The sequence below is a fragment of the Schistocerca serialis genome, chromosome 12 (genome assembly GCF_023864345.2).
Source record: "Schistocerca serialis cubense isolate TAMUIC-IGC-003099 chromosome 12, iqSchSeri2.2, whole genome shotgun sequence".
NCBI lineage: Eukaryota > Metazoa > Arthropoda > Insecta > Orthoptera > Acrididae > Schistocerca > Schistocerca serialis.
Genome location: NC_064649.1, coordinates 93,097,458 through 93,674,173, shown reverse-complemented (window position 1 = coordinate 93,674,173; position 576,716 = coordinate 93,097,458). Strand labels below are relative to the sequence as shown.

Sequence of the window (576,716 nt, the reverse complement as noted above, 5' to 3'; positions counted from 1 at the left end):
ACCACAGATGTTAAGTACCATAGTGCTCAGAGCCATTTCAGCCATGGTCATTGGAACAATGGTCCCAGGTTATGTTCACGGACGAGTGCAGGTATAGTCTGAACAGGGGTTCTCGCCGGGTTTTCATCTGGCGTGAACCAGAAACCAGGTGGTAACCCATTAATGTCCTTGAAAGGGACCTGTATGGAGGTCGTGGTTTGATGGTGTGGGGTGGAATTATGATTGGTGCACGTACACCCCTGCATGTCTTTGACAGACGAACTGTAACAGATCAGATGTATCGGGACATCATTTGCACCAGGGGTGGAATGGGTCCTACCTTCCTCCTGATGAATGGTAACGCACGACCCCACCGAGCTGCCATTGTGGAGGAGATATCAGGCGAATGGAGTGGCCTGCCTGTTCTCGAGACCTAAACCCCATCGAGCACGTCTGGGATGCTCTCGGTCGACGTACAGCTGCACGTCTTCAAACGCCTATCACACTTCAGGAGCTCCGACACGCACTGGTGCAAGAATGGGAGGCTATACCCCAGCAGCTGCACGACCACCTGATGCAGAGTATGCCAACCTGTTGTGCGGCCTGTGTATGTGTGCATGGTGATCATAGCCCATATTGATGTCGTGGTACATGCGCAGGAAACAGTGGCGTTTTGTAGTTCATCTGTTTAGGGATGGTTTTCTCATCTTATCACCAATACCGTGATATTACAAATCTGTGTTGTGTGTGTTCCCTATGTGCCTATGCTATTAGCGCCAGTTTTGTGTAGTGCCACGTTGTGTGGGAACACATTCTACAGTTATCCTTAATTTATGAGCATGAGTGTAGTTCACTGGTGATCGCTTTTTTTTTGGGAACCGTTCATTTTTACTCGTTCGCCGTTCATTTGTGTTTGGTATATGGTTCTTATGAAAAATTGAAAATTAGTAGCATAGGTGGCTGAAGATGGAAGGCGGCACTTGCCTCCCCCCTGGAGTACAGAGTTTTTATTCATAACAGGATTCTCACACACTTGTAATTTTCGTGATTCTGCAAAACATCTCGTTTAGCCAACTGCAGCGTTATGTGACTGATCGCAGTGAAATAATATAAGGTGGCGCACGAGAAACCGGCCCCGGGTACAGACTGCTCGCCAATTACGCACGATTTGTTGACCGCTACTTGCAGAATAGATAAACATGTAATAATTAGGCAGTGAAGAAATAACAAATAAGCTAATGCAAACAACAACTTCGAAAGAATAGACGACGATTGTTGGGCGACAATGAGCAGTCTAGTATTAGGGGCCGATTTTTCGTGCGCCACCCTGAACCACTGAAATAATATTGTAGGAGTTATATTCTCTTTACAGAATGTGACACCGGACACTCGATTATGGAGCGCGGATTTTATTCGCCTGTAAGTCGGTCTGCCTTCCATAACAATGAAATGCCCTTTTACCTTGGATAAAAAAATGAGGCAAAATGGCCAGAGTTCAAAAAAAGGTTTGAAACAGATCTAGAATGGACGAGCGAAACGAACAACGACTCGATACTGAAGTAACTATGAGCAGTCGGCAGCGGATCTGCGACGAGTGGCCACGCGAAGAAGGACGAGTCCGGCCGAGCGAGGCCGAGACCGAGACAGGCGGGAACGGGACAGAGGCTGGAACGAGACCGGCCGACGCGCCGTTGCCGGAACGAGACCGACCGTTTCCCGTTCCCGGGAACTGTAAGTAGCAAGCGGCGACTGAAGTGAACTATGAAAGACCGTACCTTAGAATTCGTTCCTCGCTCGTTCTGTTCATTTTGGTGAGCTGTTCCTTTGGACCCGTTAGTTCGCGAACGACCCATCCCTAGTACAAACGAGAATTGCACCTTCTACTGGAATCCGCTATTATGGAGCCGTACTGTTATTAGTCCAACAATGATCGAAAGTCTATAGGCCTACCTATAATTTGTACGACTTTACTGGGGTAAAATTAAAATCACGCCAAAATGATTATATGAAATGAGAACTCTTAAGCAGAAGAGACTAAATGCTATAAACAGGCCGTTACACGATTTATATCGAGTATTGATCTTAAATAAAATTTTGTTGTAGTACTGTTAATCAGTGAGACTTCATAATAGCAGATTCCAGTAGAAGATGCAATTATCGTTAGTACTTACACGCCCAGCTGCGAGTTAACAGGTTCAGAAACGCATTTTGTCTGCTGAGCTGAGCGAGCTCAGACCTACCTTCGTGACGTACGCGCCGCGGTCTGTCTTTCTCGTGGGTCTCGCGGCTGGTAGTGACTGAGGGAGGGCTGGTGCTACAACGGCACACCGCGGACACCTTCCGTCCTCATGGGTTACGTCCATGTGACAGTATCGTGGTGCCAACAGGGAAAAGTTCGTCCTCTCACGACACTTGTCTCTGTGAGGTGTCTGAGTGATGCTGAGGTACTCTCGTGGCCACCTGCAGATCTGAAACGAAATTAGAACTACACTCCTGGAAATTGAAATAAGAACACCGTGAATTCATTGTCCCAGGAAGGGGAAACTTTATTGACACATTCCTGGGGTCAGATACATCACATGATCACACTGACAGAACCACAGGCACATAGACACAGGCAACAGAGCATGCACAATGTCGGCACTAGTACAGTGTATATCCACCTTTCGCAGCAATGCAGGCTGCTATTCTCCCATGGAGACGATCGTAGAGATGCTGGATGTAGTCCTGTGGAACGGCTTGCCATGCCATTTCCACCTGGCGCCTCAGTTGGACCAGCGTTCGTGCTGGACGCGCAGACCGCGTGAGACGACGCTTCATCCAGTCCCAAACATGCTCAATGGGGGACAGATCCGGAGATCTTGCTGGCCAGGGTAGTTGACTTACACCTTCTAGAGCACATTGGGTGGCACGGCATACATGCGGACGTGCATTGTCCTGTTGGAACAGCAAGTTCCCTTGCCGGTCTAGGAATGGTAGAACGATGGATTCGATGACGGTTTGGATGTACCGTGCACTATTCAGTGTCCCCTCGACGATCACCAGTGGTGTACGGCCAGTGTAGGAGATCGCTCCCCACACCATGATGCCGGGTGTTGGCCCTGTGTGCCTCGGTCGTATGTAGTCCTGATTGTGGCGCTCACCTGCACGGCGCCAAACACGCATACGACCATCATTGGCACCAAGGCAGAAGCGACTCTCATCGCTGAAGACGACACGTCTCCATTCGTCCCTCCATTCACGCCTGTCGCGACACCACTGGAGGCGGGCTGCACGATGTTGGGGCGTGAGCGGAAGACGGCCTAACGGTGTGCGGGACCGTAGCCCAGCTTCATGGAGACGGTTGCGAATGGTCCTCGCCGATACCCCAGGAGCAACAGTGACCCTAATTTGCTGGGAAGTGGCGGTGCGTTCCCCTAAGGCACTGCGTAGGATCCTACGGTCTTGGCGTGCATCCGTGCGTCGCTGCGGTCCGGTCCCAGGTCGACGGGCACGTGCACCTTCCGCCGACCACTGGCGACAACATCGATGTACTGTGGAGACCTCACGCCCCACGTGTTGAGCAATTCGGCGGTACGTCCACCCGGCCTCCCGCATGCCCACTATACGCCCTCGCTCAAAGTCCGTCAACTGCACATACGGTTCACGTCCACGCTGTCGCGGCATGCTATCAGTGTTAAAGACTGCGATGGAGCTCCGTATACCACGGCAAACTGGCTGACACTGACGGCGGCGGTGCACAAATGCTGCGCAGCTAGCGCCATTCGACGGCCAACACCGCGGTTCCTGGTGTGTCCGCTGTGCCGTGCGTGTGATCATTGCTTGTACAGCCCTCTGGCAGTGTCCGGAGCAAGTATGGTGGGTCTGACACACCGGTGTCAATGTGTTCTTTTTTCCATTTCCAGGAGTGTATATTAATATCTTCAGCTGCTGACGGGCGTTGATATATATCAACGGGAACAGGTGAAAATGTGTGCCCCGACCGGGAATCAAACCCGGGATCTCCTGCTTACATGGCAGACGCTCTGTCCACCTTTTTGCTTTGTTTTTTTCGTTCGTTGTTGATCGTTGCGGACGTCACATGACATCCGTTCAGGTTCGTTTTGTTGATCCTTCCACTCAGTTTTTTATTACACCGGGCTACTCAGCTCTCTGACCGAACACGCTGAGCTACCGTGCCGGCGTCCACCTGAGCCACCGAGGGCACAGAGAGGACAGCGCGACTGCAGGGACTATCTCGCGCACGCCTCCCGCGAGACCCACATTCTCACCTTGTATGTCCACACACTACATCCGTAGTGTTCCAATCCAACACACTCATTACTCGTGGAAGACATTCTTACCAAGACGCGTAAGAGTTCGGGGAATATGTGTGCATCCGCACGGAAGAAGGAGGTCACTGCCAGTATTGCCAGAACTAATACTTATATGGATATGGTGTCTGTTGCTCCGGACATGTCCGAAAGAACAGACACCGTATCCATATAAGCACCTGCAGATCTGTCCTCATGCAACATGCGTGCAATTAAGGGGTGACGGACGAAAATATTCCTCAAATTCAGGATTTTTTCTACGTACTGGAACGCAGTAGACAAAAGGGGTTTGTTCCACTGAATAAACCACACATGGAAATTTTTGTTGCTATTTTTTTATTGAATAATATTAACATATTCACTGTGTAATTTGGATTTTCCCGAGGCAGCTCTGACAGAAGGCAGTTCGACGGTTGTCGCCGTTAACTCCGGCTGGTGTTATTGCTAAATTACAGACCTGTTACCTGATGTTTCAAACCAGGTCGTACATCTTAGTTTTCGTTTTTCATCTTTTTTGCAGTTTTCTTTTCTTTTGTTTCTTTACAACATTCTACAAAGAATAATACTTTTAAAAATAACAATAATTTAACGTTGAAATAGAAATAAAATTTTGTTGCTTTTTTTTAAGGAGAATATAAAAAGATGTTAGGGTAGAGGAAAGATGTGTTAGTGCCACCACCGATTGTGACTGACGGTGAATGCCTCGGAATGGTTTCTTCGAGCTGTTGGCCGCCAGTCACGCACGCGGACACAGATTGGTTATTCGTAGAGAAATAGTATTGCTAATCCTGTGTATTAACTTTAGGTGCTCATCCGTATACATCATTTGGCGATTTCTTGGCTAGATCGCCAGAACGTTATGCTTATTTACTGTTACATCTCGTCTTCCTTCTCCTGTTCCTCTTCATTGTCACTGTTTTCGCTGTCACTGTGGAGACTGTTGTTACGTTGCACATAGGCATGTCTGTTATGTCGTGTCCGCAGGTAGTCTTCATGTGTTGTCTTTGAAACACTGTTTGTCAGTACGTTTGGTTGTGGCCATTGTTCTTCGTCTGTTACGGCTGTACATATATCTGTTTCTGTATAGCCTAAGTGGAGTGTATGTCTGTTGTTCGCGTATTGCCCGAAGAAAACGACAGTGTGTTCTGGGGAACCTTCTTCCCCGTGTGTGTATGTAGGTGTCTTCCTCAAACCGCGTGAGTCTAAGTGCGTGGGCAAGGTCCGTGTCCCGTGAAGAACTGTACCGTACCGCGGCTGGGATCGACATGTCTCGTTCTCAACCGCTTCCTTATGTCAGGGAAGAAGTCGTGCAGTCTACGTTCCTTATCACGTACATCCACCTTGCCATGTATCCAAACGCCAACTTTTAAGGTGAGGTATCGTCTACATTGGCACATCGGTTATTGTGTGTATCTTATCTAGTCTCCCCTGTTCTTATCTGAAACATAAAATTAACGTATCACCCTGACCCTTATAGATGCAATTTTAGTTCAGCGTAGGAATTTGCAAAAAAAGAAACTTTTTCGCGAAATTATAGATATTTGAAAATAATGGTCATTTTGGACCCCTCTCTTTTGTCCGAAATAAATACTAAAAATATCGACACAAAAAAATCGGCTACAATGAACTGAAGATAACTCAATTTGTTTCAAGCAAGACCAAAAACCATTAAAATCGGATGAAAATTGTAGTATGGGCGACGGCAACCATGTCGAAAAACATGGTTTTGAGGGAAACTGTGGCAAGTATTCATCATACAAAGGAATGGACAAAGCTTGCAATTTACGGGATATCATCGGTGCCTGGTTCATAACAACTATCGCCCAGGCTAGTGGATGGTCGCTTTCTTCTACTTTGACGTGATAAGCCCACATTTTCGTCCCCAAAGCCATTTCCGTCGCTGAGCGCAACGCCGCTGGCGTCTCTATCTTCATAGAATCAGCGCATTTCATCGCCACCTTAATTAATGCAGTATGTCCTACATTGAAAAGACATACGGCTAAATGTGAAGCAATGTTGACAATTTCGCTTCGGCTGGATGTTATTTTGGAGCGCACCTCCAAATGAGACTATATGAAACTTCACATTTTGAGAAAAACGCCCAAACAACGCTCCAGAAAAACAGATTTACTCAAATCGGTACAAATAGGGAGCGTGAGCGCGGAACCGGTTCTCTGACACCGAGGCGTGGCGTGAACGCTCGCCTTCAAACGCTCGCAGAATCGCTACTTTTGTAGTTCGCGCATACTATTTTCCGGAATAATTCTTCAGTGTATGTGTAAGGGGCATTGAAATGAAACCCGGTCACTAGTGTAGAGTAATGGTAACGACTTTACTAACTCAAACATGTAGCTATACACAGTGCACATACTCAAAAATGGTCGCCAAAAGTGTTGGCACATTTATCCCATTGCGACACTAGCCGGTCGATTCCATCCTTGAAGAAGCCGGTAGGCTGCTGTCGGATCCAGACCTGGACCCAGTCACACACTTCGTCGTAAGATACTTCGTCTTGTTAGTTTTTCTATCTGTTTCTGAAGCGTTACCAAAGAACATAGAGGCCTTAGAAACGTGCATTAACAACTGAATGCGTAAAATTCCGTGAACAGGAAGAATATCCAACACAGAGCTATCGCGAAGAATACACAAACATGTTAAAAACGCTTAAGAGAACTGTACAACCAGGACATATTTTACGGAACACACACACACACACACACACACACACACACACACACACACACACAACGCTTCTGCTGTTGATAATAGAAATAAAATTTCAGGGTAAGAGAAGAAAAGGGTGAAGAAAAATTTATTGGTTGGATAACATTAGGCAAGGGGCAGGATTGCAATTGTAGATGAACTACTACTGAAGTTCATACACGGTGTTCCACGGTTAATAGTAAAGTTTCAGTTGGTCACCGTGCTAATATACAGACATTCTCGAGCCATCTGTCACATCTAATCGCAGCCACGTAGTACGCCATTCAGTTCAGCGTGGAACGTGCGTATTGAGGCAGTGGAGTGAACCTCCAACGCGCAATGTGTCGCAGAAGAGAGAGCCCTTTCATTGTTCGGTACAGAAGGACAACATCCATGTGGATAAAACAATGGCGTGTCGAGATTACGTAACCATTGCAAAGCACAAGGGGCCTGAAATATCCGACGAGTTCCTGCCGCTCTGCAACGAAGCCCAGTGCCATCTGTTCGTCGCCATCCCAGAACATTACGAATCCGTCGCGCGTCCTTGCAAAAGACTGTCAAACAGGTTTTACAGTTTCGTCCTTAAAAGCTGCAAGTGCATAAACGGTTACGGCCGGGAGGTACAGTGAGCAGAGAAATTTCTGCACAATCTTACTGGCCAGAATTGACCAGAAAGACGCCATATATTGTGATGTTTGATGTGAACGATTATCTAAATGGGTCCTTCGATAAACAAAACTTCCAATATTAAACGTACACGAACTCGCAGTTCATTCATGTAAAGGCACGTGGTAGCCTATAGATGGTTACCTGGTGTGGTATTGAGCAATCCATTGGAATTGTTGGGAAATCTTTTAAAGATAAGAGGGGCCAGTCAATGAGAGTCAGCTGCAAATTGTATGCGGCATATAGATTGTTCTCCTGGTAAGGAAATAGCACACGGGGCGGCGAGATCACCTGCAGATCTTAAGGCCCCCGATTTTCTACTTTGGAATCACCTCAAAAACAAAGCTTTTCATTCTAACTCCACAATAATGACGAGTTGAAGGACTCCGGGGACAGACAGAGACCATTCCTCAAGAAATGATTCAGAACCTAATGAGGAGTTTCCGCGAACATCTTCAGCAATGCATCGGCAATCGTGAAATCCGTTACTGAGAAGTATTAGGAGCAATCAAAAGACGACAACACGGGCGGAAAAAAACCGGTAAACTGAAACTACCTGGCAGATTAAAACTGTGTGCCGGACCGAGATTTGAACTCGTGACCTTTGGTAGAACACTTGCCTGCGAAAGGCAAAGTCCCGAGTTCGACTCTCGGTCCGGCACACAGTTTTAATCTGCCAGGAAGTTTCATATCAGCGCACACTCCGCTGCAGAGTGAAAATCTCGTTCTGGAAACATCTCCCAGGCTGTGGCTAAGCCATGTCTCCGGAATATCCTTTCTTTCAGGAGTGCTAGTTCTGCAAGGTTCGCAGGAGAGCTTCTGTAAAGTTTGGACGGTAGGAGACGAGATACTGGCGGAAGTAAAGCTGTGAGGACGGGGCGTCAGTCGTGCTTGGGTAGCTCAGATGGTAGAGCACTTGCCCGCGAAAGGCAAAGGTCCCGAGTTCGAGTCTCGATCCGGCACACACTTTTAACCTGCCAGAAAGTTTCATAACAGAGCAGACTTCGCAGCAGAGTGAAAATCTCATTTAAGGAGGTAAACTGTTTATTAATTCAAAAAGTAATCGAAATAACTGTTAATACATTTATATCCCTGTGATATAAGACGGCCAGTGCCTTCATGGAAAAATGTTTCCGGTTGTCTACGAAACCACGTTTCGACCCAGGCGTGCATCGCTACGTCAGGGCTGCAAAAGTATGGAAATCGCATGGGGAGAAGACGGTAATGTGTGGAGGATGTGTAAGGGCTTCCCAGCGAAACTTCTGCAGCGTAGTGGGAACCACGTTGACAATACGTGGACCTGTCAGCTGATTTCCTTCGGGCGAACAAGTGCACGGCTAAGTGCATTCATAGTTCCGTAGGCAATCGTAAACACGGAACCGGTATAGGATGGATGTGTTGTCCCTCTCTGTGTCTATCTGTCCATCCGACCAGTAAGGCCCTTTTTCCACTTGAAATTTGTCGCATGCGAGGAAAAGTCAAAGCAGCCATCGGTGAAATTAAAAGTAAGGGTGGTAAGATTAAGATTTCGATAAGAATTCTACCGTTAAACGCAGAGGAGAGACCGGATAGGTGGAAAGAGTACATTGAAGGCCTTTATGGCTCTGAGCACTATGGGACTTTATGTCTGAGGTCACCAGTCGAAGGCCTTCATGAGGGGGAAGATTTGTGTGACGTAATAGAAGTGGGAGTCAATGTCGAAGACATAAGGGGTACAGTATTAGACAGAATTTAAGAGTTTCACATTAGACAAGGAATAGATAACATTCTGTCGGAGTTGCTAAAATCACGGGAGAAGTGGCAGCAAAACGACTGTTGACATTGCTGTGACTGGCCATATGATATTTGACTTTCGGGAAAATATCATCCACACAATTCCGAACACTGCAAGAGCCGACAAGTGTGAGAAGTGGCGCACAATCAGCTTAACAGCTCATGCATCCAAGTTACTGACCAGAATAATAAGCACAGGAATGGAATATAAATTGAGGATCTGTTAGATGACGAACTGTTTGGCTTTAGGAAAGGTAAAGGCGCCTGAGAGGCAGTTCTGACATTGCAATTGATAATGGAACAAAAACTGGAGAAAAATCGGCAAACATTTACAGGATTTGTCGACCTGGAAAAAGCTTTCGACAATGTGAAATGGTGCAAGATGTTAGAAATTCTGAGAAAAATAGGGGTAGGTTATAGGGTAAGGCGGGAAATAAGCGAGATGTTAAGAACCCAAGGGGAAATAATAAGAGTGGACGACGAAGAAGGAAGTGCTCTGATTAAAAAGGGTGCAAAAAAGGGACAATCCTTCGCCCCTACTTTTTAATCTGTACGTCGAAGAAGCAATGACCGAGAGATATGGGAAAGGTTCAAAAAATGGCTCTGAGCACTATGGGACATCACATCCATGTCCGAGGCAGGATTCGAACCTGCGACCGTAGCGGTCGCGCGGTTCCAGACTGTAGCGCGTAGAACCGCTGGGCCGGGTCGACCGGAGTGGCCGAGCGGTTAAAGGCGCTACAGTCTGGAACCGCACGACCGCTACGGTCGCAGGTTCGAATCCTGCCTCGGGCATGGATGTGTGTGATGTCCTTAGGTTAGTTAGGTTTAAGTAGTTCTAAGTTCTAGGGGACTTATGACCACAGCAGTTGAGTCCCATAGTGCTCAGAGCCATTTGAACCATTTTGAACCCCGGCCGGCCGGGAGTGTTGTCTCCGGAAAAACTGAATTAAATGTATGACGAACTGAAACTGAGTATTTACCGCAAGCTTTGAACACTTGTTCAACTAAAAACACGTTCTTCAATGTTTAGCATTTTAACATTGCAAAAACGAAACAAACCGAAAAAGTAACTAAAACGTTCACAAGCTGCGACACTGTCGCGAATAAAACAGTGATCCGTATATACAATAAGTTTCCTTTAATTTACGTCTATGGTCGCAAACTTTTTGTTAACAGCTTACCGGTTTCGGTCTATAATGACCATCATCAGATCTGTTTCATAAAAACAAAATCCTAATGTACTGCAGCCATAGTGGCATCGTGAAATATTAAATGCAGAATCAGCACCAGCATAGATCGGTGTGACACCAGCTGCGAGACATTGCTTATTGAATTTAATCTTCATTACCTCTGTTCTGATGATGGTCATTATAGACCGAAACCGGTAATCTGTTAACGAAAAGTTTGTGACTATAGACGTAAATTAAAGAAAACTTATTAAACGTTCATGTCAACACGTAACGACACACACCAATGATACTACTGGCGCTGGCTGAGATAAACAAAACAGTGGAATGTTGGGAGAGTCCACTTGAAGGGAAGTAACCCAGGCAGGCGAATAATCATAAGGAACTGCGGAGAGACTTTTTGAACACCCCGTATAAGCTAAACTTCATAATAACCAATGGAAATTGCACCACTTGCTGTGGATCACCATGCAGAATAAAGATGCACCTTGTGGTCGGCAACTGGGCAGGAAGAAGAAGACGCAGTACGCTGTGCTCTCTCCATAGACGAACGTGAGTGCGTCTGCTAATGCGTCCTTCTACATCTACATCCATACTCCCCAAGCCACCTGACGGTGTGTGGCGGAGGTTACCTCGAGTACCACTGTCGGTTCTCCCTTCTATTCCAGTCTCGTTTATTTGCGGAAAGAAGGATTGTCGGTATGCCTCTGTGTGGGCTCTAATCTCTCTGATTTTATCCTCATGGTCTCTTCGCGAGATATACGTAGGAGGGAGCAATATACTGCTTGACTCCTCGGTGAAGGTATGTTCTCGAAACTTCAACAAAAGCCCGTACCGAGCTACTGAGCGTCTCTCCTGCAGGGTCTTCCATTGGAGTTTATCTATCATCTCCGTAACACTTTCGCGATTACTAAACGATCCTGTAACGAAGCGCGCTGCTCTCTGTTGGATCTTCTCTCTCTCTTCTATCAACCCTATCTGATACGGATCCCACACCGGTGAGCAGTATTCAAGCGGTGGGCTAACAAGTGTACTGTAACCTACTTCTTTTGTTTTCGGTTTGCTTTTCCTTAGGATTCTTCCAATGAATCTCAGTCTGGCATCTGCTTTACCGACGATCAACTGTATATGATCATTCCATTTTAAATCACTCCTAATGCCTAGTCCCAGATAATTTATGGAATTAACTGCTTCCCGTAGCTGACCCGCTATATTGTAGCTAAATGATAAGGGATCTTTCTTTCTATGTATTCACAGCACATTACGCTTGTCTACATTCAGATTCAATTGCCATTCCCTGCACCATGTGTCAATTCATTGCATATCCTCCTGCATTTCAGTACAACTTTCCATTGTTACAACCTCTCGATATACCACAACATCATCCGCAAAAAGCCTCAGTGAACTTATATTAAAAAACTAGAAACCCGCCTCGATTGCGAAAAAAACACCTAGTGTTAACCTAGGTTTCGGCGTAGATAACTACGCCTTCTTCAGAACAATAAAACCACAAGTGCCTAAGAAGACCTTTGTCAATGATTAAAAGAACACCATAGCTATACATTTATAAACGAAAAAAAGGATAATACAAACAGTACATATGTACTGTATGTATGTAATGGCGGGTCATGGCCCATCGAACATAGGCCGTTGTGAGGTGGAGCGAACACCATTAAGTTAAGTAGTGGTTTTGACTTTGTACATATGTACTGTTTGTGTTTTCCCTTTTTTCGTTTATAAATGTATAGCTATGGTGTTCTTTTAATCATTGACAAAGGTCTTCTTAGGCACTTGTGGATTTTATTGTTGTTCTGAAGAAGGTGTAGTTATCTACGCCGAAACCTAGGTTAACACTAGGTGCTTTTTTCGCAGTCGAGGCGGGTTTCTAGTTTCTTAATATATTAACGAACGATTGCTGACGCGCTGCGATGTTGAAGGTTCCTCAGTGAACTTCCGATGTTATCCATAAGGTCCTTTACGTATATTGTGAATAGCAACGGTTCTACGAGACTCCCCTGCGGCACACCTGAAATCGCTCTTACTTCGGAAGACTTCTCTCCATTGAGAATGACATGCTGCGTTCTGTTATCTAGGATGTCTTCAATCCAATCACACAATTGGTCTGATAGTCCATATGCTCATACTTGGTTCATCAAACGACTGGGGAATTGTATCGAACGCCTTGCGGGAGTCAAGAAACACGGCATCTACCTGGGAACCCGTGTCTGTGGCCCTCTGAGTCTCGTGGACGAATAGCGCGAGCTGGGTTTCACACGATCGTCTTTTTTGAAACCCATGCTGATTCCTACAGAGTAGATTCGTAGTCTCCAGAAAATTCGTTATACTCGAACATACTGCTCACCTCAAATAGGATAAGTGTTTCGTGGGAGTTACCTACATCTACATACATACTCCACAAGCCACCGTATGGTGCATGACGGAGGATACCTTTTACACTACTGGTTAGCCGGCCGGTGTCCTTTTGTTGTAGCCGAATGTGCCCGGATGAGTGCGTAGCTATGGCGCTGGTCTGTGTCGGTGGTCGTTGCCCCAGAGGCGAGCGGGGCGTGTCCCTTATCTGCGATCACTCCCACAGCGGCGCCGTCCACCAGATGCGGCCACTTCGCCACGCATCAGTCACCTGCCAGACTCGCCTAGTAGTTGTCCGAGTCACCTTCACAGAACACTGTGCACAATCATCACGCAGGATCTCGTTCGTGGTCGTGGTTGTGACGACGACGAATTTCGTCGATGGTCGACCTCAACCGTTTGTTGTTCTAGCGAAAAAGTTCTATGCTGTGTGTGACACGATGCAAGACCACCAGCATGTGACACCACATCAGAATGAGCGACCCGTGGGCGGAGAGAACACTGCAGTATATTCGAATTTGTGCCAACACGCAGCTGTGAGAAAGAACAGTTCCCGATAGCTCCTGCACGGTTTCACAGCACCTCAGAAAGAGACTCGTGTTAATTGGTGGACAACATATTACTTGTTAAATAGTGGAGCACAATATGTTGTCTTGGACGGAGAGTATTCGTCAGAGACAAGGGTATCGTCAGGATGAGCCGGCCGGAGTGGCCGTGCGGTTCTAGGCGCTACAGTCTGGAGCCGAGCGACCGCTACGGTCGCAGGTTCGAATCCTGCCTCGGGCATGGATGTGTGTAATGTCCTTAGGTTAGTTAGGTTTAATTAGTTCTAAGTTCTAGGCGACTGATGACCTCAGAAGTTAAGTCGCATAGTGCTCAGAGCCATTTTTCGTCAGGATGCCCCACGGAAGTGTACAGGACCAGTATTACTCTCTATATACATAAATGATCAAGTTGACAGGGTGGGCGGTATACTGCGGTTGTTTCCTTATTATGCTCCAGGATACGGGAGGGTGCCGCCGCCGAACGAGTACGGGACTATCTACACAAACAAATGGTTCAATTGGTTCTGAGCACTATGGGACTTAACATCTGAGGTCATCAGTCCCCTAGAACTACTTAAACCTAACTATCCTAAGGACATCACACACATCCATGCCCGAGGCAGGATTCGAACTTGCGACCGTAGCAGCAGCGCGGTTCCGGAATGAAGCGCCTAGAACCACTTGGCCACAGCGGCCGGCTGAAAAATAACATTAACAATTCGAACAGTAGTATAAAATAAACTCAACTCTTACTAATGTTAAGCGCGTGTGTTCGTATCTGAACATTAATTGGCCTTCCACAGCGCTTAAGTCGGCAAACTAGTGAGTCGTTCTATCCAGATACATTTCACTTCACTGTTACCTGCAATTAACGTTTCGATACATCACTTTTCGACTAAAGCACAGTGACGGCATTCAGCGCTGTGCCAGCAACCAATACTGAAAATCAGTTATTCTACTTCCCAGTACCGTTCGTCACGTACACAAGGGACGAATTTTGAAACCAATGAAGATTAAACATACAACATAGAATGGTTTTCCAATTGTACCAGTTTGAAACTGAGATCTTAAATGACTTTTTTTTTAAACATTACTTTACGAAAGTTGCAAATAGAAAATGATGTTAGCATTTTTCATTAGAGTTTTGATCTGGAGAATTTCCGTAAATGAATTCTAAACAATGAAATTCATTGAAGAACGGCCACAATGCGAACTGTCGAAGTTTTGTGTGTCCAATTTATTTTAACAAAGCACACAAACACGGCATTCAATGTTGTTACTTTTCCACACCATAAACAGTACTTTTAAGGTAGAATATAAATATAGTGATGATGGATACTTCGAATAACATGGTAAACTGTTTTAAATTAATTGTCTGTATGTTGAACTAAAACCGGTTTTCAACACAATCCATGAAAACGCAGTCCACCCTTTCTGTAAATGAATAATGAAGTAAATTGTCCGCATCTCGCTTTGTTACAATCAGTAAAGTTGAAAACGCAGTGCAAAAATACTGGTGCGAATTCTTCACTTCTCTTCTTAGTTAAACAGACCAGACTGCTTCATGCCTAAGCTTAACTGCGCCCGTACCGGCTCTGAGGGTCCAACGGACCGACCGACCGCCGTGTCATCCTGACCGAGGGACGTCACTGGATGCAGATACGGAGGATAATGTAGCCAGCACACCGCTCTCCCGGAGGTTGTCAGTTTTCGTCGCCGGAGCCTCACAAGGGCTGAGCGCCCCCCGCTTCCCAACAGCGCTCGGTAGACGTGGACGGTCACCCATCCAAGTGCTAGCCCAGCCCGACAGCGCCTAACTTTGATCTGACGTGAACGGGTGTTACCGCTGTGGCAAGGTCCACCTTTGAGAAAAATTCTTAAAGTAAGGTGGCGTAATTCTTTCAACGTCATGTTTTAGTCTGGAAAGTGTTGCAACCGCGGCTACGATTTGTACGAGGCAATTTATTAATACAAAAATACTAATTATTGACTCCCTCCACAATTCGTGCAAACGTTAGATGAGATATTTAATGTCTTTCGGAACGCACCAAAACGTGACAACATTCTAAAGCTGCTGGCAAGCTTCCACTTTTACAGTTCAGTCTGTCTCTGGAATACTTCGCTCTACGCGAAAGACATTCACAAAAACGGATAACGACAAGTCACCCCTGTCAACCATATCTCGACACACTGTACACTGCGTGTGGCTACCACTCGTTTTCCTTCGTAGATACGGTGCTCACAGAACACACCGTCGATGGCAAAAGCTTGGCCCAGATTACGCTTCATGGCTTCCTCATTTCTTTGGCAGAACTTTTTAAGTTGCGTAAAAATAAATTATAATAAGGAAAAGCTCAGTCTTTAAAAAATGGCTTGTTTATGGAACAACGAAAATAAATGTGCAGTTTCACTGCAAGTATACTTTTAAAATTGGCCGGTCGCTGTGGCCGAGCGATTCTAGGCGATTCAGTCAGGAACCGCGCTGCTGCTACGGTCGCAGGTTCGAATCCTGCCTCGGGCATGGATGTGTGTGATGTCCTTAAGTTAGTTAGGTTTAGGTAGTTCTAGGTCTAGGGGACTGATGACCTCAGATGTTAAGTCCCATAGTGCTTAGAGCCATTTAAACCATTTTTTTAAAAATTGTTTGTTCACATCCCTCGCTGTATAATAAACATTACCTAAGAATTAATCAATTCAAATTCCGACCACACGCTACGTGAATGTAAAGTGACGTTGTTCCGTTACACGTCCCACTTCCGTTTCTTCGCTTCATCAGTCTTTCGTTCCTCCTTTCCTTGCTTGTTTTCGTCAATCCATCTTTCTTCCCTACTTCTTTTATTTCTTCCCTACTTCCTTTATTTCTTCCCTACTTCCTTTCTTTCCTTCTTTCCTCCCTGCTTTATTACTGGATTTCAGGGCTGTGTTGTGTAAACAATTGTTTTTTCTTTATATTAACTCAAACATGTTTCAGCACCGTTGCGCCATCGACAGCAGGTACTGTTGCGCATTCAGTTCTGTAAAATATGAACAGGTTTTAAGTAATAACTATTCTAAAGAAATGTAGCCTAAAGTAGTTTTTGTTTGCGGTTTTCATTACCTCAATATTTTCTTCATTCTTCGGTGATATAAGAGCCTCTGTACATTATTCGACATTGGTAGCTTATCATTAGCAATTAAATGATATTAAAGTAAGTTCGGTCGGCGAGTTAAATGACTTTATCTGTAAACATAATTTTGTTGCACTGCAATGGCTGAAATGGCTGTGAGCACTATGGGACTTAACATCTGAGGTCATCAGTCCCCTAGAACTTAGAACTACTTAAACCTAACTAACCTAAGGACATCACACACATTCATGCCCGAGGCAGGATTCGAACCTGCGTCCGTAGCGGTCGCGCGGTACAGGACTGCAGCGCGTAGAACCGCTCGGCCACACCGGCTGGCGCACTACAATGTTTCGTGACCATATTTTGCAGTTACTTACGGTTAGTTTCCATCCACCGACCTTTGTTTCATCTTTTTCCCCCCTTCTTTCTCTCATTAGTTTCTTTCAGCCTTCCTTCCATTCGTCATCCTTTGTGTCATTATTTCTTTCTTTTCCTTTCATTCTTCTTTACTTCGATGCTTCTTTTTTCCGTCTGCCCATCCTTAATTTTCATGTATATTTCCACAGTTTCTTACTATTTTCTTTCGTCCTTCTATCCTTTTTTCTTTTTTCCTTTCATACATCTTTTTTTTCGTTTTTTGCTTCCACGCTCCCTCCTTTTTTCCTTCTTTGTTTCCTTCGATCTTCCTTTTCTTCCTTCCGTCCTGAATTTCCATTCTTGTTTCCATCATTTTTTATCTCATGCTTCTTTGACTCCTTCCTTGCTTCTTCCTTTCTGTCCCTTCTGCTTTGCTTCCTTCTTTCTTTCTTCCGTGCTTACGTTTTTTCTTTCCTTTCATCCTTCCTATGTAGTCTCCTGTCCTTCATTTCTCCCTCTGCTCCTTGTAAGATCAATTTTTACAGCATACACGAGCATAAGTTTCCATAACGACAGGACAGCTCACTGTACGAAGCGTCCTTGCGACGTGTCGGTGTAACATTGTGGGCCGCCCCCCAGCCATGGCAGGCGGCCTGGGACGGAGGCCAGTAGCCGGTGGCTGCTGTCCTGTCCTATCCTCTCCTGTCCGCCACTTAATTCCGCCTGCCACGCCACGGCACGGTACGGGGCCCAAGGCCGACCTCGCCGGCTCCCATCTCCGCGCGGCTTATTCGGGGCATCCGCTACGGCCAGCGCTTCACAGGGGACGCCGGACCGCAGAATGACAAGTCCAGTCTGTCCGTCTCTGTGACTCTCCGTCTGTCTGCCTGACACCAGCAACCATTTACCAGCACAGCATCGTGCTGCAATCCGAGGTCATAAGATAATTTTACTACTGCACAATACATTTGCATCTACATGACTATTCTGAAATTCACACTTGAAGGGGGTAGGATGTCAAAGGGGCCGACTTGGAGCAGGAGAGGCATCACAGGACTCTTAATTCCCACTGTCTATACTTTTACAAATAAATTGATAAAACTTTGTCAGTATGACCAGGAAGGATTCAGGATCTACACTCACAGCAGTGGAAGTTCGAAAACATAACAAAATAAATTTTTTTACGTGCGAAATTTCATCATTTTTTTCACTTACTAGTGGCAGCATATGCTGCCATAGGTACACTTTTCTTCATAAGTAAGAGAGATGGTTCGATGAATTTTGCACAGCATACAAACCATACTTAGAGGTGTATGAAACTCTAGAATTTTTCAAATCCATTAAAAACTGTGGAAAAATTAAGATAATTAACTAGAAAATTTGTGTTTTTTCTAAACATGAAGTTTAAAATATAACAGCTCATTCGTTTTTTTATAAATTAAATAACTTCTAGAGTTTCATACACCTGTAACTATGGTTTGTATACTGTGCAAAGTTCATCGAAGAATCTCTCTTACTTAGGAAAAAAAATGTACCTATAGCGACAAATGCAGCCAGTAGTAAGTGAAAAAATGATGAAATTTCACATGTAAAAAAAAAATATGTTTTGTTACGTTTTTGAGCTTCCACTGCTATGAGTATGAATCCTGAATCCTTCCTGGCGATGCTGACAAAGTTTTATGAATTTATTTGTAAAAGTATAGATAGTGGAGATTAAAATGTCCTGTGATGCCTCTCCTACTCAAAGTCGGCCCGTTTGACGTCCTACCCCCCCTAAAGTGCCTGGCACAGAGCTCTTCGAAGCACATTCAGACTATTTATTTCTCTACGGTTCATCTCCAATAGCGCGTGAGGAAAATGAACAATTAAACCTTTCTCTACGAGCTCTGATTTCTCTTATTTTATTATGACGATCGTTTCTCCCTATTTAGTTGGGCGCCAACAAAATATTTTCACATTCAGAGTAGCAAGTTCATGATCGAAACTTCATGAAAAGTTCTCGCCGTAACGAAAAACGCCTTTGTTTTAAAGACTGCCATCCCGACACGCGTATCATATCCGTGACACTCTCTGCCCTTTTCGCGATAATACAAAACGAGTTGCCCTTCTTTGAACTTCTTCGATGTTCCTCCATCGATCCTATCTGGTAAGGATGCTACACAACACAACCTCACATCTTCCCTCATTGAAAGCAATTGCCACTTTCCGCACCATGCAGATGCCTAGTCTAAGTCATTTTGCAAATGATTTTGATCACCTGATGACACAGGGCTGTCGTAGCAAGACTGAATATTGTAACCTAAAAATCCTCCAAAATTAAACGAACAATATATCTATTCCAAAAAAAAAAGCAGCTTGCTTTTTATTCCAGTAACTGAAAATCCCGGATTATCAGATTGGCGATCTTTTAGATAAGCTCGAAATTTAGCGCGGACTTCAGTGCAAGATGCCTATAACAGTTTCCACAACGAAATTTTGTCTCGAAACCTGGCAGAAAATCCATTCTGGTCGTATGTGATGTTACCAGCAGGAAACAATCAATGCCTTCTCTGCGCGATAGCAATGGAGACACTATCGAAGACAGTGCTGCCAAAGCAGAGTTACTAAACATAGCCTTGCGAAATGCCTTCACAAAAGAAAACGAAGTAAATATTTCAGAATTCGAATCAAGAACAGCTGCCAACATGAGTAACGTAGAAATAAATATCCTCGGAGTAGTGAAGCAACTTAAATCACGTAATAAAAGCAAGTCTTCTGGTCCAGACTGTATACCAATGAGGTTCCTTTCAGGGTACGCTGATGCATCATACTCAACAATCATATACAACCGTTCGGAAGATCCATACCCAAAGACTGGAAAGTTGCACAAGTCACACCAATATTCAAGAAAGTTAGTAGGAGTAATCCACTGAATTACAGGCTCATATCAAAAACGTCGATATGCAGCAGGATACTGGAACATATATTATGTTCTAGCATTATGAATTACCTCTAAGAAAACGGTCTGTTGCCCGCATCTCGTGGTCGTGCGGTGTAGCGTTCTCGCTTCCCACGCTCGGGTTCCCGGGTTCGATTCCCGGCGGGGTCAGGGATTTTCTCTGCCTCGTGATGGCTGGGTGTTGTGTGATGTCCTTAGGTTAGTTAGGTTTAAGTAGTTCTCAGTTCTAGGGGACTGATGACCATAGATGTTAAGTCCCATAGTGCTCAGAGCCATTTGAACCAAAACGGTCTGTTGAGACACAGTCAACATGGATTTAGAAAATGTCGTTCTTGTAAAACACAATTAGCTCTTTATTGGCATGAAGTGCTATTGACAAGGGATTTCAGATTGATTCCGTATTTACGAAGGACTTTCGACACTGTACCACACAAGCATCTTGGGGTGAAATTGCGTGCTTATGGAATATCGTCTCAGTATGTGACTGGATTTGTGATTTCCTGTCATACAGGTTACAGTTCGTAGTAATTGACGGAAAGTCATCGAGTAAAAAAGAAGTAATTTCTGGCGCTCCCCAAGGTAGTGTTATAGGCGCTTTGCTGTTCCTTATCTATATAAACGATTTGGGAGACAATCTGAGCAGCCGTCTTCGGTTGTTTGCAGATGACGCTGTTGTTTATCGACTAATAAAGTTATCAGAAGATCAAAGCAAACTGCAAAACGATTTAGAAAAAATATCTGAATGGTGCTAAAAGTGGCAATTGACTATAAATAACGAAACGTGTGAGGTCATTCACATGAGTGCTAAAAGGAGTGCGTTAAGCTTCGATTACACGATAAATCAGTCAGATGTGAAGGCAGTAAATTCAACTAAATACTTAGGGCTTACAATTACGAACAACTTAAATTGGAAGGAACACATAGAAAATGTTGTGGGGAAGGCTAAGCAAAGACTGCGTTTTTTTGGCAGGAAACTTCGAAATGTAACAGATGTACTAAAGAGACTGCCTACTCTAAACTTGTCCGTCGTCTTTAGAGTACTGCTGCGCTTTGTGGGATCCTTAGGAGATAGGATTGACGGTGTACATCGAAAAATTCAAGGAAGGGTAGCAGGTTTTATATTATCGCGTAAAAGGGGAGAGAGTGCCACAGACATGATACGTGAACTGGAGTGGCAATCATTAAAACAAAGGCGTTTTTCGTTGCGACGGTATCTTATCATGAAATTTCAATCACCAGTTTTTCCTCCAATTGCGAAAACATTCTGTTGGCATCCACCTACATAGGTAGAAATGACCATCACGATAAAATGAGTGATCAGGGCACGCACAGAAAAAATTAAGTGCTCGTTTTTCCCGCGCGACGTTCGAGAGTGGAACGGTAGAGAGGCAGCATGAAGGTGGTTCATTGAACCGTCTGCCAAGCACTTTATTGTGAATGGCAGAGTAATCACGCAGATGTAGACGTTCAATAGCCCAAGCTTTCACCAAACGACGATCTTCTGCAGACCGTACTGCATTTCGCCTAAGTTCTCTTGCGTTCTGGCTTCTCCTTATACAGCAGCATTATCTGCGAACATCGTCGACTTTATCCATAGGATATTTTGTACATACCATAAACCCAACGGTGTGTGTGTGTGTGTGTGTGTGTGTGTGTTTTTTTTTTTTCTCTCCAGGCCGCCTACTGAAGCACTGGACCGATTTCAGCCAAACTAGGTACACATACTACTCCTTACTGTCAGGCAACAGTCACCGTCGGGGTAAGAACCACCTACCTATCGTAGTTCAGAAGATATGACGTCACAAACAATGAGAGACACGAAAAACTGACGCATCGTTATGACGTTTTTTAATTTATTACTTCTGTGCTACTGATTCTGTTCGCAACACATTCCGCAGACAGTGTCCACATATACCCCTGAATGTGCCTACAAGATAGTGTCGTTGTATGACACACACATCAGGAGAAATTAAACACTGAGATGCGTGAAAAACTGCCGCATCTTTTATTACTTCTTTGTTACTGCGTCTTTCCGCAACATATTTCGCACAGAGTATCCACATACGCCGCTGAATGTACCTATACAAATATGCCATTGTACGACACACAGTCCAAGAGATATGACGTCATGAACACTGAAATAAGTAAAAAAATACGGCATCATGCATGAAATTTTTGATACGTTTATTCATTACAGCTAAGAAACGCCTACAGTCGAGTCAAGGAGATTCCTGACACATGTCAGCGCTTTTGGTAGCTTTCAACTATAAAACACGAACGGGTGTAGGCGAAAACAGTCGCAGTCTATAAGCTGACGAGGCGTTGTCATAAGAGACGTTTACAAAACTGCGTTGCACAGACGCGAAGCATCTGTGCCCAGCATATCAAAGGTGTTTTCACAAATATATGGAAACGAAATTTTTTCGATGTTATACTACAGACAAGTTAATTTTTTATTTCGTTTATAAAGTTGGCTATAGTGAACAGAAAGCTTTTTGCGTTAAAACTCAGTGTGCAAGGAATGAATCTTGTCACAAAACGATGCTTCAAATGGCTCTAAGCACTATGGGACTTAACTTCTGAGGTCATCAGTCCCCTAGACTTAGAACTACTTAAACCTAACTATCCTAAGGACATCACACACATCCGTGCCCGAGGCAGGATTCGAACCTGCGACCGTAGCAGCAGCGCATTTCCGGACTGAAGCGCCTAGAACCGCTCGGTCACATCGGCCGGCTGAATACGCGGGCAATGCCGAGTTCGTCAGATAATAATATATGTTATGACCAGTAATACACAAGGCAATAAATTACAAAAGAAGGTTGCAGTAAATGTTTTGTTGCGCCGCCCGGTCAGCCGCGCAGTGTAACGCCCTGCTTTCGGGGCGGGAACGCCTGCCGGTCCCCGGCACGGATCCGCGCTACACTCTGGAACCGCGCGACCGCTACGGCCGCAGGTTCGAATCCTGCCTCGGGCATGGATGTGTGTGATGTCCTTAGGTTGGTTAGGTTTAAGTAGATCTAAGTTCTAGGGGACTGATGACCTCAGAATTTAAGTCCCATAGTGCTCAGATTCATTGGAACCATTTGAATTTGATTGCTGCGCAAACTCTGTCTCCACGTAGCCGTACACCATAATTAATCTACCACGCAAACATTTGGGGTTACACTCGTCTGGTGTGAGTCATTCGGAGGAAGGAAGGGTAGAGGGGGTGGGTGAGTGGACTGCTGTAGCATGTTGTGGGGCTGTGAACCACTGAGGGCTGCGGCGGGGACGAAGCCTCTCCGTCGTTTCTAGGTCGCCAGTTCAATACAATGTCTCGTTGGACATGTTCCAACCTCCATCTTCCTCTGCAGCTTTTACCCCCTACACCTCCCCCTAATACCATGGGAGTTATTGCTTGTCTTAACTTACGTCCGATCATGACGTCCCTTCTTCTTGATCAGTGTTTTCAACATGTTGCTTTCTTCGCTAATTCTCCGAACCACCTCCTCGATCCTTACGTTACCAGGCCATCTGACTTTCAACAATCTGCTACAACATCACACCTCAAACGCTTCGATTCACTCCTCTTTTTCGGTATTCACATAGTCCATAATTAACTACCGAACAGTGCTCTAAATGTACATTCTCAGAAATTTCTTCCTGGAATTGAGGTCTATATTTGATACTAGCAGACTTTGTTTAGCTAGGAACCTAGTCTTTCTATGTGCTGGTCTGCTTCTTGTATCATCCTTTCTTCATGAGTTACGAGTTATCTTATTTCGCAGGCAGCCGAATTCCTTCACTTCGTCTACAGCGTAGACCCCAGTTTTGGTGGAAAGATTATAGCTAATCTCCTCCATGGCACTCCTCAACACTTTCGTCTTTATTAATTTCCTCTTATCCCTCAATGTGTGATCGTTACAGTGTTCATTCCATCTGAGAGGTTTTGTAATTCTTTCTCACTTTCATTGAGGATAACGCAGCAATTTCGTCGACGAGTTTTATCTTTAAATTCCCTTCACCATGCCTTTTAATCCCACTCCTGTACCTTTCTTTCATTCCCGGCATCGCTTCCTCGAAGCACAAGCTGAAAACCAGGGAATATAGACTACATCCCTGTCTTATGTTCCTTTTTAATCTGAGCATATCTCTCTTGGTCTTCAATTTTTTATTGTTCCCTCTTCGTTCTTGTACATACTCCATACCAGCGTAAAAATGCTCATGTCGGAGCGCAAAAGAAGCTAACATGCTCCGGTTAAAAGGGCTCTGACTGGAAAGTGGGCTACCAGCGCCCTCATTCTACCTTCCTCAGTAGCTTTAAAGTCTTTCCCAAGATATTCAGTCTCGCTTTTCCATGCAACTCATTCCCTCAATCTTCCCCAACTGTAACTCACATCCATCATTCCATCGGTCTAAATCGCTCATCCCCATCCACTACCACTTGCCCGTTCTGACTCACTAATTCAGCGCAACTCGTTATTATTATTTTATTCATTGTCATTGTCTGCTTGTGTCTCTCTGTCTGCCACAGTCCCCTGTCTCATAGCCAGTCTCCTTCGTTCTATACTACTACCACTACTACTACTACTGCTACTACTACTGTCTCCTCTCACTGTCTCCATGTTGCCCTTCCTTTCTTACTGCTAATATCTCATTCATTCATTCCCACTGCCTCTCTCTCTCTCTCTCTCTCTCTCTCTCTCTCTCTCTTTCTTTCTCTCTCTCCCCTCACTGCCACTGCCTCTTTCTTCCTTATTGTCATTGCCATAGACGCTCTTTCTCATTATCACTGGCTTTCACCCACATTCGCCGCGCGGGATTAGCCGAGCGGTCAGGGGCGCTGCAGTCATGGGCTGTGCAGCTGATGCCGGCGGAGGCTCGAGTGCTCCCTCGAGCATGGGTGTGTGTGTTTGTCCTTAGGATAATTTAGGTTAAGTAGTGTGTAAGCTTAGGGACTGATGACCTTAGCAGTTAAGTCCCATAAGATTTCACAAACATTTGAACATTTTTTTCACCCACATCCACTTCCTCCCCCTCTTTGTATCTGTCCCACCGCCACTGTGGCCTTCACTCATTTCCTAGCACTGTTCTGTCACAGTCAGCTATCTCTTCCTCTTTCTGTCACACTTCCATAGTCTCCTTCGCTCCACACTCTACTACTTTCCTGTATTTCTTTCCCACTACCATTGTCTCAAACGGCTCTGAGCACTATGCGACTTAACTTCTGAGGTCATCAGTCGCCTATAACTTAAAACTAATTAAACCTAACTAACCTAAGGACATCACACACATCCATGTCCGAGGCAGGATCCGAACCTGCGACCGTAGCGGTCGCTCGGTTCCAGATGTAGCGCCTAGAACCGCACGGCCACTCCGGCCGGCACCACTGTCTCATTCTCTCTCAGTATAAAAAAGCGCGAAAACGTTCACTTGCTAAAGTTTTTAGAAAAATTTATATAGGTGCTGAGTAATGTAGAATGAAGCAGCTAGTACCTAACCTTTCAGTCAGTTTTTCAAACAGGAGCATATTCACCTTTTCTGTGATCTGATAGTAGCATTTTTCAACAGCAGGGTATGCCAGTCACATGAAAAGAACTTTAAGGATCAGTAAAATTTTCATAGTTTACTTATGTGATATTACACCTCAGACCGAATTTTACATGAAAAAAATTGCATGTGCTTCAGTACTAAAACAGAGTTCCCAGCACCTTTCTGATGGTAACGGAGGCACTTCACAGCATGAAACTTTCATATCAGCGCACACTCCGTTGCAGAGTGAAAATTTCATTCTGGAAACGTCGCGGCATATTTCTCGCGCTACCTCATTTTCTAAACTACGGTTTCGCTTCAGACAGAATTTTGCCGGCCGCGGTGGCCGAGCTCTTATAGGCGCTTCAGTATGCAACCACGTGACTGCTACGGTCGCAGGTTCGAATCCTGTCTCGGGCATGGATGTGTGTGATGTCCTTAGGTTAGTAAGGTTTAAGTAGTTCTAAGTTGTAGGAGACCGACGATCTCAGATGTTAAGTCCCACAGTGCTCAGAGCCATTTGAACCATATGACAGAATTTTGTGTGTACACAAGGGTTATTTCGAACCTCTCTATCTCTGAAACGGAAAAGATATCAAAGTTTCCTTTGTCGTGAGAGATCGGGAACTTAGGTATATATCGCAAAAATGTCAGCCCTTTGCTGTGCATAGCAGTCTTGGCATCCGCGTCTCGGTTTTGGTGCCCAAAACCCAAGTTTTGGGGGTGTTTCTCGGTAACGAATAAAGATTTTTGAAAACAGGGATGGTACTGATGAATGAATTCCTAGATAGTACACAGTTAAAATGTGAGCAATTTGCTACGGTTTGTTATTTAGGTATCCCCTAGAGACGGCGAAAAAATTGTGAGAAGCGCTTTTTTTCGGGTTTTCTGAGGAACCACCCATGAAGTAATGATGCCTCCATAAGCCCATTAAGGCGCACCGTTGACCGCACCCAATACAGAATGGGCCAACCGATTTGCTCCATTTTTTTGAGCTGGAAGAAGTGGACAATATTTACACTTTGACCCTGCACTGTAGGACAGAGACACTAAGACTTCTGTTTGTTATGTAGTCGGTTCCTGGCCCAAGGACTGTCAGAAACACATGACCCTACCTTTCTAACCCGAAGAGAAAGAGCCGCGGAAAAGTCCCGTTTTCATGGGCGGCGCTGTGGAACATTCGGAGCTCGTGCTGTCCCATGCGTACCATTTCCAGGTTTTCCTTATAGCATGTCTTGTATTCCTTGGAATTTTAAATGTCCAATTTCACATTGTTGAACCATTTTTCAATGTCGTCAGTCCCTGTGAACGTATCTTGATTTTGCTTTAGTGTTTCCTTCCTTATCAAATGCTATATGACGGTTGATTGTCCTCTAACTGATAATAAACAGTCTTTTCCATTCTTACCACGTTCAGTGGGACCATACGTAGTAATACATAATAGCGTCCAATATAATTTGGGCTATTATCAGCTTAGCTACACATCCATAGTCTACATACAATGTGGCAGTTAATATAAAATAAAAACGAAAGTGTTGAACATTTATTGTCGTTAGGGTTTGAACGCGTAGTTACGCTCACGTGTAAGAGTACAGGAACGTATGTTGTTGCTATCTTTCGATTCTCTGGCTCTGTCTAGGATGGGCAGAACACGTAAAAGACGCATATAAAAAAGCACGGCATAATGACGATTAGGTCAAAATGATTTTCGAACCAGAGCTAGATATTTTGGAGAGTGGAGTCAAATGGGCCATATGAAATGTCGATAAAAACGAGGCTAGTGCACATGATGGAATTCCACCTGAATTGTTCATAATCATTGGAAAGAGTGCAGTGAAAGTGTTCAGACAATAAGAAATTCAGCCTTCAGTTGCAAGGTAAATTTTTTTTAGTTTACCTAGGCTTCGATGCCAATAATGGTATCTTCTTCAGACCTATACATTATCCCGTACCGACATACATTAAACGTTGAAACACATCATCATTCTAATGATTTCATAATAACGAAAATCGCGATACTTACAAAAATTGAACTACTTTGAGGGCCAAACCTTAGCCATGCCACAGAAAAAAACTAATACAGAACAAAGACGTATAATCATAAGATTACGTCTGTCAATACTAAAAACAATAAGAGAAACGTAGACGGAGCTACGCCGGGCCAGGAATAAGGGTCACACGCAAGCAACAGGGAAACTAGGCGTCGTGAGCAGTTCCGCGGCGAGGTTCGGCCAGCGGCCAAGCGCATAGTCGAGCGCTAGAAACAAGCTGTGTCAAAATTACTTAGTGCAACGCAAATTGTAAACAAAATGTGAGAGGAAACAGTTCTGCAAATGGACAAATGCCCACCTATGGTACAGTACATCAAACAGTTTTCCTAAGAACTAGCTTCTTAGCCAGGGCAAGAAAATTTACATTAAAATATTATAATAAGAGGGCGAAACCCCAATACAGTAACTAATAAATTAGTATGGGAGACAAAAGCATGCGAAGCATGAAATATCTTGAACATAAAACAGGCAAATTAAGGAACACCTTTGCAACTGGTGTCATTACCAGTATAATACAAAATATATGGAGACGCAATGTACAAATATTCAATATCTTAAAGTTTCGTGAACCAACACTGTACAAAAGACTAAAAACTCATATTCATTCCGATTTCGAAAAAAGGAATTTCTAAACACTATTCAAATGACCGAACAGTTGCACGTACCTCACGTGCTTAAAAATCGTACAAAATAGACTTTGCCAGTATACAGGGTGTTACAAAAAGGTACGGCCAAACTTTCAGGAAACATTCCTCACACACAAATAAAGAAAATATGTTATGTGGATATGTGTCCGGAAACGCTTAATTTCCATGTTAGAGCTCATTTTAGTTTCGTCAGTATGTACTATACTTCCTCGATTCACCGCCAGTTGGCCCAATTGAAGGAAGGTAATGTTGACTTCGGTGCTTGTGTTGACATGCGACTCATTGTTCTACAGTACTAGCATCAAGCACATCAGTACGTAGCATCAACAGGTTAGTGTTCATCACGAACGTCATTGCAATGTTTACAAATGCGGAGTTGGCAGATGCCCATTTGATGTATGGATTAGCACGGGGCAATAACCGTGGCGCGGTACGTTTGTATCGAGACAGATTTCCAGAACGAAGGTGTCCCGACAGGAAGACGTTCGAAGCAATTGATCGGCGTCTTAGGGAGCAAGGAACATTCCAGCCTATGACTCCTGACTGGGGAAGACCTAGAACGACGAGGACACCTGCAATGGACGAGGCAATTCTTCGTGCAGTCGACGATATCCCTAATCTCAGGGTCAGAGAAGTTGCTGCTGTACACGGTAACGTTGACCACGTCACTGTATGGAGAGTGCTACGGGAGAACCAGTTGTTGCCGTACCATGTACAGCGTGTGCAGGCACTATCAGCAGCTGATTGGTCTCCACGGGTACACTTCTGCGAATGGTTCATCCAACAATGTGTCAATCCTCATTCCAGTGCAAATGTTCTCTTTACGGATGAGGCTTCATTCCAACGTGATCAAATTGTAAATTTTCACAATCAGCATGTGTGGGCTGGCGAGAATCCGCACGTAATTGTGCAATCACGTCATCAACACAGATTTTCTGTGAACGTTTGGGCAGGCATTGTTGGTGATGTCTTGATTGGGCCCCATGTTCTTCCACCTACGCTCAGTGGAGCACGTTATCATGATTTCATACGGGATACTCTAGCTGTGCTGCTAGAACATGTGCCTTTACAAGTACGACACAACATGTGGTTCATGCACGATGGAGCTCCTGCACATTTCAGTCGAAGTGTTCGTACGCTTCTCAACAACAGATTTGGTGACCGATGGATTGGTAGAGGCGGACCAATTCCATGGCCTCCACGCTCTCCTGACCTCAACCCTCTCGACTTTCATTTATGGGGGCATGTGAAAGCTCTTCTCTACGCAACCCCGGTACCAAATGTAGAGACTCTTCGCGCTCCTATTGTGGACGGCTGTGATACAATACGCCATTCTCCAGGGGTGCATCAGTGCACCAGGGATTCCATGCGACGGAGGGTGGATGCATGTATCCTGGCTAACGGAGGACATTTTGAACATTTCCTGTAACAAAGTGTTTGAAGTCACGCTGGTACGTTCTGTTGCTGTGTGTTTCCATTCCATGATTAATGTGATTTGAAGAGAAGTAATAAAATGAGCCCTAACATGGAAAGTAAGCGTTTTCGGACACATGTCCACATAACATATTTTCTTTCTTTTTGTGTGAGGAATGTTTCCTCAAAATTTGGCCGTACCTCTTTGTAACACCATGTATAGACAGAACACTACTTAAACAACAAGCTTGGTTTCGTAATAGGAGAGGGATCGGAGATCAAATTGCCACCACCCGATGGTTACAGTGCTGACTGCGAGCGGAAGTACCTCTGTTAGTCTGTCAGCGCGGTATCGTTACTTTGTACTGTTTCAGTTTGTATTTATTTACATATGTCAGCAGGTACCAATGTTCAAATGACTCTAAGCACTATGGGACTTAACTTCTGAGCTTATCAGTCCCCTAGACTTAAAACTACTTAAACCTAACTAACCTAAGGACATCACACACATCTATGTCCGAGGCAGGATTCGGACCTCCGACCGTAGCAGCAGCGTGGTTCCGGACTGAAGCGCCTGGAACCGCTCGGCCACACCGGCCGGCAGGTGCTAATGATGCACCACGCTGGAGAGATGAATTTTCTACCTTTACTCCTTGTTTGTAGGACATACACTACTGTCTATTAAAATTGGTACACCACAAAGATGACGTGCTACAGACGCGAAATTTAACCGACAGGAAGATGATGCTGTGGTATGAAAATGATTAGCTTTTCAGAGCATTCACACAAGGTTGGCGCCGCTGGCGACACCTACAACGTGCTGACATGAGGAAAGTTTCCGATCGATTTCTCATACACAAGCAGCAGTTGACCGGCTTTGCCTAGTGAAACGTTGTTGTGATGCCTCGTGTAAGGAGGAGAAATGCGTACCACCACGTTTCCGACTTTGATAAAGGTCGGATTGTAGCCTATCGCGATTGCGCTTTATCATATCGCGATATTGCTGTTCGCGTTGGTCGAGATCCAATGACTGTTAGCAGAATATGGAATCGGTGGGTTCAGGAGTGTAATACGGAACGCCGTGCTGGATCCCAACGGCCTCGTTTCACTAGCCGTCGAGATGACAGGCATCTTATCCTCATGGCTGTAACGGATCGTGCAGCCACATCTCGATCCCTGAGTCAACAGATGGGGACGTTTGCAAGATAACAACCATCTGCACGAACAGTTCGACAACGTTTGCAGGGCATGGACTATCAGCTCGTAGACCGTGGCTGCGGTTACCCTTGACGCTGCATCACAGACAGGAGCGCCTGCGATGGTGTACTCAACGACGAATCTGTGTGCACGAATGGCAAAACGTCATTTTTGCGGATGAATCCAGATTCTGTTTACAGCATCATGATGGTCGCATCCGTGTTTGGCGACATCACGGTGAACGCACATTGGAAGCGTGTATTCGTTATCGCCGGCCGGAGTGGCCGTACGGTTCTAGGCGTTACAGTCTGGAACCGAGCGACCGCTAAGATCGCAGGTTCGAATCCTGCCTCGGGCATGGATGTGTGTGATGTCCTTAGGTTAGTTAGGTTTAATTAGTTCTAAGTTCTAGGCGACTGATGACCTCAGAAGTTAGGTCGCATAGTGCTCAGAGCCATTTGAACCATTTTTGTATTCGTCACCGCCATACTGGCGTATCACCCGGCGTGATGGTATGAGGTGCCATTGGTTACACGTTTCTGTCACCTCTTGTTCACACTGACGGCACTTCGAACAGTGGACGCTACATTTCAGATGTGTTACGACCCGTGGCTCTACCCTTCATTCGATCCCTGTGAAACCCTACATTTCAGCAGGATAATGCACGACCGCATGTTGTAGGTCCTGTACGGGCCTTTCTGGATACAGAAAATGATCAACTGCTGCCCTGGCCAGTACATTCTCCGGTTCTCTCACCAACTGAAAACGTCTGGCCAATGGTGGGCGAGCAACTGGCTCGTCACAATACGCCAGTCACTACTCTCTGTGGTATCGTGTTGAAGCTGCATGGGGAGCTGTACCTGTACACGCCATCCAAGCTGTGTTTGACTCAATGGCTTGGTTCAAATGGCTCTGAGCACTATGCGACTCAACTTCTGAGGTCATCAGTCGCCTAGAACTTAGAACTAATTAAACCTAACTAAGGACATTACACACATTCATGCCCGAGGCAGGATTCGAACCTGCGACCGTAGCGGTCACGCCGTTCCAGACTGAAGCCCCTTTAACCGCACGGCCACACCGGCCGGCTTGACTCAATGCCCAGGCGTATCACGGCCGTTATTACGGCCAGAGGTGGTTGTTCTGGGTACAGATTTCTCAGGATGTATGCACCCAAATTGCGTGAAAATGTAATCACACGTCAGTTCTAGTATAATATATTTGTCCAATGAATACCCGTTTATGATCTGCATATCTTCTGGGTGAAGCAATTTTAATGGCCAGTAGTGTAGTTTACGATCACTGTCGCTGGCGGTGAGAGAGACATCGGGAACGAACAGGCGGTCCCTTTGGTCGATAGCTGAGTTCACGAAGTGAATGGCTAGCCAGGAGCGAAAGAGCGTAGCGAAAATAGCCATAAGTGTGTGAAGACAGTTCAGGGAGGCATCCGAATCGAAAAACGTAAACAAGGCAAACGTAAGGCAAGGGTGATCATTCGCCGGACAAGTGTGGGGGCCATTAAGTTGTATCCGGGAGGGATTCGGAGTTTCAATCAGTAGGCAAGGTCAGTGATACTCGGGCTTCGTAAGACGGTGGGAGGTGGCTACCGCGGAGGGCAAAGCTTTGGCTCTACGATTTTCTCATTTTTTCCCAAGTCTCCTGCTAAGTCATATAAGTATACTAAAAGCAGAACGGCTCCTGCCAGAGTCCGAGGAGCGACCCCCAGACTATGTGGATATCGGGTCACACGACTGGCGGTTTCGGTTCCATCGCAGTGCCAGAGACACCTTGTGTGTAACAACAGAAATTTTATTAGGAATGTAGAAATACGAACTTTTACTGGGTGTAATTAAAGTTACTGTTTCTCTTTTCCAGTTCCCGTCGCTGCTCTACTAGTAAATACGAAGCCCCGATCAGAAAAGGGTTCTACCTGAAACGTAAGTATGAGTAAAGTGCTTATTTTCGTTGTTATTATTGAATCACATAAAACCTCCACCGCAAATATTGTGAAAATGCAAAGTGCTATTCATGTGTACCGGCCGCTGTGGACGAGCGGTTCTAGGCGCTGCAGTACGGAACCGCACTGCTGCTGCGGTCGCAGGTTCGAATCCTACCTCGGGCATGTATGTGTGTTATGTCCTTTGGTTAGTTAGATTTAAGTAGTTCTAAGTTCTAGGGGACTAATGACCTCAGATGTTAAGTACCATAGTGCTTAGAGCCATTTTTGAGCTATTCATGTGTGGTTTCCACAGAACAGATTGATAGTCACGAGTTCATTGTTAGCCAATCAACAAATTGTAATAAAAAAAATCACTCCGTCTTCAGGCCACGAGTGGCCTGCGGGACCATCCGACCGCCGTGTCATCCTCAGTGGAGGATGCGGATAGGAGGGGCGTGGGGTCAGCACACCGCTCTCCCAGTCGTTGTGATGGTATTCTTGACTGAAGCCGCTATTATTCGGTCTAGTAACTCCTCAATTGGCATCACGAGGCTGAGTGAACCCCGAAAAATGGCAAGAGCGCATAGCGGCCTGGATGGTCACCCACCCAAGTGCCGACCACGCCCGACAGCGCTTAACTTGCGCCATTCAGCCTGCGTAGTTGCTAGGTACGATGTTCTTATATTTGCTTACAGTGTGCTGGTGTGTTTCTTGAGTGCATTCCAACTTGTTAGTCAGTTAGTGTGTGACAGTCCAATCAGTAGATAGTAAGATATCCCAATAGACGTCAACCATCTCGGCAGTTATTTATAGCCGCGGAGTGCCCGTGCAGGATTCCAACCTGTGACCGTTGCGGAAGCGCGGTTTCGGACTGAAGCGCCTAGAACCGCTCGGCCACAGTGGCCGGCACTTGTGTTGTTCTTTAGTGTGTGCTACCACAGGTATTGTACAAGGTGTTGAAACCTTTAAAAATACGATACCTCGTAAATGACTCGCACTAGAATCCTGCAACAAGCATCACTGACACTCTAATAACTCCTGCTTTTGGTTTCTTAATCTCAATACGCACTGTTCCGTTTAAAAAATGGCATGTTTTCGCAAAAAATTCTTTCTAACTGTTATTACAATCTGTTTGTCGGCTAATAAGCCCCTTTTTAGGAGATTCAACACACACACACACACACACACACACACACACACACACACATACTACAAATTTCTGTGAGCAGTAACTATTCATTGTTGTTTCTACTATGCGTTTTGGAGGTTCATAAATCCGCCAGCAGGTGGATGTATCTAATTTAAATTGTATATTGCATGCACGGCTTTGGTATAACCTGTAGCACTGTCTTTCAGTACTCACAGGCTGTTTCTCTAGTCGTGTTTACGTTAGACACATTGAACTAAGCAAAGATGGTGTTGAAATGAAACGACTGTGTGGTATTATTAGCCGGGGTTGTTAGACACTGTCCAACACAATTAAGGGATCACTTTTTGGAACCCCGTAATTGTCTCCCATTGCGATGTGTTAGTTTGAAATTCGGCCCGAAGGTGTCGACGACCTTTCTCTATAAGGATGCAAAAGTATGCCGTCCTGCGATGTCATCCTTGAGCTCGGCGACACTTCATACCGCAGGGTGTCGACACATGCGAAAGAGGCCAGACTTCAGAAGTCTATGCTAGGTGTAAGGTATATTACGTTCGCACCAAAATTCACCACAATTCTGTCAACGCCACCGTGGACATCTCACACGATGAGAAGCTCGTCACAGCCCCTTTTACACATTTCACTCCTTCTTTTGACGTCTCTGCGATGGAGGTCAGAACCGTGACACCCAAGGTTGAAATCAAACGTTTTGGGTTTCTTACGTGTCACCGCGGAAAACATTTCAGACACTCCGCCCGCTAAGATTCGACACGAAAAGGCCTCGGGGTCGCATAAATGGCATCAATGAATCCACACCTTCCTTTGGAGCTTTGATTCCCATACATTTCGTGGTCGATAACGACAGTTGGCAGTGCGGTGAGCAACAGCAAAATATATCCCTGACAAGAATTGATACCTTTGACCTTTTCGGATGTTTCAAGCCTTCTCTAAGGACATTGTGTCGCTGCACCCGCATTGAACTCAATCGCACCCCTTTGGAGCGCAGCGCGACCGCAATTTTTGCTCCCGTGTACATGCCAGAACAACTAGGAACCATTCAATGAAATCTGAACGTGCTCCGAAGAAGCAAACAATAATAAAGCTTTTTCAACCCTCCTGTTTTCCACCTTCCTGTGGCGTGATCACGCGGGAGTGCAACATTAGCATGTGCGTGAATAACACGGCAAAGTGACCCTTCAAGATTCCCCAGTTCGGCAGTACCTTTGGTGCCACACAAGCACCTTTCTTGAGTACATTAAAAATGTACTTGTCATAATTTCGACACCCAATCAGCCTGTGGGCTGCTCTTACGCCTGAAGGTAGGCAAACTGTACCTAACGGGTGACGAAGGGGTTGCCCAACCTTCAGCCGCTAGAGCTGCCGGGCTGGATTGCCATCCAAATTTCTGACACGTACATTTTTAACGCGCTATACAAAGGAGCGTGAGTGGCACTGAGGGTGTTGCCGAACTTGGGGTCTTCGAGAAGCTCTTCACCGTTTTGTTCACGCTACTTCGGATCACGTTCAAATTTTGTTGCATGGTTATGAATTATTCTTAGGAGTTGCAGACTGTACAGGAGAGCAAAAACTGTAGTGGCACTGCACTTCAAAGGGATACGATAGCGTTAAGTGAGGTTGCAGCCGTGCGACACTCTTACAGGGTGGTTGAAACGACCAAGGGCGTCAGGAGACGTTTTTGACAAACCTTGACACTGCTGTCATCGAATTGTGAAGTGCCGTTTTAGACAGCGAAATGTATGGGAAACAACGCTCCAAGGGAAGATATATATTCATGTATGTATTTATGCGACCCCCCTGAGGCCTTGTGGTGTCGATTCTCAGCGGTGGGTTGTCTGAAATGCTTCCCTCGTCTATCCATAAGAAAACCGTATAATTTCAACACGGGGCATCGCGGATCTGAGCTCCATCGCAGAGGCGTCAAAAGAAAGGGTGAAATGGGGGTAAGAGGGGCTGTGACGACCTTCCCATCATGTATCACGTCCATGTTAGCGTTCAACAGAATTTTGGTGCCAATGTGACATCATTAACCGACGTTTCATGTCAGATGAACTACTGAGCTGTGGTCTCTGTGTAGGTACATAAAGGAAAAGCGCCGACACTACGATAGAAGTTATTACCCATGACAATAAACACTAGCGCGGCCACTGTAAGCGTCGGCAAAGAGAAATGGTTCAAATGCCTCTGAACACTATGGGACAACATCTGAGGTCATCAGTCCCCTAGAACTTAGAACTACTTAAACATAACTAACCTAAGGACATCACACACATCCATGCCCGAGGCAGTATTCGAACCTGCGACCGTAGCGGTCGCGCGGTTCGAGACTGAAGCGCCGAGAACCGCTCGGCCACACTGACCGGCGTCGGCAAAGAGACATTTTGCTACGCCGGAAGGCGAAAGACAAATGATGGAAACTTTTTACCATTTTTTTTTTTTGACGATTGTTATAGAGACTCTGTCGTTAGTTCTCGTGGCGAGAAGACGTATTTCTTGTGATACAGTATGTTGTCTGAATAATAATTTTATGAAAATGTGAAGTCTGAGAGTTCGTTTTTGTGTAAAACCATCAAAGTTTTCTTTTTCTTCCGCGCATTATCCCAATGTCATGTCACTTTCGCTGCCTGCATCAAAAGAGGAAGTCCGATTAAGAATCAATATTGTACACACGGTCCAGAAGGAGAACAAATTATGGCGGAAGAAGAACCATTTAACCAACTTGTGTAAATCTCAACAGCTTAGCGAATACAGAAATCGATGTAAGTTAAAACTGAAGGACATTGCATTCGCTTAAAAATCTATAAGGAATCAAAATGATTAAAAGTGCGAAAAATTAATTTGTATAATTAATAACATTACATTATATATATATTTTTTAATATAAATTTGCACACTTTTTTCGCTTGTGTCGACAACCTGCTGTTTCAAGCGACACCCAGCCCAAGAGTGACGTCGCAGGGTGCCACGCTTTTGCAGAGGAAGATTGTAGGCACCTTTGAGCCAAATTTAAAACTTATACATCACAAAGGGAGTTAATTATGGAGTTTCTAAAAAGTGGTCTTCTAATTGTGTTGTGTAGTGTATTTGACCCCGTGTAGGCGGTATGCGGGTTTTCGTGATCAATGACATGAAATGATTAGGACAACACAAACATCCAGCCGCCGGACGATGAAAATCTCCGACCCAGTCTCGAATGGAAGCCAGGACCCGGCGATCTAGATGCAGTGATGCTAACCACTAGACTACTAGCTTTGGGCAAAGATAAAGGTACTACCTTCCGAAACGCTTGGTGGAAATAATGTTCAATTGTGACTGGCTGCAGTAAGCTTGTAGCTTCGATCTGATATTGCTAACACACGTGGAGTATGTTCGCAATTTCGCAGATAAGACAGAAATTTCGTTAGCTATAAAATGAAGAGGCAACGGCCTTGCCGCAGTGGATACACCGGTTCCCGTGACATCCCCGAAGTTAAGCGCTGTTGGGCGTGGTCGGCACTTGGATGGGTGACCATCCAGGCTTTTCGGGGTGCACTCAGCCTCGTGGCGCCAATTGAGGAGCTACTCGACCGAATAGTAGCGGCTTCGGTCAAGGAAACCATCATAACGACCGGGAGAGCGGTGTGCTGACCCCACGCCCCTCCTATCCGCATCCTCCACTGAGGATGACGGCGGGTCGGATGGTCCGGTAGGCCACTCGTGGCCTGAAGACGGAGTGCTTTATAAAATGAAGAGTTCTGAGGAGAATGGCATAGAGTAAATATCTCTGGAGTGAGCATTTACATGCGCAGAACTGATTTTGTGTTGTTAACATACATTGCCGGCCTGGTCATGTGTTCTCGGAACGTCGTGTTTGTCCGTATAGCGCCCTGTATATTTAGAATGTCACTACATCCCTGGTACAAACGGATTCTTTTCGTAAGTGTCGTGGATTATTTATGTATGGTGCGCAGACATTTTAACAGTATCCATTTGATACCGGGAATAAACCAGCTACGTAACTTTTAAGGGCTAGTGATATTGCATTTTGCTTCTTTGCGATAGGTGCGACAGTTCAGATGGACTCGATTTTTGGTAGTTTTCGCTATGAAACGGCACTTTATAGTATTACAGAGCCTGATGCACATTTTTGCAGTGATAGTCTTGCAAAACGACTTGACAGTACTCTAGTACTTTTGCAAGTGTCCGAAAAACACCGAATTTGCCACACATTAGCGATTATATCCCTGCTAATTCGTCCTTTTTTCTGCTATTTCTACTTATTTATTTTCTCGTTTTTGCTACCTAAAGCACAATTTTTCTTAGTTGCGACACTTTGAAGTATTTATTTAACGCATTTTACGTACTTGCTCCCAGTTTATTGAATAAATAGTAGACTGAGTAATCGATATACATAATCGACAAGGCACTGATAAATGCATGGAGGATAGTATTTGCTGAAACAACTAACCATTCCCTTTCCTGTTTCACTAGCAAATTTACGAGAAAAATGGTTCAAATGGCTCTGAGCACTATGGGACTCAACTGCTGAGGTCATTAGTCCCCTAGAACTTAGAACTAGTTAAACCTAACTAACCTAAGGACATCACAAACATCCATGCCCGAGGCAGGATTCGAACCTGCGACCGTAGCGGTCTCGCGGTTCCAGACTGCAGCGCCTTTAACCGCACGGCCACTTCGGCCGGCAAATTTACGAGAAGAAGCAATTGTTTGTAAACTTTTGTACGAGCCGTAATATCTATTATATAGTCATAAAATCGTTGAAAAATAGGTCTACAGACTCAAGCCTTAATTATAATGCGTCTCGAAATTTTTAACGTATACAGTGTCTCTTACTAATATGATAACTATAATTAGAGCTACATGGTATGTACCCATGAAAAGTTACTATCCCTCCTTTCACATATTTTCCTTTGCATCCGTAGCAACAACAGTGATTCACCATCGCTGTTACACTATCAACCAACGGTGAAGTACAACAAAAATTGTTGATATTATAAACTTCAAACGATGCGGAAAGCACACATGCACAGCGAAGTCCCGAAAACACGTGACAATCCTGATTTAATGTCGACAACATGCGCAGAACGCAATGCTCACTCCAGAGATACTTACTCTATTTAGAATGGGAAAGGAAGCAGATGAACTGACTATGTATTCACTGTTGCTAGTCGGATAAAGCATGGTGAGGAGAGAAAAATAACCTCACATTATTACTTCGTCTTGTATTTTGCTCTATCCTTAAGCTGCAAATCTTTTCGTACTAGCGCGAAAGTTTTCTTGTTTTCCCTCTCAAACCGTGCACGTTTGCTTAAGTCGGTTTGTTATGCGCGCTGGTGATTCCGCTGAACAGAAGCTGTGTAAGTGGCTGTTTGTAGAGACATTACAGGTGGTGATGCAGGAAAATTCGCGTATCGGGTTTCTCAGAAGTGGGAGCAGAGTGTGTTGCGAGCTTTTGAAACGACTGCGGGCGTTGCGCGGTAAGCATAGCGTCAGGGGGACTGGAGGACGTGGTGAACCGCAGCTGGCGGCGTCTCGACGGGACGGCGTTGCTCGTTAGCGTTCGGCTCCCAAGTTCACGGACGGGCGCAGAGGCCAGGCAAGTCCCGTGTGCTAAAATGTGTGCCAAGCTACGCTGCATCATACGGCCTGTGTTCGAAAGGTAACGAGAAAATTCTAATCTCGCTGTTGGACCCATCAGATCCACATCTACATGGATACTCTGCAAATCACAGGTGCTTCGGAGAGGGTTCATCGAAACACCTTCACAATAATTCTCTATTATTCCAATCTCGAACAGCGGGGTCCGCAGCTCGTGGTCTAGCGGTCGCCTTTGCGGTGCGCCACGTTTCTTTTTTACCGCCCTGCCAATGTCCAGCAGTGTTCATTTGTCTAGCTAAAAGCTGTAGTAGAAAATGCTAGACCACTACTGTCTACTGCAGGTCGCAACATACATAGAATTGTCCGGTGAACTGGATGTGGCTAGTACTGAAATAAAAGTTTTAACTTGGCAATGTAAATCTTCAGGTGTATTTTTACGATAAAGATCACAGTCAATACTGCCAAGTCCGTACTAAGTGGCAACACAATGTAAAGTTCCCACGCACACTACAATCACACACGTAGCCAGTTTATGGTATTTACACCCGTTACCGAAGTTAATAGAGTTCACTGGAGCGTTTAGTTATGAAAATGCTCGCTCAAATGTTGTGCACAATGCTCTACACGTAATACCTGTTCCAGTCATAGACCACACAACACGCCACGCCGTTTTAACTAACAGTCAAAAGCAATAATTTGGATATTCCATCCGAAATTCCACACGACTTCCACTATACCGTTCACTTAAATACGCTTTGTACTACTTCGCGGACTCGTAATTAGCATTTTTTCGCCATTTTATAGTACTTTCGTCGGAGCTGCTTTCAATGAGATGTTACTAGTTCGAACCCTCAGCCCCGACTCACTTAGATCACACCAAAGGCTTTGTTCCCGGCATAGATTGGCGCGAGCCTGCATTTTTCTGATTGGCTGATATCACAAACAGCAAATCAGGTTGCAGTATTATCCTGCGCTAACCCGCGCTTTACTTCAATGACCAATTATAGTAAAACATTTCTTTCTATGGCAATTGCTGAATAAATAAATTTAGAAAAGTATCAAATATAAAATTACTCCTTCTGAATCTACCGATTAATTTGTGTTCTACTCACGATTTATTAGTACCATAAACTGACTGCACATTTAATTATAGTAAATCCCCTGTGTAGTCTAACTGGTACTGCGTGAATAAACAAAACAATTTTGATTTACTTCTGTTCTTCTTCACTTATACAACACTCACCCTGCTAATTACTACACATATGAAACAATCATAATTATGCAAATACATTAAATTTTAATCAAACATAACTTTACAACATTGTTTTGACTAAGACTGCTAGCACTGTCCGTCAACTGCTGACCTCTGCCGCCTACTAGTACAACTACGTGCAGCTCTGTAACTCAGGTCCTTGTCAGCTGGTGACATCTGTCGACGACTCATGCCTATAACGATATCGTCCTAACAAGTGACAGGAGCGATACGAAGGCGGTACGCCTCACCTTCTCGCTTCCCGAGCACGGGGTCCCGGGTTCGATTCCCGGCGGGGTCAGGCATTTTCACCTGCCTCGAGATAACTGGGTGTTTGTGTTGCCCTCATCACTTCATCATCATTCATGAACGTGGCGAGTTTGGACTGAGCAAAGGTTGGGAATTTGTACGGGCGCTGATAACCACGCAGTTGAGTGTCCCACAAACCAAACATCATCATCGAACAGCGGGCGGAAGAAGTGAACTCGTATGTCTTCCCGTGCGAGCTCTGATTTCTCTTATTTTATTACGAACATCGTTTCTCCTTATGTAGGTTGGTCCCAACAAAATAATTTCGCATTCGGAGCGAAAATTGGTGATTAAAATTTCGTGAGAAGATTCCGCCCCAGCGAAAAACGCATTTGTTTCAATGATGTTTACCCCAAATCCTGTATCAATCTCTCCCCTATTTCGGTATAATGCAAAACGTGCTGCTCTTCTTTGAACGCCCCGCGGGGTAGCCGTGCGGTCTTGGGCTCTTGCCACGTTTCGCGCGACTACCCCCGTCGGAGGTTCGAGTCCTCCCTCGGGCATGTGTGTATGTGTTGTTCTTAGCGTAAGTTAGTTTAAGTTAGATTAAGGGGGGTAGGACGTCAAACGGGCCGACTTGGATCAGGAGAGTGCCTACAATTTCACAAGTAAATTCATAAAACTTTGTCAACATCACCAGGAAGGATTCAGGATTCACACTCATTGCAGTGGAAGTTCGAAAACATAACAAAATAAATTTTTTTTACGTGCGAAATTTCATCATTTTTTCATTTACTACTGGCTGCATTGTTGCTATAGGTACACTTTTCTTCATAAGTAAGAGAGATTCTTCGATGAAATTTGCACAGCATACATACCATACTCACAGGTGTATGAAACTCTATAATTTATTTAATTTATGAAAAAACGAATGAACTGTTGTATTTTAAACTTCACGTTTAGAAAAAACACAAATTTTATAGTTAATTACCTCAATTTTTACCACAGTTTTTAATAGATTTGGAAAATTCTAGAGTTTCATACGCCTTTAAGTATGGTTTGTATGCTGTGCAAAATTCATCGAACCATCTCTCTTACTTATGAAGAAATGTGTACCTATAGCAACAAATGCTGCCATTAGTAAGTGAAAAAAATGATGAAATTTCACACGTAAAAAAATTACTTCGTTATGTTTTAGAACTTCCACTGCTACGAATGTAAATTCTGAATCTTCCTGGTCATGCTGTGAAAGCATAGACAGCGGAAATTGAAATGTCCTGTGGTGCCTCTCATGCTCCAAGTCGTCCCGTTTAACGTCCTACCCCTTTTTAAGTAGTGTGTAAGCGTAGGGACCGATGACCTCAGCAGTTTGGTCTCATAGGAACTTACCACAAATTTCCAAAAAAATCTTTTCTTCTTTGAACTTTCTGGATGTATTCCGTTAATCCTTTCTGGTAAGGAACCCAGACTGCGCATCCGTACTCAGAAAAGAGGACGGACAAGCATAATGTAGGCAGTGTCTTTAGTAGATCTCTTACATTTTCCGAGTTTTCTGCCAATGGAAATGAAATGAGCGTATGGCATCCTTGACCGGGAGGCCCCTATTCGGGGAAGTTCGGCCGCCAAATGCAAGTCTTATATCATTCGAGGTCACATTGGGCGAGGATGAGATGATAACACGCCGTCCGCTGTGGTAGAGCAGTTCTAGGCGCTTCAGTCCGGAACCACGCGACTGCTACAGTCGCAGGTTCGAATCCTGCCTCGGGCATGGATGTGTGTGATGTCCTTAGGTTAGTTAGGTTTAAGTAGTTCTAAGTCTAGGGGACTGATGGCCTCAGATGTTGTCCTATAGTGCTTAGAGCCATTTGAACCAACACAACACGCAGTCCCCGAACGGAGAAAATCTCCAGTCCGGCCGGGAATCGATCCCGGGTCCGCTTGCATGGAGGGCGCGCACGTTACCACCCAGCTAAGCAGGCGCACTGTTCTGCCAATAACACGCAGTCTTTGGTTTGCCTTCCACATAACATTTTCTGTGTTCTTTCCAATTTGAGTTGCTCGTAATTGTAATTCCTAGGTATTTACGGCCTTTAAATTTGAATGATTTATCGTGTAAGTTTAACGGATTCCTTTTAGCACTCATGTTGATGACCTCACACTTCTCATTATTGAGTGTCAATGGCAATTTTCGCACTAAATCGATATATTTTCTAAATCGTTTTACAATTTGTTTTCCTGCGATTTTTTTCGTTTTGTGTTGGTAAATATGCCTCAAAGGTATTTCAACAATCATAGCGCATATTTGATCTGTTGCCAGTTGTTAGAAACAAGACATGTATTGCCAGTATCGTCCATTATTTACACTGGTGTGCAGAGCTTGTGGATGAAAGTAGCCGGTCGTTGTGGCCGAGCGGTTCTAGGCCCTTCAGTCCGGAACCGTGGTGCTGCTACGGTCGCAGGTTCGAATCCTGCCTCGGGCATGGATGTGTGTGATGTCCATAGGTTAGTTAGGTTTATGTAGGTGTAAATCTAGGAGACTGATGACCTCATATGTTAAGTCCCATAGTGCTTAGAGCTATTGGAACCAGCATGTGCCTATCATTCCAACTGAAGAGAATGGTCGTAATTATTTAAATACTGCCCAGATCAGAAGAAAGAATAAAATCGTTTGGTAAGTTTCTATTCCAGTCGTTCAGTGTTAAAAATACGATGGATGACGGAGTTTCAACCAAAATTCAAACAGAATTGGCAGTTTATTTTTGTATGAATTGTTAACCTTGTCTCATTCGAAGAAGCATCACTATTTAAAAGTAACGGCCACATTTCTCTTGTTGACAGGTTTAATTGTACTTCCTTTGCCAAAACACAGTGTAATTTGCACAAACTTATCTCATAGCAGCTATTGCCACAGAATTATGAAAGAAAGTGCCTCATTAAACAAGTAATGGGCAATCAAGGAGCTCAATAGCTTACGAGAAACCTCATACTGTCGGTTTGCAGTAACATAAGAAATTTTATGTTTATTTTCGTACTGGGAAACTGCTGTTTCACTAGCTGCCGATAACTCTTAAAAAATTACAGTAACTGGAGTGAAAAAATAACATGGAAAGTATAACTGGTTTTTCGCCATAGATAAGAAAGTTTCATCTGTTTACGAAATGGCAAAATACTCTACTCCTTCTGTACTATCATACGCCAAACTCTCGTTTCGATGTCTAGAGCGGTTTAGGAGATGTGAACATTTCATTTTCGAGGGCGTCAAATAGGGAGGGAGCGCGCCATTTTCTCGAGATCGGAGGCAGATAAAGACTTCCTCCCAAGTCCAAAGAAAAATTCAGCATGTTAGTTAAAGTTCATACGCAGCAACATATGGTGCAATACGCACCAAACGCAAAATCATAGCGACCCCTATTTTTCATTGCAAACTTTTCGAATTTTGCGTAGCGTCGTACTAAAATGTGTATACCACAAAAGTATGACCATTAGCGAGATTATGGGCACCTCTCCACGAAGCTGATGGTTCAGATGGCTCTAAGCACTATAGCACTTAACATCTGAGGTCATCAGTCCCCTAGGCTTAGAACTACTTAAACCTAACTAATCTAAAGACATCACACACATCCATGCCCGAGGTAGGATTCGAACCTGCGACCGTAGCAGCAGCGCGGTTCCGGACTGAAGCGCCTAGAACCACTCGGCCTCAGCGGCCGGCTCACGAAGCTGACATATAACGCTACAAGCAAGGTAAAAATGAAATATTTTTATTGAATATTCTCTGCCTCGTGATGACTGGGTGTTGTGTGGTGTCCTTAGGTTAGTTAGGTTTAAGTAGTTCTAAGTTCTAGGGGACTGATGACCATAGATGTTAAATCCCATAGTGCTCAGAGCCATTTGAACCATTTTTTAATGAATAGTTTCTGTAAAATCGTTTGAGACAGGTTCAGTGTGTGTGCGCTTCGTTTCCGTCAGCGCAGAGAGTCGCCAACCGGCGCGTGCAAAGCATGTGTGGTGATGATGAGGTCCCATACTCCGAGGAGCGTAGGGGACGATGCGGGAGTCCCACACCGCCTACTAGGCAAGGCTATGTGTACGCGTCTCAATATGCGTTGGACCCGCGCGACACGTGCGCAACGTGCTCTTCGCGCTGCAGTGTCGTGTCGCACATGCTATTCGGGTCTCAATTTGCGCTTTTACGTCATGTCACGTCCAGCTCTATGCACGACTGGGGAACCTCTGGCAACGTGCTGCACCAATTTCAGTCATTTCCGAGGTTTTAACACGACCGCTACTCTCTCGTCCTTAAATTCTCAGAGCAGTGCACTTCTGTGTAAAAATGGATCGAAGTATTTGTGTGAAATTTGGCCGTAAGGACCGAATAAAATGCAGCAAAGTTTGAGGGATATTCAGTATTGCTTTAGTGAGTAAAAAAAGCGTTTACGAGTTGTAGAAGCGTTTCAAAGAAGGCCGTGAAGAAGCTGAAGATGACGAGCGCCCTGGACACCCCAGCACTTCATCAACCAATGTACTCGTGCAAAAAGTAAATCGAATAATGTGAAAGATTGTCTAATCACAAGCAGACAAGTAGCTGATGATGCTGGCATATCAGGTACCTCATGCAAAGAAATTTTTTCGAAAGTTTTCGGCATTGAGCTAGTAACGGACCATAAGCAGGGAACTGATTTAACGAATCGTGTGATACCAGTGTTGTACCAGATTTCAAATGAGGTACTCTATCCACGAAGCAAAGTTCTCAAATTGTACATTGCAGATTCGTTCATGAATTTCGATGATCGAAAATGAATTCCCAAGATCATAACCAATCTATTAATGATACACTAAAACAGCCGGAATACATACGCCGCTTGACAACTGCTACAGAACAGCTGTCAGTTGTTACGAAACACCCTACAATTGCCACCGAAGACCTGACCAGTGATAGCAAAAGGAAATGTAAAGGGCAGGACGTGTCAGCTGCAGGGAAACCCGTGCGCCAACGCTCTACAGGGTGTCCCATTTATCTTGGCCACCCTAAATAACTGTTTTTCCAGATGCAAATTACAAAATGTTTGCAGCAAATGTTCTTTAGCCGTCACGGGGACATCAATCAGCATGATTGCCTTCGTTGTAGCTTTGCTTTTTACAAAGACATGAACAGCGGTATGACTCTTTTAAATGGCACCCTGTATTTTTTCTTCCGTAGTTCATTTCTTCTCCTAAAGAACTATTCAAAAATGTATCACAGTGTACGATTCACTGAAACGCAACGTTATTAATTACATATCACAACACTGACGCTGACGCTCCCAGCGCTTAGTGCAGGTACTCGGGGTAATGGAACACCGCCACCTGCTGACATTGACAGAGGACAAATGTAAAATAAGTAGAATGCGCACCCGTCATTCCGTCAACCATCTTTAGTTGAAGAGTTGTGTGAGTAGAATATACAACAACGAACAGAAGGTAGAAATGATACTCATCTATGGGGAATGTAAGTTAGCAGAACAATAATTGCCATACTGTTTTCTTATGTGAGGTTACATTTAGAACAGTAGTTCAGTCATTTTAAATACTGTTGTGTGGAGTAGGCATACAGTAAAGGCTGTCCTTCCTACAAACTGCATCGACATAACGTTTCTTATATTGTTGTTGTTGAAGGTAGGCGAAATGCTACGCAGGCAGCGGAACTGTACAGAGAGCGATATCCTGACAAGAACTCACCTTCCCGACAGATTCTTTCTCGTCTTGTTGCGACGCGCCGGCCGCGGTGGCCGTGCGGTTCTAGGCACTTCAGTCCGGAACCGCATGACTGCTACGGTCGCAGGTTCGAATCCTGTCTCGGGCATGGATGTGTGTGATGTCCTTAGGTTAGTTAGGTTTAAGTAGTTCTAAGTTCTAGGGGACTGATGACCTCAGATGTTGAGTCCCATAGTGCTTAGAGCCATTTTTGTTGCGACGCTTCAGGAAGCGGGAAGTCTCAACCCATGACAACGCAATGGTCGTAGCACTCGCACAGACGAAGCTGCCGAAGTTACTGTTCTCGCTTCCGTTGCTATGAATCCACATGTGAGCACACGACAGCTTGAACACAAGATTGGTATTCCTAAAACTATTGTGTGTCGTATTCTTACACGTCACCGGTTCTATCCTTACCATGTAAACATACATCAAGAATTGCATGGGAGTGATTTGCAGAAACGTGTACAGTTCTGTCAGTGGGCACAGCAGCAAATCTTCGGCAACCCGAACTTCTTCTCCAGTGTTCTACTTGCCGATGAATATTCATTCCTTCTCAAATTAAGGACAGGTAAATACAAGGGACTGTATTATTGGTCAAGCGACAACCCACGATGGCTTAGACAGGTGGAACATTAGCATCAAAGGAGAGTTAACGTCTGGTGTGGGATGCTTGGTACTACAATTATTGGCCCTTATATCATCAATAGTACTCTAAACAGCACAGCGTAAGCCAACTTCCTCAGACGAATTCTTCCTCCTCTTCTGGATGAAGTGCGGCTAAGAACCAGAATGCTTATGTGGCATCAACACGGTGGATGTCCAGCGCATAATGCTTTGCGTGTACGTCATGTTCTGAACGAAAGGTATCCTGCCAGATGGATTGGTCGAGGAGGAACAGTTACTTGGCCTGCCAGGTCTCCTGATTCAAATCCTCTGCACTTTTTTCTTTGGGGATACATTAAAGACGTTGTTTATTGCGATATTCCAACAATTCCAGAGGACATGCAGGAACGTATCATGCTGGCTTGTAATTCTCTTCAGCAGGTAACACTGGAAGCAGTAAATAATTGTTTCATTCAACGAGTGCACCAGTGTATCGGTGTCCAGGGTCACCACTTTGAGCGCCTTTGGATGTTTTACTCCTGGGCAGTGGCACAGGAGAGTCAAAGTAAATTTTGAGTTATGTTTTTACATGGTTTTCATTTGTTACCTGACAACTCCAGCAAGTGGGCGAGTTTGTGATCCCGGGCTCAAAAACAATGTTGTGTTATGTAATTAATAACGTTGTGTTTCAGTGAATGGTTCACTGCTATACATTTTTGAACAGGACTTTATGAGAGGAAATGAATTACCGAATAAAAGGTACAGTGTGCCATTTAAAAAAGTCATACCGCTGTTCATATCTTTGTAAAAAAAAAAAAAAATGCTACAACGAAGGCAATCATGCTGATTGACGTCCCTCTGACGGCTAAAGAACATTTTGTAATTTGCATCTGGACAAACAGTTATTTAGGGTGGTCAAGATAAATGGGACACCCTGTATATGTATTCGTTAGTTCATCCAGTGTGGTGATTGACGAAGGTTGTCGTGCAACCGATTAGTGCAACATTCCGTGTGGTAAGGCAACATGTCGGCAATACATTATCTGATTGCTTACGATCGTGGACGAGCAGTTGGATGTCTCGAAGTCAGTCAAAGTAGCACCTCTGTGGCTACAGGAATGGGCGTGTCCAAAAGTGTCACCTCACGATTAAAAGAAGCCGCTGAAGGTGGAACTGATGTGCGAAAGCATGCCGGTGGTCGTAAACTGAGTATCACAAAGCAAGGGGATCGATACGTAGCCCTAGTGGCTAAAAGAAACAGCCATCTGATTCCTAGGCAGATCGCTGCAGACCTTGCACCGCTACCTGCACACGTGTGTTTGTCAGAACCATCTCGCGGCAATTAAATCAGGCTGGTTTCTATGCTCGTAAGACTGTTAAATGCCTCCTACTTCAGCCACACCATTGTCGAGAGTGAGTCTGTCGGTGTCTGTTGGTTGGGATCAGAAATAGTGGTCCAGAATGGTGTTCTCCGACAAATCTCGCTTCACTACGACAACTGATTCTGGACACTGATTAACGTGGAGAGAGATAGGGACGCATTACACAACACAGAATGTTTATGAACGTCATCGATGTGGCATAGCTGGCCGCTATGACCGAGCGGTTCGAGGTGCTTCGGAACCGCGCTGCTCCTACGGTAACAGGTTCGAATCCTGCCTCGGGCATGGATGTGTGTGATGTTCTTAGGTTAGTTAGGTTTAAGTAGTTCTAAGTCTAGGGGACTGATGACCTCAGATGTTAAGTCCCATAGTGCTCAGAGTCTTTTGAACCATTTGATGTGGCGTTGGCATTATCGTGTGGGCAGCCATTAGGCTCAATGGTCGAAGGCCTCCGCATATCTTTGCACGCGAGGTATCTTTGCAGCACAGTGGTATTGCAAGGGGGTGATTCTGTATCATGTCCGCCTGTATAAAGGTGCAGAAGGTCATGACTGTCTGTTTACGAACGGCAATGCCCGCTCACACAGGACTGTTGAGGTGTCGGACGCACTGGAAAGCGAAGGTATTGAAGGAACCGAATAGCCTGCATACTTCCCGGACTTTAACCCTGTAGGACATGCCTGGGATACAGTTAGCAGACGTGTTTTTCAACGAACACCTCGTCCCGAATCTTGCAGAAAATGAAAACAGTCTTCAGAAAGGAGTGGAATTTGGCAAAAAAGACGACGACGCCGAGATTTAAAGTAACAGCAAATGTGAATGAAATTAACAACGAATCTGTCCATAAAATAAAATGATTTTTCCCTGTCATACTTACTGGTTATGAACAACAGATTAAATCTTAAGAAATTGCAGAAAAGTAGAAAATAAGGAGATTGAGACCTGTGTAAATTCAAAGCAGCAGAGACTGTTCAGAGTTTCGAATGGTTTATTTGTCAACGATTGACTGAAACAGGGCAAAAGAATACAGTAGAACACCAATCGGTAGCTTTTGTAAGACGAAACAGAGAAGGCGGCAGAAGATGAAACAGGTAAGAAGTCAACGTCCAATAGAAATCCTTAGATAACACACGGTTTACTAAATACCAGGGTAATCCCAAAAGTAAGGTCTCCAGTTTTTTTGTAAGTACAGAACTCTGTGTGGCAGTTGGTCATAATGCTATGAAGAGTGCTTCACGCGCTGTGTGTAATATTGCGCACGCCGCGCTGAGGCGCTGTCTTGGCTTGGCAGCCGTTGAGAATGGAGCTCCCGTGGATATTACCGTCAAGTGCGAATTGCGCGCAGTTATTCGGTTTTTGAACGCAATGGGCACTGCGCCGATTGAAATCCAAAAATGCTTCAAATGGCTCTGAGTACTATGGGACTTAACTTCGAAGGTCATCAGTCCCCTAGAACTTAGAACTACTTAAACCTAACTAACCTAAGGACATCACAAACATCCATGCCCGAGGCAGGATTCGAACCTGCGACCGTAGCGGTCGCGCGGTTCCAGACTGTAGCGCCTTTAACCGCTTGGCCACCACGGCGGGCGATTGAAATCCGTCGCCAATTGACGGAAGTGTATGGTGAATCGTGCACGGATGTCAAAAATGTTCGTAAGTGGTGTAGAGAGTTTGCAGCTGGTCGGACCGAAATTCACGACGAACAAATGAGCGGGAGACTGTCAGTTTCTGAAGAGACAGTGATGAAGGTTGAGAAAAGCATGTGTGAAGATCGGCGGATCACCCTGGATGATTTCTGCACGTTGGTTCCTGAGGTTTCCCGAAGCACCGCTCACAGAATTTTAACGGAAAGATCCAGCTACCGGAAGGTGTGCGCAAGATGGGTGCTACGCGTGCTGACTGAGGACCACATGCGGCAACAAGTTGGTGCTTCCCGCGCATTTCTTCATCGCCTTGCAGCCGAACAGGACAAGTTTCTGGACTCAGTTGTCACGAGTGACGAAACCTGGGCATACCACTTTACACCTGAGACCAAGCAACAATCACGCCAGTTCATAACTTTGTGAACAGCATAGCGGCGAGCTGGTGTGACATGGGCACACAAAAACTGCCGCAGCGTCCACAAAAATGCATCGACAGTGGAGATTTTGTCGAAAAATAGCTAAATGTTCAAGCTGTAAACTGATGTAAACCATTGTAGAAATAAACAGGTCTATATACTTATAAAAAATAGGAGACCTCACTTTTGGGATTACCCTCGTATAATTGATCATAAATTTTGGTAACATAGTCCACCGAGAGCAGCGACATGATTGTATATTTAAAAATGAACAGTCGAGGTCGCAATAATATTTCTTTATTAGCCGGTTTCAGCTTATCTACAAGCCATTTTCAGAATTTTTTGACGGCCCCTTGGATGAGTTTACGATCGCGGTATCACAAAAAATCCGATGAGCCGCCAGCACCAGCCATAGGCGGCTAAAAAATTCTGGAGATGGGTTGTAGATAAGCCGAAACCGGTTAATAAAGAAATATTATTGCGTCATCGAGTGTTCATTTTTAAATAAAATCGAAGAATGAGAAAACATAAAAAATGCAACTAATGAAGCAGGCAAAAGGTAATACAGACGTCTGTTAAGTGAGAGCGACGGGAAGTGTAAAATAACAAAAACCGGAATCACTAGACAGGAAATGCAATGTTGTCCTAACATACATCATTACTTGGAAACATTGGTGCCTCGTATTGAAAAATTAACAAGTTATTTTGTGAAGGGTGATGAGTATTAAGAGCTCAGATGGCGAGCCCGTATTAAGTGAAGAAGGGAAATCTGGATGGTTGAAGGAATATATGAAGGGGCTATACATGAGAGAGAGGATTAAAGACAACATTACAGAAAGACTACAGCCTCAGTAGCTCAATGGTTAACGCCTCTGCCGTCGGTGCGGAAAGACTCGTGTCCATTTTCCAGTATCGACTCGGACTTTTTTACGTGAGGAGGTCTGGTATGAGGAGCAGCTGCACCATCAGGATTGATCAAAGCCTGGACATCCACTGGAGCCGTATTCGACGGACTAACATGTTGTCCGTATGGTCGTACGATTACGGTCGACATACGAGAAATGTAAGGATGTAGAGGCTTATCTCACTAGGGCTAAGACAGATACTGCCTACAGGAAAATTGAAGAGACCTTTGGAGAAAAGAGAACCACTTGCATGAATATCAAGAGCTCAGATGGAAACCCTGTTCTAAGCAAAGAAGGGAAAGCAGAAAGGTGGAAGGAGTATATAGAGAGTTTCTACAAGGGCGATGTACTTGAGGACAATATTATGGAAATAGAAGAGGCTGTAGATGAAGATGAAATGGGAGATATGATACTGCGTGAAGAGTTTGACAGAGCACTGAAAGACCTGAGTCGAAACAAGGCCCCTAGAGTGGACAACATTCCATTACAACTACTGATAGCCTTGGGAGAGCCAGCCCTGACTAAACTCTACCATCTGGTGATGTATGAGACAGGCGAAATATTCTCAGACTTCAAGAAGAATATAATAAATCCAATCCCAAAGAAAACAGGTGTTGACAGATGTGAAAATTGCCGAACTATCAGTTTAATAAATCCCTGCTGCAAAATACTAACGAGAATTCTTTACAGACAAATGGAAAAACTGGTAGAAGCCGCCCTCGGGGAAGATCAGTTTGGATTCCCTAGAAATATTGGAAGTAAGTCAATACTGACTCTACCACTTATCTTAGAAAATACATTAACGAAAGGCAAACCTACGTTTCTAGCATTTGTAGACTTAGAGAAAGCTTTTGACAATGTTGACTGGAATACTCTCTTTCACATTCTAAAGGTGGCAGGGGTAAAATACAGCGAGCGAAAGGCTATTTACAATTTGTACAGAAACCAGATGACAGTTATAAGAGTCGAGGGGCATGAAAGGGAAGCAGTGGTTGGGAAAGGAGTGAGACAGGGTTGTAGCCTCTCCCCGATGCTATTCAATCTGTATATTGAGCAAGCAGTAAAGGAAACAAAAGAAAAATTCGGAGTAGGTATTAAAATCCATGGAGAAGAAATAAAAACTTTGAGGTTCGCCGATGACGTTGTAATTCTGTCAGAGACAGCAAAGGACTTGGAAGAGCAGTTGAACGGAATGGACAGTGTCTTGAAAGGAGGATATAAGATGAACAAAAGCAAAACAAGGATAATGGAATGTAGTCGAATTAAATCGGGTGATGCTGAGGGTATTAGGTTAGGAAATGAGACAATTAAAGTAGTAAAGGATGATGGTCGAAGTAGAGAAGATATAAAATGTAGACTGGCAATGGCAAGGAAAGCGTTTTTGAAGAAGAGAAATTTGTTAACATCGAGTATAAGTTGTTTCTGAAAATATTTGTATGGAGTGTAGCCATGTATGGAAGTGAAACATGGACGATAAATAGTTTAGACAAGAAGAGAATAGAAGCTTTCGAATTGTGGTGCTACAGAAGAATGCTGATGATTAGATGGGTAGATCACATATCTAATGAGGAGGTGTTTAATAGAATTGGGGAGGAGTTTGTGGCACAACTTGACTAGAAGAAAGTATCGGTTTTTAGGACATGTTCTGAGGCATCAAGGGATCACCAATTTAGTACTGGAGGGCAGCGTGGAGGGTAAAAATCGTAGAGGGAGACCAAGAGATGACTGCACTAAGCAGATTCAGAATGATGTGTGTTGCAGTAGGTACTCGGAGATGAAGAGACTTGCACAGGATAGAGTAGCATGGAGAGCTGCATCAAACCAGTCTCAGGACAGAGGACCACAACAACAACAACGAAGGTCGTACACTGCAGCCGGTAAGCTCCGATATGCGGCCGGCAACCAGTCAGCCGCGAGGCAAGTGCACGAAGAGTTACCTGACAAGATCATTCCCTGTGTCAAAACTCGGACCAAAGCAACGTGCTTTATACAGGTGTCTTTCTAAGATACGAGAAGCGATAGAATCTGCATTAGGAATAATGTCAAGTGAATAGAGGCTGTTGCAAACAAGTACTGATAATGATAAGCCTGGCTATGTTGACGCACTAGAATGTATTTACTGGCTACGGAACACCATAATTGTCAAGCAGGGGGAAGAACCATCAGCTGCATTCACCTGCCCGCAAGCAGAAACGACATAATGATACGCTACGGTCGACGAGAACCGCGACGTCAGTGCAGCATATCTTGTACGACGTAAATTTAAGACGATCTTTTTCTCAATACAAGTGCACGAATGAGAGCCATTTGAGTACTTCAGAGAACACTAATTACATAAGGTGAATATATGGTTGAAGGTATTCTCAGTTTCGACTTTAAATGCAGTTTCTAGAATTTCTTAAAGTCGTATTGAGTGGAGTACTTGCATTCGGTCTCGCACGTGCAAAAAGGGCAGAGAGTTCAATAGAAAAATATCACAACATTTTCTTTTTCCAAAGTCTATATTGTTTGTCAGCACACCGTAATCAGTTGATCTGACAATACTGTTTTGTGGAGCATCTCTAGGTTCTTTTTATTTTACTTTTAAATACAGTTTGTAGAGTTGTTTAAACAGTACGTCACGTATCATATATTCAATAAATCTGATGACACGGTATTACGTTTTTTTGCTACGTTATGATTAGCGTTTCCATTTTGTTTCCACACTCAAGACATCTGCAGTCTTAAACATAGTTTCCTCTAAAAGAATACCGCTTGAGTGCGAGGTCGCAAGTTCAGTCTTCAGTGAGGTTCATTTGAAAGTGTTGTGTTAGTAGTTACGACAGGAAAAATATTAGCTGCTAATGACTCAATATGCGCATCAGGAGGGCGACAGAAAATGAGTGTCACGTGTTGCAGAGCTCAACCTCCTATGGCACGTATGTATTACACTTCATAAAATGGACACCGTCGACATTCAGGAAATGTCCAAAGCAAACCATTAACATGCACCATGAACACTGAATAAAAATTAAGAAGGTTCGCACACTCAAGATCGAAGGCGAACTCCTTGGGAGTTGCAAACCGTGCAAGATGTTCACTCAGGTGTGAAAGAATGCGTACAGTATCATACTGGTGTAACGGGGTGAAGATAAATTATGGAATGTTATGGCACATAACCGAATGCGAAACAGTCTGTCGGGCACCTTATTGTAAAGCTGGCTATCCTTTAAGACGTAGCTGCAGATAGTACGATAATATCCAGAATGAGATTTTCACTCTGCAGCGGAGTGCGCGCTGATATGAAACTTCCTCGTAGATTAAAACAGTGTGCCGGACCGAGACTCGAACTCGGGACTTTTACCTTTAGCGGGCAAGTGCTCTACCATCTGAGCTACCCAAGCATGACTCACGCCCCGTCCTCACAGCTTCACATCTGCCAGTACCTCGTCTCCTATCGTCCAAACTTGAAATATTTAGTAAGTTGGCTGTTACTTACTGATGCTCCAGCTAATCGGGCCCCCACAATCTGCCCTCTTTGGAACTCTGTTAAAGTCTCTCACTGCATCCCGACCTTGGCCTCTTTCATTGCACGCCGACCTTGGCCTCTGAATGCAAATACTAAGTGTGTACTACTCGCAAACAACCTGCACTGATACCTAGTCCGTACTGAACACGCACATTCCAGCGCAACACGTGCCTTACCTGCTTTGTTGACAAACACAACCATCCCATTACTACCACTGTTCACGTTATTTTGCCTATCCCCTGTACTTACCGTAGCCTCATGCTGTGCTCACCGTTGGATACCTCCAGTCTCGTCCTCTGTTGCCATTAATAGCCCATACCGCGTGGAACACAATATGTGGGGCGTCGAATCCCGTAAACATCAATGGCATTTTGCGACCTCGGACTCAAGGCGTTCCTTGCAATCGCGAAGATATCTCTTGTCTTGGATATTCTCCAGTGATTGTTGCCATTCACCTGTAAGCTCCTGAACGTCCATTCTTGGTAATTAAGTGCGAGAGACAGCCAAGCAACAACAGGCGCTCGTTTGCTGCTGCTACGTCCGACCATTCACATTTCAGTGGCGCCCGTCCGTCAGTGGACCACATACAGCGGTCTAACTAATAGGACGAATACGATTGCCGCGTACACTCATCCTAAACCGTCAGTGGATTGCACTATTACAGAAAGGGAAGAGGAAGAAGATGATGAAATGGGGGAGATAGGCCGTTGATTTCTCTGCACACAGTCTGTCCTTGTACAGCCGCCCGGATCGGAGAATACTTCGTGAGACGCGGCGTGCCCGGTTCCAAGGTGGGCGGCAGTTGGCAGATGCTGCAGCTGACGCTGTTGCAGATCCTCCCCCCCCCCCTCCCCGCCCCGCCACCGCTCTCTATGACTGTTGGGCAGCTTTCCGCGTCGCGACGGCAAGCGGACCGTGTCAAGGTCACCCGCCAAGGACACCTGCCGCCTTCCTGCTCCTCTGCCTTACCGGTTTCGTACTGCACTGAGGAGTCTTCTGTTTGTAGGCCTGCGTCTTGTGATAGTCCGAAATTCACGACATCAAATTCAAACTACGTGCATGAAGAGCCACCTGTAACTTCCTTGCCTCTCATTGGGCATAGATTCGAGGGCTTCGGATTTTTCTCTATCCTTCATCAAAGCGTGATTTTCAGCTCGTCGGCCATGTTTTTTTCAGATTGCGACGATTGTATTCAGTACTTTCGACGTCTCATAGCTCTGGTCGTAATCGAATCGCATTTATATAATTTGTACTTCCCTCGCTTGTTCTCATTTCCGTTGATAACCACATAAACTCGTGACAACAAAAAAGTTTCTGAGCTCATCCGCCATATTTTTTTCAGATTCCCTTCTCCGTAGTCATTAATTTAGACGTCTCATAGCTCTGGTCGTAGGCGAATCGCATTTATACACTCCTGGAAATGGAAAAAAGAACACATTGACACCGGTGTGTCAGACCCACCATACTTGCTCCGGACACTGCGAGAGGGCTGTACAAGCAATGATCACACGCACGGCACAGCGGACACACCAGGAACCGCGGTGTTGGCCGTCGAATGGCGCTAGCTGCGCAGCATTTGTGCACCGCCGCCGTCAGTGTCAGCCAGTTTGCCGTGGCATACGGAGCTCCATCGCAGTCTTTAACACTGGTAGCATGCCGCGACAGCGTGGACGTGAACCGTATGTGCAGTTGACGGACTTTGAGCGAGGGCGTATAGTGGGCATGCGGGAGGCCGGGTGGACGTACCGCCGAATTGCTCAACACGTGGGGCGTGAGGTCTCCACAGTACATCGATGTTGTCGCCAGTGGTCGGCGGAAGGTGCACGTGCCCGTCGACCTGGGACCGGACCGCAGCGACGCACGGATGCACGCCAAGACCGTAGGATCCTACGCAGTGCCGTAGGGGACCGCACCGCCACTTCCCAGCAAATTAGGGACACTGTTGCTCCTGGGATATCGGCGAGGACCATTCGCAACCGTCTCCATGAAGCTGGGCTACGGTCCCGCACACCGTTAGGCCGTCTTCCGCTCACGCCCCAACATCGTGCAGCTCGCCTCCAGTGGTGTCGCAACAGGCGTGAATGGAGGGACGAATGGAGACGTGTCGTCTTCAGCGATGAGAGTCGCTTCTGCCTTGGTGCCAATGATGGTATATGCGTGTTTGGCGCCGTGCAGGTGAGCGCCACAATCAGGACTGCATACGACCGAGGCACACAGGGCCAACACCCGGCATCATGATGTGGGGAGCGATCTCCTACACTGGCCGTACACCACTGATGATCGTCGAGGGGACACTGAATAGCGCACGGTACATCCAAACCGTTATCGAACCCATCGTTCTACCATTCCTAGACCGGCAAGGGAACTTGCTGTTCCAACAGGACAATGCACGTCCGCATGTATCCCGTGCCACCCAACGTGCTCTAGAAGGTGTAAGCCAACTACCCGGGCCAGCAAGATCTCCGGGTCTGTCCCCCATTGAGCATGTTTGGGACTGGATGAAGCGTCGTCTCACGCGGTCTGCACGTCCAGCACGAACGCTGGTCCAACTGAGGCGCCAGGTGGAAATGGCATGGCAAGCCGTTCCACAGGACTACATCCAGCATCTCTACGATCGTCTCCATGGGAGAATAGCAGCCTGCATTGCTGCGAAAGGTGGATATACACTGTACTAGTGCCGACATTGTGCATGCTCTGTTGCCTGTGTCTATGTGCCTGTGGTTCTGTCAGTGTGATCATGTGATGTATCTGACCCCAGGAATGTCTCAATAAAGTTTCCCCTTCCTGGGACAATGAATTCACGGTGTTCTTATTTCAATTTCCAGGAGTGTATAATTCGTACTTCTCTCGTTTGCCAAACACACAAACTCATGACAAGAAAACAAACAACTACAAAAGATGTGTACAGTCGCAGACTTCGGAGCAAGAGCGAAATGATATTGTTCTCGATCTGACACTTGACTGCAGCGCTGCGTATGAGAGAAGTAGGGAACGAAGGTCAGAGTAGGAAATAAGCAGTTACAAACGCGGAAATAGACACTGCCCTGCAATATTCTCTACCTTTGGTGGACAACACCGGCAACCCGCAGCGACATTGCAGCAATATTGAGGGCAAGTCTACTGCTGTCAAATATTGTCACGAAATATGGCCCATCCAAACGCGTCCAAGGCTCGTCGCAGTAACTGTTGTAACTTGTCAGCTGATCTATCAGCAATACGTGATCGATTTTATAAACATCAAAATGCCGTCGAGTGACGTTCGCGTCGTGAAGACTGCAATGAGAAGCTCCATCTTTACTGTTTTATCTGTAATAGCTCTTTTAGAGTTGACTTCGTAGTAGCTGAGGAGAGCTCCGCCTACCATCCTCCAAGGAAGCCACGGGTCTGAAGATGGTTATATAAATATAACCGAAACCGGTCACCTATGTTATTGAGACATAAGTGCTGTGATCATGACATGAACTTTAGTTAACATATGATAAAAAAGTTGTTTCTGCTTCATTATTTTCGTTTTCAGGTTTCTTTGGGGCCACTCGTATTTTCTTTCTTCAATAGCGACCTTCCTTCTCTTCTTGCGTTCACTTACCTCCAATGTTTTTGCGTGAAAGCCTGCCTCTGCTATTACATTTTAAAAATTATTCTGTTTCTTATTGTGTACAAACCGACCCCATTTTTTGATATGTTTGGTAAGTCAAAGATCTGTGCAGACATCCCGCGCGTGTTGGCATAGAATTTTAATATCTTCTTTCGCTCGTTATATCTGTTAGCTTTTCAACTTTCAGATATTAGATCGCAAACTGTATTCTGATGCACTGCTCCTTTTGTGTCCTACTACTACTCTTAGAATTCTTCTTTCAATTTTTTCCAGTTTTTCGAGCTTTCCCTTCGTAGTCAGTTTAAGCGTATATCTGGTCTGATCTGTGTTTCATGGTGTTCCAATTTCGTATTACGCGATACAAATTTATTTAGTTTAGATATTTCTTGTTACTTGAAAGGCCATCTTCATTTTATGTATTCTAATCTTTATTGCTGTTATTTCCTGCCTATTGTTTTATATCCATTCTCTTGAAGTTACTTTCGATATTGTCTCAGTTATTTTAAGTTTTTGAGGTCCGTAACACGAAGTTTGTCATGAATCGTGTTTTTCCAAGTGGAATTTGTAATCCTACTTTTAGCCGGCCGCGGTGGTCTAGCGGTTCTAGGCGCTCAGTCCGGAACCGCGGGACTGCTACGGTCGCAGGTTCGAATCCTGCCTCGGGCATGGATGTGTGTGATGTCCTTAGGTTAGTTAGGTTTAAGTAGTTCTAAGTTCTAGGGGACTGATGACCACAGATGTTAAGTCCCATAGCGCTCAGAGCCATTTGAACCATTTTTTTTAATCCTTCTTTTGCTCCTTGAAACTGTAGTTGTCGGATTTGTTCTAGTGCACTTTCAAGTGAGTCTGTAATAAATGCCACGCCATCTTCAAATGCTAAACTATCTACAGTAATCTTGTCTGTATTTCTTTCTAGTTGTACAGCCGTAACATTTACGGCCTTCGTCCAGTCTCTACCCACTTTCTGTAATGCGCAGTTAAAAAGTAAGAACTAGCTACTTGTCTCAACCCTGAGTTTATTTAAAAATTTTCTGGCAGTTCTTTATTGATATGTAGTATTTTCGTACCATCATTTGTAAAATTGAGGATTGCTAATACTGGCTGAAACCAGTTTTCGAAAATATGATAAGAATTGTGACCGAGACTGCATTCTTCAGACAGCATACACAGGTCATTGTGGTGCCTCCACAACAGCATAACGCCATCTTTCAGTATCAGAAATAAATAATTAATACTTAACTTATAACTATCCAAGGAAATGTGATTTGTATGGTCTATTTTGTCTTCTCAGATAATAGGCTGTACTTATGAATAAAAATAAATAATTTTCTAGGGAAGATGTGTCGAAGAGCAACAGTTAGCAAGTGTTGGCACGAGAAAATCCGCACGCTGCCTCTGTTCGTGGTCACCAAGAGCCCCGTCAATGTTTGGGCTGGTTTGGTCCATACATGTCTCCCATCACTGAACACAAACAGGCACTACATCCACTTAAAGGAAGCACTGGCAGCGTTGTTGGAACATATCCCATTCAACGAGCGACAACGCATGTGATACCAACATAGTGGTGCATCTGCGCACTTCGCTCAGATCATCGTTTAGATGAGACCTTTGGTAATGGAAATAGCGTTTGTCGACATTGGCCGGGAGGCCCCTTGCGGGGCAGGTCCGGCCGCCTTGGTGCATGTCTTATTACATTCGACGCCGCATTGGGCGACCTACGCGCCGGATGGGGATGAAATGATGATGAAGACAGCACAACACCCAGTACGTGAGCGGAGAAAATCGACGACGCAGCCAGGAATTGAACGCGGGTTCCTTAGGACGGCAGTCCGTCACGCTGACCATTCAGCTATCGGGGCGGACAGACCTGTATAGGTCGCTGTGGGCCGGTTGCGTAGCCTGCACGTTCCCCCGATTTAACGCCTCTCAACTTTTTTTTTCGTCTGGGGACACCTGAAATCTGTTATTGATGAAACCCTTATCGACACGGGTGAAGAGCTGATGGCGTGAATTATGGCGGCCTCAGATGCAATCCGCGCTTTGCCAGGGGTGTATGAAAGGGTGCGAGAATCGGACAGGCGTCGTTGCACGGCGTGTATTCAGGCAGGTGTGCGTAATTTCGAGCGGTTTTTGCAGCAGTTCACAAATAGAAGCCTTGAAACCGCCACATCACCTCTCTTTTACCTTGATGTCACAAAGAAATTGAAAACGTTGCCCTGCAGACCTGCTACCGTGTCGACTCGGCTGACGGGCTGCATGCATACCTTCCAGGCGGCGCGCTACGTTGTTTCCTGGCACCTGGCTACACACATTGAAGTGGCGATCACAGAGACAGCGATATCGGTGGATTCCGGCCAGAGCAGCAATGAACCATGATTTATTTTCAAAGAATATTCTTAAGAATTTATTTTATTGACTAGCGATCCATCAAGGACATTAACACATTTAATCACACTATGTAAGCATGAAAGTAGTTGCCAGGGAGTAACTGATGAAATCATAACCAAATTCCTTTTAACAAATGGGAATTTTATTCACTTTTATAGTGCCTGAAAGAATTATTTTTAAAAAGAAACAGATTTAAAATTATCAGAAAGCACCCTCTAAATATCAAAGTTACAATTTATTCAGAGGCAGAAAGAAACAAGTTTTGACTGTATGAGCTTTCGGACAGAGAACCTTACCACGCCCTTTTGACACGGCCGTAGTTACGACCGCTCACAATAGCCTCTGAAAGACTACGCTGGTGCAAATCTGCAACACACCAGATAACTTTAAACTAAGAGTTTTAACAATTTACACAAGCACACAAACTATGCACCCCCCCCCCCCCACCCCACCCCCCAAATCCCCGTAGGAGGGATGGAAATGGTACAAAACACTAACAATTAAAATATTAACCTTGCCACCGAAGGTGCAACTTGATTTTAACTTCTAAGAAAAGTCTTACGGTGAAAGGGTGGCAACTTTATATACTAAAATGATCATTTAAATAAAAGCCCATGAAATGCAATCTTATATAAAATTCTACAACGTTAGCCAAACAATAGTTAACATGCTCTACAGTACACAGATACCGCCTCTTAAGATCATAGGCAATAATATCAAAGTTTCCAAAGATCGAAACATATTTCAGGTACTAGGCCGTTACACTACAAGCAATAAATTCGTTAACACACCAAATCCGACAAACATGACAGAGGCAGCCATTAACGTAGGGCAAATTGATAGGGCGATTACCGAACAACCCGAACCGCAGGTTGCTCTAACCCGCCCCTACTCCACAATGGAAAAACGGACCACCTAATTCATAAATAACCACCTTCCCGCGGATGGGCAAACGGAGAAGAATGGTGGGACGACCCCAAAACAAAGTGGCTGGTGGCTGGTGACCTCATCAAGAAAACAAGTAGAATTTAACAAGTAAATGAAACAACATATCACCAATCACTTCTAATAAACTGCGATTTCTGGCGAAGACCTGGCGCAGCACCCCCCAAATCGCTCTCCCGAACCGTCCGCTGCCAGCCGTTCAACGGACGCAGGAAGGCGCTCCGATCTCCCGTCTCACGGCGTCGCAGCTCGCACCGGCCAGACTGACGTCGTGGGTTGACTCCTGTTGCTCTCGTGTCGGCCGCGAAGCCACTACCCCTCGCTATACGGCGCGGCCCAATGGACTCAAGTGGCGACCTCACATGCACCGACGCTCAAGACGGACAAGTCATCTTGTGTCTCAGTGCGCGATCCAATCGCCAATGACCATTGCCTGAGCAAACTCGAGCAGACTGGCGACCTAACGCACAGACTCAGATGCAGGAACTAGGCCCCGACTGGGCGACCACTCGCTGAGTTCTCTTACTGGCGGAGTGGAAAGACTCTCATTTTGCCGGCCTTAAAGGTTGATCCGAACGACAGACATAGTAGCACTCCGAACGACAGACAGACACTACCTGCCTAACAAATGCGGACGAGAGACTGACGCAGACTGACCGACTGGCGAGCCAATAGCGCTCCTTAAATGCACGTGAACAGGCCACCTTTCCCCTTTCCCACCAGAGGGAGACACCAAAGCTGCGACTGCCACAGCGCCGCCACCGCCAGAAACGGAAGGCGACTGCTTCACACTACGCGCTGCGGCGAGCTCTTCAAAACAGCAATTTTTACCACGGCTCAACCGACATTGGCTGAAAACGGCCGAACTTTTCACATCAGTACGCCACTACGTGCGCGATCACAATGTAGCCGATCTCATCGCCCGAACGTATAGATTTCATCGGTAAAACTCAAGTCTGGTTTTTATGGGCATCATCGCAGACACGACACGAAAAATGGACTGTGAGAAACCGGTAAGTTTAGTCAATGGAGGAGTTTGTGGCATCCTGAGGATGAAAAATATCATAATTAGGATATAGTTCGGAATTTATGGACTGAAATCGCAAGTTTATTGGAAACTAAAATGAGGTAAAATCTTTATAGCAAAGTTTACGTGTTGATTATAAACCTCGAAAAATAATCTGTTCAACTGACAACATATCTTTAAGTTACTGCAGTGAACCTTTCTGGATTGTGGTAGATGGACAATAGTGGTCTACAAATTATTATCATTGCTGCTGCTTACTGGGGTTCTTATAGCAGTAAGCTGGTGATTCTGTTGCATGAAGTTGTTTGCAAATGAGGTGTACATATGTATTTTCACTGCTGAGTGTCTTAGGCGCGCAGACTACATTGTTCCAAACTTCATGATTGTCCTTCATACATATGCTGCATGACAGTCATTGAAAGTTAATTGACACATGTCTGCACAACTATAATAAATTCAGCAATACAGATTTCGAGCACTTGTACAGGTGTGTTTCGACCTCTATTAAAAAATCCGATACTCACAGTTGTGGCCCAAGTAAAACTAGACGTGACACTTCGATATTTGACATCTGGTGGTCACATATTTCCAAACATTAGGCCTATACCGCGTTCTGAAAAGTACAGTTTCAAAGTTTTTTGTGTGATATGTTGGTTGCTATTTACCATGTCCTAAATACTAATTTAAAATCTAATATTTTCGCTATTGCACCCCAAATACTACTAAAATTGTAATTTACAAGTATTCTATACGAAATATCGCAGCTATGCTTCGTGCAGGTGCACTGAAGGACACTGTAATATAGCTCATTTTCTTTGTTAATAGCTACACTCAATCAGAAATACTACTGTCAGCAGAAATGTTGTTACTTCCTTTCTCAAATCCAATGGGCAAGTGCTTAAAGAGCATTGAAGTTTCCACTTCCAGAATCTGATTACACTGCCAGTACTGCATTGATTTTCGTGATTTTTTTTTTAAATCAATTGTGCTGCTGTGAAAGCATAAATCTACTTGGAATTAGTTAAATACACTACTGGCCCTTAAAATTGCTACACCACGACGATGACGTACTACAGACGCGAAATTTAATCGACAGGAAGAAGTTGTTGTGATATGCAAATGATTAGCTTTTCAGAGCATTCACACAAGGTTGGCGCCCGTGGCTGACGCGAGGGAAGCTTTCAACCGATTTCTCACACACAAACAGCAGTTGACCGGCGTTGCCTGCTGAAATGTTGTTGTGATGCCTCGTGTAAGAAGGAGAAATGCGTACCATCACGTTTCCGACCTTGGTAAGGTACGATTGTATCCTATCGCGATTGCAGTTTATCGTATCGCGACACTGCTGCTCGCGTTGGTCGAGATCCAATGACTGTTAGCAGAGTATGGAATCGGTGGGTTCAGGAGGGTAATAAGGAACGCCGTAGTGGATCCCAACGGTCTCGTATCACTAGGAGTCGAGATCACAGGCATCTTATCCGCATGACTGTAACGGATCGTGCAGCCACGTCTCGATCCCTAAGTCAACAGATGGGGACGTTTGCAAGACAACAACCATCTCCACGAACAGTTCGACGACGTTTGCAGTAGCATGGACTATAGCTCGGAGTCCATGGCTGCGGTTACCCTTGACGCTGCATCACAGACAGGAGCGCCTGCGATGGTGTACTCAACGACGAACCTGTGTGCACGAATGGCAAAACGTCTTTTCTTCGGATGAATAGAGGTTCTGTCTAAAGCATCATGATGGTCGCATCCGTGTTTGGCGACATCGCGGTGAACGCACGTTGGAAGCGTGTATTCGTCATCGCGATACTGGCGTATCACCCGGCGTGATGGTATGGGGTGCCATTGGTTACACGTCTCGGTCACCTCTTGTTCGCATTGACGGCACTTTGAACAGTGGACGTTACATTTCAGATGTGTTGCGACCCGTGGCTCTACCTTTCATTCAATGCCTGCGAAACCCTACATTTCAGCAGGATAATGCACGACCGCATGTCGCAGGTCCTGTATGGGCCTTTCTGGATGCGGAAAATTTTCGACTGCTGCCCTGGCCAGCACATTCCCCAGATTTCTCAGCAGTAGAAAAAGTCTGGTCAATGGTGGGCGAGCAACTGGCTCGTCACATTACGCCAGTCAGTACTCTTGATGAACTGTGATATCGTGTTGAAGCCGCATGGGCAGCTGTACCTGTACACATCATCCAAGCTCTGTTTGACTCAATGTCCAGGCGTATCAAGGCTGTTATTACGGCCAGAGGTGGTTGTTCTGGGTACTGATTTCTCAGGATCTACGCACCCAAATTGCGTGAACATGTAATCTCATGTCAGTTCCAGTATAATATATTTGTCCAATCAATACCCGTTTATCATCTGCATTCCTTCTTAGTGTAGCATTTTTAATGGCCAGTAGTGTAATACTTGCTTACTCACACAGAAGTTTTATCCACGCATCAGTAACAGAAACATCTACTTTTACCCCGTAGATTAATCGTCATGTGCTCGGCTTATCATTGGCAAAAGATTTGTGCACCGAAGTCGCACATTCTGCCATTATAAAATAATAAACCATACTCTGAACAACGTTTTTTGGAGAGATCCTTAGTACGATATGTCATCGAAACTACGTACTTTCGTAATGCACACGTAGAGATACAAAAAAAAATCAGTTACAGCATGTTAGATTCAAAAGTGTCGGCCCCTTCCGACGCTAATCGTGACGAGGGAAGGGAAGTGGCGTCACAAAGTTAAAGCGGTTTCAACTTTTGTGGCATAGCATTTTTCCCTTCATCTCATATATTCGTAAAACGTGTCTGGTAATTCCAGTAACTGGAGGCAGAATGTACAGTACTCGCCACGTTCTTTTCGAGACAGGTATAGCTCATTTACATGCATTTGGCATCTTTTGAATAGCAGCAGCCGCACTGCACCACTCATGTTCAAGCACAGGGGCGTCGTGGTAACCATCCCTCCACAAGAAATTAAAAGTAACCTTCTTCATACGTGGAATAGATTCTAGCCTAACCGCCTCGACGCCGCCTGATACTTGTGGTCGGATGCCCCGTGACCAAGCTGCCGGCCGATGTTTTCGGATTCATTCATTCGTTTATTTTAGAAACGCCCTTTAGAACGAATGGCAAAATGAATGGTCATAGGTTTGTCTGACCCATGGGAGTGCGTGGCGGAGACACTAAAAAAACTTAACTGGCTGAGCACTTCAGGATAGTAGCAAGTTATACCGTGGAAACCCACTTACAGTTTCAAGAAGCAGCTGTAGATAATTACACTACTGGCCATGAATACTGCTACACAAAGAAGAAATGCAGATGATAAACGGGTATTCGTTGGACAGATATATCATACTAGAACTGACATGTGATTACATTTTCACGCAATTTGGGTGCATAGATACTGAGAAATCAGTACCCAGAACAACCACCTATGGCCATAATAACGGCCTTGATACCCCTCGGCATTGAGTCAAACAGAGCTTGGATGGCGTGTACAGGTACAGCTGCCCATGCAGCTTCAACACGATACCACAGTTCATCAAGAGTAGTGACTGGCGTATTGTGACGAGCCAGTTGCTCGGCCACCATTGACCAGACGTTTTCAATTGGTGAGAGATCTGGAGAATGTGCTGGCCAAGGCATCAGTCGAACATTTTCTGTATCCAGAAAGGCCCGTGCAGGACCTGCGACATGCGGTCGTGCATTATCCTGCCGAAATGTAAGGTTTCGCAGGGATCGAATGAAGGGTAGAGCCAAGGGTCGTAACACATCTGAAATGTAACGTCCACTATTGAAAGTGCCGTCAATGCGAACAAGAGGTGACCGAGACGTGTAACCAATATCACGCCGGGTGATACGCCAGTATGGCGATGACGTGCGTTCACCGCGATGTCGCCAAACTCGGATGCGACCATCATGATCCTTTAAACAGAACCTGGATTCATCCGAAAAACTGACGTTTTGCCATTCGTGCACCCAGGTTCGTCGTTGAGTACACCATCGGAGGCGCTCCTGTCTGTGATCCAGCGCCAAGCGTACCCGCAGCCATGGCGTCGGAGCTGATAGTCCATGCTGCTGCGATCGTCGTCGTCATCTCGACTGCTAGCGATGCGAGGCCGTTGGGATCCAGCACGGCGTTCCGTATTACCGTCCTGAACCCACCGATTCTATATTCTGCTAACAGTCATTGGATCTCGACCAACGCGAGCAGCAATGTTGCGATACGATAAACCGCAATCGCCATAGGCTACAATCCGACCTTTATCAAAGTCGGAAACGTGATGGCACGCATTTCCCCTCCTTACACGAGGCATCACAACAACGTTTCACCAAGCAACGCCGGTCAACTGGTGTTTGTGTATGAGAAATCGGTTGGAAACTTTGCTCATTTAGCATGTTGTAGGTGTCGCCTCCGGCGCCAAGCTTGTGTGAATGCTCTGAGAAGCTAATCATTTGCATATCACAGCATCTTCTTCCTGTCGGTTAAATTTAGCGTCTGTAGCACGTCATCTTCGTGGTGTAGCAATTTTAATGGCCAGTAGTGTAGTACGGAGGTATTCTTCGGCAGCCGGCCGCTGTGGCCGAAAGGTCCTAGGCGCTTCAGTCCGGAACCACGCGGCTGCTACGGTCGCAGGTTCGAATCCTGCCTCGGGCATGGATGAGTGTGATGTCCTTAGGTTACTTAGGTTTAAATAGTTCTAATTCTAGGGGACCGATGATCTCAGATGTTAAGTCCCACAGTGCTTAGAGCCATTTGAACCATTTTTTATTCTTCGGCCTGCTACTTATCTTGACGACAAGGTCCGACTACACCACAGACAGAAGTGTTTAATCGTACACCCCTACCGCCCTCCGTAAGTGATTGGAACGGGGAGGAACTGTATTCCAAGTATCCTGTCCCATACACCTCAGTGGTTCGCAGGAAATGGGTGTAGGTGTTGATTTAAGAGATTTGCCAAAGCTTCTGCATAATTCAGCGAGAGTTTGTCGTCAGCGATGCCGGCCTAGAACCACATGCATATGCCTGGCGATTCTTCTGGGAAGCGTCGTGACATGCTTCCTTTTGCAGTCGCTTGGAAAACTTTGTTGCATAACCGATCTACGAAAAACAGCTGCAGAAGGCGAGCGAGTTTTTTCGCGTAATATGGACTGAGACGTACAGTTTTCTTGTCAGGAATAAATACCTTTCCTCTGTTGAGCAAGGTTATTAGTTCTCAGTGTGTCACTTCAATATTGGTGTGATGGCTGAAGTGAGGAACCTGCAAGATCCCCTCGTGAAGTAAATCTGTGTGTCTATCTCAGAAGAGGAACGAGTCTGTACGCGGTCACACAGGAGCTGCACACCTCATCCGCCTCTACGTCTACACAGATACTCCGCAAGCCACCGTACGGTGTGTGGCGGAAGGTACCCTGTAACACAACTAGCGGTTTCCTTTCCTATTCCACTCGCAGATAGAGCGAGGGAAAACGACTCTCTCTATATGCCTTCGGAATTACGTATAATGTTAGAAACTGAGAGCATGGCTGACGTAGAGCTAGGAAGGACTGTGTCCTAACGGCAACTTACTTGGCATCCAACAATAATTATTAGCAAAGGATTTGTACATTCGTTTCATATTCCAGTTAGTGTAGTGCATAGTGTAATAATTGTAAAGAGACTTTGACTCTTTCACTGCCCCTAGCATTTATTATGTTGGAAGTCAATACTAGTATTTAATAATCGACACGGGAATAGTAGCTGTTTTGCGCCTGAATGCCGAGTTATCGCCGGCCTCTACGGTTGATCTGCTACATACTCTCTCACGCATCAGTCGGTTCCGCGCACCTACAGAGACATAATGGAGCGACTGCACTCACTGGCTGCTTGCTATCCATAAAAAAAGCCTCCCTGTGCGTTGTAGTAGAGCTTTACATTATTGCTTATAATGCCAATTTATCCACTTTACTCGTACCGTTCAAATACGTGCGAAAAATGGCAAATAAATGGGATTTGAAAGAAAAGGATCATCACACACTGTGCTGCAATCTCCTGCAGCGAGACGATTTAGGAGTGCAAGAACTCATGACAGGAGTTGCGTCAGTTAGCTTTAGTGCCTTCAGCTGCGTCACCATCGACCTTCAACTTGGCCGCTGCAGGAAAAGTCATGGCGTGTTCGTAGAAAAAAAGAATGGCTGGTGTTCGCCACGGTCCAGAACCGGTTGCCACTACCTGTGTCCGTCCGGAAGCTACTCACTCATCTTCGATTGTATTTTTGTTACTTACTATATTTCGCTGTTGCCTAATGCTGCCTTTGAAACTGTCAACAACCGTTGTTTCTCCCATTTCCTTAATTTCGTACCCTCCTTCACTTAGCTTTGTATTGTATTGTATGTTAACCTTTCAGGGTTATTGTGCGGTTCAGCCCCCGGTGCCCTCCCCCCGCCCCCCTGGGAACATCTCACACCAGACGAGTGTAACCCCTGTGTTTGCTTGGTAGAGAAATGGTGGTTTGCGCAGCAATCGCCGACATGGTGTAGCTGAGGCGGAATGAGGGGAACCAGCCCGCATTCGCGGAGGCCGATGGAAAACCGCCTAAAAACCATCCACAGACTGGCCGGCTCACCGGGCCCCGACACAAGTCCGCCGGGCGGATTCGCGCCGGGGACCAGGTGCTTCTTTCCAATCCGGAAAGCGGTGCGTTAGATCGCATGGGCCAACTTAGCTTTAGTTCTTAACATTTGTCTTGTCACCGTTTGTGTCTGACAGGTGAAACAGATCCGCCTCTCGTTGCTATGGAATGTTCTCTAAATTCCAGATATCCTCCAACACTGCCTCTTTCACTAGGCGTTCCTCTGTGTATTACATTATGCTATGCGACTAGAGTTGCCAGCTAGTAAAGCCGAACTCGACGTTATGTTTAGCGGGACATTTTAGCCTAAACGCCGGACTACCTATTTTATATACTCAGATCAACAAAATTTTTGCATTAGCCAGGTATGCTATCGTGACTGTTCCTGTACCGATCGGAAAGTCACTGATCAGGCAGAACATGTTCACCACCAGCGTACAATCGATAAAAATGCGTCCAGGCGACACCAGCGTCGCCTGGTGAGGAATGAGTGCATGTAGTACCAGCAGTGATCTCTATACTACGTGGACGTTGAACTTCAGCTCTGTGATCGTGCCAGCCATAGATTCTCATATTTCGTTTGTTGCCAAAGTACAACATGCCTGCTAGAAACGTTACTACCCTACTGGCCATTAAAATTGCTACACCACGAAGATGACGTGCTACAGACGCGAAATTTAACCGACAGGAAGAAGATGCTGTGATATGCAAATGATTAGCTTTCTAGAGCATTCACACAAAGTTGGCGCCGGTGGCGACACCTACAACGTGCTGACATGAGGAAAGTTTCCAACAGATTTCTCATACACAAACAGCAGTTGATCGGCGTTGCCTGCTGAAACGTTGTTGCGATGCCTCATGTAAGAAAAATTCGTACCATCGCGTTTCCGACTTCGATAAAGGTCGGATTGTAGCCTATCGCGATTGCGGTTTATCGTGTCGCGACATTGCTGCTCGCGTTGGTCGAGATCCAATTAGCAGAATATGGAATCGGTGGGTTCAGGAGGGTAATACGGAACCCCGCGCTGGATCCCAACGGCCTCGTATCACTAGCAGTCGAGATGACAGGCATCTTATCCGCATGGCTGTAACGGATCGTGCAGCCACGCCTCGATCCCTGAGTCAACAGATGGGGACGTTTGCAAGATAACAACCATCTCCACGAACAGTTCGACGACGTTTGCAGCAGCATGGACTATCAATTCGGAGACCCTGGCTGCGGTTACCCTTGACGCTGCATCACGGACAGGAGCAGCTGCGATGGTGTATTCAACGACGAACCTGGGTGCACGAATGGCAAAACGTAATTTTTGGGATGAATACAGGTTTTGTTTACAGCATCATGATGGTTGCATCCGTGTTTGGCGACATCGCGGTGAACGCACATTGGAAGCGTGTATTCGTCATCGCCGTGCTGGCGTATCACCCGGCTTGATGGTATGGGGTGCCATTGGTTACACGTCTCGGTCACCTCTCGTTCGCATTGACGGCACTTTGAACAGTGGACGTTACATTTCAGATGTGTTACGACCCGTGGCTCTACTCCTACATTCGATCCGTGCGAAACCCTACATTTCAGCGGGATAATGCACGACCACATGTTGCAGGTCCTGTACGGGCCTTTCTGGATACAGAAAATGTTCGACTGCTGCCCTGGCCAGCACATTCTCCAGATCTCTCACCAATTGAAAACGACTGGTCAATGGTGACCGAGCAACTGGCTCGTCACAATACGCCAGTCACGACTCTTGATGAACTGTGGTATCGTGCTGAAGCTGCATGGGCAGCTGTACCTGTACACGCCATCCAAGTTCTGTTTGACTCAATGCCCAAGCGTATCAAGACCGTTATTACCGCGAGAGGTGGTTGTTCTGCGTACTGATTTCTCAGGATCTATGCACCCAAATTATGTGAAAATGTAATCACATGTCATTTCTAGTATATTTGTCCAATGAATGCCCGTTTATCATCTGCATTTCTTCTTGGTGTAGCAATTTTAATGGCCAGTAGTGTATAACAAGAAAAGAAAATACATTTCGATTCCGCTCCCCCATCAGCCTATTACATTACATGTTGACATGAAGTTCAAAACAATAAATCAGGTTGCAGTTCCTTGTCACGGATCTCTATACTACCTGGATGTTGAACTTCAGTTCTGTGATCGTGCCAGCCATAGATTCTCATATTTCGTTTCTTGCCAATGTACAACATGGTTGCTAGAAAAGTTACAATAACAAGAAAAGGAAATGCATTTCGATTCCGCTCCCACATCAGCCTATTACTTTACATGTTGACATGAAGTTCAAAACAAGAAATTAGGTTGCAGTTCTTTGTCACGTACAGACCGGTGAAAATTTGTGAGCCAAATTACAACATGGCGGATGACGCAAAGCAGATGGAACTGCATCCACGCCGCAGTGCAATACTCAGAGACCAGACTTCTACATCTAGATTGTATAGAGGTCACTGACAAGGGAACCTCCCCATCGCACCCCCCTCAGATTTAGTTATAAGTTGGCACAGTGGATAGGCCTTGAAAAACTGAACACAGATCAATCAAGAAAACAGGAAGAAGTCGTGTGGAACTATGAAAAAAATAAGCAAAATATACAAACTGATTAGTCCATGCACAACATAAGCAACATCAAGGATAGTGTGAGCTTAGGAGCGCCGTGGTCCCGTGGTTAGTGAGCAAATGCGGAACGAGAGGTCCTTGGTTCGAGTTCTCCCTCTAGTGAAAATTTTACTTTCTTTATTTTCGCAAAGTTACGATCTGTCCGTTCGTTCACTGACGTCTCTGTTCACTGTAATAAGTTTAGTGCCTGTGTTTTGTGACCGCACCGCAAAACCGTGCGATTAGTAGACGAAAGGACGTGCCTCTCCAATGGGAACCGAAAACATTTGATCGCAATGTCATAGGTCAACCGATTCCTCCACAGGAAAACACATCTGATATATTCTATACGACATGTGCGTCACATGACAGGAATATGTTGTCGACCCACCTAACTTGTACACTTGGCGAATGGGTAAAAAGATTCTTCTACCTTGCCCGATTTAGGTTTTCTTGTGGATGTGATAATCACTCCCAAAAAGTGATGAAAACATAAGAGTTTGTCACATGAACTGCAACAAATGAATGCAACAGTTTCACAGTCACACAGTTTGCCCCGTGCTCTGTAAAAACATATGTTCTTAACGTTTTCAAATTTTTCCGTGTGTAGACCGTCAAATCCTGCATATGTCCAAGCAAATCTGAACATGTCCTGGAATTTTGGAGAGCGAAGTTGATTATGTGTGACTGCCTGAACTTTGATAATTGTCTGAAAATAAAAAAATTAAACTTTTCACTCGAGGGAAGGCCGGCGTAAGTGGCCGTGCGGTTAAAGGCGCTGCAGTCTGGAACTGCAAGACCACTACGGTCGCAGGTTCGAATCCTGCCTCGGGCATGGACGTTTGTGATGTCCTTAGGTTAGTTAGGTTTAACTAGTTCTAAGTTCTAGGGGACTAATGACCTCAGCAGTTGAGTCCCATAGTGCTCAGAGCCATTTGAACCATTTGAACTCGAGGGAAGACTTGAACCAAGGGCCTCTCGTTCCGCAGCTGCTCACGCTAACCACGGGACCACGGCGCTCCTGAGCTTACACTATCCTTGATGTTGAATATCTTGCACATGGACTACTGAGTTTGTATATTTTGCCTATTTTTTTCATTGTTCCGCACATCTTCTTTCTGTTTTCTCGATTGATCTGTGTTCAGTTTTTCAAGGCCTATCCACTGTGCCAACTTACAACTAAATCTGAGGGGGGTGCGATGGGGAGGTTCCCTTGTGAGTATCAGTCACCGTGGCGTCCGTGTGTAGAGTGAGTTTGACCGTGGGCAGATTGTGATGGCACGGACGCTCGGCGCGAGCATTTCGGAAACTGCGCGCCTTGTCGGGTGTTCGAAGAATGCTGTGGTGAGTGTTTTCAACACCTGGCGACACCTAGGTAAAATGGAAATGTCGTGTGGCTAGGGCCTCCCGTCGGGTAGACCGTTCGCCTGGTGCAGGTCTTTCAATTTTACGCCACTTCGGCGACCTGCGCTTCGATGGGGATGAAATGATGATGATTAGGACAACACAACACCCAGTCCCTGAGCGGAGAAAATCTCCGACCCAGCCGGGAATCGAACCCGGGCCCTTAGGATTGACAGTCTGTCACGCTGACCACTTTTTTTTTTTACGACCGAGACTCGAACTCGGGACCTTTGCCTTTCGCTGGCAAGTGCTCTACCAACTTTTTTTTTTTTTATCTCCTGCGTACATGGCAGACGCTATATCCATCTTTTTTTATTTTTTTTAGTATTATCAATTTTTTGCGGGCAAATGCTCTACCAACTTTCTTTTTTTTGTTTTTTTTTGTTTGTTTTTTTTCTTTTTTTTTTTTTTTGTTTGTATCCAATGTCAGGCTTACCACCTTTGCTGACATACATGTTGTTGTACTATCGCATAAAGAGGGTCTACAAAGTCCATATGTTGACAAATAGTGGCTAATTAGAAAATTAATTAATTAAGGAAATGAATAAAACTGAAAATGCCCAAATGAAAGACATGAAGACATTGCGGATAGTACAAATACAAAAGAAACATTCTCCTGTAGCAATGAAATGAAATTCGTGTCGGGGGCGACACCTGCTCACGACCCGACGTTCGATAGAGCAAGAGAGCCATCTATCGACTCGTTCTCCAGACGTTGGTGTAAGACTGGGTCGTCTTCTCGAAATTAACTAAGGGTCCGTAAGTGTGATCGATGTCTATCTCGGCTTCTTCGTCTATGTCATCTCTCACCCGTCACACCCCATCTGGCCGGCGGGTCGGTAAATGTTAGTCGCAAGTAATTAGCGAAGTCTTGCCTATATTTCTTATGCTGTTGCAGCTTCGTGTGTCCATCTAGGAGAAAATGCCAAAAATCAATTTTGTCCTTTTCCGATTCGTTATACACGTAGCTCACCACCATTCCCCGCACCCATGTCACTGCATTGGTTTTTTGGACCGGGAAATAAGATTCTTGGGGGAAAAAAAGTGTGTCTGATGAAATTGTGTGAGGGGCGGAGCGTAACAGGAACGCCAATGTCTGTTGTGCCAAGTGCCACACTGGAGCCGCCCCACTACATGCTAAACGATGTTCATCAGTGTCCACTGTTGCGCAGCCTAAACATAGTGGAGTGTCTGCCAAATGAATCGCGTGCCGCCGTTGATTCGTTGCGAACTTCCTATTTATCACCACATACCATGTTGAGCGTACCGACGTTGGGAGGTAAACGTTCCGTATAACGCGCCATATCTGTCGCCAGTTCTTGTCTGGGTACTTCTTTTCCAGGGTATTCCTGGGGCACCGGCGCAGTAAGAGTTGGTATACGTCTCGCGTCGTCGGTAGTCGTGTTGTTGGGAAGGAATCTCTGACATAGCTAAGCTCCAAAAAAAAAAAAAGACTTGAAATGTGATAGCTTCGGTGAAATATGGCCCACATCGACTGGGGGCAGCATTGAAGTGGGCGCTAGTACATCGGCCAACGCACCCGAGATATTGCGAAATTGACCGCGCCACTGTCGGAACATCGTACTGACGAATAACGCCCGTGCCTTTTCATATACGTTAACTAGACCAAATCCACCCTCTCCAGGTGGTAGCGTAAGCGTTGTGTATCGGATCTTAAACAGGTGTCCCACACTCACGTAGGTTCCGAAAGTTGCTTGTATCCGTGATGCCATTGTGCGCGTTAAAGGCAGGACATGCGCTACGTGAGTGAGTCTCGGTGCTAGGTATACGTTAACATAGGTCACCCTCTGAATCATATCCAACGCTCTTAATTTCTGTAACAGCACCATTGTCCGCATCAGCTTCAATATGCGTCGGTAGTTATCCGCTGCTGTCCGGTGCACATCCGTGTGGAACGTAATACCTAGGCATTTTATGGTCTTAACTAAGATGAGCGGGCCTTCCTCCCCCGGTTGTAATCCTCGACCGACATTCATGCAGCGTGATTTTTGTAGATTAAGCACGCTTCCTGCCGCCATCCCGTATCGCCGTATCCATGCCAACGCCGTACGTACTTCTTCGCCGGTCCGTGCCACCAGCATCACATCGTCAGCATAAGCGCGGCAATGAAAGGTCAGTTGTGGCAACGGCACTCCCTCCAACCGTCTTCGGAGACCATATAGACAGGGTTCCAAAGCCATTGCATACAAAAATATCGAAAGGGGGCAACCTTGACGAACTGACCTTGAAATAACAATGTAGTCAGTGCCCCGCCCATTCACCGAGACCTTTGATCGTACGCCGTGTAACAGTCGCATGATCACTAGGATGAAGGCCTGTGGGATTCCCAATCTGCCCATCACCGCATGCAAAAAGGTATGATCCACTCTGTCGAACGCATGATCGAAGTCAATAGCGACGAGTGCCCCACGCACTCGGCATGCCGCTGCTAATGCGATGATATCTCGGTAGTCACTGAGCGCCGAATGTACGTTGCTCTTACCGCCGAGGCAAGTTTGATCTATGAGGAGTCTATCAGAAAGTGAAGACCGCAGGCGAGCCCCAAGGATGCGCGCGAAAATCTTATAGTCGCAGTTCAAGAGAGTGAGTGGTCTATAATCTCCTGGATTTCTGCCACCGCGTGGTTTGGGTATTGGGATGATGATACCCTCCGTGAATTCGGCAGGTATCTCAGTCTGCGGTAACAGGAGTTCGTTGTACATCTGAATCCAGGTCCGTCCCATGAGGTATGCAAAGGCGCGGTAAAATTCAATTGGGAAGCCGTCCTGTCCTGGGGACTTGTTCGGAGCCCCCCTGGCAATTGCGTCTGTCAGCTCGTCCTCTGTTATCGCTGTGATGAAAGTCTCTGCATCCAGTGGTGGTCCTCTGTCTGGCATTTCCGAGATGACATCATGTAGTGTCTCGTGGTTCACATGTACAGGTCCATATAACTGGCGGAAATAGTCGGTAAACACATGCGCAATATCACGCTGGTGCACAACTTGCTGGCCAGTTTCAGAGATTAGTTCCCTGATCAATGTCCTGCGTCGTCGTTGGCGTTCACGTACCACGTGGTGCATGGAGGGGGTTTCGGCAGCAACTGTGGCCGCCAATCTCGCCCGGACCATTATACCTTCCATTCTTAGTCTCGTCAGCTGTAATAACTTGGCTTTTATCCTGCGCATGGCCGTGTGCCTTTCCGGCGATTGTTGTTGGGTCATCAGCTCCCTCAGGGCTGTAAAATAAAAATCAGCCGTTGTGCGGGTCCACTGCGATTTGTCCTGCCCGTATCGTATCAACGTTCGCCGTAACGTTGGTTTTGCGCATTTAACCCACCACTGGAGAACCGAGGTGTATGCTCGTTGGCGCCGAACGCAGGTCTCCCAGGCCGCCTCTATCGACCGGTGACATTCAGTGTCACGTAAAAGTGCACAATTCATTTTCCAGTGACCTTTACTCCGCCATATCTTCTGACGCGTTAGTGAAATCGTACAGACGTACGCCATATGATCCGTAAAAGCCGCTGGCCAGATTTCGGCATCCAGTATCGTCGTCCGTAGAGCTCGTGTCACGTACACTCTATCAAGTCTACTCGCCGAGTGTCCCGTGACAAACGTATAACCCGGTCTGTCACCATGCTGCAGTTCCCACGTATCCAGAAGCGCCATTTCGGTAATCAACGCACGCAGTTCCATGCATGGCACATAATGAGGTACTTGGTCCTTTTTGTCGACAACACAATTAAAATCGCCGCCCACTATATACACTCCTGGAAATTGAAATAAGAACACCGTGAATTCATTGTCCCAGGAAGGGGAAACTTTATTGACACATTCCTGGGGTCAGATACATCACATGATCACACTGACAGAACCAAAGGCACATAGACACAGGCAACAGAGCATGCACAATGTCGGCACTAGTACAGTGTATATCCACCTTTCGCAGCAATGCAGGCTGCTATTCTCCCATGGAGACGATTGTAGAGATGCTGGATGTAGTCCTGTGGAACGGCTTGCCATGCCATTTCCACCTGGCGCCTCAGTTGGACCAGCGTTCGTGCTGGACGTGCAGACCGCGTGAGACGACGCTTCATCCAGTCCCAAACATGCTCAATGGGGGACAGATCCGGAGATCTTGCTGGCCAGGGTAGTTGACTTACACCTACTAGAGCACGTTGGGTGGCACGGGATACATGCGGACGTGCACTGTCCTGTTGGAACAGCAAGTTCCCTTGCCGGTCTAGGAATGGTAGAACGATGGGTTCGATGACGGTTTGGATGTACCGTGCACTATTCAGTGCCCCCTCGACGATCACCAGTGGTGTACGGCCAGTGTAGGAGATCGCTCCCCACACCATGATGCCGGGTGTTGGCCCTGTGTGCCTCGGTCGTATGCAGTCCTGATTGTGGCGCTCACCTGCACGGCGCCAAACACGCATACGACCATCATTGGCACCAAGGCAGAAGCGACTCTCATCGCTGAAGACGACACGTCTCCATTCGTCCCTCCATTCACGCCTGTCGCGACACCACTGGAGGCGGGCTGCACGATGTTGGGGCGTGAGCGGAAGACGGCCTAACGGTGTGCGGGACCGTAGCCCAGCTTCATGGAGACGGTTGCGAATGGTCCTCGCCGATATCCCAGGAGCAACTGTGTCCCTAATTTGCTGGGAAGTGGCGGTGCGGTCCCCTACGGCACCGCGTAGGATCCTACGGTCTTGGCGTGCATCCGTGCGTCGCTGCGGTCTGGTCCCAGGTCGACGGGCACGTGCACCTTCCGCCGACCACTGGCGACAACATCGATGTACTGTGGAGACCTCACGCCCCACGTGTTGAGCAATTCGGCGGTACGTCCACCCGGCCTCCCGCATGCCCACTATACGCCCTCGCTCAAAGTCCGTCAACTGCACATACGGTTCACGTCCACGCTGTCGCGGCATGCTACCAGTGTTAAAGACTGCGATGGAGCTCCGTATGCCACGGCAAACTGGCTGACACTGACGGCGGCGGTGCACAAATGCTACGCAGCTAGCGCCATTCGACGGCCAACACCGCGGTTCCTGGTGTGTCCGCTGTGCCGTGGTGTCATCATTGCTTGTACAGCCCTCTCGCAGTGTCCGGAGCAAGTATGGTGGGTCTGACACACCGGTGTCAATGTGTTCTTTTTTCCATTTCTAGGAGTGTAGTTATCAAAGCGTCCAGCGAACAACGGTGCTATCTCTTCGGTGTAAAAAGCCGCCCTTTCTCTTCGTTTTGTGGAGCCAGATGGTGCGTATAAATTGATGAAACGAACGCCGTCGACAGTGATCGCTATGCCGCGTGCCGAAGGGAGAGACCTGACGTCCTCCACTCCTATTCCTTCCCTGGTGAGAATCGCCACACCGCATCCACTTTCATCGTGCACTGAATAATGTGCCTCGTAACCGTAGAACTCTGGCGGCGATGTGAAACGCACTTCTTGTAGGAGTACAATATCCATGTCCGCAGCGCGTAACACATCTTTCAGCATTTGAATTTTAAGCGGTGTCCGTACGCCATTAATGTTTATCGTGGCAATGCGGTACGCTTGGCTTGTGTTCATCAGTTGTAGGGCGGTGTAATTAAGCGTCCATCTGCACTCCCGGCGCTCCTCAACACACTAAGTTGGTCAACATTTCCCGACCCCTCCCGGCCTCTGGGCAGGACTGTCCTCAATCGTCGCGTTCGTATTTTCATCCTGTTCCTGTTGGTCCATTTCTTGCGCCCAGTCCCCCAGCATATTTCCGGAACTGGTTGAAGGATGGGAGGTAACGTTGTCATCGCTCTGATGTTGGACAGTTGTCATCTCCACTTCCGCCTTCCGGTCACCAGAAGGAGAGTTCAAGTTTTCGTCGCTGTGTAGTTCCTGCATCGACATCTCGGTATCTGTTGAATCCACTGGTCTCAGGTCGATACTGTCGTTGTCGTCCACTGTCCCCTCGGGACTATGGCTATCGTCAGCAGAAGTCAGTCGACGCTTCTTTCTTCTCTTCGGCGAACGCTGTTTCCGTTGCCTTGCTTCCGCATCGGCTGTTGGGGTTGCGTATCCTCCGTCTTGGGCCTGGCCTATCACGCTATCGGTGGAAGCACTGGCAGCCACCACGGATGAGCCTGGAGCGGCCGTCAGCTGCATCTCTTGTGCGGTGTCCTGTGTCTGCTGTGGTGGAACTGGTGGTCGGAGTTCCAGTCCGTTGGTGTCCATGTTCTCTATAGGGGGCAGCTGCTGGTGCCCAACGGAAGTCTCCCTCACGTCGCCTCTCAGGGCTTCCACAAAGGTCAATGGTAAGACAGTCGTCGGTTGTGGCGCCTGAACGTCATCCCGTGGAGTCTGCACTAAACGTCGCTGGAGGCATTCCGAGCGGACGTGACCTTGTTTCCTGCACCCCGAGCAAGTGCGAGGTTGCCTATCATAGATTATAATCGCTCGACAACCTCCTATGTACAAATAAGAGGGGACGTGCTTGTGCAGTTCTATCCGTATTTGTCTCACCCCATTTAAAACGTGGTACGTGGTAAAACTCGTCCATTTTTCGGCCACATGGGATAGAACTGTACCGTATGGTCGAAAGGCGTCGGTAACAAGTTCAGACGGGACCTCAAACGGAAGTTCGAAGACTCGTATAGTGCGGATCCCCATTCCTGCGTGATCGACTGTAAAGGCACCAACATTCCCATCGGCATGACAGAAACGATACCCGTTCGGTGATCGTTGTAGAAGTCTTTCGCAAGCAGCCTCGTCAACAAGCTTGACATAGACGACGCTTGAAACGAGCGATAAATTGATTCCCACGATTTCCTGTGGATCGATTTTTACCTCTTCTCTGAAGAAACGTTCAATCTCGTGTGCCTTTGGTCGTGTATAGTCGTTCGCAAAACTGAACTTCAAAGTCGTTTTTCTGTACGAGTGTGCCATCTCGTTCTAGACTCACAACACCGCACACGCGAAGCTGCTCCGGCGTAAACAAACAGGCGCGCGCACCACAGCGCGGCCGGCAGGCAACACGGTCCGCACTGTGTCACTGCCGAAGGCAGACTGCCGCCGACCCGTGCATGTGACGATGTTAACACCACGACATCGGCAACTACGACTGAAATAGGGACATGATAATCGTCGCTGGACGTTGGCGCAGTGGCAGAGCGTTGCATGGTCTGTAGAATCCCCTTAAATTCATCATCCCAGTGGGAGGGTGCGAATTCGTCGTCTTCCAGGGCAACAGGTCCTTGGTACCTGGCGGCGCCTCCATTATGCTCTGGGGAACATTCACATGGCCACAGTCCAGTTGAGATCGTCACCGAGGAGTATCGTACACTGCTTGCGGACTACGTACACCCCTTCATGATGATCATGTTCCCCGACGGCAGTGGCATGTTTCAACGAAATAAGGCACCATGTCAGAAGGTCAGGAGGGTGATCGAATGGTTCGAGGAACAGAGCGGCGAGTTCCAGTTGTGCTGGCCCCGCAGCTCGCCATATCTGGTATGTGATTGAACGTGGCGTAGATATCAACGCCCCCCTCACCGGAATTTATGGGAATTAGGTGATTTGCGTGTGCAGATGTCCCTCCAGCGACCTACCTAGTCTGATTGTCTCCATGCTATGACACGTCGTCGCTGCTATCCCTGCCAAAGATGGACATACCGGCTATTTGGTAGATGGTCATAATGTTCTGCAAATAATCCTGTTGGAAGAACACCCGCAACTGGGCATTATACCAGAGGTTGAAAATACCGCTTCAGTTGTGAATTTCTTTTATCATCACGACCGGTTTCGGGCTCTCATAAGCCCATCCTCAGGTGCCGCATCTCTGATGTAGTCCCCCGAGCGTCGCGGTGTACTAGGCGCTGCACACATTTTCAACTGTTCCCGTTGGTATTAACAACACCTATAAGCAGATAATGGTCTGGATTTCATTGTAATTTCATTCTTCGAGAGCTGCAAGATCACCAACGGAATCTGTTCTGTCGGACATACAGAATAGCATTGGTGGCGATATCTGCACGCCCTTATGGTAAACCTTCGTATTGATCTTAATATTTATTCCTCGCGCTTACGTTTTGTAGCTTGGATCGGGCCTTAAAGGTACCACACGGGGGTTCAGGTCGAAAAAAATCGATTTTCGGTTCTCATCATATTTAGATAGATTAAGGTTTTATTTAAGTACCCTGAAAAGGATTTTGCTGAAAAAAAATTGTTTTGAGCGTTTAAACATTTCCCTACCACGTGTGTTTATGTGCCACGCCCATTTTTCTATCACCCACTTTTCTGCATATATTTTAGATCTCTATATCCCCTACATTGCACGTTAGAAATTTTTTTTTTACTCCCCAGTGTGTTGGCTATCCTTGGAATGCAACGGTCGATATTCTTTTGTTTCTGCTGTTTGTAAACAACACGCTTCCAAACACATGGTTAGTTTTGTTCAAGTGTGATTGCGAGTAGTTGTTATAGAAAACTTGCAGGTATACTATGGGCAGGCAATTAGGAGAAATAAAGAAAATCTGAAGGTAATGAAGAGTGATGTTTGGGCTATATTCTCCCGTAAGTCCTCTACTGATGATAAGCCATGTCATGGATTGTGTCCATCAGGAGAAAATTCGTGGTGCAAATACATTAGGGCTCAGGCAACTGGAGAATCTTATTCTCACCAGCATTCTCTTCCTGCTCCTGTTATTACAGCAATTAAACCTATTTTCAGAGACTTGGCTCATCCTGACCTTCTAAGCAAATGTCTGCATGGGCAGACGCAGAACCCAAATGAATGTTTCAACAGCATAATTTGGAACCGCCTTCCTAAAACTGTCTTTGTAGGCATGCATAAATGAAACTACGAGTTCATGATGCTGGTATTACATTTAGTTTTGGTAATATTGGAAAGTGTTGGGTACTGAAAAAGCTGGGAATTAATCCTAGTGAAAATATGATCACTGGGCTGCAACATTGCGATAAAATGAGGACAGCCGATGCAGACAGGTCTGCATCTAACATGGCCAAGAAAGAAATACAAACATCCAGGAAGGTAAAAAAGAAGCTGGAAGACCTGCTAGAGGCCAAAGAAGGGCCATCATATGCAGCAGGACAGTTGTTTTAATTAATTGTAAGTAACAAATTTCAAAATTTTTTCTTTAAAGTGAATTTCCCGCAAACTAAATTTTTCAGTACATATGCCCCATTATATCAGAATCATAGATAAATGAATGAAATTTTCAGAGACTCTGCATAACATAAAAAGCCACCTCTGGTACTACATTCATTAATATTCCCCCAATAGGAAGTTCACAAAAAAATATTTTCTGCAGAAAAATCTTGTTAATAAATTTAAAAAGGTGTTTCTTAAAAACTATAAATTGGATAAAGTAGATTTTAGTACAGTTGACTCTATTAGCGTCATGTAAAAATGGTTCAAATGGCTCTGAGCACTATGGGTACTTAACATCTATGGTCATCAGTCCCCTAGAACTTAGAACTACTTAAACCTAACTAACCTAAGGACATCCCGCGTCCGGCCATCCTGATTTAGGTTTTCCGTGATTTCCCTAAATCGCTCCAGCCAAATGCCGGGATGGTTCCTTTCAAAGGGCACGGCCGACTTCCTTCCCCGTCCTTCCCTAATCCGATGAGACCGATGACCTCGCTGTCTGGTCTCCTTCCCCGAAACAACCAACCAACCAACCTAAGGACATCACACAACACCCAGTCATCACGAGGCAGAGAAAATCCCAGACCCCGCCGGGAATCGAACCTCGGCGCGGGAAGTGAGAACGCTTCCGCATGACCACGAGCTGCGGACTAGCGTCATGTAACATACAGTAAAAATATTAAGGTCCTGCATCAAATAGTTTTTTCAGAAATGGGTCAAATACTTGCTTAAATTAACATGGGTTAGATAGGCAGGGTGTGTCCCCTTAAGTCGCGTCGTTTACGACTGTACGTTCATTTACTGACAATGCGATGTCGGTCATGTTAAGCGCCGTCCCTAACATTGTTGCCGTGTTGTTGGTTTCTAATATATCATTACCTTTTTTATGTTTCATTATGCCACATGTCCGCCCTGATAGCTGAAACTGAGTTAATGGATCAACGACGAACTGAAACGGGTGTCTTGCGACGTCCGCCCCGAGCAGATACAACGAACGAAAACGAACAAAATGAGATTACAAAAAAAAAGGTCAGCGTGACGGATTGCCGTCCTAAGGGCCCGGCTTCGATTCTCGGCTGGTTCGGGGATTTTCTCCGCTCAGGAACTGGGTGTTGTGCTGTCTTTATCGTCGATTCATCCCCATCTGGTGCGCAGGTCCCCCAATGTGGCGTCGAATGTAATAAGGCCTGCAACAAGGCGGCCGGACCTGCCCCGTAAGGGGCCTCCCGGCCAATGACGCCAAACGCTCACTTCCTTTTTTACTTCAACACTAAAAAGCCTAACAAAGTCTGGACAGGCCGGACTTTTACATAGATGGCCGAACACGATAGTAAGAAGCAACCCTATCTGCGACTGTCATATGTCTATATGTCTGCCCAACTAATCATCACAGAATGTTTTACGGATGGCAACACAGGCCAAGGGCATTAAACTTCATAGCGAACTGTACCATCATAATGCTACGAAAGCACGTGCAGCTCAATACACATTAAAACAAGTGTTTAGTGTCGCAAGTACTTCCATTAAGAGGGGAGGAAACTACGCGTTTTCTGGGTTACACGGATTCTCCGTAAGCAAACTAAGTGACAGACGATAAGAGGAAAACAGGCAGACTGTCGCAACAGGGCAGTCGTTAGCATTGTAATCGGTTATCAGCTGCCCCACATACGTAGAGTGAAACCCAGCGGGCTGGCAATGCACACGAGCTAAAGCCACAACGAATGGGCCACCAGTTAAATCACGAACAAACACTTACGCTTAGCCCGGAAGAATTTAGAGCAACGCTATCTAGTTCGTAAAATTTGGGGTATAGAATCAGGAAAGAAAGGTAACCCTAAGGAATTGCAAAACTACACGTTCGTAGTTTAAGTTGTAATAAACTGGGCTGCGTATTGTCGAGCGAAATGACTGTTGATGTGATTTTTGTTGCTTATGTGCAGCAATTTACAAAGAGATAACATATGCAGTACTTGGTTGTCAACTGACAATACACGTTTCCCGGTTCTTAGCAATGGATGCATACTAATACCGTGTAGCGATAAGTAATTTCGATTTAGAGTAGTGGACTATGGCTTGGATACAGGGAGTCCCAAAACTTTAACAGCAGATTTATAATAACGACAAAAATACTGAAATGAGGTAAGGAACCAAAGATCTAAAATAAAAACGGAAAGAGTACGCACCTATATCTACGTCTCCATCTACATGGTTACTCTGCAGTTCACACTTAAGTGCCTGGCAGAGGGTTCATAGAACCATTTTCATACTACTTCTGTACCATTCCACTCTCGAATGGCTCGTGGGAAAAAGGAACACCTAGATCTTTCCGTTCGAGCTCTGATTTCTCTTATTTTATTATGATGATCATTTTTCCCTACGTAGGTGGGTGTCAATAAAATATTTTCGCATTCGGAAGAGAAAGTTGGTGATTGAAATTTCGTAAATAGATCTCGCTGCAAAGAAAACCTCCTTTGTTTCATTGATTGCCACCCCAACTCGCGTATCATGTCAGTAACACTCTCACCCCTATTGCACGATAACACGAAACGAGCTGCCATTCTTGCACTTTTTTCGATGTCCTCCGTCAATCCTACCTGGTAAGGATCCCACACCACGCAGCAATATTCCAGCAGAGAACGGAAAAGTGTAATGTAGGTTGTCTCTTTAGTGGGTTTGTCGCATCTTCTAAGTGTTCTACCAACAAAGGACAGTCTTTGTTTCGCCTTCTCCACAATTTATCTATGTGGTCTTTCCAATTTAAGTTGCTCGTAATTGTAATTCCTAGGTATTTAGTCGAATTGACAGTCCTTAGATTTGTGCGATTTATCGTATACCCAAAATTTATCGGATTTCTTTTAGTACCAATAGTGCACCTTTCGTGGTATTTTGAGTAAAATAAAATGTATTAATTCAATAATTTTATAAAAAAACATTTTCATTCATCAGTGAGCAATATCGTGAAATGGTGATTAATTTTAAGAATTCGCTTTGGTATAAATAAAATAAAAATATCCTCATGACCTAGTAGGAAGTTAAGAGTGGGTACTATATTTGTTACGAATAAAGCGGAGCATTTCTCTTTCCCTGAACTACTCCACACTATACGCAATCCTCGGAATATGAGTTAACACACCCTGAACAAACATTATCGGGTCCTAATCCTCATCTTCATGTGTGCTATTTCAGGCCAGACTTGTAAAGGTTGTGGGAGAACATTTTCAAAACTTATCACATGTTGGTCATTCACTTCTCTCTTTCTCATTATTTTTACCGTAAGTTTTCGCCTTTTACTTCAGCACCGTATCATTTTCAATTTTGCATACAGTAGGTGTTGTTTTGGCATTGCTTTTTTTTACTGAGGAAGAGGTCGTACTCTGTGGTTTTTGTATCAGTCTCCTAGCCTTTTGAACCTTCCTTTCTTGACCGTAATTCGAGAAAACAGAAAAATTATGTGTATATCAACAACAGGTCCGGAGATATTCCAATTCTTTTTTCCCTGAAGGATAATATTGTTGTCGGTCTAAGAATTTGTCAGTTTCCGCTCTTTGGTCAGAAGAGTCAAATACATCTTTAGCTGACTTTTTGGTTGTTTGGCAGATTCAGTTGGAGCTTCATTCGGATGTTGTGTGGCCGTTACGTATTTTGCTCTCCTGGGTAGAGTTTTAGAGTATCGCCACTGTGTGCTAACACCATACAAAGAGCTATTTCTTGCGCTTTCTTACAAATTAACTGTGAGTTACAGTTTTCTTAGGTATTAAGTTCAAAACCTTAAACAAAAACAACATAAAAACATTTTAACTAGCGAATTACAAATAAAGCAAAGTAGGCCCGTGGCAATACGGTTTCTCTAACTTCTGTAGTAACTGACAAGAAAATCGTATCAAACATAATCAGCAGTGTCACCAACTGTATGAAATTATGGTATTCATAGCTGCCTGGGCAATCTTATCATTCCGTACTCCGTATCAAGCGGTACGATGTACTGAATGGGCACTGGCGTGTGATCCACGTGTTAATTCCTTGTTATAAAAACACATTAAGCAGTGTACCGCCTGGCGAAACGACCCTGGTAGTCCTCTCTTGAAATCAAGTTGGTTTATTACGCTAACAGTCGTGCTTTGATCAGCCTTTCATACAGTATTATCTTCACTAGCAATGTTGTTGTGGTTGACACTGTTCACTGATACCACGTGATATGTAAGCATTATTTGAGGATGGTTGCTTACTAACCGAAACCGTTTATCCTCCAATTGTATTTACATCATACTGAGCTCAAGATCTTTAAAATCCAATATATAAAAATGAATATTCGTTTGTTCGTCTTCTTTCTGTTCCTGTACCATTCATCCGATTACGATGAAACTTTGGTGCGTTATGCTCATGCACGCGAGGGGGTTTGTGGGGCTAAGAACCAATTACCACCCATAGGGATGGGGGTGAAAACGGGGGCGACAAAGAAGCGTAAGTCAGGAGCGTCTGCACCGATTTCAATCAAACCTTGTATATACATGACCCATTATTTGTATAATTCTTTCTATTAAAAATGTTGTCGGTGTAACGTACGCCAGCCACTGTTTACGGAGTGTGTGTGTTCGTTTTGGGCAGGGGGGGGGGGGGAGGGAGGAGAAGTCACACTTGAAAATATTTGGTATTAGTGTGAAATCTACACTTTTCGGACTAGCCAGACACTGGTGACAGTCACAATGACTTTTTTCTTCTGGTAAACCTTTCGGGATGTAAGGTCGTGGTCCATGAAACTCTTCAGCTCCGGAAGGTTTACCAGAAGATATGTCATCCGGTCGTGAAAGCCTTCATACTATGACAATGACTTTTCTTTTCTATTGTTGGAAACGGGGGGGGGGGGGGGGGCGGGTGTGCAAAGACAGTCACATCTGCATATCTCGATGACGTCTGAAGGAAGTTATGTCAAAACTGGGACACGTATCACTTGCTGTCTGGAAAAATATAATGGTTCAAATGGCTCTGAGCACTATGGGACTTAACATCTAAGGTCATCAGTCCCCTAGAACTACTTAAACCTAACTAACCTAAGGACTTCACACACATCCATGCCCGAGGCAGGATTCGAACCTGCGACCGTAGCAGTCGCGCGGTTCCGGACTGAAGCGCCTAGAACCGCTCGGCCACCGCGGCCGGCTGGAAAAATATAGGGTGAGGCTAAGACACCCCTAGCACCGCCGTGGATGAATGTTTGGGGCGAAGCGCCAAAAAAACAAACGGTGTAGGCATGCGTATTCAAATAGAGAGATATCAAAACAGGCAGAATACGCTGCTGCGGTCGGCAACGCCTACATAAACCAACAAGTGTTTGGCGCAGTTGCTAAACCGGTTACTGCTGCTATAATGGGAGGTTATCAAGATTTACGTGAGTTTCAACGTGGCGTTATAGTCAGTGCACGAGCGATGGAACACAGCACCTCCGGTGTAGCGATGATGGAATTTTCCCGTACGACCATTTCACGAGCGTACCGTGAATATCAGGAATCCGCTAAAATATCAAATCTCCGACATCGCTGTGGCCGGAAAAAGATCCTGCGAGAACTGGACCAACAACGACTTAAAAGAATCGTTCAACGTGGCGGATGTCCAACCCTTCCGCAAATCGCTGCAGATCTCAGTGTTGGGCCATGAACAAGTGTCAGCGTGCTAACTATTCGACGAAACATCATTGACATAGGGCTTTCGGAGCCGAAGGTCCACCCGTGTACCCTTGATGGCTGCACGACACAAGCTTTACACATCGCCTGGGCCCGTCAACACCGACATTGGACTCTTCGTGACTGGAAACATGTTGCCTAGTCGGACGAGTCTCGTTTCAAATTGTATCGAGCGGATGGACGAGTACGGGTGTGGAGAAAACCTCATGAATCGATGGACTCTGCATGTCAGCAGGGGACTGTTGAAGCTGGTGGAAGCTCTGTAATGGTGTGGGGCGTGTGCAGTTAGTGACATGGGGACCTTCATACGTCTAGATACGACTCCGACAAGTGACACATACGTAAGCATCCTGTCTGATCACCTGCATCCATTTGTGTCCATTGTGCATTCCGATGGACTTGGGCAATTCCAGAAGGACAGTGCGACACCCTACACGTCCAGAATTGCTACAGAGTGGCTCCAAGGACAGTCTTCTTAAACATTTCCGCTGGTCACCAAACTCCCCAGTCGTGAACATTATCGAGCATACCTGGGATGCCTTGCAACGTGCAGTTCAGAAGAGATCTCCACCCCGTCGTACTCTCATGGATTTATGGACAGCTCTGCAGTATTCATGGTGTTAGTTCCCTCCAGCACTACTTCACACATTAGTCGAGTCCATGCCACGTCGTATTGCGGCACTTCAGCGTGCTCTCGGGGGCCCTACACGATGTTGGGCAGGTACACTAGTTTCTTTGGCTCTCCAGTATATGTAACTAACTATGACACTTTCCAGCTATAACACGGAACAAAAAACACAATAAGAACAGCAATAATGAGAATTTCTTCTGAAGCGATGGATAATGACTGTATTAGCACAACCATGATGAAGAACATGGCCTATAACTGAATACCTGTCTTACAAATATATTTAATTTTTCTCTCGTGAATAGCATGATAAAGAAGCATAGTCCGATCTATTCGTAGGATCGAAGACCCACAATCGCCTTGTGACTGTCCACGAATCAGCATTTTATATACTGTTTTCAAAGCTCTGGAATATATAGTTTACTGCGAAATTAATGGGAATTCAGTTTGTTTGACAAATAGCAATTCGTCTTTCGTAAATACCATGGCACACACACTGCACCAATCTAGGTAACGGATCACCTGAAATACGCCATATCAATCGTGAGGCCACAATATTGAATCTATCAGATTTCAGAAAAGGTTTTGATGCTGTCAATTTTGAGATACTGCTCAGAAAAATGAGCCAGCTAAATTTTCCATATAGTGCTCTGCAGTGGTTTGAAAGCTGCTTGAGAAGCAGACAGCGAAGTGTTGTCTCTGGGAATGAAATATTGTCCCTATGCCGACGAGCTCCATCTCTACCCAAGCGCCAAACTTGAAGATATAAGTACTGCTGTTGCGCAGATGAATGATGATCTGTCTTCGCTAGTAACATGGGCGAGGAATCTGGGACTTAAACGAAAAACTCGGCTCTGCACCAAAGAACCACAGTCGGTTCTATCGGCGATGCTGCAGATGGTGAGCTCCGCCTTAATCTCGGAAGCAAGCAGTCTTTACCATTTCCGATAGCCGCCCACAATCAGACAGAATCTGCTCCGATCCAAAATGACACACGTCATTGGACCGACACGACCCACCACCTGCAGTTGGCTGCACCCTGTACTCTTCATGGCATCTGGAAGCACCCTTTCCACATCCGGAATGACTTCCCTCAGAATGCACACAGAGTGCACACTGGCTTCCTTCCCCTCCTTGGCAGCTATGTTCGTAAGGGGCCCCATTACGCGCCTAACGTTGGAGTTCCCCACTACCAGCAGACCCATCCTCTGAATGCCCAGACCTTGCGGGCTGAGAAGCTTCCTCTGGAACAGGGTGGACGATTGTATACGGCTCAGAGACACCGTCCGCCACAGATAACGCCCGAAACCTGTTCATCAAACGAACTGGGGAGTCCCTACAATCGGCCCCTCGGAAAGCTTTTTGCTACCTGCCAGACTTTGAAATGATCCCCCACTCGACCACAGGTGAGGGGTCAACCTCAGTGCAGGCAGTACCCTGGGCGGTCACAGCAGTGGACCGATTGGAGGACATGTGGGACGTGCTCGACGTCCCTCGAATCCCCACGTCCGATCCCCCACAGTGACGCCCCTTGGCAGCAGCCTCAAGCTGTGTGACAGAAGCCAAAGCAGCCTGGAGCCGTGAGTGAAGGGTCGCAAACTCAGCTCCCATCTGTACACAACAATCACAGTTCCTAACCATTACTGCAGTCGCTCCTATTTGAAGCTCGTAAAAATATGTAACAAGCGAACGGAGTACTCGCCGTATTAGTAGCAGGAACTAGCCGTGCGTTCTCGCTGACGGTCTAACCGACTACCACAGACAACATTCAATGTCGTCTCTAGAGACGCACAGTGCAAAACGACGGAGAATAGGACAATCGCCGGCGACAATTCTCTTTCTGGAAACGACAGTTTCTGACAAAATTACAAAGTTACTCAGATTTCGTATGAAACTGTAGCGTGAAATATACACTCTAAGACAGAAAAAATAAAGCACCACGAAGGAGTTATCCGAATGGGTTGGTATTGCACCGCTGTTCACTGCGTCTCCAGACTCGTCTTCGGCCTCGAATCTCACTGACTGGAATAGAACTGTCTTCAGCGATGTTTCGAATTGAGCCCGAATGATCAGCGAAGACGTATCTTGAGACGCCCTGGACAACAGTGGAATACCGACCTGACCATCCATCTGGCCCGACAACCAGGAGTGATGGTCATTTGATAGCAGGACCCCTTTGGTTGTCATCTGCATCGCCCTTGTAACAAGCCAGAATGTCGAAGATGCTCTACGTCCGTTTTGTTGCCCTTCATGGCAAGCCGGGCCTTACGTTTCAGCAAGATAATGCCCAGCCGCATGCTTGTCTTCGTGCTTGCCACACCCTACCTTGGCCAGCGAGGTCGCCGGATCTCTCCCCAATCGAGAACGTTTGGAGCACCAAGTGCGGCGCCCTCCAACCGTCTCGAGATTCATCTAACCTGCCAATTGGACAGAATTTGACACGATATACCTCAGAAGGACATTCGAGAACTCTGTCAATCAATGTCGAGCCAAACAACTGCTTGCATAAAAGGCCAGAGGCTGACCAACGCGTTATTGACTTGAAGCTCATCCAGTTTTTCTGAAATTTTGATCATTGGTTTGTCTGTACATGTACATCACATCTACCGATTTCCATCCCATTCGCTTAATTCTTTTGTTGTAAGTAGTTTGTTTTGCTTAGTGCATGTAAAAACTTATCTCTTTAACTTCTGGTTTTGTATTCAAGTCTCATGGCTATTCCTCAGTGACATGCAAAAAATTTGTTTTTTTACAAAAAACGTACTAAAAATGGCGTTTGGATGAAGACTGCTGTGACGGAGGACTGTATCTCGGAGTGCATTTCACGTGATGAAACATGAAGCCCGTTGTTACCAGCAATTGACTTTCTGGTTGCTAACTAGTTCTATACCTGCGAGACACAGAACTCGTATTTTCCGCACAGCACCTCGTAACCCCCTTAGCTCCCCCCCCCCCCTCCCCCACCTCCCGTCCACATTATGATCGTGTCCTTTCCTGTCCTCTCGAGCAACTGGTTGTTTTTTAATATTTTTCAATTTATTCTTAGCCTCTTCTTCAGTGCCTGATAATTACCTTACCAGTGACCTCCAATGGAATCCGCTTGGCGTTGGAACATCCTTGTTGTGTAAGACCCCTGTTGTCGAGATTCAGGCGCGTAACATCGTGCTCAGTTATATGCATGCACGATTAAAATAATAAAAGAACAATATACATCTACCTTTATTTTTGTCTGTCTTCAGTATAATGTATTGACCAGAATGGGAAAACATCCTAACTCCATTGAACAAAATATTTGAGGGGAGACAAAAACGTTATAACTGGAGATGGTTTTGCTGTATCAACGTAATTTTTACGAAACTTCCTGGCAGATTAAAACTGTGTGCCGGACCGAGACTCGAACTTGGGACCTTTGCCTTTCGCCGGCAAGTGCTCTACCAACAGAGCTACCTAAGCACGACTCACGCCACGTCCTCACAGCTTTACTTCTGCCAGTATTTCGTCTCCATTCTGGAAACGTAATTTTTGGTTGTGACTTAAGAATTGCTCTCTTTTATATTCCCTGCATTCAGACACTTCCAGTGCATGCTTTAAGAAAAAATGGCGGAGTGCTGGAAGTGATCTGCTGAGAAGGATCTTTCATCAAGGAATATATTACGAAGTCTGTTCCTCCCATTGTTTCTGCAACTGCAACTTTTACCGGGTATTTGTGTGTGTATTTAAATATTTTATACTTTGAAACAGAAGATTTCTCACTGGCACTATGTAATACTGAGTTAAATGTCGTTTGTATTCCTGGAAATCACCACCTGTCATCCGTACCACGTTGGAAAGTTGCCTTATTCTTGACAATATCTTCCCACTCTCTCGGAGCGTCTACCTTTTCTTTCTTTCTTTTAATTTTTTTCTATTTTTTGCAAAGTGGAGATCACATTTAAGAAAGCTGTGGCCTTTCGTGGGAAAGTAATGAGTGATGTACTTCAATCTTCCGGAACAACTAAAGTTGTTACATTATGAGCCATTGCCATATTTTTGTTCTGGCCAGTGGAGCCATCGGAGTACAACCTGTGGTGCGTCAACCTGTGGTGATAATGTACGTTTAATACAGCTGTTTAGACATGAAATAACTTTATTAGCATCCTTGTGACCCTGTGTTTCGTCCCGCAAAAACATTGTACTTCTTGTTGTTTTTCCACTGTGAATAGAAAAGTTAAATTCCCAAGCTGACGCAGGTACAACATTTCGTTACGGGGAGTAAAAGGCTTGGCAGATACTGTTGGAAGTCAAAATAAAGAATATCCACATTATTCTTTTCCCTCGCAAGATTTGTGAAATTTTTCTTGCTGTCGTAGAAGACAGAAGCTTTTTGTTTGTGAATTGCTAATTTTAGTGTCATTTGTCTCTTTAATCCATCATTTGCGTAAAATTTCCACTTGTTCTGTAACTCGGCACATGAATTACGTACGTCTTTAGCAGGACAATCAAACTCATAATTAAAATTTTCTGTGCAGTATTTATGAAACCACCGGTATTTCAATTCTTCAATTTACTTTTCCGGGTGAAGTACCACTTTTGATTTTTTAAGTAATTTTCCGGCTCATGTTTCTCCAGATACAGAGCGCAGATTTTCATAATACTCAGATCTGACGACAAATATCACTTTTATTCCTCCCATAGTGTCTCACTTTGTAAGGAAAAGATAGTATGTGTTCATCCACCTGTTACATTTTGACAAAGGACAAAAATTACTACATGCGGACCCGCACTGACGATGTGATGAAATCATGAAAATTAATGAAACTTCGTGGCAGTTTAAAACTGTGTGCTGGACCGAGACTCGAACTAGGGACCCTTGCCTTTCGCGGGCAAGTTGGTAGAGCACTTGCCCGCGAAAGGCAAAGGTCCCGGTTTCGAGTCTCGGTCCGGCACACAGTTTTAATCTGCCAGTGTAGTGTAACGACGTATTTAGGTTTTCGTTTGATATATGACCATGTGCAGACTTCGTCACCTACGTCAGTTACAACCCACTTCAAAAATGATTCATATTCTTTTTAAATTGTCATAGAATGGTTCTTGAACGAAACTGTAAAACATCAGTTGAGTCGTGTGCAAAGAATTACATCACTTGGGCCAATTGGTTTTTGTAACTTTTTCGAATTTAAATTTCGTTTGTTTCTCCTCAGAAATTATATTGACACACGTTATCTTGATCTAATCGATATCAGAATCACACATTAAATAAACTTTTTTAGATTCAAAGTTTCGGTGAACGACGTAAGAATTACTAATCTTGTCAAATATATTATTAATCAGTTCACACAATTCTTCATAAATAAATCTTCAAGACACGTGTTTCAACTTTAATAGCATACACTATTTTATTAGCTTCCTACACATACAGATGTGAACTTGAGCGTTGACAGACAGTGACTAACATTTCAATAAGATTAAGATCTACATGATGTCATTGTTGTACAAAAAGAGTATAAAACTTCATTTTTAATTTTTAGAAGCACGACGCAACAACTCGGTTCCAGGATCTTCTGTTGCTCCTTGGCTGTCGACCCGCGACGTATAGCGGCCAGCAATTTCCTCTCTGGTCGCGGCAACGAAGATGCTGTCCCCGTTCGTTGCGCCGACCTCTCCGTACATGAAACACATAAAAAAATACAAACTTTTAGATAATTCACATTTATTACAAATAATAAGAAAACACATAAACAAAAACTAAATTAAACTTATAGTCACCTGCAAACTGGGCTGACTTTGGTGGATGGGTGACGCTTAATTTCGTCCCACTACATACCCCACCCACAAGCTCAGTTTGTCAGGTTTTAACCGGAATTAAAACTGTTCAATATACAATATTTAACTGTTAATACATTTTCCTCACATTTTACGTAACCTAGAGTCCTTGCTATTAGATAGATTTAATCCTTTTAATACGATATCGTTGTGACTATTTGTCATTTACTCTTAATTGTGCTCTTATGGTAATTCGTAACCGAATATAGGGAGATTGCCCCTCTTCATTTAATAGTGGCTAATAAATACTAATTTAGTACGTTCTTTAACGTTGTTACATTAGGACAGAGCGTTCAAATTGTGATAGATTAGTTTCAGTTTCATTTATTTACTAGAGTTATTCTTTTCAAGAATGTATATTACTAATAAGTTTCTCACAATAACTAATAGTACTATTTACTTTACGTCATCCTCTTCCCTAATGCCTTATTTATGCCTGAGGTCAAGAAGAAATCAAGCAAAACTTTCTTTGGAATCTCGGCACGGCTTTCTTTACCTTCGGACACCTTGTTGGGTAATGGCCATTTATTTAGGAGAAACAAGCGAGAGAGCCCCGTTTGGTGTGTTCTATATTAACACTATTGCAAACCTCTATTAAAGGCACTCTGCTATGTTCTCGTGAGCCATATAGCTCTGGACGCCCATGGTCCCTAAAACTATTAACCATCCCCTTTGGTTCCTACTATCCGAGTAAATTTAAAATACGCAAAATTCCTTTAGACCTAAGAGCAAAATTTCCTCCATATAAATCCCCCTATTGGTTATCTTCCTCTTTTTAAGTACCAGTAGATTATTGTAGAACACTTGTTTAAGCTTTCTGTTCTACTCTTTAAAATAATACGTAACTATCACGAAAAACTTCACATGAATAAACTATGAACGCTCTTCCGTGTGTAACATATACTAAATATTAACTTATTTAGGAATGAAGGGTTTCATTTGATCAACACTATATAATCCTTTAATTACACCTGATGAAGGTTCCATAAGAAGTAATGCTTTGGGATGTACAATCTTATGTACAACATATGGACCTTCAAAGATAAAGAAGAATTTTCTACATTCCTTATCGATCTTAGAACTTTTAGGATGAGATCGTACTAACACAAGATCTCCTACCTGAAATGAGGGTTCTATAGCCTGTTGATTATAGCTTTTAATTCTCCGTTCGGCATTTTTTACAATCTGTTCGCAAACTTTTTCGTCTGGAATACATTGTTGGATCTCATTTACTGGTGGCCAAGGTAAAGCAGCTAGTAAAGGCTCACCTATAATTCGTTTGCCTAAAATTTCTATAGGTGATAATCCCGTCGTTAGGTGAGGCAATTCATTTAATATCTTTTCGAATTCAGGCATTAGTTTGGCCCACCGAGTATGTTTATGTGCACAATAAGTTCTACATAATCGTCCTAGTTCTTTCATGACTCTTTCTACTAAATTACTTTGAGGGTGATATTTCGAAATTAAGATATGTTTGATTCCATATTGTCTTATCATATCTTGAAATCTTTGACTAATAAAGGCACTACCGTTGTCAGACATAAGTCGTTTAGGAATGCCCCAGTTAACAAAGTAATTTCGGGTGAGGCAGCGTATAACGCTTGCTGTATTCGCTCGTTTCAAAGTATACAGTTTCACATGTTTGGACCAACATTCCATTGCAACAAACACATATGTGAATCCTCCTGAACTCCGAGGCAGAGGGCCGAAAAAATCTAATGACAGTAGATCCCACAAACCTCGAGGAATTACAGCATATAATTTATAACGCTTGGATTTGTTATTAACTTTAACCTCTTGACAGGTTTCACAAGCCCTAATAATACTTCTCACAATACGTGACATATTTTTGAAATAATAATACTTCATTAGATGTTTAATACATTTATGAATTCCAAAATGCCCGTAACCTTCATGAATATAAGTAATTAACTCGTCCACAACAGTTTTCGGAATGCAGATTTTCCATCTCTGGTGTTCCCTCTGTGCTTTCCAATACAACAAGTCGTTAAAATATAACCACACACCCCGGGTGTTAACTGTTTCGTCCCCATTATTAAGGTTTTGTATAATTCGTAGAATAACATTTTTCTTTCCTTTATGTAATACGGTAATCCACTAATTAGGACTCGCATTAGATGACTTTCAATTAATTTAGCACGTTTTAAATTCCATTCAAAATAATTCCTATAACCTCTCCACCGTTTAGAATATGGAGGAGGGGCTAACAACTCTAAAGTTAAGTGTTGTTGTTTTCGTCTTGACCAATAATTTTGTTTAAACTGCTTAACAAAATCATCCCAATCCCTGAATTCATTTCTATGCAGTACTGCCCATTCCGCAGCTTCTGCTTCTAAATGTCCTATTACAAATTGAATGCGTTTTTCATTACTCCATTTAGGAGATAATGATGTTTCAAAAGCTTTTATAAAGATTATAGGGTGAAGTTCGCCTCCTGGTTTAAATACAGGAAATCGACTTGCTACATTTGAATTTGTCGTTATGTCATCCAGACATTCTGCGAGAGAAATAGTCGGATTTTGTTTAGATTGCAGAGACGGAGTTGCATCGGATTGGCTTGCCGTGATTGCTTTATTCATATTGTTGTCGTCCGAGCTAGCAAATTCGATGCGACTGTTGTCTCTGATTATGTTATTACCTCTGCTACCTGAAATGTTCTCGTTATTATCTAATTCCGATAACCGTTTAGTAATTTCCTGTATCCGCATTTCTGTATTGGATACTCGATTAGCTAATATCGATTCTTCACTGTACTCACGATGTGAACGCTCTGTACCTTCATCAATGTTATTATCTTTGGCAGTCTCAAGATTACTGCATATTTCAGTAATTAAAAATTTCATGTTTTCGATTTCGGTATGGTCCTTTTCTACTTGATGAGTTAATGTCTCTAATTCTACATTATCTATTGAAGAAATCTCTACAGGTTTGGTAGAGACCTCATTAATAGATTTCAATAATTCTCTGCGAACATTTTCTGTTGGCATAGAAGATTCATCTCGTAACCTATCGTTATTTTTCTGTATTTCATTTACAACTAAGATATTGACACTATCTAGTCTCTCGGTTAAGTCAGTGATATCGTTTCGCATGCGAGCTTTTTCCTCGCGCGATTCCTGGATATGTTCTTCTAACCTTTTACAATTATCAGCAATCTTATTACTAAGTCCTACTAATTTTTCCTGCATTTCAACTTTAGAAGACTCTATTTTATCACTTAATTCTCGACTGGTTTCATTAAGATATTCCTGTAACCTGTCTGTAGATTTTGTTAGCTCCCCTTTAAGTCTAGCAGTAGATTCCTCGTTAGACTGTTTTAACTCCTGTTTTAGTTCCTCTTTCAATCTAGCAGTAGATTCCTCGTTAGACTGTTTTAATTCCTGTTTTAGTTCCTCTTTTAATCTAGCAGTAGATTCCTCGTTAGACTGTTTTAATTCCTGTTTTAGTTCCTCTTTTAATCTAGCAGTAGATTCCTCGTTAGACTGTTTTAATTCAGCTAGGAAATCCCCGTTAGATTGTTTTAATTTAGCGATCGCCCTAAAAAGGGATCTCATGCTCCTATCGGACATAGATTGCTCTTCGTCTGACATTTCACTTCCCGACATTATTGTATGAAATTAACTATTTACACACGCAGACTTGCAATCAACAATCCTGTAAAAGCACACTCCCTATGTACAACACTCCACTTCCAACTTGAAACAAACTCACCGGACACTAATATTGTAATTTGTAGTTCTCGATGATCAGTGTGCTGCTATGGGCTGCAGATTTAACAGCCGTCGATGCAGCCGCTGAGATGCTGCGACCCCGTTTCCGCAACCGGCAGGACGCTGAGTCGAACACCGGAAACGTCGCTGGCTGCAACCACGCCCGGCACCGCCGTAGACAGGCGAAGCCCTCAGCAACACCTCTAATACCAGCCGGAGGAACGCCCCGCAGCTGACGTACTGGGCCTATTAGTTTAGGGAGAAAAAAGGTTGTCGGGGTTTGCAGCGTTCAGCTGCTGCCCAACAGATGCGCCTTCTCGTGGAACAACTGCGTGACCGTACTGCTTGGCTGCGGCTCCGTCAGATGCCCACACCCACGAAGTCGCCGCTGGCTGGTGAAGGCTCCACGAAAACTCGCGTTGACTTCCGAAGGACTCTTGATTTCTTGTTTCGTACCTGTGTGCCTTAGTTGCACACAAGTCCTGTTTCTAAGGTCGCCACGGTGTAGTGTAACGACGTATTTAGGTTTTCGTTTGATATATGACCATGTGCAGACTTCGTCACCTACGTCAGTTACAACCCACTTCAAAAATGATTCATATTCTTTTTAAATTGTCATAGAATGGTTCTTGAACGAAACTGTAAAACATCAGTTGAGTCGTGTGCAAAGAATTACATCACTTGGGCCAATTGGTTTTTGTAACTTTTTCGAATTTAAATTTCGTTTGTTTCTCCTCAGAAATTATATTGACACACGTTATCTTGATCTAATCGATATCAGAATCACACATTAAATAAACTTTTTTAGATTCAAAGTTTCGGTGAACGACGTAAGAATTACTAATCTTGTCAAATATATTATTAATCAGTTCACACAATTCTTCATAAATAAATCTTCAAGACACGTGTTTCAACTTTAATAGCATACACTATTTTATTAGCTTCCTACACATACAGATGTGAACTTGAGCGTTGACAGACAGTGACTAACATTTCAATAAGATTAAGATCTACATGATGTCATTGTTGTACAAAAAGAGTATAAAACTTCATTTTTAATTTTTAGAAGCACGACGCAACAACTCGGTTCCAGGATCTTCTGTTGCTCCTTGGCTGTCGACCCGCGACGTATAGCGGCCAGCAATTTCCTCTCTGGTCGCGGCAACGAAGATGCTGTCCCCGTTCGTTGCGCCGACCTCTCCGTACATGAAACACATAAAAAAATACAAACTTTTAGATAATTCACATTTATTACAAATAATAAGAAAACACATAAACAAAAACTAAATTAAACTTATAGTCACCTGCAAACTGGGCTGACTTTGGTGGATGGGTGACGCTTAATTTCGTCCCACTACATACCCCACCCACAAGCTCAGTTTGTCAGGTTTTAACCGGAATTAAAACTGTTCAATATACAATATTTAACTGTTAATACATTTTCCTCACATTTTACGTAACCTAGAGTCCTTGCTATTAGATAGATTTAATCCTTTTAATACGATATCGTTGTGACTATTTGTCATTTACTCTTAATTGTGCTCTTATGGTAATTCGTAACCGAATATAGGGAGATTGCCCCTCTTCATTTAATAGTGGCTAATAAATACTAATTTAGTACGTTCTTTAACGTTGTTACATTAGGACAGAGCGTTCAAATTGTGATAGATTAGTTTCAGTTTCATTTATTTACTAGAGTTATTCTTTTCAAGAATGTATATTACTAATAAGTTTCTCACAATAACTAATAGTACTATTTACTTTACGTCATCCTCTTCCCTAATGCCTTATTTATGCCTGAGGTCAAGAAGAAATCAAGCAAAACTTTCTTTGGAATCTCGGCACGGCTTTCTTTACCTTCGGACACCTTGTTGGGTAATGGCCATTTATTTAGGAGAAACAAGCGAGAGAGCCCCGTTTGGTGTGTTCTATATTAACACTATTGCAAACCTCTATTAAAGGCACTCTGCTATGTTCTCGTGAGCCATATAGCTCTGGACGCCCATGGTCCCTAAAACTATTAACCATCCCCTTTGGTTCCTACTATCCGAGTAAATTTAAAATACGCAAAATTCCTTTAGACCTAAGAGCAAAATTTCCTCCATATAAATCCCCCTATTGGTTATCTTCCTCTTTTTAAGTACCAGTAGATTATTGTAGAACACTTGTTTAAGCTTTCTGTTCTACTCTTTAAAATAATACGTAACTATCACGAAAAACTTCACATGAATAAACTATGAACGCTCTTCCGTGTGTAACATATACTAAATATTAACTTATTTAGGAATGAAGGGTTTCATTTGATCAACACTATATAATCCTTTAATTACACCTGATGAAGGTTCCATAAGAAGTAATGCTTTGGGATGTACAATCTTATGTACAACATATGGACCTTCAAAGATAAAGAAGAATTTTCTACATTCCTTATCGATCTTAGAACTTTTAGGATGAGATCGTACTAACACAAGATCTCCTACCTGAAATGAGGGTTCTATAGCCTGTTGATTATAGCTTTTAATTCTCCGTTCGGCATTTTTTACAATCTGTTCGCAAACTTTTTCGTCTGGAATACATTGTTGGATCTCATTTACTGGTGGCCAAGGTAAAGCAGCTAGTAAAGGCTCACCTATAATTCGTTTGCCTAAAATTTCTATAGGTGATAATCCCGTCGTTAGGTGAGGCAATTCATTTAATATCTTTTCGAATTCAGGCATTAGTTTGGCCCACCGAGTATGTTTATGTGCACAATAAGTTCTACATAATCGTCCTAGTTCTTTCATGACTCTTTCTACTAAATTACTTTGAGGGTGATATTTCGAAATTAAGATATGTTTGATTCCATATTGTCTTATCATATCTTGAAATCTTTGACTAATAAAGGCACTACCGTTGTCAGACATAAGTCGTTTAGGAATGCCCCAGTTAACAAAGTAATTTCGGGTGAGGCAGCGTATAACGCTTGCTGTATTCGCTCGTTTCAAAGTATACAGTTTCACATGTTTGGACCAACATTCCATTGCAACAAACACATATGTGAATCCTCCTGAACTCCGAGGCAGAGGGCCGAAAAAATCTAATGACAGTAGATCCCACAAACCTCGAGGAATTACAGCATATAATTTATAACGCTTGGATTTGTTATTAACTTTAACCTCTTGACAGGTTTCACAAGCCCTAATAATACTTCTCACAATACGTGACATATTTTTGAAATAATAATACTTCATTAGATGTTTAATACATTTATGAATTCCAAAATGCCCGTAACCTTCATGAATATAAGTAATTAACTCGTCCACAACAGTTTTCGGAATGCAGATTTTCCATCTCTGGTGTTCCCTCTGTGCTTTCCAATACAACAAGTCGTTAAAATATAACCACACACCCCGGGTGTTAACTGTTTCGTCCCCATTATTAAGGTTTTGTATAATTCGTAGAATAACATTTTTCTTTCCTTTATGTAATACGGTAATCCACTAATTAGGACTCGCATTAGATGACTTTCAATTAATTTAGCACGTTTTAAATTCCATTCAAAATAATTCCTATAACCTCTCCACCGTTTAGAATATGGAGGAGGGGCTAACAACTCTAAAGTTAAGTGTTGTTGTTTTCGTCTTGACCAATAATTTTGTTTAAACTGCTTAACAAAATCATCCCAATCCCTGAATTCATTTCTATGCAGTACTGCCCATTCCGCAGCTTCTGCTTCTAAATGTCCTATTACAAATTGAATGCGTTTTTCATTACTCCATTTAGGAGATAATGATGTTTCAAAAGCTTTTATAAAGATTATAGGGTGAAGTTCACCTCCTGGTTTAAATACAGGAAATCGACTTGCTACATTTGAATTTGTCGTTATGTCATCCAGACATTCTGCGAGAGAAATAGTCGGATTTTGTTTAGATTGCAGAGACGGAGTTGCATCGGATTGGCTTGCCGTGATTGCTTTATTCATATTGTTGTCGTCCGAGCTAGATTCCTTGTTAGACTGTTTTAATTCAGCTAGGAAATCCCCGTTAGATTGTTTTAATTTAGCGATCGCCCTAAAAAGGGATCTCATGCTCCTATCGGACATAGATTGCTCTTCGTCTGACATTTCACTTCCCGACATTATTGTATGAAATTAACTATTTACACACGCAGACTTGCAATCAACAATCCTGTAAAAGCACACTCCCTATGTACAACACTCCACTTCCAACTTGAAACAAACTCACCGGACACTAATATTGTAATTTGTAGTTCTCGATGATCAGTGTGCTGCTATGGGCTGCAGATTTAACAGCCGTCGATGCAGCCGCTGAGATGCTGCGACCCCGTTTCCGCAACCGGCAGGACGCTGAGTCGAACACCGGAAACGTCGCTGGCTGCAACCACGCCCGGCACCGCCGTAGACAGGCGAAGCCCTCAGCAACACCTCTAATACCAGCCGGAGGAACGCCCCGCAGCTGACGTACTGGGCCTATTAGTTTAGGGAGAAAAAAGGTTGTCGGGGTTTGCAGCGTTCAGCTGCTGCCCAACAGATGCGCCTTCTCGTGGAACAACTGCGTGACCGTACTGCTTGGCTGCGGCTCCGTCAGATGCCCACACCCACGAAGTCGCCGCTGGCTGGTGAAGGCTCCACGAAAACTCGCGTTGACTTCCGAAGGACTCTTGATTTCTTGTTTCGTACCTGTGTGCCTTAGTTGCACACAAGTCCTGTCACGGTCGCCACGGTGTAGTGTAACGACGTATTTAGGTTTTCGTTTGATATATGACCATGTGCAGACTTCGTCACCTACGTCAGTTACAACCCACTTCAAAAATGATTCATATTCTTTTTAAATTGTCATAGAATGGTTCTTGAACGAAACTGTAAAACATCAGTTGAGTCGTGTGCAAAGAATTACATCACTTGGGCCAATTGGTTTTTGTAACTTTTTCGAATTTAAATTTCGTTTGTTTCTCCTCAGAAATTATATTGACACACGTTATCTTGATCTAATCGATATCAGAATCACACATTAAATAAACTTTTTTAGATTCAAAGTTTCGGTGAACGACGTAAGAATTACTAATCTTGTCAAATATATTATTAATCAGTTCACACAATTCTTCATAAATAAATCTTCAAGACACGTGTTTCAACTTTAATAGCATACACTATTTTATTAGCTTCCTACACATACAGATGTGAACTTGAGCGTTGACAGACAGTGACTAACATTTCAATAAGATTAAGATCTACATGATGTCATTGTTGTACAAAAAGAGTATAAAACTTCATTTTTAATTTTTAGAAGCACGACGCAACAACTCGGTTCCAGGATCTTCTGTTGCTCCTTGGCTGTCGACCCGCGACGTATAGCGGCCAGCAATTTCCTCTCTGGTCGCGGCAACGAAGATGCTGTCCCCGTTCGTTGCGCCGACCTCTCCGTACATGAAACACATAAAAAAATACAAACTTTTAGATAATTCACATTTATTACAAATAATAAGAAAACACATAAACAAAAACTAAATTAAACTTATAGTCACCTGCAAACTGGGCTGACTTTGGTGGATGGGTGACGCTTAATTTCGTCCCACTACACCAGGAAGTTTCATATCAGCGCACACTTCATTGCAGAGTGAAAATCTCATTCTATGAAAATTAATAATCCGAAGAAAAAAGACATTTTATGGGGTCTGTTAGTGTATACACCTCTTTCATCAGTAGGGGATTCCCTCATTGCAATCAGAGTTTCCAGGCGTTTCACTCTCCTTTCTCCTATGCCTTTCTGCATACAAGATGACTAGTTGTTGCCATGATTACCTAAAACAATACATACTTTTATATGCGTAATAATGATTTATTTTAGGGGAAAAAAATCTGGCTAAGAATACGAGAAAGAGAGACATAAGAGAGAGGGAGCACAGAGAGATGCAAAAGGGGGGAGAAAGATAAATTATAATAGTATCTTACATAAGAGTTCAGAAATTCAGAAACAGAGAACCATGTATGACCATGGGCGTAAATATAAAAAAAGCACTAACGTTTTACTTACCTTATCTTTCATTGGAAAGGTTTTCTGGGAACGTTCGTCTGTGCGGGGTCTTCGAGGAGAAACAACTGTAAGAGACATCAGCCCACAGAGATGTACATCTTGCTTTTTTGCACAGCTAAATCATTAAATTTACGTAAACCTGCTGGCTTTTCTTCTACAGTGAACAAATCACATCATTTCCTTCTGCGCTTGCAGTTAGGGCCTGTTTGACCTGGATGTATTTCTCCTGTATGTGTGGTATATTCTTCTCCCACATCGAGTTTCTGTTTCGCCACATTTTTTCCACTTGTCAGGCATTTTTCGTTTTTTACCAGAAACTTCTGAATCGCCATCACTTGAAACCACGTTCATATTAGAATAGAAAAAAATGTCAACTTTCACAAATGATGCATTCACTACCAGGCTTCATAGAAACTGGGTGGATAGTAAAGTATATAAAATATCAGCAATGCCGTATGTAGTAATCCGGTCCATTACTGAACAAAATTATTTTTTATTGGTAGTTGCAGCTGCCATGGGCCACTGAAAACTGAATGTGGCTTCCAGCGTTTTACTGAATGGAAAAACTAGCCAAATTCATGGACTTGGGATGTTATTTCATTCATTTGAAAATACGTTGTGCCATTTTAAGGGGGAGGAGCTGGACTTGGAAAGTTCTTCTGAAGAAAGAGAGTAGACGACCTCTAGAGAAAATGAAACTGGAAGGAAGTCGAAAATGGCAGAGAATGGCTGGCTAAAACAGAAATGCAAATTAGTAGAAGTAGGCATCACGACGGCAAAGGATAACGTGTATATGAAAGTTACAGAAAAGGGAACAAGCTGTATGAATATCAAGAGCACACATGTAAAAACCAGTGTTCAGGAAAGAAGTGAAAGCTGAAGTGTGGAATCTTATAAGAATATATGAGACAATGTAAGGGAAGGAAATATTATGGTAGCAGAAGAGCAAATGAGTGAAGATTGCATTTGGCAGAGTACTGAAGGACCTAAGTCACAATAATACCCCTGGAGCAGACAACATTCCAACAGAATTATTGAAATCGTTTGGAACCAGCCGTGATGAAACTATTCCACAGACGAAATACCCTCAGCCTTCAACACGAATGTAATAATTCCTATTTCAAAGACGGCAGGAACTGACAGGTGTAAATATTACTAGCACGAATTCTTTACAGAAGAATGGGAAAAGTGGTAGAAGCCGATATAGTGAAAGATCAGTTTGGGTTTGAGAACTGTAGAAACACGCGAGGTAATGCTGACCCTACGATTTTTCTTAAAAGATAGGCTAAGGAAAGGCAAACCTAAATGTATAGCATTTGTAGATGTAGCGAAAGTCTGGGACAGTGGTGACTAGAATACTCCAAATTGTGAAGGTGGCAGGTGTAAAATATAGGGACAGAAAGGCTATTTACAACTTGTACAAAAACCAGGCGTTAGTTAAGAGTTGAGGGGCATGAAAGGCAAGCGGTGGTTGGGAATGGAATGTGACAGGGTTGTAGCCTATCCCCGATGTTATTCAATCTGTACATTGAGCCAACAATAAGGGAAAGTAAATAGGCTTCTGCCAAATTAAGTTGATGCAAGAGAAATAGAAACTTTAAGGTTTGCAGTTGACGTTTTATTTCTGTTAGAGACAGCAAAGGGCTTGTAACAGCAGTTGAAAGAAATAGATAGTGCCTTGAAAAGAGGTTATCAGATGCATAGCGATAATAGGAAAGCAAACCGTGGTTGAGTATGTGCAGCGAAATCGTCTGATGTTGAAGTCATGAGATTAGGAGACGAAACATTAGAAGTAGTAGATGAGTTTTGTTATGTGGGCGAGTGATAGCAAAAGAATACACCATACCGGGTGGTCCATTGATAGTGACCGGGCCAAATATCTCACGAAATAAGCGTCAAACGAAAAAACTACAAAGTACGAAACTTGTCTAGCTTCATGGGGGAAACCAGATGGCGCTATGGTTGGCCCGCTAGATGGCGCTGCCATTTGTCAAACGGATATCAACTGTGTTTTTGAAAATAGTAACCCCCATTTTTTATTACATATTCGTGTAGTTCGTAAAGAAATATGAATGTTATAGTTGGACCACTTTCTTTCGCTTTGTGATAGATGCCGCTGTAATAGTCACAAACATATGGCTCACAATTTTAGACGAACAGTTGGTAACAGGTAGGTTTTTTAACTTAAATTACAGGACGTAGGTACGTTTGAACATATTATTTCGGCTGTTCCAATGTGATACATGTACCTTTGTGAACTTATCATTTCTGAGAACGCATGCTGCTACAGCATGATTACCTGTAAGTACCACATTAATGCAGTAAATGCTCAAAATTATGTCCGTCAACCTCAATGCATTTGGCAATACGTGTAACGACATTCCTCTCAACAGCGAGTAGTTCGCCTTCCGTAATGTTCGCACATACATTGACAATGCGCTGACGCATGTTGTCAGGCGTTTTCGGTGGATCACGATGGCAAATATCCTTCAACTTTGTCCACAGAAAGAAATCCAGGGACGTCAGATCCGGTGAACGTGCGGGCCATGGTACGGTGCTTCGACGACCAATCCACCTGTCATGAAATACGAGGTGTGGCTAGAAAAAAACCGGACTAGTACTGGTGAAACAATAAAACGAATGCAATAAGGCTGAAAGTCGCGTGGCCTGTCACGTGACTCTCGCTCCGCCTACTGCTCGAGTTTCATCTGCCTCCTGCACTCAGTCTGCCCGTGGCGTCTGTTTTAAGTAGTTGACGTTTTGTCTGTGCGTCGGAAAATGTTGAGTGTACAGAAAGAACAGCGTGTTAACATCAAATTTTGTTTCAAACTAGGAAAATCTGCAAGTGAAACGTTTATAATGTTACAACAAGTGTACGGCGATGATTGTTTATCGCGAACACAAGTGTTTGAGTGGTTTAAACGATTTAAAGATGGCCGCGAAGACACCAGTGATGACACTCGCACTGGCAGACCATTGTCAGCAAAAACTGATGCAAACATTGAAAAAACCGGTAAACTTGTTCGACAAGATCGCCGTTTAACAATCAGAGCAGTGTCTGAGTTAACAGGAGTTGACAAGGAAAGTGTTAGGCAGATTCCTCATGAAAGTTTCAACATGAACAAAGTGTGTTCAAAAATGGTTCCAAAGTGTCTCACAATTGAACAGAAGGAACGCCGAAGAATGATTTGTTCTGACATCCTAGAAAACATTGAAAGTGATCCCACCCTCTTACAAAATGTTATTACTTGCGATGAATCGTGGTTTTTTACTTACGATCCCGAAACTAAACGCCAATCGATGCATTGGAAAACTCCTGGTTCTCCACGACAAAAAAAAGCACGAATGTCAAAATCGAAATTCAAGGCAATGATGATTGTTTTTTTTGACATCAAAGGGATTGTGCACATTGATTGGGTACCAGAGGGACAAACAGTGAATCAGCATTACTACATTAGCGTCCTGGCTACCCTACGTGAGCGAGTACGGAGAAAACGGAACGATTTGTGGAGAAAAAAGTCATGGATCCTTCACCAAGACAATGCCCCAGCTCACAGTGCGTTGTCAGTGAAGACGTTTTTGGCAAAACACAACATTCCCATCTTAGATCATCCACCCTACTCACCTGATTTGGCCCCCTGTGACTTTTTTCTTTTCCCTAAAGTCAAGTCAGCTTTGAAAGAAACTAAATTTGAAACTGTTGAAGCAGTAAAAGAAAAAGCGACGGAAGTAATGTATGGACTTACCGAAAATGATCTGCAGCATTGCTATGAACAGTGGAAAATTCGTATGGAGCGGTGTAGAGACCGAGGAGGAGAGTACATTGAAGGAGATAACATGAAATTGTAAATAATTGTAAATAAATGTTTTTTCCAGCATCAGTCCGGTTTTTTTCTAGCCGCACCTCGTATGCTACTCAATACCGCTTCAACCGCACGCAAGCTATGTGCCGGACATCCATCATGTTGGAAGTACATCGCCATTCTGTCATGCAGTGAAACATCTTGTAGTAACATAGGTAGAACATTACGTAGGAAATCAGCATACATTGCACCATTTAGATTGCCATCGATAAAATGGGGGCCAATTATCCTTCCTCCCCTAATGCCGCACCATACATTAACCCGCCAAGGTCGCTGATGTTCCACTTGTCGCAGCCATCGTGGATTTTCCGTTGCCCAATAGTGCGTATTACGCCGGTTTACGTTACGGCTGTTGGTGAATGACGCTTCGTCGCTAAATATAACGCTCTCAAAAAAATCTATCATCTTCCCGTAATTTCTGTGGCTGAACACTTCCTGTTTACTTAAATAACGTAACTATCCGGCGAACGGTCCGGACACTTGAATGATGTCTTCCAGAATACCGAGCAGCATACATAGCACACCCGTTGGGGATTTTGATCACAATAGCCATACATCAACACGATATCGGCCTTTTCCGCAATTGGTAAACGGTCTATTTTAACACGGGTATTGTATCACGAAGCAAATACCGTCCGCACTGTCGGAATGTTACGTGTTACCACGTACTTATACTTTTTTTACTATTACAGCGCCATCTAACAGAAAAGGAAAACAGTGGTCCAACTAAAACATTCATATTTCTTTACGTACTACACGAATATGTAATAAAAATGGGGGTTCATATTTAAAAAAACGCAGCTGATATCCGTTTGACTTATGGCAGCGATATCTAGCGGGCCAACCATAGCACCATCTGGTTTCCTCCTTTAAGCTAGACAGGTTTCGTTCTTTGTAGTTTTTGCGTTTGGTACTTATTTCGTGAGATATTTGGCCCGGTCACTATCAATGGACCATCCTGTATAATATCTGAACGAAATCAGTACGAAATGGGGGTACAAATCATATAGAAAAATATGTGAATGATTACAGAGTGGATTTAGGAAAGGAAGGCGAACGTTAGGATATGTTCGATACGGTAGTGGAATGAAGTGCTGTTGTGTGTATGGAGGGGGAGGGGGAGTTTTAAAACAGCGGACGAACACAAATGCTGGACTATAATAAAGCTTTGAAACTATGCGTACAGTGTGTTGGAAGTTGCTAAGTGCACTCATTTTAAATTACTGGATTAGTTTAGTGTGGGTAATTAGCGCGCCGTGAGTTACGCTTTCCCAAGACGTATACACAATTTTAACTGTACTACTTGTGTTAAAGTATTAAACTTTAAACGTGAGATTATATCCCTTAGTGAGAAAATTATGACCAGTTTAAATTTTTAAATTCGGTCAGTAATACACAGTAATGCGACAACTCACTCCTATGTTTGACTTCAACGGGCAATAACCACCGACAGCAGCACTACCAGTGGGGGGTTACAAAGCATGGCGAGGAGCCACGGTAAAAGTGCTGTCGTTGTCGTAATGCGGCAACGGAGAGATTTATCTGACGCCCAGAAGGACGTGACCATTGGCTTTCGCGCCAAGGGTGGAAGCATCTCAAAAACAGCTGTGTTTGTAAACTGTTCGCGCGCCTCTGTGGTTTAAGTATGTCATGCATGGCAAGATGGCGCTGGCCAAAAACTGCGCCGGGGCAACTGTTGTGAACTATGGGCCACAGATGACAGGGGTGTCTCACGGCTGTGGCAGATCGCCAATATGAACCAAGTTCTACGAACAATGTCTCCTCAACGAGCGTTTAGCGAACGTTCCTGCGTATGGGCTTCTGCAGGAGGTGCCTGGTTCATGTTCCGATGCTGGCTACTATTTCCCGTTTGATTAATATTTTTAGTGTTTTTTAACCCCGCAAACAAATCGTTAGCGATAATGCGCCCGCCTTCCTTCCGTTCCATCAAGGCCTTCTGTTTTCGGAGCGGTGTTAAGCATATCACTACTACGCCGTATTCAAAATGGTTCAAATGGCTCTGAGCACTATGGGACTCAACTGCTGAGGTCATCAGTCCCCGAGAAGTTAGTACTTAAACCTAACTAAGGACATCACACACATCCATGCCCGAAGCCGGATTCGAACCTGCGACCGTAGCGGTCGCGCGGTTCCAGACTGTAGCGCCTAGAACTAGCGCCGGCAATACCGCCAATCATGAGGCCTTAAAAGCGCCCCCCGCCTCCTTGATCCTTGCCTATCCTGTTAATCCCCCTCTTTCGAACTTGTGGGGAATTCAAAATCTAGTTCCGGCGGATTTTACCCCTCAAGTCAAGGAAAACTGGAACCGTACCAGACATAATATACTCAGGGTCCATAATAAACAAACTTGGCGATACAATCGTAATCGGCGAGCCTTTAGTGGGAGGCCAGGAGGTCAGGTCTGTGCCCGTAATTTCCCCGGGAGGTAGGTGCATGTCGGGAATCTTAGTAAATTCACTCCTCGTTTCTTGGGCCCTTGCACCATTGTGCGTATTTTACGCCCAATGAATCTGCTGGTTAAGGATAACTGCATTGGTAAGCAGTACCGGGTCCACCTTAGCCAAGTGAAATTTGGTTCGTCCTATTGTTTAGTAACCCCCCACCCCAGGTTGGTGTTTGAGGGGGGGGGGGGAAGGTTGAGCCGTGGCCGGATCGCCTTCGTGCCGTTTGTTCTTTGGCATTTTGTCACAATCTTGTGGCTTCTTATTTCTCCCTGAGTTACGACCAAAACGAGTTGCTGACTTGCCTCTGTCAGTGGCAGCAGCAGCGCTTATCGATTCTAGGACTGCTGTATCATCTTTGGTGTGACCGCTATATTTCCGTGTGGTGGTGGTGGTGGTGGTGGTGGAGGTGGGGTGTGTATGTGTGTGTGTGGCAGTCGGTCAGTTGGGACAGAGCAGGGAGGAAGTCTTCACGGTGCGAGGTCAAGCCGGGTCTGCTGGCGGCGTGCACGCGCGGTCGGATTGTGAGGTGCTAGCTGCGAGAGCTACAAAGTTCGTTGCCCGCCGAACCTGGACACTGAAGTTGAGTGATCAATTAACCTGTTACGAGACCTCAACTACTGTGACATCTCTTCATTCATCGCCAGTTGTTGCTTCCCGGGCCCTTCCCACAAGCAGCAACGTATGGTGTGTTGGAGTCAGCGCAATTTTGCAGCCGTCTTCCTGTGTGGTCTTTCACTATTAAATTGGTTGTTACTTATCAGTGAAGTGCACCAGCGGTATTTTCTGCCTTATGGCCGTAACGTCATTTTCTGGCAGTATGTCTTTCCTCGTCATGTTGATGATGTCTGGCACGGCGTGTAGTTCGTTGAGTAAGGCTACAGTAAACCTGTAGTGGTGTATCGGAATCTAATACTCGTCGCGCAGGAAAGGTATCTTCTGAAAGGCGTAATGAATCAAGAAAAGTGTACATCTATCCTTGAGCACTACGTCAACCCCTACATGCACGATGGCATCTACCAGCAGCGAGTGCAACGTGTCACACATATCAGTGTACGTGCGTGGTTCGAAGAGGACCAGGGCGAGTACACCGTTCTCCTCTGGCCACCAGACTCCCGAGATTTAAACCCAATGGAAAATCTGTGGACGACCTCGACCGGGCTGTTGGCACCGTGGATCCTCAACTGACAGGGGAAACTCCCCATCGCTCCCCCCTTCAAATTTAATAGCAAAATGGTCCAGTGAACAGTTGGTCGAAAACTGGACACGGATCGAGCATGGAAACTGGAAGAAGGTGTACTGAACTGTGAAACAGCAAGCAAAATGGAAACAGGAATGGTCCAATCATAAAACGTGCAACATAGAGCGCATTGTAAAAACAAAGCATCTTGGAAGTGTGGTCACGGTGTCGGACTGCGAGGTGGGAAAGCCATTTTTAAATCTCCCTCGTGCATATATATATATATATATATATATATATATATATATATATATATTACTACTGGCCATCAAAATTGCTACACCACGAAGATGACGTGCTACAAACGCGAAATTTAACCGACAGGAAGAAGACACTGTGATACGCAAATGATTCGCTTTTCAGAGCATTCACACAAGATTGGCGCCAGTGGCGACACCTACAACGTGCTTATACGAGGAAAGTTTCCAACCGATTTCTCATACACAAACAGCAGTTGACCGGCGTTGCCTGGTGAAACGTTGTTGTGATGCCTCGTGTAAGGAGGACAAATGCGTACCACCACGTTTCCGACTTTGATAAAGGTCGGATTGTAGCCTATCGCGATCGCGACATTGCTCCTCGCGTTGGTCGAGATCCAATGACTGTTCGCAGAATATGGAATCGGTGGGTTCAGAGGGGTAATACAGAACGCCGTGCTGGATCCTAACGGCCTCGTATCACTAGCAGTCGAGATGACAGGTACTTATCCACATAGCTGTAACGGATCGTGCAGCCACGTCTCGATCCCTGAGTCAACAGATGGGGACGTTTGCAAGAAAACAGCCATCTGCACGAACAGTTCGACGACGTTTGCAGCAGCACGGACTATCAGCTCTGAGACCATTGCTGCGATTACCCTTGACGCTGCATCACAGACAAGAGCGCCTGCTATGGTGTACTCAACGACGAACCTGGGTGGGTGCACGAATTGCAAAACGTAATTTTTTCGGATGAATCCAGGTTTTGTTTACAGCATCATGACGGTCGCATGCGTGTTTGGCGACATCGCGGTGACACATTCGAAGCGTGTATTCGTCATCGCCTTACTGGCGTATCACCCGGCGTCATGGTATGGGGTGCCATTGGTTACACGTCTCGGTCACCTCTTGTTCGCATTGACGGCAATTTGAAGAGTGGACGTTACATTTCAGATGTGTTACGACCCGTGGCTCTACCCTTCATTCGATCCCTGCGAAACGCTACATTTCAGCAGGATGATGCACGACCGCATTTTGCAGGTCCCGTACGAGCCTTTTGGTATGCAGAAAATGTTCGACTGCTGTCCTGACCAGCACATTCTCCAGATCTCTCAATAATTTATACCAGCTGGTCATTGGTGGCCGAGCAACTGGCTCGTCACAATACGCCAGTCACTACTCTTGATGAACTGTGGTACCGTGTTGAAGCTGCATGGACAGCTGTACCTGTACACGCCATCCAAGCTCCGTTTGACTCAATGCCCAGGCGTATCAAGGCCATTATTACGGCCATAGGCGGTTGTTCTGGCTACTGATTTCTCAGGATCTATGCACCCAAATTGCGTGAAAATGTAATCATATATCAGTTCTAGTATAATATACAGGGTGATTCAAAAAGAATACCACAACTTTAAAAATGTGTATTTAATGAAAGAAACATAACATAACCTTCTGTTATACATCATTACAAAGAGTATTTAAAAAGGTTTTTTTTTCACTCAAAAACAAGTTCAGAGATGTTCAATATGGCCCCCTCCAGACACACGAGCAATATCAACCCGATACTCCAACTCGTTCCACACTCTCTGTAGCATATCAGGTGTAACAGTTTGGATAGCTGCTGTTATTTCTCGTTTCAAACCATCAATGGTGGCTGGGAGAGGTGGCCGAAACACCATATCCTTAACATACCCCCATAAGAAAAAATCGCAGGGGGTAAGATCAGGGCTTCTTGGAGGCCAATGATGAAGTGCTCTGTCACGGGCTGCGAACAAATGCTTGCTGGATGTGTGCATTTCGAACGAAGTATGGTGTTAAACCTCCTGATAGGTGGTGTATTAAACGTTGGTATAAATACGCTGAACAACTGTCGTCGATTCACTTCTGCCGTACTCAATAACACAAAAAGCTTTCTGTTGAGCGGTCGCCATCTTAGCATCAACTGACGCTGACGCCTAGTCAACAGCGCCTCAAGCGAACAAATGTACAACTAAATGAAACTTTGTAGCTCCCTTAATTCGCCGACAGATAGTGCTTAGCTCTGCCTTTTGTCGTTGCAGAGTTTTAAATTCCTAAAGTTGTGGTATTCTTTTTGAATCACCCTGCATTTGTCCAATGAATACCCGTTTATAATCTGCATTTCCTCTACGTGTAGCAATGGCCAGTTGGGGAATTCTCCCCAGAAATGCAAGGCGTTAAGCAATTTACTCGATCAATTTTTTCATTGAGTTCTTCTTGTTCTTCCAAGAGGCTTCCATTCTTTCCGGAAAAGCCACCCGGTGTAGCCGAGCGGCTCTAGGCGCTACAGTCTGGAACCGTGCGACCGCTACGGTCGCAGGATCGAATCCTGCCTCGGGCATGTATGTGTGTGATGTCCTTAGGTTATTTAGGTTTAAGTAGTTCTAAGTTGTAGGGGACTGATGACCTCAGATGTTAAGTCCTATAGTGCTCAGAGCCATTTGAACCATTTGAACTTTCCGAAAAGGCTTGTTTACGCTCATCCGACCACTTTTGTCTGTACTGTTTATCTTCTGCTTGTTCTGATATACATTCCCATTCGTCTACTTTGTGTCTGAAGCTGTCTCTTTCTAGAACGTCGGCTAGTCTTATGTTTGCTTTATTTACGTCCTTTCGAATTTCATCTAGCCAAGGTGTGGAATTCTTAAGTGTGGTTACATAATGTTTTATTCTCTTCGCCAGTCGACTTTCTGGTAGGCGGCTGAGATGGCCAAAGAGTTTCATTCGCCTTTTCCTGATAACAATTTCGATGTTCGAAAATTTTTCTGTTGTTTTAATTGATTGTAGCCTGTAACCGTCTTGTCTTAGAATTTTCTAAAAAAAGATTTTGCATCGTCTCTGTTCCGAGAGTTCCGGAACCTGTACAGAAAATTGGAATAGAGATCAACATAAACATCATTTCCGTCCTTTTTATTGTTCAAGGAAACCACACATTGCATGTTGTACCACCATACAGCGAGACCAAAGCGATGTTGTTCGGACATGGAGGAGAGACAGGAACTGTCGATGACATGCCTCGCCCAGTCCGCCCCAGTGGATGACCGCAGTGGATGTCCGCTACCTACGGATTATGACTCGGAGAAACCCTGACAGTAATGCCACCATGTTCAATAATACTTTGCGTGCAGCCACAGGACGTCGTGTTAAGACTCAAACTGCGCAATAGAGTGCATGATGCGCAACTTCACTACCGACATCCATGGCGAGGTGCATCTTTGCAACCACGACACCATGCAGCGCGGCACAGATCGCTGTACACACCGGTACCTCTAATACCCAGAAGCACGTCGTGGCATTCAGTCTACAAGTTCATCAAGGCTCTGTTGGTCCAGATTGTCCCAGTTCTCAACGGCGATTCGGCGTAGATTACCCAGAGTCGTTGGTGGGTCATGTCGTCCATAAACACCCGTTTTCAATCCATCCCTGGCATTTTAGATAGGATTCATGTCTGGAGAACATGCTGGCCACTTTAGTCGAGCGATGTCGTTCTCCTGAAGGAAGTCATTCACAAGATGTGCACGATGGGGGCGCGAATGCCTCGCCAATGTGCTGCCGATATGGTTGCACTATCGGTCGGAGAATAGCATTCACGTATCCTACAGCCGTTACGGCGCCTTCCGCGACCACCAGCGGCGTACGTCGTCCCCACATAATGCCACCCCAAATAGCAGGGAACCCCCACCTTGCTGCAATTGTTGGGCAGTGTACCCAAGGCGTTCAGCCTGGCCGAGTTGCCTCCAAACAGGTTGTCGACGATTGTCTGGTTGAAAGCATATCATCGGTGAAGAGAATGTGATGCCAGTCATGAGCGGCTCATTCGGCATGTTGTTGGGCCCATCTGTACCGCGCTGCATGGTGTCGTGGTTGCAAAGATGCACCTCGCCATGGACGTCGGGAGTGAAGTTGCTCATCATGCAGTCTATTGCGCACAGTTTGAGTCTTAACACGACGTCCTGTGGCTGCACGAAAAGTATTATTGAACATGGTGGCATTACTGTCAGGGTTTCTCCGAGTCATAATCCGTAGGTAGCGGTCATCAACTGCGGTCATTCACTGGAGTGGACTGGGCGAGGCATGTCATCGACAGTTCCTGTCTCTCCTCCATGTCCGAACAACATCGCTTTGGTTCACTCCGAGGCGTCTGGACAATTCCCTTGTTGAGAGCTCTTTTTGGCACAAAGTAACAAGTATTTATCGTCTAGGCATGGCTGAACTACAGACAACACGAGTCGTGTACCTCCTATGTAGATGGACACCAACAAATATTTTACCACACTGAGGAGAAAGTTGGTGATTGGAATTTCATGAGAAGATCCTGCTGCAGGGAGAAACGCCTTTGTTTTAATGTTTAGCACCCCAATTCGCGTATCACATCAGTGGAAATCTCTCCTCTATTTCTCCATAACAGAAAACGAGTTTCAGTTCTTCGAACTTTTTCGATGTCCTCCGTTAGTCCTGTGTGATGCGAATACCGTTGAGGTACAGAACCATCAACAAGAAAAATAACGAAACGTAGAATGAACACCCATAATTGTGCTATGTAGCTGAAGCAGACAGAGCGATACATAAGAAATGAATCCTAAAAGAAATGGTGCCACACTCGATAAGAAACTGCCAAATATTTATGAGAACCAACATTATAAAATTTGTGCTTTTGGGATCCAACTAGTCACACCCTGGGAAATCGCGACATATTCGGAACCAGTGGAAAGATGCTCCTGTCGGAGCACAAAAAAAGCAAATATGTTTGTGTTTATTTTAAGACTCTGACTGAAAAGTGGGGTACACAATGTCTCATTCTATCTTCCTCAGCACTTTTACAAAGTTTCCCAAAAAGTTTGGCATGCGAACATATTCACGCTTTTTTTAACATGCAGCTCACCTCAAACTCGTATAAGCTCTCCCAACTGTCACGTATATCGCTGTAAGTTCCACATACACATCCACTCCCAGTTGCCCTTTCTCGCTCACTCATTCAGCCGAACTCATTGTCATTATCTCTTTGTGTCTCTCTGTGTCATAGTCTTCTGTGTCACAGCCACAGCCTCCTTCGTTATGTCCTCCTCCTACTGTATCCTCTCTCTCTCCCTCTTATCCTCTCTTACTGTTAATATCTCATTCCTTCGTACTGAGGCTCACTGTCCCCCCCCCCCCCTCTCTCTCTCTCTCTCTCTCTCTCTCTCTCTCTCTCTCTCTCACACACACACACACACACACACTCACACTCACCCATTTCCATTTTCTCTTTCTCTTTCTCTTTATTCCCGCTCGCCGCCCTGACGTTGTCTCCTTCACTCTTTTCCTAGCACTGTTCTGCCACTGTCAACTACGTACTACTGCCACTGTGTCCCTCTCTTTCTTTCACACTGCCATTGTCTCCTTCGCTCTTTTTATCACACAACCACTCTGTAGCTACTTTCCACTGCTTATTACTTTTCCATCTCTCTGTCACTGCCGCCTTCTCTCTGAGCATAAAAGCGCAAATGTGTTCACACGTCAAAATTTGCCGGTAAATTTTTAAGGTACTCAGGAAAATAGAACGAGTCAGCTGGTGCCCACTTTTCATTCAGGATCTTTTACATAAACACGAACATATTCGCATTATTTGTGCTCCGGTAGTAGCATTTTTCCGCTGGTTCCTTTTCCCTGCTGCACCAGGGCATGTAACTCATACCAAAAGAAATGTATTGGTCATACAAACTTAAGATAGTTTCCTTACGTGAAACTGAAGAAACGCAAAACTAATTTTGCTCCTCAGACCAGGTTTTATCTGGCAAAAAAAAAAAGCAAAAAGTATATGTTTCAATATTACAACATGCGGTTCTCAGATAATAACACACACTTTACAGCTTAAACTATCGGATTTTACGTGCGTATTTTGCGTGTGCAAGTAAGGCAAGTTTGAATCTCTGTATCTCAGAAACGGATGGCGATATCAAGATTTTCAAGGTTGTTGGAGATCGGTCTCTGAGGAATACATCGTAAAAATTTCAGGCATTTGCTGTGCAAAGCCGACTCTGAATCAGAGGTTATGTTTTGGTACGCAAAAAACACGTTGTTGGGATGTTTATCGATGGTGGATAAAGATTTTTGAAAACGGGAAGACTACTCTTCTAGATATAGAATATATCGTTAAAATCTGAACAGTCTGCTGCGGTTATTTAATATTTAGATATCTCCTCATACCGCATTTTAGGTGTATAAATATGGTAACTTTGAACCTCTGTATTTTGGAAACGGAAGAAGATATCAAGAACATTTTGAAAGTTGTTAGAGACCGGGATTTTAGTAACATATCATAAAGATTTCAGCTATTTTCTGTGCACAGCCGTCTTGGAATCCTTGGCAGGGTTGTGGTCTGCTGGTTACTGCGAAAATATAGTACAGTAGTGTTTTACAAGGAATCATCGATGAACTAATAGTGCCTCAGTACGTCCCATCAAGTCGACTATAGGCCACATCAAATGCAAAAAGAACCGACCGATTTGTTTCATTTTCCTAAGTAGGCGGAAGTGTGTAATATTTGTGCTTCGACCCTGTACTATAGTGGCACTACGAAAATCCTTCTGTTAGGTATACAAATAGTTCCTAGTCCAAGGATTATCCAGAACAGTTGACCTTACCGTTTATCACCAACAGAAACCCAGATATGAGTGCCGGCCGGAGTGGTCGAGCGGTTCTAGGCGCTTCAGTCTGGAACCGCGCGACCCCTACGGTCGCAGGTTCGAATCCTGCCTCGGGCAAGGATGTGTGTGATGTCCTTAGGTTAGTTAGGTTTAAGTAGTTCTAAGTTCTAGGGGACTGATGACCTCAGAAGTTAAGTCCCATAGTGCTCAGAGCCATTTGAACCAGATATGAGTACCGGAAAATCCCGTTTTTTTGCGTGGCGTTTTGGAACATATTAGGTACGCATGCTGTCGTATGCATACCGATTAACAGCATAGATTAGGCGAGTTGTTTAGACAGCTACAGATGACATTGAAGGAAAAGTTGCTTACACCCTTCGCATCGTACATGACGTCGTGGATGAAAGAGGAAAATTGGAATTGCACATAAGAACTGACGGAATAGGAAAACGAACTGTAATACGGCGGCAACGTTGGCCAAGGAATCTGCCGGACTCCGCCGATCTGTCTGTCCGCCCACGTGCGCGCGGCTGGTTGGCACGGTGGCGCGAGGCCTTGACAAGGCTGTTCGTGACTGGCACCTCGCCTGCGGCCGCTGGCGGCGTGACTGGCGCCAGCGTCACCAGCCAGGCGGAAACTGGCGCTAGCTGCACCAGGACCGCCAGCTAGCCACGCGTCTGGAACGCTGCTGACGGAGAGAGCAGATCGGCTAGACAGCCGTTGCGCAGACTCGTATGATGGGCAATGAATCCCAGTCTTCAGCGCGGCTGCACATTTACGTACGACCTCGAGCGGGAATCTCAAAGCAGCGAGCACGGAGCACGTGGACGAGGACTGAGGATAGGTGGCGCTAGGTAGTCAACGCGCTTGCGATAAACACTGTGTCTGCGTGGCGCAGTGGTTTAAAAAATGATTCAAACGGCTCTGAGCACTATGGAACTCAACTTCAGAGATCATCAGTCCCCTAGAACTTAGAACTACTTAAAGCTAACCAACCTAAAGACATCACACACATCCATGCCCGAGGCAGGATTCGAACCTGCGACCGTAGCGGTCTCGCGGTTCCAGATTGTAGCGCCAAGAACCGCACGGCCACTCCGGCCGGAGCAGTAGTTTACACAACAGCCTAGCAGGCAGGAGGTTTCGGTCCGGCACGCATTTTAGCTCGTTGTCACCAATCCACACAAAGTCTCCATGCAGATGAAATGAGTAATTCCTTCTCGTTTTCCCATTTCTCGTTTCACCTTTTTTTTCGTTTGCACCTTTTTTTTCGTTTGCACCTTTTTTTTCGTTTGCACCTTTTTTTTCGTTTGCACCTTTTTCTTTCGTTTGCACCTTTTTCTTTCGTTTGCACCTTTTTCTTTCGTTTGCACCTTTTTCTTTCGTTTGCACCTTTTTCTTTCGTTTGCACCTTTTTCTTCCGTTTGCACCTTTTTCTTTCGTTTGCACCTTTTATCTTCTTCCCTTTTAACTTTTTTCCCTTCCTGTTCTTTTTCTTTTCATTTTCTTTTTCCTTTTTTCCTTTCTTTTTCCTTTTTTCCTTTCTTTTTCCTTTTTTCCTTTCTTTTTCTTTTTCCTTTTTTCCTTTCTTTTTCTTATTCTTATTCTTTTTCCTTTTTTCCTTTCCTTTTCTTTTTGCTTTCCTTCAATGAACAAAGTTAAGTTGCATAGGCTTCATTGGACTCGTAGAATGTCGGGCTTGTACATCGATCAACGTTTGGACTTGCAAGTACTTTGGCCAGAGAAATTAAAATGAATGTAAATTGAGAGAAAGAGGGAGACGGAGACAGTTGAGCGCAGAGAAACAATTAACGGTACGTGTTGGGGTAATTAGCGGTGTGATGCGCGAGAAACAGAAGATGTAGTCACATCAAAGGATGTGAGGAATTAATTATTGTGTGTGACGTGGTGTAAAGTGAGAAAAAACAGTCGGAGGTCGATGTGTAATGTTTAAAGGGAACTGCCACAGTGCGTGTTTTTATGGCGAGCTGTATCTGAATCTACATCTACAATGTGGTGGTAAAAGTCACAGGATAACGATATGCACATATGCAGACGGCAGCAGTATCGCGTACACTAGGTATAAAAATGTAGTGGATCGGCGGAGCTGTCATTTGTACCCAGTTGATACATATGAAAAGGTGCCCGACGTGATTATGGCCGATTATGGCCGCACGTTGGAAATTTTCATAATTTGAACGGGGAATCGTTACGCAATTCAATATTCCGAGATCGACAGTGTCAAGAATGTGCACAGAATACCAAATTTCATGCATTACCTCTCACCGTGGGCAACGCAGTGCCCGACGACCTTCACTTAACGATCCAGAGAGCGGTATTTGCATGGATTCGTCAGTGCTAAGAAACAAACAACACTGCGCGAAGTAACCGCAGAAATCAATGTGGGACGTACGGAGAACCTATCCTTTACGACAGTGCGGCGAAATTTGGCGTTAATGGGCTTTGGCAGCAGACGACCGACTCGACTTCCTTTGCCAACAGCACAATATCTTCGGCAGCGCCTGTCCTGAGCTCGTGACGATATCGGTTCGACCTTAGACAACCGTGGCATGGTCAGTTTATTCCTGATTTCAGTTCGTAAAAGCTTGTCGTAGGGTTGGAGTGTGAGTACTTCCCACGAAGTCATAGACACAGGTTCAAAAACGTTCAAATGTGTGTGAAATCTTATGGGACTTAACTGCTAATGTCATCAGTCCCTAAGCTTACACACTACTTAAACTAAATTATCCTAAGGACAAACACACACACCCATGCCCGAAGGAGGACTCGAACCTCCGCCGGGACACAGGTTATCAACAAGGCATTGTGCATGTTGGTGGTGGCTCCATAATGGTGTGGGCTTTCTTTAGACTGGGTCCTCTGGTCCAACTGAACTGATCATTGACTGGAAAACTTAAGTTCGGCTACTTTGACCCCATTAACAGCCATTCATGGACTTCACTTTCCAAAACAACGATGCCATGTCACTGGATCACAGTTGTTGGCAGCTGTTTCGAAGATCATTCTGGACATTTCGAGCGGACGATTTGGTCGTCCAAATTGTCCCACATGAATCCCATCGATCATTTATGTAACATAATTGACAGATCAGTCCATGCACAAAATCCTGCATCTGCAATGCTTTCGAAATTACGGACGGCTATAGGGGCACCATGGCTCAGTATTTCTGCAGGGGACTTGAGTCCATTCCACGTCGAGTTGCTGGACTATGCCGAGAAAAAGGTCACCTCAGTCTACGTCTCCATCTACATAGATGCTCCTTAAGCTCTGGTACGGAGCATGGGGGAAGGTACTTCGTAGTACTGGCACTGATTTCATGTCCTGTTCCACTCGAAAATGAAGCGAGGGGAAGGCGACTGTCTGTATGCCCCCGTACGAGGACTTCAGACAAGAAGGGAAGCTATGTGGTGCTGCAGAATGATACGCCCGCTAAACCCGCTGGGCAGAACAGGTGATTAGGGTTGTAGAAAGGACAAAATAAGGTAGGGTTAGTTTCACCTTAAAATTGTAATTTATCGTAATTTAATAACACATTTACAACCAAAGCGGCACATAGCGGAACTTTTACAACCACGAGTTTAAAAATGCAATTCTTTCACGGCTACAGGCCTCCAAACAAGAAATCTTAAAAACCAACAAGATAAAAATGCAGTTAAAATAGCAAATAAAAATAATTAAAATATATTTTAATATCACAGCTAGGCCGAAAGCCTCAAGGCAAAAGTTGATTGACAGACATAAACGAGATGCAATACCAACGGCTGAAGGCTCACAGTAAAATTTTGATGATTTTAAAATAAATTACCATAACCTTTCAAAGGCAGAAGGCCGCAATGTTTAGGCGTGAAAGGTAATTTTAAGAATAACGTTCCCAGGGCTGATGGCCCACAATTATTTTTCCAAAATTAAAAAGAATATAACCATAAGTTTTAAGTAGCTGAAGCAGGACTAAAAGAAAAGACAACACAACGCCAATAACCTTTCAGCAAATATCCACTTGCCGGAATTCAAACTTAAATACATAAAATACAGTAAAACCAAGTATTTTTCTTTTATCATTGGCTGTGACAGATTATAAACACACAATTAAACACCGGTGAGAAAGACAGTAAAGACAACGGCACTCAGAAGCCTCCAGGGGGTCGGTCTGCCCTCGTTCACTTAGGTGAGACAGGTGGTGAGCCCAACTACACTTGATCCGTCGGATCCCAACAAGGGACAGCCAATGATCGACCGATACAACGACTTCATTGCGACCAATCGGTACAAAACGCTACGGGCGTGATTTTCTACAATGAAATATGTATATTTATTAACCTGTCAAAACTACACACCGTGTTGGACAGTAACAACAGGTGAGGAAAGGACGCTGCCAGAAATTACGTTAGTGCCCGGGGCAGGTAACCGGAACGCTAACGGCCACAAGGCAGAAATTTCGCTGGTGCAGTTTTTGTAATCGACCAATATAGTTAATTCCACCGCATGGCGGCTAAATTTCAGCAATAGAAGCACTCGGTGTTGCTCACAGGGGAACCTCTTCAACAGCGAACCACTGAAACGAACCACACAATATGAATGGACGGGGCTTGGATACTTGAAACCACTACTCAACTTTGACATCCTGGGTCGGTGAACCACGAAGCTCGCAGCGATCGGACAGCTCCACACACGCTCCGACACTGCGCAGGGACCGCCAGCGGACCCAGCCGACTGCAGCGCGCGGAGATAACTTCCCTGGTCCGCAGCAACCGACCGACTCCTCTCAAAATGCCAATAACATCTAAAATAGTCTTCAGTGGAAAGAACGCCAACTACACACAACCTGACAAACACTGGCACGAAGACCTGAACGATACCCAACACTAACTAAGCACACGCGAAGACAAATCGGAAGTCAATGCACACATACACAGCCGACTCATGAACGATCGGCGAGCCAAAACGCGTCGTCCGGTAGGACGGCCGACCGCCGATCCACCAAGAGCGTGGCCCGGCTCGAGTGAAGCATGGCGGCAATGGTCGGGCGAGCCATGTCGACGCAGACCTCACTGCTGCCCCAACCCGACTGCACTAATGCCGCTTTGCAGCTTCCCGACTGGCAGGTCCGGCCTGTGCTCTAGACGCGTTCCAACTGACGGGCAGCCTGAACTCGCAACCCCAACTGGATTACGACAGACAACGACCGGGAAGTAATAGCAGTCGAGCAAAGATACTACGAGAGGAGATATATCGATACGTGCTGCTAGCGCTGGTCACGGTCAGACAAAGCAGCAGCTCAGCAACAGTAGTAATTTAAATTAACGTAGTGAGGTGGAAGTACGTTAAAAAAACAGAGTGTAAAATACATGATGGTGGGAACACGAGCCACGCACGGCTCACAGAAGAATGATGAGCATTAGATGGGCAGTCTGAGTAATTAATGAAGAGGTGCTGAATTGAATTGCTGTAGAAAATGTGCCCCAAACTTACTAAAAGAAGGCATCGGTTGACAGGGAGCATTCTCAGTCATCAAGAAATAGTGAATTTGGTAATGGCAGTAAGTGTGGAGGGCAAACTTTGTAGAGTGTAGCCGGCCGCGGTGGTCTAGCGGTTCTAGGCGCTCAGTCCGGAACCGCGCGACTGCTACGGTCGCAAGTTCGAATCCTGCCTCGGGCGTGGATGTGTGCGATGTCCTTAGGTTAGTTAGGTTTAAGTAGTTCTAAGTTCTAGGGGACTGATGACCACAGATGTTAAGTCCCATAGTGCTCAGAACCATTTGAGCACTATCCTATGGACAAACACACACACACCCATGCCCGAAGGAGGACTCGAACTTCCGCCAGGATCGGCCGCCGTAACAGTCCTCATTTCACGCAAGATATGATACCTTATGCAACTGATAATCACTTTGACATGATTTTAATTTTATTGTACCCCAGTACACCTGTAACAAATTATTAGCAGGTCTGTGCACTTTTTACCATTGTAGGACTAATAGCAGTAATATTCCATAGTAGTGTATCCCAGCAGAAGATGCAATTCTCGTTTGTACGTACACACTCAGTTACGAGTTAAGAGGTGTAGAAACGCAGTTCTTCTGCTGTGTTGAGCGAGCGAGTGAGCGAACTCGGCCTACCTTCGCCGCAGTCTGTCTTCTCGTAGGCCTCGGACAGCCTGCAACACGCAAGAAACACACGGCACGTGGTCCGAGAAACACTCATTCGTCAGCGCCGTCTGCCATGGCAATGATGCATTTCCGGACACATGTTCATAGGACCAGCTTTTCCTTCATTTCCAGTGGGGAATCGGTCCCTGAAGTTCGTTGATTTTATTGATGTTAACTCTGTATACGTATTTGTTCGCAGTTGAATTTCAACAAGCACATAATACATAGCTAAAGATGAGGCACAGTCCCAGACAAAGAGAATAAGTTTGTTAGGTGAGACTGCAGCAAGACTGGGATAATCTTCGAACAGAAAATGTTATTCAGAACATTACCATATTTTGTAGCGAATGAGTGATTAAAATTTCGCAAATATAATTTCTGTATCAGGTTTTCAGTAATTTGCGTATAGCCAAAACCAAGATAATATGCCGATAACTGGCAAAAGAAACAAACCTGGTTTCATTGGATAATTAACGTTTTCAGAGATAAAGCGGAAATGTAAAAAAAAAAAAAAAGAGGGTAGCACAATATAACAGAAAATACCTTCCAAACAGTAACGTTCCTTCTCTGAATGACAGCTTGCTCTAAGTGTAGAAAAATGTAAGTTAATGCAGATGGGTAGGAAAAACACACCTGTTATGTTCGAAAGCGGCGCAAGTAGTGCGCTGCTTAACACAATCAGGTCTAGGAAATATCTGGCCGTAACGCTGCAAAGCGACGTCAGATGTCAGGGCACGTAATCACAGTAGTAGGGAAGACGAATTTTGCGATTTCAGTTTGTTTGGAGAAATCTGAGGAAGCGCAGCTCATCTACAAAGGAGACTGCGTACACAACACTTGTGTGGCCCATTCTTGAGTACTGCTCGCTTATTTGGGAGCCCCACTAGGACCGATAAGAGGAAGCCTTCGAAGCAGTTTAGAGTAGTGTTGCAGTATTTGTTACACGCTGTCTTGGCTGTGGAATTTTATTAATGCAAGGAGTGGAATGGCTGCAAGGAAATGATACTTTTTTGAGAGTAATATTGGGGACAGCGAACAATGAGTGGTGTCCGGCGGACATCACAAAGTGGGCCAGCGATCTGTATGACGTCAGACTTGTTGACAGCCTGTGCGGGGGACGCGGCTACTCTGTGATGGCTGCGAGAGGGCAACATCCTGAGGCAGTCCGAGGTGGCTAGCAGACGCTGGCATACAAGCAGAATGTTCGGAAAGCTTTTGCGGGGTTCTGGAAGAACCTTTAGGAAGACATTCGGAAGAGTCAGGGAAAAAAATCTCTCCGCGAGAAACTCGGACAAAATCTCGTGAGAAACGAGTATAGAAACGGCCAATGCTGAGAGCCAAGAAAGTCATTTAGATAGGAAACATCAGAAGCCGTACTACAGCCAAGCCTCAGAGCTGCTACAGAGTGACATTTCGATGCTGCCGTAGTAAAACTACGAGAAGACTGTACACGTTCGAGAGAGGACAACTGAGTTTCCGATAAGTATCCAGCAACAGCTATTACCTTGAGGCCGGCCGGAGTGGCCGAGCGGTTCTAGGCGCTACAGTCTGGAACCCCGTGGCCGCTACGGTCGCAGGTTCGAATCCTGCCTCGGGCATGGATGTGTGTGATGTCGTTAGGTTTGTTAGGTTTAAGTAGTTCTAAGTTCTAGGGGACTGATGACCTTAGCAGTTAAATCCCATAGTGCTCAGAGCCCTTTGAATCATTTTATTACCTTGAGTTTTCTGCTTGTTACTTAAGAATAATTTCTGTGGAGTTTTTCTCTAGTATATAGGATTTCCAGAAATTAGTTATTACAGTAAACTATCAGTGATACAGCTTCATCAATGATTCCAACGTCCAGTTACTTAATATTAAAGAAAGAGGAGTCGACGTACTGGATACAGCTACAGAGAGTGCAGGATCACTCTGCGACTTCATACGTCACGAGCTAGGCGCAATTTACTTGTATTTTCTGTGTGTCAGAATCTAAAGGGCAACAAGCGCTGTCTACCACTTGTCTTCCATTGTGGTTAAAGTATTTGACTGTGTAATGTTGGAATGACCCGCAAGCAGAGCGCTCTTCTCCGACAGCAAGAGGTGGAATTGAGGAAGTGCGGCTTGCTGGAAAGGATTGAGACATTCACAGATCAGCTACAACATTGTGACCACTGGCGGGGAATGAGTGTTAGTCAGACACACGTACAGTGCTTGTAGTATCAGTGAGCGTGTTCTCTGTGTATGAGATGGCAAAGGCGCGCGATTTATCTGAGTTCGACCGAGGGCGGAATGTGATGGCCCTGAGGCTCGGCAGGAGCATTTCGGAAACTGCACGATTTGTCGGGTGTTCGAGGAGTCCTGTGGTGTTGTTGTGTACATAGTTCCGCGTAGTCAGCGCGTACACAACTTTCCCACTAGAGCGCGCCCCTCTAAGCACAACAGCGCAGGCGCAGCGCTCGTCCGTCTCCGCACTACGAGATGGCGCAGCCATAGAGACGGACCAAATTCTGTTTCCGCCGATCCGCGTATTAATATGTAATGCAGCCAATGAGACAGCTGCTAACGTAGAACCTTTTCTCCTCGCGGATCACACTCGCGCAGTCATACATGAACGCGTGAGGTATTATAACGAGTGTACAGACCTCCGATTAGTCAGTCTGCATTTGTCTGTACCAGTCTGCATTAGTCTGTACCAGTCTATAGTCTGCGCATAATAAGATTACCATATTCCTGTACATAGCCATGAAGATAAATGTATAGACACTTTTGTCGAGTATCAGAAAAATATGTGAGAATAAGATTAACGTACCAATACCAAAGGAACTTCAGATTGTCAATTGTAAATAGCATCCAGAACCCAGTTAAGTAATTTTTATGCTTGTTATTATTTTAATAAATGTGTGTGAAAATTAATCAAGTTCTGTTTAAAGTTAGTTACCGTCAGTTTGCTACTCTAAGCGTGCAGGTGGCATTTCTATCGTCTGACCTAACGGCAGAAGATAAACACGCCATGATAAGACCACGAGACATATTGCTGACACTCGCCTACTTCATTAGAGCGACAAGTCAAATAATCTGATGGTGTGTGTACTGAAGGTCTTACAGTACGCACACCACAGGTGTCTTCAACAACCAAGGTGAAACCACGTCCAGATCGGGGGGTTGGGCAGCGAGCCCTCATTACAGATGCCCGACGTCGTAGGCTGGGCAGACTGGTAAAACATGACAGGCGGCGAACAGTGGTGGAACTAACATCAGACTTTAATGCTGGTCAGAGTATAAGTGTGTCTGAACACACAGTGCACCGAACACTCCTAACGATGGACCTCCAACGCTGACGACCCTGTGCATGTGCCAATGTTAACACGACGACAATGGCAACTACGACCGAAATGGGCACGTGATCATCGGAACTGGATGGTGGCGCAGTGGAAGAGCGCTGCATGGTTTGATCAGTCCCGAGACCGGCTACATTATTTCGATGGGAGGACGCGAATCCGTCGTCTTCCATGGGAACAGCTCCTTGACGCCTGTACTGTGGGATGGAGACAAGCTGGCGGCGGCTCCGTTATGCTCTGGGGAACATTCAAGTTGGGATCCATGGGTCCAGTGGAGCTCGTGAAAGACACCATGCCGGCCAAGGGGTATCGGAGGAGGTTGCAAAATCAAATGGCTCCAAGCACTATGGGACTTAACATCTGAGGCCATCAGTCCCCTAGACTTACAACTTCTTAAACCTAACCAACCTAAGGACATCACACACATCCATGCCCAAAGCAGGATTCGAACCTGCGACCGTAGCAGCCGCGTGGTTCCGGACTGAAGCGCCTAGAACCGCTCGACCACAGCGACCGGCGGAGGTTGCAGACCTCGTACACCCCTGCATGACGATCATGTTTCCACACAGCAGTGGCATTCTTCAAAAAGATTATGCGTCCTATCACAAACCCAGAAGTGTGGCGGAGTGGTTCTAGGAACGCAGTGGAGAGTTCCATTTGATGTGCTGGCCTCCGCTACTCCCTAGATCTGCACCCGATCGAACTCATCTGGGATGTGACTGAGCGTCGCGTCAGAGTTCCCTCTCCGAAACTTACGAGAATTAGGTGACGTGTGTGGAGATGCGGTGCCAATTCCCTCCAGCGACCTACCGAGATGTCTTGTTTCCACGCCACGACGCGTCGCCGCTGTTATGCGCGATAAAGGTGCACGTACCGGATATTAGGTAGGTGGCCATGAGGTTCTGGCTGATCACTGTACAGTCGGAGGGTGTATTCATTGATTTGCGAAGATATAAAACCACAGAAAGAGACCTCTGTGAGTAAGGTTGAAGTATTGGAAAAAGCAATTGATCTTCAATTGAATCCGTAACTATCTGCACCTTTATTCACGACTTCTCCATTTCAAAACCACCTGCGTTAACCATCCTAGGAGACATTTTATCCCTATCATTCTACCTTAGTACCTGGACGACACTGTGGGATGAGGCCTACTAATTGCGCAATGCAGGCCACACCTCCGTCCAAAGCCAGTGGCAGGATCTGTGCCGAGACGTGACAACGCAAGTATTATGTAAATGCTCCGTGAACTCAAATGGAAATCCCTGGAGAGAAGACTACGATCTTTGCACGGAACACCACTGAGAAAGGTTAGACTGGAGAACGTCATTTTACGTAAGAATCGCGAAGACACGATAAGAGAAATGAGGACTCGTTATATTGCTGTTGTGGTCTTCAGTCCGAAGACTGGTTTGATGCAGCCGTGAACGCTGTTCTGTCCTGTGTAGGCCTCTGTGGCCAACGTGGAACTAGATCTGATTAGTGTACTCACATCTAGGTCTCCCTATTGAAACTGATCTAATCTTTGTAACGCCTGTTCACAAGCAGATGACGATACATCTGTTAAAAATGGACCGCCCGACACCATTCATATTCTGACGATGTTTTTTTGAAATGTGCGTACTTTATGATCTAAAAGGGGACTTCTGGGCAACATTCCACCATAAAATGTTCTACATGTACACTCCTGGAAATGGAAAAAAGAACACATTGACACCGGTGTGTCAGACCCACCATCCTTGCTCCGGACACTGCGAGAGGGCTGTACAAGCAATGATCACACGCACGGCACAGCGGACACACCAGGAACCGCGGTGTTGGCCGTCGAATGGCGCTAGCTGCGCAGCATTTGTGCACCGCCGCCGTCAGTGTCAGCCAGTTTGCCGTGGCATACGGAGCTCCATCGCAGTCTTTAACACTGGTAGCATGCCGCGACAGCGTGGACGTGAACCGTATGTGCAGTTGACGGACTTTGAGCGAGGGCGTATAGTGGGCATGCGGGAGGCCGGGTGGACGTACCGCCGAATTGCTCAACACGTGGGGCGTGAGGTCTCCACAGTACATCGATGTTGTCGCCAGTGGTCGGCGGAAGGTGCACGTGCCCGTCGACCTGGGACCGGACCGCAGCGACGCACGGATGCACGCCAAGACCGTAGGATCCTACGCAGTGCCGTAGGGGACCGCACCGCCACTTCCCAGCAAATTAGGGACACTGTTGCTCCTGGAGTATCGGCGAGGACCATTCGCAACCGTCTCCATGAAGCTGGGCTACGGTCCCGCACACCGTTAGGCCGTCTTCCGCTCACGCCCCAACATCGTGCAGCCCGCCTCCAGTGGTGTCGCGACAGGCGTGAATGGAGGGACGAATGGAGACGTGTCTTCTTCAGCGATGAGAGTCGCTTCTGCCTTGGTGCCAATGATGGTCGTATGCGTGTTTGGCGCCGTGCAGGTGAGCGCCACAATCAGGACTGCATACGACCGAGGCACACAGGGCCAACACCCGGCATCATGGTGTGCGGAGCGATCTCCTACACTGGCCGTACACCACTGGTGATCGTCGAGGGGACACTGAATAGTGCACGGTACATCCAAACCGTCATCGAACCCATCGTTCTACCATTCCTAGACCGGCAAGGGAACTCGCTGTTCCAACAGGACAGTGCACGTGCGCATGTATCCCGTGCCACCCAACGTGCTCTAGAAGGTGTAAGTCAACTACCCTGGCCAGCAAGATCTCCGGATCTGTCCCCCATTGAGCATGTTTGGGACTGGATGAAGCGTCGTCTCACGCGGTCTGCACGTCCAGCACGAACGCTGGTACAACTGAGGCGCCAGGTGGAAATGGCATGGCAAGCCGTTCCACAGGACTACATCCAGCATCTCTACGATCGTCTCCATGGGAGAATAGCAGCCTGCATTGCTGCGAAAGGTGGATATACACTGTACTAGTGCCGACATTGTGCATGCTCTGTTGCCTGTGTCTATGTGCCTGTGGTTCTGTCAGTGTGATCATGTGATGTATCTGACCCCAGGAATGTGTCAATAAAGTTTCCCCTTCCTGGGACAATGAGTTCACGGTGTTCTTATTTCAATTTCCAGGAGTGTATAATGGATTTCCAGAAATTGCTTTATTACAGTTATCCATCAGTCATGTAGCTTCATCAATAATTTATCTTCAGATAAGTGATATTCAAGAAAGAGAGTCGTACATCAAGAGCTAGGAGCATCTTACTTGTGTACATCTTTGTACATCTAAAAAACATTGACACCTAAAGCGGACAAAAGAAACAATAGTGACTACACGTTGGGAACATAAATTTCTTACGAATAGCAGTTCGCAGCATCTGGTTACAGTATGGGTCCTTAGCATACATGAGCCAATGACTGGAAGCCCTTATTTGGTTAATAGCAGGAACTGAAGATCACATAAATGTAGCGCTCAAACTAGTCACCTGAATTCTTTCAAAATACGGCTGTGGTGTTCAATTTCTATTACCAAACTAAAATGTCACGTATAAGGTGCAAGTACCAATGTACTGTTCAAAAATTTTCTTCTTTTATCAAGTAAAACAAAATTATTTGGTTGTAAACTCGCAGGCGAAATTAAGTGGACAGTTGTATTTTTAGGTCTGTACTGGAGCACTTGTGTGATTCGGTCCGACCAGTGTTTCCTTGAAGATATTCGTTCATACACTACGTGAGTATGGAGTGCAAGCATCGATAATATCGTCCGTTCAAGCTGAGGAGGTCACGTGTACCACCAGGACGAAGTTACGATTAGCTGGACCCTTCAAATGTCCACAGTACAAATACATATATACTCCTCACGTCATTACTGAAGCTTCATGAAACATATTCCACCAGTCATTTGTAAACAATGAAGAAATAAACTCAATTCATAAATAACTAGGAAAACTACAACATGGGACGGTCTATCCTAGAGAGAAATAACTGAACTCATGGACATAGCCATCATAGAAGATGTTGTTGTTGTGGTCTTCAGTCCTGAGACAGGTTTGATGCAGCTCTCCATGCTACTCTATCCTGTGCAAGCTTCTTCATCTCCCAGTACCTACTGCAACCTACGCAACCTGCCTCCTTCTGAATCTGCTTAGTGTATTCATCTCTTGGTCTCCCTCTACGATTTTTACCCTCCACGCTGCCCTCCAATACTAAATTAGTGATCCCTTGATGCCTCAGAACATGTCCTCCCAACCGATCCCTTCTTCTAGTCAAGTTGCGCCACAAACTTCTCCCCAATCCTATTCAATACCTCCCCATTAGTTATATGACCTTCCCATCTAATATCATAGAAGATATGAATCAATGAATTCATATGAATCATAGAAGATATGAATCAACGAAAACAGGAATTCTTAATGTATCAGTCCTACTATACAAAGCAACAGGACTCAGAGCGCCAAACAACAGCAGCTGAGATTTCCGCGATTAAGTAACCCATGTCACTCAGCGGCTATCCCGGAACCCAGAAGCTGTAACCCTACACCCGGTGCTTGTCTATGTAACACGTCCAGGGGCAACAAAAATTTGGTTTTCAATATTTTGCGTGATTATCAACTGAATTTAAATTCACAATCCACTCATTAAAAGGTATAATCTTATGTTAAAAAGATAACACAGTAAGACAAGTATTACAGTTAGAAACTCTGTGTTTGTTTTGAGACAGCATAATTGACGACGAGCAAGGTACCCGGTGTTTATTCGTTCAGTATCTGAGAATGAGACTGTAAGAGAACATTCCAGATTAGTATTGACAGATTGCCAAGCCGAGAGATAACATACATTAAGTCATTACGTGCAGCGTAAAAGTACTCGTTGTTCACTTTTCATTTGTATTTTTTTTTAAGGAGCAAATGCTGGCGCCGTAGCAACAACGACTGTCTTTCTGCTCCTGGCGCTCCTCCTGACTCCACATTAGGCGTAAAGTGGTCTCATATTTTTGTTACACACTAGCTGAAAAACCCGGCGTTGCCCGGGTATTTATCTGTTCCAATTTTCCACTAGTCCCTCTCCTCCTTCTCCGTCTCCTTCCCCTCTGTCTACCTGTCCATTCTCTCTTTATTGACCTTTCCTAACTGTTCTCTCTATCCATCCCCCCCTGTCTCATCTATTAACTTCACCCTCCCTCTCTCTGTCATTCTCACACACATACGTGCGGGCGTCCATACATACTTACATACGTTTTTATAATTTGTATGAAATTAAAACCTCCTGGCAGATTAAAACTATGTGCCGGACTCAGATTCGAACTCGGGACCTTTGCCTTTCGCGGGCAAGTGCTGTACCACCCGCGAAAGGAGGTCCCGAGTTCGAGTCTCGGTCCGGCACACAGTTTTAATCTGCCAGGAAGTTTCATATCAGCGCACACTCCGCTGCAGAGTGAAAATCTCATTCTGGAAACATCCCCCAGGCTGTGGCTAAACCATGTTTCCGCAATATCCTTTCTTGCAGTAGTGCTAGTTCTGCAAGGTTCGCAGAAGATCTTCTTTCAAGTTTGAAAGGTAGGAGACGAGATACTGGCAGAATAAAGCTGTGAGGACGGGGCGTGAGTCGTGTTTGGGTAGCTCAGATGGTAGAGCACTTGCCCGCGAAAGGCAAAGGTCCCGAGTTCGAGTCTCGGACCGGCACACAGTTTTAATCGGCCAGGAAGTTTCATATGAGCGCACACTCCGCTGCAGAGTAAAAATCTCATTCTGTATGAACTTAGGATAATTACAATCATAGTGAGATATATATTGGAGTTACTTCTTACTTTTAAACGTTCCTTGATCTACCCTGTTTTCTGAATGCTTTTTCCGCAGTTTGTCGGAGAGCTTGAATCAAATCAGTCGTCGTAATACGGCGATACCGCCATTGTAGCAGCCTTGAATACATATTGCATGACCAATGCAAGTATGTGTCTTCAATTTAAAATTACGTTACAAAGTCAGCTACCATTTTTATGAATTTTTTTTGTTACAAAACCAAGAGCGGTGTTGAATTTCTTTTAAGTTTCTTCTCACAGTCACTCATCTTCTTGTTAACGACAGACCGACAATTACTAGTTACGTCCATTTCATGACAGCTCCCGTCATCGATATAGTCGAACAGTCTCTGTCTGCTTAGTTTATACTTTACGATTAACATGAAAAAATGTAATACCTCAGGGAAAGAGCGATTTTAAGACCACTTAGCAACTCACAACAAACATTAAAAATAACCTGAAGCGCTTACGAGATTTTTCCCGCTGACATCTTCCACAAAATGACGAAAGGGAAAACGTTTATCGCTTTACTGCATTTTCGCTCTTCATGCAGTAAAACTTTAACATCAGACATGATGATAGTGCTTTACTGTCCGCCCCGACAGCTGAATGGTCAGCGTGACAGATTTCTGTCCTACGGGCCCGGGTTCGTTTCCCGACTGGGTCGGGGATTTTCTCCGCTCCGGTTCAAATGGCTCTGAGTACTATGGGACTCAACATCTTAGGTCACAAGTCCCCTAGAACGTAGAACTACTTAAACCTAACTAACCTAAGGACATCACACACACCCATGCCCGAGGCAGGATTCGAACCTGCGACCGTAGCAGTCCCGCGGTTCCGGACTGCAGCGCCAGAACCGCTAGACCACCGCGGCCGGCCTCCGCTCCGGGACTGGGTGTTGTGTTGTCTTCATCATCATTTCATCCCCATCCGTCGCGCAGGTCGCCCAATGTGGCGTCGAATGTAATAAGACCTGCACCAAGGCGGCCGGACCTGCCCCGTAAGGGGCCTCCCGGCCAATGACGCCAAACGCTCATTTCATTTCCAATGCTTTACTACCGACTGTATTCGCAACACTTTGCAGACAGTATTCACATATACCACTGAATGAATCTGCAAAATTACGACAATAGTTGAAGAGAGATGACGTGACAGACGTTTAGATGCATGAAAAACTCGCTTTTGCTTGAAATGGCGCGTCAGTTACCCAGAGTGTATTCGTCGAATGTTTCATAACGAGAGCACTAACCGACTGCCAACGAATTTCAAACTTACGTGAACCTTTCCTCACTTGCAAGCTTAAAGTGAAATATTTAACGCAGTAATTCATTTCTAAAGCAATCAGACGTCTGAAGCTGTTTTATACACGAGAGTTGGATTCTTTAAAGAATCAGCAGTTTTTCTGGTTATGTATATTAACATATTCCTCCCATTAACTGGCGTTATATACTACGCCCTATGTCCTAACCGAATAAGAACCCAAAAGCAAAAATAAAGTCTCAAAACGGCGTTAACTAAAACTGGTTGATAAAGGATCCGCCCTACCGCAGAAGTGAAGGGAAAGAAGTTCAGAAAGGAGCAAACGTAGTTCATATCTTGCCCTATCCCTTGTAGCAAGTGGTAATAAACGGCGTGCAATATTACAGTTTTAGTTAATAGAAACTGTTATACTTTTCTAAAGTTTATAGCTGCCCATTGTTGTTTATATGCATGAAGTTCAATATGTGCGTTGTGAATGCAGTTTTTCCACCGAATTAAATATCAACATCGGGAGGGCACTTTTCTCAATAGTGAAGGAAGATAAGTGCACAAGCTGCGACATGGTCGCGAATCAGACAGTGATCGAGAAAGTGTGGAATAAATTTCTATATTTCAGCCTATGATCACAAAATTGTTATGTCCTCGGACTACCAGTTTCGGTCGGCATTGACCATCTTCAGATCTGCAGCAAACCCTAGGAAAACCCAAATAGAAGAAGCGGATCGTCTAGAGCTTAAAACAATAAAATAGGCGATAATGAAAAGTATTACTGACATATATGTTAAAATTATGCCCTTCAAATATGACGAGGCATACCTGTTCTAAAAACGTGTCCCAGTGTAATGGAGCCGTACATTCTATTAAAAGATTGTTCAAAACAAACTGCCGTACAGTAGCCACAAAATGTTTGCGTCGCTAGCTCACCAGATGTCGCTACTGTTGCCATACACACATTCTTCATCGATATAATTGTACGATACGGAATAAAAAGAGTACAGTCGGTAAAGTCTGTAGAAGGCTTACCACGTGTATAAGTCATTACAGTAATAAAATGCAACAAATTAAAACGCGATCATAGTTACATTGTTAAATAAGGTATTTAAGTGACAGCTATTCTGATACGGTCTTGGGGCGAATTTTAGACAAAAATATGACATACATAATAACAAGCATACGGAGTTCACAGAATAATATAAAAATGATAAAACAAATAGCGGTAGAAGCCAAATGAATGAAAAGAGACAGTAGTAAGAAATCAGCTCCATCTGTTGGCGTGACCGCCAGAAGGCCCTTCGACCCTGCGGTATGCCGTTCCAAGAAAAGAATAAAAGAACATTGTAAGTCAGTTAACAAGATATCTAGTTAATGATATATATCGCACAAACAAAGAAAGGACAAGAGAACACGGAAGTAATATGCTCAACGCGAGAAGACGAAGTATACAGGGTGGTCCATTGATCGTGATCGGGCCAAATATTTCACGAAATAAGCGTCAAACCAAAAAACTAAAAAGAACGAAATTTGTCTAGCTTGAAGGGGGAAGCCAGATGACGCTATGGTTGGCCCGCTAGATGGCGCTGCCATAGGTCAAACGGATTTCAACTGCGTTCTTTTAAATAGGAACCCCATTTTTTATTACATATTCGTGTAGTACGTAAACAAATATGAATGTTATAGTTGGACCACTTTTTTCCCTTTGTGATAGATGGCGCTGTAATAGTCACAAACATATGGCTCACAATTTTAGACGAACAGTTGGTAACAGGTAGGTTTTTTAAATTAAAATACAGACTTAGGTACGTTTGAACATTTTATTTCAGTTGTACCAACGTGATTCATGTACCTTTGTGAACTTATCATTTCTGAGAACGCATGCTGTTACAACGTGATTACCTGCAAATACCACATTAATGCAATAAGTGCTCAAAATTATGTCCGTCAACCTCAATGCATTTGGCAATACGTGTAACGACATTCCTCTCAACAGCGAGTAGTTCGCCTTCCGTAATGTTCGCACATGCACTGACAGTGCGCTGATGCTTGTTGTCAGGCGTTTTCGGTGGATCACGATGGCAAATATCCTTCAACGTTCCCCACAGAAAGAAATCCGGGGACATCAGATCCGGTGAACGTGCGGGCCATGGTATGGTGTTTCGACGACCAATCCACCTGTCATGAAATATGCTATTCAATACCGCTACAACCGCACGCGAGCCATTTGCCGTACATTCATCATGGTGGAAGTACATCGCCATTCTGTCATGCAGTCAAACATCTTTTAGTAACATCGGTAGAACATTACGTAGGAAATCAGCATACATTGCACCATTTCGATTGCCATCGATAAAATGGGGGCCAATTATCCTTCCTCCCATAATGCCGCACCATACATTAACCCGCCGAGGTCGCTGATGTTTCACTTGTCACAGCCATCGTGGATCTTCCGTTGCCTAATAGTGCATATTATGCCAGTTTACGTCACCGCTGTTGGTGAATGGCGCTCCGTAGCTAAATAAAACGCGTGCAAAAAATTTGTCATCGTCCCGTAATTTCTCTTGTGCCAAGTGGCAGAACTGCACACAACGTTCAAAGTCGTCGCCATGAAATTACTGGTGCATAGAAATATGGTATGGGTGCAGTCGATGTTGATGTAGCATTCTCAACACCGACGTTTTTGAGATTCCCGATTCTCGCGCAATTTGTCTGCTACTGACGTGCGGATTAGCCGCGACAGCATCTAAAACACCTACTTGGGCATCACCATTTATTGCAGGTCGTGGCTGAACAGTTCCTGTTTCCTTAAATAACGTAACTATCCGGCGAATAGTCTAGACACTTGGATGATGTCGTCCAGGATACCGAGCAGCATACACAGCACACGCCCGTTGGGCATTTTGACCACAATAGCCATACATCAACACAATATCGACCTTTTCCGCAATTGGTAAACGGTCCATTTTAACACCTATAATGTATCACGAAGCAAATACCGTCCGCACTGGCGGAATGTTACGTGATACCACGTATTTATACGTTTGTGACTATTACAGCGCCATCTATCACAAAGCGAAAAAAGTGGTCCAACTAAAACATTCATATATCTTTACATACTACACGACTATGTAATAAAAATTGGGGGTTCCTAGTTAAATAAAACGCAGTTGATATCCGTTTGAGCTATGGCAGCGCCATCTAGTGGGCCAACCATAGCATCTGGTTTCCCCCTTCAAGTTAGACGAGTTTCGTTCTTTGTAGTTTTTTCGTTTGATGCTTATTTCGTGAGATATTTGGCCCGGTCACTATCAATGGACCACCCTGTATATGTAAAGCAGTCTGTACTAGGTAAATAAAACAAGCAATAGGCGTTCAGTGATTTAAGTAGAACATTGTCAAAGAAAAAAAAGTGGGCACTGGATACAAAATCACACAGCCCATTGAGCACTTTTGTTGGTTCTTGTTTTTTCGCTTTATAAACTTAAAGGTCTGCTAGCAAGTCTTCTTTTACCCTGGAGAGCATACACACAGTTCAAATGCGTGTGAATTCCTAAGGAACCAAACTGCTGAGGTCATCGATCCCTAGGCTTACACGCTACTTCAACTAACATATGCTCAGAGCGAGAGACACACCCACGCCCGAGGGAGGGACCGTATAATCCGTGATATGGCGCCTCTAACCGCGCGTCATTCCTCGCTGCCACATATCATTCGCAGTGCTCCCTATAGAACGACCAGTTTCTGATAAATGCAATCCCCAAGCAGTTGTCAGGCGGCTGTGAATACTCACTAAAACTTACGATAAAAGGGCGGCCGGTTTGTCCTATATAATATTTATCACAGTTACTAGAATCAATCCTATACACTCCAGAGCTATAAAATTTGTCTTACGTCCCTTTCAGTTTGTTTTATTCGCAATTTTAGGGTGTTGTTAACCTGAAAGTCACATCTAACGTTAGACTTTTTGAAACATTTCTCTATTTGCAGGGACACTTTTTTCGTGAAATTTCGTTGGAATGATTTTCATTTGTTCTTTGTTGGCTACATTTTCTGGGCGAGTGAGCCGTGTTGCAGTTCGCGGTGGTGCCGTGTGTAGGTTTCTGCCAGACCGTATCGTTTAGTTGGCGTGTTTGAAGTGTTTGTCTTCTTCGCGTGTTCACTGGCACCATTCGGCTTCGTAAGCCTTGCCTGTCCACTAGTGGCAGCAGTGGCGCTTATCCATATGTAATTCTGCTGCCCTATCTTTGGGGCGACCTCGTTCTTCTTCCGTGTGGTGTGAGTGCGGAGTTCGGTTGGGGACGCAGGAGCAGTGAGGTCCGCACAGAGCGACAACACGCCGGGGCCGCTGGCGGCGCGCATGGACTGCCGGATCGAAGGCAGTGGTCACGAGGGTGCACGACCTCATAGTAAACCGGATCCAGCAAGCCTTGAGATGAGTGCACTTGAATTCAAGTAGAGAAACATTCACCATTGTGATAATTTGCGATTGTCGAGTGACTTGGGTTCATGTTGCTGCTCGTAGTGTCGCCAAGACGAAGAGCAGCGAGTGGAGTGCTTGGGGAAGGCGGATCTGATTAGCCTTCCTGAGCTTCTAATTACTATTCAGTTTCTGACATGGTAAGTTCAACCTGCCGTATTTTTCTGTCTTGTGGCAGCTAAGGCCCCAGTTACCTGCCCTGGGGGTTAGTGTGTGTAACGGCAGTGTACATTTCCCCGCCGCCACTGTACAGTGAGGCGTGTAAGTTTGACAGCTTCTTGACTGTAGGTTTGGTGGCGTTCTCCTTCCTTAGTGGGAATCATTCCTTCTTGTTCCGGGCGTTCTAAGCATAGTATTCTGCGGGCGGACCCCAGACCCCTGTTTCCGGCTTTGGCGTAATTTTACATCTTGCATTTGTTTTGTTGGATGTCAGGTAGCCTCACCAAGATTATCGTTAGTCGCTCGTTAGACTGCCACTAGTCCGAGTTACCACCATGTGATCTCAATGCAACTCTTGGCTACCTTTCTCTTCGCTCGCGAAAGTATTTTTGGTGTGACCTACTCAGAGGTCGATTGCTAGTGCACCGTGTGTCACTGGCCCTTGTGTTTTATTTTATTGTTGTATTATTAAGTTAGCATCATCTGTGTCACCTGTTTGGTGATCTGTTGTTTGTTTTTTTTAAATTAACTTTTGCTATGCCATTCGCCATTTGACAGCATATTTGTTAAATTTTATTGTAATTGCCATTTTGGCGTTAAAGGCCTTCAGCCGTGGATGTGGTTACTTGCCTTAAAATTCTGATTGCGACCACATTGGCTTGCCTTCGAAATTATTGGCTGTCTGTATTTTATGTATTTGTTAAATTTTAAATATTTGCCATTTTCGCGTTAAAGTCCTTCAGCCGTGATTGTGGTTATGTGACTTAAGTCTGATTGCGACCTCATTGGCTAGTTTTAAAAAATTATTTATCAAAATAAATGAGTTAAATTGCAAAGCAAACCAGTAGTAATTGATTCGGGCCCCGTCTACAATCGTAACCCAGTCCTGCCTTCTTTAATTACTAGGTTTCACTGAGTTTCCGTCTGCCTGCAGTTTATAATATGTATCTTTAGCGTAAGATACGTGAAATGTGTTTTCTTATAGGACAACTATCCAAGGAGTTCCACCCAATAATATCCAAACAGCACAATCTGTAGACAATTTATTAAATTGCCAATACTAAAATATTTTAAATAACAACAAATTCATATAACTTACAAAACTTAACAAATGGTTAAAGAGTGAGCTTTAAAAAAAATACCGACGGCTTGCCACCATAAAATCAAGAACCTTTTACAATAGTGCTTTTAGAGTTTACCCAAGAGACAAAGTCCAATAATAAGTTAACTTGGCATTACAATTTAAAATGATTTATATAAAAAAACTTTGAGAAAGATAATGGCGCTTGGCACCATAAAATGAAAGAAGCGCAAGACACAACCAATAAGTATAATAACAAAATAAGAATTTGATACAAGCAAAGGGCGATGGCAACTCCCAACGCAATCATAGACGAGCGAGCTCTCAACACTTCGGAGCCTTCCCACTAGAAACGGTCCCCGAAATAAACTGCTGAGAGCTCCCCGACATGCCTCCCACAACTGCCCATCACTTACGCACCTTGGTTATGTTCTGTAACACACGACATATAATATCAACACAAGATAAAATTCAAAAATACAGTATAACATCCCGACAGCACATGATAACCACAGTGCCTTTAACTCGGGCGCTCTTAATAAGTGCCGGAAGTCAACACACACAAATCTCAAACAATTCTCGCTTCCTAAAACGAAACAATAAAAGCCAAACGCAGATGGATGGTCAAACCACAGTCTTAGAAGTGCCTTAACGACACCAAACGCGACTATTCCACCAAGTTAATAATAACACAGTAAAAAAATACGGAACATACCACTAAATACTGTTACACAACCAAATTGACTAGATCGTGTTGTTCAGGTCCCAGAAGACCACATACACCAAGCAGCAGTAATTCACTGTGTATATACTGTACACGTTGGTGTGTAGGTGTGTAGAATATATGAGTCTGGCGATATACCATCTGACTTTCGGAAAAGCATCATCCACACAATTCCGAAGACGGCAAGAGCTGACAAGTGCGAGAATTATCGCACAATCAGCTTAACAGATCACGCATCGAAGCTGCTTACAAGAATAATATACAGAAGAATAGAAAAGAAAATTGAGAATGCGCTAGGTGACGATCAGTTTGGCTTTAGGAAAAGTAAAGGGACGAGAGAGGCAATTCTGACGTTACGGCTAATAATGGAAGCAAGGCTAAAGAATAATCAAGACACTTTCATAGGATTTGTCGACCTGGAAAAAGCGTTCGACAATATAAAATGGTGCAAGCTGTTCGAGATTCTGAAAAAAGTAGGGGTAAACTATAGGGAGAGACGGGTCATATACAATATGTACAACAACCAAGAGGGAATAATAAGAGTGGACGATCAAGAACGAAGTGCTCGTATTAAGAAGAGTGTAAGACAAGGCTGTAGCCTTTCGCCCCTACTCTTCAATCTGTACATCGGGGAAGCAATGATGGAAATAAAAGAAAGGTTCAGGAGTGGAATTAAAGTACAAGGTGAAAGGATATCAATGATACGATTCGCTGATGATATTGCTATCCTGAGTGAAAGTGAAGAAGAATTAAATGATCTGCTGAACGGAATGAACAGTCTAATGAGTACACAGTATGGTTTGAGAGTAAATCGGAGAAAGACGAAGGTAATGAGAAGTAGTAGAAATGAGAACAGCAAGAAACGTCAGGATTGATGGTCACGAAGTCTACGAAGTTAAGCAATTCTGCTACCTAGGTAGTAAAATAACCAATGACGGACGGAGCAAGGAGGACATCAAAAGCAGACTCGCTATGGCAAAGAAGGCATTTCTGGCCAAGAGAAGTCTACTAATATCAAATACCGGCCTTAATTTGAGGAAGAAATTTCTGAGGATGTACGTCTGGAGTACAGCATTGTATGGTAGTGAAACATGGACTGTGGGAAAACCGGAACAGAAGAGAATCGAAGCATTTGAGATGTGGTGCTATAGACGAATGTTGAAAATTAGGTGGACTGATAAGGTAAGGAATGAGGAGGTTCTAGGCAGAATCGGAGAGGAAAGGAATATGTGGAAAACACTGATAAGGAGAAGGGACAGGATGATAGGACATCTGCTAAGACATGAGAGAATGACTTCCATGGTACTAGAGGGAGCTGTAGAGGGCAAAAACTGTAGAGGAAGACAGCGATTGGAATAGGTCAAGCAAATAATTGTGGACGTAGGTTGCAAGTGCTACTCTGATCAGTCAGTAGACTGATGACAAAAAAAAAAAAAAAATACTGTACAAAACCGCCATCCTTAGGCAGACTTGTACCATACATGAACGCAGCTCCGGGCAGGACTCCAGTTGAGCAAATAAATTAGTACCAACAAATATCGTAACGAGCCACACACACAGCAAAAAGTTCCAACAACACCGTCCCACATCAGAAAAGTTCAGAAACCGCTGCTGGAGCTTCCTGGGGAAAATCTGAAGAGCCAACCGAGCCCACACCCTAACCTGGCAGACGACTCCAAAATTCAGCAACTAGTTTACTCCGGGACACAGTATCACAGGACGCCACCGGACCTCCACGTCAGACAGGCAGGCAGAACAAGTACGCCGACTCCAATTAATCCCCACCGCACGGCCAGCACAGCGACTAGTCGCCTCTGCCCCAGACCACTCTGCTCATGCTGCGAGGCACAACACCCTTAGCGCTAGTCACTAGCCGTTGAGGCAGAGCGAACTTCATGTTCCGTCCAATCCCCGGAAAACCAACTACTCTCTCGCTTTCCGCCGGCCACCGGAAACACACGCCAAGGACGTCATAGCAAATCGCCGCCGGAGCGCCACCCGCACCAGGACAGCCAACTATAATCGATTACAGTGCTCGCTCTGAACAAGATCACAGGTTAGCGGCGCGCGCCATATCAATAAGTACTGTTACAACACCTGCAATGAACATAAGTTACATTCTCCTGCAAGTCTGCGTCGCAATGAAACACGTGCTGGGCACGCGCGTATCGCTGAGTGATGCAAACGCTGGCAGGCGGTGGGCGGGCGGCCTGTTAGCGCCACGGCAGGCAGGGTAAGTCCCTGGAGCCGCGCCAGCCGCCTAGCTGGAACAGGTGACTGTTTCTCCGCACGGGAAGGCCGAGATCCAGTAATTACGAGTCTAAACAGCGGCGTGGATTGTTTCAGCGCTTACGCGCTACTCCTTCCTTCTCCTGCAAGTTTCGCAGGAGAACTGGTGTGAAGTTTGGAAGGTAGAAGATGAGGTACTGCGGAACTGAAGCTGTGAGGGTGGGTCGTGAGTCGTGCTTGGGTAGCTCAGTTGGTAGAGCGCTTGCCCAAAAGCAAAGATCCGAGAACCAGTCTGAGTTTTAATTGAGTGCAAAATGTACTATAAGCAAAAACATTATGACCACTGCTCACCACGGCATTTGAAGACGCCTTCTGGCGTTGCAGGAATGTTCAAAAATGGTTAAAATGGCTGTAAGCACTATGGGACTTAACATCTGTGGTCATCAGTCCCCTAGAACTTAGAACTACTTAAACCTAACTAACCTAAGGACATCACACACATCCGTGCCCGAGGCACGATTCGAACCTGCGACCGTAGCGGTCGCGCGGTTCCAGTCTAAATCGCCTAGAACTGCTCGGCCACACCGGCCGGCGACTGAAATTCAGTAAGAGAAGGAAAAATCAAGTTACCTTCCATTAGGTAAGTGGGTGCACTCAGCGCCTGTTATGTAATATATAAATGATAGAGCGCAGCAATCAGTCGTCCTTTTTGCCGGTTTTATTACGCAAATCCAGATTTCGGCTAGTGCCTAGCCATTATCAATGCACAATTTTTTAAATCTCGATGCATGTTAGTTCCCTGTTGTTCGGGCGCCCGAACAACAGGGAACTAACATGCATCGAGATTTAAAAAGTATTCCATTGATAATGGCTAGGCACTAATCTGGATTTGCGTAATAAAACCGGCAAAAAGGACGACTGATTGCTGCGCTCTATCGTTTATAGAGAAGAAAAAATATTAGGAGAATATGGACTGGGGGAAAGCAACGAAAAAGTAAGCCACCTGGTAAAATTTTGGACAGAAAATAATTTAATCATCGCTAAATTTGGTTTAAGAATTATAAAAGAAGATTGTGCACGTGGAAGAGACCTGGAGACACTGGAATGTTCCAGATTGTTTATATAATGGTTAGACGGAGATTCCAGAACCAGATATTAATTTGTAAGACATACCCAGGAGCAGGTGTGGACTCTGACCAGAAACTCATTGTTTATGAACTGAAGCTTAAAACTGAAGAAATTGTAAAAAGATAAGAAGTTGAGGAGATGCAAGTTGGATAAGTTGCAAGATCCAGAGGTTGTTGAGAGTTCTGAGAACGATTGACTAGAACAGAGTAAAGAAGTACAACAGAAGACGAATGAACAGCTTTGAGAGGAAAGCGTGAAGGCGGCAGTAGATCAAATACGCGTAGGTAAAAAAGAAAAGGCCTAGCAGAAGTCCTTCGATACCACAGGAGATGTTGAATTTAATTGATGAAAGGAGAAAATATAAAAAGAAAGAAGATGAAGCAGGCGAAAGGGAATACGTATGTCTAAAAAATGAGACTGAGAGAAGAGTCAAAATGGCTAAGTAAATATGGCTGGAGGACAAATACAGGGACTTGGAAAGATGTGTAACTTGGAGAAAGACAGGATCCACCTAATGGAAAATTAAAGAGGCCTTTGGAGAAAACAGAAGCAGCTGTATGAATATGAAGAGTTCAAATGGAAAACCAGTACTAAGGAAAGAAGGGAATGCTGAAAGATGGAAGGAGTATGTTGATGGGCAGTACAAGGGAAATGAATTTGAATGGAACATTGTGGATGGGAAAGAGTAAGTAAATGAATGTGACTTGGGCGGTATGGCACTGCAAGAAGATTTTGACAGAACACTGGAAGATCTAAGCAGTAACATGGCCCCTGGAGTAGACGACTTTCCTTCAAAACTACTGATAGCCTTTGGAGAGCCAGCCATGATACGCTTCTTTCACGTGGTGTGGAAGATGTATGAGATAAGCGAAATACCCTCAAACGTGAAGAAGAATATAATGATTTCAATTCAAAAAAGGGCAGTTGCTGACAGGTGTGCATATTAGCGAATTATCAGCTTAATAACTCATGCTTGCAAAATAGTGAGTTACTTGCTGTCTGCTGTTCCACTTGACAAGATGGTGGTTTAGGGATTGCACAGGGGAAAGCCGCACGAGACAGAACGTGTGTTATATAAACGTGGTTGCAATCGCGGGAATTTCCCAACTGATTTCCACACAATGCTAAACAATATGTTCATGCGACTCAATGTGATAGTGCGACTTAAATAGTTTACCCTTGTCGTGTGAGCAGTATCGCGCCCAACAAATTATTATGTGCAAAAGACTATGCAAACTGGAACATTAGAGTCCAACTGTTACTACCACCGCAGTAGAAAATTACCAACGTACAGAATAATCATGGAGATTTTGCACAGTGCCATAGTGAGGTGATAGTGCTGTATCAATGTATTGCATAATTTTTACGTAATGGAAGCTTTTGTGTAAAAGGAAATTTACTGTGTCACAGAATCGCCTCAGCATTTTTTTTCTTTTTTCTTTGAAGATAATTTATGTATTGCCTATTGTTTTATTACTGTGATGCATTATTATTTACGTTATCAGGTACGTGCTCTGTATGCACATATGCAGGTCTGTTTCAGTTATGTACATCTTAAGTAATTTGTTTTTAGACTGACTTTATTTCTTTACTTATGTATGTGTTAGTTGGGAAGGTCTCCCTTCACTAACCATCTCATTTGTACAGCATCTAACTTATTTCTAAATCTACATGGATTCTCTGCAAATCACATTTAAGTGCCTGGCAGAAGGTTCATCGAACCACCTTCACAATTCTCTGTTATTCCTATCTCGTATAGCGCGCGGAAAGAATGAACACCTATATCTTTCCGTACGAGCTCTGATTTCCCTTATTTTATGGTGGTGATCGTTCCTCCCTATGTAGGTCGGTGTCAACAAAATATTTTCGCATTCGGAGGAGAAAGTTGCTGATTGGAATTTCGTGAGAAGATTCCGTAGCAACGAAAAACGCCTTTCTTTTAATGATTTCCAGCTCAAATCCTGTATCATTTCTGTGACACTCTCTCCCATATTTCGCGGTAATACAAAACGTGCTGCTTTTCTTTGAACTTTTTCGATGTACTCCGTCAGTCCTATCTGGTTAGGATCCCACACCGCGCAACAGTATTCTAAAAGGGGACGCACAAGCGTAGTGTAGGCAGCCTCCTTAGTAGGTCTGTTACATTTTCTAAGTGTCCTGCCAATAAAACGCAGTCTTTGGTTAGCCTTCCTCCACAACATTTTCTATGTGTTTCTTCCAATTTAAGTTATTTGTAATTGTAATACCTAGATATTAGTTGAATTTACGGCTTTTATATTAAACTGATTCATTGTGTAATCGAAGTTTGACGAGTTCCTTTTAGCACTCACGTGGATGACCCCACACTTCTCGTTATTTAGGGTCAACTGCCACTTTTCGCACCATTCAGATATTTTTTTCCAAATCGTTTTGCAGCTTGTTTTGATCTTCTGATGACTTTATTTGTCGATAAACGACAGTGTCATCTGCAAAAAAACCGAACGGCTGCTCAGATTGTCTCCCAAATCGTTTATATAGATAAGGAACAGCAAAGGTCCTATAACACTACCTTGGGGAACGCCAGAAATCACTTCTGTTTTACTCGATGACTCGATGTATATTCTCAATAAATACGTTCGGCGTTTCCTTCCAGGGGCAAAGACGTGTATGTTTTGTGGTGTCCAACAAGGGAACACGCTACGGATTAGTTGGCCGTGCGAGAAACACGATCTTCTAAATTCTCTTCACAACACTGGAAAGTTTTTGGTCGTCTGGCTTATGTGTTATTATTTTATTTTATGGTCGTCATTGGGCAACTCTGGTCAGTTAAATAAATGTTTATGCAACTTATTGTCATTCATTAATACAGTTTAGTTAAATAACAATTCAGTAAGACAATTCAGTAGTACAGCGGCTATACATGGGTTACTGTAATTTATTATTATATGAAGGGCGTTTCGCTCTTCTTTCTGCTACTTCCTCATTCTTTCAGACTTTTTTTTTTTTTATCTTCGTCTGAGGTGACTCTCCCTGTAGTCCTTTTATTGATCTTCGTTTGCAGTCTAGCTTGTGTATTTTGCAATACTTCGCCTTTCTTTGTTCTTTTTTTTCATCTACTGTAACTTGAAGTCCTCTTATATCTTCCTTAAATTCTGCGATCCATTTAATGTTGCTCTTACCATTCCACAATTTTTTCTATTATTTTATGACTAATTCTGTGTTCTTCTGTTCTCCTCAGATGTGCAAAAAACGAGATACGTTTCGTCCTGATCATGTTCATTACTGGTTTTATTCTTTTGTGTACTGTTTCATTTGAAACTGTTCTTCAATTCTCATGTACTTGGTCTTCTCCACATGCCTTACACATTTTTGTCTTTTGAGGGCTCTTTTTACAATTTTAACTGAGTAGTTGTCTGAACCTATGTCTGCTGCTCTCCATACTTCAACTTTGTAGATTTCCGTATGACAGTTTTTGCTACACAGACATGGTCTAGCTCCCTCCAGTCTGGGTGTTAACATGTTAAAACATTTATTTGGTTTCCTCCTGAAACATGTTGATTTAGAAACGAGGCTGTGTTCTCTGCAGAGTTCAAGTCTTTAAGCATTCTTATTTGTAAAGTGATGTGGATTCCCATTTTCCAGTTGTATCTTTATATTTTCTTTCTTTTCCAGGCTGGGCGTTGAAGCCTCCGAATAAGATTTTTACATTCCTTTTATTTATTACGTTCACAGTTTGTTCGAGAAGATCCCAATATTTATCTGCCGCTCTCTTTGTTCCTGTTGGAATTTTTTTTCGTTTGTTGGAACATGAGCATTTATAATTGTGTAAGTTTTGTTTATTGATTCAAAAGTAAGATTTGCAGTTCTTGATGATATTGCTTGAAAATCAGTTACCGAATTTATTATTTTTATATTCACTATAAGTCCTGCTCCGAATTCAGGACGTTGCTTCACAACCACAACCTTCTGACCTGGTTTCCCGTTGCCAATACTATATCCTTGTGGTTCGAACGGGTCCTCTAACGTGTTTCTCATTTCTTGGAGTGAGCCCCACTATTAAAATTTTTTGTTTATTTTATTGACCTATGAGATCTTGAGTTTTTCGGTCTTAAATAGTGAGTTTGTGTTGTGTATTGCTATATTATTTATTTACTTATGTTGACTCTTCTTTTTTGTGTTAGTGTGCATTTTGGTGATTGCAAACGATCTGACTCGTTGTTGTCTTGTAGTTGGCTACCCACCGAATCCGATGTAGCCTTTATCCGCCTTTTTGGACGGTGCTATTTTTTTTCTAAAAGATCTTTCCGTATTTGACTTTGAAAGGTAATTAACGTTAGCTGGATTTACAACTCGACTGTTAACCGCTGACGATGTGTTTGATCCGCGAGGGCTATTTTATTTTCCTCACGTCCACCGGGAAGTCGTTGATGAACCTCTCCGCCCCCATATCCGCCATCTGCGATGGGCCACGCGTGATAGCCTCCCTCCTAGTATTATTTAAGAAGTTATATAAAAAGAAAAATACGGAGATGATGGAGAAAAGAGTGGCCTCTAAAAGTGTAACGCTTTCGTATGTTAATCTTTTGGAGGAGCTAGAAATTGAAAACGGGAACTAGTTCAACTACCGAGGGCGAAGAGACATTCTTTGTTTTCTTGCAGCATGTTAAACAGTACTGTATAAAAGAAGAAATGAAACTGCCGTGAGCAACTCGATAAGTTGTTTCGAAAGACTTACAGAAACACTGAAGCACATGGCAGCTGGCAGGAGCTACGCTGATCTGAAATTTTCTGTTGTGATATCACGCTGAGCAACATAATTCTGGGGACACACTTTGTCATGTATCTCCAGATATAAACTTAAGCCACCTGATTTGCATCTGTATGTAACTGCAGGCAGGGAACGCTGTAATGGTTTTGATCCGCTTTTCGCTAGTATATACACTGACTCATGAGGAAGGTTTCTGTATATAATTTATAAATATTTCGTACAAATTGTCTCAATTGTGATGAATTAGTCATGTCCAATTACTAAACGGAAGAGCAATCAGTCGCAAATGATGTTTGTTGCCTATCTAGATTTCGATCACAGTGTAGCCATCTTCAGTTCTAAAAAAAGAGAAAGAACCAGTGACAATATGATAACATGCATGTCTTGTGAAATGTAGAGTTGCATAAGATAGAAGCGTAGGTCAGTCACATAAAACATACCAGTAAATGTAAGTTAAAACATTAAAATCACTTGCATATCCACATTCTTCCAAGTGGACTATTCGTGTCAGATGTTTAGTCCGCATGGAGGGCACTGATTACAATTTCAAATCAAATGGCTCTAAGCGCTATGGGACTTAACATCTAAGGTCATCAGTCCCCTAGACTTGGAACTACTTAAACCTAATTAACCTAAGGACATCACACAGATCCATGCCCGAGGCAGGATTCGAACCTGCGACCGTAGAAGCCACGTGGTTCCGGACTGAAGCGCCTAGAACTGCTCGGCCTCAACGGGCGGCCTTACAATTACAACACAGCTGTCTTCAGTGTACATCATACCAATTCACAGCGCCTCTGCAGCGTACGATGCATTGACAACGTGCATCAACTTCATTTTATAATTTGTATTCACTGTTCTTCTTGGCGGATCGATCACTTATGACCACGCGTAATCAACATTTGTTGGCGTTCCTTTCCCCCAGTACTCCTTCATACGCAACAAATGGGCTTGTTTTCGTTGCGCAGACCACGTATGTCGGTTAGTTTTTCTCTCTTCTTCCTCAAAACACCGTGTGTTTGTGATTTTTCTGATTTTATTTCTGTCATGCCGATTTGGAGACCGTAATTCTCTCAGATCTTTTTCCGTCTGTAGTTCGTTCTTTAATGCCGGCCGAAGTGGCCGAGCGGTTCTAGGCGCTACAAAATGGTTCAAATGGCTCTGAGCATTATGGGACTCAACTGCTGAGGTCATTAGTCCCCTAGAACTTAGAACTACTTAAACCTAACTAACCTAACGACATCACACACATCCATGCCCGAGGCAGGATTCGAACCTGCGACCGTAGCGGTCTTGCGGTTCCAGACTGCAGCGCCTTTAACCGCACGGCCACTTCGGCCGGCCTAGGCGCTACAGTCTGGAACCGCGCGACCGCTACGGTCGCAGGTTCGAATCCTGCCTCGGGCATGGATGTGTGTGATGTCGTTAGGTTAGTTAGGTTTAAGTAGTTCTAAGTTCTAGGGGACTTATGACCTCAGCAGTTGAGTCCCATAGTGCTCAGAGCCATTTGAACCATTTTTTTGTTCTTTAAAAATGTATGGATTTTGTGCATTAACCTGTTTCAGACCGTGCTTTCTAAATGCCCCATGAATTGGATTCTTCTCATGCGCATGGTGTCTGTTATTTTGGAGACATTTTTATATATTTCTGCATTGGGTTTTGGATAATGCACACCATCTTTTGTTCTTGTTCCTAGAGTTTTCCTCATTATTTTAGTGTTCTGTTTTGAAGATTTAGTGTCTCAGATGAGTAGAGAGCTTCGGGTTTAATTACTGTTGTGTAGTGTCGTATTTTGCAGTTCCACGAGAGACTCTTTTTGTTGTAAACGTTTTTTGCTAACTGAAACGCCGTCTTCACTTTCTGGACTCTTGAGCTGACAGATTTCTTTTCATTACAATTTTCTGCAAACCATTCAACTAAATATTTAAATTCTTTTACTCGAGAGATGTAATTATTACCAATTTTGAGATCAGAAGGAGCATCTTTTTATGTCAGTCATAAATTTTGTATTTATTATTTTATACTTTTTAAAAACTTATGTACATAAAACAAATAGGGTGGTCGTAACTAAAACCACAGTTATACGTGGTGGTAATTGTGTGAACTAGCCAGTGGCGTCGGTTACTTTTGCACATTATACAATCGTACATAATTTAAAAAATACAAATGGCCGGCCGTTGTGGCCGAGCGGTTCTAGGCGCTTCAGTCCTGAACCGCGCTGTTGCTACGGTTCGAATCCTGCCTCGGGCATGGATGTGTGTGATGTCATTAGGTTAGTTAGGTTTAAGTAGTTCTATGTCTAGGGGACTGATGACCTCAGATGTTAAGTCCCATTTGAATACAAATGTCTTGTTGAAATACATAAGTTAATAAAATGATACTAAAGCCGTGCTACATACTAAGTACAATTAAAGCAATTGAATCAGACGAGAGTGGTGCTGTTAATTGTCATAACGTCTGCAGTACACCGAAATTCCAGGAATCTTTCAAGTGTCTTGTCTTACACATTTCGCATAAAATTCCATTATAATTCACACGGTTTGGTGTTAGAACTAATAAACTGCCAACTGCATCATGTAATAAGGTGGGAAATACACTCCTGGAAATGGAAAAAAGAACACATTGACACCGGTGTGTCAGACCCACCATACTTGCTCCGGACACTGCGAGAGGGCTGTACAAGCAATGATCACACGCACGGCACAGCGGACACACCAGGAACCGCGGTGTTGGCCGTCGAATGGCGCTAGCTGCGCAGCATTTGTGCACCGCCGCCGTCAGTGTCAGCCAGTTTGCCGTGGCATACGGAGCTCCATCGCAGTCTTTAACACTGGTAGCATGCCGCGACAGCGTGGACGTGAACCGTATGTGCAGTTGACGGACTTTGAGCGAGGGCGTATAGTGGGCATGCGGGAGGCCGGGTGGACGTACCGCCGAATTGCTCAACACGTGGGGCGTGAGGTCTCCACAGTACATCGATGTTGTCGCCAGTGGTCGGCGGAAGGTGCACGTGCCCGTCGACCTGGGACCGGACCGCAGCGACGCACGGATGCACGCCAAGACCGTAGGATCCTACGCAGTGCCGTAGGGGACCGCACCGCCACTTCCCAGCAAATTAGGGACACTGTTGCTCCTGGGGTATCGGCGAGGACCATTCGCAACCGTCTCCATGAAGCTGGGCTACGGTCCCGCACACCGTTAGGCCGTCTTCCGCTCACGCCCCAACATCGTGCAGCCCGCCTCCAGTGGTGTCGCGACAGGCGTGAATGGAGGGACGAATGGAGACGTGTCGTCTTCAGCGATGAGAGTCGCTTCTGCCTTGGTGCCAATGATGGTCGCATGCGTGTTTGGCGCCGTGCAGGTGAGCGCCACAATCAGGACTGCATACGACCGAGGCACACAGGGCCAACACCCGGCATCATGGTGTGGGGAGCGATCTCCTACACTGGCCGTACACCACTGGTGATCGTCGAGGGGACACTGAATAGTGCACGGTACATCCAAACCGTCATCGAACCCATCGTTCTACCATTCCTAGACCGGCAAGGGAACTTGCTGTTCCAACCGGACAATGCACGTCCGCATGTATCCCGTGCCACCCAACGTGCTCTAGAAGGTGTAAGTCAACTACCCTGGCCAGCAAGATCTCTGGATCTGTCCCCCATTGAGCATGTTTGGGACTGGATGAAGCGTCGTCTCACGCGGTCTGCACGTCCAGCACGAACGCTGGTCCAACTGAGGCGCCAGGTGGAAATGGCATGGCAAGCCGTTCCACAGGACTACATCCAGCATCTCTACAATCGTCTCCATGGGAGAATAGCAGCCTGCATTGCTGCGGAAGGTGGATATACACTGTACTAGTGCCGACATTGTGCATGCTCTGTTGCCTGTGTCTATGTGCCTGTGGTTCTGTCAGTGTGATCATGTAATGTATCTGACCCCAGGAATGTGTCAATAAAGTTTCGCCTTCCTGGGACAATGAATTCACGGTGTTCTTATTTCAATTTCCAGGAGTGTACATTAAATTTTTTAGAAAGTTTGTACTCATATGCGAGCTAGGAGTACTGTAATCCTGACTAAGTTACTGTCGTATCAGGCGACTGTTAGGATCGGAGCGTAGCAATGATTTTTGAACAGTTCCCTAAACTGAGAGACACTAAGCAGTGTGGCCGGCCGGCGTGGCCGAGCGATTCTAGGCGCTACAGTCTGGTGCCGCGCGACCGCTACGGTCGCAGGTTCGAATCCTGCCTCGGGCATGGATGTGTGTGATGTCCTTAGGTTAGTTAGGTTTAAGTAGTTCTAAGTTCTAGGGGACTGATGATCTCAGCAGTTGAGTCCCATAGTGCTCAGAGCCATTTGAACCACTAAGCAGTGTCAGACGATTTCAGACTCTTCCAACAAATCGCTGCGTCCTCACTTCTATCTTCGTATGTGAGGACAATACTGATCCACTGTGCCCACTTTCAAGATGGTTCGCAGCGAAGATTGATTTTCGTGCCTCAACTTTACGATCTGATGTGACATGTTCGCTGAAACTGGCTTCCAGCCGTTTACTAGTTTACCCCACATAGCAACCATTGCGGCCGGGACTTGCAAATCTATAGATACCTGACCAATAGAAAGGATTTCTTTTATCGATACTATTTTTTGAAATTCTACCAAAGTTACCTGCAGCAGAAAACGCCACATTTACTTTCAGTTTTCTAAAAACTGAGGAAACTCTGTCACTAATTTTACCATAGTATGGTAAACAAATGTACTTACTGCTATCTTCAGCTACACTGAAACCATTTTCTTGTATATGCACGTAGTCCTAACTGGACTAGTAATGTCAGTGGCTGAGATCATACTGACACCGGTTTAGTGAAACCTTTCATTACGTTGCTTTACACGACGTAATTAAGTGGGTAACTATTGATCTTAGCAATATATTCTATTGTATTCGGCTCAGCATCATGTCTTGCACTTGAAAGTTAACTTTTTAACAACCAACTGATGGTGAAATTAAAGTATGCTTTCCCGTGCTGGCTGGGGTAATATGAACTGTAATTCATGATACTCTCGGTACTGGTGTTTTTTCTGTAAATCCCAAAAGCATTCTTCTCGTTTACCTTGCTATTAATTACAGGTAGCGACGAAGATGTTAAAACAAGTCTCAAGTTAAACGTCGTACATAGTAAAATCGAATCACATGTGAGATGGACTCAGCCGCGCGGATTAGCAAAGCGGTCTGAGGCGCTGCAGTCATGGACTGTACGGCTGGTCCCGGCGGAGGTTCGAGTCCTCCCTCGGGCATGGGTGTGTGTGTTTGTCCTTAGGATAATTTAGGTTAAGTAGTGTCTAAGCTTAGGGACTGATGACCTTAGCAGTTAAGTCCCATAAGATTTCACACACATTTCTTTTGAGATGGACTCAAAATATATCAATAAAATTTTAGATTTAAACGTTACTACTTTAATCAAGAAATCTGAAGAAAACTTTTTGAATTTTCCTGTGATTGTTGTTTTGCGATAATATGTCAATTAACGTAGCTAAGGCGAATTTATGGAATCGTTTCAATAATTTATAACGACCTTGCATTTACTGTACAAGTGAAGCGGTCGTGCGCTCATGCGCTGTTGGAAAGAAGTTCTTCGCCGTTTTCGGATGTGTTTTCGGGATGCTGTCGAGAAGAAAAATTGGAAATTTGTGGTAAGGTCTTATGGGACCAAACTGCTTAGGTCATCGGCCCCTAAGCCTACACACTACTTAAATTAACTTACGCTATGGACGCTATGGAACACACACACACACACACACACACACACACACACACACACACACACACACACACGCGCCCGAGGGAGGACTCGAACCTCCGACGGGGGGAGGAGGGGGGGGGAAGGCGGGGGGGGGGGGGGGAGCCGCACTGACCGTGACAAGGCGCCGTAGGCCGCGCGGCTACCCCGCGCTGCCTGTAGAGAAGAAAGCCTGGAAATTGTTCGCAAATGCATGATAGTTACATCAGATGTAAAAAGATCTGCCAGAAGGCTTTCTGATAAAATTATGATGAATTCCCTTGGGGACATCTGATATCGCAGGAGATGAACTTTGCGACAGTAACTTCCACGCACTTATCTTTCTGTTTCAGATCTCGGGAAGCTCTCACATCGCCGCACACCGAAGGCTCCCACCAAGAAGCAGCAAAGGTATCGTACGGTCACAAGCCTCTGATTATAGTGAAGCGTAGAGCAATCCGGCATGCATAGGTTGTAAGAGACCGAGAAAATTCCGATCAGAGAAGACTCGCATGGACCTGTCGTATCCAGCTGGACTAGGGATGGGAAAAACTGAAACCGGTATTTCTTGTTTGGTTTCGATTATAACAGCCGTGTTTTATTTTTTTACGAATAACCGACTAAAAAACCGAAATATCAATTAGACATAGCCTCAGTGCTGAAATTCGTTTTTAAATAAACCTTTTTTTAAAAAGGGAGTAATTTTTATTCGTAAAAATTGCATTCGTTTGAATTATTGCATCATTATACAGAGTGTTACAAAAAGGTATGGCCAAACTTTCAGGAAACACTCCTCACACACAAATAAAGAAAAGATGTTTTGTGGACATGTGTCCGGAAACGCTTAATTTCCATGTTACAGCTCATTTTAGTTTCGTCAGTATGTACTGTAATTCCTCGATTCACCGCCATGATTTCATACGGGATGCTCTACCTGTGGTGCTAGAACATGTGCCTTTACAAGCACGACACAACATGTGGTTCATGCACGATGGAGCTCCTGCACATTTCAGTCGAAGTGTTCGTACGCTTCTCAACAACAGATTCGGTGACCGATGGATTGGTAGAGGCGGACCAATTCCATGGCCTCCACGCTCTCCTGACCTCAACCCTCTTGACTTTCATTTATGGGGGCATTTGAAAGCTCTTGTCTACGCAATCCCGGTAGCAAATGTAGAGACTCTTCGTGCTCGTATTGTGGACGGCTGTGATACAATACGCCATTCTCGAGGGCTGCATCAGCGCATCAGGGATTCCATGCGACGGAGGGTGGATGCATGAATCCTCGCTAACGGAGGACATTTTGAACATTTCCTGTAACAAAGTGTTTGAAGTCACGCTGGTACGTTCTGTTGCTGTGTGTTTCCATTCCATGATTCATGTGATCTGAAGAGAAGTAATAAAACGAGCTCTAACATGGAAAGTAAGCGTTTCCGGTCACATGTCCACATTACATATTTTCTTTCTTTGTGTGTGAGGAATGTTTCCTGAAAGTTTGGCCGTACCTTTTTGTAACACCCTGTATAAAATGGGAAAACCGATCATTTCTGTTCTAATAACAGTGCCGACACGAACGGGGGAAAAAAAAAACCATGGCATAAAAATTGGCGGACCATTGGTGGGACAGTAGTGTCCGTGTTGCAGTGTGTCGTGATTTAAGGCAAGCGTGTACGTGCAGTATGCAGGAGCAGGACTTGTCCCCACCTCGTCTATACGGCAGTTTCCTCCCGTCGTCGCCGGATATCCGTTGTATTGCAGAATGCCACCAAACCTAGTCTGGAGCATTCGGGAGGACGACGGTTCAATCCCACGTCCGGCCATCCCGATTTAGGTTTTCCGTGATTTCCCTAAATCGCTCCAGGCAAATGCCGGGATGGTTCCTTTCAAAGGGCACGGCCGACTTCCTTCTCTGTCCTTCCCTAATCCGATGAGACCGATGACCTCGATGTCTGGTCTCCTTCCCCAAAACAACCAACCAGCCAACCAACCAACCAACCAACCTAGTCTAGAAATGAGTCACGGAGTCACGTGGCAATTCAGTACAGTGTTTCGTTTGCTTTAAAAAGTTAAGAGCCTGCGATATCTATCAAGCGCTCACCATCTGCAGCATCGTCGACAGGACTGACTGCGGACCTTTGGTACAGAGCCGAGTGGAGGGTCTGAATCAGAGGCTGAGACGGTTCTGCGACCGTGTGGGCTGCAGATTCCTCGACTTGCGCCATAGGGTGGTGGGGTTTCGGGTTCCGCTGGATAGGTCAGGAGTCCACTACACGCAACAAGCGACTACACGGGTAGCAGGGGTTGTGTGGCGTGGGCTGGGCGGTTTTTTTAGGTTAGATGGCCTTGGGCAAGTACAGAAAGGGCAACAGCCTCAACGGGTGCGGGGCAAAGTCAGGACATGCGGGGACCAAGCAGCAATCGGTATTGTAATTGTCAACTGTCGAAGCTGCGTTGGTAAAGTACCAGAACTTCAAGCGCTGATAGAAAGCACCGAAGCTGAAATCGTTATAGGTACAGAAAGCTGGCTTAAGCCAGAGATAAATTCTGCCGAAATTTTTACAAAGGTACAGACGGTGTTTAGAAAGGATAGATTGCATGCAACCGGTGGTGGAGTGTTCGTCGCTGTTAGTAGTAGTTTATCCTGTAGTGAAGTAGAAGTGGATAGTTCCTGTGAATTATTATGGGTGGAGGTTACACTCAACAACCGAACTAGGTTAATAATTGGCTCCTTTTACCGACCTCCCGACTCAGCAGCATTAGTGGCAGAACAACTGAGAGAAAATCTGGAATACATTTCACATAAATTTTCTCAGCATGTTATAGTCTTAGGTGGAGATTTCAATTTACCAGATATAGACTGGGACACTCAGATGTTTAGGACGGGTGGTAGGGACAGAGCATCCAGTGACATTATACTGAGTGCACTATCCGAAAATTACCTCGAGCAATTAAACAGAGAACCGACTCGTGGAGATAACATCTTGGACCTACTGATAACAAACAGACCCGAACTTTTCGACTCTGTATGTACAGAACAGGGAATCAGTGATCATAAGGCCGTTGCAGCATCCCTGAATATGGAAGTTAATAGGAATATAAAAAAAGGGAGGAGGGTTTATCTGTTTAGCAAGAGTAATAGAAGGCAGATTTCAGACTACCTAACAGATCAAAACGAAAATTTCTGTTCCGACACTGACAATGTTGAGTGTTTATGGAAAAAGTTCAAGGCAATCGTAAAATGCGTTTTAGACAGGTACGTGCCGAGTAAAACTGTGAGGGACGGGAAAAACCCACCGTGGTACAACAACAAAGTTAGGAAACTACTGCGAAAGCAAAGAGAGCTTCACTCAAAGTTTAAACGCAGCCAAAACCTCTCAGACAAACAGAAGCTCAACGATGTCAAAGTTAGCGTAAGGAGGGCTATGCGTGAAGCGTTCAGTGAATTCGAAAGTAAAATTCTATGTACCGACTTGACAGAAAATCCTAGGAAGTTCTGGTCTTACGTTAAATCAGTAAGTGCCTCGAAACAGCATATCCAGACACTCCGGGATGATGATGGCATTAAAACAGAGGATGACACGCGTAAAGCTGAAATACTAAACACCTTTTTCCAAAGCTGTTTCACAGAGGAAGGCCGCACTGCAGTTCCTTCTCTAAATCCTCGCACAAACGAAATAATGGCTGACATCGAAATAAGTGTCCAAGGAATAGAAAAGCAACTGGAATCACTCAATAGAGGAAAGTCCACTGGACCTGACGGGATACCAATTCGATTCTACACAGAGTACGCGAAAGAACTTGCCCCCCTTCTAACAGCCGTGTACCGCAAGTCTCTAGAGGAACGGAGAGTTCCAAATGATTGGAAAAGAGCACAGATAGTCCCAGTCTTCAAGAAGGGTCGTCGAGCAGATGCGCAAAACTATAGACCTATATCTCTGACGTCGATCTGTTGTAGAATTTTAGAACATGTTTTTTGCTCGCGTATCATGTCGTTTTTGGAAACCCAGAATCTACTATGTAGGAATCAACATGGATTCCGGAAACAGCGATCGTGTGAGACCCAACTCGCTTTATTTGTTCATGAGACCCAGAAAATATTAGATACAGGCTCCCAGGTAGATGCTATTTTTCTTGACTTCCGGAAGGCGTTCGATACAGTTCCGCACTGTCGCCTGATAAACAAAGTAAGAGCCTACGGAATATCAGACCAGCTGTGGGGCTGGATTGAAGAGTTTTTAGCAAACAGAACACAGCATGTTGTTATCAATGGAGAGACGTCTACAGACGTTAAAGTAACCTCTGGCGTGCCACAGGGGAGTGTTATGGGACCATTGCTTTTCACAATATATATAAATGACCTAGTAGATAGTGTCGGAAATTCCATGCGGCTTTTCGCGGATGATGCTGTAGTATACAGAGAAGTTGCAGCATTAGAAAATTGTAGCGAAATGCAGGAAGATCTGCAGCGGATAGGCACTTGGTGCAGGGAGTGGCAACTGACCCTAAACATAGACAAATGTAATGTATTGCGAATACATAGAAAGAAGGATCCTTTATTGTATGATTATATGATAGCGGAACAAACACTGGTAGCAGTTACTTCTGTAAAATATCTGGGAGTATGCGTGCGGAACGATTTGAAGTGGAATGATCATATAAAATTAATTGTTGGTAAGGCGGGTACCAGGTTGAGATTCCTTGGGAGAGTGCTTAGAAAATGTAGTCCATCAACAAAGGAGGTGGCTTACAAAACACTCGTTCGACCTATACTTGAGTATTGCTCATCAGTCTGGGATCCGTACCAGATCGGTCTGACGGAGGAGATAGAGAAGATCCAAAGAAGAGCGGCGCGTTTCGTCACAGGGTTATTTGGTAACCGTGATAGCGTTACGGAGATGTTTAATAAAGTCAAGTGGCAGACTCTGCAAGAGAGGCGCTCTGCATCGCGGGGTAGCTTGCTCGCCAGGTTTCGAGAGGGTGCGTTTCTGGATGAGGTATCGAATATATTGCTTCCCCCTACTTATACCTCCCGAGGAGATCACGAATGTAAAATTAGAGAGATTAGAGCGCGCACGGAGGCTTTCAGACAGTCGTTCTTCCCGCGAACCATACGCGACTGGAACAGGAAAGGGAGGTAATGACAGTGGCACGTAAAGTGCCCTCCGCCACACACTGTTGGGTGGCTTGCGGAGTATAAATGTAGATGTAGATGTAGATAATAAGGGGAAGAAAATAATGGCGGAAAGGTTATCGCCAAAATATCGTGGGACTTCAACGACCGCATCCGGCTGGACACCCGAGAGCCCTGGAAACATCACATACGCCGGGAAAGCCTCCGATCACATATAATAAAATTATAAATTAAAAACTCAACAATAATTCATTCATAGTTTTCGGTGAAAACAGAAAGTAGGTGATCTGCTGCCGGTGTCTACATAATATGCTTTTACTTGCTTGTAGCTCTTGAAAACGGACAAATTAACACGAAAACCAGAGTGTTCGGCCTCGGTTTTCACCCTGTAACACTGACTATTCGTAACGCCCAAATTGTGACATGATCCCCGATCACAACATGGTTTGCGAGCAGTTTCAAAAAATTAGGTTCAGTAGTAGAATTCCGGTGATATTTTGTAGTATTTAGCAACTTGCCGCTTTTCGAGAAAAGCAGCGAACAGCGGTCGGAATGAGCTTTCTTTTATTTACGTATTTGATTTAATATCTTGATAGTACGAATCTGGAAACTGAGAGTGTAAAAATTTCCCATCTTAGTTAGATGTCAGTGTTTATTACAAGAAATAAAAAAAACCGAAACTCGGTTAATTGACAAACCGCTAACAGTCGGGTTATATTCCGGATAGCCGAAACGGTTAACGTGACCGCTTGCGGGAAGTGGGAAATCTGGGTTCGAGCACCGGTGCAGCACAAATTTTCACATGCCACTAGTCTGTAATACCTCCATAGCTAAAACGGCTGATGTCTAACATAATCGCATTCAGCAAATTTATTATTTCGAATTAGTTTGTTAAGATTTCCGGCCAATAGGAGAAACATTCCAGTTACTGCCCTATGCAACAAAAACTGCAGCAGACATGTTATTTATAATAGTTAACATCGGGTACTGCAGATCATACTTCTATCTAAATAATAAAGCTCCAAAATCATCTGGAAAACATAAAGTGAAAAAAATTGCAGGTAGCCAGACGCAGTCTGATACCTTTCGATTCTTAGGTTACGAAACTACTGATCAAGCCACAGTTCGAACACGATTGCAGTATCTACGTTACGTGGTATATATACAAATGTTTATAGGTTGTAACCACAGATGTCTTTATTTTTTAATAATGACAATATGTACCAAAAACGAGTGGCTTTTCATAAATCATGATTGCGCTGTAGCATTGAAACGATATGCTCTCATACTTTTTTTTTTTTGGTCATCAGTCTACTGACTGGTTTGATGCGGCCCGCCACGAATTCCTTTCCTGTGCTAACCTCTTCATCTCAGAGTAGCACTTGCAACCTACGTCCTCAATTATTTGCTTGACGTATTCCAATCTCTGTCTTCCTCTACAGTTTTCGCCCTCTACAGCTCCCTCTAGTACCATGGAAGTCATTCCCTCATGTCTTAGCAGATGTCCTATCATCCTGTCCCTTCTCCTTATCAGTGTTTTCCACATATTTCTTTCCTCTCAGATTCTGCGTAGAACCTCCTCATTCCTTACCTTATCAGTCCACCTAATTTTCAACATTCGTCTATAGCACAGCATCTCAAATGCTTCAATTCTCTTCTGTTCCGGTTTTCCCACAGTCCATGTTTCACTACCATACAATGCTGTACTCCAGACGTACATCCTCAGAAATTTCTTCCTCAAATTAAGGCCGGTATATGATATTAATAGACTTCTTTTGGCCAGAAATGCCTTTTTTGCCATAGCGAGTCTGCTTTTGATGTCCTCCTTGCTCCGTCTGTCATTGGTTATTTTACTACCTAGGTAGCAGAATTCCTTAACTTCATTGACTTCGTTACCGTCAATCCTGATGTTAAGTTTCTCGCTGTTCTCATTACCTTCGTCTTTCTCCGATTTACTCTCAAACCAAACTGTGTACTCATTAGACTGTTCATTCCGTTCAGCAGATCATTTAATTCTTCTTCACTTTCACTCAGGATAACAATGTCATCAGCGAATCGTATCATTGATATCCTTTCACCTCGTATTTTAATTCCACTCCTGAACCTTTCTCTCATACTACAGGAGTTAAAATACGAAAAGCATGAAATACGATAAACTTTTACCTACCAATATGTAGTTTCCTGTCATTCTATTACAACAAACTGTACAAAAAACGGTGCGTTTTCGAGAAGTCCTCAGTGTACTGCTGGTTTGAAACAGCTTATATTGATACTATGCATCTTACAATATAAAAACCGCCAAACACAGTGTTCCACTCCATATTTCTTAATGCAATAGGGCGTCTCTTAAGCTCTGCTTGTGACGTAAAGCCGGTGCTACATCTCATTGGCCATGTTCTCCACGAGAGGCAGATTCTTCCTTTAACGATTTCCAAGTAGTGGAATATCTGCGTGGAGTTCCACGGTGTGACGTCACCAGTGCACGAACGTTTTCACTTACTGCGATGAGACGCCGTAACAATTGCTACACCCAGCTACTTGTGTGAGTTGGGATTGTGCAGGAAACTGGCTGCGTTCATTTCAACGGAACCAGCCTGGCATTTGTCATACGTGACTTCGGAGATGTATGACGAAAATAAAAAAATTGGCAAAGTGCAAGTAGGACTCTTGCATTGAGCGTTTCGTATAAATTTACCTACACAAAGTTCAACCATCCTCGCAATCGAGAACCTCAACGATTTTTGCATGTTATCGATACTGATACTGGAAAGGAATTCCTAGACCTCAGACAAAGCCCAGACCTACAGGAAGAAGCGAGGAAGGGACTTCAGTTTTATATGTTCAGACAGAGAAGATTTAATAAAACATGTTCAAATGGCAAAAGATATTTTTATTTGATGTAATTACAGTTCAACAAGTTTCTAAATTTTTTACTTTAGGTATACTGTGAAACCTTGCTTCCTGTCAAATTTCATGATTCTAGGTCAACGGGACGTATCCTACACTCACGCTCATATATTAAGAATAATGCTGATACATGGTGAAACGCCGCTCTGGTAGGCCGTTTGCGGGTTTAAATCACCTCGGGGTATGACCGTGCTGTGCATTTGACCTGAGGTCGTCGCACGGCGGAGCTGGCAGCAGTCCACATACGCAGAGGTGTGTTGGTGCATGTCAGAGTACGGTGCAGCGGGTAAGTGTGCAGACGTTTTCAGACGTGCTAATGATGACGGTGTGTTGAAAATGGCCCAAAGAACACATATTGATGACGTTATGAGTGGTAGAATACTAGGGCGACTGGAGGCTGGTCAAACACAGCAGGTCGTAGCACGGGCCCTCTGTGTGCCACAAAGTGTGATCTCAAGATTATGGCAACGATTCCAGCAGACAGGAAACATGTCCAGGCGCTACAGTGCGGGGCGTCCACAGTGTACAGCACCACAAGAAGACCGATATCTCACCATCAGTGCCCGCAGACAGCCTTGCTCGGGACCTTACCGCAGCCACTGGAACAGTTTTCTCCAGACACACAGTCTACAGACGACTGAACAGACATGGTTTATTCGCCCGGAGACCTGAAAGGTGCATTCCACTGACCCCTGGTCACAGGATAGCCTGTAAAGCCTGGTGTAAAGAACGCAGTACATGGTCAATGGAACAGTGGTCCCAGGTTATGTTCACGGACGAGTCCAGGTGTAGTCTGAATCTCACCGGGTTTTCATCTGGCGTGAACCAGGAACCAGATACCAACCCGTCAGTGTCCTTGAAAGGGACCTGTATGGAGGTGGTGATTTGATGGTGTGGGGTGGGATTATCATTGGTACACGTACACGTACACGTAAACCTCCATGTCTTTGACAGAGGAACTGTAACAGGTCAGGTGTGTCGGGACGTCATTTTGCATCAGCATGTCCGCCTTTTCAGGGGTGCAGTGGATCCCACCCTCTTGATGGATGATAACGCACGGCCCCACCGAGGTGCCATCATGGAGGGTACCTTGAAGATATAAGGCGAATGGAGTGGTCTGCCTGTTCTACAGTCCTAAACCCCATCGAGCACGTCTGGGATGCTCTCGGTCGACGTATCGCTGTACGTCTTCAAACGCCTACGACACTTCAGGAGCTCCGACAGGCACTGGTGCAAGAATGGGAGGCTATACCCCAGCAGCTGCTCGACCACCTGATCCAGAGTATGCCAACCCATTGTGCGGCCTGTGTACGTGTACATGGTGATCATATCCCATACTGATGTAGGGGTACATGTGCAGGAAACAGTGGCGTTTTGTAGCACATGTGTTTCGGGACGGTTTTCTCAACTTATCACCAATACCGAGCACTTACAGATCTGTGTCGTGTGTGTTCCCTACGTGCCTATGCTATTAGCGCCAGTTTTGTGTAGTGCCACGTTGTGTGGCACCACATTCTGCAATTATCCTTAATGTATGAGCATGAGTTTCAAGTTGATACGTTCACTCATTCCTGAGAAAAAAAGGTCCTAGCAGACGGCCGGACAGCCAGTCCGATTGAAAATAACAAATTTTTTTCGTGTAATATAATTACAAATTAAACAATTTTCAGATTTTTTCATTTTATTGTACTGTGAAACCCTGCTTCTTCCCAAATTTCATAATTCTAGGTCAATGGGAAGTACCCTATAGTATTTGATGAGTAAGTTTTAGAGTATAGAAATATGTGACAAAAATAGGTCGTACCTTTTGATTGCAGCGACTTAGAAACTTTAATTTTTTACACCGCCAAGGGGCTGTATACCGTAGTATGTGACACAAATTTCAACTTGATATGTGTATCCGTCCATGAGGAAAAAAAAGGATTTCTGACAGATAGACGGACGGCAACGTAACCCTATGAGGATTCCGCTTTTACCGGTTGAGGTACGAGACCTTAAAACAACTGTCCCCATACGCGGTGAGCCGCTACTTCCGCCTGTTCCTGACGCTGAACTCCACGGCGACGTGTGTATTACCTCTAGGTGCAAGTTTCGCTCCTCAAAAGATAGCGCTTGGAGGCCAACCGGCTTTGGTATCGGGTCAGCTGACTCGGCTAGCGCTTCGTAAAGCCACGGCTTTCAGCAGTGCCAGCCCAGGACGCCTGCAATCCACCAGTTCGCGGGCATATCCTCAGGACTGCGAGAGCTCCACACACGGCAGGCAACCGCTCTGCGCTGAGTCACCGAGGTAACCACTGTCTCTGCTGTGAGCTTTCTATTGAAAATTGTCTGCATGAGATACATTTATTTCAAAAAGTTCCTCCTCGTGTAACGTGTACTTCAGGTGTCGTATTCAGCTGCTGAGCAAAACTGATTGTTGGGTGGCCCTGTGTTGCGCATGTGAACAGTGTCGTGAAATAAAACTCTAAGCTTCATGAAATGTAAGTTATGAAATAAAGAAAATGAATGTAATGAAATGCCGAAAAAAGTGATTGTGTGCTCAGTGAAAATTACATAACCAAAATTCAGTACCGTAGTACATCATGAATATTGCTTGATAATGAAGTGCAATGTTTGGCGTGGAATATCCACAAAAATAAATTGCTTCTCTGATCGGAAGAAAATTGTTGAAAATACCAGTGCTGCCGCTGAAAATTTATCTGCTTGCTAGCGCACCTGACATTCCCGACTGCACCCTGTTTGCTCAAGAATGCAAGGTGAGACCTGGCCTGAAATAAGTGACTTACCTCTTGCCCAGCATCATGTTTTGTGTCTGATGTCCTGACATTCTCGAACCCAAATACAAATCAGCCGATGCTGCAGCTATAGGAAAGCAAATCTACCCACTTTCTTTCTTTCTTTCGCTTACGCCATAGTCCCGCAGCAATCGCAGGGTTGGCGTGGTTAGAACGGATTTGGCAAGGTTTTAGGGGTGACCGTATACCCCTTCCTGCCGCCACCCCGTACCCCCAGGGGTGGAATCAGTGTACCCCAACTGTCTGCGTCTAGTATAAATTGTGAAATAATGCGAACGTGATTCAAATTTCTACGACGCGTGTAACTGAGGTGGAACGTGGGGACCAGCCCAGTATTCTCCTAGCGGGATGTGGAAAACCGCCTAAAAACCACATCCAGTCTGGCCGGCACACCGGCCCTCGTTGGTAATCCGCCGGGCGGATTAGATCCGGGGCCGACGCGCCTATCCAAGTCCAGGAAGCAGAGCGTTAGCGCTCTCGGCTACCCTGGCGGGTCGAAAGCAAATGTACCCACTACAAATGTATTATTATTATTATTATTATTGTCGGAAACAATATGTTGCTGAGAATCACCCGGTATGATAAGATAATTTTTATTGCTGAACAAGCTTGATGGATGCTTAAAAACTGGGTAACACAGGACGATATGTGGCACGTATTGAGAGCGTTGACTGTCGAATCTGGCACCCTGGCTGTCCGTTTCAGAGTTGGAATGTCCCATGCGTCAAGCTCCAACAACTATTCCGCGTTAAAAATCTGTTAATTCACGTCGCGCTTCCACAATCACGTCGGAAACTTTGTCACATGAATCACTTGAGTACCGATGACGGCTGCGTCATGCACAGCCATTTTATACCTTGTGTACGCGATACTTCTGCCATCTGTATATGTGGATATCGGTGTCTCATGAGGGATTTTTTTTTTTTCAGCTCAATGTGTATCCGATGTGTGAAGTTGGCGTAGCAGTAGTGCTAAAGTCTTTGGTTTCAGATAAACCTTAAAAGAAAACAGATCTGGTAGTGTGTTCTGCCGCTTCTGAAAGATCGATGTCGTCTTTGAATGATATTGTTCTTATAAAGGAAGTCAAGTTACGTTATAGTACTAGTACTTACAGACAGGTTGTGAAAGGTCTCTGTTGGATTCCTTTCATGTTTAATTTCTTAAATCTGTTGTCATTTACGGCATAAATTCCTCTTCTAAATTTACTGTGGCGTTTCTGACTATCTGGGAGGAGACTGAGTAGTGGAATGTGTTACTTTTACACATAAACAAGAACGATCTGTCACACTACTACACTTTAAAACACAGTTTATATGTAATTCATGTCACACAGTCTCATACGGAACCTACATCCGCTTTCTTTTATATACTGTATATGATAAGATACTGTCATCCCCCTTCCCTTCTGTGTGAGAGGATGAATGAGCAAATGTATTTCTAGTTGCATGCTTGAGGGTAGCAGACAAGCCTGTCTGCTAGAGAACAGTAGGACCAACGTCGGAACAGGTAGCTACGCTTTCTAAAAGCAAAGAGGTTTCTATCCTTAGTATGGTCCTGTCAGTCCGTTGTCATGTTGGTATAGGAAGCTGCCCCTCTGGCCACTTCCGTTTGTATTTGTGAGCCACCCCTCAGGAAGGGACCGGTCAGTCTGTCCGTGGCGAGCGTCTGAAGTGGTAAGATCTCCGGCTAAGCGCATGTCTGCTAAGTCCGTAGGACAATGGATTTCTTAAGTTCAGCCTAACTGAAAATTTAATGACCTTTATTTCAGGTTTAGCTCTAAAATATCTAATGTCATCTCAAATTGCAACGCAGTGTAATTCGCGTGTGAAGTTCAGATTATTTTCCGGTAGTTGCCTTGTCACTACTTTGTGAGTAAAGTGGAACCACGTATTGATCAGTAACTCTATCTAAGATCATCAATCTTAAATGCCAATGTGCGTGAGATTATAACGTCTCGTCTTGACAGTATTTTTCAATATAGCAACTTTTCTTTATGTTCAACCCACGTGGGGTGTACTTTGTGAGACCACTACCACGTGCTTATATAATTGTTTGACCCATCAGGTTAATAGTAAGACGTTAGTAACCAGTTCGAGGTTTTTCTTTTGTAAATTGCTTTTCGATCTAATTTATTTTAATTATCAAAATTATTGTGGAGTTACACTCTTTGTGTAAACCAAGTTGACCACGTGAAGCATGTGGTGTAATCATCAAAGTAGCCCTCAGCTATTCTTTTCTGGAAGATTTCACAGAGTGTTAGTACGAAATTAGTGTATCAGTGTGTGGTAATTACATGACGGACAGGATAGTGCTACGAACGTAATTTCTTTGGGTGAAAATTGAATCGGTTGGTTGTAGTTAATTTCCTCTTGCATATGTTTCAACGTTCTTCGTGTGTTATTTTATGAATGCAGTGTTGTATGTAGTCTCCCAATCTTGGCTCCATATTTGATGTGTTCCGTAAGATTACAAACTCACATTTTCCACAATCCTAAATAAGACACCAGTTTATTTATGAATCAAGTTTAATATCCTGAAATTTCAATGATCAATGTTAAAATAAATTTCCAAATATAAACTGATTTATTTCTTTTTATTTAAATTCTCTTATATATATATATATCACCGGTTGTCGTATGACTATTAAAAGATTATAATTAATGTTAGTCTAGATGGGAATTTGGTAAGCTAGACTGGATACCTGGTGAAACAGTTGCTCAGTAATGCAAGGTTAACTTCCCCAGACAGCTCACAGCTTTTAAACCGCTTTTATTGTCTAGCACCGCTTACATAGAAAAATCAAAGCAACAAGGTTACAGTTGCGCAATAAATATTCCGCATTGGATTAATTCATTATAGAAATTTTAGATATTGACAAGTAATTGTTCCTCGTAAAAGTTATTGTTTGCCCTGTAGCTGAATTTTTAATTTCAAGATTTTGAAAGAGCGTTTTTGGTTTTGTCGGCAAGAAAATCAATTGTTCAAAATGGTTCAAATGACTCTGAGCACTATGGGACTTAACATCTATGGTCATCAGTCCCCTAGAACTTAGAACTACTTAAACCTAACTAACCTAAGGACATCACACAACACCCAGTCATTTAAAGGAAAAGGGCGCCACAAATTTGACAGAAAAGCTTATTATTTGTCTGTCATTCTTATAAAATAAGAAAAGAGAAAGGAAATTACAACAACAATAATAAATTAAAAACCATACAATTAATTTTTAGTTCATAACAAAAATAGTAGTTAGCGGGTCTGCTGCTTGTGTCTACATAATATGCCTTTACCTACTTGCAGGCCTTAGGAACGAAGAACTTAACACGAAAAATAGTTCGCCAATCTCAGTTTGTACCACTTAGCTCTGACTATTCGTGTGTCGAAATAGTGGTATGATCCTCAAGTACAACACGATTTTTTAACACATTAAAAAAAATCAGTTGGAGTATATTCGAGAATGTTTTATGCTATTCGTACCCTCATTACTTTCCAACAAGGGAATTCAACAGTAGACGGACTAACATTCCTTTTACGTACCTTTTTTATTTGGTATTTTGATTCTATGTATCTTAAAACACACAAGGAATTGTGCAATTTTTCAGCCTTTGTCCGATAGCTACGTTAATTGTCCGAAATAATAGCAATAAAAAAATCCTAAAATCGGTTATTTCAGAAACCGGTTATTTTGAGCGGTTGTAACAGTCAGATTAAACTGGAGATTAAAAAAAAAGTTTTATCCGAAAACCGGTTGTTTCAACGACAATCGCCAACCCTAGTTGTCACAGAATGTAATGTTGTGCGGCGAAGTAATACAGTACTGCTCTTTTCTCTAACTGGCAATAAAGCACTAGGAAAAGTAACTACCGTAAAATGCGTAGGAGGAACCACACAAAATGCATCGTATGAAAAGCAGATGTCAGGCTGAAATCCATTCGAATGACATTAAGGGAATGTATTAGGTTGCTGCAGAATCTCGTAGCGTCTTTCCGTAAGTTTAATAAACACAACAGATATACAGACAGAGATTTTAAGTCATCAATAGTATATTCTTCACTATTTACAACAGCTTGCCAACCCTGGGGTAACTTTTCGATTCCGCGGCTGTAGTAATCACGTGGTTTTGAGGCGAAGAACTCGTCGAGCCGTGTTCGGAACACATCTTCTTCCGGAAGTGAAGTCCCTTGAAGTTTGTTCGGTAGAGAGCAGAAAAGGTGAAAATCTGAGGGCGCTAGATCAGGTGAGCGAGGTGGGTGAGGAATGACTTGCCAACCCAACTCTTGTATAGTGTTTCTTGTCAGTCTAGCAGAATGAGGGCGTGCGTTATCGTGGAGTGGTATCACTTGACGCAGCCTTCCTGATCGTCGTTCTCGGATTGCACCTGCAAGACGTCATAGTTGTAGCCAATGAATCTCAGCAGTGATGGCTACACATCGGGGAAGTACTTTGTAGTCCACCAGACCGTCGCTCTTCCACCAGATGCATAACATTATCTCCTGTGGATGCACTCAGTCTTTGTACGGGGAGCTGCTGCTTTGTTTGGGCTCAACCATTCCTTTCTTTTACTTAGCATAAAGACACCATTTGTCGTCACCAATACCGATACAGGATAGGAATGGTTGGTAGTGCACAGCTTGTGATTGATGACGAGCAAGCAGAGATGCACATATGGCAAGCCGCTGATTTGTGTGATTTTGGCTTAAAGCATACGGTACACGTACACCCGATTTTTTAATCTTCCCCATCGCATGCAAATGTCGCCCGATGGTGGTATGTTCACAGTTCATCACATTTCCCAGTTCTCGCGTACGCTGACGCGGATAGTTGTGGATTAACGCATTTAAACGATTTTCATCAAACCGCGACAGTCTTCCTGAGCGTGGAGAGTCACTGATCTCAAAACGATCCTACTTAAAACGAGGAAGCCATTTTCTTGGTGTGCGCTGTCCAGTGGCATTACGTCAATACACAGCGCAAATATTTTTGGCTGCATCCGCTGCTGTTACACCTCTTCTGAATCGAAACAGAAGAATATGACGGAAATGTTCCGAATTATCCACGTGACACTCCATTTTCTAGCGTCCCCAGCTTCACTTACTGTCTCCAAATGACAAAATGACATCATGCAAACTCAAATACCAACAGTGAACTACAAATAAAAAAATATAATCGGCAAATAAACCCATAGCCACCGGAATACCAACAGGCAAAGGAAAAACTCTATGGACGCATATACCAACCTAATAATTCATCCAGTAATTAAATTTCTTACAATACACTTATTCGACAGATTCTACAGTATTGTTCATCGCCGGCCGCTGTGGCCGAATGGTTCTAGGCGCTACAGTCTGGAACCGCGCGACCGCTACGGTCGTAGGTTCGAATCCTGCCTCGGGCATGGATGTGTGTGCTGTCCTTAGGTTAGTTAGGTTTAAGTAGTTCAAAGTTCTAGGGGACGGATCTAACTTCTAAGTCACATAGTGCTCAGAGCCATTATTGTTCATCTTGCTGTGGCCCTTACCAAGTAGGATTTACAAAAATGGTTCAAATGGCTCTGAGAACTATGGGGCTTAACTTATGAGGTCATCAGTCCCCTAGAACTTAGAACTACTTAAACCTAACTAACCTAAGGACATCACACACATCCATGCCCGAGGCAGGATTCGAACCTGCGACCGTAGTGGTCGCGCGGTTCCAGACTGTAGCGCCTAGGATTTACGGCACAAATAGAAAATATCTAACGCAGAGCTGCGCGTTTCGTCAGAACATAGTTTAGTAAGCGCAAGAGGCTTAAGGAGATGGTCAATAAAGTCCAGTCGCAGACTGCAAGCGAGACGTCGTGCATCACAGAGAGGCTTATTCTTAAAAATCAGAAAGCGTGCGTTCCAAGAAGGGTCGAACAACGTATTTCTGCCGCCCACAAACATCCCGCAAAGTGGCCACTTGCGAAAAAAAGCAGGAGGCTCACCGAACTATCGTGATTTGTGCATACGTACAGGTGACAACTTTCCTCGGTCGCATGCACTTATCTGTGCGTTTGTATGACGTCAGCCGCCTGCTATAACGCGTAAGATGGTTTGGTTGACGAAGTAATGATGGCTGCAAGAGACAGAAATTTTGCAGGCGGGTTGAGTCGAGTTTCTGTCGCCAGCTAAGTCGCCTCCTATCGACTTGTGCGGTCAGGTAGGCGCCTACTTCCTTATCGCCGCTGTCCGAGGCCGCCGTCTTTCACAACGCTTGCCAACGGCTCATCAGCTAATAGTCGACTCTGGCGGTCTTCCTGCCCAGTCACCAAATTACGCCCGATTCTGCGTCAGTTGAAACGAGAAGTCAGATATCAGAACTGGGGGCTGTATACTTTCCTTAAACTCGCCAACGGGTCCTCTGATGTCATCCCCGAACCAGCCGTTCCCATACGCTCTCAAGTATGCGCTGGTGCCCCAGAAAGTTATCCGCATAACAACTCTCGCTCTACGACCAAGAAGAAGAAGAATTGCGTTGACAAAGAAAATTATTTTTATTTTGAGAATGACAATACTAGGACTACTATTCCGTTGCCGGAATAATAGGCTCGCAATTCCTAATTCGCGACTGAATATTAATTATTAGAGGTGTGCCAACCTTATTCACTCTTAGTTGGACATCGGACTTCGTAATGAAATGACAATGTGCCAGTTGTGATGCTAGGTGTTACTTTTTTTTCCACAGAGGCCGAGCGGTTCTAGGCGCTACAGTCTGGAACCGCGCGACCGCTACGGTCGCAAGTTCGAATCCTGCCACGGGCATGGATGTGTGTGATGTCCTTAGGCTAGTTAGGTTTAAGTAGTTCTACGTTCTGGAGGACTGATGACCTCAGAAGCTATGTCCCATAGTGCTCAGAGCCATTTGAACCATGTTTTGAACTTTTTTTGCCAATTGTTACTTTTTTGCCAATTGTCGTGTAATTTTTTGCCAATTGTCGTGTAATTTTTTGCCAGTTGTCGTGTAATTTTTTGCCAGTTGTCGTGTAATTTTTTGCCAATTGTCGTGTAATTTTTTTGCCGATTTTGGTGTTATTTTTTGCCAATTTTGGTGTTATTTTTTGCCAATTTTGGTGTTATTTTTTGCCAATTACGGTGTTTTTTTGCCAGTTGTGGTGGTTTTTTTTGCCAGTTGTGGTGTTATTTTTGGCCAATTGTGGTGTTTTTTTTACGAAGTTTGGTGTCATGACAGCTGTCTTTCTTTGTTTTTGACTTATTTTATTTCTTCGGTGTCGTGTTGGAAAAATAATATCCCTTCCGATTTCATTATATTTTTGGATGTTACAAATTGAATTTATTTATTAGTACATTATTCAAAAACATTTACGTTAAGATTCATAAATATAATCGCTTAAAGAAAAAATAACTTCGCAATCGTATCTCAGAGATCGTTCTGACCGTCTGCTAAAATTTCACTATAATGTAAAATATACTCTCTGAAATGATCTGTGTATTAGTCAAGCCAGAATCATATATTTTGTGGTTTTCGTCTTTATAGTTGCTTTTTACGAAAATATTCAATGTGATTGATGTACTACATTGAAGATCGCTCCAAAATGTTTCATCTTTGGTACGATTTGTTACGCAAAAGCGTCGGGAAATATAACGTCAGTGACTGAAAGTGTTCCGAGAAGATAGTTCACCGGAAGTAAGTTCTTTCGTCTAACGTTACATTGAGAAAATCGGTACTTTACATGGAAAATAAACGTATATTCTAAGTTTATACACGAACCTCGACCTTGAAGAAGTAGTCTTGATCCATATTTAACGTTAAATAACTACCAGTTACTGCTCTTACATGGAAGACATTCTTGCGCAGGAAAATGTAAAATTTAGCGACATTTCGTGCCATCCGCTGATTTAGAGTTATGTCTTTAAGAACGAGACATTTCGCGTTATTTTTCGCTTTATCGTTTACGCGACAGTTTGTACCCTTAGCTATACGTCATAACTGCTAAGTGTGTCTCAATTCAGTTTGTCCTTAATATAGCTACAAAGTACGCTGAGGCCCAATTTCATGCAATATTCAGCGCATCATAGGAAAAAATCAGTCACTGACAGAATGCCTGTCTGTTCTCATGCTGATTATGTTTATGATATATTGACTGAACAGGCTTTCTAGGAGGGTAGAAGGTCTAAAAACATACAAAAATAAAAACCACTAACAAAATACCAAAATAAAAATTGAACAGAGTTTTGTTCTTAAATGAAATGATTGCATTTGATTTGGCGAATGAAATCGGATATTGAGAAGGCAAAATATTTCGAAAGTTATGTGTGTGTAGTTACTTAATAATAATTATAACATCGCGACGCTTTTAAATTCTGATCGTTCCGTGAGCACGTGTCCGCCCCTGGTAGCTGAGTGGTCAGCGCTATGGATTGTCATACCTAACGGCCCGAGTTCGATTCCCAGCTGGGTCGGAGATTTTCTCCTCTCAGGGACTAGGTGTTGTGTTGTCCTTATCATATTTTCATCCCCATCGACACGCCGAAGTGGCGTCAACTCGAAAGACCTGCACCAGGCGAACGGTGTACCCGACGGGAGGCCCTAGCTACACAGCATTTCCAATGGGCAAGTAAGGATGCTCTAAGACAATAGTCTTCTGCTAAGTGTGAAGTGCATGCATTCATTTGATTTCTTCGTGCAAAGGGGATCAGCCTGATTTCATGCAGTCCACGTAACATAACAATCTTCCGTGGCAACAGAATGTAGCAATGGTGCAGGGACGTAGAAGCAGGACGTAGAGAAGTACGTGATGCAAACGGTCAGGCAAAGAAGCGAGTGTCAACTGATGATTTGTTCAGCGAAATCGTACGATTCCAGGAAAGCAATTCAAATCGAGCTATGAGGATGTTACAACTAGACATTGTCCTATTTCGTGACAATGCTCGGCCGAAAACTGCTTCTGCGGCAAAGACGCTCCTGCCACGTTTTCGATGGTAAGTGTTTGATAACCCACCATACAGCATGGATTTGACTTCATCTAGTTGTTCACATGAACCGCTGGCTATGAAGACATCATATTGGCACAGACAACGAGCTGCAGCCGGCCGGGGTGGCCGAGCGGCTCTAGGCGTTTAAGTTTGGAACCGCATGACCGCTACGGTCGCAGGTTCGAATCCTGCCTCGGGAATGGGTGTGTGTGATGTCCTTAGGTTAGTTAGGTTTATGTAGTTCTAAGTTCTAGGGGACTGATGAACTCAGAAGTTAAGTCCCATAGTGCTCAGAGCCATTTGAACCGTTTGAACGAGCTGCAGACCAGTGTAGGGAATTGGCGGAAAACACAGGCGGCTGCAGTGGCGGCCGACTACCATGTGCTACAACACACTGTAAATATCGCTCTAAATTTATACCATTTCGCTTCGAATGCGATCCAGAAATCGCACCGAAGGTAAGTCATTTCTTTTCTAATGCGAGGTGGAAATCACACTAATATGCCATTTATCTTTGAACGCTTGCTGACGCAAATAAAGTGGACGAAACCCTGTTCTATGGCGCTCTCTCCACGATAACTAGAAACCAGTGTAGAGTGCTGAAATGACGGCCTGCCGCACTACGTTCAACGCAGGGAAGCGACGCAGTTATCAGTCTTCTACTACGCATGTCCTGCTGTGACTTCATCCCTTGTGGCACTAAGAGTGCAATGTTCGTCAAAGCACCAAACCCTTATTTTTTGTGGAAGCGTAGAGAATGACGTCTTTACGAAGAGCTCCTGTAATGACAGCATTATGGACGAGTTACGTAAAAACACAGATTAGTAATTTGCAGATCTGTGTTCGATTCCACCTGATGCCAATATTTTTATTGTGTTTTCTATTTTACTTTATTACTCGCAATGTTACACTATTAACTATAAAAGTGAAAATGACACATCATTTTCTACACTTAAAATAAACATAGTTGATATCGTGACGATTACCACTCTTGTAAGTCAAAAGCCTGTAGGTTACGTGGTGGTGAAACAAACGAGTATATGAGGAAATATACTATGAAAGTGTTTTCTGCAGATGATCTCCTAAACAGTCGCTTTTCCAGTAGACTTTTGGAGGAGAAAGTGAGATTTAAAGAGTTAGGTGGATGTAGTTCAAATGTAAATCTAACAACAGAGCAATATGGGACGAGGTTCACAGATTTGGCTTAGGTACCACTGAAAATTTCGCAATACTTGCAAAATATTTTGATCAGCTTCTTCATTGGCCGGAACAAATCCATAAACTCCATTAATCACACACTCATTAAAATGTAGAACACGATTTACCCGAACTATCAAAGACGTTTAAGAATTTATAAAACCTTATTAACCTAGTGGAGAAGAGTTTATTATAGCAGTACTTTTCAACTGACTTCTAACAAAAATACAAAAATGAACTAAAATTAATCTTTGAGAAAGCTAGAAGAACAGAAACACTTCCATTAGAGTGTAAAGTGTCCTTGAGACATCCATTAAGTAAAAAAAGGCAATAAACGTGTTAATAAGTGAGGAATTTCTTTTCAATTAGTTACATATAACATATTTTCCACGATTATAATAAACAGAGTAGAAACAACACTGGAGAGTAACTTAGGTGAATATCAAGTTTGTTTCAGGAAGGACAGATGACGTTCTGAACAAATATTTAATCTGAAGTCAGTCATTTGTCAAAATTACAGCCGAAAAGGTCAGTATTTTTCTTTGGAATTAAGTGTATCGTATTGTGCAAGCGTAGATCAGGAGCGATTTTTAAAACACCGTTCACGTGCCTCGACCATAGGCAAATACATGTGTGGTAGTGTATAAATATATATAAAATGAGTTTTGTTTTATCTGGTATATGACGTGATTATGTGAAAATGTTAAATGTCAAATAAAGTTCTTTTTGGGGGTGGGGCAGGGGGGAAATGAGTAGCATCGCAAATTGGTAATCGAAGTGCTTCGAACCTCCTAAACTACGAGTTTTTGTAACTTTCATTTAATTTCTATGTTTTTTTCCCAATTTAAGGCGTATACGCAGTTTAAGGTAGATTTCAATGTGTAGAATATGTCCAGTTTCTGTAAACAGATATGCTATAGTGTACAGTGTTTTTGTGACGTAATGATCATCTGTAAGCGGTGTATATGCACATGTCACAGATTTTTGGCCATTTGAACAAGAAGATTTAAGTTTTTAAATAATTTAGTTATAACAAACCTTTGGTTACGAGTTATTTATCGACATGTTAACATGAAGTGAGGTCCAACTTAACATGAACACGTTTCATAGTGAAAAGATTTTTTTTTAAGACCTGAAGATAATAGCAAAGTCTGTAGAAACCAATTGTTTTAAATAAATAAATATTATAAAAGTTAAGCATATCCAAACAATTCAGTTTACATACGCAAAATTAATATATTCAATTTAGTAACGATTACCACTACTGTAAGTCAAAAGACTATAGACCACCACATTGTTGCTCATTGGTATAATTTTTCACGGGCCCCTACTGGGCGACCGTCTTCTACGACGAGAGTATTGGAAAGATGGCACCGCGCTACGACAAAAGAGTAAGTCAGAGCGGCGATTATGTAGAGAAGCAGTTGGAAGGTGTAGCTAAACGTTGCAAAGAAGAATGTTTGATTTCCGCGACAGATCGGATCTTGGGAGAAAAAATAGCTCTCGCACAACGATAGGAAACAAACTCCCAGTAGATTTTACACTGCACATTTTCGTGTGTGTTTGTACATTTTGTACGATAAAGTATGAAATTAACAAACATATCAAATTTGGCATATTTGAGTCCTCCATCTATCAAAACATAACTCAAAGTAACTGCGTTAGTTTAAAAAATAATCATGACTCTGAATTTAATCTGACACTTATCCTTCTCCCAACTTAGATCTGAAGATGATCAGCTAGTCAAACTGAAACTGCTCATCACTGTTAGAGAAAATACTAATCCAGTCGGTATGTTTCATTCGTCATACTAAAGGAGATCACAGTCTCCTGAGACATACTGTTAAAACCACTTTTATCTGAAACTAGTTATCTAAATCTAAATATTTTATATTTTTACTTCGCCTGAGGCACTGCACCTGCTTGAAAATGCCCACGTTCAGGCTTGCCGAGATTATACAGGGTGATTCAAAAAGAATACCACAACTTTAGGAATTTAAAACTCTGCAACGACAAAAGGCAGAGCTAAGCACTATCTGTCGGCGAATTAAGGGAGCTATAAAGTTTCATTTAGTTGTACATTTGTTCGCTTGAGGCGCTGTTGACCAGGCGTCAGCGTCAGTTGATGCTAAGATGGCGAACGCTCAACAGAAAGCTTTTTGTGTTATTGAGTACGGCAGAAGTGAATCGACAGTTGTTCAGCGTGGGGCACTGAGAATCCGCGGGAAACAACTCAGTATGAACGTGACTCGCCTAAGGTGAACGTTTTCTGTGCCATTTCAGCCAATAAAGTTTTTGGTCCCTTTTTCTTCGAGGGTGCTACTGTAACTGGACTACAGCATCTGGAGATGTTAGAGAATTGGCTGTTCCCTCAGCTCGAACAAGAAGCACAACAATTCATATTTCAGCAGGATGGAGCGCCACCACATTGGCACTTATCTGTCTTTAACTACCTGAACGTCAACTACGCGAGGCGATGGATCGGCCGCCAGGCAGCCCGTGACAGAGCACTTCATCACTGGCCTCCAAGAAGCCCTGATCTTACCTCCTGCGATTTTTTCTTATGGGGGTATGTTAAGGATATGGTGTTTCGGCCACCTCTCCCAGCCACCATTGATGATTTGAAACGAGAAATAACAGCAGCTATCCAAACTGTTACGCCTGATATGCTACAGAGAGTGTGGAACGAGTTGGAGTATCGGGTTGATATTGCTCGAGTGTCTGGAGGGGGCCATATTGAACATCTCTGAACTTGTTTTTGAGTGAAAAAAACCTTTTTAAATACTCTTTGTAATGATGTATAACAGAAGGTTATATTATGTTTCTTTCATTAAATACACATTTTTAAAGTTGTGGTATTCTTTTTGAATCACCCTGTATTACGCTTAAAACTTCTAACATTTATTGAAAGTCAGAACCTTTTCCTTTGCGCAGTGATGTAACAGGTTTTGCGTGGGATAGCTTCTATAATACAGGGTGATTCAAAAAGAATACCACAACTTTAAAAATGTGTATTTAATGAAAGAAACATAATATAACCTTCTGTTATACATCATTACAAAGAGTATTTAAAAAGGTTTTTTTCACTCAAAAACAAGTTCAGAGATGTTCAATATGGCCCCCTCCAGACACTCGAGCAATATCAACCCGATACTCCAACTCGTTCCACACTCTCTGTAGCATATCAGGCGTAACAGTTTGGATAGCTGCTGTTATTTCTCGTTTCAAATCATCAATGGTGGCTGGGAGAGGTGGCCGAAACACCATATCCTTAACATACCCCCATAAGAAAAAATCGCAGGGGGTAAGATCAGGGCTTCTTGGAGGCCAGTGATGAAGTGCTCTGTCACGGGCTGCCTGGCGGCCGATCCATCGCCTCGCGTAGTTGACGTTCAGGTAGTTACAGACAGATAAGTGCCAATGTGGTGGCGCTCCATCCTGCTGAAATATGAATTGTTGTGCTTCTTGTTCGAGCTGAGGGAACAGCCAATTCTCTAACATCTCCAGATGCTGTAGTCCAGTTACAGTAGCACCCTCGAAGAAAAAGGGACCAAAAACTTTATTGGCTGAAATGGCGAACAAATGTACAACTAAATGAAACTTTATAGCTCCCTTAATTCGCCGACAGATAGTGCTTAGCTCTGCCTTTTGTCGTTGCAGAGTTTTAAATTCCTAAAGTTGTGGTATTCTTTTTGAATCACCCTGTATCTTATAGTGAATCCAAAAGCGAACCCTCGAATCCCACATTGACTGCCATTAGAATAAAGGTAAGTGAAATGAGTTTATGAAAAGAGGAGGATAATTTTAGATATTTTTACGTTGCAGTCGAAAGTATCTGTTGCGGTAAACGAGAACAATTTTTAATATGTGAAATTTCGGTGGTGATGAGTGAACAGCCTTCTGTCTAAATCCTCCGTAACTTTTTACCAGTTGCTATAGGGTCCTAATTCGGGGAGCCCCTAGCGTTTATGTAACCTACCACGCGGAGTTGTTCAGCGTAGAGTTACGGAGTGCTGCAGGCGAAATCGTCGTGTTAACCTCTGAAACTTCTTGGCAGATTAAAACTGTGTGCCGGACCGAGACTCGAACTCGGGACCTTTGCCTTTCGCGGGCAAGTGCTCTACCAACTGAGCTACCCAAGCACGACTCACGACCCGTCCTCACAGCTCTACTTCCGCCAGCAACTCGTCTCCTACCTTCCAAACCTCTGGTTGCATGATTGTTGGGACTGACATTAATGCATGTTTTGGGGGGGGGGGGGGGGGGAGGGGCTGATAAGCCCGCATTGAGATTTCTATAAATATCGGTATTTTTTCATTCTTGTCAAGTTTATTATGGAAACTTGTATAAACGAACGAATAGAGCTTATAAAACGTATCTAGTTAGTTACATCAGGGAAACATTAAAGAAAGGGTTTGGACATCAATTTCAATGGAATAAGTTTCAATTAAATCGTTATTAATTTTATTATTTTGGCATGTAACAACGTATATCAGCATTTACAGAAACTAGGAATTGCACATTGATGAGGTACAATGCAACTCAGGATCCATAAAGCATCCAAATACACAATAGAAAGAAAAAAATGGCTGAGTAGCCTATTACATAGGCGCAACAAAAATCAAGCTACACAGTATTTTATCCTAATAAAGATTACATTCCCTGTCATAAACCTCCAAACGTTACTGGAAACAATCTTCACAAGGACACTGTGCTCATTGCATACATTGTCAGAACTTTTTGAACAGCACTGTGCAGGTTTCCTGTCCACTTGGATGCAGAAAGCATCGACTTCTGGGTATTTTTCTTTGGTGGATGGTATCCATTTCCTGGACTGTTGCCCGCATCTCGTGGTCGTGCAGTAGCGTTCTCGCTTCCCACGCCCGGGTTCCCGGGTTCGATTCCCGGCGGGGTCAGGGATTTTCTCTGCCTCGTGATGGCTGGGTGTTGTGTGCTGTCCTTAGGTTAGTTAGGTTTAAGTAGTTCTAAGTTCTAGGGGACTGATGACCAGATGTTAAGTCCCATAGTGCTGAGAGCCATTTGAACCATTTTGAACCTGGACTCTTTTTTTGAAGCCACATCCAGGCAGTGGAACGGCTTATCTTGCGGTTACCTTTAATCTGTGGTCTTGCAATTTTAATCGCTCAAATGTCTTAGCTAGACAAGCGTTTTTCATCTGTCTCGTTTTCATTTGACCGCCCCTTTCAGATTCTGTTGTCCTTAATAGAACAGATTCCAGCGTAACCTCACCTCCCAGATCTCCCCCCCCCCCCCCCCACCCAAAGAAAAAAAGACGGATTAGATCGGACGCATTGTGACCAAGTTGGTGAGTTTTGTCGGTGCCACAGTGAACGCAGCCTAAGGCCAAGGCAGTGTTTCATGGTCACAGCTTGATTTTTTTGGAGGTAATGATAAAGGTGCGTACACCCTAGGCCAACAAAGGCCAATGATCGACAAAGGCCGGATTGTCCTAATCATCATTCCATCCTCATCACCGCCACGGGAGGCGCGCAATATGGCGTCGACTGAAATAAGACTCGCACTCGGCGGCCGAACTTCCCCGGATGGGGCCTCCCGGCCTGCAATGCCATACGATCATTTCATTGACTGGTTTCGCTCTTCAACAACCAACTACTGTACTTCAGATTGTAAATTCCAGAGTTTGTGGTGATGCTCCTGTTAAATCAAAAAGCGAAACCGGTCAATAAAATATACTAAGGGGGACTTGGGGCTACCCTGTAAAACCTGAATACACACCCGCTTTAGAGACACAACAAGTCGCTTCTGAACCAATGAACATTTGACCTGGCGTCCACGCCAGGAGAGGGATCCCAACACTAACGCTTTACCAACACACCGAACCGTAACCAACGCCAAACGCTACGTTGTCTCCGATCTGCCGCCCGTACACGCTAAGCACATCTCGGCCGATTAAGCTTTTGGCACCTACGCGCCCTAAGGCAGACAGCTTCGCTCCCCGCTGCCGCCACGACTTGAGTAACACGTCTGGTTAGGCGGCAACACATCTCATCTACATCTACACACATACTCCGCAATCCACGATACGGTGCGTGGCGGAGGGTATCTCGTACCACAACTAGCATTTTCTCTGCCTGTTCCACTCCCAAACAGAACGAGGGAAAAATGACTGCCTATATGCCTCTGTACGATCCCTAATCTCTCTTATATATATGGTCTTTCCGCGAAATATAAGTTGGCGGCAGTAAAATTGTACTGCAGTCAGCCTCAAATGCTGGTTCTCTAAACTTCCTCAGTAGCGATTCATGAAAAGAACGCCTTCTTTCCTCCAGAGACTCCCACCAGAGTTCCTGAAGCATTTCCGTAACACTCGCGTGATGAGCAAACCTACCAGTAACAAATCTAGCAGCCCGCATCTGAATTGCTTATATGTCCTCCCTCAATCCGACCTGATAGGGATCCCAAACGCTCGAGCAGTACTCAAGAATAGGTCGTATTAATGTTTTATAAGCGGTCTCCTATACAAAATTCTACCAATGAACCGAAGAGGACTATCCGCCTTCCCCACAACTGCCATTACATGCTTGTCCCACTTCATATCGCTCTGCAATGTTACGCCCAAATATTTAATCGACGTGACTGTGTCAAGCGCTACACTACTAATGGAGTATTCAAACATTACGGGATTCTTTCTCCTATTCATCTGCATTAATTTACATTTATCTATATTTATAGTTAGCTGCCATTCTGTACAGAATGGCAGTCACAAATCCTGTCCAAGTCATCTTGTATCCTCCAACAGTCACTCTACGACGACACCTTCCCGTACACCACAGCATCATCAGCAAACAGCCGCATATTGCTATCCACCCTATCCAAAAGATCATTTATGTAGATAGGAAACAACAGCGGACCTACCACACTTCCCTGGGACACTCCAGATGATACCCTCGCCTCCGATGAACACTCACCATCGAGGAGAAGGTACTGGGTTCTATTACTTAAGAAGTCAGGTACAGGAGCCCGCCGCCTGGCAATGCAGTCCACACACACACACACACACACACACACACACACACACACACACACACACAGAGAGAGAGAGAGAGAGAGAGAGAGAGAGAGAGAGAGGGAGTCGGCGTGGGCGGTCGACGATTAGTCAGTGGCACGTGTGTCGCGATATGCGTGAAGCAGCGCCCGGTGACGCCGCAGTCGCTGCAGGAAGCACAACACAGGTTCCCCCAGACGGTGTGAGGTAACGCCCGCGAATAAGCGCACCGCCGCGAACATCGCCACCTGTCATTGCGGCGGGCGTCATAACATTCATCGAAACGCCGGCGATAGCCTGGCAAACGACGCTTGCGCAGCCAGCCCAGCCCAGTGGTGACATTTCAGAGACCGGTATCAAACAACGGCTTCGTGCGGATTGTATAGTATGTGTGGTGCACTATGAAAGACTTGCAACAGAGCTGCAGTTACACTGAGGTGACAGAAGTCGTGGGGTAGCGATATACTCATATACGGAGCGCAGTAGTATCGCGTACACTACTGGCCATTGAAATTGCTACACCAAGAAGAAATGCACGTGATAAATGGGTATGCATTGGACAAATATATTATACTAGAACTGACATGTGATTATATTTTCACACAATTTGGGTGCATACATCCTGAGAAATCAGTACCCAGAACAACCACCTCTGGCTGTAATAACGGCCTTGATACGCCTGGGCATTGAGTCAAACAGAGCTTGGATGCTGTGTACAGGTACAGCTGTCCATGCAGCTTCAACACGATACCACAGTTCATCAAGAGTAGTGACTGGCGTATTGTGACGAGGCAGTTGCTCGGCCACCATTGACGAGACGTTTTCAATTGGTGAGAGATCTGGAGAATGTGCTGGCCAGGGCAGCAGTCGAACATTTTCTGTATCCAGAAAGGCCCGTCCAGGACCTGCAACATGCGGTCGTGCATTATCCTGCTGAAATGTAGGGTTTCGCAGGGATCGAATGAAGGGTAGAGCCACGGGTCTTAACACATCTGAAATGTAACGTCCACTGGTCGAAGTGCCGTCAGTGCGAACAAGAGGTGACCGAGACCTGTAACCAATGGCACTCCGTACCATCACGCCGGGTGATACGCCAGTATGGCGATGACGAATACACGCTTCCAATGTGCGTTCACCGCGATGTCGCCAAACACGGATGCGACCATAATGATGCTATAAACAGAACCCGGGCTCATCCGAAAAAATGACGTTTTGCCATTCGTGCACCCAGGTTCGTTGTTAAGTACACCATCGCAGGCGCTCCTGTCTGTGATGCAGCGTCAAGGGTAACCGCAGCCACGGTCTCCGAGCTGATAGTCCATGCTGCTGCAAACGTCGTCGAACTGTTCGTGCAGATGGTTGTTGTCTTGCAAACGTCCCCATCTGTTGACTCAGGGATCGAGACGTGGTTGCACGATCCGTTACAGCCGTGTGGATAAGACGCCTGTCATGACGTGATACGAGGCCTTTGGGATCCAGCACGGCGTTCCGTATTACCCTCCTGAACTCACCGATTCCATATTCTGCAAACATTCATTGGATGTCGACCAACGCGAGTAGCAATGTCGCGATACGGTAAACCGCAATCGCGATAGGCTACGATCCGACCTTTATCAAAGTCGTAAACGTGATGGTACGCATTTCTCCTCCTTACACGAGGCATCACAACAGCGTTTCACCAAGCAACGCCGGTCAACTGCTGTTTGTGTATGAGAAATCGGTTGGAAACGTTCCTCATGTCAGCACGTTGTAGGTGTCGTCACCGGCGCCAACCTTTTGTGAATGCTCTGAAAAGCTAATCATTGGCATATCACAGCATCTTCTTCCTGTCGGTTAAATTTCGCGTCTGTAGAGCACGTCATCTTCGTGGTGTAGCAATTTTAATGGCCAGTAGTGTATAATGGTTGTACATTGCCGGAGTTATTATTTGGACTCAGCCGATTCATCTGAAAAGATTTCCGAAGTGATTATGGTCGCACAACGGAGACTAACAGACTGTGAAGGAGGAATGGTAGTTCGAGCTATGCGCATGGTACATTCCAATTGGGAAATGGTTAAGGAATTCAGTAGTCTGAGATCCTCAGTGAAAAGAGTGTGCCGATAATACCATATTTCAGGCACTACATCTCACCACGGACAACGCAGTAACCGACGGTCTTCACTTAACGACCGAAAGCAGCGGCTTTTGCGTAGACCTGTCAGCGCTAACAGAAGAACGACACTGCGTGAAATAGCTGCAGAAATCACTCTGGGACGTAGGTGTCGACTCGGAATTATCATCAGTCACCCGATGTACAGTTGGTCGATAGCGTAACGCACGTTCAATCTGTCTATCAATATAACCATTTTGACGCAATGTAACTTCAAGATGGGACAGATCAGCTGGCAAAGTCTCAGCGTCGGAAACGACATGTGCCCTGTGTACCAAGATACAAATTACCCCTTCGAGCTGAGCCGGTTGGTAACAACTATTGGCCTGTAAGTACAAGTCGGCGTGAGTACGTTTCCCGTAGACTGCATGTTCCAATGATCCATCGTTCTTTCCCCTAACCAACACGTCAAGAAAGGGAAGGCAACCATCCCCTTCCACCTCCGTCGTAAAACGAATGTTCCGATGTTCTAGAAAGGCATTCAAATTTTCCCTACCACGAGCCCAAAACAACAGGTATCGTCAACACATCTAAAGAAACAGGCGGGTTTCAAAGGCGCCGACTCCAATGCACGTTCCTCAAAGTCTTCCGTAAACAAATTTGCGATCACGGGAGACAACGGACTTACCATCGCAACTCCATCCGTCTGCTCGTAATACTGGTCATGAATAAAAAGTGGATGTCAATACATGCCGAAAGAGGTTAATTCAGCACCAAACCTAACCTCAATTAGTGAATCAAACTGAGGAACACGAGTGAAGAGAGAGACCACATCGAAACTCACAAAAATATCAGTCGTTGGTGTTGCGATTTTTACCGGCAGTGTAATGGTGTAGATGACGTGAGCTGATGTTGATTTCATAACCTTTACTTTCATCCATTTCAGGTCAGTGAAGTTAACTCCCTTCAAGTCTGATTTGTACCGATACCCGAGCTTATTTCTCACCTCCACTCTGAGAACGGACAATGTGATGGTATTCAGACGAGCGGCAGTGACGTCGGCACAGGAAAACCGGCGCACGTCAGGTGAATCATCGCGGCGGGCGCTTGTTTACAAGATTAACCAACAGTGTGGAAACAGCGAAATACCTGCGCTCTGAGGCCTCAGCTGGGGAATCGGAGTTCAGTGCTGCTTGCTTTGCGCTTAGGAATCCCACAGAAGCCTCATAACCCTTATAGCCCCAGTGGTGTCTGCCTCAGACCACAATTTCATTCATTTTGTTTTGAAGTACCGGTGCCTTTAACGCCTACCACCAGCCCTGATCTACCAGCTGTGAAACCACATCGTTCTTCTTGCGAACTAAATTAGTTTCCACTGTTTTTTGTTAACATTCTCATTAATGTGTTTCTAACGCACATTTCTCCGTAGTTCGAACAAATTTTGCTACCTCCTCTCTTTCCCTCCTTCAACATTTTTCAACCTCCTTCTTTCGTCGATGAACTGAAGTATTTGTTCTGTTACCTATAGTTTCTTCACATTTGCAGTCCTTTTACCTATGATTTTGTGTCCAACTTCTGTGATTGCCCTTTTTAGAGAGGCCCGTTCCTCTTCAACTGCATTGCTTCTGAGCTATTCATTATCACAATATCTATGGCCCCACAAAACTTCAAGCCTATCTTGGCACTCCTTAGTACTTCCGTATTCCATTTGTTTGCGCTTTAATTCTTCCTGACTAATCTCTTAAAGTTCATCCTACTCTTCATCGCTACTACATTGTTATCCGAGTCTATATCTGCTCCTGGATACGGCTGACAATCTAGTATCTCATATCGCCGGCCGCTGTGGCCGAGCGGTTCTAGGCGCTTCAGTCCGGAACCGTGCTGCTGGTACGGTCATAGGTTCGAATCCTATCTCGGGTATGGATGTGTGTGATGTCCTTTGGTTAGTTAGGTTTAAGTAGTTCTAAGTCTATGGGACTGATGTCCTCAGATGTTAAATCCCATACTGCTTAGAGCCATATCTCATATCGGAATCTCTGTCTGACGCTGACGTAAACTAACTGAAATGTTTCTGTATCTCCCGGCCTTTTCCAAGTATACCTCCTCCTCTTGCGATTCTTGAACAGAGTATTCGCTATTAGTAGCTGAAATTGGTTGCAGCACTCAATCTTTCTCTTCTCTCTCTCGTACTACCAAACCCATTTCTCCCGTAATCTTTTCTTCTAATCCTTCCGCTACAACCGAATTCCAATCCCCCATTACTGTTAGGTTTTCGTCTCCCTTTACGTACTGAACTATCCGTTCAATATCCTCATATACTTCCTCTATCCCTTCATCTTCTGCTTGAGACGTCGGTATGTGTATCCGAACTATCGTTGTCAGTGGTGGCTTTTTGTTTATTCTGATGAGAACAATACTATCACAGAACTGTTCACAGTAACGCACTTTCTGCCCTCCTCCTTATTCATAACGAATCTTACTCCCGTTACAGAATTTTCTGCTGCTGTTGTTGTTACTCTGCACTCTACTGACCAGAAACTGTTGTCTTTCCGTTTCACTTCACTGATCCCCCACTATTTCTATATTGAGCCTTGGCATTTTCCTTTTCAGTTTTTTTAGCTTTCCTAGCACGTTCTAACTTCTGACAATCCATTCCCATTCTCGTAGACGTTATCCTTTCGTTGGTTATTTTTTTCTCATGGTTACCTACCTCTTGACAGTCATCTCACGGAGATCTGAATAGGGCACTAGTCGTGAATCTTTTGGTAGTAATGAGATCATCATGAAACTTTTTCAGTTACAGACTATATGTCCTGTAGACATATATTACGTTATGTCTCTTTAATGCAGTGGTTTCCATTGCCTTTTGCTTCTTATGCCATTCATCAGCGCTGATTATTCCACCTTTTAGGGATAGTTTCCCACCTCAATGCGAAGAGAATGCCTTGAAGCTCCGTTCGGCTCCTCCGCCCTCTTTCAGAAGGTCATTGGCAGAAGAAACTCTTCGGTCGTCATTGCTGATGATTTTTATCGAAAATTTAAGCAGTGATGGGGTTCAAACACGGGACCAATAACATTTTGATTAGTTGTCAACAATGTTACACCCAGACTACGGGTGCGTTACTGATGCTAAGGATGGCTTATTTCCGGGTATTCATTAGGAGCAATAACAATGCTGCGTGAAACATTAACTGAATTGGCCACAGAAATGTTTCACTTTTTACTTTCACATACGCGCAAGGGATTTAATAAAAATCAACTGTATCTCACAAAACTGCAGTTCAAAGGAAACTATATTATACAGGGCGAGGTAGAAGTGTGGGCCGGCCGGAGCGGCCGAGCGGTTCTAGGCGCTACAGTCTGGAGCCGCGCGACCGCTACGGTCGCAGGTTCGAATCCTGCCTCGGTCATGTATGTGTGTGATGTCCTTAGGTTAGTTAGGTTTAAGTAGTTCTAAGTTCTAGGGGACTGATGACCACTGCAGTCACGTCCCGTAGTGCTCAAAGCCATTTAAAAGTGTGAGTACACTCCTGTAAAAGTCGAATGGTTTGAGGAACCACGAGGACGTATGATGTGGGGTGTCTATAGGTGGGGGCACAACTTATAGGAGCATGGCAACAGCGGCGGCCGTCTTGAAATCCGTGATCCTGCATTCTGGTTACGTGTTTCAGATGGGACGGGAGTTATGTGGCATATCTTTTTGAACTTTTTGTCGGTGATACACATTTGAAATCTGTTTTAAGATATCTTTGTTTGTGTAGGAGTTACGACCTGTTAAAGTTTGACACTTGTCAGAGTCGGCATTACAGTATATGCTCAATATGACCTCCACTGCGCTGGACACACACTCGAAGTCCTTTTTGCCAGTCCTGCTACACACGTCACAGGATCTGTGGGTCAAAAGAGGCAGACGCCTTCTCAGTACACCGGCAGAGACAGGCTACATTGTTGATTTTTATCTCATACACAATCGATTTCAAATGGCCCCACAGATAAGTGAAAAGGTGTAAGATCTGGGAACCATGGTGGCCAGTCGATAAGGCCCCTCTGACTTCCAAACGGTTCATCAAATGTTTCAAATGGCTATGGGACTTAACATCTGAGGTCATCAGTCTCCTAGAACTTAGAACTAATAACTAACCTAAGGGCATCACACACATCCATGCTCGAGGCAGGATTCGAACCTGCGACAGTAGTGGTCGCGCGGTTCCAGAGTGAAGAGCCTAGAACCGCTCGGCCACAGCGGTCGGCTAACGGTTCATCCAGAAACTGTGTGATTTCAGTCGCTTAGTGGGGAGGTACACCGTGTTGTTGGAAGAAGTTTGGGAAATCACTCCGCAGTTTCAACAGCGTTGGAAGCACGTTAAGATACCTTTCCCAGTCCAAGATTCCGTCAATAAACACCGGACCCACGATTCTTGTGTCCCAAATTCCACAGCAAATCACTTTTCACCAGTGCTACCTATACAGGGATCCACCCAAGAGGGGTGTGCATCTGACCAGTAACAATAATTTTGTGTATTTACTTCTCCTTACAGATAAAAATTAGCTTCTTCACTGAACAACACCTGTCGTATGAAGTTTGGATTTCTGTTACATTGATCCAGAGCCCATTCTGCAAACTACTCCCGCCGATCAGGGTCATTCTCCAAGGGATGACGTTGCTATTGTAACCTGTATGGGTGTCACTGGTGTGTGTGTGTGTGTTTGTGTGTGTGTAACACTTGCAGGATTGAATGCTAACTGACACCAGATATTACTGATAACAGGCGCGTACTGCGGCGTGGACTTTTCACAACCGATGCCACCAACTGCCGCTGCAGTCTCCTCGTCGGTTGTTGTTCTTGGACGACCACTGCGTGGCTATTCCACCACAGAAACCGTCGATTGAAATTTGTCCAATAACTTGGATACTGTCATGTGTGAAATGTCAGGATGCCAGGCACTGAAGTCAGCAGCAATCACGCTGGTACTTCGTCCGCCAGTCATTAACACAATTTCAATGCGTTCCTGCTGTGTAAGTGCCACTGCGGATCACCTCCTTGCAATTGCAAACTTTAACAGGTCATAACTCCTACACAACTAAAGATATCTTAAAACAGATACCATGCGTCTATTCCAGAGAAATAGGTAGTCCAAAATGCCGTGCCATATGATCCGCTTCCCATTTGAAACACATAATCCAAGACAGCTCCTATAAGTAGCGCCCCCACCTACAGACACTCCATACCAGACGCCTTATGATTCCTCACACCTTTCGGCATGTACAGGTGTGTATCCAGACTTTCTCCTTACCCTGTAGAATGGAATCTGCCTCACATTAATTTTAAAAACAAGTGCCACTGTACTATTCATCTGGCAACATTATTCCAGCAACTACTCCTATCCCAATATACCCATGCTCATAAATTAAGGGTACATGGTGAAACAAGGCTCTGATGGACGGTTTGCGGGTTTAAATCACCTTGGGGTATGACCATGCGGTGCATTTGACCTGCGGTCGCCGCAAGGTGACGCTGGCAGCAGTCCGCATATGTAGAGGTGTGTTGGTGCATGTCAGAGTGCGGTGGAGAGAGTAAGTTTGCAGACGTTTTCAGACGTGCTAATGGTGACTGTGTGTTGAAAATGGCTCAAAGAAAAGATACTGATGACGTTATGAGTGGTAGAATACTAGGGCGACTGGAGTCTGGTCAAACACAGCAGGTCGTAGCACGGGCCCTCCGTGTGCCACAAAGTGTGATCTCAAAATTATGGCAACGATTCCAGCAGACAGGAAACGTGTCCAGGCGCTACAGTACGGGACGTCCACAGTGTACAACACCACAAGAAGACCGATATCTCACCATCAGTGGCCGCAGACGGCCACGGAGTACTGCAGGTAGCCTTGCTCGGGACCTTACCGCAGCCACTGGGAACAGTTGTCTACAGACACACAGCCTACAGACGACTGAACAGACATGGTTTATTCGCCCGGAGACCTGAAAGGTGCATTCCACTGACCCCTGGTCACAGGAGAGCCCGTAAAGCCTGGTGTCAAGAACACAGTACGTGGTCATTGGAGCAGTGGTCCCATGTTATGTTCACGGACGAGTCCAGGTATAACAATGATTCTCGACGGGTTTTCAGGAACCAGATACCAACCCATTAATGTTCTTGAAAGGAACCTGTATGGAGGACTTGGTTTGATGGTGTGGGGTGGGCTTATGATTGGTGCACGTACACCCCTCCACGTCTTTGACAGAGGAACTGTAACAGGTCAGGTGTACCTGGACGTTATTTTGCACCAGTATGTCCGCCTTTTCAGGGGTGCAGTGGCTCCCACCTTCCTCCTGATAGATGATAACGCACGGCCCCACCGAGCTGCCATCGTGGGGGAGTAACTTGAAACAGAAGATATCAGGCGAATGGAGAGGCCTGCCTGTTCTCCAGACCTAAACCCCACCGAGCACGTCTGGGATGCTCTCGGTCGACGTATCGCTGCACGTCTTCAAACCCCTACGACACTTCAGGAGTCGGTGTGCGGCCTGTGTATGTGTGCATGGTGATCATATCCCATATTGATGTCGGGGTATATGCGCGGGAAACAGTGGCGTTTTGTAGCACATGTTTTTCGGGACGGTTTTCTCAACTTATCACCAATACCGTGGACTTAGAGATCTGTGTCGTGCGTGTTCCCTACGTATCTATGCTAATGGCGCCAGTTTTGTGTAGTGCCACGTTGTGTGGCACCACATTCTGCAATTATGAGTGTAGCTCACTAAGCCCTAATATAAAGAAACCCATTACCATGTATTCTGGAGTGTTCGTATAGAACATATTATGTTCGATTCTCACTACCACTGCATGAGTACAAACCATAATCTGCTTTTAGTTATCGCTCTCTGTGGTGTCACCGCCAGACACCACACTTGCTAGGTGGTAGCCTTTAAATCGGCCGCGGTCCATTAGTATACGTCGGACCCGCGTGTCGCCACTGTCAGTGATAGCAGACCGAGCGCCACCACACGGCAGGTCTAGAGAGACGTACTAGCACTCGCCCCAGTTGTACAGCCGACGTTCATAGCAAAGGTTCACTGACAAATACGCTCTCATTTGCCGAGACGATAGTTAGCATAGCCTTCAGCTACATTTGCTACGACCTAGCAAGGCGCCGTATTCAATTGATATTTATTATGTGAAGCATGTAACATCAAGAGCGATGTTCTACAATTGTGGATTAAAGTTAAGTATTATATCAACTACGTACTTTATTTGCAATTCTCAAGATAATGTCCTGTTCCAGACCTCACGCCAGTCAGCGTGTAATTAAACGCGTGCATTTCGGCCTCCTCCTCTAGAAAAACAGTGATGGCTCTTCTGCCAACACTACACTCTCAATCTTTCTCAGTGTAATACAATGCAGCCTCATTCGAAAGCACACTGTACCACACCTAAGCAAAACACAACTTCACTCCTGAGCAGCCCAAACGGTGTAGACTGAGGCAGAACGCCTAGTATTCGTCCAAAACATGCCCGCCATACGTGGCGATCACTCCCTCACTAGACATTGGCTGAAGCCACTCCCGCCTCAAACACCTCTGGCGGATATACTAGTTCAACTGAACCAGCCGCGAATGTGCGAAAGTCGATTAATGTACCACAGATACAACAGCGAAGAAAATTGCTCGTAGGTATGTTACGTAAAAAAGGAAGATAGGAGACTGTAAGGGACGCCTTAAACCTTTATTTCCTTAGATACTGAGTACTAGCTGTGAAGTTCGACTTTGCCCGGATATTTTTATAGCTGTGCCCGAGACTTTGTACATGTGCAAATTATTGTTGACTTATAAAGCATTTATGTATACAAAGTTTGAAGCAGTGTGGTTGGGGACATGACATAACTGGACGATCAATCAACACCAGGATCAAAGAACGTAAGCGACATTGCAGGTTGGGGCAGGTGGAGAAATCGGTCGTGGCAGAGCACGCTCTGAATGAGACGGACCACGTAAGAAAATTCGCCGACACGGAAGTTCTGGCTGTAGAGAAGCACTATCACACGCGCTTGTTCAGAGAAGCTGTAGAAATACAAAAACACGCGAACAGCTTCAACAAGAAAGAGGAAAGCCTTAAGGTAAACGGATCCTGGCTTCCCGTACTGCAGCGAACGACCGTCGCAGTTAGCAAGAGGAGAACCGTACCGGAAATGACCGCGGAGAAGCCCTCAGACGTTGGCTCGCCAGGTACATACAGTCTGCGGCCGCGAGCTCGGCTCCAGTTCACCACCGGCAATGGAGGGTGAAGCTTCGAAGCTTTGACAATGCCAGCCACCAGTGCTGGCGAAACGCCAGTAAAATCATGGGATGAACGTCGGCCGAAGAACCCGAGACAGAAGCCAATAGGCAGCCTGTCAACAAGTGGCCACGAAAGCCTTAACAATTTTGTAACGAAGAGTTTGTTTGGTCCACTATCATGGGAGAGAGACTTACAGCACTGGTCATTAGAAAAGCAGCTAACACTAAGGTCCACACCCGCAACATTCAGCGCCAGGCCTTGTGTTTTGTTTATGGCCTTGGCGTAACATAAACTCACTTGATATTGTACATATTTAAAAAGGAAATGACGAATTGTTACGAATGAGTGGGGTATGGAGTATAGAAACTCGCTCCCCTGAACCACTTTCCGGCAGATTTCCGCTCCTATGACATTACATTGGAGAGAAGTAACATTAAGTCTCTGGGAGTGAAGATAATGCATTATGCTGCGATCCAAGGTTACAACACACCCCGCTTTTGGAAGGAGTCTCCAAAGGGCGAGGTAAAGCACGATGTCCTCGAGCCACAGCAAATTTTGCCTCACGATCTTCATTGGACTCCTGAAACCGCTTAAATGTTTTAGCCGTTTTGGTGTATTCAGAAAGACCCAAACGTTTTCTAGGTTTTTATTCCTAAACATATCAAAATCAAAATGTAGTGAATAGAGAAGCAAATCACAAAGCAAACTCGATCGTTTTTCCTAGCAAAGAACATAAATATAATCTATCCAACAAAGCAAAGCCACAGCCTGATGTAACAGTCGCGACACTCCCGTCTCATTTTCTTTACCCAAAGCGATTGCAGCGCACCAGTCGGCCAGGAAGTGTTGTGTTCGGCGAGATCTTTTGAAAGCTAAAGATATTCGTAATTGTTATATTCGTCTGTAGAATGCTTTTTACAAACGGGAGCTTCTGCAGCGCAATAAATTGGAGCAACAACAACAAGAAGACTCCACGATTGTCTTCTCTTAGGTTTCCTAACGACCTTAGGGCCAACGGCCTTCCCACAGTGGAAACAATGGTTCGCTTCAGATCACCGAAGTTAAGCCTTGTCGGGCTGGGCTATCACTAGGATGGGCGACCATCAGGTCTGCCGAGCGGTTAGTAAGCGGCATGCACTCAGCTCTTCTGAGGAAAACTGAGGAGCTACTTGATCGAGAAGTAGCGGCTCCGGTCACGTAAACTGACATAGGGCCGGGAGAGTAGTGTACTGACGACATGCCCCTCCATATCTGCATCCAGTGACGTCTGTGGGCTGAGGATGACACGGCGGCCGGCCGGTACCGTTGTGCCTTCATGGCCTGTTCGGGCGGAGTGAACAGCTACATTACAGAACAGTTTATTTACAATTTTCTTGTTGCCTACAGATATTTACTGGAGAACTTCGTGTTCTTTAAGAACAAAAAACTGCTAGTAAACACCAGAAGACAGAACTTTTGCAGAAAAAAGAGACCTTCACTACACTTCCAGTTAAATCAGTGAATGTGGAACATAGGAAACGTGCATGGAATGCAATACCTACATTATTTAATGTAGCGGATAAACTACCACAACTGTAGCTGAAGGAAAACAGCAGACTGGTGTGATACTAAAAGAATAAAAGCAATAAATCTGTTTCCCAACATGGAAGAAACCAATTCTAAAATTGTTGATGCATCTGAGCAACAAACGGCAAGAATCTGAAACACATTCGCTACTGAAGCCGCGTGGTGCGGCCTCGCGGTCTCAGGCGCCGTGTGTGTGTGTGTGTGTGTGTGTGTGTGTGTGTGTGTGTGTGTGTTTGTGTGTGTGTGTGTGTGTGTGTGTGTGTGTGTTGTTAATAGCATAAGTTAGTTTAAGTAGTGAATAAGTCTAGCGACCGATGACCTCACCAGTTTGGTCCCTTAGGAAATCACAGACATTTGAACATCTTTTTTTTTTCGCTTCTGAAGCAAAAGTAATTACATTTACAAAAACATTTATGTATTAAAACGTCAAATGAATTGTAAGTCTGTGAGAAATATTAGGCTCCCTACAAATAAGCTAAGTATCAAGGAAAGTGCCTGTCATAAGAACAGCCAACAAAAGAAATGTATTATTCTCATGCATATGTGATTATATTGTCTTGTTTTCAGTGGAGTAAGCTGCAATTATAAATGTTGTGACTTGGCAAGACAGCCAAGCCACTATGAGATAGCCGAAAGGCACGCGTTAAGCTCACGCAGGCTGGCGTGAGGTCTGGAACAGTTAAAGGAATAGAGACTAGCAAAAAAAGTACGTAGCTTCTGGAATACTTAACTTTAATCCATAATTGGTGAACATCGGTCTGACGGTACATGCATCACAAGATAAATAGCAAATGATAATGGCGCCTTGCTAGGTCGTAGCAAATGACGTAGCTGAAGGCTATGCTAACTGTCGTCTCGGCAAATGAGAGCGTAATTTGTCAGTGAACCATCGCTAGCAAAGTCGGCTGTACAACTGGGGCGAGTGCTAGGAAGTCCCTCTAGACCTGCCGTGTGGCGGCGCTCGGTCTGCAATCACTGATAGTGGCGACACGCGGGTCCGACGTATACTACCGGACCGCGGCCGATTTAAAGGCTACCACCTTGCAAGTGTGGTGTCTGGCGGTGACACCACAATAAACATACTCGAAAATATTTCTTCATCATTAAGTTGTAGATTATGTCACTGAATCAGCGAGATTCGGCTGTTTTTACATGTATTTCATTTTCATTCATGTCTCTTGACAATTTACTCATGCTTCGTACGCACAAATGTAATAATTATTTGCATAATTAACTAGAAAAACAATAAAAAACCAACTTCAATTTTACGGCTACTTTCTCGCTGTTTGGGGCGCTAGTGTCGCTCCAACTGTCAGACGGTAACAATTTTCACGGCAGCGAATACAACGACTGGATATGTTAGACTGTCGCCGGCCGGGATGGCCGAGCGGTTCTAGGCGCTACAGTCTAGAGCCGCGCGACCGCTACAGTCGCAGGTTCGAGTCCTGCCTCGGGCATGGATGTGTGTGATGTCCTTAGGTTAGTTAGGTTTAAGTAGTTCTAAGTTCTAGGGGACTGATGACCTTAGAAGTTAAGTCACATAGTGCTCAGAGCCATTTGTTACACTGTCGCAAAACAATGTCATTAAGATTTTAATACACAACGCGAAATCAATAAATCGTGTATCGTGGCCAAGTAAATGCAATGTTAGTCTGTATGCATAAAGATAAGATTGCAGTGCTTGATTGTGTAACATTAACTTCAGATAATACATCTGTTAAAAAAAACTAACAGTGTCATCTATTGCTTCTTTGATGTACTACGAAACTAACAGCGCCATATGTTAGTTCTTTGGTGTACTACAGTGTGACGATTAAACACTGGAACTAATAAGGTGAGTAGAAGATTTTAGACAAAAATTTAAATTACAGTATAGTTTTTTTCGTGTTCCCATTTCGATGAGATAAAGCTTTTATGTTGCCGCCAATCTACTCTAAAGTTACCTGTGGGAACGCCATGAAAATTAGTCTCGTAGTTATGGAAAAAAGCGTATTCACGCAGACAGTCATGAGTACACGGCGTTGCCATTGTTCTGTTAGCTCATCTCCACCTCTCCCCTCTGTCCACTTCCCCACTCCTCCCTCTCTCTCTCTCTCTCTCTCTCTCTCTCTCTCACTCACTCACCCCATCTCCTTCCTCTCCTCTTTCCTTTCACTGTCCACTTCCTCCTACCGTCTGTCTATTCCCACCCCCACCCCCAATCTCTGTCCATCTTTTCCTCCTCCTCCTCCTCCTCCTCCTTCTATCTGTGCCTGTCTTCTGCTTCCTCCTCTCAGTCTGTCCATCTCCTCTTCCTCTCTTCTCTCCCCACATTATTACTGGTGCTTTTTACCCCTATAGTATTTCTTTCCAGTTTGAAACTAATGTGTGTTCAAAATCTGACTGAAATCATTCCATTTAGGATGAGTTTTTCACACTTGTCTTTGCCCGCATATGCACATGTCAAACATATTTCGCACATATTTAACATATTTCACGCGTATTTTCCACATATTTCATCTTTAACTGCAACGAATTTCGCCCTGCAGTTTTATTTTCACGCAGCTCAATATTTATGACATAATATTTTCTGAAATATGTGCTGTACGATGATACAATTTTGCAGGTACACCCAGTCGTATACGTTTTTACTACCTGCGAAGTGTGTTATGAATTCAGTCAATAATAAAGAAATTATACGTTAAAACGACATGCATGTTATAGCACTTTCTCATGCATCTGTTTTTATGAAGTGTGTCATACAATGACGCATTTTCGTAGGAACATTCAGCGGAAGATGTGTGTGTCGTCTGAGAAAAATGTTGCGACTAGAGTTAGTAGCAATGAAGTAATACATTTAAACGTCTTGCATGATGCGGTAGTTTTTCACTAATTCGGTGTTTGTAATGTCGTATCTCCCAAACTACGTGCCATACAATGTCGCAAACATGGAAACATGTTGCCTGGTCGGACAAATCTCGTTGTATCCAGCGGATGGATGTGTATAGGTATGGAGACAACCTTATGAATCCATGTCTTCTGTATATCAGCAGAGGACTGTTCAAGGTGGTGGAGGCTCTGTAATGGTGTGGGACGTGTGCAGTAGGAGTGATATGAGGCCCATGGTACGTCTAGGTACGGCTCTGACAGGTGACACGTGTGTAAGCATCCAGTTTGATCAGCTGCATCCAGTCATGTGCATTGTGCATTCAGACAGACTTGGACAATTGCAGTAGGACAGTGCTACCCTCCACACGTCCAGAACTGCTACAGAGTGGCTCCAGGAACACTATTCTGAGTCAAACACTTCCACTGCCCACCGAACTCCCCAGACATGATCTTTATTGATCTTGAATGCCTTGCAACGTGCCGTTAAGAAGAAATCTCCACACCTCGTACTCTTACGGATTTATGGACAGCCCTACCGGATTCATAGTGTCAGTTCCTTCCAGCACTACTTCACACATTAGTCGTGTTGCGGCACTTCTGAGTGGTCGCTGGGGCCCTATACGATATTAGGTAGGTGTAACAGTTGATTTGGCTCTTCAGTGTAGATTATGTAAATAAAAAATTAGAAAAACGGATGGTCGGATCCCTACGAAATGAATTCCAGTGACTTAATAACCTTCTGTCACTGCTGTGCACAACGACGAACATCGGCGCTTCCAGATACTGGTGTGGGCGTCACCTGAAGTCGACCCGACTGCCGCCCCCGCTCGCGGCACTTACTGCCACGACGCTGCGACGAGAAATTGCATTACGCACCCTTCTCGGCCGATGACAGCAAGTACTTGTCCCGCGACGTGGAAATGTCAGAAGCCGTAGGCCACTGACGTTCTGGGAAGGGCTTCATCACAGCCCTTCATCTGTTTAAGGACGGGGGGGGGGGGGGGGGCTGGGTACTCCGCGGCACGCATCCTAACAAGCCGAAATATCTCTAATTTCACTGTCACGGCCACATCGCGAAAAAAAAAACTGTCCAAAAAGTATGCATCACTTCCGTATATACGAATGTGTGAGATCTCACATTCATGGAGAACAGAGAATGACAGAATAAGCCTCATGAAACGAAAAAGTAATTTTACTGTAAAATAAAAAATTACAAAAATTAAAGTCCAACTTTCTGAAAGTGCACATCTTTGCACATTGTCAAATGCAGCGTAATACGTAACGAAAATTTGGTTGCGGATTAAAATTACTTGCCGCCAGGTGTGCTGCAGAACTTCCTATAAGCGTGTCAGATTAAACACCTTTCAGCCGTCTGGATTCCAAACTTATTTTACACTGCTGGCCATTAAAATTGTTACACCACGAAGATGACGTGCTACAGACGCGAAATTTAACCTACAGGAAGAAGATGCTGTGACATGCAAATGATTAGCTTTTCAGAGCCTTCACAAAAGGTTGGCGCCGGTGGCGACACCTATAACGTGCTGACATGAGGAAAGTTTCCAACCGATTTCTCATACACAGACAGCAGTTGACCGGCGTTGCCTGGTGAAACGTTGTTGTGATGGCTCGTGTAAGGAGGAGAAATGCGTACCATCACGTTTCCGACTTTGATAAAGGTCGGATTGTAGCCTATCGCGATTGCGGTTTATCGTATCGCGATATTGCTGCTCTCGTTGGTCGAGATCCAATGACTGTTAGCAGAATGTGGAATCTGTGGGTTCAGGAGGGTAATACGGAACGCCGTGCTGGATCCCAACGGCCTCGTATCACTAGCAGTCGAGATGACAGGCATCTTATCCGCATGGCTGTAACGGATCGTGCAGCCACGTCTCGATCCCTGAGTCAACAGATGGGGACATTTGCAAGGCAACAACCATCTGCGCGAACAGTTCGACGACGTTTGCAGCAGCACGGGCTATCAGCTCGGATACCATGGCTGCGGTTACCCTTGACGCTACATCACAGACACGAGCGCCTGCGATGGTGTACTCAACGACGAACCTGGGTGCGAAACGTCATTTTTTCGGATGAATTCAGGTTCTGTTTACAGCATCAAGATGGTCGCATCAGTGTTTGGCGACATCGCGGTGAACGAACATTGTAAGCGTGTATTCGTCATCGCCATACTGGCGTATCACCCGGCGTGATGGTATGGGTGCCATTGGATACACGTCTCGTTCACCTCTTGTTCGCATTGACGGCACTTCGAAGAGTGGACGTTACATTTCAAATGTGTTACGACCCGTGGCTCTACCCTTCATTTGATCCCTGCGAAACCGTACATTTCAGCAGGATAATGCACGACCGCATATTGCAGGTTCTGTACGGGCCTTTCTGGATACAGAAAATGTTCGGCTGCTGCCCTGGCCAGCACGTTCTCCAGATCTCTCACCAACTGAAAACGTCTGGACAATGGTGGCCGAGCAACTGGCTCGTCACAATAGGCCAGTCACGACTCTTGATGAGCTGTGGTACCGTGTTGAAGCTGAATGGCCAACTGTACCTGTACACGCCATCCAAGCTCTGTTTGACTCAATGCCCAGGCGTATCAAGGCCGTTATTACGGCCAGAGGTGGTTGTTCTGGGTACTGGTTTCTCTGGATCTATGCAATCAAATTGCGTGAAAATGTAATCACATGTCAGTTTTAGTATAATATATTTGTCCAATGAATACCCGTTTATCATCTGCATTTCTTCTTGGCGTAGCAATTTTAATGGCCAGTAGTGTATGTGGCTACCAGTGTCAGCGTTTTACTACGCAATCCTCAGGCTCCTGACCGACGTGTAGGAAGATTCTATCTCGGTTCTGATCATAACAGGGTCCAGAAATACTGGTACTAGTCGATTTTTGCTACAGCGGCCACTTCAATCGTCATTTACTAATCAGAACGAAGGTAGAATCTTCCTACACGTCGGTCAGGGGTCTGAAGATGGGTTAGTAAAACGCTGAAACTTTAAGCCAAATAAAATAAGTTTGGAAACTAGACGGCTGGAAGGTGTTCAATTTGATATCCTGCATGGAACAGCTGAGTCCCGCAACCAACTCTAAAAAGATGGACATACAGAAACTTCCCCTAAGTTTTGAAAGTAGGAAAGAAACGTACTGGTGGAAGAATACCTCATAAACGTAGTATGATTACATCAGTGAGTCACAGTTCTTATCAGTCATCTGAAAAAAGTACCCAGCTTTAACAATTTTTCTGTATATCAACATGTACACATATACTCTGCAACCTACCGATTGGTGCGTAGCGGAGGGTACCTTGTACCACTATCTGTCACTCCGTTTCGTGTTCCACTCGCAAATAAAACGAGCGAAAAAGACTGTCTATAGGATGTTTCACAACTGATGTTACACACTTCTAGACGTTGTAGAGTGGACTTAGTAGATTAAGTTTTACGCAGCAACTCATGTCCGGAAATGTCTTCCAACGACGCTACAGAGCGGGAAAGTTGAATAAATGAGATGTGTTTCACACTAGCGAAGATGAACAATCGCTCATATCTCCTCAGGTATACATTTTAGTGCCCGTTTTTAGTGGTCATTTTTTCCTTGTTTGGTCCATATTACCACCTCTGGAAGTTGCCTACCCTGTAATTACAGCAACCACAGTACCAGTACATGTAATCTACTGTCTTAGAGATATGAGAACGGTTTTCGCTTACACCTTTCGACTCGTTCGTTTCTGGCACAGAGACCTTTACAGCAAACTGACACATTTATCCTTCTCCATCATCCTAAAAAGTTTGTAACTTTATCACATTATACATAAACATACAGGAGCTGACGCCTATAACTTTGCCGATCTGTAACGTCGTTGAATGACGTTTCCGGCAAGGGTTAACATGCAAAACTTGATCTACTAGGTCCCCTCTACACTCTGTAGAATGTATAACATGGATTGTGAAACACCCTGAATATTCCTTCGTACGAACCCTAATTTCTCTTTAACTTTTCTTTATACGGGGGTAATCCCAAAAGTAAGGTCTATTTTTTATAAGTAAATAGACCTTTTTATTTCTGCAATGGTTTACATAAGTTTACAGCTTGAACATATAGCTATTTTTCGGCATGATCACCATTTCTGTCGATGCATTTTTGTAGACGATGTGGCAGTTTTTGTATGCCGATGTCATACCAGCTCGCCGCCATGCTGTTCAGAAAGTTATGAACCTCTTCTTTCACCTCGTCGTCGGAGCTGAATGTTCTTTTAACCTAGGGAACAGGTGATAGTCACTGGGCGCCAAGTCAGAACTATAGGGTGTGTGTGTGATTATGTTCCACTTAAACTTTGCAGGAGAGCAACGGTTTGCCGAGCGATGTGTGGGCGAGCGTTGTTATGGAGAATGTGTACGCCCTTGCTCAACATTCCTCTTATCCGATTCTGAATTGCCCGTTTAAGTTTTTTCAAAGTGAAGAGTTAATTGTGGTCCCAGCGATTCAGCTCCGACGATAAGTTGAAAGAAGAGGTTTATAACTTTCTGAACAGAGTGGCGGCGAGCTGGTATGATATGGGCATACAAAAGCTGCCACGTCGTTTACAAAAAGGCATCGGCAGAAATGGTGATTATGTCGAAAAATAGCTAAATGTTCAAGTTGTAAACTGACGTAAACCATTGTAGAAATAAACAGGTCTATGTACTTATAAAAAATAGGAGACCTTACTTTTGGGATTACCCTCGTAGTCCTTATGCGAAATGTACGTTGGCGACAATAGAACCGTTGTGCGTTCAGCTTCAAACGCCTGTTTCGTCAAAAGAATTTCTCCTTCCCTTCAGGAACTTCCATTTGACTTCTCGAAGCATCTTCATAATATTCGCATGTTGATCGAAGCTATCGGTAACAAATCTGGCAGCACGCCACTGAATTGTTAAGATGTCTTCCTTTAATCCGACCTGGTTGAAGTACCAAACACCTGAGATGTACTCGAGAGTGTGTCGCAGTACTGTTCTACGTACACGCGGTCTCCTTTAGAAATGGGCAACACTTTCCTAAAATTCTCCCAATAAAACGAAGTCGACCATTCGCCTTCCCTACTACCGCCCTCATCTGCTTGTTCCATTTTATGTGGCTTTGCAACGTTACAAGCAGCTACAAATTCTCCTTCTCTACGGCCGTGGTACAGCAACCGTGATATATTTCCAGGAGAAAAAAAAAACAGTTTAGGTTGCAAAAATAGAGTACTCTTGAAACTTCCTGGCAGATTAAAACTGTGTGCCGGGCTGAGACTCGAACTCGGGATCTTTGCCTTTCGCGGGCAAGTGCTCTACCAACTGGGCTACCCAAGCACGACTAACGACGCCTCCTCATAGCTTTAATTCCGCCAGTATCTCGTCTACTACCTTCCAAACCTCACAGAAGCTCTTCAGCGAACCATGCAGAACTAGCACTCCTGGAAGAAAGGATATTGCGGAGACATGGCTTAGCCACAGCCTGGGGGATGTTTCCAGAGTGAGATTTTCACTCTGCAGCGGAGTGCTAGTTGTGCAAGGTTCGCAGGAGAGCTTCTGTTAAGTTTGGGAGGTAGGAGACGAGGTACTGGCGGAAGTAAAGCTGTGAGGACCGGGCGTGAGTCGTGCTTCGGTAGCTCAGATGGTAGAACACTTGCCCGCAAAAGGGAAAGGTCCCGAGTTCAAGTCTCGGTCTGGCACACAGTTTTAATCTGCCAGGAAGTTTCATATCAGCGCACACGCCCCTGAAAAGTGAATATCTCATTCTGGAAACGTCCCCCAGGCTCTGGCTAAGCCATATCTCCGCAATGTTCTTTCTTCCAGGAGTGCTAGTTCAGCAAGGTTCGCTGAAGAGCTTCTGTGAAGACTGGAAGGTAGGAGACGAGATACTGGCAGAAGTAAAGCTGTGAGGATGGGTCGTGAGTCGTGCTTGGGTTACTCAGACGGTAGAGCACTTACCGCGAAAGTCAAATGTCCCGAGTTCGAATCTCGGTCCGGCACACAATTTTAATCTGCCAGAAAGTTTCACTTCTTGTCTTACATTGGCGTAGCCGACCGCAGCGCCGTGTTCTGCCTGTTTACATATCTGTGCATTTCAATACGCATGCCGGTACCAGTTTCTTCGGCGCTTCAGTGTAATAGAGGTCCAGCTTACGTAGTAAATTCTGAGACTGTAATAATAAAAAACTCTTTGTTATACAAGCTATCATTAATTAAAAGGCTTTAAATTGCTGTGTGGCTGCTGTTGCTGTGTAAAGAGACGTGAAATATTTTGTAATATTTGAAATTGCCGCGTATTGGTTGCTGATTGTTGCACAATCTCGATGTTCTGTTTACTGCGGTGCGGCAACTAAAAATTGTTAGAAATTGTTTAAATGTTCAAAACAGTCACTTGAGGGATCGGAATGTTACTTTCAATAATAACAAAGCTGACATTTCATACATATGTTAGCAATTACAACATACCCACCTCAATGTAAATGGCTCTTTCTCCAAGAATAGCGAAAACAATGTGGGACAGAAGACGTAGGAGCTATTACGACCGCTTCTTTTGTAGAACAAAAAAAAAATAACTGCAGTTTTCAGGAATCATGGCTATATTGTTCAGATTACGTCTCTGATGAAAATAATTACTGCGCACTTCAAACATTGTAGTAATAAGTTACAAAAGTTGCGCAGTCTTTACTGTACAAACTTGGAGACGTTGTACGCCTACGTATCTCTCACGCAGGGATCTTGAAGACAAGATTAGACTGATTACGTTTTTTTTTTTTTTTTTTTTTTTTTTTTTTTTTTTTTTTTTTTTTTTTTTTTTTCATCAGTCTACTGATTGGTTTGATGCGACCCGCCACGAATTCCTTTCCTGTGCTAACCTCTTCATCTCAGAGTAGCACTTGCAACCTACGTCCTCTATTATTTGCTTGACGTATTCCAATCTCTGTCTTCCTCTACAGTTTTTGCCCTCTACAGCTCCCTTTAGTACCATGGAAGTCATTCCCTCATGTCTTAGCAGATGTCCTATCATCCTGTCCCTTCTCCTTATCAGTGTTTTCCACGTATTCCTTTCCTCTCCGATTCTGCGTAGAACCTCCTCATTCCTTACCTTATCAGTCCACCTAATTTTCAACATTCGTCTATAGCACCACATCTCAAATGCTTCGATTCTCTTCTCTTCCGGTTTTCCCACAGTCCATGTTTCACTACCATACAATGCTGTACTCCAGACGTACATCCTCAGAAATTTCTTCCTCAAATAAAGGCCGGTATTTGATATTAGTAGACTTCTCTTGGCCAGAAATGCCTTTTTTGCCATAGCGAGTCTGCTTTTGATGTCCTCCTTGCTCCGTCCGTCATTGGTTATTTTACTGCCTAGGTAGCAGAATTCCTTAACTTCATTGACTTCGTGACCATCAGTCCTGATGTTAAGTTTCTCGCTGTTCTCATTTCTACTACTTCTCATTACCTTCGTCTTTCTCCGGTTTACTCTCAAACCATACTGTGTACTCATTAGACTGTTCATTCCGTTCAGCAGATCATTTAATTCTTCTTCACTTTCACTCAGGATAACAATGTCATCAGCGAATCGTATCATTGATATCCTTTCAGGTTGTATTTTAATTCCACTCCTGAACCTTTCTTTTATTTCCATCATTGCTTCCTCGATGTACAGATTGAAGAGTAGGGGCGAAAGGCTACAGCCTTGTCTTACACCCTTTTTAATACGAGCACTTCGTTCTTGATCGTCCACTCTTATTATTCCCTCTTGGTTGTTGTACATATTGTATATGACCCGTCTCTCCCTATAGCTTACCCCTACTTTTTTTCAGAATCTCGAACAGCTTGCACCATTTTATATTGTCGAACGCTTTTTCCAGGTCGACAAATCCTATGAAAGTGTCTTGATTTTTCTTTAGCCTTGCTTCCATTATTAGCCGTAACGTCAGAATTGCCTCTCTCGTCCCTTTACGTTTCCTAAAACCAAACTGATCGTCACCTAGCGCATTCTCAATTTTCTTTTCCATCCTTCTGTATATTATTCTTGTAAGAAGCTTCGATGCATGAGCTGTTAAGCTGATTGTCCGATAATTCTCGCACTTGTCAGCTCTTGCCGTCTTCGGAACTGTGTGGATGATGCTTTTCCGAAAGTTAGATGGTATATCGCCAGACTCATATATTCTACACACCAGCGTGAATAGTCGTTTTGTTGCCACTTCCCCCAATGATTTTAGAAATTCTGATGGAATGTTATCTATCCCTTCTGCCTTATTTGACCGTAAGTCCTCCAAAGCTCTTTTAAATTCCGATTCTAATACTGGATCCCCTATCTCTTGTAAATCGACTCCTGTTTCTTCTTCTATCACATCAGACAAATCTTCACCCTCATAGAGGCTTTCAATGTATTCTTTCCACCCATCTGCTCTCACCTCTGCATTTAACAGTGGAATTCCCGTTGCACTCTTAATGTTACCACAGTACGTACAAAGGTATTAGAGCACTCATTGTTCCCGTACTGTGTACGCGTTTGGAGTGGGAACGATGCCAAATGGTGATTACATGCTATGTAGCCTCTGTCATACAGTTCACAGCGGTTTGCAGATTAGGTACGTCATATAGAAGTGAAGCTGTGAGACGGATGCGTGAGTCTTGCCTGGATTGCTAAGTTGTTAAGAAAACTGCGATAGGTAAGGTTTTTGGGGTCGTATCTCAGTCCGGCACACAGATTTTATATGGCAGGAGGTGCAAAAGCGGCACTCACTTCGATACAGAGAGACTCATTCCAGAGATAAGGTGAAGTCTTTGTAACGTATGATCAAGGACATACTAAAAGTACGCTCACACGGGGCGAGTCAGCGAACGTTGACGTGGATCTGTAAGAGTTTTGTGACGTCGCTTCCTGGTATTCCACGTTGAGGAGCCGCTGACCCGCGTGAATCACAAAGTAAGTGCTGCGAAATCTCAGCAATGTATTACGAAAGGTTGAATACGTTCGACGCAAGAACGCCCTCGATCTAAGAACAGAACTTCGGAGACGCCATATTGTATTTGTCGGTTTTTGTGTTCTAACGTACACCCTATGAATAAACGCTGTTTCTAAACAGCAGACCATTGAGAATATCTCAAAAGCACTTCGTTACTGGTACGGTTAGTTGCAATACACTGACGGGAAATGTCATATTCAGTGGTTAAAGAATTTGCGTTCTCTGTTATTGTCGTGTTATAACTCGCATGTAATGAAGTTCACTGTGTTGTTCAGGTCGGTGAGGTTGAGCGTATTTGTCATAGGTGTCTGACGATTTAACTATAATTCAAAAAATGCGACCCATATTTACGTAAACCTCACGGTGTCTGTTCGTGTGCAGTAACAGAGCTTAGACAGCCATTGGATTTCGGAGGTCAAGGGATTAAATGTCGCACAGTTATCATTCTTCTTAGAAATTTACTTTAAAAGATAAATTGACATGCAAGCTGCGAGTTCTCCCCGAGGTTCCAATATACATCTGTCAGTTTAGTTTACGCGAGTGCGACCTTTACGGGAACTTCATACCGTACTTAGTTGTCATTGAAATGAAACACCAACGTACATTTTATTACCTTAAATAAACTTTGTTATGTTTACAATTTAAATCTTCCTTCTTCTTTATTTTTTGTTATATATTTTAACTTCAAAATGTCAGTAGTTGAAAATTACAACGTGTCTGGCACTAACAACACAAGATTCCTTTTTCCGCATATCTGTAATTCGTCCGTCTTCTCTGAAGCCTCAGACAGAAGTAGTTCAGTATCTTCTTTCATTCCGCGACTTGTAGAGGTAACGCTCGTTTTACGAAATTCCCGTAAACATGACGTCATTTTGACGTCACACACTATCGACGATAGCATGATCGGCTATCGACTTCGTCAGCATTCGATACGGGCCTCTCACAAGATTTCATGCATTCTCTGTTTGGAATGAGTTATTATCGTCAGTAAGTTACAAATGAAGAATGATACACACTTTTTTATTATCTGCAGTATCCCGCTTCAGTGTAACGGAGCACTGAAAATTTATCACAAACACATTGTCATTAAATGTCACTTAATAATGCATGAACGATACATGTCTTCAAAATAGAATATGATAACCAAGACCAGAGTTAAACTTCGCATGGTAATGAATAACGTCATGGTTTCTGGGGTCGAAAGTTGTTGGTTCGTTTCCCGTTACAAGCACTTCCTTTTCTTTTCAGGTTAGCATTGTTAACACGTTCCGTTACTTTCTCCCATGAATGTAAGAAAAATATGTTCTGCATTGATGTATGTTATTCACATTCAGTCTGATCTGGAAAAGAAGGATGAGATAAATATTTAGCGATTTCCGAATATGTGTTTAGGCAGGAATCTTAAGAGGACAGCTTAAATTGCTGCGACTGAAACGAGCAACAATAAAATTCATATTCTTCCTTCTCGCAAATATTTGGCTCTTTTATTTTTCCCGTATATGCCGGCTTTAAAGTGTTTGATTAGGCAGGAACCTAGGACAGTTTAAATTGCTGCGAGGAAAACGAGGAGGGTTAACATTCATATTATTTCTTGTCAGAAATATTTCGCTGCGTATTTGCGAATGTGTGGCGTTTACCGAGGGTGTGGTTAGGCAGGAACCTAAGGGAACAGCTTGAATTGCTGCGAGTGAATCATGGAGCAATAAGATTCATATTCTTCCTTGTCACAAAGTCGATAGGCGGTGATGCGGTGGTGGATATTGTGCGTGACGTCAAAATGACGTCACGTTTGCGGGAATTCTGAAATGAGCATAGCCGACTCGTAGCAACACGGAATACTCACTTGCGCTGCAACGATTATCAGCGCTCGCATTCGTAGTAGAATGTAGTCGTCCATTTACACAATTTTATCACAAAACAATACTTACGGTTACTGACCTGTCTTTTCCTCTCCCACGGGACGCAAACTTACTTTCACATGCAGTCTCATGATATATCACAAAATAAGTTGTTCTAAGGCAATGGCGCGTTTAAGGTTAATCAAAAACGCTTCATTCTTGGCAGTATTTATTATAATTAAATATCAGTTAATAACATGTCGCCGTTTAAAGCCTTCAGAAGATTGTAGCATAAAATACAAAATTATGGAAGCATAGCCTATGGCGACTGGTATTGGCACTAAGCTACAAAAAGGTGTGTAGCACATTCGTGTCTTGTTGAACGCACATTTGTTTTCATCTTCGCATTTTCTAAGAGGTTGGGATGCTTCGTTAGTATATTAATTAAAATATTTTCTGTAACATTCGGTGTTATATAAACATAAGTGTGCGCTCTCTCAGGAGTGAGTTCGTCCAATATTGTAAAGTTTTATAAGCTAATGCCCTTACTGACTGGGCATGGAGCTTTTCTGTTTGTAGTGTAACACGTTCATGAATACCGAAATTCTACCACAGTCATTACAACATGACTAGCATATGGACAAGCGAGTGCGTTTTAGTAGAGCTAACGTAAGAATTTTGTCTCGTGTGTAGCTTGCGAGCCAGATGCAGCCAACACTGCCACTGGAGAGCGTTTCTTAGTTGCAAACACCCTTTTTTTCGTTTTCCGTCTTTCCTTAGTTGCTTCAAAATTCATGAAGGTGTGTTACGTTTATGCAACTCAATGAAATGCAGTTTGTTTTTTATCATACGCGTGTCGCTTCTTTTATTTGTGAAGTATCTTCAGCGGCGATTTCCAGTGTTGGTCCTGGAGATGTGTTCATTCGGTCTCCATGTTCCACCTGGCCTGTGTCCCCACATTTATTGTAATACATCACTTGTACTCTTCATTTTGTGATCACTATGTCACCTTTTTGTTGTCACATGTTCACTTGGTTTCTGTTTTTCGTTTTCAAATTTCAGCATGTTTCTACTGATATTCCATCTCTAGCGTCACCTTCTAATGGCTGAATGAAATCTTCAAAAGTCTACCATTAGATCCAACACAAGCCACGTCATGAATTGTGTTTGTCGCTGCCCTATTCCAAGTATCTGCTGAAATCCTCCTTGTACACGTTGGCAAAGAATGCCAGCATTCGCAATATGTCTAGGATACATTATGTCCTTTATGTGCCCCTAAATAAAAGTCCATTGGGATGAGATCAGCAGATCAGGAGATCGAGCAGGCCAAGATGTTGCTGTCAGGCGGCCTATCCATTTATTTGGGAAACGCTAATTTAAAACTGCGTGAATCGCTAATTTAAAACTGCTGTCGCTTGTAGAGTAAGATGACGTGGTGCCCCATCGTACATAAACCACATGTTCAGACAAAAGTGTAGTGGAGCGTCTTGAAGCAAAACATTTAAATGTTCCATTAAAAATTAACTGTATGGCGCTGCAGTCATTGTTTCGTGGAAGATGGAAGGTCCAATTAATCTTTCATCAGTTATGCCATCCCATACATTAATGCTAAACTTTTGTTGATGTCTTGTTTCTCCGTAACTGCAAAATGATTCTCATCCACCCATGCGCGAGTGTTGTGAAAATTCTTCACTTCATGCACGGTAAACGATGCTTCATTAGTAAATAATATGGTAGAGAAAAAGTACTCATCCTGAGCATACATTCCCAGTAAGCAAGCACAAAGATCTTTTCTAGACTCACATTCTCAGTTCCGAAATTTCTCTGGAACTGCCTACAGTACTGTAGTTGATCTTCTATAAGTTTGTTCGGTGGCGCCCCTTTCGCAAATCGCCGGTTCTACTCGTCGTGGAGGAAATGTTCGGTATGCACTAATCTTTGTTACAATAGGAATTGTAGAGTAAGTGCATTACTGATTGTGTCCGCAACACCAAGTTTATTTACTAGTACCATAGCAACTTCCATAAACATAAGAAGGCTTTGACGTAGCCCTCCACACGCACTGACCGACCAACCGACCGACAAATTGGACGTGTGTAGGCGTTTTAGCCAACCGACTGACCGACTTCCTTTTCTGGCTGTCGATTGGGTACGACAACCCGACTGCAGGCCTTCCCCTCTACACCCACCCCTCACCCTTTACTTCACCCGATAAATAATTACGCCGTGTGTAGCGCTGTCGTGCCAACAGCCTGACTGCTCGTGGAATAGTTGCTATTGTAATTAATATACATCAGAGTGCGAAGCCGGAGAAAATTTAATTACAGTTTCTGGAGGAAACTGAGGAGCACATCGTGCGAAGAGTATAATAATAGAGATGCAAGAAATGAAGCACTTCTTCCATATTTTAATGAATCCATAATGTTTTCATGTGGCACGTAGAGAGAGCAATAGGTATATGTTTTACGAATAAAAACCCATAGACCTTCTGTACTATGGTTTTAAGATTTTATTAAAACCAAAATACGGACAGATTTGATATTTGATTGAAATAAGACGTAAAAACCGAAATAAATACTGTCGATCTGTTCATGAAATATGCTTGCTTCATTGTTAGAAGTATAAAAGAAACGTAGCCTACATACAAGCCTTCTGCTGTTAAAAGGGAATTGTACGACTCTTTGACAGTTCCAACAGTTACTAAATGCTTCACTTACTTTGTATCCGTTGTGTTTATAAGATGATATGCGCCACCACCATTTGTAGTCTTTTTTCCTTCTAATCTGAAATGCATTCGTTAAACTTTGGAAGAGGCATCTTTTATGTACATAAATAAATTAATAACATTTACATGAACATCTTCTGTTGTATTGGTTTTGCTTTACCATGATGTATTTCCTAAGGCAACTACAAATCTCGTCAAAGGTTTTAGGTATCATTATAGATAATAATTTCGGGGATGCCACAACACTGAATAAGAGGCACCCTTAACTTCTGCTAGTGACTAGAATCGTAATGTAGCTAATAGCCCCTCCCATTGCTGCATTCTTTTTCGTTAATGTTGTGTCTAGGAATCCTGCATACTCGGTTCGCTGGACAAACAATCAAAAAACTCATTAATAAGAGTTTTATTACAAACAAGACAAGTTCAATACGTAACTTTGACAGATGTGTCGCAAGCAAAGGGCGACATACAAAAAAATCTTTCTTCTCCAGAATGGATAAACACAAGTCTGTGCTTCGTAGAGGTTATTGATGAAGGCTACGATGCGTCAGTTAACGAAACGGCTGATATTGAAGCTATTATCGAAGTGGGCCGCTACCATGTCCTATTGCCGTAGGGGCGCTGCTGTTGCGTTGTCGTCCTGGTGGGAGATTTGCCTCACAGTCTCCTCTTCTCTGTCTTTACCGACTGGCGTGCTGGCGCTGACATTACGCCGTACCAGTTAAGAATGTTTTGATGATCTTCAACAATTCCGAAGAGCTTGTTACATCCATTGTTCGATAATTTCGAAGATCATCGGCTCCAACCTCCTTCACGGTGTACTCGTATTTCTTTCTTTGCATTAGCCACTACTTTGCTTTCAGCTTTCTTTCGACTTTTTTTTTGCCTTCTTACCTCTAAAACAGCCAATACAAACAACAGGTTTTGTTTCTGTGAAAACCACTTCATCGTTAAAAACCTAACTCCCAGCTTATGACGTAAGTATCCGATCGAAGTTATCGGAATTTTAAGGCGATTATCAGAGACACGCCAAAATTTGTTGGAAGAATTGAGAGCACATATTAATGGTATGCACATAACTACATACTACTTAAAATTATGGACATGGGAAAAATAGAAATCGGCTGGTCCCGGCGGAGTTTCGAGTCCTCCCTCGGGCATGGGTCTGTGTGTGTGTGTGTGTGTGTGTGTGTGTGTGTGTGTGTGTGTGTGTGTGTGTGTGTGTGTGTTTGTCCTTAGGATAATTTAGGTTAAGTAGTGTGTAAGCTTAGGGACTGATGACCTTAGCAGTTAAGTCACATAAGATTTCACACACACAAAAACAGGAATGATCGTATGGCATTGTTGGCCGGGAGGCCCCATTCGGGGAAGTTCGTCCGGCGTATCGCAAGTTCTTTTTAGGTGACGCCACCTCGGCGACTTGCGAGTGAGTGACGGTGAAGGACACACAACACCCAGTCTCCTGCCGAGAACCGAACCCGGGCTCCCTGTGTGGTAGGCCGTAACGCTACCGCCACGCTACGGAGGGGGCATGCACGTGAGAACTTAGCACCCAATTGAAGGTCTTCTAGTGGATAACACTGGCTGATGTTCCAACCCGGGAACAAGTGGTAGAAACTATAGCTAGTTTGTGTAGAAGTAGGAAAACTTCACAAAACCCATGCAACCAAAGAAAAAAAAAAAAAAAACAGAACTGCCTTTAGATAGCTTTTGGCAGCTGAAAAGTGGACTGCTTATATGAAAAGGCACCGCCATGAAGAATTTTATTTGTGGTTATTAAAACTGGCAGAATATTACTTTGCAATTCTACGCCACAGTGCCAACGTGGAAAGGCCGCTCGGGATAGCTGCGCGGTCCGCGGCGTCTTGTCACGGTCCGCGCGGCTACCTCCGTCGGACGTTCGAATTCTCCCTCGGGCAGGGTTGTGTTGTCCTTAGCGTCAGTTAGTTTAGGTTAGGTTAAGTAGTGTGTAAGCTTAGGGACCGATGACCTCAGCAGGTTGGTCCCATTGGATCTTACCACAAATTTTCAATTGTCCAACGTGAAAAGGGTGTTTTCTTTCATAAACGTCCGTTCGACGAAGAAACGCAATAAGTTGCAAAGATATTGTTGCTGTGTGACTTAAAATTATCTTCTCAAGTGTTTAGAATTACCCAGCGCTATCTCATTCTTATAAACTAAATTGTTCGATGCCGAATTCTTAGTAGACGAAACGTCCGATACCATTTTTGATCGAATTCTCACGATAGATCTCCGCAGGCACGGTTCCCTGCCGCCGTTGGATAAGCAGCTGCAGCAGCAAGTCGTATACTCCTAGCTCACTCATTTGTTACATAGTTTAATTCTTAATTTCTTTGCGTGTTTTTGGTACTTGCATTGTTTAATTCATAAATTTCGGGCGTATTATAGTATTTGAGAGTTGTAGCATTGCGTTTTAGTACCTGAATAGTGTAAATTCGCGTAGTCGTTTGCCTTCTGTTTTTGTTTTGAACGGCCAGTGTCGGTTGGTCACAGTCAGTGTGCTCCCTGCCGCCGTTGGATAAGCAGCTGCAGCAGCAAGTCGTATACTCCTAGCTCACTCATTTGTTACATAGTTTAATTCTTAATTTCTTTGCGTGTTTTTGGTACTTGCATTGTTTAATTCATAAATTTCGGGCGTATTATAGTATTTGAGAGTTGTAGCATCGCGTTTTAGTACCTGAATAGTGTAAATTCGCGTAGTCCCCTTCCGCCGCCGAGCAGTGTCAGCAGTGCGCAAGTAGCAGCATTACTGCATTTACTAGGCAATCTTGTATTTTAATAACTGTTTAAATTTTGTCGATTTGTTTGCGCTCTCTGTAGATTAGTTCAGACTTCTTTGCAAAACAGTTTTTTAGCATGGATAGGGACTGCAACTGCTGTGTTCGGATGCAGGCTGAGTTGGCATCCCTTCGCTCCCAGCTTCAGGCAGTGTTGGCTTCGGTCACACAGCTTGAGGCTGTTGCCAATGGGCATCACTGTGGGGGTCCGGATGGGGGTTTGTCGGGGACGGCCAGCTCGTCCCACGCATCCCCCGATCGGACTACGACTGTGGTTGCCCGGGATACTGCCCGCATTGAGGCTGATCCCTCACCTGTGATAGAGTGGGGGGTCGTCTCAAGGTGTGGCAGGGGGCGAAAGACATTCCGGAGGGCCGAACGGAAGGCCTCTCCAGTTTGTCTGACGAACCGGTTTCAGGCTCTGTCTCAGGCTGATACTGATCTCCGGCCTGACATGGCTGCTTGTCCTGTTCCAGAGGTTGCCCCTCAGTCTGCAAGATCCGGGCAGTCGCAGAGGGTGGGCTTACTGGTAGTTGGGAGCTCCAACGTCAGGCGCGTAATGGGGCCCCTTAGGGAAATGGCAACAAGAGAGGGGAAGAAAACCAATGTGCACTCCGTGTGCATACCGGGGGGAATCATTCCAGATGTGGAAAGGGTCCTTCCGGATGCCATGAAGGGTACAGGGTGCACCCATCTGCAGGTGGTAGCTCATGTCGGCACCAATGATGTGTGTCGCTATGGATCGGAGGAAATCCTCTCTGGCTTCCGGCGGCTATCTGATTTGGTGAAGACTGCCAGTCTCGCTAGCGGGATGAAAGCAGAGCTCACCATCTCCAGCATCGTCGACAGGACTGACTGCGGACCTTTGGTACAGAGCAGACTGGAGGGTCTGAATCAGAGGCTGAGACGGTTCTGCGACCCTGTGGGCTGCAGATTCCTCGACTTGCGCCATAGGGTGGTGGGGTTTCGGGTTCCGCTGGATAGGTCAGGAGTCCACTACACGCAACAAGCGGCTACACGGATAGCAGGGGTTGTGTGGCGTGGGCTGGGCGGTTTTTTAGGTTAGATGGCCTTGGGCAAGTACAGAAAGGGCAACAGCCTCAACGGGTGCGGGGCAAAGTCAGGACATGCGGGGACCAAGCAGCAATCGGTATTGTAATTGTCAACTGTCGAAGCTGCGTTGGTAAAGTACCAGAACTTCAAGCGCTGATAGAAAGCACCGAAGCTGAAATCGTTATAGGTACAGAAAGCTGGCTTAAGCCAGATATAAATTCTGCCGAAATTTTTACAAAGGTACAGACGGTGTTTAGAAAGGATAGATTGCATGCAACCGGTGGTGGAGTGTTCGTCGCTGTTAGTAGTAGTTTATCCTGTAGTGAGGTAGAAGTGGATAGTTCCTGTGAATTATTATGGGTGGAGGTTACACTCAACAACCGAGCTAGGTTAATAATTGGCTCCTTTTACCGACCTCCCGACTCAGCAGCATTAGTGGCAGAACAACTGAGAGAAAATTTGGAATACATTTCACATAAATTTTCTCAGCATGTTATAGTCTTAGGTGGAGATTTCAATTTACCAAATATAGACTGGGACACTCAGATGTTTAGGACGGGTGGTAGGGAGAGAGCATCGAGTGACATTATACTGAGTGCACTATCCGAAAATTACCTCGAGAAATTAAACAGAGAACCGACTCGTAGAGATAACATCTTGGACCTACTGATAACAAACAGACCCGAACTTTTCGACTCTGTATGTACAGAGCAGGGAATCAGTGATCATAAGGCCGTTGCAGCATCCCTGAATATGGAAGTTAATAGGAATATAAAAAAAGGGAGGAAGGTTTATCTGTTTAGCAAGAGTAATAGAAGGCAGATTTCAGACTACCTAACAGATCAAAACGAAAATTTCTGTTCCGACACTGACAATGTTGAGTGTTTATGGAAAAAGTTCAAGGCAATCGTAAAATGCGTTTTAGACAGGTACGTGCCGAGTAAAACTGTGAGGGACGGGAAAAACCCACCGTGGTACAACAACAAAGTTAGGAAACTACTGCGAAAGCAAAGAGAGCTTCACTCCAAGTTTAAACGCAGCCAAAACCTCCCAGACAAACAGAAGCTAAACGATGTCAAAGCTAGCGTAAGGAGGGCTATGCGTGAAGCGTTCAGTGAATTCGAAAGTAAAATTCTATGTACCGACTTGACAGAAAATCCTAGGAAGTTCTGGTCTTACGTTAAATCAGTAAGTGGCTCGAAACAGCATATCCAGACACTACGGGATGATGATGGCATTGAAACAGAGGATGACACGCGTAAAGCTGAAATACTGAACACCTTTTTCCAAAGCTGTTTCACAGAGGAGGACCGCACTGCAGTTCCTTCTCTAAATCCTCGCACAAACGAAAAAATGGCTGACATCGAAATAAGTGTCCAAGGAATAGAAAAGCAACTGGAATCACTCAATAGAGGAAAGTCCACTGGACCTGACGGGATACCAATTCGATTCTACACAGAGTACGCGAAAGAACTTGCCCCCCTTCTAACAGCCGTGTACCGCAAGTCTCTAGAGGGACGGAGGGTTCCAAATGATTGGAAAAGAGCACAGGTAGTCCCAGTCTTCAAGAAGAGTCGTCGAGCAGATGCGTAAAAGTATAGACCTATATCTCTGACGTCGATCTGTTGTAGAATTTTAGAACATGTTTTTTGCTCGAGTATCATGTTGTTTTTGGAAACCCAGAATCTACTATGTAGGAATCAACATGGATTCCGGAAACAGCGATCGTGTGAGACCCAACTCGCTTTATTTGTTCATGAGACCCAGAAAATATTAGATACAGGCTCCCAGGTAGATGCTATTTTTCTTGACTTCCGGAAGGCGTTCGATACAGTTCCGCACTGTCGCCTGATAAACAAAGTAAGAGCCTACGGAATATCAGACCAGCTGTGTGGCTGGATTGAAGAGTTTTTAGCAAACAGAACACAGCATGTTGTTATCAATGGAGAGACGTCTACAGGCGTTAAAGTAACCTCTGGCGTGTCACAGGGGGGTGTTATGGGACCATTGCTTTTCACAATATATATAAATGACGTAGTAGATAGTGTCGGAAGATCCATGCGGCTTTTCGCGGATGATGCTGTAGTATACAGAGAAGTTGCAGCATTAGAAAATTGTAGCGAAATGCAGGAAGATCTGCAGCGGATAGGCACTTGGTGCAGGGAGTGGCAACTGTCCCTTAACATAGACAAATGTAATGTATTGCGAATACATAGAAAGAAGGATCCTTTATTGTATGATTATATGATAGCGGAACAAACACTGGTAGCAGTTACTTCTGTAAAATATCTGGGAGTATGCGTGCGGAACGATTTGAAGTGGAATGATCATATAAAATTAATTGTTGGTAAGGCGGGTACCATGTTGAGATTCATTGGGAGAGTGCTTAGAAAATGTAGTCCATCAACAAAGGAGGTGGCTTACAAAACGCTCGTTCGACCTATACTTGAGTATTGCTCATCAGTGTGGGATCCGTACCAGATCGGTTTGACGGAGGAGATAGAGAAGATCCAAAGAAGAGCGGCGCGTTTCGTCACAGGATTATTTGGTAACCGTGATGGCGTTACGGAGATGTTTAATAAACTCAAGTGGCAGACTCTGCAAGAGAGGCGCTCTGCATCGCGGTGTAGATTGCTCGCCAGGTTTCGAGAGGGTGCGTTTCTGGATGAGGTATCGAATATATTGCTTCCCCCTACTTATACCTCCCGAGGAGATCACGAATGTAAAATTAGAGAGATTAGAGCGCGCACGGAGGCTTTCGGACAGTCGTTCTTCCCGCGAACCATACGCGACTGGAACAGGAAAGGGAGGTAATGACAGCGGCACGTAAGGTGCCCTCCGCCACACACCGTTGGGTGGCTTGCGGAGTATAAATGTAGATGTAGAGGCCCCTAGTTCGTGCACCCATGATGACCTACTGTCCATCGGTGACGAAGGCTGGGAATGTTTTCGAGGGATACCTTGGGTGATCACGTCTTTAAGGCACAATGGATCAACGCCAGTATGCATTTATCCTTTGGGACATGCCCATCCCTACATGATGCTTGTTTTTTCCTCAGCACGATAGTATTTACCAGCAGGACAATGCAACATGTCACACAGCTCGCAGTTTATCTGCGGGACTCGAAGAGCACCAGGGTGAGTTTAGCGTACTCCGTTGTCTGCCAGACTTGGCGTATTTAGACCCAATAGAGAATCTATGAGACCACCTCGATCAACCTAGCGCAGCTCGCACGGCACTGGAGGGGCATCGTTGCACGACCTCTATGTTACGTTCCAGTACCTCATTCACTGTGGAAGGCGGTCATTCAGGCTTTTGACAGGTGGTCACGTTAATGTGACTGGAGAGTGTAAGAAGTCCACTTAGTTGTTATCGCAACTGCCTCATTCTGAGGCCGTTTACTGATTGCTTTTTAGTTGCAGAAACAACGAAACAGCCGGCCGGTGTGGCCGTGCGGTTCTAGGCGCTTCAGTTTGGAGCCGTGTGGCGGCTACGGTCGCACGTTCGAATCCTGCCTCGGGCATGGATGTGTGTGATGTCCTTAGGTTAGTTAGGTTTAAGTAGTTCTAAGTTCTAGGGGACTGAAGACCTCAGATGTTGATTCCCATAGTGCTCAGAGCCATTTGAACCATTTTTGAACAACGAAACAAGTATGCCAAATTTAAACAGACGCATACTCCCCAACATTGCCGATCTTTTACAGAAGCTCGAAATTTAGCGCGGACTTCAATGCGAGATGCTTATAACAGTTTCTACAGCGAAACTTCGTCTCGAAACCTGGCAGAAAATCCATTCTGGTCGTATGTGAAGTATGTTAGCGGCAAGAAACCACCAATCCCTTCTCTGCGCGATAGCAATGGAGATATTATCGAAGTCAGTTCTGCCAAACAGTGTTACTAAACACAGCCTTCGGAAATGCCTTCACAAAGAAGAAGTAAATATTCCAGAATTCGAATCCAGAACAGCTGCCAACATCAATAACGTAGAAATAAATATCCTCGGAGTAGTGAAGCGTGGCCGAGCGGTTCTAGGCGCTACAGTCTGCAACCACGCGACCGCTACGGTCGCAGGTTCGAATCCTGCCTCGAGCATGGATGTGTGTAATGTCTTTAGGTTAGTTAGGTTTAAGTAGTTCTAAGTTCTAGGGGACTGATGACCTCAGAAGTTAAGTCCCATAGTGCTCAGAACCATTAAAACCATTAGTTGTGAAGCAACTTAAATTAATTAATAAAAGCAAGTCTTATGGTCCAGACTGTATACCAGTTAGTTTCCTTTCAGAGTAAGCTGATGCATTGGCTCCATACTTAACAATCATATACAACCGTTCGCTCGACGAAAGATCCGTACCCAAAGACTGGAAAGTTGCACAGGTCACACCAATATTCAAGAAATGTAGTAGGAGTAATCCACTAAATTACAGGCCCATATCGTTAACCTCGGTACGCAGCAGGATTTTGGAACATATATTGTGTTCGAGCATTATGAATTACCTCCAATAAAACCGTCTATTGACACCCAGTCAACATGGGTTTAGAAAACAACGTTCCTGTGAAATACAACTAGCTCTTTATTCACATGAAGTGTTGAGTGTTATTGACAAGGGATTTCAGATCGATTCCGTATTTCTGGATTTCAGGAAGGCTTTTGACTCTGTACCACACAAGCGGCTCGGAGTATCATCTCAGTTATGTGATTGGATGTGTGATTTCCTGTCAGAGAAGTCACAGTTCGTAGTAACTGACGAAAAGTCATCGAGTAAAACAGAAGTGATTTCTGGCGCTCCCCAGGGTAGTGTTGTAGACCCTTTGCTGTTCCTTATCTGTATAAACGGTTTGGGAGACAATCTGAGCAGCCGTCTTAGGTTGTTTGCAAATGACGCTGTCGTTTATCGACTAAAAAAGTGATCATAAGATCAAAACACATTGCAAAACGATTTATAAGAGACATCTGAATGGTGCGAAAATTGGCAGTTGGCCCTGAATAACGAAAAGAGTGAGGTCACCCTAAAGGAATTCGTTAAACTTCGGTTACAGTCTAATCTAAAATCCGTAAATTCAACTAAATACCTAGGTATCACAATTACGAACAATATAAATTGGAAGGAACACACAGATGTCCTTAGGTTAGTTAGGCTTAAGTAGTTTTAAGTTCTAGGGGACTGATGACCTCAGATGTTAAGTCCCATAGTGCTCAGAGCCATTTGAACCATTTTTGAAGGATCACACAGAAAATGTTGTGGGGAAGGATAACCAAAGACTGTTGTGGGAAAGGCTAACCAAAGACTGCCTTTTATTGGCAGGACACTTGGAAAATGAAACAGACTTACCAAGGAGACTGCCTACAATTCGCTTGTCCGTCCTCTTATAGAAGACTGCTGCTCGGTGTGGGATCCTTACCAGATAGGACTGACGGAGTGTATCGAAAAAGTTCAAAGAAAAACAGCACGTTTTGTGTTACCGCGAAATATGGGAGAGAGTGTCACAGAAATGATACAGGATTTGGTCTGGACATCGTTAAAAGAAAGGCATTTTTCGTTGCGACGGGATCTTCCCACGAAATTCCAGTCACCAACTTTCTCCTCTGAATGCGAAAATATTTTGTTGAGACCGACCTACATAGGGAGGAACGATCACCACGATAAAATAAGGGAAATCAGAGCTCGTACGGAAAGATAGAGGTGTTCATTCTTCCCGCGCGCTATATGAGATCGGAATAATAGAGAATTGTGAAGGTGGTTCGACGAACCCTCTGCCAGGCACTTAAAATGTGATCTGCAGAGTATCCATGTAGATCTAGATGTTAAGCACAACTAAGGTTGATCTTGCCAAAAAACTGACTGTAACCAATGCTTAATAAACGCAACTGACTCTATTTCTGTTTGACTTTCAGCGCTATAGTCATGCTAGTGGTTTGATGAGTCTGGTAAAAAAAAGTTTCATATACAGATCGTCTTACTTCTCGAAACAGTCGGCTTTGAGGGATTCACACTTGATCCAGTGACCCTCCAGATCTTTCTTCCTACCGGAAAAAATTGTTCTGTCAACTGCAAAATACCCGTTTACTGCAAGTAACTTCCTCGTTTGGTGAAAATTTATTCCCAGCAAGTCTTCTGGAGGTAAGTCTGGTGAATAGGGTGGACGAGTAATTCAAAGGCCAATTAGTGGACTTTCGCCGCTACGGTCACAGGTTCGAATCCTGCCTCGGGCATAGATGTGTGTGATGTTCTTAGGTTAGTTAGGTTTAATTAGTTCCAAGTTCTAGGCGACTGATGACCTCAGAAGTTAAGTCGCATAGTGCTCAGAGCCATTTGAACCATTTTGAACTATTTGCGATTCTAAAAACAAACTGAAACGAGGAGACGCTTGGTGGGAAATAACTTAAAGCTATTAAAAAGTGATATGCACGTTCTGAAAAGAAAATGACAAAGATAAGTAGAGAAACTAGGAGTGACAACTTTATGTAGCAGGTGCAGCTCTCCGAAAAAGGTGTGTCAGCTATGGAAATTTTAAGGCCTACAAAATTCAATAAAAATTCGAAGTCTGTAACTTTCATTAAGGAAAAATGTGAAGTAGTCCCTATTCCAACATAGCTTTAAGGTAGTCGTTAATTTTGTCCCACCATACTGCTCCCTACTTTTTAAAAGTCCACTAGCGTTTGCTCTTCTTTTTCTGATGATCAGCTTCTTGCAGAAAAAAATGCTGCACACGCGATGACTGCTACATCCGGTACTTCCCTTATAATATCTGCCGGTGAAATTGTAAACGAAACGGTACTTTTTAAGAACAAAATGGGAACGAGTAATCGTAGCCAACTGCGATTCCACGCGACGTGTTCCTTGGTCCAGAGCCCTTCGTTTGTTGTGGACGAGTACCCGAACGCCAAGGCATTGTCGACCAACATTTGGCCGAATCCAGTCTCCGTTGCCGGTTGCCCTAGTGCAGGGGTTCCCAACAAAATTTTCTCGAGGACCCCCTCATCGAGCATGATTGGTACCTTGTCATATCACAGTATCAAGTACCTAAAAAAGCCAAATTAAGAGTATTTTTATACATTTTCTATTTTTGGTACTTCGAAAAAACATTGATATATTCATTATTGAAAAAATACTGAGCTTAAAACTTTTTCAATTTAGCCATCATTGTTATTGTTAAATTTTTGATTGTTGCTCAAAATCTTCAAATCTGGGTGTTTAGTATAACAAACTCCTTAAAAAAATAAAAATTGAGTATGAACTGAAAATGACAGGAAAAAATGAAAACTCAGTGTATTGGTCTTTCATGTGTACTACACTTGAGATTGCATTGAGTAGACATGTGTGAGAAATAAGAGACCACTATTTTCATGCAAGGTATTATTTATTTGAAAAAATACAGTTACAACAGAGTACTCCATCAGTATACAGTTAGTTTTAATTTTCAGTTCTTAGTTTCCGGCCAGAGTGGCCGTGTGGTTCTGGGCGCTACAGTCTGGAACCGAGCAACCGCTACAGTCGCAGGTTCGAATCTTGCCTTGGGCATGGATGTGTGTGATGTCCTTAGGTCAGTTAGGTTTAATTAGTTCTGAGTTCTAGGCGACTGATGACCTCAGAAGTTAAGTCGCATAGTGCTCAGAGCCATTTGAACCAATTAGTTCTTAGTTGTCAGCTGCAAAGAGGCAGCGCGCGCAGTCTAACGGCATACAACTATTTGCCTCTATCTAATTCTACTTTTGCGTTAAGCCGTCGGCACACGGACCGTGCACTTGAGCGTTGAGCGTGCCGAGTTTCTGACGTCATAGCGTGGAATAGCACGTTCGGGAGTCTTTCCGAACGTGCAGAGCAATATCTGGCATGTCAGATATTCTGAGCGTGCGTCACTGTTGGTATGACTATGAATTACTCACGTTTCCTCGAAGTACAATAGGAAATAAACAATTACCGCTGTTCTTTATTGCGAAATTCGTGAGAATGATAGAAACACCTTTCCTTGCTATCACCTGTATTAGGAGGCTTATTGCTTGTTTGGTTTAATTAATTAACAGAATATGAAGCAACTGGTATAAAGAATGCTTTTGCCAAACTTCCTATAAAAGAAAGTCTGCTATCAAGACATTGCTTTTGTTCAATTACTTTATTTATGACTGAACGTTTCTAAAACTGAAGACAGTCATCTGCGCTCTGCACTGCAATCGAGCTCTGGCAACGTCGTCCTCTGTTCATTGGCTGACTGTGTTTTGTGACGTCAGATGCGCAGAACGAACCTAAACTCGGCCGCCGTCGTAAATGACGCGCACTATAGTGTCAGTTGGCTCTAGGAAAACGCTAGACGCAGACGATAGCGTTCGCTAAAGCTCTGCTCCTGCAGGAAGCGGCCACAACAACAAATCTGTTGTTGTTGTTGTGGTCTTCAGTCCTGAGACTGGTTTGATGCAGCTCTCCACGCTGCTCTATCCTGTGCAAGCTTTTTCATCTCCCAGTACCTACTGCAACCTACATCCTTCTGAATCTGCTTAGTGTATTCATCTCTTGGTCTCCTTCTACGATTTTTACCCTCCACGCTGCCCTCCAATACTAAATTGGTGATCCCTTGATGCCTCAGAACATGTCCTACCAACCGATCCCTTCTGGTCAAGTTGTGCCACAAACTTCTCTTCTCCCCAATCCTATTCAATACTTCCTCATTAGTTATGTGATACCATACGAAATATACAGGGTGTTACAAAAAGGTACAGCCAAACTTTCGGGAAACATTCCTCACACACAAAGAAAGAAAAGATGTTATGTGGACATGTGTCCAGAAACGCTTACTTTCCGTGTTAGAGCTCATTTTATTTCTTCTCTTCAAATCACATTAATCATGGAATGGAAACACACAGCAACAGAATGTACCAGCGTGACGTCAAACGCTTTGTTACAGGAAATGTTCAAAATGTCCTCCGTTAGCGAGGATATATGCATCCACCCTCCGTCGCATGGAATCCCTGATGGGCTAATGCAGCCCTGGAGAATGGTGTATTCTACCACAGCCGTTCACAATACGAGCACGAAGAGTCTCTACATTTGGTACCGGGGTTGTGTGGACAAGAGCTTTCAAATGCCCCCATAAATGAAAGTCAAGAGGGTTGTGGTCAGGAAAGCGTGGAGGCCACGGAATTGGTCCGCGTCTACTAATCCATCGGCCACCTTTTCTGTTGTTGAGAAGCGTACGAATACTTTGACTGAAATGTGCAGGAGCTCCATTGTGCATGAACCACATATTGTGTCGTACTTGTAAAGGCACATGTTCTAGCAGCATAGGTAGAGTATCCCATATGAAATCATGATAACGTGCTCCATTGAGCGTGGGTGGAAGAACATGGGGCCCAATCAAGACATCACCAACAATGCCTGCCCAAACGTTCACAGAAAATCTGTGTTGATGACGTGATTGCACAATTGCGTGCGGATTCTCGTCAGCCCACACATGTTGATTGTGAAAATTTACAATTTGATCACGTTGGAATGAAGCCTCATCCGTAAAGAGAACATTTGCACTGAAATGAGGATTGACACATTGTTGGATGAACCATTCGCAGAAGTGTACCCGTGGAGGCCAATCAGCTGCTGATGGTGCCTGCACACGCTGTACATGGTACGGAAACAACTGGTTCTCCCGTAGCACTCTCCATACAGTGACGTGGTCAACGTTACCTTGTACAGCAGCAACTTCTCTGACGCTGACATTCGGGTTATCGTCAACTGCACGAAGAATTGCCTCGTCCATTGCAGGTGTCCTCGTCGTTCTAGGTCTTCCCCAGTCGCGAGTCATAGGCGGTGAATCGAGGAAGTACAGTACATAATGAGCTCTAACATGGGAATTGAGCGGTTCCGGACACATGTCCACATAACATCTTTTCTTTATTTGTGCGTGAGGAATGTTTCCTGAAAGTTTGGCCGTACCTTTTTGTAACACACTGTATTTAATATATTTTTTATTCTAATGGCATCTTGCGGACCCCTTCTGGCATACCTCGCGGACCACTTGTTGGGGAGCCACTGCCCTAGTGTGTACGCGCCTTTACGACCTCCATCAGAAGTGTTGTGTCTAGGAACGTTGCGAACGAATGGCCCGTGCGTAGGAGAGCAGAGCGGCCAATTAGACCGGCCGCTGCGGCCGCGGTCACGTGACCTCCCCAGCAGCAGCGGCGGCAGCCCACCTGCAGCAGCTTCTGCACACGCCCGCACGGCCGCGCTCCCCTCACGTCCTCCGCCGGTGCGCGCAGCTTTTACGACGCATTGTGGCGGCTGCGAGCGCGCCGGCAGGAGCCGAGTTGCTATCGCGACGGGGCACGGCCCTGCGTAACCGATACCCCGCGCCGGTATCGCCAGCACCAGCTGTCCGGCCGTAGCGGACCTCTGGCCAGTGGATGCCGTCCAGAGGGGCCGCTAGCAGTGCGACATGCCGGGGCTGGTGGACCAGGAGGCGGGCGCAGCTGCCGCCGGTGACGCCGAGGGAGGCACAGTCAACGGCGCCTGGGAGGAGACAGAGATGCGCGATATGAAGCCGCCCGCGGCCGACCGCAGCGCCCCCAGTAAGTACAGCACACCAGCCCGACACGAGGCAGCGTGTTCCGTGACTACGTCTGCATCAGTCTATCCCAACCTTTCCGAGACAACTACCACCCAGTGCAATCAGGTCTTACCTGTTTCTGTATCCGTCCTTGAGATTGATTGTCCGCGGTACTTAGGCCGTTGACTTAGGTAATACAATGAAACACCTGCAGCCGTCGTTTCAAGTTATTTTATTACCCTGAACGAAAGAAATTGGCAGCCTCTTGGTGGTGTTGCCGTATTTTTGTCCACTCTCATTTAATGCGTGAAATGTGCGAAGATACCTGTGAAGTTATGCTATTGGCGATACATCAGTGGAAAGAATAGACGCTACAGCAGAAGTGTTGTGTACCGAGGAGATATTTGTTGTTACAATTTAAAGAGCGTGCGTTTCAAGAAGACTCAGGAACTGTATTAGTTCATGAAGATGGTATCTGTTCTTTTGGACATGTCCGAAAGATACCATCTTCATATAATTAAGGCTAACCATTGACCTTCATGTTCTGTGCGGATGGACACGCATTTCCCGAACTCTTACGGCACTCGGTAAGATTGTCTGTCGCACGTAACGAGTGTCATGGGCAGGGGCACTAAGAATGTAGTGTGTGGACACTTAATTTGGGAATATGGGTCTCACGGGGGGCGTGCAAGGGATAAATCCTTGCAGTCGCACTATCCTCCGTGCCCTCCGGTGGTTCAGATGGACGCCGGCACGGTAGCTCAGCGTGTTCGGCCACAGGGTTAGCTGCCGTCTATAATAATAATAATAATAATAAAAAAATGAGCTAACCGATCAACGACCAACTTAAACGGGGTGTCTTACGACGTCCGCTCCGATTAGATGCAACGAAAAAAAAAAGATGGATAGAGCGTCTGCCATGTAAGCAGGAGATTCCGGGTTAGAGTCCCTGTTGGGGCACACATTTTCCACTGTCCCTATTTATGTATATCAACGCCTGTCGACAGCTTAGGGTCTTGATTTAATTTTTATTTCAGTATTACTTCCTCCCACATAGGTCTCGCGAAGTAACCATCACGAGAAAACCGATAAATTAGAGCTGATGCGGAAGGTTATCGATAGTCGTTCTTCTTCCCGTCGACGACTAGGTTATTAGAGACTTTTTTTTCAAATGGAGGACATAAATTTAGAATAAACGAGATAATTTATTAAACTTGTTTCGAAATGGCTGTCTCTGAGCACTATGGGACTCAACTGCTGTGGTTATTAGTCCCCTAGAACTTAGAACTACTTAAACCTAACTAACCTAAGGACAGCACACAACACCCAGCCATCACGAGGCAGAGAAAATCCCTGACCCCGCCGGGAATCGAACCCGGGAACCCGGGCGTGGGAAGCGAGAACGCTACCGCACGACCACGAGATGCGGGCATGTTTCGAAATGCTTTCTTGGGATCTGTGGATTACTTTACACAACATACTACGTTTTTTTCTGACAAGTAGTTGTCATTTTTCTAGTATGTTAATACGATTCACGTTCTCTTTATTAACTGTCATTTCCTTTTTTAAAAAATGACTCAAATGGCTCTAAGCACCATGATACTTAACATCGGAGGTCATCATTCCCCTAGACTTAGAACTAATTAAACCTAATTAACCTAAGGACATCACACACATCCATGCCAGAGGGAGGATTCGAACTTGCGACCGTAGCAGCAGTGCGGTTCCGGACTGGAGCGCCTAGAACCACTCGGCCACAGCGGCCGAACTCCTTTTTTATTCATTGGTCTTGTAGTGAAATTCAAGTAGTTGCAGTACACAATTTGTTTTACAATCTCGATATTTCTACAGAAATGTTGTTTATAGTAGCACTGCCGACTACCATAACTCTCATTATAAGTTGTAGGAGAGATTGTTTGGTTATATGAAACGACAGGCGATTTGAGCATACCTGTGTTAGATTTCTCCTGAACATTTAAATTAAGGTGTCCACTTAATATCTCGCTACCACTACGTCATTCTGTCTAGAATTTAAAAACTATACTACGTGTTATTATTTCACTAATTATTCAAAATCATCCGTGGTGCCCAGTTTATTGTGACTGTCGCTATAATCTTCCCATCGATTCTACTTCTACAGGACAACCTTCAAAATGCTAATCACTGCGAAAAGCGACTGTGTATTTTGTATTACTTTTTCATATAAATGAAAACTCTGGCCTCTTCTCACAGCAGTTCTTGGTTCCTGAGCAACAATAAATTCTATCGTAAAGTTCTTACTCAAGCTAAGCAAAGCGAAACGAAACAAACCTGCACACAGACGCCTAAATAATTGTTGTTGTTGTTGTTGTCTTCAGTCCTGAGACTGGTTTGATGTAGCTCTCCGTACTAATCTATCCTGTGCAAGCCTCATCATTTCCGAGTACCTACTGCAACCTGCACCCTCCTGAATCTTCGTAGTGTATTCATCTCTTGGTCTCTTTTAACGATTTTTACCCTCCATGCTTGTCTAAATTTGTGATCCCTTGATGCCTCAGAACGTGTCCTGTCAACCGATTTCTTCTAATCAAGTTGTGCCACAAATTCCTCTTCTCCCCAGTTCTATTCAGTACCTCCTCATTAGTAATATGATCTACCCATATAATCTTCAGCATTCTACTGTAGCACCACATTTCGAAAGCTTCTATTCTCTTCTTGTCTAAATTATTTATCATCCACGTTTCACTCCCATACATGGCTACACTCCATACAAATACTTTCTGGAAGGACTTCGTGACATTTAAATCTATACTCGACATTAACAAATTTCTCTTCTTCAGAAATGCTTTACTTGTCATTGCCAGTCTACATTTTATATCCTCACTACTTCGGACCATCATCCGTTATTTTGCTTCCCAAATAGCAGAACTCATCTACTTCTTTGTGTCCCATTTCCTAATGTAATTCCCTCAGCATCACCTGATTTAATTCGACTAATTCCGTTATCCACGTTTCGCTGTTGTTGATGTTCACCATATATACTCCTTTCAAGACACTGTCCATTCCGTTCAACTGCTCTTCCAAGTTCTTTGCTGTCTCTAACAGAATTACAATGTTATCGGCAAACCTCAAAGTTTTCATTTCTTCTCCATGGACTTTAAATGCTACTCCAAACATTTCTTTTGTTTCCTTTAGTGCTTGCTCAGTATGCAGATTGAATAACATCGGGGATACGTTACAACCTTGCGTTACTTCCTTCCCAACCACTGCTTCCCTTTCATGCCCCTCGACTCTTGTCATCTGGTTTCTGTACAAATTGTAAATAGACTTTTGCTCCCTGTATTTTACCCCTGCCACCTTCAGAATTTGAAAGAGAGTATTCCAGTCAACAATGTCAAAAGCTTTCTCTACGTCTACAAATGCTAGAAACGTAGGTTTGATTTACCTTAACCTATCTTCTAAGATACGTCGTAGGGTCAGTATTGCCTCGCGTTTTGCAACATTTCTACGGAATCCAAACTGGTCATCCCCAGGGTCGACTTCTGCCAGTTTTTCCATTCGTCTGTAAAGAATTCGTGTTAGTGTTTTGCAACCGTGAGTTATTAAACTCATAGTTCGGTAATCTTCACATCTGTCAACACCCACTCTCTTTGGGATTGGAATTATGTTCTTCTTGAAGTCTAAGGTATTTCACATGTTTCATACATCTTGCTCACCAGATGGTGGAGGCTTGTCATGGCTGGCTCTCCCGCGACTATAGTAGTTCTAATGGATTGTTGTCTACTCCCAGGGCCTTGTCTCGACTTAGGTCTTTCAGTGTTCTGTTAAATTCTTCACGCAGTTTAATATCTCCCACTTCATCTTCATCTACGTCCTCTTCTATTTCCATAATATCGTCTTCAAGTAGCGTCTCTGATTCGTAATCAAAATGTCTTCGGTCCCGGGTTCGAATCCCGCCTCTGCTTAAATTTTGATTAATAATCAGCATTGGCGGCCGAAGACTTCCGGCATAAGAAGTCACCCTCATTCTGCCAACGGCCTTGTCAAAGAGGGCGGAGGAGAGGATAGAGGTTCAGGGCACTATCTTGTCCTAGGGGTGGGAAACTGCCCCTAAAGGAGGAAGAATCAGAATTGATCAACGGCATGAGGACGCAGAAGGAAATGGAAACCACTGCATTAAAAACACGTAACCTGTATCCACAGGAATTGAGGCCTGTAATTGAAGAAATGTCATGATGATCTCTCCATTGGCAAAAGATTCCGGAATAGTCCCCCATTCGGACCTCCGGGAGAGGCTGCCAAAGGGGAGGTTACCATGAGGAAAAGATTGAATAATCAACGAAAGGATAACATTCTACGAGGCGGGGCGTGGAATGTCAGAAGCTTGAACATGGTAGGGAAACTAGAAAATCTGAAAAGAGAAATGCAAAAGGCTCAATGTAGATATGGTAGGGATCAGTGAAGTGAAGTGGGAAGCAGACCAGGAGTTCTGGTCAGAGGAGTATATGGTAATATCAACAGCACCAGAAAATTGTATAATGGGAGTAGGATTCGTTATGAATAGGAAGGTACGTCAGCGGGTGAGTTACTGTGAACAGTTCAGTGACAGGGTTGTTCTTGTCAGAATCGACAGCAAACCAACACCGACAACAATTGTTCAGGTATACATGCCGATGTCGCAAGATGAAGATGAAGAGATAGAGAATATGAGAGTACTGAAATGGTAATACAGAATGTAAAGTTGGATGAAAATCTAATGATTACAGGGGACTGGAATGCAGTTGTAGGGGAAGGGGTAGAAGAAAAGGTTACAGGAGAATATGGGCTTGGGACAAGGAATGAGAGAGGAGAAAGACTAACTGATTTCTGTAACTAGTTTCAGCTAGTAATAGCGAATACTTTGTTCAAGAATCACAAGAGGAGGAGGTATACTTGGAAAAGGTCGGTGATACGGGAAGATTTCAGTTAGATTACATCATGGTCAGATAGAGATTCCAAAGTCAGGTACTGGATTGTAAGGCGTACCCAGAAGCAGATATAGATGCGGATCACAACGTAGTAGAGATGAAGATTAGGCTGAAGTTTAAGACTTTAGTCAGGAAGAATCAATACGCAAAGAATTGGGACACGGAAGTACTAAGGGATGACGAGATACGGTTGAAGTTCTCTAATGCTATAGATACAGCAATAAGAAATAGCTCAGTAGGAAGTACAGTTGAAGAGGAATGGACATTCCTAAAAAGGGCGATAACAGAAATTGGGAAGGAAAACATACGTACAAAGAAGGTAAATGCGAAGAAACCATGGGTAACAGAAGAAGTACTTCCGTTGATCGATGAAAGAAAAAAGTACAAAAACATTCTGGGAAATTCAGGAATGCAGAAATACAAGTCGCTGAGGAATGAAATAAACAGGAAGTGCAGGGAAGCTAAGATGGCTGCAGTAAAAATGTGAAGACATCGAAAAATAAATGATTGTCTGAAGGACAGACTCAGCATACAGGAAAGTCAGAACAGCCTTCGGTATCATTAAAAGCAAGAGTGACAACATTAAGAGTGCACCAGGAATTCCACTGTTAAATGCAGAGGAGAGAGCGGATGGGTGGAAAGAATACATTGAAAGCCTCTATGAGGGGGAAGATTTGTCTGATGTGATAGAAGAAGAAACAGGAGTCGATTTAGAAGAGATAGGGGACCCGGTATTAGAATTTAAAAGAGCTATGGAGGACTTACGATCAAATAGGGCAGAGGGGATACATAACATTCCAGTAGAATTTCTAAAATCATTGGGGGAAGTAGCAACAAAACAACTATTCACGTTGGTGTGTAGAATGTATGAGTGTGGGGACATACCATCTGACTTTCGGAAAAGCATCATCCACACACAAGCAAGAGCTGACAAGTGCGAGAATTATCGCACAATCAGCTTAATAGCTCATGCATCGAAGTTGCTTACAAGAATAATATACAGAAGAATGGAAAAAAATTGAGGACGCACAAGATGACGATCAGTTTGGCTTTAGGAAAGGTAAAGGCACTAGAGGCAATTCTGACGTTGCGGTTAATAATGGAAGCAAGACTAAAGAAAGATCAAGACGTGTTCATAGGGTTTGTCGACCTGGAAAAAGCGTTCGACAATGTAAAATGGTGCAAGATGTTCGAAATTCTGAAAGAAGCAATGGTAAGCTATAGCGAGAGATGGGTCATATACGATCTGTACAAGTCAGGAGGGAATAATAAGAGTGGACGACCAACAACGAAGAGTTCGTATTAAAAAGGGTGTAAGACAAGGATGTAGCCTTTCGCCCGTACTGTTCAATCTGTAGATCGAGGAAGCAATGGTGGAAATAAAAGAAAGGTTCAGGAGTGGAATTAAAATTCAAGGCGAAAGGATATCAATGATACGATTCGCTGATGACATTGCTATCCTGAGTAAAAGTGAAGAAGAATTACATGATGTGTTGAACGGAATGAACAGTGTAATGAGTACACAGTATGGTTTGAGAGTAAATCGGAGAAAGACGAAGGTAATGAGAAGTAGTAGAAATGAGAACAGCGAGAAACTTAACATCAGGATTGATGGTCACGAAGTCAATGAAGTCAAGGAATTCTGCTACCTAGGCAGTAAAATAATCAATCACGGACGGAGCAAGGAGGACATCAAAAGCAGACTCGCTATGGCAAGAAAGGCATTTCTGGCCAAGAGAAGTCTACTAATATCAAATACCGGCCTTAATTTGAGGAAGAAATTTCTGAGGATGTACGTCTGGAGTACAGCATTGTCTGGTAGTGAAACATGGACTGTGGGAAAACCGGAACAGAAGAGAATCGAAGCATTTGAGATGTGGTGCAACAGTAAATTAGGTGGACTGATAAGGTAAGGAATGAGGAGGTTCTGCACAGAATCGGAAAGGAACATGTGGAAAACACTGACAAGGAGAAGGGACAGGATGATAGGTCATCTGTTAAGACAAGAGGGAATAATTCCATGGTACTAGAGGGAAGTGTAGAGGGCAAAAACTGTAGAGGAAGACAGAGATTGGACTAAAAAAATTCCTTCCACCTTTTTGCTTTCCCTTCTTTGCTTGGGACTGGTTTTCCATCTCAGCTCTTGAAATTCATACAGGTGGTTCTCTTTTCTCCAAAGGGGTCTTTAATGTTCCTGTAGGTAGTATCTGTCTTGCCCCTAGTGATATAGGCCTCCACATCCTTACATTTGTTCTCTAGCCATCCCTGCTTAGCCATTTTGCACTTCTTTTGATCTAATTTTTGAGACGTTTGTATTCCTTATCGTCTGCTTCATTTACTGCATTTTTATGCTGTCTCCTTTCATAAATTCAATTCAATATCTCTTCTGTTACCCAAGGATTTCTATTAGCCCTCGTCTTTTTACGTACTCAACGCTCTGCTGCCGACCGGAGTGGCCAAGCGGTTCTAGGTGCTACGGTCTGGAACCGCGCGACCACTACGGTCGCATGTTCGAATTCTGCCTCGGGCATTGATGTGTGTGATGTCCTTAGGTTAGTTAGGTTTAAGTAGTTCTAAGTTGTAGGGGACTGATGACCTCAGATGTTAAGTCCCATAGTGCTCAGAGCCATTTGAACCATTTGATCCTCTGCTACTTTCACTATTTCATCTCTCAAAGCTCCGCATTCTTCTTCTACTCTATTTCTTTCCCCTGTTCTTGTCAATCTTTCCCTTATGGTCTCTCTGAAACTCTCTACAACCCCTGGTCCTTTTATATTTATGCAGGTCCCACCTCCTTAAATTACTACCTTTTATGCAGTTACTTTAGTTTTAATCTCCAGTTCCTAACAATGAATTGTGGTCAGAGTCCACATCTGCCCCTAGAGATGTCTTAACATTTAAAACCTGTTTCCTAAATCTCTGTCTTACCATTATATAATCCGTCTGAAACCTTCTAGTGTCTCCAGGCTTCTTCCACGTATACAACCTTCTTTCATGATTCTTAAACCAAGTGTTAGCAATGATTAGGTTATGCGGTGTGCAGAATTCTACCAGGCGGCTTTCTCTTTCATTCCTTACCCCCACTCCACATTCACCTACTACTTTTCCATCTCTTCCTTTTCCTGCTATCTAACTCCAGTACCCGACGACCATTAAATTTTCATCTCGCTTAACTATATGAATAATTTCTTTTATCGCAACATACATTTCTTTAATACGTTCATCTGCGGAGCTACTTGGCATATAAACTTCTAGTACTGTGGTAGGTGTGGGCTTCGTGTCTATTTTGGCTACAATAATGCGTTCACTACGCTGTTCGTAGTAGCTTGTCCGCGTTCATATATTTCTTATTCATTATTAAACCAACTCCTGCATATACCCCTACTTGATTTCGTATTTACAACCTTGTATTCACCTGAGCAGAAGTCTTGTTCCTCCTGCCACCGCACTTCACTAATTCCCACTATATCTAACTTTAACCTATCCATTTCCCTTTTTAAATTTTCGAACCTACCTGCCCGATTAAGAGATCTGACATTCCACGCTCCGATCAGTAGAACGCCACTTTTCTTTCTCCTGATAACGACATCCTCCTGAGTAGTCCCCGTCCGGAGATCCGAATGGTGGACTATTTTACCTCCGGAATATTTTATCCAATAGAACGCCATCATCATTTAACCATACAATAAACCTGCATGCCATCGGGAAAAATTACGGCTGTAGTTACCCCTCGCTTTCAGCCGTTCGCAATACCAGCACAGCAAGGGCGTTTTGGTTAGTGTTACAAGGCCAGATCAGTCAATCATCCAGACTGTTGCCCTTGCAACTACTGAAAAGGTTGCTGCCCCTCTTCAATAACCACACGTTTGTCTGGCCTCTTCACCCCCCGTTGTGGTTGCATCTACGGTACGGCTATCTGTATCGCTGAGGCACGCAATCCTCCGCGCCAACGGTAAGGACCATGGTTAATTATTTGGGGGGGGGGGGGGGGGGGAAGAGAAACGTGTTCCAGTCATATTGTCATTTTGGTTGAAAGATGTTAGGTTTATATATATCCTCACTGTTCGATATTTCACCTCAGTGTTCGATGTTCGGTGCTGAAGTGTGTGTGGTTCCGTATTTTTAGAATTCCATTCATTATGTTAATTTATTGTTGGCAATTCCATATAGCAATGCCTGCGTGGAAAGGATCTTCGGGCACATGAATCATTTATGGTCTGACACCAACACCAAATTGTGTGTCCATACAGTAAAAGCAGGGTAATTTGTAGTGTGCAACATAAAACGATTTTTACCAAAAAATTAAAGGAAACAAAAATTTCTTGGAAGCTGTAACTGCAGTTGATTCGGCGTTAAGTTGATCCCTACCATATGCAGTGTGCTGGGCACGGCAACTGCACGGGGCTGCCTCAACCAAAAAGGTAACCCGATTTTGCAAGCGTATCTATGGCAACGCCTCAGTGTTGTCACAGCTCCGTAAACTGATACTGCAGGCAGTTGAAAGCTGCCAACAGCGCGGCGAGCTGTCAGGGATTCTCTTACGCCGTCTCGACTATAGCACTGGTAAATGTAATGTTTAATGTCTACTTTTATTGTGTCAACCCTCAGCTCAGCAAATCCTTTCGTCAGGCAATGTTTGGTAGATTGGCAATTTAATCTGACAACCCTGATTGTCTCACGTCGCTACTAACCAGCCATATTGCATACAGCCATACACGAACCGTATGCGATCCAACATATTGCCTAGGATTTCCGTGCCATCAGCGATTGATCGTTGTGATTTGCTCACACACACGCGATCTGCGCTCGTGTCTGGGGCTCCTAACATTTTCACAGAGTACCATAATCTCTGGAGTGAGCATTGCGTACTGCAAATGTTGTCATCGTTCAGCTGGGATTGTCACGTGATCATCGGGATAGTGTTATTTGTATACGCTTTCTGCAGAGCTCGAAACAAATATTAGACGTATTCGATGCATATTTACAATTTGTTTGTTATCGTTGTTGTAGGCCATTTGCAGCATTCATTTCTAATAGTGCATTACATTTTGGTGTTCATATACACAGAAGGCAGCGAAAATCTGCATTTCTTTTGAAGCTGAAATTGGACGTATTTGCTGCATATTTACTATTTGTTTGTCATCGTTGTTGCAGAGGGTCCGAAAAGGAATACGTGAATGGAGCAGAAATTTGTGTTAAATGATAACGTTGATGCATTGTGCTGTATTGGTTGCATTTTGAATAAATGCTTTAAATCTGTTGCAATAAGTGTGCAAAATGTGTAGGATTACTGAGAACGTCTTAGGTCATTTGCAGCAGTCATTTCTAATAGTGCGTTAGGTCTACATTTTGGTGTTCATGTGCACAGAAGGCAGCGAAAATCTACATTTCTTTTGATGCTGAAACTCAAAAAAGAGACTTTGTACGAGTTAGACGTTTTTCTTCTAGACTCATAGTTTCTAATTTTCGGCAAATTCGGTGTTTTTTCGGGATACTTTCAAAGGCAGTGGGTTATGTGGAGTCGTTTTGTAACGCTACCAAAGCAAAAATTTACTAAAATAAACTCGTTAATCCTCGCAATACCAAGTGGGGGTGGATATTTTATGTTCACATTTTGAAAATACCGTAACTTAGTCAGCTACCTTATATTTTAAAATTTTGAAAAAAAAATTGGTATAATGAATTTTTGGACGGAACTCTCTCTATAAATGTCTAAGTTTTTTAGCTTGACAACACAAAAGTTAAGTCTCACAATTAGTAGTGGATGTTACTTTTCGCAGTGACTGTCGTATTCAATATTTTCAGGTTCCGTACCTTACTTACACAGGAATATCTCTTGGAAGAGTATGTTGTTAGTAATTCAACCTCCCTCTTGGTAGTATACGTATGTTGTTTATATGAATCACCAATAATCAACGAATTTTGTTTTTCTGATTTCTTATGGTGCGCGTAAAGTGCCCTCACTCTTCCCTGTGATAATTCGCATTATGGAAAACGCATTGTTACTGCTAGGAATAATACGATGAAAATGCGGCATAGAGACGAAAAATAGCGGTGGTTGTCACAGGAATAAAAAAAAAATACGTACACCGGAGCTGTGACACTTGTCACAGAGAAACTAATAGGACGTTCATTTTACTGTTCAGAGCTAAGAGCCTAGTTTTTTTCCAGATATCAAATCCAAACTGTTTCACCTACGAAACACCTACAACAAATCCACACTACTCACGAAAAGAATAACGACATTTAAATGTACAGAGTGGTTTGCGGGCAAACTCAAGCCATCCTAACATCACGTGAACGGGGTTGATTGGAGCGGCAGCAAAGGCATTTCCCATTTACAGCCGCTCCCATCAGCCAGCGCGCAGTGTCAAATTTGTGTGTTTAATACGTTGACAAGATAAAAATCTGTTCCGCACTTTCTAATCTATGTGAATTTTAAAAGTTATTTATTTTTAAATACGTGGTTAGGGAGAGGTGGGAGGTGTAGTAAGGTCTCTGTCTGTCCAACAATCGCAACCGGTGGCTTAAGCTGATAGCATTGTTTGCAGGCTAGTGTGCCGGTAATTGTTGAACTGTGTAGTTGTAAGAAGATCAACGCGTGGAACTCCTGTACGTCTCATCACATGCTGAAGTATCGAGGTATGACATAACTCATCTCTAACCATTAATACGAACGACAGTAATTTTATGGTGCTGTAACGCCTTCTCTCGCTGACTATATGACGGATAATGTCCTCATTATTATCCATAACGCGTGATGCAAGTAGCACTGAAATGGGTCACGAACGGGCGGGAGTTCGCACTAACTGTATCAGTACAGATATTAAATATTTAGGTTACATATGTACAACAGAAAATTCGCAATCCTATGAATGAGGCGCAGTTAATGCTATGACCGGGCGAACCTACAGTATATGCAAAGGCCCCTGTAAATGGAAAACTTAATGACTTTAATGTTTTCTCTGCACATATACGTAAGACGAGGGAGATCATTCATTTCAATATCATCAACAAAACAAGCGGAAATTCACAATTTTCCGTTCGGTCGCATTGACTTCACAATGGAAGTGCTTCAATAACAAGCTCAAGTTATAATGATGAAGCCGTTTTGTGTGCTTTGAAATATTTATTGGAGAGGAAAATAGTCGAGTACAGTGACAGTAAGCACATTGCCTTTATGAAATGCCGCCTCCGTTTCATCGTCGCCGTTTTTGTCAACAATATCCATTGCGACTACCACTCGGTGAAGAATCAAACAATGTCAAATTTCCCGTGCGAATCGATTTGTAAGAGTATTGTTATGTTTGACAAGTTTTTGAAGAGAGTTAGTTTTTGAAATTGATTTTAGGCAAAGGCTGTTTGACCATATACGGTAATGGTACACGACGTCCTCAAAATCATGGATGAAGGCAGTCGGGCATAAATACTGACGGTTTCTTGACTACCGAAAGGTGGTAGACTCAATACATACATACCCTTATTATTGAAAATACGATCGTACGGGATGTCGAGCGAGATTTGAGACTGGATTGAGGATTTCTTGGTGGGGAGACAGCATGATATTTTGAAGGGAGTGTTTTCGATGTAGATCGTAGAAGTAACTTCAAGTGTTCTCCAGCAAAGAGTGTTGGGAACCTTGCTGTTCATGTTGTATATAATGTGTCCACGGGTCCAGTGAGGAATGGTCGGTATTCACGGATATGACAGGAATGTTTGAAGTCCAATAGACATGGACTCAAAATCCGTAACTTAAGAGCTATGGGCACTTGTTCGTTAGAAGAGATGTTTCGCAGTAGCCAAGATGAACAAATGCTCGTAATCCTTAAGGTGTGCGCTTTAGAGCCCATGTTTACTGGAATTTTTTCATGTTTTGGTTCACACTGTCACCGCTCAAAATACGGAACGCAAAGAGCGTGCACTAAAAGATACTTGTTTCACAGTATCGAAGATGTAGTGCTCATATCTGTTATGGTATGCATTTTAGAGCCCATATTTACCAGACGTTTTTGCTTCAAATGATAGTTCCTGTTATATCCCTGAATATTCACCAGTTCTCCTCGGACATCCTGTATTAATGCCTTAGACAGTATTAAATGTGACCTCAGACGTTTCGCAGATTCATGAATTACTGTTTGAAAAGGCGTAAGCAAATATTGTCAGGTCTTGATAAGAAGTACTGCCAATATTGGCAACTTGCTTTAAATGTTCAGAAATGTAAAATTGTGCAATTCACAACACAAAAAGACGTTGTATGTTAAGACTGCAGTATCAAAGAATCACTGTTGGAATTGGTCAACTCATACAAATATCTGGGTGTGACACTTTGTAGGTAAATGAATCAAATACGCTCAGTCGTGACAGCTTTCGTTTAACGGTAGAATACTAGAGAAATTCACTCTATGAAGGAGATGGCTTACAAATTACTCGTGTGACCCATTGTAGAATACTGCTCAAATGTATAGGACCTGTCCCTAGTAGGACTAACAGGATATTGAACGTATACAGAAAAGGGCGCTTGTAATGTCACAGGTTTGTTTGGCTCATGAGTGTCACTGAGAGGCTGAAAGAATTAATAGCAGACCCTGACACAGACGTAAACTATTTCAAGAAAGCTTACTTAAAAATGATGAATCTAGGAATATACTTAAATTTTACTTATAAATAATGAATCTAGGAATATACTTGAACTCCCTATAGTCTTCGTATCGCTCTCATACGGATCGTGGGACGATAAAATTTGGGCACTTATGCAATTTAGGGGGTACATGCGCTTAACACGAGAAAAGTACCTATTTTTGAAGGAAACGCGTATTTCTGAAGATATAAGCATTTGTCTGGCAAAAAGCTAAAGAAAAAATTAAAAGGCGTTTCGGAACTCGCCGTGCTATGAATGTATATCCGTGCAAAATAAAGAAATATGATTTTTGAGAAAATTTTGTTATTAATTCCATCTTTTTTGCCAAAAAAAGTTTTTGAAATTCTGTGCATACATATGCAATACATCAATTTTGATAAAAAATTCTTTTTTGAGACAGTTAATTGATTCTTTTTTTGCATCCATATGAAAATAAGTACTTTTTTGGTGACGAGCGCATCAGATATGACTGTAACGCACAATTTTTGAAATAATTTTTTTTTTGTATTCCGTGCTTATACATGCCTAAATCTTGAGAAATACGCGTTTCCTTCAAAAATAGGTATTTTTCTCGTGATCAGCGCATGTACCCCCTAAACTGCGTAAGTGCCAATATTTGTTGACGCACAGAAGGCCTTTAAAGCGTCATTATTCCCGCGCACCATACCCACTTTGCAGAGTGTGGCTGAGAAGCAGACTAATTCAGATGGTTCAAATGGCTCTGAGCACTATGGGACTTAACATCTGAGGTCATCAGTCGCCTAGAACTTTAGAACTAATTAAACCTAACTAACCTAAGGACATCACACACATCCATGCCCGAGGCAGGTTTCCAACCTGCGACCGTAGCGGTCGCGCGGTTTCAGACTGAAGCGCCTAGAACAGCTCGGCCATCAGCGGCTGGCTGTGATTATGTAAACGGTATGTTTTTTTTTACGGTAACAGATGAACATTATACTTATTTTTAAGGACAATATATACAGTGATTTTGCTATAAAGCGACTCAATCTCAGTACCCAAAGTGCATTACTACGGCTTTTAAGCATAGGGTAGCATGAAGGACTGTGAAATCTAAACCTGCCTTAAGATAGATACCCAAATGACGATGATACTATCAATGCACATTTAATCTTTGTTAGCAGCTGAGGAAAAAAAATCATGGGAATCGAACAACAATGCAAGAAATGCAAAATTCACGTTATTTTTTGAACACGCCTTGCATGTACTTTGGTATTCACGCACAACTCTGCACGACTGAAAATAGATCAAATGTTAGCAGCTTAAACAGTCATAATGCTTGAATAAAATTGCTCAACATACTTTCTAGAAACATACTTGCACAAAGTGCATCGTCATGCAGGCATATGTGTTCTCCTTTACTAATGTTTTGAAACAAATGTTAAAATTTTCATTTACGACTGTGTGCTAATTTCAAGAGGTAACAGTATGGTAATGTGTACTGTACCAGTTATATAAAACGTCATGTTTTATCAAAGCATTGTTACAACTAAGATAAATTACCGTGTGGCCGTTCAAGCTGATGATTCCATTTTTTCCCCTCAATAGTGATAGCTAATTATAATCGCTCTTTCCGTTTTTTAAGTTGTTAATATTGGTTGTGGTGAATATAAAAAGTAAAAGAGAGGGGAGGGGGGCGATTATAATGATGAGATGCCTATCTGTGACGCGATGATTTGTGACTGTGGAATGATGATTACAAAGTTTTGTGCGTCAAAATTAACTCTACAATAACATGACGCTAGTAAATCCGCCTCGGACTTAGTTATCATGTATCTGAATGAAGATAGGTTCGATTTCTGAAACGTATTATTAACATGCGGCAATGGTGGCCGATCCATTGCATCACCGTGTAAAGACGATTGACAACGAATCTGTACTGAAGAACATTAAAAGTTATCAGACTAGAATACGGATGAAATTATACAAATGATCATGATAAATGTTGTGATTAATGTAATTCTAATTATGGTTAGTTAGAGGAACTTCGTAAGACAACGTCCCTTATTCCATCCTTTCACAGAGGCAGCTACGACAGAAGAGAATGCAGGACTGCTGAGACACTATCTTTTGTCCTAAAGACAAATTCAGAGTGAAAAAAATGGCATGAGACATATATACAAGATTAAATTATCTCTAAGATCGGTAATTATTGCTGATGATAATAAATTGCGAGATTACAAAATGCTACTGGCGATGATCTCGCGCAAAACGACGATTGGACGCCAGGAAGTATATCTGCAGTCAGTCGGGTTGGTTTCCCGTTGTTTCAGTAAACGCTGTTTGCGCTGTGTGGCATGGACTGGGCGGTTTTTTAGGTTAGAGGGCCACGGGAAAACACAAAAAGGGCTTCAGTCACAAAGGGTGCAGGCTGAACACAGGAAAAACTTAGGTCCAGGAAACATCGGTATAACAGTTGTAAATTGTCGTAGGTGTGTTGCGAAAATACTAGATCTCCAAGCGCTAATAGAAAGCACTGATGCTGAAATGGTTATAGGCACTGAAAACTAGTTAAAGCCGGATATAAGCTCAGCCGAAATTTTTGCGAAGAATCTAACAGTGTTCCGAAAGGATAGGGCAAACACGGTTGGCGGTGGCGTGTTTGTTGCTGTCAGAAGTAGTTAGTCTTGTCGCGAAATTGGAAGTAGAAGATTCCTGTTAAGTTAGTATGGGCAGAGGTCATTGTTGGCAACCGGAATAAAATAATAATTTGATCCTTGTACCGACCTCCCAATTCAGATGAGACAGTTGCTGAAGGGTTCAAAGAAAACTTCAGTTTGATTTCAAACACGTACCCGACTTCTACGATTATAGTTTGTGGTGACTTTAATTTACCCCCGAATGTTAGCGAAAATACATATTTAATTCCGGAGGTACGCATAAAACATCATCCGAAATTGTGCTAAACGCATTCTCTGAAAATTATTTCGAGCAGTTAGTTCATGAGCCAAACGGTTATGAAAACACACTTACCTCTTAGCAACAATACTCCTAAGTAAATAACGAGCATCAAAACGGATACAGGGATTAGTGAACACAGGGTTGTCGTAGCGAGACTGAATACTGTAACCACAAATCCTCCAGAAATAAACAGGTTTGTCGTAGCGAGACTGAATACTGTAACCCCAAATCCTCCAGAAATAAACGAAAAATATACCTATTCAAAAAGGCAGATAAAAATTCACTTGACGCCTTCCTGAGAGACAATCTACTCCTTCCAAATTAGTAATTCGGCAGCAATTGAGAGGTTTATATCAAATAAATTAACAAACGGTGGAGCTGATCCTCCTTGTTACACAAAACAGGTCTGAATACTGTTGCAGAAACAACGAAACAAACATGCCAAATTTAAAAAGACGCAACATCTCCAAGATTGACGATCTTTTACAGAAGCTCTAAATTTAGCACAGACTTCAGTGCGAGATGCTTATAATAGTTTCCACAACGAAACATCGAAACCTGGCACATAATACTAAGGGATTGTGGTCGTATGTGAAGTATGTTAGCGGCAAGACACTATCAATGCCTTCTCAGCGCGATAGCGATGGAGATACTATCGAAGACAGTGCTGCCACAGCAGATTTGCGAAACACAGCCTTCCGAAATACCTTCAGAAAAGAAGACGAAGTAAACATTCAAGAATTCGGATCATGAACAGCTGCCAACTTGAGTAACGTAGAAGTAAATATCCTCGGTGTAGTGAGGCAACTTAAATCACTTAATAAGAACACGTCTTCTGGTCGAGTGACCAGTATTTAAAATACTGTCATAAACTACTAATTAAGAGTTACAATGTTACGTTAAGAATTTAAGACAATGCTGCAAGTATTATTATTACTGACTTTGTGTGTGTGTGTGTGTGTGTTATTATTGTTACTGACTGTGTGTGTGTGTGTGTGTGTGTGTGTGTGTGTGTTTAGGCAGCGTAACTAACGACGTGCACAATACCCGAAATTTTTCTTCCAGGATTTGAGTATGATAGCATTTGGTGACTTCCTACAAACATTACACATAATTTCAAACCTTCTACAAAACTTTTTCTCTCTCACACCACCCTAATGCAATTTTCACAAGATAGATCTTCATTGGCAGAAAGTTCTTTTTTAATTATTTTCTTCTTAATATCGAGGTAATACTTAAATTTTACTTCAGTCATAATTTGGTTAGGCAAGAGTTCTAAATTCTAAATCATCTTACGTTTTAATATCTATGTTCCTTTATTAACTTCAGTTTACGCCTGATCAATTTGAGGCGATTCACAAGGGCGGTGTTTAACAATTTCATGCTTGATGCAGCTCTCATTCTAAACAATCTGAGCCGGCCGAAGTGGCCGTGCGGTTAAAGGCGCTGCAGTCTGGAACCGCAAGACCGCTACGGTCGCAGGTTCGAATCCTGCCTCGGGCATGGATGTTTGTGATGTCCTTAGGTTAGTTAGGTTTAATTAATTCTAAGTTCTAGGGGACTAATGACCTCAGAAGTTGAGTCCCATAGTGCTTAGAGCCATTTTGAACTAAACAATCTGAGAAACCATTTAACAATTTTCGACCATATTATTCTTCACAACGAGTTGTTGGAGACAATAATTCGCCACTTCCGTTTGTCTGCATTAGGCATGATGTAAAGAACTATTATTTTCACGAAAACTGAACATTGCTTGCACGCTCGAAATAACATGTACTTTAAGGTTCTGCTGTGCCAGCTGTGAATTTTATTGACTTAATTTCCCGGTGGTTTAAATTAATAATCTGGAAGAAGAGAAAAACTGCAGTGAATAAAGTTGTCGAAGGCGATACGATGGTGCTCTGCAGTCCCCCCCCCCCCCCTCCCCCCGAGTGTTATCGAGTATTATTACGCCGAATGAAAATTTGAAAATTGAGGACAGACGTACCTGGAAAACACAAGTAGTTCTGGCAACAACCATAGCGGTTAACAGTCACAATAACTTTCTGAGCGAAAGAGTTCCCAGTGTGTTTTATGCTCCAAGCTTTCTCAAGTTGCGCTGGAAAACTATCAGCACGGTCCGAGCAAATAATCCAGTTAACGATTCCCTCAATTTTAAGACAATTCTGCGACTTTCCTTTGTTACATAAAAATTGTAAATGCGTTTTCCATCGCTAAATAACTAAACTGTTCGCAGAAAAAAAGTGCGGAAAACAGCTCGTAACTTCGGCTGACAGACCTAAACTCACGTATAGCTTATGGTTAGTCTTCGCTGTGAGGTTACTAGGGCTTCAGCCAATAACGGAACGTTTTCTATCATCTGATCAAATCTTGAAATTTTATGATTTTTAAGCTTTAATTACATGGAAGTATTTTGTGAGAACATTGACCGAAAATGCTATTTGATTGTTGTCATCATGTGTTTCTTCCAATTTAATGAGAGATTAAATAGGAAGAAACACATTGATGATCTGCTGAAACGTTTGAGTTCAGCTACTTATGCAATAAGGGTCATTGCAAATTTTGGTGATAAACATCTTAGTAAATTAGCTTACTACGCCTATTTTCACTCATTTCTTTCATATGGCATCATATTTTGGGGTAATTCATCACTGAGGAATAAAGTATTTATTGCACAAAAGCGTGTAATCAGAATAATAGCTGGAGTCCACCCAAGATCATCCTGCAGACATTTATTTAAGGATCTAGGGATATTCACAGTAGCTTCTCAGTATATACACTCTCTTATGAAATTTGTTATTAACAACCAAACCCAATTCAAAAGTAATAGCAGTGTGCATAACTACAATACTAGGAGAAAGGACGATCTTCACTATTCAAGATTAAATCTAACTTTGGCACAGAAAGGGGTGAATTATACTGGCACTAAAGTCTTTGGTCACTTACCAAATAGTATCAAAAGTCTGACAGATAACCAACAAGTATTTAAGAAGAAATTAAAAGAATTTCTGAATGACAACTCCTTCTACTCCATAGAGGAATTTTTAGATATAAATTAAGGAAAAAAAAAACAAAAATATTAAAAAAATTAAAAAATAAAAAAAATAAAAATAAAGAAAAATAAAGAAAAACAAAAAACACAAAAAAATAAAGTTGTTATATTAACTTAAGTATGTTGTTAAATTAACCTAATTATGTCATGTATTGGAAAATTCGACTCGTTCCACATCATTACGAAATATCGTATTCATGATCCATGGAACTAGTATTAATCTAATCTAATCTAATCTAATCTACAATGTCCGCCCCTGGTAGCTGAGTGGTCAGCGCGACGGCCGGGGCCGTTAGATATGAGGACTAGTAACGTCAACAGCTTATGAAGAAGCGCTACCTTGGTACAAAAATAAACGTTTTGTGTGTTCACTTACTTTGTTCCAAAACACACAGCATTTCTCGTTTCAGCCACAATCGATGGCCCTTAAAAATTACATTTTTCGTTAAATAGTCTTTAGTCTTTAGTTTGAATAACTCCACAGATAATGAACTTTCGCATATTAACCTTATGGTAAATCTCCTCTTCGTGTGCTATCATTTGCCAAAATGTCGTTTCGATATATCAAACCGTTTATGAAATATGAAGAATGTTGTGAATATTTTCATTCTTTATCGCTGGCGCGGCGCAATCGCAAATGAATGCTCTACATAAAAAGAAAGCAGGTGTTGACAGATGTGAAAATTACCGAACTATCAGTTTAATAAGTCACAGCTGCAAAATACTAACGCGAATTCTTTACAGACGAATGGAAAAACTGGTAGAAGCGGACCTCGGGGAAGATCAGTTTGAATTCCGTAGAAATGTTGGAACACGTGAGGCAATACTAACCTTACGACTTATCTTAGAAGAAAGATTAAGAAAAGGCAAACCTACGTTTCTAGCATTTGTAGACTTAGAGAAAGCTTTTGACAATGTTGACTGGAATACTCTCCCTCTAATTCTAAAGGTGGCAGGGGTAAAATACAGGGAGCGAAAGGCTATTTACAATTTGTACAGAAACCAGACGGCAGTTATAAGAGTCGAGGGACATGAAAGGGAAGCAGTGGTTGGGAAAGGAGTGAGACAGGGTTTTAGCCTCTCCCCGATGTTATTCAATCTGCATATTGAGCAAGCAGTAAAGGAAACAAAAGAAAAATTCGGAGTAGGTATTAAAATTCATGGAGAAGAAGTAAAAACTTTGAGGTTCGCCGATGACATTGTAATTCTGTCAGAGACAGCAAAGGACTTGGAAGAGCAGTTGAACGGAATGGACAGTGTCTTGAAAGGAGGATATAAGATGAACATCAACAAAAGCAAAACGAGGATAATGGAATGTAGTCGAAATGAATCGGGTGATGCTGAGGAGATTAGATTAGGAAATGAGACACTTAAAGTAGTAAAGGAGTTTTGCTATTTAGGGAGTAAAATAACTGATGATGGTCGAAGTAGAGAGGATATAAAATGTTGACTGGCAATGGCAAGGAAATCGTTTCTGAAGAAGAGAAATTTGTTAACATCGACTATAGATTTAAGTGTCAGGAAGTCGTTTCTGAAAGTATTTGTATGGAGTGTAGCCATGTATGGAAGTAAAACATGGACGATAACCAGTTTGGACAAGAAGAGAATAGAAGCTTTCGAAATGTGGTGCTACAGAAGAATGCTGAAGATAAGGTGGGTAGATCACGTAACTAATGAGGAGGTATTGAATAGGATTGGGGAGAAGAGAAGTTTGTGGCACAACTTGACTAGAAGAAGGGATCGGTTGGTAGGACATGTTTCGAGGCATCAAGGGATCACAAATTTAGCATTGGAGGGCAGCGTGGAGGGTAAAAATCGTAGAGGGAGACCAAGAGATGAATACAGTAAGCAGATTCAGAAGGATGTAGGTTGCAGTAAGTACTGGGAGATGAAGCAGCTTGCACAGGATAGAGTAACATGGAGAGCTGCATCAAACCAGTCTCAGGAGCGAAGACCACAACAACAACAACAACAGAGACCTCCACCAAAGTCTGAAGAAAAATTCGGTATGTTACCTGAGTTTCATATGCAGCAACTTATCACGTAAAACGCGCCAAACGCAAATTCTTAGCGACCCTCGCGGGGTAGCCGCGTGGTCTGGGGCGCCGTGTCACGGTTCGCGAGGCTTCCCCTGCCGGAGGTTCGAGTCCTCCCTCGGGCATGGGTGTGTGTGTTGTCCATAGTGTACGTTAGTTTAAGTTGGATTAAGTAGTTTGTAGGCTTAGCAGTTTGGTCCCATAAGACCTTGCCACAAATTTCCAATTTTCTTAGCTACCCTATTTTTGATTGCAAATTTTTTCCAGTTTCGCAAATTTCTACATCTACATCTACATGGATACTCTGCAAATCATATTTAAGTGCCTGGTAGAGGGTTCATCGAACCACCTTCACAATTCTCTAATATTCCAATCTCGTATAGCACGCGGAAAGAATGTACACCTATATCTTTCCGTACGAGCTCTGATTTTATCGTGGTGATCGTTTCTCCCTATGTAGGTCGGTGTCAACAAAATATTTTCGCAGTCGGAGGAGAAAGTTGGTGATTGGAATTTCGTGAGAAGATTCCGTCGCAATGAGAAACGCCTTTCTTTTAATGATGTCCAGCCCAAATCGTGTATCACTTATGTGACACTCTCTCCCATATTTGGCGATAATACAAAACGTGCGCCGGCCAGTCTGGAACCGCGCGACCGCTTCGAATCCTGCCTCGGGCATGGATGTGTGTGATGCCCTTAGGTTGGTTAGGTTTAAGTAGTTCTAAATTCTAGGGGACTGATGACCTCGGATGTTAAGTCCCATAGTGCTCAGAGCCATTTGAACCATTTGAACAAAACGTGCTGCCCTTCGAACTTTTTCGGTGTACTCCGTCAGTCCTGTCTGGTAAGGATTCCACACCGCGCAGCAGTATTCTAAAAGAGGACGTACAAGCGTAGTGTCCTGCCAATAAAACGCAGTCTTTGGTTAGCCTTCCCCATAACATTGTCTATGTATTCCTTGCAATTGAATTTGTTCGTAATTGTAATACCTTGGTATTTAATTGAATTTACGGCTTTTAGATTAGACTGAATTATCGTTTAACCGAAGTTTGAGTTCCTTTTAGCACACATCTGGATGATCTCACACTTTTCGTTATTTTGGGTCAACTGCCACATTTCGCACCATTGAGATATATTTCGCAGTAACTGTGATAATTGACGAAATCATGGGCTCGTCATCATGAAACTGATATATAAAGCTATAAGTAACGCAAAAATGATTTTGTTTTTGCAGAATAGTTCCTGTAAATTGTCTCGATTCTGTCAGGTCAGCGCATCGCTGACCGGCCGAAAGCAGGCAAACAATGTCGGCCTCCACATCTGAACAGACTAAACTCGCCCAGCGCTTTGGACGAAAACTGGTTCAAAAATGTTCAGATGTGTGTGAATTCCTAAGGGAACAAACTACTTAGGTCATCGGTCTATAGACTTACTCTCTACTTAAACTAACATACACTAAGAACAACACAAACACCCATGCCCGGTGGAGAACTATAACATCCGGTGTGGATGGGCCGGGAAACTGGTCACTGCTTTTCGGCCACCGTATTCAGCGCGGGCTCTGCCAACCCTAATTTGGAAATATTTTACTAATTATGGTAGCAGTGAAGTACAGTGCTCCATTTGCTTTAAAATATTAAAACCTGTAGGAGGTAACAACAAACTTGCAACACTTTACAAGGAGAAAATAAGGACGTTGTTCCTTGGAAGAGAATGTAAATTTGATTGATATGCCTACAATTTTATTGATGTTCTATATACTTGGGATAATAACTGAACCCGTAATTTTGTATGTGCTTCGGGATGAAAAGCTGGTATCATCCAAAAATGACGATTCATAGTAGTCATCAACTGTAGTCCGATTAAAATTACTTGCCATTTGATACTACAGGCATTGGAGCTGGTTACCTCCAATCGGAGTGCTCAACATCACGCCGAACCATCCACCGTTGCCAAACTGCCACAACAATTGGTCAGTTGACTTCCAAATCCTTGTCTGGCCATATTTCACCACTCACCTACAAACACCACGCGCAAGATTCTAATAAAATACGTTTCATACGCAGTGCTAAGCAAACACTACTGGATACTTTCGCACAAGACGCAGTTCCGCGTCAAATGTACAGTTATGATAACCACAGACATCGGATTACATTAGATGGGCTTCGCACGATGTTGCGTGAAGCCGAATTTTTGAAGGCTGCAGTTCTTCTTTGTGACTGGGTCACAATAGTTATACTACATTGTTGCGTAGCGCAGTCGTTAGCGTACAACTGTAACACGTAGAAGATCGTAAGTTCGAGCTTCGTCGAAAATAGTGAAATTTTTAATTTGTGAATCAAATTAAAATAGATTCTTATTTGTATTCAGTTAATTGGTTTAAATTATCTTCTATTTCTAATACTTTGTCATGTCATTTTCATTACCATATTGATTTTTAATTTGTTATTTTTCTTTCTATCATTCCTTTTTCGTTTGAAATTTGCTTTCGTCACCTGCTGTCTGTAACCCAGTGTCAACGAGTACCGTTCATCGATTGGTAACGCGACAGCTCGTGTAGCCAGTGTGGAGATAGTTTGTGATAACCAATGACATCGAGAAATTACAGTTTGTTTTTAGTGTTGAAACCGAATTTTTTTCTGTCTTGAGTTTGCTCATAGAGGATAAGCTTTAATCGCCGTGAACAAAGCGATCATAATTTTAGTTATGCCGCAGATTGTTGACCTCCGTTTTCTCGGATACATTGCACATAACGAAATTGTGGTTAGCTTAGTATTTGAGTTTAAATTCGGGGTAGAAAACACGTCGTCTGGTGTAGTTCAGTTGTCGACAGAGCATCTCGCATTTCCGTCATACCTCGCGGTGGCAGCTTCCAACAACGCTCCGCATTACACATCAACAGCATTTATGAAGTGACCCGCTGTGTGTCGCCTTCGTGAGATGGAAATGTCGTGTGGCTAGGGCTTCCCATCGGGTAGACCGCCTGGTGTAAGTCTTTCGAGTTGACGCCACTTTGGTGACTTACTTTGTCGATCAGGATGAAATGATGATGATGATGATGATGATGATGACAACACAAATTCTACGACCCAGCCGGGAGTCGAACCCGTGCCGTTGGTATGACATTCCGTCGGCCTGACCACTCAGCTACCAGGGGCGGACTTCATGAGATACTGCAGGTTGTCCGCGAGGAGATTGGCAGCCAGAAACAAAAGTTGTTGTAGGGATGGCGATTATCGCCAAAACAACCGGTTTTCGATTATATCAGTTTTTCCAACGGCAGTTTACACTGAGTCTTAAAACAGCTCTAAAACCCGGTTTCTGTAATAACCGAATTTCATTTTTTTATTCCTATTATTTCTTGAGAAAAAAAAACCAGATATATCGAACAAAGATTGAAATATGACATTGAATAGGCAAATAAGACAAATTAATCTGTCCACTGTTCGCTGCTTTTCTCGGAGAGTGATAAGTGTTCGAATACTACAGACCACATTTATTCTGATTTTTTTTTATCTCTGCTCAAAAATCATGTTGTAATTGAGGATCATACCACCACCTGGATATTACGAATAATCAGTGCCGAAGGTGAAAAACTGAGTTTGGAGTAAAATTTTTCGTGCTAATTTGGTCATTTTCAAGGGCTACGAGCAGATAGAGGCGTATTATGTAGACACAGGCAGCAGATAAGCTCCTTTCTACTTTTATTGTAAACTGTGAATCAATTGTTAAAGTTTTAAATTTTCTGTTTGTATGATGTTGCAACTTTGTTGTGGTTTCTCCTGTCTTTCATCTTTTAAAGCAAATCCACCATTCAGGGTTGCCCCAAGTTCTGGAAATCAAAGAATGTCAGGGAATTTCAGACGCGTCAGGGAAATTATGGGCGACGGCCTTGCCGCAGTGAATTCACCGGTTCCCGTCAGATCACCGAAGTTAAGCGCTGTCGGGCGTGGCAAGCACTTGGATGGGTGATCATCCGGGCCGCCATGCGCTTTTGCCATTTTTCGGGGTGCACTCAGCCTCGTGATGCCAACTGAGGAGCTACTCGACCGAATAGTAGCGGCTCCGGTCAAAGAAAACCATCATAACGACCGGGAGAGCGGTGTGCTGACCACACGTCCCTCCTGTCCGCATCCTCAGCTGAGGATGACAGCGGTCCGATGATCCCGATGGGCCACTTATGGCCTGATGACGGAGGGCAGGGAAAACAGGGAAATTTGAAAAAAATGGGAAAATATCGTTTTTGTCTCAGTAGATTTGTTTATGAGATATCGTGCGTCGTCGCTGGCTGGGCGCTGCTTCCCTATTTCCTCATTCTTACTGCATCTCCCCATCCTACCCCTCCCCTCAGCTTGCAGTCAGTGCTGCCATCACTTTTTGCCGCTAGCCTAGCAGCTGCGGATGAGGGCGGGGTGGGGGGGGGGGATCTGATTTTCGGAGATTATTGACGCAACGACCAGAGACAGCGGTCAAGTGTGCACGAGTCGTGTCTGAGAGACTGTGTGATTGTACATGTGCTCTCGTTTTCTGACAAAGGCTATGGCCGAAAGTTTAGCTGTGAGACTGTGCTTGTCTTTTTTATGTGCCTGTCTGCGGCTCAGCGATCATGTTTATGGTGAATTGCTGCATATCCTCATTAGTATCGATTCCAGAGTATTTGCGGAAGTTAGCTGTCGCATGGATTGATCACTGCGGTCTCATTTCAACAACATGGTGTCTGTGCCAGGTGAATTGCTGGCCACTCGAGTGGACTTCCACGATGGGCCAAAACCGCAGGCCATGTCTGCCGATCCGAAGTCCATCGTTTCCCATTAATGTGGACGACCTGCCCATCGGATCTAATCTCACTGATCTACTTGTAGGCCGGATGTGTTTGTGTAGCATAATGCAACGAATTTTCGTGGTTTATCCATGGACCTGGGACTGCGATGCTCCTCAGCAGGCCAGAGGTTCAAAAATGGTTCAGATGGCTCTGAGCACTATGGGACTTAACATCTGAGGTCATCAGTCCCCTAGAACTTATAACTACTTAAACCTAACTAACCTAAGGACATCACACACATCCATGTCCGAGGCAGGATTCGAACCTGCGACCGTAGCGGTCGCGCGGTTCCAGACTGAAGCGCCTATAAACGCTCTGCCACAACGGCCGGCTTAGGACAGAGGCCATGGACGATGGATTTCAGCAATTGCGACAAGTACATTGTACCGTGTGGCGTTTTATAGACATTTCATTTATTCTAGTACGTTTTGGCACCTCGAAAGTAGTTTATATATTAGGAAGTATGGACGATAAGAAGAAGAAAATTGTAACAGTCACTGGCAGTTTGTACGCTACGTACTCATAGATTTCTTGAAAGAAAAATCACACAATACCTGTAAAATAATAGACATAACACAGTGGGTAGTAACTGACAATATCGAACATTGTAGAACCAACATTTTATTGGTGGTCACGTGTAGTGTTGGTTTACACAGCTCTCCCCCGCCTTATACACTTCTTTAAAGACACCTACATTTTTCTGAGGTTATTTCTGAAATCAGTGAAGGTATTTTAAATGTCTTGCGACTCCATGGCATTGCTCTTCATTTATTGGTAGGGCACTTGATAAAATACTTGGTTAGGGCTGGTGCCATTTCTGTAATACATCTAATGAGACCAGATACGGCAAGTCTCATACAGTCCATGTACACACATAGCATCCAATAGGCCTTGCCACATTGTGTACATTATTGTGTCGGCAATGCTGTACCAACTTCTGTGCCATATGTTTGTTGCTCTTCCCTTGGTCTCCATCTACGATTTTTACGCTCCACGCATGCCCTCCAATACTAAATTGGTGATCCATTGATGCCTCAGAACGTGTCCTGCCAACTCACCACTTCTTCTAGTCAAGTTGTGCCACAAATTTCTCTTCTCCCCAATTCTGTTCAATACCTCCTAATTAGTTATGTAATCTACCCGTCTAATCTTCAGCATTCTTCTTAGCACCACATTTCCAAAGCTTCTATTCTTTTCTGCCCAAACTATTTATCGTCCTTGTTTCACTTCCATACATGGCTACACTCCATACAAATACTTTCAGAAACGACTTTCTGACTCTTAAATCTATACCTGATTTAAGAAATTTCTCTTCTTCAGAAACGCTTTCCTTGCCATTTCCAGTCTACATTTTATATCCTCTCTACTTCGACCATCATCAGCAAAACTCCTTTACTACTTTAAGTGTGTCATTTCCTAATCTAATTCTCGCAGCATCACCCGATTTAATTCGACTACATTCCCGTATCCTCGTTTTGCTTTTGTTGATGTCCATCTTATATCCTCCTTTCAAGATACAAGATTCCATTCAAATGCTCTTCCAAGTCCTTTGCTGTCTCTGACAGAATTACGATGTCATCGGCGAACCTCGAAGTTATTATTTCTTCTCCATGGATTTTAATATCTAATCCGAATTTTTCTTTTGTTTCCTTTACTGCTTGCTCAATATACAGATTGAATAACATTCGGGATAGGCTACAACCCTGTTCAAATGGTTCAAATGGCTCGGAGCACTATGGGACTGAGGTCAGCAGTCCCCTAGAACTTAGAACTACTTAAACCTAATTGAGGACATCACATACATCCATGCCCAAGGCAGGATTCGAACCTGCGACCGTAGCGGTCGCGCGCTTCCAGACTGTAGCGCCTAGAACTGCTCGGCCACCTCGGCCGGCTACAACCCTGTCTCACTCCCTTCCCAACCTCTGCTTCCCTTTAATACCGCTCGAATATTATAACTGCCTTGTGGTTTCTGTACAAATTGTAAATAGCCTTTCGCTCCCTGTATTTTACCCCTGCCACCTTCAGAATTTGAAAGAGAGTATTCCAGTCAAAATTGTCAACAGCTTTCTCTAAGTCTCTAAATGCTAGAAACGTAGGTTTGCCTTTGTTTAATCTATCTTCTAAGATAAGTGGTAGGGTCAGTATTGCCTCACGTGTTCCAATATTTCTACGGAATCCAAACTGATCTTGCCCGAGGTCGGCTTCTACCAGTTTTTCCCTTCGTCGGTAAAGAATTCGCGTTAGTATTTTGCAGCCGGTACTTATTAAAGTGAGACTTCCGTAATTTTCACATCTCTCAACACCTGCTTTCTTTGGGATTGGAATTATTATATTCTTTTTGGAATTTTCACATCTCTCAACACCTGCTTTCTTTGGGATTGGAATTATATTCTTCTTGAAGTCTGAGGGTATTTCGCCTGTCTCATACATCTTACTCACCAGATGGTAGAGTTTTGTCAGGGCTGGCTTTCGCAAGGCTGTCAGTAGTTCCAATGGAATGTTCCTTACTCCCGGGGCCTTGTTTGGACTTAGGTCTCTCAGTGCTGTAAATGAGACCAAAAACCACTGTTTTTTTGTACTTTTTTGGTCTCGGTATACATGTTATACCGAGACCAAAAACGTACCGCAAAACAGCGGTTATTCAGAACTAAAATACTGGTATCTGTTTTAATTCAAATGGTTCTGAGCACTATGCGACTTAACTTCTGAGGTCATCAGTCCCCTAGAACTTAGAACTACTTAAACCTAACTAACCTAAGGACATCACACACATCCATGTCCGAGGCAGGATTCGAACCTGCGACCGTAGCGGTTACGCGGTTCCAGACTGAAGCGCCTTTAACCGCACGGCCACACCGGCTGGCTATCTGTTTTTAATTGATTGGTTTTTCCCATCGCTAGGCTGTTGTTGCATGCTATGCGGAGTGCGGAGCTGCCTCGTGTTTCTCTTTTTCGGTTGCTGCCGGTACACCCGAAGCTGGGAATGAAAAATTTACTGAAATGAAAGGAGAGTGGGAGTCATTAGCTAAGGATGCTGACTGGATGTTTTTCAGTCTATGCCCCATTATTTCAGGAATCCTTGTGACAGGTCTGTTACTTTTGAATGAGCATTTGGGCGAAGCCAAGCACACGTTGGAATTTTTATTATCGTCACGGGCTTCCTTCATTTTTCAAACACATTGTCTACTACGCACTGCTACGCCATTGATGATGACTGATACTTTTTTAATCCTTAAACATTTTTTCTCAGTACACCTCAAGCTAAATTATACATTACGTGGCGAAATTGAACTGTTGTACAAATACTCTCCTAGCTTTATTAATTAGTGTATATGTACCACATTGTATAATTGGTCTTACTAAAAATAAACTTTTCATAGACGTATTTTAACATCACTCAAACACCAGCACGAACTTATCTTACTGTTATCAGCTTCTCAACAGAATAAATAGCAAGTCGAAAATATGGGTTCTGATTTCTCAGAGTTGCTCCAAAAAGTGGAATCTCTCTGGACGCATTCCATGGTATTCAAGAAATTTATGTTCGTGTTGGGAGAGCTCACGAGAAAACACAGTTGAAAATGTTTCATATTGATAGCGTTGTACTGGTGCATCCAGTACTCTCTTTACCTTTTCAGTTTTTTTAGCTTTAGATATTCGTAAGCCGCAATAACATTCTCTTCAGAATAGTTCATGATTGCAACTGAGCTAGAAACGTGATTCGTGTTGCCATGTTTGCCGTGGCGCAGATCGCTTCTCGTATCGTGTCGCACCGATAAGGTCCTGTCGCGCGATTTATGTTACAATGAATCGTATCGCCTCACTGTTAAGGATGAGAAAAACCGGTGCCGGTATTCTAGTTCTGAATAACCGATAGTTTTCGGTAGTTGTTTGGTCACAGTTATAGCAGTTGGGCCTTTTTTACTGATAACCGAATAAAAAACGCAAATATCAGCTAGCCGTTGCAGCAATGCTAAAATATTTCGTTTTTAAATAAATCCTTCTTAAAAAAGGACATTTTTAGTCGTATAATTTGCACATTTTTAGTCGTATAATTTGCAATGTTTTGAAATATTGCGTTATTATAGAAAATGCGAAAAAAGATCAGTGCTATTTTAACCCTGCAGTAGGTGCGTGCTGTATCGTTCCGTGATTAGGCGCTTCGGGGACTCCTGCCCCCCCCCCCCCCCCCCCGATTTCTGTTTATTGAAATGATCATCAAATGTTCTTTAGTTGCTTTTTCTATATTTGTATATGTATAGGGATGGAAGTAAAACACAAATTTCCAAAAAAATATTTTAGTAATTTATTTCAGAGACAGTTTACTCATACGGCATGCAAATGAGGGAAACACATCCACCTCTTACATTTATGACACCATTATCTAGTGTCTTGTGTTTCTGCCGTCCACACTCGTAACAGCGTCCTTTGGAACCTTCTCTGGGATCGTCTTGTGATATAACTGTTGAATTTATGTCCAGTAGAGCAAGTGCTGCCGCCGTAATTCTATGGGAATTTGAGAGACTGCAGATCTGTACTGAATTTGAGGTTTCATCATTCCCCAGGTCAACCTCTGCAGAAACTCCGTTCTTTTCAATTATTTAGGTGTTCTATAATTTGCTCGGTATATGCACAGTGCATTCATGACAGAAACACTAGTAAATTATAGAAAACAACCATAGGCCACTTACGAATTTTCCACACACATCATTTTTTTTAATTATTTGATCAAGTAAATCAATTCCATCCAATCTTTGTCATATTGTAAAAATTTAGAATGTCTGGTTTCAGTGAATCTCTTGTATCTTTGTCAATGGTATCATGACGCAATGTAGATATGAAGAGAACAGCTTGATTAACTTTAGGACAGTATGAAACTAGCGTACAATTCTCTTGGAAGCCAAACAAAGAAGAAAATTGAAGTCTTTGCTTATTAGGTAAAAACTTTTTGAGAATTTCCATCTTGTTTTTCCGGAGCGTTCCAACGTGTGTCAGTCCCTTGTCTTCTAGTAGTCTCTTAGCCAGTGGCATACTACTGAAGTCACCAGTAATGTTATGGTGAGACCCGCTGACAGGTTCCACTAATCTCAATATTACATCTGTAGGAGAATTATTGTGCTGGCTAAGTGCCAGCATAAGTTACTAAGTTGAACATATAGGCATTTCTAACATCTACCAAAGCAGAAGTCATAATGTCGTATTTGGCGGACTTCTCAGGAAGATACTGTCTGAATTGGCATTTTCCTCAAAAAGAAAGTAACTATTCGTCGACAGTCAAATATTCACTTGGGACAAAGTGTTTTGAAAAATTATGAATAGCAGTCTCAAAAATATCTCTAATTGGAGCTAATTTACTATCAATTTCTTTTCGAAGTCTTCCTTACGTCATCAAAATGTAAACGTCTCAGAAAAATTAAAATCTTTTTTCACTCACACAGAATTCTAAGCCGTTTCCTTAAGAGTTACCCCAGAGAATGCTAGTGTTTTTTCTACAACTTCTTAGGGTTCCTGTAAGGTAGAGTAAGCCGAAAAGTGCTGTTATTTCAGTCTCATCAGTGAGTCTAACCTGCACATGTCTCTGAAATTAAATTTTCAAATTTCTTACATAAATATTTGTGCATTTAACTATAATTTTATAAACACTACTGTCGAAGAAAAGATAACTTATCTTCAGAAAGTATTGCTGATGCTTGCATCTTGGGGCCAGGCAGATGAGTTATAATGTTCTGACTTTGTTCTCTCGTTTCCTTTAGGAAAAGACAGAGACCATTTTGTTTTACTGCCCTCCCCAAGATAATAGGAAATACTAGACTCATTGTTCTTATTATCATATTCACTGCAGTGTGTTCAATTTCAGTATCACGATCGCTACCCATTAGTTGATCATCTTCATCTGAATCAGATTCTTCAGAATCAAACACGTCATTTTCATCACTCTCTGCATCTTCTTCGAGCCACCTCACCCACATTTCACATTCGGAAGGCACATCCACACTTCTTTTCGTTGGATTTGACATCACTAAAATAAAAATAAAAAAAATGTTTATGAGTATCAGTTTCTGTAAAGTATAGTACATGTTGAAGACTGCATAAGTAATCACTTTAGTTAACATAGGTATTTTTTCAGAATAATAAAAATGTTAAATATTGTACTTACAACGAATTTAGTATGAAAAATGTTTAAAAAAAGAAAACACCTACCTTAAGAAACTGGCGCGTGATGGACAGTTATACCCCAACTCACTTCAACGTCCTGAAACAGGCGCGTGGTGGACAGTTATACCCCAACTCACTTGAACGTCCTGCTGCTCTCTGTTTAGCTGTCCAACTGACGTTCGCTGTAAATGGATCTTCAGTAATGCACCCATTGGAAAGGCACTGAGCGTGGGAACGCTGCACCTTTAAGCATAACGGAAATAATCACAATGCAAAAGCTCTGGGTGACAGGTGTACCCTACGCGCCCACTCCATGGTTAATAACAATGCTGACAAAAACGAGCGACAGTTACCTATAATGGAGGATTAATACAGCATTGCCAAGACAATAATGCTCCTGTTGCCGTTCGTCTTGGCGTTAAGGTGCGCGTGCACGTCCAGTGTGCTAGACTTGAACCCACCTGTTGTGTATCGTAGTTTCCCACTCTCGTTCCTGGATATCCGTTGTGCTGTAGAATGGTGTCAACCATAGTTGGGAAATATTTTTACGAAGCAGTGAAGTACAATTCTGCATTTATTTAATAGATGAATTATTTGTCTGTCATTTCTAGGAAATAAAAATGAGGAAGAAATTGAGGTAAGAGTAATAAATTAAAAACTTCACAACAATTCATTCGTAGTACACAATCAAAGTAGCCTGTGTCTACCTAATACGCCCTTGTCTGCTTGTAGACATTGAAAGCGGACATAGTAACACGAAAAGCAGAGTTCTTTAACCTCAGTTTCCACCATTTGTCACTGATTATGAATAATGTCCAAATAGTGGTTGTGGTGTCACCGCCAGACACCACACTTGCTAGGTGGTAGCTTAAATCGGCCGCGGTCCATTTAGTACATGTCGGACCCGCGTGTCGCCACTGTGTGATCGCAGACCGAGCGCCACCACAAGGCAGGTCTCGAGATACGAGATAGCACTCGCCCCAGTTGTACGGACGACATTGCTAGCGACTACACGGACGAAGCATCGCTCATTAGCCGAGCAGATAGTTAGCATGCATTGCTCATTAGCCGAGCAGACAGTTAGAATAGCCTTCAGCTAAGTCCATGGCTACGACCTAGGAAGGCGCCATTTGTAACCTTGCATGTACCTCAAGATAGAGTCTCACTTGTATCACCAAGAATGCTGTATACCAAAGGACTATATAAAAGTTAAGTGTTCTAGCAGCTACATACTTTTCTTTATAACATTAATAAGTATCCTGTTTCAGACCTCTATCTAGCCTCCTTGAAATAACGCGTGCCTTTCGGCTACTTCAGTGTGGCGTAGCTGTCTTGTTACGCCACAACAGTGGTTTGATCCGCGATGAAATGATTTTGGAGCAGGGTGTAAAGAATTAAAATCAGTGCAGAGCACTGGTGATTGTTTTGTAATATACAACCATATCATCACTTCCCGAGAAATGCAGAGAACGGTGGATGGTAAAGTTTTCTTTTATTTGCTTATTCTGTTTAATATATTGTTCCTACGTACCTTGAAAAAAGAATTCAAATTTTTTCAGTCTTTGTTCGATTTCTATGTTTTTTACAGGAAATAATACGAATAAAAAAACCGAAAATAGTTTGTTTCAGAAACCCATTTTTAGAGTTGTTCTAACACTCAGGGTAAACTGGCGTTGCAAAAAACCGATATTACCGAAAATCAGTTGTTTGAGGGATAAGAGCCATCCCTACTCTGTGTCAACCGCGCCGTTCTGTCCCTGGCACGGCACACTCACTGCTCGGTCAATTGTTGACCTGTTGGTGAGCGTGCGCGCAATCGTTAAGAATGTTGGAACTGCGTAATGCAGTCCAAATTTTGGGTGGATAGTAAAATCTGTGTGTGCTTGTAGAGACGTAGACGATAAAGCAGTTTAGCTAATGAGTAAATAGAAGCTTTCAGCTTTCGAAACGTGGTGCTATAGAAGAATGCTGAACATTACGTGGATAGATCGCGTAACTAATGAGGTACTGAAAAGAATCGGAGAAAAAGAAATTTACGGCACCACTTGGACCGCATGAGGCCCAATACAAATATCAGTATATGAGCATCCGTCATCCATAAAATTCGATTGTGAAAAGATATGATAAACAGAAACCTAACCCTAAAGACAAGATGAAACACGCAGCAACATTTTGCGAAGATTTTGGAAATATATTTCACAATATTCGAAAAAATATTAAAATTTTTTGTATATGTGAGGGCATGTTGCCAGTCGGTTTTTAGGTGGAATGCATATTGTTGCAGTCGGCCAGCCATCTAAAAGAATAGTTTGAACTTTTACAAGTCACACCTATCCATCATTATCCCCTTCTGCACAGTCATGCGCTACGTATGAAATCTTCGTTTGTAAGCACAAATGTTTGTGAACAGTTATTTTCTAGAGTAAAGCACACAAAGCGTAAAAATAGAACCAAAGTCTCAGATGAATACCTTCTGAACATCCTGCGAATCGCAACTTCGGTCGACCAAAAACAAAGCCAAACGTCACATTAATTCTGTGATTTTTAATTACTTATATATATAAAATTATTGGTGAAATCTCATATACGCTCAGTTTTAATTTTATTGTTTAAGCGTTTAACGCTGACGTGAAGTGACAAAACTCACGGGACACTCCTAATATCGCGTCGGACCACTGCCTCTATAGCCGTCCATAACTGAAGAACTGAGCAAGATTTTGTGCACGAACGGACTTCTTGATTATGTCCCATAAATGTTCGATTGGATTCATGTCGGGCGAGCTAGTTGGCCAGATTATTCTCTCAAACTGTCCAGATGTACTTTAAACGAATTGCGAACAACTATGGCCCGGTGACATGGCGCATTGTTATCCATAAAAATTGAATCGTAATTTGGTATCATAAAGCCCAAAAATGGCTGGAAATGATCTCCAAGAAGCCAATATAACTATTTGCAGAGAATGATCGGTTCAGTTGGTCCAGAGGACCCAGTTCTTTCCATGTAAATATATCCCACACTATTACGGAGCCACCACCAGCTTTCACGGTGCCTTGTGGACAACTTGGGTCCATGGTTTGGTGTCTACGCCCCAATCTAACCGGATCATCACCCCTTACCAAATGAAATCGACCCTTACCTGTCCAAACCTCGGTTTTCGTGTCGTCTAAGATCAACCGATATGGAAACAAGCCCACGGAAGACGTTGCAGGCGCTTTCGTACTGTTGCGAACTGCACTCGCGTCGATCGTCTGCTGCCATAGCCCAATAACGCCAAATTTCGCCGCACTGTCCTGCGTCCCACATTGATTTCTGCGATTATTTCATCTAATGTTGCTTGTCTGTTAGCACCGACAACTACCCAAAGGCCGCTGGTTTCGGTCGTTAAGCGAAGGCCGTCGACCACAGCGTTGCCCGTCGTGAGAGATAATGGCTAAAATGTGGTACTAGCGGCATTCTCTTGACACTGTGGTTCTCGGAATATTGCATTCCATAACGATATCCGAAACGGAATGTCCCATGCGAGTAGCTTCAACTACCTTTTTTCGGACTGAAGACAACAACAACAATAATAATAATAATAATAATTACACTACTGGCCATTAAAATTGCTACACCACGAAGATGACGTGCTACAGACGCGAAATTTAAACGACAGGAAGAAGATGCTGTGATACGCAAATGATCAATTTTTCAGAGCATTCACACAAGGTTGGCGCCAGTGGCTACACCTACAACGTGATGACATGAGGAAAGTTTCCAACCGATTTCTCATTGACCGTGTTGCTTGGTGAAACGTTGTTGTGATGCCTCGTGTAAGGAGGAGAAATGCGTACCATCACGTTTCCGGCTTTGATATAGATCGGATTGTAGCCTGTCGCGATTGCAGTTTATCGTATCTCAACATTGCTCCTCGCGTTGTTCAAGATCTAATGACTGTTAGCAGAACATGGAATCGGTGGGACAACGACCATCTGCACGAACAGTTCGACGACGTTTGCAGCAGCATGGACTATCAGCTCGGAGACCGTGGCTGCGGTTACCCTTGACACTGCATCACAGACACGAGCGCCTGCGATGGTGTACTCAACGACGAACCTGGGTGCGAAAAGTCATTTTTTCGGATGAATTCAGGTTCTGTTTACAGCATCAAGATGGTCGCATCCGTGTTTGGCGACATCGCGGTGAACGAACATTGTAAGCCCTGTATTCGTCATGGCCATACTGGCGTATCACCCGGCGTGATGGTATGGGTGCCATTGGATACACGTCTCGTTCACCTCTTGTTCGCATTGACGGCACTTCGAACAGTGGACGTTACATTTCAAATGTGTTACGACCCGTGGCTGTACCCTTCATTTGATCCCTGCGAAACCCTACATTTCAGCAGGATAATGCACGACCGCATATTGCAGGTTCTGTACGGGCCTTTCTGGATACAAAAAATGTTCGGCTGCTGCCCTGGCCAGCACGTTCTCCAGATCTCTCACCAACTGAAAACGTCTGGTCAATGGTGGCCGAGCAACAATACGCCAGTCACTACTCTTGATGAACTGTGGTATCGGATTGAAGCTGCATGAGCCGCTGTACATGTACACGCCATCCAAGCTCTGTTTGCCTCAATGCCCAGGCATATCAAGGCCGTTATTACGGCCAGAGGTGGTTGCTCAGGGTACTGAGTTCTCAGGATCTATGCATCCAAATTGCGTGAAAATGTAATCACATGTCAGTTCTGGTATAATATATTTGTCCAATGAATACCTGTTTATCATCTGAATTTATTCTTGGTGTAGCAATTTTCATGGCCAGTAGTGTACCTTGTAATAATGCGTGGCCCGCCAGGGTAGCCGAGAGCGCTAACACACTGCTTTCTGAACTCGGGTAGGCGCGCCGGACCCGGATCGAATCTTCGCGGCGGACTAACGATGAAGGCCGGTGTGCCGGCAAGCCTGGATGTAGTTTTTAGGTGGTTTCCCACATCTCCCTAGGGAATACTGGACAGGTCCCCACGTTCGGCCTCAGTTGCACGACTCGCAGACATTTGAAACACGTTCGCACTATTCCATGGATTACGCTAGACGCAGACAGTTGGGGTACACATGGCCCGTCCCAGTGGAAGGGTGTGGGGGAAGGGGTGGCGACAGGAAGGGCATCCGGCCACCCCTTAAAATTAACGCGCAAAATACGGTTAACCATAACAGCAGACCCCCCAAGCAGGGATTAATGCTTGGAAAGAGAGATCTTAGTAACAATGCATATTTAGGTCAATTAGTTGCCGTATTTGCTATAAAGTACTAAGGTGACTTAAAGGACGAGTGTATCCTTGATATACGGGAGGTGTTTGTAATTTTTCCGCGTCCTTCGGTGTGCAGCCTGGCAGCTTGCTGGTGTAACAGCGAACGGTGAGTTTTCCGAAGCGCAGGTGCAAACGTTGCGCCGGTGTTGTGGAAGGCGCAGATAAGCTCACCGAGAAGGCGCCACGTCCCTGCTTTCCGCTTTTACGGCCGCCGATAACGCAAGCTTTTTGTTCTGCAGCAGTGTATAGCCGCGTTAAGCTGGCGCGCTATGCGAGCGCCCACGGCGGGTTTCAGAACACGCGTGAATTCACAACCCCCGTCAGCAGATTTCCCTCGATGTACCAAACATCCCGCATCACAGACTTGTGTTGAAAGGAATATTTTGACTGGTCGCCACAGAGCTGGACTTAGGATATTCAGCCATTGTTAGATATTTTTAGACAGTTACATAATATACACTGATGTAACAAAAATCTTGGGATAGTGGTGTGTGCATATACAGTTGACGGTCGTATCGCTTACACAAGGTATAAAAGGGCAGTTAACCGGCAGACCTGTCATTTGTACCCTGGCGAACCATGTGAAAAGGTTTCCGATGTGATTGCGCCCGCACGACGGGACGTAAGATTTTGAACGCGGAATGGTAATTGGAGCTAGACGCATGGGAGTTAGAGAGTTCCGTATTCCGAGATCTACAGTATCAAGTGTGTGCCGAGAATACCAGATTTTCAGGCATTACAACGCAGAGACCGATGGCCTTCACTTAACGACCAGGAGCAGTGGCGATTGGTTACAGTTGTTAGTGCAAACAGACAAACAACACTGCGTGAAATAGTCGCAGAAATCAATTTGGGACATACGACGAACGTATCCATTAGGGGAGTGTGCAAAATTCGGCATTAAGGGGAGGTTTACTATCTTTTGGTTCAAAAAATCACTTAATTTTTAAACTGCATTTTTGGATCCATAAAAGAGTTTAGAATCCATCCCTGAAACGGTTTTTCCGAATACGAAACGGAAATGTTTGTTATTCGCGGTTAAACAAACAAATGCACCTGACTGAAATCGTCCTTTTTCCCGCACTAGATTTTTTACTTTTGGAGAACGACTTATTGTACCGGTGCTTGGGAGGAAACACACAAAATCCAAATGAAAGTTTGAACGCGTGTGTTTGGAAGTTAACCCCCAAGCATTTGCATTCTGGTGCGAAGACTGTGGAGATTGCGACTTTCCTGGCAGTGAACAGCTTCAACGAAGCGTATTCAGCAATTCTTAAAGACCATGACAACGATGGACGTCACCCTGGGACTCTATTCGACGCAGTTTGCCAAGCCTCGGACGGCCACCGGATTCAAGCGGCCGAAAACCGCTTGTCACCGGCCGTACGAGCGGCTCTGAAGCAGCGCAGCATGGCCCAAATCGAGCAGAATGCCCTCTATGAGGAAGAGGACGGACTAGTTTATGGACCCGCAGTAGCAGATAGAACGTACGTTGCATAATATTACATTTATATGTAGCCAAAACTTCAAACGCGTTTTTCTCGAAATGACTTTTTTTATCGCGCGGTATGGTAACTTCAAATATACTGAACCGATTGACATGATTCTTTGTTTCCGGTGGAGCTAACTAAATTGCGTAGGAGTTGTACCACTTTTATTCCGATCCATCAACTATAAATATTTTTACTTGGCCGACGAAGTCGAGTAATCTATGAAAAAACCCTATTTTTTTCAAATGGCCGCCATTTTGTTTCCTATGGTCCAAATAACTTAAGGGAGGTACAACTCCTAAAGACTCTTATATACTTCACTAACGTCCACACAATTCTGATTTCAAACGAGCCGGCTGACCTGTGACATACCGCGCGTGGAGGTCTACATCGAAATTTTGTTTCGGTCTGGCGGCACTGCTGCCTTTGCTCTTCGACATTTCCGGTCGAAAAAATTACAGTTTGTAGAGGAAATACCAGCAACATTTTGACCAAAAAAATGCTCAGACAACATGCTTTTTTCGGGCCAAAGATAGTAAACCTCTCCTTAATGGACTATGGCAGCAGACGACCGACGCGAGTGCCTTTGCTAACAACACAACATCGCTTGCGGCAACTCTGCTGTACTCATGACCATGTCGACTGGACCCTAGACGACTGTAAAACCGTGGCCTGGCCAGATGAGGCCCGATTTCAGTTGGTAAAAACTGATGGGAGGGTTAGAGTGTGGCGCAGACCCCACGAAGCCATGGAACCAAGTTGTCAACAAGGCACTGCGCAAGCTGGTGGTGACTCCATAATATGTGCTGTGTGTTCATGGAACAGACTAGGTCATCTGATCCAGCTGAACCAATCACTGACTGGAAATAGTTATATTCAGCTACTTCGAGCCATTTGCAGCCTTTGGGACTTCATGCTCCCAAATGGAATTTTTATGGTGAGAGTGCAGCGAGTAACCGAGTCATAATTGTTCGCGATTGGTTTGAAGAACCTTCTGGGCAGTTAGAGCGAGTGGTTTGGTCACGTAAGTCGCCCGAAATCAATCGTATCGAACATTAATGGGAAGTAATCCGTGGGTAGCGGACTTGCAAAGACTTGTTGAGTGCATGCCACGTCAAGTTGCTGCACTATGACTTCTGCCATCTGACCCGCTTAAACGTTTCAGCCCAAGTATCTCTGGAGCAATCATCATCATCATCATCTTGGACAGTTTCCAGCCACTGGCTGGGTCTGTCGGGAACACAAGCCTCTCCATCGTGTTCTGTCTTTCCACCATTCCCCCTCTTCCACCTTCGTCCAGTTCTCTCCTCTTCTCGTCACACATTCCTTCACTCCCTTCACCCATCTATCTCTTGGTCTTCACCTTGGCCTCTTCCCCTCCAGGTGCAGATCAAACATCCTCTTTGGAATTCTTCCCTCATCCATTCTCTTCATGTGTCCATACCACTGCAGTCTTGATTTTTCTATCCTGTCCTGTACTGGTTCCTCCTTTAGTCTTTCCCTCACATACACATTTCGCAATCTGTCTCGTCTTGTTACACTCAACCTGCTCCTCTGGAACTTCATTTCACTAGCTTGTATTCTACTTTTGTCGCTTTTGTGCATTACCCATGTCTCACTTCCGTATGCCAATATGGGGACAAAGTAGGTTCGGTATATAATTCCCTTGGATTTCTGTGGCACCTCCTTGCTCCAAATAAGCCCCCTAATGCATTTGAAGAACTGCCCTGCTTTTCTGCACCTTTCATTTATTTCCATTGCGTTTCCCCCCTTACTTTCAATCATGCTTCCCAGGTACTTGAAGTTCTCTACCACTTGTAGTTTTTCCCCTCCACAAGTTATATCCACATTTGGCCTATTCTTCTTCCTTGTTGTGACAATTATTTCACTTTTCTTTGCAGAGAAATGCATTCCATATTGTGCTGCCGTTGCCTCCCATACATCTAACTGCTCTTGCACCTCCTTCTCGCAATTTCCCCATAACATCAGGTCATCGGCAAAAAGCACTGCTTTCATTTTATGATCTCCAATTGCATCTGATACTTGCTGTAGGATTTCATCCATAACAATAATAAACAATAAAGGCGAAAGTGCACTTCCCTGTCGCAGCCCATTTTCCAACTTGAACCATGCAGTACGTTCCCTCCCCACTTTCACACAACTCTCACTTCCCTCATACATTTTTCTGACTTTTCTGGAACAATAGATACTCAAAAACGACTTTGCGGGTATGAATGTAAAGCAAGGGCTCCTGAAAGTAAATACGCGGTGTTCAAAAGTCTCTCTGCAGTGCCGTATGCCGCAGTGAATATACCGAAATGAAACTCAGTGAAATACAAGTTATTAATTTATTGAATACTCATTTTTACTTACAAATTTTCACATTAAATGTTGTAAGTGTGCCCCCCCCCCCTCGTTGTTGAATACACAATTCAATTCGTCTAATCATGTTTCCAAACACAAGCTTCTGTAACAGAAGCAGTGAAAGTGGATATTGCAGTTTTCAGTTCATCGATGGATTTTGGGCGGTTTTTATAGACAGTTGCTATCGCTGCACCCCCGAAGAGGAAGTCAGGTGGTGATAGGTCAGGCGATCGTGGAGGCCAAAGTCCCTGTGAAATTATGCGATCACCAAAAACATCAGCAAGCAGTGACATTGAAACGCGAGCTGTATGCGCGGTTCCACCGCCTTGTTGAAAATAACCGTTCAGTATTTCACTTACACAAGTTCTCCTATTAATGGGTACAGAATATCACTGCAGTATCGCTGTGCGTTTATTGTTTCGTTGAGAAATATGGGACCCACAAACCGACTTCTAGAAATTGCAATTCAAACTCATGTTTTCACAGAATGATGTGGTTCCTCATGAATACACAATGGATTTACAGTACTCCACATACGAGAGTTTTGGGAATTCATGTACCCGGATAAATGACACCACGCCTCATCAGTGAAAAACATTTCATTAAGGATATCCCTTAAATTTTGTTGAACGAAATTTTTGAACCATTAACAATAATGCAGTCTCTTGCCATGATCAGTATTTTTCAGTTCTTGCACGACTGTCAATGTGTATGGGAAAAGTTCTAACTTTTTCCTTAAAGCTGTGTGGGCCGTTCCGGCACTAACATCGATTTCCTGGGCGAGTTTTCTTATTGACTTGTTCGGACTCATGGACATTTTTCCGGAAATATCCGGTATTTTATCCTCAGACAAAACGCTAGCACGAACACTTCTCGGTGCATCTGTCACTGAACCCATACTTCGAAATTTGTTAGTCAAATCTCACAATGTATCGGGATGTGGGAGTGTTGTCTACGGGAAAACTGATTTAAATGTGTGACGAACTGAAACTATGTATTTACCGCCAGCTTTGAACACTTGTTCGACTAAAAACACACGTCCTTCAGTGGTTGCAATTTTAGCAGTGACAGAAACGAAACAAAGGAACAAAGGAACTAAAACGTTCACGACAACACGTGACGACACACACCAACGATACTACTGACGCTGGCTGAGATAAACGAAACAGTGGAATGTTGGGAGAGCCCACTTGAAGGGAAGTAACCCAGGCTGGCGAACAATCATACAGCACTGCGGAGGGACTTTTTTAACACCCCGTACTGTGAGACATTCTAAAATCCAATCAAATATTATTTTCGACATAAACTTACGTTTTTTTAATTGATGTCCCGTATTATTTCTTACGTAATCAGTAACATAAAAAATAAATAAAAAACAATGGCGTTCGCTGGATCGCAAGATGTCAGTGACTTTCCGAGAAATTGCAAAGCAAAGTTGGCGTTTGCAATGAATGAAATGGTCCACTATTTCACATCCCGAGAGGGAAGCGTGAACCCCATGTCGCCCGTAATCGCGACTACTACGACGCGCAAGCGCTGTTCTCATTTTTCTTTATTTCTTTACTCGAAACAATACAGACGTCCTGTCATCCTGTCACACACACTGAAAAATAAGGAGACATTACTCGTTCGTGCTTTATTGATCTTTATTTTACAATAATGGTGACGACATACCGGATATCACTTGTCAGGGTAAACATAATTCATAGCTGAGCAAGGATCTAATAGGGGCTAAATGCTAGTTGTACGTAGTTGAACAGCAGTTACATAATGGTACATGGTAGGTACAGGACATGTCACTCAACATTATTGATGATTAGGTTAGACTTGAGTTTTTGCACAAAAATGCGCAGTAGTACCTACGAAACAAACTTACGTTTCCTCAGAAACACACCAAATGTACGCCGGTGTACAATCACATTTCTCACAATAGAAACGCTACAACGTATGTTCGAAGAGATCGCCATTTGCAAGGTAATACCGCTGTGCGTGCTCCAACAATGTTCGGCTCATTGTTGTCTCTGTTTCTAGTGTTACTGCGGCACATGCGGCGGTAATACGAGGTTTCATGTTGTCCATTGTTATTTGAAGCTTGTGGTACACCACATTTTTCACAGGTCCCTAGACAAAAAAGTTTCATGGGGATGAAATCCCACGACCACGCTGGAAATCTCTGAACAGAACTGCCCCGTCCTATCCATCGGTTTAGGAATTGTTGGTTAGCGCACTGACCGGTGTTGTTCCGCAGTGTGTTCGTAGTTAAATAACACTTCCCAGAGGGTAATCGATATGTACGTATCAAAGTTTGTGACACGAAACTCAATTATTACCTTTTGCCCTCGTGACATCGGTGAAAGTAAGATTACGCACGTTAATCACATCACGATTATGAGCAACGTGCAGTTAACACGCTTGCATCCCGAGATGTGCAATAGCTGCGTGTTTAGTTTTATTTCAACCGTCAACTTCGCTTCTCGGGATGTAACTGACGTTTTGCTATGCAACCAACGCCATTTACTTTATTGAATGTATTAGAAATAATGCGGGGTATCCATTTAAAAAGAGGGTTGTGCTGAAAATAATATTTGCTTACGTTTTAGAATGTCTGGCAACGGTCTTGCCGCAGTGGATACACCGGTTCCCGTCAGATCACCGAAGTTAAGCGCTGTCGGGCGTGGCAAGCACTTGGATGGGTGACCATCCGGGCAGTCATGCGCTGTTGTCATTTTTCGGGGTGCGAGGAGCTACTCGACCGCATAGTAGCGGCTCCGGTCAAAGAAAATCATCACAACGACGGGGAGAGCGGCGTGCTGACCACACGTTCCTGCTATCTGCATCCTCAGTGAGGGCGACACGGCGGTCGAATGGTCCCGATGGGCCACTTCTGGCACGAAGGCGGAGTGCTTTTTAGAATGTCTCATTGTATTTACTTTCATGAGCCACTGACTTAATCCATACCCGAGAAAGTCGTTTTTGAGTATCTATCCTTCCAGAGATTCCTGCGCTGAAACGGAGCACTCTGTATACTCCTCAAAAGAATTATGGAACATAAGTCAGGGCGTCTGCCATACTCCATTGAGCAATAATTGAGGACTGGATATGTAAGCAAACAATACCTTTATTCTTCACATATTAAGTTACAACAAAACAGCATTACATTCTCGATCGTTGACATAAAAAGAACTGAAATGTCCAACAGGTTTCGGTTACAAAGTGGAAATAATAATTCATTCTGTCATCCTGAGTCCTTTTCATGGGATTAACAGTGTTTCACTAACGTGTAAGCCCTCACTGAACGTTTATCACTGCCTGACACGTACGTGGCATGCTATGCATTAGTCTACAGAGGTCATGCTGTGGTATTCAAATCCTTCGATGAGAGTTCTGAGAGTCTATGGTGGAACAGGGCGACCTTGAACACGTCTGTCAGCCATGTCTCACATGTGCACGATGGGGTTTAGGTTCCGTAACTTCGATGTCGAGGCTTCGCAACGCATTCCTGCTGACGCCCGCCAAATAGGCCTTGGAATTAGAAGGAATGCATAGCATGCAGCAGCCAGCACGTGGATTAACAGGATCTGTTTCATGTACTGCGTGGCGGTAAGGCGACTGTGGACAAGATCTGTATGGCTGTCATCACTGAAGCCTTCTCACATCACGTCACAGGACCTTAGAAATCTGTCGGTTTTCTGGACAACATTGGCAAATACCGCTTAGTACTCTGGACTCATCTGTGAACAACTGCTTTCGCCTGTGGCGAAGCTGCCAGGTGACATGAGAACTGCAGATCTGAAAGCGAGCTGATGGGTGTTGTCTTGTCTACTCGAACCGCACATCTGGGTAGTACAGTCCTTACTCGTGACTTGTTCATTAAAGTCTGATAGAACACAGCGGCTCCAATGCTCTGGCGGTACCCGTACGACGTCGCAACGTTGAGGTGGCTAGATATCGGTCTTCACCTTAGGATGTAATACGTCGGCAACCTTGCCGAACTCGCCTTGTCTATTGACTGTAGCGTGCCCACAACCTATGGATGACACATGGAGAGGCAACGGCATCTGCAGCTACACGACCAAAGATCTATTCCTGCAAGTCCGGCCTTCCAAATTGCTCTCTGTTAAGATGTCGCATTGCATGTACCTGGTTGGAAAACAACAAATCATAACTGCCGTCCGTGTACCTAACTAGAAAACATTTGGTCACAGGTAATCACTTTCTTCTCAGGGGTCACCTTATACTGTAATGCATAACACAGACAATAGATGGCGAATGATTTTTATTGTTGTCTGAAGCTTTTCACGGATGATGGTAGAAAATTGTGGCAAAGTGTAGGGGGGCCTGGATATGACCTATGCTTGCAGCAGGAAGTGGCAATTGACCCTCAGCATAAAAAAATGTAACCTATTGGCGAATAGATCGATAGAAAGACCCTTCATTGTATGATTCCACAATTCCAGGAAAATCATTAGAAGCAGTTAATCTTTTATGTAGGTCAGGAACAGCAGAGGGCAATGGGGAACGACAGGTAGTACAGGATTATTGTAAATGATTGACCCATTTTAAAAAATTCGTATGTATTAAGTACAAATTCAAAATGAACAAGCTTTATACCAATGAAAAGAGGAAGTTCCAAAGTTTTTGATGGGCGGGCGGTGATGGTTTCAGATGCGGCCCGTAGAGTTCGCGCGGCAGTAGGGCCGTCATTCCGTTTCACTGTCAGTCGTGAGTGAGATGGCGACTGTGGAGAACAAGGTTTTCTGCGTTCGTGAAATCGCGAAAAGTTAGACGAAAATTGCAGTGCAGCGGGCATTTCGTACCAAATTCGGTATTCAACCACCAACTCGGAAAAGCGTTAGCCGTTGGTTTAAACAATTTGAACAGACTGGGAGTGTTTGCAAAGGAAAAAGCACGGCCTACCCCATGTGTTGCAGGATGATGTGCGACGGATTCAACGAAGTTTTGTGCGCAGTCTCAGTAGACCTACCAACAGAACCAGTCGAGAACTCGGAATACTCCAACCAAACGTAGGGAAAGTTGTGAGACGGCGTTTGCTGTACAAGCCCTACCGATTACAATTTGAGCACGCTCTCAACCCCAGTGACACAGAGAAGCGTCTCGTTGTTGGTAATTCTTCCGGGTTATACGGCCGTAGTCCATGGAATTCTTCTATTCCTAACGCTTCGTCCAGTACTACGTTGGACATCCTCAGAGGTATGGCTGGTCTTGCTGAGTCCTGCCGACTCAGGACTGAGCAGGACCAGCCACACCTCAGAGGATGTCCAACGTAGTATTGGACGAAACGTTAGGAAGAGGAATACCATGGACCACGGCCATATAACCCGGAAGAATTATCAACAACAGTACCATCCGGTCGTGAAGGCCTTCATTGTACAGGGTGTTTCAAAAATGACCGGTATATTTGAAACGGCAATAAAAACTAAACGAGCAGCGATAGAAATACACCGTTTGTTGCAATATGCTTGGGACAACAGTACATTTTCAGGCAGACAAACTTTCGAAATTACAGTAGTTACAATTTTCAACAACAGATGGCGCTGCGGTCTGGGAAACTCTATAGTACGATATTTTCCACATATCCACCATGCGTAGCAATAATATGGCGTAGTCTCTGAATGAAATTACCCGAAACCTTTGACAACGTGTCTGGCGGAATGGCTTCACATGCAGATGAGATGTACTGCTTCAGCTGTTCAATTGTTTCTGGATTCTGGCGGTACACCTTGTCTTTCAAGTGTCCCCACAGAAAGAAGTCACAGGGGTTCATGTCTGGCGAATAGGGAGGCCAATCCACGCCGCCTCCTGTATGTTTCGGATAGCCCAAAGCAATCACACGATCATCGAAATATTCATTCAGGAAATTAAAGACGTCGGCCGTACGATGTGGCCGGGCACCATCTTGCATAAACCACGAGGTGTTCGCAGTGTCGTCTAAGGCGGTTTGTACCGCCACAAATTCACGAAGAATGTCCAGATAGCGTGATACAGTAATCGTTTCGGATCTGAAAAATGGGCCAATGATTCCTTTGGAAGAAATTGCGGCCCAGACCAGTACTTTTTGAGGATGCAGAGACGATGGGACTGCAACATGGGGCTTTTCGGTTCCCCATATGCGCCAGTTCTGTTCATTGACGAAGCCGTCCAGGTAAAAATAAGCTTCGTCAGTAAACCAAATGCTGCCCACATGCATATCGCCGTCATCAATCCTGTGCACTATATCGTTAGCGAATGTTTCTCGTGCAGCAATGGTAGCGGCGCTGAGGGGTTGCCGCGTTTGAATTTTGTATGGATAGAGGTGTAAGCTCTGGCGCATGAGACGATACGTGGACGTTGGCGTCATTTGGACCGCAGCTGCAACACGGCGAACGGAAACCCGAGGCCGCTGTTGCATCACCTGCTGCACTAGCTGCGCGTTGCCCTCTGTGGTTGCCGTACGCGGTCGCCCTACCTTTCCAGCACGTTCATCCGTCACGTTCCCAGTCCGTTGAAATTTTTCAAACAGATCCTTTATTGTATCGCTTTTCGGTCCTTTGGTTACATTAAACCTCCGTTGAAAACTTCGTCTTGTTGCAACAACACTGTGTTCTAGGCGGTGGAATTCCAACACCAGAAAAATCCTCTGTTCTAAGGAATAAACCATGTTGTCTACAGCACACTTGCACGTTGTGAACAGCACACGCTTACAGCAGAAAGACGACGTACAGAATGGCGCACCCACAGACTGCGTTGTCTTCTATATCTTTCACATCACTTGCAGCGCCATCTGTTGTTGAAAATTGTAACTACTGTAATTTCGAAAGTTTGTCCGCCTGAAAATGTACTGTTGTCCCAAGCATATTGCAACAAACGGTGCATTTCTATCGCTGCTCGTTTAGTTTTTATTGCCGCTTCAAATATACCGGTCATTTTTGAAACACCCTGTATGATTAGAAGCGTCTCGCATTTTGTGGTTACGTGCTAGCAAAGATGGAGGATGACTCATTTCTACAGCTTATAATTTATAGCGATGAAACGACGTTCCACCTTAGTGAAAAGTCGGCAGACAATGTTCGCATATGGTATTTGGAAAATCCGCATACGCCATTGCAACACGAAAGAGACTCACCGAAGATCAACGTGTTCTGTGCCGTATCCTGTACAGATGTTTATGGACCATTTTTGTTTGCCGAAAGAACTGTAATGGGAATTACTTTCCTGGACATGTTGGAAAGTGGCTGTTCCAACAAGTAATGGAAGATTCCCAGGACTTCATTTTCCAGCAGGATGGAGCTCCGCCCCACAGGCATCGTCATGTACGAGGAGGATTTTCGAATGACTCCCTTCCTCAGCGATGGATCGGTCGCAGGGCTTCAGGATCTGGCTCTGCACTTCTGGCCACCTAGCTCTCATGACCTCACACCCTGCGACTATTTCTTATGGAGTTATGTGAAGGAAGCTGTTTACGTCCCGCCTCTACAAACCACTGTGAACGATCTGCGGAACCGAACCACTGCTGCCTTGCACTCACTAACAGCAGATAAGCTTTCGCGTGTGTGGGATCAGTTTGGCTACCGCGTCGATGTTTGCCGTGCAGCCAACAGTGACAGCATTGAACATTTATCACATTTCTAATTATTGAAACCTAATTAATTACAAATTGTCAAATTTATTAAATTGATATTAAACACTATGAAAATGAATTAAAATTTGTGCTGCGGCCGGGACTCGAACCTGGGTCTTCTTGCTTGCTAGGCAGAAATGCTAACCATTACACTTTTTTTATCTCATTTTGTTCTATATTGTTCGTTGAATTTGTTCGTGGCGGACGTCCGATAACATCCGTTCAGGATGTTCGTTGATCCGTTCACTCAGTTTTCTTATTACAGAGGGGAGCTAAACCCTCTGACCGAACACGCTGAGCTACCGTGCCAGCATACTGCGACAGCACAGTGGACAACATTGCTGCACGAACTACATAAGCTGAGTACCATCTCCGACACAAACTTGAATTCATTTTCCCTTGTATATTGTCACTACTGCCAGGGCTCTCCGATATTGGCAAGCACTCCACATCATTTGGACGTAATGGGTCGTCCTTGTACCATTGGTGATCTTATAGATTTTATAATTAAATGTCTCAGGGAAACAATTATAAGATCTATAAGATCACCAGTGGTACAAGACCAACCATTACGTCCAAATGCTGGGGTGCTTGCCGATATCGGAGAGCCCTGGCAGTAGTGACAATATATAAGGGAAAATGAATTGAAGTTTGTGTTGGGGAGGGCACTCAGCTTAGATAGTTCGTGCAGCAATGTTGACCATTGTGCTGTGGTAGTGTAATGGTTAGCATTTCTTCCTAGCAATAATGAAAATGCTTTGAAACTTCCTCTTTTCATTGGTATGAACCTTCTTCATTTTGGATTTGTACTTGAATAAATACGAAATTTTGAAAATGGATCCATCATTTGGAATATTTCCTGTACTTCTGTTTTACTCAGGATCTTTCCGCCAGATACTACGAACTGTGTGATCCTTGTGAGACGAATCCAGTCGCACATGTGTGATGATACTCCAACAGGTGCGCAGTTTCATTAGAAGACGCTTGTGAGGACCTATGTCAAAAACCTTCAGGATATCTAAAAGTACGCTGTCGACGTGGCGTGTTGCAGGCAGCAGCGCGGGCCCGTCGTCCGCTCACAAGAGCCGCGAGTCGCGGCCGCCGGCCTCTTCGCCTTCGGCCGCCCCCGCCGCCGCCGCCCCCGCAGCCGCGATGCCGCTGTCGACGAGCCGCGACGAGTTCCTGCACGCGGACGCCATCGAGTACGGCCGCAAGGGCGGCTGCTTCGTCTCGACGGGCCGCGCCCTCGCCTTCGTCTTCGCCGCCGTCCTGTTCGCAGCGCTTGTCGGCGTCCTCGTCTACTACTTCGGCGTTGCGGTACGTCACTCAATATATAAATAAATAAATTTCAAACCAATCTCAGTTTGCTGAACATGGCAGTGTAGCCAAACTTTTTTCTTTAAAGCAGGTGGGTTTTATTCGGGATGTGTCTATATTAACCTCTTATCATATGTATTATTTACGATATGATGGTTCTTTTTCAACTAATTTTTTTATTGCCAAAAAGAAATATTCAGTGAAGCACAATAATGGCAGTAACAACGAAATTATTTTTTAGGTGCTTAACAATGGACATTTTCATCTCTAAATAGCCCCTGGTTTAAAATCACGAGTATACTCGTGATAGGATTAACCTTTTTTTTTTTTCTTCTTAAAATTACAGTAATTCTGTGCATCGAAGCACTAAAAGTGAACAGCAACACTAACCATTAAAATTTAGAGCCGTTGTGGCTGTGTGAAATACCCTGAAGGAAGGATGAATACAGAAAGCTACACCACAGTCTTTACACGTGTACCTTGATTCCCTCCGTGCCTTCCTCGCTGTGGCATCACCCACACTACCGCACATCCTACACGCTCTTGTTGGAGTCTGCTTCTTCTCGGTCGGAGGAATCGTAGATGGAAAATGACGTCCAACAAGTCGTGTTGGGGTTGATTTTGCCAATGGACGGCACGCTGCTTTGGGTCAGCGTTCCTCCCCCTAATGTTTGGCAATGAGCTGTTCAGCGAAAGTCAAGGGCAGTGAGCTTTCATACATGTTTTTTATATAGCACAAAGGCATTTCATTCTGCTAATTCCAATAGATGAAAAAATATCTTCTTGTAATACTTTTTACCCCTCTTGCGTCGCAATAGATTGTTTGCAATGTGCTGATCAACTTTATTCACATCCCCATTGTGTCATTATAAGCTAATACAGCCACTGGTTTGGCAATGTATTTGTTTGTTACTTTCCGTGTTTTTATTTCTGCATTCTGGATAGTGGACAGCATGCAGACGTCTCTCTTATCTTTCCATTTCAGTGCAGTCAATTTACCTCGCTGGAATGCTGCCACCTCCCCTTTTCATCAGTTTCTTGGTCCGGAAAGAAGGCGGCATTTCTTCTCTTGTAGGACGCACGGTGCCATACATATCTGTTCTTTCTGTTAGCAGAAGGTCAGCAAGCTGGGGAGAACCATAATAATTATCTAGAGTCAAGCAGTATCTTGCATTAGTGTCATTAGTGTCATTACAATTTGTGACGACATTGGCAGATCCTTGTATTCTTCCTCAAATGTAGTGCCCTTGCCAACGTAAATAATTAGGGACGAAACATATCCAGTCTGTGACTCACACAACATGAATGTTTTTACGCCAAACCTAGCTCTCTTGAGCGGCAAATACTGGATCCATCCCAGTCGCCCGTTATATAACAGCAGGCTTTCATCTACGGTGACATGTCTTTCTGGAACACAGCTGTTTCTAAATTTACCTGACAGGTAGCTCACAATAGGCCATACTTGATTCAGTTTGAGTTGTGGATGGCTTTCTGAGCCATAGGTTGCGTTGTCCGAAAAATGTAAGTCCTTCTTCAAATAGACAAACCTCTTGAATGGTAGAACCTCTCTAAAAATTGGTGTGGCTAATGTAGCGCATTTTGTCCAGTACATCTGATATGTGGGTTTTTTCACAATGCTTTGTAACAATATTACAGCAACAAATTTGTACATCTTATCAATTGTTGTTGGCTTCCATGCCGGGACGTTTGTTTGTGTTGCATATTTGTTGGTCTCGGTAACCAAAATTTGCATCAGTGAACTGTCTAAAATAATGCAAGACATCTTCAATACAGGTTTCACAATTAATTTCAGGTTTACGCGTAAAAGGAAAACGTGGTGGAGCAGGTGGCAGTGTCTTAGATGGATCTGTCTCGTACCATACTCTGGCGCTTGCAATGTCACACTCAGAAGAAACTGATTCATCACTTCCTTCGTCCGAACTCTCTTCATAGCTATCTTCAGACCTCTGAGACCCACTAAATTCAATATCAAACTCATCTTCACTCTCCATTTTCATAAAACGTGAGGAAATAACAGGCAGACTGCAAGAACAGATTGTAGAGTGACCGCTAGTACAAGTGCCTGATTCAGAGACATCTCTTGCCAGAAATATACACTTCAGAGTAACACACCACAGTGGCATCTACCGAAAATATCAAGGAACTGCCAAAACACGAGATAGAACGAGTAAATTGGGCCTTTTAAAACGTGTGCCAGTCGGAAATGATAAGACCGAGTATACTTAGCGTTTTATTATTTCGTCAGAATTAAAAAAAAAGAGTATACTCGGGATTTTATGTTAAGCAGCTAAGTATAAATAGCTCTAAAATGGATTAAAAACTAGGCTCTCCAAATCCTTGAACGCCATGCGCTCCGCCTTGCCTTCCGTATCCGCCTTCCTTCCCCCACACGGCTCCTGTATGAACTGATCCCCTTCCCCCACCTCCTCTTGTTCCTCCAACATCTCTGCATCCTTTACATTGTTCGCAGGCTTGATCCCCCCCACCCTCTGGTTTCCTCCTTCCTCTCCACCCCCCGCCAGTTGCCGCGCCTCTATCGCTGTATCCCTCCCTCTCTCCACCTCCACACCCTCCATCTCCTTCATCAGGGCAATTTCCAACGCCTCCCCCTCCCGGATGACGAACTTCGCCGTGACATATACCCTTCCTTCCAACTATAACCCGGCCTTGTTCCCCCCCCCCCTCCCCAGGGCCCCCTTCTCCTCTTTCTTCCTTCTCCCAGAGCGGATTTTCCTCCATCCCCCCTCCCCTGAGACCCTGCACCCCATACTTGCCTCTCTCCTCCCCACATCCCTCCCTACCTGGCCCTCTTCCGAGCGCCCCCCATTCCCCTCCCCCATCTCTTCCCTTCCCTCCCTTCTTCAGGTCTCCCTCATCTCCTTGAACCTGGCAGATCCTCTGTATTGCTCATCATCCATGTGCCACGTCAGTGTTGTGTTTCGTGCTGTTTCTCGTGTGCGTCAAGAGGTGTGATTTTAATTGTGTACTGCCTTGAGGCTCGCCGTCAGTGTTACGCTGTGTGCTATGCCATCCGTCAACACCTTTATGCTCCAGTCATACTGTGCCTTGTGTTCTTTTAATCGTCGCAGTGTGTGGCTTTTTGTGTGTGCTACTTTTAAACAGTTTTTTATCTCCATTTTACAGTCACCCCGTTTTTTGTATATTGCCTTCCATGATGTTCTCCCTTTTTATATCTATGTTCGCCTTCTTCTCTCCTTTGCTGTTTTTAAATGTCTTCTATTGTTTTGTTCTATGTCTTTCGGCTGAAGAGCAGCGCATATGCTGCTGCCAGCCCGCCCCGATGGGGAATTGAAATACAATAAAGAAAAAAAAAAAAATTAAAAACTTAGTGCCAAAAGTCTGAAGAGAGATCGTGATACAATTGTATTGAATAAACTTCATTAACTTACAAATTTAAAGAAATATCCGTAGCCATAATTGATCATCTCAAAAGAAATCATAACACAGCTAGACTAGGGATAGGGTTGCTATAAAACAGGGGTTGCCTAAACATTTGTAAATAATATTTGAATACCAAAGAACTTGTCCTGTTATTAAGGAAAGTGAACCTATACTAACGTATCAATTTTTATTGTGCGGCTGGTCCCGGCGGAGGTTCGAGACCTCCCTCGGGCATGTGTGTGTATGTGTCTGTCTTTAGGATGATTTAGGTTAAGTAGTGTGTAAGCTTAGGGACTGATGACCTTAGCAGTTAAGTCCCATAAGATTTCACACACATTTGAACATTTTTTGAATTTTTATTGAGTCCGCCCCCCGGTAGCTGAATGGTCAGCGTGACGGATTGTCAGTCCTCTGGGCCCGGGTTCGGGGAATTTTCTCCGCCCAGGGACTGGGTGTTGTGCTGTCATCGTCATCATCCTCATCGACTGCAGGTCCCCGAAGAAGCGTCAAATTGAAAGACCGGCACCCGGCGAGCGGTCTGCCCGACGGGTGGCCCTAGCCATACGATTAAATAAAATAAAAATTTTATCCAATAAACTACCAATAACAGAAGAATCAGCAATTGAAGACTTAAAAGCTGCTTGACGAAAAAGTAATTTTAACACTAACACCACATGACAAACTTGGAAAAGAAACAACTCAACCCAAATGAGAAATAATGGTCATTATACGATAAATACCAGATTTAACCAATATTAATAAGACACCAGCTAGAATTCTACCAGAAATTGAAGCCTCTACATACGTCTAAATAACAAAAGATGAACTAAAATGTTCGCAAATTAACCAAAAAACTCAAGTTTTGAAAACATAGAAGAGAGATAATAATAACCAAACTCAACAACAGAGGAAAATAAAGAATGTTAACAAAATTATGAACGCTAAATAAAAGCAGTAATAAAGGCATAAAGTATCTAAAATATAAAAACTTAAATTAACTCCAACCTGTAAATCCTCAGGTTCATAACTCCAAGCGAAAATCAAAAGCAAAGGAGGGATCTATCAAGATTCAAAGAGAATACAAAAAGATGTTGTGGTCTTCAGTCCTGAGACTGGTTTGATGCAGCTCTCCATGCTACTCTTTCCTGTGCAAGCTGCTTCATCTCCCAGTACGTGCTGCAGCCTACATCCTTCTGAATCTGCTTAGTATATTCATCTCTAGGTCAACCTCTACGATTTTTACCCTCCACGCTGCCCTCCAATACTAAATTGGCGATCCCTTGATGCCTCAGAACATGTCCTACCAACCAATCCCTTCTTCTAGTCAAGTTGTGCCACAAATTTCTCTCCTCCCCTATTCTATTCAGCCTCTCCTCATTAGTTATGTGATCTACTCATCCAATCTTCAGCATTCATCTGTAGCACCACATTTTGAAAGCTTCTATTCTCTTCTTGTCCAAACCATTTATCGTCCATGTTTCACTTCCATACATGGCTACACTCCATATAAATACTTTCAAAAACGACTTCCTGACACTTAAATCTATACTCGATGTTAACAAATTTCTCTTCTTCAGAAACGCTTTCCTTGCCATTGCCAGTCTACATTTTATAGCCTCCCTACTTCGACCGTCATCAGTTATTTTGCTCCCCAAATAGAAAAACTCCTTTACTACTTTAAGTGTCTCATTTCGTAATCTGATTCCCTCAGCATCACGCAATTAATTTCGACTACATTGCATTATTCTCGTTTTGCTTTTGTTGATGTTCATCTTATACCCTCCTTTCAAGACACTGTCCATTCCGTTCAGCTGGTCTTCCAAGTCCTTTGCTGTTTCTGACAGAATTACAATGTCATCGGCGAACCTCAAAGTTTTTATTTCTTCTCCATGTATTTTAATACCTACTCCGAATTTTTCTTTTGTTTCCTTCACTGCTTGCTCAATATACAGATTGAATAACATCGAGGAGAGGCTACAACCCTGTCTCACTCCCTTCCCAACCACTGCTTCCGTTTCGTGTCCCTCGACTCTTATAACTGCCATCTGGTTTCTGTACAAATTGTAAATAGCCTTTCGCTTCCTGTATTTTACCCCTGCCACCTTCAGAATTTGAAAGAGAGTATTCCAGTCAACATTGTCAAAACCTTTCTCTAAGTCTACAAATGCTATAAACGTAGGTTTGCCTTTTCTTAATGTAGCTTCTAAGTCGTAGGGTTAGTATTGCCTGACTTGTTCCAATATTTCTACGGAATCCAAACTGATCTTCCCCGTGGTCGGCTTCTACTAGTTTTTCCATACGTCTGTAAAGAATTCGCTTTAGTATTTTGCAGCTGTAACTTATTAAACAGATAGTTTGGTAATTTTCACATCTGTCAACACCTGCTTTCTTTGGAATTGGAATTATTATATTCTTCTTGAAGTCTGAGGGTATTTCGTCTGCCTCATACATCTTGCTCACCGGAATTTTGTCAGGACCTGCTCTCCCAAGGCTGTCAATAGTTCTGATGGAATGTTGTCTACTCCCAGGGCCTTGTTACTACTTAGGTCGTAAAGAAACAAAACTAGCTAATGAGCCTTAGAACATAATTATCTGTGTTAAATCTATAGCAACCGAAATGTTTGTGATGAGATGGTTAATAAGATGAACCTCTAGCAATATTCAGTAAAGAAGAAATTCAAAAACTCAGCAGACTAAAATTAAAATTAACCAACACCAAAACAATATAGAATTGTTTTTATGTCATTATTACAACAGATGCGAAACATAAAATCCAAACTTGAAAGAAACTTCAAAGACTGAACCAATCAGCAACTCTTACGTAATAATCAACGAGGGTTCTAAAATAGTTGCAAATAAATTCTTCAATGTGTAGACAACCTGAAAAAAGAAATCATTATTATCAGAGCAAACTGTAGAAATTAAAATAGAACAACCTTAAACACATTCAGAGAAGCGAGAACTCTTACAAGCTACATATATTAATTAATCATAAAAATCGAGATAACATACCAGGAACTCAAATAAATCGAAAAGCAATAACAGCAAATGTAGTAAAAATCATAATAATTACCACCCAAAAAATGAAAGTCAATACTACCTGTACGTATTCAATTTTTCTAAACTCTGCCAAAAAATTGTGATTCCTGACTCTTTTGTCTGCAGATCCCTATTTTTCAACATAATCTACGTTCAATGCGATGGCCTTACGCCACCTTACTGGGAGAGCCTGTGTGCCGACATGGTACCACTCTACTGCTTGATGTAGAAACCATTGCGTTTGTGCATCAGTTACCTCCCTGTCACCTGTTGTGACTGACAATTCGCAATTTTTCACAAACACAACTTTTATTTACGTAAGTTTACAAGGTTGATGACTGAGCAACAAAAAAATCGTTACAGTAACGATGCCACTAAAAGTTTCCTAATTGAGGCAAACAAAAATTCACTTCTGATTTTCCACAAATGTTCATGGTAACACCCACCCACTAGTAAATTCCAATTCAGAGACGAAGACGTAATCTTCAGCAGTCGATGTCCAAGAGGTCGGCATCCGAAGTGAACTGAACTTTGGGACTGGTTTTAGCCCCTAATCCAATTTGGATTTGGCATAGTGATACTTCCTGCAGGCCATGGTTGGAGCTCCCCCTGCAGGAAGTAGTGCTCGGAATGTCTGTTTTCATTATCTTGTATGTAAATATCCGGTGTTTATATCATGGTGCTTTGGTACGCCTTGGACATAGACAACCTCGTCCTCTGTGGTGTAATATGGGTTGCCGGCCCTCAGGGGCTACCTTGGCTCCGGTGTAACATCACCCAACTACTGCTTCCTGCTGAGTGCATCCTTCACTCGACCAAACAAATGGAAGTCAGAAGATAAAGAGCCAGGGTGTAGGGTGGAGAGGAAGAACACTCCAATGTAGTTCTGTGAGCTTCTCTTAGGTGCATAACTTGTATGAGACCCTGTGTTGTCATGGCAGAGAAGAAGTTCATTTGCATTTTTGTGGCGACGAACTTGCTGAAGTCGTGTCTTCAGTTTGCTGAGGAAACCACAAGACACTTCAGAGTTGGTCGTTGCACCATGAGGGAGGACATCAAACAAAATGAGCCCTTCAGAGAGTTGCCACACTTCACCAGCTGAGGGAGCGGCTTCGTACTTTTTCTTCGGAGAAGAGGTGGTGTATTGCCGCTCCGTGGATTGCCGTTTTGTTTCCGGTTCGAAGTGATGAACCCATGTTTCATTGGCTGCGACGATGTGCGAGAAAAAATTTTCTCGTTCATCCTTGTAACACGCAAGAAATCCCACACAGATGGTCATTCGTTGGCCTTTAAGGTCTTCTGTTAGGTGTGGAGGAACCCAGCGGTCAGATACCTTTACACCTTTTAGTACCCCAACTGCTGGACCAGTGCGTGAGCACTACCAGCAGAGACGTTCAGTGGTGCTGCCATCACCTCCAACGAGGGTGTCCGCACGTTCCAGCATTTAAGTAATCAGCTGTGGTGCGGGTGGCCTCCATTCGGGAGATCGAACAGGTTTTCGCGACCTTGTGCGGTAAAGTTTTTGTTCACTACCAGGTATCCGGAGACATACTACAAGTGCTTATGGGCACCTTCGATGCTCTGGTTTTCCACCAAAAGAAACCCTCGAGTTAGAACGCACTTCCATTACGGACACCATTTTGAAGGCTACTTGTAGCGCCGCCACCTACCGGAACTTACTGAAACTAGAAGGGGTGAAGCGAGAATATTCCACGATGCCCCACAACAAATTCTACACTTTTCAACTGAATCGGACCCAGAAAAGAAATGTGTTGCAATTAAACGGCCCTCGTTTAATTGCGTGTGGCTCAGTGGCCAAGTGGTACCTTCAATTATACGCCACTTTGGCGACTTCGGTGTTGCCCTCTCATGGGACCTGGGAAGTTTGTGAACAAACAGCTGTCACATCACGGCATGGAAGTCCGCGTGCCACTACAATGCGAAGCGTGAAAGGAACAATCTACTATAACACATTTTTGCCTGTGGAGGGAGATATGACCGACGAGTTGCAACATCGGTTTTAGGTCACAGAACTTGAAAGACGCCATATGGTATAAGTTGGATTACGTATTTGGTGATTTTTATAGCAAGTGTTGTATGAACATAATCTGGCCGGCCTCTGCGGCCGAGCGGTTCTAGGCGCTTCAGTCCGGAACCGCGCTGCTGCTACGGTCGCAGGTTCGAATCCTGCCTTGGACATGGCTGTGTGTGGTGTCTTAGCTTAATTATGTTTAAGTAGTTGTAAGTCTAGGGGACTGATGACCTCAGATGTTAAGTCTCATAGTATTTATAGCCATTTGAACCATGCAAGAGGACATTGATCTCTCGAAAACGCGTCGTTTTAGGTACGATTTGTTATAATGAAATGACGGGAAACTACGTATTTGTACTTAAAAGGCTTTCCGTAATTGATACTTTTCGTGTCATAATTTACGTGATATGATATTATAACGTTTCAGCGCACTGCGTAATGATTATTTATCAAAAACGGTGATGGTGAGTCTGGAAGTTTAGAAGACCTTGAAGGTGGAGATAGTGTCACTAACTTAAATGAAGTCGGTATACAGATGTTACCATAGATGCGAAGTGGACGTGGCTTGTCCTTCTCTCGTCATATGGTAGTTTTTGAAGATAGTCTTTGAAGATAATTTAACATGGGGGTTCTTTTAAAAATACAAAATAGAAGTGCCTGTGTTACTAAGAAGTATTTGCATCGTACTTCTTAATAACACAAGCACTGCTATTTTTATTCATTTGCCAATACCAGGCTTTCGACTCCCAATAAATACAGGGTGTTCGAAAAGTCTTTCCCTGATTACATAAATTGATAACTCAGGCTAGAAGTAAGATAGAAATGAGAAACTGGTGTCTAATTGTTTACAAACTATCAAAGTTTTTTTCACACATCAGTTAACTTCCACATGAGCACCCTTGGTAGCACGTAGCATATCTAGGCGATATTCAATTTCCGTCCACACATTAGCCAACATCAATGGAGGGATCGATTCAACGACTGTGGTAATCCGTTGCCGCAAGGTTTCAAGATCTGGTACACGTGTTCGGTAGACCACGTCCTTGACATAACCCCATAAAAAGAAGTCTAATGGGGTTATGTCAGGAGAGCGACCAATCCATCACCCAGGAAAGGTCATATCGAAATAGGCACGGACGTCCAAACCTCAATGAGGCGGTGCACCGTCTTGCTGAAACAAGACATCGGGGTGATGCTGAGTAACAGCATACAGTTGCAACATGTCCAGATACACTGCAGATGTGATGGTAGCCTCAGCGAAGAAGAATGGCCCGATAATTTGATCGTGCAATAGCACGCACCATTCACCTTTGGACTGCCTCTGGTGCAAAAAAATGGTTCAAATGGCTCTGAGCACTATGGGACTCAACTGCTGAGGTCATTAGTCCCCTAGAACTTAGAACTACTTAAACCTAACTAACCTAAGGACATCACAAACATCCATGCCCGAGGCAGGATTCGAACCTGCGACCGTAGCGGTCTTGCGGTTCCAGACTGCAGCGCCTTTAACCGCACGCACGGCCACTTCGGCCGGCGCCCCTGGTGCACTCCATGACCTCGCCAGGGGGTTGTGAACCCCAAATGCGCGCATTATGGCGATTCACTACTCCACTGACAAAGAAGGTCGCTTCGTAGGAAAAGGTAATCCGTCTGAGATAACTATCATCGTCCTCAATACGTGATAGCATTTCGACCGCAAAGTCATATCGACGAGTACTGTCATTGGGCAACAAGGCCTGAACGATTTGCACTTTGTATGCACGAAACAATAAACGTTTGTGTAAAATGCCATGGAGAGAGCTTTTTGGCATCTGTAATTCACGTCAGGCCCTGCGCACCGATTTCTTCGGACTTCGCAGAAAAGACTGCCTTACAGCTTCCACCCTGTCTGCTGAGGTTCTTGGTCGACCAGACCTCAGAACGTCAGCAACCGATCCTGTGTTCTTGAACTTCTCATACCAGGCTTTAATGCTCATGACATCAGGTGGATTCCTTCCAAATGTTGTCTGGAAGTGTCTCTGCACTGTGGTTGCTGATTGTGTCTCACGGTATTACAGGACACACCGTGCCTTCTCCTGATTGATTAACATGGCTTCTTGGGCACTGCACCTCATCCACTACTACGTACTGCGAACCTAAAACAGGAAAAAAAACTTTGATAGTTGTAAACAATTCGACACAAGTTTCATATTTGTATCTTACTTCTAGCCTGAGTTATAAATCAGGGTAAGTCTTTTCGGACACCCTGTATGTCCTTCCTGGACGGGAATATACGTTAATGTACACGTTGTAGCACATGCACGACGACATGTGGGGGTTTGGATCTGGCTGTGATTCGAGCACGGATAGCCGCAACGGTAAGGACGACCGCGCGCGTAAAGCAGTACCTCTGGGTTCGAGTCCCCATCCGGCACAGACTTTCATTGACGTCATTCTGCTATAGAGCCGATGGTAGTTCATATTCGCAATTGCGAATACATTTCCTGTACTGTATGAAAAGGTTGTATTCTGCGAATGGGCTTCTATGACTCATATTGTCAGAAAAATGGTAAATTACACTGCTGGCCACCGTAAATGCAACACCAAGAAAGACAAGAGGTAGCACAACAAAATTTATTTTGTAGATAACATGTTGACCTAGTATCAAATGATTACGTTTACAGACGTCTGTGACATGTGGTTCCTGCCAGAATCAGTAGCCAGAGTAGCCTCCATTGTTGGAGATCACCGCTGCCACACGTCTCGGCATTGAGTCAAAGAGACGTTGGATGTGTTCCTGGGGTACAGCAGCCCAAGCAGCTTCCACACGTTGCCAAAGATCATCTGGTGTGGTAGTGGGGATGTAATCTGGGTCACTCGTTGAGCAACCATGGACCACATGTTTTCTATCGGCGAAAGATCCGGAGAGCGAGCCGGCCAGGGAAGCAATTCAATCTGGTTATTGACGAAGAACCTTTGGACAATGCGTGCCACGTGTGGTCGCGCATTATCCTGTTGAAATATGGCTGTGGCCGAGCCCTGAAGGTAAGGAAGGACAACTGGCTCCAGCACCTCGGATATGTAGCACCGGCTATTTAAAGTACCGGCAATGCGTACTAGAGGCGTGCGAGAGTAATATCCAATACCGCCCCATACCATAATACCCGGTGCAAGACCAGTGTGGCGGTGCATAATGCAGCTGTCCAGCATCCTCTCTCCACGGTGTCTCCACACTCGAATCCGACCATCGTAGTGCTGCAGACAGAGGCTTGCCTCGTCAGTAAAGACAACGTCATTCCATTCTGCTGTCCACATCCGTCTGTCATCACACCATTGGCGACGGAGACGCCTGTGGTTCTGCGTCAGTGGTAGACGAAGCAATGGACGTCTTGCGGACAGACCACTCTGCTGTAAACGGCGTCGAATGGTACGCGCAGACACTGGATGATGCGTTACAGACGCAATGTGCTGCGCTATGGTTCGGGATGTCGCTGAGCGATCCGTCACTGCCATGCGCACAATTTGCCTATCAGCACGTGCAGTGGTGCACCGAGGTGAATGCGATCGACCACGTCGGTCCGTCGTACCCTCCTGCATCCAACGGTCACATATCCGCATTACAGTTGTTTGGTTTCGTCCAACACGACTAGCGATTTCTCTGTGTGATAATCCACAATCTCGGTAAGCCACTATCCTTCCTCTGTCGAACTCGGATACTTGATCAAACGATGTTCGCTGTTGTCTACGAGGCATAACTGACCGTCTTGTGAAACAACCACAAGGTAAACACACGTGCCGAACGTACACTCGTCGAAATCGCCAAGCCTTAAATGGCGCTATGAGGTGGCGCTACAGGCGCGCGTGATGTGCGTCTGTGCTGAAATTCTAATCAGTTGCATATCTCATCGCTGCAAACCCATGGTGTAAATTTCACTTGATTCGGATGCTTCCTTCAGGGTGTTGCATTTACGGTGGCCAGCAGTGTATGTAGTATTGGTAACTACAAGCTAACTTTAAACCCACACATCGTCTCTTACGAATATCCTTTTCCAAAACCTCATCATTTGTTCAACAGTTGCCATTAGGATATTGTTTGTGTTTTGTGTATTGAACCGGAAACCTAGAAACGACGGAGAGGCTTCGTCACGCCGTAGCCCTCAGTGGTTCACAACAGTGGTTCACCCCTCCGGCCGGGAACGTTTCATACCAGACGATTGTAATCCCATTGTTTGCGTGGTAGAGTAATTATGGTATAGGCGTAAATGGAGACAGTGTTTGCGCAGCAATCGCCGACATAGTGTAACTGAGGCGGAATAAGGGGAACCAGGGCGCATTCGCCGAGGCAGATGGAAAACCGCCTAAAAGCCATCCACAGGCTGGCCGGCACACCGGACCTCGACACTAATCCGCCCGGCGGATTCGTGCCAGGGACCGGCGCGCCTTCCCGCTCGGGAAGCAGCGCGTTAGACCGCACGGCTAGCCGGGCGGTCCCACTAGGACATTACTTTCCCCTACACCGGTCTACTAGTGCACGAAGTATTCGGTATGGACAGCCACTGAAAACACACACTTAGATTGATTGTGGTTTATAGTGTAGCACACGTACCTGGAGTTTGAAAACGTCGTATTGAAACCGCTTTAGAAGGTCTAGTGCGTTGCTGTTTTCGGAGGTATTTGACAATCTAAAGCTAATTCTTGATCCAACATTAGAAAGATTTCGCCCACATACCGTCCTAGATCTTTGAATACAAACATAAGAAACTGATACGTGTACATTTACAATGAAATAAAGGAAACCTCTGTGAAGTGTATGGCAGAGAGTACTTCTCGTTGTACCACTTACTAAGTTGTATTCCCATTCCATTTACGTATGGAGCGCGGAAAGCTTAATTTCTTAAACGCCCTTCTATGCACTGTAGCTGTTCTAACAGTGTTCTGCGATCCCTACGAAATCAATATGTAGCGGATTGTGGTGAATTAGAAAATCCTCAGTTCTTCGAAGAATAGAATTCTCACCTATGAAACAGTGTCAAACGTCTGATTTCTTTACAATGGAGTTGATGTGTTAAATAGCAAGTATGCAAGCCAGGAAAAGTTTGAAATTACGTTTAAAGTTTGTTGGAGGACGCTAAAATGGATGCACATACTGTGGGTAATTTTCGCTCCATTTTAGGAGAAAGGAAGTTTTTTCCGCATATCAGTGTTTATGACGTCATATCTCTCGAACAATGTGTCGTATGAAGATACGGTCAGTGGTATATGTGGGAACTGCTTGCGAAATGTATTGCGAGCAGTAAATAAGTAATAAATTAAAACGTCGTGCCTCATGTTGAAGTTTTACTGCGTGCCATTTTAGCAGAAGCTAGTTCATTTAGCGTGGTACCCCGTACAATCATATGTTGTATGGTAAGTGTAGGTGTGGTTCTGAGTCACTTGGTTTATGGAAGTCAAGAAGTACTCCATCTACCAGACTACACTTTGACCAATGGCGATGAAAATGTGACGTGAAAGATGTCCGAGTTGGGTTTCACGTCATCGATTTTTTCAGAGTAATAAAAAAACCACCTTTCCTAAATATACTCTTCTCATTGCTGTGATTTTTGCAAAGCGAGTATATGATATTACTGTCGTCCTTTTTCCCATCCACAGACTTATGAAATTATACCTCTATAGTAAGCGGCCAACCCAGTTCAGGGTTCAGTTACAGGTAGTCTGTCTAACGGTTTGCAGGGGCAAGAAAAATTTGATTGCAATATTTGGTGTAATCATTGACAGAATTTAGAAATTTAAAACGCTGTCGTAATGAATTCAGAAAGAGGCACAATATTATGTTAAAAGTTTAGTACAGTAAGTTATACACTTAGAAACTGTGCATGTGCCGACACTGCGTTAACTCACTGCCCACAAATTACCATACCGTATGTGAGGGTACTGGTGTGTAGTATCTGTAAGTGGTTGTTCTTTGGAGGGCGACAATGCCCGGTGGCGCAGAGTCGCAAGCAGAGGCAGTTGTTGAGAGGCTGTGGAAGGTGTAGGCTGCGTGAGCCAAAGGCGGTTGCGTAGCGAAGGATTTATCTCTATGTTTAATAGCAGTGGCACACAGTTTGAACAATAGTGTGTTTATGTTTGTGCAGTCTGATAAAGGAAATAAATTAAATTTTACCAGTTCTTAATGCGTCTCCATCAGTTAATACCACACCATTGCATTTAACAATGAACGAAGTCTCGATACACAGGTCAACTAAAACAAGAGGAATGTAACATAATAATCATTAATTAACCCATATTATCTCCAAGGAGACGGGAGCTTATACATAGCCACCCAGTGTTTCATAATTAGAGCACATAGCGACTTCAACAAACTACACACAGTTTCAAACCTTTTCTAAATTTTTTGTCGCTTACGTGCTTAACGTCAAATATTTTAAACATCCATTCATTTGCGAATTAATCATACTTTGCAACTTCTTTTATATTGGGTGGCAATACTCAGGGATGTGATAGCAATGATAATTCGAAGCAAAAAGTCTAGTAAACATGGGGTCTAAAAAGTATAAGAGATACGAGCACTTCATGTTCGATAGTTAAAACAAACCCCTTCTACCGCAAACTCTTTGCTTTCCATATTTTGAGAGGTGGTAATATGGATTAAATCAAGAAAAAATGTCCAGAAAATATGAGCTCTAAGAACTGTATGCACTTGTTGATCTTCGCTGCTCTGAAACACCCCTCTTCTACCGAACATGTGTTCAGAGTTCTTCAAGTCTAAATTTTTGCTTTGATTTATCGCTCTTGTCATATCAATGACGCTAGCCGTTCCTCCTGCGGCACGGTGTAGGTGGGAGTCCGTTTTTTCAAAGAATCGGGAGTTTACTGGTTATTACGAGGGTCTTTCGGAAAGTAAAAAACGTTTTGTTTCGAAATGTGACCGTGCTCCCCCACTACCTCCGTCGACCGACCACTGACCTCGCTACTCATCCGCTTCAATTTGGCGGTAGCTACTATCCACTACGGTTGCTTAATGCTTAGCCGTGCGACTTCAAATTGTGTGACGAGATTTTAGATACCGCCAAGTGTGAGATGCGCAGTGTTATTCTCTTTTTAAACACTCAAAACGTCCCACCCATCGAATTTATAGAGATAACTGAGGTTTACGGTAATGTCTGGAATCGCGAGACCGCTACGGTCGCAGATTCGAAAGTGGTGTATCATGTTTAATGACGGACGGAAGAATGTTCACGGCGAATATCGCTCGAGCCGGCCCTCGGTGTTCATCGACTGACTCAAAGTAAGTATTAAAACAAAAATCCAACACAGTTAGTGGGCCGGCCGGTGTGGCCTAGCGGTTCTAGGCGCTTCAGTCTGGAACCGTGCGACCGCTACGGTCGGAGGTTCGAATCCTGCCTCGGGCATGGATGTGTGTGATGTCCTTAGGTTAGTTGGGTTTCAGTAGTTCCAAGTTATACGGGACTGATGACCTCAGATGTTAATTCCCATAGTGCTCAGAGCCATTTGAACCATTGGAACAGTTAGTGGACTGCACTGAGAGCCATTTGAACAGTTGTGGACTGCACTCATTCTTTCCAGACATTTCATGAACTGTGTTGTATGAGAGTGTCATTGCACATCTGAGCCATAAGAAAGGGTGTGCCAGGAGGCTTCCTCGAATTTTGTCAAATAGCTCTGAGCACTATGGGACTGAGGTCATCAGTCCCCAAGAACTTAGAACTACTTAAACCTAACTAACCTAAGGACATCACACACGTCCATGCCCGAGACAGGATTCGAACCTGCGACCGTAGCGGTCGCGCGGTTCCAGACTGTAGCGCCTAGAACCGCTCAGTCACAGCGGCCGGCTTACCTCCATTACGATAATGCACGTCCGCAAGCAGCGGGAGTGACACAGGATTTGTTTCAGTGGTTTCAACATCCGTCGTACAGTCCGGACTTAGCCCCAAGTGATGGTCACTTATTACCCAGATTGAAAGATTTTTTTGAGTGGACAACGCTACGGAAATTATGATGGAACTTAAAAGTGGGTCAATAACTTCGTGCCAGCTGAGTACCAGAAGGCTCGTGACCACTGAATATGCAGAAGGCGTAGAAAAGCTGATAAAACTGTACTAATGCTTAAATTTGAGCGATGACTACGTAGAAAAGTAACTTGGATATCAAAGTGTATGTAATATACAGTTTCGTTTAGTTATATTAAATAACAATGTCTGTAGACAAAACTCATTCTTTACTTTCCGAATGACCCTTGAGCACTGGAGTGTTGATGTCTCCCGGCTGACCTGTGCATCTTCTGCTCTTCCAGACTAGGAAACAGGCGCCTGTAGCGCAGGCGGCCACCAACGGCACGGCTAGACCGGGAGGCGGCGAGGCGCCCCCCAGTGGCGGCGCCGGAGGCGGCGGTGAGGGCGAAGGCGGCCCCCAGAAGCCGCCCCCGGCGTCCGAGCGGCTGAGCCCCCGGGTGCGGCCGCACCTCTACGAGCTGCACCTGAAGCCATACCTGGGGGAGGGCACCAACTTCACCTTCATAGGTCACGTCGCCATCACCATCAGCGTCGACGAAGGCACCAGCGCAGACACCGTCGTCTTCCACTCCAAGCAACTCAACATTTCTGCCGAAGAGGTCGCCATCACAGTCGACAACACCAAGTAAGTCGGCGCTTTTTATATCTGTAAGGGGCGGTCGAAAAGTTCCCTGTAGAAGGCCGCGCAGTCCAGAACCAGTACGCCAATCAGTCTAACAAGGGGGCCTCCCCATCGCACCCCTCTCAGATTTAGTTATAAGTTGACACAGTGGATAGGCCTTGAAAAACTGAACACAGATCAATCGAGAAAACAGGAAGAAGTTGTGTGGAACTATGAAAAAAATAAACAAAATATACAAACTGTGGTGTCACCGCCAGACACCACACTTGATGGGTGGTAGCCTTTAAATCGGCCGCGGTCTGTTAGTATACGTCGGACCCGCGTGTCGCCACTATCAGTGATTGCAGACCGAGCGCCGCCACACGGCAGGTCTAGTGAGACTTCCTAGCACTCGCCCCAGTTGTACAGCCGACTTTGCTAGCGATGGTTCACTGACAAAATACGTTCTCATTTGCCGAGACGATAGTTAGCATAGCTTTCAGCTACGTCATTTGCTATGACCTAGCAAGGCGCCATTGTCAGTTGCTATTGATATTGTAAATAATGTACAGACAAGAGCTACGTTCAACATTAACGGATTAAAGTTAAGTATTCCACCAAGTACCACCTTTCTTCTGAAGTCTAAATACCTTGTCATGTTCTAGACCTCACGCCAGCCTGGAGCTTAAACACATGCCTTTCGGCTTCCTCTCAATTTAGTGGGTTGGTCTCCTGCCAATCCACAACACAAACCGAGTAGTCCATGCGGAACATAGGACACATCAAGGGTAGTACGAGCACAGGAGCGCCGTGGTCCCGTGATTAGCGTGAGCTGCTGCGGAACGAGAGGTCCATGGTTCAAGTCTTCCCTCAAGTGAAAAGTTTAATTTCTTATTTTCAGTTTATGTGACAAACTCTTATGTTTTCATCACTTTTTTGGGAGTGATTGTCACATCCACAAGAAAACCTAAATCGGACAAAGTAGAAGAATCTTTTTAACCATTCGCCAAGTGTACAAGTTAGGTGGTTCGAAAACATATTCCTGTCATGTGACGCACATGCCGTCACCAGTGTCGCATAGAATATATCAGACGTGTTTTCCTGTGGAGGAATCGGTTGACCTATGACCTTGCGATCAAATGTTTTCGGTTCCCATTGGAGAGGCACATCCTTTCGTCTACTAATCGCACGGTTTTGCGGTGCGGTCGCAAAACGCAAAACTTATTACAGTGAACACAGATATCAATGAACGAACGGACAGATCATAAGTTTGCGAAAATAAATTGAAAGTAAACTTTTCACTCGAGGGAAGACTTGAACCAAGGACCTCTCGTTCCGCAGCTGCTTACACTAACCACAGGACCACGGCGCTCGTGAGCTCTTACTATCCTTGATGTTGCCTATCTTTCGCATGGACTACTCAGTTTGTGTATTTTGCTTATTTTTTTCATAGTTCCACACAACTTCTTCCTGTTTTCTCGATTGATGTGTGTTCAGTTTTTCAAGGCCTATCCACTGTGCCAACTTATAACTAAATCTGAGGGGGGTGCGATGGGGAGGTTCCCTTCTAAGACGCTGTAAGCATTGAGGCAGTCATCCAACGGACGCACCAAGCTGAAGATACCCGTTTCTTAAAACACAGTGCCTTGCTGCGTGAAGAAGTCCGTAACTGCCTGCTGCACTTCCCCGTCCGACTAGAATCGTCGACTCTCGAACACGTTTTTTAATGGAACGAAAGTGTGACAATCGTGTTGGTAGATCAGAACTACAGGGTCGGTGCTCTACATCTACATGGCTACTCTGCAATTCACACTTAAATGCCTGGCAGAGGGTTCATCGAACCACTTTCATACTACATCTCTACCATTCCACTCTCGAATGGCGCGTGGGAAAAAGGAACAGCTAAATCTTTCCGTTCGAGCTCTGATTTCTCTTATTTTCAACATTTTAAACATAGCTGCACAACGGCAACGGTTTCACGTAATAAAATTATAAACAAAAATGGTTCAAATTGCTCTGAGCACTATGGGACTTAACATCTGTGGTCATGAGTCCCCTAGAACTTAGAACTACTTAAACCTAACTAACCTAAGGACATCACACACATCCATGCGCGAGGCAGGATTCGAACCTGCTACCGTAGCAGTCGCGCGGTTCCGGACTGAGCGCCTAGAACCGCTAGACTACCGCGGCCGGCAAAATTATAAACAGCCGACCAGATGCAATGGATAAAGAAATTCTTTGCCTAGGTTTCGACAGATATAAATTTGTCTTCTTCAGGAGGTAACAATTTTACATTAGTAAGGACTAATCGCCGATGGTACATAGTCCTTACTAATGTAAAATTGTTACCTTCTGAAGAAGACAAATTTATATTTTTCGAAACCTAGGTAAAGAATTTCTTTATCCATTGCAACTGGTCGGATGTTTATAATTTTATTCTCTTATTTTGTTATGTTGATCATTTCTCCCTACGTAGGTGGGTGTCAACAGAATATTTTCGCATTCGGAAGAGAAAGTTGGTGATTGAAATTTCGTAAATAGATCTCGCCGCATGACTGCCACCCAAACTCGCATATTATATCAGAGACACTCTCACCCCTATTTTGTGACAACATGAAACGATCTGCCCTTTGCGCGATTTCGATGTCCTCCGTCAATCCTACCAGGTAAGGATCCCATACCGCGCAGCAATAATCCAGCAGAGGACGGACAAGTGTAATGTAGGCTGTCTCTTTCGTGGGTTTGTCGCATCTTCTAAGTGTTCTGCCAACAAAACGCAGTCTTTGTTTCGCCTTCCCCACAATATTATCTATGTGGTCTTTCCAATTTAAGTTGCTCGTAATTGTAATACCTAGGTATTTAGTCGAATTGACAGCCCTTAGATTTGTGCGATTTATCGTATACCCAAAATTTATCGGATTTCTTTTACTACCCATGTCGATGACCTCGCACTTTTCTTTGTTTATTGCCAATTGCCACTTTTCGCACCATACATAAATTCTCTCTAGGTCAATTTGTAAATGGAATTGATCGTCTGATGATTTTACTAAACGGTAAATTACAGCGTCATCTGCAAACAATCTTAGGGGGCTGCTCAGATTATCACCTAGATGATTTATGTAAATCAGGAACAGCAGAGGGCCTATGACACTACCTTGCGGAACGCCAGATGTCACTTCTGTTCTACTCGATGATTTACCGTCTATCATTACGGAGTGTGACCTCTCTGAGAGGAAATCACGAATCCAGTCACACAACTGAGACGGTACTCCATATGCACGCAATTTGATTAATAGTCGCTTGTGAGGAACGGTATCTAAAGCCTTCTGGACATCTAGGAATATGGAATCGATCTCAGATCCCTTGTCGACAGCACTCATTACTTCATGGGAATAAAGAGCTAGCTGTGTTGCACAAGAACGATATTTTCTAATTCCGTGTTGGGTTATGTATCAATAAGTCATTTTCTTCAAGGTGATTCATAATGTTACAGTACATGCTCCAAAATCCTATTGCAAATTGAGGTCAGTGATATGGATCTGTAATTCAGTGGGTTACTCCTATTACCTTTCTTGAATATTGGTGTGACCTGTGCTACTTTGCAGTATTTGCATACTCTGAAAGGAACCTGAGTAGTATACCAACTGGACCGGAAGACTTGCCTTTCTTAAGTAATTTGAGTTGTTTCGGAACACCTAAGATGTCTACTTTAATTTCACTCACGCTAACAGCTGTTCCGGTTTCGAATTCTGGGATATTTACTTCGTCTCCTTTGGTGAGAAATTCCGAATAAATGTATTTAGTAACTCCCACTTCAGTTGGTGTAACTTTTGCGTTTCGACATTTGCGACATTGGGGTATGCATACACATGAAGCAGCTGTATTCTCCAATGGATGTCAACCGGTATTTGCCCATCGCCAGCCAGAAGAAAACAATAACAGCATTTTTTTCTCTTGTCTGGACGCATTTGGTAATAACGTCGCCAGGCACGAATCCCACACTGATTCCCTGCCTACATGTTGGTGCTTATATATCCACATCGGAGTTGCGGTACGTTGTATACACGCTGCAGTAACACCCACATATGGAATCTTTTTCATCACTCCTTATACACTGAGGAGCCAAAGAAACCGGTAAACCTGCCTAATATCCTGTAGGGACCCTGCAAACATGCAGAAGTATAGCAACACGGCGTGGCATGGATTCGACTATCGTCTGAAGTAGTGCTGGAGGGAACTGACACCATGAATCCTACAGAGCTGTCAGTAAATCCGTAAGAGTAAGAGGAGGTGGAGATCTCTTCTGAACAGAACGTTGCAAGGAATCCCAGATGTGTTCAATAACGTTCATATCTGGGAGTTTGGTGGCCAGCGGAAGTATTTAAACTTAGAAGAGTGTTCCTGGAGCCACTCTGTAGCAATTCTGGGCGTGTGGAGTGTCGCATTGCCCTCCTGCAATTGCCGAAGTACGTTGGAATGCACAATGGACATGAATTGACGCAGGTGATCAGACAGGTTGCTTACGTACGTGTCACCTACGAGAGTCGTATCAAGTCGTATCAGGGGTCCCATATCACTTCATCTACACACGCTCCACGCCATTACAGAGCCTCCACCAGCTTGAACCGTCCCCTGCCGACATGCAGGGTACATGGATTCGTGAGGTTGTCACCATACCCGTACGCGTTCATTCGCTCGATGCAGTTTGAAACGAGACTCGTCTGACCAGGCAACGTGTTTACAGTCATCAACAGTCCAATGTCGCTGTTGACGGGCCCAGGTGAGGCGTAAAGCTTTGTGACGTGCAGTCACCAGTGTTAAAACGAGTGCGCCATCGGCTTCGAAAGCCCATATCGATGATGTTTCGTTGCGACGACTTGTGCGTCGTTGGGGATGAAATGATGAAGATTAGGACAACACACAGTCCCTGAGCGGAGAAAATCTCCGACCCAGCCGGGAATCGATCCCGGACACTTAGGACTGACATTCGGTCGCGCAGACCACTCAGGTACCGGGGGCGGACGATGTTTCGTTGAATACTTCTCACGCTGACGCTTGTTGCTGACCCAGCATTGAAATCGGCAACAGTTTGCGGAAGAGTTGCACGTCCGTCACGTTGAACGGTTCTCTTCAGTCGTCTTTGGTCCCGTTCTTGCAGGCTCCATTTCCGGCCGCAGCGGTGTCGGAGATACAACGTTTTACTGGATTCCTGATACTGACGATACACTCGTGAAATGGTCGTACGGGAAAATCCCCACTTCATCGCTACCTCGGAGGTGCTGTGTCCCATCGCTCGTACACCAACCACAACATCGCGTTCAAACTCACGTAAATCTTCATATTTTGCCATTGTAGCATTAGTGACCGATCTAACAACTGCGCCAGACACTTGTTGTCTTACATAGGCGTTGCCGACCGCAGCGCCGTATTCTGCCTGTTTACATGTCTCTGTTGGAATACGCATGCCTGTACCATTTTATTTGGCGCTTCATTGTGCCTCTATACTTCGTAAGCCATTTTAAGGTGTGTAGCAGAGGGTACTTCCGTTCCACTATCTGATACACAAGTCCCTGCTTACGTACGTGTCACCTATCAGAATCGAATCTACAGCTGTATGTTCTACCTTGCCAGGCTACAAGCTTCACTTTATTAGTATTTGTACTTTTTATGTCTATTTTAAGTATGGATCCAATTCAACGTATCGTATGTCAGTACATGTTTTATTGTCAGACGCTCGTTTTGCCATGGGAAATAATTTTAATTAATGACTACGCATACCGCACTTTAACCATTACATTTGCGATACTGGTTAATCATGTACACTAGCTATAGTGCCCTCTGCTGGCATCAGTTTCCTTGTATAAATACCAGACGCGTTCTGATCATCACCAGCACTTATTATGTACCTACACGTTTAGATTGACGTTGATACTACATCAGAATATTTTATGGTATGTATGGCTGGTATACATGGCTGTTAATCATGTAACCACTTTTTATGTTTCTTATGTAGTACCAGGACTTAGTTGGTTACACAGTATTTTTGTTTGTAACAGACGTCAAGATGACACTAGCCGAAACCAGTAATAGTGAAATGTAAAAATTTGTGTGATCAAGACGGACCTGTAAAATAAAGAAAAATATATGATGACGGACTCATTTTCAGACTTTATCTTCAATTGAACTGCGTTAATTGTCCAACACAAGATATTCGCTAGACCTCCGATACAAATGTTTGACGTCAGAATCTTGATAGTACTAGCTATTGTTGTGGATTGCATGGGAACCACTAACAGGAACTTGCTACAGTCGTCTACCACAAGAAGCCAACGATAATTCCACAAGGGACCTGCAAAGTCTGTAAGTAGAAGCTGTTGTGACTTGGCAAGACAGCCAAGCCACTAGGAGATAGCCGAAAGGCACGCGTTTAAGCTCACGCAGGTTGGCGTGAGGTCTGGAACAGTTAAGGGAATTTATAGTAGCAAAGAACGTAAGTAACTACTGGAATACTTAACTTTAATTCATAATTGGTGAACATCGGTCTGACGGTACATGTACCACAAGATAAATAGCAAATGATAATGGCGCCTTGCTAGGTCGTAGCAAATGACGTAGCTGAAGGCTATGCTAACTATCGTCTCGGCAAATGAGAGTGTAATTTGTCAGTGAACCCTCGCTAGCAAAGTCGGCTGTACAACTGGGGCGAGTGCTAGGAAGTCTCTCTAGACCTGCCGTGTGGCGGCGCTCGGTCTGCAATCACTGATAGTGGCGACATGCGGGTCCGACGTATACTAACGGACCGCGGCCGATTTAAAGGCTACCACCTAGCAAGTGTGGTGTCTGGCGGTGACACCACAGAAGCTACCAAGGGGTGCTGGGCCGGGGTCAGTTAAAGAATTGGTGTGCTGCAGCAGCCTCATGTTCCGCACATGTCGGACGTTGCAATGCGAATTGTTCGATTTGCCGACCCATGTGCAGTGGTGTCGGGTGAGGTGCTTAGTGTGCACAACGCCCCAGTGTCCTTGATGGAGAAGGCGAAAAATCCGTGTACAGCGCCCCAATGCCCTTGATGGACAAGGCGAAGAATCTCTCCCTGAAGCAAATGTGGCACTATCACATTGATGTCCATATGTAATAGGATAACCCTTGCTGGACATATAAGTGGTGGCGAAGAGCAAAATAACGGCTTACCGAATCGCTAATCTGCTTTGGTGACTGTGGCTAACTGGTGCTGAGGTACTGCAACAGAATCACGAGATTGGGGTCCACAGCCGTTGCTCTAGCAATTCAGCTGTGCTCGATGAGATTGTCAAAGTGTTTCATTGTTTTGGGCAAGTGGAAGCACGTGTCCTCTGAAATCAGTGCCAACTGGGAGGCGAGAAAGTATGTCTGCATTCAAATGCTTGACTGTCGTATACCGTTTTGTACTGGTAGCCAACACTTCAACTTTTACGAGTGCAGGGGAGCGGCTTGGAAGTGTTGAACAATGAGGTGAGAGGTTTGTGGTTAGTCATCTAGTAAAATTTTCTGCCATATAAGTATTCGTGGAATTTGGTCGTCGCATATATGACAGCAAGAGCTTCCTTCTCAAATTTGCAAGTAGTTTTGTTGAGGAGTTTGGATGCGAAAGGGATTGGCCTGTCCCAGTCCTTCGTGCAGAATAGCGCCAATACCGTAAGAGGGGTTGGCTGGGCGGGACCACAATACATCAAACAACCATTGGTCAGTAAAATATCTTTCATTTTCTAAAATGCGACGTGACACTCCTTGGTCCACTCGATCGGAAAGTTCTTTCGTTGAGGATGATGCAGAGGAGCTGCAATCTGTGCAGCGTTCAGAATGAACCCAATGTAATTAGTCAATTTATGTTCCTAGGAGCTCAGAGGTCCTCGTATGGCGGGTAAGTGGGACTGCAAAGGGTGGATATCTTGGCTGTTGATCGTGTGTCCTAAATATTCACAGTCTGGAAGAAGGAGCATTTTTCTTTATTACCCGTTAGTCCAGCCTTTGAGACCACTTTAAACAGTTTCCTGGGATTATTCGAAGTAAAATCCAAAATTACTATGTCGTCCCAAATACTTATAACAAGAAGGAACTATAGCCGTCAACTGTAACAAGTACTGTTGAAAAATTGCATGTGCGGATTCACTGCCGAAGGGAAATTTGAAAAACTTAAACAACCCCATGTGTGAGTTGATCACAGGAGTTTTTTGTGAGTGTTCATACATTTACATCTAAAAAAAATCCCAAGTTCGAGTCTCGGTCGGGCACACAGTTTTAATCTGCCAGGAAGTTTCATGTCAGCGCACACTCCGCTGCAGAGTGAAAATCTCATTCTGGAAACATCCCCCAGGCTGTGGCTAAGCCATGTCTCCGCAATATCCTTTCTTTCAGGAGTGCTAGTTCTGCAAGGTTCGCAGGAGAGCATCTGTAAAGTTTGGAAGGTAGGAGACGAGGTGCTGGCAGAAGTAAAGCTCTGAGGACGGGGCGTGAGTCGTGCTTCGGTAGCTCTGTTGGTAGAGCACTTGCCCGCGAAAGGCAAAGGTCCCGAGTTCGAGTCTCGGTCCGGCACACAGTTTTAATCTGCCAGGAAGTTTGATATCAGCGCACACTCCGCTGCAGAGTGAAAATCTCATTTTGCATTTACATCTACATGGGTACTCTGCAATTCACACTGAAGTTCCTGGCAGAGAGTTCATCGAACCATTTTCATACTACTTCTCTACCATTCCACTCTCGAATAGCGCGTGGGAAAAATGAACGCCTAAAGCTTTACTTTCGAGCTCTGATTTCTTATATTTTATTATTATGATCATTTCTCCCTACGTAGGTGGGTGCCAACAAAATATTTTCGCATTCGGAAGAGGGAAGTTGGTGACTGAAGTTTTGTAAATAGATCTCGCCGCAAAGAAAACCGCCTTGGTTTCAGTGACTGCCACCCCAACTTGCGTGTCATACCAGTGACACTCTCACCCCTATTGCGCGATAACACGAAACGAGCTGCCCTACTTTGCACTATATCCATGTCCTCCTTCAATCCTACCTGATAAGGATCCCTCACCGCGCAGCAATATTCCAGCAGAGGACGGACAAGTGTGATGTGTAGGCCGTCTCTTTATTGGGTTTGTCGCATCTTCTAAGTGTTCTGCCAACAAAGCGCAGTCTTAGTTTCGCCTTCCCCACAATATTATCTGTATGGTCTTTCCAATATAAGTTGCCCGTAATTGTAATTTCCAGGTATTTAGTAGAATTGACAGCCCTTAGATTTGTGCGATTTATCGTATCCAAGGGAAGCTCCAAATCGCGAAGATCATTGTGGGAAAATAAGCGACCTGTATCAAATTTGTCCATGGGTTTTTCAGGATGTGGCGTAGGGAAAAAGTCAATTATAGCCTGTGGATTTACTGTTGTCTTGAAATCTTCGCACAAGTGTAATCTGTTTGAAGGTTTCTTTATAATCGCCAAAGGTGATGGTCATGGACTGCCTGCTACAGGGGAAACCCCACCATTGTCCTGAGAACGTAAGGGTTCTTGTGCCACCTGATTACTGACAGCGTGAGGGACCCGCTGTGCGCGGCAAAACTGCGGTTGTGCATTGTCTTCTATGATAATGCGATCTTCAAAATTATGAGCTTTAGATCATCTTGAAAAATGTCACGAAATCCATCACAAAGTTGAGCTACCCTGTCTGTAGGCACAAAAGAGTTTACTGAGAGAACATTGTCTTGAATTTGCAAACCAATCAAAAGAATCCGTGCTAAAAATGTATTCACTGTCACGTGAGCGCAGCACTGTGAATGAAATTTTTTTATAATGAGGCGGAGAGTGGCTGGTAGGTTGCAGATAACTAGCACAGGAATGCCACGGCCACAGTAGCCAGAAAGAGATGCCTGTCGATAACGTAGCTTGCGCTTGACAAACCGTTTGTAAATACTTCCCTGCAGTAAGTTCACAGGCGAAGCAGTGTTCAACTTCATGCATATTTTGCGATTGGGAATCTGAAGAATAACAATTTATTTTCCTGAAGCTGAGGACTAGAATCGTGGGACTTATTCGCTATTGCACTTGATTTGATCTGTGTTACACGAAAGTCATTACTGGCCTGGAAGAAACTGCATTGATATCCATTGACTTGAGACTTTCGAGAACTTGCAAAGGCGTGTTGGACTTCTGTTTTTGCAGACAGACAGCTTAAACGTGACCGTCTTTGCCACAGTGATAGCACTTAGCGTCACGGCAATGACATGCATGTCGCTTGTGGGCTGTAAAACAGCAAAGAACAGATGTAACACCACTAGTTTGCTGCCTAGCACAAAGTCTGTTTATGTTTCCGCCCTGGCTGAGACTTCACGCGTTGCGGCGCACAATCCATGATCACAACCTGTTTATTACTACTACTTCGTATTGCACATGGTAGTGGTGATGATTGTATGGCACTGATGGCTGGGGAAATGCATCTGGGGAAACTCGACCGCCGAGCCGCAAGTCTTTTCAGGTGACGCCACAGTGGGCGCCTTGCGTGTCGATGATGATGAAATTGTGGTGGGGACAACATAACACGCAGTCCCTGAGCGAAGAAAATCTCCGACCCAGCCGAGAGTCGGGGAATCGAATCCGGGCCCGCTGCATGGGAGTTAGACGCGCTGACCACTCGGCTAAGGATGCGGATTCCATATTGCAAATACAAAGGTTGGAGCTTTAGTAGTGGCAACTATTTATTTACAACACGTACAAAATAGATACGTGTTTCAAAGTTTTACTGACCTTCAAAATAGTCACCGGCATTGTGTATAACCCGTTGCCAGCAATGTGGAAGTCGTAGGATACTCTTAGCAGTGCCAGTTGTGTTGACAGTTCGAGCGGCGCGGTCTATTACCCGACGAATTTCTATCAGTTCTCAAGCGAATGCCGTGGAGTGTTTCCTTCAGTTCAGAAATAGAGTTGAACTTACGAGGGCTCAAGTCAGGGGAGTGCAGTAGACGGTATAGCACTTAGCAGGCCCATGAGTCCAATCAGTAACAGCTTGCACTGTACGTGTTTGAGCATTGTCCTGCAAAATGATGGTCAAGTCACGCAGAAAGTGTCATTACTTCTGTCTCTATGCTGTTCATTTTTGGAACGCAACCTACGACCAGCTCAGAGACAGAAGTGATATCTCTTTGTTTTCTATATGCAACTCTCCAGAAACAAAATCCAAAACTCGCAATGAGCGAGATGGTGCAGTGGTTAACACACTAGACTCGCATTTGGGAGGACGACGTTTCAAACCCGCGTCTGGCCATCCTGATTAAGATTTTCCGTGATTTCTCTAAACCGCTTCAGGCAAATGCCGGTTTGGTTCCTTCGAAAGGGCAAGGTCGACTTACTTCCCCATCGTTCCCTAATCCGATGCTTAATAGGAAACTTTCCAAGTCATTAACTTCGAAGTCTTCCGCAAATCAGGGAATCGGGCGATGTGGACTCAGCGTGGCCCCTCTGCCGACTGACTCACGTGTTTAAATTCCCGCGCCTAATTTACAGGGGTTGGACAGAAATATGGGGCGCATGGTCTGAGGCGTTCTGTCACTGTTCGCGCGGCTCCCCCCCCCCCCCCCCCCCCCGTCGGAGGTTCGGGTCCTCGCGTGGATGTGTGTGTTGTCCTTAGCGTAAGTTAGATTAAGTAGTGTGTAAGCTTAGGGACCGAGGACAAATCAAATGGTTCAAATGGCACTGTGCACTATGGGACTTAACATCTGAGGTCATCAGTCCCCTAGAACTTAGAACTACTTAAACCTAACTAACCTAAGGACATCACACACATCCATGCCCGAGGTAGGATTCGAACCTGCGACCGTAGCGGTCGCGCAGTTTCAGACCGAAGGGCCTAGAACCGCTCGGTCACGACGGCCGGCAGGACCGATAACCTCAGCAGTTTGGTCCCATAAGATCTTACCATAAATTTCCAAAAATATGGAAACATCCAAAGTGCAACACATTTCCAGGTTTTATACGTTGTAGGAAAATCGTAGACCTTCCAGTCGTCTCGGTACGGATAAATGCAGGTGCTGTATAGTTTTCAAGGGAATCTAAAACCATTCTTCACGCAGAATAGTGGCCAGTTCAGGTAACGATGATGGAAATGTATAGTGACCACGCACAGTTCTCTGCAAAGCACACCACAAAGGCACTATAATATTCAGATACGGTGACTGTGGTGGGCAGGGAAGGTGCGGAATTTGTCCTCGTATTCACAAAATCAGTCCTGGACGATGCGAGGTGTCTCTTGGAACCCACCATCGCCACTGGGGAACACGTATTCTACCATGGGCGGTACCTGATCAGCCAAAACGCTATTACAGTCGTTGTCAACAATGCGACCTAGCAGAGTAACTGTGGAGCACATGGAATACCACGAATGGCTGCCCACATCATCACCGAAAGTCTGTCATGTTCCGCTCTTGACAGCATGACTTTCTTCCGTTGATCCACAGTCCAAGTCTTAAGCCTTCAGCATCACGGTTTCCTCTTACGGACATTTGTATCAGTTATGTGTTGTTTCGTAAGTTCGCCGGCCGTTGTGACCGAGCGGTTCTAGGCGCTTCAGTCTGGAACCGCACAACCGCTACGGTCGCAGGTTCGAATCCTGCCTCGGGCATGGATGTGTGTGATGTCCTTAGGTTAGTTAGGTTTAAGTGGTTCTAAGTTGTAGGGGACTGATGACCTCAGATGTTAAGTCCCATAGCGCTCAGAGCCATTTGAACCATTTTTTCGTAAGTAAAGCTGTAACAAAAGATTGGAAATTGGAAGATTTCTTTGAAGTGACAGAGGCAGCCCTTTAATGGATCGGCAAATTAGATATTAATTTATAGACTTATTTTTCAAATTATAAATTATGAAATTAATATACTTTTGTAAAATCTTGTAAAACTGTGTAATCCACAATAGCTAGTCGCGGCTCATATGTAATACCATACGCTAACTATATAAATAATTCGAGCGTGCATTTCTTGCGGTGTTCCATATACTTGTCCAACCCTCGTATTTGGCGGGATCGGACCGCAGCAAAAAGCCCTTGTTGATTTTTACCCTTACACAGACCTAATCGTCAAGCTTTCGCCGGATGAAGCATTCAATTTCTTCCCGCTACACAGTTCTCGAACCTATCAACTTCCTGTAATTTTTCGTCAAAAGTAGATAGCTTGATTTTTCCTCACAAGGGAACCTCCCCATCGCACCCCCCTCAGATTTAGTTATAAGTTGGCACAGTGGATAGGCTTTGAAAAACTGAACACACATCAATCGAGAAAACAGGAAGAAGTTGTGGGGAACTATGAAAAATGAGCAAAATATACAAACTGAGTAGTCCATGCGGAAGATAGGCAACATCAAGGATAATGTAAGCACAGCAGCGCCGTGGTCCCGTAGTTAGCGTGAGCAGCTGCGGAACGAGAGGTTTGTATATTTTGCTTATTTTTTCATAGTTCTACACAACTTCTGTTTTGTCGATTGACCTTTGTTCAGTTTTTCGAGGCCTATCCACTGTGCCAACTTATAACTAAATCTGATGGGGGGGTGCGATGGGGAGGTTCCCTTGTCAGTGCAAAGCTTACTACCTTACGTACAAAACTGTGCTCGTGTAAATTTTTCTAATTGAAAATATTTTTTGTTTTATCACGCACACGAGATACTTGGAAAAATTCCTAAGCTAGGCGTTATCGATCTGTAGAACCTCAAACTTGACATAGCTTCCTCGCCTGAACTGCCTTACACAATATTAATAATTTAGAACCTTTACCAAAACTGATACCAGATAATCTACAACGTTACGATCAAAAACGAAAACAAATAACTGCAGAGTTAACCATTTCGATCGCAAAATGGCGCGAACTTCATGAATATAATCTTTAACTAGACAATACAAAATTAGGAGTTCGTAACTTTAATCTGGACCCGCTCTCAGTTTCAAGCAAACTTCGGAAAGACATCACCCACTCCCAAACTCAGGCTCCTGAGGTGTGAGACGTGGGAGAAAGGCTAGTACCGTGTATGAGAAATCAAGCCCTGATTTTCAGGTGGTTAACGTCAGGCTGGAAAGATACCCTTGTTGGGATACGAGTTCAGCTGGAAAGTCGACAACAGATTGTATGCATTCATTCCTAAATCATCTGGGCAACCGATATAGAGGAACGATATAATGACACCATACTCAATCCCCTGTTACCATTAATCTGATAATTACCTGTATAGTATGCACGATAAAAACTAGTGCTTGTAGCTTTGGTTCACGTACTCATAACTCTGGTAGTAAGAACAGTTGGCTTATCAATGTGTACCATGAGTCACAGCCACTGCCGGTTATCCAAGTTTAGGAGCATGACGCAGCCAAGTAATTGTTTCAGAGTCTTCTTTATCAAGCTGCAGTTTATATGATTATGCTCCCATTGCACCAGTACTTCCCTAGCTGGGCAACTTTTAATGTGTCTCGAGACGATAAAATTCTAGAATTAACGACTTATTGTATCTCCAGAAAATACAGGGTAAATGACACACTTCCACAAGCACCCGGCGAGAGTAAAGAGATGAAGAAATTGAGGAAAGGAATATGGAAAGCTCCATTCATACCGAAGTAGGATAGCCTACACAGAACATTGACTCTGCAAACTGGTGATAGGACAAGTTGAAAATTTCGAAACCACGACCTTAGCAACACAACAATGGATTCTTCAGCCATTACAGTGGGGAATGAGTAAATGAGTAATGTTCACAGATGATTCAAAGTTAAGTAGCGGCGGCTCCGGTATGCATACTGGGCACAAAAAAAGCACGAAATGGATCAAATGGCTCTGAACACTATGGGACTCAACATCTGAGGTCATCAGTCCCCTAGAACTTAGAACTACTTAAACCTAACTAACCTAAGGACATCACACACATCCATGCCCGAGGCAGGATTCGAACCTGCGACCGTAGCGGTTGCGCGGTTCCGGACTGGAGCGCCTAGAACCGCTCGGCCACCGAGACCGGCTCACCAAGGCACACAAAAGCTGGATACGGACTCCTCTGTGGTGACAACCGAACCGATCACCACGCAGAAAGCACTGGTATTTGCACAGACCACCACTCAGGAGACAATAGTCATGATATCCATAGCATGTGAGTCCTGACATTGTGAGGACAGATCTATTTGGTCGTTAGCACAGAGTATCCGCCCACCACAACCGATCCGTTACTCGTGTCACTACTGTAAAAATACTGGATGAGGCAGTGAGATGAGAAGAAAAGTTCACACACGCTGGAGATTTAAATAAATTTTTTTAGCATGAATCTATTGTATGTGAGTGGAAATTAATAATTTACCTTGAACGTTATTTTTTAAATATAGTATCATATTTGTGGTTTTGCACAAATTGTCAGAGCTTGAGAGTAAAAGTGTATGCAGTGATATTGAGGTTGGAGGGCTTGCACAACATCCATCTTGTATCGATGGTGATAACCTTTCTTCAAGATCCTTCTGACTCACCGATTTCCGAGACCAAGTTTTGCATGTACAATTTAGTTGACTATCACAGACTTCTTCATAAAGCTTCGCACACATGATCAATCTTCTCTTCAGTCTGGCTTCCTTTCACACTGTCACCTCATTTATTTGTACTACGACCAGTGGCTTCGAAATATGACAGCGTTCGAAAATGGCATGGGAGCCTGTGGAGGTGAATTAAACTCTCATCAGAAAGCACTGAGCTCCAAAGAAACTATTCAGGTATTGTAAAAAGATACAACTTTGTGTTCTGCCTTATGGCAGGTCTTGTCTTGGGGGAAGCCTCGTCAGAGAGGTCCACCGTATGAGCCTATAGGGAAGTGATTCCAGTGATGGTTTCCCGTTGCCTTCTACTAATGATGATGAAATGATAATGAGGTCAACACAACACCCAGGCCCTGAGCGGAGACAATCTCCGACCCGGCCTGGAATCGAACCTGGGCCCCTTGGCGTGACAGACTGCCGCGCTATCGGGGTGGACATTCAGGTATTGTAACACACCCTTATAGGATAACGCACATAATGCACCTGACTGGCATTCCATGGTTCCTAAAACTGTCATCTTCCTACAAGCCCAAAGTCACGATCATAGTCAAGTCCCCAACTACTATAACACGCCATCATGGCAGCTAACCAGTTCTTAAATCTTGCCGTTCGACTACGTCACCCTGTATTTTCCGACGACTGAAATTCCTAAGACCTTTAATATTGATCACAGAGTTGTGTTTAGGATGTCTGAACAGCCCAGGAGCCGGAGTTTGGAAATGGGTGGAGTCTTATCCAAATTTGCTTCAAATTGATGTCGGCTTCAGATTAAAGCTACGAACTACTAAATCTGTATTGTCTAATTAGAGATTACATTCATGAAGATGGCGGCGTTCTGTGATCGAAATAATAGTTTTCCGATTATTTGTGTCTGATTTCGTTTTTCATCGTAATGTTGCAGATTATCCTGTATCAATTTTGGTAGAGGGTCAAAATTATTAGTATTGTGTTCAATATTGTGCGTTTGACAAATGTATTGGATACACCTCCTCCTGCCTCTTTCTCTGTCCACGACTTCATCCCCTCTGTCTGCCCACGTCTTCGTCCCTTCTGTCTATCCACATCTTCCTCCCCTCTGTCTACTCGTGTCTTTCCCCCACCTGTCTGTCTGGCCGGGTCTTCCTTCTAACTCTGCCTGTCCACGTCCTCCTCGCGCCTCCTCTGCCCGCCTGTTCCTCCCACCTCTCGCTCCCAACTCTTCCCCCCGCCCCCCTCTATCACCTCCTGCTGTCACCCCCCCCCCCTCGCGCGCTCTCTCTCTCTCTCTCTCTCTCTCTCTTACTGTGTGTGTGTGTGTGTGTGTGTGTGTGTGTGTGTCCTCTCACTCCCTTTGTCCATTTCAGCCACCCCCTCCATTTGCCCATATCTTCCCATCCCTCCCGCTGTCTCCATTTCTACCTCCTCCTCTTTCTTTTCCACCTGCCCACTGTACCTCTATATCTTCCACCTACCTCATGCATCTCCCCCTGTCTTCGTCCATTTCCTCTTCCCATCACTTTGTCCATACCCCCCTCCACCCATCACAATCTGTTCGTATCCCTGGTCATTGGCAAGTGCACCTGCTGCAATACAGTTCAATAAAGTAAACCGATGATACTCCCATGGCATGCCTGTCAAGTTAGCATAAGGAGGGCTATGCGTGAAGCGTTCATTGAATTCGAAAGTAAAATTCTATGTACCGACTTGACAGAAAATCGTAGGAAGTTGTGGTCTTACGTTAAATCAGTAAGGGGATCGAAACAGCATATCCAGGCACTCTGGGATGATGATGGCATTGAAACAGAGGATGACACACTTAAAGCTGAAACAGTAAACACCTTTTTCCAAAGCTGTTTCACAGAGGAAGACCACACTGCAGTTCCTTCTCTAAATCCTCGCACGAACGAAAAAATGGCTGACATCGAAATAAGTGTCCAAGGAATAGAAAAGCAACTGGAATCACTCAACAGAGGAACGTCCACTGGTCCTGACGGGATGCCAATTCAATTCTACACAAAGAACGCGAAAGAACTTGCCCCTTCTAAGAGCCGTGTACCGCAAGTCTCTAGAGGAATGGAAGGTTCCAAATGATTGGAAAAGATCAAAGGTAGTCCCAGTTTTCAAGAAGGGTCGTCGAGCAGATGCGCAAAACTATAGGCCTATATCTCTGACATCGATCTTTTGTAGAATTTTAGAACATGGTTTTTGCTCGCGTATCATGCCATTTCTGGAAACCCAGAATCTACTCTGTAGAAATCAACATGGATTCCGGAAACAGCGATCGTGTGAGACCCAACTCGCTTTATTTGTTCATGAGACCCAGAAAATATTAGATACAGGCTCCCAGGTAGATGCCATTTTCCTTGACTTCCGGAAGGCGTTCGATACAGTTCCGCACTGTCGCCTGATAAACAAAGTAAGAACTTACGGAATATCAGACCAGCTCTGTGGCTGGATTGAAGAGTTTTTAGCAAACAGAACACAGCATGTTGTTCTCAAAGGAGAGACGTCTACAGACGTTTAAGTAACCTCTGGCGTGCCACAGGGGAGTGTTATGGGACCATTGCTTTTCACAATATATATAAATGACTTAGTAGATAGTGTCGGAAGTTCCATGCGGCTTTTCGCGGATGAAGCTGTAGTATACAGAGAAGTTGCAGCATTAGAAAATTGTAGCGAAATGCAGGAAGATCTGCAGCGGATAGGCACTTGGTGCAGGGAGTGGCAACTGACCCTTAACATAGACAAATGTAATGTATTGCGAATACATAGAAAGAAGGATCCTTTATTGTATGATTATATGATAGCGGAAGAAACACTGGTAGCAGTTACTTCTGTAAAATATCTGGGAGTATGCGTGCGGAACGATTTGAAGTGGAACGATCATATAAAATTAATTGTTGGTAAGGCGGGTACCAGGTTGAGATTCATTGGGAGAGTCCTTCGAAAATGTAGTTCATCAACAAAGTAGGTGGCTTACAAAACACTCGTTCGACCTATACTCGAGTATTGCTCATCAGTGTGGGATCCGTACCAGGACGGGTTGACGGAGGAGATAGAGAAGATCCAAAGAAGAGCGGCGCGTTTCGTAACAGGGTTATTTGGTAACCGTGATAGCGTTACGAAGATGTTTAGCAAACTCAAGTGGCAGACTCTGCAAGAGAGGCGCTCTGCATCGCGATGTAGCGTGCTGTCCAGGTTTCGAGAGAGTGCGTTTCTGGATGAGGTATCGAATATATTGCTTCCACCTACTTACACCTCCCGAGAAGATCAGAATTTAAAATTAGAGAGATTCGAGCGCGCACGGAGGCTTTCCGGCAGTCGTTCTTCCCGCGAACCATACGCTACTGGAACAGGAAAGGGAGGTAATGACAGTGGCACGTAAAGTGCCCTCCGCCACACACCGTTGGGTGGCTTGCGGAGTATAAATGTAGATATAGATATTGGAGCTACGAAGTTATAAATGCCGCAGTGCTGATATTCGTGAGACCTGCTTTTTCTGTGACTAATTTGGTTGAAATCTATGGAGACGTTTGGTATACGCAAGAAATTACAAAAACAAACTAGTAACTATACAGATAACTGTTTGAAGCTCGTAAAAATATGTAACAATCGAATGATGTACTCGCCTTATTAGTTGCAGGAACTAGCGGTGCGCTCTCGCTGGCGGTCTAACCGACACTGAAAATTATATCATTCACATTGGCTAGTGTGTTGCTCCTTCTACCCAACAGAATTCCAGTCGCAGGGTTTGTTGCCTTTCTCACGGCTCTTTTCAGAATCTGATTAATCAGATTGGTGGAGGGGGGGGGGGGGGGGCGGGGCAGGCAGTCTCCCGCTGCACTTCAAACCTCACCTCGAGCTTCTTCTCAGACATCTTTCCACTCACTTTCACTGTATGTGTTATAACTTCTGCACGTGCTTGAGTTAATTTTCTGGGAACCTGCGGGCTTTCAGTTTTTGCCATATTGCTTGCCTCTTCACACTGTCGTATGCTATTTGGAAGCCCACAAAAGACAGTTAATATCTCTGCTTTTATTATAGCATTTACCGTATTATATGTAGTTGGTATACAGTTGATTTTACGTTTCTAAACTCTGATTGTTGAAATGAAAGTATCTCCTCAACGTGTGACGTTAGCTCCTTCAGCAACAGCATGTCCATTATAGAAGCTGTACATAGAATAAGGTAATTCCTTCGTAGTTGCTGAATCTCACTGCGTCCCCTTTCTTTAAGTATTGGGAAGACGGCAGACTGCTTCCATTCTGCTTGGATCCTTTCTCACGTCCAAATTGAACGGATTAAGTGATAAACTCTCTCTCGATAGACATATCTTCCCTCTAGCAGCATCCAAAAAATTCCATCTGTTCCTGGTGCCTTTCCTTTCTTCAACTACTCGTCCAGTTTCTGAGCTGCCATTGTTCAAACAATAATAAATGAGAAATTTAATTCAATGGTGAAATATACTTCTCATTTATTGGCGATGGTGATGGTAGTTGTTGTTTTCAGTCCAAAGACTGTCTAGATGTAGCTCTCCACGCTAGCCAATCCCGTCCAAGCGTCTTCATGTCTGCATAACTTCAATTGCAACGTGTATCCACTCGATATGGATAACTGTACTGCAGGTGCAACCACAATCGAGGGGTATCTGTTCAGAGGTCAGACAAACTTGTCGTTCCTGAAGAGGGGCAGCAGCCTTTTCAATAGTTGCAGATGCAACAGTCCGGATGATTGACTGATGTGACCTTAGAACATAAACCAAAACAACGTTGATGTGCTGGTACTACGAACGGCTGAAAGCATGAGGAAACTACAGCGATAATTTTTGCCAAGGGCATTCAGCTGTACTGTACGACAAAATGATGTCATCCTATTGGGTAAAATATTCTGGAGGTAAAATAGTCACCCGTTTGGATCTCTGGGCAAGATCTGCTCAGGTAGACGTCGTCTTCACGGAAAAAAACTGTGTTAATATTAATTCTAATTTTAATAATTAACAGCCTCAGTTGCACTGTTTGCTTAGAATTTACCTAGGTTTCAGTCGGGATGACCCAACCTTCTTCAGAATAACAGTAACTACCGTTTGTCCATAGTGGACATCGTCAAGCTAAAGCTACAAATCCATAAATTATCGTCAGACTATAAAACTTATCTGGAACTGCCTCGGCCCCAATTCGCGACCGCGATGTGGCAGCCACGAGTGCTGTACTGGAACTGACCGTAGCGTCATGAGGCCCGCCTAGGCGGACACAGCCCCACTTTGAATTGATCTTAACTCAATGACGTTTAAAGGTGTCCTTGGAGCGTTGCTCGCCAAATCACATAATTTAACAATTTCCCGTCATGCTCCCATAAAAAAACAGCAGTGGTCCACACACCTTTTTACAGTATGTGTGTGGATCACCTCCACGGAGGCAAATTGAGCACCCCATTGCCGCCACATTATCCCCTACTTCAGTGTTTTCTGCAACTCATAACCACAACTTCGCCAAGAAGCTCTATCAGGCACTTGCATTAGTTTTTGACTTGATTTTAGACCATTTCAGGTCAAATATACTAATCTTGAATAATAAAACATCTATTTTATTTTGCCCGTATTGGCGGATGTTACAGATTAGATATAGACTTGTTCCTAAGTTCAATCATGACCATTTATGTGCTAAGTCAGTAAGATGTTGATGCGTTGTAACCATAGCTAAGCAAGTGCTTAAAAATTACGTCTTAAAAATTTCTAGACCTAGTCGTTGGCTTTATGTTGGCTTTCCCATTCTTAAGTTCTTTTTAGGTGATTAAACTTAGTGCTTACGCACAAAAATTTTCCTAGATAGGCCATACCTTGTAAGCGCACATCTTCCTCATATCATGACCAATGAACACTTCATAAATCTTAGGACAGTCGATCTAAATACCTTCTGCACAGATTAATATATACGCCCTTTTCCTCAGCTGTACCTTTTATTTCACTGTACTAGTAAGTTCAAGGTCAGGATTTAAGTTCACGTCTTGTCCCAACAAGTAACTATCATACAGTTTATGCGCAGGCGCAAGGTATTGTGTCCGCCTAGGCGGGCCTCATGACGCTACAGTCAGTTCCAGTATAGCACTCGTGGATGCCGCATCGCGGTCACGAAGTGGGGCCGAGGCAGTTCCAGATAAGTTTTTACAGTATGACGATAATTTGTGGATTTGTAGTTTTAGCCTAACGATGTCCACTATGGACAAACGGTGGTTACTGTTATTCTGAAGAAGGTTGGGTTATCCCGACTGAAACCTAGGTAAATTCTAGGCAAACGGTGCAACTGAGGCTGTTAATTATTAACATCAAAATCGAAATCAATAGGCTATGAAACTTTGCTTCTTGCCAAATTTCATAATTGTAGGTCACCGGAAGTACCAATCAGTGAATTGGCGAGTATCGATATATATAACATAAATGGTCATATATTTTGATTGCATCCACGTGGAAGTTTGTGTTTTACAACGCGAAGGGACCGTGGAGCTTACTATGTGACACAAATCTCAACTTGATATGTTTGTTCGTTCCAGAGAAAAGGGCTTTTTACTGTCAAACAGACAGACTGAACGACGAACAACAAAGTGATCCTCTAAGGCTTCCGTTTTTATTGAGTGAGATACGGAAGCCTAAAAACACAGTAAAAACGTAAAAGATGACTTCCGTGTTACATTAACACGTCAGAATGACTCACTGCCCCTGTATTGGTGTGAGTTCTCACGACGCCCCAGGTCCGCCTTTTATGTAGCTATGGATGCTTAAAACTCCTGCGTGCCGATTATGCTGCCGTGCTCATTCGGTTTATGACGCCTGGGGCGTTAGCAGCTGCAGATAAGATCTTGCCGCAGCTTCGCTATCTCATAGCTTTACATCTGTGCTCCCAGGTTTCAGTTTCCACACAAAAGCTGTGTCATTTAAAAAGTACACAGCGCTTCTCTTCAGTAGTGCTTGGGAGTATGTAATCAGAGAATTTGGTGAAGTACGGAGCCGAAAAGGAGAAGCTTCAAGTACATAACAAGTAAATGAAGCGGAGGTCGCACCCGTCTGCAAGACGGTTAGGAGAAGCGATCCACGGAACAATTGTTGTAGAATTTTTTTATTCAACATGTAAAAGTTATTACAGATATTCGGATTTGGGTTGTGATATGTTCAGTGTGTCGCCGTCATTGGCGATGGCGCAGACGAATAGCGAAATTCTGCATGACCCGCTGAAGTGTTGGAACATCTTTGCTCTCTATGACCTCCTGAATGGCTGTTTTCAACTCAGCAATGGTTTTGGGGTTATTGCTGTACACCTTGTGTTTAATAGAGATGTCCGAAAGAACAGATACATCTTCATATGGTTAAGGGTAACCGGCCATTGACCTTCTTCTTCTGCGCGGATGCACACGTATTGCCCGAATTCTTACGGGACTCGGTAAGACTGTCTGCCGCGAGTAATGAATGTAATGGGCAGGAGAACAACGAATTTATTATGTGGACATTAAGTTGGGAATGTGGGTCTCACGGGGATCGTGCAAGGGATAAGTCCCTGCAGTCGCACTATCGTCTGTGCCCTCGGTGGCTCAGATGGATAGACAAGACAATCGCTCAACGTGACAGAATTGAAACCTGCAGATTTCAATGCTGGACCATTCAACGATACATCATCAATATGGGCTTTCGGAACCGAAGGCTCACTTGTGTACCCTTGATCTCATTGTGAATTATAAGTTCAATACTCCACCTCGTTATCTATGCGAAAAGTTAAAAAGAATTTACACCAGGCGCGCAGCTGCTCACCCGCAAAACGAAATTTTCTATTTTCACTTCCTAGCTGCCTAAGACCGACTGTCCGCTTTCGCGCCTCAATCCGAACTGTACCCTTTGGTGTCTCCAGCCGAACTGTAGCCGAACTGTACTCTTTGATGTCGAGACCACAACTACCCTCTGCCCGTCTCCGACCGCGTTTGCCGCGCGCCGAACATATTCGCTCAAGTGAGTAGCGCAGTTACCTTTCCTGAAGCTGTCCATCTGATTAGCTACAGCTTATTCTATATTACTTTACATTTTAACATATTTAAAGAATCAATGCTTAACTGTCAATACTGATAATTTAAATTTACTATATTTTTTAAACAAATAAAGTTACAGAGTTGATATTTACAACGTTTGTCATTTTAATGATGCGTTTATATACGATATGTCGGTCGCTAAGATCAACCAAAGCGTCCAGATTTTAGCATTCAGGTCTTTGTTACAAAACTTGTTAATTTCACTTTAACAGTAAATCCTGAACTATTATATATACGATCAATATTCAAGTTTCATTGGGATCGCCACGAGGATGGCAGATTAAAATTACTGTGGCTTGATTCCCTGCATTACTACAGAATTAAATAGTTTTCATAAATGTTTCCATTTATACCCGTTCTTAGGCCCGCCGCATTTAACACTGCTACGTCTCCTTGGCCACAAAAGCCTTTTACTGGGTTTCCCTATGAAGTACGTTCTCGTATGTCTCACTCGCACACTACAGAGCTTAGACCTCAATAGACAACAGACGCCTGTGAATTTGCCCATCTCGTGGTGAATCTGCGCCCTTTGTGGCACGCGGTCCTGGACGACAGGGTTCGTTTCACAGTTCCTGTAGACTGACTCTTTCGGCCAAATATTTAAGTGAGAACGCAATGCTCGTTGGCTCACAGCACACCCGGCGTTACATCTACAGCTGACTATGAATCTCCATGCAAGATAACATGCCGCGTCATACCTACCAAAAGGTCCTCAGTCTTGTCACAAGTTTCACATGATACCCATGTGATCGTACTTTCGATAACAAGCGTAGCTGCGGTACAGTCAAATGCTTTCTGGAAATCAAGAAACACTGCAATAAAACACTCTCGGGTTTCAATCCGCGCCAAGTGGTTTACTGCCCACGACCTTTCGGCGGTGATCTCCTCTGCCATTGTCAAGTGGGTGACCATCGTGTGGTTGTCATTGCCGTGCTTATATAGCCGCGCCGTCGCTCGTGACGTCACTGGTGCTCGGTCCCGCACCATATATGACAACGTTTTGGCCGCGAGACCTCCGGGCTCGCTTCAACTTCCTCAACACCGGATTCCACACTGTACTCAGCTGCAATCCACCGTCTCTATTGAAGGTGTTGTCAGAAATTCTAATCTCTATGGCCTCGTTTATCACGCTATCCCAGAAGCCATTAGTCCGTTTAATAATAGACGTCTCATCGAATGCAATTCGGTGTCCGTTTTCCAGAGCATGCTCTGCTACCAGTCCAGTCAAATAGCAGATATACCTTGCAAAAGGTGGGGTAGAAGAGTTTATTTTTTCAATTCGTTCATATGGTTGGAAAGATTAGAAAACATGAGTTTTGCCAACAAAATTTCGCTTGGGAAAACTTTCTGCAGTCTAAAAACTTGGAAAATTTCGGCCTTTTTTCAGTTTTTTCAAAATATGTTTTTTGATCCTATCGCTTTAACGTTTTATTTTCTTTTTTAAAGAGCACAAAATTCTATACAAATTTTATTCTTGCCATTTTTTCTACTCCCAGTATCTAAGGCACTACAGCGCCTCAAAAAATATCAATTTTTCAAATTTTGAGCATAATGGCAAGATACTTTATTTTTGAACACTATTTTTTCAGTTTCTGTTTGTGTAGTATACATATATTATATATCATGTTATATGTTGGAATTTACCACCTCACTTTCAAGTATTCAGTTTATCTGTATGCAATATGAGGATTGCTGGGCACCCAACTATTGTGATTCTTACATCACTACCTGAAGTTCCCTATGGGCCACCTCAGCCCTGGTATTTGTAAAACTATAAATATAAAAATACATCATTAAGAGACATAGACAGACACACACACACACACACACACACACACACACACACACACACACACACACACAAAATAAATTGTCTCAGGAAACTGAACTACTATTAGCTGCAATAGGCAACCTAATTAGGTAGGTAATTATTCTTGTGTATAAAAGTCACACAGTTGACATTAAAAGTAAGTAGCTTTATTACAATTAAAATGCATTGTCAGTTACTAAAAATGTTGACAGTTCTGGGTGTTTAATACTTGTAATATCGCACTTTAGCGCACTTGAGACAGATACGAGCATCACTTCCAACGTTTTGATGGGCCAGGTTCCTCAGTGTCACCAGAAATACCTTGAGTTACGGATTCAGGGTCTGTACATAGAGTTGATCCCAGATTGACCTATTCTTAAAACAGCGAGTCAGCCTCAGCAAGTTCGTTGATTTCGTCAGCGGTTCCCTCAACATCCTCCATAACAACTTCTTTACTGTCTTCATATAAAAATTTTGGCACGTTTTCGCAGTTGACCCCAATACATTTCTTGCAAATTGAAGAACATTTCAAACCCGCTTTTCTGCAGGAGCACGCTCCGCCACAGTTCAGCTTACATGAGCATGAAACAATGTGAAGAAGTGCTGCAGGTGCTGGACCTTGGCTCATTATAACGGGTATTGAAACGTGGTCATTGTGATTCCAGCCCCATTTCTCAGGAGGTTTCCAGTACTCCATCCAACTTTGGACTTGTTGGTAAGTCCGCAACGAATGATGTTGTGCAGCATCTTGTGTAGTTGGCAACCGTGCAAGATTCAGTTTGCTTTTTGTGGCAGACTTGGCGAATAGCTGGTACCGCAAATGGTCTAGTGTGTGGGAACTGCTGACACCTCCACTATACAATGCGATAGTAACCTGTTCTGCTGTTATTATTTCTTCACGGGTAGCATGTGGTTTATTGAACGTGCAAAGCGCTGATGTTAGGTGTTCATTTTTCGCAATATTGCGGCACTTAATTTTTCCTTGACCAAAAAAGCGGATGTTGTATCACATCCGCTAAAGGCGTGAGTGAACAGAATATATTAACTGTCAAACTTGTAAGATGCAGTGGAAAACCACTTGTCTTCTGCATTTCCTCTTCCTGGCTTTAAGAAATATAAGTTTTCAATGCCTTGCCCCAAACCGGTCATGAGCACAAGCAGGTCAACATCTTCTCCTACAATGACAACACTTCCAAAATCTTTGGTTCTTGAAATGAAATGGCAGATGTTACAATCATAACGTCAGCATCTTCTTGTGCCTGGTGCACTTCAATGCTACACTTCAGAAATTCCTTTTTAAGAAGTGTGATCAAACGCATCTTGTTTCGTTCGTTGTACAACAACTTGTCCTGAGGGACTTGGTTCACCATCTCTGAGTCACACAATCCGACGTGAGTGTGTTCGTAGTTACTGAATATGATGCTGTTTGTCCTGGCCCTGCAGCAGAATGAGATGGTAGATTCCAATGAATAACATGATGAGTAATATGTTTATACTACACAAATAGAAACTGAAATAACAGTGTTCCAAAATTAGGTATTTTGCCACTTTGCTCGAAATTTGAAAAATTGGTATATGTCTATTTTATGCCTCTTCAGGAGACGACTAATCTTCCCTGTTGTCGAACCACAAAACGGTAAGAATGCAATCTGCTTGGTGTCTTCTTCAGAGGTCTTCTTCCTTTGAGCCTTGCGTGGCACTGCTTGTGAGATTTCATCGTCTGAGACCGTTTCAGCTCGATTTACTAAGGTCCTGAGAACTGTTTGTGTGCTGGGTGATGGAAGCTAGTGGCGTGCAGATACCGATCCGTGTGGGTGGGCCTTCGGTAAACGCTGTGACTTAGAGACCCATTGGGTTTACGACGGATGAGCACACCCAAGAACGGCAGGGAACCCTCCTCCTCTACTTCCATTGTGGAGTAGATGTGGTCGTGGATGCTGTTGAGATGCTCCAGGAACTCATCTAACTTTTCTTGTCCATGTGGCTAAATGACGAAGGTATCGTTGACGTTGCGATAAAAACAGCTCGGCTTTTCAGGAGCCGTGTCTAAGGCGATATCTTCGAAATGCTCCATAGAGAGGTTGGCTACTACTGGAGCTAATGGACTTCCCATCGCCACGGCGGGACCGAGCACCTGTGACGTCACGAGCGACGTCACGACTATGTAAACACGGCAGTGACAACCACACGACAGTCATCCACTTGACAATGTCAGAGGAGATCTCTGCCGAAAGCTCGTGGGCAGTTAACCACTGTTTTATTAATGGATTTCGCCGCGAAAGCATGCATTCGTACATAAGAAACACTGCATCTACCTGACTGCCTTGATCCAAAGCTTTCAGTATGTCATCAGAGAAAAGTGTGTTTTGGGTTTCACGTGATCGATTGTTTCGAAATCCGTGCTGGTTGGCGTTGAGGGGGACATTCTGTTAAATATTCTTCATAATGCTACAGCTCAGTGTATGTTCTAAGATTCAGCAACAAATCGATGTCAAGGATATTGCGCGGTAGTTCTGTGGATCACTTCTAATACCATTCTTGTAGAAGTGCGTGACCTGTGCCTTTTTCCCAGAACTGGTCATGGTTTTTTGTTCGAGATATCTACGATATAGTTAGAAGAGGGGCTAATTCGACCATAAATAGTGTATAGCCGTGGTGCAAGCTCCTTCATGTCCCAGTACCTCTTGCGCCCTACATCCTTCTGAATCTGTTTAGTGTATTCATCTCTTGGTCTCGCTCTACGATTTTTACCCTCCACGCTTCCCTCCAATGCTAAATTTGTGATTCCTTGATGCCTCAGAACATGTCCTACCAACCTGTCCCTTCTTCCCGTCAGGTTGTGCCACAAACTCCTCCCCAATTCTATTCACTACCTCCTCCGTTTTCTTCCATACATGGCTACACTCCATACAAATTCCTTCAGAGAAGACTTCCTGACACCTAAATCTATACTTCTGCGTCTAGCTTCTTCCTAGAGTGTTAAGAGATCGGCAGTGAGCATGAGTAACTTCTTATTCATACAGAAGTAAGATGGCTTTCTCAAGGTAGAATCTTGTCAAGATATTTTGAACTTAGGAGACGAGGGTCGTTTCTTCCTACTCGACACGCGGATTTTCTCACTAACTTCTCTTGGCTTTACTCAGTTGCGTTCTTAGCTGATGTGTTTGAACACTTGAATGTGTTAAACTTGAGTTTACAAGGAAAAAATGTACACATGTTCAAAGTTGAGGATAAGATTAGTGCTATGGTCAAAAAAGTGTCTGATCTAGGCGTCAAGGATAGAAGATGAGTCACTAACTAACTTTTCTACTTTAAAACAATTCTTGGAGTCATCAGAGGAGAGAGTTTGCCTGACCAGATCAAGATCAATGTAGCCGAGCATCTACGCAGCCTAGAGAGTATTTCCCTGAACCTGACCCTGACGACAGATGATTTCGAAATCCCTTGAGCTGTGAAGAAGTAGACAAAATCCAAGGCCTCACTGAAGATGAGCAAGATCAACTTGTGTCCAGATGTGGTACAATGATAAACATTTCCATCGGTGATACAATTACAGACTTCTGGGCATCGGCACGCAAGGACTACAAGAAACTTGGAGATAAGGCAGTGAAAAATATCCTACCAATTGTAACCACATGTCGGTGTGAGCAAGCATTTTCTTCCATGTGTTTCATGAAAAACAAATGTAGGAATCGGCTCGACATGCGGTCGGATTTCAGACTGACAGTTTCAAGTTTGGAACCTACACTACTGGCCATTAAAAATGTTACATCAAGAAGAAATGCATATGATAAACGGGTATTCTTAGGACAAATATATTATACTAGAACTGACATGTGAGTACATTTTCACGCAGTTTGGATACATAGATCCTGAGAAATCAGTACCCAGAACAACCACCTCTGGCCGTAATAACGGCCTTCATACGCCTGGGCATTGAGTCAAACAGAGCTTGGATGGCGTGTACAGGTACAGCTGCCCATGCAGCTTCAACACGATACCACAGTTCATCAAGAGTAGTGACTGGCGTATTGTGACGAGCCAGTTGCTCGGCCACCAAAAATCTGGAGAATGTGCTGGCCAGGGCAGCAGTCGAACATTTTCTGTATCCAGAAAGGCCCGTACAGGACCTGCAACATGCGGTCGTGCATTATCTTGCTGAAATGTAGGGTTTCGCAGGGATCAAATGGAGGTAGAGCCACGGGTCGTAACACATCTGAAATGTAACGGTCACTGTGCAGAGTGCCGTCAATGCGAACAAGAGGTGACCGAGACGTGTAACCAATGGCCACCGATACCATCACGCCGGGTGATACGCCAGTATGGCGATGACCAATACACGCTTCGAATGTGGGTTTACCGCGATGTCGCCAAACACGGATGCGACCATCATGATGGACTCAAACGAAAAAATAACTTTTTGCCATTCTTGCACCCAGGATAGTCGTTGAGTACACCATCACAGGCGCTCCTGTCTGTGATGCAGCGTCAAGGGTAACGGCAGCCATGGTCTCAAAGCTGCTGCAAACGTCGTCGAACTGTTCGTGCAGATGGTTGTTGTCTTGCGATCGTCCCCATCTGTTGACTCGGGGATCGATCCGTTACAGCCATGCGGATAAGATGTCTGTCATCTCGACTGCTAGTGATACGAGGCCGTTGGGATCCAGCACGGCGTTCCGTATTAGCCTCCTGAACACACCGATTCCATATTCTGCTAACAGTCATTGGATCTCGCCCAATGCGAGTAGCTATGTCGCGATACGATAAACCGCAATCGCGGTAGGCTACAATCCGACCTTTATCAAAGTCGGAAACGTGATGGTACCCATTTCTCCTCCTTATACGAGGCATCACAACAACGTTTCAACGGGCAGCGCCGGTCAACTGTTGTTTTATTTTTTTAAGGAGCTTGTTATACTAAACACCCAAATTTGAAAACTAAGATTTTGAGCAATAATCGGAAATTTAACAAAAACAATGATGAAACTTCCTGGTAGATTAAAACTGTGTGCCGGACCGAGACTCGAACTCGGGGCCTTTGCCATTCGCGGGCAAGTGCTCTACCAACTGATCTACCAAACCACGACTCACGCCCCGTCCTGACAGCTTTACTTCTGCCAGTACCTCGTCTCCTACCTTCCAAACCTTACAGAAGGTCTCCTTGCCCTCGAATGGCAAAAGTCCCGAGTTCGAGTCTCGGTCCGGCACACAGTTTTAATCTGCCAGGAAGTTTCATATCAGCGCACACTCCGATGCAGAGTGAAAATCTCGTTCTAAAAACAATGATGGCTAAATTGGAAAAGTTTTAAGCTCAAAATTTATTCGATAATGATTATATCAATGTTTTTTCTAAGTACCAAAAATAGAAAACGTATAAAAAGACTTTTAATTTGGCTTTTCTAGGTACTCGATACTGTGATATCTACATCTACATTTATACTCCGCAAGCCACCCAACGGTGTGTGGCGGAGGGCACTCTACGTGCCACTGTCATTACCTCCCACTCGCGTATGGTTCGCGCGAAGAACGACTGCCGGAAAGCCTCTGTGCGCGGTCGAATCTCTCTAATTTTACATTCGTGATCTCGGGATCTGGCTCTGAGCACTATGGGACTTAACATCTGTGGTCATCAGTCCCCTAGAACTTAGAACTACTTAAACCTAACTAACCTAAGGGCATCACACACATCCATGCCCGAGGCAGGATTCGAACCTGCGACCGTAGCGGTCACGCGGTTCGAGACTGAAGCGCCTAGAACCGCACGGCCACACCGGCTGGCTGAGGTATAAGTAGGGGGAAGCAATATATTCGATACCTCATCCAGAATCGCACTCTATCGAAACGTGGACAGCAAGCTACACCGCGATGCAGAGCGCCTCTCTTGAAGAGTCTGCCACTTGAGTTTGTTAAACATCTCCGTTACGCTATCACGCGTACCAAGTAACCCTGTGACGAAACGCGCCGCTCTTCTTTGGGTCTTCTCTGTCAACCCGACCTGGTACGGATTCCACATTGATTAGCAATACTCAGGTATAGGCCGAACGAGTGTTTTGTAAGCCACCTCCTTTGTTGATGGACTACATTTTCTAAGGACTCTTCCAATGAATCTCAACCTGGCACCCGCCTTACCAACAATTAATATTATATGTTCATTCCACTTCAAATCGTTCCGTACGCATACTCCCAGATATTTTGCAGAAGTAACTGCTACCAGTGTTTGTTCCGCTATCATATAATCATACAATAAGGGATGCTTTTTCTATGTGTTCGTAATACATTACATTTGCCTATGTTAAGGGTCAGTTGCCACTACCTGCACCAAGTGACTATCCGCTGCAGATCTTCCTGCATTTCGCTGCAATTTTCTAATGCTGCAACTTCTCTGTATACTACAGCTTCATCCGCGAAAAGCCGCATGGAACTTCCGACACTATCTACTAGGTCATTTATACATGCTGTGGAAAGCAGTGGCCCCATAACACTCCCCTGTGGCACGCCAGAGGTTACTTTGACGTCTGTAGACGTCTCTGCATTGAGAACAACATGTTGTGTTCTGTTTGCTAAAAACTCTTCAATCCAGCCACAGAGCTGGTCTGATATTCCGTAGACTCTTACTTTATCAGGCGACAGTGCGGAACGGTATCGAACGCCTTCCGGAAGTCAAGGAAAATGGCGTCTACCTGTGAGCCTGTATCTAATATTTTCTGGGTCTCATGAACAAATAAAGCGAGTTTTGCGCATCTGCTCGACGACCCTTCTTGAAAACTGGGACTACCTGTGCTCGTTTCCAATCGTTTGGAACCTTCCGTTCCTCTAGAGACTTGCGATACACGGCTGTTAGAAGGGGGGCAAGTTCTTTCGCATACTTTGTGTAGAATCGAACTGGTATCCCGTCAGGTCCAGTGGACTTTCCTCTGAGTTCAGTTGCTTTTCTATTTCTTGGACACTTATTTCGATGTCAGCCATTTTTTCATGACAAGGTACCTATCATACTAGATGAGGGGGTCTTCGAGAAAGTTTTGTTGGGAACCTCTGCTGTGTAGAATCTGACAGGGGTTCCATGGGGACCTGGAACACTGTTCACTGACACTATTACTTTCTTCATTAATCTTTTCAGTGGTACGAGATGTTTTTTTTATTTCGTGACACGCGTGTTAAGAGGAAGCCTGTGCTCGGCTGCCCACAGCACGACGGCATCGCCCGCTGCCGGCGGTGGCAACTCTACCACCACCACCACCAGCAGCAGCGGCGGCAGGCCCACCGTGGTGAGCCAGAGGGCCGACCCTGCCCAGGAGACGTACTCGCTGTCGGTGTCGCCGCCTCTGCAGCCGGGCGCCCGCTACGTGCTCGAGATCCCCTTCCGAGGCGTGCTGCGCGACTCCCTCACCGGCTTCTACCGCACCTCCTACCGCGAGGATGGCCGCACCAAGTGAGTGTACAGGAGTAAACCTCATGTAAACAAACACACACAGCCGCCGTAGCACACGTCCACTTACACTCTTTGAAGTAGGTCCCACTTATGTTCCAAGTCTGTTCAGAAAAAATCCAGAACATTCCTAATTTCGCGCCAGTGGTGTGTTTGAGCGAAGTGCAGTTGGCATACCTGCACACGCCCGTGTTTAATGCGCAACTGCTGGAAGTTTCACTGCTGTGTGTCTGTTAGTTATTGTTCAGTGCTGTATTTGAAACGCCCGCTAAACCCGCTGGGCAGAACAGGTAATAGGATTGTGGAAAGGCCCAAGGGTTGAGGTCAGTGTCTGCTTCTAATTGTCATTTATTGTAATTTATCAACTCTTTCACGGCTGAAGGCTTCCAACAAGAAATCTTAACAAGATAAAAATCCAATGAAGATAGCAGAAAGATAACAAAAAAAAAACAACATACGCAAAGTGCAATACAAATGTCTGAGTGCCACAGTTAAATTTCAAAACTTCAGAATATATTACCAGGTGGCCAACAAGAAGTCTTAAACAAAAATTCAATTAAGATGTTGTTGTTGTTGTTGTGTTGTTGTTGTTGTTGTGGTCTACAGTCCTGAGACTGGTTTCGTATTGCTCTCCAAACTACTCTGTCCTATGCAATCCTCATCATTTCCGAGTACCTACTGCAACCTACATCCTTCTGAATCTGCTTAGTGTATTCATCTCTTTGTCTCCCTCTACGATTTTTACCCTCCACGCTGCCCTCCAGTACTAAATTCGTCATCCCTTGATGCCTCAGAACATGTCCTACCAACCGATCCCGTCTTCTAGTAAAGTTGTGCCACAAACTCCTCTCCAATTCTATTCAGTACCTCCTCATTAGTTACGTGATCTACCCATCTAATATTCAGCATTCTTCTGTAGCACCACATTTTGAAAGCTTCTATTCTCTTCTTGTCCAAACTATTTATCGTCCATGTTTCACTTGCATACATGGCTACACTCCATACAAATACTTTCAGAAACGACTTCCGGACACTTAAATCAATACTCGATGTTAACAAATTTCTCTCCTTCAGAAACGCTTTCCTTGCCATTGCCAGTCTACATTTTATATCCTCTCTACTTCGACCATCATCGGTTATTTTGCTCCCCAAATAACAAAACTCCTTTACTACTTTTAGTGTCTCATTTCCTAATTTAATTCCCTCAGAATCACCCGACTTAATTCGGCTACATTCCATTATCCTCGTTTTGCTTTTGTTGATCCTCCTTTCAAGACACTGTCCATTCTGTTCAACTACTCTTCCAAGTCCTTTGCTGTCTCTGACAGAATTACAATGTCATCGGCGGACCTCAAAATTTTTATATCTTCTCCATAGATTTTAATACCTACTCCGAACTTTTCTTTTGTTTCCTTTACTGCTTGCTGAATATACAGATTTACAGATAGAATAGCGTCGGGGAGAGGCTACAACCCTGACTCACTCCCTTTCCAACCACTGCTTCCCTTTCATGTCCCTCGACTCTTATAAATGCCATCTGCTTTCTATACAAATTGTAAATAGCCTTTCGCTCCCTGTATTTTACCCCTGCCACCGTCAGAATTTGAAAGAGAGTATTCCAGTCAAAATTGTCAAAACCTTTCTCTAAGTCTACATATGCTAGAAATGTAGGTTTGCCTTTCGTTAACCTTTCTTCTAAGATAAGTCGTAGGGTCAGTATTGCCTCACGTGTTCCAACATTTCTACAGAATCCAAATTGATCTTCCCCGAGGTCGGCTTCTACCAGTTTTTCCATTCTTCTGTAAAGAATTCGTGTTAGTATTTTGCAGCTGTGATTTATTAAACTGATAGTTAGGTAATTTTCACATCTATCTGACATTAAAGAGGAATTAAAAAAAAAAATTTCACTGTGTTGCCTCATCCTCTATACTCTCCAGACCTGGCCCCTGCGGACATTTTTTTATTTCCCAACTTGAAAAAACCATTGAAAGGACGAAGATTTGCAACGGCGGACAAGACAAAAGAAAATTCGCAGACGGCGCTTCGCGCGTACGAAGACTACTTCCGGAAGTCCAAACGGAACGGTGTATTAACTGTGGAAGAGGGTGTTTCGAAGCAGACCATTCACAATAAGGAAAAGGTAAGCGTAGAAAAAAATGCTCTGGACAAAGTTCCGGAAGTTTTTGAACAGACCTTGTACTAGATATCTTATTACTGTGTTACGGTAAAAAAAAAATGGTTCAAATGGCTCTGAGCACTATGGGACTTAACATCTGTGGTCATCAGTCCCCTAGAACTTAGAACTACTTAAACCTAACTAACCTAAGTACATCACACATATCCATGCCCGAGGCAGGATTCGCACCTGCGACCGTAGCGGTCACGCGGTTCCAGACTGAAGTGCCTAGAACCGCACGGCCACATCGGCCGGCGTGTTACGGTAAATGAAACTTAAACATATTCTAATAAATGAAGAGCCGTCAATGTCTTAATTAATCATACTTCAGCTAAGGTTTTTTTTTTCTTTTTTTTTTCCCTCTCTTCAGAAATTGTGTATATAGTCGCAGTCTCTGGATTGTTGTGCTCTGATTGGGGAGCTGTCAATAAGTAATATGAAAATGGCTGATGCTGCTTCCTGCTCCGATATGAAACTCCGCGCGCGTAACACCGATAATAAGTGGAGAAAAACAGATTATTCTCAATTGTTTTTCACACTTTTACAGAAATAATCGTCTTTGAAATATTTCTTACTAAAGTTACATCGTTTTTGTAAATAGGATGTATAGCTGAATCGGTAGCATGTAGTAATCTGGTAAGTTCATGGATCGCTGGTTCAAATCTCGCTTTTTGGTCTTTTATATTGTTCAGTTAGCAACCCCTAATTAAGATCCTTTAAATTTAGAAAACATAAAAAAATTAATGTTTTAGGACAAAAATGAAGAATCGAATGCTCATTATTTGGATTACGCCCATCGTTTTATGCCACAGTGAAAAGCGTCGTAGTTCAGTCTGGAACAGCGCGACCACTACGCTCGCAGGTTCGAATCCTGCCTCGGGCATGGATGTGTGTGATGTCCTTAGGTTAGTTAGGTTTAAGTAGTTCTAAGTTCTAGGGGACTGATGACCGCAGACGTTGAGTCCCATAGTGCTCAGAACCATTTGAAAAGCGTCGTAGAAATATGGAAACCAATTTCCACACCATCGAGCACACCGTACAAATTCTGCATTTTTAAGTTGCCACCGTACCACTGCAACATGAACCCAACAGAACTGATCTGGTACCAAGTTAAAGAGGTTTGTCGCGAGAAATAATAAGACATTCAAGCTAAAAGACGTACAGCAACTGATGCATGATGCTTTGTCAGTGTCAAATGTTGCGGCGATACAAAACGGCGCGTCATAAAAGAAGAGGAGAAAATGTGGCGCTTGGATGGCTTCGTGAATTGTGTTGTTGATCGACTCGTTATCAACGTAGCGGATGACAGTTCCAGTACTGAAATTTATATGTCGGATTCGTATATGAAAATGAGTTCAGTTATTACCAGACGACTGAGTAAGTAATGTCTTCATTGGCCTCAATATTTAACTATTCGAAGAAGTCCCTGCAGTACGCTTTTGCGTCAATCATATCCTGCGCGTAAAAATTTCCCTGTGCTTGGGTTAGGAATTTTCATCGCCCTTGTTTTTAGTTATAATATTATGGTAGCTAAGAACTAGATCATGTTGTGCTTTCCGCCTGGCGACCTAATGAAGCGTGTGATATTGCTGGAGTTTTGCGGCATACACTACTGGCCATTAAAATTGCTACACCAAGAAGAAATGCAGATGATAAACCGGTATTAATTGGACAAATATATTATACTAGAACTGACATGTGAGTACATTTTCACGCAATTTGTGTGCATAGATCCTGAGAGATCAGTACCCAGAACAACCACCTCTGTCCGTAATAACGGCCTTGATACGCCTGGGCATTGAGTCAAACAGAGCTCGGATGGTGTGCACAGATACAGCTGCCCATGCTGCTTCAACACGATACCACAGTTCATCAAGAGTAGTGACTGGCGTATTGTGACGAGCCAGTTGCTCGGCCACCAAAAACCTGGAGAATGTGCTGGCCAGGGCAGCAGTCGAACATTTTCTGTATCCATAAAGGCCCGTACAGGACCTGCAACATGCGGTCGTGCATTATCCTGCTGAAATGTAGGGTTTTCGCAGGGATCGAATGAAGGGTAGAGCCACGGGTCGTAACACACCTGAAATGTAACGTCTACTGTTCAAAGTGTCGTCAATGGGAACAAGAGGTGACCGAGACGTGTAACTAACGGTGCCTCATCCCATCACGCCTGGTCACACGCCAGTACGGCGATGACGAATACACGCTTGCAATGTTCGTTCACCGCGATGTCGCCAAACACGGATGCGACCATCATTATCGTGTAAACAGAACCTGGATTCATCCGAAAAAAAAAGACGTTTTGCCATTCGTGTACCCAGGTTCGTCGTTGAGTACACCATCGGAGGCGCTTCTGTCTGTGATGCAGCGTCAAGGGTAACCGCAGCCACAGTCTCCGAGCTGATCGTCCTTGCTGCTGCAAACGTCGTCGAACTGTTCGTGCAGCTGGTTGTTGTTTATCAAACGTCTCCATCTGTTAACTCAGGGATCGAGACGTGGCTGCACGATCCGTTCCAGCCATGTGGATAAGATGCCTGTCACCTCGACTGCTAGTGATACGAGGCCGTAGCGATCCTGCACGGCGTTCCTTATTACCCTCCTGAACCCACCGATTTCATATTCTGCTAATAGTCATTGGATCTCGACCAACGCGAGCAGCAATGTCGCGATACGATAAACCGCAATCGCGATAGGCTACAATCCGACCTTTACCAAAGTCGGAAACGTGACGGTATGCATTTCTTCTCTTTACACGAGGCATCACAACAACGTTTCACCAGGCAACGCCGGTCAACTGCTGTTTATGAATGAGAAATAGGTTGGAAACTTTACTCATGTCAGCACGTTTTAGGTGTCGCCACCGGTGCCAACCTTGTGTGAATGTTCTGAAAAGCTATTCATTTGCATATCACACCATCTTCTTCCTGTCGGTTAAATTTCGAGTCTGTATAACATCATCTTCGTGGTGAAATAATTTTATGGGCCAGTAGTGTATTATTTCATTCTGTTTAAAAATTAAATTAAATTGGAAGGTATATTGTTTCTCTGCGCATCACCTTTTACATCCTAACTCAGCTGCTGAACAGTTGGACCAGCTGGCTGACCATCGCTGTCCACGGTAAATGCGCTGCGAAAGTTGCTGTCCCATTATTATCGTTCAGTCGATATGCGCGCAACGCGCAGAATAAAACGTGTCCCTGTTACTGTACTTGACCTTACTCGAGACAACTTGGCTTCCGCTCCACGCGAAACAAAACCCAATGAGATTCCAGCAAACGCGGAAGAATACATGGTGTAATGTTTACATCACGTTCATTCGTACGATGAACGCAGTATACATGCAGCATGCGACAGCTAGTGTCCAGGGCTGCCTTCGCCATCACTGTCTGACCATTTCTCCTGAACAGAACATTCTGCCCGCCATTGCACGGAAAGATTTCTCCTATTTAAAAATTCAAGGGCAGATTTTTGGCCTGCTTAACCTGCCCTCACACGGGACGTAATTCTAACCGCGAAGCCAGTCAGACGTAGTGTCCCTCATAGTCGCTGCACGCTTTGTAACGACATGCTACATCTCACGGACCATAACATGACTCGTGATTTGCGGTCTCTGTGCTCTTCAGCGATCGTTGTCGGTTTTGTTTAGCTCACAGACTAAACAGTTTCTTCACGGAAATGAACGCGCATAAAATACCTGTGTTGGGTCTGTGAGCGATTGTCGGGAGAAAAGCGGAGGAAACGTAAATTGAGCATAGAATTGCACGACAAACTGACGTACATACTGTAAGCTATTTGGTAAATCAATCCAATCCTCATCCCATTTCCGATTGTAAATTTAATATATTTAATGTATATTGTCTAATGTCAATGTCTGCCCCGATAGCTGAGTGGATGCCGGCACGGTAGTTCAGCGTGTTCGATCAGAGAGCTGCCTGGCCTCTGCAATAAAAAAACTGAGTGAAAAGATCAACAACGAACTTCAACGGATGTCATGTGACGTCCGCTGCGACGAAATACAGCGAACCATAGTGGTCAGCGCGGCGGTCTGTCACCCCAAAGGGCCCGGGTTCGATTCCCGGCTGGACGGAGATTTTCTTCGCTCAGGGACTGGGTGTTGTCCTCATTATCATTTCATCATCATCAGTGGAAAGCAACGAAAACAGCCACTGGAATCACTTCCCTAGACGCTCATGCAGTGGACCTCTCTGACAAGGCTTCCCCCATGGCAAGACAGAACACAAAGTTTTTTTTTTCTTATCTCAATTTGCGCACCCAAAATATCCATAATAATATGGATGTTGCACTAACTGCCATCACTCTGAAATAACGTGCTTCGTCACATAGACTTAAAGATCGTTTCATAGTTTCGTTTCACGGGAAGAGGAGTTTTTTCAGTCCAATGAATACCCGTTTATCATCTGCGTTTCTTCTTGGTGTAGCAATTTTAATGGCCAGTAGTGTATAATTTTTTGGTGTTTAATATGCAAATTCTACCAGAAAGACTGGCTTTTGGAAAATCATCGTTGTGCCGTAACACTGAAACGGTATACTTTCATAGCAGCCAAGTTATAAGACTAAAAACATCCAATTGCAGGAAACCTTTACCTACCGATATATGGTTTCCTGTCATTTTATTATTCGATGACGATGATGATTGGTTTGTAGGGCGCTCAACTGCGGAATCATCAGTGGCCGTACGAAGTTCCAGTTTGTACACAGCCCAATTTTTGTACACAGTCCAGTCTAACCAGTGCCACGAATGATGATGATGATGATGATGATGAAGACAACACCCAGACCCCGGGCAGAGCAAATCCCCAACCAGGCCGGTTTATCATTCGAGAGTTCTTCAATCTGCTTATGCTTCGAAACAACCACATACTCTTAAATAAAGAAAACCCACCATATACGACGTTTAACGCCATACAATAAGGCGGCTTCACTTCTGACGTAAAAGCGATGTCGCATCTCATTGGCCACGCTCCTCTCCATGTGGCAAAACTTTGGAATGTTAAATTCTTTATTTCACACTCCGCAGTGTAGTGAAGTCCCACACTGTTACGTACCGAGAGCCTCGTCCGCGTGCGTTTTCACGTCCCGTGAGAGGACGCTTTTAGAGACACTATAGACACTTATATCATATGCGAATTTTAGAATCTTTACGGCTGAGATGCGGAATTTACTACGATTTTCTAGCACTGCAGTGAACGGAGTTCTGTGGTGGTTGCCTGCCGACAGGACAGTACTTCTCGCGACTTTCTACGCCAGATGCCAACTTACCTAAATCAGAATTTTTACTTACATGATGTCATGTCCGAGAGAACAGACACCATATCCATATAAGTACATAGTTCTGGCAACGAACTTCAACGGGCGTCTGGGGACGTCCGCCACGAACAATTGCAACGATCTATAACGAACAGAATGAGATTTTTCGCCGGCACGGTAGCTCAGCGTGTTCGGTCAGAGAGCCGGTTGGCCTCTGTAATAAAAAACTGAGTGGAAGGATCAACCACCGAACTTGAACAGGATGTCTTGCGACGTCCGCAACGACAACAAAGATCAATAACGAACAAAATGAAAAAAAAAAAAAGATGGATAGAGCGTCTTCCATGTGAGCAGGAGATACCGGGTTCGAGTCCCGGTCGGGGCACGCATTTTCACCTGTCCCAGTTGATATAGATCAACGCCTGTTAGCAGCTGTAGGTATTAACATAATTCTAATAAATCAGACTTAGTTCGAGAATGATTCGGCAAATGTGGTAACAGTTCTCACAGGAGTATAAATACCCGTGCAAATTAAGTTCCGTGTATGATCAAAGGTTTCATACGTTACTAGTAGATAACAGCAGCAGTATTGCTGCGCTTCGAAACATTTATTTATTATTTTACTGTCCCCCCCCCCCCCCCCCCCCCCCATTGGCCGAGTGATTTCCCAAAACCGCTTAAGGCGAATGCCGGGATGGTTCCTCGAAAGGTCATAGCCACTTTTCCTTCTCCGTTCTTCCCTAGTCCGAGCTTGTGCTCCGTCATTAACGACCTCGTTGTAGATGAGACGTTAAACATTTATATCGTCCTCCAGCAGAGCCTCACTCAGTCACACTCTGCCCTCTTTTAAATACAGAATATCTTTCAGTGGCTTGTTTGTGATACTCCTACAATTAGTCACATAATGAAACGTACCCACTCAGTCCAAAAATTTTCGAGACTGGATTAATAAAAATTGAGGACCTTTAAGATGCTGGTTTCGGTTCTTCAGATGTTCCACGTAGCCTCCCCCCACCTGAGTACAAAAGACAGATCGTTCATAGAACCAAGTGAAATTGCCGCAATAATTCTTCTTTTGGATAGTGTTCAACTTTCATGTCACATTGACTTCAATGTTGGTTATGTCGCCAAAAGACTTGACCATTTATGGGAATTTCTGCACTTTGTCGTTTTGTGGTGGCTTCGTCTTGTTAGTACCAAGTCGCATCATCCATGATGATTCTTTCCAGGAAAGAATTGGCCGCGTTTTGCATTTCACTCAAGTCATGGCTGGCGACCACATGCCGTCGTTTCTTTCGGAGTCAACATATGTGCGACAAATCGTGCACACAATTTTTTCCTCGTCTCCAAAAAACCTGGAGAATGTGCAGAAAGCTTAATTTAGAGATGATGCTCCCTTGCGATTTGTGACACAAGGACATTGACACACTACTGTCACACGTCCACTGCTTAACATTGCCAGCTCACAAATGATTTGTCGAATCCACATATGTAATTACAGTCTTTAGCTCAAGGTGCCACGGTTGTCACTGCAATGCCGTCGCTTATAAGCCAGGAGTAAAATCAGTCTCGGCACTTTTTGGATGGATAGTGTATACTATTGATGACTGTAGCCTATAAATGTGATCTTGAGTTTGAGACGTTTTGTCCATTTACCACTGGTCCTGCTGCGTTAATTTCAACTGAGTTGATGCTGGTGTACAGGAAATCCGGTACAATATCTTGTTCAACGTTCTGTAGGGTCCAACAAAGAATACCACATTTTCACGATCCAGTATTACGAAACACGAAAGTCCAGTCTCTGACAGTTTCAGTAGAATTGGATAACAGAAAGTCTAAATTGCGAAAGAGGTGCAAGGAGTGTTACTTACAAGTCTTGGAAGGGTTGAAGCTATTGATATGAATTATAAAGGTGACACCTCTGCCCACCTTGTTAGTCACAGACAGACTGTTTGCTATGTTCTTGCATTCTCAATTCTAGTCTGCTGCCTAATGAATTGCATAAAGCATGCATGATTTTTTCTTTTCGTTTGTAATTTACATATTGCATACAACTAGTTTTCCTTCTAATTCTCGATGTGTCATGACTAACCTGCAGCAGCCTACATCTTCATGGTGCATTTCAGTTCTAACACTGCACTGTTACTTGACCATCTAAAGACACCCTTGATATGTTTTTCAGAATTTTATGTGGAAGAGATGGCTACTATGACAGAAACTAGACTTTAACTGTCTCTAATATATTAATGTTTCCATCACAGCTGCATCTAGGTTTATTTTATTGCTGACTAGTTTCGAACTTTAATATTCTTCTTACGTTTATACGGGGTGTTCAAAAAGTCACTCCTTAGTACCGTATGATTGTTCGCCTGCCTGGGTTACTTCCCTTCAAGTGGACTCTCCCAACATTCCACGGTTTCGTTTACCTCGGCCAGCGTCAGTACTATGGGTGGTGTGTGTCGTTACGTATTGACGTGAACGTTTTAAGTTTAGCTCCTTTGTTTGGTTTTTGTCACTGTTAAAATGATAAACATTGAAGAACGTGAGTTTTTAGTCAAACAAGTGTTCAAAGCTGGCGGTAAATACAAAGTTTAAGTTCGTCAAACATTTAATTCAGTTTCCTCGGAGACAACACTCCCATATCGCGATACTGTGCGAGATTTGATTAACAAATTTCGAAGTACGGGTTCAGTTACAGATGCACCGAGAAGTGGTCGTCCTAGCGTTTTGTCTGAGGATAAACCACTCCATATTTCCGATAAAGTGCCCATGAGTCCGAACAATTCAGTAAGAAAATTCGCCCAGGAAATCGATGTTAGTGTCGGAACGGCCCACACAGCTGTAAGGAAAAAGTAGAACTTTTCCCATACAAAGTGACAGTCGCGCAAGAACTCAAAAATAATGATCCAAGCAAGAGACTGCATTATTGTCAATAGTTCAAAAATTTCGTTCAACATAATGGAAGGGATATCCTTAATAAAAAATTTTTCACTTATGAGGCGTGGTTTCATTTATCCAGATACATGAACTCTCAAAATTCTCGTATGTGGAGTACTGCACATCAGTTGTGTATTCATGAGGAACCACCTCATTCTGTGAAAATAGGAGTTTGGATTGCAATTTCTAGACGTCGGATTGTGGGTCCCATATTTTTCAACGAAACAACAAACGCACGACGATACTACAATGATATTCTCTACTCATTGATAGGAGAACTTGAGTTAAGTGAAATACTGAACGGTTATTTTCAACAAGATGGTGCAACCGCGCATACAGCTCGCAATGTCACTGCTTGCTGATGTTTTTGGGGATCGCATAATTTCACAGGGACTTAGGCCTCCACGATCGCCTGACCTAACACCACATGATTTTTTCTTCTGGGTGCAGCGAAAGCAACTGTCTATAAAAACCGTCCAAAATCCACTGAAAACTGCAACATCCACTTTCACTGCTTCTGTTACAGAAGAAATGTTACAGCTTGTGTTTGGAAATTTGATTAGACGAATTGAATTGTGTATTCAACAACAGGGGGGGAGGGGGGGGGACACTTTCAACATTTAATGTAAATATTTGTAAGTAAAACTGAATATTAAATAAACTAATAACTTGTATTTCACTGAGTTTCATTTCGGTATATTCACTGCGGCATACGGCAAGCGCGATACAGCACTGCGGAGAGACTTTCTGAGCACCCTGTATATTTAATGCTGAGAATGTGTGTTTGTATGAGAACTCTTCCCAGGCCCCTGGTCGAAATGGACCAAATCTGCCACACAATCCCCTTGCCCTGATAGGACCAACGTAGCTCTACATGTAACATTTATGGAGATACATACATTTGATTTGTTAAGCACCTACTGTATAGGCTGCTCAGCATGACACGTGCATGTTGTGGGATTGTATCGATATGCCTTATCAACCTGTTACAGGTCTCAGCGGCCGGCTTAATTTGATGTTTCTTATTGGTGGTGTTATGCATATCGTACATCTTTGTGGCACTTTAAAAGTGTGGGTGATGGTAAGTTATATTTGGGGGGAGAGCTACAGACAGTAAGAAATTATGACCCCTCAGAACCGAACCCTGGATCGGCGACTGTACAACGTGTACTTCTTCTTGAGAGATTAATGCTGTGTACCAGAGTCGGATTCAAATCCGGGACTTTTCCTGTTCTTCGCTGTGAGCTACCCACGCACAAATCAGTACACACAGTTTCAGTCTGCCAAGAAGTTCTAAAACAGCACCGTTCTTCTGAAGATTGAAACATTTATTCTGAAAACAATCCTAGGCCATCGCTCAACCATCTCTCGCCACTGCCCATTCTTTCAGACGTGCTAGTCTAGCAAAGTATGAGGGCGTCTGTGAAGTTAGAAGAGAGCTGTACGAGTGTCTCATGAGTTGCACCCAAATAGTTTAGTTGTCTGGAAACACAAGGTTCTGGATTCGAGTCCCACTGTGGAACGCTGACGTACGTAATATGCGAGGAAAATTCAAAGCACCGCATATTCCACTGCAGCGTGATACTATCATTCGGAGAAAGTGCTGTTGCTGATCTTACTAAGTAGAATGAGTTTGCAAACTATTACGATTAGCTTGATGAATTACTGGCAGTATGACATGTAATGATCACATAGGCTCAGTCGTAGTAAAGCAGCTAGCAGACCACGGAGGAGACTGCTTGCAAAAATACTGTGTGTCCCATCTTAGACTGTTAGTCAAATGTGCTGGACCCACATCAAATAGTACGGGGTGTTCAAAAGTCTCTCCGCAGTGCCGTATGATTGTTAGCCGCGCGTGCCGTATGTCGCAGTGAATATACCGAAATGAAACTCAATGAAATACAAGTTATTAATTTATTGAATATTCATTTTTACTATCAAAGTTTCACATTACATGTTGAAAGTGTCCCCCCTGTTGTTGAATACACAATTCAGTTCGTCTAATCACGTTTCCAAACACAAGCTGTAACATTTTTTCAGAAAACAGAAGCAGTGAAAGTGGATATTGCAATTTTCAGTTCATCGATGGATTTTGGACGGTTTTTATAGACAGTTGCTTTCGCTGCACTCCAGAAGAAAAATTCAGGTGGTGTTAGGTCAAGCGATCGTGGAGACCAAAGTCCCTGTGAAATATGCGATCACCAAAGGCATCAGCAAGCAGTGACATTGAAACGCGAGCTATATGCGCGATTGCACCATCTTGTGGAAAATAACTGCTCAGTATTTCACTTAACAAGTTCTCCTATGAATGGCTACAGAATATCACTGTAGTACCGTTGTGCGTTTATTGTTTTGTTGGAAAACCCAGGCAGGCGAACAATCATACGGCACGCGCGGATAACAATTGTATGGCACGGCGGAAGGCCGTTTTGAACACTCCGTACTAGCGCCAATCATTCCACGAAAGAATACTTGCAAAGTTTCAAGAAGCAGGATGGAGAAAACTGTTAAGATTTTTAAATAAAACAAACGTGATTAACGTTCTATATCGTTATTCTTCATGTCTACATACACTCCTGGAAACTGAAATAAGAACACCGTGAATTCATTGTCCCAGGAAGAGGAAACTTTATTGACACATTCCTGGGGTCAGATACATCACATGATCACACTGACAGAACCACAGGCACATAGACACAGGCAACAGAGCATGCACAATGTCGGCACTAGTACAGTGTATATCCACCTTTCGCAGCAATGCAGGCTGCTATTCTCCCATGGAGACGATCGTAGAGATGCTGGATGTAGTCCTGTGGAACAGCTTGCCATGCCATTTCCACCTGGCGCCTCAGTTGGACCAGCGTTCGTGCTGGACGTGCAGACCGCGTGAGACGACGCTTCATCCAGTCCCAAACATGCTCAATGGGGGACAGATCCGGAGATCTTGCTGGCCAGGGTAGTTGACTTACACCTTCTAGAGCACGTTGGGTGGCACGGGATACATGCGGACGTGCATTGTCTTGTTGGAACAGCAAGTTCCCTTGCCGGTCTAGGAATGGTAGAACGATGGATTCGATGACGGTTTGGATGTACCGTGCACTATTCAGTGTCCCCTCGACGATCACCAGTGGTGTACGGCCAGTGTAGGAGATCGCTCCCCACACCATGATGCCGGGTGTTGGCCCTGTGTGCCTCGGTCGTATGCAGTCCTGATTGTGGCGCTCACCTGCACGGCGCCAAACACGCATACGACCATCATTGGCACCAAGGCAGAAGCGACTCTCATCGCTGAAGACGACACGTCTCCATTCGTCCCTCCATTCACGCCTGTCGCGACACCACTGGAGGCGGGCTGCACGATGTTGGGGCGTGAGCGGAAGACGGCCTAACGGTGTGCGGGATCGTAGCCCAGCTTCATGGAGACGTTTGCGAATGGTCCTCGCCGATACCCCAGGACCAACAGTGTCCCTAATTTGCTGGGAAGTGGCGGTGCGGTCCCCTACGGCACTGCGTAGGATCCTACGGTCTTGGTGTGCATCCGTGCGTCACTGCAGTCCGGTCCCAGGTCGACGGGCACGTGCACCTTCCGCCGACCACTGGCGACAACATCGATGTACTGTGGAGACCTCACGCCCCACGTGGTGAGCAATTCGGCGGTACGTCCACCCGGCCTCCCGCATGCCCACTATACGCCCTCGCTCAAAGTCCATCAACTGCACATACGGTTCACGTCCACACTGTCGCGGCATGCTACCAGTGTTAAAGACTGCGATGGAGCTCCGTATGCCACGGCAAACTGGCTGACACTGACGGCGGCGGTGCACAAATGCTGCGCAGATGGCGCCATTCGACGGCCAACACCGCGATTCCTGGTGTGTCCACTGTGCCGTGCGTGTGATCATTGTTTGTACAGCCCTCTCGCAGTGTCCGGAGCAAGTATGGTGGGTCTGACACACCGGTGTCAATGTGTTCTTTTTTCCATTTCCAGGAGTGTATTTATATCTCAACGTAGTCTTTCTGGCGACGAACACATTTCTGCCAGCGAGAGACCAGTTTGTTGATTACCTTCACTGTAGAAGGTTTCGTTTCGTTGACGGAACTACACCCTCACCTTTGGACTGCTTCATCACTATCAAAGTGAAGTCCTCGAAGGCGTTCTTGAAGTTTTGGGAACATTACGAGCACGAACAACTAAAGGTCGCAACTGATCCCGATACGATCACCACCGTGCACAGCTTTCATTCTGCTGAGGATTTCAATTGGAGGCACGTTTCCTGCGCTTAGTTACCCGACTGTAGCACGCTGTTTCTCACGCACTGCCGTGTTACCCCTTGCAATTCGGAGCCCTCTAGCGGCAGAAAGTTGCAACTTCGGTCAGCGAAACGTGGAAGCCGTCAGCGAAACGGGGAAGTCGGCCGAGTAATATGCACGACGTGTAGTACCTCAACCGACATTGAAAACTGAATTAGAGGCATTACTTTTCCAGCACGCCCTAGTGTGTAGATATTATTCGCAAAGCGTATTGCGAATACAGTTGATAGTAAACAAGTAATAAATCGAAACGTCATGACCGATCCTGAAGTTTTACTGCATGAACAACAAAAATGTAGTAAGCTATAAAGTCTTTTTTCTTTCCATTATTTTGTGGGAGAGAACATCAGCGAGAAAAAGTCTCGTAAAGATATGAAATAACGTGAAAAATTTGTTGGAAGTCGCCGAGTCCTCTTATTCTCAAATACTGGATGAGTAAAAAAAAAAAAAAAAAAAAAAAAAAAAAAAAAAAAAAAAAAAAAAAAAAAAAAAAAAATGATTCAAATGGCTCTGAGCACTATGGGACTTAACATCTTAGGTCATCAGTCCCCTAGAACTTAGAACTACTTAAACCTAACTAACCTAAGGACATCACACACATCCACGCCCGAGGCAGGATTCGAACCTGCGACCGTAGCAGCCCCGCGGTTCCGGACTGCAGCGCTAGAACCGCACGGCCACCGCTGCCGGCACTGGATGAGTAAAAAAAAATGGCTCTGAGCACTATGGGACTTTACATCTGTGGTCATCAGTCCCCTAGAACTTAGAACTACTTACACCTAACTAACCTAAGGACATCACACACATCCATGCCTGAGGCAGGATTCGAACCTGCGACCGTAGCAGTCACGCGGTTCCAGACTGAAGCGCCTAGAACCGCACGGCCACACCGACCGGCACTGGATGAGTAAAGTACGGGTATTTGCGCGCCGTCTGTTTCGCTGCCGTAACACACACACAGAATTGCTAGCTGTAGTACTTGTCTTATTGTGTTAATCTGTTTAATAACATTATACCTCTCAATGAGAATTTTTAAATTCGGTCAGTAAGTACAGGAAATACTGATCAGTAATGTAGGTAAAACTAGAAGAAATTCGTTCAGAATTCGTGGTACAGTGTGAAATACCTCCTGCCACGCACTTCACAGTGCTTCGCCTAGTGTAGTTGTATAGTAGGTGTAGATGCGGAACAAGGGACGTTAATCAATCATTTCAGTGATTGCCTCATTTGCGCTTGACAGTAAGGAAGTCGGAGATGACATTCGTGATCTCGGAGAAACTGGTAAGGAAATCGTGAAGCTGGTCGTGCGAGTGCGTGCGTATGCGTGTGTCGAACGCAGATTTGTGAGTGGGTGTTTGTACAGCGTCTTGTGAATGGCTTCAGCAGGTTCTAAGACGCACCGCACACAGAACGCCACTCTGCAGTTCAATTATACTGTGCGGGCGCTCTTGGATGACTTGACAACTTCGTGTTAGCGAGTGTGATTCCCCCTTGTGTAACTCCGCAAATTACCCGTTGCCACATATTGCCGTGCTGGCGTCGTTAAAGGGCAGTCCCCAAGACTGAAGAGTGTAAGCCGCTCTGTTCAAGACAGACGAGCTGATCAAAAGTATCCGAACTCCTGTCAGTGGACGTTAATTTCGGATGTGTACACACGTCGCTTTCACGACTGCTTGAACTCTGCTAGGAATACAGTCAGTGAAATGTCCGAATGTTTGTGGAGGAATGGCAGTCCATTCTTCTATTTTTCTTCCCGAGACTTTTTTCCCTTGGCTCTTGCCTTGCCATTTTCTTCCCTCTGCCCTTCAAACCGCTACTTTCGTTCAACTTTCGACCCAATCTCCAGATGACCACGTATTAATGGTTAACCTTAACCAGACATACGCAAACATCGCAGTACCCACATCCTGCGACACCTCACTTTAGTGAAAACTAACCCTTATGCAGAGATGGCAGTAGACCTTTTGTGTTGGCCTTCTTGCCGATGTGGGCGTGGAGGGGCTCCACTTCCTTGAGTTAAAGGAAGAAAGGAAGATGAAAGCTACGGTGTTTGCAGATGATCTGATGATTTGGGGGAATAAGGAGGAGGAAGCACAAGAGCAGTTGGACGTATGGGAACGAACAGTACAACAAGAATATGGGATGAAATTTAGTATAAGTAAGAGTGATATGATTATCGCAACAAGAAAGGAAATAGGAGCAACTGGAATAACAGTTGGTGGGGAACGATTGAGGAGAGTGGAGAGTTTCAAGTACCTAGGAAGCCTGATACAGGAAAATAGCAAAAACTACAGAGAAATAAACGAGCGGGCGAGAAAAGCGGGAGCATTTCGGAAGAGTGTCAGAAGCCTGATATAGAGCAAGGCTGTACCCCAAATCAGTAAAAAGGTTATATACCGACCATACTATGTCCTAACCCTGACATGCATCAGAAACCTAGGTTATGAAAGGAAGAGGGAAAAGGAAAATTACAAGCTACTGAGACGAAATTCTTGAGAAACAGTATTGGAGTGACAAAGATAGAGAAGTTAAGAAATGAGAGAATCAGAGAGTTAATGAAGGTGTAACCATTACAGGAGGAGACAGAGATATCAAGGCTGAGATGGTGTGGACACGTTAAGAGAATGAAGAAGAAGAGGATACCCAGGAGGATACACGAGATGAAACTGGAAGCAAAGAGACCAGGAGGAAGACCGAGAGAAATGCGTAGAGGAAAAGACAGGACCAAAGTGAAGACGGAGAGATGGTGGCAAGACAGAAGAGGCCTATGTTCCATACAGATCCGGCCAGAGGCTGGAAACTGTCCAAGATTATGATGATTATGATGATGATGAGTCAAGGTGTCCGATTGGATTCACATTGGACATCTGCACAGGTCAGTCAATTTCAAGATTGTTAATGTCAACAAACCATTATCTCACAGACGCTGCTCTACGGCAGTGTGCATTGCCATGCTGATTCAGTCATCGTCCCCGAACTGTTCTACTACTGGACTCAGTAGACACAACGCAGTAAGACGTGGTCGTATCCTTCCGCATATAGCGATTTTTTAAGGGCAATAAAAGACCCACAACATGATACCGAAAAACAGCCACACGCCGTAACACCATCTTTTCTGTACGTCACTTGAAGTGTTGCTGTTTGAATAATTAATAAAATATGCCCCAAACGTTTAATTAATGCTAAAAACAGTAAAAATAAATTTTCTCTATGTAAGTAAATCTGTAAATTAAGGAGAAAAGGTCATATATTTTGCTCATATAAACAATGTTCCAGACAAATGTTTATACATCGAAAATTTATAAAAGACGCTCTGTAAAGCGAGCTGAAGGCAATGGCCGTAATCAGTTTTGACTCTGTAAAAGCAGGAGGTGTGCTCCTCTCTCTCTCTCTCTCTCTCTCTCTCTCTCTCTCTCCCTCCCTCCCTCCCTCCCTCCCGTTTGTTATTGATTGCTGTCTCATACATGTAAGTGTCGCTCTCGTATCTGTTACTTTTGCCGGCCGCGGTGGTCTCGCGGTTGAGGCGCTCAGTCCGGAACCGCGCGACTGCTACGGTCGCAGGTTCGAATCCTGCCTCGGGCATGGATGTGTGTGATGTCCTTAGGTTAGTTAGGTTTAAGTAGTTCTAAGTTCTAGGGGACTGATGACCACAGATGTTAAGTCCCATAGTGCTCAGAGCCATTTTTTTCTGTTACTTTTGGTTAAATACGTTAATTTAATGGTAACAGCCGTGTTTGAATCAAGAAACCTACTTTCCTCCTCCATTAATGTCACATCTCAATTTATTATGTTGAATTTTAGAACTTTTTCAGGCTGCATCGAAGGGGTGGCCACAGCCGAATGCTACTAGTGTTCAGTCGTTGGCATTTATCAAACTATTATTTCAGCTTCCCTGAGATCTCTTTTGCCTATCTTTTCTGTCAGTAGCTGGACAATGTAATTACGCGAACTGCGTGATTTTGGAATCGGTCACTGCTCTCTAAACAATGCCGTCACTCAACGTTCTATTCGATCTGGAGGAAATTGGATGCTGGATGGCAGAATGCAAATTAATTATTAAAAAGCTACACTGCGCCCAAACAGGCCATGAAGGCCCAACGGTACCGACCGGCCGTCGTATCATCCTCAGCGCACATGCGGATATGCTGGTGCATGTGGTCAGCACACCGCTCTCCCAACCGTATGTCAGTTTATGGGACCGGAGCCGCTACTTCTCAGTCAAGTAGCTCCTCAGTTTGCCTCACAAGGACTAAGTGCACCGCGCTTGCCAACAGCGCTCGGCAGACCGGATGGTCGCCCACCCAACTTCGGTGATGGGCACCGGTGTTACCACTGCAGCAAGCCGTTGATCTAGTAAAAATTTTCCATGCACCCTTTTACCATTTCAGAAACTTTGCCACCAGCAGATTTGATTAAAAGTTCTGCAATATATTATAGTATCAGTAATATTATACGCTGTTGGCATTACATATGGTGCCATGAAACATTCTCAACGCATTCGCCAAACTCGAACCCCTCCATCGGATTGTCAAATGTGCAGCAGCGATTCATCAGTTCAAATCAAACGTTTCCTGGATCCCTTGTCCAGTGGCTCGCTCTTTAAACCATCTCAAACGTCATTTAGCCCTGAAAACAGAGCTGTTCGACCATTGTGACATATTCTTTTCAACGCCCCTACGCGCAGCTGTCGTGGTAAGGGCTGTTTTGTTCTTGTTTAGTTTGTTTATGATGGCTAAGTGAACAACGTGCAGCTGTGAAATTTTGTTTTCTACTAGGCAAAAGTGCTGCTGAAACTGTTTTAATGTTGAAAACAGCTTACCAAGACGCTATGGAAAAAAGCTCAAAGTGTAAGAGTGGTTTACTCGATTTAAAAATGTCGACAGCTCGGTTTATGACAAACGTCGTTCTGAACGTCTATAAACTGTTCGAATCGACGAGCATATTGAAAAAATTAGAGAGCTTGTGCTCACACATATCGTCGACAAGACAACTGATTAACTGTCAGAAATTAGTGGGTTATCTTGGAGCCGGCCATGGTGGCAGAGCGGTTCTAGGCGCTTCAGTCTGGAACCGCGCGACCGCTACGGTCGCAGGTTCGAATCCTGCCTTGGGCATGGATGTGTGTGATGTCCTTACGTTAGTTAGGTTTAAGTAGTTCTAAATTCTAGGGCACTGATGACCTCAGATGTTAAGTCCCATAGTGCTCAGAGCCATTTGAACCATTTTTATCTTGGAGCTCGGATCAGCTAATTTTAACGGAAGATTTGAGAATGGAAAGGGTTGCTGCCAAGTTCGTTCGTCAGGTATTGACTGACAATCAAAAGGAACGCCGAGTTGAAACATGTCGTGCTTTGAAACAACAGTTCGAAACTGATCCAGATTTTTTAAAGAAGGTGTGATGAGTAAAGGTGCTGTGGTTTCGAACCAGAAACAAAGCAACAGTCAAGCCAGTGGAATACGTCGTCGTGACCCCGTCAAGTCAAATCAAACATAAAACAATGCCGATTTGCTTTTTTGATGCCAAGGGCGTAATTCATTCAGAGTTTGTTCATCCAGATCAGACCGTTAATCAAATGTTTTATTTGGAAATTTTAAGAAAATTGCGCAACAGTGTTCGTCAAAAAAGACCCTATTTGTGGCAGGCAGGAGACTGGTTCTTCCGCCACAACGTACCTGCTCACGCAGGTGTTAAGACAGTTTTCGGCTAGAAATGTCATGGTTTCGATGCCCCACGCGCCTTACTCGCCTGACCTGGCCCCCGGCGACTTTTTATTTCCATGCATGAAAAGGGGCGTGAAAGGACACCGATTTGACAACAGTGAAGAGGTCTAGGGGAAAAAAAATAGTGGAAGCACCGGTGGGACAAATGTATTAGTTGTAATGGAGAGTATGTGGAAAGGGGTAATCTTGTTTTGTAAACATTTTGAAAATATATAGCTTTTAAAAAGTAATTTCTTTTTTCCGGAAATAAAATGTTAAGGGAACTCTATAGGCTAGACTGGTTTCAAGGTCACTGCCATCTACTGCGACTCAGTGATGTCTTTCCATAAAACGTAACCGTAACTAAAGTCATTGTAATTTTTTCATAATGTAGGGACACAGTCATAATATATTTCTTTAAAGTCAGTACCGCCATTAGACTTTTTTATTTTCAGTGTTACATTTACACGATCATGATTTTGGCTTCAAAGTGCCATTAGCAAGTGTTTTAATGTTATGTAGTGCCTAAGATGGCATACTGTCGTATTTGACCCTTAGACAATGTGTCTAATAGTGTATTTTAAAAACGACAGCATGCCATCTTAGGCACTGTATAACATCAAAACACTTGATAATAGCACTTTGAAGTCGAAATCATGATCGCGTAAATGTAACACTGCAAATAAAAAACAGTTCAAATGGCTCTGAGCACTAGGGGACTGAACATCTGAGGTCATCAGTCCCCTAGAACTTAGAACTACTTAAACCTAACTAACCTAAGGACGTCACACACATCCATGCCCGAGGCAGGATTAGAACCTGCTACCTTAGCGGTCGCGCGGTTCCAGACTGAAGCGCCTAGAACCGCTCGGCCACAACGGCCGGCTAAAAAACAGTGTAATGGTGTTAGTCAAATGCGACAGTATGCCGTCTTAGACACTGTATAACATTAGAACACTTGAAAATGGCACTTTGAAGCCGAAATCATGATTGTGCGTGTGTAAATGTAACACTGTAAATAAACAAGTCTAATGGCAGTACTGATTGCAAAGAGATAAAATCATTGTGTTCTCGTGGTGTTGTTGGCCGCCGCACGCAGAGTAGTGCCTCTGTCGTGCTCCGCGGTTTTCACTGTTGAGATGAATCGACACTCCAGTGTTAATCTGTTCCAGGCTAGTATAGAAGTTGTCACTAAACCAGCGAAGTTCAAAATCCGCGAGTCAGCTGCCCCTACCGATGCCTTTCATGCAACCCGCAATGTTTTATCTGGTCTTGCAAAGTTCACGCGAGATTTTCATATTCTCGCGCCCACTGAACGCAAACTATTAGTCCCACAAAAAAGTAGACAGGAATTTCTTTAGGAAATTTAATGTAGTTAAATTTCATGTGTTTGCGCAAGAGGCTATAGTTTTCGACTTCAAGAAAAACACCCATAAGCGACCTTCTAACGCACCCACACCCCATACGCAGCTCCAACCAGTCAGGATTTCTGGTATGTTGTTCATTGCGCTCCCTCAAACTATTGTAAAAATATTTTGGGACTGCACGAGTTATTTCCCATATTCTGCCTTTTATGTCTTCATTGACTGGCCTTATTTCGCCACCTCCTTAGTCAAGCACAAATTGCAAAGTTACAGTTTCTGTAAATTTTACCTTACGATTTCGTGAATTTTAACAGCTTAAAATAGACAGTTACATTGTCACATTAGTCAGGCCTTCCGACTACAAAACTACTGTGCTTGTAAGGGTTATGTTTGGATCGAACTGGCAATGTAATTAGTTTCAGCGTAACGCCTACAACAACCGTCCCTTTCATTACCTCATGTGCACGTTTAAATCAATAGCGTTAACAAAATAGGCAACTATGCTGCTGGCGTAATAGCCCAGTCAGTAGAGACCAAAAAAGATCGAAAATGTAGTAGTTTGTGTAATCGGAAATTTTTGTATAGTGGTAGAAGGGATAAGTGAGGGATAAGTGTGAATGGAAGTGCGTTTGAAGGTCACTTCTTGTACGTTTTTCTTGAATAACTTGAAAAACTGTTGCCTCCAGCGAAAACACATCCCAGTACAAAATTTAACTACATTAAATTTCGTGCGAAAAGGCCCTGTTCATTTTTTTCTCTAGGACTATACCTTACTGGCCATTAAAATTGCTACACCAAGAAGAAATGTAGATGATAGACGGGTATTCATTGGACAAATATACACTCCTGGAAATTGAAATAAGAACACCGTGAATTCATTGTCCCAGGAAGGGGAAACTTTATTGACACATTCCTGGGGTCAGATACATCACGTGATCACACTGACAGAACCACAGGCACATAGACACAGGCAACAGAGCATGCACAATGTCGGCACTAGTACAGTGTATATCCACCTTTCGCAGCAATGCAGGCTGCTATTCTCCCATGGAGACGATCATAGAGATGCTGGATGTAGTCCTGTGGAACGGCTTGCCATGCCATTTCCACCTGGCGCCTCAGTTGGACCAGCGTTCGTGCTGGACGTGCAGACCGCGTGAGACGACGCTTCATCCAGTCCCAAACATGCTCAATGGGGGACAGATTCGGAGATCTTGCTGGCCAGGGTAGTTGACTTACACCTTCTAGAGCACGTTGGGTGGCACGGGATACATGCGGACGTGCATTGTCCTGTTGGAACAGCAAGTTCCCTTGCCGGTCTAGCAATGGTAGAACGATGGGTTCGATGACGGTTTGGATGTACCGTGCACTATTCAGTGTCCCCTCGACGATCACCAGTGCTGTACGGCCAGTGTAGGAGATCGCTCCCCACACCATGATGCCGGGTGTTGGCCCTGTGTGCCTCGGTCGTATACAGTCCTGATTGTGGCGCTCACCTGCACGGCGCCAAACACGCATACGACCATCATTGGCACCAAGGCAGAAGCGACTCTCATCGCTGAAGACGACACGTCTCCATTCGTCCCTCCATTCACACCTGTCGCGACACCACTGGAGGCGGGCTGCACGATGTTGGGGCGTGAGCGGAAGACGGCCTAACGGTGTGCGGGACCGTAGCCCAGCTTCATGGAGACGGTTGCGAATGGTCCTCGCCGATACCCCAGGAGCAACAGTGTCCCTAATTTGCTGGGAAGTGGCGGTGCGGTCCCCTACGGCACTGCGTAGGATCCTACGGTCTTGGCGTGCATCCGTGCGTCGCTGCGGTCCGGTCCCAGGTCGACGGGCACGTGCACCTTCCGCCGACCACTGGCGACAACATCGATGTACTGTGGAGACCTCACGCCCCACGTGTTGAGCAATTCGGCGGTACGTCCACCCGGCCTCCCGCATGCCCACTATACGCCTTCGCTCAAAGTCCGTCAACTGCACATACGGTTCATGTCCACGCTGTCGCGGCATGCTACCAGTGTTAAAGACTGCGATGGAGCTCCGTATGCCACGGCAAACTGGCTGACACTGACGGCAGCGGTGCACAAATGCTGTGCAGCTAGCGCCATTCGACGGCCAACACCGCGGTTCCTGGTGTGTCCGCTGTGCCGTGCGTGTGATCATTGCTTGTACAGCCCTCTCGCAGTGTCCGGAGCAAGTATGGTGGGTCTGACACACCGGTGTCAATGTGTTCTTTTTTCCATTTCCAGGAGTGTATTATACTAGATCTGACATGTGATTACATTTTCACGCAATTTGGGGGCATAGATCCTGAGAAATCAGTACCCAGAACAACCACCTCTGGCTGTAATAACGGATTCGATACGCCTGGGCATTGAGTCAAACAGAGCTTGGATGGCGTGTACAGGTACGCGATCCCACAGTTCATCAAGAGTAGTGACTGGCATATTGTGACGAGCCAGTTGCTCGGCCGCCATTGACCAGACGTTTTCAATTGGTGAGATATCTGGAGAATGTACTGGCCAGGGCAGCAGTAGAACATTTTCTGTATCCAGAAAGTCCCATACAGGACCTGCAACATGCGGTCGTGCATTATCCTGGTGAAATGTAGGGTTTCGCAGGGATCGAATCAAGGGTAGAGCCACGGGTCGTAACACATCTGAAATGTAACGTCCACTGTTCAAAGTGCCGTCAATGCGACAAGAGGTGACCGAGATGTGTAACCAATGGCACCCCATACGATCACGCCGGGTGATGCCAGTATGGCGATGCCGAATACAAGCTTCCAATGTGTGTTCACCGCGATGTCGCCAAACATGGTTGCGACCATCGTGATGCTGTAAACAGAACCTGGATTCACCCGAAAAAATGACGTTTTGCTATTCGTGCACCCAGGTTCGTCGTTGAATACACCATCGCAGGCACTCCTGTCTGTGATACAGCGTTAAAGGTAACCGCAGCCACGGTCTCAGAGCTGATCGTCCATGCTGCTGCAAACGTCTTCGAACTGTTCGTGCAGATGGTTGTTGTCTTTCAAACGTCCCCATCTGTTGTCTCAGGGATCGAGACGTGGCTGCACGATCCGTTACAGCCATGTGGATAAGATGCCTTTCATCTCGACTGCTAGTGATACGAGGCCGTCGGAATCCCGCACGGCGTTCCGTATTACCTTCCTGAACCCACCGATTCCATATTCTGCTAACAGTCATTGGATCTCTCCCAACGCGAGCAGCAATGACGCGATACGATAAACCACAATCGCGATAGGCTACAGTCCGACCTTTATCAAAGTCGGAAACGTGATGGTACGCATTTCCCCTCCTTACACGAGGCATCACAACAACGTTTCACCATGCAACGCCAGTCAACTGGTGTTTGTGTATGAGAAATCAATTGGAAACTTTCCTCATGTCAGCACGTTGTAGGTGTCGCCACCGGCGCCAACCTTGTGTGAATGCTCTGAAAAGCTAATCATTTGCATATCACAGCATCTTCTTCCTGTCGGCTAAATTTCTAGTCTGTAGCATGTCATCTTCGTGGTGTAGCAATTTTAATGGCCAGCAGTGTAGTCTGCGCTTAGCGAGCGAGAGAATATGAAAATTTCGCGCATGGTTTTTGAAGACCAGAGAGAACATTGCGGGTTACATAAAACGACATCGGTGGGAGCAGCTGACCATAACCTGTATACAAGCCTACTTCCTTTTTGTGTGTGTTTACTGTCGGGACCTTGTGTATCAAAGAAATTTATTGTGAATTATATCAAAATTTCTCTCTGTCGCGATGAATTGCGTATTTTCAAAACTTTACGTTGCCTTACAAAATTCATATTATCTCGTCAGTTGAGTATTATATTTGTACTTTCTCCCGATTTTTGTACTGATATCGTTCGGACTATCGTTTCCCTCTTTTCGGCGTGTATTAAAGGGGTATTTTTGATAATTTAGGAAGCTTACAATTTTGATACATAGAATACTTCGCAGTAAATCGAGATAACTTATTAGTTCACAAATTCCGGCCTTGTAAATATTGTATACCCGCCAAGTAGTGGCGAGGATATTCCACAAGCGGACACCGAAATGGAGATGAATTCAATTTGTCGTTTCAATAGAAAGCACAGCACTGATCGCTGTGTCGCGTTTGGTGTATATTGGATAATATGTTGCTGCGTGTAAAATTTACATACTGAATTTTCTCTAGACCTGGTTAAAGGTCTCTGTTACTAACAATTTTTTGTGCATCTTAGCAGACACTTTTCCCCATATAGAGGCATCATTTTTCGAGCATCTCTTATTACTAGAATCCTTTCAATTGTTCCATCATCATTTTTTATTTTGTTTATAGGCTTGTAGCTTTTACTAAAGTTCATTAGAATTCTTTTCGTTTTTGGTTTTTTCCATTTTTCCACATCCCTCTTTCTCTTTCAAATTTTATTCTCAGTTTTACACGGAAATAACATTTCTTTTACCGTTTCTTCTATTCTCTTTGGTCAGCATCTGTAGCATCAGAATCAAAATTTTGAAGACTTTCATCTCTAATACACTTTAAAAAGAACTGGAGTTACTGTTTTCATCTGGACCACTACAGTAGTTTTCAGCAAATGTGTATTTGCTAAGATTGTTATCACTCCCCTCACTAGAATCACTTGGCACACTAGTGTGTTGGAGACCCTTGGTATCATCATGGCGTATTTTAACAGCTGTAAGGAACGAGATAAGTAAGCTGTGTCACACGTCCTTGCTCACCAGGACCTTTTTGGCAAAAAACAACATGATGGTTGTACCACACCCACCGTACTCGCCAAATTTGTCACCTTGAGACTTCACACTATTCCCAAAACTGAAACTCAAGTTGAAAGGCGGTCAGTTTGACACTCTAGAGAGGATTCAAGAAGCACCGCTGGTGGTGATAAACATCCTCAAAGAACAGGACTTTCAGAAAGCGTTTGGCCAGTTGCAGAAGCACTGGGACCAGCATGTACATGCGGATGGGAACTACTTTGAGGGTGATGGTGACCATTAGTCCAAAGGTAAGGTTTCCAACAGATGGCAGTACCAGTCCCGAAAATTTTGGATAGCACCTCGTATTTTCCTCAGCATTGTTTGGATGTGGAAGCTGCCAAATTGTAGCATTTTGTTTGATAGCCAACTTAACAATAAGTAGGCTTCTTGAATTGGATGACATCATTGTAACTGAAACAGGCTAATTATATTTATGCAATTTTTTTGTTAAAGTATGGCAGAAGTTAAAATATTCCATTATTCGTTACAGTCTTGAACAAAAATTATAAATAAGTTTTAGAAGTGTGACACAACTTGAAATAAAACAAGGAAGGAAATAGTATCCAACCTCATTTTGTAAACAAAATTGTCATTTTTCTAAATAATGCTTTATGTAGCATATAAATATACCAGTAATGAGCATACTTACTGGCACAGTTCAAAATGTGACATTTTTCTTCGAACAGATTTAATGATTGTGTGGAACTTTTTGTAATGCAACAGTCGACAGGCAAGCTCCACATGAACAGTCCTAACTTTGCCTAACTGCTGACAGTGTGACACTGTTTTTCTAGTTGTTAGAATAGGTTTCATTTATGCAACATTGACATAACTGTTATGTGGTGGCTGAAGAGCCACTGAAGTTTGTAACACACTTCCACATAAAACCATTCCACTTTTTCTTTTTGATGATGACGTGAATGAATACTCTGAATTATTTGAGTTACGATGCTTTTCTTCCAAGGGAGTGATGTGTTCCTCAAAACTGCTGTCGAAAAACATAATTTAATATTATTTGTACATTGCAGATGGATGGCGCTTACGCAGTTTGAGGCGACGGATGCGCGTGCAGCATTCCCCTGCTTCGATGAGCCCGGGATGAAGGCCAGGTTCCAGATAAGCATCGCTCATTCCACCAACTACACGGCAGTCTCCAACATGCCCATCGTGCGTTCCGAACAGCTGTGAGTATTGCCAGTTTGCACGTGTGTCTAGTGCTTTCTTTACCATTGAAGTAATTAATTTGAAGTTTCACGTCACATTTTAAGCTTCGTTGCAGATTGTAAATACTGAGTTAGTTTGGTGTTTTGTAGCTTGGTAATCGGGTTGCTATGGGTTTATTTGTTGATTGTCATTTTTTGTCTCTAGTTCACTATTACTATTTGAGTTTATGTATTGTCATTTTGTCATTTGGAACTAGTGAGTGGAGCTGTGATTGCTAGAAAATGGAGTTCCAATGGAATATGACCAACATATTCTTCTCCCAATGGAATATAACCCACATATTCTTCTGTTTCAGTTCAATAGAGGTGCAGCCAGAAACATCTGTGCCACATGTGGGGATAATGTCACTGGACAGACCACAATAGAAAAGCTTTCTCATTTTAAGGAGGATCATTTTAACGTTAGTGACTATCTATGTTCAGGAAGTCCTTTGGGGTTGATGAATACCATTTAAAGGCATTAATTCACAATGATTCACATCAAGAATTTGCAACCATAATGAACTTTGATCGTTCCACCATTGAGCAACACTCGGATGCAGTGAGGAAGGTTCAAATATCAGATGTATGGCTGCCGCATGCTCTAAGTCTAAATCACAAAAATTGGTGGCTGGCTATATGTGCATCTCTGCTTGCTACTCATCAACTGACTCATGAACAACACTGACCATTCCTATCCTGGGTCATTACTGGTGGCGAGAAATGCTCTGTATGCTAACATAGGGAAAAGAAAGGAATGGTTGAGCCCAAACAAAGCAGCAACTTCCTAATCAAAGACCTGCGCGCATCCGGAAAAGATAATGCTATGTGTCTGGTGGAATAGTGACAGAGTGATGTACTACGAAATGCTTTCCAGAGGTGTAACTATCATAGGTAAAGTTTATTGTCGACAGCTGAGACATCTTGCAGATTCAGTGAGAGAACAATAACCAGGAAGAACTGCACGAAGGGATGCTACTACACGATAATGCCCATCCACATTCTCCTGGACTGACCAAAAACACCATACAGTAGCTGCATTGGGAAGTCATTCATTTTGCACCAGCTGTATTCACCTGAACTTGCGCCCTCAGATTTTCATCTTTACGACTGTTATTGAAGAACCTTTAAGGAACGTCCTTTCTGGATGAAAATGTGGCCTGAAAATCACTTGTGAGTTCTTCACTTCAAAACCACACGATTTCTACAGTTGTGGTGTCAAAAAGTTATCCAAGCATTGGCAGACAGTTGTAACTAGTGACGTAGGATATACACTCCTGGAAATTGAAATAAGAACACCGTGAATTCATTGTCCCAGGAAGGGGAAACTTTATTGACACATTCCTGGGGTCAGATACATCACATGATTACACTGACAGAACCACAGGCACATAGACACAGGCAACAGAGCATGCACAATGTCGGCACTAGTACAGTGTATATCCACCTTTCGCAGCAATGCATGCTGCTATTCTCCCATGGAGACGATCGTAGAGATGCTGGATGTAGTCCTGTGGAACGGCTTGCCATGCCATTTCCACCTGGCGCCTCAGTTGGACCAGCGTTCGTGCTGGACGTGCAGACCGCGTGAGACGCCGCTTCATCCAGTCCCAAACATGCTCAATGGGGGACAGATCCGGAGATCTTGCTGGCCAGGGTAGCTGACTTACACCTTCTAGAGCACGTTGGGTGGCACGGGATACATGCGGACGTGCATTGTCCTGTTGGAACAGCAAGTTCCCTTGCCGGTCTAGGAATGGTAGAACGATGGGTTCGATGACGGTTTGGATGTACCGTGCACTATTCAGTGTCCCCTCGACGATCACCAGTGGTGTACAGCCAGTGTAGGAGATCGCTCCCCACACCATGATGCCGGGTGTTGGCCCTGTGTGCCTCTGTCGTATGCAGTCCTGATTGTGGTGCTCACCTGCACGGCGCCAAACACGCATACGACCATTATTGGCACCAAGGCAGAAGCGACTCTCATCGTCGAAGACGACACGTCTCCATTCGTCCCTCCATTCACGCCTGTCGCGACACCACTGAAGGCGGGCTGCACGACGTTGGGGCGTGAGCGGAAGACGGCCTAACGGTGTGTGGGACCGTAGCCCAGCTTCATGGAGACGGTTGCGAATGGTCCTCGCGATACCCCAGGAGCAACAGTGTCCCTAATTTGCTGGGAAGTGGCGGTGCGGTCCCCTACGGCACTGCGTAGGATCCTACGGTCTTGGCGTTCATCCGTGCGTCGCTGCGGTCCGGTCCCAGGTCGATGGGCACGTGCACCTTCCGCCGACCACTGGCGACCACATCGATGTACTGTGGAGACCTCACGCCCCACGTGTTGAGCAATTCGGCGGTACGTCCACCCGGCCTCCCGCATGCCTACTATACGCCCTCGCTCAAAGTCCGTCAACTGCACATACGGTTCACGTCCACGCTGTCGCGGCATGCTACCAGTGTTAAAGACTGCGATGGAGCTCCGTATGCCACGGCAAACTGGCTGACACTGACGGCGGCGGTGCACAAATGCTGCGCAGCTAGCGCCATTCGACGGCCAACACCGCGGTTCCTGGTGTGTCCGCTGTGCCGTGCGTGTGATCATTGCTTGTACAGCCCTCTCGCAGTGTCCGGAGCAAGTATGGTGGGTCTGACACACCGGTGTCAATGTGTTCTTTTTTCCGTTTCCAGGAGTGTATTATTGAGAGTAAAGTCTCTGTTATATGTATCTATTGTGTTTATTGAATGTATGGAAAAATGCTGTGGACTTATGCAACAAGCCAATACATAGAACAAAATTAAAACCAAAACTTAGCCAGAGAAGTTACTCTTCTGTCCATGCATTGAAGTCACCACCATTCTAGGAAGGAGTTAATATTCCATTCGTACACTAAATTCACAGTTTGAATGTAAACTATGATTTTAGGACATTGGTTGTTATAGGAGAAGATACTAAAAGTTCAATCAATGTAAATCTGGAAATGAGTCTTTGATAAAACATATATTAAACAACAAATGCCACTATAACATTAATGCCACAAACTTTTTCAGCACATGTTCCAATTGGCCTCCTTGTGATGGAATGTAAGAGTCCGTGCACCACTTCATTGACTCTCCTCACCCATCCAAGAGTTGCAGTCTTTCTCCAAGTAACATCAGATGCTACATAAACACTGCGAACAGCACTTCTTAGCAAGGGTTGCAGATACTTTGAATGGTACTAAATAAGGTTTCATTTTGTCTTCCCTTACCTGGCAAGAAGTGACATAAAACTGTTGTATGAACTCATAAAACTCCAAATTTTAAAATACTGCAGCACCACAATGAATTTTGTAACTTAATGACATTATAGAAACACAATTACAAATTTGAACTTTGATGAACCAGAAAATTAATTGTTGGCCCCACAACCAACATGTACAGGTAATGCAACAAACACACACACACACACACACACACACACACACACACACACACACACACGGTGAACATTAATAAAACTGACAAACTTCAGGGATGGATTTGTGAGTAGAAATAGACGAACAAAGATCCTATGAAAGTATGTTCGGAAATGCATCGTTGCCATGGTAGATGGTGCTGGCAAATGACCATGTGCCATGTGTTCATTGTGTGTTGCAGGCTGTGTGACTGACGCAGTGTACAATAAGCAGCAGAATGATCCCTTATGCATGTCAGGAACAAGCAGAGATAGTGCTTGTGTACAGCCAAGCAGATGGAAACAGTCGAGAGGCAGAACCCAGCCCTCCAAATCTGGTGTAAGCGCACTTCCTCCCTGCATGTTCATCTGTCTGAAAAGACTCATGATCACACAAATGCGCAAAAAGGGTTTGAAATGCTGTGTGATGTGGTTGATGTTGATTAGGGTATTTGATTTAGTATATCCATGCTGCATCTTGACCATTCCCATCAACTTGACCGTGCCCAAACACCATCCTGGTTTGTTTCAGACATAAATACCAGACCATTCTGCTGCTCACAGTATGCTGCGTCAGTCACGCATTGTATAACACACAAGGAACACACTGCACATGGTCAGAGGAACTGTTATTGCTATTACCATTTAACACAAATGTAATATAATAATTAGCATTCTTGGCTTAACAAAAAAATTAAAAAATAATAATAAAAAAAAACTTATGACAGAAAGTGTCACGTGACTTCAAAATGGCACTATGCCAGTTCTTAAGAAAGTTTCACTATGGGCTTTTCAGGATCACCTATAATTTGATAGTTTGCTTGAAATCCATTAGCCTCAAAAATTTTCAGCCATATAGAAACATTCTCTTTACTACTAACAACTTTGCTTTTATGCTGTGTCCTCAGACATGGTGAACCGGGTTGGGTGGTGGATCATTTTGGCATAACTCCACCGATGTCCACATACCTGGTGGCATTCATTGTCTCGGAGATGGTGTTTGAAACAGTAAATGATTCTGTTCCGGTGATGACTACTCCCAAGCGAGGACCTGCGCCAACTGTCACGAACACAGCTGCTCCTACCATTCCACCTGCTGTCACTTCTTCTTCATCTGCCACCCCGAGAGGCAAATCTCTGTCAACTGGCTTCAGTACTGATACAGGTATGTACACTAGGGCTATCACAGGTGTTTTTCAGTATCACCCCTCATTCGCTTTAGTAATTTACTCTGCAGTTGTTGTTATTTCCTTAGTTGTTATGTCATTAGACCATTGAGACGTGACATAAATTATAGAATGTATCTTAACTTAGGCAGAATTTAAAACATAACAGTAACACGATTTATAACAATTGTGGAAATTCTTTACAGAGCAATACACAAGATAAGGGAAAGGCAATGACTTACCTTTAGCAGATCAATGCATGGAGTACAGAATACAGCATTCACACTAGCTTTCAAGCACTAACTCTTTTCCTAGAAAAAGTGCACACATTCATGCCCACAACCATACTCTCCCTGACCATGGAAAGACTGATTATCAACAACTGATTCATGGAAGCAGTTGCGTGAGCTAATGGAGGTGGGGTGGGGGCAGGGAAAAATGGAAGAAGGGAGTAGCAGGAGAGAGGCACATCTTGGAACAGATGACTCTTTAACTGCACAACAAGATGAAAAGGGTACAACAGAAAGAAATGTAGGAAGAAGGAGAGGGGTGAAAATGGAGAAACAGGAAGATGTAGAAATGGAAGGGAGTGGGTGAGAGGGGGGGAGGGGTTGAAAAGGAGAGGTGGAGAGGGGCCGGGGGGGGGGGGGGGGGGGAGAAGGAAAAGGGGCAGAGAGGCTGCATGGAGGTGAGGGGAGAGAAGAACATGTGGTGATAGAAGCCAGTGCACAATCTGGACGGAGGAGGAGTGATGTGGACAGAATAGGAAAAGGGAAAGATAAGGTGAGACAGTGGGAAGCAGTTAGTGGAGGTTTAGGCTGTCAGGGTTGCGAGAATGATGGAACATGGTTTACCATCTTTACTTGAGTATAAGAAGACCCCCTTTGGTTTTTGAACATATTCTGACTAATCAATATTACAAAATATTATTGATGTAGAGGATCTGTCTAAGAAGTTAACATTATACTTATTCTGAAAAAGAAATTGTTTTCATTAATTTTTATCTTCACTGCCTTTTTTGTTCTTTTAGCCTGTTTTCTGTGGTATCAGTACTTTTAATATATACGTGGTGTCCATTCTTTTGGACATGTCCAAAAGAATGAGTGCAGATGCACACCAGGCTCAAACTCTTATGGGAATTGGCAAAGTGCCATGAGTAAATGAAGATAATGGGCAAGGGACACTACATTCATAGTGCGCAGATAGGTTGAGAATTTAGGTCTGACAGTTAAGTGTGGTCGCATAATTTGTGGAGTTGTGGTGACCGCTGTGTCTGGATGATGCATTGGTCAGCACATCTTCCTAGTAAGCAGGAGACACAGGTTCGAATCATGATCTGGTACAAATTTTCAACCTTCCCCATTGGTTTAAATAGATGTCACAGTTTTTCTTGCTTCCAGAATTAGTGTCTGCCCACTGCTCTCTCATTGGCTGTATACAGTGAGCAGCTGATGTGTTCCCTGCTGTTCCTGTCACACCTCACAGTGAACATTGACGACATTGCTGCACAAAGCTCATAAGCATGCCACTGGTCCCCATCTAGACTTTTAGCATCTCCTGCAGAAATGTTTGATATTGTTTAGTATTTGTCCAGTTTCAAAGTCAATTCAACTCCAAGTATACCGTAAGTCGAAAGTACAGAAAGTTGGCTAAAAAGTCTCAGACGGTGTTCAGGAAAGATAGATTAGGCAGAATTGGTGGTGGAGTGTTTGTGTCTGTCAGTAGTGGTTTATCTTGTAGTGAAGTCGAAGTAGATACTCCGTGCGAATTGGTATGGGTGGAGGTTATACTTAACAGCCGAACTGAGTTAATAATTGGCTCCTTCTACCGACCCCCAGACTCCGATGATATAGTTGCTGAACAGTTCAGAGAAAATTTGAGTCTCGTAACAAATAAATACCCCACTCATACGGTTATAGTTAGTGGGGACTTCAACCTTCCCTCGATATGTTGGCAAAAATACTTGTTCAAAACCAGTAGTAGGCAGAAAACATCTTCCGAGATTGTCCTAAATGCTTTTTCCGAAAATTATTTCGAGCAGTTAGTCCACGAACCCACGTGAATTGTAAATGGTTGTGAAAACACACTTGAACTCTTAGCTACAAACAATCCAGGGCTAATAGAGAGCATCATTACTGATACAGGGATTAGTGATCACAAGGTCATTGTAGCTAGGCTCAATACCGTTTCTTCCAAATCCACCAGAAACAAACGCAAAATAATTTTATTTAAAAAAGCGGATAAAGTGTCACTAGAAGCCTTCCTAAGAGACAATCTCCATTCCTTCCGAACTGACTATGCAAATGTAGACGAGATGTGGCTCAAATTCAAAGATATAGTAGCAACAGCAATTGAAAGATTTATACCTCATAAAGTGGTAAGAGATGGAACTGATCCCCCGTGGTACACAAAACAGGTCCGAACGCTGTTGCAGAGGCAACGGAAAAAGCATGCGAAGTTCAGAAGAACGCGAAATCCCGAAGATTGGCTAAAATTTACAGATGCGCGAAATTTGGCATGGACTTCAATGCGAGATGCCTTTAATAGGTTCCACAACAAAACATTGTCTCGAAATTTGGTAGAAAATCCGAAGAAATTCTGGTCGTATGTAAAGAACACAAGTGGCAAGACGCAGTCAATACCTTCGCTGCGCAGTGCCGATGGTACTGTTACCGACAATTGTGCCGCTAAAGCGGAGTTATTGAACGCAGTGTTCCGAAATTCCTTCACCATGGAAGACGAATGGAATATTCTAGAATTTGGAATACGAACAGCTGCTAGCATGAGTTTCTTAGAAGTAGATACCTTAGGGGTTGCGAAGCAACTCAAATCGCTTGATACGGGCAAGTCTTCAGGTCCAGATTGTATACCGATTAGGTTCCTTTCAGATTACGCTGATACAATAGCTCCCGGCTTAGCAATCGTATACAACTGCTCACTCACCGATAGATCTGTACCTACAGATTGGAAAATTGCGCAGGTCGCACCAGTGTTTAAGAAGGGTAGTAGGAGTAATCCATCGAACTACAGACCTATATCATTGACGTCGGTTTGCAGTAGGGTTTTGGAGCACATGCTGTATTCAAACATAATGATTCACCTCGAGGGGAACGATCTATTGATACGTAAACAGCATGGTTTCAGGAATCATCGTTCTTGTGCAACGCAGCTAGCTCTTTATTCGCACGAAGTAATGGCCGCTATCGACAGGGGATCTCAAGTTGATTCCGTATTTCTAGATTTCCGGAAAGCTTTTGACACCATTCCTCACAAGTGACTTCTAATCAAGCTGTGGGCCTATAGGGTATCATCTCAGTTGTGCGACTGGATTCATGATTTCCTGTCAGGAAGGTCGCAGTTCTTAGTAATAGACGGAAAATGATCGAGTAAAACTGAAGTGATATCAGGTGTTCCCCAGGGAAGCGTCCTGGGACCTCTGCTGTTCCTGATCTATATAAATGACCTGGGTGACAATCTGAGCAGTTCTCTTAGGTTGTTCGCAGATGATGCTGTTATTTACCATCTAGTAAGGTCATCCAAAGACCAGTATCAGTTGTAAAGCGATTTAGAAAAGATTGCTGTATGGTGTGGCAGGTGGCAGTTGACGCTAAATAACAATAAGTGTGAGGTGATCCACATGAGTTCCAAAAGAAATCCATTGGAATTCGATTACTCGATAAATAGTACAATTCTCAAGGCTGTCAATTCAACTAAGTACCTGGGTGTAAAAATTACGAACAACTTCAGTTGGAAAGACCACATAGATAATATTGTGGGGAAGGCGAGCCAAAGGTTGCGTTTCATTGGCAGGACACTTAGAAGATGCAACAAGTCCACTAAAGAGACTGCTTACACTACACTCGTTTGTCCTCTGTTAGAATATTGCTGTGCGGTGTGGGATCCTTACCAGGTGGGATTGACCGAGGACACCGAAAGGGTGCAAAAAAGGGCAGCTCGTTTTGTATTATCGCGTAATAGGGGAGAGAGTGTGGCAGATATGAAACACGAGTTGGGATGGAAGTCATTAAAGCAAAGACATTTTTCGTTGCGGTGAGATCTATTCACGAAATTTCAGTCACCAACTTTCTCTTCCGAATGCGAAAATATTTTGTTGAACCCAACCTACATAGGTAGGAATGATCATCAAAATAAAATAAGATAAATCAGAGCTCAAACAGAAAGGCTTAGGTGTTCGTTTTTCCCGCGCGCTGTTCGGGAGTGGAATGGTAGGGAGATAGTATGATTGTGGTTCGATAAACCGTCTGCCAAGCACTTAAATGTGAATTGCAGAGTAATCATGTAGATGTAGCAGTAGTACTGCAGTTTAAACATTGTTGATGTTCGCAAAAAGCTTAAGTACACAGTAAACATTCCCATGGTTGGCTGCATGACAAAATTTCTGCTTGCTGAACACCGCCTCCCTGCACTCATCAATCATTGTAGTTCCCAGCCAAACTTGATCGCTGTTCCCCATCCAACTATCCGTAGTGCTGTACTTGAGCAACAGTGAAACATGGATGGCAACATCTCCTGGGGTGCAGGTCATATGTAACACCACCATCTAATACACAAATAAGAATAATCGCTATTCAGTCCTATTCTTAAACTTTCGCTTGTCCTGCAATGTGGTGACGTATGTACGTACTGTCTCCACAATGGGTCTTTCTGCTGTAATTTATTCTTGCGGCAACAATTATAGTCAGTCAGTTTAACATGATTTATTTTGTTAAACATTTCATCTTGGATTAATTTGCCCTCTGTTTCATCTGAATATCATCATCTTGTTCTAAAGCCGGTAATGATTGTCTCGTGTATTCTAATATGTGAACAGTGACTGAATTTCTCATTTGCAACCCACGTGGTAAATCATTAGTTTCGCATAAACATGTAAAGTATTGACTTGGGTTCAGAATCAAGTAATGGTTTTTGAAGGATAATTTTCTTTAATAAAAATGCGGTTTACATGTATGAATGAGGTATCCATACATGCATCAGAACTTTTATTGCAAACCTGTTCAAATACAACAAAAGTATGTAAATTGACAGAATTTAAAGTTATTTCCTCCTGTTTTTCACAAATTTGTTAATTCTTAAGCATACCAGTAGATTGTCATAGTGGCTGATCCATAGTTTGTCACTTATCTCCTGCATTAGCACTCAAGTCATATGTTACGTGATTGTTCGAGCAAGGTTGATACTGTATTGAGCACTTCAGCATATCAGGAAATCTCAAACGTATTTGAATAAAAGTATTGTTTAATATGCCCTACCCTTTGGGACAGTTCAAAATAAGTTTGCGCAAAACCTCACTAGCCAAGGCTTTACCTGTAAATGTAGGATGACTCCTATATTAATCTGATATGATAAGACAGTGCACTGCCTGTGTTGTTCCGAATTATGATGCAAAGTTCCTTTGGACGTGCTTGCATGTCCAGATGAACTTTGCATTATAATTTGGAATAAAACAGACATTGCACGTGACTTAAGTATAGTGTCTCACCTGTACGGGAATATACATAGTGGACGTAAGAGTACAGGTTGTAGACACCTGGTTGACAACATATGGAAGTCTGGGTCTGGCCATGAGTCATGCACAGATAGCCAAATGGCTCACAACAAGTGGGAAATCTGGGTTTGAGTCCATTCTACAGCTGATGGTTGTCCATATTTGCAGTTATGAATACATTTAATGTACCTATATTAATCTGTTAAACAATGTAAACATTTTGACCTCAACATCTGTAGTTTAGCATTTTTGGAATGAGGAATATGGGAAAAAGACACGTCTTAAGATTGGGTAAATATGTTACTTCATTTTATGAAGCTTAGTAGTGGGTAAAGATGAGGGAAGCTGCTAGTCCAGTAAGATATGTGGCAGAGAACTCTGCAAAGTATGGTAAATAGGGGAGAGTTTCTTGCAGAAGGGAAGTTGTGGGCCATGCTCGGATAGCTCATTCCAGAAGTGTCAGAACAGCATGTTTCATATTCTTCTGTCTAGTCAAATTTCCTCTACACTTTATTCCTTCTTGTTAACTTTTGGGAACTTCAAACATTATAAAATAATCGCCTGTGATCTAGTTTCATTTAACATGTTTATTCTTCATAAATACCTTGGATGATCATTTCTTGTAATGTATTATACTAATTTATCAACGCACATCAGCAAGAACAGCCGAACCAACATTCATAAGTAGCAACAATTGACATTCTGACTATTCATCCTCATGATTGACAAGCAGATACTGGCATATCAAATTATGAACTATAATTGATTAACATTGACAGTTACACAACGGGGGACCCAAAAGAAACTGGATTGTTGTCATAAATAATTTATTGATGAACCTTTTTACAAAATTACTTCAGTCACCTTCAAAATACACTCCATTACATGCGATGCACTTGTCAAGTCTCTTTTCCCACTGTTGGAAGCATGTTTGGAACTCTTCAAGTTTGATATTGTCCAGTAACCTTTGTGAAGCTGTTTTTACCGCCTCCACATCATTATAACGGTCCCCTTTTAGCGTCTTTTTCATTCGCGGACGTAGGAAAAAGTCGCACGGGGCTAGGTCCGGCGAATACGGAGCATGGGGAATGACAGACCACCTCTGAGATGCCAAATAGTGGGTCACTCGTAAGGCCGTGTGTGCTGAGCTGTTGTCATGATGCAGAAACCAGTCACCTGATCGCCAAAGTTCTGGGCGTTTCCTCCTCACATCCTCTTGCAGATGCCTTAAAACATCCAAGTAAAAGTGCTGGTTAACAGTCTGGCCGGGGGTACAAATTCCCGATGCACAATTCCATGAACATCAAAAAAGACAATGATCATCATCTTCATTTGACCTCACTTGCCTTGCTTTTTTTTTGTCTGGGACAGTTGGGAGTCCTCCAGTGGCTTGACGCTTGCTTGGTTTCTGGGTCATACCCGTAACACCAACTCTCATCCCCTGTAATGACTTTGTTCAAGAAGTTTGGATCACATGCAATCTCTGTTTTCAAGTCCTGACACACATTCATGCGGATAGTTTTTTGCTCCTGTGTGAGAAGGCACGAAACAAATTTAGCAGCAACATGTCTAGTGCAAATCCTCACTCAGTATCCGCTGGCATGAGCTCCAACTGATTCCTGTCTCTGCTGAAATTTGGTCGATCGTTTGGCGACGATCCTCGTTGATCTTTTGGCGGACCTTTTCAATGTTCTCCTCATTTCTCGATGTTGAAGGGCGTCCAGAACAAGCTTGGTCTTCAACACACATCTCACCACGTTTAAAGCGCCCAAACCACTCGAAAACCTTTGTGCGGCTCATAGAGTCCTCCTGGAAAGCTTCCTGAAGCATTTGGTGTGTCTCCATTGCAGTTTTTTTTTAAGAAGGAAACAAAATTTCACAATACACACTCTCTGTTCTTTTAAAGTTGCCATAACGACTTCGCAGAGATAACCTGCCAACAGTCAGAGAAACACAATACCACCCTTGCACGTTCCGCTCTACACTGACGCCGTCTGCACAGCTGTTTCATGAAGGTCTCTACTAACACCAACTAGCGTGAGAACCCTGCACTACGTCTACGAGTGGCAGCGCCCTCGGAGTCCCATTTCTTTTGGGTCCCCCCTCGTATGCTGGTTATCAACTGTATTTTGATAGATAATGTAATAATTGTACACATTGAAAGCTTGTTCGCGCCTTACAGTGGCTTCATTTGTGAGGCTTGTAGTACATAAATTACAAAATGGTAAAATTAGTTACTTTTTAGATTAATAAAAGTAAAAGAAAAAGCAAAAGATACATATATACAATAGGCACTGAAGTAAATTTACTCAGCCAAAAGCTCTATAGTTTGTAACAAAAAGGTGTGGCCAATCTTTCAGTAGAAGAGTATAATGTGTTATATGGATATGGGTCCGGAAACACTTTATTTTGTATGTTAGACTTTGTTGTGTACATACTTGTTGCACCTAACTCTCATACACTGACACTAAGGTTGTCACCAAAGGAACAAAGTAGTTCTTCCTCCAGGTGAGGTGTTCTTGTCCATCTGGGCCTCCCCACACATGAGTAGCAGGCTTAACTGTTTCACATTCCGTAAAGTGATGATAAGTTGCTTCAAACATCCTCCTGCCAGGGCACTTGTCATTATGGAAATCTCCCTGGTGCTAACACTGACCATCACAGTCATTTCCATATGCTGATCCATACATCAAACTCATGTCTGCCAACTACGAATTTCAGTACACTTCCATCGTACTGTAGCATAAATCAAGTCTTCCATGAACACTAAACAGTTGATGCTACACTATGTGATCAAAAGTATCTGGATACCCCCTAAAACATATGTTTTTCATATTAGGTGCATTGTGCTGCCACCTACTGCCAGGTACTCCATATCAGCAACCTCAGTACTCATTAGACATCGAGAGAGCAGAATGGGCACTCCGCAGAACTCACTGACTTTGAACATGCTCAGGTGATTGGGTGTCACTTGGGTCATACGACTGTTCACATGATTTCCTCACTCATCAACATCCCTAGGTCCACTGTTTCCAATGTGACAGGGAAGTGGAAATGTGAAGGGACACGTACAGCACAAAAGCATATAGGCCAACCTCATCTGTTGACTGACAAAGACCGCCAACAGTCGAAGAGTGTCGTAATGTGTAATAGGCAGACATCTATCCTGACCATCACAGAGGAATTCCAAACTGCATCAGGATCCACTGCAAGTACTATTACAGTTAGGCGGGAGGTGAGAAAATTTGGATTTCATTGCCGAGTGGCTGCTCATAAGCCACATGTCATACCGGTAAATGCCAAACGATGCCTCGTTTGGTGTAAGGAGCATAAACATAGCATGATTGAATAGTGGAAAAATGTTGTGTAGAGTGACGATTCACGGTACACAATGTGGCGATCCAATGACAGGGCGTTGGTATGGTGAATGCTCGGTGAACGTCATCTGCCAGCTTGTGTAGTGCCAACAGTAAAATTTGGATGCGGTGGTGTTATGATGTGGTTGTGTTTTTCATGGAGGGGGCTTGCACCCCTTGTTTCGAATGGCACTATCACAGCACAGGCCTATATTGATGTTTTATGCACTTCTTGCTTCCCACTGTTGAAGAGCAATACGGGGATGGCGATTGCATCTTTCAATATGATCAAGCACCTGTTCATAATGGGACGGCCTGTGGCTGAGTGGTTACACGACAATAACATCCCTGTAATGGACTGGCCTGCACAAAGTCCTGACCTGAATCTATAGAACACCTTTGGGATGTTTTGGAATGCCGACTTCATGCCAGGCCTCACCGACTGACATCAATACCTCTTTTCAGTGGAGCACTCCATGAAGAGTGGGCTGCCGTTCCCCAAGAAACCTTCCAGCACATGACTGAATGTATGCCTGTGAGAGTGGAAGCTGTCATCAAGGCTAAGGGTGGGTGAACACCATATTGAATTCCAGCATGACTGATGGAGGTCACCATGAACTTGTCAGTCATTTTCAGCCACGTGTCCAAATACTTTTGATCACATAATGTATGCGCATGCAGTCCATGAGGAACACTAAACAGTTGATGCTATGTGCTTGGTGCTACTAAAGGAGTGAAGTTAATCACATGTCAACGCAAGCAGCGAAGTTAATTGCTTGTCAACACAGTGGAGTTAGTTGTATGTCAACATTACACTTGTTTAATTGGAGCAGAAAACATTGCCAGTGAACCTAAGAATTATTTCTTACTGTATATTCTAACCAAAAGTAACAAAGAAGGTATTTTGAATACTTCATGTAAGAAAACATTTTATGTAATGCCGGTACACTCTGTTTCTGTGTTTCTCACAGTTAAAGCAATTGTGAAGAGAAGTAGAAAATTAGCTCTTACATGGAAATAAAGCATTTCTGGACCCCTGGCCATACATTTTATTTCTCTGTGTTTGAGGAATGTTTCCTGAAAGTTTGGCCCCACTTCTTTGTTAAACCCTATACAATCAGAAAATGTCAAAATAATAGCTACTACTTTATGAGAGAGAAGTTTTATTGCACAGGAGGAACTCCAAAGTTAGCAAAGAATGTTCAGAAAAGTGATATTTTCTAGTTGGAATAATTTATAAACTGACTTGTTATTTTATCAAAAATATGCATTTTTGGAAGCAAAAAGATTGGGGCTACAAAATTAAGACAATGGAATTTGGAAGAAATTATATTTTAAGATTGGAACATTCTGGAACGTGAAAATTTTGAATGATGGAGTCTTTAAACAGGGGGTGCTATGAATGGTTTGCAATACTTTGTTTGATTGAGTCTGGCGATGTGGGAAAACTCGCGTCAATGGCAGGTTTGATAGTAATGGGGTGCCAAAATGTCTGGGGATGGAACAGTCTTGCACAGACGAGCTGCCGAGAGCACAGCCGGGAGATTTCACCTTGTCGAAGTGGAGGAAGAGACTGCTCGAGCAATGTTTTGGCATGCATGGCATCTGGCAAGTCTGGGAGTCTAGGCTCGACTTCTGGCAGAAGTGACCAGCGTTGGTGGTGGGTGGATGCGGTGGTACCTTAGCCTGTAGGCACTGTGCAGATCACAGGTTTTCATTCACCTCAACCCGTTGTCAGCTGCTACAGGTGTAGGGCAATGGAAGGAGTTGGCACGGGGAACAATGAGGACTTTCAATAAGCTATGTCAATCAGAAAACAAACAAGTTTTTGCAGGTTCGCATTTCGATGTGCTCATGGTTCACAAGTATTGTAAGCCTTTAAATAAAATGTTTCCATGTGATGTAAATGTACTATTGTCATCAGAAGTCAGTAAACTATACTGTGAATAATAAGGCTCATCAAGGTGCAGCATTAATAAGAAATTTGTTATTTTATATGTACTACTGGTGAGAAAACATCAGATAAGGGAAAGAACCAGGCACGTGGGTGGAAGACTTGCACTGTGAGAGTTCTATACAAATTTAATTATGTCTATAGATGATGACGATAATGATGATGATGATTTCGTGTGGCTCAGTGGCTGGTTCCAGTCTTTCTTTTGGATGCCGCTTCAGTGACTTGCGCATCCCCAACCACTCACTGAACAATGCAGAAGCATTGAATCGTTGACTGACACACAAAAAAGAAAGAAAATTTGCAGTGTGGTGGTGATGAGGTGGGTAGAGGGGGTGAGGCAGGGAGCAAATTTTCATTTGTGCCAGTTGACAACTTAATGTTTCTGCTTTTCAGTGAGTCGTCTCCTTTACTCCCACAGTATTTACATTCTTCCAGAACTTGCCTACTATAATTAACAGTATTTCCCTACTGTGTTTGGAATATCATGAAACACCAGGGCTGCTGGATCAGGTACATAAGTCTGAATGGGAAGCAGATGAAAAGCATAGTGCCAGCACGATGTCAAGACATTTACATCGCACCTTGAAAAAACACGTTGATACTTTTCTGCATTTTGGATCCTGCTGTCTGATGTCGAACATGATATCTGATACCATCCCTGTTTCACGACATGCTTTTCTGTCCCATTGGACATGGCAGCAACAGGAGTCCTTACTTTCCAACAAAGAAACTATCTCTGATTCAGTTGCTTACAAGTTTAATATTTGCAGTGTTAAAATTTTTTTGAACTGTTGAGTTTTTTTCCCTCCCCATGTGATTATTGCTCTCCTAACTTGTATGTTAAATTCATATAAGGCTGTCCATTGTGAATGTTACACAACTACACCACCCTGTCCCCAATAAATTAGTTATTTATGAAAGGTATTTACATACTGCATTTGCATTAGAGAGCAGCAGGTTTCAAATTTCCGTTGCGCCATCCATATATAGGTTTATATGAGTTCTGTAAATCTCTTAAGGGTTGTGGGTTGTAAAGATCAGTGAAAAAATCAAATTTTAGTTTTCTACTGTGGCTCGTGCACCACTTCATTTTTCACCGCAAGAAGGTTTACTTTTCAATGGCCATTTGAGCACAATAAGGTTTTATTTGGACTTTCATTAAGATGGATTGGAAGGGGACACACAGCTCTCCTGACAGCTTTGTTTAATGTACACTGAACTTCTCTGCTCAGACGAATAAATCTGTAGAAATCTTTGGCATGTGAAGCTATTATTATTATTGTTGTTGTTGTTGTTGTTGTTGTGAGTAACTTGTTACCATTGTGAACAGGACCTTTCCCTTTATTGTGCATTCTGAGCTTGTACTTGGTCCAGTGATTTACTCAACAATAAGATAATAAGCCTTACTTTTAAACTTCTCATATAGACATTGGATGCTTAGGAATAGGTATTCGTGCCTCAAGTATTGATCCTGACTATCCATTATTACAGGTGTGGTGGATACCAGAGGCACAAATGAAACAAGTGTGACAACCATTGAATCGTCTCCTGCTGACACTGGACCGTCTAGTCGCTACACGACTGTCGGCAATGCAACTTCCCACGAGCTGAGTGACGCGACTTCTGGCACACACAGCTCTGAAGTGACTAGCAGTGCATCTGCAGAGCACAGCTCCAACACTGCCGAATCCAGTCCTCTGTTCAACGCTTCTCACACGGCGAGCACCCGAACCGGAACATCCGGTACTACGATCGGCACGCCAGCTCAGAGTTCCGGTTCTGGTAACACGAGCACGGTTGAAATGGCACCCACGAGCTCGAGCACCATTCTCGGCACTCGAACTTTGAATGGTAGCACCGCCACACCAGTTGGCACTCCCACTTCAATTGGAAGCACCAGTGCACCGACTAGGATCTCCTCTGCGAATGTAAGCACCAGTGCGTCGACTGGCATTCCCTCTTTGATCGGAAGCACCAGTGTACCGACCGCTATTCCCTCTTTGAATAGAAGCACCGGTGCACCGACCGGCTCTCCTGTATCGAACGGAAACACCGGCACGCTGGCGAGTTACACTTCGAGTGGAACAGTGTCACATTCTGGCAGCGCTCACACCGTACCGGTGGACGTCGACACTTCGTTAGCTTCCCGGACTGAGAGTATGGCTACATCGTCTAGCATCCCTGTCATTTCCAGCAGCTCTGCACCCGGAAACAGTGCCGAAACCACTTTCGAGGTGACAGACAGCGAGGCCGGTGGCAGCTCAGTCTCGGTAGTAAATGTCACGGCGGGCGCACACGGTCCGGCAGTAACTACGGCTCCGAGTAGAGGGGCATCGCACGCAATGACTACCACAGTAGAGACTGTGGTTCCCACGGGTGCAATCACTGCTCTGCCACTTACTGGTGGAAGTGTGTCTGCCAGCCACTCCAGTCGTGGCAACAGATATGCTACTGCTGTCTTCATTCCGTCCACCTCGCAGGTTGCAAATGGTCGAAGTGGAAGCTCATTTCCGGGGTAAGTACGATGTTCTTTATATGAAGTTTACTGACACATTGATAGAGTTCCTCTGAAGTCACGTTGTTGATTGCCGAGAACTTCAGGTGCACTTAAAATAACTTTACGCAGCACTGTTCTTAATAGATTTACGCAGCACTCTTCTTAATAGATCCTTGTACCATTTATTTTCACTGTCCTTGCCAAAGGTGACCAATTTAGTATCATTACTGGACTCGGACAACAATACTGAGATGAACACACCAGTGTTAGATGTCAAGAGTTGACGGTTTTGTGGCCACATTGCGAGCTGTGCAGATACTACATTATTTGGCAAAATCCCCTGGCGGCTTAGGGCAGAAGGAAAGTGAGTGTACGTTCCTCAGCAAGTTGTGTTTATTTATCTAAGCTTTCCAGTTTATGTATAGCCTTGTTTCTAGGTTCCTCGTGGCTTGTGATTCTGGTTGTGTTCGGACACTAAGACAGTTCTTTCGGCTTCATGTTTGGTTTCCTTTCAGTGTATCCTCACTGGATTTTTTTTATGGCTAATGTCATCCACTCATTCTTTTCCAGTCTCATACCATTTTCCAGGGCAACTGTAGTGGCACAGGCCACATGGGTACAGTGTTACAAAAGTGATGACGAGGATGTCTCTTGCAAAGTAGCCGGTAATACTGGAGCAACAGTTTATGGAGCTTTGGCAGTGTTAAATAATGCTGCAGGAATAACAGCAGGAACAAATGCTGTTGCAACAGCAACTACAGCTGGAGCAGATCCAGGAACTGATCAAGCAGAACATGAAGCATATCTGAAATGTGGGCATGCACTGCACAGCCTGTAGGCTAAAAACCTGTGGAGCAACTTCCTTCCACCCCCATCCCTGTCACTTGGCATTATTCTGTAACACTGTCGAGAGGTGGGAAAAATACCTGAGCTCAGATTTATGTTAGGTTGAAAGGTAAGAAACATATCAGATGCCACGGTCCAGAGAGCTCTGTTACTGACTGGTAGTAGTAGCCTTTATGAAAATATGTAAAAACTGTGTCAATGCTAGAACCTTGAAGCATTGGAATTTATGAAATTGTGCAGTTTGCTGAGTGAGAGTCTGTGCCATCAAACTTGCATTGTGGCAGCGTGGTTGCAGTTTAACCAATAAGGGAAGCATAGTGGCCAGTATTACATGCCTTGGGTAGCAGATTTGCAAGGCCTTGCCCAGAAACGCAAGTTTGAACATACAAAATGTGGGGTCTCCTATGCTGTTTCTTTAATCGGAGACATAATTGTCAGATTATTACTGGCCAACAAGGTTCAGACTAGAGCTTTTGAATTGTCACACCCCAAGTTAAGCACATCTATATCTACATCCACACTCTACCAACTACTGCAAAGTGCATGGCAGAGGGTTTGTCCCATTGTTACCAGTTGTTGGGATTTGTTCCCATTCCATTCACGTATGGACCGATGGAAGAATGATTTGAATCTTCAGGTTTTGGCGGTGCAAAGACCGTTCCATTAAGTTTTAGGTGTGCATCCGCAGTCGCGCGGTACAACAGTATAAAGGGACGAAGCGAGCACTGGAGCGGCAGTCTTGCGCCTCACTCTGAAGATGGCTGAACGTTATACAGCCGAATTATTAGAAGAAGGAGATTTTTTGCGGCTGCACACCTAAAACTTAACGGAACGGAAGAATGATTGTTTTAATGCCTCTGTGCATGCTGTAATTATTCTAATCTTGTCCCCATGATCTTTATGTGAGTGATACATAAGGTGTTGTAGTATATTCATTGTTTAAAACCGGTTCTCGAAACTTTGTTAATAGGCTTTCTCGGGATAGTTTATATCTACCTTAAAGATTCTCCAGTTCAGTTTTTTCAGCATCATTGTAACACACTTCCACAGATTAAACAAACCTTTGACCATTCGTGCTTCCCTTCTCTGTATATGTTAAACTGCTCCTGGTAGTCCTAGTACATACAGCTCCCATAAACTTGGGCAGTATTCTAGAATGGGTCATACAAATGATTTGTAAGTAACCTACTTCGTAGACAGATTGCTCCCCCCTTAAACCAAAATCAGTCATGTACATTACCCACATCTGAGCCTGTTTTATCATTTCATTTCCTATCCCTCAGGGTGTATACGCCCTGGGACAACCGGGAAAAACCTGGGCATTTTTTCATCTGGGAGAAAACCAGCAAAAATCTGGCAATTTTTCATTGTTTTAGCTTTCAGTTAAATTTTTGTGGTAAGAACTGATACTCTTACAAAGAATTTTACTTTAGCCCATTACTGCGATGAAACATAAACAAGGACACACACACACACACACACACACACACACACACACACACACACAAGTAAGTTGCGAAGGAAATGCATCATTTACAGCAACAAAACACAGGGCACACACAAGCGTCTGCCAACAGCAAAATGTGTCGAAGGCTTTAGGGTGAAGACTGTACAATACTTCAAAACAACAAACTGCTTCCAATGGGCGTGACATCACAATAGTTATCTTAAGATTCGTTTGAGCACTTGCCAGCGGGCTTTATGCGCATGTACAGTTGAGTTGCTTGTGAGCAATACCTTCTCCCGCTTCTGGCTACTTGAAGTGCGGCTGTTAGCTGTATGCAAGGTAGCTAGATATGAGCTGTATCAGCAGTAGCAACAAACAGCCAGATGCTACTCGGAAAGATTGTTCTGGTTCACCCAAGCTGCCAGATTCGCGCATGTGCAGAATGGTCTGAGTTGTAGTGGGATGATGGGTAGATTCCATGTGAACCGTGTTTACATTTAGTGAATTTGCTGATTCCTCTTGGTTTACAGCGCTCAAGAACAAAACGGATTTCTGTGGCCGGGAGCTATATAGTGAATTAAAATATTAACATAATTATGGAAGGCTAAAATATGTAATTAGTCTCAGTTTTCTGATTTGATTTTATTTCCAAGTTTTTGGTAGTCGGGTATTAATTTCCTTCCTGAACAATGAAGTTATTTTTGTCGATTTGCTAAAAAAATTTCTGCAAAGATTGTCAATTTATTTTAAACACTATTGGCTAGTGTCAACTGTTAGCGGTATTTCAAGATCATGTTGTTATCTTTTGTGATGTATGTCATTATGCCATATAACTAAACATTAAATAGATAATACAGTACTGGTACATCAAGAAAATTTGCATTCTGAAAACCACATTGAAAAGTTTAATATCAGCTTGGGGCCTACTTTTATGTGAATCTGGACATATGAATATGCTCTTTTAAGTCGAACTATGAATTTTAATATGGTTTACGAAATTCTGATGCTCTTGGAGTATCCTCTGATGTCCTGTTTCGTTTATGACATAATGTAAGATCTCTTAATGCCATATACATACAGGCTACGTACTCCATCATGGCTGCGCAAGCACAGTAACGCCATTTTCTGGCACTCTCTGGCAAATGATGAAATGAATTGTAATAGGTCGCTGGAAAATATTGTAATTGGTCGTTTGAAAAGCGTTACTTTCAACGTACATTTCCTTTTACACAATATGAGTTATGTTACGTATGCGTATGTGCTTTGAATTTCTTAAATCACAGTGCCATTGATTTTCATTTAAAGATTAACACCTCGAGGACCAGCCACTTAGAAGAATTTAGAGCCCAGAAGACCAGACATTTACATCATTATATAATTTTATGGGCACATTTGTGTGATATATCAAAGTGTAACAAATGCAAAAAAGACAAATATTATATGTGAAACCTTAGATATTCTTGTAGCTACCATATGTACATCAATTTTCCTATTTGTGTGTTCATGCTACTTAACAATGATGTTACTATAGACTGACTACATCATGTGTCCTATGCTCTGAATCACTACTTTTACATGCGACACATCTTCCGAAAGACGAATTTCAGAAACCGTTTTTCACTGCCACGTTTACATATTAAGGTCTGAAGTGGATTTGCTAGCCCAGTTAACTAAGGCACCTGGATAACAGCAGATGTAATTTATGATTTAGCCAGCACAGTCACTATTTATCTTCAGTTAGACTAGGTGCAAACAGCTTCAGTCTAATATTTCTACTTATCCTTCACTGTGCAAAAAGCCACTCGGGCAATATTGGCCGAAATTTTTAAAAACAAGACGAAACATCACAGCGCGAGCACATTTCAATACAGGCTGCATTTACATGGTAGCGAAAATCGACTGCAGAACTGGAAAACTGGCAACCAGAAGTGTTTTTCCAGAATCGGTTTTGAAGTGTTTACATGACCATCCAGAAGCGGTAATGAGAGATTGGTTTACGGAATCCGGTTTTGGGAGCTCCATGTAAACACGATGAATATCTGCTATCATCAGCTTGCGATATCACGTGACACAAGCTATGACTGGCAAGTGCATCGTGATCTTGATTTCAATGCTTCGGAAACTAAAGTTCTGTGTTTGTTGGAACTCGACTATATACTTTTGTAATACGAAAATATGCAGTGTACATGTTGCTGCAAATCAAAGATCTTTCCAAAACTTATTTATTTTTTTTTTTTCCTACGGTTTTATTCCTAAAGTGACGGGAGGCTCTATGCCGGTGTACAAAACCCTAACCATTCAAAGGATTGATAAGTTTTATGATCCTGGGAGAAAGCATACTGTCACTTAACACGGAAAAAGTGTATTTTCACCTGGGAGAAAGTGTATTTTTTAACCAGGAAATCGGGGAAAAACCTGGGAATTTCTTTTCCTTGCCCGTGTTTACACCCTGTCCCTATAAAATGCTAGACCAAGGTATTCGCATGAGTTCACAGATTGATTTTATAGTCATAGGATTACAGCAAGTTGCCAATCTTTGCACCACACTGAAATCAACTCAAGATCTGACTAAATATTTATGCAGCTTCTTTCAGACAGTACTTCTTCATGGATGACTGAATCATCTGCAAAAAGTCTGAGGTTACTATTAATATTGCCTGCAATGTCATTATTATACAACATGAACAGAAAGTGTCTTAAACCACTTTCCTGGGGCTCACTCGAAGTTACTTCTACATCTGTCAGTGACTCTCCATCCGAGATAACATGCTGTGTCCCCCCTACCAAAAAGTCCTCATTCCAGTAACAAATTTCGCTTGATGCCCCTATTATCAGACTCTTGACAATAAGTATAGATGTGGTACTGAGTCGAATACTTTTCGAAAATCAAGAAATACTGCATCTGAGTGACTGCCTTGATCAAAAGCTTGCAGTATATCATCTGCAAAAAGTACAAATTGAGTTTCACATGATGAATGTTTTTGGAAACCCTGAGGGTTGGCATGGAAGAGGTCATTCTGTTCGAGGTACCTAACCAATCAATATCAGCATTATCACAAATATTGTCAAAACATTTGATGTGTCAGCAGCAGCTCAAAATGTATTTTCAGATAGTTCAGGTCTCCCCCACCCGCAGTCAAGTTTGTCTCCCAGTTGGTGCTCAGGATGCGAGTCCTGTGCTTCTCCATTGCCCATATTTTTTTTACACGTGTTACACATGTCTCCAGTGAAGTACTTAGCACCAGTGTATGAGGACAGGAAAACAGCACTGCAGGCCAATGTGCCAGTGTTATACAATGTGGGCAGCAGAATTCGGTGAAGCATTGATGTTTATCTTAACTCCAGTCTTTGCAGAACCCGGCCAATTGCATAAAATTCTGTATTGGGGTATCAGTGGTATTAGTTCCTGGTGGATACAGGGGATGTAGTTTCTTTGATGAACCAGAAGACCTATCAAGTTCCTGGTGGATACCGGGGATGTAGTTTCTTTGATGAACCAGAAGACCTTTCACTGGTTTGCTGCAGCTGCAGTGGCAGTTACGTTTCGTATGGCCAACTAAACGTGAGGGCAAGTTCCTGTATGCATAAAATACGAGAACATGGAACAGCAAATCACTTTGTCAGTTGCAGATTTGTGCCGGTTATAAATATTTTTGGTTTAGGTGTGTTCACCACATTTGGTTTCTACATATTTCATGATGTGAACCTGGTGTTCAGTTCTGTGCAGTTTCAAACCTGCTCCCTTCTTCACATCTAAATTAAAGTTAGCAGTTTTTGATTGCACACTTCAAAGTTTAGTGTGTTGCAGTTGTTTGTGTAACATGTTTCACCAGTCAGAAAAGAGCATATTTGTTAATAGGTTATTGGTTGTGAACGGAATTAATTAGCAATAGTTATATTACTTAGCTTGTTTCGTTGATCAGGTGTCTACGTTATCTGTGTGGGGCCATCTAGAAGTGTAAAATTCCTGGATGCTGGAGCATTAAGACTTAACTTCAATAGGTGTACTTGAAATGAACTTGTTACAGGGAGTTTCTATTTCACACAAAAAGGGATTTAATCTTCAGTTTCACCTCAAAATAGAATAGAACTTCTTTACAACTACTTCCAACTTCCATCACAGAGCAGCACATGAACTGTCTAGAAGTACAGGGCTATTACAAATGATTGAAGCGATTTCATAAATTCACTGTAGCTCCATTCATTGACATATGGTCACGACACAATACAGATACGTAGAAAAACTCATAAAGTTTTGTTCGGCTGAAGCCGCACTTCAAGTTTCTGCTCCCAGAGCGCTCGAGAGCGCAGTGAGACAAAATGGCGACAGGATCCGAGAAAGCATATGTCGTGCTTGAAATGCACTCACATCAGTCAGTCATAACAGTGCAACGACACTTCAGGACGAAGTTCAACAAAGATCCACCAACTGCTAACTCCACTCGGCGATGGTATGCGCAGTTTAAAGCTTCTGGATGCCTCTGTAAGGGGAAATCAACGGGTTGGCCTGCAGTGAGCGAAGAAACGGTTGAACGCGTACGGGCAAGTTTCACGCGTAGCCCGCGGAAGTCGACGAATAAAGCAAGCAGGGAGCTAAACGTACCACAGCCGACGGTTTGGAAAATCTTACAGAAAAGGCTAAAGCAGAAGCCTTACCGTTTACAATTGTTACAGTCCCTGACACCCGATGACAAAGTCAAACGCTTTGAATTTTTGGCGCGATTGGAACAGCTTATGGAAACTTGTTTTCAGCGATGAAGCAACATTTTTTCTTAATGGTGAAGTGAACAGACACAATGTGCGAATCTGGGCGGTAGAGAATCCTCACGCATTCGTGCATAAAATTCGCAATTCACCAAAAGTTAACGTGTTTTGTGCAATCTCACGGTTTAAAGTTTACGGCCCCTTTTTCTTTTGTGAAAAAAAAAAAAAAAAAAACATTACAGGACACGTGTATCTGGACATGCTGGAAAATTGGCTCATGCCACAACTGGAGACCGACAGCGCCGACTTCATCTTTCAACAGGATGGTGCTCCACCGCACTTCCATCATGATGTTCGGCATTTCTTAAACAGGAGATTGGAAAACCGATGGATCAGTCGTGGTGGAGATCATGATCAGCAATTCATTTCATGGCCTGCACACTGTCCCGACTTAACCCCACGCGATTTCTTTCTGTGGGGTTATGTGAAAGATTCAGTGTTTAAACCTCCTCTACCAAGAAACGTGCCAGAACTGCGAGCTCGCATCAGCGATGCTTTCGAACTCTTTGATGGGGACATGCTGCGCCGAGTGTGGGAGGAACTTGATTATCGGCTTGATGTCTGCCGAATTACTAAAGGGGCACATGTCGAACATTTGTGAATGCCTAAAAAAACTTTTTGAGTTTTTGTATGTGTATGCAAAGCATTGTGAAAATATCTCAAATAATAAAGTCGTTGTAGAGCTGTGAAATCGCTTCAATCATTTGTAATAACCCTGTACAGTATCAAGCATGAACTGCTATGTTTATTGGTGACAGAACGAAACCAGACCAGACACAACATGATGAGCAATGTTGATGCTGCATTGCAGCTCAAAGATGCTACAATTAGATGTTGATTGTTTACATCAAGTATTGATGTAATAGTACAATAGATTTCCTCATTTCAAAGGTTTCTCTCAAAATTAAAGTGAACACAACTTTTCACATTTTGAGACATTTTCTTGTTGTATATTTTAGTATATTTGTATCTACGTGAAATAATTTTCTGTTATTAATGTAGTGATAACAAAGAAAACCATAATTTGTGTGATTTCTGAAATATTTTGGTGCATCAGGTGATGTGGCCGTGCAGAGTGTATTGGGTACTTAATGTACTTAATATGTTTGTACGTGGAAACAAAAGAAAAATTTGGAGTAGGTATTAAAGTCCATGGAGAAGAAATAAAAACGTTGAAGTTCGCTGAAGACATTGTAATTCTGTCAGAGATAGCAAAGGACTTGGAAGAGCAGCTGAATGGAATGGACAGTGTCTTGAAAGGAGGATATAAGATGAACATCAACAAAAGCAAAACGAGGATAATGGAATGTAGTCGAATTAAGTCGGGGGATGCTGAGGGAATTAGATTAGGAAATGAGACACTTAAAGTAGTAAAGGAGTTTTGCTATTTCGGAAGCAAAGTAACTGATGATGGTCGAAGTAGAGAGGATATAACATGTAGGCTGGCAATGGCAAGGAAAGCGTTTCTGAAGAAGAGAAATTTGTTAACATCGAGTATAGATTTAAGTGTCAGGAAGTCGTTTCTGAAAGTATTTGTATGGAGTGTAGCCATGTATGGAAGTGAAACATGGGCGATAAATGATTAGGACAAGAAGAGAATAGAAGCTTTTGAAATGTGATGCTACAGAAGAATGCTGAAGATTAGATGGGTAGATCACATAACTAATGAGGAGGTATTGAATAGAATTGGGGAGAAGAGGAGTTTGTGGCACAACTTGACTAGAAGAAGGGATTGGTTGGTAGGACATGTTCTGAGGCATCAAGGGATCACAAATTTAGCTTTGGAGGGCAGCTTGGAGGGTAAAAATCGTAGAGGGAGACCAAGAGATGAATACACTAAGCAGATTCCAAAGGATGTAGGTTGCAGTATAGTACTGGGAGATGAAGCAGCTTGCACAGGATAGAGTAGCATGGAGAGCTGCATCAAACCAGTCTCAGGACTCAAGCCAACAACAACAACATGTTTGTACATAATGAGTGCTCCGGTTGTATGTATGTATGTATTGTGTGTTTTGGTTTTTGGTGAAAACAGGATCATTGACCAGCTCCATTACACACTCCAGGATTTAGAATTGAGCAGTTATTCCAACCAAAGTTGGTTTGGGCCAAAGAGCTGAAGTGCAATATTTACTCAAGCTGTCCTCTGTTCCACAAATTTTGGAGTACACAGCCAGTTCCATTCATAGTGTGTGATGCTGTAAGGCTGAGATAAACAGGTTATGGGCTTGGGAGTCGTGCATACTTGCAATTACCTTTACACTCAGACGAACTGAATACACTTTTGGAATATATGAATACAAGATGTTACCTTTGTGGGTCACTTTGGTGTGAGGAATTTTCCAAAGATAGGCAGAGCAACTAACTCATGGTATTCTGAAGTACGTAAAGAATATGGGTGACATTTGGGTGATGGGTGCTACTATGGAAGAGCATATGCAAAACTTACAAACAATATTTGAGCAGCTGTTGGAGGATGGGCCTCATTGTAACTTAGAAAGATGCAAGTTTTATGTACCATCTGTGCAGTATGTGGACATATGTTAAGCAAGCAGCAAAGGGATCACACTAATGGCATTGAGAAGCTGCTTGACATTGACCTTTATGGGGAAAGTAATCTAGTGTGCAAAATTCATTCCCTAGGTGGCTGATATCACACATCCACAGCAACCATTTGGCTGGGAAAGGTGTTCTGCTCGTTTTGTCTCCTGAGTGTTATTGTTGTTGAAAATACACCTGAGGTCAGCCCCATGCTTAGTGACTTTCACGCCAGGCAAGTTCCAGACCCTTGCAACCGATACTAACATAGACAATATCACTTTTATAAATCCTAGATTTTCTTCGTGAGGTGGTTACTGTATGGAAGATGTGCTTTAATTTTGAGCCCTTGCACAGTGCAAGGACACATGAAATAACTGTGGGTAGACGTCTGCAATGGTTTATTGCACAAGTGAGGCATGTTAACAATATGCCAACAGATAAGACAAGAAAGAACTGCTCCTCCAGATCTGGCAGACAGGGTCCTGTCTGCCCGGTTCTAATGATGTCTGCATGAGCCTCGTAGTAACCCAGCATATTGCTGTGCTGTGGACACAGATGACACCTGGCGATGCAGTGGATGGCACATAGCATGGTACTGCAGCACGGGTACTACAGACTCAAGGCAGTGTGGGGCGCAGCTGGTGCTCAGTGGTGAAGCTGCAGCAAGGCCGTGCTCATAAGACACTGTGGTGAGGATGCAGCTGGCACGTGTATGGCAGTGAGTGATGGGGGTGTGATGAATGGGCTGCAAGAGGCAGCCGGAGTGGAGCCCAGAGCAGGATTGTCTGCCTTCTGGTGGCAGTGTGACAGCGTACATAGGCTATATTTTCTTGTGGATACATGGCTATGGAGAATGAATATGGAGAATGAACAGGTCCACAATATCAGTGCCACTATCTGTGATGCGTGAGCAACTTCGGGTAGAAGTAGCAGTTTTGGAAGAGAAGTGCCTTAGAGCCAGTAACTAGACAACCCACAGGACACAGATATAGTACGATTCTTGTGGCCAGGTGATACAGCCAGATATAATATCCTTCGCCTGCTGAGTAGAGGGTAGCAGAGGAATCTCAGCTGGATTTGAAGGAGACGAAGGGGGAACGGTCATGCCCAGAGGGCAGAGATGGGTCCTTGGATGGGGGACGTGCTGTGAGCACCAAAGGAATGACAGGATGGAAGGGTATTGGCGGGTGCTGGGAGATATGGCCTGCCTAGGAGTGCAAAGCTTGCAGAGAAACGTGTGAATAGATCAGGTAAAACTGGGAGGCACACCTGAAGCGGTGGAAAGGGTGCTGCTGGAAGTGCAATGTGCAGAGGAGCATGGCGAGAAGAAAGCTCCGGGATAGACGTCACCGAAAGAAGGGAGAAAACAGCATGTTACTCCCGCACCTAAATGAGGGCCTTTGCAGCTGGAATCGCACAATACACCTGAGAGGGTGCACAAAGGGTTAGAGGCATGGAAATACTGTAGGTGGCAAGATCGCACAGGAGAGCACCAGAAATATCGAAAGAAACTTCTGGGACAGCAGGAAAACAGTGAGGCAGCTTCGGTAGGGCCCAGAAGCGAGGCGTGCATCGAGCCAGTGTCAGCCCAGATAGAGGCCGACAGGCTGGTGGGACATTGGCAGAGATGTCCACAGGCTCAGCCAGGAGAGGTTGGAACATAGAGGAGGTGTCAGTGGCCAACAAGAGGTGCGCTAGCCGGATGGTGACTCCCAGAGATGCCGCCCGAGTCGACCGGACTCCAAAGGGCAGGTGGGATCTATAGAGATGGTGCCAGTGGGTATGGCTAGACCATGACGGGATGTTGGGATGTTGGCAGGAAGGCAGGTGGGCTCAGCTGGAATGAAAGGGGACATGGTGGCAGCTGTGTCCAGATGTGAGGATGCTAGACACTAGGAACACTGATAGAACAGCCCCTTGACCCCAGCTTTTGTATCCTTGTGTGGTGGTGATGGCAAATGAAATAACAGTGGTTCCCATGTAAACACATGTAATGATTTATTACACAAGCAAGACAAGGTTAACAGTATGTCACGAGGTAATACAACAGAGAATTGTGCTCCAAATATGGTGGGCAGGATGCCATCCAGCGAGTTCTGATGTTGTCAGCGTGAGCATTGCAGGAAGCCGGCATGGTATTGTGGTACGGGGATGGCTGGCAACTGGGGATGATGCTGCAATGGGTACGTGACTGGCTCCCTGTAAGATGCAGCAACGAGGGCACAGCTGGAGTCCGGCGAGACCTTGAGGCGAGGACACAGTCAAAGTGCGTACGGCAGCAAGCAATGTGGCTCCAATTGGTGGGCCACGGGAGGTGGGTGGTGTGAAGCCATTAGAGGGGAGTCATTTGGCTCTGATTGATGGGCTGCAGGTTGACACTGGCATAATTGCCCAGAGCGGGATCCGTCTGCCTGCTGGCAGATATGCTGTGGCGTGTATCGGGAGGTGGACAGATATGAACGTGTGGACTCTTGATTGTGCACGAAGAATAAGTCCACTATCACAGTGTCACTATCGATGGTTGTGTGTGTGTGTGTGTGTGTGTGTGTGTGTGTGTGTGTGTGTGTGTGTGTGTGTGTGTGTGTAGCTTACCAGAGAGCTAGTGCCTGTGGAAGAGAAGTGCATTCTTTCCAGCAACTATATAACACACAGGATGTGGGTGTATGCTGGCATTTGTAATGGCCAGATGATATGGCTCTGCACGACAGAATTAAAGAGTCCTTATAACCACCCGCTGTGATACTTAAGTTTGAAATTTTGCTCAATGGTGTGTAAAACCTTCCTCTGTAGTTGTGTGAAAGCATCGTGCTCTGTGAACCCACCCTTGAGCTTGACAATGCTTCATACAGACACTTGCGAAAAAAAGGTCACAGCTCAGAAGTTCATGTGTGACATGTAAGGCGTGTTAATTATGTCCCATTGGCACCAAATTTCCCTGCAGTGTTGATTTACACATATTGCACAGTCGAAAATGACAGTTCACAGTTCGATGAGCAACAAGACTACATTCTTCACAACCTTTGAGACTGCATCCCTTCTCTAAGGACATCTTGTGGTCACATTCCCACTGAATGTGATCGCATCCATTTGGAGTGCATCACGACTACAACTTTTGCTCTCGTGTACAAGGTGTGATTCAGAAGTTTCAAGACTGATTCATTTTCGAGTAGGGGAGCGCGTGCTGACTGGTTCCGCCGGGTGGGGGAAGTAGTGGGCGGTCTCAGGGAATGAACTAATGGTTCACACGTCGTGTGCCACCGCCACCAAAGTTTTGGTCAAGTTCAACATGACAACACTGCTGAAGCCACCCTACAGCCCCGACTTGGCTCCAAGTGACTTTTTCCTCTTCACCCGAATCAAGAAAGGCCTAAAAGGGATGCGATTCGACTCCTTCGACACCATCCAGTAGGCTTCAACGAGAGCCCTTCACAGCATGATGCCTGAGGCCTTCCAGAAGGGCTATGAACAGTGGAAGACGTGCTGGCAGCGCTGTGTTGATGCTGAAGAATCATATTTTAAAGAATTTTAGTCCTCTGTACTTAAATGTCCAATAAATTTCTAGTTCTGAGTTAAGTCTTGAAACTTTTGAATCACACCCTGTCTGTGTTGGAACTACTATGGACTGTCCAAAACCATTCAGTGAAACTTGAACATAACCCAAAGCAGCTAAGGGTTTTCATGCTTTTTCAGAACTCCTATTTTGTGTCATCCTGTGGCATTATCCCGAGGAGATGTGACATTGACGTGAATGAGTAAAATGGCTGAGGGACTTCCAAGACCCCCCCCCCCCCCCACCATTTCAGCAAAAACCTTCAGTGGTGTCGTCCCATCTTCATTGAGAATTTCAGAAATGTACCTATATAAACAGAAACTTTGACAATGTTGTAGGTGCTTGCAGACTGGCTACTCCCTTGACACTCCCCAAATTCATATGGTTAGGTGATGAAAGAGCAGCAGTGTAGCCTGCCTGCAGACACCTGGTACTCCCGTCACAGCTTCTGTCTGTACAGTTACATTTCTAAAATTCTCTGTAAATGTGGAGGGGGTTGCCACTGAGTGTTTTGCTAAGCTGGTGGGTCTTAGAAGGGCCCTCTGCTGTTTTATTCACGCTTATGTCAGTGTCTCATACCCTCATGATAACGCCACAGCAGGATACAAAGTACAAGCATTGAAAACTTAAGCACCTTTCGCTGCTTTGGATGATGTTGAGAGTTTGTCAAATAGTTTTGGACATCCCTACTGATTCCAACCTGTACACGAGAGAGAAAGTTGTGGTTGGTGGGGGCTGGAAATGGGTGTGATAATGTTCAGTGGGGATGTGGCCCCACAATGTCCTTAGAGAAGGGTTTAAATGTGCAAAGGTGTCAGCAGTCTCAAAGATTGTGAAGAACATCTTCCTGTTGCTCATTGCACTGCGAATTTTCGTTTTTGATCGTAAAATGTGAGAAAATCAATGTCACGGGGAAAGGGGTGCTTTCATTAACACTCCCCTGTGGCCTTCTCGTGCCCATTCTTAGTGCCGTTGTGCCTCTCCGTGATTTCAGTGCTGGGAATCAGTTTTAACCTCCGTTGCAGAGGTGTCAAAAGAAGGTGTGAAATGTGGGCATGAGGAAGTGTGACTACCTTCTTATCATGTGATACATCCATGGTGGTACTGGGCAGAATTGCTGTGAACTTTGGTGCCAATGTGACATCTCATTAACCCACCTAACATAATACATGAACTTCTGAAGTGTGGCCTCTATTTCGTAAGTGTCTGACATCTTGATGTCTGAAGTGTCACCAAACCAAGGGTGACATTGCAAGGCACCACGTTTTGCCCATTATATAGGACTGTCGCAATGGGTGGAAATTTGGGGCTTCAGGAAAGTGATTCCTTAATTCCATTGAGTAGTGTAACTAAAGGTAAAATAAATGACACAGATAGCGTAGTATTATAGGGAATAAGAACCCAAAGGATGGACAGAGCAAAAGAACTCTTTGATTAATTGACTCAAGATGTACTTACAGGATGTTAAGGGCAGCTTACAAATAAGATCTAGATAGTGGAAACTAGACTGATTATTAACATGCACTCCACATAGAGACTAGACTAGGGGTTGTTAAAGGTGCTGGTGGTGGTGGTGATTGTGATTTTCATATACTGTAAAAGTGAGTAGTGTATCCTTATATGAGAGTCTTTTTACAAAGGACCATTAGGTGGTACTATTGAGGCAGGTATTACTATAGTTTCAAATTTTGTCCTACACTTTTGTCGAAACAGTGACAACTAAGAAATTTTCCAAGTAGTTCATGTGAGTGCTAAAGGAAATGGTGATTAAAAAAATAGAAATTTCAGGTGAAAGTTTTTGATGGCTGATATGTGTAAAATTTTCCTAAAGCCCTAACTCAACAAGAACATGTCTTATTGCTTTGTTGAAGTTTGGCAATCAGTAACTGGACATTTCATTGTTGAAGTTTGGCAATCAGTAACTGGACATTTCATGTCTGTCACTATAGATGACTGAAAAACAGTTAATTCTGAATACTATGCAACAGTTTGTTTGCAACAAGTCATTTTCAAAATAAAGAAAAATGACCCATAATATCACATAATTTTTAATCATGACAACCGACGATCGATATTTATGTCTTCAATGAAGCAAAAAATGCAAGTACAATAATTTTCATTATGTCAGAAAGCTATCGAATTGTTTCAGAGCTCTTTCCGAGGCACTAATACTAGGATTGAAAAAAATGTTTCCAGGATTGAATATATGCTAAAGTGTATAGACACAGATATTTTGAGAGAGAGTGAAACAGACTGTACAAAATAAAATTCTTTTAATATTTTTCTAGAGACTTAAGTTAGTCCTCATATTACCAGAAATGTATGTTTACATTCCTTTTCTCACAGAACTTCGACCCGGTGCAGAATAGTGTTTAGTTGTCTCTTATTGTGAAATATGTTCCAATTGTTTCAGGAATGCAGGAACTTCAGCTGGGTTTGCAGTTGCACAGGCAAATGCACTGTTTCCGACTCCTGGGCGCCGTAAGAAGAGAGAAGCACCTTCAACAAATGCCTCTGCCAACAGCACAGCCGTGCCACTCCAGATACGAATGATAGTTCGGCCGCATCTCAGGTAAGCCATAAACAACCATTTTAGCATATTGTGTGTGGTGCTAATACTTTTAACGCACAATAGTCTTTTTACAGTACAACAGCATTGGTTGTGCTCTGTAGTCGAATCAATTTTCAGCTGACGTATTTTGATTTTTGCTACAAGCATCCTCAAAAACTCACTGGAAAAACTTTATATTCTGTTTATAAATTCAGTTGTAGTGGAAAGCAGTCACTGAACCTAAACTGAGATTTCATAATGATGGAATGCGTACAAGATTATTTAACATTTCATCCCATCTAAATCAGCCAAAAATAATAACAATAGAATAACTTCTGTATGATCAGCTGAACTAATGCCAGTGACACAGCTACATATTCCTGCAGTACAGATAGAACATTATATTTTAAAATTCCAGTTTGCTCTGAATACCTGTCTTTGGTGCAGGTTGAATAGATTCAGTTCATGTCAACAGAGTAAGCGCATTTTACCTTCCATTTATTTTAAAATGTCACAAAACAAACACATACAGTCTGCTCCAAAAATCTATCTCAAAATTACAGTCTTCAGCAGCCTCTGCTGTGTGCTTATAAATAACATAACAACAGTTACAATAGTCCTTTACCCCCACCCCCCCTTTTTTTTTTTTATAAATCTGCACTGTACAAAGCTTTTTATGTTACATCATTATTTGGATATCTCATGTTTCAGTTAACATCCAAAAAGCACACACATTTTTATTAAATTTAATTATTTCTTCACTTCACAGATTTGGTATTCTACATAATTAATTCTCCATTATCTTTGGGTGCCACCACTCACCCACAGTCATATAACATTTATTCAGTTGATTGTTTCTATTTATACATATGTTTCCCTACTTAATACCTGTTTCTACACAAGAATGGTTCATACATTATCGGTACAGTATTCTGTAATACTTAATTTCTTAGTTATGTGCTTCCAGGTGTTCTGGTGAGTTGTTATTCCCATTTCCTGCACAATATTTCAACAACCAGCGCAGCTGTCCTCTTCAGGTGCTGCGTGTTTTGCTGTACTGTGTACTCTTTACATGGGCTCCAACCAGACTGTGAACTAACATTGGTCGCACATTGCTGTTTATAGCGAAGTTCTATTCCTGACACCTTTGATGCTCTTTTGTTTTTCATAACTCACATTGTGAGAAATTCTCTCAGTGGATGGTTATGGTGACTAATGAGATTGTAATAAATTTAATGCCAGACCCCCAAGCCTTGTCCAAGTAAAACTGCCATCCCGGGTTTTTGAGTTATGTCATATTAATTTTGACAAATTTCTTAATTATGCTGTCCCAGAAATTTACTGTTCACACCATGATTCTGGTCTCGTTGTATTTCATTTTGTGATAACGTTTGAGACAGTGCTCAGTGACAGCTGATTTGCTTGTGTATTTTAGTCGGGAATGTCGGTGATATTCCTTGCATCTCTCCTGAACTGTTCAGACTGGCTGCCCCATATAAAACAAGAGATTGAAACCAAGGAAGAGAGGCCAAAAATCTCTTACCTGCCTTTTTGCTGGCCTTGGGCATACCTTACAATCCTATGGAAACATGGCATCCAGTGTATTTCACTCCCTTCAACTATTGTATTGTTTAAGACAATCTCTGAAAGCTATCTGTCTATCACATTCTATGCAAATGTGGTGTTTCTCATGTGGGGCAGATGTCGGAACAGTCAAGGAGAGATGCAAGAAGCATCAGTAACACACCCAACTAAAACAACCAAGCGAAACAGCTGGCCTCGAGCACTGTCCTGGATATTATCGTGAAATGGAAACGTGCACAGAAAAATTGGTTTGATGAAATGGGCAGAAAAATGGGCTAATACTCAAATGTAAAAGCTTAGGGATAAGTGTTGCCATCTGTTGTTGGGTACTGGAACTATCAAAATTGGCGTTGGTCTCACCCCTAAATATCACATTAGGACGTTTACGGGTGAGACCAATCTCAGTTTTGATCGTTTTCGTATCCAGCAACAGATGGCAACATTTTACATTTGAGGGTTAGCCCATTTTTCCGTCATGTCTTCAAATGAAATATACAATGCAAGCAGTATTGTGGTGCAAATGTGCCGAATACCTGGGACAGAATAATTAAGGGCTCTGTTGAAATGAAGATGTCAGGAAACCTAATATACAGGGACAGCGATCTCTGTTTAACCCCCTGACTGTGTTCAACAAACTCAGTTGTGGCTGCCTTGGCAGTACTGTGCTGCTTGCTCGATGAACGGTGCTTGGGCCTGTAGTTGGCAATAATTGGGAGGCTCTACACAATGTATTTAGAGTTTTACTCCAGCAGCAAGGGACCACATGGTATTATTTTCAAGTTTGTTTTTTACTGTAGGTTGTTAACAACAATCATTCAAAACAAATATGCCAAATAGTTTGTAAGTTCATATGTGCGAACACTAAAACAATGATTGCTTGTGCACAGATGGGTACCAACCAACGATTAAGATATCTGTTCTTTGTTCGCAATGTAATCCTACAAGACACAGTTCAAAAACTCAATTTTGGAATGTATTACTCAAGAAAAGAAATTCTTGAAACATCTATTTTCTGAAAAGTATTGCACAAGCATTAGATCCTCCAGTAACTACCTTCATGAGACTGTGAAAATAAATCCTGCTTATTTTCATAGTATACATTCCTGCCACCAAAAGATTCAAATTGTTGCCACCTTACAATCACAACCATCACATTATTTGAGAAAAGTGCACCAGAACATGACAGATTATGTCGCACTGCAGGCAAGCGCTCCAAGGTACGGGAATAATTACACAGGCAGAAAAAGATTGCAGCGTAAGAAACAGCCCGGTCAAGGGTTTTTTAACACTTGGGGCCCACTCAATTGGAAAACACTGAGAGAATTTGTGTTTCACGGAATATGAGTGTGACTTCTGGAAAACAAACCAGCTTCAAAGGGTGTCGTGATCATTGGGAATCAAACTTGGCTGTAAATAGTGGCATGAGACTGACAGCCTGGTTTCAGTCCAAGCAGTTTGTACATGTGACATCAATACTCACAGCACTGGGAGAAGACAGTTTGATGAGTCATCAAAATATTTTTCATGAAATTGAAACAACAACTCAGCAGAACACCTAGAAACACACTAGTAATCAGTCACTCCAAGCAAAATTGACAGATCACACTAAATTTCTTATTTTTATGTTAAATTTAAATACTAATGTCAGTATTGTGAAAGTATATTCGTGATGACCACATAGAAATACAAGGTGTACAACTTTTCTTCCGCCATTTTTTCCCCAACATTTGAGGCTTTAATGAAACAAATTGTTTACACATGTATCACTCAAAGTATTTTCAATCGCTGGCCACTACTTTCTCCCACCTTTCGAGCAGTGTATGAATCTCGCATCAAAAAAATTGTTCATCTTTTGAAGTGATCCACGAATCAATCCAATTTGTGACTTCTTCATGAAATGGGAAGTGTTGGTCAGCCAGGCCATGCGCCATTGATCTAAACAGGTGATAGAGGGAGCAATGTCTGGAGAATATGATGGGTAGGGTAGGACTTCGCATTTTAACGTTTCCAAGTACATTTTGACCTCTTTTGCAACATGGGGTTGAACGTTGTTGTGCTGCAAAATCATTTATAGTGCCTCTATCTGTATTGTGGTCATTTATCTTTTAATGCACTGCTCAAATGCATTAATTGTGTTCGCTAACGAGCACCTGTGGTTGTTTCAATTGGTTTTAACACCTCATAGTAGATGACACTGAGCTGCTCCCACCAAATGCAGAGCCTGATCTTGGAACTGAGAATATTTGGTTTGGCCATCAATGTGGAAGCATGGCTAGGATATCCTCATGATTTTTTGCATTTAGGATTATTGTAATGAACCCATTTTTCATCCCCATTTTTGCCTCTGAAGCAACTGTTCACAAACACACAAATGCCGTTCAGCATCTCTTGGTTTCAGCTCACAGGGGACCCAGTTCCTTCTTTCTGAACCATGCCGTAGCCTTGAGACATTTTGAAATGGCTTGCTGTGTCACTCCCACTAATTGTGCCAATTCTGCTTGAGTTTGACACGAGTCTTCACTCATCAATGTCTCCAATTCTCTATCTTCGAAAACATTCTCTCTTCCACCAGTATGCTGGTCTACATAATTAAAATCACCGTTCTTGAAGACTCGCGACATGTCCCTTCACTAATATCGTCCTTACCATACATACTTGAGAGCATTTAGTGAGACTCAGCCGCTGTTTTCTTCGTATTGAAACAAAACAGTAACACCTCCCATAAATGACGAGACTTAGGCTTGTAAACTGACATTTTCAATCAAGAACAAATTTATCATGCAGACACAAAACAACTAATGTTTGAATGAGGTTATGTTGACCGAGGTCCGAGCTAACTGGCTGACGTCTGCAATCTGTTTCTTTCAACCGCTACCTATCAGCAAACGGCAGGAGAAAAGTCGTACACCTTGTAGAAAAGCAATAATTTATTGTCCAGGACACAACCTGGAAAATGATATATGATATTAAATATGTGTGTTTATTTCACATAGAGTAGGCTGTTTGTGAAGAAACAGGTGTAAAGGAATCGCTCACTAAACTGAATGAAAGGACCAAAGAATGCTTCCTATCGTGCACAGCTATGCACTTACCCTAACCAATCCTAAGAAAAATACAACTTCAGTTTTCCATTTTGACTTTTTTAAAAATCTATACACAAAACAACACAGTTAGATTTAAAAAAGCTATTTTCTAGAGATCATACAGTTTATAATACATCATATTTTTTACGAGTTTTCTGAGCACTTTTATCAGATGCTGCAAGTTTATTCTGAACATCATACGGTAAAATGGAATCAGAATGACATTGCAAATATGTCTTACATCAGCCATTTTAGAAACCCACCAGAATTCATTAGGTAAGTAAGTACTCACCAAAATTTGACATTCTGAGGACGTAGCACGAATCTTGAGCTGTGCGTGGGTCAAAATGGACACAACGAAAGAGAACGAGAGCAGTCTCATCTACCTCATTCTTTGCAGCTTTCCTAGTGATGCCTTGAATACTTTTAATACCCCGCCCCACCTCCCTTTCCTCTCTTTTGCTGGATGAAATAAATATTTTAAATATTTGTTCTGGAAGCTATCATTTGTCTCAGATTTTCGAAACATTTATAGTGTGTTCATGAATGAAATGATGAAAAACGAGAACTATATTTTCAGTATGCTGTGCTCTCTCTCTTGGAATTTAAATTTCTAAAAATTATAATTTGGAAGGCTTTTTTGTTTGTCAGTTTGTAGCAGTGACATGCTGTGCACACATATTTGTAAAAGAACAGAAAGGAATGTAGATATGCATTTGAATAAGGACAGGCAAAAATTAAGTTCTGTTACTTAGGCAGTAATGAATTTGGTCTGGTGTTTCTACACCCTTTTGGAGCTGATTGTGGTAAGGTTTTTCTTCACCCACAACAGTATCAGGAACTGAGAAAAACATTGACTTTGCATAGTTGTCATTTGTAAGAAGACCAGCAAAATATGGTGTTAACTGTGGCAAGACAGCTAAATAAGATTCACTACTTTTTATTCAAATGCTTGTGTGTGTATGTGTAGCAGCAGTTTATCACTTCTGTTAAAAGCAATTTCTTGAACTTGTGCTGCATTACTCCCAAAACGATATACCTATAATAGTCTTTTCAAATTAGGCTAGGTTTAATTGTTACTTAGATTTAGGGTGTATAACACCACATTTCATGTATATGCTAAAATGTGCTTATAAATCGAGGTGCCACTGTTTATGCATCCTGCTATATGACCTTCCTGCCTTCATACTGTAGTTCCGTGAATATGAGTCTGAGAACTGTGGCTCTGTGTTTGTTTCATACTCATCAGTTTGTTCTTTTACTGAAGTGTGCAGAAATTTAAGGCTAGTCAGGGCTTAGTGCAGAAGTTGAGTACACGATCTTCCTGTTCTGAAGTATGTGTGACAAGCCAAATTGATTTTTGGGATCAGATGATCTTCAATGAAGCTGTTGTTTGTGATAAAATGGAAGGTGTAAGACAGAAATTAAGTGACACAGCATATACATTTACACATGTGTTCTATTGGAGGGGGTGTGATGTCTGGATCAAGTTCCATGCTATACTCCATTCTTTTTTTAAATTGTCCAGTGCAAACTAAATGGTTGTACTCTTGTTAATGCCCTTTCCAGCATCGGAAAACCTGTATGGTGCATCTAACAAAAACTGAGCAGAGAGCAACATCACTACCAGGTCACTGCAATGAAAAAGCATTGCAATTTTTTATTCTTTTACATACGTCAACTTGTGTTTGTGGGCTGACAGCATGCTGTGTAGCTTATCTTTCATTTCTGTAACTATTTCAGAGACTGTTGTAAATTTATTTTAGTAATTGATCACCATTTAGAGAATGCATTTCATCATTGTGTCATGTTTTCTTGACACACTATCGTTTCTTCGCTAATATAGTCAGTTTGTAACAGACAATATACTCAAGTAATTAATTTTCAGTTAGACGAGCGGGGGAAACACAAGAGGACTTGGAGGTGGTGATCTTGGAGATGACAACATTGTTGGATCCACTGGCAGGTTTAAAGCCAGTATACAGAGCTCATATCTGATTTCTAATTTGAAACTGTAATTTTTTTGTCAGCCCAGTACCTTGTTAACCTTGTAACTAGCTTTATATTCCCTCCAATAGATACGAATTTTAAAATACATGTGGCAACAATTTTTGTCATCCTAATTGAAAAAAGAAGCTAGCGCAAACAATAAAGGGAGGAATATTTATACTCAGCTTTCTTTTAGTTGATGTTTATGCAAAATTAATATTTGAGGTTCTTTTAGATCAAGATGGCAGTTTTGTGATCTCCTATTTATTCCATTTGCACTTATATTTCAGATAATTGTTCAGCCAAGAAGTTTTTCATATTCTTACACTTTACAAGTTTCACATTACTGCTGCATGTGACTTTCCACTGTGGGCTACTACTTTGACACACACATACCTCAGCAATCTTAAGTCATAATTTTGTTTTATAACAACTAATTTTTTATCAATTTTTGCTTCTTAATCTGTGTTGATCTATTACAGATCCATGTTTTATAAATTTGATTTGATAATCATGGAGATTATTTGCATTACAATAAGTGAACTTCAGCATAAAATTACAAAATTGTGACATTACAAAACAGATTGTAAAATTATCTGCATCCAGTTTATTATGAAAATAACAGTATTTCTATCCAGCATCATGAAATGAAGTGATATTTGGTCACATAACAACCATTCATGTGCCCTGTACTTTGAATGGATTAGTTATGGTTTAACAAAGCAAACTCATGATACAGGTATCAAATTTTGAAACTTCATAAACTTTTTAGACATAAGAATAACCAACAAAAACAACTATTACCAATTTGAAATACATAGAAAAGTTATGACTGGCATTACAATAAATAAAAAATATGCATATTTCAAATCGTGATTATAGAATGTTAAATTTACATTTTGATAGTACTGCAATACAAAATGAAGTAAAGATGCTACAATACATATGACAATAAAATAACTTCAGCCCCAAAATAGTGCTAAAATTGTATGAATGACATATAAAACCAAGAACAGGTGGCATACATAAAGAAATAACATTAAAAAGAGAACAAAAAATCAGAAATAAACCTATCTATGTTACAATACCATACATAGGGAAAATATCAGAAAAGATGAACGTAACATGTAAGAAAACAAAATTAAAATTATTATTTTGTACAAATAACAATTTGAAAGCCAAATTACAATCAGAAAAAAGAAGAAATAGAAAAATGCAGGCATCTACAAACTTTCTTGTGAAGATTGCAATAAATTTTATATCAGACAGGCAGGCAGGCAGGCAGGAATTTCATAATTAGATTTAAACAACATACACGAAGCTGCAAAAGCAACCAATACACATTTTACTCACATTTAAAAAGTCAAGAACATAAACCAGAAAATGTTGAAAGTGCCCTAGAAAGTACTTAATGGACATACAACCAACGTTTTGGAGGAAATGAAAATTTACACACATACAGAAAATCCTCAGATGACATCCTCAATGAAAAACAGACTTTTAAACATAAAAAATAACTTGAAAATTTTATTGATATTACAAAAGAAAAAGGGTTAATCATGATGATAAATAGTAGAACATTTATGCAAAACCACAAAAATACTAAACATTCAGATAACTGGAACTGAAGCTGTCAAAAATTATTTTACAAGATCACAAATAAATATTGTGATCATATCATAACAGAAAGAGAACCGACATGTACACTCCAAGATGCCATATGGGCCACATCATACAGGGTAAGACAAAACACTATGAACAGTTCCCACCACGACATTGGATGCCACCTGGTGGTGTTGCGGGTAGGTGACCTGGTAACAAAAGTAAGAAAGCAGAATAGACATGGATGGGGGATCCCCCTAGCAAAGATACAGGTTGCAAATGTGGAAATCCATTGAGATAAGCAACTTTGACAAAGGGCAGATTGTAATTACACAGAGCCTGTGAACGAGAATCTTGGAAATGGGGAAGCTGGAGAAATGCTCACATGCTACTGTTGTGAGCATCTACGGAAAGCGGTAGGTGGACAGTGAAATTACACTAGGCACTAAATGGTTGAATGTCCACGACTCTTCACAGCGTGTGGGTTTCACAGGCTTGTCTGCACTGTAAAGTAGGATAGATAGTGATCTGTGGCATCTCTGACAAAAGGACACAAATGTGGTGCATGCATAAGTGTTTCAGAGCACACTGTTCATTGTATATTGTTGAACACAGAGCTCTGTAGCAGATGTTCTCACATGTTTATCCAGCTACATTGTCAATTACAATTGCATTGGGCACGGGACCACCTGGATTTGACTGTCGGATCAGTGGAAATGTATCGGTTCTTCAGGTAAATCACATTTTTGCTACACTAGGTCGACGGTCGTCTCCATAAATGCCACCAGTGAGCTGAACGTTGGCTCGAAATATGTAGCAGACCCTGGACGAAGGCTGGTGGGAGCAGTACTACGTTGTGGAAGACATTCTCCCATGCTTGCACGTGACCTATAGTAGTAATCAAAGGACACACTGACAGCTGCGAACCACCTGAATCCGTTCACACCTGATGTCATCCCTGTCGGAGATGTCATCTTTCAGTAGTATAATTGTGCTTGTCTTGGAGCCAGAAATGTGCTACAGTGGTTTGAGGAGCATTATAGTGAACTCAGGTTGATGTCTCGGCAACCAGTATGCAAATCCTATGGAATACATCTGGGCTGCTATCAGGCACCAACACCCTGTACGCTAATCAGTGGCCTGTTATTTACACAAATTACATGACCTTTATGTAGACATCTAATGCCACATACCTCCACAAACCTGATACGCAGAACTGTTGATGTATTTTGTTCCAGAGACGGAAATAAGCTATTAAGCAGGTGATCAGTGTATACTAACATAGCTGTAAGCAACAATATTATACCTATTATACCATATTCACAGGTACTCTTGATATTGGGAAAAAGCCTAAACGAGCTTGACGTATAACTTGTTTCAGTGTAAGCAAATAAATAAATAGTGAAGAAAAAAACTTGTACTTAAAATCTGTACATCATTTACATAAGTTGTCATAACAACAACATCCTATAAACTACCTAATCCATTATCTCATTTCATAATCCACTGGAAAATATTTTTCTCAGTCTTTTCTTGCCTGTAAATATTGATATCTGGATTGATATTTTAAAAAATCATTTTCCATTTTGTGTGGTATTTCCATACTCACTGGCCATTTATCTTCATTGAGAGCAGAACAAATATGGAGCAATATGAGCATATTATCAGAAACACACTCTTTACTATTTTATCCATTACTAGTTTTTGGCCTGAGCCCATCGTCAGATGGGAGCATTTACTTCCTTGCAAGTTTTAGATATGCATCCAAAAAACATTGTTTTTGTGATTACACTTACCTACACAAAGAAATCAGCACTATCATGTAATGATAGGCTCAGGCTCAAAGCTAGTAATGGTGCAGTAAAATCATTTAAAAGAGCTTGTGGCTGGTTGCAGTATTTCTTACAATGTAACACTCATATTAGTTGTTTCCTTGCCTTCAAAGTAGGCCTATGAACAAATACTTGCAAATAGTAGTTTTCTTGCAATATGATATTGCTTCACGAGTGAGTAAAGTTCTGTGATAAAATGTATGACGGAAACAGATTTTCTATGTAAATAGCTAGACACATACTGTTTACATATTACTTTTTAAATATGTCATAGTTTGGAGGACAATATTAATTTCTTACAGTACAGTTCTTATTTACACACAGTCATTAATGAATGTTAAATATACCAACAATTCAGCAATAAATAACAGTATTGTGTATGGGATATATGACACACTATACCACAGCTGTATTGTTCTGCAGTGCGATCAAGCTCATTGCTTGCATTATTTCTAGAAATACTCTGTAGATGTACATCTGTTATTAATGTTGATGATGTTTTATCTACAGATGTTATTAGATTGCTTTAAATACGATGTTGCTGCCATATACGGTCCTGAATTCCATTATTTCATGTATGAACTTCTGCTGTTGTGTGTAGCTTAGTTTGAAGTCTGTGACATTGAGCTCTTATTAAATACTACTTTGCAGAAAGCAGGCGCATTACGCACTCAGTGTGACACGAAAAATACTTAACTTCTATGCGGACTACTTTGGAATAGCTTATCCTCTGCCAAAAATGGACTTTGCTGCTATTCCTGACTTCCAGTACGGTGGCATGGAAAACTGGGGCCTCGTTACATACTGGTGAGATTTTTTAAATTTTCATTTTCTTTATTTATCAGTGATATACATCTGTAATGGTACTATTGGTCCTGACTTTATAAACTAACATTTGCCAATCTTAACCTTTGAAAATAACATGTGTTATAAATAAATAGTCTCTACAAATTCTTTTATTCTATCTGGAAAGTAGTTTTATTTGCATGAGTATTTTTATTTGCACGTAATGTTGCATGATGATGGGAAAATAGGTGGAAGAAAAAGAAACAAGAGAGACCATTGTGCACCAATTAAATGCTTGGAATGACTTCATCGACCGGTCCTCACAAATTTAAAAATTAAATAATTTTCCTAAATGAGACAGTAGTCATTATGGATTCTTGTAAAGAAAGCCACCTGGATTAGTTAATGTATTTCTTTATTTACAATAGTGGTTTGGTTACTGGTACTGCTGTCATAAGATACGTGATTAAGCTTAAAAGAAAATTCAGGATGGAATGTAGCAGTATTATCAAAAGGATAGTTGCTACTTACCACGTAGCGGAGATGAGGAGTCACAGAGAACTACAACACTTAGAATTGTTCTTACATATGAGAGACTGTGGTCAAGAGTGCGTGTGCCCTTGTCTTTTTGTTGAGGCTATCTGCAACTCAGCATCTCTGCTATATGGTGAGTAGCAGCTATCCTTTTCATAATATTGTTGTAAGATTAAAAGAACAAACGAATGAAAGGTGGTAATTAATTATACATTACAACATGACAAAAGAAGTTGAAAATTCACTCACCAATGCAAGTTCTGAGTTTATGCATCATTCTTATTTTTGTCATGTGGTAATGTATAACTAATACCTCTCACTCTTACGTTGCTTTAATCTGAATTACAGATTTGATAATAGCAGTTACCAAAACATCATTGAAATTAAAGAAGTTTGTTAAACTATTTAGAAGGTTTAATTTATATATATATATATATATATATATATATATATATATATATATATATATATATATATATATATATATATATATATATATTAAAAAAAAAAAAGAATAATGATGAGCTTTCACTGTTAGTTAAATATCTAAACAAGTAAGATTTTTTACTGAGTGCTGAAAATGATAGTCGTAGCTAGTTTGTGAATTGTGATGTTAAGGAACTAGCTGGCAGTGTATTTGACTGATGAAGGAATAAGTGTGGCAGTATTAGTACTGAACAATGTCAAATGGTGAAGCTGCCGCAATGAGAGTCAACTAGTGGTAATTAATTATTCTAGTCTGCACAGTTAATTTCAGAACCATGGTCATGTGCAGTTGCAGAACCAAGAAAATGCCATACACTGAACAGGTTTATCAATAAGAATGTAAATAAAACATCTCCTACTTTAAATTTTGTGTATTGAGATGTTTGTTGTGTACATAAATACTATACATATTTTGCAGCTGAATCTTGACAAGCTGAGCAGGAGTAAGGGCACTGCAGGTGTGGCCAAAACATCAGTTTCATTCAGCAATGGTTCTTTTACAATTTGAAGTGGTACCTCATCCGAAATAATTTAAGGTTGAATGACTTTGACTTCAGAAGCCTGAAAAATAAAAAAAATAAAAAACCATTGCAAAAGATTGGAAATACTTATTCTTATCTGCATGATATATGTCATTGAAATACCAACTGAGGAAGACTGGCTGCAAATTAAGTTTATGGAAATATTAATAGAGTACTAATAATAACAAAGTTTAAATGTTAACTTTACAGTTAAGTGTAGGCGAGCATTATTTCATTGTCATGTGATTTTCATTTATTCTGAGAATATGGTGTAATGTTTCCCAGTGTAAACATCTGAAGACAAACAATAGTTTATCATTTGTAAATCATAATAAGACCCAGTGATGATTCACATTTCAGCACCTCAGCTGTCTTGTTATTTACAACCATAATTGTTTTTGCATTGTAGTTGAATTGAAAATGCATTTTAATCATTTCCCCTGTGTATGAACTAATACTTTTGTGACTTCTTTCTCAGGGAGACACAAGTACTCATTGGCCCAGAAACAACTACAGACAGCCTGGAGAAGGCAGCCACTACCGTGGTTCATGAACTTGGACATCAGTGGTTCGGTAACCTCGTCACACCGACATGGTGGACTGACATATGGCTAAATGAGGGCTTTGCCACATACCTTGAATACCTGGGGACTGATTTCGTGAGTACATTACTTTTTATGATGATTGTTGTAACTGCCTTGGTTCTGGGAACATACAACTTCAAGTGAAGTCTGTCACTGTGGCTATGTATGAATGTAGCTTTCTCATTATTCAGCAAATGCACCTTGAACCCACACTAATTCAGATTGAAATTTGTCAGTAATATTAAAGTGCCAAACACAAGATAAACATCAGACTATAAAAACGTGTGGGAAAAAGTTCAAGATTCCATCAACAGTGAAGTCATGGATCACAGTGTCTTCATTATTCCTTTTGATATTCAATGATGGCCATCATCTCATCTTTAAAGGAAAAGGAGACTTACAAGTAGCAATCCCTACTGATCTAATGGACAGACTAATCTAATACACAGAACGTTGTAACACTATCTTCTATACGTATACAGGGTGGCCCATGTGAAGCAGAACATTTTCTATTGCCCACCCTGCTAAGATGTAAATGTGCTCACTCTGCTTACCACATATTGTCGGACCCACATAGTTTACCATTCAGTTGAATGTTTAACGTTGGCCAGTGCACATGTGGATTGAGCAGTGGAATAGTTCTTTCATGCGCAGAGCATTGCTGCTGCCCAGCACCCAATGTGCAATGGAAGAAACAGCTGTTTCCGTGCTACAGACAGAAGGACAATATCCAGCCAGATAAAACAGTTGTTTGAGGTGGGTTCTTTAACTAGTGTGAAGCATTAGGGTTCTCAAAAAATGACAGTTCAATTGCCAGGAAATATCTAATGAACTCATGCCGTTTCGTGATGAAACACCTAGCGATCTGTGTGTCGCCAATCCAGAACGTTAAATATCCCTGACATGTCTATGCAGAGGATTGTGAAGCAGTACTTTAAATAATGAAAAATCCAGAATGGAATGTAACAATATTATGAAAAGGGTAGTTGCTACTCAACGTACAGTGGAGATGCTGAGTCGCATATAGGCCCAACAAAAAGACTGTCACTGTGTGGCTTCAGCTGCCAGAAGCTGTGGTCATTTATGTGCGAGTTGTATTTGCACGTGTGTGTGTGTGTGTGTGTGTGTGTGTGTGTGTGTGTGTGTGTGTGTGAGAGAGAGAGAGAGAGAGAGAGAGAGAGAGAGAGAGAGAGAGAGAGAGAGAGAGGGAGAGAGAGAGAGGGGGGGAGAGAGAGGGAGAGGGAGAGGGGGAGAGAGGGAGAGAGAGGGAGGGGGGGAGAGGTCTATTTTTGACAAAGGCCTTGTTGGCCAAAAGCTTATTATTTTATGGTCTTTTTGTTGTGCCTATCTGCGACTCCAGCATCTCCACTATGTGGTGAGTATTTAGAGTTTCATCCTGATAAGCTTCAATACCCTCAGACTTAAAAAAAAATATAATAATTCCAATCCCAAAGAAAGCAGATGTTGACAGATGTGAAAATTACCGAACTATCAGTTTAATAAGTCACAGCTGCAAAATAATAACACGAATTCTTTACAGATGAATGGAAAAACTGATAGGAATCGACCTCGGATAAGATCAGTTTGGATTCTGTAGAAATGTTGGAACACGTGAGGCAATACTGACCCTACAACTTATCTTAGAAGAAAGATTAAGGAAAGGCAAAAGTATGTTTCTAGCATTTGTAGACTTAGAGAAAGCTTTTGACAATGTTGATTGGAATACTCTCTTTCAAATTCTGAAGGTGGCAGGGATAAAATACAGGGAGCAAAAGGCTATTTACAATTTGTACAGAAACCAGATGGCAGTTATAAGAGTTGAGGGACATGAAAGTGAAGCAGTGGTTGGGAAGGGAGTGAGACAGGTTTGTAGCCTCTCCCCAATGTTATTCAAACTGTATATTGAGCAAGCAGTAAAGGAAACAAAAGAAAAATTCGGAGTAGGTATTAAAATCCATGGAGAAGAAATAAAAACTTTGAGGTTTTCTGATGACATTGTAATTCTGTCAGAGACAGCAAAGGACCTGGAAGAGCAGCTGAACAGAATGGACAGTGTCTTGCAAGGACAGTATAAGATGAACATCGACAAAAGCAAAATGAGGATAATGGAATGTAGTTGAATTAAATTGGGTGATGCTGAGGGTATTAGATTAGGAAATGAAACACTTAAAGTAGTAAATGAGTTTTTCTATTTGGGGAGCAAAATAACTGATGATGGTCGAAGTAGAGAGGATGTAAAATGAAGACTGGCAATCGTGAGGAAAGCGTTTCTGAAGAAGAGAAATTTGTTAACATCGAGTATAGATTTAAATATCAGGAAGTCGTTTCTTAAAGTATTTGTATGGAGTGTAGCCATGTATGGAAGTGAAACATGGACGATAAATAGTTTGTACGAGAAGAGAATAGAAGCTTTCAAAATGTGGTGGTACAGAAGAATGCTGAAGATAAGATGGGTAGGTCACATAACTAATGAGGAGGTATTGAATAGAAATGGGAAGAAGAGGAGCTTGTGGCACAACTTTCTAAAAGAAGGGATTGGTTGGTAGGACAAGTTCTGAGGCATCAAGGGGTCACCAATTTAGTATTGGAGGGCAGCGTGGAGGGTAAAAATCGAAGAGGGAGACCAAGAGATGAATACACTAAGCAGATTCAGAAGGATGTAGGCTGCAGTAGGCACTGGGAGATGAAGAAGCTTGCACAGGATAGAGTAGCATGGAGAACTACATCAAACCAATCTCGGGACTGAAGACCACAACAACAACAACAACAACAACAACAAGCTTCAAGCGGCCAAATGATGACAACTGGGAGATAAAGTGCATAGGCGCAATTTCAGCACAACATTACTGTGCAGAATTGAACAGGATTAGACATTATGTGAAAAATCTTGTGATGTCTGATGAGGCAAATTGTCATCTAAATGGGTTTGTCAATAAACTCCCGAACTTACCCAGATACAAATCTGCAGCTCGTTCATGAAAGGATACAGGTTAGCCCAAAGGTTGTTTGGTGTGCTATTGGACACTTCATTGGAATCATTGGGACATATATTTTTTAAGACAGCATCATCTGGTCAATGTGTGTGTTATGAGTGGTATATGGCCATGATTAATAATTTCTTCAGTCCACAGAGGCAGTGACATTGGCTTCTAAATGTGATACGGTTTCAGCAGGATGCCCTTACGCCTCATAATTCAGTGTTTACACTGAGACCCCACTTTCCACATCAATTAATATAATGATTCTGTGATATCTCATGGTTGGTGATATCACTTGATCTTTCAGAACCTGTTTTTTTTTCTGTGGGTTCACCTGAAGAGCAAAGTTTTTTCTTGGTGACTTCACAATACTGCTGAGTTGAAAACTGCAATCTGGGAAGGGACAAGAGGTCATTCCTCAAGAAATTATTGAAAACCATTAATGAGGAGCTTCCATGAATGTTTTTAGCAATTCAGTGCCAATGATAGAAGCCATTTGTGTGGTGTACTTTTTAATAAAGAAACTGTTGGATTAATTTCGTTACCACCTAACACCCTGAATGACAGAATTCTTTAACAAGTGTATGGTTTTTGAAACAATTTTCACTAATAGACAGATTGATTCATGAGCAATGTTTGTGAGCTCAGTAGATAGTGTCAGGCCACCACCCACTGCAGTGGTAGGTTGGTACCTGGAGGTTGGCATGAGCTCGGTGCAAGTTGTTTCAGACATTAAGCTGGTAAGAACACTCTTTTAAAATACAGTTAATGTTTAAGAGGTGTGAAGTAAAACAAGGGAAAAAGTCACAAGGAAAATGTAACTGGCACTGCAGTCAGGGAGCCAGCAAGGGGCTGAAACTTGCATTGAACTGGCATTGCAGTCGCATGGTGCGGTAGCCTGCAGCTTCCGTTGTAGTCGTTAAATGTCACTCCAGATGCCAATTAAATATAGCACAGGTAACGTTCGTGGCCCCCGAGAGCATTCTTGGTGTGCACTTCTTAAATCATTCACGCTATATGAAAGTTACAATATTCAATTGCCTAACTTTATTCCCTGAGTTTTAATAACTCTACGCAACGGTCTGTTAACATAATTACCACTTTCCAGACAAGTTGCTTGCCATAAACACTTACTGCGAAGCTAGAGCAGGTTGCTGGTACGTACTTAAAAAGTGTTTCAACAGCTGAACTGAATATTACGATAACAGCCAGACTGAGCATCATGGTAACCAAATGAGGTACAAATATAGGCAATCAAGTGATTTTGTATATAGACAGTTGAGAGATGTTTCTTGTCTATAGATACATTTTTGTAACAAAATGGTAGAACTTTTCGACTCCTGTTTGAAATGAGGGACATGACACAATTCGTAGACAAAATGGCGTGACATTTAATAGTGTGGACATGTTGTTCTTTTTGCACCGTGGAAAAGCTTTGTCAGTTTTTTAGTACTTGTATTTTTCTTTTTGTTAAATGTCACACAATGACGTGTTCATGGTAAGTTAGTAATTCAAAATATAAACAGTGCAACAAGGTGAAGTTGGTTATTGACGACCTGAACAAAAAAATATTAAGTATCAGTCAGTCATATTGAAAATAACATATTTCTACTATTTTCAAAGTGGAAAGTAAATTACAGCCAAAATGAGACTCCTTGCAGACAATTCACATTTCCGTCAGTGCCTCATCTTTTGTTTTCTTTTACTATCGATTATCATCACTGCACAAATTGTTATCCCAATAAGGTCAGCCATATTTAGCAAATATCGTGGAATAAGTCATTAAAGTGTGTACCAGAGTCAAAGTATCTAGACTTTCAATATACATTTTCTAGTAACGCATCTATAGACAGTCTCTCTACAATGTGTTTAGACACTCACTCAATTCCGCATGCAAATGAGTTGCACGGGATTAGCTGAGCGGTCTAAGGCGCTGCAGTCATGGACTGTGGGGCTGGTCCCGGCGGAGGTTCAAGTCCTCCCTCGGGCATGGGTGTGTGTCTTTGTCCTTAGGATAATTTAGGTTAAGTAGTGTGTAAGCTTAGGGACTGTTGACCTTAGCAGTTAAGTCCCATAAGATTTCACACACGTTTTTTTTGCATGTAAGTGAGTACTTACCTTTAGATTCAAATGTTGACTGGCATTGCAAATGCATACCAAACATGAAAACTGTATTCACATAATAAAATATGAAGATATATTACAGTTAGTCATATGAATTTAACTATCATCTTGAAAAATGAAGTCAGAGTTGTTTCATCTGTTCTCTGATATGTATTTTCAGTCATGAGGTGCTTTGAAATCTGTGCACTATGACTACTAGAGGAGCCAAAATAATGTTTTATTTTGGCTCATACAGCAGTGTGCTGTGACATGCATACTTCATTATGTACCCGGGTGAAGAAATATGCCTGCAACCAAATAGAAAAATTACTTACTTAACTATAAAGTTGATAATTAAAACCCAAGTTGGTAGTTAAAATCTTAGACTACCATTTATAAATACAAAGTGTGAGTACACAGTCAAGTGTTACATAGTTCTCCTATGTGATTTTTAATCTATAAAGCACAAAATTATGAAATTAACACGCATAGTCAAGTGCTAAAAGGGATAAAATACATCTGTTTTGCTACCCTCTCCTCATCCCCTTCCCTGTTTACGGTCATTGGAAAAAATATGAAGTATTTATAAGGTATTTCTGCAAGCCTTTTTTGCAGCTCAGAAGTGATTCATTCTTGCTCTGGCCGCCTGTCTTCTCTCTTCTGTCCAGTCACTGCTCAGCTTTTGCTGATTGCAGAAGCCCATAAAGTTGTCATTCAGTGATCTGTACTATGAGCAGTTCGAGGTGTCTTCCTGAAATAGTCCAGTGTTCATGAGGTCCTGAGGTGCTTTCGTACTTCCTTGGAGATTCTATGCCTATAAAAATCCGCTTTGTTAGTCAGTTTGCATTTATAATGAATATATATCTGTAGATCTTTGATCATTATTTCCTTACTGTCTCCATCAGTTGTTCATTGTTCGTGGATAACTATTCTCTTCTTCACAGTCTGTGGTTCTGTCCGTTATCTTAGGAACAATAATTTTCTTAAGTATCTTGCACTCAAAGTAATCAGCTTCTCCCGGTCCAATCTTTTCTGTCATTCTGAGGCATCCACATGCATTTAAACATTTGGTTTTGGTTTTGTGTTAAAGTGTGCAAGTTTAGCTTTTATTGAGATCATTTGTTCCTCATGTACAAAATGCACCCTATGGAAGGTAGTGACCATCTCGTCCCTCCTACCATCGTTGGTTTCTCTTTCACTAGTTTCTTTCTATACTACTTCACCAAGTTTGTCTGAAACTGTTCACTTTTCTGTTTTACTGTACTGGTTGACAGGTGCTGAGACATTGTTTGGATGTTGATTGTGTACAGTCTGCACAGAATATGGTGGCCGATGAACAGTAATCATTGTCCAAAGTGCTGGGTGAGTTCATTCATTTGTTCAGAAGGGGAGGCTGACAGTGTTTGCCCAATTTCAGCAGTTCGGCGATTACAGAATCGAGACACAACCTGCAGTCTTTCTCAAACAATTTAACAAACTATTCAGTAAAAGAAATACTTTTCTGTATTAATAGCTTTGTATGTCAGCTTCATGTTGATGTGTCCAGTGTTTTATTAATGGCCATAGTTATTGTGATATTTGCATGGAAGGAAGACACTGTGCTAAATTTGAAAAAGTTTGTGATGAAAAACAGGGGTTGCTATGATTTTTTGTTTGGTGCATATTACATAATATGTTGCTGCATATAAAATTTACTGAACACGTTGAATTTTTGTTTAGACTTAGGTCACCAGTCTCAAGAAAATTCATCTGATGTTGCACATACATTTGCAATCGTGCATGCCAGCAGTAAAGCTAGACTGAAATATCCACAACACTTCTCATATTTCATAAACAATTTGAGATAACGAAATGACATTTTGTCAAATGATCGCATACATAGAGGAGAGTATTGTGCTACATGTTTACTATATGAAACTTCATTATCTCCTATGTCAGTGCAAAGCAATTTTTAAGGGTTATTGATACCTGGTGACACAAAAAATGCTGTGGGTTTTGGAACAGCATAAATTAAGACAAGTTTATTCTTGTACCATGGATGTGCTTTTTCATAAGCTACTTACCTTACTTCTCCCCAGTTCCTCATTTAATAAACTTAGTAAAACACTGTCTTAAAATTCTCTCACAATTGTATCAGCACAACATGTTATTGAGGTGGCATTGTGTTTTGGCAAGAGAAGCAAATTTTAACTTGGCAAAACTTACAAATGGTTAACACACCAGGCAAAAATAAATATCTGTCTTTGTTGTGCTTTCAGTGGAATTATTTTTCGATACAGACAAAAGCACAGGTGACACCAGATTTTTTTAAAAAATGGTCATAATTTAAGTGTGGATGTGGAGGTGCTCAATTTAATATTTACGAAAAATATGAGCATAGACTTCAGTTTAGTGTGGCACATTCTCTCCAGCACTCGACATTTCTCCTACAGTGCCTGCCACTAACTCCCAGTACTACTGCTCTCCCCACACGTGCCCTGTTGATTGCACATCTACCAGCCACATTATTCTGCATGGACTGTACTTGGCTTTCTCAAAAGAAATTTGGAGGCTAGATTTTTCTAATATTTCTTCAGTGTGATTATCTGTTCCACAGCTGTTTCTGAGTTTCTCAACAGGATCAAATGTTCATTGCCGAATGTAAAGCACTTGATGCAATTCTTTGAACCTTCAATGTGAACATTGTTCAGTAACCCTGTCCTGGTTAATTGCTCACTATCGATTATCATCACTGCACAAATTATGATCCCAATAAGGTCAGCCATATTTAGCAAATATTGAGGAATAATGCATTAAAGTGTGTACCAGAGTCAAAGTATCTAGACTTTCAATATACATTTTCTAGTTACATATATATAGACAGTCTCTCTACAATGTCTTTAGACACTCACTCATGACCTTTTCTAACACACAGTTAAGAGAACTGGTGCTGTCCATCACAGTCAAACCCTAGTTTTAATTAAAAATGCTTTGGAGAGTTCTCTCATGAATTTAACTATTGAATGTGTCTGCGTTACAGTTTTCTTGATAATTTCTACTGTTTTTGAGTCCACTCCAAATTTTATTAAGATGTCAAACAATACTTTCTGGACACCTGGACCACAGGCCACTACCAAATGCTAAGAGTTGTAGTTTTGCAATATACTATTCAGAGTCCTGATCTGCTCAGTGGAGGACCTCCTACTCCTGAATCAAGTTTACTGTTCACTGTTTCAATGATCTGTTTGCTGTAACAGCCAAGCCTGACATGCTTGGGATAGTACCTTGTAAGTTTCAGCTATTGTTGATAGTAAGCTGTATCTGCCTTCTTCTATAAATGCTGAATCAGTGTTTTTTTTTCCACTGGCCAAGTATTATTCCAGTTTTCTAAATATTTCAATCTGTTGTCTAAGGGCATTAATCATGATTTTTCCCTCCATTTTTTAACATTTCAATTATGATTGTAGGCTCTATCCTCAGCCGTTTTTCGCTAGGTTATTTGCATTTAAGTAAGATACTTCACTAGAATGTTACAGTTTTTATCTTTTTCTTTTTATTGCTCAGTGCCAGTTTCCCTTTGTCCTCCTTGAAGTTCAAACTAGGTGGCTGATAGTCATTAACATGTTGCTTGAAGGGCCTGTAAAACTGCTTGCTGCCGCTCCTTTTCAATTCTGATTCAATGATTTCGATCTCTGTGATTATGCCAAATCATGAAAACAACTTAATGCAGTGTCTGATACTGGATCCACATCTGGGAAGGTGACACACTTTTCAGTTCCATACATGCAATATTCCTGTGTATGACAAATATAGTCATGAATATTTATGTACAAGGGCAATCCCAAAAGTAAGGTATCCTAAAGTACATACCGTATTTACTTGAATCTAAGCCGCACTTGAATCTAAGCCGCACCTGAAAAATGAGACTCGAAATAAAGGGAAAAAAATTTCCCGAATCTAAGCCGCACCTGAAATTTGAGACTCGAAATTCAAGGGGAGAGAAAAGTTTTAGGCCGCACCTCCAAATCGAAACAAAGTTGGTCCATTGTAATACGAGACACAATTTAGGTCGAATGAATGACGATACAGCTAAAGTAGTTTGGTTCGAGTCATAAGCTTAGCAGTTAAGCTTTACCAGGTAGCCATTGCTATGCATCAGGCGCTCCGTCCGTATTTATGGGTACCCTTCCTTTTTCACGTGCTTCGTCTGGTTTGAATCAATTGCTTATTTTGCTTTGATCTGATAAGTGCCGTTTTCTTTGTTATAGGTGTTTACGTCACTTTAAACTGAAAATGCACTGTACTGTGTCATGCATTGTTTGTCGCGGCACGGCATGCTTTTGTGCGCGCTATCACCGCTTACAATTTTTTTAAAAAAAAAAAAAAAAAAAAAAAAAAAAAAAAAAAAAAAAAAAAAAAAAAAAAAAAAAAAAGAGGAATCATCTCATTAGCGAAACAATGCCAAGAGACCGCTATTTGTTGTTATTTATACTGATGCTTTCTTTGATAATGATCAACAAGAACCAAATAATAAACTGCATATGATAGAAGATGTTCTGAACGAATATTTAGCAAAAATTTTTATCCGTTTGAAAATCTTTGCGGCCGCTTCTTTAATACATCAAATTCTGCACAGAAATTAGAGTCATCTTAAATTTAAAAATCTAGTCAGTTGCCGTGCTTCGTTTCTGACTGTATCACTATTAGGCATAAGAATAATACGAATATAAACATGACACGATATTTATATTCTTCCATGTTTGCTGTTGTCTCACTCTAGTTTCGTAGTTTATTAGGCAGACAGGATTTAATTGAGATAGCAGCAAACATGAAACAATACGTTGCAAAATGTTTATATTTGTATTCTTTCTTATGGTGCAGAGAATACTGCATGTGATTCACATTTCCTTAGGTTCCTATTAGCAACCATCTCTTCCCACCGGTAGGACAAAATTCAGAACGTAGAGTTGGCCATATTGACAAACATCTTGCCAGTCGGATTTTCGTAGTACATTGAAATTCTGCTACATTCGAAGATGAACAATATGGAATTTGTATTTACTTCGTTGGATAATGTATGAAAATGCAGTGGTGGAAACTCAGGGTGGAGAATAAAAGCTCGTCTTCCACCTTTTTTTTTTTAATTTACTTACTGACGCAGAGGTTTTGGCGCCAGTATTTATCTTTGTGCCTACAAAGCATGCCTGTGTAGCACTACATATATTCGACGGCAGAAGTTAGTTGTGGCGGCACCTACCAACATTTTTCAGAACTTCCGCTTGCTTTGCACTCGATTCTAAGCTGCAGGCGGTTTTTTGGATTACAAAAACCGGAAAAAAAGTGCAGCTTAGATTCGAGTAAATACGGTAGACCTGTTTATTTCTACAATGGTTTACATCAGTTTACAGCTTGAACATTTAGCTATTTTTCGTCATAATCACCATTTCTGTCGTTGCATTTTTGCATACGCTATGGCAGTTTTTGTATGCCCATGTCATACCAGCGCGCTGCCGTGCTGTTCAGAAAGCTATGAACCTCTTCTTTCACCTCGTCGGTGGAGCTGAGTTGCTTTCTGGCCAAATGTTCCTTTAACTTAGGGAACAGGTGATAGTCACTGGGCGCCAAGTCAGGATTATAGGGTGGGTGGGTGATTATGTTCCACTGAAACTGTTGCAGGAGAACAACGGTTTGCCGAGTGATGTATGGGTGAGCATTTTCATGGAGAATGTCTACGCCCTTGCTCAACATTACTCTTCTCCGGTTCTGAATTGCCCGTTTGAGTTTTTTCAGAGTCTCACAGTACCTGTTAAGCATTAATTGTGGTCCCAGTCGGCATAAAGTCGACCAACAATACCCCTTTCCAATCCCAAAAAACGGTTGTCATGACTTTACCAGCAGACTGTGTTCATTTGAATTTCCGCAGCTTTGGCGAAGAAGGATGCCACCGCTGGTGTGATTGTTGTTTGGTCTCAGGTGTAAAGTGGTGTGCCCAGGTTTCGTCACCCATGACAATTGAGTCCAGAAAGTTGTCCTGTTCGGCTGCAAGGCGGTGAAGAAATGCGTGGGATGCATCAACTCATTGCCGCATGTGGTCCTCAGTCAGCATGCGTGGCATCCATCTTGCGCAAACCTTCCGGTAGTTCAATGTTTCTGTTAAAATTCTGTGAGCGGTGCTTTGGGAAACCTCAGGAACCAACGTGCAGAGATCATCCAGGGTGATCCGTCGATCTTCATGCATGTTTTGCTCAACCTTCAACACTGTCTCCTCAGAAATTGATGGTCTCCCGCTCCTTTGTTGTGAATTTCAGTCTGACCAGCTGAAAACTCTCTACATCACTTACTAACAGTTTTGACATCCATGCACGACTCACCATACACTTCCGTCAATTGGTGATGGATTTCAATCGACACAGTGCCCTTTGCGTTCAAAAACCGAATACCTGTGCGCAGTTCGCACTTGGCGGTAACATCCAATGGGAGCTCTATTCTCTACGGCTGCCAAGCCAAGACTGAGCGCTCCAGCATGGCTGTGCACATGTTTACACACAGTGCATGAAGCACTCTTCATAACAGTGTGACCAACTGCCACACAAACAGAGTTCTGTACATATAAATTAAAATAGGAGACCTTACTTTTGGGATTACCCTCGTAGTTTCAACATTTTGTTGGAGAAACACCAGGAACTTGAATCTTACAATTCTTTGTTTAAATTTCTTCAACAATTGTGTGTAATTAATATTGGTGACTAGTTCCAGACATAGCCATTTGTTTCCAAACCAAACCTGCTTTGAAAGTGCTTTTTTCAGTGCAGTTTTGTACGTTAATGTGTCACACAAGTAATAAGATAACTCCATATCTGTTGAATGATTATGTATTGTGTGGTCATTACCCAAGTATGTCAGTGAAATTTTGCTGTGATAAGCACTTTTACTGCAGGTCTGGTTTGAAAATGATAGACTATGTTCAAAACTAGTCATCACTATAAATTACAAGCACCTGTGACAAATTTAAACAAACAATGGGATGTGTGTGATACCTGCAACTAAAAGAGGAGTCGATATAGCATATGCCTATAGTGTTTGCCTGCACTGTGTTCCTTACTTACAAATGTATTACATTATTTAAGATCGTAAATAAGTTAATATCATGTGTAACAGCAAAGTCCATCATATCATTTCATACACAGAATTACACAAATGTTACTGAATTGAATTTTATTTGGTCCTGTAGGATTACATGGTGTACAGTGAACATACATGTAGTATAGGGCGTGTCAATAATACAGAAACCTTCATTATCACATACTTCCAAACTATTCTAACATCATTTCTTATAATTAACAATATTTACAAATTGAATGTAAGCAGTTGTCATCAACACTGTAAAATTCCTTTTCCACCAGATAGTCTTTTAGGTTCTTTGGAAACTTAATGTCATGTACATTGTGACACCGTTTTTTAGGCAGACTTTATAGTAATTTGATACCTGAGTACTGGGCTGCTTTTTCAAGCACTGTTAGTTGGTGGGGTGTGCTTCATATGTAATTCTTTCTCTGTGTGTCGTGGGTGTGTACACTAGCATTTGTAGTCCACTCTGCACATCTTTTGTGACATAAGAGTGTAGGTTTATAAGTTTCAGAAATCTTTCTTTTTAACATGATTCTGACTACTTTTTGTGTAATGTTAACATCCTTTTTATTTCTTGAATGTTTGAGTTTCCCCACATGAGCATTCCATACTGCAGGCATGCTGTGATGGTATGAGAATGTTGTATTTGTCCAAGTAATCAACTAATCTATAATACATAAATATTTCCAGGAGTTTTGAGAAACCTGACATCAGTTAAACTGGCCTGTAGTTATTGGTGTCGTCCTTACCCGCTTCCTTGGACACCGGTACCACCCTCCTTATCTTCAGTTTTTCTGGAAAAATTCCATCTCTGAGAGAGCTGTTTGCCATGTCCATCAGGGGTGAGGTTCTTTGCCCAATTACTTGCTTTATCGCATGATTCGATATTTTGTCACCACCAGCTGATTTCTTGGACTTCAGTTTCTGTGTAGTTTTCTCTGGTACCGCACGCCGCGGAATTTTAATCCACGCCAGACATCATGGACGTCGAAGACCCATTGAGGTCTCTGTACCATAGCGCCGTAAGCTGTGGTGGCGCGTGCCTCCTGGCCTGCTTTCCTCCTGGCCCACTTTTAGTGTGTGGGCGCCACAGTGGAACACGTGGTCCCAGCGGCCAATAGCGGCACCCCCGATAGCGTATTTAAATGCCGTCCACTTGCTCAGCCAGTCAGTCTAATCTCGCTTACATCGGTTTACACCTCGCTTTGCACTAGACTGCTTACTTCCTGGTTCGTATACGAGTTTGTTTCCTTGTGACTCTGTTGTTCGGTCTTGTTGTATTCGTTCCGTCCTACGTTGGTCTTGTCCGTCCTCTTCTGTTGTGTTGTTCGCGGGCCTCTCCGCGGGTCCTGCCGCGCCTTCCATCATTGCTACCCCACGACCGTCTTGGTTGCAGTTACATTTTTCCTCAGTTCATTTTCTGTGACTGGTTTAAAGAACATGGTTTGATATTTGTGTTAACTTAGTGGCCTTCTCTTGTGGACTATTTCTTTTCAGTTCTAAGTTCTCCACCACATTTGTATGGTTATCATGGAGTATGTTAGCTATTTTACCATCTGTAACCACTGTGTTGTTTATTTTCATTGACCTGAGATCTGTTTCTTTGTCTGATCCAGCTCTTCCTGTCTTTCATCATTAATTGTGTTCCAAGCTGCCTTCATCATGTTCCTTGAGTTCATTATGGTAGCATTAATTGCTCTTGACTTTGCCTCATATTATTTTTCTGTACTTCTTTTGTAGCATTTTATAATTTTCAGCTTCACCACTCCATCTCAGATCCTGCAGCTTCCTTTGCAGTTCATTATTTCACTGACAATCCACTTTGTCTGATCCTGCTCCTTTCTTGTCTCTCTACTTTTGGGAATGCTACATTAATATGGTGTTTAATTGTTGTAATGAATTAATGCTGCTTTTCATTTACATTCTGCATCTGTAGGGCTTCATTCCTGGTTTCCCTGCTTAATATTGTTCTAAGGATGTTAATATTTTGTTCACTGATATTCCTGATTTCTTTGGTGTTTGTTTTGATTGAGATATGTCCTTACTTCTCGTTCAGAGACTTGCTCACCTTAGTGCTTCTTTTATTATATTTTTTTAACTGCCTCCATTATTTTATTTATTGAAAACAACCTTCATTTAACAAGGTGTAGTTCTTGCGGTAATACGGCAGTCCACCATTCCAGATATGTGATTTATTTGTTTTGCATGTATTGTAGTCTTAACTCATGAATTTTTAGAAAATGGTTGATGTACTTGTTCTTACAGATTGAACCAACATGGGAAATGATAGACAAATTTGTGAATGACATGCACGATGTCATGTCTGTAGACAGCATGCAGTCGACACACCCTGTGTCCAATGCAGTCGGGTCTGCTGCTCAGATACTTCAAGCTTTTGATGAAATCTCCTACACCAAAGGTCAGTAAGCAGTCACTTGTCACAGGCAGGCCCAAGTTTCCCTGCTTCCTTTATTTCACATTATCATATCTGAGCTCGTGGCTCGGCCACAATGCGTGGAGTCGCTCAATACCACAACTATTAACATTTGTCAAAGTTTTAGTGGAGGTGATTTCTCATGTATAGTTCAATTAGTTGCATGTTCCATGGTTCACATTGAATAATATGTTGAAATTACGAAGAATGAGTCAGTTTAGAGAATGTTAAGTTAATTTGTATTTAAACATGGCTGCATGCTAATCATTTTCAGATGAGCTCACATAGTAGGAAACAGTATTTAGTTTAAGAACATAGGTGAATGTGTAACTTTTTGCATTGACAAAAGTACTAGTTTTTGGATAAAAATCCTTTTGTGGAAGAGTTTTCAGTAAATGATCCTACTAAACACATTATTTGCAATTTACTCTGTGGGATTGATAATATATAATAGCTACAATGGACCACATGTGTAACTATATCATGTGGTAAGTGGTATACATGTTTGTGAAGTGCTGAGTTTTAACAGAAGAAACAGTCAAGTGGTGTAATTTTCTGGAGAGTGGAGTAATGTCCAGATCGGTGGATTGGAAGGAACGATCCAACACCCTGGCCACCCTGCTCTCCAGGCATTAAACCCGTTGACTTTTTTTTCTGGGGCTATATCAAGGACAGAGTCTTCATCACACCAGTTACTGACTTCCACGAACTGAAGGCTAGGATACAAGCTGCTGTGGGTACTGTGACAGAACACATGTTACAAAACACCTGACGGGAACTGGAATACTGCCTCAACATTCTCCGAGCTACCAAGGGAGCACACGATGAGGTTTACTAACATAAGTGGTCTTAAAAAAAGCTGCTAACACTAACCTATGTAAGGGCATAAAATGTAACTTATTATGTCAAACGGTTATTCTGTTATAAATTTTAATAATCAGAGCAAGACTTTGTGCTCACCCTGTAGAATTTTTCTACCTCATAAAAATAGCTGTTGATTAAGAAGTCCTTTGTATACTTCTCAAGGGAATTGTATGGTAGGCCTTTCACTGCAAGGGGTAGTTCTTTATAAAACTTTATATAGGATATCTAAAACAGTTAGGTTCCAATCAGAATTTTACTTATATTTAACAGTCCTTGCTCCATACCCAAAATTTGTGTCATATACCAATCCACTGCTATTTTTGTATGCCTTACTACTTCTTGCACTTGAGCTGGTGTATTATTAAAACTTGAAAGATCATCGTTATCTGCTGTGCCAAAACAGTTTTTAATGGTGTTCCATCCGCATTCAGCCATCCTCTCTTTGTCCGTACTAAGAGAATATGGGGTTGTACCAGTTAACTTGCTCCAACTGCTCTCTCAACTTATCATAGCAAAATTTAAGTCCATAATATTCACTCTGTATATCCTGTATTGTATTGCCCTGTTTTTCTTTCTTTAGCAGTTCTAAGAATATACCTTGCAACCTTCTCACTTCATTCCTTACCTCCCAGATTACAAAGATCAGCAAGCATCTGATTCGAGAAGACATTGTTCGGCTGCTGTGCAAACAAAACCCTGTTCCGCTAAGGCGGGTTGACAGTCCCTTCTGCTCCAAAGATGGGCAAGATCATAACAAACGCTAAACTCCATCTAAGCACCAACCTCACCATCACTTAGAGGAAATCATTTACATGTACCCCTCCCACGTTTGAAAAAAAGTGGGAATACCACAAAAAATACTTACATTCCTGAGTACACTACATGAATTTTGAAAAAATTGCAAAGAAAAAATCCTACTGTTACCCACTGTATACTTCCGACCACATGTTCCTTGGTCTCAACCCGTAAGCTCTATTCTGCAGTATTTCCATACTCCTTTGTTTCTTAGTTCTAGTACATGGAAATTCTGCTGGTACTTGAGGAAAGGAGTCTTTGGCACCTTGAAAAATGTTGTAGCACTTTCATGTTGGCCCATTTTACCTTTTGCCAGCGTACTTTAGAAATAGCTTTCTGTTGAGCACAACCACAGCCAAGGTAATTCATGTTTCTGAAATAAACTGCTTTCAGCTGTATATGAACTTCCACAGGAACACGACTGGTTTCATGATTTGATTTGACATCACAAAGCCAGTCACATTCTGTAAAAGTTCGTAGTTAGAAGTGGTTAATTTCAGAAACATGAACCCCCTTTAGAGTCTTTGCAAATACCTTCTTTTCCCAACTTTGGTTGAATCGCATCAAAAGGAGATGGCATTTTGCATCCGTATACAAAGGTGATAAACTTGTTACTGTAGAAGTTTTTTAATTGTAGGCACTAACTACAAAATTTAACTGTACGAGGTGCATTCAAGTTCTAAGACCTCCGATTTTTTCTCTAATTAACTACTCACCCGAAATCGATGAAACTGGCGTTGCTTCTCGACGTAATCGCCCTGCAGACGTACACATTTTTCACAACGCTGACACCATGATTCCATGGCAGCGGCGAAGGCTTCTTTAAGAGTCTGTTTTGACCACTGGAAAATCGCTGAGGCAATAGCAGCACGGCTGGTGAATGTGCGGCCACGGAGAGTGTCTTTCATTGTTGGAAAAAGCCAAAAGTCACTAGGAGCCAGGTCAGGTGAGTAGGGAGCATGAGGGATCACTTCAAAGTTGTTATCACGAAGAAACTGTTGCGTAACATTAGTTCGATGTGCGGGTGCGTTGTCTTGGTGAAACAGCACACGCAATGCCTTTCCTGGACGTTTTTGTTGCAGTGCAGGAAGGAATTTGTTCTTCAAAACATTTTCGTAGGATGCACCTGTTACCTTAGTGCCCTTTGGAACGCAATGTGTAAGGATTACGCCCTCGCTGTCCCAGAACATGGACACCATCATTTTTTCAGCGCTGGCGGTTACCCGGAATTTTTTTGGTGGCTGTGAATCTGTGTGCTTCCATTGAGCTGACTGGCGTTTTGTTTCTGGATTGAAAAATGGCATCCACATCTCATCCATTGTCACAACCGACGTAAAGAAAGTCCCATTCATGCTGTCGTTTCACGTCAACATTGCTTGGCAACATGCTACACGGGCAGCCATGTGGTCATCCGTCAGCATTCGTGGCACCCACCTGGATGACACTTTTCGCATTTTCAGGTCGTCATGCAGGATTGTGTGCACAGAACCCACAGAAATGCCAACTCTGGAGGCGATCTGTTCAACAGTCATTCGGCGATCCCCCAAAACAGTTCTCTCCACTTTCTCGATCGTGTCATCAGACCAGCTTGTGCGAGCCTGAGGTTGTTTCGGTTTGTTGTCACACGATGTTCTGCCTTCATTAAACTGTCGCACCCACGAACGCACTTTCGACACATCCATAACTCCATCACCTCATGTCTCCTTCAACTGTCGATGAATTTCAATTGGTTTCACACCACGCAAATTCAGAAAATGAATGATTGCACGCTGTTCAAGTAAGGAAAACGTTGCCATTTTAAGTATTTAAAACTATTCTCAATCTCTCCGCTTGCGGTAAAATTCCATCTGCCATACGGTGCTGCCATCTCTGGGACGTATTGACAATAATCGCGGCCTCATTTTAAAACAATGCGCATGTTTCTGTCTCTTTCCAGTCTGGAGAAAAAAAATCGGTGGCCTTAGAACTTGAATGCACCTCGTATATCCCAGTCTAGATGTTGAGAATTCACATAATGGCTTAGCATCTTTGGTATAGCCTTACAAACTCTTTCTGTGTGACCATTTGCCAGTCAGTGGAAAGGACACACTGTTGAATATGAACACATCTTTTTCTCCACCAGAATCTTTACGCTACTCTTCTATCCCTTGTTCTCTTACCCCCATGACCTGATAACACGATCATGATCATCATAGTGAACTGTGATCTTTTACTTACCGTAATACTTCTGTTTGCAAAATTGCTAGAACTGAAACATGTGGTCCATGCTTGGTTAATGTACACAATATCCCATCTTCCTAAAGCTGTACCTATTGGCATCACATGACAATATGAATTCTTTCATGAAATCTGGAAAAATCAAAACTGGATCTAAAGTTAATACATCTTATAAATTTTAAAACGCTCTCTGAAACTCAGGTGTTGTTCCTCCCTGCATTTCAGTTTCTTTCGTGCCACTTTTGCAATTGTGCATCATACAATATAGAAACACTTGCAGCTGTTGTACCCAATGCAAATAATTTACCTTTGAGTTCAACTGTCTGTTTGAAAGGTTGATTCTAGCACAGTGCCTAACCAGGAACCCAAGTATCACAGCAGTACCTTGTCTCACAGTTGGTAACATTTCCATTTGCTCATGAAACCTTGTGTTTCCCATCCTAAACCTCAGCTGTGTCCTAATTGAATCAACTGCACCACTGGTTATAGCGTGCAACCGTTACTTTGGTTCTTGTAGTCTGCTCTTATTCGTGATATCCAAACTGACAACTGATGTGTGTGTCCCTACATCTACAAACATTCATATTGTTTCCCTTTCAACCAAGCCCCAACAGTCTGTCACTATGTACACTTTTAATTCACTACTATTTAATGGGAATACTTTTTGATGGAAGGAAGATTCCCATTGTCATTTAATAACTTCTTTTCCCATGTTTCTTTGATCTTCACTCCTGTGCCTTATGACCAACCTGCTGACAAAATACTGTGGTTGGCAACACTGTGTTTCTAAATGATTCTTTCTTCCACACTGATAACATTCTTTGTTTGACACAAATGGTTCAAATGGGTCTGAGCACTATGCAACTTAACTTCTGAGGTCATCAGTCGCCTAGGACTTAGAACTAATTAAACCCAACTAACCTAAGGACATCACACACATCCATGCCCGAGGCAAGATTCAAACCTGCGACCGTAGCGGTCACTCGGTTCCAGACTGTAGCTCCTAGAATGGCATGGCCACTCCGACTGGTTTTGTTTGACACAAACCTTTTCTGATCGGTCTGAGACTTAGTAGCACTATCTCTCTCTTACAAGGTAAGTGGCTACACGCAGCACTGCTGCTTAGTCTTCTGGACTTCCCATTCTCACTCTGCAAGAAAATTATTGCGAAATCTTCCTTTGGAACACATCTACTCACCTTGTCCTCAGCTTCTTTCAATGAAACTGCATCAGTGTCCTGTTTGTCTCATAAGTTTGAATGTTCAACTTGCGTATCCTGTCTGACATTTAGAATTTTCTAAAATTATTTAACTTCTCTTGAAAGAAACAAGCACTCTTTTCTTTATGTACCATTGTTTTAAGCCATTTGCTGACTCTGTAAATGTGGTTACTTTACTCAAAACCTCATGGTAAATGATGTATATCTTAGCCTTGCCCTACAAGTGCAGTCTGGCCATCTACAATGATGTTTGTTCGGACCAGTTATGCAACTGGCTGAGAATAACACATCCTGAATAAAAACGGTAGCATCCTCCGATGTTTTGCCAGAAAAAATGGAAATAAGAGTAGTGGATTGAGGATCCATGGATTGGGAAGATACTGACTGTATTGTCTCAACTTCATGAGGATCTGATTGTGAAGGATCTCCTGTTTGACCACGCAACTGCTGAGCAATTTACTCATTCTGTTCCTTTAATAATTTAATCTGCTCTCTCAGAGATGATACCATGTCCGCTGTAATCGTTGTTCATGCTTGTGCCAAATTTTTGCATTTGCCAAATTTTTGCAAGTTCCTTTCCTGTCACAGTAAGCCTTTTATACCACACACAATACTAAAAATTACTACTTCATTTCATACTAAATTACTAATAATTACTTACTTTTTCATTTCATTGACACCCAACAACACTTAACACAGTACTCTTTTGCACGACTCTACTTCTCACAAGTGCAATTCACAGGGATAAACATATCATGAGGTGCACTGAAGCCAGACAAATTACAAATTTTACAGTCTACCGGTACTGAATAACTCCCCTTAAATTCAGATACATCTGTGGGTTCTCAAGGCTTTGCATGAGTGACTCTAAACTCCATATGTTCTGTTGTGGACATGATCACAACCGTAACATACTAGAGTGAGTAGAGTAACAAAGCTTTTCAGTGACTCACCCCACAGTTGTAACTGCTGGTGTAGCTCCAGTATGAAACACTTGTGATGCCAGTGCTGCAAGTGTCAGAAGCACGAACACTTTCTGACACCAGTTTTGCAAGAGGTGGCAATAGAGATGACTCTGTGTCAGTAGCACTTTCCCAGTCTGCTTGGATTCTTGACTCACTGTTGACATTGGCTGTCATTACCACTCGAGGATTTGCACTGTTCAGCCCTCTCGAGGTGGCTGATGCTGGATGCACCATTCTTGGCCGGCTGTTGCTACGGTGTTTGCCACCGTAGTGCCTGCAGTGCTGGATGTACTGCATTGCCACAGGGGTGAGTGAATGTGGCACTTGTGTTTGACTTAACACACCAGTTTCAGAGGTGCTCTTCCCCTACCACTCACCGCCTTTCTTCTTCATCTGTCGAATCACAGTGACGGTTGTCATGTAGCCTCATATTATGACGATCTCGGCCTGCTGTTCAGGCAGGCCCTGGTCAGTCTATCAAAGTAACAGGGAAGCTGGTGTCCTGACATGGGACAATAGGGAGGACACCCCCCTCCCCCCATATCCACTCACTTACGACAACGGCAGGCTGTGGTGTTGAACTGTGCGACTGGTGATTATAGTAAGGTAGCCATCTCTCCCAGTACTGACTGTCATTGCTCAGTAGTGTGCAGTAAATCTACAACAGACTTGTGCCAGACGTCACTTTACTGTGGAGTGCGATTGTTATGTATGCCATCAATTGATATGTCGTGTGAGCTGATATGCTGGAGTATTTATGAAGTGAATTAGCAGCTAATATTTTCCCAATGTCACTTGTCATGAACACATAGATCTTGCTATTGTGTAGGTATCAGCTGTTGTCACTCTGCTTCTTTAATGAGTTTGTTATAGTATAGGATGGGTTTGTTATAGTATAGGCCTGGTTTGCAAAAGCTCTTGGTACACTTTGTTGTATTAGCTATAGCATTTCTTTCATTATGTAATGAAGATGAAGATGATGCGGTACTGTCCGGCTGCTCTGCTGTGGTCCATTGTCTGGCACGCCAGAAGTGCCGATGATGTTTTCTCACCTGACCGACCCACTCTCAGTGTTATTCTTTGCACTCACCATGTGTCAGTACCACCATAATATAAGCAAAGTAGCTTTGTTCTGGGACTCAGAAAATTTTAATGGTTTGCTACCTTGTACAAAGTTGGCACAAAACAATATTACAGGAATAAGGGATATTGGATCGTAACTGTCAGGATCATGTTTATCTCCCATATCAGAAACTGGGAAAAAAATTGTGGATTTCAAAGACATCAGGGAATTTTCGAGAGTATAAAATTATATTGAATTTAAAAGACTGTTACCTCAGTTTCATGAAAACAGGAATAAAGTAAATGCAGATACCATGAAATTGATTGGTGAATTAAAAAAACTGTTTAAAATTGGCTGGAATTGTGCAAGAAGATATCCAGAACAGAGAAATTTTCTGATCTAAAGTTCAACAATGGCAAGATGAACCGGGGGCGAACCAGAGGAGCAAAGGAAGGAAAATGATGGAATGACAGAGGAGGCCAGCTGTGTAGTGGACCACTACTTCTCCAAAGGAAATTATGTACTCTGGTTCTATTGTACTTCTAAGTAAATGCCAAAATACTTGTAGGATTTTTTTGTTTAGGAGATAAATCTTTCAATCTGTCTGAGGTTGTCTTACCATTTGTGCTCATCTTTCCATCTGCACTCACTAGAACATGTAACATCCTCTGTAAACTTTTTCACATAGTCGTATCTTTATGTGTTCTTAAAATTGTTTATTCTACTTATTCTTCTAGTGGTGGATGAATGTAGGATATATCTCACATACCTGTACTTCTTTCTGGTTGTAGCTTCTTTACCTGTCTATTCCATTATGGTAACTCTATTGGTACACAAAACAAAGATATCAGTGTAAATTAAGGAATGTGAATAATTCTGAAAATTGCTATCTACCACATTTTAAAAAGCAAATTGTGATTGTGTATTAATTTTGCAGGTGCCTGCCTTATTCGGATGCTAAATCACAGTCTAACAGAACCTATGTTCAGGAAAGGAATGGTAATCTATATAGACAAGTGGTGAGTATAAAAATCATCATGGACTCCATCACTTTATTTATGAAACTTGGTCTTCTGTGGCTTATTCCTGATGTCTGTTGGTGTGGGCCCTCCTAGTATATATACATCATTTCAGGGCACAGTCCTATTGTTTCTGTGTCGTCCTGTATGATCCTAATCTATGTATTTGGTTGTGCCCTGGGCCTCTTTTCCAGTTCTTTTATTTGAAATACTGTTCTTGCCGTAGCATTTCCCTTGAAGCTTTTCTGCTAAGTTTTCACCTTAACTGAGCCTTGGAAGTGGTCATTTCTTACTTTCTCTTTTATTACTTCTATTTCACCCTCCCAGTTTTCATACAGTTTTAAGTCTCTTTATGTATGTAAGTTGCAAATGTTACTACCAATTCTTACTTGAACTGATGAGATGGGGTGATACGAGCATTGACTAGACGTAGTTGTGGTTTTGAACTGATAGCCATTCTTGAGAAGTGAGAATTTGCAATATATATATTCCATTTTGTTTCTATTTACTCAAACTTGTCTACAATTTGAAATGCATAGTCAAATAAAGTCTAAAACCAATTATATTTGCAATAAAACAACATAAATAACTTAATAAAGAAGTTATAACAACATTTAGATTGCTTTCAGTGCAGCATTCATAATATATATTAATGTTATCAAGTTGTTAGGACTGAACTTTAAATATCTTTGGGGTCTTAGCCTCATCTGGATGCTGCCAAAAATATGTACAAATACTTCACCTACTGCCCAATAACATGAGCTCCATCATCTTAGAAATTACAGTCAACCCAGAGTTGCTTTTGAAAGCAAAACAGGAATTGAGAAAGAAGATTCAATTGTTCCTATGATATTTTAAATGAGAAAGACAATACAATTTTATATTTTAAATATTTGTTGGAAGTTTACTTCACCTTGTTCAAGGAAAACTACCAGCAGAATTTTCAGTCTTTTTAGACCACAGACTGATTCAAACTAGTTGTCCCTTGACATTTAAGTACCAAAGTTGCTGCATTATCACATCGAGTACAGTAAGCAGGCAGCTATCACTTTAAATCTGTATCTTCCACAAAATATAAATAAGAAATCTCAAATTCACATATGAGATTAGAGCTCTTTGTTGTCTTTCAGCATGTCAAAAATCTGTTCTTAATTTTAAGTAGGGAAAGAGTTAAATTCATTTTTTTGAAACAGATTAAATTTTCCTTTTTGTAAACAGCTTCAAACTTATCACGCCTTATACCAAAATATTTTGCTTAGTAACTAATCCTTCAAAATTTTCATACTGCATTGCATTTATATAAATAAGATACTATCAACTCTTTGAAGCACTGTTGTAATGCACCTTCATTCTTCTGGTTCCTGTGTCACTTTCACATGGTCCAGTGCTTTTGCCAGTTTTCTGGTTTCGCTTTTCAATTGCCTCCTTCAAAAGACATTCCACTTTGGTCAAAATAATTTTTCTCTTTTCTGCAGCAATATGATGTTTAACCCAAGCTCAAATCAGTTCTGCCACGTTAAAGTGGCAATGGTAGGGGACAATTGGAGCATTTATATGTCCATATTTTTTTTTGCTGTTCTATCCACAATGTAAACTGGATTCTTTGGCTTGTTCTGTGACAAGTTCTAATAATACTGCCCTTGTCAACTCACTGTCAGACCATATCTTAAATTTCTTTAAGTTTTGGCACAGTGCCTTTCAGCCATTTCACAAAGATATTGATTCATCTCTTTGTAGTATTCGGAGGTCCTGATTGAAATGAATAATGGCAGAGAAGTAGAAATGAAACCTTTTGAAGTTTTGGCATGTGCTACAATTATTCTTTTTCCTCTACTAACGAGAGCTGCTGTAGTACGGCTGATGGTATCATTTGTCCAGTCTTTTTTAAACTGTGTCCCACATTCCCACGTTTCATCAAGCCAAATATCGTCATCAAAGTTTGGCATCATCAGGCTGCAATACCTTGGCGTTCCATTGAAAACTTGTGGCCAGAAATGGATATACAGTGGAATCCAAGCTCTTTCACGACTTGTATAAGGACGATTTACTACCCTGAAATACGTCCACTGCTACAAGTGTAGCACGTAAGCTTTTTAAGTGTTGGCTTCTCCTTCTGAGAATAATATGCATATATACGACATTGAATCACATCTTCCTGAAAAGAGTAGAGATATGTGACCCTCTTCTCAAGTTGCTTCTTTTTCCCAGGTGTCTTCAATGTAGATGACACACCTGATTCTCCTTTCATGAGTTTCTACTTGCAGATTCAACACACAAATCGCGTGACTGATGATTGTACATAATCACACAATATCCACTAGTTTTTGAACAATTTCAAGGAGTGCGTAGCCTTGATCTGACCCACTTGTGAGACCACATTGCTAGGCACATGAAGTTAAATGTCGCCCACATCTCTCACTACTGGCTGGAACAATGCTTCAGGTAGGGCAACAGAAGGACGATACAGTTGAAGCCAACAGCAGGTGACTCACAACTGGTGTACTGATGGTGAGAGTCATGCAGCTCGCTGACAGTCGAGTGACAACTAGTTTAAATTAGACTATAAGGGTTTTGACTGAGAGAGTTAGTTACTGCTTCTTTCAACAAACTCTTGTACACAGATCATTTTGTTGTTATGGCTAACTCACAGGAAGCCCTGCACGCAGTTTTGAATTTATTCAGTGAGGAATACGTGGGCATCAGCATAGTTGTTAACATCAGTGTACATGGCCAGGGAAGGAGGAAGAAGTTGTTGAATTTGGCTTACGATGAGAACTTACAGGAGGTCGAGTGGTCAGGACTTGTGAGTGGGCATCCAGGGCTGCCATTAAATGACAGAACAGGAAATTAGGTAAAATGAAGAGAAAATATTTCAATGTACGGTATACAAGGAGAGCACCTAGGAGGTTGAACAAATAATTGAAGTGAGCAATGGAAGGAAAGGTGGTTCATGTTGATTGATGTTGGCAGCCAGTCGTGGAATCAGAGCCGGAGGCTCTGCCTCCTAAGAAGTCTGTTCTGCTCAAAGTCTGGATCACAAGAGAGAGAGGCAACTGTGTTTTGCACTGCAGAATGCTCCAGAGTCCAAACATGTGACCTGTATCCCACGCATGCTATTGGCTAAAACCCATGGCATGAATTTCAGCAGAGGGCTCAAGATGTCTCTTGTGTGCAACTTTAACTGGACAGAACTGCCTCAGCTCTGAAAGACAGAAAACTTGTGTCGTGTAGGCACTGTCGAAGTTGCTCTTGGAGAAGAGTTGTAAAGATCTGACTGTGGCCTTAAAAATAATTTTTGTTAAACCAGTTCTCTATAATACTCCTTGATTAGCTGCCACCCCATACATCAGGAACATTCAAATTTTGCATCAACCTTCTCCAAATACCAACTGTACAGATCCAGCCTTAAAACTAAATGGTGAATTCTGCAGAAAGTTTGAGCACTTTCTGCATGTTGGAAATCATCTCTCGACTAATGTAAATATGGACACTGAAATCCAGTTTCGCATGAGATATGTTAGCAGAGCCTTTGGCCGTTTGCTGGACAGGGCTTTTGGTAGTTGTGACCTAACATGATGACTGAGCTCTGTCCATTGAGCCATCACTAAACCAGTTCTCACTTCAGAGCATGAGTTTGAATCATACTTGCCAAACAGAACGCAAAAGGTTGTGCTGAATAATTCAGACAATGTCGGAAAGGTAGAAAATTTTGGTGACTGGCGTCAAACCATGAAGGGTTTCAATTTTGAGTTGACTCCCATTTCTTATATACGTGAATTAACATTCCACAAGAAAGACTCCTACTTTTTACAGAAGATACTAGTATAATAAATCCCACTAGAGAGAGAGAGCAACAGAAGAGTTAGTAAATCAAATTTTCCAAAGAATTTTTAAGACATTCCTGTGAAAATGGATTCTCCCTAAGTTTTGAAGAACACAGTACATATAATTCTGTACAACAAATAATCATACCAACAGTTTATGTAGGACATGAGCAGGAGTCATTAAGTAGGGTACAATGCTTAAAATTTTTGGATGTACATATTGATGAAAACTTGAACTGGTAGAAGCATATTACCGAGCTTCTCAACCAATTGTTTAAATACTTTTTCTGTTCATATAATTGCTAATCTTGGCAACAGACATATCAGCCTCATGACATATTTTGCATATTTCCACTCTATAATGTCGTACAGGATAATTTTTTGTGGTAACTCATCACTTAGGAAGGAAGTATTGATTGCACAAAAGCAAGCAGTAAGAATGATAATGTGGTGTTCGCTCATGAACGTCACAAAGTTACATCTTCAAAGAGCTAAGCATTTTAACTGCACCTTCACAATACATATTTTCACTAATTAAATATGTCATAAATAATCCACCACAGTTCAAGAAGAATGGTAATGTACGTACCTATAACACTAGAGGGGAAAAATGACCTTTACCCATTGTTAAAGCTCTGTCAGTAGCTCAGAGAGGAGTTCAATACGCAGCAACAAAATTTTGTGATAATTTGCCCAATAGCATAAAATATCTGATGGGTAATGAAGCAAGTTTCAAATCTAATTTAAAATTATTTCCATCAATTCCATTGATTAATTTCTACTTTTTAAACTGTAGTTGCTTGAGTAGGAATTAAATGATAATGTATTCATTAATGTTAACACTACTTATGTATACATATCCTGTAAACTGACTCATTCCGTATCATTTCTGTAAAAGAATCATTCAAATGATCTATGGAACATGCTTCTAACTAACTAATTAACTAAGGCCTGGATCATGCACAGAAGATATTTGCAGCTTCTTGAGAAATTCCCTGGAGAAAATAAATACTGCCAGTGTAAACACCATCAACATCACCAGCTTTGGTGGGTTGGTCATATTACCAATGTGCCTGATATATGACAAACAATCCCAACACAGGCATGGAGAGTGACATTGAGGAATGAAATGATACAGAGACATTCCAAAGTCATACTTTTAAAAACGCCAAATTGACACCAGCAGTTTGGAAACCAATGCCTCCAATCATCTGAAATGGCATCGTAAGTACCGTTTACAATGGTTCACGGTGCTTTGAACAACAGTGCAAAGACCTAAGATTGGACAAGCAGAAATGTAGGAAACAGTGAGAAACCGATGTAACAGACAATCAGCTGTGACCTGCAGTTGGTATGGTTAGGTTATGTGCTCACTGCAGTAGAAAAATTTGTTCAGCAATTGGTCTCCTTGAACTGGAACTCATGAAGGACAACAGTCCTTGCGAAAGGTGGGGTAACTACCTTGTTAGCAAGTAAATGCCTATGATGATGAAGTTCCTTTAATAGCAAAGACATGAATGTGCTGGTAAGCTGGCATATATCAACAGTTTGTTACTTGTTTATGTTCATATTTGTACTGACCTTCTGTATGTAATTACCATGGCAGCATAACAATATAATATACTGTTTTGTACTTTAGGAAATATTCGAATGCAAAGCAGGATGACCTGTGGTGGTCCATGGAGGAAGCTGTGAGGAATTCGTCCTTGCATGAGCATGCATTGCCGCAGAATGCCACGGTGAAGCAGGTGATGGATTCCTGGACACTGCAACCCGGCTTCCCTGTGGTTACAGCCATTCGTAACTACGTTAATGGTTCTGTCACCATCAACCAGGTACTTAACTCAATTTCTAGGCACGCATTTGCAAAGAGAGGTCATCGTGATTTGTAACTCGCCTGTAGCAGACCATTTTAGAAAAGAATACTATTTTGGTAACACAATATTTTAGGGCCCCTGAATGAAATGTAATGGGCTGAATGTACTAGCACGCTTGTAACAATCCTGATTCATTATTCCAGGGCTTCCCAAATTGGTTGTCCCAATATCCCAGGGTTTTGTGTAGTAACATAAAGAGTGTCATGATACTAGCAAATTCTGAATGAAAAACAAATGAAAACTTGAGATAATACAAAATATACTTGTCTTTGTGAAGTGTAACCATAGATCACATACACTACTGACCATTAAAATTGCTACACCAAGAAGAAATGCAGATGATAAATGGGTATTCATTGGACAAATATATTATACTAGAACTGACATGTGATTACATTTTCACGCAATTTGGGTGAATAGATCCTGAGACATCAGTACCCAGAACAACCACCTTTGGCTGTAATAACTGCCTTGATATGCCTGGGTATTGAGTCAAACAGAGCTTGAATGGCGTGTACTGGTACAGCTGGCCATGCAGCTTGACACGATACCACAGTTCATTAGGAGTAGTGACTGGCGTATTGTGACGAGCCAGTTGCTCGGCCACCATTGACCAGACGTTTTCTATTGGTGAGAGATCTGGAGAATGTGCTGGCCAGGGCAGCAGTCGAACATTTTCTGTATCCAGAAAGGCCCACACAGGACCTGCAACATACGGTTGTGCATTATCCTGCTGAAATGTAGGGTTTCGCAGGGATCGAATGATGGGTAGAGCCACAGGTCATAACACATCTGAAATGTAATGTCCACTGTTCAAAGTGCTGTCAATGCGAACAAGAGGTGTCCAAGACATGTAACCAATGGCACCACATACCATCACACCGGGTGATAACGCTAGTATGGTGATGACGAATACACGCTTCCAATGTGCATTCACCGCGATGTTGCCAAACACGGATGCGACATCATGATGCTGTAAGCAGAACCTATATTCATCCGAAAAAATGACGTTTTGCCATTCATGCACCCAGGTTCATCATTGAGTACACCATCGCAGGCGCTCCTGTCTGTGATACAACATCAAGGGTAACCGCAGCCAAGGTCTCCGAGCTGATAGCCATGCTGCTGCAAATGTCGTCGAACTGTTCGTGCAGATGGTTGTTGTCTTGCAAACGTCCCCATCTGTTGACTCTGGGATCGAGACGTGGCTGCACGATCCGTTACAGCCATGTGGATAAGATGTCTGTCATCTCAACTGCTAGTGATACAAGGCCGTTGGGATCCAGCATGGCATTCTGTATTACCCTCCTGCACCCACCGATTCCATATTCTGCTAACAGTCATTGGATCTCGACCAACGCGAGCAGCAATGTCGCGATATGATAAACCACAATTGCGATAGCCTACAATCCGACCTTTATCTAAGTCACAAGCGTGATAGTACGCGTTTCTCCTCCTTACACGAGGCGTCACAACAACGTTTCACCAGGCAACGTTGGTCAACTGCTGTTTGTGTATGAGAAATCGATTGGAAACGTTCCTCATGTCATCACCGGTGCCAACCTTGTGTGAATACTCTGAAAAGTTAATCATTTGCATATCACAGGATCTTCTTCCTGTCAGTTAAATTTCACGTCTGTACGCTTGTCATCTTCATGGTGTAGCAATTTTAATGGCCAGTAGTGTATTAAACAAGTCATAAGTATGTTCAATTTCAGTATTTCGTGTATATAACTTACAGTTATGGCAGTGGATGTGTCTCTACTCCTGTTGTACGCTCATGCTCTCTGTTGGCCTGTGTCTTAACAAGCCCTTTAAGAGGTGACATGGAGGACTGTACACTTTCCATCAGTGTGTTTTGTTGTTTCATTTGTGACTAGCATCATTATTTCACTTCTTTCAAAGTGATAATAACTACCAAATGCAAAGACATTTTTGAAGTAATAAATGGACACATGACCACAAAGAATTTTTTGTGAAATAATTGTTAGCTTATGCACAGATGGTGCCCCTTCAGTGCCAGGTTCTGCTAAAGAATTCATCACACTGGCAAACAATGAAATGAAAATTCGATTATCATGCAGTGCTTTCTGTATAGAGAAGCACTCATAACAAAAGCCATTGGAAGGATTTGAAATTGGTTTTGGACAAGACTGTCAAAATGATAAATTATATTAAACGCAAGCCTCTCAAGTCAAGACTGTTTGCTGAAATATGTAATGAACTAGTAACACAGGATTGTAACCTCCACCTTCTGACATAAGTCTGCTGGCTATTTGAAGGGAGAGTACTCAGTTGTGTGTATGAGCTTAAGGATGCAGTGTTGAGTTATTTGAGCAAATAAACGAAACAGAGTTTGTGGACACACTAGATGATGAGCTCTGGAGATCAAGGCTAGCTTTCATTATTGATTTACTTGAAACACTCAATAAGGCAAATGCTAGTCTACAAGGTAAGAGTGCAAATCTCCTTACTGCCACAGTTAACATTGCAACATGAAGAGATAAATTTGAGGTGTGGTTGAGAAAAACAAAGAAAACTATTTTGAAATCTTCCCATTGGAATCTAAATGTTTGGTTAGTAATAAAAATACAACAGTTGAGTTACGACCAGCTAGTGAAATTGAAAGAGAGTTTGGACTGATATCCCAACAATAGACACAAACCTATATGAATGGATAAGAAATCCTTTTGGGCTTTCCAGTGCCTGTGATCTTCAACTACCACATTTTAAAACTGAAGTTCCAAAGATCATGTTTATGCAACTTCTGGATTTCTATTCAGCAAGCTTACCCTCACCTAAGTAGAACAGCACTCATTTTCCACAACATATTCCTTATGACTGACATAAAAACAGTTAAATGTGAAAATTTGTGAAAGTTAAATGAGGATATGCATGTGCATTTGGCCTACATCTGAGATAGTGTAAGACAGATTTGTAATGCTCATCAAGCCCATGTGAGTCAATGAATACATAATAATATTGAAAGATGAATTCATAATAATATTGAAAGATGTTGTGTCTGTGAATAGATGCTTAATATAAGTTTATACTGTACTTGGAAATGAAATACAAAATTAATTATTTTCTTGTAGAGTGGATCCACAGCTTCTATAAAGTTTTAAAGGATTTCATCTTATTTGCGGCTGTTGGAATTGCATTTAGCGATTGCATTTTTGGGATTATGCCATTTTCAGGCACTTTATCTCTACCTCTATGTCAAAATCTTATGCTTGAAAATGCCGAAATTGCAGTCACAAAATAAAATACTAGCAGCTGAAAGCATGAAATCCTTTAAAAAATAAAAATTATTGTTCTTTAAAGTATCATTTATTACATTAGCGTCTCTTTTATTAATATCTCATGAAACTGTATATATTACAAGGGTGTTGTCACGAGGAAAAGCTTTGAAAGCTCTGCATTATTAATTTATTTATCGTGTTACTTAAATCTCTTCAAGAAGGAGAACCTTCAGGGATGTGGAGTGAGTCAGCATACACATCAGTATAAGACAAACAAAACGTAGAAACTTTAGATGTTTATTGTGCTAAATATCACTCCAATGCTTAATTCTATTCATACTGCGACTGGACGAACACATTATCATCCATAATACAGTACATTCAAAACACCTCCCAGTCATCTCGGAATGGATGAAAACATCTGTACGGTTTTAAGGGAATCATATACCATTCTTTCAGAAAAAGTGTGCCAATATATGGTAATGATGAATAAATTGGATAGTGATCATGCACACTTATCTGTAAAGTTTCATTAATATTGAAAACAGGTGACTGAGGTGATCAGGGGAGATGTGACAGTTCATCCTCATGTTGACAAAACCAGTCCTGGAGGATGCAAGCTGTATGAACAGAGGTCGTGCCATCACGGATTACAATTGAGGAACAAACATTTTACCATAGGGTGGACCTGACCAGCCAAGACGGTCACATAATCCTCGGTAGTAATGCAGTCTTGCAGAGTAACTATGGGGGTCACGGAATAGCACAATATCATTGCTCAAATCATCACTGAACCTCTGTCATGCTCAACTCTTGGGATGTACACTCATCCAGAAGTTGAAAATAGTGTGAAACAAGACTCGTCCAACCAAATAGTTCTTCTGCTGCTCTGCGGACCAGGTTTTATTACTTGAGCACCACATTTTCCTGTTATTGGCATTTGCATCACTGATGAGTTCCTCTGATATTCCAGCTCGCTCTGCAGTTACCTGCCTGTTCTGCTCCCTTCATGTTGTTTTGGTGCCAAGAGGGTTTGTGAATGCGACATTCACTTCTGCAGTGTCTTTTGCAACTGCTGACCTCTTATTTTTTGTCACATTCCTCTTCAATGACAATCTCTCACAGTCACTCAACACACATTTTTGTTCTTGGGACACTGTCCTGACCACGACTGACACTTGCAATGTAATGAGGAAACTGCACACGTGTAGTTCATTGTCAGATAAAACAGCGCAGCCTGTTGGCTTGGAAGAATTTGCCACTGTTTTTCCATATTTGTATCCAACCCCTGTACTTAATGCCGGCTCAAGTTGATCAAGTAAATTAGAAACAAAGTATTAATTAAAAGCCGGCCGGAGTGGCCGAGCGGTTAAAGGCGCTACAGTCTGGAACCGCACGACCGCTACGGTCGCAGGTTCGAAAAATGCCTCGGGCATGGATGTGTGTGATGTCCTTAGGTTAGTTAGGTTTAAGTAGTTCTAAGTTCTAGGGGACTTATGACCACAGCAGTTGAGTCCCATAGTGCACAGAGCCATTAATTAAAAAAAAAAGCTACAGACTCCTCAGTTTTATTACATAGCTAGTGTTATCTGCTACTACTGGCCTAATATTTACTTTTTAGAATTCCAACCGTCTAGGAAAAGACAAATTGCTACTTGCTGTAAAGGTGCAGACAGGCAGAATTAAAAGACACTTACAGAAAGCTTTTGACCACAGTGTTGTGTGAATGAGTGGTGTATGTTTCTCTTTTTCTGATGTTTTCTGATGAAGGCTATAGCTGAAAGCTTTGTGTCTGTGCCTTTCAATTGTGCCTGTCGGCAACTTAATGTGTCATGTTTACAGTAGGTAGAAATCTATCTTTTCCTACACTTGATATTCCTCCCTTGAGTTTCCAATGTATTTCTTTCTAGAATGATATTTGTCAAAGAAAAAAAAATGTTTATATCTATAAATACTGAGTCTAGTTGCCGGTATAGTATGTCACTACCTGTCATTAATTTTCCCTTTCAGCAGATACCATTACTAGTCATTCCCTTTCTTCTTCACTCGCAAATGGGGCAAGGAAAAATGAGTTAGTGTATACCTTCATATGACCCCCACATACCTCTTATTTTGTCTTCAGTCTTTACATGAAATTTGTCAGTGGTGGTACACTGCTCTCCACTCTGATGCAAATGCCAGTTCCCTAAACTTTCTCAATACTGTTTTGGAAAAAGAACATCTTCCCTCAAGGGATTCCTGTTTGAGTTCATGCAGAACTGTAACATACATGTGTTGATTGAACGTACTGGTAATAATTCTAGCTGTATGCCTCTGAATTGAATTGCTTTCATGTCTTCCTTTAAACCAACCTGGCAGAGATCCCAGACACTTGAGCAGTAATTGAGAATGGGCTGCACAAGTCGTTTGCTCATGGTCTCCTTTATAGATAAGCTACACTTTTCTGGAATTCTCCCAATAAACCTAAGTCAACCATTTGCTTTCCGTGCATCCAACTTTATGTGCTTGTTCGAAGTCACCTTGTAATATTGTGCCTCTTTATTTAACGCTACAGTGCTAAGTGGGAGAAAATGTTACATTGTTACTAAACCATTGGAGATATTTTAACTCCGTATTTTGTTCAATGGAAGACACAGCAGCACAAGGTTGATGATATAAAGTCAGTTCACAGTAATAATATTTCTGTTACTGATAAATCAGATATATGTACAGTATTTAACAACCATTTTCTGAGCATTGCTGGTGAATTAAATAAAAATTTAGTTTCAACAGGAAATCATATAAATTTCTTAGCAAGTGCCTTTCTGAGATTGACATCTGAAATACTCCTCTGTGATACAGACAAGAGGGAGATTGAGTCAATAATTAAATCACTGAAGACTAAGGACTCTCATGGTTATGATGGAGTGTCTAGTAGAATATTAAAGTACTGCGCTGCACATGTTAGCCCTGTATTTAGCCATATTTGTAATTTTTCCTTTAGGAATGGTCAGTTTCCTGATCGATTAAAGCACTCAGTAGTAAAGCCACTTTATAAAAAGGGAGAAAGAGATAAAGTAGATAATTTTTGACCAATTTCTATGCCATCAGTGTTTGCAAAAGTTATCGAAAAGGCTGTGTATGTAAGGTTAATTGATCATTTTATATCACACGATTTGCTATCAAATGTACAGTTCGGCTTTAGAAGTCATTTGACAACTGAAAATGCTATATTTTCTTTTCTCTTGGGCTAAACAAAAAGTTTAGAACACTTGGCATATTTTTTTATTTAACAAAGGCATTTGACTGTGTTGATCTCACAATATTGCTCCAGAAGTTGGACCATTACGGAATAAGGGGAGTAGCTCACAATTGGTTCACCTCTTACTTTAGCAACAGGCAGGAAAAGGTAATTATTCACAATGTTGATAACGGCTGTGATGTGGGGTCTGAGTGGGGTACTGTCAAGTGGGGGCTGCCCCAGTGATCAGTGTAGGGGCTGCTCCTGTTCCTTATTTATATAAATGATATGCCCTCTAGTATTATGGGTAACTCTAAAATATTTCTGTTTGCTGATGACACTAGCTTGGTAGTAAAGGATGTTGTGTGCAACATTGACTCGGTTTCAAGTAGTGCGGTACATGACCTCAGTTCATGGCTTGTAGAAAATAAACTAACGTTAAATCACAGTAAGACTCAGTTTTTACAGTTCCTAATACACATTTCAACAAAACCTGACGTTTTAATCTCACAGAACGGGCATATGATTAGTGAAACTGAACAGTTTAAATTCCGAGGTGTTCAGATAGATAGTAAGCTGTCGTGGAAAGCCCACGTTCAGGATCTTGTTCAAAGACTTAATACTGCCATTTTCACTATTCGAACGGTATCGAAAATGAGTGATACTTCGACACGTAAATTAGTCTACTTTGCTTATTTTCATTCACTTATGCCGTATGGTATTATGTTTTGGAGTAACTCTTCCCATTCTAGAACTATATTTTTTGCTCAGAAACGGGCGGTTCGGGCAATAAGTGGTGTGAGTTCACGAACCTCTTGTCGACCTCTGTTCATGAGTCTGGGTATTTTGACATTGGCCTCTCAATATGTATATTCCTTATTGTCGTTTCTTGTTACCAATATTAGTTTATTTCCAACAATAAGCAGCTTTCACTCAGTTAATACTCAGCAGAAATCAAACCTCCATTTGGATCCAACTTCCCTAATTCTTGTGCAAAAAGGTGTGCAGTATAATGCTGCATCCATTTTCAATAAGCTGCCACTCGAATTCAAAAATCTTAGCAGTAATCCACGCGCTTTCAAATCGAAACTGAAGAGTTTCCTCGTGGGTCACTCCTTCTATTCTGTTGAGGAGTTCCTTGCAAAAATTAAGCTGATTCTCATTGTATTGCTGATAGCGTTTGCTTAAACTTATGGGCTGATTTTCTTTCAGGTTCATGAACATTTATTTTTATCTGTTATTACTTTTATGTTGTAAGTTCATGTACTGACATGTTTCATGACCTTGGAGATTTGCTCCTCAGTTTGGTCCTACGGAACTTGACATGTAAATAAATAAAAATAATTTATGTTTTAGGTACTAGTTAATTACAGCTGTAAGATCTCCAGTGGTATGTCATGTATAAAATAAGTACAAAATGTCCTGTTTTAGACCCAGTACTGATAATACCAGATTGTTGGGAAGCACAGATTGGTATCAACTGCAATTGTAAATTTTACAAGGGTTTAGTAATCCAGGGTTAATCAACAGCACACTACCACTACTGCCGTGTTCAAATATTACAGGATTGTTACTTGAACTAATCTGCATTAAGTTACATTTTTCCACATTTAGAACAAGCTGTCATTTATCAAACCTGACAGAAATGCCTATATCCTCCTACAGTCAGTCATCGGTGACACTTCCCTGCACTCTGCAGTATCATCAGCAAACGGTTGCAAATTGCTGATCACCATGTGCGACAAATCATTTAGATATACAGGGTGAGCACAGAGTCTTGACCCAGTTACAAAAATTTATAACAGAATAACCGTTTGACATAATAAGTTACATTTGATCATTTGATGCCATTACATAGGTTAGTGTTAAGAGAGGTGTTTTTTTTTTAAAGGACCACTTATGTTAATAAACCTCTATTCCAGTTCCCGTCAGGTGTTTCGTAACATGTGTTGTGTCACAGTACCTACAGCAACTGCTGTTCCAGCAAGATGGAGCACTGCCCCCACTGGGCGGGCGATCTTTGATAGTGTGTGATTTCCTGGATGAAACATTTCTGGATCGGTGAATTGGAAGGAACGGTCCAACACCCTGGCCACCCCGCTCTCCAGACATTATGCCCCTTGACTTCTTTTTGTGGGACTATATCAAGGACAGAGTCTTTGTCACACCAGTTGCTGATGTCGATGAACTGAAGGCTAGGATACAAGCTGCTGTGGTTGCTGTGACAGAACACATTATGAAACACCTGGATGTAAACTATTGTGTCAAACGGTTATTCTGTAATAAATTGTTATAATCAGGTCAAGACTTTGTGCTCGCCCTGTATAAAGAGAAAAGGCAGCCCTATCACACCTTCTTGGGGCACTCTTGAGAATACCTTGTCCCACAGTAACATTCACCATCCACAATAATATACTGGCATCTACCACTTGTTGGTGATAATTTTAGTGAATATGTGGAACTTCACAGAAAGCAGAGTGATAGGTCTATGGTTTTTTTCTGCCCCTCTTTCTTTTGAATTAGAGCATTTAAATATAATGGGTGATGAAACATTTACATTTGAGGCCATTGCTGCAGCATATACACAAATGGTGCAAGCCAGAATGAGATTTTCACTCTGCAGCGGAGTGTGCGCTGGTATGAAACTTCCTGGCAGATTAAAACTGTGTGCTGGACCGAGACTTGAACTCGGGACCTTTGCCTTTCGCGGGCAAGTGCTCTACAATCTGAGCTACCCAAGCACAACTCACGCCCCATCCTCACAGCTGTACTTCCGCCAGTACCTCATCTCCTAGTTCCCAAACTTCACAGAAGCTCTCCTGCGAACCTTGCAGAACTAGCTCTCCTGGAAGAAAGGATATTGCGGAGACATGGCTTAGCCACAGCCTGGGGGATTTGCCAGAATGAGATTTTCAATCTGCAGAGGAGTGCTAGTTCTGCAAGGTTCGCAGGAGAGCTTCTGTGAAGTTTGGAAAGTAGGAGTTGAGGTACTGGCAGAAGTAAAGCTGTGAGGACAGGGTGCGAGTCGTGCTTGGGTAGCTCAGTTGGTAGAGCACTTGCCCACGAAAGGCAAAGGTCCCGAGTTCGAGTCTCGGTCCGCCACACAGTTTTAATCTGCCAGGAAGTTTCATATCAGCGCACAGTCTGCTGCAGAGTGAAAATCTCATTCTGGAAACATCCTCTAGGCTGTGGCAATATCCTATCTTCCAGGAGTGCTAGTTCTGCAAGGTTCGCAGGAGAGCTTCTGTGAAGTTTGGAAAGTAGGAGATGAGGTACTGGCGGAAGTAAAGCTGTGAGGATGGGGCATGAGTCATGCTTGGGTAGCTCAGATGGTAGAGCACTTGCCCACGAAAGGCAAAGGTCCCAAGTTCGAGTGATGTGGGTACATAAGCACCTACATGTAGGCAACAGATGGTGCGGCACACGAGTCTTCCCACCGTGTGTGCAATAAGTGCAGAAACGGTGATGTTATTACGAGATGCATCCAAATAAGACCAACAGCTGATATTCTTTTCTTGGCTGCTGAAGGACAAACACCAGGAGACATCCATCAGAGAACAAAGAATGTTTATGGGGCAGCATGTCTGTTGAAAACATTGTGGAATGGTGCACCCAAGGGTGCTATTGCTTCATATCACAAATGCCGTACCACAGAAGTCACGCCAACTTAAGTGGGAGACACTCGAACTCCCACCCTTTAGTCCTATTTTCTCCCCAAGTGATTATCAAACCTTCGGTCCTTTGATAAAGACTTTGAAGGCTCGATGATTCCTGTCAGGAATCAACAGGCAGTTACCGGATTTCTTCATGCAAGATGTCGTGGTGTTTTACCGGATGTATATCTTCAACACTGGCCATTACATTTGCTACACCACGAAGATGATGTGCTACAGATGCAAAATTTAACCGACAGGAAGAAGATGCTGTGATATGCAAATGATCAGCTTTTCAGAGCATTCACGCAAGGTTAGTTCTGGTGGCGACACCTGCAATGTGCTGACATGAGGAAAGTTTCCAACCGATTCCTCATACACAAACACCAGTTGACCAATGTTGCCTGGTGAAACGTTGTTGTGATGCCTTGTGTAAGGAGGAGAAATGTGTACCATCACGTTTCAGACTTTGATAAAGGTCGGATTGCAGCCTATCGCTATTGCAGTTTATCGTATTGCGACTGCTGCTCACGTTGGTCGAGATCCAAGGACTGTTAGCAGAATATGGAATTGGTGGGTTCAGGAGGGTAATACGGAACGTCGTGCTGGATCCCAACGGCCTCATATCAGTAGTAGTCAAGATGACAGGCATCTTATCTGCAAGGCTGTAACGGATCATGCAGCCACGTCTTGATCCCTGAGTCAACAAATGGGGAAGTTGGTAAGACAACAACCATCTGCACAAACAGTTCGACGATGTTTGCAGCAACATGGCTATCAGCTCAGAGACCTTGGCTGCGGTTACCCTTGACACTGCATCACAGACAGGAGCACCTGCGATGGTGTACTCAACGACAAACCTTGGTGCACGAATGGCAAAACATCATTTTAGCCACGTCTTGATCCCTGAGTCAACAAATGGGGATGTTTGCAAGGCAACAACCATCTGCACGAATAGTTCGACGATGTTTGCAGCAACATGGCTATCAGCTCGGAGACCTTGGCTGCGGTTACCCTTGACGCTGCATCACAGACAGGAGCGCCTCGATGGTGTACTCAATGACGAACTGGGGTTCACGAATGGCAAAACGTCATTTTTTCGGATGAATCCAGGTTCTGCTTACAGCATCATGATGTCGCATCCGTGTTTGGCAACATCGCGGTGAATGCACATTGGAAGCATGTATTCGTCATCACCATACTAGCGTATCACCCGGCATGATGGTATGGGGTGCCATTGGTTACATGTCATGGACACCTCTTGTTCGTATTGATGGCACTTTGAACAGTGGACATTACATTTCAGATGTGTTACGGCCCGTGGCTCCACCCTTAATTCGATCCATGCGAAACCCTACATTTCAGCAGGATTATGCACGATCGCACATTGCGTGTCCTGTATGGGCCTTTCTGTATACAGAAAATGTACGACTGCTGCCCTGGCCAGCACATCCTCCAGATCTCTCACCAATTGAAAACATCTGGTCAATGGTGGCCGAGCAACTGGCTCGTCACAATGTGGCAGTCACTAATCTCGATGAACTGTGGTATCGTGTTGAAGCTGCATGGGCAGCTGTACCCGTACACGCCATCCAGGCTCTGTTTGACTCAATGCCCAGGCATGTCAAGGCTGTTATAATGGCCATAGGTGGTTGTTCTGGGTGCTGATTTCTCAGGATCTATTCACCCAAATTGCATGAAAATGTAATCACATGTCAGTTCTAGTATAATATATTTGTCCAATGAACACCCGTTTGTCATCTGCATTTCTTCTTGGTGTAGCAATTTTACTGGCCAGTAGTGTAATTCTGGACAGTACAGCCTTTGAACAGAAATTTCTTGATTGTCTCTTACATTCTGTGTCAGTGGTTTCAAATCACATTTGTACACACTTCTTGCCATTATACAGAGTGAGGATTAACAAAACTGATAAACTGCAGGGACAGGTTCCTTATTGGAACTGGAGGAAAAAAGGCCAATGAACATATGTCCTGAAATGGACGGTGTGCATGCAACAATAAAAAATCGTCCTGGAACGCAGTACAGAGCTGCATCACAACCACGTCACAACAGATGTTCAAAGCGGCATCCATGGGATGCAGTGCACACATGACACACACAATCATACCTTGACTTGTACCAGTTTGGCAGGCCACTTGCCTGGAGCTTGTACGAAGGTTTGTCTAAATATCCTGTAGAATGGTCCTCCAAATCTGACACACGCACAGTTCACCGCCTCCTTGCATGTTTGTTTGTCTGAAAGGACCCATAATCATACAAACAACCTAAAAGGGCTGAAATGATGTGAGATGGGATTAGTGTGTGTGAGGGTACTTGTTTTGTTGCAGCTGGCTGCCTATCAACCATTTCCATCAACTTGACCATACACAAATACAATCTTGGCTTGTTCCCAACACGAATACGGACCATTTTGCCCGTTACAGTATGCTGCGTCAATCACATGGCCTGCAACATACAAGCAACACACAGCATGTGGTCAGAGGAACTTTCATTTGTCAGTGTGCCATCTACCGTGGTAACAATGCATTTCTGAACCCATGTTCATAGTACCTCCCCCCCCCACCCCCCTCTCCATTTGCACTCAGGAATCGACCCCTGCAGTTTGTCAGTTTTATTAATGTTTACCCTGTATTTATTGCTGTGGTTACACTGTCATGTCCCCCCTCACCAAATCCTTGCCTCCCCATCTTTGATGCAAGTTATAAGCAGACCTGCCTTTATAGCTCACTCCGCAGCACACTATCTGGAAGTCATCGAGTTGAGTCAGAGTGATTGAATATTAATGATACTGCCCAGTCTGTGTGTAGGCTTTGGACAGATTTCCACACTTTCAATAAGTACTCAGGTGGTATCCAATCTTTGCCTTTAGAAAACATGATACACAAACACTTAAAATATGGTAACACACAGAACACAAGTTTCATTGATTCACATACAGGTGGCATCGGTGACTTCACTCCCTTAGGTTAACTGAAAAGTGTGGCGACAGGAAAGACACCTGCTTGCAAAGTTAAATAAAGATAAATTTGCCATATTGTGAAAGAAAGTGGGACAATTATGGTGGTTTAAACATTACACAAGAGATATGTGAGTTGTAACTCATCAAAACACTTGGAGTAGGTCACAGAACAGAATCACCTCCTCTTGCTAATGTGGCACGCATTATTAGAATTCTCCATTTAAGCTGATGTCTTTCACTTTCTCTCCACAGAATTTATTTCATATCTTTGACTGGCATGATATGCTGTAATCATTGACCTGAAATAATTACGTTTTCCTATCATTATTGAAGATAATTTAATCACTTCATTTACAAAAATTTAATTTGTGACTACATCGAGAGCCTCATCATTGGTTTAGTAATATGTAGAGAAAATATGGTTAAAATGATTGTAATTAATTATTCTTTTTGTACAGACCAGGTTCACCACAGATGGCCGTCCTGTGACAAACTCTTCTTTGCAAGCCTGGTACATACCAGTAAGCTTTGCCACACAGGATGATGTTAGGTCAGGAAACGTGTCTACGAAGCCTCGCATCTGGCTGGGTGTGGAGGAAGGCAAGCGGTCGACCAACATTCTCGGAGTTCTCCCTCCAGGAGCCCCGGGGACGGCCAAGTGGCTCCTGCTGAATCTCCAACAGACAGGTGAAGTGACGGCAGACACATGTCTCATGGATCATTTTGGAGTTTCACACACTTGTTTCAAGCATATAAAACATGCTGTGGGCCTTTGTTATGTAAAATTTTGAACAAAAAGAAATATTCACTATAAAAATACTAATGGACACAGCTTGTGGAATGGGGAGGTGCTCTTGCCCCATATAAATGACCAGTAGGTTAATGATGAGAGCTGGTATGGTAGTATGGTGTGCATACTGTAAGACCTTCGGTACACACACCATCAGATTATTTGACTTGTCGCTCTAACGAAGTAGGCGAGTGTCAGCAATATGTCTCGTGGTCTTATCGTGGCGTGTTTATCTTCTGCCGTTAGGTCAGACGATAGAAATGCCACTTGCACGCTTAGAGTAGCAGATTGACGGTGACCTAAATTGGCAATCTGAAGTTCCTTCGGTCTTGGTACGTTAATCTTATTCTCTCATATCTCTGATGCTTGACAAGTGTCTATACATTTATCTTCATGGCTATGTACAGGAATATGGTAATCTTATTAGGTGCAGACTGAAACTTGGCTATAGACTGGTACAGACTAATGCAGACTGGTACGGACTGGTGTAGACAAATGCAGACTGGCTAATTGGAGGTCTGTACACTCGTTATAATACCTCACGCGTTCAGGTATCACTGTGCGAGTGCGATCCACGAGGAGAAAAGGTTCTACGTTAGCAGCTATCTCATTGGCTGCGTTACATATTAATACGGGGATCGGCGGAAGCAGAATTTGGTCCGTCTCTTAAGGCAGCGCCATCTCATAGTGCGGAGATGGACGAGCGCTGCGCCTGCGCTGTTGTGCCTGCGCTGTTGTGCTTAGCGGGGCGCACTCTAATGGGAAAGTTGTGTACGCACTGACTACGTGGAACTATGTACACAACAGGTTGCCAGTACAAATCGAGATTTTTGGCAGTTTTCCACATCTGACTAGGTGAATACTGGGCTGGAACTTGAGTCCCACCTCATTTACATGATGCACAGTCATTTAAAAAAAATTAACACTCTTTCATTTGAGGCACACTACATGCAGACAGTTTAAGCTGTTGTAAACTTTAAGAGAAAGGGGCGAAGAAAAACGAGTTGAGTTTTGTGTAGAATGTTTAACAAAATACAGATTGAAGATGATTTCATCAATAAAATTGTGTTTACTGATGAAGCCACCTTCCATACCTACAGTAAAGTGAATCAGCATAATGTTCAGATATGAGACAAGCAGAAACCTCATCAAATAATCAATAATGCACTGGACTTGCCTAAGGTAAAGGTTATTTTGCTCTAAGCTGTAACAAGATTTATGGTATTCTCTTTTTTGTCGAGTCCACTGTAACTGGCATATTGTACATGGGCATGCTTGAACATTATCTAACACCTCAATTACAACATGATATGGGTACAGAATTTATTTTCCAGCAAGATGATGCGCCACCACATCATCATCGGAAGTTGTTGTATATCTCCGTAGGAATGTGCCGGCTTGGGATTAGATGTGGTGGAACAATATCCTGGCCATCACGGTCACCTTATTTAACCCCAACAGGCTTCCGTGTATGGAGTTACATTAATTACAGTGTGTTTATTCCTCTGCTGCTGGGTAATGTTGATGAGCTGCAGCAGTGGATAACACAAACAGTGGCCACCATGCTTACAGACTTGCTTCATAGGATTTGACAGGAAATTGATTACAGACGGGACATTTTTCATGTTACAAAAGGTAGCCACATTGAACATTTGTAAACAGAATTTGAAGGCCTACTGCATCCAGTGCCATAGCACCCATTCAGTTCACATTTGCCGTTTTAGTTGGGTGTGCTGTGTACCATCGACGTGTGCTTCTATTGATTGTTTCGGATGATACATGAGCAGTATAACAGTGCTCAATCAAAATGTAACATATTTCGTGAACTGTACTTGGTACATGTGCAGCAGATATACAACCTGATCTCATTTTCCTGTGCAGAAAAACAATCGAAGTGAACAATTATAACATAAAACTGTTGTCTTGTGGTCGAACAATGCAGTTGTGCATGCATTTAGGAGACAATGGTATATTCGCTTTTAATATATTTTTCTACAGGAAAACGGGGGAGGGGGGGGGTACCTATTGTGTTACAATCTAATAACTGTTTTTTTTTATTTTTTTTAAATTTTTATTTTTATTTTTTTTTTTATCTCATAACTTGAGTTGGGCGCGCAGCAGATAAAAATACATTCACTGTTAACACATCATTCTACAGGAAAGCATAAGAAATCAAAATGAAATAGAAAGTTTGGTGTACAATATAGTAACTGACAATGAGAGGTCCCCACTATGGGGGACTGACTTTTGAAACCATATATATGGTGGTGTAGTATAGGCTTTCAGGTATCACATCCTGCAACAATTCACTATAGTGAGCCCTCATTTGCAAGTTACGGATGGAAGCAAAAGAAGTTTTGGAATTCCATGCAATAATCTATATCATTGAAATAGAGAGCATGCACTGTCAGCTGAAGTAGTGTTATGGGCAACAGGTCTGCTTGTTATGCAAGAGGTTGTGGGTTCAAATTTTGTCAAGTGCTGTAACATTTTTTTTTTTTTTTTTCCCCTTTGGAACAAAAAATGTGACCTAGTGAGAAAAGTTAATACAATGTTTTCAACAACCTTTAATCCATATTGAAGGGCTGAACACCTAGCTATTTGCACACAACACTGCCCCATCAACTGACATGGTAGAGCTGTTGCTGGTGTCCAAAGCAGGTGTCTGTCGAGTCTGAATCTGCCTTGTCTGATATATCCTCAGAACCGTGTGATGAAATTTCACTGTCATGTGTGGTTGAAGTTGAATAATGATGCTCTGAATAGCTTTGTCCATCAGAGTGTCACTGTGCCAGTATTCATCCATAATAGTTTTCACTTCATCACACACCTTCATCTAGTCATGTTTGCTGCTGAAATTTTTTGATGAAACTTTCTGTTTCATTAAATTCAAGATAAGTTTGATGGGGTTCAGATCACAGTTGTAAGGTGGACGGCAAGATGTGTTAGGCACTTTATTTTTGTTAACATTGTCCAATACCACAGTATTTCCAGCTTAAATATTTCGTATTAGGTGCTCTTGCAACCATTTTATATGATTTTCACTGTTCATTTCATTGTGGGTATCTTCCAATGTTGATCTCGAATCATAGATGAGGTCTGCACCCTCAGTGAACCACATTTCTCTTGCCGCATGAGCCACTATTATCCTTTGTCCAGAACTTTCATTTTTCCATGCATTTTTTTTTTTTTTTTTTTTTTTTTTTTTTCATCAGTCTACTGACTGGTTTGATGCGGCCCGCCAAGAATTCCTTTCCTGTGCTAACCTCTTCATCTCAGAGTAGCACTTGCAACCTACGTCCTCAATTATTTGCTTGACGTCGATTCTGTGTAGAACCTCCTCATTCCTTACCTTATCAGTCCACCTAATTTTCAACATTCGTCTATAGCACCACATCTCAAATGCTTCGATTCTCTTCTGTTCTGGTTTTCCCACAGTCCATGTTTCACTACCATACAATGCTGTACTCCAGACGTACATCCTCAGAAATTTCTTCCTCAAATAAAGGCCGGTATTTGATATTAGTAGACTTCTCTTGGCCAGAAATGCCTTTTTTGCCATAGCGAGTCTGCTTTTGATGTCCTCCTTGCTCCGTCCGTCATTGGTTATTTTACTGCCTAGGTAGCAGAATTCTTTAACTTCATTGGCTTCGTGACCATCAATCCTGATGTTAAGTTTCTCGCTGTTCTCATTTCTACTACTTCTCATTACCTTCGTCTTTCTCCAATTTACTCTCAAACCATACTGTGTACTCATTAGACTGTTCATTTCGTTCAGCAGATCATTTAATTCTTCTTCACTTTCACTCAGGATAGCAATGTCATCAGTGAATCGTATCATTGATATCCTTTCACCTTGTATTTTAATTCCACTCCTGAACCTTTCTTTAATTTCCATCATTGCTTCCTCGATGTACAGATTGAAGAGTAGGGGCGAAAGGCTACAGCCTTGTCTTACACCCTTCTTAATACGAGCACTTCGTTCTTGATCGTCCACTCTTTATTATTCTCTCTTGGTTGTTGTACATATTGTATATGACCCGTCTCTCCCTATAGCTTATCCCTACTTTTTTCAGAATTTCGAACAGCTTGCACCATTTTATATTGTCGAACACTTTTTCCATTTCGACAAATCCTGTGAAAGTGTCTTGCTTTTTCTTTAGCCTTGCTTCCATTATTAGCCGTAACGTCAGAATTGCCTCTCTCGTCCCTTTACTATTCCTAAAGCCAAACTGATCGTCACCTAGCGCATTCTCAATTTTCTTTTCCATTCTTCTGTATGTTATTCTTGTAAGCAGCTTCAATGCATGAGCTGTTAAGCTGATTGTGCAATAATTCTCGCACTTGTCAGCTCTTGGCGTCTTCGGAATTGTGTGGATGATGTTTTCCGAAAGTCAGATGGTATATCGCCAGACTTATATATTCTACACACCAACGTGAATAGTCGTTTTGTTGCCACTTCCCCCAATGATTTTAGAAATTCTGATGGAATGTTATCTATCCCTTCTGCCTTATTTGACCGTAAGCCCTCCAAAGCTCTTTTAAATTCCGATTCTAATACTGGATCCCCTATCTCTTCTAAATCGACTCTTGTTTCTTCTTCTATCACATCAGACAAATCTTCACCCTCATAGAGGCTTTCAGTGTATTCTATCCGGCTATCTGCTCTCTCCTCTGCATTTAACAGTGGAATTCCCGTTGCACTCTTAATGTTACCACCGTTGCTTTTAATGTCACTGAAGGTTGTTTTGACTTTCCTGTATGCTGAGTCGGTCCTTCCGACAATCATATCTTTTTCGATGTCTTCACATTTTTCCTGCAGCCATTTCGTCTTAGCTTCCCTGCACTTCCTATTTATTTCATTCCTCAGCGACTTGTATTTCTGTATTCCTGATTTTCCCGGAACATGTTTGTACTTCCTCCTTTCATCAATCAACTGAAGTATTTCTTCTGTTACCCATGGTTTCTTCGCAGCTACCTTCTTTGTACCTATGTTTTCCTTCCCAACTTCTGTGATGACCCTTTTTAGAGATGTCCATTCCTCTTCAACTGTACTGCCTACTGCGCTATTCCTTATTGCTGTATCTGTAGCGTTAGAGAACTTCAAATGTATCTCGTCATTCCTTAGTACTTCCGTATCCCACTTCTTTGCGTATTGATTCTTCCTGACTAATGTCTCGAACTTCAGCCTACTCTTCATCACTACTATATTGTGATCTGAGTCTATATCTGCTCCTGGGTAAGCCTTACAATCCAGTATCTGATTTCAGAATCTCTGTCTGACCGTGATGTAATCTAATTGAAATCTTCCCGTATCTCCCTTCATTCCTCTTTCATTCCTTGTCCCAAGCCCATATTGTCCTGTAACCTTTTCTTCTACTCCTTCCCCTACAACTGTATTCCAGTCGCCCATGACTATTAGGTTTTCGTCCCCCTTTACATACTGCATTACCCTTTCAATATCCTTATACACTTTCTCTATCTGTTCATCTTCAGCTTGCGACGTCGGCATGTATACCTGAACTATCGTTGTCGGTGTTGGTCTGCTGCCGATTCTGATTAGTACAACCTGGTCACTGAACTGTTCACAGCAACACACCCTCTGCCCTACCTTCCTATTCATAACGAATCCTACACCTATTATACCATTTTCTGCTGCTGTTGATATTACCCGATACTCATCTGACCAGAAATCCTTGTCTTCCTTCCACTTCACTTCACTGACCCCTACTATATCTTGCATTTCCCTTTTCATATTTTCTAGTTTCCCTACCACGTTCAAGCTTCTGACATTCCATGCCCCGACTCGTAGAATGTTATCCTTTCGTTGATTATTCAATCTTTTTCTCATGGTAACCTCCCCCTTGGCAGTCCCCTCCCGGAGATCTGAATGGGGGACTATTCCGGAATCTTTTGCCAATGGAGAGATCATCATGACACTTCTTCAATTACAGGCGAATTGTCCTGTGGATACATGTTACGTGTCTTTAATGCAGTGGTTTCCATTGCCTTCTGCATCCTCATGTCGTTGATCATTGCTGATTCTTCCGCTTTTAGGGGCAATTTCCCACCCCTAGGACAAGAGAGTGCCCTGAATCTCTATCCGCTCCTCCGCCCTCTTTGACAAGGCCGTTGGCAGAATGTGGCTGACTGTGCATCTATGCATCTAGTACATCACTATGCTGCCAACATTATTGACAGTATAGTGTGTATGCACCCATGTTTCATCAGTAAACATGATCTGTTTCGTCACACCTTTCTCATTTTCTCTCCAAATTCTAAAAAATCTTGCACGACATGCTACAGTGTCCTCCCTCTCAACCAGAAATGTTTGTCTGTTTTTGAATTTTTTTAAAAATGAAACACTTTACCCTTCAAAATTTTCCAGGAAGTGGTTTGGTTTCCCTGTGGCATTAATGTTTGTATCCTCCTTCACCCAACTGTAAAGCTTTCGAAGAGTGAGTGTTTCCCTTTTAATGTCATAGTACTCTAAGAACTTATCAAAGTCATCGAGACTTCTGATTTAAGAATGCTTCAAAGCACCTTCCACGTAGTGGATAGTGCGATGTTCAATTCTCGTGACACAGTATTCGCATTGCCTGATGATCAGGAATTGTGCACAACGTTGTCTGCTATAACAACAGTGATTTCGTCAACCACTCGTGGCGCAACTGGTTGTCGGCCTATTCCCGGAGCGACCCCCAGTTCTCTAGTTGATTCGAACTTCATCATGCACCGCACAGCAAGTGGAGAAAGAGGACTTGTCTGTAATCCTTTCAGCCCGAAGTGCAGCTGCAGCATTTTTGTTGTTTTGATAACTGAACTTCACCTATAATGCTCTCGTCCTTTTTCCAAGCTCATGTTTACATGTCAACAAGTGCACTGCCACTGGTCAGGTGTGTGAGACTGTGAATCATGATGACTGATTGTGGCACATGTTGGCCATAGTTGGAACTGGACTGTGGCTCCGTGATGCATGGAAATCGTGCACCGCAACCTCTGGACATGAATGCCACCAAGTTGGATACTGGTATGGTAATTTGTTTCTGTGTTGTAACATGTTAAATAGGGAATGTTTAATCATAACCATTTGTTATATTATATTCCTGGAAGCAATATATCTGGTCGTTGCTAGTTTTTGAGCTTCAGTATTTGCAAAATCCTTGAAAGTTTTAATAAATTTGATTAAACTTAAAGGAGGGCCCAACTAAACAAGTGAGTCCAAAGTGCTAGAAGCCTGTCACTCATGTAAAACAGATCTGTTGGCTGTGTTTAATATGTAAATTACAACTAGTAAGGTATGATGATAATCCCAAATGTAAGGCCTCTTATATGATTAGGCATACAAACAACCTTTTATTTTCTGTAGTATCTACATCAGTTAAATGTTGAAGAATGCTTTATTTTTCTACATAATTGCCATTTTGGTTGATGCATTTTAGTAGACACTGTGGCAGTTCTGCAATGCCCACAGCATACCAGCTCACCACCATGTCCTACAGAAAGTGCTGAACCTCGTCGTTGGAGTGGAACCACTGTCCAGACCCTTGTTTCTTCAACTTAGGGAACAGATGGTAGTCACTTTGTGCAAGCCTGGTCTGTATGGTGAGTGTTTGGTATTCCAACCAAAGTTTTGCAGGACACTGATGTTTTGATGGGTGATGATGGGGCGGGCATTGTTGCGGATTCTTCCGTCCTTGTTCAGCATCCTTCTTCTCCAGTTCTGAATTGCCCTTCTGAGTTTTTCCAGTGTTTCATAGTAACTGCCAGTGTTTATAGTTCTCTCATCTGGCAGAAAGTTTATCAACAATTGTTCATACACTTCTGGTTACAAAACACAGTTGCCACGACTTTAATGGTAGGCTGTTTGTTTGGATTTTCGAAGAGGGATGCTGCCATTTGCATGAGTGTTGTTTCGTCTCAAATATAAAGTGGAATACTGAGATTTCATCTCAAGTGACAATCAAGTCCAAGAATTTTTTCACCTGTATACTTATGCAGAAAGTTGCGGGAAGAATCAACTCGCTGTTTGTGGTCTTCCGTCAGCATACTTGGTAGTACCCATTTTGCACATACCTTCCAACATTGCAACTTCCATTAAAATCCTGTGACTGTGAAATCTCAGACACTAAACTGCAGAGAGCATCCAGAATGATCTGATCTTTATGCACGATTTCTTCAACCTTTGGGACTGTCTTGTCAGAAATTGATGGCATACTGCTCCTTTCTTTGTCATGGATTTCTGTATATCCAGAGGTAAACTCTCTACACTTCGTGCAAAAGTTTTTGACATCCGTACACTTCTATCAGTTGGTGATGAATTTCAACCAGTTAAAAAATCGAGTAATAGCAAACTTTGCACTTGGTGGAGCGTTCAACATCTTGAATGGCTGTGAAGTTGAGAATGAGCTTCAAAGTAAAGTGCTTGCATGCTTAGTTGAGAGTGGAATAAGCACCAGACACAGGAGCATGGCCAACATCTAAACAAATACACCCCTGGAAATTGAAATAAGAACACCGTGAATTCATTGTCCCAGGAAGGGGAAACTTTATTGACACATTCCTGGGGTCAGATACATCACATGATCACACTGACAGAACCACAGGCACATAGACACAGGCAACAGAGCATGCACAATGTCGGCACTAGTACAGTGTATATCCACCTTTCGCAGCAATGCAGGCTGCTATTCTCCCATGGAGACGATCGTAGAGATGCTGGATGTAGTCCTGTGGAACGGCTTGCCATGCCATTTCCACCTGGCGCCTCAGTTGGGCCAGCGTTCGTGCTGGACGTGCAGACCGCGTGAGACGACGCTTCATCCAGTCCCAAACATGCTCAATGGGGGACAGATCCGGAGATCTTGCTGGCCAGGGTAGTTGACTTACACCTTCTAGAGCACGTTGGGTGGCATGGGATACATGCGGACGTGCATTGTCCTGTTGGAACAGCAAGTTCCCTTGCCGGTCTAGGAATGGTAGAACGATGGGTTCGATGACGGTTTGGATGTACCGTTCACTATTCAGTGTCCCCTCGACGATCACCAGTGGAGTACGGCCAGTGTAGGAGATCGCTCCCGACACCATGATGCCCGGTGTTGGCCCTGTGTGCCTCGGTCGTATGCACTCCTGTTTGTGGCGCTCACCTGCACGGCGCCAAACACGCATACGACCATCATTGGCACCAAGGCAGAAGCGACTCTCATCGCTGAAGACGACACGTCTCCATTCGTCCCTCCATTCACGCCTGTCGCGACACCACTGGAGGCGGGCTGCACGATGTTGGGGCGTGAGCGGAAGACGGCCTAACGGTGTGCGGGACCGTAGCCCAGCTTCATGGAGACGGTTGCGAATGGTCCTCGCCGATACCCCAGGAGCAACAGTGTCCCTAATTTGCTGGGAAGTGGCGGTGCGGTCCCCTACGGCACTGCATAGGATCCTACGGTCTTGGCGTGCATCCGTGCGTCACTGCGGTCCGGTCCCAGGTCGACGGGCACGTGCACCTTCCGCCGGCCACTGACGACAACATCGATGTACTGTGGAGACCTCACGCCCCACGTGTTGAGCAATTCGGCGGTACGTCCACCCGGCCTCCCGCATGCCCACTATACGCCCTCGCTCAAAGTCCGTCAACTGCACATACGGTTCACGTCCACGCTGTCGTGGCATGCTACCAGTGTTAAAGACTGCGATGGAGCTCCGTATGCCACGGCAAACTGGCTGACACTGACGGCGGCGGTGCACAAATGCTGCGCAGCTAGCGCCATTCGACGGCCAACACCGCGGTTCCTGGTGTGTCCGCTGTGCCGTGCGTGTGATCATTGCTTGTACAGCCCTCTCGCAGTGTCCGGAGCAAGTATGGTGGGTCTAACACACCGGTGTCAATGTGTTCTTTTTTCCATTTCCAGGAGTGTAGTTTCCCTGTGTCCCCAGTGCTTTGGCAGTATTTATTTTGGGATTGCCCTTGTGTCATTACATGTCTCACAGATAGTTTGTATGGAGCACTAGAAATTATTTCGCTTCACATTATTCAAAGTTTATGGTTCCAGCATGATGGTGTGACTACACACTATGGAAAAAATGAGAGACATTATTTAAGCAGAGCCATTCCCAGGAAATGGACAAATGATGAAGGTTTTGCTCTACGGCTTTTGCATTCCCCTGGATTTCTCCCTATGGGTGCACTTGATGCGGCACATTTGATCTACTTGGCCGGTGAAAGTGGATTAACTGACAGCATACTTCCATGCTGCTACTGTGATTGCGGATGCACTCTACTTCAAAGAGTTCAGGAAAGCAGGATCCAGTAAATAGCTAAATTTTTGGAACATCAGCTCTGAAGAATATGTGCGCTTTTGAAAGATGTACTGTCATTTGTACTATAGTTAATATTTTAAAACTGGCTGCTCTTACTGAATGTAATATTTACTTTTATCATATCCACATTGAGAAGTCTTGTAGTTACTACTGTCCTATGACTGGTAATTTATTTTCAACTGGTTATTACTATTCATGTCCGCCCCTGGTAGCTGAGTGGTCAGTGCGACAGAATGTCAATCCTAAGGGCTCGGATTTGATTCCCGGCTTCCTAATCATCATCATTTCATCCCCATTGACGCGCAAGTCGCCAAAGTGGCGTCAAATCGAAAGACTTGCACCTGGTGAACGGTCTACCTGACAGAAGGCTCTAGTCACACAACATTTATCTTATTACTATTCATGAATATTTCTGATGTATCTGACCAACAATTTTTATGTTCTACATTAAAAAAAGTGAAGTTGTAGGCTGTGTATGAGTCAAGTATTGGTGTATCATTCTTCATGAATATTCCTGACATATCTGACCAACAATTTTTGTGTTCTACATTTAAATAAAGTGTAGTTGTAGGCTGTGTATGAGTCAAAAAATGGTGTGTCCTGCAGCATTATTGGGCTAATCAAAGTTAGGGAGGAAAATGAAATTGCAAAACTCAACCCACTGTAGCTGCTCAGTGCTGAATAAAAATGCTTTACATAGCTGCTACTTTTCAAGCTTTAGCATTTGCAAAATCCTTGAAGGTATTCCGATTTCCATTCATTTTAAAGAAGAATCAAATTAAACTACTCTGTGCTGCTTTCAAGCTTTAGCATTCACAAAATCCTTGAAGGTGTTCTGATTTAGATTCAATTTAAAGGAGGGTCAAATTAAGCAAGTGAGCCACAAGATTTTAGAAGCCTGTCATTCATGTAAAACAGATCTGTTGGCTATGTTTATATGTTAATTAAAACTAATAATGTAGTAGCTTAGAGTACAAATCAGTAACAGCTTAGTGATGAATTGTGTGGTCAGCCTTGGGCATCCCAGGTACCCCCTCCCCCTTCGCCTGTGGAACTGGTGAAGCCCTTGCACCCTAGGATATTTTTCTACGTCTCTCACAGGGTACAGTACATTCGGAGGCTGGGAGCTCTGTCGGCATTGGCACTGTTGCCCACACTTACACGGATGGCATTTTTCCACAGGCTACTACCGGGTGAACTACGACACGACCAATTGGGAACTGCTGGTGCGGCAGCTGGCGACAGCTCCGCTGCAGCTGCCGGCATCGACACGTGCGCAACTCATCTCGGACTCGCTGTCATTGGCCCGGGCTGGCGCCCTTCCCTACGGCATCGCACTCAACCTGACACGGTACCTGCGCGACAGCCGCGCCGAAGTCAGTCTTGTGCCGTGGCAGGCTTTCCTGGATGGCACACTGCACCTCGAGGCTGGGCTCAGCCTCACGCCCACCTATGTGCCGCTCAAGGTCAGTCATATTACAAGCGATGTAAAATACAAAGTTAACTGTGTCATCATCGTCATCATCATTGTAAAATTTCAGTTTCCCAGGTACTGTTAATGAGGCTTTTCCACTTCTTTTGTCCATGTAGAACCTATCACAGCCAATACCGCCCATAGTCCTTCCTCTGGCAATGAGGTCTTCCTCAATCTTATCCAAGTGATGGCTTCTGGGTCTCTGTACTGGGAATTTTCCTTCCTCCTCTCTTTCTGTATTACTTTGTGCTGTTCTTTTACTCTGAACCTCATTAAGTTGCTGTATCATTGTAGCCTGGATGTGCTGATTAACTCTAAAATTGATGTCTTGATTCCAGCATTCTTCCTCACATCCACATTCTGTAGCTTATTCATATTAGTCTTTTGGATGATAGATCCAAGGAATTCCATTCCTGATGCCTGAAGCCTCGATATTTCTCTTTTTGTGAAAAAAGGACCAAAAGCATGGTCAGGGACAACCATGGTACTCTCTCTCTCTCCCTCCCTCCTCCCTTCCCCCCTCTCTCCCTCCCCCCTCCTTCCCTCCCCCCACCCCACACACACACACCACTTATATGGAATAGTAGATCATGCCAACTCTTGACTGAAAACAATTCCTTGTGTCCAACACAAAGCTGAGGACATATCCAACAAATAGTTGAGGACATGAGTGCAAATGCTACCTTGAGATGAGGAGTTTGTCACGAGGGAGAAATTTGTGATTTGCCACATCAAACCAGTTAGGGGGATGATTACTCTTAAAAAAAAGTGGGGTGACTATCTGGAAAATAACCTCCACTTTGATGTAGCATAGGGTCTTGGCAGGGGGGGGGGGGGGGGGGGGGGAGAATGACAACAGAACAGGTTCTACTTGCAATGACCCACACAGTAGGTCAATGTAATTAAATCTGTGTACCTGACCGGGACTGCTAAAAGTAGCAGAGGTACAGAAGGAATTGAAGTTGCGACTGCTGGTCATAATTAGTGCCCAGATGGTCAGTAAGAGCGTTGACTGTGAAAGACAAGCTTCCAGGTTCCTGTCCCAGTTCAGCACGCACACATTTAATCTGCCAGAAAATTTCAAAACAGTGTACTGCAGATGAAGATTAATTATAGCTCAGGGTGGTTACTGCTGTGATTGTGTGAAATCAGCATTGCTTTCCATTCACTTAGAATAGCTACTCAGAATGAGAATTTAATTTAAAATCCCTCCATATACAAAATTTGTTCTGTAATACATTATTCAGTGGCACAAAATCTCAAAGCTGTTGATGGGTTCCTTATTAGTGACATCAGAACATCTGACTTACTTAATTATGCCACTCACCTCATAGAGGAGGCATTGAGCTGCAGATAAGCATAATTGGAAAGACTGCCAAAAAGTTTAAGCTTTTGATCAAAGTCATTCTTCCAAAGCAGAAAATACATGCACATTCACACAAGCACAACTCGCACGCACGTAGCCACTCTGTGTGTGTGTGTGTGTGTGTGTGTGTGTGTGTGTGTGGGGGGGGGGGGGGGGGGGGTAAGAGAGAGAGTGTTGTGCTTACTTTGGAAGAAATATTTTGAAAGCTTAAATTTTTTACCAGTCTTTCCCATTGTGCCAACTGCAACTGAACATCCCCTCTATGCGGTGAGTAGCAGTCTTTCCTTTCCATATTGCTGTTATTCTATCCTGAACTTGCCATTGCTTGACTTCAATTTGCTGTAGTAACACTCATCAATAAAAGTGAAGATAAGCAAACCAGCTCTACTTATGCACATACTTCACTTTTTCCTGTTGACACTATATGATCAAAGTTATCTGAACACCTGTTAGTGGACATTAATATGGGATGTGTCTGGCCTTCCCCTTTATGACAGCTTGAACCCTGCAAGGTGCACTTCCAGTGAGATGTGTGAATGGCTGTGGGGGAATGGCAGCCTGTTCTTCTTCAAGAACCAAAACCAGAGAAGATAGTGATGTTCAACACTTGGGTCTTAGGTGAAGTCAACATTCTAACTCATCCTGCACGTGTTACACTGGGTTCAGATAGGGACTTTGGACAGGGTAGTACATTTGAGGAATCTTATATTATCCACAAACCAAACAGATGCTTCTTTACGAGAAACTGCATTGCCATGCCGATAGAAACAGTTGTCATCTCCAAACCGCTTCCTTACTCTATAAAATGTGTTCTTATCATTCCACATTTAGTGTTCTTTTAAGAGCAATAAATAAACCACAAACTAAGCGTGTGAAAGACCCTCATACCATAATGCCACCTCCCTCGTACATCACTGTTGGCACTACACATGAAGGGAGGTAACATTCTTCAGGAATTTCCCAAACCCTTCTATCACATTACCATACAGTATAGCATGATTTGTCACTCGAAGTCACTTGCTTCCAGCCATCCACCATCCAGTGGCATCACACGTTACACCACCTCGAGCATTGCTTAGTCCTGACTAAAGAAATGAGTGGCTTACACTATTCTTTCTAACTCTGTACTCAAAGTCATTGTTATAGCTGGACTGCTGGTGGCACTTTGGAACATGTGAGTGATTTCTTCTGCTGATTTCATTGCAATTTTTTTTTATAGATACCCTTCACAATACTCAACAGTCCCTGTTATCTACCTGGTCTTGGCTTAGCTGTGGCTGTTCCTTCACATTTCCACTTCACAGTTGCATCGCCAACAGTCAACCTGAACAGCTTTAGAAGGCTTGAAATGCCCCTGATGGAATTGTTATTTACGTGACATAGAGTAACTAGTCTATGTTTGAAGTCAAACTCTCCAGGCTGACTCATTCTGCTGTTACTGTTTCCCTACCGACAACACAATACTACCTGCCTCCTTTTATACTTGTTGGTCACCCTCTTGTGAGATCTAGTTTAATCCCTCATTACACTATGATTCTTTGGATCAGAGAGTGTATTTTCTCAGTGACGTATAACTGAATACCAACTCATTTAACTGGGCAGAACTTACTAGACCCTGTCTGACTTTCAAAAACAATTCTTCATCGAAGAAGTAATATTGCTATCAAGGCTAAACAAGAAAAACTGTACTGTTGGTAGAGTTTGTGGTCCTTCTTGATTCAGGAGGAGGAGCAATTAGAACATTACTTGAAGTAGATAACTGTACATCTTGCAAAAGCTTAAGGATCGTGCAGTTCTTACTTCTCAATATTGTCTCCTTCACCTAAGTTTTTGAAGTAAGTTTCGTACGTCAGTAGGCAGAGATTAAGAAGCTTCTGTCTAACATAAGCTGGAATTTGGGAGTCTCTACCAATTCAAAATAAAATTAAAAACATAGCTCATTATCCACTGTCTTAAGAATTATAGTGATATTTTATTGTTAATGCAGTGCCAAGATAAAGTTTCTATGAGTTCCTTGACTTTTTTAACATGTACCTTGATTTCTTCTACATCCATAAGCTTCTCTTTCATGATTTGGACTAGAACATGATGAATGAATGAATAAATCATTTCCTTCTAGTGACTAACCTGATCCAGAATGTCAATTCAGAACTGTCACAAAGAAATGTCATGGTAGATTCACTAAGGTCCCATAATACTGAATGTCAGCTTATTCTTTCAGCTGTTGGTTAGAGAGCCACTGTGGCCAGAGATACTGATCATAAATGTGTCAGCTGTGTTTGTGTGAATGTGTGTGTGTGTGTGTGTGTGTGTGTGTGTGTGTGTGTGTGTGTGTGTGTGTGTGTGTGTTTTCTACCTCAGAAGAAGGCCTTTTGCCCTAAAGTTACAATTTACAGCAGTCTTTACCTTATGACTGTCTGTGACCAAACATCTCCTGTATACGGTGTTCAGCAATCGGTCCTTCCACTACTAGCAGTTTCCTTTACTGTTCCATACGCAGGTGGAACAAGGGGGAAATGACACTCTATGTGCCTCTGCCAGCCTCAAATGCTGCTTATCTAAATTTTATCAGTAGTGCCTCACAAAAACAATATTGTCCTCCCTTTTGAGTTCACAAAGCATCTCCGTAATACTTCCATGGTGACTGAATGTACTGGTAACAAATCCAGCAGCACGCTTTTGAATGAAACTTCCTGGCAGATTAAAACTGTGTGCTGGACCAAGACTAGAATTTTGGACCTTTGCCTTTCGCTGTCCAGTGCTCTACCAACTGAGCTACACTAGGAAGACTCACAAGCCGTCCTCACAGCTTTACTTCCACTAGTACCTTATCTCCTTTCATGTCAGTGCACTCTCCATTGTTGAGTGAAAATTTCATATTGACTTTGAATTGCTTCGATGTCTTCCTTTAATTCGACTTGGTGGGGACCCCACATGCTTGATCAATACTAAAGTATGGCTGACATTGGTGTTCTATATGCTATCTCCTTCTATCATTTATAGACGAATGATACTTTCCTAAAATTCTCCTGATAAACCAAAGTCAACCATTCATCTTCTGTACTACTGTCCTCACGTGTTAATTTCATTTCATATTGCTCTGCAACATTAAAATTAATCTCAATTGTCTCAAGCAGCACACTACTAATGCTTTTTTTAGAATATTATGGTTTTCCTACTCATCTGCATTAACATTCATTTTGCTACATTCAGGGCAAGCTGCCTCTCATCGAACCAACTAGTTGTCGAAGCTATCCTGCAATCTCTTACATTCAGTCAATGATGACACTGTCCTGTACACTATAGCACCATCAGCAAACAGCTGCAGATTGCTGCCCGCCCTTTCCATCAGATCATTAATATTTATAAAGGGTCACACTTCCCTGGGGCACTCCTGATGACACCCTTGCCTATAATGAACAGTCACCGTCAATGAAAACATACTGGGCTCTATTACTTAAGAAGTCTTCAAGCCACTCACATATCTGGGAAGCAGTTCTATATGCTCAGACCGTCATTAACAATCTGCGGTGAGCTATGGTGTCAAACACTTTCTGGAAGTCTGGATATATGAAATCTGCCTGTTGCCTTTCATCCATTGTTCACAGGAAGTCATGTAAGAAAAGGGCAAACTGAGTTTTGCACGTGTGATGCTTTCTAAATCCACGCTGGTTTGTGGATAGAAACTGTTCTGTCATAATTAAATTTATCAAACAATGGTAACTACAAGTAGGAATACGAACCATGTAGGAAAAGGTAGATTGCTACTTACTGTAAAGAAGACACGTTAAATTGTAGATGGGCACAATTAAGACACTTATACAAAGCTTTCAGCCACAGCCTTCATTGGCAAAAGAGAAACATACACCATTCATACACACAAGCAAGCACACCTCATGCGCATGTGATAGCCAGCTCCATCAGCTCGGGCTATAATGCATTTGGGCCCGAGCTGCCAGAGTTAGCGGTTGTGTGTGTATGAGGTGTGCTTGCTTGTGTGTATGAATGGTGTATGTTTCTCTTCTGCAAATGTAGGCTGTTGCAGAAAGCTCTGAGTAAGTGTCTTTTTAATTGTGCCTGTCTGCAACGTAACATGTCTTCTTTACTGTAAGTAGCAATCTATCTTTTCCTACATTGTTCAAGGAAATTTGTTATATTCAAACACAGAATATGTCCGAGAATTCTACAGCAAATCGATGTTAAGGATATTGGTCCACAATTCTGTGGGCCCACTCTTTCGCTCTTTCGCCCTTCTTTCTTGCAGGATGTGGTATCGTAAAGAGCTTGCATTGCTATAGCAGAATTGGCAACACAAGTAGATACCACATACATTAGCGAGAGCTTGCTGCAACCTGCAACAATGTAAGAGAAGCGCTCTTAAATATTATGCCTTCCTTCTCAGTATAGCAACGGCCTCGTGCTGAGGCTGGTATAGTGTCGAGCATGCGAGAACTCAGCTACAGCAGTCAGTGTCATCATCTAGGACCCCCGAGATAGTTGAAGTTTCTGGTGGACTTGTTCATTTAAATGTGGAACATTGTACTGCAAGAGAACAGTTTGTTAATCTGTGCACCAGGTGATGTTTTAATAGTCAGTAGCGGTTGTAACGAAATCAAGCAACCCTGTACAGTAGATCTATGTGAAAGTTGTAAATCTTTTATTCATTAATGTAATGAAGTGAACTATTATTTCATGGGTTCTAATGTGATAAGGTTTCTCCCATGGCAATGAAAGAACCGACAGTTGTGGCTTGATGAAAGTAGTTTTGCCTGGTCACCACACAGGAGTCACCTGCACTTTTTTGCAGTCATTTGGGACTTGGCACTGGGTGAAAGATTCATGATGAATGCAAGCTAAGTAAGGGGCCAATGATGTAGAGTACTCCCTTTAAAACCAAACTAGTTTTACATCTGGTGACATGTTTGTTTTCAACTCTTCCAGTTACTTCTATATGCCAGGGATGTCCCTTACTGTGCCCTACATAAGGGAGTCTGTGCATCGGTTGAACCACAGTACAATTTTATGATCCTCCAGAATGAATGATTTATTAAATGCAAAATTTAAAACTTCAGCAAGTGCACAATTTAAAACTTCAGAAAGTGCAAAATTTAAAACTTCAGCCGTTCTTTTGCTGTCCTCTATTGCTGCAACAGACTGGTTGATGAGCAACTAGACAGAATCCTTAGATGTGATTAGTGATTTTATTTTAAGGCCAGAATTTGTCTTCTCTGCAAGATGGTTTGCTAACATATACAGTGGAAGTTGGATGTTCACGCATAGATCCTTTTATAGGCACACGAATTTCTACTGACATTTTCCAGCCAAGTTAGTACACACATGCAAGTGTGCGTGCGTGAGTGCTCTCTCTCTCTCTCTCTCTCTCTCTCTCTCTCTCTCTCTCTCTCTCTCTCTCTCACACACACACAAAACTGTTTCACTGCTGTGATATGACAAAAAGTTTGTGAACGTACATTGTAACTGTTTTTATTTAAAGGTAGCTAATTGCACAAAACTCTTGTACTTACAATGCCTTTAAATATGGCTTTCATATTAGAAAAAATGTGCTATGATATTTTGTAAAAAGTGATCGTAAGTTTATGAATGTGCCAGTATTTTCACTAGTTGATTCACTTGCAGAGGTATATGCTGAGCGTTCTGATGCCATTACTCGAGCGGCTGAAGCTGGACCCGCAGCCCACTGACAGCCTGCCCACGAAACAACTGAGGGCACGTGTCCTCTCCAGGGCGCTCCGCCTTGAGGCGCGCAATGTCACTGACTGGGCGGAAAGGCTGTTCACACGGTGGATGGCAGCACCTACCAATTATACGTGAGTCACTTGCTTCCATCTAACTGTGTCCAACAAACCTTGTAACATTACTGACACATGGTTGCCTCATTACTGTCCATTCAGTGGCTGCTAGGTGCATAAACAATTTGTAAAGAATTACAGTAAAAGCCAACAAAGCTAATTTACAATTGAATCACATTTATTGTAACTTGTCACACTGATGATGATGGGTTTGCAAGTAATGAGATCTACAACCATCACAAAATGATCAGTCGTGCACCAAACCTTCAAGCAGTGTGACTTGGATAAATGTGTGGGTATCAATAGTTAACGCAGACTGACTCCTGAATGTGCACTTGCTGTCTCTACAAGAGCTTGACACTGACAGACTGTATGAACATTATTCAGTTAAGGCTCTAATTAGGCTTTATTTAAGTAACTGTATCTGAAGGAACCTTTATAGAAGATGTGAAATATTTCACTCTAGTCTGTTTAAAAGTACTTGATACTTGACGGCTGTCACTAGCCACTACTGTGTTGCCACATCAGCTACCAGCTACTGCTAGGTTATAGGTAACACATAAACACGAGAAGTCACTTCTCAAACTCTGTTCATGAGTAATGTGAAGCAGTCTTGGAAGTGTGTGCCACAAGGTATGTTGGAAATGAGAGATGCACTGTTGTTTGTAGCCTTGAATCTAAATTCATATCCTAAGCCAACCACAACCTCGTGATGTATAATGTGCTCAAGAAAGCAGCAGTCGGTGTAGAAGAACTAAAATCACAATTGCTCTGTTCATGCCTATTACAGTTAATCTCCACAAGTAAAAACACAACAGAAAAAGTTTGGCTACAGGAGTTGGAACGTTACCACAACCAATGAGCAGATTAGAAATGACACGGGCAGATTCCAGGCAAAAAAAGAATGATACATAGAAAAATAAGAGCATGTAAAGAAGTCAGTACAATGCTGAAAATGGCATAGCAAAGAAGGTAAAAGTTTGACTGTGATCATCCAGTTGCAGTGATGAATTGCAGCCTTCAAAAAGTCAGTTTCATGCAGTGTTGTGGGAAGCGTATATAATGTAAGCTGATCTATGTGATTATGATAACTACATATGTGATGCTGAATCACATTTTCTGCGGAAGTATCCAGAAGTGTTTAGTTAGTGCTGTGTATGAAATATGGATATTTCATTAACATCATGAGGAGTATGTGTTGTATGTGGTGTGGTATTAGATTAGATTAGATTAGATTTACTTTCATTCCAATTGATCCGTAGTGAGGAGGTCCTCCAGGATGTGGAACATGTCAGAAAAACAACAATACATGACAAATATTTAAACTAAAACAAATAAGCTAATGTACCATTCCACAGGTCCCAAGTGGAATGATCGTCATTTTTTAATGAACACTAAGAGTCATTTTACAAATACTATTGCACTGAATTTAAAATAAAAAAGTTTTTTATTTATTTATAAGGTAAGAAACATGTAATACAACTACTGTAATACTTATTTACAATGAACACATTACTGCACTGAAATGGTGCAGAAGTTAGATTATACTTACACACACACACACACACACACACACACACAATTTTCAGTGAACACATTACTGCACTGAAATTGTGCAGAAGATATGTTGTACTTATATACAAATCAGTTGGTTTTCCTCAGAAATTCATCAATGGAGTAGAAGGAGTTGGCCACCAATAAATCCTTTAGGCTTCTCTTAAACTGAATTTCATTGGTTGTTAAGCTTTTTATGGCTGCTGGCAAGTTATTGAAAATGTGTGTTCCTGAATAATGCACACCTTTTTGTACAAGACTAAGTGACTTTAAATCCTTGTGAAGATTATTCTTATTTCTAGTATTGATTCCATGAATTGAGCTATTGGTTTGAAAAAGTGATATATTTTTAATGACAAATTTCATTAAGGAATAAATATATTGGGAAGCTGTAGTTAGTATCCCTAGTTCCCTAAACAGGCTTCTGCAGGATGTTCTTGAGTTCACACCACATATAATTCTTACTGCACGTTTTTGTGCCCGGAAAACTTTAGCTTGGCTTGATGAATTACCCCAGAAAATAATCCCATATGACATTATGGAATGAAAGTAAGCATAGTATGCCAGCTTTTTCATTTTTATATCCCCTATGTCTGACAAAATTCGCATTGCAAACAGAGATTTGTTAAGACGCTTCAGCAGTTCTGTGGTGTGCTCCTCCCAGTTGAATTTATTATCAAGCTGTAATCCCAAGAATTTAACACCGTCCACTTCTTCTATCTTCTTGTCATCATATGTTAGACATATACTCTTGGGACACCCCTTACAAGTTCTGAACTGCATGTAGTGTGTTTTTTCAAAGTTTAGTGACAAAGAATTGGCTAGGAACCAGTGATTAATGTCTACAAATATTTTATTGGCTGATCTTTCTAAGACTACACTTGATTTGCTATTTATTGCAATGTTTGTATCATCAGCAAACAAAACAAACTTGGCATCTGGTAATGTTACTGATGAAAGGTCATTGATATACACAAGAAAAAGTAAGGGCCCCAAAATGGAACCTTGTGGGACCCCACATGTAATTAGTTCCCAGTTGGATGATGCCTGATAGCTTGATACATGTCTCTTTCCTAATAACACCCTTTGTTTCCTGCCAGAGATATAAGATTTGAACCATTTTGCAGCATTTCCTGTTACACTATAATATTCTAGTTTACTTAAAAGGATATTGTGATTTACACAGTCAAATGCCTTTGACAGATCACAAAATATACCAGTTGCCTGCAATTTTTTGTCTAATGAATTAAGTACATTTTCACTGTAAGTGTAGATAGCCTTCTCAATATCAGAACCTTTTAGAAATCCAAACTGTGACTTTGACAGTATGTTATTTGAGATAAGATGGTTATAAAGACGACTGTACATTACTTTTTCGAAAATTTTCGAGAATGCTGGCAACAATGAAATTGGACGGAAATTTGATGCTATTTCTTTATCTCCCTTCTTAAACAGTGGCTTAACTTCAGCATATTTCAGCCATTCGGGAAATATTCCACTGATAAACGACTGGTTACACAGATAGCTTAATATGTTACTTAGCTCAGAATCACATTCTTTAATTAACTTTGTTGATATTTCATCATACCCACTAGATGTTTTTGATTTTAAAGATTTTATGATGGACATTATTTCTGTTGGGGTAGTGAGGGTCAAATTCATATTATGGAAGTTACTTGAAGTGTCTGGTCTAAGGTAATCCATAGCAGCATCTACCGAACCTGACAACCCCATCTTTTCAGTAACAGTTATAAAATGTTTGTTAAAAAGTTCTGCAACACTATACACATCTGTCACCAATGCATCATTTACTCTTAATGCTATTTGTTCCTCTTCATGTCTGGTTCTACCGGTCTCCTCCTTCACTATATCCCATATTGTCTTTATTTTGTTATCTGATATGACTATCTTTTCCTTGTAATATATTTGCTTTGACATCCGTATTACAGTCTTTAATATTTTGCAGTATTTCTTATAATGTGCTATAGCATCAACATTGGAAATGTTTCGGATTGACAGATACAGTTTTCTTTTTGTTTTACAAGATACCCCTATTCCTCGAGTAATCCATGGCTTCTTTGTAGACTTTGCTCTAACCTTGGTAAGTTTTGGGGGAAAGCAGTGTTCAAATAAGGTAAGCACTTTATTAGCAAAAATGTTATATTTTTCATTCATGCCATGAGCACTGTAAACATCAGTCCAGTGAATGTCTCTGAGGAGTGTCCTAAAATAATCAATTTTTGGCTTACTGATTACCCTCTTGAGCTCAGATTTAACAGATTTTATATCTTGTTCAGTATTAACATTTAACAGAAGGAACTGCATGTCATGGTCTGAGAGGCCATTGACTATTGGTTTTGTAATATAATTTTGTTCATTTGACTTTTCTATAAAGATATTATCAATGGCTGTTTGTGAGCAAGTGGTTATCCTAGTGGGGAACTTTACTGTGGGAATTAAGTTGAATGATAGTGTTACTAACTCAAATAGGTTCTTATTGGGAGAGTCTTTAAGGAAATCTACATTGAAATCACCAGCAACCACTATTTCTTTGTTTTTGGTTGTTAAATGGGCCAGTACAGCTTCAAGGTGGTTTACAAACAGATTAAAGTTACCTGCAGGTGCTCGATATACACTTAATATTATGAAAGATTTTTTGTGAAATTCTAATTCTGTTGCACATGCTTCCATATGCTGTTCTAGGCAAAATTTATGAATGTCTATGTTCTTAAATTTATGACAGTTCCTGATGAATGTGGCAACTCCTCCTTTCTCCATTTCTGATCTACAATAGTGAGATGCTAACCTAAACCCTGTAACACTTAAAAGTTCTATACCAGTGGTCACATGATGTTCAGAGAGGCAGATTATGTCAGCTGGGTTTGAAGACTCTAATTCATCTATGCAGATAGTTAATTCATTAATTTTATTTCTCAGTCCTCGAATATTTTGATGCAATAAAGATAGCTGACATTTCACATTGACTGACTTAAAATTGGATGGAGTTAAAATATCTGCTGACAGTTGAAAATTCTTAACCAATGGCTGTTTATGTTGATGTAATAAGCTGGAATTATGTTTTTTGATTTCTTTCTCAAACTGAAGGTTTGTCTCAGTTCTAACCTCTCTTAATATTTGTTTTCTTTCTGTCCTCCCTACCCTAAAAAAGGGTCTTTTCTGAATCCTATAACCACTGGTATTTTACCACTCATGACAGTGCCTCCCCCCTTTAACTTTCCTGCTATTTCCCCAGCCAATTTACCCTTCCCCTTCCTGTTGAGGTGGAGGCCATGCCTAGTATAATCCCACCTACTGACAGAATCAACATGAACCACACCAATGTGTGACCCCGCACCCGACATGAGCAGCCGTTCCAGCTCCAAATTAACTCTCTTGACAGAAGAGTTCAAATGAGGTCGGTCATGGCACCCAAGAACAGATACAAACTCAACACTGGTATGCCTCGATGCTGATGCAATCTTCGCCAGGTCACACTCTATGCTGTACCCAGGATCTCTGTCAATACTGTTACCTGCCCCACCCACTATAACCACGGTGTCTTCCTTAGTGAAATCTTTGCAAAGTGATCCTAAATCCTCTGTCACCTGCTCCAGACCAGCACTAGGTTTAAAAAAATTGGTGACCTGGTATTCTGATCCTAGTTCATCCTGCAAGAGTTGGCCAACACCTCTTCCATGGGAACTACCTAACAACAACACTTTCTTTCTCTTTACTGATTTCCCTACATTCTTACTTTTCAATTTGCTGCTGAAAGTTTGTTGTGCCCTGTCTACACCTGTAACTGCTTGAGGCTCACCAGCTTCTAACTGAAGCAACAGGTCAAATCTATTTTCTACATTCACCATAAAGCTGTCAGACAAAGTTCTAGGCCTGTTCCTCCTGTTGCCTGTTGCCACTTCCCACCTCTCTTTACCCTTCTCCCTCCTTAACCTGTCAAGGTCTCCCCTGGCCTTGTCTAACTCAGCCTGAAGGGCAGCAATTTTCCCCTCCTGTTCCAGTATCTTCCTATCTCTACTACAAATCCTACAAAACCACTGATGAGTCTCATTTACTTCCCCTATTCCCACGCCACTACAGTCACCCACATGGAAAAAACTACAGCACCCATCACACCAAAGCCCCGACCTAACAATTCTACGGCAAGTCAAGCACTTTTCACTCATGATAAACGTAATAATTTATTAAGAATAAGTCAGTTAAATTACAGATAAACACGAAAATATGGTTACACAAATTTGGCCTATACGCAACTGTGTGTAAACAAAAACAAAAGTGCAAAGTTTCTGAAACAACAAGTTAAACTTTACGCTACTTTCCGGAAATGCTAGTTAAATAATGAAGAGGTACGCTAAGTTAAATTGCTGGAGAGAGCAAGGAACAACTAAACGAAATTCTATAGATTTGCTGCAGCAGAACGTAAACAGAAAATACGACTGTACGGTCTTTTCGCGTTTTCTGCTATATTACGTAATGAGAAATGAAACCTTTAATGGTACACTTAAACGGCACACTAATACACTTATTTACCACGTAATCAGTACTAATCTGTGTGTTTTATAATCTAAAATAACTTATCTTTACGAGAACACCAAACCTCGCGCTAGTCGCTTGGCTGCAGGGCTGCCAACCAATGAAATGAAATGTCATGTTGCTAGAGCTGCCTGGTGAGTAGACTGGTCACCTGGTGCGAGTCTTTTTAATTGACATCACTTCGGCGACTTGTGCTTTGATGGGAATGAGATGATGATGATGATGATGATGATGAAGACAACACAACACCTCATCCCTGAGCGGAGAAAATCTCCGGCCCAGATGGTAATTGAACCCGGGGCCTTTAGCATGGCATTCCGTTGCGACGACCTCGTAAGTGAACTGACCAACTATTGTGGCAGTTATTGATGTTGGGTGCTCTGGTTGGAGGAAACCAGCTCCAACGCTTAAAGCGTCAACTGTCGAGTAATTTTAATAAGATTTTAAATAATATTTTCTTGCAGCAAAGGTATACTTTATGGATTCAAAAAATTTAGGATTCTAAGACAAGGCCCTTGAAATTATAAGAAAACTCAGTTTTAAGATTCAAATGTCCTGGAAGTGTTACAAAAACGGTACTTGGAAATAAAGACCTTTCTTAAATTATAGAAGTTTCAGAGAAGATAATATGTTCTTTAGAGAGAAGGAAATGAGGGGTTTTGAATAAAGCACATCAATCTTAAAACAACCAGTTACTAGAGAGGTTGGATTTTTAAGTTCACATAGTTTTCCTTAATCGAATTTCAAATATTTCCTTAAAGAAAATATCTGTATCTGTAAATTACACTGCAAATGACAAATGGTAGTAAAGAAAAACTGTAAAAATAATTAGAATATTTCATGTATGTGAGGCATCTGTTTTGAGTATGCAAAACAAAAAGATAGAGAATAGTATTTGTTAGGGGTGGTATAATAGCAAGTTGAGTTAGTCCACCTTGCTAAGTTTCGACCATTGTGTTCATGTTAATTACAAACAGTGCTTGGTACGGTAGCTCTAATAAGAGTTTATGGTAGTTTAATAAGAGTTCATGACTATGAATGCATACCTTGCCAAGAGTTCATGAATGCATACCTAGCCACATAGAGCATTATAGTTTTGAATTTAGAGTAACTTCTTAAGATTCGCTTATGTCACTTCTGGTTTTTGTGATTATTTCATTCAAGAACATGTCATTCTGAATGAAAGGGCCTCAACAGTAAATGATTAGTTCTTATTAAGTATAATTACCAGTAAAAATCTAATGTAATTTGCCACCATTTGGACTTTGCTCTTTGCGCACCTCGTCATTTCAAGAGACAATATTACTTCTTGTAGTTTATTTGCTAGTATCAATTAGACTAACGTGGCAGAGAATGTGCTAACTGATTGAGGAAGAACACTGCTTCTCACAAAGTGATCAATCTCGCATTAACTTATTGTGCTTAGTGATTTACCAGTTTTTGCTCTTCATTCAAATTCTGCAAATGAATAGATAAATACAACTAAACAATGGAGAGAGTATCGAGTTTGTCATAATTTTTCTCCCACAACTTGCTTTCTGCCGATATTCATTTTATCCTCATAACTATGTAGTTAGTCTCTTTGCAGAACATTTGAGTTCACTGCAATTGAAGTATATTCCATATTCTGTGACTACAGTATAGAAATTGTTTCCTCAGTTTTCTCTTAACTACTATATATTTCAAGACTCAATCACAAATATTCAAGTGAGTAAAATTTGTTCTAATCTTAAAAGACAATTTATCAAAGTCGTTATTGTATGACTTCTTTTAAGATTTCTTCTGCCTTTTACCACAGACAGCATCCTCAGTAATTCTTTGTCACAGCATGAAAGCAGCAGAGAGAGGATTGGTGGGGGGGGGGGGGGGGGGTTAAAAATTGATTGATTGTGTAGTGAATAAATAATTGATAGCGTAGGGTTAAGTAAGGATTATGCATCAGTTTGTTGCTTAAATCAGCAACCATGCCTGGAAATTATATTTTAATTTTTTGGATAAAATGTCAGAGAAGAATTCTCCATGCAAGACTCATTCATGATGCTGTAATTTTTGTTATCATTCACTTTTCTTCATTTGAAATAAATTGTTCTTTTATAGTTGTGTGTTCCATTGTTCATTTGAATGGTTATTTTATCGAAGTGATGTGGAATGAGTCAATTTGCAGGATATGTATACACAATTGATGTCAGCATTAATGAATACACAATTTTTTATTCTTACTCGTGCTACCAGTTTTTAAATAGAAACTCATCTATGGAATAGAAAGAATTGTCCAGGAGAAATTATTTTAGGTTAGATTTAAAATTTGCTTTTCTACTGTCAAATGTTTTAAGTTATTGAGCAAATGATCAAAATTTCTTGTTGCTGCACATTGAAATGGGCCACTGACAGTTTTAATAATAGTTAATAAAGGTCATTTTTCCCTCTATTGTTGTAGGTATGGACCTCAATGGTCTTCTTAAATTGTGATTGATTATTTATCATGAATTTCATTAGCTGTTAACATGCCTAACTCCATGGAGAGGTACCTACATAAATTCATGGATGGACACTTCATTCTTCCTCAATTTTGTGCAATGCATTCTTTCTTTCTGAGTGCTGAGTTACCCAAAAGAAATTTCCATAAGGTGTTTCTGAGTGAAAGTAGGGAAAATATTGCCAGAAGGGTAATTAGTTCATTTCCAAGATTAGCAGTTACATGAACAGAATATGCTGATACACTCAAAAATTTGGAACACCTACCATATTTTCTGACTTTGTTCATAAGCTGCATCAGTTGTTGGTATGACTCTTTTTGTTGTACGGAACTGGTTATAATGTTTTTTCTTAAAATTTATGAAGGGTCCATTATTAAGGATCCCCTCTGTTGCTTTCTCTCTAATGGGATTCACCATAACAGCAGTATTGCATGCAGAAAGCACCAATTCTGCTTGTTGAATGATAAATGGAAGTAAGGAATAGGAGTGGACCCAAAATTGAACCCTCTGGACTTCCTTCGTGATTTGTACCAATCACTAAAATTTTCTACCCTTCCAACTTAATATTCTGCACAACGTTTTGCATTTTGTTTTTTAAGTATGATTCAAACCAGCCATCAATTTCATACAACTTGAGTTTTTTGTGATTTTCCTTGGGAAGACCTTAAAAAGACCAATTAGTGATATTTTATTATTTATGGCTTGTAGTATTTGATGAACGAGTGTATAAATAACATGCTCAGTTGAGCAGCCCTGCTGGAATCCAAATTATGATATCTAAATAAATTGTTTCTACTTAAGTGTGATACTGCTCGAGGACATTACTTTTTTGAATATTTTGAAAAACAATGTCAATAAGGAAATTGGTTGATAATTGTAACCTTTCCTAGGAAAGAATGTAAAGGGTATATCTTCGGTTTCCTTTGCCAGGTCAGAAGACAGGTTTATAGGAAAGATTTTCCCGTTAAAGGGAAATGATGGGTTTGGGGATAACGTGAGTATTAAGTGATAAAGCAGGAAAGTCTGCTAATATTGTGAGGTGAGAAGCAGACATCAAGACACAACAATACGTAGTGTGTGCAGATGCAAAGTGAGAGAGATGAAAGGGAAGGGGGGGGGGGGGATACTGAATGAAAATAGTAGAGTGTAAAATATATATATAACTTATAAATCACATCGCTATCTCTTTCATTACGGAAGTCCACTATAATCATAAAACTGACTCATTCCACATCATAGCGAGAGGTCGCATTAATCACCTACAAACATGCACATAAATCAATAATTTTCTTCCACAGCTATTAGATTAAAAGATGAACTATTACTGTTGGACAGTTATTGATGATTAAATGAAGGAAAACCCACATTGTGAGATTGTTCAGCTGTTAGTAGTGATCATTTCACAGGATTCCCGTGGACCTGCGGCCTACCGTGTACTGTGCCGCTGTGATGGAGGGCGGTGACGCCGAGTTCAACTTTGCGATGGCTCAGTTCCGCAAGACAACGGACCCAGCACAGCAGCGCGTCCTACTGTCCGGCCTCATGTGCAGTCGGCAGCCCTCACTGATCGCCATGTGAGTAGAAAACAGTTCGTATGTGGCATCTTAGCTACTGGAGTGAACATAGAGATATCACGTGTAATTTATTAGTTTGATACTAGTTGAGCAACTATACACTATCTGATCAAAGGCATCTGTACACTTATAAGTGGATGTTAATATGGGGTGCGTGCACATTTCACCTTTATCACAGCTTGACCTCTGCTGCAGACACTTTCCTGAATGTCAGTGGAGGAATGGCAGCCATTTCTTTCTCAAGAGCCAAAACCGGAGACAGTAGTGAGGTTGGATGCTGGGGTCTGGAGTGAAACTGACATTTTAACTTGTCTGGAAGGTGTTCAACTGGGTTCAGCTTGGGACTCTGGGCAGGCCAGTACATTTCAGAAACATTATTGTCCAAAAACCATTCCCTCACAGATGCTGCTTTGAGGGTTTGCATTGTCATGCAGAAACTGTCCCTCTCCTGTCTGCAGTGCGCAATGCTGTAAAATGTGTTTGTATCTTTGTACATTTTGATCCTTCTTATGTACAATAACGGGAATACAGCCTAACCATGATAAATGTCCACATTCTGTAAGATGACTTACTCTGAACTTCACTGTTAGTACTACACATGATGGCAGTTGACTTCTTCAGGCATTCACCAAACCAAAACCCTTCCATTGGATTGCCACATGGTATACTCCAAATTGTTCATTTCCAGCCATTCACTGTCCAGTGTAGCTTAGGATTGATTACAGGAAATTATGGCTTATGGGGAGCTGCCCAACCATTATACCCCATTCTTTTAAGTACCTATGGCAGCAGCCTTGCCGTTGTGGATACACCAGTTCCCGTCAGATCACCGAAGTTAAGCGCTGTCAGGCATGGCCAGCACTTGTATGGCTGACCATCCGGGCTGCCATGCACTGTTGCCATTTTTCAGAGTGCACTCAGCCTCATGATGCCAATTGAGGAGCTACTTGACCGAATAGTAGCAGCTCCAGTCAGAGAAAACCATCATAACGATCAGGAGAGCGGTGTGCTGACCACATGCCACCCGATCCGCATCCTTAGCTGAGGATGACATACTGGTTGGACGGTCCTGATCGGCCACCTGTGGCCTGAAGATGGGATGCTTTTTTTAAGTCCCTATGCACAGTCATTGTGCTAGCTGGACTGCTAGTAGCTCTTGGGAACTGATGAGTGATTCTTTCCATGGAATTTTATCTGATTTTTTACATCTACCCTCTACAATTATTGACAGTCTTGTCCATCAATATGTGAGGTCTACATGGTCACAATTTATCCACGATTGTTCTTTCACATTTCCACTTCACAGTTAGATCACTGACAATTGACTTGGGCAGCTCTAGAAAGCTTTTTCACATAACATCCAGTGAGTTCTGCTGGCTGACCCACTCTGCTGTTACTGCTTAAGTGCTGACAACACAGTACGCAGGGGTGTCCAGATACCTTTGCTCAGATTGTGTATTACGGAACCTTGGCAAAATAATTCCTTTTACATCCTTTGATACACTCACAAGCATTCTTGCAAATGAAATGTATGCAAAGACTAACAAACTCCTGCTGCAAAGTGTCACCACATGCTTGTTGTCGAAAGGTAACTAAATTGTGTTAAAAATGGGCAGTATCCTCATTATTTCCTGAAGGCTGTAATTTTGCTTTACTCATAATTTTTACATAAAATAAAATCTGTCTACCACAAAATTTTGATGTCCTTCCCAAGTTATCACATTGCTTAATTCATTTTAATTCTTTTTTCGCTTCTACTGCCCATTTCCATAGCTGAGTGGCCAGCATGGCTGAATACCGTAAAAGGTGCCAGCATTCAATTCTCTGCCAGGTAGGGAATTTTTTCCATTTGCGATCTCGATGTTGTGTTGTCATCATACTCAACATGCTAGTCACCAAAGTGGTATAAAGTAAAATGACCTGCACCAGGCGGCAAAATTCCACACAAGAGCACTCCTGGCCCAATATGCAGTATCCACATGCATTCGCATTCATTCTCTTCTACTTCTGTTACAGGCCAGCTAAGGAACACAATCATGTCACTAAGGTAGCTTTAAGCTGTCTCAAGTACTCATTCCTCTGTCCACTTTTTTTGCCTCTCTTGCTGTCAGTTTTCTTGCCTGTCTTTCTGGAACCTTTTAAATTTCGTTTCTGTATTTTGTTCTGCTTCAGTTTCCCACTTTTCTTTTCTTGGATGGAGTGCCTGGTCCATTTCAGACAGGAGTAACCATTTTTCTTAAAGCCATTTGGCTCACAGGAGTTTGATGATGGGTGAGGGTTACTACTGTATGGAAGTGGATTGAGCACTCTGTCCAAACTAGCGACATTTTCATTCTTTTTATGTGTGCCTCTTGATGGCTCATTGTCTTACCTATTCAGTAAGTGGTCTCCTTTACGTATACATTATTTATGTTCTGTTAGAACTTTCCTTGCATATTTACATCTGGAATGTCACATGACTAAATGTGTGTCTCACATTAAAGTCTTGTGAAGCAAGTGTGGCAGTGCATTCCAGAGAATGTCAGTATACAAATAAGGAATTTGACTGATGTGTCCCACACACATCCTAATCCCAGAAATCACAGTGGATCATCCAGCAACAAGAGGCATTGACTGGTGGCCTGCTGAGCCAAAGCAGAGCTTGCTAGGCACAGTTCAGCATGCAATGCATTTTGTGCCCGAGGGATTCTATGAAGGTGTTTCAAAGCCAGCTGGTACTTCTGTTCTTTCTCCTACTGATTTTTATCTTTTTGTGCATGTGAATACATCTGTTGTGATCTGGTTTTTCAGTGAAAAAAATGGTAGAAATGACTGTAGTATACAATTTTCAGGCACAGGTGGGAAACTTCTTAAACCAGAAATATGTGGTATAATGCTAATTAGTTCTAATCAAAAAATTGTTGTAGTAACTCAATGATTCTTTTAAACAGTTGTGATAATTATTTCTGTCTCTTTGTGGCCCTAAGGAAATTTGCTTTGTGGATAATTCTGTGTCCACAAGCCACATAAGTGTTTCTGCATTGGCATCTGGTTAATGGATGCTTGTCATCCATCAGAAATATTAATAATAATCTTTTGTTATTTCAATGTTGAATAGAAAAGGTGATTTGTTTCCTTTTGCATGCAGGTTGCTAAACGCTCCTCTAGAAGGCAAGATCATGAGGGTTCAGGATGCGTTAACAATCTGGAGGGCTGTTCCGAGAAACCCTGTGGCTCGTGCTATAGCTTTTGATTATGTAAGGGAACACTGGACTAACCTTACAAAAAGGTAGGCCGAAAAATTTCATTTAGTGTTAATCATTTGAAAAATTTTCTCTGTTTATTGTTCAGACATTTGCACAATGAAAATAAGGTATGAACATTGTATGTGGGGAAAAACAACTGTAATTAAAAGAGCTTCCTTTGGTTTTCCTTTTATCTTTTAAAATATAATAGATATTTTCTGATTCATATGTGCATTTTTTCCTTGACAGACAGCTCACCTGTCATTCAACAGGATCTTTGCCTCTGTACTTCCGCCTCGACTGACATCTCTGCCCAAACTCTTTGCCTTTACATATGCCTGCTTGTGTCTGTATATGTGCGGATGGACATGTGTGTGTGTGCGAGTGTATACCTGACACACTGCCCAAACTCTTTGCCTTTACAAATGTCTGCTTGTGTCTGTATATGTGCGGATGGATATGTGTGTATGTGCGAGTGTATACCTGTCCTTTTTTCCCCCCTAAGGTAAGTCTTTCTGCTCCCGGGATTGGAATGACTCCTTACCCTCTCCCTTAAAACCCATATCCTTTCGTCTTTCCCTCTCCTCCCCTCTTTCCTGATGAAGCAACCATGGGTTGCGAAAGCTTGAATTTTGTGTGTGTGTTTGTGTTTGTTTGTTCTCTATCAACATACCAACGCTTTCGTTTGGTAAGTTACATCATTTTTTAGACTTTATCCAGGACTTCCGTTAATCTATTAAGAGCACTATCCACACTAACACTTATGGGGGAAAATAATTCTTGTTGATGTCAAGCTCTTTTAATAGCTGATATTTTAAATGCTTTTCTTCACTAACTAAGCTAGGATTGTGTCTCAATTTAAACTGTGTTCCTTTTTTAAAATAAATGCACAATTCTTTGCCCTTTGAAGCAATCCTACAGTAAGTGTCTGATCCTTCAGGCAGTGATAATTTTAGATGCTGGATTTCTGGTGTCTCTGCACCAGTGCTCTTTGTGATAAACTACAGTGCATTTCAAAGGTTGGAGCTCAGTTTCAAATTGCAATGTTTTGTTTTTTACATATTTCATGCTTTTGTGCAATATTGTGAAATCTGTTAACTGCCCAGTATTAATTGTCCCAATGGTTTGTTACATCTAGTAGGTGTGCTTTTTTGTGTGTTGTAATCTGTCCTGTGAGTGTCTGCTGCCAAAGTTTTTAAAATGTCCAAGGCTTTCTTCCGGTTGAAGAGCATGTTGTCTGGCTTTATCCTAAAACAAAGGCCAACTTCTCCTATCTATAACAGCAGTTAGTTGATCATGCATGGTCTGATACTGACTTTCTGTAAGTATCAGTACCAATCTTCGCTTTCATTCCTGTTTTAAGTGTAAGCCACACCTAGTGGAACTCCGCCTATTGACAGTTCTAAGTGGTAACGGATCAGCACATGCAAGATCAGTCATTGATGGTGCCATTTTAAAGCTCTCATTGATCTCTCTCACAGCTTCATCGTGGCCAGAACAGCTCGACAAAGTGTACATTGGTAGACATTTCTCAGATATGAGATTCTTCAGCTGCACATAATGTGGATTTGAGCAGCTATAAGAATGTCACTTAATTATTGCCCCAAGGGTTACCATCCAGTAGTTTTTCTATTAAGGTGCTTCATAAATATACTATATTTTCTCAAACTGTATGGAGTCCCCTACAATATGTTCCTCTCCCAGAATTTATGTACAGAATTTGTTGTCAGCAACTGGGGACAAGACCACTGTATTGTACTTTTTGCACTGTGTTACAGATTTTCTGACACAGACTTCCCCATTAAGGACATGCTGGAAGGTGCTACTGCTGGACTGAGCACTCAGGTGCAGCTGGACGATGTAAGTAGAAGGCGGGACTTCAAATATTAATTTTTTGCTTTTACAGTAGTTTTACAACTACTAATTGTCAGTGTCAGGACATTAAAACTTTTCTAATGGTCTGCAGTTACTCATTTGTGCATACAAAATATCTATCGCAATTTATTGGTATTAGCATCTGTTGCACTTTTGTTTTCATTTTATGTAAATTTACACACATGGACAATGTGTGCTACGTAACAGCACATTATTACCTGGCAAGGCGTGTAGTAACCTTGCTGTAACAGGAACTGACTTGTTATGTGGCGAAGTACATTCACACTCCTTTTCAAACTAGTGCACATAGTTACCTCACGGAGTGAGTGTGAAAAGTGACCTTCACATAAAGCCCTGACAACTTGCTGTTAATGACATTAATTAGAATTAGAAGGTGTGATAGTACTGACAGAGAAAGTAACAGAAGAAGCAAACAAATGTTGACAAGCAAAAGTTAATGGAACAGTGTGCAAACCCCAGATCACGTAAGAAACAGATTGCCCGATCGCTTGATCTAGGAGGCAACCCTTGTCAAGGAACGGCCACCAGGCGGCAACAGCGTCGCACCTTTACTTCTGGAATCAACCACTAGATGGCACTCCGTTCTGTGGAATATGTGGCAACATCGGCCGAACGCATGCAGCTTTCCACTATTTGGCGTCTGTGAAGTACAGCTGTTTCTGACATACCGGTGGTAGTTGATCAAGTCGATATACTCGTAGGTCCTCGGTATGACAACTGTGGAAGGAGTAGACGAACAAATCCTGAACTAAAAATGTTCAGATTTCCCATCAAAGATAAAGAAAGGTTACGCGAGTGGATTTTAAATTCAGGTAAATCAATAAATTAGTTACGAGTAAGAATTAATAAAGAGCCATAAGCATTCGATCCTATTTAAATGTTGTCGATGTTATATTCGATATGACGTGGCAGCCCTTCCTGTACAAGAATCATATCATATAATTTTTAAATGAAATCTTTGCTGCGATTTGTTTTAAAACTGTTTATTCACTTCACTATCGTAATTTTGGGTGTAGAGGCATTTTTGTGTGCAATGTAAAACCTGAAACCAATATAACATATGGATAACAAAATGCAAAGCATAGTGTGGTAACATTTGGTAAACGTTTTAAGAAGCATTACCTTACAAGACCTTTCCCTTGGTACTTGAAAATGGCTCTAGAGCTGAAATCGCAACAGTGAAATAAATGAACAATTGCTAGATCATCGGTCCCTCTAAATCCTAGTATATACTAGAGCGAACGAAGTGAATGAGTGTAAAACCTCGTTTACACTGCTGCAAACGAGTATTCATAGATAATTCGCCAATGTTCACTGCCATTCGTTTATACTTGTGAACAAGCGTTTATACTGGAATGAAGGGAGGAGAATAGAAGAGAACGAGCATAACATGCAAACTATAGACGCTGCCTATTTTAATTTTTTTTTATCTGTGCGCTAATAATCCTCACACAGATTTCACTCGAAAGCAACACTACTTATAGTAACAGGTCTGCGCGAGTGCGGATATCCCCAGTAATAACTGTGTTGCAGGTAAAGGCGTACGTCTGTTGCGAATATTTGCGGGTTATCTTTAAACTGTACTACGTAAATTTTTAACATAATTATGGTTTGCCGTCTGTGGCTCTTCAAAGTTGACACCGCTAAAATATGCTCGAAAAACACGCTTTCACTTGTATATTACTGCGTTTGCAGCCCCCTTTCTACAACAATCCAAAATTCATCGTTTTGTGCCACTCTTATATCATTTACGATAAGTTACATGCAAAGTAAAAGAATTTAAATTTGAAATGACTGTCACTGAAATATGTCCAGCCTTAATTCGCATCTTAACCGAGTGCGGATTTTGAAAACTTTCTAGTGTTAACCTGCACGTGGAGATCTTTTTTACCACCATAATCCATATCAGAAGAGCTTTATAGCAAAGAGGAAACAGACGGCATGGAAGGTGAGTGTAAAACCCTTGCGACTGCAATACAGTCTGCATTTAAACAGTAACTCGCGAGAAATGTTTGTGTGTTACTTTTCATTTATTTCATTTCACATATGATTGTGAGAAATAAACTTGGTTTGTAGAATTAAAGGAGCTAATCTACATTCTTAGATTGAAAACTCGGGAAAAACCACAGCCGATCATGAACTACAGTCAGCAGTGTGATGAATGCACTTTGCGCCCAGCGCTCTAGCCGAACGCATATCAGCGTCATTCACGTCACCGAAGATACAGCGTTGCCAATTCCGCGAGATGGACAGGTCAGTTAGCATTGTAGCGTCGCCTGTGACGGGAAAACTATTTTTACGGTTGCCTGTTCCGTCATAAGGACGGTCAATCTGTTTCTTATGTGATCTGGGGTGCAAACTACGGAACTGCACCAAGTAAAGCAGAATTCAGATATCTACCCTAAAACAGAACAAGTAAAATGCATACAAATATTTTGTTAATGTCTCTACAAAAGCTTCACAATGTGTGTCACATGAAACTAGACTTTCAGGCTAGCAAAGAAACTCTGCGAAAAAACTGGTCCATCTGGGTGATTTCATTTTAAAAGGTGCCTGAATAAATGAGTCGTTATTTATTTTTCATACACCTTGCCCTATGAGTAAATTATGAAAAACAAAAGTGTCTGACATTATTTTCCAATAACAGTGCAAAGCAACATTTCTTTGTTGTGAATGCAGGAGTTTCATTTCATGGTCATTTCTCCTCTTTAAAATATTGTGTAGAAATGAACAATGAAAAAAATTAAAAAATATGTAGAAACTAGGAAAGCTGAACTTTTGGCATTAATTAAAGAGCACCAACCTTCTCCCCTCTATTCCACTTACAAAATCTTGTAACAAAATGGTCCCCTACGTACTGCCACGGTACTAATTACACCTAAATTATGTAAAAATTCGTGGAATCTTGCAGAGAATAAGATCCATAGTTCTAATACATCAAGCATCTCACCGTATAACAAACAAGCTGATAGCTGGCAGCTTTGTTGCTAATACATAAACATTGTGTGTCACTTCACTCAGTTTGGTATCCACTGCGTCAATTTCACTCTTTTCCGTGTGAGAGTAACTCTTCAGTCAGCCTAATGAGGCTGAGTGGACCTCCTTCCAAACCTATCCACCAGAAAAAAATTTGAAATGGTCATTGGGAACAGAACCTGAAACCTCAGTGTTACTAGCCAAAAACAGTGAATTTTAGTGTTTTGTCATTAGAAGGCTCAAGAGGTCATGTATTGGACCAAAAATGTATGTGACTACTACTGGAAGAGACAGGCTGTGGCAAATGAGGAAACTGAAAATATAATAAAATTGGTCAGACAGATTGAAATAGAGAGTTGGCATTATCATCCGCAACCGAGACATCAGACAAGGAATCGACAGTCACCACTGTGGAAAATAGCAAAGTCACCAGGGACAGTACTTTCAAGGATACTGCTAAATGGAGCATTGTGAAATAAGAGAAGAAATATTTTACTTTCTGTTTCATTATTCTAAATGGGAACTTCATTCCCTGGCTTTTTAAAGATGTGTAGCATGTCACAGCCCTCCACCTGTAAAAGTACTGGAGTGTACACTATTGATAATTCCTCTGTCCCTGCCTCTCGGGCATAAACACGACGGTGGTGCTATGAAGATCAGGTTACCAGTTTGGTTTGCTGAGTGATAGGTAGACATATACAGGGCTATTACAAATGATTGAAGCGATTTCATAAATTCACTGTAGCTCCATTCATTGACATATGGTCACGACACACTACAGATACCTAGAAAAACTCATAAAGTTTTGTTCGGCTGAAGCCGCACTTCAGGTTTCTGCCGCCAGAGCGCTCGAGAGCGCAGTGAGACAAAATGGCGACAGGAACCAAGAAAGCGTATGTCGTGCTTGAAATGCTCTCACATCAGTCAGTCATAACAGTGCAATGACACTTCAGGACGAAGTTCAACAAAGATCCACGAACTGGTAACTCCATTCGGCGATGGTATGAGCAGTTTAAAGCTTCTGGATGCCTCTGTAAGGGGAAATCAACGGGTCGGCCTGCAGTGAGCGAAGAAACGGTTGAACACGTGCGGGCAAGTTGCATGCGTAGCCCGCGGAAGTCGACGAATAAAGCAAGCAGGGAGCTAAACGTACCACAGCCGACGGTTTGGAAAATCTTACGGAAAAGGCTAAAGCAGAAGCCTTACCATTTACAATTGCTACAAGCCCTGACACCCGATGACAAAGTCAAACGCTTTGAATTTTCGGCGCGGTTGCAACAGCTCATGGAAGAGGATTCGTTCAGTGTGAAACTTGTTTTCAGTGATGAAGCGACACTTTTGCTTAATGGTGAAGTGAACAGACACAATGTGCGAATCTGGGCGGCAGAGAATCCAAATGCATTCGTGCAGCAAATTCGCAATTCACCAAAAGTTAACGTGTTTTGTGCAATCTCACGGTTTAAAGTTTACGGCCCCTTTTTCTTATGCGAAAAAAACGTTACAGGACACGTGTATCTGGACATGCTGGAAAATTGGCTCATGCCACAACTGGAGACCGACAGCGCCGACTTCATCTTTCAACAGGATGGTGCTCCACCGCACTTCCATCATGATGTTCAGCATTTCTTAAACAGGAGATTGGAAAACCGATCGATCGGTCGTGGTGGAGATCATGATCAGCAATTCATGTCATGGCCCCCATGCTCTCCCGACTTAACCCCATGTGATTTCTTTCTGTGGGGCTATGTGAAAGATTCAGTGTTTAAACCTCCTCTACCAAAAAACGTGCCAGAACTGCGAGCTCGCATCAACGATGCTTTCGAACTCATTGATGGGGACATGCTGTGCTGAGTGTGGGAGGAACTTGATTATCGGCTTGATGTCTGCCGAATCACTAAAGGGGCACATATCGAACATTTGTGAATGCCTAAACAAACTTTTTGAGTTTTTGTATGTGTGTGCAAAGCATTGTGAAAATATCTCAAATAATAAAGTTATTGTAGAGCTGTGAAATCGCTTCAATCATTTGTAATAACCCTGTAGAAATGCATTCAGGTGGATAAATGACTCTTAGTTCCTTCCTCAGGCAGGAAAGATGGCTATGTCTGGAGAGGATGAATAGGTTATTCAGACGCAAACTTGAGACTGATCAGTGTTTGATCTTTCTGATGTTGGGCACCTCTGTGAAACTGCGGTCTGAATGACCAATCCTTCTTCTCGAATCTATCCCTCTTTCTTCTCTAAGGAAAGGCTTAAAATTCTGAAAGGTAGGAATAGTTTCCTTTAGAATTAATTCACCAGCAGGACTGAAAATTTGATATCAAAGGTAGGTATACAAACAGTTTGATTTCCACATGAAACATAATGGTGATATCTGGGCATGTTTTTTGGGTGAATCTTATCACAGTGAATTTCTACTTACAGTGGTGCCACATTTTTGATTAGTTTTGCCTCCACCCTCTTATATTCTTATGTTGGCACTTTTTGTTAGACATTGTTACACTCTGTGGATATGTTACAACAAATGTGAGTTGGTGCCAGATTGGGACTCGAACCTGTATTTCATCTCAGACAAGAAGAGAATAGAAGCTTTCGAAATGTGGAGCTACGGAAGAATGTTGAAGATGTGTAGATCAAATAACTGAAGATGTACTGAACTGAATTGGGGAAAAAGAAAATTTATGTTTGGTTGGTTGGTTGGTTGGTTTGAGGGATTAAAGGGACCAGACTGCTATGGTCATCGGTCCTGAAAAAATTTATGGCACAACTTGACTAAAAGAAGGAATCGGTTGAGAGGACACATTTGGAGGCATCAGCAAATCCTCAGTTAGATAATCGATGAAGAGTGAGGGGCAAAAATTGTAGACAGAGACATATGTATCAATAGAGTAAGCATTTTCAAATGGATGTCAATTGCAGTCGTTATTCAGAGATGAACATACTTGGCACAGGATAGACCGCATAGAGAGCCCTATCAAGCAGCCCACAGCTTGTGGTTTTGTGCCTAGCATTGCTGCCTCTGGATCACAGGGTCCAGGGTTCGATTCCCTGCAAGGTTGGGGATTTTCTCCGCCCGAGGACTGGATGTTTGTGTTGTCCTCATCATTTCATCATCATTCATGAAAAGTGGCAAGATTGGACTGAGTAAAGATTGGGAATTTGTACGGGCACTGATAACTGTGCAGTTGTGCACCCCACGAACCAAACATCATCGTCACCACCACCTGTCAAGCAAGATTTTGGACCGAAGACAACAGTAATGCAGTGTAGAACTGATATTTCACTTTAGTCTCCTCCTATGTCTAAAAATATATTCTTTGTGTTTTTATTATCTGAGTAAGTGACTTGTTTCTCCTTCTCAACCTTGCAAAACCAATCCTTCCTCGCTCCCTGAAGGGGTAATAGTTTCGAAAGCCTGAAATAGTTTTTTTGTAGTTTAAAGTGTGCCCTATCAGCAGTACTAGCACTGGCCAGTCATTCTGTGTGTGTAATCGCAATTTTTGTATTCACTTTCTGAATTAAAAGGAGACCACTCACCAAAAAGCAGAAGCACTGAGGCATTGATAGGCAACACTAAAGAAAGAAAGAAAACAAGCTAGCATTCAGAGTAATCCTTTTGGAGGTAGAGTAAAAACACACACACACACACACACACACACACACACACACACACACACACACACACACACTCTACATGGTGCTAGCGAACAGTGCCAATGCTGCATTTCGGCAGGTGGACTGGGTTGTGTTGGGTTGGGTGAGCAGAGGGAGAAGCAGAGAGAGGGATAACAAGCAGTTTGGAGGGAGGCAGCTGGTTTTGCTGTTTAGGAAGGAGGGAGGAAAGGGTGGCAGTACAGGGTGGGACAAATAAAAGTGACCTAGAGAACAGAGTTCCATGGTACAAGGAAATACAGCAGAGGAAAGGAAATACAGCACTAACTTGACTATAGCAGATTTTGAAACTTAACATTCATCTCCTTGCACTTTTGGGCCCTGGTCAACAAGTTGCTGAAAGTGGATCAAAGCTGGACTGCTGGAATTGCTGCAAATTCATCCAAAACGTCCTTCTGCAGTTCTTGAAGACTATGAGGGTTGTTGTGCCACACCTTAGACTTGAGGGCTCCCCACATAAAGTAATCACACACTGACAGATCAAGTGAACTGGGTTGCCAGCTAGGGTTCTGATCATACTGACCCTGCTAATGACTGTCAGTTGTGAAGGCTGTGTAAATGTGCTCCAAGGTTTGGGTGACTGTGTGGACAGTCTCCCCATCCTGTTGGAAGCAACTGCAGGTCTTTTCCTCCCTTTATTAATGCTGCCACAAATGGTTTCAAAATGTTGGCAATGCAGTGCACAGAAGTCAGCATCTGATGAAAGAAGATGGGACCAATAATGTGGCATGCCAACACTGCACACCAAATCCCAATCTTCTGATCGTGCAATAGTGTGCCGCGGAAGTTACGCAAATTCTCCACTGGCCAGAACCTGCGATTCTGAGGGTTGATGTAAACAGGTCAGGTGAAACCAGACTGCATCAGGCGGAAAGAACAGCTCCATGTCCAAGGCATTCATTTTTATCTCAGTGAACAGCTACTCACAATACCTAAGCACTGAGGAGCATCTACTGGTTTCAATACGTGAACAATACACTCAGTGCAAGATCCATTTGGTTCTGAACTGGTTGTCTGACACTTTTGATGTGTTTTGGTTTAAGAATTTTGGTCTCCCAATGGCTCCAATTTAAATGTGCTGGATTAATATGTATGTAGCATAGTTAAAAGGGTCCCTGGTAAATCTTAAGATTCCACTGTGATGTTGCTACGGACCACCATTGAGGTGGCATTCGCTGTCATAAGCTCGGATACATTGCATCTTGCAGGTGCACCTCAGAGTGATATTTGAGGCCGTGATTTGAACTAAAGATGGACATATCGAATGATTGTGCTCTATATATCAGTGGTAGGCAATGAAAACCTCATAACTCCACTTTGTTTAATTTTACAGGAGATGGAGAAATGGTTTCTTAAAAAAAAAATACATAAAATGATACAGCCAATGTAGCTACGTGTATAACTACCTAGTAGAAACCTAATATTGACAAATAGAGATATCCAAGCACTTTCATATCTCTCTTTGATAACTGAGTTACTGGTTACTGGAATCATGAACTTTTCACAGACAGAGAGTTAAGAGGTTTTCATTGTCTCCCATTGATATCACCATCATCTCGATGTAAAAGGATTTTTTATAATATTCAGTATTTCGCTTTTGAAATTTTGGTTAAAGGAACTTCTACATTTGTCCAGATTTTGGCAGAGTACCCTTATTTGTGTGAATGATGTACCTCTGACACAAATGACTTTACAGTTACTTTTAGAACTAATTTTTGCTGATGAGAGACTAATGCTTTTAAAATATTTAATTTTCTTCCTTGTATTTACAGCTGAAAGCTTTCCGCGAATCACACAGGGGGCAGTTTGCCTACACATCTGCCGCCATAGAGCGTGCCATCGAGTCTCTGCAGGAAGTAGTGTCTTGGACACAACGTTTTCATAAAGATATCGCAAACTGGCTAGACTCACCGGCTGCAGCCGTTCCGCATCACATGTATCGTGCCATGACGCCTGCTGCACGACCTTCTATCCCGGTTGTCTCCTCTACGAGGGCATCACCGGTTGCTGTGTAGAAATATAGCACTACTGCAGCAGTGAAGTGTTCCTTTGATTGTGACTGTGTGGAGACACACGTGCTATTCATCAAAACAGAAATGAAGACTGCCACAGCAACTTCCAGTGACTTCCTGTAAACTTGATTTTATTACCAATACTAACATCCATAATGTATTGAATTTTCTTTGGCAGGAACCAGCACTATTGGTACATAAAATGACCTACGAGTTCCGTTTCAATTGCTACACCGTTTGCACCATAGATTTTTACTTCATCTGGCAGAATTTGGACAAATACGTTCACCATAAAGTAGCAGGAACTGATAAAAACATTTTCTAGTATGAGTTTCTTTTCCTTCTTTCTATTAAAACACTAAGAACCCATCATTTATCAAATGTGTGAAAGTGAAAAATGATAGTCAGTTGAAGAAATATTACATAACTTAACGTCATTTTGTTATCCTAGGTGCTTTAAACATTTGTACAAAGAGGTCTTACATACTACACTGAGCTGAGAAGTAATGTGTATAAGAGTACTGATGATAAAACATCGGCAGTAAAACAGAACTTTCAGTAAGACTTGAAATTCTACTGTTATCATCCTAGTTCATGATTTCAGAATGGCATTCTTGATGGTGGATAACACATTTAATGGTAATTTGCTTTTTTTTTATGATACATCATTTTTGTGTCCTTGTGCAGTGACCAACAGAGCTTTTTTATATAATTTTCAAATGTAGTTATCAATGACAAATCCCTATTCTTGCAAAGAAAATATTTTGGAAAACAAAATTAATTCGTTTTCTCTGGAGTATATCAGTGTTTGTCTGTTACTGAATGAATTCACAATCCGCAATTGTTCCATTAAAATGCATTACAAATGTTTGTAGTACTGCCTCCTTCATAAAGGTGTTAAAAATCAATGTAGGCTAGGAATGTGAACACAAAGTTAGTGATGGAAATGTTTCATCAACAAACAAAACTGTCATAAACATTTATATAGTCAAGCTGCGCCATTTGAACAAAAAGCATTCAGGACGTCAGCAGCATGTAGTACAATGTATGATGGCTGGAAGCATTTCATGAATAAATCATTCCAAAGATGTCTTAAAGACAACGTTTGTGCAACCTTTTTGTAAATAGTACTGTATAAAAGATGCTGTAAGATAAAACTTTCTTTTGAGTATTTTACCTCTCTGTACTAAACCTTTATTGTAACCTTTTCACTGAAATGAAATTTCATTTAGATTTTTGTAGTTTTTGTGTGATTCCTAAAGAACAGTCATTTTAATAAAATAATGTATTTATTTACTGTGCCTCTGTAATGGATTTATGTGATTAACTTAACAAAGACTGAAAGGAACTACTAGATATTGTGCCTTCTGTTAAAATATATAGACAGTATATATGAATATTTGTGACTGAAAATGTGAAATTGTACCTTAATGTTACTGAAATACACAATTGAAGAAAAATAAGGATAGGCATGCTCAAATACATACACGGAACAGCAAAGAAAATTTAACTAACTTTTGAGCTCAAGTCCTTAAATCCCCTACCTCCTCCTCCTCCTCTCTCTCTCTCTCTCTCTCTCTCTCTCTCTCTCTCTCTCTCTCACACACACACACACACACACACACACACACACACCAATAATCTTAGGTGATTGCTGGCTTATCTTTATTTTTGTTCCTTATTTCCATTACTGTAAAATACACAGTTTGTTTCATTGCATCATCTGATAGGTGTGTGTGTCCTTGAACTACAATTACATTATTAATTACCACATACCAGGAAAATATGCCATAATCACCAGTAAATAAATACTATATTGCAGGGATATAACTGTTTGTAATAGGAAAGTAAATAAGTCAAAATTGTATTTTGTTAATTATATGAATTTGTATTTTTAATGTTTGTTTTGAATAAAGAAGTTCTATACATTTTTGCAATTACAAGTATTACTCAAAAATCCTTATCACCAGTCCAGTTACTATTTGTTTACAGGGCCATGTTTCAAACTTTAACGATTGCAAGACAGTATTTACAAGATACCATAGCCTATAAAAAACATGAGAGATGCTTTACAGAGCTATGTTCAAAAGATGAAAGTTGTAACCATACAAAAGAAAGGGAATGTAGATCAACTATGAAGAAGGCAGTTTTTGATGTGATGACATCACAAAGCAATTCTTCCGATGGGAGCACTACGACTGTATGCTGATCAAAAATTAAAGGCAGTCTGAACACAAGTTAATCCTCTTAACATCACACTTCATATTGTGTCAAGTAACTTATATGGTGATTAATTTCCTAGGCACATTTTGTCAGAATGAGAAAACAAAAAATTATGTGATTACAGGTTATAATTCTAGATGCCCAGAGCCTCAGACATTCCATCAAAAGCATTTTACAATGCTTACATGTTCTGAGATCCACTGTTGTGAAAGCACTAAATCAACTCAGTCTCATAGAGCTATTAAAGTAACAAGTACACATCACTAAAGGATACTATATTAACTAAACCATACAGCCTCCTCAACTTCTCTAGATAATTTAAGATACAGATTTGAGTTGCCTTAGCAAACTTTGCACAAGTCCTGTGGTGGTGATGGAAAAACAAAGTGTGGCCTGTAGTTAGTTACATGTTCCATGATTTTGTTTTGGACAAAAGACCATAATTATGTGAATTTAAATTTACATTGAAAATTAATTTGTACATGTGGCTAAATTCTGAACATTTATTTATTTTCAAAAAGAAAACAAGATACACAGATGTGAGTTAGTAATTCCTACCCACCGTCTTTTACACATTACAGTAATAGAAATTCTTCTTTGGAACAGGAGGCATTGTCAAGCAGAAACTTACTCAGTTTGTTTTGAGATTTTACTTTGCTGGCCGTCAGACATTTTATATCACTAGGTAAGCGATCAAAAATTTTTGTTGCAACATTGTGCACACCTTTTTCGCTAAACATAACATTAACGTGGAGTAATGAATGTCATTTTTCCTTGTAGTGTAATTACGTACCTCACAAACTTCATGAGGGAATAAATACATTGTGAATCAGTCGTCACAATGCCCAACTTGTCAAACAGATGTCTACAAGATGATTGTGGGTGAGCACCACATATTATTCTTACTGCATTTTTTTGCACAATGAAGACTTTCTTTTTAAAGATGAGTCAGCCCAGAACATTATTCCATATAACGTTATTGAACAAAAATATGTCAACTTACTGATTTCTCTCTCCCCACGATCTGCAATGTTTCTTAGTGCAAATGTGGCTGAACTAAGTTGCTTCAGGAGTTCCAAAATGTGTTTTTTTTTTACAATTTAAATCCTCCCCAATATGAACTCCTAACATTTTTAAAGTTACCACCACATTTATTATTTCCTCACCATGAGTTACACTTATCACTTGTATAGTACCCCTGCATCTGCAGAACTGAATGTGTTGTGCCTTTTTAAAATTGAGTGTGAGACCATTTGTAGAAAACCAGTCAATGATACTTTTAAGAATTTTGTTTACCATTTCTTCTGTTTCTGTACATATGCTTGGCTTGATAACAATACTTGTGTAATCTGAAGTAGAAGTTTATTGTCTCATAACATACAATTTCAAGCCATTGACATAAAAGTACAGGAGACTCGTCAAAATACAAAAGCTTGTTTCCAATTTTCCTTATAACACCAGTAATATAATATACAGTACTGAATAAATACTCAATTAAGCCATTAATAATTTTTCTTCAAAAGTAACAAACTTTTCAGATTAACAGACCTAAGTACTTGCTCTCTCCTGCTCAAATTTTCAGGTTGTCATTTACTTTCTGCAACAGTTTCTCATATAAGGATTTTTTCAGTGTTTCTAAATTTATGCTGAGCAACTCTCTCCATTTCACCTTGTTATAAATTTTCATACCCATATAATGTGGAGCATAAAGTTTTAAATGGTGGGTGGGCAGCGTAAAATTATTTTGATTTCTGGAGTTGTAATCATGTTGAAAATTATTTGCTACAAATAAATCAGCATTACTGTGTACAAAGATAAGCAGCTCATATATGTGCAGTGAGGGAACACTTAGTATACTCAGTTGTTTTAGGAGTGGGCGACATGATTTTCTTCGCTCTACATTGTGCATATTTCTAATGATGGTTTTCTGAAGTTTTAGTATTCGACACATTTGGTCTGGGTTACCCCAAAATACAATTCCGTACCTTATTACTGACTAAAAGTGGCTGTGATATACTACTTTACTTATGCCCATACTGGTAGCAAAAAGAAGTAATTCTGCTTGTCCTGTATTAGTCAGAAGATAGTTTACATATATGAGGAACAATAGTGGACCAAAAATTAAACCACAAGGAACCTCATACATGATTTCTCCTCAGTTAGAATTATGTCCCCAGACTATATTGCTCGAATTACTAAGTACAACTTCCTGCATTCTTTTGGTTAGTTATGGCATTACCCATTGGTTGGCTGTATCACCAATCCCATAAAACTTTAATTTACATTGAGAATACTGTGATTCACATAATATTTCTCAGCATTTTGACCTTATGGTGACAGTTACTGCATAGTTTCTTCATAGCACTGATTGTGGTTCCATTTTCTGGGACAATAATTCGAGAGCTTGTAAAGTCAAAGAAGGAGCTCGCAATTGCCTTATGTGAACAGTTTTGGATTTCTTTGACTGGGGTGAGGTGGACTATTTCCACTGTTGGCTTTGTGTTTGCCCTCGGGCTAGAAATAGTGGCACCATAGATGACCTCCTCTTCGACCTGCAGGTGCTCTCTGTTTGTCGAGTTCCTTCAGTGTGGAACCACAGTTAATGTGCAGAGAACTGAGCACACTTTGCAGAAACTATGATGGCGTATAAAGTCAAAACAACCAGGAATCCTGTTTTAGAGAATCACTCCGTTGCAAGATTGTGCTCATCCTTCCCAGCCAACTGGACAGGGTTACACTTCAGCAATTTGGTTAGAAGACACTGCAGATCATTCACCATGTGGTTTTTACGTCTTTGGTGACCTGAAGAAAGAGTGCCTGGATGTCACTCTCAGTAAGACAAGGAAGTGCAAGGGGTGGATCTGTCAGCAACCAACAGCATTCTAGAAAAATAGGAATTGATAGTCTCATCTCCCAGTGACAAAAATGTCTTTACACATGTGGTGATTACTTTTGAATGTAACTATTCCATGGTCCTCTTGTAGCAGATGTTCGGCCTTCATTTGACTGTCCTGTATACACGGTCCAGTCACAATAATGTGACTACCCCCATGTTCGACATCACTAGAAGACAAGATTATTGCCTTGTAGTACACGGTTTCACGTCACTGACTTAACCTACTAGAGACTCATCAAAACAGAAAAATTGGTTTACAATTTCTCGTATAATATACTGTACTGGATATGGAATTAATATGCAATTAATAAGATGTATGAGACAAGCAAAATTCCCTCAGACTTCAAGAAAAATATAATAATTCCAATCCCAAAGAAACCAAGTGTTGACAGATGTGAAAATTACCGAACTATCAGTTTAAAAAGTCACAGCTGCAAAACACTAATGCGAATTTTTTACAGACAAATGGAAAAACTGGTAGAATCCGACCTCGGGAAAGATCAGTTTGGATTCTGTAGAAATGTTGGAACACGTGAGGCAATACTGACCCTACGACTTATCTTAGAAGAAAGATTAAGGAAAGGCAAACCTACGTTTCTAGCATTTGTAGACTTAGAGAAAGCTTTTGACGATGTTGACTGGAATACTCTCTTTCAAATTCTGAAGGTGGCAGGGGTAAAATACAGGGAGCGAAAGGCTATTTACAATTTATACAGAAACCAGATGGCAGTCGAGGGACATGAAAGGGAAGCAGTGGTTGGCAAGGGAGTGAGACAGGGTTGTAGCCTCTCCCCGATGCAACTTTGAGGTTCGCCGATGACATTGTAATTCTGTCAGAGACAGCAAAGGACTTGGAAGAGCAGTTGAATGGAATGGACAGTGTCTTGAAAGGAGGACATAAGATGAACATCAACAAAAGCAAAACAAAGATCATGGGATGTAGTCGAATTAAATCGGGTGGTGCTGAGGGAATTAGATTAGGAAATGAGACACTTAAAGTAGTAAAGGAGTTTTGCTATTTGAGGAGCAAAATAATTGATGATGGTCAAAGTAGAGAGGATATAAAATGTCGACTAGCAATGGCAAGGAAAGCGTTTCTGAAGAAGAAAAATTTGTTAACATAGAGTATAGATTTAAGTGACAGGAAGTCGTTTCTGAAAGTATATGTATAGAGTGTAGCTATGCATGGAAGTGAAACATGGACGATAAATAGTTTAGACAAGAAGAGAATAGAAGCTTTCGAAATGTGGTGCTACAGAAGAATGCTGAAGATTAGATGAGTAGATCACATAAGTAATGAGGAGGTATTGAATACAATTGGGGAGAAGAGCAGTTTGTGGCACAATTTGACTAGAAGAAGGGATCGCTTGGTAGGACATATTCTGAGGCATCAAGGGCTCACCAATTTAGTAGTGGAGGGTAAAAATCGTAGAGGGAGACCAAGAGATGAATACTCTAAGCAGATTCAGAAGGATGTAGGCTGCAGTAGGTACTGGGAGATGAAGCAGCTTGCACAGGATAGAGTAGCATGGAGAGCTGCATCAAACCAGTGTCAAGACTGAAGACCACAACAACAACATAATAATTTTTATTACAAAGTAACAAACTGTTAAAAATTAACAGTCTTAAGCACTTACTCTCTCCTGCTCAAATTTTCAGGTTGTCCTTTATGAATTATTCTACTGCATAGTAACATTGATGCACTAGTTTCTCGTTACTGTGGAGTTTGAGCACAAAGTTTTAAGTAGTGGATGGGCAGCATAAAATTATTTTGCTGTCTGGTGTTGTGTTCATATTGAAAATATTTGCTATAAATAAATCAGCTGATGGAGGTATAGTGAGGGAACACTTAATATACGTAGGTTTTTTAGGAATGGGTGACACGATTTTCTTCACCTTACATGTGCATATTTCTATTGATGGTGTCTTCAGAAGATTTAATATTTGATACCCTGAAATACAATTCTGTACCTTATTACTGATTCAAAGTAGATGTGGTATGCTACTTTCCTTTCGGCCATACTGGTAGGATTGTACAATAACTACTCACAGACAGCATGTGGTAGCACTAGCAGTCAATGGTATAAAAAGCATATCGGTGGAAGCAGAAAACAGTGCAGTCATTGTTGTGATGTGGAAATGGAGTGTTTATCCGATGTTGAAAAGGTGTGATCAATCGCATTTGGGCGAAGGGTGGCAGCATTTCCAAAACGGCTATCTTTGTAAACTGTTCATGTACCACTGTGGTTTAAGTATACTGTGCGTGGCAGAATGGCACTATCCAAAACAGGCATGGAGAGAACTGTGGTGCACCGTAGACCACAGATGATGGGTGAAAGATGGCTTCAGAGATACATACTGGTGAAAAGACGTGCAACTGACCACCCCGATGAACCGAGGGGCTACCAATAGTGTATCCTCAATGACTGGTCAGCAAATGTTGCTGTGTATGGACCTCTGCAGAAGGTGCCTTGTTCCTCCATCCATGCTGACTGCTGTTCATCGGTGATGAAGACTGGAATTTGCATGCCAATACTGCGACCGGACATCCACTGAAGGGCGACAAGTGAATCACGTTTTACACTCCATCAGGCAGTTGGCCATTGGTGTGTATGACCCTGCAACACACGTTGGAAGGGTCCAGGTCAGAGCAGAGAGTGTTTTTGTCTGGGGAATGGATTCATGGCATCCCTTGGGTGATCCCTTCATTTTGAAAGGCACACTGAATCATCACAAATATACAGGTCGACCTGTACCAGCAGTTTGTTTTTTCCTTGGCGTGACAGAATAGTGCAACGTGTCACACAGCTCACAGTTTGAAGAACATCAGGATGAATTTACTGTACTACCCTGGCCAACAAACTTCCTGGGCTTCAACTCAATCAAGAATCTGCGGGACCACATCGATCTGGCTGTTTGCACCATGCTTCATCAACTGAGAAATCTAGCAGATCTGATCACAGCACTGGATCCAGCATGGACCTATATCTTGTTAGCACCTTCCAGAACCTCACTGACTCTCTTCCTGCACGAAGGCACTGCAAAAGGTTGTTATTCAGACTTTTGACAGGTGGTCATATTAATATGACTGGACCGTATAGATTTGTGAGGATTGTGTGATAATTTCCTGTGACTAATATGCACCACTGTTCTGATCTGGAATGCACCATACTCAATACTTTTGAGACCGAGGCAACTTAAGAACATTACTATCAACAGAAAATGAATCAATAGGGGATGTTGATTCACTAGCAATATCACATTGGTCTTTGTCATTTACATTTGCAAAGTGCCACTTTGGAGTGAACCCTTTTCTGCATGACCTGTCAAAGTTATAGGTCATCCTACACAGTAATGAAACATTTGATTACCTACTTACGGGGACCAAAAATCCTTCTTCACATCTAGTTACAGCTTAGACACTGTTACTGTTATGCACTGTTTTCTATAATGAGGCAAGTAATGGTATGAGAAAGGTATACAACAATACTGAAAAAATATACAAAGGTTTAGGATGAAATCTCCAGTTTCTCTTAGGATTTTTTACTTAAATTGATGCTTAATGTGAGTCTCATTCCTATAATGCTGTGAAAACAGCATGACCAGTGACTACGTCTGGAAATGGACCTGTATTCTATCACAGTTTAACTTTTTTTAACAAAAGTCAGTGTAGTCTTGCAAATGTTAAGTGGGCAGAACTGAACTAATTACTATAGCTCAAAAAACAGCTGCTTGTTTTCGTAAGAAGTAGATTTCCTGTTCCCATTTTAACTGTTCAAGATACCGAATTGAGGTTTTCTGTAAATGTTAGTAGGTGGAGGGGCACATAATTCTGTGCCTATTAACTCATTTATCAATTGAGATGTCAATGGAATGACATTCTTTAAAGCGATATTCGAAAGCTCTTGAAAACTGGAGGTTAGTGATGTAACATTTGTAACCCTAGCAATACCAATGCCTTATCCATAACATATGCTAACAATGGTGTGCTGCTTTATGACCACCACCAAAAACAATTAAAAAATGAAAATTTTGTTAATTGTTGTCTTTTATTAACAACATACTTTTTAAAGAAGTGCTCATGCCTAATAGCATAGTTGTTGTGAAAGTTGCATCTGCTGCAATACATCAATAAGACTTTAATTTTTAGATTACATTTGACTGAAAAATTAAAGCAATTAAAGACTGGCAGAAGCATTAATTAAAAATGATAAATACTTAATTGCTTGACTTCAGTGGCTGATTCACAGTCACCTTCTAAATTGTGTAGGTGGGAACTCTCCCTCCAGTATATCCTACATTCCTGTAACCTGTAACCCTCCTGGTGTCAACCTTCGTTAGTCACTGTCCTTTACCCGGCTATTCCCTTCCCTGCTCCCTCTCCAACACTGCACAGCCTCCTATTCCAACAACACACCCACTAGTCTTTTTCCCTCCTCTACTTCTCTCCCATTCTACTCCTCTTCCCTCCCCTTCCCAATCACAACCTCTCCCTCAAACCTCCAGAATGCACCTAGCAAGCCCTACCCTGTCGCCCCCCCCCCCCCCTCCCCCCCGCTCCCTCCATGTCCCTGCATGCTCCCATGAGCCCCTCCCCATCTCAGGTTCCTCCTTACACCCACCACCCACAGATTGCTTCTTGCTTCTCCCATCAGTTGCAGTTGCTGTATGCAGTCCAACCTCACTGGCCCGAAACTGTGGTTACGTGCGTGCATGTGTGTGTGTGTGTGTGTGTGTGTGTGTGTGTGTGTGTGTGTGTGTGTGTGGACACGTGCGCATGCAAGTGTGTGCATTTTTCCTGCTTTAGAATAATAACTTTTGGCCAAAGCTTTTTGTTGTACCTCTCAATGATTCAATGTCTGTTCTAAGGGTGAGGAGCAATCTGACCTTTCATAATACTGTTGTTATTCCATCCTGGATTTTCCAGTGTCTAAATATTTCCTTCGAAATTTTAAAATATAAAGTACATGACCGGATCACAATATTTACAAAAGGTGGACGAAAAGTATCCAGTTCCCCACCCTTGTCGGTATTGCTAGGATTAATATTGACATTGAAACTTTTCTGAAAAGTGTCTAAGAAATGCGCTAAAAATGTAAATGCCATGTGACTAGGGCCTCCCGTCGGGTAGATTGTTCGCCAGGTGCAAGTCTTTCGATTTGACACCACTTCGGCAAGTTTCGTGTCGATGGGGATGAAATTATGATGATTAGGACAACACAACACCCAGTCCCTGAGCAGAGAAATTCTCCAGTCCAGCCGGGAATCGAACCTGGGCCCTTAGGATTGACAGTCTGTCGCGCTGACCACTCAGCTACCGGGGGCGGACATAAGAAATGTGCTGAATTGAAAGGCAAGGTAGCAAGCACCAAGTGTGGTTCTCATGCCAGGTTCACTTATAGACCATGGGCACACATTTGAAATAGTTTTCCAAAGACCCTTCTGATAATCTATGAGTTGACCTATGGTTCCTTTTACAGCAGTTGTTGCTACAGATTTACCTATGTCAAATAAAGTAGGAAATAAACAGTATTATGTAAAGGGTAGATTGCTAACCACCCTCTCAGGGGACACCGCCTTATGGTAGGCACCTTCAGTGCCGGGCGGGAGGGTTTGCGTGCTTCGGTGAAGTCGAGAGCTATGCCAGCAGTAGCATAGCTACTGGCAGGGTCTCCCAAGCCGGACTGGTCCCGACAGAGGAGCCAGACAAAGTGTGTCCCACAACATAGGGCAGGGAGGGCTCTAGAGGCGAAGTGAAGCCAACTTCCCTAGAGGAGTAAACTTCATACAAATCCTGGTCCTCCAGGTTGGGGGTTGGGCATGGGGCTAATAACCCCATACTGTAAAAAAAAGAATATTACGGAAATTCAACAGAAGCCTCGGAAACTGGATGGAAAGCATGTATCACAACCCCGGCAAAGGAAACGGATAAAGGATCTAACAGTAGCATCACGGAATGTGAGGACAATGCTTCAGCCTGGAAAGATGAAAGAAATAGCCAATGAAATTTTAAAATTCAAATATGATATTGTAGGGCTACAGGAAATAAGATGGCAGGGGAATGGGCAGATAGATAAACCTGAGTACTCATTGGTATGTAGTGGACCAGAAGAAAGAACAGGCCAACTTGGAACAGGGTTTATAATAACTAGGGAAGTTAGGAAAAGCCTTCTAGAATTTGAACCCATAAATGAAAGGATGTGCAGAATCAGACTAAAAGGTAAATTTAGGACTATATCAATAGTTAATGCACATGCACCAACAGAGGAAAAAGAGGATATAATTAAAGAACAGTTCTACGAAGACTTGGAAAAAGTATACGGTGCAGTACCTAAATATGACCTGATACTAGTAATAGGAGATTTTAATGCAAAAATAGGGAGGAATGAACATCTGTATGGAGTTTCTGGAAAATATTCACTACATGAAGACAACAATGAGAATGGAGACTTATTATGCCAATTCGCAGCAAGGAATAATATGATTATTAAAAGTACCCGCTTTCCACATAAAAGGATCCATCTGGGAACTTGGAAGTCTGCAGCCAATGGAGTAGTCAATCAGAGTGATCATATTTTAGTGATTGCACGCCACTCCACGTCAGTTACGGATGTACGGAGCTGCAGAGGACCAAACTGTGATTCAGACCACTTTCTGATAAAATCAGTCTTGAGAGAGAAACTGTCACTAACAAATGGCAACAGAATGGGAAAGATGATGAAATGGAATACAGACAAACTGAACATCCCTGATGAAGTAAAAAAATACCAAGTAACACTAAGCAGAAAGTTGAGCAATGAAGAGACCACAGTAGGAGTAGATGAAAGGTGGAACAGGTTTGAAAAAGCCATTAAGGATGCTGCAGAGGAAATAATAGGCATAAGAAGGAACAGAAGAACCCAGGAGTGGTTTGATGAAGATTGCAGGTCAGCAATAGAGGAAAAGAACAGGGCAAGAACAAAAATGCTACAGAGAGAAACCAGAAATAATGTGGAACAATATAGAGGATTAAGGAGAAGAGCTAACAGATTGTGCAAGAGAAAGAAAAGAGAGTGGAATAAGAAGAAATTTCAAGAACTAGAAGAACTAAAGGAACAGAGTGAAATAAGAAAGTTCTATCATGCCATAGGCAAAATGAAGAATAGATTCCAACCAAAAACAATGGCCTCTTCCAGTAAAGATGGGAAAATGATAAGGGAGGAAGAACAGATAGTGGGAAGATGGGCAGAGTATTTCAAAGATACACTAAGCACCAGCCTAGAAGATGAAGAGACAGCTGCACAGGAGGGAAGAGTGGAGCTGGAAGTAGACAATGAAACCAATGAGGCAAGAAAACCAACACTACAAGAGGTCTCCCAGGCTGTGCACAAGTCAAAAAACAATCGAGCCCCTGGGGAAGACAGCATAATTGCTGAATTAATAAAAACTGGTGGTGAGGCTGTAATAAAGGAACTGCACACATTAATATCAGATATATGGGAAACAGAAACTATGCCAGATAATTGGAAAATTGGAATAATAGTCCCCATTTATAAGAAGGGGACAGAACAGCATGTGAAAACTATAGAGGTGTAACACTCCTAAGTACAGCTTATAAGATCTTCACAAGTATATTAAACGAAAGGATACGGAAGTGTGCAGAAGGCATACTAGGGGAATATCAGTGTGGCTTTCGACCAGGCAGAGGAACAACTGATCAAATATTTGTGATAAGGCAAATGATGGAAAAATTCTATGAATATGATATAGATCTGCATTTCTTATTCATCGATTTCAAACAAGCCTTTGACAGCATAAATCGGCAAGAACTATACAGAGTACTGAAAGAAGTTGGTATATGTGCTAAATTAATAAGACTAATCAGAATGACAATGACAGAGACAAGAGCAAAAGTAAAGGTCCTTAGCAGAACAAGTGAAAGCTTTGACTTTAATAAAGGTGTGAAGCAAGGGGATAGTCTCTCCACTGTCCTATTCAACATTGCCCTGCATAGTGCAGTAAATAAAATCAACAAAAGAGGCACCATATTTATGAAAACTAACCAGATATGTGCATACACTGATGACATTGCTGTAGTAGGAAGAAATACCAATACACTCCTAGAAACATACTGGGCAATGGAAACAGAAGCCTTAAAAATTGGCCTCATAGTAAATGTAAACAAAACAAAATATATGGTAATGTCACAATCTGAGGCCAGAAGAACCCCTGAAAACCTAAACATCAATGGGAAATGCTTCAATGGAGTGTCCTCTTTTAACTACTTGGGAGCCCTAATAGCAAATGATAACAGTATTGGAAAGGCTATAAGGGAAAGAATACAAGCAGGAAACAGAGCTTACTTTGCAAATATGCAGCTTTTCAAAAGTAGCCTTGTTACAAGAAAAACTAAATTGCTAATATATAATTCCCTAGTCCGCCCAGTTATCACATACGGCTCAGAGGTATGGACGTTGACAGAACACGATAAAAATGCTCTAAGAAGCATTGAGCGGAAAATACTACGCAAAATCTATGGGCCAATAAGGGAGGAAGAAGGCTGGAGAATACGCTACAATGCTGAATTACAGGAGTTAATACAAGAGAGGGACATAGTAAAATTTGTTAAATCACAGCGAATATGATGGCTGCGACAATTGGAGAGAATGGCAGAGGATAGAATTCCAAAGAAAATGATGAAAGGTATGATCCATTCAGTTAGGCGAAAAGGGAGACCTAGAAGAAGATGGATCGATGAGGTAATAATGGATATCAGCAATATGGGAGTCCGGGGGTGGAAAAGAGCAGCAAATAACCGAGAAGTGTGGAGGAGGATTGTTGAAGAAGCCAAGGCTCACCAAGGGCTGTAGAGCTACTGAAGAGAAAAGAAAAAGAGATTGCTAACCACCATATAGAGGAGATGAGTTGCAGACAGGCACAATGAAAAGACTGCTATACATTGAAGCTTTGGGCCAAAAAGCCTTCTTCCAAGACAGAGCCACAACCCCTTGCCTCGTGGCTTGTATCCCTGTAATAGATGCATGACCTGTCCCATACACCCCTCCACTACCACCTACTCCTGTCTAGTCACAGCCATATCCTCCCATCAAAGGCATGGCTGCCTGTGAAAGCACTCATGTGATCTACAAAATACACTGCAACCAATGTGCTACTTTCTCTGTGGGCATGACAACTAACAAGTTGTCTGATGGATTGGAAACCATCCTGCTGTGTCTTGGCACCTGGTAGATGTTGGGCACTGCATCTGTACATAAGGGGATATGAGCCTCGAAATATGTGGCACAATCCAGGCCACGTTCATACAGATGTGTGAAGGCAGTACACAGGTCACTGAGCTCCTGTCAGAGATGACCTAAACCTCATCAGTGATGGAGAAGACAACCAGCAAGAAGGCATTCATTTCGAAAATGTTTCCAGCTTAGTGACTATTTACAACTAGCTGTGCAACTATTTTGTGTGCAACATTGACAGTGAATTGACTCCAGAGTGGAACCAAACTGTCACCATAGGTGACCAACAAACGGAAGGGTGGGGTCCAGTCAGGAGAACCGAGACAAGCATATGCTCGGAGGTTAATCAAAGAAACAGTAGCTCCTGTATACACCTGTAAATTGACATCCTGGTTTGCAATCATGGGGGTGATAAACATCTTAGTGTCAGAATGGCTCCCCTGAAAAACTTCTGTCTGAAGTCCATGCACTGTCACATGATACATGTGTGGAGAGGCAGTTGACTGTCCCAATGGTTGACATCAAACACTTAAGAGACGCCTATCTTTCCCACGGTGAGTGCTTCAGTGATCCAGACAGTCTGCACATGGGTGTGCCCTGAGGCAGTCAGGCAATGATGGGAGACACTACTGCTTACTTCAGCAGGGCATGGCTGGGTGTTGAGAGGCCACTAACACATCCAAAATCGATGTATCTTTACCCTGACAATAGGAAAAGGAATTATGACATTTCTGCCCCTGAGGTGGCACCTATGTTCTTCCACAGCGGGAACCAATTGGGCCACTACACCTTGGATCACAGAATCTGTGTATGAAGTTTTGCAAGCCGCATTTGTACATGTGAAATTGCGACATTGACTCGAGCCTTGCAAGTCCATCACCCATGAGCAATACAACTGACCAGGTTGCTTGTTATATTGTCAGAACTTGAGGTTTGTTACTGTGGTGTCACTGCCAGACACCACACTTGCTAGGTGGTAGCTTAAATCGGCCGCGGTCCATTTAGTACATGTCGGACCCGCGTGTCGCCACTGTGTGATCGCAGACCGAGCGCCACCACAAGGCAGGTCTCGAGATACGGACGAGCACTCGCCCCAGTTGTACAGACGACATTGCTAGCGACTACACGGACGAAGCATCGCTCATTAGCCGAGCAGATAGTTAGAATGCATCGCTCATTAGCCGAGCAGATAGTTAGAATAGCCTTCAGCTAAGTCAATGGCTACGACCTAGCAAGGCGCCATTAGCCTTACATAGTTTGATAGTTATCGTATGAAATGTCTCATCAAGAATGTTGTAAACCAATGAGGAATTAAAAGTTAAGTATTCGAGGAGCTGCATACTTTTCTTATTAGCATTCACTACTTATCCTGTTCCAGAATTCACGCCTGTCTGCGTTAGATAGCGTGCATTTCGGCCTCCTCTATCTACAAGGTGTTGGCACATTTGCCAACACATCATTGGCGACGAGGCAACGGAACGGGTCTTGTTCTTTCTAATTGCTTACATTTACTTGTGTCATGGCTTCGCCAGATGTACTGTCCGAATTTTATCGCTTGCAGAATCAGCAGACGCAGGCGTTATTGGATGCCCTGGGACAGCTCGTCCAGGGTCAATGTGCACTGCAACACGATGCGGCAGCCGCCGCTTCACCGCTACTGCAGCCACAACATGCAGTTGCACCGCCGTTTCGCAAGTTTGACCCTACCCAAGAGACATGGACGGAATGGTCACGCCAATTTGGATTTCATCTCGCTGCCTACAGAATTCAAGGTAACGAGCGGCAGCCTCACTTATTATCCTGTGTCGGTGTGTCCACCTACCGTGTGATAGTGAAATTATTTCCCCGACGCGACGTAGCAACTCTGTCCTACGATGAAATTTTGTCAGCATTGGACGCCTATTTCAAAGAAACAGTCAATGTAGTTGCAAAGAGGTATACTTTCTTTCGTACAAAACGTACGGCCGGTCAAACTAATAGGGAGTGGGTTGCAACATTGCAAGGCCTTACAAGGGATTGTGCTTTTGAGTGTGAATGTGGACTCCCTTATTCAGATACAATGGTACGTGATGCAATTGCACAGAACGTTTCTGGTGTTCGCATACGGGAGCAGATTTTGAAACTAGTTAATCCCTCCCTTCAACAAGTGATAGACATATTGGATAGGCAAGACACACTTGACTGTGCTCAGGAATCTTTTGAAACTTCGCCAGCTGTGTGTAACATTAACCGGCCCGCCGGGCGATCTGCGCGGCCCGGTCAACTGCCCTCACACACGTCCGCGCAGCTGCCGCCACGCTCTACACCAGGTGTGCCGTGCCAGCACACAATTGCAGTGAAATCATGCCCGCGGTGTGCAACTAGACATTCGCGTGACAATTGCCCGTCACGCCAAGCTATTTGCTTTTTCTGTAATAAGAAAGGACATGTTCAAAGTGTTTGCCAGAAAAAGCTCAGATCGGACAATCATAATCATTCCCGGCCCTTTGCTTCGCGCCAGAATCGAACCAAGGACACTCAGGCTCGTGGACCTTCGCCCATGGACATTCATGTAGTTTATTCCACTTCGTCCGGTGCCACTTTCTCTAACAGTGACTGTGTTCGTCCCGCAAAACGTGTGCGTCGACGTCGCCGGAAATCACGTCAATTAGCAAGTGATGCTGTACCTGTATCAGTTCAAATTGCACAAGACAGTCGCTCTTGCCGTCAGCAGGACAATAAACTTTTTGTAGATTTGGACTTTAATGGCACGGTCATACCATTCCAGCTCGATACCGGAGCTGCAGTTTCATTGCTCAATCACGACACGTACAAACAACTGGGCAAACCTCCATTGCGTTCCGCAAATGTTAAGCTAACTACATATTCAGGACAGAAAATTCCTGTGTTAGGACAGTGCAGCCTTCTTGCAACATACAAGGGACAAACAAAACTTGTGTCATTTTATGTTCTTCGTTCTTCTTTTGCAGTGAACTTGTTTGGTTTAGATTTATTTCAGTTGTTTAACATGTCTATTGTAAATCAGGTCCTATCAGTGAATCAGACTGTGTCTTCAGACAGTGTTTCTCGGCTATGTGAAGAATTTGCAGACATTTTTGCACCGGGCCTTGGTTGCGCTAAGAATTATGCAGCACATTTGGAACTGAAAGTCAACGCGCAACCGAAATTTTTCAGAGCGCGCAATGATCCTCACGCATTGGGTGATGAGGTCGCAAGAACATTACACGATTTAGAATCACAAGTTGTAATTGAATGTGTGCAAGCTTCTCTCTGGGCCTCACCCTTAGTAATTTTGCCAAAACTTTCCGGTAAACTGAGACTTTGTGTGGACTTCAAGGCAACAGTGAATCCACAACTCGTGATTGCAACTTTTCCCTTACCCCGCCCGGACGATCTTTTTGATAAACTGTGCCCGGGTAAAAACTTTTCGAAGTTGGACCTAGCAGATGCGTACTTGCAAATCCCAGTGGACGCCGAATCCCAGCGCGTCTTGGTGGTTAACACGCATCTTGGGTTGTACCGATTCAAAAGACTGCCATTCGGGTGTGCCTCCGCCCCTGCATTGTTTCAGCAATATTTGCAAACTGTTTGTGCGTCGGTCCCTAATGCTGCGAACTATCTGGACGATATTGTGATCTCCGGAAAGACAGCAGACGAGCATTTAGCACACCTACGAACATTATTTCAGGTATTGCGACAAAATGGTCTTCGCTTGCGGAAGGACAAATGTGTGTTTTTTGCTCGGGACTTGCCATATTTGGGACATGTCATCAATGCCCAAGGCATACATCCGAGTCCAGAGCACCTCCGTGCCATAGAAGATTTACCTTCGCCACAGAATATGAGGCAGCTACAGAGTGTGTTGGGTAAAATTAACTATTATCATCGCTTTCTGCACAATGCCTCTTCCATTTCAGCTCCGCTTCATCGCTTACGCCGTAAAGGTGTTCCGTTCGTCTGGACGACGGAATGCGACCGCGCTTTTCGCCAGTTGAAATCGGCGTTGCTTTCTAATACTTGCCTTACGCCATTCGATCCCCAGAAACCCCTTTTGTTGATGGTAGATGCATCGGATTTCGGGATCGGTGCTGTGCTTGCGCACAAAGATGGGTCGCATGATCGCCCTATTGCCTTTGCGTCCAAATTTCTCTCGTCTGCGCAAAGAAATTATTCACAGATAGAGAAAGAAGCTTTGGCTCTCGTGTTTGGTGTTACTAAGTTCCATGATTTCTTGTATGGTCGTCACTTTACCATCATCACAGACCACAAACCTTTGACGTCACTTTTTCATCCAAGCAAGCCTGTACCTCCGCGTACAGTGCAGAAATTCATTCGCTGGTCTATTTTCCTCTCGCAGTACCGCTACGATATCTTGTATCGGTCCACTGCTAAGCACGGAAATGCTGATGCGTTGTCCCGTTTGCCTGTTGCTGAGGATAAAGCATTCGATTCTTCCGAACTTGCTTGCATGTTCATTGATTCGGAAACCGATGACGTGGTCGAATCGTTTCCGATTGATTTTCGTCGTGTAGCTACAGCCACTGCTGCTGACCCTGTCCTTGCTACCGTTTTGCGTTTTGTTGCTACGCAATGGCCTTTGTCAAAGTCTTGGATCGAGGATCCGTTGGTTCGCCGATTTTTTGCTCACAAGGAGAGACTTTTTGTTCGACGTGGTGTTTTGTTGTTGCGTTCTGATAATGATCAGTCCAGAGTCGTGGTCCCACGTTCGTTACAGTCCTCTGTTTTACGGCTTCTTCACCAAGGACATTGGGGTATAGTGCGAACGAAACTACTTGCTCGTCAGCACTGTACTTGGTTCGGAATCGATGCTGCGATTACGAATATGTGTTCTTCTTGCATGGCGTGTGCCGAACAACAATCTGCGCCACCGCGGAAACTCTTTGCATGGCCAAAAGCCACTTCCCCTTGGCAACGCTTGCACATCGATTTTGCTGGTCCATTCTGGAATGCTCGATGGTTGGTTCTGGTAGATGCCTTCAGTAATTTTCCTTTTGTTGTCCGGATGTCTTCCACGACGTCATCTGTCACCATCCAAGCGTTGTCTGCTATCTTTTGCATTGAAGGTCTTCCACAGACTATTGTTTCCGACAATGGCCCACAATTTATGTCCGCAGAATTTCAGTCGTTCTGCCAGGCCAATGGTATTCAAAATCTGACATCCGCGCCGTTTTCGCCTCAGTCAAACGGTGCCGCTGGACGATTGGTCCGGACTTTCAAGTCACAGATGTTGAAGTTGAAAGAGTCGCATTCTCGGGAGGACACGTTGTTGCTCTTTTTGTCATCGTATCGCTCTCAGCCCTGAGATGGTCGCTCGCCGGCTGAGTTGCTCCACGGTCGTCCTCATCGAACCTTGATGTCTTTGCTGCACCCGCCGCATCAGGTTCCTGTGCAGCGGTAGACTTCTGCTTTTGCTCCAGGCGACGTTGTATTTTATCGCAACTATCGAGGTTCACGGCGTTGGCTCGCAGGGCGCATTCTTCGCTGCCTCGGCCGCGCGATGTATTTGGTTTTGGGGGCCTCTGGTGAGGTGCGTCGGCATCTCAATCACCTGCGCCTCTGTCGTCGCACGGGTTCTGCCGCTCCCCGTCTGCTTTCAGCGACGGTGCCGTCTGGTCAGAGACCTGGGGACCCATCTACTGGCTCACCTCATCCCCAGGTGTTACCGACGATGCCTTCCATTTTGCCCCATGGCGACACGCCGCCGCAGCCGCCGCCGCCGTCGCCTGTTCTCCCGCCGGCGCCGCCCGCATTCAACGCTTCGTTGCAGCAGCCAAGCGCCTCCCAGGGTCACGCGCCGCCGATCGCTTCCCGTGACCAACTGTCCTCCGCCATGGAACTCTTGCCCGCTCCGGACCACATGAAGTCATCGCGCGTCGGGTACCCAGACGCAATGGAGGTCGACCCTTCGGCCCCTCCTGTCTCTTTACGGGTGCATACACCGCATGTTGACGTGCACCCTGGACTAGGTTTTCAGGCGTTTCCTAGCTCCCCTCGGACCGAATGGCCGGGTGCGGGTGGCACAGCCTCGCCTGTTGTTCGGCTCCCCACCTCATCGCATACGTCAACATGGGGTCCTCCCCACGGCAGGCGGAAGCCTTATCACACGACCATTCGCTGATTTGCGGGGGAGGAATGTGGTGTCACCGCCAGACACCACACTTGCTAGTTGGTAGCTTAAATCGGCCGCGGTCCATTTAGTACATGTCGGACTCGCGTGTCGCCACTGTGTGATCGCAGACTGAGCGCCACCACAAGGCAGGTCTCGAGATACGGAATAGCACTCGCCCCAGTTGTACGGACGACATTGCTAGCGACTACACGGACGAAGCATCGCTCATTAGCCGAGCAGATAGTTAGAATAGCCTTCAGCTAAGTCAATGGCTACGACCTAGCAAGGCGCCATTAGCCTTACATAGTTTGATAGTTATCGTATGAAATGTCTCATCAAGAACGTTGTAAACCAATGAGGAATTAAAAGTATTCGAGGAGCTGCATACTTTTCTTATTAGCATTCACTACTTATCCTGTTCCAGAATTCACGCCCGTCTGCGTTAGATAGCGTGCATTTCGGCCTCCTCTATTTACAAGGTGTTGGCACATTTGCCAACACATCAGTTACGACTACATGGATCTGGTGCAAATAATAATTGGACAGCAACAAACACAGTTCCTCCAATAAGAGTGCGGTAGCATTTGAGAGCAGAGCCAAGAAAAACACCACTAGGAAGGCTACGAAAGGAAGTGCAATTGTTGGAGAGCATAATCCGAAATTTATAAAGCGACTGAGTGCTGTGTTTCAGTTTCTGCAAATATGTATTTCAGTCTACTTCAGCCTCATTAAATGGCAGAAATGCAGGTTGTTGGCTCTCTTTCTTGGGAACTCTGAACCTATAAGCAATCTGATAGTAGCTGAATTTCCTCGGGAGCAATTCATTTTGTTGTTGAAACTGATGTTGGAACTGCTGTTGCAACTGCTGCTGCAGGTGCAGCTGTTTGCATTGCTGTTCCAAGAGTAGCACGAGTTTTGCGTCCTTGGGATACCACTAACCTTTTACCTCATTTACACTCCCGCAGGCGCGGCTCGTAATTAAAGGCTCTGAGGCGGAGCCGCCCCAAAATATATGTTAAAGTAAATTTCGGAAGAACGTATTACATAATTTAAATTATCAAGACGAATTTCACATATTTCCCATTCCGATTAAAATAACGACGGTCAACGTTTTTGGAACTGTTTGTACCGATAGATGTTTTCCGAACGGTTAGTAATGTTTAGGCTGCGCCTTGGAAAGTCCGTAAGCTGCATGTAGTAGCGGTTTGGGGGCGTGGCTTCTACATAGTACTGCTCTTTATGGGCGACCCGAAGGCTCAGAGCTAGCAGCCTAAGGGTGTCATACCAACCACCACACGTTTTTCAAGTTCCTCTATCTATGTAATAAAGGAATGTAGAGTGGCCGAACCTTCGCTATCCAATCTCTCTCTCTGCACATCTCTACTACGCTTCGATGTGTCATTAATCGACGTTTGGTATTATTGTTTTGATAATGTTTTACATAGTTGTTTTGTTTCTGCCATTGGCTATTTTATCCACGTTTAGAATTAGTTTGCAAATATCCCGCCAGAGTGCACTAGACTACAGTAACATAACAGTACTGCCATCTAGCGAGAGTTTCATAAGTGATTAGAGGACAAAGCGCGCGAAATTTGTCCCATTACTTTACTTTCCTTGCTTGCTTGCTGGTGCTGACTGCTTTTGTTGATATCGTGTGATATTAGCAAGTTTCTTTTTCGGAGTGTATTTTGCAAGATGTTAGTGAGTTTTACTTGCACAAGACCTGCGACGTCACCAAAACATCACAGTATCGTCATGCGAACTCGTAAACTTCGAGCTCTGGAGGTAAACCACAATAAACGCCTTAAGTTTAAACTGAAAACACCTAAAATATTAAGCAGCCGCAAAGTTAAGATTCGTCGCATTAAAGATCTCCCCGAAACGCTTCTTTTCATATGATTTGCTGCAAAGTGTCAGAAAATGTAATGACGACGTATAAAAACACTAACCAAAGATTTTAACTCGAAGTTAGCTTCTAATGATATTTAATACCTGATTATAGAAGATACAGTACGTAAAATTATGGGTAGAGAGTGATATGACCAACCCCTCCCCCTGAATACTTAGATGTTTATGTCAGACTAATCTGTAGCGTAACCCGAGATCTATGTTGGCTCCGATCGATAAATACCGCAGCCTTCCCCAGTATAGAAACCACGAGCCGCGCCTGCAGTGACTCCCGTGTTCCGCCCCGGCCCCAAGATACGAGATACGTTGTGCCCTGTCGAAGACGACGTTGCCCTTCGAGCGTCCGGCGTGTATGGTGTACCCCGTGGATGTGGCAGCATGAATATCGAACAAACAATTCGCACGGTTGCGGAGCGTTGTACTGAGTATAAGCGCCTTATAAAACAAAGGGAGTCGGCCATCGCGGAGCATTGTCTAGAAAACGGACATAAAATACAGTTCGAAAATACAAAAGTGTTGGCGCATGCATCTACATATTGGGACTCCGTTATAAAGGAAGCGCCCGAGATTCGTTTGAACAACAATTTCAACAGAGACCAGGGGAACACACTCAGCAGGGCATGGGGGCGGGCGTTGGACATCGAAAAAAAGCAAAGACAGTTGCGCGACGCGGGAGCGGCAGTTTCAAACGTGGCGCCTGCCCCTGGGGCCAACTGACGTCGGTGCTGCCACGGGCAATAGCTCCGCTAGCTGCCCGGTCGACTTACGCGCGCGCCACACTGCTGATAATATAATCATGCCTATATAAGCGAGAAACCGTAGCAGCCACGGCAGTCAGTGAACTGCTGGCGAAGATGGGAATCGAAAGCTCGAGGATTTTATTCGAATTGACGGGGGTTGAAAACCGAGAACGCTTTATTCAATCCTACTTTTCTAGTTAAACCTCCATCTTCAAATGCGTTTTCCACTTTGTCCTATATCTCCTTTGCTGATGTAGCCTTTTCTATGTGTACATAATTTACTACATCAATCAAAAGGGTGAGTTTTAATTTTGCCTTACGATCCTTAGCAGAAAAACTTGATTCCGTAGGTTTCAATGTACCATTTATGACGTCCCACAGGTCATCCAAATACAAATACACCTCAACGGCAAATTTCTAGCTTGCATAATTCTTGCGACCTCACCTTAAAAACCATGCAACTTCGTATGAACTTATGGGAACTTTTGGGCAAATACAAGTCGCTGTGAAATTCATTATTTCACTTTAATTCAGTGCTGGGTCTGTAATCTGTTGGATTCTTTGCTAAGCTCGGGGAAATGACGTGGAAAAAATGTGTAGGGACAAAATAAAACTTACTTCTTACTAACATATGAACAGATTCTACGCGTTCGCTACGCACAAGATTTCGTTGCCAACCAATAACCATACCATATCATTCGACAGAGGTCTAATACACTCATCAATATAATATACACACTGGAAGAATAGTTTGTTCACGTAGATCCAACAATTCGTCGTAAATAATCCATCACTACTTGAAAAGAGTATTGATGCTGACACGTACAACAATAGAGGAAAAAGTGACCTTTATTACCCACTATTAAAGCTACCTGTGGCTCAAAAAGGAGTTCTATAAAAAGCAACAAACATTTTTGATTATTTGCCGAATAACACTGACGGATAGCAATGCAAGTTTTAAACCTGACCTAAAATCATTACTACTCGACAATCATTCTATTCCATTAACGAATTATTATTTAAAAACTGATTGCTTGTAGAAAAAGGTTAGTTTTTAAATGAAGCTGCACGAGTAGGACTTGTGAGCAAGTATACATAACATGTAAACTGACTCGTTCCAGAATGTTTCGATAAAAGAATCTTTTAAATGACCTACGTAATATGTAACGCTAGGGAGATGCAAGTGAAACTCTAAATAAGGAAAACGTTGGAGCCCATGGAGAGATTTACTGTTCAAAATCTGAGGCAATCGCGGTATGTTAAAACAGCACCACATCACTGCCTCTCACAGACGTCCATAAAATGACAACGATGACAAAACCAGGTTAAGTTGTAGTTCATACAGTTGACTGACAGCTGCTCTTCCCATACAGCGTTACGAAAGAGCAGTGGAGGAGACGGCTGTGGTCCATACCAGAAGTACCCCCCGCCATAAGCCGTAAGGTGGCTTGTGCAGTAGAGCTGCAGCTACGTGTAGCACACAGCAGTGGAAGACGTGTTTACCTGCCACTCACCACAACTGCAGCAAAAATTCCGATAGGAGATATCGAAACATCTCGTGGGGTGGTCTACTGTCAAGTGAATATCTTGAAATGGACTCCATCCAATGTACCTTACAAGGAATAAGAGGCAAAGCAGTGACGTATGTGACCATGGACAGTTATGATCGTTAAATAATGAGAAAGAAGGAGAACGATGCACGTTGAAAAATAAAAAAAAGTACACATGATATAGTTAAAATGAATCGGAGCAGCAGAATTGCTGCAGTTTGGAAAACTGTCTTAATACGGGTAATCGACTTCGCTTTCATCAGCGAGACAGAGTTAAAGCTGTTTCTACTTCAACAGCAATAATAATAACCCCGTGGAACATTCTAACTGTATTCTGAAAGTAGTACTATTGAAGATTTCGGTTAAATTTGAATCGCCGGGTCACTCTCAAATACAAATGTCACGATTTTGTATGGTAGGAAATAACGGCGATCATTTAAGTCGGTATTGTATTTTCTGTTTCCACTTTCGTCCGCTTCTGTCAGTACTTCACTTATGTAATTCGTGTCGTTGGTACCGACGTGTTCTTCAACGGGTCACGGCTGCTACCTTTCTACATGCTTAACGCTAATGAGATTTTCATTCATTTCTACTTCCGTTTAATCGTCAATTAGTGCACTGAAGGAAAAAGCTAACTACATCAATTCCATAAAAGTACATTCGCGACGCCAATATATTTTATGCTGTTTATTCGATTACAATATTTTTAGAAGTAATGACGGAAAGATTATTTTATTTTAACTTCGATTACATTTTTTGACGAATGGGACAAAGAACAACTTTTAGTTGCCTCAGCGTGCAATAACAATGGGACGACTCTCTTACTCATTGGTTCCGTTGCTAGGTTTCTGCACATACGTCGCGTCCTTTCAACTGTTTCGTGACGTGGTGTTGGAAGCGACATTGCTAGCGAGGTGTGCCGATTAGCCAAGCAGAACGAACCATGGTGGGTGTCTTGCGAGCGGTTGAGCCGAGTAGGCGCCTTGGGCTGGAAGGCGGAGGTGATGGTGAGATCATTAACACGATGAGGCTCCAGCAGCTGCGGCTGGAGGCTGCGAACAGCCAGTGCAGGCGTGTAGACGTACTGCTGGAGAAACTGGACGCAGCTACAGAGACGCTGATACGCTGTTGTGGAGCGGACTGCTCCGGGATGCGTCACCAGCTGGAACGTAAGCTGGATCAGGATAAGCAGCTGGAGAAAGAGCAGTGTCAGCTCCTACAGAGGACAGGCCAGGATGATTATTCTGAGGTGGTGGGCGAGATATACGAGCAGATGGAGGACGAGCTGTATCAGAAACTGCTAATCAAGCTGGAAAAGGACGAGAAAGAGGAGAAACAGCTCGAGGACGAGCTGCAGCAGCCTCTGCAGACAGAACAGCAGCAGCAGGCGGCAGAGGAACCTGGCCAGCAGCAGCAGGAGCAGGAGGAGGAGCAGCGACGACAGCTGCATCTCCAGCAGCTGGAGGAAACGCTGGAGAGAGATCAGGAGCTGTGGTGGTATACCGACCCGCCTGCGACCGAGTCGGGGTGGCACATCGCCGCTGTCTGCCTGTGTGGCGTTTCTCTGCTAGTTTGCGGGCTCCTTCCGTGTCTGTGGTCCGCTGTTGGGGATTTGCAGCTGATTCACCACAGCCCACCACCGATCTGAGAAAGTGTGCCGGCAGTGTGTCTTTGTGTGCGAGTCTGGCGTTATTGTGCTTTTGACAGACATTGGCTAGAGTACTCCTCCTGTTATAGGAGTCTGAGAAACTCGCCACCCAAATCGACAGTGCTCTGCCATCTTACAAAATACAGTGCTCTTCTCAGTTCTTATTTAGCAAGTAAGAAAGTCATTTGGACAGAATATGGCTGCAGTACTCCTCCTGTTATAGGGGTCTGAGAAACTCGCCACCCAAATCGACAATGCTCTTCCGTCTTACAGAATACAGTGCTAATCTCAGTACTTGTTTAGCAAGTAAGATAATCATTTGGACAGAATATGGCTGCAGTACTCCTCCTGTTATAGGAGTCTGAGAAACTCACCACCCAAATCGACAGTGCTCTGCCGTCTTATAGAATACAGTGCTAATCTCAGTGATTGTTTAGCACGTAAGAAAGTCATTTGGACAGAATATGGCTGCAGTACTCCTCCAGCTTCTGGAGTCTGAGTTGTCTGCCCGCAAAATTTACAAGTGCCTGAGGCTCTATGCTCGCATAATCCATACTGTATTTCACTGATTGTGGTATACCGCATTACTTGTGTAACAAGTAATTTCCTGATTTGGGAAATATATCGCTGCTGTTCTACTCCCGTTTCTCGAGCCAAGGGATGAGTGCAACGAAACCTACACAGCATGGCATGCTTACCATATACAATGGTTATCTCATTACTTGTCTAACAAGTTATATCTTGATTGGGACAGAAAGTGAATGCTGTACTCCTCCAGCTATGGAATTGAGTTGTTTGCTCGCTCAACTTGCACAGTATGGTGGTCTCGTGATAACTGTGTTGACTTCATGACTTGCACAGCAAGTAGTATCTTCATTTGGACAGAAAATAACTGCAGTGCTACTTCTGTTCAGGAGTCTGGTGTGTCTGCTTGCATAAATGGAAGTGCAGGGAAGTGCCACGCAATTCAGTGTTTATTTCATATTTGTGAAACGAGTAATACCTTGTTTTGGACAGTACTCTTCATAACTAAAGTGCCTCCGGATGCCTACAACAGATGGTACGCTTACAATACACAGTTCTTATCTCATTACTGGTGTAACATGTAATTACCTTAATTTGGACAGAATATTGTTACAGCAGAGCTTCTGTTTCAGGTGTCTGTGGTTGATTGCTCGCATAACCCACCGCTTGTATAACAAGCAGTTTCTTGATTTGCGAAGATCATGGCTGCAATTCTGTTCCTGCTTCTAGAGCCCAAAGATGGCTGCAGCAAAGTCTACTGCGCATGGTATGCTTCCAGTACACACTGCTCGTCTCATTACTTGTGTAACAAGTAACGTCTTAGTTTGGACAGACTTTTGTTACAGTACCATTCTTGTTCCAGGTACTTGATGCTGTCTCCTTGCGTGTTCTACGGTGCATACATTGACTGTGCTCTGTATAATTACTACACAACAATTATTACCTATAATTGAGAACAATATCGCTGCATTTTTCCGCCTGTTTCTGCGAGTAAGTAAGGTGTTCATTTCATTATTTAAAATTTGAATGACGCAGTTCTAGGCTTTCCAAATACGTAGGTTATGATAAACGAAACTAAGTTTATTTTGCATTTCTCCTCCTTTTGCAGGAATCTACAGCGGAGTGCCGGCCAGGGTTGTACAGTGCTTCTGTCAGTAGTTGCGGAACTGGTTTATCTTAGTGTGCACATAAAACTGCTGCAGTGATGCTCTTGCTTCGTGTCGTGCGTCAGCGCCAAAAAACCAACAGCGCATTGTCCATCGTCAGTGTACTGTACTCTGATCGCGCTTTGGACGGACAGTTGCTGCAGACCATCACATCTTCAGTGGCTCTGAGGAAGTTCATTCTCGCTAAAAAATCAGTTGTTTTTTCATCAACAATCAAGTGTTTACAGACTGGCAAATTGAAGCACATGTCATATTCATTCTTTTGTGTTATTTCACGATTTGTGTTATTAAAATTACTTGAATATCAGCAACATTAATATGTGTCACTTATATAGAGGTTTAGAATGATGTGTCAAACAATTCATTTGGTTAAATATAACATGCTTGTAGGGATCTGTACCATAATATTTTCAAAATCATCCAGCACTTGTAACTGTGTAATTCTTAGCATACATCTTACAATCGAGTTTCCTGATGCCTGACTACAGTTTCTCTTTCACCGGAATGTTATTTAGCTGCCAAATCTTGGTATTATTCGTCTGTAACCTATGCAAGACCGAACCGTATTCTACTACCAGGTTCTTGGTTGTAATCCGTCGTCACGGTTTTTCGTAGGTTTGTTAAAATAATAATACTGAAATTTTGCATTACATTGAAAAGCACAGTTGCTTTTTCTGGTACTAATGTGGACGGTCAGTATGGCATGTAGCGCTTCCATGTCTAGAACGACATCAAGATCAGACTGTCTGTAATCATCTATAATCTTAAGAATACTTTCTTTAGAGTCAACAGACGTTATTGTTCACTATTTACTTCAAAGCACAGCCTCAACACTTCACACAATCAAACAAGAGTGTCAGCCGCCTGTCGTCTGCTAAAAGACGCAAAGATTCCCACCGAAAGCAGGTAGCAATGCACTTCACGCATGGCCTCCATTTCCACGAAATTACACATGACTGACTGGCTGATTTGGTGGAGGGGACGAAACAACAAGATCATCGGTCCGAAAATTACGCATGCACAAATGCGCATGCGTATTTGCGCTGTTAAAAATTTACGCGAATACCCAAAGTTGAACACAAAAAGGCATCGTGTGGACGCACCTTTAGACTGCGTTCACAGTGGCTCCAAAAAGGTCACCAGGCGCAATCACCAGAGGTCGCCCGATAACATCGGCCGACAAGATTGGCCACAGCGTATCCGATCTCCTTTGTCAGTTTTTAGTGGGGTTAACGAGGGTAGGTTAGTGTGCGTTAGAATCTTTTCAATATATGAAGTAGGTTAGGTTTTGATCTGTAGTGGGGTGGATCAATGACGCCCCTGTTTTGGAGACGATTGTAATACTGTGGCTTTTCTTTTTAAAAAGACACAAACTGCATGAAAGGAGCTACATCTGTCTCGAAAAGAACGGGGTGAGATTGTACACTCTGAACAGAATTATTAGAAAAATTTTATGAACATTTGAGATGAAGGGGGAAATGTTCTGCTGCATATTCAATATTATTCTTGGTAACCTTGAAAAGCAAGACTACAAACGCTCTGATTTATTCTATATATTTGCAATTGTACAGACATATGTCAATTAACCTTCCTGTCAGGGAAACAAAGAGCTCAGGTGGACATCTGTAGTAACAGTGCACCATCATGTCACAAACATTCTTAATTTATATGGAGTAGCATGAACAGTAGATGAGATGAGAGGAATTCATCTATGGCGGTACAGCATCGTTCTTTAGAGCAGATGCAACAACAGTGGCGAAGACTAGTTTCATTTGGACAGTAAATGGCTAGTCGGACGATCCAGGCAGCGATGGCTTGACACTCCGCACGAAGATCCCAAGACCTCAGGACTGCACCCCAATCAGGTACTAGATCGGATAGAATGGTGAAGAAAGCCAAAATACCAGATCCCTGCAGCAAGCAGGACAAATGTCTCATTGTCTCAGGATAACTGGGAGAATTTTAGGAAAGTATGGTTCGTCTGTAAAGGTGACCACATATAGAACACCAATGCTTGAGTACTGCTGCGGTTTTTTTTTTTTTTTTGTTGTGGTTTTTAGGGCGCAAAACTGCTACGGTCATTAGCGCCCGGTCTGTGACTTAGGAAAAGGTAAAAAAACGAAACTGAAAGCCAGCAGCAATGGGAGCGAAACTCAAAAAGTGGGAAACCAAAAACAGAAGGAAATCTTAAAAAACCACTACAGAAGGGGGGTTGTTTGTCCCCAGAAAGAGCTTCAAATGACTGATATCATCTCACTGACACTGCGGTGTTTGGGCTCTCCACCAGACGATATTAGAGGAAGATATCTGAGCAATTCAGATTTGGGCTGCTACATTTACTAGCAGTAGGTTCCATCAACATGAAATTATTAACGGAGATGATTCGTAAATAGAAGTGGGATTCTCTACAAGGAAGATGAGATTCTTCTCGTAGAACACTATTGAGAAAATGTAGAGACCCGGGATTTGATGCTGACTGCAGAACAATTCGATTGCTGCGAACGTAACTTTCTCATAAGAACCACGAAGATAAGATATAAGAAATTTGGTCTCGTACGGAGTCATACAGACAGTCTTTTCTCTTGCTCTATTTGCGAGGTAAACGGGAAAGGAAATGACTAGTACTGGTACAAGATACCCTCCGCCACACACCATACGTTGGCTTGCGGAGCATCTACGTAGATATAGAAGAATAAATCGAAGCTACAGTAGCATCGGACGACAAGCTTTAGCTGTACAGCCCAAGTTGAAATCACCATACCCATTGATGGATGTATCTATTGGGATTAAATCTAAGCGATTATGAAGAGAAGAACTTTAACTGTGTGTCGTAAAGAAAAAGAATACAGAGAGAGGCACAGCACTAACTAAAAAACAGTAATTATATAGAAACCAAAGCCAGTGTTCGAAAATACACTTCAGCTCTATAGTTCAAGTGGAGATTGCGATATCTAAGTTTAGTTACAACATGATTCTTGAATATGTTTCACACGGAGCACACAAGCAAAAAAGTCCCAGAAACCAGGTTAGGCAGCGGTAGAGTAACCTATCACAGTCAGCATAATATTCAGTTAAAAAACACTCAAATGCACACGTCAGAACCACCACACACAAACTCTACTACACAAATAATAATTACAATTGGAGGATATTCATCAGCACTTACCAATACAAGCTGAGTGTTTCCACGTAGTCACCAACGTCAAATGATAGCGGACTGTGAAGGTGCAGTATTTGAACAAAAAATTGCCAACATTACAAAACGAACCAGAAAATAGTTCAGGCAGAATCCCTTTGAGCCAATTTTGGCACTGGAAAATGCATGTGAGGATTCCATTTTCAGAATTCCGGTTCTCTTCAAAAATATCTTTGAAATCTGTATCTGTGCTATGTCGATAAAAGCAGACAGTATTCCATAGGGCTGAGCAAAAGATACTACTCTTTGAACGAACTCGAAAATTTCTTGATACGCCAGAAAGCTCGACATGATAGCACTGCTGCTCGAACACAATGTTGTCATATCTATTGTTTTTGCAGGAGATTACCTGCTTTGTAAAAAAAGTCTATTCCTCTACTGCTGAAAGGCAAATAAAAGAGCAAATCCCCTGTTTTTTTTGTGAAATTCGTTTCTATTCCTACAAAGTTATTTTTATGTTGGCAAATTTCTGTACATCACTCTATTTACTCTTTATTTATTGAGATATTAATTAAATTTTGGACATCCCATCTGTGAATTCCTCAACCCAGAGACGTTTCTCTTACTAGCTCGAAGTGCTGAGTCAAGTTCCTCTAAGTTTATTCCTCGCTGGAATATTACTTAAAGCCTCCGTTTAGCTGTTTGTATTACGTGTCGGGCAATGATAACCCACACAATGCCTGACTGCGAGAAGCTAGACAGTCTTACAGTATAGCGTAACAACTCATACTAGCCTATCATGAAAGTAAAATGTCTGTCATTTATTTTCCCCCAAAGATATTAAAATAAGTCTGCAGTAACCCCCTCGTTACTCATTCCAAGAAAGTAAAGCTATTCACATGGCATCTACTGTATATTTTCAGAGGCAAAATTACGTGAAAAATTCGGGTAACATGACTAACATGCTTGCAAAGCTGTGGTGTAAATGCATTATAGAGGCATGGTATGCTTTTGTTTTGTTTTAGGGTGCAAAAACAACTGGGGTTATACGTCCTCAAGTCAAAACTATGGAACACGAACACAGAGATGGGGGAAACGACTACACGATTCAGTCCCAATGGATGGAATAGGAGAGAGCTAAAAACAGGCACGTGAAAAGGGCTAAAGAAAGACACGATTCAAAAATGGAGGTCCAAAACAAAAATTAAATGACCTTCGCCATATTGCTTCGGCGGATAAATACAAGATGGGGATAGTCATATGGGTCACATGGTGTTAACTGTCTTGAGTTACTGGAATGGTATGAGTGAAAGGTTTGAAAATGTAAATAATGTACTCGGTTATAGCGGTGCTTATTGCTAACAATATTATTGGCGTGAAGTTAACACGCCTAAATTCGTTGTTAATTGCGCGTGGTGCCCTATTTCAAATATATATACGAATAACAGTGAACGGGATGTCTAGTATCTACTGCTATCTCCTCATTTCAAAACTGTTGCTTCCAGTAACACTGCTCGGACAATCACAACGCACGGCGCGAGAGCATGCTTTCGAGAAAACTAAAAATTACTACATGCATAAGCTGTGTCAATGATGCGTTTTTGCAGTTGGTGCCGGGAGCGTTAGATTAAATGGGCCACATTTTTTTAAAATTGGTGTGAAGCATTTTCTATTTAGTGCACCTGTATTAAATTTTATAGAAAGTCTGGGTTATATGTATTCTAACAATGAGGTGTTAAATGGGTCCGTATTACTTTCAATTACTATGAAATCTGAAATAATTATCTCATTCATTAAGTGATAATTTAACCTAGCTGGTACGGTTAACTGATCCAGTTAGTGAAATAATTGTAAATGCACTAAATAAATCTCATTTTAACTTCAAACCACTGTGAAAGTGGACTGCAACAACATTTAGCTGGATGTCATTGAAACATTAAAAATAACTGATTTAAGTTTTAAATAAAACCAGTCTGTATTCATATAACAACAATGATTTAAGCCATGTCCTCAGATGTTTGACGTATGTCTTTAAGTGGAGGAGGAAATATCGTAATAACATTAGCAGTGGCAACAAACGTATTTCTATCCATAATCGAAAATCAACTGGAGGCTATGTGCCACTTCCAGAAAGTTGCTTGAATGTTAGAACGAAGCAACTCCACAACAGAAACAACCTGAATCTCGTTTACATCTTGTGATAAATCCGGTTGTTATGGAGCAGGTTTTCTTCATTTTATGTTTCGTTGACTCTCTGGCACAGGCTGTCGCAGGTGAATTTGTAAGAATAAGAGATTCTCCTTTCATTCCGACAAAGCACATCTCTTTCTCAGGGACCACTGAGGGTATGGATGCAGCGCTTCAGGAGACACAAATAATTCAGACTGGAGTTGCTCGTCGTGAGGACATGGAGGAATGAGATAACTGGTGGAGGTACTGGATCAGTAGAAACTGCAGGAGAAAATGGACGAAAAGAACCTGGAACTGCAGGAGGAACATCATTTTCTGAAACTAGTCTTTCATTCTAAGATGGCTCAAATCGCCAGACAGTGACAGATGAACAAAGAGAACATGCCTCACCAAATTTTTCTTTATTGCCAATAGTATGATGAAACAGAACTTTTAAATTAGGAAGATCCGTAAACGGCAAAACTTTTGCTATATTCTCTGAATAAGCTTTCTATTTGTGCCGTAAATGACACATAAGAACCAATGTATTTCAGCAGTACAACTTTTTAACTGCACAGATGCAATATTATTCGCCCAGGAAAATTAAAATAGAGCCAGTTTTTCAAGGATATCACAAGCTGTACAAATATAGTAGCTGAGCATGGATAAAACGCTAAACAAGACATTGTGTAATGACTGTTACAAAAATACGCAATATGGCTTTTTATCTCATGCACATAACGGGGGCCAAAATGGATCAGCATTAAAAAGTTTTTTTGGTTCTGTTGTAAAATTTGCCAAACTTTCAATATATTGCAGCGACTCGCACATAATCGATAATACTGTCAGCTGGCAATACAGTTTTGCAAGGTTAAGATGTCGGACACCCAAAAGAAGGCGTGTACCACAGTTGTATGTAGCTGAAGCTAGTGAACAACAGGAAATGACTAAATAGGGAAAAAGGGTGAAAGGCTGGCTAAAAAAAAGGAGTTACTTGTCGTATGTTAATTTGCTGACAAAAATTATTACCCCGGGTCCGAAAGATCTCATAAAATTTTTTTGCACGAGTCTTGCGTCTTCGGACATAAAACAGAGAAGTATAATACGTTAATGAAAGTGACAATCACAGCTGACGGGGGATTAAGTGTAAATATCAGATCTCCGGCGACGGGCACATCATTCGAAAGTTTGTAGCTTAGTTCTGAAAAATCATGAAACAAAATTAACAGAATTGTTATTGAAAGCCGTGAAGTAAATATATCTGTCTTGCGATGTTATATTCTGGTAATTAACGTAATACACTTTTTAGTTTTGTGTTTATGTGGTTTGGTGGTACTTGAACTTTGCTGACGTCTTACCAGTCATTATATATACAGAGTGTAACATAAGGAAATGCAGACATTTTAACTAGTGACGGAGGACAGTGTAGTGAACAATATTACCCGACAGTATTTATATCATTTGCAGACTAACAATTATAGCTATTACAATTCTATATTTTTACTTTGGGTAGTACCTTGAAGTACGTGTGGCAAAAGCAAACTATTAATGCTTATTTTCCCCTGGGCAGCAAGTCAGATGTTGAAGTGTAGGCGCAAAATGCTTAGTCTATAGTACAAACTCTATAGTGACAGGCATATTCCACTTAGGGGTGCAATTACAACCAAGCAGAAAACATCAGAAAATAAATGATGTGTTGTGTTTGTGGGAAGACTGTTCGATGCAGAGAAAAAAGCAAGTGAGACGCTGATCCGTGAACGTATTAATGCATAACATATAGAATGGCCGTTTATACCATTAGACAAGAGTAGGCGGCCGCCTAAGGCGTAATTTTATGGTCGGCAATGGGCGGAAACAATTCATTTGAAATTAAACAGTGGAAAAATTGAGCAAATGAGGAGAGAAAGTGGAAAAGAGGAAAAATTAAGGTACCGGACTTTTTCTCAAAAGCGTACAGGACAGTTACTAAATACGTCTTAACTTTGTTTGACAAAAGTGAACACATAGCCTCCACCTACTCCAAAACTAAAGCAGCCACTGCTCAGTACGAAACAAACATGACGATTCACCTCTGTCGAGCGATGGAGCGGAGCACGTCCGCTGGTTTGCTGTCTGTTGCGACTTGATACCAGACCTCCCTCAGTCCCTGTTTTTGCTTTGGCTCTGCAGATCATTTGTCAGGTGTCAGTTGTATTGAGTGGCTCTGCTTATGTTTTTAGTTCTACTATTACATCTGTGAATGATCTACGACGTGCTCACACGCTAGGTTTTGTACTTCTCTTTCAACATATCTAAAAGGAGTAAAGGACAAGTGCAATTCATCGTACACACAAATAAAAATGAGTTGTCGTCTGTTTGTAAGTCTGTTTCTGACTGTCTGACACTCGAAGCACGAGGAAATAACTACACTGCCTTTTCTCAAACAAATTAGCTGTCGTTTCCTAAAAATTTGACCTATATGCAAATAATAACCGGGAAGAGAATGTCATGACTTTTTATTATCGAAGGGACATAATGGTAGAAATTGTATGCCTTGTGTTTGTTAGCCGTTGTCTCAGCATAACTTACAAATTAGTACATACTGCAATATCTATGTTGCATGCTATGTTACATAAGTATAGAGACTACGCTTTTTGTATCAATAACTCTCAGAAGCATTTGCAATTTGGACATCGAAACAGATATTGTTAATAACATTGATGTTGGGTATCCTGTTAATAGTTCCACATTTTTATTAGTCGCTTTTCTTGCAATTAAGAAAACTGAGTAATCGGTGCCTTTTTTGTTCGCACTGGTATATTCAGCTGAGTTCTAGATTAAAATGTTCAGCGCATTCTTCCTATTTCAATTATTTTGGGAACTTTCAAAAACTGAGAACAAAAAGTAAAAAACTGGCAACATTTGTTATCCCCAAACAGTTTTAAAAGACTTGGAGACAAAGCATGAAAACTGAGATTGTCCCCAGAAAATGAGGGCGTCTGGTCAACCTATGTTTAATGATTAAAAGTATAAAGGAGATTTGCATTGTTGTGCCTTTGGATATTGGTAGTTGTGGAGGGGAGGGGGACGTCGGAGAAACCGATGGTAGTAAGAAAAGGGGAGGCGGTATCTTTCAATCCTCGCTACGGAGGCAAAACACTCAGCAAGGCCCCGATGTTCATTGGTTTCGATAAACAAGTATGTGTGATATGTGTATAGCTGAGGGTCCAAGCGTGCTTGTCACTGGATTTTTTTTATATAAAACGAACGAAACTACCTACATGCCAATCCTCTGTTAGTGAATTATAACTAAAATTTATTAAAACCCGTTTGGTCCAATTAAATCGAATTTCTCCAAACACAAAATAGGCTCGGGTTTATCCGGACAATTGTATAAAGACATCCTCAGGATGCGTCCACACAGCCTGGAAACTGGAAAAAACTCGGGAAAATCCGGACGTATCGCAGACGTAGACACAGAGTGCAATCTAAATCTACATGTAGATGTAGATGTACTGAGAGTGCTCACCATTTAACAGTATTCACCATTCAGAGCTGGATGAATCAGCCACACGGTATCAGTGTGCGCTATTTGTGGTCTCATTTCGTCTTCGTGCATTATCATTCCTCCATCTGTCAATTAGTCTTCTAACACTATTTAACAGGGCTAAGTAGGATAGTCACTATATTTACCACTTTAGGGAGATCAGTTGAAGATTCACTACAGCATTGCTTCCTTTATTAATATGACGATACTCGGAATATTTTTGAGCCCATCAGTAGTGCTCACATCAACGATTCTATCAGTTGTAATGGCTGTGTTACTTGCTACAGAAAGCTAATAAAATTAATAAAAAAAATCAATGATTCTAGTATCAACAGTACGTCAATGTGCACCCTCAGACGGTCAGTATATTGAGTGTTTAAGAATAACACTGAACTTTCGAGGGCCGCTTTAACCTGATACCCGAGTATACTGTAAACAAATGAGACCCGGAATTGGTGCGCTTTTTTTCTTCTGTATACCCAATAGTAATGGTCGTCAAACTGCGGCATGCCGTATTTTATAAAGATATGCTGACAGCTGAATCTAAAAACGTCAATTAACGTAAGAGCTTCTTAATAGTGTTATTTTCCTGCTCAGTTACAAACAAATATACTTACAGAGACAGTAATATTTAAAAATGTGCTTAATCTTAGTTGACATAAGTGAATTCGGTCATGAGCTACGTGAAGTTTGTCGCTTCCTTCAGCAGTAGAGAGGTAAAAAAATTGGCTAGGCGCAAATTGAGACGCGTATAGCGCGTGTGGCACGACGCAGCGCAGCGCGCGTTTTTGTAACATCACAGATTGAAATGGGACCGCGCAAATTGCGACGCGACGCGACTGGGACGCGACACGCGCCTGCGCCAGGTCGCGCGACGTTGTGGTTGCGGCACAGTTTCTCGCGTCGCGCGTCGCGCGTGCCTCGCTAGCACCGTGGGAAATTTGAGGCGGGGAGCGGAAAAGTAGCCCTGCCGTATGCTCACATCGGAACGGCGCATATCAGCAGTGGTAGTATTTTTGTAATATTGCCCATAAGATAAATTTTGCCTTACTGTATATTAAGTTTTATTGCCTTTGGGTAATGTTTCGTTTTTCGCCATTTCAACGCTCCAGCTTTCTTCGTTTGTACGTTATACTTTTCTGTTATTTATATCTGTATAGTTTTGTTTTGTTTTTCTTCTGTCAAGAAAAATGCATACTTCAATAACTGATGAGCCATTGGGCGCTGGAATTGCATCATATGCCTCCGCGATGTTTTCAGGTCGCAAGAAGGGACAGAGGGTAGTGAACAAGGAAGCAAGGAAAATTATAAAATATGTGATTAAGAATCAAGGCAGGAAAGTAAAACAAGGTTATCTTCTCGCTGTCTAGTATGCTAGAGTATCTGTACGATCTGTTACAAAAATTTAGAAAGGGATAATCTCCACAGGTGTGATCCCTTTGAGCTTCTGGTAAAAAGCATCCAAGATCTGAAATATACAAGTCTCTCTGTGATTACTCTGATGTGGATGTAATAATGTAATACGACACACTGTACTACATGCATGTGAACATCATATTTCCACTGCAGTTAGAAACAGTCGAAAAGCAGTCACAACAATGTTTTAATTGGTTCACCGTGATGAGAAAAAGCATTACAATTGTTGCATGGACATTATCAGCATTAATAAACTAGTTATATAACAGGCTACACAAATGAAGAAAATGGTCTGTATTATTACGAAAGTAGGAATATCCTAAAAGATTGTTATGATTAGATATATTTAATTTGTTGAAATGTACTGCTGACAAAGGGAGATCTACTTTCATGACAATGTTTTTCGAACTCCAACTTACAAGGCACACATGGCTAGCTTGTGCATTCCTGCGGCGCGCATTATCCTTCACTGCTGACAATACACTGACCATTGTGTTATGCAACAGATCAATTGTTTATTTTTCTCAATAACAACTATTTTATTCGCGATCACGCATTGTCAGTTTGGCAAGACGTAGGTGAGTAACCAGTATCTGGCATGTGTCTATAATTCCGCCTGGATGAACGCTCGTCATTATTTTAACACTGCTCAGATCAAGAGAAGGAATAAAATCCTTTGGTAAGTTTCCATTCCAGTCGCTCAGTGTTAAAAATACGATGGGTTACGGGGATTCCACCAAAATTCCAACAGAATTGTCAATCTGTTTTTGTGTGAGTTGTTAACCTTTTCTCATTCGAAGAAGTATCACCATTTATGAGTAGAGGCCACATTTCTCTTGGTGTCTGGTTTAATTGTACTTCCTTTGTCACAATATAATTTGCCAAACTCATCTCACAGCAGCTATTGAGACAAAATTCCGAAACGGAGGGCCTCATTAAACATGTAAGCCGGCCGGGGTGGCCGAGCGGTTCTAGGCGCTACAGTCAGGACGGCTGCGGTCGCAGGTTCGAATCCTGCCTAGGGCATGGATGTATGTGATGTCCTTAGGTTAGTTAGGTTTAAGTAGTTCTAAGTTCTAGGGGACTGATGACCTCAGCAGTTAAGCCCCATAGTGCTCAGAGCCATCTGAACCATTTTTTAAACGTGTAATTGGCAAACACAGAGCTCAATAGCTTACGAAAAACCACATAGTATCGGTTTGCAGTAACATAAAAGAAGAAATTTCATGTTATTTTCACACTAGGAAGCTCTTGTTTCGCTTGCTGTCGATGGCTCTTAAAAAATTACAGTCACTGGAGTGAAATAAATAATAAAGGAAGTATAAGTAGTGCTATATCGCCATAGATAAGAAAGTTCCGTGTAATAATTGGCAAAATACTCTCCTCCTTGTGTGCTATCATTTGCCAAACTTTCGTTTCGATGTCTCGAGCGGTTTAGGAGATATGAGGTATTTTGCGAGTATTTCATTCTCGCGGGCGTGAGATGGGAAGTGAGCGCGCTACATGGGATCCATTTTCTCGAGATCGGAAGCAGATAAGAGACCTCCTCCCAAGTCTAAACAAAAATTCAGCATGTTAGCTACATTTCATACGCAGCAACATATGGTGTAATTCGCACCAAACGCAAAATCATAGCGACCCCTAATTTTCGTTGCAAACTGTTTGAGTTTTGCGTAGGGTCTTACTAAAATGTGTACATCACTATAAGAATAGTGATTAGCGAGGTGATGGGCACTTCGCCATGAAGCTGGCATATAACGCTACAAGTAAGGCAAAAATCATATATTTTCAGAGAATAGTTTCTGTAAAATCGTTGGAGAAAGATAATAGGTTGCGTGCGCTTCGGTTCAGTCAGCGCAGAGCGTCGCCAGTCTGCGCGTGCGAAGTGTGGTGTACGCGTCGCAAAATGCGCTGCACCCGCGCGACCCGTGTGGAACGTGTGTGTCGCGCTGTAGTGTCGTGTCACGTCACACGTGCTATACGCGTCTCAATTTGCGCCTAGCCTCAGAACTTCTTAGTAAACGTTTGTGATCGTATCTCATGTTGCATAATGCATTTATACATATACAATACAATACATATACTCGTACAATAGACGAGGGCTAATAGAAATCCTTGCGTAACAGAAGAGATATTGGATTTCATTGATGAAAGGAGAAAATACAAAAATGCAGTAAATGAAGCAGCAAAAAGGAATATAAACGTCTCAAAAATGAGATCGACAGGAAGTGCAAAATTGCTAAGCAGGGATGGCTAGAGGACAAACGTAAGGATGTAGAGGCGTATACCACTAGTGGTAAGATAGATACTGCATACAGGAAAATTAAAGAGACCTTTGGAGAAAAGAGAACCACTTGTATGAATATCAAGAGCTCAGATGGAAAGCCAGTTCTAAGCAAAGAAGGGAAGGCAGAAAGGTCGAAGGAGTATATAGGTCTGTACAAGGGCGATGTACTTGACAATATTACGGAAAAGGAAGAGGATGTAGATGAAATGGGAGATACGATACTGCGTGAAGAATTTGACAGAGCACTGAGAGACCTGAGTCGAAACAAGGCCCCGTCAGTAGACAACATTCCATTAGAACTACTGACCCTTTTGGGATAGCCAGTCCTGACAAAACTCTACCATCTGGTGAGCAAGATGTATGAGACAGGCGAAATACCCTCAGACTTCAAGAAGAATATAATAATTCCAATCCCAAAGAAAGCAGGTATTGACAGATGTGAAAATTACCGAACTATCAGTTTAATAAGTCACAGCTGCAAAATACTAACCCGAATTCTTTACAGACGAATGGAAAAACTAGTAGAAGCCAACCTCGGGGAAGATCAGTTTGGATTCCGTAGAAACACTGGAACACGTGAGGCAATACTGACCTTACGACTTATCTTAGAAGAAAGATTAAGGAAAGGCAAACCTACGCTTCTAGCATTTGTAGACTTAGAGAAAGCTTTTGACAATGTTGACTGGAATACTATCTTTCAAATTCTGAAGGTGGCAGGGGTAAAATACAGGGAGCGAAAGGCTATTTACAATTTGTACAGAAAGCAGATGGCCATTATAAGAGTCGAGGGGTATGAGAGGGAAGCAGTGGTTGGGAAGGGAGTGAGACGGATTTGTAGCCTCTCCCCGATGTTATTCAATCTGTATATTGAGCAAGCAATAAAGGAAACAAAAGAAAAATTCGGAGTAGGTATTAAAATCCATGGAGAAGAAATAAAAACTTTGAGGTACGCCGATGACAATGTAATTCTGTCAGAGCCAGCAAAGGACGTGGAAGAGCAGCTGAACGTAATGGACAGTGACTTGAAAGGAGGGTATAAGATGAACATCAACAAAAGCAAAACGAGGATAATGGAGTGTAGTCGAATTAACTCGGATGATGCTGAGGGAATTAGATTAGGAAATGAGACACTTAAAGTAGTAAAGGAGTTTTGTTATTTGGGGAGCAAAATAACTGATGATGGTCGAAGTAGAGAGGATATAAAATGTAGATTGGCAATGGCAAGGAAAGCGTTTCTCAAGAAGAGAAATTTGTTAACATCGAGTATAGATTTAAATGTCAGAAAGTCATTTCTGAAAGTATTTGTATGCAGTGTAGCCATGTATGGGTGTGAAACGTGGACGATACATAGTTTAGACAAGAAGAGAGTAGAAGCTTTCGAAATGTGGTTCTACAGAAGAATGCTGAAGATTAGATGGGTAGATCACATAACTAATGAGGAAGTATTGAATAGAAGTGGGGAGAAGAGGAGCTTGTGGCACAACTTGACTAGAAGAAGGGATCGGTTGGTAGGACAGTTTCTGAGACATCAATACTAAATTGGTGATCCCTTGATGTCCTACTGTAGTAGGCATGGGCTTTGTGTCTATCTTGGCCACAATAATGCGTTCACTATGCTGTTTGTATTAGCTAACCCGCACTCCTATTTTTTTTATTCATTATTAAACCTATCCCTGCATAACCTCTATTTGATTTTGTATTTATAACCCTGTAATCACCTGACCAAAAGTCTTGTTCCTCCTGCCACCGAACTTCACTAATTCCCACTATATCTAACTTTAACCTATCCATTTCTCTTTTTAAATTTTCTAACCTACCTGCCCGATTAAGGGATCTGCCATTCCATGCTCCGATCCGTAGAACGCCAGTTTTCTTTCTCCTGATAACGACGTCCTCCTGAGTAGTCCCCGCCAGGAGATCCGAATGGGAGACTATTTTACCTCCGGAATATTTTACCCAAGAGGACGCCATCATCATTTAATCATACAGTACAGCTGCATGCCCTCGAGAAAAATTACGGCTGTAGTTTCCCCTTGCTTTCAGCCGTTCGCAGTACCAGAACAGCAAGGCCGTTTTGGTTAGTGTTACAAGGCCAGATCAGTCAATCATCCAGACTGTTGCCCCTGCAAGTACTGAAAGGCTGCTGCCCCTCTTCAGGAACCACACGTTTGTCTGGCCTCTCAACTGATACCCCTCCGTTGTGGTTGCACCTACGGTACAGCTATCTGTATCGCTGTAGCACGCAAGCCTCCCCACCAACGGCAAGGTCCATGGTTCATGGGGGGGAGGACTACAAGTAACCATTTCAGATAGGTTCATGGGGTAAGGATGATTATATGATCTTTTTTTAAATTTTTTATGATTATATTAAAAAAACATTAATTCACTTACTCGGTGTGGTCGTGCAGATCGATTATGTAGCAACACAGAGCAGAGAACGGATTTACAGCTTTTTTGAATATATTATGTGTTGCGACAGTGCCCTTACTTTGCAGATACTTGCACAGATTAAATACCTGCGACCCAAACAAGGACAAATTAAATTTACAATCCTCGTTTACAGCAATGTTTCACCCTTTCTTCCGAATGGATTACTTCGAAACACGTTTTCTGCCTGCTGCTCTCTGGGTGCTGAGCACAAACAACTGTGATACCTTCACTTGTTCCCATCGTACCTCATGGCAAGCGCTGACAAAACTCTTGCGCGAACATGGAAGGACACCAGTGGCTGTATTCTTAAATTTTTTCCGCTAACTTCATTTACGAATCATTGGAAATTACGAAGGAGCTTTCTGCTTGACTATACGAGGTGTGGCTAGAAAAAAAACCGGACTAGTACTGGTGAAACAGTAAAACGAATGCAATAAGGCTGAAAGTCGCGTGGCCTGTCACGTGACTCTCGCTAGGAAAATCTGCAAGTGAAACGTTTGTAATGTTACAACAAGTGTACGGCGATGATTGTTTATCGCGAACACAAGTGTTTGAGTGGTTTAAACGATTTAAAGATGGCCGCGAAGACACCAGTGATGACACTCGCTCTGGCAGACCATTGTCAGCAAAAACTGATGCAAACATTGAAAAAATCGGTAAACTTGTTCGACAAGATCGCCGTTTAACAATCAGAGCAGTGTCTGAGTTAACAGGAGTTGACAAGGAAAGTGTTAGGCAGATTCTTCATGAAAGTTTCAATATGAACAAATTGTGTTCAAAAATGGTTCCAAAGTGTCTCACAATTGAACAGAAGGACATCCTGGAAAACATTGAAAGTGATCTCACCTTCTTACAAAATGTTATTACTTGCGATGAATCGTGGTTTTTTACTTACGATCCCGAAACTAAACGCCAATCGATGCATTGGAAAACTCCTGGTTCTCCACGACAAAAAAAAGCACGAATGTCAAAATCGAAATTCAAGGCAATGATGATTGTTTTTTTTGACATCAAAGGGATTGTGCACATTGATTGGGTACCAGAGGGACAAACAGTGAATCAGCATTACTACATTAGCGTCCTGGCTACCCTACGTGAGCGAGTACGGAGAAAACGGAACGATTTGTGGAGAAAAAGTCATGGATCCTTCACCAAGACAATGCCTCAGCTCACAGTGCGTTGTCAGTGAAGACGTTTTTGGCAAAACACAACATTCCCATCTTAGATCATCCACCCTACTCACCTGATTTGGCCCCCTGTGACTTTTTTCTTTTCCCTAAAGTCAAGTCAGCTTTGAAAGGAACTAGATTTGAGACTGTTGAAGCAGTAAAAGAAAAAGCGACGGAAGTAATGTATGGACTTACCGAAAATGATCTGCAGCATTGCTATGAACAGTGGAAAATTCGTATGGAGCGGTGTAGAGACCGAGGAGGAGAGTACATTGAAGGAGATAACATGAAATTGTAAATAATTGTAAATAAATGTTTTTTCCAGCATCAGCCCGGTTTTTTTCTAGCCGCACCTCGTAGACAACCCACTCGCCATTTGCCGTGTTCACTTTCCATCATTCATGGAGCAGACAAACTACAGCTCGCATGGAAAACAGTATCAGCTACGGTAAACGTAACACCCTATCGCGAACGCTTCATAATCGGAATTTGGTCTGTTTTTTGGTACTTTCCAAACTTAATTGAGAGAGTAAACTAGAATATTGAGTCACCATAATCATCTAGGATTAAACTAAATGTTTATTGATGAGACAACAGGTTTCGTTTCCAGAAAAAATAGGTACGTTGTTTAATATACTATTGAAATATAATAGCTAGCAAAATTAACATGTACAATTACAACAGGCACAGTTACTAAGATGAGTGGTATGTACGATTTTTCTAATGGCACAAGCACATAAGCTTAGAGCCTGATGTTAGTTGTGCTGAGTATAGCCCAGGGAACTGTATGAACTTCTCAAAGTTGGACCATTTACTTCGTAATTGAAAGGAAAGACTAAAAAATTCTTGATGTCGACTCTGCATGTTAAAAAAGGCACACTGTTCTTCTCATAATATTATATTTAAAATAAAATATAAATTTATACAGGTCTGTTAATTTGTAACTACACTTTAATTTGTTTTGAGCAGAAAAGCTCCTATTTTATTGGCTTACAAACACACTTTTGCGTCTCCAGCAGTCATACAGCATAATCTCTTGTGACTACATTAAAAAATTTTACAAACTTGACTGTCAGGCATATAGAGTGGCAATAAGGAAAATTATAACTAGATAGGTATCTCTAAGGGCTTTTGAGCTGCTACACCACTTGGTGTAATAATTGTCGTATTTTTTTCTCATAAATAAATTTAAGATAAATGCTGATACATCCACAGATTTGCATCTACATCTACACTCTGCAGACCACTGTGAAGTTGGTGTGTCCCATTGAACCCGTTGTTATGGGTTCTTCACAATCCATTGACATATGGAGTGCAGGAAGAACGATTATTTGAATGCCTCTGTGGATCCTGTAATTATTCTAATCTTATTCTCACAATACCTATCTGAGCAATACATGGGGGGGTTGCAGTATATTCCTAGAGTCATCACTTAAAGCAGGTTCCTGAAACTTCAGTAGTAGACTTTCTTGGGACAGTTTATGACTATCTGCAAGAACCTGCCACTTCAGTTTCTCCAGTATCTCGTAACACTCTCTTGCAGATCAAACAAATGTGACCAGTTGTGCTCCCTTTCTCTGTATCCTTTCAATGTCCCCTGTTAGTCCTGTTTGGTATGGGTCCACACACTTGAGAAATGTACTGGGACTGGTCGCACGAGTGATTTGTAAGCAATCTCCTTTGTAGACTGCTTACATTTCCCCAGGATTCTGCCAGTAAACCGAAGTAATCTGTTTTATGCACAGTTGAGCCTATGTGATCATTCTACACTCCTGGAAATTGAAATAAGAACACCGTGAATTCATTGTCCCAGGAAGGGGAAACTTTATTGACACATTCCTGGGGTCAGATACATCACATGATCACACTGACAGAACCACAGGCACATAGACACAGGCAACAGAGCATGCACAATGTCGGCACTAGTACAGTGTATATCCACCTTTCGCAGCAATGCAGGCTGCTATTCTCCCATGGAGACGATCGTAGAGATGCTGGATGTAGTCCTGTGGAACGGCTTGCCATGCCATTTCCACCTGGCGCCTCAGTTGGACCAGCGTTCGTGCTGGATGTGCAGACCGCGTGAGACGACGCTTCATCCAGTCCCAAACATGCTCGATGGGGGACAGATCCGGAGATCTTGCTGGCCAGGGTAGTTGACTTACACCTTCTAGAGCACGTTGGGTGGCACGGGATACATGCGGACGTGCACTGTCCTGTTGGAACAGCAAGGTCCCTTGCCGGTCTAGGAATGGTAGAACGATGGGTTCGATGACGGTTTGGATGTACCGTGCACTATTCAGTGTCCCCTCGACGATCACCAGTGGTGTACGGCCAGTGTAGGAGATCGCTCCCCACACCATGATGCCGGGTGTTGGCCCTGTGTGCCTCGGTCGTATGCAGTCCTGATCGTGGCGCTCACCTGCACGGCGCCAAACACGCATACGACCATCATTGGCACCAAGGCAGAAGCGACTCTCATCGCTGACGACGACACGTCTCCATTCGTCCCTCCATTCACGCCTGTCGCGACACCACTGGAGGCGGGCTGCACGATGTTGGGGCGTGAGCGGAAGACGGCCTAACGGTGTGCGGGACCGTAGCCCAGCTTCATGGAGACGGTTGCGAATGGTCCTCGCCGATACCCCAGGAGCAACAGTGTCCCTAATTTGCTGGGAAGTGGCGGTGCGGTCCCCTACGGCACTGCGTAGGATCCTACGGTCTTGGCGTGCATCCGTGCGTCGCTGCGGTCCGGTCCCAGGTCGACGGGCACGTGCACCTTCCGCCGACCACTGGCGACAACATCGATGTACTGTGGAGACCTCACGCCTCACGTGTTGAGCAATTCGGCGGTACGTCCACCCGGCCTCCCGCATGCCCACTATACGCCCTCGCTCAAAGTCCGTCAACTGCACATACGGTTCACGTCCACGCTGTCGCGGCATGCTACCAGTGTTAAAGACTGCGATGGAGCTCCGTATGCCACGGCAAACTGGCTGACACTGACGGCGGCGGTGCACAAATGCTGCGCAGCTAGCGCCATTCGACGGCCAACACCGCGGTTCCTGGTGTGTCCGCTGTGCCGTGCGTGTGATCATTGCTTGTACAGCCCTCTCGCAGTGTCCGGAGCAAGTATGGTGGGTCTGACACACCGGTGTCAATGTGTTCTTTTTTCCATTTCCAGGAGTGTATTTCATATCCCAACAAGGAGTTACACACAGGTATTTGTATGAATTGCCTGATCCAAAAAGTGACTCATTGACATAGGATACCATGTTTTTACATTTTGTGAAGCCCACAATTTTGCAATTCTGAACACTTTAGCTTTTAGTTCTCTCTTTGACAGATATGATTCTAAACACTGGTTTGCAGTCTGTCTTACACCTTTATTTGCCAACTTTCTAAGAAGTATGCTGTGGTCAAATAATAGCACAAGCTTTAGCCAGATCTAAAAAATACTGGTAGTAATTTCTTTATTATCTAATGATTTTAAGGTTTCATTGAGATATTCACATACCACTGTGGTTGTAGCTTTTTGTTTTTTAAATCCATTCTGGTGCTTCGATATTAAAGAGAACCTGTTAAAACTTTCTAATTTCGTATAAAACAATTTCTCAAATATTTTTGAAAATGTGCTGGGTTGTGCTACTGGCCTGTAATTAACTAGAGCGTAACAAGTTGGGGTCAGGGTCAGGAATTGAGCGTTGTTTACAACTATATAAATAAATAATTTGTAAATTGGTAACTGAGCACAAGCGCCATGTAAAACAAAGAGAGCTTGACAAGTCGGCCACAGCGGAGAATTGTCTAGAAAACGGACACAAAATACCGTTTAAAATACAAAAGTGTTGGCTCATGCATCTACATATTGGGGCTCTGTTATAAGCGAAGCGGCCGAGATCCGTTTAAACAACAACATTTTCAACAGAGACCAGGGGTACACACTCAGCAGGGCATGGGGGCGGGCGTTGGACATCGAAAGAAGGCAGAGACAGATGCGCGACGCGGGAGCGGCAGTTTCAAACGTGGCGCCTGCCCCTCGCGCTGGCGCCACATAAACGCCACCGGTGCTGCCACGGGCAATAGCTCCGCTAGCTGCGCGGGTCGACTTTCACGCGCCACATTGAACCTATCTGATTGGCTGCTAATGATGTCATCATGCCAATATAAGCGAGAAACCGTAGCAGCCATGGCAGTTAGTGCGCTCCTGATGACGAAGGCGGACGTGATCATCGAAAACTCGATGATTATATTCGAACTGACGCGGCATGAAAACCGAGAACGTTTTATTCAATTCTTCTTTTCTAGTTAAACCTCCATCTTCAAATGCATTTTCCACTTTATCCTATATCTCCTTTGCTGATGTAGCATTTTCTATATGAACATAATTTACTGGATAAACCAAAAGGATGAATTTTGATTTGACCTTCCGATCATTAGCAGAAAACTTGATTCCGTAGGTTTCACCATACGACGTCCCATAGGTCACCCAAATACAAACACACTTCAACGGAGAATTTCCAGCATGCATGATTCTTGCTACCTCAGTCACTTTTATTCACCTTATAAACAATGAAGCTTAGTATGAACTTATGTGAACTTACGCGCAAATACAAGTCGTTGTGAAATTAATTATTTCACTTTAATTCCGTGCTGGGTCTGTAATATATTGGATTCTTTGCTTAGCTCGGCGAAATTACGTGGAAAAAATGTTTAGGGAGAAAATAAAACTTATTTTTTACTAACATATGAACAGATTCCACATGTTGGCTACGCACAAGATCTCATTGCCAACCAGTAACCATACCATATGATACGACAGAGGTCTAATGAACTCAGCAATATAGCATACACACTAGAAGAATACTTTGTTTACATAGATCCAACTGTGGTGTCACCGCCAGACACCACACTTGCTAGGTGGTAGCCTTTAAATCGGCCACGGTCCATTAGTATACGTCGGACCCTCGTGTCGCCACTATCAGTGATTGCAGACCGAGCGCTGCCACACGGCAGGTCTAAAGAGACTTCCTAGCACTCGCCCAGTTGTACAGCCGACTTTGCTAGCGGTGGTTCACTGACAAAATACGTTCTCATTTGCCGAGAAAATAGTTAGCATAGCCTTCAGCTACGTCATTTGCTACGATCTAGCAAGGCGCCATTATCAGTTGCTATTGATATTGTAAAGAATGTACAGACAAGAGCTACGTTCAACATTAATGGATTAAAGTTAAGTATTCCACCAAGTACCACCTTTTTTCTGAAGTCTAAATTCCTTGTCCTGTTCCAGACCTCACACCAACATGCGTGAGCTTAAACGCGTGCCTTTCGGCTTCCTCCAAACTCCGTGGGTTGGCTACTGCCAATTCACAACACCAACAATTCGTCGTAAATAATCCATCACTACATGAAAAGAATATTGATGCTGACACGTACAACAATAAAGGAAAAAGTGACCTTTATTACCCACTATTAAAGCTACCAGGGGCACAGAAAGGAATTCAATAAGCAGCAACAAATATTTTTGCTTATTTGCCGAATAACACTGACGGATAGCAAAGCAAGTTCTAAACCTGACCTAAAATCATTTCTACTCGACAAATCATTATATTCCATCGACGAATTATTATTTAAAAACTAGTAGCTTGTAGAAAAAGTCTAGTTTTTAAATGTAGCTGCATGAGTAGGACTAAAAACTTGTGTGTTTCAGAATGTGTTCAAGTAAACATAACCTGTAAACTGACTCGTTCCAAATTATTTCGATAAAAGAATTGTTAAAATGACCTCCTTAATATGTAACGCTACGGAGATGCAAGTCAAACTCCAAACAAGAAAGACGTTGGAGCCCATGGAGAGATTTACTGTTCAAAATCTGAGAGGATCGCGGTATGTTATAAAAGCACCACATTACTCCCTCTTACAGACGACCACAACATGACAACGACAACGAAACTAGGTAAGTTGGAGTTTATTTTGTTAACTGACAGTTACCCTTCCCAGACACCGTTACGAAAAAGAAATGGAGGAGAATTCTGTGGTCCATACCAGAAGTACCCCCCGCCATAATCCGTAAGGTGGCTTGTCCAGTAGAGCTGCAGCTACGTATAGCACACAGCAGCGGGAGACGTGTTTACCTGCCACTCACCAAAACTGAAGCAAAAATACCGATTGGAGATGTCGAAACATCTCGTGGGGTGGTCTACTGACTATCTTGAAATGGACTCCATCCAGTGTACTTTACAAGGAATAACAGGCAAAGCAGTGACGTATGTGACTATGGACAGTTATGATCGTTAAATAATATCGTGCAGAGTCCACTTTGTGGCTATGAGAAAGAAGGAGAACGGTGCACGTTGAAAAATAAAAAGAAAGTATACATGGTATAGTTAAAATGAATCGGAGCACTGGAATTAACTATCAGAATTAATACGGACTGTCGGCTTCGCTTTTATCAGCGAGACAGAGTTAACATTGTTTCTACTTCAACAGCAATCATAATAAACGCCGTGGAACATACTAACTGTATTCCGAAAGTGGTAATATTCAAGATTTAGGTTAACTTTGAATCGCCTGGTCACTCTCAAATACAAATGGCATGAGTATGCATGCTAGGAAAAATCGGCGATCATTTAAGTGGGTATTATGTTTTCTGTTTCCACTTTCGTCCGCTTGTGTCAGTACTTCACTTCTGTAGTTCATGTTGTTGGTACCGACGTTTTCTTGAACAGGTTGTAGGGAAGCAGCCTACTCACGCTGTAGTAAATTCACATCAGTTTCCATTGTGTGCCAGCCAGTCTGCTGTAACTAGCTCTGACGTCATAAACGTTGCGCAATACCTTAAAAATCAAGCAAATGACCTAAAACTTTTCTAGCATGTCAAATATAATACTAAACTAATGTGTGTTAAATATCAGTTCGATAACTTAAGTCATTTTCGAAATTTGGACGTTTTTCTAAAAAAATCATTGGCGCAACAGAAAAGAGCTAGAGACTTCAAAATTTATATTTAGATTCATCTTTCATAATGATTTAATAAAAACAGTACTTTGGATTTCACAAATTAAGATTTTAGTGGAAATTCATGATTTTCTGGTTTTCATCTCAAAACTGAAGGAAGCAAGATAGATTAAGTAGGCTAATAAATAAGGCTAGGATGTTTAGATTTAAATAGGTTGGAGGTCCGCTATGACTATGAAGATGTGAAAAGTTTCTTTTGAATACCTATAAAATTATAGCGATAGCGGATCTCAAAAGGGCCAGTTCAGAGCTCATCTACTGCGTGCAGTATAATTAAATTAATTCTCTCGCCCGAAATATTTAACTTAGCCACGTCAAAATTTTATTATCAATACTTACCTGCGTGATGAATGCACGTTTAAATTAAGAGCTTCATCGGCCATCAGCAAAAGAAGCTATAAATTATTATGTAACTTGAAGTGGTGCGTTACTAGCCCAGCAGCTAGTCGGGAGAGCCGATTTGATCAGGCGTTCCCTTAGCCGTCCGCACCGCGGCTTTATATATAAGAACGCTGCGCGAGGAAGCAAGGCCCCAGTTCTCTCCAGACGCTGAATGACACGCCATCTGTGTCGGGAGTCGCGTCGCATCGGTATCACTGCTACAAACAGCCTCGGGTGCCGTATTAAGTTACTAGAGATACGCGGAACCATGAAAACATTTCAAGTGAAGGGTTAATTCTGGGATGATTTTCATTATCTAGCTTCAGTTTGCGTATTGTCGTATTTTCACGTGCCGTCGCGGGACAGACATTCTACCAAATATTTAGCGTGGCGTTTGATGAAATATTTTCATCAAATTATGGCGAGCATTCTTTTTAACATTTAATTCGGACATTTATAGTTGCATCAGCGCATTAGACTCTGAACTGCTCTGTTAGTTAGATTGTAGGGATACTTGTGTTTTTTATCAGTGAATTTCAGAATATACTCAACTATTTTGGAAAACCGTTTTTGATTAGAAATCCCGGACAATCTCCTAATTCCTCAGAGCTATAAGCTGCAGCTATAATAACATTCTCAGATAAAGTGGGCACTAGGATCTCTAATTACTGGTTCCATGTTTTATTAAATCACTTTCTGGGTGCCAAAAAGTAAATAGAGAGCCAGTGTTGAGAACGGCGAAAGACAGCATTAAGAACATTCTAAAAGCCAGAAATGTTACAACATTCAAACAAGTATACAGCAATCAGATTAGATTTATTTTTTTTACAAAACTAATCCGCCGCCCCACAAGGTCACGGCTGCTACATTTCTGCATGCTAAACGTTAATGAGATATTCATTCATTTCTCCTTCTGTTTAATCGTCATTTAGTGAATTGAAGGAAAAAGCTAACTACAGAAATTCCATAAAAGGACACTCGAGACACCAATATACTTTTTACTGTTTAATCAATTATGATATTTTTAGAAGTAATGACGGAAAGATTATGTTATGTTAACTTCAACAAATGGGACAAAGAACAACTTTTTGTTGCCTCAGCGTGCAATAACAGTGGGACGACTCTCTTACTCATTGGTTCCGTTGCTAGGTTTCTACACATACGTCGCGTCCTTTCAACTGTGTTGTGACGTGGTGTTGGAAGCGACATTGCTAGCGAGGTCTGACGATTAGCGAAGCAGAACGAACTATGGTGGGCGTCTTGCGAGCGGTTGAGCCGAGTAGGCGCCTTGGGCTGGAAGGCGGAGCTGATGGTGAGATCATTAACACGATGAGGCTGCAGCAGCTGCGGCTGGAGGCTGCGAAAAGCCAGTGCAGGCGTGTAGATGCACTGCTGGAGAAACTGGACGCAGCTACAGAGAGGCTGATACGCTGTTGTGGAGCGGACTGCTCCGGAATGCGTCCCCAGCTGGAACGTAAGCTGGATCAGGGTAAGCAGCTGGAGAAAGAGCAGTGTCAGCTCCTGCAGAGGATAGGCCAGGATGATTACTCTGAGGTGGTGGGCGAGATATACGAGGAGATGGAGGACGAGCTGTATCAGAAACTCCTAATCAAGCTGGAAAAGGACGAGAAAGAGGAGAAACAGCTCGAGGACGAGCTGCAGCAGCCTCTGCAGACAGAACAGCAGCAGCAGGCGGCAGAGGAACCTGGCCAGCAGCAGCAGGAGCAGGAGGAGGAGCGGCGACGACAGCTGCATCTCCAGCAGCTGGAGGAAACGCTGGAGAGAGATCAGGAGCTGTGGTGGTATACCGACCCGCCTGCGACCGAGTCGGGGTGGCGCATCGCCGCTGTCTGCCTGTGTGGCGTTTCTGTGCTAGTTTGCGGCCTCCTTCCGTGTCTGTGGTCCGCTGTTGGGGATTTGCAGCTGATTCACCACAGCCCACCGCCGATCTGAGAAAGTGTGCCGACAGCGTGTCTTTGTGTACGGGTCTGGCGTTATCGTGCTTTTGAGAGACATTGGCTGGAGTCTCCTCCTGTTATAGGGAGTCTGAGAAACTCGCCACCCAAATCTACAGTGCTCTGCCGTCTTACAGAATACAGTGCCAATCTCAGTTCTTGTTTAGCAAGTATGAAAGTCATTTGGACAGAATATGGCTGCAGTACTCTTCCAGCTACCGGAGTCTGAGTTGTCTGCCAGCAAAATTTACAAGTGCCTGAGGCTCTATGCTCGCATAACCCACGGTGTATTTCACTGATTGTGGTATACCACATTACTTGTGTAACAAGTAATTTCCTTATTTTGGAATAATATCGCTACTGTTCTACTCCCGTTTCTAGAGTCAAAGGATGAGTGCAACCAAACCTACAGTACATGACATGCTTACAATATACAATTGTTATCTCATTACTTGTTTAACAAGTTATATCTTCATTTGGACAGAAAATGACTGCTGTACTCCTCCAGCATCAGGATTGTGAGTTGTTTGGTCGCTCAACTTGCAGTGCATGGTGGTCTCAGGATATACAGTGTGTACGTCATTATTTGCATAGCAAGTAATATCTTGATTTGGACATAAAATGACTGCATAACTATTCCTGCTTCAGGAGTGTGTTTGCTCTCATGAATGGAAGTGCCACATAATACAGTGTTTATCTGATTACTAGTGCAACAAGTAATATCTTGTTTTGGACTGAATACTCATGCAGTACTCTACGTAACTAAAGTGCCTACGGATGCCTACAGTGAATGGTAAGCTTACAATATACACTTCTTATCTAATTACTGGTGTAACATATAATTATCTTAATTTGGACAGAATATTGTTACAGTACACCTTCTGTTTCAGGTGTCTGAGGTTGAATGCTCGCATAATCCACGGTGTATTATACAGATTGTGGTATACTTGTATAACGAGCAATTTTTTGATTTGTGAAGAACATGGCTGCAGTTCTGTTCCTGCTTCTGGAGCCCAAAGATGGCTGCAGGGAAATCTACTGAGACTGGTACGCCTCCACACACATAGCTCGTCTCCTTACTTGTGTAACGAGTAATATTTTAGTTTGCACAGAATTTTGTTACGGAACCACTCGTTTCAGGAACTTGATGCTGTCTGCTTGCGTATTCTACAGCGCATTACACTGACTGTGCTCTGTCTATTTACTACGCAACAAGTAGGCCTACTATTTATACTTGAGAATATCGCTATATTTCTCCACCTGTTTCTGGATCACAAGGATGAATTCTTCGAGTAAGTAAAGTGTTTATTTCATTATTTAAATTTTCAATGACACAGTTGGAGACTTTCCAAAAAGTCGATTATGATAAATGAAACTAAGTTTATTTCTTTACTCGTGACACTGATGTTATGTTCATTTTATCAAAAGAAGAACTTTGCATTTCTCTTCCTTTTGCAGGAATCTGTGCAAGTCTGCCAAGCCACATCTACAGTGGAGTGCTGGCTGAGAATATACAGTGTTTACGTCAGTTGTGGAGACGGTTTATCGTAGTTTGGACATAAAACTACTGCAGTGGTGCTCTTGCTTTGAGAATCAGTGCTACATATCAACAATTCGTTGTTTATTGACAATATACAGAACTTCGATCGTACTTTGGACGGAGAATCACAGCTTCCATGAGTCTGAGAAAGTTCATTCTTGCTACAAATCAATTGTGTGGTTATCGACAGTCAAAGTCTTACAAACTGAAACAAATCATATTCAATCTTTTGTAGTATTTAGCTTTGTGTGCTATTAAAACTACTTGAACATTGGCAAGTTCAATATGTGTCTTACTTATATAGAAATTTAGGATGGGGCAGACATTGCGTGTGGTTAAATAACTAATGTAACATTTTTGTAGGGATCTGCACTATAATATTTTCATAAATATCCAACACTTGTAACTGTGTAATTAGTAGCATACGTCTTACATTCCAGTTTCCTGATACCTGAGTTTTAAGCTTGTTTTCCACCAGAATTTTGTTTAACAGCCAAAGCTTGGTGTGGTTCATAAGTAACCTGTGCAGGGCCAAAATGTATTCTACTATAAGGATGTTGGTTGGGCTTTGTCAACACGGTTTTTCGTATAAGTATTAAAATAATAATACTGAAACTCTGTATTATATTGAAAAATACAGTTCTGCGTATGTCCTGGTTTGTTCTGGTTCAAATATGGGGAATCAATATGGCATGTAGCGCTTCCATGGTTGGATCGACAAAAAGAACGGTATTTTCTCTTTGAGAAAGTGTGAAAATGGTGTAATGTAGAAATTCATTTGTGGAACAGGGCTCTGCCAGTTGTAATGCACTAATTACGAGCATTTCAAAAATGGACACAATGCACTATTAGTATCAAGCATGATATCATGAAAACATAAGTGTCAGTATATTTTTAAACAACAGCCAGAGCAAACGTGGTACTATAATATCTGCACAGAAATCTGTCACTCATTACAACAAAATCTTTGGCACTAGACGAGACAGGGAACTATAACACTCAGACCGGCACGGTAGGAAAAGGGCTAACATCTTAAACGTTATACGAATATAAGAGGGGAGCAAGTGACACAGAAAATAAATAAGGGAGATGTTACATCTTTCTATAGGGGAGTGAAGGATATGATAGTGACATAACAGAAAACAGTTCAGATACTAACGTCGAAAAGAAACGAAATGGCAGCCTACAAAATAAAAAATATTTATGAAAAACTAACAAACATTGCAGTAAAACAGACTCCTCCGGCTCACATCCGGTGGCGTACATAACATTTACTTGAACCATGTTACAAAGAGTTTAGATCTTCTCTATTTCGCAGCATACATAACTTACTAAAGGTGTGCTACGATGTTCTAGGTCTTGACCAGTGGCGTAGAATCATGCGACACCTAGGTACGTTCATATGAGGCATAAAAATTGCGTAGTGCCGTCAGTATGTCCAGACCACGTTGTCCGACAACATAACGGGCCACACTAATTGCGGCCTCGTATACTGCGACGTTACTGGTCACTAACTCGACGTCTACATAACAAATTTCTGGGAGACAAGTTTTCACAAAGGGGCCACACTATTGCCACAAAATGGACTAACACGAACTAGTGATAGTTGAGGGCAGCTCTACTAATTTTACACCACACAAAGAATCAAATTAGGGAGAATAAGAGAACTCCGACTTTGTGCATGCGTTCTCTTTTAAGTAACCGAAATGCGATCACCCTTCAGGTTTTAGATATTGACGATTCTTGCAGAAGTTTGATGTAGCTGGTTAAATTTCACTATTGATCAACAGGCCTTATGGTATCAGAATTGTGATCTGCTTTAATAGAACTGAAAGATTTCACTTAAGGGAAGTCTGAAATAAAAATACAAGTTTATATTTTTGTTCACCAGCATGAATCACTGTTTATACTAATTTCCGCTTCAGATGGATGAAAGTACACGTGCGCTTGCACTATTCCTAGGAACAATTTTGCTGCCCATTTGGCACTGGTTCGAAGACGAACTTTTTGTATGGTTGATCAAGCGTGCTTCCGAGCTCATTGCGACAGGACACATAGTTTACCAACTGTTTTCTTTTTTCTCAGATTGCGATGCTTGCTTAGATTACATTAATTTCAACGTCGCATAGGTCTGGTATACACGAATTTATAGTTTTTTCGTTTGTTCACTACATTTCTGTACAGATCAAATGACAACACATGTGGCTACACGTTATGCACTCTAACATGCGAACAAAACTGGAACGATATTGTTTTCCCTCAGACACGTGACTGCAGCGCTTTCGGTGAGAGAAGTAGGAAACAGGTTAGAGCAAGAGGGGAAGCATTTAAAGGACAGAAACAGATATTGTTGTGTAATAAGAAATATTCTCCACCTTCGATGGAAACAACAGCACCTTCTGCCGATAAGCAGCCATGCTCTTACTTAATTTCGTCGTGGTTTCGTTAGGTCGCGGTTTTCGTGGTTGGTGTCGGTTGGTATTCGACGAGTTTGTTATCTGTTCTTCGTTTCTTCTTGTTATTTGTTATAGTCCGAAAATCGTTGAGGACAGCCATGCAAGTTGAGATCACGTGACTTCAATTGACTTGACGTGACGTGGCGGAAAGTGCGAATACACCCTGATGTGACGATGCCGTGACGTGAGAGTGCCGTGGTGGCGGGTGTGAAGGGTCTTAATTGCAGCCACATTGTAGCAATGTTGACCACAGTTGCAAAAACGAAACGGGGAAATTCCTGACAGTTTGGAAGTTCAGAGAGGCGGCGATACCGGCTGTAAAAGAGAATCAGGTGTAAATTCCCTTGCCGCACAATTTGAAAACGGACCACCAGCAATAGACGTCAATTCACCACCACAACTTCAAGATAGTCAGAAAAATGCATCTTTTTGCTCTGATAGTCCGGACGGGATAGCCGAGCGGTTCTGTGCGTTACAGTCTGGAACCGCGCGACCGCTACGGACGCAGGTTCGAATCCTTCCTCGCGCATGGATGTGTGTGGTGTCCTTAGGTTAGTTAGGTTTAAGTAGTTCTAAGTTCTAGGGGACTGGTGACCTCAGAAGTTAAGTCCCATAGTGCTCAGAGCCATTTGAACAATTTTTTTTTTGCGCTGATAGAGGATTATTCCAAGGTAAACAGAATGAGGAGACTAAACTAAATATTACCAATAGGAGCTGAAGCAAGCCTCAGGGTCCTTTCCCTTGATACACTAAGACCATAAGATCGTTTAGGTGCGACTGTTATTATAATGATACTTGGCTCCGAGCACTATGGGACTTAACATCTGTGGTCATCAGTCCCCTAGAACTTAAAACTACTTAAACCTAACTAACCTAAGGACAGCACACAACACCCAGTCATCACGAGGCAGAGAAAATCCCTGACCCCGCAGGATTCGAACCTGCGACCGTAGCGGTCACGCGGTTCCAGACTGAAGCGCCTAGAACCGCACCGTCACAACGGCCGGCCATAATGATACTAAAGCAGGACAGAAAATTATCGATTTTGGCAATGTTGCTCCTCTGCTTTAATTGTAATATACTATTGTGTAGTGTGCCGGTTTTTTGGAGACGGCAGAAAACGCATGACGTGATGGACAAAATAATGAGTACATCAATAGATGAGTTTATTCACCTTTAACCTGAACTACGGTGTGTGAATGTCTAATATTTTCGTATTTGTTCACTGAAAGCTTATTAGTATGCAATGCCCCCAAAATTTATATGTCAGGCTCCCCAAAAAGTTAGCTATGCCATTGTCCATGAAAACAAGTCGTTGGTGCAGTTCCATGGTTGTCGGCCAGCATTCTGCATCATACAGGAAAACTGAACGAATTATAGGTCGCTATACTATCGACATTAACTTATTTAGAGTATTCCGGCCCTAGAGTACAGCAGTTACAGAACGCCATTTGAGCCACATACTGCTCAGCCGATTATAATTTTCTTTTTAGTTCGTACTGTTTATCTCGGTATCCACTACAGTTGCAGAGCTCTTTTTACAATACTCGATTCTATTTCTTTCCAAGAAATGTTTCTCTTGTAAATAATGTGTGACTGATCATAGTAATTGTAATTCATGGTTTTTCTCGTTTTAGGAGAGGAAGCGCTAGCTTGCGTGTCGGCCATGACCCATGTCCAAACTAGAGCCGACGGAATCCGTACGCTGCGCATAGCACTGGCCGCCGACGCTGTAGGCTTCTCGTCAACGTTAAACAAGAAAGGATACAAAATGTTTGCTGGCACAGTTCATTAGTCAGTTTGCTCCCGACCCCCATCCCGTAAAGAAGGGGACCAGTAGTACCCCATTCCCTCTGTTCAAGAATTACAAAGGGCGATCAAAATGTTTCTTTTCGATGGCTGTACAGTCCATAACCGGTATGTCAATCAGGTAAACCGCCGTGAGCATTGAGGTACACGTTTGGTAAAACATCTGTCCTGCTGTGCGAAGAAGACTGTAATTTCATACATTATGTCCTCATGCGACAGAGATCGTTGACCTTCTTCGCGCTAAGGATGCTATGTCATCCATACCGGACTCTGTGCGATGGTCAAACGACTGTACATTTGTACGATTCTCCCGCGTGGATGATTTCTTAAACAAGGGACTTGAAACTTCGGCCTTCCTTTTGCTGTCTTCTACTGCCAAACCAGACTGGTTCAACGAGTGACTGGATGCAAGCCTTCGACCCACTTAGAGACGGTGGTAGCTGTTGTATACTTCACACATAGATCTTTTCACAGACACACGAATCACTGCTAATCTTTGCCTGTAGTTATTTGCGCATCCTATTTTGAACAGAGAGTGCAACAGCCTATACTTCCTCAGCACTTTCCGGATATCGTTATTAAACCACGGCGGGTCTTTTGCGTCCATAATCCACTTACTAGGCACATACTAGTCCAGAGCACGATTTAAAATCTATTTCCACTTTGTCTATAATTCCTCTGTTGCCACCCTCCTGGAACTAAACGTTTGATGTTCATTGTCTAAGTGAGATGCTAACAACTGCTTATCCGCTCTTCCTAGCAGAAACACTCTCCTAGCCCTCTTGACTGATTTATCAACTTTCGTAACCATAGTCGCTATGATGACATCATGACCACTAATCTCCGTCTCTGTAGTGACGCCATAGATAAGGTCCAGCCTATTTGTAGCTGCAAGGTCCAAGATACTTCCATTGCGTGTGGGCTGCCAAACGAACTAGTCAAGACAGTTTTCGGAAAACGGGTTCAAAAGTATTTCACAAGACGGTCTTTCCGTACCCCCTGCAATGAATCCATACATATCCCAGTCTATAACCAGTAGGTTAAAGTCAGAACCAACCAGTATTGCATGATCTGGGTATTTATGCACAACTGACTTTCTTTGAATGTCACAGCCGAGTCGAATGGTCGGTAAAAACATCCAACAGTTAACTTGGTTTCACCTAGACCTGTTATGCGCGACAAGATAACTTCAGTATCACACTCAGTTTCAACCTCAATAAATATTTTTGTCGACTGTAATGAACACTCCCCCTCCTACGGCATCTAATCTGTCTTTCCGATAAACATTCCTAGACTTGCTAAATGTCTCATAGCTTTTAACTTCGGGGTTTGACCCAAGGATAATCTGAGGTTGAGAACTTTCCTGGAGGGCAGTAAATTCTGGATCTTCGTTACGAATACTTCGACAATTTACTGATAAAATTTTTAGTCGAACTGTCTTTACTCTGAACGCGTATCGACTGGCGAGTATTCATGACAATACCTCAAACTACCGCCTAGCCTAAAATTCGTCGTAATTGCGGGTACATGTATTCACTAGCGATGTGGTTTCTTTTAATACATCTGACAACTCCGAGAAACAAAATATTTCGCTTAACCTGGAATCGACCTAGCGATCTTTGCCATTCTAGCAACACGTATCGCCAGTAGACCGCAACGTAAGACGAATATACGGAAAGAAAATTACTAATAAAAAGAAATGGTTTCTACATACATAATATTTTCTAGTTACTAATAATTTCGCAAACGATATTCCATCACAGGTTACCTCGCTCCAGTAAAAGAATAAGTTATGCTAGAGCTGTCTCGGGCAGTTCCTATTAACTATTAAAGAAATTAATCTGAAAAAGGCTCATGCCTAATCTGTACGATACCAGAAACGATACAAATTCGTATTTTGAACGATCACTTTTATTGAGCGTATATTTACTATACAAATATGTGTACTGGTGCATAAACACGACGTAATGCCGAGTTAAAGCTTGACGTTACAATCCCAGTGTGGTATTTACTGACAACACTAGGTGTCTTTTGAGATACTACGACACAAGCAAACGTCGCAACATTACTGTCAACAGGAAATTAATCAGTAACGGAAGTGGATTTCCCAGCGATATCCTATCATTCTTTGTGGTTTACTATTTGCGACTGTCACCTGTTGAGTGAGCTCTGTTGTACGATCTATCATAGTTATAGGTCGTCATGCGTGTAGAAATCTTGGTCATCCTGTGCGTACAGTAATCAAATATTCGATTATCTACTTCCGAGGACCAAAAATCCTCCATATCTAGTTACAGCTGTGAAGCTGTGAGTCTGATGCACTGTTTTCCTTAAGGGAGAGTCAAATGAAAACGAGACATGCTATATAATGAGCATGGTGCGGACGTTGGTAACGCAGATACGTGCCTGTACAAGGTCTGTTAAGAAAATTTCGGAACGTTGTCCACAAAACCTTTGTACGCTTGCCGTTTACTTATTTTGCGTAGTTTCCTTCGAAATACTCTCCTTCACAATTCATACACTCCTGGAAATGGAAAAAAGAACACATTGACACCGGTGTGTCAGACCCACCATACTTGCTCCGGACACTGCGAGAGGGCTGTACAAGCAATGATCACACGCACGGCACAGCGGACACACCAGGAACCGCGGTGTTGGCCGTCGAATGGCGCTAGCTGCGCAGCATTTGTGCACCGCCGCCGTCAGTGTCAGCCAGTTTGCCGTGGCATACGGAGCTCCATCGCAGTCTTTAACACTGGTAGCATGCCGCGACAGCGTGGACGTGAACCGTATGTGCAGTTGACGGACTTTGAGCGAGGGCGTATAGTGGGCATGCGGGAGGCCGGGTGGACGTACCGCCGAATTGCTCAACACGTGGGGCGTGAGGTCTCCACAGTACATCGATGTTGTCGCCAGTGGGCGGCGGAAGGTGCACGTGCCCGTCGACCTGGGACCGGACCGCAGCGACGCACGGATGCACGCCAAGACCGTAGGATCCTACGCAGTGCCGTAGGGGACCGCACCGCCACTTCCCAGCAAATTAGGGACACTGTTGCTCCTGGGGTATCGGCGAGGACCATTCGCAACCGTCTCCATGAAGCTGGGCTACGGTCCCGCACACCGTTAGGCCGTCTTCCGCTCACGCCCCAACATCGTGCAGCCCGCCTCCAGTGGTGTCGCGACAGGCGTGAATGGAGGGACGAATGGAGACGTGTCGTCTTCAGCGATGAGAGTCGCTTCTGCCTTGGTGCCAATGATGGTTGTATGCGTGTTTGGCGCCGTGCAGGTGAGCGCCACAATCAGGACTGCATACGACCGAGGCACACAGGGCCAACACCCGGCATCATGGTGTGGGGAGCGATCTCCTACACTGGTCGTACACCACTGGTGATCGTCGAGGGGACACTGAATAGTGCACGGTACATCCAAACCGTCATCGAACCCATCGTTCTACCATTCCTAGACCGGCAAGGGAACTTGCTGTTCCAACAGGACAATGCACGTCCGCATGTATCCCGTGCCACCCAACGTGCTCTAGAAGGTGTAAGTCAACTACCCTGGCCAGCAAGATCTCCGGATCTGTCCCCCATTGAGCATGTTTGGGACTGGATGAAGCGTCGTCTCACGCGGTCTGCACGTCCAGCACGAACGCTGGTCCAACTGAGGCGCCAGGTGGAAATGGCATGGCAAGCCGTTCCACAGGACTACATCCAGCATGTCTACGATCGTCTCCATGGGAGAATAGCAGCCTGCATTGCTGCCAAAGGTGGATATACACTGTACTAGTGCCGACATTGTGCATGCTCTGTTGCCTGTGTTTATGTGCCTGTGGTTCTGTCAGTGTGATCATGTGATGTATCTGACCCCAGGAATGTGTCAATAAAGTTTCCCCTTCCTGGGACAATGAATTCACGGTGTTCTTATTTCAATTTCCAGGAGTGTACATCGTTCCCAACACCGTTTCCCCTTCCGGAAGCAATGTTTGTACGTATCTTGCTGGATCACGCGAAGCGCTGTCTGCAAAATTTTCTTTTATCTCGTCTATCGTCGCAAATCTTCGCCATTTCAAGGGGGTTTTCAATGAGAATAAAGAAAAGATTTCGCTGGGGCCGTGTCTGGACAGTACAGAGGATGAGGCGGCACAGTGACTTCGTTGTTTGTGCGACAGTCACGCACCAACAGGGATGAATGTGCGGATGCGTTATCGTGATGCATGGTCCATGAACTGTCTCGGCACATTTCAGGCCGTTTCCTTCTCACATTTTCGTGAAATTATCCAACTGAAATGTTACGATCTTCTGCGACAGTCAGTCAGTCTTCGAGGTTCAAATGGCTCTGAGCACTATGGGACTTAACATCTCTGGTCATCAGTCCCCTAGAACTTAGAACTACTTAAACCTAACTAACCTAAGGACATCACACACATCCATGCCCGAGGCAGGATTCGAACCTGCGACTGTAGCAGTCGCGCGGTTCCGGACTGAGCGCCTGAACCGCTAGACCACCGCGACCGGCATCAGTCTTCGATTGGCATGCACAGTTTCGTTGGCGTTCGTGACAAAAGCGTCGTCGGTAGACGTCGAAAAACATCCTGAACAAGGATCACCCTTAACTTCCGTCCGGCCATTTTTAAGCCGTGTGAACAATTCGTAGCACCGAGTACGGCTTAAGCAATCGTCACAGCGGGCTTCCTGCATCATTGGTTATGTGTCTGTTAAGGCTTTCTTGAGTTTCATGCAAAATTTAATGCAGAAAGCGTTGCTCCTCTAACTCTGCCAACTCGAAATTCGCAAAGTGTGCAACACAACGTTCTACTCACTACAGTACCGAACAACAAGTAACAAAAAAACAACAACGAAACTTCCGGCAGTTACTCATTAAACACCGCCCTGTGCAGGGATGCCAACCGCATTTCGGTCCAACACACCAGTGGCGCGAAATTACGAATGTTCCGAAATATTTTGAACAGATCTCGTATAGAACTGCGCTCTATTGGGAATCGCGAACATTCACCGCTGTGCCATTTATTTGTTAGATGAGCTCGACATGAGGTCGCCAAATTGTGCGTGCGTCCGACTCCTCTATGGAGGCCGGAAAAGAGGAACAGAAGGTGTAGTGCTGTTTTTGGCTGTGCAAGGAATGTCAGCAACTGAAATCCATGTCCAAATGTCTGCTGCATACGGCAAACAGAATGTCACGTATGCGTGTGTTCGCGTGTAATAAACGATTTCGAGAAGGTCGTGTGTCACTGAAAGACAGCAGTCGGCCGGGACAGGCTCATTGTGTCATTATATACATCCGTTCATCATAAGACTAAACCTGATGTAAACATTACACCATGTATTCTTCCGCGTTTGCTTGAATCTCATTGGATTTCGTTTCATGTGGAGCGGAAGCCGAGTAGTGACCAGTACAGTCAAGTATCATCATAAGGATACGTTTTATGCTGTGTTAGACGCACATAGACTGAGAGATAATGTACGGGACAACGGCTTTACCGGCGCGTTAAAGTTGGACAGCACTGGCCTATCAGCGGTCCAACTAGCCTGCAATAATGTGACCAGTTGCAGTTCAGACGTAAAAAGAAACGGTCAATGACTATATAGCTTCGAATGTAATTTAATTTTCACAGAGAATGAAATGATATTCGGCAAAACTCCAGTACTACCTCACGCTTCTTAGATGACCAGACGGAAAGCATGAAATACTCTCGTTGTCACCTGACATACACTCCTGGAAACTGAAATAAGAACACCGTGAATTCATTGTCCCAGGAAGGGGAAACTTTATTGACACATTCCTGGGGTCAGATACATCACATGATCACACTGACAGACCCACAGACACATAGACACAGGCAACAGAGCATGCACAATGTCGGCACTAGTACAGTGTATATCCACCTTTCGCAGCAATGTAGGCTGCTATTCTCCCATGGAGACGATCGTAGAGATGCTGGATGTAGTCCTGTGGAACGGCTTGCCATGCCATTTCCACCTGGCGCCTCAGTTGGACCAGCGTTCGTGCTGGACGTGCAGACCGCGTGAGACGACGCTTCATCCAGTCCCAAACATGCTCAATGGGGGACAGATCCGGAGATCTTGCTGGCCAGGGTAGTTGACTTACACCTTCTAGAGCACGTTGGGTGGCACGGGATACATGCGGACGTGCATTGTCCTGTTGGAACAGCAAGTTCCCTTGCCGGTCTAGGAATGGTAGAACGATGGGTTCGATGACGGTTTGGATGTACCGTGCACTATTCAGTGTCCCCTCGACGATCACCAGTGGTGTACGGCCAGTGTAGGAGATCGCTCCCCACACCATGATGCCGGGTGTTGGCCCTGTGTGCCTCGGTCGTATACAGTCCTGATTGTGGCGCTCACCTGCACGGCGCCAAACACGCAGACGACCATCGTTGGCACCAAGGCAGAAGCGACTCTCATCGCTGAAGATGACATGTCTCCATTCGTCCCTCCATTCACGCCTGTCGCGACACCACTGGAGGCAGGCTGCACGATGTTGGGGCGTGAGCGGAAGACGGCCTAACGGTGTGCGGGACCGTAGCCCAGCTTCATGGAGACGGTTGCGAATGGTCCTCGCCGATACCCCAGGAGCAACAGTGTCCCTAATTTGCTGGGAAGTGGCGGTGCGGTCCCCTACGGCACTGCGTAGGATCCTACGGTCTTGGCGTGCATCCGTGCGTCGCTGCGGTCCGGTCCCAGGTCGACGGGCACGTGCACCTTCCGCCGACCACTGGCGACAACATCGATGTACTGTGGAGACCTCACGCCCCACGTGTTGAGCAATTCGGCGGTACGTCCACCCGGCCTCCCGCATGCCCACTATACGCCCTCGCTCAAAGTCCGTCAACTGCACATACGGTTCACGTCCACGTTGTCGCGGCATGCTACCAGTGTTAAAGACTGCGATGGAGCTCCGTATGCCACGGCAAACTGGCTGACACTGACGGCGGCGGTGCACAAATGCTGCGCAGCTAGCGCCATTCGACGGCCAACACCGCGGTTCCTGGTGTGTCCGCTGTGCCGTGCGTGTGATCATTGCTTGTACAGCCCTCTCGCAGTGTCCGGAGCAAGTATGGTGGGTCTGACACACCGGTGTCAATGTGTTCTTTTTTCCATTTCCAGGAGTGTAGTATTCTGCTTACAAGCAAGAGCGATGAAAATTCCTAACTTAAACAGAGGGTAATTTATCTGAGCGAGCTGTTAAACTGGTTCAAATGGCTCTGAGCACTATGGGACTTAACATCTGAGGTCATCAGTCCCCTAGAACTTAGAACTACTTAAACCTAACTAACCTAAGGACATCACACACATCCATGCCAGAGGCAGGATTCGAACCTGCGACCATAGCTGTCCCATGGTTCCGGACCGCAGCGCCTAGAACCGCTCGGCCACGGCGGCCGGCAGCGAGCTGTTTGTGATGCAAAAACATACTGCAGGTATTTCACCGTACTGTTGAATACTGAAGCCACTGAACGTATTAATTACAGTCGTCTAGTAATCACTTAGCGCCTTCCGAATCCGAGAAATACGTTTCAGTACAGGAACTGTCATCTGCAACGTTGATAACGAGCCGATCAACGACAGAATCCACGAATCCACCGAGGCGCCGGATTTTCTTCTCTTCTGTTATGACGTCTCATTCTGTGACAAGTGAAAAAGCTGCGTGCGTTAGTTCCAGTACGTCTGGCAACTTAAGAATCTTGTTATTTCTCAGGCCAAATCCATCAACTTGGCTCCAGACCAGTTCTGTTGGATTCATATTCTAATGGTGCAGTAGCAAATGTAAAAATGCAGCGTTTGTATTGTTTGCTCGATGCTGTGAAAATGATTGTTTTCCAAGTTTCTACGACACACTACATCTGTGGTACAAAACAACGGACACAGACCACATAAAGAGTACTTGGTTCTTCATTATTGTCTTAAAAAATTAAATTGTCTTTTCTTAATTTAAGCAACCTTTACTAACAATCTTTCATAAAATATCATAATTCAGAATTTATATTTGAAATGAAAACAGGAATTTAGCGTGCAATATACAGGGTATTACAAAAAGGTACGGCCGAACTTTCAGGAAACATTCCTCACACACAAAGAAAGAAAATATATTATTTGGACATGTGTCCGGAAACGCTTACTTTCCATGTTAGAGCTCATTTTATTACATCTCTTCAAATCACATTAATCATGGAGTGGAAACACACAGCAACAGAACGTACCAGCGTGACTTCAAAAACTTTGTTACAGGAAATGCTCAAAATGTCCTCCGTTAGCGAGGATACATGCATCCACCCTCCGTCGCATGGAATCCCTGATGCGCTGATGCAGCCCTGGAGAATGGCATATTGTATCACAGCCGTCCACAATACGAGCACGAAGAGTCTCTACATTTGGTACCGGGGTTGCGCAGACAAGAGCTTTCAAATGCCCCCATAAATGAAAGTCAAGAGGGTTGAGGTCAGGAGAGAGTGGAGGCCATGGAATTGGTCCGCCTCTACCAATCCATCGGTCACCAAATCTGTTGTTGAGAAGCGTACGAACACTTCGACTGAAAAGTGCAGGAGCTCCGTCGTGCATGAACCACATGTTGTGTCGTACTTGCAAAGGCACATGTTCTAGCAGCACAGGTAGAGTATCCCGTATGAAATCATGATCACGTGCTCCATTGAGCGTAGGTGGAAGAACATGGGGCCCAATCAAGATATCACCATCAATGCCTGCCCAAACGTTCACAGAAAATCTGTGTTGATGACGTGATTGCACAACTGCGTGCGGATTCTCGTCAGCACACACATGCTTATTGTGAAAATTTACAATTTGATCACGTTGGAATGAAGCCTCATCCGTAAAGAGAACATTTGCACTGAAATGAGGATTGACATATTGTTGGATGAACCATTCGCAGAAGTGTACCCGTGGAGGCCAATCAGCTGCTGATAGTGCCTGCACACGCTGTACATGGTACGGAAACAACTGGTTCTCCCGTAGCACTCTCCATACAGTGACGTGGTCAACGTTACCTTGTACAGCAGCAACGTCTCTGACGCTGACATTAGGGTTATCGTCAACTGCACGAAGAATTGCCTCGTCCATTGCAGGTGTCCTCGTCGTTCTAGGTCTTTCCCAGTCGCGAGTCATAGGCTGGAATGTTCCGTGCTCCCTAAGACGCCGATCAATTGCTTCGAACATCTTCCTGTCGGGACACCATCGTTCTGGAAATCTATCTCGATGCAAACGTACCGCGCCACGGCTATTTCCCCGTGCTAATCCATACATCAAATGGGCATCTGCCAACCCTGCATTTGTAAACATTGCACTGACTGCAAAACCACATTCGTGATGAACACTAACCTGTTGATGCTACGTACTGTAGAGCAGTGAGTCGCATGTCAACACAAGCATCGAAGTCAACATTACCTTCCTTCAATTGGGCCAACTGGCGGTGAATCGAGGAAGTACAGTAAATACTGACGAAACTAAAATGAGCTCTAACATGGAAATTAAGCGTTTCCGGACACTTGTCCACATAACATCTTTTCTTTATTTGTGTGTGAGGAATGTTTCCTGAAAGTTTGGCCGCACCTTTTTGTAACACCCTGTATAACTAGAATCAAGAAGACGTGCATTATTCATAAAAATGATGATGAATCTTACAATTACGAGATGTAGGTATTTCAAATTGAACGAGAAAAAAAACTGACGTTTACTCCAATGAGCTATCAAGCTACTACGCTACCGTTTCCGCTATAAACGAATGTGCATGTTGCATCAACTGTATTTAATACAGTCCCTTGGAAAACTTCTAAACCGATTATCTCTGTAAATTTACGAAAAACATTAAGAGCAACCTATATCTCGGCAATTTTTACCCGCGTTGCACACGCGTCTTTCACTACGGAACATGAAGCAGGCTCAGCCATTTTCATACTGCGCATTAACAGCGCGACAGTCAGAGCACAACAACGCGGAGGTTGTGACTGTACACGATTTTTGAAATAAAAACCACTTGGCTAAAAAATGTTCAGGTATGTGTGAAATCTTATGAGACTTAATTGCTAAGGTCATCAGTCCCTAAGCTTACACACTACGTAACCTAAATTATTCTAAGGACAAACACACACACTCACGCCCGAGGGAGGACTCGAATCTCCGCCGGGATCAGCCGCACAGTCCGTGATTGCAGCGCCCAAGACCGCTCGGCTAGTTCCGCGCGGCACTTGGCTAAAGCGTGATTAAGAAGAAGGTCGATTGTTGTTAACAGAGTTAACTATCTTAAAGCTACATTTAACGTAACTTGGTAATAATATATCTAATACATAAGTTAGACCTACTTCCAAGAGCGTAACAACACTAGTGTACGTGCGCTACGGCTTCTGACCAATCATCGCGTTCGTGTTTGTTTACATCAGGTTCGTTGTTTTGATGAACGGAGTCATACCCTTCTGTCGCTGCTGCGGTGGATGCCGCCGTTAGAGATGACCGACGGCGGAAGACATTCGGCTCATGTCGGGCATCAGCCACTGTACCGCTCAGGCCATAGTGACAGAGCATCTGAAGTACCGGAAAAATTTGTGCGTAGTGGGCTCCCCGTAGCCTGACCAAGAGGCAGAAGTTGAGCAGAATGTCTACATCAGTGCAGCACCTGGAACAGTATCAGGATGAAAAATATCGTTTCCTGTCCCGTACTGTCGTGGGAGATGAGACACGGTCTCTCCATTTTTAGCCGGAGCGCAAGTGTCAGTCTTCAATGAAAGCACATGGGTGGACCCCATTTTATGTATGTCAATTTCTTAAGCTAAAACTTGTATAAATAACGGTCCCTTTATATATATACACTGTAGGTAGCGTCTGGTACTTCAAGTGAGGGCTATTGTTGAAATTTGTAGGTACTAGTATCTGAAGTGTTTTGAATTTGCATGTGATTTCTGGAGGATGATTGGCGGATTTGTCAATAGTGTAGGTCCTGTGTTGGTTAGTCTCGGAAATAGAAGTAAAAAAACAGAAAAAAATACTCTTCACATTACAATTTAACAAGTATCTTAGGACCGACTTTTTTCAGTCCCCTCTGTTAGGAAGGCCTGAATCGCTTCACAAAGTTGGTCCTGTATTTCGTACTTCCGTTTTCTGTTCACTAGGTGACAGTCTGGAACTGAATGGAATGCCTCACGGACGTCAATGTGTACCATATGTATGGCGCTCTGGATCTCATGGAGGAGCCACTGTCTACATGTGGGCGAACAGGGCGAGCACTTGTGTCCAGTCCCCGCCGGCCGCGGTGGCCGAGCGGTTCTAGGCGCTTCAGTCAGGAAAGGCGCGACTGCTACGGTCGCAGGTTCGAATCCTGCCTCGGGCATGGATGTATATGGTGTCCTTAGGTTAGTTAGGTTTAAGTAGTTCTAAGTTCTAGGGTTCTGATGACCTCAGATATTAAGTCCCATAGTGCTCAGAACCATTTCAACCTTTTTTTTTTATTTTTTGCCTAGTCCCCGACATGCATCTGTGGCTCAATGCTAACTGTGTTCTCACCGCCAGCACGGATTGGCATGCACCACGCTGGGGATTCCTACCATCACCAGGGAATGTAGATCTGTTGATTAAAATATAGATTGCAGTTTTTCTCTCATTCTGTTTGTGAATGGAGCAAGAAGGGAAATTACTAATAGTGGTACAGAGTACCGTCCGCCACGCGGCACTCGGTGGCTTGCGGAAAATGGAAATGTCGAGTGACTAGGGCCTCCCGTCGGGTAGAACGGTCGCCTGGTGCAAGTCTTTCGAGTTGACGCCACTTCGGCGACTTGCGCGTCGATGGGGATGAAATGATGATGATTAGGACAACACAACACGCAGTCCCTGAGCGGAGAAAATCTCTGGCCCAGCCGGGAATCGAACACGGGCCGTTAGGTATGACATTCTGTCGCGCCGACCACTCAGCTACCATGGGCGGACGGCGTGCGGAATATGAATGTAGATGTATAAGGGGCATTCAAATGGAACCCAGTCACTAGTGTAAAGTAACAGTAACGATTTTATTAACTCAAAATGGAGTTATACGCAGTACATATACTCAAAAATAGTCGCCAAAACTGTTGGCACATTTTTCCCATTGCGACACTAGCCGGTCGATTCCATCCTTGAAGAAGGATCCAGCCACACACTTCTTCGTCCATTGCGAATCGATATCCGCAAATAGCTTGTTTTAAAGGTCCAAACACCGATGGATCTCGTCCACAGTGATTCTGCGGTTATCCAAAATTAAAGCGTTCACTTCCACAACCATTTCCGGTGTGATGACACGATGAGCCGGTCCAGTACGAGCATCGTCTTCCAGTGACTCGAGCCCCTCAAGCAATCGTTTGCTCCATCCCACAACACTTGAACGACTCAGACTGTACTCTCCGTACACAGCCTTCATCCGTTGATACGTTTCACGGCTTCCAACTCCCTCCGCCGTCAAAAATCTAATCATTCCGCGTTGTTCCAGTTTACTCGTCCGCATGTTCGGTAGTGTGACGATGACTTGTGTTACCATCTTCTTCAGCGTGAAGCCACACTGGCGCTATGCAATATCAAACGGTGCGCACGCGTCAGTCTCTACCAATATATGGCGCCACCATACCCGCAGTTACCTGGTGTCACCTTACGTCTAGGGCAAAGGTAGATGCACTGACCAGGTTTCATTGGAACGAACCTCACAGATGTAATGTTTGTACCATCTGATCGGATGACAGCCGGCCGTTGTGACCGAGCGGTTCTAGGCGCTTCACTCTGGAACCGCTACGGTCGCAGGTTCGAATCCTGCCTCGGGCATGGATGTGTGTGATGTCCTTAGGTTAGTTAGGTTTAAGTAGTTCTAAGTTCTAGGGCTCTGATGACCTCAGATGTTTAAGTCCCATAGTGCTCAGAGCCATTTCAACTATTTTTTTTTTTTTTTGTCTAGTCCCCGACATGCATCTGTGACTCAAGGCTAGCTGTTTTATCACCGCCAGCACGGATTGGCATGCACCACGCCGGGGATTCCTACCATCACCAGGGAATGTAGATCTGATGATTAAAACATAGACTGCAGTTTTTCTCTCATTCTGTTTGTGAATGGAGCAAGAAGGGAAATTACTAATAGTGGTACAGAGTACCATCCGCCACGCGGCATTCGGTGGCTTGCGGAAAATGGAAATGTCGAGTGAGCAGGGCCTCCCGTCGGGTAGAACGGTCGCCTGGTGCAAGTCTTTCGATTTGACACCACTTCGGCGAGTTGCGCGTCGATGGGGATGAAACGAGGATGATAAGGACAACGCAACACCCAGTCCCTGAACGGAGGAAATATCCGACCCAGCCGGGAATCGAAAGCGGACCGTTAGGTATGACATTCTGTCGCGCTGACCACTCAGCTACCAGGGGCGGACGGCGTGCGGAATATGAATGTAGATGTATAAGGGGCATTCAAATGGAACCCGGTCACTAGTGTAAAGTAACAGTAACGATTTTATTAACTCAACAATGGAGTTATACGCAGTACATATACTCAAAAATAGTCGCCAAAACTGTTGGCACATTTTTCCCATTGCGACACTAGCCGGTCGATTCCATCCTTGAAGAAGGACCCAGCCACACACTTCCTCGTCCATTGCGAATCGATATCCGCAAATAGCTTGTTTTAAAGGTCCAAACACCGATGGATCTCGTCCACAGTGATTCTGCGGTTATCCAAAATTAAAGCGTTCACTTCCACAACCATTTCCGGTGTGATGACACGATGAGCCGGTCCAGTACGAGCATCGTCTTCCAGTGACTCGAGCCCCTCAAGCAATCGTTTGCTCCATCCCACAACACTTGAACGACTCAGACTGTACTCTCCGTACACAGCCTTTATCCGTTGATACGTTTCACGGCTTCCAACTCCCTCCGCCGTCAAAAATCTAATCATTCCGCGTTGTTCCAGTTTACTCGTCCGCATGTTCGGTAGTGTGACGATGACTTGTGTTACCATCTTCTTCAGCGTGAAGCCACACTGGCGCTATGCAATATCAAACGGTGCGCACGCGTCAGTCTCTACCAATATATGGCGCCACCATACCCGCAGTTACCTGGTGTCACCTTACGTCTAGGGCAAAGGTAGATGCACTGACCAGGTTTCATTGGAACGAACCTCACAGATGTAATGTTTGTACCACCTGATCGGATGACAGCCGGCCGTTGTGACCGAGCGGTTCTAGGCGCTTCAATCTGGAACCGCTACGGTCGCAGGTTCGAATCCTGCCTCGGGCATGGATGTGTGTGATGTCCTTAGGTTAGTTCTAGGGGACTGATGACCTCAGATGTTAAGTCCCATAATGCTCAGAGCCATTTGAACCATTTGATCGGATGATGAACAAGAAAGTCTACCAGTGAATTTCAGAACGTTTGAGCGTTGCTGCGAGCCAGAAGAGGCCTGAATCGTGGAAAGACAAGATTTGGATGTTGCCTCATGACCGTGCGCTAGCTCACGCGTTAATCCTTGTCCTCAGATACAGTATCTGCAAAACATCAAATATCTGCAAAACATTAAATTCCTGTTGCATCCCATCTGTTACGGCGTATAGTCAAGCACCGGCACCACAGTCGGAAACGACAGGGAAGAGACGCACGCTGGCCACCCTTCCTTCCCTTACACGCCCATATCGTTAACGTCGATATGCAGCAGGATTTTGGAACATATATTGTGATCGAAGATTATGAATTAGCTCGAAGAAAACAGTCTATTGACACTCAATCGACATAGATTTAGAAAACATGGTTCTTGTGAAATACTACTAGCTCTTTATTCCCATGAAGTGTTGAGTGCTATTGACAAGATTTCAGATTGATTCCGTAATTTCAGGATTTGGCCTTTGACACTGTACCACACAAGCGGCTTATAGTAAAATTGTGTGCTTATGGTATAGCCTCTCATTTATGTGACTGGATTTGTGATTTCCTGTCAGAGAGGTTACAGTTCGTAGTAATTAACGGAAAGTCATCGAGTAAAACAGAAGTGATTTCTGGCGTTCTCAAAGTTAGTGTAATAGGCCCTTTGTTGTTCCCTATCTCTATAAACGATTTGGGACACAATCTGAGCAGCCGTCTTAGGTTGTTTGCAGATGACGGTGTCGTTTATCGACTAATAGAGTCATCAGAAGATCAAAACAAATTGCAAAGCTATTTAGAAAAGATATCTGAATGGTGCGAAAACGGCAGTTGCCCTAAATAACGAGAAGTGTGAGGTCATCCACATGAGTGCTAAAAGGAATCCGTTAAACTACGGTCACATGATAAATCAGTCAAATCTGAAGGCTGTAAATTCAACTAAGTACCTAGGAATTACAATTACGAAGAACATAAATTGGAAGGAACACATAGAAAATGTTGTGAGGAAGGCCAACCAAAAACTACGTTTTATTGGCAGGACACTTAGAAAACGTAACAGATCTACTAAGAAGACTGCCTGCACTAGGCTTGTCTGTCCTCTTTAAGAATACTGCTGCGTGGTGTGGGATCCTTACCAGATAAAACTGACGGAGTACATCGAAAAAGTTCAGAGAAGGTCAGCACGTTTTGTATTATCGCGAAATATGGAAGAGAGTGTCACTGAAATGATTCAGAATTGGGGCTGAACATCGTTAAAACAAAGGCGTTTTTCGTTGCGATGGAATCTTCTCACGAAATTCCAATTTCCAACTTTCTCCTCCGAATACAAAAATATTTTATTGACACCGACCTACAAAGGGAGAAACGATCACCACGATAAAATAAGGGAAATCAGAGCTCGTAGGGAAAGATATAGGTGTTCGTTCTTTCCGTGTGCTATATGAGATTGAAATAATAGAGGATTGTGAAGGTGGTTCGATGAACCTTCTGCCAGGCACTTAAATGTGATTTACAGAGTATCCATTTTAATGAAATTAAATAAAAAAATATTTACCTTTTTTTTATGGTTTTTTTGTTATTAGTTATTTGCTCTTTCTTTCAGTCTGTACGAACTTTGTTGCAGAACCCCTTATTTACGTGTGGTAATAAAAATTCATTTAGACAGAATTAAGTACATTTAAAATTACGTGAACTTAGTCAACCCTCTCATGCTGATAAATTCATATTAACTGATTAAGAATATGTAGTTGAGAATTAAATCTTTTACATAATTCGGCCTTGGCACACATTTTCTAAATGCAGTGGGTTTTTTTTTAAATATTTACTGAATTCTTTCCCAGCGTTAGCTATGGAACACAAGACTGTCTCTATTAGCAGAAAATGGTTAAATATTGCCAAGCCGACGTTTAATTATCATTGATAAAACACACTTCACTATACATTTAAGTTATTTGAAAGAACCAACAAATTGTTAAATTTAGACGTTAACTATCCGCCTATGAATGCACAAATGTGAAACTAGTAATAAATTCCGTCAGTCTCTGGATCGCTGTAAAAGAAAAACATTTTCTTAATTCACTGCTAATTTTTATCTGCTCCCGATTTACGGGTTTGGTTAATTTTTCTTAGCGGAACAATTTTTTAAATGTGCCGCCGCTGCAAATCGTTCGATCGCAGCACAGCCCAGCAACACCAGCGATAATTGCTAAAATGCTGAAAATTCTTTAAAGAAATATTATAGATGACATGGGCAAGCTAATTTGCATTAGTAATACACACTTTTGATAAATTATAATGTATTTGGACCACAACAATAATTCAACTTACATTAGTTTGCAATTTCTCCTCTAATGGCAGCTAAATCTACACTCCTGGTAATTGAAATAAGATCACCGTGAATTCATTGTCCCAGGAAGGAGAAACTTTATTGACACATTCCTGGGGTCAGATACATCACATGATCACACTGACAGAACCACAGGCACATAGACACAGGCAACAGAGCATGCACAATGTCGGCACTAGTACAGTGTATATCCACCTTTCGCAGCAATGCAGACAGCTATTCTCCCATGGAGACGATCGTAGAGATGTTGGATGTAGTCCTGTGGAACGGCTTGCCATGCCATTTCCACCTGGCGCCTCAGTTGGACCAGCGTTCGTGCTGGACGTGCAGACCGCGTGAGACGACGCTTCATCCAGTCCCAAACATGCTCAATGGGGGACAGATCCGGAGATCTTGCTGGCCAGGGTAGTTGACTTACACCTTCTAGAGCACGTTGGGTGGCACGGGATACATCGGACGTGCATTGTCCTGTTGGAACAGCAAGTTCCCTTGCCGGTCTAGGAATGGTAGAACAATGGGTTCGATGACAGTTTGGATGTACCGTGCACTATTCAGTGTCCCCTCGACGATCACCAGTGTGTACGGCCAGTGTAGGAGTCGCTCCCCACACCATGATGCCGGGTGTTGGCCCTGTGTGCTCGGTCGTATGCAGTCCTGATTGTGGCGCTCACCTGCACGGCGCCAAACACGCATACGACCATCATTGGCACCAAGGCAGAAGCGACTCTCATCGCAGAAGACGACACGTCTCCATTCGGCCCTCCATTCACGCCTGTCGCGACACCACTGGAGGCGGGCTGCACGATGTTGGGGCGTGAGCGGAAGACGGCCTAACGGTGTGCGGGACCGTAGCCCAGCTTCATGGAGACGGTTGCGAATGGTCCTCGCCGATACCCCAGGAGCAACAGTGTCCCTAATTTGCTGGGAAGTGGCGGTGCGGTCCCCTACGGCACTGCGTAGGATCCTACAGTCTTGGCGTGCATCCGTGCGTCGCTGCGGTCTGGTCCCAGGTCGACGGGCACGTGCACCTTCCGCCGACCACTGGCGACAACATCGATGTACTGTGGAGACCTCACGCCCCACGTGTTGAGCAATTCGGCGGTACGTCCACCCGGCCTCCCGCATGCCCACTATACGCCCTCGCTCAAAGTCCGTCAACTGCACATACGGTTCACGTCCACGCTGTCGCGGCATGCTACCAGTGTTAAAGACTGCGATGGAGCTCCGTATGCCACGGCAAACTGGCTGACACTGACGGCGGCGGTGCACAAATGCTGCGCAGCTAGCGCCATTCGACGGCCAACACCGCGGTTCCTGGTGTGTCCGCTGTGCCGTGCGTGTGATCATTGCTTGTACAGCCCTCTCGCAGTGTCCGGAGCAAGTATGGTGGGTCTGACACACCGGTGTCAATGTGTTCTTTTTTCCATTTCCAGGAGTGTAGATGCAGACAGATGAAGTCTACCCATTCATAAAATGCTACGTCACAGGTTCCTCTCTCTCTCAGCTCTCGAGGAAGAAGACAGAGAATGCACACTATGTATTCCTATTTATATCACTATCAACCGTTAATGTCTCTTTGCAATCTGCGGCTGTATTTTACGTTTTTGTTATCGCAGATATTGACACATTTCGTAATTACATTATGAGTATAGAAATATTACAATCATAAATACATCGAGAATATTACTACAGAAAATATTACAATAATAACGATATAAAATTAAATAATATTTTATATACAAATTGCTTCATAGCGGCGTATATAGTACAATTAAATTTTAGTTTATTAATTGTGTGTGTTGCCAGGGAACGTTACACTATGTAGATGTAGATGTAGATGTACTCGGTTCGCTAGACAAACAACTCGTATTAATGACTTTTATTAGAATAAGAGAATAACAATACTTAACTTTGAGAGATATCTCGCAAGCAAAGGGCGACATAAAATATAATCAGTCTTCCTCAGAATAGACAAATACTAGACATTCCTAACGAAGTCTCTAACGTTGACGCTGCTATCCAAGTGCCTGACGCTGACGCTGCAATAGAAATGGGCCGCCACCAGTCGGGCGTGGCGCCTATGTCCTCTTCACGAAGGGGCCGCTGTTCGAACACAATCTATGTTCCAAAATCCTGCTACGTATCGACGTTAATGATATGGGCCTGTAATTTAGTGGATTACTCCTACTACCTTTCTTGAATATTGGTGCGACCTGAGCAACTTTCCAGTCTTTGGGTACAGATCTTTCGTCGAGAGAACGATTGTATATGATTGTTAAGTATGACGCTAATGCATGAGCATACTCTGAAAGGAACCTAATTGGTATACAGGCTGGACCAGAAGGCTTGCTTTCATTAAGTGATTTAAGTTGCTTCACTACGAGGATATTTACTTCTATGTTACCCATTTTGGCAGCTGTTCCCGATTCGAATTCTGGAATATTTACTTCGTCTTCCTTTGTGAAGGCATTTCGGAAGGCTGTGTTTAGTAACTCTGCTTTGGCAGCACTGTCTTCGATAGGATCTCCATTGCTATCACGCAAAAAAGGCATTGCTTGTTTCTTGCCGCTAACATACTTCACATACGACCAGAATCTCTTTGGATTTTCTGTCAGGTTTCGAGACAAGAGAGAATTCCTAGACAGAACACCATCCACCATATTCTCTAGACCTAAGACCAGCAGATTTTTTCTGTTTCCCAAAGTTGAAACCCCCTGTAAGGTCGTCGTTTCCCAACCATACAGAAGATCCAGTACAACAACGTCATTGGCACTGTAGCGAGAAGGAAGTACTTCTCTGGGCGGTGTCACTAACCTGGTGTCTTGCTGCTTCGGTAAGTACCTCGTAGCACAGTAGTAGCGTTCAGTCGCCAGGTTCCGTGTAGGTGGTGATCCTGCTGAACTGGAGTGTTTAGGGATGCCAGTTGTTAATTGTCAACAACGTTTGTACTATACTTGTTTTGATACAGAAATTGCTTCGTCACACACGTCACAGAATCAGCAATTGCAATATGGGGGCTCTGCACTACGCCGTTATATTCGACCCTATAGACACATTAACACAGTTTTCTGACTATATATGATGATAGACACTGCCCACGACACGTGGCGTTCTGATAATTAATAACTTCATTTCTAGCTTGTTTAACAGCTGAGATATGCACTCGCGACCGTTCTTTTAGAGCCGCCCCGGTTACTCGACCGTACGTTTTCAGTGGCTCCTCGCGACTGACTCGCCCTGTCTTCCCGAAGGACAAGAGAGACCACCCCACCTTTCTCCCTCAGCCAATAAGGACACTTCTCTCGTTCCCTATATCCTTCAGCCAATGGGCGTTCAGATCGCTCTTCCTAGGCGGATCTGACGTCACGTTTGCGGACATTGAGACGGAAGTTTGTCTCGAAACACTGTCTCACAAGGGAACCTCCCCATCGCACCCCCCTCAGATTTAGTTATAAGTCGGCACAGTGGATAGGCCTTGAAAAACTGAACACAGATCAATCGAGAAAAGAGGAAGAAGTTGTGTGGAACTACGAAAAAATAAGCAAAATACCCAAACTGAGTAGTCTATGCGTAAGATATGCAACATCAAGTCTGACATCAGCTCAGGAGCGCCGTGGTACCGTGGTTAGCCTGAACAGGTGCGGAACGAGAGGGTCTTGATTCAAGTCCTCCCTCCAGTGAAAAGTTTAACTTTTTTTTCAGTTTATGTGACACACTCTTATGTTTTCATCACTTTTTTGGGAGTGATTATCACATCCACAAGAAAACCGAAATCGGGTAAGGTAGAAGAATCTTTTTATCCATTCGCCAAGTGTACAAGTTAAGTGGGTCGACAACATATTCCTGTCATGTGATGCACATGCCGTCACCAGCGCCGTATAGAATATATCAGACGCGTTTTCCTGTGGAGGAATCGGTTGACCTATGACCTTGCGATCAAATGTTTTCGGTTCCCATTGGAGAGGCACGTCCTTTCGTCTACTAATCGCAAGGTTTACCGGTGCGGTCGCAAAACACAGACACTAAACTTATTAAAGTGAACAGAGGCGTCAATGAACGAACGGACAGATCATAATTTTGCGAAAATAAAGAAAGCAAAACTTTTTAGTGGAGGGAAGACTTGAACCAAGGACCTTACGCTCCGCAGCTGTTCACGCTAACCACGGGACCATGGCGCTCCTGAACTCAAGGTAGCCTTGATGTTGCCTATCTTACTCATGGACTACTCAGTTTGTATATTTTGCTTATTTTTTCATAGTTCCACACAACTCCTTCCTGTTTTCTCGATTGATCTGTGTTCAGTTTTTCAAGGCCTATCCAGTGTGCCAACTTGTATCTAAATCTGAGGGGGGTGCGATGGGGAGGTTCCCTTGTCAGATTGTAAGATCCTGCTCCCAAATAGTCGGATCTTGTCCCTACTAAGGTTGCACAACATTGCCTCCTATGATTTCATCACTAATGCTCTTGCTGACGCTTAATTGTTAAATGTACATACAGCTGGCTGCTACTGAGCATTCCCGATCGCATAAATGTGCGTGAAGGGAATGTATATATGCATTACACCAGGGCACTCTCAGAGAATGCATTCGAGGAGTCTTTCCAAAAGCGGAAGAAACGATGGGACGGATGAATTGCCAGTAGAGGGGATAGTCCTTAAAACGTTGTACATTAAGCAATAAAGGTGTCATAGCAAAAGTTAGATTTCTTTTTGAAGACGCCTCGTATCATAGACGTTAGCCTTCAGGTTCTTTGGGACATCCTTGTCGTTCAGGATAAATCTTAGTTTCTGGAATGCTTCCCAGCTCTGTCCCATTCCGCACAGAATTTCTGCATTTTGATTGTTTTTCCCTAGTTTAATTCTGTGGACATGGTTGATGTATGCATCAACACCTCCTATAGACTGGTTTCCAACTGTAAGTGTTCGGTTGTCTGGGTTCAGTATTTTTGTTGTATTGACGTTCATTACCAAGCCAATGTACCCCTCGTTACACTTTAATTTGTTACATTTGTGTCCCTTGGGTCTATATATCCCGAGTGTTGAAAAATTCAAAATATTCACAAATAAATTTTATTTAATCGTGTCTGAGACACATTCAAAATAGTTTTTTATAACAATCCAGACCCTTACTTAGGCAACGGCCTTGCCGCAGTGGATACACCGTTTCCCGTGAGATCACTGTAGTTAAGCGCGGTCGGGCGTGGTCGGCACTTGGATGGGTGACCATCCAGGCCGCCATGCGCTGTTGCCATTTTTCGGGGTGCACTCAGTCTCGTGATGCCAATTGAGGAGCTACTCCAGCGAATAGTAGCGGCTTCGGTCAAGAATACCCCTCCTGTCCGCATCCTCCCCTGAGGATGACACGGCAGTCGGATGGTCCCGGTGCACCACTCGTGGCCTGAAGACGGAAGACGGAGTGCAGACCCTTACTTGCTTATTGATGAAGCGAATGAAGTTTCACAACAGTGCGGGTTGCTTATTACGGTTTGTGGTATAAATGGAAATGTCGTGTGGCTAGGGCCTCCCGTCGGGTAGACCGTTCGCCTGGTGCAGGTTTTTCGATTTGACGCCACTTCGGCGACCTGCGCGTCGATGGGGACGAAATGATGTTGATTAGGACAACACAACACCCAGTCCCTGAGCGGAGAAAATTTCCGACCCAGCCGGGAATCGAACCCGGGCCCTTAGGGTTGATAGTCTGTCACGCTGACCACTCAGCCACCGGGGCGGACACGGTTTGTGGTGTCACCGCCAGACACCACACTTGCTAGGTGGTAGCCTTTAAATCGGCCGCGGTCCGTCAGTATACGTCTGACCCGCGTGTCGCCACTATCAGTGACTGCAGACCGAGCGCCGCCACACGGCAGGTCTAGAGAGACTTCCTAGCACTCGCCCCAGTGGTACAACCGACTTTGCTAGCGATGGTTCACTGACAAATTACGCTCTCATTTGCCGAGACGATAGTTAGCATAGCCTTCAGCTACGTCATTTGCTACGACCTAGCAAGGCGCCATTACCAGTTACTATTGATGCTGTAAAACATGTACCGTCAAGAGCGATGTTCACCATTTATGGATTAAAGTTAAGTATTCCACAGCTACGTCCTTTTTTGCTAGTCTAATTTCCTTGACCTGTTCCAGACCTCACGCCAGCCTGCGTGAGGTAAAACGCGTGCCTTTCGGCTTCCTCTCATACCGGGTTGGCTCTCTTGCCAATCCAGGACACGGTTAAATTGTCAAAGCACTATCGCTGCCAGTAGTTTTTCATCAACTGTTTGGAGCAGGCACTGCGGCGACTATAGTCTTTATGAAATACATTAAGTGTATTCGCAATTGCACGCATGTCCGAAGGAACTTTGCATCGTAATTCGGAAAAAAAGGCACTGCGAGGTCATATTTATCCGCCGACACGACTTTCAAGAAAATGTCTCTCCTGTACAGGAATGTACATAGTGGATGTACGAGTACAGGCTGTAGAGGCATAGTTGACGACATATGGAAGATTCGGTCTAGCTGTTAAACGTGATCGGGCAGCGAAATGATAAGAGGTCGACTCTTGATAATCGGGAAATCCGGTTTCGAGCCCCGCTCCGGCACAAAGTTTCATTGTCATCATGCTAATATACAGCTCACTGCTGTCCATATTTGCAACTGCGAATGCATTTCATGTAAAAATGCGTAAATACTCACATATTCAGTTGTTTTTACTCCGCTCTAACTTGTCAGACCTACGTATTACCTCCGTATTTTCTGGACAACATGGTGGTGGAGATGAAGCAGCGATTAGTATGATTAATCAATTTTTCAAAAACAGTCTTAATCGCATTTATTATTATTATTATACCGCCAACTGGTTTCATCCCGACGTAGGGGTCTTCAGGGCGTTTACACTGTGAAATTATAGATATCCGTCAGAAAGACTCCATTATACAACAGCTAAAATTACGTAAATTTAAAATATGTTACCCATTGGTCGACTGCTGGTGGTGTCACTCCTGTCTACATAACGGCAGGAAACTATGCGAGACTAACCCTTCGTATGGGCTTAAATAGCGTACTGAGATCACATGAATAGTCTTTCCATATTAACCGTTTTAGTAAATTGACTCAAATGTTTTCTACGTAAATGTACGAATAGATGTATTATAATACAAGACGACACCAGTTTTTGTGTGTCACAAATTGTTTTACTTTATGTTATGGCACACAATGTAATATACTTTTACGAATTTTACGACTGACTACGGAACATTCGTTTTATAATTAACACTATAATTGTAACTCTTTTTAAATGGGATGGTTCCGTTTTCTGTTATTTACTGTGATTTAAATTTATGTTAAACCAAGCTGACTAGTAATTACATATAATATACTGTATTAAATGCCCATGATCGCCGCTGGGGCTGTTGCCGTCTATTCACGTGATCTCAGTACGCTATTTAAGCCCACACGAAGGGTTAGTGTCGCATAGTTTCCTGCCGTTTTGTAGACAGGAGTTACACCACCAGCAGTCGACCAATGAGTAACATTTTAAATTTACGTAATTTTAGCTGTTGTATAATAGAGTATTTCTGACGGATATCTATAATTTCACAGTGTAAACGCCCAGAAGATGACTCCTACGTTGGGTTGAAACCGGTTGGCGGTATAATAATAATAATAATAATAATAATAAATGCGATTAAGACTGTTTTTGAATAATTGATTACCTCCGTGTGCTGTTTTTGTGGTCTTCAGTCCGAACACTGGTTTGATGCAAATATCCACTCTAGTTTACGTCGTCAGCTTCTCTTCATACCCACATAACTACAGCAACCTACATCAATATGAACCTCCTTATTACAGTCTAACAGCCTTGCTCTCCGTCTACAGTTTAAACCCCCGACATTTCTCTCCGCAACCCTGCAAACTGATGATTACTTTATGTCTCAGTATGCTCCCTCTCAACCAGTCCATTCTTTTAATCAAGTTGGACCATAAATTTATTTTCTCTCCCGTTCAGTTCAGTACCTCCTCATTACTTATCCGAACTATTCACATAATTTTCACATTCTTCTATAAAACCACATTTCAAAAGATTCTTGTCTGAATTATTTGTCATCCAAATGCCTCATTTCCAAACAAGTACCTTCAGAAAGTACTTCAGAACTTTTAAGTTTATATTATATCTCAACATATTTCTCTTTTTCGCGAATCCTTCTCTCGCTGTTTCCAGCTTGTTATATTTTATTTTCTCTCTACAGAACATCTTCATTTATTACTTTTAGTGTCTTATTTCCGAATACAATTTCCTCAGCATAGCCGGTTTAATTCGAATGTACACTGTATTACTCTTGTTTTACTGTTAATGATGTTTATCTTACAATTACTTTTGAAGACACTGTCCATTCCATTCAATTGATATTCCAAGTCCTTCGCCATCTCTGACAATATCACAGTGCCGTCGACAAACCACTAAATTCTTTATTTCTTCTCACATAACTTTCATTCCTTTTCCAAAATTCTCTATCGTTTCCCGTACTGCTTGCTCAACATAAAGATTAAGTAACATCAAGCATAGACTAGACTCCTCTGTTACACCCTTCCAAACTACTGCTCCCCGTTCATGTCCTTCGAACCATAAAACTACAGTCTGGTTTCTACACAAGTTCTAAAGAACCTTTCGCTCCCTGTATGTTATCCCTGCTACCTCCAGAATTTGAAAGAGTTTATTCCAGTCGACATTGTCAAAAGCTTCTTCTAAATCTATAGATGCTATAAACGTAGATTTACCTTTCTTCAACGTGTCTACTATAGTAAATCTTAGGGTGAGTATTTCTTGGCGCGTTCCTGCATTTCTCTGGAACTCAAACTTCTCTGCGAGGACAGCTTCTGCTAGTTCTTTTATTCTTCTGTAAATAATTCGTGTCAGCATTTCGCACTCCTGACTTATGAAACTGATATTTCGGTACTACATATATCAGCACCTGCCTTCTCTGGAACTGAAATTACTACATTCTTCTTGAAGTCTGAGGATATTTTGCATGTGTCATGTTATGCACATGAGGCAAAATAGTTTGTCATGGTTGGTTCTCAGTAAGTCTGACGAAATGTGTTCTTCTCCAGGGACCTGGTTTCGGCTTACATTAGACCTTTCAGTGCTCTGTCAAATTCTTCTTTCATTACCACATCTATCATTTCACCTTCATCTAATTTCTCTTTTTTCTATAATATTATCTTTAAGTATCTCCCTTGCATACCAGTTCTATATATTTACATCTACATCTATACTCCGCGAGCCACCTTACGGTGTGTGGCGGAGGGTACTTATTGTACCACTATCTGATCCCCCCTTCCCTGTTCCATTCACGAATTGTGCGTGGGAAGAACGACTGCTTGTAAGTCTCCGTATTTGCTCTAATTTCTCGGATCTTTTCGTTGTGATCATTACGCGAGATATATGTGGGCGGTAGTAATATGTTGCCCATCTCTTCCCGGAATGTGCTCTCTCGTAATTTCGATAATAAACCTCTCCGTATTGCGTAACGCCTTTCTTGAAGTGTCCGCCACTGGAGCTTGTTCAGCATCTCCGTAACGCTCTCGCGCTGACTAAATGTCCCCATGACGAATCGCGCTGCTTTTCGCTGGATCATGTCTATCTCTTCTATTAATCCAACCTGGTAAGGGTCCCATACTGATGAGCAATACTCAAGAATCGGACGAACAAGCGTTTTGTAAGCTACTTCTTTCGTCGATGAGTCACATTTTCTTAGAATTCTTCCTATGAATCTCAACCTGGCGCCTGCTTTTCCCACTATTTGTTTTATGTGATCATTCCACTTCAAATCGCTCCGGATAGTAACTCCTAAGTATTTTACGGTCGTTACCGCTTCCAATGATTTACCACCTATGGCATAATCGTACTGGAATGGATTTCTGCCCCTATGTATGCGCATTATATTACATTTATCTACGTTTAGGGAAAGCTGCCAGCTGTCGCACCATGCATTAATCCTCTGCAGGTCCTCCTGGAGTACGTACGAGTCTTCTGATGTTGCTACTTTCTTGTAGACTACCGTGTCATCTGCAAATAGCCTCACGGAGCTACCGATGTTGTCAACTAAGTCATTTATGTATATTGTAAACAATAAAGGTCCTATCACGCTTCCCTGCGGTACTCCCGAAATTACCTCTACATCTGCAGATTTTGAACCGTTAAGAATGACATGTTGTGTTCTTTCTTCTAGGAAATCCTGAATCCAATCACAAACCTGGTCCGATATTCCGTAAGCTCGTATTTTTTTCACTAAACGTAAGTGCGGAACCGTATCAAATGCCTTCCTGAAGTCCAGGAATACGGCATCAATCTGCTCGCCAGTGTCTACGGCACTGTGAATTTCTTGGGCAAATAGGGCGAGCTGAGTTTCACATGATCTCTGTTTGCGGAATCCATGTTGGTTATGATGAAGGAGATTTGTATTATCTAAGAACGTCATAATACGAGAACACAAAACATGTTCCATTATTCTACAACAGATTGACGTAAGCGAAATAGGCCTATAATTATTCGCATCTGATTTACGACCCTTCTTGAAAATGGGAACGACCTGCGCTTTCTTCCAGTCGCTAGGTACTTTACGTTCTTCCAGCGATCTACGATAAATTGCTGATAGAAAGGGGGCAAGTTCTTTAGCATAATCACTGTAGAATCTTAAGGGTATCTCGTCTGGTCCGGATGCTTTTCCGCTACTAAGTGATAGCAGTTGTTTTTCAATTCCGATATCGTTTATTTCAATATTTTCCATTTTGGCGTCCGTGCGACGGCTGAAGTCAGGGACCGTGTTACGATTTTCCGCAGTGAAACAGTTTCGGAACACTGAATTCAGTATTTCTGCCTTTCTTCGGTCGTCCTCTGTTTCGGTGCCATCGTGGTCAACGAGTGACTGAATAGGGGATTTAGATCCGCTTACCGATTTTACATATGACCAAAACTTTTTAGGGTTCTTGTTTAGATTGTTTGCCAATGTTTTATGTTCGAATTCGTTGAATGCTTCTCTCATTGCTCTCTTTACGCTCTTTTTCGCTTCGTTCAGCTTTTCCTTATCAGCTATGATTCGACTACTCTTAAACCTATGATGAAGCTTTCTTTGTTTCCGTAGTACCTTTCGTACATGATTGTTATACCACGGTGGATCTTTCCCCTCGCTTTGGACCTTAGTCGGTACGAACTTATCTAAGGCGTACTGGACGATGTTTCTGAATTTTTTCCATTTTTGTTCCACATCCTCTTCCTCAGAAATGAACGTTTGATGGTGGTCACTCAGATATTCTGCGATTTGTGCCCTATCACTCTTGTTAAGCAAATATATTTTCCTTCCTTTCTTGGCATTTCTTATTACACTTGTAGTCATTGATGCAACCACTGACTTATGATCACTGATACCCTCTTCTACATTCACGGAGTCGAAAAGTTCCGGTCTGTTTGTTGCTATGAGGTCTAAAACGTTAGCTTCACGAGTTGGTTCTCTAACTATCTGCTCGAAGTAATTCTCGGACAAGGCAGTCAGGATAATGTCACAAGAGTCTCTGTCCCTCGCTCCAGTTCTGATTGTGTGACTATCCCATTCTATACCTGGTAGATTGAAGTCTCCCCCTATTACAATAGTATGATCACGAAACTTCTTCACGACGTTCTGCAGGTTCTCTCTGAGGCGCTCAACTACTACGGTTGCTGATGCAGGTGGTCTATAGAAGCATCCGACTATCATATCTGACCCACCTTTGATACTTAACTTAACCCAGATTATTTCACATTCGCATTCGCTAATAACTTCACTGGATATTATTGAATTCTTTACTGCTATAAATACTCCTCCACCATTGGCGTTTATCCTATCCTTGCGGTATATATTCCATTCTGTGTCTAGGATTTCGTTACTGTTCACTTCCGGTTTTAACCAACTTTCCGTTCCTAATACTATATGCGCACTATTTCCTTCAATAAGAGATACTAATTCAGGAACCTTGTCCTGGATACTCCTGCAGTTTACCAATATTACGTTAACTTTTCCTGTTTTTGGTCTCTGAGGACGGACGTTCTTTATCAACGATGATAATGTCCTCTCTGGTAAGCCGTCAGGTATTTTATCGTTTCGCCCAAGGGGGGGTCCCTGTAACCTAAAAAAACCCCGTGTGCACGCCACACGTACTCTGCTACCCTAGTAGCTGCTTCCGGTGTGTAGTGCACGCCTGACCTGTCTAGGGGGGCCCTACAGTTCTCCACCCAATAACGGAGGTCGATGAATTTGCAACCATTATAGTCGCAGAGTCGTCTGAGCCTCTGGTTTAGACCCTCCACACGGCTCCAAACCAGAGGACCGCGATCGACTCTGGGCACTATGCTGCAGATATTAAGCTCAGCTTGCACTCCGCGTGCGATGCTGGTTGTCTTCACCAAATCAGCCAGCCGCCGGAAGGAACCAAGGATGGCCTCAGAACCCAAGCGGCAGGCGTCATTCGTTCCGACATGTGCTACTATCTGCAGCCGGTCACACCCAGTGCGTTCAATAGCTGCCGGAAGGGCCTCCTCCACATTACGGACGAGACCCCTCGGCAAGCACACCGAGTGCACACTGGCATTCTTCCCCGACCTACCCGCTATTTTCCTGAGGGGCTCCATAACCCGCCTAACGTTGGAGCTCCTTATAACTAATAGGCCCGCCCTCTGTGACTGTCGGGACCTTGCCGGAGAATCGGCCACTGGCCCAACAGGCGAGGCACCCTGTGGTGGCTCGGAAACGATGTCATCACCACTAGGAAGCACCCCGTACCTGTTGGAAAGGGGTAAGGCAGCTGCCACGCGGCCAGATCCCACCTTCGCCTTTCGGCCAGGCACGCGCGAGCCCACCACTGTCCGCCATTCACCCTGGAGTGATGGCTGACCGGTAAGATGCTCACTGCCGGAAGGCGCAGCGACATCAGGGGTTCCATGTGATTCCAAGGCCACCGAAGTAGGCATAGGTCTCACCACAGTTGCCCCAACGCCACTACGAGCCGACGCCTGCGCCTCGAGCTCGATGAGCCTAACAGACAAAGCCTCCACCTGCCCCCGAAGAGTGGCCAATTCTCCTTGCGTCCGCTCACAACAACCACAGTCCCTACACATGACTATGTTTACCCTACTCTATACGGTGACAAATTCCCAAGATAATCTTCTGATGAGCTACTCTGATAATCAAGAAACACTCACTGAAATACGAGACGCGAAAACTACGCTAGGTTTTCCCAGAAAAACTATTTAAAAGCTAAGCGCAGCAAATAAGTACAAAAACGCTTTATACAAACAGTACTCGCTGCTGCTGGTACTCTCGCTCTGGCTGTCACAAGACATATCACCTTTCAGCTTTGCCTTGTTTGGTTATACTGAGCGTCTTGATATTCAGACAGCTGCTTATCTCTTCTTCGAAACTCTCTTATCTCATACATGTCTGTTATTCTGACGCCAAATTGACCACAGCCCAATTTTCAAAAAATAAAAAAAAATAAATAAAAAAAATAAAAAAATGCTTATGATCGTTGTATTTATTACAGTATGTAATTCAAGTGATTTTTCAGTATCGTAAGCATACAGGGCTTTGGGAACCAATGAACATGCCTTTGAACCATTTTTTTTTCAGATCAATATTTACAAAATTCTTGCTGATGCAAAAGT

At 43.1% G+C, this 576,716-nt stretch overlaps 1 protein-coding gene and 2 pseudogenes across 3 annotated transcripts; all 3 read left to right on the top strand.

Annotated features, from left to right (window-relative positions):
• The first annotated feature begins 156,370 nt into the window (after positions 1-156,370).
• Positions 156,371-488,913, top strand: LOC126428092 (aminopeptidase N-like). 3 transcript variants are annotated; one of them, XM_050089984.1, is made up of 20 exons: positions 156,371-156,422; positions 277,144-277,409; positions 294,200-294,543; positions 327,127-327,369; positions 354,938-355,093; positions 359,453-359,709; positions 372,021-373,044; positions 388,585-388,743; positions 399,464-399,619; positions 401,618-401,798; positions 416,177-416,330; positions 424,406-424,487; positions 429,951-430,146; positions 443,742-443,970; positions 455,573-455,856; positions 462,868-463,058; positions 473,029-473,196; positions 476,324-476,464; positions 478,199-478,280; positions 486,737-488,913. In XM_050089984.1, the coding sequence occupies exons 2-20, from the start codon at positions 277,245-277,247 to the stop codon at positions 486,977-486,979; spliced, it is 4,455 nt and encodes a 1,484-aa protein (XP_049945941.1). In that variant the 5' UTR covers positions 156,371-156,422; positions 277,144-277,244; the 3' UTR covers positions 486,980-488,913. The 3 variants fall into 3 exon arrangements, with proteins under 3 accessions (XP_049945941.1, XP_049945940.1, XP_049945939.1); XM_050089983.1 differs by lacking the exon at positions 156,371-156,422 and adding an exon at positions 166,246-166,336; XM_050089982.1 differs by lacking the exon at positions 156,371-156,422 and adding an exon at positions 226,637-226,776.
• Positions 252,228-252,345, top strand: LOC126428525 (5S ribosomal RNA; annotated as a pseudogene).
• LOC126428605 (5S ribosomal RNA) lies at positions 271,082-271,199 on the top strand (annotated as a pseudogene).
• Positions 488,914-576,716: the final 87,803 nt, after the last annotated feature.

Coding starts and splice junctions, on each gene's coding strand:
- LOC126428092 (XM_050089982.1), top strand. CDS start 226,644: ATGCCGGGGCTGGTGGACCAGGAGGCGGGCGCAGCTGCCGCCGGTGAC. Junction 355,094..359,452: donor ATCGTGCGTTCCGAACAGCT/GTGAGTATTGCC, acceptor CTGTGTCCTCAG/ACATGGTGAACCGGGTTGGG. Junction 424,488..429,950: donor GTAATCTATATAGACAAGTG/GTGAGTATAAAA, acceptor TTTGTACTTTAG/GAAATATTCGAATGCAAAGC.